The sequence below is a fragment of the Rattus norvegicus genome, chromosome 7 (genome assembly GCF_036323735.1).
Source record: "Rattus norvegicus strain BN/NHsdMcwi chromosome 7, GRCr8, whole genome shotgun sequence".
Lineage (NCBI taxonomy): Eukaryota > Metazoa > Chordata > Mammalia > Rodentia > Muridae > Rattus > Rattus norvegicus.
The window spans coordinates 53,511,869-54,015,938 of NC_086025.1; the positions used below are offsets into that span (position 1 = coordinate 53,511,869).

A 504,070-nucleotide genomic window follows, 5' to 3' on the forward strand; every position below is an offset into this window, starting at 1 on the left:
TATATACACACACTGTCTGTATCTTAGCTTATGGAGGATCTCACAGGAAGTGATTGTTATGCTCTGTTCAAAATATTTTTGGATGTTGAAACATGAGCAACAGGAGATAATATTTATAGCTCTCTATTGGTGGCAGGACTGTATAAGTTGGCTTTAATCAAGCAATGCCTGCCCAATTCTTTTCTTTCTTTTTTTTTTTTGTTAGCTCCAAGACTTTTTTCAATGCATACATAAATGGTTTTAACTGAAATTCAAAATAGATTCTTGGTCGAAAAAAATTGATCAATTATTGTATAATTGCATAATTTGTGTTCGGCTAAAGATAAAATATAAACCACTTTACAAGCAGGAGAAAGAAAACCAGATACAGGTGGAGTTTGGGATAGTTTTACCCCTAAAGCTGCAGTGAAATACTGCCCCTCAGGGGTTCCTAAGCATATTAGGTTACTACTCTATAAAGTATTTTCCCGGGATGGCCAAAGTATATGGGAGCTCTTAGGTCTGTGTTGAAATATGTATGAAATTACAGCACTTTGAAAACACTGTGATTGATCCATAGCTCACTGGGCCATGAGGGAGAGTCACATTCAGAATGATTAATGTAGGATAGGGCAGAACTCAGGAAGTGTCAGGAGAGAAAAGCCTTTCTCCTTCAGGGCAGCCATATTCTCTGGTTTCTGTGAAGTGAACTAGAGTATATCAAATCCCTTTTCCTTCCCTAAGCTTCATATCTAATGACAGACATGACATTCTATTTGCTGTGCAGCTACACAAATCTTCTGTATTTTTTCCTTAGATGTGACAGAGTGCAAATATCCACAGAGGCAGTAGCATTCTTTCCTGGGCTGAGATGAGGAGAATTATTTTCATCTTAAAACGATAAACTCCAAGAGCAGCCATGTCTATATTGGCATAAGGTTTATCAATGAGGGCCATGCAGCATTCAACTCAACAGAGTGTACCGTTCACATGTTATTTCCTAAACAAGCAGCTGAGGGCAGAATGTTAAATCGGAATTTATTGCAGTAACAACCAGATGAGCTGACCCACTGAAGAATTGATTCTGGTTGGCGATGCAGTCCACTGTCCAAAGTATCTGTGTGATGATTGATGATCTAAACAACTAATGCCACCAGCAGTCTTGAGTGGATGCCACAGGGCCTCAGAAGACTTCAACAAGATCGGGCTGAGGCCTGCAGCTCCTCACCTAAGAACCAGAAGGGACAAAAAAGCCCACTAGGCTTGTTTTGGATTTCTCATCTCCAGCCTTAATATTTAGCGTTTGGAAGATGTTTCAAAAGTCAATAGTTCTTTTAGATTCAAATCATGTAAAGAGCACTCGATGATTTTTTTTAAAAAATGATATTTTTTAACTTCACCCCCACTTAGGAACCCCTGAGGGGCAGTATTTCACTGCAGCTTTAGTGGAAGTAAGTGTCCAGATGAGAATGTCCCAACCTGCGAATCATCCAGATTACAAATCAACCAAAGCGATGGGGATCGTCAGAGTGTGGACTAGAGAGTCAAGAAGCTATCAAAAGAGACAGAGCAACAGCATAGTAAATTTTCTAGAGCAAGTTTGAAAAAATTTTGGCAATATATTTTAGGAACCAGACAACCTCATCTCTGAAGGTTTTTCTGCTCAGCAAATAGCTCGGAGAAGAAAAAGATTCCATTTGCAAAAAGGTTTTATGGCAATGAGCTTGGCCCACACTGACACAAACATGGGAGGGTCTGTACTGTTCGCATTGGCGAACAAAGGTAAGATCGCAGTGCTAGACCGATTCCCGCTGGGAAGCCATTCAGAGCATACATGTGGAGACTAGGGAGCAATGTAAAAAATATTAAATGAGAAATGTGAACTATGTCCATGCTCTGTAACGATATGTATGCACGTGGTTATTTATGGTGAGACTGGAGAAAGGAAAAATAAATAAAAACAGGAGGAGATGTCGGCTAACGCTCAGAGCTATAAACGCGTGGCTAGTACACCAAGTGAATACAAATATCTAATTCTAAACCCATGACCACTTTTATCTTCAGACTTGCAGAAGAGCAGGATGCATAAACCTGAAAGTGATCCTTAGAGCCACATTGTTGTCTCTCAGGATAATCTCTCTAACCAGGGTCCTTGACATTTTTTATTAAAATCAACATGTATTGATTGCACATGATGCACACATAAAATAAAAGGGAGGGGTAATTACCTCTTTCCCTACAGTCTCTCACTTGGTATCAACCCTTCTTTTATTCTCTTTCTGGCTTACAAAAGAAAGCTACTACTATGAAAACCATGCCAAAAAAAAAAATCTGAATTTTTAAGCAAATGTCTTTTGTTGCATTCTTTCCTTTCTCTGCGACCCATGGTTCAGCTAGCAGCAGCTACCATATTTTTTAAAAAACGTTAGGAGGGATTTCAGCACTCTTTCTTACAGAGCAAACACTGAGCAGCAGATAAGGACGGTATCTAGTCCAATTTTATATGAGGATGAAAGCTGAGACCCGGGGAAGCGCTTTATTTCATAGCTCTTGGGTAACAAGTCTGAGAAACCACCATGCAGGCAGCATGGTCCTCATCCAACACCAACATGTCTGTTACCGGCAGGACCACACTTTCAGAGGGTGATTCAACTGCGGGGGCCAAGTACAGGCTTGATGCTCACAACTCCGTGGTGACATTCTGTCGAGCACTGTGATCTTTATCAGGCTTCAGCCCTATTCTTGGCCATCATCCCCTCCCACCCCACCCCCCCTTTATCCTTGGCTTTATGATTCATTCTCTAGTGTGTGGGATTAACCCCTTAGGCAGTGCCACAGGAGCATACCAGCCTAGAGAGTGTCCAGCTGTTTTAATCCCCTCCCCTTTCCTTGTATCTGCTACGGCATGGGGTGCTTCAACTGAATGCCCCGAAGTGCAGCTGTGTTCCCCACCATGAGGTTATTCTGGGATGGGATTCTAGCTGAAGGACTCCAGGAGCATCCCCGCTGGCCACAACGCCATTTACTTCAGAGGATCGCAAATGCTGACAGTAACCGTGGATACAAGCTCGAGTTTCTTACAAAGCCATTCTGGCCTTCAGACGGATAATTTCGTGTGACATTGATTTTTGGAGAAATCCGTTATCAAAACAAGTAAAATATGAAGTGGGGACTCCTGAAATACTAGTTGGGATCCCCTTGGCTGTCTTTATGTTACACTCTTTATCCTTCCTGTATTTGTACGGTTTCTCTGACCACACAGCTCTTTCTTTGTAATGAGATGTATTTGCCTTGTATTTATGGCAGCTGAAGAGCCTGTACCAATGTAAGTGTGGTTCTGATGAAGGCCTCAGGGCAGAGGAATTTGTAAAAGCTGAAAGGAAAATAACATGGCGGATGGGAAGCCAGAGGGAGGAAAGGGGCCAGGCTTACTCTTTCATAACAAACATATTTCAGGAATTAAATTATGGTCCCACGAAATCCACCTTAGACACCTCCAAGGGTGATGCCACCCATGACCTAGTCAACTCCCACTCGGGTCCATATTTTCAGGGTCCCATACCGCCAAGCATATCTACCCTGACACCAAGCTCCCGACATGGGGAACTTTGGGGTCTAAAGCAAATTTAGTTTACTGGCCACTAGGCATGCCTTAGCCCAGATTTCCTGCCCTCTCTCCATGCCAGGGACCCTGTATTCTCTGTGTCCTCTACCGTGTGTATTCCTAACACAGAGCGAGTGCCTCCTTCTGCTCTTCGAGCTTCCACTCCAGTCCTGCTAGTTACTGTCTTATGCTGGCAGCACTACATATCCGTGCTCTCTGACCTCAACCTGCTGTGCTCTATCTGCTGCGTCTTATTCTCCCCTACCAGATGGAAGTCCCCACAGTAACCATCTACATTTTCCATATATAAAGCCATGGTTGGCCCATTTCCCTGCTGGCAACAGATGACCTATCCTCCTCTAACGGAGGTCATGACCCCTTTCTCTCTTGAAAATTATTATCTGCCCTCATACATAGAGCAAGATCATGAGTGACTTTGGTTTTTCTCTTACTCCTTTATGAAATGTAACACCAGAATAGGATGCTAAAATTCCTACTCCACGCATGCACATACTCTATGAGACCTCTTCGGTTTCTAGAATGTCATTCACTTTTCTATGTACTCAAATCCTGCCCATCCTTCAGTATCCTGGTTAAAATTCTATAGGCTTCAAAGTGCTTACTATGATTATTTTACCCACTTCTCTTCATTTGCTATAAAAAAAAAAAACAGAGCTCTCTGCTCTATTTGCAGGATTCACTCCATGTTTTATGAGGTCGTTTGTCTGCTTTTTTACTTCCTCGGAGAATACAAGCCTCTTAAAGAGACCACAAGCAGGAGTTACCCATTTATAGATTCTTAGAAACTCATTATTGATATAGTTCACCACCAAGGGCCAGGACAGGTTTAGAAGACCCTGTCTGCTCTCTTCCCTGTCTTTGAAGTTTCTTTGAAGTAAAAGAAACCTTTACTCAGAGAGAGAGCATCCCCAGAGAGACATGTCAGGGAGGGGCAGGCCCTGTGTGCTCCAGTAAGAATTCCTGGAACTCTGAAGACAGCAGAGGGAACAATAGCGCACTTAAAAGGAGATCTATGAAGCTTTGCCTTCCACTGTTGCTAAACGATGTCATGACCCTGTGAGTTCCTCTGGGCGGAGCAATCACTTCAGTACCCATCTCTAGGTTTAGCAAATTTTGACAATGATTGGTAATTCACTAATCACCAATACACATTCATGTTCTATGAGTTACAGAGCTCAAGCTGTAGCACGTGGACGGGTCAAGGGATGGCATTAGAAATCTGGAGAAGATGACCATCAGAGAACTGCATGCATGTGCATCTATATCTGGGCATATCTGGGCATCTATGTATACTTTTATTTTAGTAGTCTTTATTGATTTGGAATTTTTACCTCCCATGCTGCTGGCTACTATTAGGGAATGAACTGTTCAGTCTTTTACAAAACTAACATAATTCATGGAGCTACTAGTATTACCTCCTATCTCAGTACGGGACTAAACCCTAGCATAACAATAGGCTACATAAATTCTATAACAAAAATAATTAGCATTCTGGGTTACTTATTGTGTGTTCCTTAGAGACAACCTTAACCCTCAACACTTCTCAGAAACTTCTTTCTGTGTGAAATGGTCTAGACCTGAATCCTGAATCCCGAAAAGTCCCTTACTCCTCTCTTTATGAAACAGTGACATCTGCTGCTCAGTATAGCTAGTCCTGGGGTTATTGTAAGCCAGCAGCTTCTCCTGCTGTGTCCTGAGCCAGAGTCTTATCCACCTCCCCACACGCACAGGATGCTCACAGAGACACCTCGGAACTTCTCCACAGACGGGAGTCCTCTCCCCTGCACTATCTCTTTCTTCTCTAATCAATACGTTAGAAACCGCTTCCTCTTCACCAGCATGAACTGTTTCCTCTGAACTTGTAACTTGTTCTTGGTTCCATCCATGGAGACATAAGCAAGTAGATCTGTCTCCATGTGACAGTTCCGTGGACAGACAGATGTGGCATCCTTTCCCGGGTTTTCTGTCTCTACTACTGCCTTCACTTCCTCCAGCCACTTGGATGTTATTTCAGACCCTCCCTCATACCCTTCCTCTATTATGTCTATCCTCCTGCTCGTTCACGAATGCAGGCTAGGGAGGGAAGGTATGAATGGCATGACAGATCCAACAGTTACAGAAATCATTTAGATATCTGACAATATTGATGTAATGCAGAAGAATCTAGTCTGGAAGAAGGCAAGCCTGGGTCACTGGATAAATTTCCTGAAATAGAAAATGAACCTTAAAATAGTAACTACCCTTTGATCTGCTCTGAGGCTGAATGAAGATCAGCAAGGTGTTTTATGGGGAAAACTTGGTCGTTTCCCCAGCTCCTCAGCAAGTATTCAATGAATCGAAGACTTCACATTGTAACTGGTGCTCCTAGGCTAGGCAAACAGATACAAGGAACGATGTAGCAAACCGAAAAGCTAGAAGAGTTAGAAACAGAAGAATGCACATGTTTTAAATTAACTACAAAACACAGTTTCTTAACCTCCGGGCCAATTTTATGCATAGCTCTTTGCCCTGTACCCAGATCCAGTGTCTGACATATAAAAGGAGATTAGTGTTTACTGGATGAATGAACTTCACATAGATCAAAATATACATACTGTGATGGAGGAAAACATCAGAAAGTTAGTATTACAGTGACATTTCCTATGTGAAATGTGATATAAAAAGCCCCAGTATAGCAGATGGTAAGCCATGCTTACCTTGCACGGTACATTTAATAGCCTGAAAGAAACTATGCTTTCAGCAATTTTTATTCATTTGGAAGCTGTTGGCTCCCTGTTATATATATATATATATATATATATATATATATATATATATATATATATATATATATATGGAGAGAGAGAGAAAGAGAGAGAAAGAGAGAAAGAGAGAGGATGGGAAGGAATCATCATATATGTAACGTCATCAACAGGCATTCATTTTACTGACCAGTTATATTTAAGTTTAAGAGTCTTCTCTGGGGTTGGGGCCCTGGGTTTGGTCCCCAGCTCCGAAAAAAAGAAAAGAAAAAAAAAGAGTCTTCTCTAAGAGTTTACCCTACAGTCAGAGCACTAACGAACAAAAGCAATTACTAAAAACACAAAAGAATGGTGCAGAGGGTGGTTGGTGAGCCACTGTAGGCAGTGTCTCACCATATAGTTAATGCTCAATGAAAGCCTTTCTAGTATATGTGGTCTAAGCCAGGAGATTTTGAAAACTAGTATTCCCTTTCTGGTTTAATTGAAATGCCCAAAAGAGGGTAAGAAAAGAAGGAAAAGTCTGAATGTATTTGACCGAACTTTGAGACACTTGGCACTGCAGTGCCCAAAGCACGTGGCATTTAGAGAATTAAGTTTTCCTGTTGGGAAAAACAAGCAGCGTTCTGAAGTGTACCAGGACCTTCATCAAATGATTGCATTTTTCCTGTTGATTGGCTTGTTAGAGGAAACTATCTGTGCTTGATTTCCTTATTTGCATAATGAAGGGAAGAGTAAGTGTGCCGACTGAACAATAGAATTGTCACGGAATGATATGAAATCATTGAAGAGCAAGCCCTTTGAACATGTTACTCTGCAAATGCAAGTCACATTGCTATTGTTAGGGACGGTCCATTCTTACGCCTGTCCAAAGAGGCCATATGTGAACCAACTGAATCTCTCTTCAGCACCTTCACTGTGCAGTGTTACTGTGAGTGCTGAATTCGAATGATTTGTACATTTATACACAGAGAGAAGCTTGTCACTGAGCATCCTAGAATCCCATGTCGAAGGCCTCTCCTTTCTAGAAACAGACCTTTATAAAGAGGAATGAGTGGGATTCCAGAGCAGAGCTGTTGCTTCAGCAGTTTCAGATGGGAGTCATTAGCCCTGTCTCTAACCATACATCTCCTCTCTACCCTGGGATAGTCTGGGACAGCAGTTGTTCCCTCTGCTCATTCTATGATTTCTCTCCAGCTAATGAACACTAAGCTTCCCCAGGTGTCTCCCGACACCAAACTGATGGTTTCATCCACACAGCCCATCAAGTATCAACTCACTGTCTCACAAGACGGCAATTTTAACATAAAATCAGAACTCCAATCTTAGTCTGGAGTCAACAAGGCAACCAACCCTTCCAGAGGCGTTGTCTACAAAACAAATGAAATCTTAAGATCTCTCTGAGTATGTTTATGCAGAGTACATTTTCTTTTCTGATTATTTTTAAAACTCAATCTGAATTAGCTATTTGAAAATGTTGTGTTTGATGTGTTTTGGTAAGGGGATGTGGTTGCTAAGGTGACTTCCTGGTTGCTGGTAGCTCTATTACGTCAGTATTTGCACTGTAGATGTTGGTGTGGTCATCATGCAGATAATACTTCTTCTTTGTAGCACTCAGCCTTGGTAGCATTTTAAGCTTTCTGCCTAATATCATACTCCTTTCCTATGCTCCAAAAATATAACCGAGGTTTTCCAGAGCTCACATTCTCCAAATAGAAAACTAGCTGGCTTCATCAGTTTTGTTTGTTTAGGTGTTTTTCCATGACTGACAAAAGTGAGCATTATGTAACTATTTTCTTCCAACAAACGTTATCCTTAAACCATAACCTACGTTTCTATTTTAAAATTTTATATGTTAAAAAGCTATGGAAGTTATAATTTCTATTATAAATTTCTATATATAATTATAAATTTATAGAAATTTATTATTGAAGTTTCTATGGATCAAATCCAGGACCTTGCCCATGACTGGGAAATGTAACACCTGCAACATGACTGCACAAACTAAAGAGATTGTTCAGTGGGTATAGCCTCTACCACACCACCACAGGGACCTGAGTTCAGATCCCAGGACCCATGTAAAGAGCTGGGTGTGGCACCAGCGCAATGAGAAGCAGAAACTGAAGGATAACTTGGGACTGCGGGCTTTCAGCGTAATTCCAAATTCAGTGAAAGACATTCCGAGGCCTCTGTGCATGTACACGAACACGCCCACGCACACACGCACACACGCACACAAACACACGCACAGAAAGATTTGAGTTGGGGGAGTTGGATGTCTTAGGGTTTATTTGCTATGATAAAACACTGACTAAAACAAGTTGGGGACGATAGGGTTTATGACCCATGTTATACTTCAGTTGAGAGAAGTCATGGCAGAGACTCAAGGTACCTGGGAAACAAAAGCCATGGATGAATACTGCTTACTAATTTGCTCATCCTGGCTTTTGCAGCCTGATTTCTCATACTATCCAACACCATCTGCCCAGGGTGGCACTGCCCACCATGGGCTAAGCCCTAGCAGAGGCACATCTATCATTAACCAAGAAAATGCCTTCTGACTTGCCCACAAGCCAATCTGATGGGAACATTTTCTCAATGCAATTCCCCTTCCAAGATGACTATAGCTTATGTTAAGCTGGCAGAAACAAAACAATAGGCCATCCAGTATAGTGGGTGTATACACATACATACCACACTATACACATACAAACACACGCACATGTACATGCACATTACACACATACACATACCACACTTATACACACATATGCACAGTCACACAGACAAAACTTACACAGATACACACAGACCAAACTTATATATACAAATACACACACACACACACACACACACACACACACACACACACACAAACACATATACACACAGATAATGGCTAAAGGTAAAACAAATACTCTTCTCTAATGATTGCTATGCAGTATATTATCTAAGAAGAAATACAATATTTATAACTTATAGCAATATGCTACCCATTTTCTCAGGTGATATTCAACAAAAGTAATTATAATAGCCCAAGGCCTCCTTGCTCTGTGGCGTCTCTAAGTCTCTGTTTGTTCTGAAGCACATGTCACTTTAATTATCTCTCGACTTGATATCACTAGGTCTTCTCTCACTATGTTAAATGGTGACTTAAAACGCTGTGGTCAGACTGACAAGTAGAACCCATAGTAACCAAAGATCCTCAAATAATTTTTAAAAGATTTATTTATTTTATGTATATGAGTACACTGTAACTGTCTTCAGACACACCAGAAGAGGGCATCAGATCTCACTACAGATGGTTATGAGACACCATGTGATTGCTGGGATTTGAACTCAGGACCTCTGGAAGAGCAGTCAGTGCTCTTAACCACTGAGCCACCTCTCCAGCCACTCGAATAATTTTTTAAATGAGTGCAAGTAAATAGATAAAGGCTGTTTGCACAGTTAAGCAAATGGTGAGGCATGCCTTTCTGTTGCTGCGTGACTTCTAAGATCACTTACCACACTCAAGGGCATCTGTTCCATAAAGCAGATGATACTGGAGCACAGGTGGATTCGTTTCTGGTCACAAATGGTATTTATATCACACGTTGCAACAGAAGTCCTCAAATTCAACTAAACATTCCCTGTATTTCCAAAGTCCTCGGCTGCTAAGATCCACGTGCACACATAGTCTGTGTGCTTTCTTTACACCTTACGTCATGGAGGAATCATGTAGTCCTAAATGACTTCTCATTCAGGTAGAGCAGGTTGTTCAGTTCAAATGGGGATTTTGGGGAAAAGCTCATAACCAAATATATACATATATATATCACAAAACAGCACAATCAAGGTTTCTTTCTTCTGATCAGCCTTTTCAGAATCTTCTACATGATGAACTCAATATACAACTACCACACCTAAAATTCCGGGCCTTGGCAAGGTGTTATTAACTTAAGTGTCTCTCCTCCTGAATGAAAGTTATTGAGATGGGTCAAAAATGAAATATTTAGAAGAACAGTCGAACTCCTAAAGATTTTATTTTGATCAAGTGATCTGGATAATTTGTTTCGGGTAATTAGTATCATTAGAATTTTAGTTAATCTGAATTTTGAGTTTGGGGAACCATTCTCATAAGACAGAACCAATCAGCCATTTTTTCTTTAAAACTAGACTTCCGGAGGAGAGACTGACCTTTGCCCAGTCAACAGGACACTAAGTTGAAAGGATCCCCTCCATACTGCGACCGTGACGGCCATGAATGTTTCTCACTCTCGTTAGCCCCCTTACATGTTGATGAATTCCAAGCTAAATAAAATTTACTATTAAATTTATTAAAAAATTTACTTATTAAATTATTAAATTTATTTATTCTGATTAAGGAAAATTTGTCAAATCCCAAGGAGACTGAGAAAAGCATTCCATGTATATGTAGTGGAGATATTTGCATGAAAATGAATACGTCAGCAAAAGGGAAGAAATAACAAATGATGTGAATTCTGGAAGGGAGACTCTACAAGGCTTCAAGAACAAATGTGCATGTGCTAGACCCCCCAGAGGTCAGCCCTGTAACTATAAAAGCACAAAGGGAGTATTGAGCAAATAATGAAAAGGCCCATTCCAGCAATACAGTGTAATAGTGTGCTTTAGACTATCTACCACCAGAGAAAGTAGACAAGTAAGGTCATTGCTGATTTAGGTTTTTTGGTTTTGGGTTTGGGTTTGTTCATTCATTTGTTTTTAGCGGAAGAGGATTGAAGTGTTCTGTGCGGCGGCCGCTTTCTTTGCCCAGTCAACAAGACACTAAGTTAAAAGGATCTCCTCCATACCGCTACCGTGAAGGCCATGAATGTTTCTCATTCTCTTTAGTTCCCTTACATGTTGATGAATTCCAAGCTAAATAAAATTTACTATTAAAGGTCAACTTGGGGACAGAAAAGGAGGATGGTAACAGAGTCCATGTGATGGGGGCGGGAGGACTATCAGAGGGAGGAGCGGACAGGCGTGAGCAGGTGGAGATGGGGAGGAAAGTAGAGGGAGGAAGCTCTACAAAGTATGTATGAGAATGTTATAATGCCTCTTATGACTGCATATGCCCATTTAAAAGGCCAACAACACTTTACTAATATTAGCAAAGTTACTATTTGGTTCTCAAAATGGAGGGACACTCAAATGAAAAGATAACGAGTATCACTAGACGGTTGCCATGGCTTTTAAAAAAATCAAACAGAAATGGGAGAGAAAGAACAGTTTTGGAGATAGAATCCATGTGCCCCAATAGAGAACTTCCACTTAGGGAATGGCTGCTGCACAGAACACTTCAGTCCTCTTCCGCTAAAAACAAACGAACGAACAAACCCAAACCCAAAACCAAAAAACCTAAATCGGCAGTGACCTTACGCTAACTTGTCTAGCTTATAAACTTTGAGTTCATGGCTGATATCCATGAAGAACAACACTGTCAAGATGGCTGACTGACTGATGCATATAAAGATTGGGAATTGAAAACTGGTCCAATCACAGTCCAGAAAACTGAAAAGGAATCTGTTAGGCTATTACGGGTGTGTGTGGTGATGAGGGAGGTCATCAAGGTGCACCGTTATAAGACACCACAACTGCTTTCTTTGTATTTTAATTTTTTTAGTACTTACTGTCTTGAGGTTGTCATATAATCAATCACTTCCCCCTTAAATGACTTCTTTTAACAATAGCTTAAAAGGAGGACTGGGGCTAAAACAAAACACACACACACACACACACACACACACACACACACACACACGTCTTCCATGTACTGCTTTTTGTTTGGTTGGTTTGTTTTTCTGCTTTCTGGGAAGTTAATTTCAGTTCAGAACTGGGCAGCCAAGCTTACTTGCCATCTGCAGAACAAATGGTACAAAGAGCTTCCATGAGCCCCAACTTCTGCATCTGAAAAATGGGCATGGTAAGAGTATTCACTTGACAAACAGGCTATGCAGAGTAACTCGCTCAAAACGAGTCAGCAAAGAGCATTAGAGAAAGAGAGGAACTAGCAAACACTCTGAAGCCCTACCCATTGAAATGAGACTCTTCTATTCACGACACCTGCCAGGACAGGATGGAATCCAGCTGAAGTGTACGAAAGTGAAGACGGAGCAGTCGAGGACAATTGCCACACCAGATCTATTTCTCCACAGCGTCCAACAAATTTTTAAAAGTTATTATTTATTTATTTGTTGATTGATTGATTGATTGATTGGTTGTATAAGAAGGGAACAGGCCTTTATGAATACATGTATCGGCCAATTCCATACAAAAATTAAACATAACTTCAAAGGAAAATATAATCCATTCTCACACAGTGTACCTTCATAGTGAACTTTAGGTACTTTTAATACTAAAAGGGTTTTCTTAGTTTTCTTTACCTAGAGCATTATGTTAAAAAAAATAAAGGCAGGCATTTTGTGTAATCATTCCAATAAAATAATTATCTGGAGTAGGAAATTGTTTCACTGAAGAAAAAGAAATCTAAACTTTGAGTAAGTGGTATCACTGTCTAAATTTTGAGTAAGTGTTACCACTGCAGTCTTTGTTGTTATTGAATATATTGAGAATAAGAGCAAAACATGACAACGTTGCAAAAAGTTGCCATTGTATCCCGCATCTGTACAGAGGATTCGAATTAAACAGCACCGTCAAAGCCTTGCTGGGAGCTCTTCTGACTGCAAGAGCACAGGGGAGTAATAAGTTGCTGACCCACGGTTAAGCATCCCCAGTGTTATCACCACAGCTGCTGCCTTCTTAACTAGCAAGAGGTACTCCCTAAAATGGTGATCCCACAGATCACAGTCCCCCATAACACCTACCCATGCGGAAGATGAAATGAGAGGGACTAATGAGTTCATAAATCCTAGAGGATCTAAATTCACTGAAGAACAAAAGCAGGTGCCAGTCTGCTTTATGAGGTACTCTTCTGAGGTGCAGGCCCCGTTTTCCACCTCGATGGACTGCATCTCCAGAAACACGAGGGGAAACGAGTCTCTAGATAGTAGCTCTAGGTCCCTGGGACAGAGTGCTGTATTAAAGCCGACTTTAGAACCACATTTTTCTGTATCCATTCTTCTGTTGTGGGACATCTGGGTTGTTTCCAGCTTCTGGCTATCACAAACAAGGCTGCTATGAACATAGTGAACATAGAACCTTGTGGCATGGTGGGATAAATGCCAAGGAGTAGTATAGCTGGGTCTACAGGTAGATCTAGTCCCAATTTTCTGTAGAACCCCCAGATTGATTTCCAGAGTGGTTGTACTGGTTTGCAATCCCACCAACAATGGAGGAGTGTTCCTCTTTCTCCGCACTCTCACCAACATGTGCTGTTGCCCGGGGTTGGATCTTAGCCATTCTGATTGGTGTAAGGTGGAATCTCAGGGTCATTTTGATGTGCATTTCTCTGGTCACTAATGACTTTGACCATTTCTTCAAGTGCTTCTCAGCTAATCACAATCCCTCTGTTATGAATTCTCTGTTTAGTTCTACATCCCATTTCTTGATTGGATTGTTTGGTTCTTTGGAGGTTAGCTTCTTGAGTTCTTTATATATTTTGGATATAAACCGTCTATCAGATGTGGGGTTAGTGAAGATTTTTTCCCAATTTGGAGGTTGCTGACTTGTTCTATTGACTATGTCCTTTGCCTTACAGAAACTTTTCAATTTCATTAGGCCCCATTTATCAATTCTTGATCTTAGAGCGTGAGCCATTGGAGTTCTTTTAGGAAACTCCCCCTGTGCCTATGAGTTCAAGGCTCTTTCCCAATTTCTCTTCTATTAGCTTCAGTGTATCTGGTTTTATGTTGAGGTCCTTGATCCACTTGGACTTGAACTTTGTGCAAGGTAACAAATATGGATCTATTTTCATTTTTCTACATACCAACTGCCAATTAGACCAGCACCATTTATTGAAGATGCTTTTCTTTTTTCCATTGTATACTTTTGGCTTCTTTGTCCAAGATCCTATTCAACGAGGGCATCATGAGTTTTGCAGGCAAATGAATGGAATTAGAAAATACAATCCCGAGTGAGGTATCTCAGACCCCAAAGCATATGCATAGTATGTACTCACTAATAAGTGAATACATAATAAGTGAATATTAGCCATAAAAGTACAGAATACCCAGGACATAGTTCACAGAACTCAAGAAGGTTAACAAGCTGAAGGGCCCAAGTGAGGATGCCTCAGTCCCACTTGGGAAGGAGAAGAAAACAGAGAGCAGAGGGAGGGAGGGACATGGGTGGGGGAGGGGAGGGGGGTTGACAGGGAAAAATGGGGAACATGATCAGGTATTGGGGGAGACCAGGAGTAAAGCCCCAAGGGCCAACAGAATGAATGGAAATATATATATATATATATATATATATATATATATATATATATATATATATATATATATATATTGGGAGGTGGGAGGTGGGAGGTGGGGAGACTCTCTAGAATATACCAGAGACCTCGGAAGTGAGAGAATCTCAATACTTTGAGGGAAGGACCTTAGATGAAATTCCTAACAGTGGGGAGGGGGAACTTGTAGATTCCACCTCCAGTAGAAAGACAGAACATTAAGTGAGGGATGGAGTTGCTACTCAACAGTCAAAAACTCTGACCCAGAATTGTTCCTGTCTGAAAGAACTAGAGAGACAAAAATGGAGAAGAGACTGAGGGAAAGGAGGTCCAGTGACAGGCCCAAATTGGGATCCATCTTAATGGGAGGCTTCAAGGCCTGACACTATCACTATTACTGATGCTATGGTGTGCTTACAGACAAGAGCCTAGCATGGCTGCCCTCTGAGAGGCCCAACAAGCAGCTGACTGAGACAGAAGCAGATACTTATACCCAACCAATGGCCTGAAGTCATGACCCCTGTAGTTTGAATTAGGGAAATGCTGGAAGAAGCTGAGGAGGAGGGCAACCCCATAAGAAGACCAGCAGTCTCAACTAACCTGTACCTCCAAGATCTCTCAGACACCAAATCACCAACCAGGCAGCATACATCAGCTGATATGAGGCTCCCAACACATATACAGCAGAGGATGCCTGGTTTGGCCTCAGTGAAAGAAGACACACCCTCTGGAGAGATTTGAGGCCCTAGGGAGTGGGGAGGCCTGATGGGGTGCAGGGGTGTGTAGGTGTGTAAGGGGCGTCCTCTTGGAGACAGGGAAGGAGGAATGGGATAAGGAACTGTCAGAGGGTGGACCAAGAGAGGGATAATGACTGGACTATAAAAAAGATTAAAGAGAATAACAACAACAACAACAATATAAAGATCTTAAATCCTTATACCAGCTGAGCTATGTGTCAGAGGAGGATATACTGATCCAGTCATTCCTATACTGTAATTTTTCTGTTGTTTCTTCCTTGTCTAAGTAATACAGGAAACACGGCATTTACAGGAAAAATAAAATAAAATAATAAAAATAAAAACAATAAAGCCAACTTAGGAGAGGATCAACAATTTCACAATGGAAAACAAAATTCCTTGGACCAAAACAGATCCACACTAGGACAAAAGATCAGAGAATGAAGATCTGATAGGGAAAAACAAAATTTCTACAGACAACTTGAAAAATATTGTTTGGGCAAATATTGCGGTAACACCAGTTCAGGGTGCCTTTGATGAAACTCATGTCGCTGAAGAGAAATACGGTTGGAGTATGATAATTTTTAAAGTCATCTGTCAGTTTTCTATTAAAGATAAGAAAGATCTGAAGTTATGGATCTAGCAGGACTGACCTGGCTTTCAAGGCGAGAGTTGAATGGTCTGCGCTAGAAAGGTTTCCTTCCCATTCTCTTCAGATTGTAACTCTTGGCTCTGCAATGGCTTTGTTATATAGCAATATACAAAAAGATTAGATTTTTTAAAAGGTTTCAAATGATTCTTCATGAGTTTCTCTTTATAAATTCATTTTCACCACACGTATACATGGAGACCTGAACAGGGCACTGGGTTCCCTGGAACCAAAGTTACAGATTGGGGACCACCAGGGGGTGCTAGGAACCAAACCCAGGTTCTTTACAAATCCAGCACCAAGATGGGTACTTTGAGGTAATGATTTGGTTACACTTAGTGTATAATATGTAATAGTAAAAGATTATCCGCATTTGAGAGATCACTGACCATTAGATTAACCATATCATACAGGCACACATGCAAAGAGACAAACGCTCAGTGCTGTGTACTCTTTTGAGAACCTACTGAGTGCCAGGTAAGTGTCCCACCATGGGTTCTCTGACCAGCCACTTGCTGTCAGAAATCATCAATGTGCTGACACTTTCCATCATGGTTTTCCTGCTGTCTACACGGCTCATCTAGATTCAGACCAACTTGCCCATGTGTCCTGCTGCTTTCTGCTCTCCTCTGACTAGCTCTCACATTCCCCTTTGGCTGTCTACCTTGGCTTCTAATGCTTGGCTCAAGAATCTCTCCCTGGTTGTATATTAAAATCCCTGGATCAAATTTCCCTGGTCGTTTCTCTTCGGTGATTATTCTGGAACTGGCTCTCATACCACAAAACATGGATAAATGACATTACTTTATGTGTTGGTGTGTGTTCTATACCTTCCTCTGATTCTGCAGTTTTCCTGTGTGACCTTCAAAGTCAATTCTGGTGTTTTTCTCTTGCAAACATTCAGACCTTGAAGCATATGTTGGCCCCTATCTGTGGCCCCACATTAGTCAACTTACCCTCCAATAACGGCTTTACAACCTTCGTCAGCTTCTCAGTGTCCACAGTACTCCAACAGGTCTGTAAGCAGCATCTTGTTCATCTCTTAGTCTTGTCTTCTAAGGATAGAGTCTGAAATAAAGTATGCGCTTCATTAGGTCCAGCCCAAGTGTGGGAATATATTTATCATGATGGCTATTTGACTGTTAAAGACCACAGTCTTAGAACTGTCCCAGAGTAGGTATCAAGCTCAAAATAATTTCATCTTTACCACTTAGAATATGAAATCTTTTCTGCTACTACTTTTTTGTTTGCTTCTTAGGGTTTTGTTAAATTAAGTATTTTAATTTTTCCTCTATGGTGCTTGGAACATTTTCTTTGTTGTAAATGTTTGCCTGTTTTAGTGGGAAACAAGGATTTGTTTTACACATATTTAAATGTGGTTAGTAATGCACAAAGCCCCCCACACTGCATCCTATTGGCTGAACTTCTAACAGTTTGTAAACGTATATTCTTCCTGCTTCAGCTTTCCTGTTTTTTTTTTCTAGATTTATTTATATTTTCAATTATGTGTATGCCTGGTGTCTGCATATGGCTATATGCATATGAGTGGGTGTATCTGTATGCATATGCCAAAAGAGGGTACTAGATCTCCCAGAACTAGAGTTATTGGCTGCATTGAGTGCAGAGAACCAAAGACAAGTTGTCTGTGTGAGCCCTAGAAGTTCTTAACTGCCGAGCTCTTTCTCCCGCCTTTTGAGCACCTCTTCATATTTTTCTTAGAATTCTTTTTTTTTTCTTTTTCTTTTTTTCAGAGCTGGGGACCAAACCCAGGGCCTTGTGCTTGCTAGGCAAGTGCTCTACCACTGAGCTAAATCCCCAACCCCTCTTAGAATTCTTTAAATTCAGCGGAATCCCTCATAGCTAGTGTTTTCTAGCCTGCTCCTGAAATAAGCCATTTTTATATTTACTTGCAGTTTCTCCAGTTTGTTCCTGTGACAAAGTTGGGAAGTGATGTGTATGGATCTATTGAACATTCCTATTTAAAGGAGGATCAAGGGCAGAAGCGAGGCAGTGAATCCGTGACTCAGAGTGCTTAAGCTTTTGTGTGCCCATACATGTGCACACACACGCACATGCACACACACCACACACACACACACACACACACACACACACACACACTCAGAGAGAATCTTTAAAAACCTTTTGTAAAGAAGCAGTCTCACTGATGAACAGGAAGCCTGCTAATTTAGGGAACAACAAAAACACTGTAATATTGTATGTACTTATCCTTGGGAAAGAACTTGATGAGTTAAACATGATAACCGAATTTACTGTTTATATATCTCTCTATTTGTTGTTGAAAACTGGACCAGAACAATAATTTTTACAATAGTCTGGAGTATCATTCTGCAGAGCCATAATTCCTGTCCCGCCAAAAGGTAGCTTGCGTATTTCAGAGTTTGTGATTACGTTACATGTCGTGAATTGATTTTTCAAATTATCTTTGTAGATTTGATATATTTACGCAACAAACTGAATAGCAGTAATATTTCTCTACTAACAAATAACACTAATAAATATCATTTAATGGATCCGGTGGTTTCTCTATAATGATGTCTCCTCACTGATTTTTGCTCTGATATCTGTTAGTAGATGGTAAATCTAATTGAAAGAGGTGAGTGAATGTTAATCTAAACCCCCCACAAGAACCCCCGTGACATCATCAGTCCTAATGCAACAAACCCTGAGAAATTCTCTACCTCACAGATTTATCCAAATAACACTGGATATCGTTCTACTTTATAGGATTGGAGGCGGGGCTACAGAGGATAAACCTCTTACTTCATTCCTCCTAAAGCATCTGCTTTCCTCATATTAATCTCTTGATTATCAGCCTTCAATTATTCTCCAGGGAGAGTAGTGGAGTAGATAAAATGTGGTGTTTGTATGAAAACTCTTTCTGACATGAATGTGTGGTGGGCATCATCTCAAAACTCCTTAGACTGCAATGCAGACAGCTTGTGTTGTTTCTGTCTTTGGTAAGGTGTTTGGTCTTTGCAGTATAAAAATTAAACTGAAGAGAGGTGGCTTAGTAGTAAAGAACACTGTCTGCTCTTGCATAGGACCAGAGTTCAGTTCCAAGCACCCATGCAGTGCTTCGTTAGTTTGTAACTCTGGTGGCAGAGGGTCCCATGCCCTCTGATGACCTCTGTGGGCATCAGGCACACCCATGATATTCATACTGTGCATCATATGTGAAGAAAAAATTATATCCATCAAATAAAAGTAAAGTTCTTTTCACAAATTATACTAGAACATTTAACTTGTTGTAATGGGATTTGGCAGTGTAAGTAAGGTCTTCCCAGTTACTTTGGCATGGCCACCATATTCCATGTTCTAGATCCATCACTAGTGGCATATTAACATGAACGGTTTTGTTCTAACATGTGAGGTTAGAGAGAAAGGCTGGTTGGTAGGAGCGTATTGATTGGGACTCTATTCATATTGTGTTCCTTAGAGAGAGAAATGGAATTCTCTGAATTCACAGCCACCTGAGAGAGCTTTATCGGTGAGTAGAATTCTATCATCTAGATAAATCAAGTTTTGCTCAAATCCATCACATAATTTGAGCACAACCGGGCCTAGAAATCAATGAATGGATCGTGCATATCGACATAGGTTGTTCTTCATCTATGACAGACAGAATGTGGGAAGTAGATTCACATTAATTTTTAATAAGATTCGCAAATAACATCCCTCTAGGGCACAGGAAAAAAAAACCACCCAGCAGTGCAGAGAGTTTACTCTAAAATACATTAAAAACCGACATCAAATATACATCAAAATGCATATCAAAGTGCTCACAAGTATTGTCCAAATGGCCATGCACAGGGCATCGATCTGCTTAGAATGTGTCTCAGGGAGAGTGCACCGGCCACAGCTCACCATCTATGGTTCTCCATTAGCGCTCAGCCGGCTTGGCCCCTTTTGTAAGCTCACCTCCACACACCTGCTCTCTGCTTTCCCAGCGTGCATGGAAAATCACCATTATGAACAAATGCTCCTACCCGTTCTCTGGGAATTATGATTAATAGCACCCTTTGTTGTTTAAGAACTGGCTTATGGAAGACTTACAGGGCTTACGTGAGACGTGGGTTCTAACTGAAGGCAAGGAAGAGGAACTTTGCTTCTACAAAAGGACATTTGCTAAAGGGTGACATTAATAGGAGTAAAATGGCGTTTGTGTAATGGTACTAGACATTGTCCATCTGTCCTGCCTTTTGTTAAAGTGAGGGCTTGATACTCTCTTATGACAGGTAGTCTCTTTATCATTTGTGTGTGTGTGTGTGTGTGTGTGTGTGTGTGTGTGTGTGTGTGCGCGCGCGCATGTGTGTGTAAAGAACACATCCTGAATTTCCCGTGGGTGCCAGGGATCCAAAATTAGGTCTTCATGATTGCACAACCAGCATTTTACCCACAGAAACATCTCCTCATCCCCTCTCTTATCTGCCCCTCCTTTTAAAATATTTTAGACCTTCAGTATCCTCCATTTCTCTTCATCCTTCACATATTGCTAGTGGGCTGATTTACTCAGATGTAAGACATCTTCCATCTATGCATTTTGGTTTACATTTTGCCTTTTGTTTTGTGATTCATATATAAAGCTATATACCGAATAACTTTACTGAACGGTATCTTAAAATGAGTCTATAAAGGACAGGCTAATGCGCTCACGCTTGTCTCTTAGTTGATGGTCTACACTTCTCCAGAAACAAGGAAATCACCTTTGACTTAGCTCGTTAGTGTGCATTCCTCATCAGCCCCCACCACCAAGTCACGCCAACTTTATCTTCTAGTTCTTCTAGAATATGCTCACTCTTACTCTCCTGCCTCCCTGCTTATACTGCTCACATGCTGTACAACCCCAGTAGTCTTCAAAGTTTTCTTTCTTACTCATATTTAATGGAGTATACGTAATTGTTCTAAGGACAGCACAACATTATCTGATACATAAAACACTTAGGTATTCTCCACTAAATATGAATATGAGAAGGCAGTCAAGTTCCGTGTGGTGGTATATATATATATATATATATATATATATATATATATATATATATATATATATATATATCTTTACGTCTTTAAACGTCCATCTCTAATCTCTCTGTGGCAGGCACCTCTACCCACCAAGTCATCGCAGAAGCTTACATCTTCAGATATCACCTGAAGATGGATGAGGAGCTCCTCTGTGTTCACAAAATGCTAAGTAGTGTGTCAGTATTACCCTTATTATTTACATATCACACCATCTTATCCACCGATGGACGCTCATTTGATGCTTTCATTTTCCTCCTCACTGTCTCACTTAGCCCTTAATAGGTAGTGAATGCTTAGTGAATGTTTCTGCATCTATAGTAGGAGGTGAGGTGAGTATCACAGTGGGTACATAAGACACGGCATGTATTCAAGGCCTCTTATAAGTATATTAATACCTTTTATCAAATTTAAAAGCTGATTAATGAACTCACTTCTGATTCTTATCGAGTCAAGATACAAAGGGAGGGTAAGAATGGTTCCCATCTCCAGGAAGTTATCATTATGATCAGACATGTGAGGTTTTTCTATTAATTACATGTATTATGTGTTTGGTAAGAAACTAATAAGTACATATGCATATAGGTATATATACATATGTATATACATATATGTAAATATACACTGTACATTTCAAACACTGATACTACATGTACTATTTAATTAGAAGATGTTTATCAATACCTATGGTTTATCAGATATTATAACAGTTGTTGAAGATTTTGACAAGCATCAAGACTGTCTCCAAGGAGTTGGTAGACAACTATGGGAGGAACAGAGAAAGAATCAGTAATTTACATGCAGGATCGATGAGTCCTTTGTGTGCTGGATATTGTGCAAGGTGCCACAATGAGCGTGAATGAAGGTTGCGCCTTCCTTTGAAAGACTCATACAATAACAATTATAATGAATGGTGTTTACAGGTCCAGCAAAAATAATGGGAATGGAGAGAATATATGTATGCATCAAGAAGTCGAAAATACATCATCCAGAATGTGGAAAGTCTGTTTGACATTGAGAACTTGGTTAAAAGTGCTATGCTTTGGCTCATCAGATACAATCAATAATTGTTATGATTGAGTGCGATGTAATTATAATTGTACCGCAGTGGACTTTCCATTTAGTCCTCTTTGTCCTGAAGAACAAACTATTTTGCTAAGCTCTAGTTATGATAATAATTGCTTCTTTTTATTAGGAGTCAAGTTTCGTAATTTAATGTACTGGTGCTAGCCTCCAACACACAGGTGTGGCCTTGGTGCTAGCTTCCCATACACAGGCGCTAGCCTCCAATACACAGGCGCTAGCCTCCAATACCCAGGCGCTAGCCTCCAATACCCAGGCGCTAGCCTCCAATACCCAGGCGCTAGCCTCCAATACCCAGGCGCTAGCCTCCAATACCCAGGCGCTAGCCTCCAATACCCAGGTGCTAGCCTCCAATACTCTGATGCTCCTATTTCAATTGTGTCAACATTTTCTACTAATGTTACGCTGTTACTGGGATGTAACTTTCTAGAATTTGGTAAAGCCTGACACCAAAAACAAAACAAAACAACCCTTAAAAAAATCCCTTAGAAACAAAGAGATCAAGTCATTTTAGAAGCGTTCTCTCTAATCAGTAATAGCAGCATTTGAATCTCTATGGAAGCAAACAAAGCAGGGAGGGTTGCCACAGTTAAGAATTTCAAAACCCTACTCCGTTCATGGGCATTTAAATCATTTGTTACTTGCTCCTTTTGTCCTCTGAAAGAAACAATCGCCCAATCCATGTCCCAATGTTTTACTTCAGTGTTTTCTATGATTTGTTTTAATTTGGGGATATCTTAGGATTGCAAGGGTTCATTTCCTCCCTCTAAACTTTGTCCAGACCATCCATTTGTCACAGATAGTTTCTGAGTGTGTGAGTGTGAGTGTGTGAGTGTGTGTGTGTGTGGGGGGGGTTACATGTATGTGTGTGCAAATGCATTTGCCCATGTGGATACATGTTGGGTCTCTCACTGAACCTGGAGCTCACTGTTTTGGCTTGCTGATCAGTGAACCCTAGAATCCTAGAATACTCCTCTCTCTCTCTCCACCCTATTGTAACTCTAGGGCTGCAGGTGCATGATGCCATGCCAGGATTTTAAGTGGGTTCTGGAAATCTAGACTCCAGTCCTTGTGTTTGCACAGCAACCACTGGACACACTGAGTCACATATCCAGCTCGCCCTTTAAAATGTGAATATTTTAGGCATGTCTGCATATGCATGTATGACATACTTTGATTGTAGTCACTTTTTTATTCCTCTTTATTTAACTCAGTGCCTTTTTTCCTCATTTTCCTGATGCATCTCTAGTATTTCCCCCTTTTAATTCTATGTTCTTCTTGTTTACCCAATAAAGAATTAAAAAATTTTTCAAAACCCAGTAGGTTAAATACCCAGATGGAATATTGTCATTGCCATCGTCGAGCCAACTATTTAACGTATTTAAGTTTGCAATAGCAAACTTTCAGGAGAGAGAGGTCCTTTGCACCCAGTGGATGAAAATGCCTGCTTGTGAAACATTCCCAAAGGTCCTGCAGAATGCAACACTGTCTACATCCGACCTCATCAGATTGCCAGCAGCTCCCAGGAGTTAGGTACAAACCTTCTGATCATGGGACTCTGATAACCCTTTGTCTTCAGAGAGGTGACAAGAGTCACACATTTATGAAAGAGCTGACCAAGGTAAGTAGTGTGTGGTGGTCAAAGCAGACAAAGCAGAGGGCATCAGTGGTTAGAGCTCTGATTGACCAAAAGGGGAAACAACGATTCCCACAAACTGTAAAACTTGGAGGTTCATGATCTCTTTGTAAAGTAAAGCAGAAAGGGCACAGTGGCAGAGGAACTATGATTTATTGTCAGCCTCCCCGAATAAATCTTTAGGGGTATCTAATCTGGGCTTTGGAAGACTTTCAGCATTTTTCAGCCATCAGACATAAATATGATCGCACATGAGTAATTTTTAGGAGCTGCACAAGGGCCCAAAAGCAAGTAGAAGCCATAGTTAATTTGTTCATTTCCAAGATCTCTTCGGTGTGTTTAATGTGCTGCTGAGGACAAATCAAGAAAAGCATGCTGCAGTTTCAAGGTCCTGGCTCTGACTAGCGTGTGCCTGATCGTGCACTAGCATTGGGCAACAGTGACCTGTAGCTAAGAAGACCCCGCCACACTGAACTGCAGTGACATCGTTCATTTGCATCCTATTCGTTATGAAAAGTACAGTAGCTAACTGATATTAATGAGGTTGGTCTTTACAACGAGGGCTATTCTGCATGATACAATAACCTGAAATGCACCTGGTAAGGTAACTTCACAATATATAAAGCCAAACTGTTTGACAGGGACAGTAACCATATATCCGCAGGTACAGAATTCTGATCCCATATGGAAGTAACCAGAACAAGCAGATAAAAGGTTCATAAAGATACAGAGGTCATGAACAGCATTGTGTATCCACTCAGCAGTCTAAAACACTCTCCATGACACAGAAGTCACTAAGCACATTACTTAAATATTACTTAAATAGACCATTATGTGGGTGTACAATGGCTTTTACATATTAAAATAATTAAAATCATACAGAGTTTACTCTCCAACCACGATGAAGTTTAGAGTCGTGATTAGGAGTAAAAGGCTACACAATTATAATGGCTACTTTAAGAAGAAGAGATTTTGAGGTGAGAAAATGTTCCTGCATCATTACCCTTTTTAAAATGTGAATAAAAATCGGGAACGAACAAAAATAATTTAAAAATAAAAAAATTCCATCATTCATGGACTGGGGTATATCCTAATAGACTGTTTGTCTAGTGTGCATGATCCTGGTTCAATTTCAGCATCATGTAAGTAGCATTCATCTTAATACTCCCAAGGTAGGAATCACGATCAGACGTCCAGTGTCTTGGTTAACCCTCAGTCTCTTCCCCAAACTGTACTCTGACTTACCTTTCCTATACCTGCTAAAAATGTCCATCCCTGAACGCCCACTCTCTGTATTCATATTATCTATTCTCTGCTATCTCCTTTCCCTTTAAGTTCCCCCAATTCAACTCTGTCATTTTGAAGTCTCCTTACTTCTGTGCGTACTCCAAGGGAAATACCCAAATCTAAAGATTGGAAGCTATGGTCTACAAAGGAGATAGGACATGTGGCACTTACCTTTCTGTGTTGAGGGCTACCTCATTTTATCCATTTAACTGCAAATCTCATAAAATACTTTTCTTTATAGTTTAACTAAATTGAAAAGCATATGCAAAGCCTAAACTTACTACTTTTTAAAGCTGACCAAATATATAACGGGGGGAGGAAGAATTAAAGGGTGAGGGAAGAAGGGGGTAGAGAGGGAGGGGGATGGGAGGAGAGAGAGAGAGAGAGAGAGAGAGAGAGAGAGAGAGAGAGAGAGAGAGAGAGAGAGAGAGAGAATGGAGATCTGGATAATGCTAAAAGCCAGGGGTTATTAAACAAAACTCCAACACCAGATATGAAATATTTCCTTCTGACTTATCAGAGATTCCAAAGGCCCTGCCTTCCTTTTGGTTGTTCACCAGAGTCAATTGATAAGACACCATTGCTCAAGACACTACACACATTTGTAACCAGATATAGAGAAATCAAACTAGAACTGGCCTGAAAACTTCCTTCCTGGTGGTTAGCTTTCATGACGCCAGGAGATACTGCACAGGCTTCTGCAGCAGAAAAGGACATTAATGAAGCCCAGGCCAGCTATGAATCACATGAACTACAATACCAATCTGCCAGGCAAGATAACGCTAACCTGTTTAATAAAGGCTCAGCTCTTATGGGTATAACTCTGATTGTTGAGGTCTACTCCACTGGAGGGAATCCAAACTTGGTGCTGACATCCTGGTCCAAAGCCTATGGCTGAGGAGGTCTTAGGCTGTCGGGGTTAGCTTACTATTGTTTAGCTGGCTTGTCATGTCACCAAGCTGTGTTCTAAATGTGCATATTTACACTTGTAGACAAAGGCTACTCGGAGAAAACACTTAGCAGTGAAAAGTGGTGAATGTGGAGGTGAAAAGGCTGCCCAAGATGTTGAGAGTATGTGGTAGGTAAGACCTCAGCCCTAATCATCAAGTTAATGCCAGAGCTCAAAGGTCCAGAGATCATTACATATGGGGATGGCAGATGGTATGGTGTGCTGTGCTGTGGTGGTTTGGATAGGAATGGCCTCCATAGTCTCTTACATTTGAATGCCTTAGGGAGTGGCTTTACTTGAGAAGGATTAGAAGGTGTGACCTTGTTGGAGAAAGTGTGTTACTAGGTATGATTTGGGGGTTCAGAAGCCCAAGCCAGGCCCAGTTTCCCTCTCCCTCCGCCCGCCCCCTTTCTCTCTCTCCTCTCTCTATCTCTCTCTCCACGCTGTCTATAGATCTGGTGTAGATCTCTCAGCTCCTTCTCCAGCACAAACTTGACCTGCTGCCATGCTTCCCACCATGCTGATAATGGACTGAATCTCTGAAAGTGCAAATCAGCCCCAATAAAACGTTTTCCTAATAAGCATTGGCGTGGTCATGGTGTCTCTTAACAGCAATAGAACAGTGACTAAGACAAGTGAGCTGGTGATAGAAAGAATGTAAATACTGGAAGACAGGAAGAAAGGCAATGTGCTTTCCTCTGTGCATGCCATAGCTGACACATTCATAACCTTATAGTAGCCGTGGCTTCTCCATCTGGCCTGCACAAGACTGGGTCTCTCAACAATCAATCATGGATTGGGAAGTGGTCCATAGGGTCTTGCCAATCCCTGTTGAACTGTTGGCTACTGATGGACTCTGGAAGAGAGATGGCCATTAACTTCAATTATGCATCCATCCCATGAGGATCCCACCTGGTTCCAATGGATGAGTATTAAAAAACAAACAACAAACCCCAAAGTCATGAAAGGAACTTTGTAAGGGAGGGGATATAGTAGCTGTAGGAGGGAGACTAGAAGCATTATAGCAATAAGAATACACTTTATCTGTGTATAAAACTGTCAAAAAAGAGATGCAGTGAGAGTTATATAAAAAAAGAATTTCAAGGACATTGACTATACAGGGAGTTCAGGGTTAGCCTGGGCTACATAAGAACCTGCTCCAAAGCAAACAACAAACAAAAAAATATAGCAATTGCTTGTATCTCATACTTACATAATTCATTTTACAATCCTTTTTACTGGACTGTATTTGAGACATGAATTCAGTGTTATACAACTGAGTTATCCAGGGATAACAGAAACAGATAACAAGGTCTTTATTGATCCACTAAGTTTAGCCATTATTCTTAAAATAGGCAGAATATATACATGTATATGAAGTACATATACATATACATATATTGTATACGTATATTGATTTGGTAGTGGTTGAGGGAAGACCCAGCATCTCTGATGCCCCATACATCTGGTTTGCCACATAAGCATGTCTCCTTTTAATGGCAGGATCGACTTCACTAGTACTAAGACTGAGAAACTGGAAATGCTTTAGTTTTCTCTTCAGTACATGTCTTCAAGTGTTTTAAAGATTTAAGTAGACATTGCTTCCATGCCTTTGCTTGCTCTCATCAAGTGAATCATTTTAATTGAGGAATAACTCTCCAAAATAAGAATCATCTCTAGAAAACCTGGTCGGCTAACACTATGGTGCACACACGGTGCTAGGCAACAACTTGAAATAGATTTGTGAGCAATCTAAAACGACGTGAAAATATGCTCCTACAGAACTATTGGGTGAAAACGTAAGCTTTCAGATCCAAACTACGATGCCAGTTATTTAAAAATAATGCTAATTATATGCACATGAATGAAAAGATAAATATCCAACCAGGGCTTGGACCAAGAGAAACAAAGTGTGTGAAAATGTTAGCTATGGATATCGTCAGTTAATAGACTCCATAGGCATGCTTTATTATGTTTATTTCTATTGTTCAAATAATAAATACCTGAATTTGTTTTTGAACTATAGAGTGGGAAACTTTGGAGTGAGGAGAATTCATCTGGATGAGTAAAATCCAGAAGCAGCATGCTAGGCTTACTTCCTAGAAATAGAGAGGTAAAGTTTGGCTCCCATGCATTTTATTTTTGGTTGATTCAAAAACAGTTAAATTTGATTTTATTTCCATATTGGTAACGAAATTGGTTTAGAAAGAAGTTCACATTCCCATCTCTCTGATCATCACTTTTGTCAAAGACTTAACATAAAATGTGGTTTTAATTTTAAATTCCGAAGTCAAATAGAGACTGGATTGCTTGCTTGCGTTTCTAAAGCAGCATGCTTCTAAGATTAGAGGTTCCACTTGACTCTTTTGCAGGAGAGATGGTTTATATTTTTTTTCTCCATTTGTGCTAACGACAAAGTCATGTTTTGGTTGATATCTACCACATGCAATTGAATGTAAAGAGACTTTTTATTAAAAAATAAAATGAGACTACTGTCTATCATATCCCTAAACACTGAAAAAAATCAAAGTTACATTTTTGAACTATGTTAACACAACAAGAAAAAAAAACAGCCAGGAAAGTTGTGAAATCATTATTCTCCAGTGTCTGAACAATAGCTAATCTAAATACCATGAGGTGGTTTGCCGAGCAGACAGCTGGGAACGCAGTGCTAGGTGACTTGACTTTCATATCCTGCTTAGATTTCTAATTCATAAGATGTTGTGTTGACTTTTTGTACGGAGTTAGCACAGGCATTTGTTTTCTTTCTTTCTCCCCACTCCCCCTATCCAGTACTGGGGACTGACCCTACATCCTTGTGTGTATGACTGTCAAGTGCTCCACCACTGAGCTACATCGCCAATCCCTCTAAGCTTCTCTATTCGTAAGAGAAAGGTGTTTGTGTCTGAGTCTTGAGCACATTTGGGCACATGTGTGGACACTTTAAGTGACATTTCTTGGGAATGCCAATTATCTATGAGATAGGGTCGGTCATTGGCCTCAAGGTAACCTAGATCTGCTCATCTCTCTCTGCCTTTCTATCTGGGATTACGAGTACTCATGTGGCCATGCTTGGATTCTTACATGGGTTCTGGGGACCAAAGGTGGGCCCTTGCACTTTCAGAGCAAGCCCTTAATGACGATGCAGGCCTCTCCAACATTCTTCTCCTCTAGGTTTCTTAAGATCAACAAAGTATCACGATGTGTTCCCACATTTTAAAGTTAAAATATTTTATACCGAAAACATGGAGTGAAGAGCAGAATCCCGAGTTAGCATATTAGTTGGCCTGAGTTAGCTATCATCTCTCGTTAACAGCTTCAGATTTATTCTCACATTTGTGCTACTGTAAATAGAAGTCAGTGAAGTTTGAGTTAATAATATTTTTGATGAAAAAAAGTTCATCTATTTTGATTTGGCATTTGGGCAGCTCGATTTCTCCTTACAGTATGAGTAGATGATAGATAGATGATAGATAGAGAGATGATAGATAGATGATAGGTAGATAGATAGATAGATAGATGATAGATAGATGTAGAGATAGATAGATAGATAGATAGATAGATAGATAGATAGATAGATACATAGATACATAGATACATAGATAGATAGATAGATGTAGAGATAGATGATAGGTAGATAGATAGATAGATAGATAGATAGATAGATAGATAGATAGATAGATAGATAGATAGTATAGACAGACAGACAGACAGACAGACTCTAGGCACTGCTTCTTACTGGATTGGCTAACAAATCTATGGAATGGTGGCACCCTGTGCTGCAGCTGTCCCATCTCTAGAGAAAGTTCTCCAGGCATCGTGTTATTTCCTTTGCTGTCAACTTCTATCTCTGTTTAGCGCACACTTTCCCTATGTCTCCACATTAATCATCTACAATCTACATAGCTACATGCTTTCTTTCACCCAAACTCTGACCCCCAGCTCCTTTCCCTTCAACCTACTTTTCTACAATTTTCTACTATTTCTACTGTAATAGGAACTACAGTAGAATTCCTACCATACAAACTCTAATTCCTAATTTCTATTGCACAGAAATGTCTACTACAATAGAGATTCATATAATTTCTGCATTTGCTATTCAATAGCTCTTCAATTCACTTAGAGTATAGCTTTCATAAAGAACAGAATTGTTGTCTATTCTGTTGATTATTATTCCCATGTCTAAAAGACCTCTGGCTTATCTTAAGTTCTTAATGTGAGTTAGTATAGCTTTGTAAAATCAAATAATGTATAAATGGAACACCACCAGATTATCCTGCTGTTTTACAATATAGGTGATGTGTCACACCATGCTGCAGCTTAAACCATATCTCTTTTTTTATTTGCTGAATACTAACAGTACCCCCAAAACATGGTGTTTCTTTTACTCCCATTGTTTTTCCTTTTGAGAGAGCATCTCACTCCATAGTCTAAGTTAGTCTGAAACTCACACCAATCCTCTTGCCTCTGGCTTTCACGTGCTAGTATGGCAGGCATGAGCCGCCATGCTTAGATAGAACCCATGCTTTCTATTCGATAAATCAAATATTATTCTTACACAGAGAATTCTGATTAATTCTTTGAATTAAAGGTCATAGTACAATCAGTGGACATTTTTAGTAAAAATTTTTTTCTAACCCACCATTCCATGTCATAGAGATACAGATATTCTAAAGGGAATACTTAATCTTGAAAACATCTCTTTACTTGGTCCTATAGACTAACAGACTACATCATTTGCTACTGTAGACATAGGTCTATCTGTAAGAATCACAGGAAGGAAGAAATATGAGAAAGAGAAGAGAGCAGAGCTAGATCTTAGTTGGAGAAGGTACACAGCCAGTCAGACCAGCATAGAAGCATATATCCTAGGACTCTATTAGATCATCTTGCAGTTATGTGGAGAGGCAATTGGAATGGAGACTGATTTAAGGGTTGAGTACTCTCATCTGTATCCCCTGGATACTCTTATAGTCCCAGTAGCTCCAGAGTGGCCTAATTAAAGGAAATTTAAAAGAGTAGCATAGAACATGTGTTCATATACTCCCCAGTAGCTAGTATAAGCAATATTAGAAGGCTCTGTGGGCCAGGATGATGGATGGTCTAAGTGCAGTCTGATGAATGCCTTGGGATGGACAGAGAGCTAATACAAGAGAGTCAGTGGTTTGTAAATAAATCTTTTACCAACATCTTGGATGAATTTGACCTTTGCAGTGACAGAGGCAGAAGACAGGATGATGTGTTGGTATCAAGAACTAGCTCTGAGGGAAGTTTTGAAATAAAATTTTAATGGTGAACTAACAAAATCTCCAAGCACCTATAGATTCTGTAATATTTTGTATTTTACCAAACAGAATGATTCACATATACATATACAATAAACATGCATTTGTTTCTTAGAATGCATACCTTTATGCATATCAAATAACTCAAATATATAAATCTCAACCAAACCAGAGTTATGCTACATTATAAAATAATACTGTGATCGAAGTCTATTTTTTGAAAGAGGAAGAAAATGCTTTCAACTTAAATCTTCTCTGGCTCATATTTTGGATCCCGGGGGTGTGCTTTTCAGTTAACTATCATACTGTTTTACGAACTTAAGATGGCCCCAATGACTTTTAGCCTTATTTTTGATTGGCATTTGTTAACTGTAAGTATTGAGTTGTGTGTGGTGTTTCAGCACGTTCAGATAGTGTGAACTGGTTACATCCAGACCCCTGACTCTCATTTAATCCCTTTCTCCAGGGCATTCATCATCTTATCTCACTCTCCACCATCTTCATCTCCACCTTCATCTCTCTCCACCATCTTCATCTCCTCCTTCATCTCACTCTCCACCATCTTCATCTCCTCCTTCATCTCACTCTTCACCATCTTCATCTCCTCCTTCATCTCACTCTCCACCATCTTCATCTCCTCCTTCATCTCACTCTCCACCATCTTCATCTCCTCCTTCATCTCACTCTCCACCATCTTCATCTCCTCCTTCATCTCACTCTCCACCATCTTCATCTCCTCCTTCATCTCACTCTCCACCATCTTCATCTCCTCCTTCATCTCACTCTCCACCATCTTCATCTCCTCCTTCATCTCACTCTTCACCATCTTCATCTCCTCCTTCATCTCACTCTCCATCCTCTTCATCTCCTCCTTCATCTCACTCTTCATCCTCTTCATCTCCTCCTTCATCTCACTCTTCATCCTCTTCATCTCCTCCTTCATCTCACTCTTCATCAGTATTCATTAGTAGTCAGGTTCAATTGTTTTTAAGCCTCCACACTATGTAAGTGAACATGGGGGATCTGGTCATCTAGTTTCTGTGTCCAGCTTATTTAACATAAGGTCTTCTGGTTCCATGTGTTTGCATGAATGGCAGGTTTTATCTTTTATTGCTGAATCACAGAAGCAAGCGCTATCACTAAACAGAGAGGTGATAGAGCCCAACGCAGCATCAGGTAATAGTACCAACAGGGAACCAGGGTTCACAAAACCTCAGCTCAAAGACAGCTTTGCCAATGGCTGAATAAAGTATGCCAGTGAAACCACTAAGGTATGGGCTTCGGTTGTCACCTTAATTCCCCAAATAAATCAATACTTCCCAAAGCTCTTGTGTAAGTGCAGGGTGGTAACTGTGTTTTGTGAATTGTAATACTTCTCTTCATGTATTCTCTGTGCAGAGGGTAGATGGCTCTGCCTTGAGACAGCTGGAGGGTATTTTTTGTTTAATTAATGGCAAATTCACAAATTTAAACATCCGTGCCTTCTCCTATAATTTTCCAGGTCATTCCTGTCCATTCTGAGCCATCCTGCTCTAAATACACTTCAACTGACATCAGTTCTTTACTTTGAAGACTATTCTTTTTGCCTCTCAATGAAAGATGCCTCTCAAAAGAAGATGGCCTGTGAGACTGCTAATGAAGTTTTGTGAAGGACAGGGTGGGGTAAACCCAGTATAAGTCTCAGTGAGGAATTGGTCACCGGTTCCTATGGATTCCATACATGATAGGAAGCCCCTGCATCTCCTTAGCTATTTCAAGCCCCTTACGCTAGTTACCACAACCCCTTGGTGTTTCTCTTCACTAGCAAGCATCGTGTCAGTAGACGACACGAAATGCAGCAGAGGTAGGGCTAATGTGCTACCTGGACTGACTGCATTTCGTGTCGTCTACTGACACGATGCTTGGTAGAGAAGTCGAATGCCACATGACAGCCAATTGCCACAGATCTGAAGAAACCACTCATGCCTGTTGTCCGTCCAGTTACTTAAGCCATGGATAACAAGGTGCAGTAGTGCTTACTGAAAAAAGCTCTGTTATAGAGCTTCACCGCTTTCTCACCCTCTACAGAGAAATCATTTATTTCATTCTACCTTCAACACCTGTTGACATGTTCTATTAAACATGGCCTGTAGTCATTGTTTTAGGGCATTGTTAGGGTAAGAGTCCACTACCATAAGGAATGACTCATTCTCCTATGAAATGTTTCTAGAAGCAGAGTTTTACTGACGTTTAGGGTCAACATCTCTTGTCCTATCTCTAATTCAACCTAATTCAAGTGAGTTGCCTACCACCGAACACATGAGTGTGAATATGTATGATGTATGTATGTATGTATGTATGTATGTATGTATGTATGTGTACACTGTGAGATAACTTGTCAGATTAATCTGGTATCAAAATTTCTGAACGGGATTAGTTTAAAGGCTTATATTGCCAAAGCAGAGAGTCAGAAACACACCAGTTTTCATGGCAGCCCATAAACAATGCCTAAGTGGGCAAGACATACTTAAATTTCTGCTAGCTGCCGTCGCTTACTTTTGAGTTAACTACAATAAAAGCTAAGATTGGGAGTTCATTTGCTCAGAGATTGACAAGTAGGAAGGCTTTAAGGAATGGTATGCATCACTGTATTCAAATAATGGAAACATATGTAAATAGAAAACCCAGACAATAAATCTGATTTATCCATTTCAAGTGTTCCAAGAAGGATATCCCAAGTGGATAGCTTCAACACAGGCTAGCATGGAAACTCACCAGAAGACAGGGAGAAGGTGGAGAGTTGGATGGGAGAGGAGGTAGGGAGGATATGAGAGAGGGGAGAGTGATCAGAATCTATTGTAAGGAAAAGTATTTTAAATTTAGAAAGATTTATATTATTCATGTGTATGCCATGTGGGTGCAGGGACACTATCAACTGGCAAGCCAGCATTCTTGCCTCCTATATTTTTTTTGAGTGAGAAAGTAATAATGAATGTCCAGTTCCCAAAATAACAGCCCAGTAAAGGTTATTTTTACAACTCTGAACTACTGTAGTCAAAATGGAAATTTTTTTCCTTTAAAGAGATTTTCATGTGGTTTTTTCATTCAACTACCTGTAGCCCTAGGCAAAGTACATAGCTAGCAAGCTGCTTGCTGGCAAAGTCATAACCAATTATATTAATTGAAATTTTACACTCCACCCCCAAAGTAAGGGTTAGATTTTTCTATGGGAAAGCAAAATATTCTTGGCACTGATGCAGCATGATATAGCCATGTTGGACACTTATGTAAGCTTGAAAATTATTTCAGAGAGGAATAAAATTAGGGAGCCGCACCTACCATAAGTACACTGACATTATGATTTTACTCCTTTTACCTCTGAGCACAGGCACATAAAGTATCTGGGAGACAAATTCAGTAGGAATTCAAGTCAGGCTTCCCATCAGTTTTGGAGCTTCTCGTCCAGATAACCTATCTGGGTTTTGAGCATGGTGGGTATGTGAAGCGTTGGTCAGGGCAGTTGGGTTACATAAAGTGAGTAAAGCTGCCAAAAGTCCCTCTTATTCTACAGATTGCATTCCAGGGCCAAAGGAACATGGATGAGAGTATATGAACTATAGTGGTATAATTGCCTATATATCAGAAAATGATATGGCAAATGGAAACAGAAAAGGAGACTCTGATACAAGGGGGAACGCTGCAGAAAAGATGGATTATGACCGTCTGAGTGAAACTCTAGTCCACAGAGGCAGAGCCCACTATAGTCACGGGAACAACGGGAGGAATTGCAGGAGTGATGGTTTTTATGCTTCTATTTTTAGGACAGAAAGAATGGTATTAAAAATACATGTTATCTTGCTCGAGCTCCACCTGTTAGAGTGTAATTCCTGGCCTTGTCTCTCAGAGCTAGCTATAAAATAAATTATAAAAGAAATCCGTGGCACTGCCAGAGCACCCAGAGCCTTTGAGGTTCGTCCTAATTTAGGTTCTGTTGGTTATTTTGTTTCCTATTAGCTGTCTCAGTCCTTAGGGGATGCAGGGAGAAAGCACTGAATGAGCCCTGCAGTTCAATTCAATGAGCACTTATTACTACCTCTGATTTGGCCAGCACGACTTTATTCAATTTAAGTTAATGCAAAATTCAGAGCTTCTCAAGGAGCCTGCAGTTGGTGAAATATGCGTCACAGATAAATGAACCATTTCAGAAAAAAATATATACATATATATGTACATACACACATATAGTATATACATATACACATACATATACATATACACATACACATACACATACACATACACATACACATACACATACACATACATATACATATACATATATATATATGTCAGTGCTCAAAAACCGGGGAGGAGAAAGAACATTATAATCTCAGGTTAGCCCAGAGCTTTCTGGAAACGTGAGAGCAAGTTTAGACCTATGTAAGCTCTTGTGTGGCCGTGTTCTGACTGAGGTCCGTTGCCAAAAGGCAGCAGGGAAACCTGCGGACAGAAGCATAAGGATGAACAGTCTTGAAGGGAGCCTCGCTGAGGGACATTTTGGCTTAGAGTAATTAGTCACTAGATTGGTAAGGATCTCCATCCTACCAACTTAGATAAAGAGAGTAAAAGTACATATATTCTGCACACCGTGGGGTCCTCGTTAAAGATACAGGGCTAGAGCTCAGAAGTAGAGTTAAGATAAAAAGGCCGGAGTGGTTCAGCTGTTAAGAGCACTGCTTCTTTTCCCAGAAGGCCATGGCAGCTTGCAACATGCCTAACTTCAGCTCTAGGCTTTCAATAACCGCTTTAGACCTCCAAGGGCATGAGGCACAGGCTTGATGAACAGACATGCATGCAAGCAAAATAACCAAGTATATTCACTTTTTAATTAAATAATAGAACCTTAGATAACTATTTCCATAAACTACCAAAGACCATTCCTTTCCTTCAAATTACATGGGCGTACTTCCCTACCCTGTAAGTATGGCCTCCTTATTTTCAATCACTACAGTCATAGACTTAGGGCTTGAATCCAATGGAAGTACAAAGATTGGAAGAAGCCTGGGGTAAGCTAATTGGCAAGTAGGGGGCGCCCTCAGAATAGCCAGTTAGCTTTACACAGCAGGCTGTTAGTGAGAACACTTGCCCAAGCAGGCCAGGACTAACTGCTTGCCTATACTTCAGTAGGGTGGAACATACTGGGAAGTTGGTCGGCCCGCAAACATTTAGTTGCAACAGTGAGGTGAGTCCCCACGCGTGAATCAAAATGCGAGGAAGGAACCAGATGAGTGGCTCCCTCCACTTCCCTCCTTGGGTCTCTGTGGTCCTGGCCCCGCCTCTTCCCGCCCCACTCCACTCCTCCCCACGCCCAGATTCAGGAGGAACGCGCGGGTCCCTAACGCTAGCCTCCAGCCCCTCCTCCCTCTCGTGGAGCTCGTTCCCCTCGCAGCCTCAGCTAAGACCCGGAGAGGTGGAATTTCGATTTGAAACTCCCTAGCCAGGGCCGGGGCTGGGCATGCTCAGTGCCTCGGTGTATCGGGCTGCTGCTAGCTGCACAGGCAGCAGAGGCGCTGCCTGGCTTGGAAGCTGGCACAAGAGTCCACCCCACTGTCACCACCGACTGCGGGCTTCAGGAAGGCCAAACACTCACCTCCTCTGAGCGCTTTACACCCACCAACCTCGAGTCCCCATCTCCCGCAGCATCCTACTCTCCCGTCTCCCCATCCCTTAGGGAGACGAAGCCAGTGCTCGGTTCTGTAGGCACGCCACAGACTGCTCTGTGAACCCCAGCGGAGGACCCTGTCATCGGATGCCTCGGGATCAAAGGACTCTTGGCAGTGTTTCTCTCAAATAGCACTTTGCCTGGAGTGGGATTGCGGTGGAGTTTCTCCCCCGCCCCTCAATGCACACACTATGAGGAGAGCGGTCGGTTTCCCTGCACTGTGCCTGCTTCTTAATCTTCACGCTGCAGGTAAGGGCTTGCGGGGGTTCAGAGCTGAAGCTGAGGATGAGATGGGAAACAGCACATGCTTAAGGACTCCAGGGGAAGCTTACCTAGCAGAAGAAGGTTTGGTATAGTCTCTGAGGGGTGAGAGAGTGCACCTGTTGGAAGGCTGGGGCTGAAAACTTAGGCTAAATTCAGCCTTTCCTTTTTCTTTATCTTGCATAACGAAGAGTGAACATTTTAAATGTGTATATAGATTTGCTTTCCCCTCCATCGAGCTTTCCTGCTTGCGCTTCTAGGCTTTGCACTTGGTTGCACATTTTACAGGAAAAGAGATGAGACATCCTGCTGGATGGAGTCCTTTCTACTGCAGCGGCTACATCCATAAGCTCTCCCAGTTTAGTGAGCGCTCACGGGGCTCTGTCTGTAACCTGATGGTCTACATCTCCGCCCCTAAGAGCCAAATGCATGGTTTATTAACAATGCTGCCCCAGGCTGCTTTGGACCCTGCTCTTGTCACTCGGATTTTCTGAACCAATAAGAGTAAGGAAAGGTTTCAAACGGGAGGCTCTTCTCTATTTCAGCACCACGGTCAGTATCCGCAGTCAGAATAGAAAAACCCAACCACACTTACAAGCCTAGGGTTTATCACTGTCTCCCCAGGGGGAAATTCGATGGAAGATAGCTAGGAGTGCAGTCACATAAAAATAGGTTGGACACAAGAATCAGTATCTAGTTCTAGGGATGCAAACCTGATAAAGTGCCTAGGAATTTTATATCCAGCATCACCTGGCTCCTCTAACACAGTGGATAAGCTTGCTGGACTGCATCCTGTATGATTTTCACACATGTGAACCAAAATAAAACATGGCAGAGAGGTTTGAGGAACCCTGCCGTGACCGCAGTTGTCCAAGCAGTAGCCCTGTAGCAAACGCAGACCTTTTCTTTGAGTTTCTTTCACACACATTCATTTCTCTAAGTACACCGAGTGGGAGTGCATTGTGTTACTGCGACCATAAACACACACACACACACACACACACACACACACACACACACACACACACACACTAGCTGGGAAACTGCAATCTTTGCGGTAGTGTTCCAAAAGCCTGAGTGCTTTTTTTCCCTGTATGCAATAATGGGAGTGAAATGTAGTACTTTTCTGTCCTAGCTATTGCGATTTAAATGCATTATGCATTTAGAAACAGACGATGTATAGGAACAATAAAGCTATAATTAAGGATGTATGTTAATTATTATAATTACAATATTACATTGTGGAGTCTTCAGTGGTTCTCTGGTATCTTGAATACCAGTGGGAGAAGAAGCTATGACTTGGTTATTAAATTATTTGCAAACAACTGTAATGAATCACTTCTCAGCCACATACAATTATTTAAATGTTAAAGTATATGACGATTACATAGATGCTGTTTTTGCTTTATGTCCAATACTATTTAGTGGTACAATTGACAAAAGTAACCACTGCCAAAAAAAGTTTTCATTGCTACCAAGTTAAGTAATTAGTTATCTGATAAAACACATCGATGTAATTATTCTTTAAAAAAGTATGCATACACAAATGTTGACAGTTATGATTAATGCATGCCAGGGAGTTATAAGCTTACAATTATACACAGACTTTATTATAGGTCTGGAGAAAAGGTTTCTAATTTATTATGGATGAACCCTGGGGATAAGGGAAAGAGAGGACGTCTGCCCACCAGAGGTGAAACCTAGAAGTCTGCAGCCCTCCATGATTCCTGGAGCTTTGCCAAAACATGTATTACAAAGGTCAAAGCAAATCTATTCTCTACACTTTGGCCTCTTAACTTGCAGAAAAGATTAAAAATAAGATTACCCAGCCAATTTTAGTTTCATAAGGCAACAGGTGATTTGCTATATATTTCAGATTTCAGTGGCATTAATTTGTATTATTTTTTGTATGTAATACGGTGCTCTGGAATGGTATTTTTTCAAAGCAGATTGTGGGTCTGATGTTGTAATTGTCATCTTGCCAGTTTTGTTTTGGGTTCATTTTAATTTTCAACAGCAATTTGTGGGTCAGAAGCTGTCATCAGATTAAAATGCATCGCGGTTATCTAATAGCACTGTTTGGGCTTTTCATCAGAACTCAGATAAATATAGCTTTCTTGATCTATGCTCCCACAGATTTAGGTAATAAGAAAATAAGTGGCTAGGAGAGCACAGATCAAGAAGCCTCGAAGCCTTTTACTTGTTGAATATCTGAGTTTATCTCTCATAAAGAGAGCCACATTCAAGGGACAGAGGCTGACTTTATTTTTAGAAAGGACAGTGACACCTGTGCACCTCAACTGCCCGGATGAAAAGCTAATTGCCTGATATCAGTCATACCCAGGTTGCCAGCAACCACTTTATGGCGGCACAAATGATGGTATCTTAGGATGCTCCACAAATGGGGTAAATTAAATAATGGGATGGGCTGTAAGTGTTCTCAGCTGTGCTGGGAATTGGTGCCTGGGGCATAGCCATGTCTCTAATGATAGGGCTGGAAATTACTTTCAACCCGAGTGCCATCTCCAATTACTTGGTATGGTTGCCTGTGGCATGGTGACCCCGAGTCCTGACCGTCTCACTAGGGGGAGACTGTAATCTGTTTGTAATGTCTGTAAGGAGGGAGTATGGTGCAGCGCACTTGTCGTTCCTGGGTAAGGAAGCCTAAGAAGCTGTTTAGCTCATAGCTTGGTAGAGAAGTCGAACGCCACATGACAGCCAATTGCCACAGTTATAAGAAACCACTCATGCCTGTTGTCCGTCCAGTTGCTTAAGGCGTGGATAACAAGGTGCAGTAGTGCCAACTGACAACGTAGTCTGGAAGAGAAAAGCACAGGCCCCTGGACCGATCACTGTGTGCTACATAAAGTTCAAGTGCCCAGTATACTATCATCCCATTCCATCAGCCAATTTCAAGATGCGGTTGGTAACGTCCTCATAATGCAGTTGCTGGAAACATAGGTGAAACTGGTTCTAATAGACTAAGACACCATTGTGATAGCGGTGACAAATCCTTTTTCCTTAGCTGCCCTTACTCTTCCCATCTTCTGGGCCCCAGTGTAATGCAGAAATTCCAGTTTAAAAGCCCGCTTCAAATACATCCAAGAGTCAACCAAAAGCCACGTCAATGGGAAGAGTGCTTAAAGGACAGTCTTGTGGAAAATCCACAGACCACTTGTTTACTTCAGGCCTCATTCACTCTTTGTGATAGTCAAGAGACTGACTTCGACCATGATCTTCCTCAGCACTGGACAAGATGGCTTCAGATTCAGACTGCTGCCACCCTGCCCTTGCTGCTATCCCTTTTGAATGATGCACATTTCTTCAGGGTATGTCTCAAAGGTATCCCTTTATTCTCCAAGAATGACATAGCACATTTATCCAGTCTTCCAAGAGGACAGCGTTCCTTTCATGGAGCCACCAGGATCTAGGAAGGCATTTGTAGAAATTATATGCTCAAGACTAACAGGAGCAGACGAACAGGGAAATTGATGTGTTTTCGGATTATATAGTACCCTTTGGTTGTCCAAAAATCAAAGATTACTCAAATCAAACATGGTCCTTACAATGCCCAAGATCTGCAGCATTGTCTTTCTCTGCTGTCTTTCTTATGTACCTCCACCACTTTCCTCTTTAAACTTATCTGTGCTCATATTAGTCTGTCTGGTCCAGAAAATAATGTGCATATCTTGCATACGTTTTTCTTTGCCAAGGAAAGCCAGTTTGTGGCTTAAACTATTCATGATTTGAGGTCGTGGTCTTTGCTAAAACTGTTACCTTTCTAGTGAAAATTGCTCTTGACCACTTCCTTCATGCTCCTCTCCCTCAGACTGACAACATCTGCTCCTCGACCTTCTTCTCAGAGGCCATACATTTCACATAAATATACTTTCCTTATTTAAGGCCCTTTAAGGATTTTTATTTATTTTGTTTTTTTCATATCTATCAGAGATCATGTCACGTGGTGTGAAGAGATTTTTCACTCACCTTGTGGAAACCCACAAAAGACCAAAGTATGAAAAAACCTCCAGACTGCAGTTTGGTGAACCAGTGAGTTTTAGGGGGCCTCCCGTACAGGAATATGGGTGAAGGATTATTTACAGAAAAAGAAATGACTCAAAGACAGTTGCATCATCAAAGACCACCTTGGCATGGATGATAGCTCACAACAGCTGTCAACCTGGCACATGCCATTTGCTGAACTACAACACATTGGAAAGTGTCATTTTCAAGTGACATTGTGAGCCAAAACCTCTTCCAGGAAGCCTCCTGGGTATTTGGTCCTTCTGGGAAGCTGATCCCGTCTCACAGTCTTCTCTGTGTGGCTTGGTTGGTCTGAGAGTGACTCTTCCCAACCTTTAATTTTTACTCTTAAGAGGGAGGGGCCTAGTCAATCTGGTCAATTTCTGAAACTTCCTGAATCTATTTTGAGTTGTTTCTTTTGCTTAAGGATCTTCCTTGTAGAATAGAATGTTTCAATTTCTGAGGAAACTGGTACACCAAAAAAGAGGTGCTTGGCACAAATGTTTCTAAATTCTCAGTATTGTTACACAGCTGCTATTTTCAAGAAATTATTTTTGTTACTTTCTACTTAAGTTAATTGGTTAATTCAGGGCTACATGTCAGAGATTCCCAAATCCACATTTCTAGATCACTTAACTCTTCTGAACTCCACTGCTGTTTGGTTATTTTTTTTTATCATTACCTAGACTCATCAGATACTCCGTAAGAATGCAATAATCATCATAATAAGTCAATTTTGCTTTTTAAAAAATCAAGAATCAGATAACAAACATGGGACAATAATTGAATACTAAGAAATATATTTGATATTACTACTTTTTATTATCAATTGACTATTATCTGTCTTGTAAGCAGAAACATGGATAATAAATGCCCACATTCAAAATCAAGATGAAAATTAAAAAAATAATTCAACTCTCTTTTCCTGCCGCAAACAAGAATATATATATATATATATATATATATATACATATATATGCATAAATTGTCTAAGCAGTTGGGTAGTTCCACAGTTTTTCCTTCTCTCATTTTATGTATAAGCAGCCTTATAAAATGTTGTTCAATCACATTTTTATGGGAGACATACATATTCACAGAGTAGTGATTGTTTTGTGAATTATAAAAAAAGTCACTCTAAAAAGATCACACATCAAAATTCCACTCACATCACCATTAATATTCAGAGTAATATGGATGATAATGTTTGGATAAGCTTATTGTTACATCTATTGAAAACTATTTTGTGAAGTCAAATTCAAAAAGAGGGAGAAAGCCCTATTTCCTTTTAAAGTGGAATTTTGAAAGATGCTTACAAACATTGAATCACTGTGAATGTCACCGATGTTTCCCCATAGCTTTCCAATAGAAAAAATTAATTATAAACTTATTTTAGAATCAAATTTTCTAATGCCAATGTATCATATAATGTTATTATAAGTGCCTATTATAGTAATGATTTTTGCCACAGAAAGATAATTAGCTAATTTATATTATGAACATTAGCGCTTTTCATTTAAATAATTTCAACTCATAATGACTATTTAGACTTTCTTGATAATCAAATCTCACTTGTTTTCAATATATTAAGATAGCGATATTCATTAAAAACACAGCTGAATGGACCAGCAACAAAGCAAAACCCATCATTGACACTGAACAGATCAATAAGTCTGGCTGCACTGAAGCCAGTGCTCTCTGTTCAATTGGATATGAGTTATCTTTTTCTTCGTTCAACTCTGAAGCAATGTTCATTTTCTGACTTAAATCAGAGAAAACAGCCGAAGACAATCTTAAAGCTCTGGAAACTCTTTGGGAAGGAGTGATTAACAAACACAGGAAAAGCAACCCAGAATGACTCACTGGTCTAAAGTCAATATTTACAGAAAAAAGAAGATCTGTAGCTATTTTACCACATTAATGATTCAGTTCTTGATGCAGACGGGGCAGAGCGTGGTGCTGTACGTATAAGCAGTCAGCTCCCATCATTCAGTGTCTTTTATTTAGCTGGTAAAGGTGCACAACGTGGGATGTGCCAGATATAATACCACCGTAAATGAGGTTGAGAGACTATTGGTCCATTAATATAAAGGTAGATTTTTTTTAAATGGCAAGAAATTTATACTGTGTTCTTGATTCCAGATAGGTTTTATTTTTATTTTTCCAGTTCTCCCTGGGAGAAAGTGACATTGCATGAATAAAGGGAAAGAAAATTGATGATTTACAACAGGGTGCGATTTAAGAATTAAATGAGATAATGTACACAAACCTGTACTATTTTAGTAAGCTTCATGTAAATTATATGCATTATCTGAGTAAGGCATGAGCGAGGACACATGCCAGTTAACTGATAACAGAAAGCGATCTCTCCCTTGCGTGCTCGCGCCTGTGTCTGTGGAACCTGTGCGTGCCCGTGCACATTTGCACCTCAGCTGGTACCTGAGGTTTTCATCCATTACATGAGTGAACCTGGACACAGATGCAGGTTGGAAGGGAACTGTGTTCAGCACCAATTCTAAAACATCTGATCTATAGCTAATCCGTTAGGCCCCTTCTCTGTGAAAAATGTTGATTTCGGGTAACTGGATAATCTACAGATGTGGTCTATTTCATCTGTACTACAGTGCATCTGAAAACTTGTGCCCATGAAAGAATTTTCTTCTACAGATCTTTCCTTCTCCATAAAAATCCAAAGACATGGTCAGGTGGTTATTTTGACGCCTCTGAACACGATCTGACAACTGAGAAGATCTGTGAGGTAGCATTCACAGTTTCGCGGAACCCTAATCCAACCGGGCATCCTCCTGGCAAACCTGCGTGACTCTGAGCCTCCCCTAAAGACAAAGAGTTTGTCCACTGTCTACCTCTGGACATTTTGTTTCCTTGGACTCTGAATGACTGATATTATCCCAATTACTTGAAAATTTGCTTGCTGTACTCTAACTGACAAATGTTTGAATAGTAGATATTATCATTTTGCTTGCGACTTCTAAATCTGATCACAGGTAGAAAAACGTTGTAGCCAACTATTGCAGGAAAGCGAAAAGGGTTTTCTCTCAAGGTAAACCCTGAATTTACTAGAGAAAATACAAATTTTTCTATAAGAATAGAAAAGGATAAAAGACAGCCTCATGAAGTGTTAAACTGTGTCCTAAATACTTGTGGGAGAGAAGGTATATTTTGGAATGACGCAGTTGTATTTAAAAAACAGCGAGATTATTATATAAGCCACTTGTCATGAAGACAAACAAAACAATAACTTTAGGTACTAAAACCTGCCTGCCCGAATCTGGATCCTGGCCCCTGTCCTTCACAGTGTACATTCTCTGGGCCTCACATTTCCTAATCTGTGGAATGGGTTTGTCATCATGCTACTATGTTTGCAATAACTTGAAGATTTAAGGAAAATGATTCATAAAACCTTGTAACATATCTTAAGATGATGAATGTATCCGACCCCTGGTAGATGGAGGAAGCATGATCCTATTAGAACACAGAAGTTCTCACATGGGAAGACAGTAGAGATCTCTATCTACCATGATAAGAAGATATGTTTATTGTCGGACTATTCTTTCAAAGGTTTTTGAAAGAATTATTTTTTTAATGAGAAGTGCCTGACACAAAAGTCGAATTGGCATGCTTTCATGTAAACAGTTGCAGCGGAAAGTTTGCCTCAGAAATGTAAAGATGATCTTAATTAGCAAATCTCTGTTGAAGGAACTGAATGCCAACTTCAGAGCTCAGTGGCATAAACTGTTCTTGTTCACATGTGGCATCTGAAAAATCTGGTCCCCTCATTAGTATGGGGAAAAATGGTGGCCAACAGTTAAATTGTAAGATTTTTTTTAAGCTCAAATATCTAGAAACAAAAACTAGATAAGTGATTGCCTGCAGCTGTGGAATGGACGGCGGGGTCAAAACAGAAAAGAAATGGAGACTGACCACTAAAGGCTATTGGGTCACCTTCTGAGGGAGGGAAATGGAGCGCTCTATACTTTATTATGGTGGTGGGCATATACCTCAGAGACCAAATTAGAAACTGTTGCTTTGGTTTTTAATTTTAACAAAGAAATACATAAAATAGAATCAAGACTATAAACTTTTAAAAAATACAAAGTTCATAAAAGATGAACATCCTCTCATTACCAGAAGCAGTATAATGGTGGACAACCCTTTCATGACGAAGTATGCATCAGCCTCAAGGCTAAGGCAAGACAAGGCACAGGTAGTATAGTCATTCCCATGGCCTACTCTATCATCTACTTGACTTTAAAAACCCATGGGTCAATGAGATGGCCAGTGGAGAGAGACGCTTTATCTGTCAGGGCTCTAGGGCCTGAGTTCAATTCCTTGATCCCAAAGGTGACAGAAGAGACCTGACTAAACAGACTCCCATCATCAAAGGCCAATCCCCCACCTCTGATGATGGCCTTCAGAGAGGAATATGTATGAGACAAACAATATTTAAAATAAAAGATTAAGTGCATCCGAGGGGAGAGCTGACAAAAAGAGGTTTTTGAGGGAGTGAGGTGATGGCTTCCTCTGCAAACGCTTCATGTGCACAGTGAAGCCTGGATACTAGTTTATATCAGCAGTTAACCATGTTATGTACACTGTGACTCAAGCATTAAAAGGCAGAATAAGAGGGTCCCAGGGTCTTTCTTGTCAGCCAGTTTAGCCAGTGAGTAAACCCCAGGTTCAATGAGAGACCAGTACCAAAAAAGAAGGTGGAGAGTCATAGAATAAGATACCTAAAAATGACCTCTGGCCTCTGTCAGTGCATATACAGGCATAGGTACCCAAAACACATATTTGTGTGCATCTCACGAGATCAGTTGTTCTCCACAGTTTTTTCATTAAGTCAATCTGAAGGAGCTGCATAAATTATATATATGGCACTATATATAGAAGTATTCTAAAGAGACACTTAATAACAAAACAACAAAATCAAGCAACCAGCCAGCCAACCAAACAACCAACCAAGCAGCCAAAAAGCCCTTGGTCACTAGGAACTAAGCAGTGAGGAGAGGTGATCTGATAAACGAGGGAGACTTTCTTTTTATTGGATATATTTCTTTATTTACATTTCAAATGTAATTCCCTTTCCCGGTTTCCTGTCCATAAGCCTCCTATCCCCTGGTGGCTTTCTGTAATGTCTACTTCTGCTGCAAAAACAAAAAAAAAAAAAAAAAACAAAAAAAAAAAAACAAAAAAACCAACTTTTTTGTTGAGGGAAGCGAGATCTATAGCTTTTGTATATAAAAAGACAAATTATTTAGAGTGCAGTTAGAAATTATACTTGTTTGGGAAAGTGGCAGTAATGGGTTGGTTCTCCCCTGAGACCTATGTCACTGTCCCTGGCTAAGGTTATAGTACCAGGCATGATTTCACTCGTGCTGAGGGGCCATGCCAATTAGACTGTTGGGTACTACCACGATGTAATTGCTGCTCTTGCACCTTTGGGCATATCTCTCCACAACTGGCCATTGTGGGTCATAGGTGTCATAGCTAGGCAAGACTATAGGATGCTTTCTTTCCTTGGTAGCTTGCATAGCCTCTTCTGGGTTCTATGAAAGCTAGTCCTTCGTGAGAGCACTTCCTGTCGGCTCTAGCTATGATCCTCTGAGTTCTGCATCAAAACTGCACTGTATGCTCAGTGACAGAGACTTACCTTCAGTTTATGGAAGGAAACTAAGAGCAATGGAAGCAGCCTGTATTGTTCTGAGTTTCTCTTAGATTCCCCAATCACTTGGAAGAAGGTTTCTCAAACCCTGATACTGGGGATTTTGTCAGATAGTGTATGGCTATTGGCAGTAGTTTATGACTGTAAGTGGTGTAATTTCATTTGAATTACACACACACACACACACACACACACACACACACACACACAATTTAGTATACAATAAACAAATGCACCTATATGCATTACATGTCATTTTAGGTAAATATAAAATAGTAATTCCCTATGTATTTTCTAGCATCCTCGGGTCCATTTTTAAATATTATTTTACTGAATGAATACCTATAAAAGCTTAGTATCTTGGAAGTCATTCTCCAGCATGAGTAGGCCTTGATAATTCTGTGTTCTGATGTCGTGTACACACTCAAGGTTGAAGTTCCTTTCTCCAAGTCTTGGGTGTATACTGCAGGGAAAGGGTGGGTCCAAGTTTTCAAGCCTATAACATTGGAGTCAGGCATCATGTTTCTATATGAGCCCAGGTCAGCTCAGTGTGCTATGAATTCATACTGGACATAAAGCTACTGTCTTCTAGTGTCTGTGCCACGCTGGGTCCTCTATCCCTCACCCTCCAACATCAGCTCTCAGGGCCAGCAGAATCCTCCTCTCAAATCTTAGTATCTCTAAGTTTGCCTTCCAGGGCTGTGCTTTTGAGCTTCGTCTCCATCTCTAACATTTTTTATAGCTCACTTAGTCTATCCCGAGCTGGACTGTGTAGTTCCTAACAATTTGACCCTTCCCTGGAAGAATTTCTATTCTAAGAGTCTTCAAAGAGCTACCTTAGCTAACTGGCATTCATTTCAGTCATTGAGTGTGTACGATACGGTGGAACAGAAGTGTAGCCATGTGTGTCTACCAGCTGCCCCTCCAATTACTAGCTGTGGGCAAGGAAGAACAGGCAGGGATCCCTTCCAGAGGCCAACTAAGGACCTCCTCGTTCTTCCTTTCCTCTTCTAATGAGTGTTTATTTCTCTGTAGTTTTATTAAGACAAGACTTTAATTTCTATGTTTTCTGACATTTTGGTTTTTTATTACTTGTTAGTTTAGTGTGTACATGTGTGTGCATGCCTCTGTGTGTGTGTGTGTGTGTGTGTGTGTGTGTGTGTGTGTATGTACAAGTGCCACAGTGTGCATATGGGCACCACAAAACAACTGAGGAAACTGGTTCTCTCCTTCCTCTGTGTGGATCTCATGGATGGAACATGGGTGTCCAGGCTTGGTAACAAGTGCTCTTAACCACTAAGCCATCTCCTCAGCCCTGTTTCAAAATAACTCTTCACCTGCTATAAACACTATTCTTAAAACAGATATTATGTTTTAAAGTTGGAGCCCAGCTTCTCAGGCAATTAAAAGGTTCTGCTATAAACAATGAGTTATTTTTATGCTAATCTAAAGAAAATATTTTTTCACGTCAGTGGGGACAGTTTCTAATCACCATGACTACTTGTAAATAATTGTATTTTAATTACATGTAACCAAAGGTGTATATGAAATTGCATTACTTCATTATTTATCAAATACCCTTGGAACGTAAATCCTGTCATTTCTTCAGGAATTTCAGAAATAGGAGTAGGTTCCTATTTTTCTGGCTAAGAAAAGCATTCTAGCCATATGGGCAGTTTTCTGTACTCCAGCTTCCTCCAAGAGAGCAGATCTTGAGTTTAGAGTAACATTTATTTAGAATTCAACACACATTTCTGTCAACCTCCCCTCCAAGCAATGAACTCGGTTCTTCCAGAACTGGAAGACATCTGACTCCTTCCATCTGAGCTGTTATGCATTGTTCTTCTTCCAGCAAAATCTGACTTATTCCAATTACCATGGTCCCAAACCGTAATGCTTTCATTGTACTGTGTTCCACTCTGTAACAGACAGTTATCCAATGGAAAACAACTCTATTACAGTTGAGTGATAATCAAGAGATAGGAGAGAAGACTCCCACGACAATTATGCTACCAACACAGAGCACTATTGAGTCTCTCCTGTGATGTCAGTTTCTCAGGGTAAGGCTCAACTTTCAATGGATGAGAAGATTAGGGAGAAGGGAAGGGCACCCAGTGTCTTTATGGTTTGATGGAAGTAAGAAACAACTACTTTTCTTTTCTAATGGGATGCTCAGGGAATGTGGTAGTGATTATGTGAAAGGATACCTAGGGAACATTTACAGGTGCTCTAGTGGAAACCGGTCCTTATTATTGGACTCAGGTCCTTCTCTAAAGAGAGGAGAACAGATCCCATTGTGCCCACACGGGCATTAGACTGCTGATCTTGCTTTTCGGCTTCTAATGTAGACAAATCAGATATGTAAGTAGTCAAATGCATGGGATGGTTAACTGCCCAGCACCTCCTAGTGAGACTGCTTTCACCTCTTAGTAGTAAATGCTTAAAGGCTAGATTACTGGGAAACTAGTCAGGATTTCTTTCTATTTTAAGCCTTTTAGGTTCCGTGCATGCTTGCAGTTTTAGTAGATGCATTTCTTGTCATCTTATAAAAATCCTGGTTTTGTTTTTATTTTTGTAACAAGAGAGATGGTCTTTAAGGATGAGCACTGCTGTTAAATTGGTTATCTGATATCCAGAATCAGAACAAGCCTGTATTCACAGAGACTTATATTCATATGCATAGATATGTTATTAGAGCATAAAAGGACATGCAAACAGAAGTCTACAGAACTAGTTGGACACACAAGCACAGTCGTTATGGACCCTTTCAAACTGTGTGTATAATATCCCATAGTGATCAACTGGAGTGAGCAAGATTTATGTCTTGAGAGGTCATCCTCACAGACCTGGACCATCGTATCTCAGGAGGCTGTAATGTGTAAGTTTCAGTGCTGTTATATGCCTATGATTGACTGAAGATAGACATTGTAGTGATGTTTGGGACATTCCTTACCAATATAATTATAGAACAACCAAAGGTTTGTTTTCTAATATTTTCCTTCAAGGCTATCACTTCTTGACCTTGTTGCTTCTATAAATGCCAAGACGTCATTTTTTTATATGCATGGAAAAGCATTTTAGAGAAAAATCAAGAGTAAGAAAAAACTGACTAAATGAATCACAACGTTTCCTTCACTTAAATCCATTTCAGACTGGTGTGTTCTATGTCGACATTGCCAAGAAAAGCTCCTGATATTACAAATTTTTCTCTCCTCTCTAGAGAAGAAAGGGATAGCAATACTTAAAACACAAATGTCAGAGATCCCAAAAGGAGTTGATTGCTCCTTCTGGAGGACGGGCCATTTTTAAAATGTTGCCTCATATTTTTCTTCCTATCATAAGTAAGTAACACAAAACTTGCTGTGCAAAGACTTATTCAAAAGGTCACTGGACCTTCTGGGTCTTGGAGTCAACTACATTAAAATTTGAAATAACAAATCACACTGTACTCCCTCTGACCAATGTAGTTTCATAAATCTCCCTCTTTCCTTTGGGAAAGACCTCTTCATAAATCACTAAGGTCATATCCAGAAGGTAACATCTGTTTATAATTTTGTGACCATCAAAGCTCACTGGTTATTCTCATGCAACTGTTGATTTTTATAATAAAAAAAAGTACTCTTAATCTGAAAGCAGATGTGTGGCTTTAAAGGACCACTTACTAAGCATTCTGGGAGAAAGCCTGCATCCCTCAGTTAGGGAAAATTGTCACTGAACTGCCAGCAACACAGGAAAAACCCTTGCACACATCTTGGTGAACTTTCTCTTTAAAGGACCCTTAAGCCTCCCACGTCTTCCCTTCATTCACTCTTAAAGTGGCTTCTTCCTACTTTGCACAGAAAATAGAAATATCAGCAGATAATTCCTCGACCTCCATCACCAAAGTGGTGGCATCTGTGAACTTGTCTATCTCTAGAAAGCTTTATACTAAGGAGGATGCTTTATTATGAGCAAAAGCTTGGCTGTGCCTGCACATCGGGCCACATCTCTGATCTCCCAGTGGAATTCAGCCTCTCTCTCTCTCTGCACTCACCCCTCATGCTAACAATCATCAGTTCAGATTTCGTTTTTCTGCTTTTTGTTTTTGTCGCTGCAGAGTCTTTTCTTTTGAGAATGCCAATTAAAATAGGAGGCCTGAGGATGTTCTGACGGTGTCCTCTTCCACTCAGTCTAAAACCTCTCAGATGTATTCAAGTCATGTGGATCAAAAGTTCATTCATTTTTATGGATGACCACTACTTCACTGTACAGATTACCAAGGTTTATCTATTCATTAACCTCTGGAAGAATATTCAAATTATTTCCATTGAGACTAATTATAGAGTTACTACAAAATTTTAAAAACATTTTTGTTCGAATATATGATCCGATTTCTCTAAGATTTCTTTGTGGTGAGTGTGCAGAGAAGTGAGTTTGCCGTGGCATATGTAAGTGCATGGTGAATTTTAGAAAAACTGCCAAGCTCTTTCCCCAAGTGCCTCTATTTTTTCTTTTCTTTTCTTTTCTTTTTTTTTTTTTTTTGTATCCGTATCAGTAAAATCTGAGGCCTCCTTTTTCCTAGGTCTTTACCAGGACTAAGTAGTATTAGCAATTTTCATTTAGAATTTCTGAAACGGAATTTACATCACAGTTTTAAATATGCACTCATTAATGACTTTTGAGCTTGTTGACTTCCAGCCTTTCTTTCTGATGCGCTTCAAGCCTTGATCCCATGTTTACACTGGTTTTTCTGCCAGCTGTTGGATTTTGAGAGTTCTTTATATATCCCGATGACTCGTCCATCTGGGTGCCTGAAATTCTTTCCTCCCAAGATGTAGGTGAGGTGGCCTCTCGGCTTCCTAGCAGTGTCTTTCACGTGACAGGGGGCTTATTGTCAAATTCATCCATTTTTAATATGCATTTTGTTTTATGTGTATGTCTGTCTATGTGGGAATGTCTGTAGTGAGTTCAGGTCCCCACAAAACTCACAGGTGACAGATTTCCCTGGAGGTAGAATTACAGGTTTGCTTTATATGGGTGCGCAAAGTAACTCGGTTCCTCTGCAAAAAGAGTTCACACCCTCAAATGTTGAGCCCCCTCTCCAACCTCATCGTCATCATAATTATTACTGGTGGTGGTGGTGGTGGTGGTGGTGGTGGTGGTGGTGGTGGTGGTGGTGGTGGTAATTCAGTCTCCCCTCCTGCCTCCCACCTCTGTAGATAGGGGTGGTGCATCTGTGTAGATCAGAGGATAACTTGTGGGAGTCAGTTCTTCCCTTCTGCCATGTTGGTTCTGGGAACGGAACTCAGATCCAAAAGCTCGGCAGCGGGTACCCACCCAGATATCTCATCAACTCCAATTTTCTTTTATTGTATGTGAATTTAGCGTCATCTACCAAAACTCCTTGCCTACGATTGTATACAATTTTTACTGTTCTCTTCTAAAAGTTGAGTGATCATATATTTTTAGTCTATGAGTGGTCAGGTATTTTTCAGAACTACGAGATTTATATATGAGTCAAGTTCTGTATAAAATGTGAAGTTTAAGGTAAAGTATCCAGTCTATAGATGGGCCCTAACCCTAGCCACTGGCAACCATAATTACCTTCTACTTCTGTGAGCTTAGCCATTTAGATTCCAGAAATGAATTTCTGCTTACTTTGCTATACCGCAATGTCCTCCAGCCTCAAGTGGGTTGCTGCAAATAACCAGATGCCCTTCTATGATGGATAGACAGTATTATATTCTATAAATACTACATGTTTTTAATTTTCCCACATATTTGTGGACACGGGTTGAGTCTCTATCTTAGATGTTGAGCTTAGTCCTACCATGATTATAACAATGCCGATGTCTCTTCAGGAGGACGGGGAGGTTGAGGGGATGTAGAGGGGTTGAGACCCAGAGGAGGACTTCCTCTTCTAAGGAAAATGGGAATGGGAAATAAAAATTAAAAAAAAATGAATCCATTTCTTCTCTGTTGTGATTCACTTTAGCATAGATTTACGTATAATTAAAATCATTATGTTCTTGGCAAATTTCATAAAACCTTAGTTACATTAAAATAGAGGAAGATCACATAACAAAAAAATTAATTTCACTTGTTCGGTTGTACTCTCAGTAGTGAAGGTGCTGGGTCATAGGGATGTTCTTATTTGAATGCTCTGAAGAATGCATGGGCCCTCATAGCTGGACATTTCTACCTGTGGTGTTTGAGGGTGCCATTTTCTCCACATCCTTTTGCTACCGATGAGAGCAACCCTAAGCAGGTATGGAGAGTTACATCATTGAATATTCAATTTGTCTGTCCCTAGTGATGACTGATACTGAAACAGATTTTATGTCCCTGCTGCTCATCTGTCTGTCTGTCTTCTTTAGGGAAATACCTGTTCAGGCTCTTGGCTTATTTATTTAGCAGATTGCTTTCTTGCCTTCCGGTTGTCCCAGTTTCTTATTTATTTTGGATGCTAAGTCTTTCCGTGGTCTCAATGTGTTCCCCAGAGGTCCTGTGTCAGAAACTTAAATCCATTTGCAACAGGAGTGAGAGACATCACGGAACTTACTACATCATGACAAATTTACTGTGATGAATGGACGGATGTTGTTACCTGGGGGATGAATTACATCCAGTGAGCCACCTCTCCCTTTCATCCTTCATCGTGGGATAGCATAGTATGTAATGTATGGCTTGCAGGAGGGTGTGGGGAAGGGAAAAGGATTATGGAAGAGATTGTAGGGCTGTCCTGGATTTGTGAGGTGTTTTTTTTTTTCACAACTAAGATTTAAAGCTAGAGTCTCTCTTCAAGAGCTCTCTGTGGCCTGATTCCCTCTGTGTGTTGGCTAGAAGGGATGTGCACATAGATGATCAGCCTCCTGATGGACTTGGAGTTCTGTTCCTCTTCAGTGCCCTGGCTCCCTTCCTATTGGCTTGCATGTTGCTCAGTTAGACCATGTTGTGCTGTTGTCCCCCAAGTGTTTGTAAATTACTGTTTGGCTTATTTAGCTCAAACAAGATACAATGTATTCGATGTATTATACTCAGAACCTTCCAGGCCTTTTAAACTTCTTCAAGAGTATTTTATCTTTGAACTTTCATATGATCCAGTTATGGCATACACGGACATATGCACAGAAGTGGGTATACAGCAGTGAAACCTGCACACCATGATGAATGGAGATGAGGTATAGAATCTACCCTGGAATCCACTGATAGGCGGGTGAATGAAGAAAATGGGGCACGCATACACAATAGAGTTTTATTCAGCCACAAAATAAAAATAAAATAAAATGAGCAAAAGTGTGTTGTTCGCAGGAGTTCTCATAGAAGGGGTGTGTCATCGTGTTACCTGAAATAAGCCAATTTCATGTTTCATAGCTCTAATATAACCCCAATTAAGACCAGGCCAGCACCCAGCAGTCAACAGCCAACACAAAGTGAACTCATGTCTTTTTTGGAGAGGACTTTTTCTCTCTCTCATAATACTTAGTCATTTTTTGTTGTTTTTGTTTTTGTTTCTTAATTGTCTTTTGCTTATATTATGGTTTCCAGTTTTGTGTTTTATGGAATTTCTATCTGCAAAGGTGTGTGTGTGTGTGTGTATGTGTGTGTGGTGTGGTGTGTGTGTGTGTATGTGTGTGTGTGGTGTGCCTGTGTGTGTGCCTGTGTGTGCATGGTGTGTGTGGTGTGTGTCTGTGTGTGTGTCTGTGCCTTCGTGTGGGGGGACATGTGCGTGTGTGTGTGTGTGTGTGCGTGTGTGTGTGTGTGTGTGTGTGGTGTATGTGTATGTGCGTATGTGAGGTGTGTGTGTTTATGTGAGGCGTGTGTGTTTATGTGAGGTGTGTGTGTGTATGTGTGGTGTGTGTGTGCCTGTGTGTGTGTGTGCCTGTGTGTGTATGTGTGGTGTGTGTGTGTGTGTGGTGTGTGTGGTGTGTGTGTGTATGTGTGGTGTGTGTGTGTGTGTGTGGTGTGTGTGGTGTGTGTGTGTATGTGTGGTGTGTGTGTGTGTGTGTGGTGTGTGTGTATGTGTGGTGTGTGTGTGTGGTGTGTGTGTGTATGTGTGGTGTGTGTGTGTGTCTGTGCCTGTGTGTGTGTGGGGGGGTGTCTGTGTGTGTGTGTGTGTGTGTGTGTATGTGAGGTGTGTGTGTATATGTGAGGTGTGTGGGGTGTCTGTGTGTGTGTGTATGTGAGGTGTGTGTGTGTATGTGTGAGTGTGTATGTGTGTGTATGTGAGGTGTGTGTGTGTGTGTGTGTGTGTGTCTGTGTTTCTTGTGCTTTATCTTTGGCTCTTCTTTTTTTGTTTGCTTGTTTTGTTTTATTCTGGTTTGTTTGTTTTTTGTTTTTCTTATTTTATTAGTTTTTCTAGGTGCCTGTTTGTTTTCTAATGAAAGAGAGCAAGAAAGAATGTGGATTTGAGTGGGTGCAGAGGTGGAGAGGATCTTAAGGGAACTGGGGAAGGAAAACATATAATCAGGATATATTGTATGAAAAAAACTATTTTTAATTTTAAAAACAAACTTATTCAAGAAGCAAGAAGTACTAAAGTAAATAAAGAGAAATTATTTGAGAGGAAGGAGGTCAGAGGGTAGTAAAAGGCAGAATCAGGAAAGGTAATGGGTGGGGTAACGCTGTGTGACACAACCTTTCTTGATGCCCATCTACTCACCCCAGACACGGAGCCCACGACAGACCAAAGTACGGATACCATCGAGGTCCAATTGACGAACCAATGAGTTTATCAGGGTTACTTACAGAAGCAGAAATGACTCAAAGACGACTGCATCGCCAAAGCCCATCCCAGCATTACTGACAGTTCACAAGAGCTGGGGAGCTGGAGCACACCGCTGATCCCGTGGGGAGCTGGAGCACACCGCTGAGCCTGTAGGCAGCTCAGCAGGCTGGAGGGTGTCCTTTCCTGGCATCTCAGTTGTCCTAAGCCTCTTGCAGGCGGCTCAGCCAGTTTCTCCTTCCTTAGAGCTGGGCTCTGCTCTTTTGAGAGGGATTCTCAGCTTTTATTGCTTATTAATGGATGGGATCATTTTCAGTGACTTCCTGAAGCTCTTTTGAGTAATTTATCTTTCTTCTTAAGGAGCTTGTCTGCAGGGTAGAATGTTCTGGTCGAGGAAGAAACTGTTACACAATGAATATAACAATGTGCACTGCATGCTAGCATGAAAATGTCATGATGAAACACATTGTTTCATACAATTAACATACACTAATATAAACACTACTTGCTAAAGAAAGATGACAACCTTAGCGTTTGTCAAGGTGGGCAATCCTACTGTCTGTCCTCATGGGTTCTTCATGTCAAATCTGTGCCTCTGAAATTTAATCCTCTGAATGTCCAGAAAAATCTTCCTCATGAGCTCAACATAAATTCAATAGTTTTCCATGTCTATGTCTGTAAGCACTGTTTTATATTGTAATGTTGATACTAACATGTGATCTTGGGAATGGACAATGAAGGAAAAATTATGGCTTGACAGTGATGTGTCTGTGTACCAAGTTAAGAAGTGGTCAACTGACTAGCTAGTTTTATGTCAACTTGACAAAAGCTAGAGTCATCTGAGAGGAAAAAATACCAATTGAGAAAATGTCTCTGTTAGACCAGGCTATAGGCAAGCCTGTAGGGCATATTCTTACCTAGTGATTGATGTGGGAGGGACCAGCACATTGTAAGTGGAGCCATCCCTAACCTGGTGGTCCCGGATTCTATAAGAAAGCAGGCTGAGCAAGCCATGATGAGGAAGCCAGTAAGCAGCACCCCCTCCACGGCCTCTGCATCAGCTCCTGCCTCCAGGTTCCTGCCCTGTCTGAGTTCCTGTCCTGACTTCTTTCATTGATGGAACGGTGATATGGAAGTGTAAGCTGAATAAACCCTTTCCTCTCCAACTTGCTTTTGCTCATGGTGTTTTATTACAGTAATAGAAACTTAACATTATGACTCACATTTCTCTATCTAAATGTAGGTACTACCATAAATTAATTTTCCCAGTTATCTTTAAATCTCCACGGCTGGTTCTTGCTATAATGTCAACACAGTCATTGAATGGATTTTTTTTTTAGTTCTATATCTTAATACTCTTTTAATTGATCTTTGCTCTATCCTCTGATAATTAGTTATCTGGAATTTTCTCTTGTCACCTACAATGTTTTCCCTGTAACCTCTGTACATTCTGCTAATTCCTTCTAACCCACTTTATCTATAACCAAGGTAACCATGTAGAAGTGTGTGTGTGTGTGTGTGTATGTGTGTGTGTGTATGTGTGTGTGTATGTGTGTGTGTATGTGTGTATGTGTATGTGTGTGTGTATGTGTGTGTATGTGTATGTGTGTGTGTATGTGTGTGTGTATGTGTGTGTGTATGTGTGTGTGTATGTGTGTGTGTATGTGTATGTGTGTATGTGTGTGTATGTGTGTATGTATGTGTGTGTATGGTGTTGTCGTTGTTGTTGTTATTGTTGTTGTTGTGGTGGTGGTCCCTCCTGAAATCTTGTAAACACTCTCCTTTCTGTAATGTTTTTATATTATTAAAGTATTTAAAATGGCGTGGGTTCTCTTCAGTGTCTCTGTACTATTTTCCTATTGTTACATGACAAATTCCTCTGCAGTTTGGATCTCGTATTTATTATGTCTTAGTTTCTATGGACCATAAACCAGAATATTGCTTCACTCTTTGTCCCAAAGTCTTTCACATGGCTGCAGTTAAGGTGTTTTTCAGGGCTTGGATCTCAAATAGAGGCTTGATAAGGGAAAAGATTTTCTTCTTAGCTCAATTATGTGACTGCTACAAAGAGTTAATTCTTCGAGAATTATTGGTCCACAATCTCAGTTCCTTGCTGGCTTCTGGCTAGAGGCCATCAACTTGCATGGACTTGATCCAATACAGTTTGCTTTATCAGAGTAAGTAAGAAAAATCTAGCAACACAGAAATTACATCTTTTAAAATCTAGTCATAGAAGTGATATTCGCTCACCATGACTGTGTCTGTTGATTAGATGCCATGTGTCCTCAGCAGCTGGGAACTGCACACAGACATGAGTGCTAGGAGCGGGGTCATAGGCTGCATTGTAAAAATCCCTCTACCACAATAAATTAAGCTTTATTTTCAATTCAATTCAATTAAAGTATCCATCCACCCATCCACCTACCTACCCATCCATCTATCCATCCATCCATTTATCCACCCATCCACCCACCCACCCATCCATCCATCCATCTACCCACCCTTTCATCCACCCATCCATCCATCCATCCATCCATCCATCCATCCATCCATCTACCCACCCTTTCATCCACCCATCCATCCATCCATCCATCCACCCATCTATCCATCCATCCACCCATCCATCCATGTCTCTATTGTGGGTGGGCATTTTGCTCACATGTGTGTCCAGCCCCTAGAGGCTGGAAGAGGGCACCAGAGCCCTGCAGTTGGAGTTATAGGTAGCAATAGTGCTGAGAAATATATGGGGTTCTCTGCTATGAGTTTTTTTTCAGTTTTTATTGGATATTTTCTTTATCTACATTTCAAATATTATCTCCCTTCTTGATTCCCCCTTCAGAAAGCTCCTACCCCATCCCCCACCCCCTGCCACCATGAGGGTGCTCCCCCACCCATTCACCCACTTACTCTCACCTCCCCACCCTGGCATTCCCCTACACTGGTGCATTGAGCCTTCACAGGACCAAGGGCTTCTCCTCCCATCCTCTGCTACAGGGTTCTTAAGTAATAAGCCGTCTCCAGCTCCTTCCCTTCTTTTGGGTGTTGGCATTTATTTATGAATTTGTCTATGTTCTTTACAAAATAATTACCTAAATTACCCAGTTTGCCATTTTTTTCAATTCAGTAGTGTCTACTTCATTGTTTAACTCCAATGATGAGACTCCAAAACTGCTGGTTTTCTTTTTTACTATAACATTAACCCCTTTAACTAATTTCTTCTCTTGTTTCTTTGAACATCTTTTTAAAAATTTCTTTTCACTTTATTTTATTTATTTATTTATTTATTTATTTATTTATTTATTATGTATACAATGCTCTGTCTCATGTATGCCTACAGGCCAGATCTCATTATAGATCACCATGTGGTTGCTGGGAATTGAACTCAGGACCTCTGGAAGAGCAGTCAGTGCTCTTTACCTCTGAGCCATCTCTTCAGTCCACTTTATTTTATTTTCGAGATAATAATTTCATTAAAACAGTTCTCCTTTCCCTTCCTCCCCTCCCTTCACAACCTCCTCCCTCTATATACGCCTTTCTGCTCTCTTTTAAATTCATGGCTTCATTTTTCACTAATTGTTATTGAATGAATACACACACACACACACACACACACACACACACACACACACATTCTTTTTCTCCCTTTGCTGAAAATAGATTTTTTTCTCACATAATATATCCAGATCCACAGCCTTTCTGTCTCAATAAAAAAAACAGACTGGCAAAGAGATAATTAAAATAAAACAAAAGTTAAAACACTGGAATAAGGAAGAAAAATACCTATCAGAACAACTTTAATCAACATATTTTAAAGCTTTCTTTTTCACTTTTAGTCAACTTTTTAAGTGGAAATCTGGCTTCTTCTGCTCTCTGTCCCTCACAACAGTAGTCTATTCATGTGCCTTACACTTATTTTTAATCTATAAGAACTTCTTTGCTGAAATTTAGTTTTATTGAAACACACTGAAGTTCCATTTCTACACTAATTTCTAGAGAGAACTATATGCATGTGAGTTTTCTGTGGCTTCAATATTAGACTAAAAGACTTACATATTTGAAGACATTTTTATTAATCTTCCACAAAGCATTCTTATTTCTTCCTTCCTATTCTGTGTTCTTCTTACTAAGAAAAGCCTTATATTACTCTGTCTATTTTTCTTCTAACTATTAAAAACTACTTCTTTGGCACTGGATTTCTTTTCTGTTGTATACCCATCGCTCCCCATCTCTTCCCCAATCAGCCTCCCCTTCCCTACCTGTGCAACTTCGCATCCTCTTTTTCTTTTATACCCATCAATTTATGCTCCCCCTATATTCTTGGGCATATGACTTTCCATTGGAACACGGTCAGCCTACCAGTGGAACACTGTCAGAGAAAAACTGACTCCTGTTCTTCCAGCATCTATCAAGTGTCAATTACTTCTCTACCAACGGTGAGACTTCATGGCCATCCCTTCCCTCTTCAAGCCAGGATATGGTCTGGTTTGGACTTACATGGGGAATGTACACTCTGTCACAACCACTGAGTTCGTATATACAGCTGCCCTCCTGTGTCCAGAGGAAACTATTTCCCTGTGTCCACCCACTGCCTCTGGCTCTCACAGCCTCTCTATCCTTCACCCACAAGATTTCTGAACGTTGGGAGAAGTGGTTGGGTTATAGATAAGCTGTTTAGTGCTGAACAGTTTATAGCCTCTTCACCTTGGCCAGTTGTGGCCATCAACTGCAAATAGAAGCTTATTTTATCTGCTGAGAATTGAGAGAAGTCTTTTCAAAAAAGAAATACCTCTTTTTAAAAATAATTTATAATTTTTATCTTCTGTGCATTGGTGTCTTACCTACATGTATATCTGGGTGTCAGATCTTGGAGTTACAGATAGATGTGGGTTGACATGTGAATGCTGAGAATTGACCCTGGTTCCTCTGCAAGAACTGTCACTGATCTTAATCTCTGATCCAGCTCTTCAGCCTCAGGAGACATCTTAACCAATGTGTATAATAAGAAGCCATTAAAAACCTATAATAGTATGTCCAGTTAGCCAAATAATAGTAGTTGATACCCCCATAGGGCCCAATAACCTAGCCATGGGTTTTCAACCCGGCAATGGTGCCCGATGAGGGTTTCATCTTGTGGCACAAGACTTATGTCCAGTTAGAAAGTGGTTGGCTACTCCAGTGGTGTTTGTGCCACTGTTACACGGTGAGCTGTCTTCCTAAGATAGGCATTCACATGGGTAATGGGTAGGGTTCACATGTGGGTAAGACTGATGACTGCTTCTCTCCTCCAGTAGTACATATAGCACCTTCTAACACCCTGAAAGCTATCTCTAGGGATGACGCTTCCAGATTGGAACTAGCTTATTATTCCATGTTCTGTGACTCAAATACAGGATTTATTTTCTTGTTGGATATATTTTATTTATATTTCAAATGTTATCCCCTTTCCTCCATGCAACCACCTACCCCTTCCCACCTCCCCATCCTGGCAGTCCCCTACACTAGAGCATCAAACCTTGGCAGGACCAAGGCCTTCTCGTCCCATTGGTGCCCAACAAGGCCATCCTCTGCTACATATGCAGTTGGAGCCATGGTCTGTCCATGTGTGCTCTTTGGAGCTCTGGCGGGGTCTGTCAGGTTGGCATCGTTGTTCTTATGGAGTTGCAAACGCCTTCAGCTCCTTCCATTCTTTCTCTAACTCCTCCAATGGGGACCCCATTCTCAGTTCAATGGTTGTCTGTGAGCATTCGCCTCTGTATTTGTCATGCTCTAGCACAGCCTCTCAGGAGACAACCATATCAGGCTCCTGTCAGCATGCACTTCTTGGCATTGCAATATTGTCTGGGTTTGGTGGCTATATGTATGTGGGCTGGATCCCCAGTTGGGGCAGGCTCTGAATGGCCATTCCTTCAGTCTCTATTCCAAACTTTGTCTCCGTATCTCCTCCTATGAATATTTTTATTCCCAAATACAGGATTTCTTCAGAAATTCAGTTCTACTTGGAGAATAACCAATAGCATCAGCAATAGTTTATAATGTATACCAGTCTATGACTCCTCACTGCTGACAATACCAAGAGAGGTGGCCAATTCCTGGCAGTGGGATTTTGATTTGTTTGCCTATGACATTTACTACGTGTGCTTGTGCTGTCAATCCATCATCAGGTAGCTACACTTTAATTCTCTCTCTCTCTCTCTCTCTCTCTCTCTCTCTCTCTCTCTCTCTCTCTGTGTGTGTGTGTGTGTGTGTGTGTGTGTGTGTGTGTGTGTACACACGCATTAAGAAGCTTGTGCGGTAAGTAGTATGTTCCCGAATTATTTTTAAAGGCCCTTAGTGTCATTTATCTCTTCTCACATCCCTTTCTCTAACTTGCCATCTAACTCCCCACAGCTATTTAACCCTTGCTGTTCCACTAATTCCTTTAAGTCTTGATCCCATTGCTTTTATTTTCTCCTCCTAAATCTCACCTGCCATACTCTTACTAGTTTCCTCACCTCTGTGGATGTTGCAAATAAAACCTAAATATTTAAAAATTCAAAGCTAGCACCCACATTTGATCACATAACTTATCTATAATATTTACCATTCTAGGTCTGGATTACCTCCCTCAAAAATTTATTGTTTTCAGCTCTATTCATTTAGCGTACATTTCATAATTTAGTATTTTTAAGATATCATAGTTTGGTAAAGATGATGGTTAAATAGTGATGACCTTTGAAAGAGCTATACCTTGCTTTTCTGGATGAAATAAGAATTCTTCACATTTGGAAGTTAAATAATCCTTAAGAACATATTACTATCATGAGATTTAAAACAGGGTTTCAGTGTTATTGTTCTTGCCATTTTATTAACAGAGACCAGTACTGAAGCATACTGGATGTAGATCAACTTTCTAGCTACAAAGTAGTCATTTGGATGGTATTGAGTGTCCAAGACGGGTTTCTACAACTTTTCATCTCCTCTCTGAGAAATGGAGTCTGGTATTATGAAAAATTGTGATGAAATGGTTACCTTGGCGTTGAAAAATAGAATTGAAAATATTTGTCTTGGTTGAGGGTTTCTAAGACTGCCCATTTAAAGATTGTTGTTGTGATGAAGACATATTCTGTATTTAAATCATCCTGGGACTCTAACTTCAGATATAGACTGTCCTACCAAGGAGTACACCTTACAATTTGGGGACACAAAGACTATATTGAACATGGTGATGGTGTTGAATTGGGTTTGTTAATATTTGAGATTTATAAAACAAGACATAACGGATTAAAGATAAAAGAAAACTGGTCTGCAAAAAGACATGCTAAATGCAGAAATAATTGCTCATGTTACTTGGCCACAAGCAAATCTGGGGTACCTATATTGGTAGCATTACTGTGTTTTAACCTGTTCCTCTCTTTTTCTATCAAAAAGTAGATTGCATTTTTGCCTTTGTAATGTATTGATTAGCCAGGCAATAATTTTTAAATTAAATATAATATCTACTTCCCTCTATGGTTATTGATTAATCAGAGCAATGGTTATTAAATTCAAAGAATATTTGTCTCACAGGAGAAATAATAAATGTACTTGTTAGTGTTTAGGTTCAATTGCTAAAACCAAACCATTTTTAATAGCAACAACTATAATAAGGTTGAAAATTGTTTCTCTACTACACAGAAGTTCAGAGATGACCATAGTGTTCTCCTTTTATAAGAGAGCAAAAATTCTTTTATGATGTTGCTCTTTAACACATGGTTTCTATATCATACTCCTACTACATCAACCCTATCTAAGTCATTACCAATGGTGAACGCAAGGTTATATACGTGAGTCACCGACCAGTGGAGCTATAGTTTCACATAGCACTATTTAGTCAAGAGAAAGGCTGAGAAACATATATAATTTTATGGTACGATGAGTAAGGCTGCTATCAGACAATCCGAAAGTGTTGTCATGAGCACACTCCGACCTCTGCTTTTGGTGACCTAAACTAATCTGCTAAAATAGCTATAAGCATGAGGTAAAAATTTTATATTAATAGTTTCTATAAGAATTCTTATAATTGTGTATATGGTCATCAACAAAAACAAAGAAAGCTTAAAATCAATACATTTAGCATTTGAGAAGCAAACAGGTCACCCAGACAGGACACCAAACGAGGCCAACCCCGGTGCTGTAGGTTTAGATAAAAGAAGGAAGGGACACCATGGAGATGAAGGAAGGGACACCGTGGAGACACCTTTGTCAGTAAAATGCCTGCTGCCCAAGAATGGGAAGCTGAATTTAGGTCCCCAATGCACCCCCAAAAAAGTCAGGAGTGGAAAGTATGGCTATGAGCTCAGCTCTGGGGAGACAGAGGACCCCTGCCAGTCTCACTGAACTCGTGAATCCAGGTTTAGTCTGAGGTTCTGGCGCAAAAGACAAGATAGGGAACTATTGAGGATAATACCCAGTGTTAACTCTGTAATCCACAGGCACATGCACCCACATGCACACATACAGACACAAACACACACACATACACACACACATATATATACATATATATTATATATTCTCATGTTTTTCTGGACAGTATCTTTTATTTCTTTTTGGTTCTTTGTCTTGTAGGGTGTTTTTCCAGGAACAATGACCACTTTTTGGCTATTCGTCAAAAGAAGAGTTGGAAACCCATGTTCATTTATGACCATTCCCAAGACATTAAGAAGAGCCTGGATATCGCTCAAGAGGCATATAAACACAACTACCCCGCCCCCTCAGAAGTTCAAATAAGCAAACGTCACCAGATCGTTGATTCAGCATTTCCTAGACCTGCATATGACCCATCTCTTAATCTGTTGGCTGCATCTGGTCAAGACCTCGAAATAGAAAATCTCCCAATTCCAGCAGCAAATGTGATTGTGGTGGTAAGTACCAAGTTACCCGGCACTGATGCTGGTCCTGATGTTGATGATGATACTGAGGCTGCTGTTAGCGCTAGTGCTGATGTTCCTCCCTGTGATTGATACTAGAAAATGAAAAGAGGCTAATTGTGAACACTTAGTATTAGCTCTCAATGATGACTTACCAGAGAATTTCTCATTCTCTGATATAGTTTCTTTGCTACTCATTATGTCCCTTCCCCATGAAGTAAGATTTTTGTATGTCATCTTCTCATAGTCTAAGGCATGGTCTAAAACATGCATATGCAGAGAAATAAAGATCATATTAGGAAGGCTTTACTATTGAATCAGACCATATCATATACAGAGCCTCCTGTCCTCTGTGTAATACATTCTTAAAGGCAAGGCCTATTATCAGCGTGTGTAAATAAGTAGCAATTGCCAAAGATCTTTACTCGGGTTGTAACAAAAGAGGAGAAAATTGAAACAGAGAGTTCTTATGGGGGAGATTAATGAGTAGTGTTCAGTCACTGGAGTAAATAAAATTGGTTGGAAGAAAGTTATGTATAATAATATTCCTGATATCACTGGGCAGGCATTAACATTTGTATGATACCATAATCCCAGAAGAGATAACCCAACTAGGATTTCTCAAGCAGTGGAAGTGTTATATGAAAATCCATTCTGTGGTTAAATCTCTTTTTATACTGTGCTCTCTCATACTGGTTTGAGGAGGATTGTCATCAGTTCAAAGTCAGCCGGAGCCACATAGCCAAATAAACCCTTCAAAATAGTATATGCATGGATTGAAATACCAAAATAATTGAACTAATTTAAATACTCATTTTAAAATTATAACAAAAGCAAAACTCATACAAATCTGTAACTAAATGTTTTTCGATTTCTGTTAAAATTTAAATAATTTGACTTTGGGTAATTCACTTAATTGACTTAATGTAATTCAGTGAAACTATGTTTATTTTGTGATAACTCCTATTCATAACATGACTAAATTGAACTGCACTTGTCATATCTATCTATCTATCTATCTATCTATCTATCTACATATATATGTATATGTATGTATAATCTTTTTCAATGATAATAAACAGGCATCTATTCATTGACATTTAATATGTATTGAGTATCTACGTAACACAGTTGTCATTTAGGGTATCTAGAAAAACAGATAAATGAGACAGTGTTTGTTCATGCTTGAGAAATGGCAGGGGAGAAAAATGCCAGGAATTAAAATAAGGGAATAATAGAAATCACAAAGTGGCAGCGTAAGAACTCTTCCTGTAGGTTGTTTGATCTCCCATAAGGCTGAGAATTTTTCCTTTAAGACAAACAGAAGTTATAAGGGTGAGAGTCAGTACCCAGTCTATGTGCCGAGGATGGGTGATGCCAACCGTGTCTCTGTATCTGGAAATGCCTGTCTTATGCACTGGTTATTGTTGTCCTATAGCCATCAAAGCCTACGTTACTGTGATTTACAGTTCAAGAAGTCTGGTCTACTTTTTTAATGCTACATACTATCTAGTTAATTTACTATTACAGACAAGAAGAGTCATACATTAGAAATTCTGGAAGGTCAGTTTACTTTTAGGCTATGCATAGTTTAGGGATGTATGAAGAAGCATTGCTTTGTCCTTTGAGGGATGATGATACAAAGGCAAAAGGTGCTTTTGCTGCATGAATTCTGTCTAGCCTGCAGCAAAAATAATTTTCAAAGTGAAATCCACCCAGGGGTGGGTTTGGGGATATTGTTTTGGGTTACTTATACTCTTCCTTAACCATCGAACAAGCAAAATAAACACAGCGCGATTCCTAAGCATCCCTTATAACATTTGCTCCTCAGCGGGTACTTAACCAACTTTGCAATGCACCCGTTGTTCATATTACCTCTCACAGTGAATCACAACTGAAATTGCCAAAACGGTTTGTACAAAACCACTTACATTAGTTATGCAACGGTGATTTCCTAGGAAAACTGGGGAGGTGGAGTTATTTTTCATATAAATCAATAATGCTCGGATGCTTCTAAAACAGTGTGACGTATACCTAAGCATAAGTATGATTGTGGGGCACTCTTTCCTGAAAAGCAATTTAAGAATAGATCATACACAATGCAAAACATAATTCATCAACAGTTTAACAGTTCTGGTGGGATAGCTGGTGTGTTGTGTGTACAAGATTTACGTATGTGTTTCTGTGTTCAAAACAAACCTAGCTTGACACAAATACACTGTACACAAACACTTATCTGGCCTTTTTTCTTTAGGGAATATTTCGGTGATATTGATGAATTATTGTTTAGTCTTACAAATACAAAATGAGCAGTATTAATAAGTATCAGTCCCATTAACAGAGTAAATGCCTGAAATGTCTTCTACTGAAATGGTTAAAAGCTATACTAAACCTCTGAAATGTATATGTAGCTTCTAAGAGCTCCCAGTCAGATGGGAACAACTCTCATTTTGTCTTCCAATGTTTAGTCCGTGCTCCTCTTTCTGATATTATTGGCAATGAGGTTTAGACTGAGAAATTTAAGAAGGATGGGCACTTCCTCACCTTCCTGATTCCTAATTAGGGCCACAATAAAGAAATTCCTTAAGAGATTTGTCCACAAATGTTTTTTTCTTTTATTTCCTTTTCTTCTCTAATTGAGAAAATTTATAGTTTATTTGTTCTATGGAAGAACAACACAATGAATACGTTTATCCCAAGGAACAATAATTACATTCTAGAAACTCTGTGAAGACGCTATTGTCTGTGCAAATACAATATAGATGGGGAAATCAAAGGGTTCCAAGTCCGACCTGAGGTAAGACATAGATAGGCATTAGCCAAATGTGCACTAGAAATTCTGTGGCACCCAACACTGGATTCCCAGGATGCTTGTCAGGCCGCCGGGCTGTTTATCGGGAAGAAGAGACTGCAGGAGCATGCGCACTGCAGGAGCATGCGCACAAGTGGTGGGATTGAGTTGGGTCCAGGCTCTTCCAGGTCTGCATATGTTATTGAGTCAACAGCAGTATAACCTGGCCAAAAACCTGGGAAACTCTGGAGCAGGTAAATCTGTGGAATACATGACGGCGGGCTATTATAGGTAAGTGAGAAGAGCTGTGGGTAGAGTGATGACATCTTGCTTCATAGAGTGTGCTTAATGTATAGAAGGGGGAAGAAGTTGGAGAAGCTAAAAAAGGGAGACAGAAAAAGAAAGGTACATTGGGAGTTTTTCTTGAATACATTAAGACAGTGGTAAAATGTTCTTCTGTATGAGGTCCCCATGAGATACCTAGAATGCTGTGGCTTGTTTCTTGGTCATTCTTACCCAGACCAGCACTCAGGGGGAATATCTACTGTTTCTTTGAAAAAGTACATTTTAATTAGTCTTTGGAAATGTAATATATATGTATACATATATATATATGTATATGTGTGTGTGCATGTATGGATATATACACTCAAACATACATACATACATACACACTAACACACATACTGTTTCTTAATTGTGTCCACTCTGTACTCTCCCTCCAATTCTACTCTGAATACCCACCCCCAAATATCATGATGACAACTTCTTGTCTTCTTTCCCACTTTCATTTTCAATTTTTAGCCCACTGAGTCCAATCAGTAATACCCATAGGCATATGGCTCCAAGGGCATTCATGAAGGCATGGGCAATTTACCAGTGGCTACTCACCAAACAAAAGTGGCTTTCCCTCCTCCAGAAGCCACCACCTACCAATAGTTCTAAAACTGCCACACGCCATCACTATGTTTGCACTTTAACCGGCCTAATGTAGTGTAGGTCCTGTGCGAGCAACTTCAGTTGCTGTGGGTTCATGTGTACAACAGGCTGGTCAAATCCAGAAGACAAAGTTTCTCGATACTTCTCTCCATGTTCCCTGAGCCCAGAAGGAGGGTGACAGGTTGATATCTATAACTAAGCGCTATCAGCCACTTAGTCTCTGCACTTTGAAGACTTAAGAGTTTCATTGACTCCCGAGGTGATTTCCCCCATTTAAAATAATGTCTGCTATAGGCATGTGTTTGAAGCTTGGTATACTGGAATATGTTCCTTCTATTCCAAGTTTCTGTAGGTCTTTTAACATGAAAGGATGTTGTATTCTCTAAAAGCCTTCTGTTTCCACTGAGATCATAAAGTGGTTTTTGTCCTTTAGTCCACTTACATAATTTGTAACAATCACTGATCAACATGTATTGAATCGTGCCCACATCTCAGCTGTGATCATGGTGAATGGCCTTTTTTGATGTGTTCCTGAATTGGGTTTGCAAGTATTTCATTGAAATCTTTTGCATTTAAATTCATCAAGGAAATTGTCTGTGATTTTCTTTTTTTTTTTTTCCCTGTCTTTATGTGCTCTATGGCCATTCTTGCAAATACTCTTTTAAGAAATTTAACTTGCCAAGACTATCAGGGATAACAGGCTTCCAGTGATATCTGAAGCCTATGGTTTGAGCCACACTTCAGCTTGTTCTTCTGACCAGCTGTTGAGACTCTCTTTGTAAATAAATAACTAATCCTTAGGTGTTATTTATAGACTTTGAGAACTCTATCATCTTGGCTTTACTAAGGAAAGAAATGTATAACATTTACAATGTTGTATGATGTCTTAGTCAGGGTTTCTATTCCTGCACAAAACATCATGACCAAGAAGCAAATTGGGGAGGAAAGGGTTTATTCAGCTTACACTTCCACATTTCTGATCATCACCACAGGAAGTCAGGACAGGAACTCACACAGGGCAGGAACTTGAAGGCAGGAGCTTATGCAGATGCCATGAAGGGGTGCTGCTTACTGGCTTGCTTCCTCTAGCTTGCTCAGCCTGCTTTCTTACAGAACCCAGGACCACTAGCCCAGGGTTGGCACCACCCACAATGGGCTGGGCCCTCCCTCACTGATCACTAATTGAGAAAATGCCTTACAGCTGGATCTCATGAGGCATTTCCTCAAGGGAGGCTCCTTTCTCCGTGATAACTCCAGCTTGAGTCAAGTTTACACATAAAACCAGCCAGTATGTATGATGTAGAAAACAATTAGATTCTTTTCTATAGAAAGATTAACTTAATCACAATTTTATACTTGTGCAATGAATGTTTCACAAGATAGAATTGAACAATATGTATAGTGCTGAAATTCCACCATGTCAAGGAAGATGTATTAGTTATAAATATTTTGTTTCAACTGACCAAAACTTCAACACAAACTAACAGAGTGTGTTGGCTGAAGTATGAGTACTTCTGTAGGACATGACACCTTAGGTATGCTTGGCTACGGGCCTGAACTGTGAGAGTGACCTCCCGGTTCTACTTTCCAAGGTGGCACACTCTCAGAATGGTTATCTTCTTTCTGTTAAACAGCATAGGCTCTGTTCTTGCAGGATCATACTTAGGCAGAAGGGATGTTTCACAACGTTCAGTAACTCCATGGGCTTCTGTCCTTGAAGACTTTGACACCAAACAATGAGCCTGGACTCATCACATGAACTTAAACCTCAGGTGTTCCTCCCAGGGCTTTCCCTAAACGCCTATAAGCTACACATGGGAGAGGATGCTACCTGTGATCAAATTTGAACACTATTAAACCAGAAAAGGTGGAACACACACCACAAATAGTTCACTGTGTGATAACGCAGATAATATGGGTTTTCATTTTTTATTATTTCTTTTTATTCCTGATGTTATAATGTAGTTACATCACCCTCCCTTCCCTTTTTCCTTCTTAAATTCTTCCATAAATGCCTCCTTGCCCTCTTTCAGATTCATGATCTCATATTTTATCAATCAAATTGTTATGTGTGTGGTATATATTCCTCAGTACATAAATACAACCTACTCAGCCTGTATAATGGCACTTGTGTGTATATGTTTTTAGCAATGACTCTTGCAGTATGCTTTTCCTGGGAAGGCTGTTCCTACCCATCTCATTTCTTTATTTCTCGTAGTTCTTTGCATAGGGTTGATGCCCCATGGACTTTCCTCCATCCACATTAGCATGCTAGCATGTCAATTGTTGTCCATGTTCAGCTCATGTTTAGGCTGTCAGGCTGGTGAGGTTTTGGGGTGTAGTCTCTGACATGTTTAGAAGATACAATCTCACAGCAGCAAATCTGCTGATCCCCTGGCTCTTATAGTCTTTCTGCCCCTTCTTCCTCAATGTTCCCTGAGTCTTAGTGTAGGCTGTTTCTGAAAACATGGTATGCCCATCAAGAAACATTGAAAACAGAGAGACGGAACTTAAAAGCATTTCTACACAGAATGAATGACAAAGGCCACTCTGAAACTCCCCCAGAAACCCTTCAGAAAGAGAATAAATTCGCTCTGATAGGAATAAGGTGCTGAGAATATGTCCTAAAGCTGCATGTCAAGGTAAAGGGCTATGCTTCAGTGAAATCTATCGGGACTATTGCGTTATATCCCACCAAAGCTTCAAATCTGTGAAACTTCCCGCAGCCCATATACTTCTTGATGCTACATGAATTTAGGGTTGGAAGCAGCGGGGCTTGGGTAGGGTGGAGCAACAATCTGAGCTCGTTCCTGAGCGAATGGTAGGCAAAATGCAGGCCTTTGAAAGCCTTTCAATTACCGTGACTCCAAGGAGATAGTGTTTTTCTAAATGCAACAGGGTGGTTATACAAATGAGCTCACTGAAGGGGTGGTCGTACATACAAGGCCTGCACAAACTCAGACCAGATCAAAATCCCAGAATGGAAGGCCAAGCTTGGCAAGAAGTTTCACCCATAGCTGAGAAGTTATTGATATTTGATAGTTGGCGGAAAAGGAAGGAGCAGTGGTTAGCTTTCTTAAAGGGTGTGTGGCCTAAGAGCAAAAACTGGTCTCGGTGTATCTGACGGGGGCAGGCATAAAGTTGGGTGGATAGGGACATAGGGGTAGATCTGGCAAGAGTTGGGAAGAAGGAAAATACGATCAAAACAAATCCCATAACTCATGTTTTTAAAGTCGCCAGACGTCAAAAGCGTGAGTACAAAGTCTACAGTGCTATGATGATAAGGAGACAAGACTACAATATAATAGAAAAAAATTTAGTCTTAAAAATTATGCAAGGAGGCTAGATAAAGAACAACTTGAAATACATAGACTCAAGTACATGAATGGAAAAGGAGACATCATAAAGATAGCCGAGCTTATATAAGAAATGAAAATATGACAAGAAACAAGTCACAGGGTGAAAATGTCTCTCCATTAAAAAAAAATGTCTAAAGATGCCAGTGTCCACCCTCCTGCAAACAGTGTTTATTTACAGTGTTTCTGGTCATCTGGTTACCATTTTCCATGTATTCCTTTATTTATCCCGTGACTAAAATGTATGCTCTAAATCATTGTGATTTTTCTGTCTCCTCCCTCCTGTATCTCTGGCATCTATTAAAATACCCAGCCCATTGGCTTCCGGGTGGGAAAAAAAAAGAATGGATAAGGAAAGGCAGGGATTCCAAAGCTTGTAAATAGTTTCTATCAAGAGAACGAGGTCACTTTAGAACTTATTCACAGCACATCATTTATCTTTCTTCCTTACTCTTATTGCATGAGTCAGGGGCAAGCACGGCACAGCCGGACGCTGGGAGCCAGAGACGATTCTGTGGTGTGGCTCTCTCCTTCCACCTTTCTACAGGTCCCAGGGACCGAGCCCAGGTGACGAGGGCTTTCTGCTCTGAGATATCTCACTGGCTCCCTCGACATGCGCTCTCATTTTGTATTTTTTTTCTGTTCACATTGAATAAAAGCTAAGTCTGTCAAAAATAACAAGAACCTTTTCTTTTGTATCTGTAACCTCTGGTGAGATGAATGCAAAAATTCAGTGTTTTGGTGACTGCTTAGTTCAATCCCAGAATTCACAGCTGCCGGACTTGATCCACAAATAACGAAAGATAGAACAGTGTTAGATTTTAAGTTGTGGAATGGTTTAGAAACAAAAACTCTGCAGTCTCCTCCCGAAATTCCGTTGAACACCTGCTCTTAACCTAACATGAATACTTTCTATTAAATCTTAAGATCTTACGTAATTACCCCCATTTTGATCCCAAATCTTTGTGATTTTGAGAAGCTGTGTGCTTGCTCATACGGCCACAGATATTACTATAACCTTACAGAATAATCTCCGAATAGAAGTTGCACTCTTGAGCGTGGCCTCCTGACTGTTACATTGTCACCATCTGTTGCTTTTCTCCATTTCTAACTATGAGAGCAGCAAGGCCGATCTGGAACAAACTCTGAAAATGCTAAATGCTAAGCTTCAGTGGTGTCGAAGCGATGTTGCCACAGTGGACCACTGAGTGCATCTGCCTATTTTAGATCAGGCACACTCAGTGTTACCATGACTGAAATCTTAGGAGAGCTAGTGTAATAGTTTATCGTACTAAAAAGAAACTTGGCTGCCTAATTATACTGAGTTCCCTTGTGGACAGAGAATAAATTAACATTATGTTGCTCCAGTTACAAAAGGCGTGTCTGTTTGTCATCTGTCTGTCTGTGTCTGTATCTCTGTGTGTCTCTATGTGTGTGTGCATCTATGTGTGTATGTGTATGTGTGCATATGTCTGTGTGGTGTGTCCATAGACTATTTGGAAAACATAAAGAAGGAAAGGAATGAAAACAATTTCTAAGGAGGTAACTATTAGTGTCACACAGATAAAGATGGATACATGTATTTCTTATATATGCACAAATATACAAATTATTTTAACACATTTCTAGCAACTGATGGCAATTCCTTATTGTATCACTTGCCTCATTCCTGTGACAAAACACATGACCAATACAGCTTAAGTAGAGAAAGAGTTCCTTCAACTCATTTGGGCTGGATAGTTGATGATGGCAGGGGAGTCATGGGGACAAGAGCCTATGGCCACTGGTCACCCTGTGCTCATAGGAAGGAAGCAGAGACTGATGGATGCTGGTACTCAGCTCTCTGTCTCCTCCTGAGTCAGTCCAGAGCCCCAGCCCATGGGATGATGTCACCCACATTCAGGGAGGGTCTTCCATCTTCACTTACAGCTTTAAGGAAGTATCGTGGTAGCCAAGAGCATGTTTCCATGGTGCACTGGCTGGGTCTGTGTGTCGACCTGACACACGCTGGAGTTATCGCAGAGAGAGGAGCCTCCCTGGAGGAAATGCCTCCATGAGACCCAGCTGTAAGGCATTTTCTCAACGAGTGATCAAGGGGGAGGGCCCAGCCCATTGTGGGTGGTGCCATCCCTGGCCTGGTAGTCCTGGGTTTTATAAGAGAGCAAGCTGAGCAAGCCAGGGGAAGCAAGCCAGTAAGCAACATCCCTCCATGGCCTCTGCATCAGCTCCTGCTTCCTGACCTGCTTGAGTTCCAGTCCTGACTTCCTTTGGTGATGAACAGCAATGGGGAGTGTAAGCTGAGTAAACCCTTTCCTCCCCAGCTTGCTTCTGGGTCATGATGTTTGTGCAGGAATAGAAACCCTGACTGAGACACATTCTAAATCCAGTCAAGCTGACAGTGAAGATGGACGACGAGAGCTTTAGAGTGAAGTTGAATGTGTTGACATACTCATGGCACATTCTTTCCCTTAAGGCAGGTAACTCCCAAACGGAGAATTAGAAATAAAGCATCTGATTAATAAGGTATTCTTCCCACAGCAACTGCTCAGATCTTATCATTAATATTTGATGAGCTTATCTCAGGGAAGGATATTTTCTCCATGAAGGTTTTGCTCTCTACATATTGAAACTGCACGTTATATAGATTTTTGATTAATTTGTAGTTGGTATATAAAATAACGGTTTTAGCTGTGGCATTTTCATGCGTGCATATCACTGTATTTGGCCCCTATTTGTGTCTTCCACTATTCACCAGCCCACTGGTCTCAAATCTTCAATGAAGGAAGTGTATACGGCTACCAAAGTAGTAAGCAGGGCAAAAATGTCGACATTCTGTCCAGAAAGTATGACACACACTGTGTTGACACTGGGTCTAACTATACTTTCCTGTACTTTCTCTGTGATGTATTGTTTTGTTGGCTTTAAAATGGGGGAGGGGGGAGTACGCACTTCCTAGAGGTCCAGAGCATCTGTGAGGGAACACATCCAAACACTTATCCCGCATGCAGTGTGTTGAAGGTGGTAACTGCACAATAAGCAATAACAACATAGTGATGTGTCTACACTCCCACATGCTAGTCATCAAGATACTAGATAACACAACAGACACTCAGACTAGCAGCAAACTAACCTAAGATCTGGAGTGTTTTGGTAAAAATAAAAAAGTGGCAGAACCGGTTCCCACGAGTTCTCATTCCTCTTCGAGGATCTGCAGATCTGAGGAAGTCCAGTGCACTGAGTGCTCTGGCTGTTTCTCCCCCAGCCAAGCGCTTTCACACACTGTCCCCTTGGCTGGTTGTTACCATGCCTGACACACACATAGCATTCCACGGGTTGTTCTAGCATGGCACCACACCATGCTAGCACCAGGCATTCTATAGCCTAGCACAGCTTCCAGAACTGAGAGAGGCTGTCTCTCTGCCCACTGGGAACTTTGCTCACATCCCTTGTAGCCCAGTAAAATCAAAGCTCTAGAAATTTGTAGTTTAACAATTAGATTTATATGTTAAATTCTCAATCTACAATACATCTATGCAATAAATTCATTGCCAATTAATAAAGATATAAACTGCCCACCAGGACAAGATAAAGTTGACCTAGTCCACCTGGATCTGGGTCATCCTGCTCCGTCGTCTCCATCTTTATTCTCCCACTTCTCCTCCTCTCTCCTTCCTAGACTTTTCCCCCCACCTACCCTTCCTACTCATCCAATGATAGGCTTCACTTTATCCTGGACCTGCCTTGCTGCATAATGACATCATCCTATGCTAGAGCTGGTAGACACTGGGAGGTTAGAAAGCCTCCTTGAGCCAGGGATTCAGGAGACGATTTTAGAAACGTCAGATGGTAGAAACATTTTTCTACCATCTTCTTAGTCACTATGGACGAGTAGGTGTGTTGTCAAGAGGAAAGTTTTCTTATATCAGCAAGCTTGGCTTCTTGACCTTATATGTATCTCTTCCCTCTAAAGTACTTAATATAATCAGGGAAGATCGTCTGTGGCGTCTTGACTCAGTGTTATTGGCACTCTGAGGACTCGGAGGCAGTGAATCATGGGAAATCGGCAGTCACAGCAGGGGTTTAAGATGTGAGTGCTAATCATTGCCTTGTGTATTTATCCTATTTTTATTATTAAAAGCGATGTAGTCCCTGGAGTCTGAGGACCAGCATTGATAGATGAAGGCGCTGATCCTAAGGAAACAGCTGTCAGGGCCAATGTGGAAATCGAATGAGAACGCTTCTAGTCAGGTTCTCTCCACTTTCTCCCAGGAACAAAGAGCTCGAAACATTTAGCTCTTAGAGCTCGAAAAGAAAGATATTGGTATCAGAGATATGTAACAAAGCAGAAGCCACAGAGACAAGTTAAGGAAGATTGGAGGTAGAATTATCTGTATAAACCAAACACCAAACCAAACAACCTCATTCAAAGCTGTCACAATATCACAGCAATGGCCCAGTGTCCCAAAGAGAGCCAGCAGGGCACACACTTTGTTATCCCAGCACTAGGAAGACAGAGTCAAGGAAAGAAAAGGGAAGGAGAAAGAAGAGAGAGAGAAGAAAGAAAACTAATAGAAAGAAATAAATTTAGAAAACATTCTATTTAACCATTTTCTTTGGAGTAAGAAGAAAAACCCTTTTCTTAGGTTTTTTTTTTTATTAGTCACTTTCAAATACTTTTGATTATTTTCACTGCTGAATATACCCACTGGGTCAGAATAACATTAAAATATGTCTTACTTTTGTCATTTATGACCGTATTTTCATACAGAAGGGATTGGTAGGAACCTTAAATTTTAGATGTTTTCCACGTTTTGTGATTTTCGGAAGAAGAAAGTCCAATTCGCTCTATGTTTATATCCCTGTGACTTCTTTCCAGTTCACTCCATGTTTACATCCGTGTTGCTTCTTTCCTTATGCAGCTTCCATAGTTGGATCTTTTAAAATCAGAAAAGGAAGAAGGCAAGCTGACCCCATACCTTTCCACCTAGCCTACATCTCACCAGTTAGTCTTTGAACTGCTACAATGAGACACAAAGAATAACTTCAAAGACAGAAAGAGGGAACAAAGACTCCTCTCTGAGGGAAAGGTCAAATGTTCACGGGGAAAATTCCATGATTATAAAAATCCACTCTGGAAAAATTCCAGAGCCAGTTGATGAGAGCCAAAGCTCTAGTCTTACACATCAGCATAGTAAGAGTGGAGGTTCCTGGACGGTATTATTAGAGATAAACAACTGTCCAGAATAGATTAGGGTTCTGGGTATGTTTGGGTGTGTCTAGTTCAAGAAATCCTCAAAGGAGAATAAGTTCAGAGGGTTACTCTCTCTCTCTCTCTCTCTCTCTCTCTCTCTCTCTCTCTCTGTGTGTGTGTGTGTGTGTGTGTGTGTGTGTGTGTGTGTGTGTGTGCGTGTGCGTGCTTTAAACCATTTTTTTGAAACCATTTATTTGAACTCTTTCTTTTTTTAACATGCTCTCTTTTTAGAAACTGAGTCGTTGAAAGTGATTAGCACAATCTAAACTGAATGAATGAACTGCTAGGCAAAGTTCTGGATTTAAGTTTAAAAAAAAAGCAACATTATTTACAGGCAAATGCATAAAAAATTTTGTTATGTGCAACAAGGGATATTACCATCTATGACTTAAGTTTAACTTTTATAAAACCAAACCAAAATAAAATCTGAAGCTATCTAAATGATGACGAGGCAAGTAAAAGGAGACAATAGATTTCCAGTGATTAGTGTATCAGGTAAATCATGGGGACTGAAGAAGAATTGGTTCTCTCTACAACAGGATTGCAAAGGTTTGAATGGAGACCCAAAGCGTCCTCCTCAAGAGACTCATTCATTCAGAGTAATACTGAATGCCTTGTGCATAGTAGTTTAATCTACTTTAGAGAAACAATAGCAAACACGATAAGATCATTAGATCTGTGTTCCCTAAAGGGTAACAGGAAACAGACAAACAATATAATGCAAATGATTGATTATGAAAATTCTCACCTAGAGCTAAGAAGAAAACAAGACACAGGTATGATGGGAGGGAGCAGTGGGGATTGTATTATGTTGGGTAAAGAGAGTTCTTGTTGAATGGTCAAGAATGTTCAGTGATTGAGTCCATGTGCAACTACTCAGAGGAGGCCATGCTTAGAAGGCTAGCTTTGAAGTCAGCACAACTCTTAGAATCCCAAATCTGCCCTCACTAATTAAATTTACTTCAGTGACCTACTTACTTAACATCTCTTAGTTCCTCTATTTGTAAAAGAGAAAATGTGGGGGAGGGGTTACTAACAATAGTCATCTTGCTGAATCGTTCATCACGGTTCCTAACATTTAGTAAGATCTTTATGAAAATTGGCTGCTCTCATTAATATTTTAGGCCTCTGGAAAATAGATCTTCTGATCTCAATACCAAGAATAGTTGTATCTGTCCTGAGCCACTGGTTGCCTTAAAATTATGTCTTCTAAATGCCGAGAATCACATTTTGTTCATTCTTTGACTGTTGGGAAGCTGAGAGCCAAATCTGTGGTCAAAGTAACAAACATGGAGTGCCTGATTTACTCTGTGAACTAACCTCATTCCTGGCTGCTTATTTTCTTTTCTCCAATCGTTTTACTTCTAATTCAATTTCCTCATTTCCTGACATTCTATTCGATTTCATTTTGTATTACATGTGCCTTCATAAACCGCTATGAATCATCTGTAACATGCTCTGTCTAAACGAAGGTCACTGCAACAAAATAGCCATCAGCGTGAGCAAATAGAATGAGACTGTTACACTGCAGAGAGCTTTCACAAGGAGAACTGGTTTACTCACTGGGGACCTGAGAGAGAGGGAGAGAGGGAGAGAGGGAGAGAGGGAGAGAGGGAGAGAGGGAGAGAGGGAGAGAGGGAGAGAGGGAGAGGAAGAGGGAGAGGGAGAGGGAGAGGGAGAGGGAGTAATAGTTGATCAGAGAAAAATTACATAAATGATGATTTATTCAATTTGTGGCTCAGCAGGTTACAACTTCAACCCAGCTCTTAAGCCAGGATGGACCTTCATGGCCAACGTAAGCTACTCGAGACACTGGAAGCAAACTAAATTTAAAACAGATGCTGAGCTCATATGCATATTTTGTCACAGATTATCTTTGGGAGGGGGGAAACAATCAACGTACCTTCCTGAATCTCTTTCTTCCTTTTTAATGGGAATTACAGATTCTAGCCTGGGTTCCTAATTTGGGTCTTTCTGGGATCAGTGTATCATATAATGCATTACGCACTGTGATGATGTCAGCTGTTACAGTTGTGATGGTGATGGTGGTGCAGGTGGTGATGGTGATGGTGGCGGTGATAAACCAGTGGTCCGAACGCTGTGGCCCTTTAACACAGTTCCTCATGTTACAGCAACCCCCAACAATAAAATGTGTTTCATTTCTGCTTTGTAACTGTAATTTTGCTACTGCTATGAATTGTTTGCCTTGACAAATGAATCTTTGTTGTTCAGATCTGTAAGGTACCCTTTACACTATAGTTTATGTAAACCACATCCTAAGACTTGTGGAGCACAGAGCTCCTAACCAAACTCCAACCCATCTTCGTTTCTGATCGCCTCATCTCCCCTGCTTCCGTACTGGATTTGTTGATCAGATTGGCATTCCATTTTCTCCATGGCTGGACACCTCTACACTAGTTTTGTCCTTGACCTCAGATCTCACAACTCGCTACTGCTGGTGGCTTTCCATGTGGCCACGAGCTATCTTCTCCTGAAATATCTACATTCTACTCTTAGCTCCTGAAAAACCTAAACATCCTTCTCATCAGCCAGGATGTGCTAATACTTGCCACATGTGTACTTTCTGTTACCTGCTTCCTGCCCCAGTCTCTCTCTTCACTGAAAATCCCATGAAGTAGACTAGCACAGTGGCTGCAGTTATAACAGTGAAGATAGCAGTTGATTAAAAGGAAGACACAGGAAGAAGGGTGTTAGTTATCCAAGTCACAGTAGCTCCCCAACTTCTTAGGGAAGATAAGATTTGACACAGGACCTAGGGAACTGCTGCTTAACTTTGTAACTGAGTAGGGATGGAAAGCTTCCACATTTCCACTAAATGTCTCCTAATGATTATGTAGTTTGGGGGTTGTTGTTTTAAACATTGAGCCATGCTCAGTAACTCCCTTTCTTTAATAGTACAGCGCGCGCGCACGAGAGAGAGAGAGAGAGAGAGAGAGAGAGAGAGAGAGAGAGAGAGAGAGAGAGAGAGAGACTGAGACTATAGCTTACTTCTGGATAACTTTGTCATTTCTAGTCTGTAGATACTGGGTTTCCTATCTCTGTGCTTTGTCACATGATGGCTTCCACGTAATTGGAAGTGTACTTCTGTATGCACTTGGTGTAGTGTCAGAAAGCTGCTGAGATACTCAACTTTTTATATATTGCTGAGGAAAGAGAAAAATGCATGCTTATATATATACACATTTGGTATATATATACATATATCTTACACATAAATATATACTTGTATATTTATGTGCATGATGTAGTATATTTTTAAAAGACAGATTATGTAACCCAAGAATATTTCCTTAATACATTACCAAGTTCCTCTTCCTGAAAAGTTCGAGTAATTCTCTCTTCTACCAAAGTATAAAAAGATGCTGGAATTACGGTTTCATATCTCAGTGTCATTGCTTATGCCTGACTCCAATTACCCGTTCCTTTACGCCTATATGCTGCCTAATTAATTACTCAAGATATGTGTTTGAAGTTGGAACTTAAAACCCAATGGACAATATTTGTTCAAAATATTTAAACATTAGTCAAGTTGACTTTTAATGAGAAGCCTAAAGAGTATCATTTATTATGTTAGCTTGATGTTTTATCAGTCATTCAGTTCTCAAGGAAATTTTGCTTTCCAGGGGTATCCCTAACTAATAAGGATCAATTAATAAACTTGGCTTCTAAATACTTTTGCCAAACTACCTAGAACATTAATAGTCTTAGAACTCATGTGTTACATAGAAGGGAAACCTATTAACCTAATTAGGAAAAGGTAGTGATCTCCATTTTAACATACTGTGATCCATGTTGACATTCATTCTCCCTACAGCTTGCTGCCATATCTTGACAATTTATGAACTAGTCTTACTAGTCAAATACTGGTATCTGGGAACATCGACTGTCTGTCCTTCTTCCTTTTACCCACACCACCGGATGTTCACATGATAAAATCTGTAGACTAGACAAATGGTCCCAGAAGATCATAGTGGAAATGGCCCACAGAAAGATAGGCAACACTGTGCCCATGATCCTAAACCCACTCCTTCTAGATCTATGAAACTAGTCCTATCTAAAAATGTAGACTTAGCCATGTTGAGAAAGTCCCTTGGATCCTTAGAAACTTTTTTTCATTGTTGATTTCAATTACTTTTATTTTTCCGTTCAATTCAAAGAAGATGGTTTCTGGCCAGTTCTTGGTCTTGTTGTCAGCTATGCCAAAGATGAAAATACTCCAAAGAAAATGGCTTTAAGAACCCTGATCCATGTTTATGTATCTCTCATTCCAATGACACCACTGGTACATCAATTTCCTAGGTATTTTGACTGGCATAAATTAGTTTCTAATGAGTTTAATGACACATGATATCGGGTTTCAATGTGAAAGGTTGCCCACAGTTTCATGCATTTGAAGAGATGATCCCTAGCTGGTAATGTTGTTTTGGAAGGCTATGGAACCTTTAGGATATATAGGCCCTCGTTGACAAAAGTGGGTCACTTAAGAGAAGATCTTCAGCACTTCCAATTCTGACAAGAGCTCTCTGCATCCCGTCTGCCACTAAGCTATGTGAAGCCCCAACAACACGCTCCTGTCTGCCATGAACCTCTCCATGCCTTCTCTGCTCTGGTGGACCGAAACATCAGAAACCATGAACTAAGATAAACCTCTCCCCTGTTTAGTTTTTCCCTCGAGTATCTTGTCATAATGACAGTTCAAAGTCACCAGCACAGTGCAGAAGGGCAAGGAGAAATGAATCTCAAAGTTCTATTCTAAACCATAGAAATTTGGCAGCTCGGTATTTTCATCTCAGTAAAATCTTCTCACATACTAGATATCCAAACTGGGAACAAATACACAGCACCTATCAATCTCCCTCATTGTGTGCATAGAGGTCAGTACATGTGACACGGCTTGCTTGACTATGTCATGAAGGACAAAAAAAAAAAATCTGGATTGGATATTCTGCGTCTATTTTCCCATGAAAACTACTTCATTAAATCATCCTACTTGCCCACAAAAGGATTTTAGTGAGGATCAAGTGAAATAATGTATTTGAAAATGTTTTAATGCATAAATATAAAATATCATTACATTGTTTTAAATTTCCTAAAACAGTGTTCTTACCCTTTGAATTTTTTAGACATTTATGCCATATATTTTGATTATAGCCGTCCACCATTACCTTTCTCCAAACACCCCCACTCCTCTCACGTCTTTTTGCTCCCAATGTCCCAATTCTTCTTTTATTTTTGTGAATAACCCACTGAATACAATTAGTGTGGCTCACACGACCATGGTTGGGTGCCATCCACTGCGGCACGAGCAACCTAGCCATAGCCGCAAGCTCAAGAGAATAACATTCCCTCCCTCGGCATTTGTCAGTTGCCAGTACCCCTCTGTGAAAGGAGAAGGTTCCTCCAGCCCCGTCGTCCATGCTGGAATTTTGAGTGCCTGCGTCTTTTGCAGACTGTGCACATGTAACCACAGCAGTTGTAGATTGATGTGTGCACCGGCCAGGCCACATCCACAAGTCAGTGTTTGACAGCTCTCTTTCTCATCCGTCAGCCCTTACATTCTTTAAAACCTCTCTTCCCAGAAGTGGCTGTATTAAGGGAGGTTGATACAGATGACCCAACCACAACTGAGCACTCAAAGTTATTTATCCTCAGCACTTTGACTGGTTACGAGTCTCTGCATTAACCGTTTCCTGTTTTATATATATATATATATATATATATATATATATATATATATATATATATATATATATATATATATATACACAGTTGCAGGCAGCAAAACTCCATGGGTGTGTTTTATTTCTTTAGATAGGAAAACTAGACAGTTCTGGGTGGGTTTTAATGGCCATTATTGAGTAACTATATCCTCTACCAAACCTATCTCATTTAAGGAGTGTCATTGTCATACCTTTGTACTTTTCCTAAAAGTAATGGGGTAGTTGTATGGGGAGGAATTGGGGGGTGGGGGGTATAGCTCAGTAGTAGAGCATTTGCTGACCGTGTGTATGGCCCTGGGTTCGATTCCTAGTTCAATTCCTAGTTCAATTCCTATTCAATCACAATAAGTCATGTAGTTGTATGAACAAATGTAAGGGGATTCCTGCTATCCTTTCTTTGGAAGACATTTAGGATGGCCATACTCATGAGTTTGAACTCAGACAAACACGTCCGCTGTCCATGTGCTGAACCTCCTCATATTTATGAAGAATGTTTCATAGGCCGGTACATGATCCTTTATTAAATAAGAACAATTTTATGTATGTGAAATAAAATGCTATATCTGGACAGAATTCACACTTACATCCATATGACTGGTGACCTCAAAAACATAAATGACCTTTAAAATCTCTCACTCTAATTGACATGATTTTATGGAGCATCTGTATGTCTGTTTTACATAAAAAATAATCAGTGCAGACTTAAAGTTACTGAATTTAGTTTCATTATTATATTGTCTAGAAAAATGAGGTCTATCTTTCCAAAATTAGGTTCAAAAACTACTCTGGAGGCCAGTATTGCTACCTCTCCAATCTCTACAAATTTTCCTACAGATCATGAGGTCCTTTATGAAGATGAATATAAGAGGAATATATATATATATATGAGAGAGAGAGAGAGAGAGAGCGCTTGTTTAGCCTGCATGTGTCTCTCTCTATATTTTCCCTAACAGCTTGTCCAGAACAAAATTCCACCATTAGTACATGATTTGTTCTAACAGTGCCACTAAAATATTTCCAAAATATGGATAGTATTAGCCTTTATTTTAACTGTCTAATAATAATTACATGTATATGTGGAGTACATTATGATTTTCTGTATCATTTGCTTTTGTGGCATGCTGTGCTGATACTGGTTTATGGTGTACATTTCTACACTGGAAAAGCCAAAGATTCTGAACCTTGTCCTAAGAGGACAAATTTGACTTCAGGTACTTTTTCCTACAAAACAGAAGAGAACGAGGCCTGAAGAATTATATAAACATCCCAAGTTAGGTCAAGGGTCAGGAAGACTCTAGTACCTGTAATATAAGGAAGAAAAAAGGATAACACGAAAGGACATGAAAAAGTAGACAGGGAAAAGCCCACGAGGTCTCAGCCCTACATGAAGGACTATTGGCAACTGAGGAAAGCTGGGAGCTAGAGAGATGGCCATGGCCAAGAATGAGCCCATCAACTTATTGTCTCTTGTCCAATGGTCATCCCTGACAACATGGGCACAACTAGCACAATATAGCATGAACTAGTTATGCATAGCAATGTATATACTCATAATCATGCAATAACAATGACAAAAGCAGCCATGAATTTGAAGGGCAATGAGCATGTGTATACGGAAGGGTTTTGAGGGAGCAAATTCTTCTGACATTCAGGCCACAGAGGGCTGCATTGTAAACGTAGCACTGCAAGGAGGTTGGCAGCAGCTATGCTCCTCACCTACTGTCTTTAAGGAAATAGAGCGTGGAGTTAAAGCTTGAGGAGTTTTGTTGTTTGTTCCCATTGGGCTGCTAATTTGTAAAGCTTTGTAGGGAACAATCATGTGGTAACTATGTCCTATACAATAAAGGGGAGCAATAAAATAGTAAGAAAAACAATTTTATTTACTGGTCTCCTGGTACTCAGCAGCCACTAAATAACACTTTTAATCCCTCATCTTCAAACCCTACCTGACCCTATTATACTCTTTCCTCCTTTCCTACCGGGGATACATTTCAAGAACCCTAATAGGCACCTCCAAAACTCAGGTGAAAATGGTCTTTACATATATTATGCTATCTTAGACACACCTGCCTATGGAAAACTAGATCAGTAACAGTCAAGGATTAGTATTAATACCTTGTAATATCTCTCTCTCTCCTTCTCTCCCCTCCCTCCCCCCTCTCTCTCCCTCTCTCTCTTTCCCCCTCTCTCTCTCCCTCTCTCTCTTTCTCTCCCTCTCTCTTCCTCTCCCCTTCCCACTCAGTACCTTATTGTATTGTGGTGATACAACACCTACAATATCAGATGAAGTGAGGTGATTGAAGTAAGTGGGCATCATGACACAGAATCCAGTAATAACCTGAATTCCTTAAACACAAGCACTGTGATTCTGTGTAGACAATGTAATGACAAGGTCAGAAGCAGCTAACAGTCCCAGACAGAATGGGAAGGGATGGCACAAAGTTTTATCACATTGCTAAGAACAGTGCGCTGTTTCCACTTAATATTTTCATAATTTTATTCCTTCTTGGAGAATATGGTGCAATGATTTCTGAATATATTTGTGCCCTATCACTCCTTCAACTCTCCACATCCCTTCCTGCTCAATTTTGAGGTGACTTGTTTTATTTGAGGTTACTCTGTTTTAATTTTTGAGATTTTAATATAGTATCAATACTTAGCCCTTCCCTTTCCTCTCCACAAACCCTCACAGATAATTCCCCTGCTCTCTTTCAACTTTATGGCTTCCTTTTTCATTAATTGTCATTATGTAAACATGCATATGCACACATGTATATATATTCCTAAATATAACCAGCTCTGTTTATATAATATTACTCATACTTTGTTTTTTTTCTTTCCCTATAAAATCTACTTTGTATTGCCTTCATAGTCTTGGAATTCGTCCCAGCTGTGTGCCTGGTATATGGTCAGCCTACCAGGGGTCACATCATTAAAAGAGAAAAGCCTGACTCTACCTCTCCCAGTAGCCATCCAAGACTATTAATGCCACAGTTACTGGTGGGATTAAATATGTACCTTCCTGCTCTGCTGTGTGCTGAGATCTTGCCTGGCTGAGGTTTGTGAAGATCACGTGCATTCTGTCACAACTGCCGTGAGTTCATCTGCTCCACTGTATCTGGAAAACACTATGCCCTTGAAGTGATCCACCACCATTTGATCTTTCACTCTTCCCACCCCATCTTCTGCAAACACCCCTGAGACCTGGGGTGAGGTCTGAGGAGGAGAAGTTGGAAAGTAAAGCCACAGATGAAGTATGGACTCTGAGATGGATGGAGATTCCAAACCTCAAGTGACTTGCTCAGTATCCCCATCATACGTGATGCAAGAAATATCTGGTCAAGGATAGAGGGGATTGGGAGCGACTCTCCCGAGCTTCTAATGGGAGATTTTATTTTACTTATGAGGTCAAGGATCTTCTAATGCACAGTAGTTTCTCTTGGTGAAAAGGAGTCCTTAAAGGAGTCTGAGCCTGAGGTAAACTTCCTTCACTGATTCTTCCTGCCACCGCCTCCCTGGACCAAAGGAGGATGCCTACACCTTGCCCTGTTGATTTCCTGCTCATGTTAATTCCAATAAGAAAAATGAAAATCAGAAATATGGTAGCTTAAACCAGACAAAAGACATAATCTTATCCATGCGTGTGTTTGGGCAGGAGCCACAGATGGACAAAAGCCAGAGACAAAAGCTAGGATTTCTAAGAAGCTTAGATGTTCTAGGGAGGAATCGGTTTCCTTTTCCCAACTTGTAAAAGCCATGTTTGTACCTTGACTTACGTTCCTCTTCTAGAAGTGGGATCCTTCCACCTCTCCATCAGCTGCCAAGACTTCTGAGTCTGACTCTGACCCACCATTTCTTGTGATTTCACTGAACCCATACAGGCAATTCAGGATAATTCCTTATTTCAAGATACTTCACTTATTCTCAACCACTAAGCTTATTTTGTCAAATATAGCAAAAATGAACAGTCTAAGATTTAAGACACAGGCATTTTTTGGTAGAGTCTCTTTCTCAACCTACACATCCACTCACACTATTGGTAATGATTCCCTTCTTTGGACAGCTCACCACTGCTCCATGAACCCTCAGAACAAGGGCACTGGAATCCTCAGTGGGTTCTCTCCAAGCGAGGGTGTACAAAAACCACTCTGTCCTTTTAACCGTCAAAAACACTTGGCAACCCAATGGATGTCAACCTGAATAGGTGCATCCCAGGGATATTTTGGGGAAGCTTATTTATTTATAAGTTGACAATTTTTAAAATTTTCATTGCAAGCATAACTTTTGATTGTGAGGGGTGGCCTTACACATGTATGCACAGCAGCTTAGCTCTAAGCACGTGTGTTCTCTCATTCAGTCACATTGGTTGCTGCTACTCTCTACAAACAGAGTGCACCTGGACTCTCACTTACCTCGAGTTAGATAGCTATGGTGACAAGAATGGTTTAAAACCATATCGCTGGGGCTGGAGAGATGGCTCAGTGGTTAAGAGCACTGACTGCTCTTCCAGAGGTCCTGAGTTCAATTCCCAGCACCACATGGTGGCTCACAACCATCTGTAATGGGATCTGATGCCCTCTTCTGGTGTGTCTGAAGACAGTGACAGTGTACTCATATATAATAAATCTTTAAAACCATATCATTAATCTGTAGGACAGGGAATATTTGTTCACACAGTTTTGTCAGAAGGAGCAATCTATGGATGTCAGTAAACTTTGTGTTAATCCTCAGATACCCTTGGCATGTCACTCAACAGCACCTTAACACTAACAGATTGACTAACTCTTCCTTGTGGATATTTTCTTCCCAGCGTGACTCCCATCCTTTTATCCATTACTATGTAGGTCAGACAACCCTGATCATCACTGCTGCATTCTTTCTACTTGGGCAACATTTTCCATCCCGAGAGGAAAGAGAGGACCATTTTGCTCTTCTTGGAAGTGTCTCATACCAGTCCCTTAAAGTTCAGGGTCTCTTTTATTCCAAAGAAAAAAAAGACCCATTTAGTCTCATGACGCTAGCTGTCACAGCTCAGAGATGGATACTCCATGATACTCCATGGATAAATAAATGATGCTAATGACAGTTGAATTTATAACATCATTCAGCCATTCATTTGTGAGAACTTTTCTATAAATGAGCCATGCATCTTCAATCTACATAGTAAAAGTAATCTGGTTAAAAAGTTTCAGCAGGATGCCTGTCTCCCCACAGACACTTGAGGAAATATCATACTGATTATGCTTTCAGGGGCAGCTGATGAGTCCAGAAAAATAATTCCTGAGCCAAAGACCCCTTATTCTTTGCTGACCAGTAACTTACAGTGTGTGTGGCCTGTTGGAAAGAGCATTGCCAAGAAACAAGCTTAATACAGCCTGAGAATCAGAGGAGAGTTTCCAAGTCCCAAGCTCAACTTCCACTAGAGATGCCCGTTATATTGATGCTAATGAAGTCACCTTTCTTTGTATACACACAAACACTTTTCTCCTTTGTCTTCGATTTGGAGAAGCTATTGGGTTCTTTTATAACTAAAATATTTGCCTGGAACATTGCTTTAACTTATCGTCCCATTTTGCCAGTGAAATTTAACAAAGACGATGGGGAATGGTTGTAGGACAATGGTTCCGAGAAAGAGATCATCGAAGGAGCCAAGGGCTGAGTGTTGGTGTGACAATTTCCCAGAAAGTTACCCTGAACAGAATTTGGAGAGTTCTTGACATTGGTCAATTTTCAAGCCCTCAATTTTTGAGCCCTTAGCTTCTAAACAAAGAAAATAGTAATAAAAACACCTAGAAAATACTCTGCCCTGTTATGAAGAGAGGCAAAATGATGTCTCTTGGTTCATTGAAATCCCTGGACTGCAATGGATGCCATTTAAACAAAACAAACTATTAAAGTTCAATTGTATATTTTAAGAGTCCGCTTGCTAAATAGGAAGGAAAGAATGCTTCGTTTCAGAATGTGCTTCCCAGAATAGCTACCTTCGTAGCGGATATAATCTCCGCTAAACAACCTCAGCATTAATTTTTCACAAATTAAAAAGCCTGCTAGAAAATGAAGGTGGGATAAGACTGGTACACTGCATAGAAGTAGGACAGTCATAAATGATTTATGGCCTCCTTGTTCATCAGGACTTTTTGAATCTTAATTGAAAACTGGTATGGTTAGATTGTTGAAAAAAGTAAATTGGTTATTCTGACAGCAGACAACTTTCATTAGGGAGCTAATTAATTTTAGAAGGCCGAGAGCCTCCTGCACTAAAAATACTTAGTCGTGTTTAGTCGTGGGACTTTATTTAATTACAGTCTTCTGGTCAATGCAAACTGCTTTTTTTCCTTCATTTTGATCGGTATTATTTAGACACAGTATAACTTTTATTGGCTATAAAAGCAAAGGCTAAACCTCTACTAGGTAATGGCAGTTGGAATAAGAAGGTCTCTGCCACCCCATTCTCAGCCTCAGCTCAGTTCTCTTACCTGCTTTCAGATGTGTTGTGTGCTTGTTGATGCATCGTTGCTCCAGGAACATTGGCCATTTCTTGCATCATAGGTAAGAGGTTTGTATGAAATATAAATTCATTGGTCTTTATCTTATATTAGTAAATTCAATGACAGATGGGGTAGCAGGCACATTTTTTGTTCTAGACTTATTTCTTAAAATTTTTACCCTTTGAGATTACCAAACACCTTAGCTCTTTCCTACAATAAAAACAGTCAAGCCTATAATCTTGACTTTATGGGACAACCCTATAAGAGGAAATGATGTTACGGTCATTTGACACAGAAGTTATGTGGGCTTAGAAAAGTGCATGGTAGGTTCTCCTTCCAGGTCTATGGTCTCTGGAGCCATGGGCAGTTGGCGAGGTCTATAGCACCAAGCGTGAACTCTCTTTTTGGGTTGACCTTAGGTCCAATTAGACAGCTGTTAAGGTTACCCTCAAGATAAAAGTGCTGCTATTGCCTCATTGGGGGAATTTTGATGATCTGGTCATTGTAGGGGTTCATGGGCTTTACAGCTGGATAGGACTACCAATGGCCCCTTCTCTTTGGCAGCTTTCTGGCACTATCCATCCCATGACAGTGGGCACACACATAAAAATAATAGAGACATATTTGAATTTGAGAGAGAGGGACATAGGAGGAGATTGAAGAGAGTGGAGGGCAGTCATGTAGATACAATGCCCATGTATGAAATTCTGAAAACAGTAATTTCTTTTAGATGAGGTGAGAGATTTAGAGAGATAGCTGTCAGTCAAGGGCTTGCCTCAAAAGCATGAGAACCAAGTTCAGATCCTAAGCACCTATGTAACAAGTCAGGCATAGGAACAAGGGTCTATAACCTTAGCACTGGGGAGGCAGATTCCTGAGGCTTACTAACTGGTAGCCTTGCTGAATTAGTAAGTTCTAAGTTCAGTGGGAGGCCTTACAAAGAGTAGGGTCGAAGGTCATTAAGGAAGACAACTAATGTTAACTTCTAGCCTTAACACACACATGTGTGCATGCACATACACACATGAGCACATGCACATTCATATACACATGAGTACACACATGCATACATACATGATCATATATACATGTATACTCCACAAACACACACATATATACATGAGCACCATGTGTGTGTATACACCACACACATACACACATGAGCACATATACATGCATATACCATATACACATGCACATACACACATACACACACTTGCATGCACACATGAGTACATACACATGCATATATACATGAACATATACACATGCATACAGCACACACATACATACACCATATACACATGCATTATACCTCATACATGCGTATACCCATGAGCACATACACTTGCATATACCACATACACACACACACACACAGACATACACACACACACACACACACACACACGCATACACAGAATACTTGGAGAAAAAACTTGTGCCTGTTTCTGCATGTTGATTCACTTTTCTCTGGACACCATGAACAATGGTTTTACTTTCTCTGTCACTAATCATAGGTTTTTGTCAGGCTGTGTGTGTTTTTATGTGGGAAAGAAAGGTCTGGTTATGAGCACTCTGACATGTTTGCCTTATTCCGCTCCCTTCTGGCCAGATGTCATTCTGTTTAAAATTCCTTCTTAAATGAGCATGACCATCTGAGGTTCACTCCACCCCGGAGTTAAGTCTGTGGTCTGATTGTGAAATACAAATTTTGTTCCCCAAGAACAAGATTAGCAGAGCAGTAGCCAATTCCCACCACCTGTTCGTGTCCACGGTGCTGCTGTTCCATAGAGCAATAAAAGATTGGTGGTCCTTTGACAAGCTCGTGACTCCTATAGGCAGGCGGTGTAATTTGTATAGGGAGAATACATTCATCTACTCACCTAAGCCAGGACCATTCTAAGGTTTCCGTATCATCCTGCAGCCCTCATTGCAAGCAAGATGATGATTGTTCTAAAAGGCTTAGGGAAGTTTGCATGGATGCCACTAGGATACTTGGAACAGAAGCAGCTCGGCCATCGTAGGGCTTTATAGGTTTCACAATATGGCTAGCGGCTTCTGGGGATGGAAGTGTCCACACGTGGAGCTAACTAAACAGATAACTATAACAAAGAAACGGTTCGAGCATAACATTAACACATGCCTTCAGAGCAGTGCAGGGAGCACTCTTTCTCCTTCGCCAGAATTCTGTTGTCCTGTAGGGGGCTCTTATCCTGTTAGACCAAGGGACGTTGCTTCTAGATGTGTTCTTCACTACCACTGGGTTATATTACCCTTGCCTTGATTTAAGTCTGGTACACAAGCACCTTCACGTATGCAATGAGTATTTACTGAGCATTTTGCTTGCCAATCACTGCCTTCGATTCTAAAGATACCCCCAATAAGAAATGCCCCTGGTCTCTCTTTTTCTAGTGGAGGAAATCAGCCTGTAAACAAATATATAAATACTATTTTAAGACTTAGTTCTGGAAAGCAATTAGAATGGCAAGAATAAGATTATAACAAAGTAAAGGAGTAGAGAATTGTGTAACTGTGTGTACCCTGGCATACACAAACCGACAGGGACGAGGCTTGGGTTTATCATGCTCACACAAGGCACACAATAGGCACTCGGCATCCGTTACACTGAAGCAGTAATGACGAGCTAGCTGCTTTGCTCCACGTGATTTAACTCTGTTGAGTGGTCTACATGATATTCCTTATCAAAAAAGTTCTTACGTTTATTTACGAATTTCTCTGGAACCTTCCATAGAACTAGTCTTACAAGATCTGGCCCATACATGCAAACGTCATTATAAATTTTTCCTCTGTAATTGTGAGCGACTCAGACAAGGGCTTACGTGTAGTGGGTAGGCGGTGCAGGCCGTGGAGCATTAAATCAAAGGGCACCTCACACTATCGCTGACCTGAGTAGCTATCACTATCTGTTCATTAAAACTGACCTCCTGCGACTTCTACACCTTTTGAAATTCTCAGAGCCTCTCGGTTTCTCTGAGTTCTTAGTCTGTGCCACATAATTGATTCTGTTGAATTTCGTTTTGAGAAGTATCTCTGAGTCAATCCATTCATGTGTAGTTGTCATTGTCATAAAATCTTTAAAATACGCTCAGGGAACATTTCCATGACTTATGCATTCATTTTCTAAATCTGATTAATGCTTCTCAGTAATAAAAACCTATGCTCGCATTACAATATTAACAGCAAAGTCTCTCCTCTAGGTTTATGTCGGTGATTGTTAACCCTGTGTGCATGCTAAAATCCCCGTGGGGTCTCTAAGGAGGATACAGATAGCCAGGCAAAACTCCGCTCACAAGGGGTGCTAGAAGTTTCTCAAAACTCCTGCTGCTGAGGACCTGCAACTGCAGTTGACCGGAGTCAGCCTGTGCAATCCTGCCTCCCATTCTTCCTATTTGCCATGCAGCCAGTTGCCGCCATTAAATCTCAAAGAATCCATAAAGCCCCAATAAAGAGGCTTATAGATGATAAAGTTTCCCACCCCCAAAAATGAAGGTTAAATACCCTATTGCGAAGACCGCTGTTTCCGGCAGACGAGGGCGTATGCCACTGATAGCGATTACAGACAGAAGGAGTACGACAGCGTGAGACTGCGAGAAGATCAAAAGGAAAGTTTAGGGAGGCTGACTCGAAAAGTCTCTATCTGTTGTGGGTTTGGTTTTATGTCCGTGTTATGTTAATTGGGTTCCCCAAACTGCACGAGAATCCCGTGTGTAATGCTGAGGGTTCTGATTGGTAAATAAAGTTGCCAGCAGCCAATGGCTGGCCAGGAAGACAGAAGAAGGATTTAGGATTCGCTGGCAAAGGGAACCCAGGAGGAGGGAGAACCTACATTGCCTTGCCGTGAAAGGAGGAAGATTGCAGGTGTGAGAGCTACAGAAGACAGAGTACCAATAGTGTAAGAGCCAGGGAGGGCCACCTCAGCGGACACCCCCTCTCCCTAAATTGGGTCTACGGTAGCAAAGATGGAATAGAGATTTTAGTAAATAACTCTGGAGTATCAGAGGGGAAGCATTAGCAACATGGAAATTTGGGAGTGGCCCAGCCATTGAGCTGATTAAGGCATATTAAATATAAGGCTCTGTGTGTGTGTGTGTGTGTGTGTGTGTGTGTGTGTGTGTGTGTGTGTGTGTGTGTGTGCGCGCGCGCGCGCGTGCCTTTTATTCGAGAATCTAGAACATTGGGACAGGTAGGGAGGAACTCATGCTGCCACCACAGCTGCTGCTGGGGAGATTAGAGCCGATTAGTCAACCACCACTGCACTACATATATCTAGAAATACAGGCGGCTACCAGTGCTCAGCTGTGTTTATAGATGATGTCCCTAAGACATGACTGAATGTGTAAGTAAGGATTAGAGGGAACTTCAGCTAAAGAAACAGAGAGAAGGAGCCAGAGTAGACGGGAGTAAACTCTAGGCTTTGGTGCTTATCTGACACCAAAAGGGAAGTGGAAAAGAAGGGAAACTCCTAAGGGAGAACCCACCCTGAGAGCATCCGGGTGTGTGGAGAAGCAAAGGGCAACGGTTGCCCATGTGTGGAGCCCACGCCAGGCAGGAATGCACTCCCACTGTGATATTTATTGGCTGCGTTGCTTAGAGCAGTAACCTAAACCCTGATATCCCTCTGGGCATGATCTCTGGTCATTCTTTCATCTCCCTGGAGTAAACCTTATTAGTAAACTTTAACTAGGCTTAGCACACACTCCCAGAATATTTCACAAGTATCTGATCATATCCATTAAATACAGACTTCGAAGGTGTCACTTGCCTATTTTACGGGGCATTTTATTGTTTTCCAACACAGACTATATTTGGCCAGTGCTTATGACTCCTGGATTATTTACAAAGCTTTATAATTTCTGTTATACCTTCAAAGTCACATATCTTGAACAGGCAGCTTATGTTCACATTATACTTTCTCCTCTCCCATGAACCAACTGCAGACTAGATCCACTTACTGTCTTCCCAATAAGGAAGCCTTATACAGGCTACAGACGCCTAATGAACCATCCAGTGAGTACTCGCTTCTTGTGTGACCATATGTGACTCTACCCCGGTTGCCTCTTTCTTTCTCATTTTCTTTCCTTTGACCTCCCTCCCATCTTCCCTATCTTTTCTTATTTTCTGAGTCAAATCAAATACCACACTAATTCTAATCAGCACCCTCTTAGCCATGCCAACTGCAAGTGCACTGATTAGGGGCATCGATAAGCTCTCTCTGTCTCTGTCTCTGTCTGTCTCTCTGTATCTCTCTCATGTGTGTGTGTGTGCATGGGTGTGTGTGTGTGTGTGTCTGTGTGTGTGTATGTGGTGTGTGTGTGTGTGTGTGTGTGTGTGTGTGTGTGTGTGTGTGTGCCTGATTGGTGAGCACTGATTGGTAACATGCCTGTTCACTCCTCATATTCCAGGCAGGTCAGATGGCCCTGCCCCCTCAGTCTTTGCAGTATTTTTATGTGCCTTTCCCACTCTCCTAAGCCATTATTGTTGTCCTACAGTTGTGGGCATCCTGTCTATTGTCACCCATGACACTAATCAGATAAGGGTGGAGGATGTGTCTTTTAATCAGTTTGTTTCCAGAGCCTGGCACAATAACTGACACTTAAGGGCCTGGTATTTGAATTCAATAATCGTGAATGACTTCCACGTTCTGTATCCTGAAGACTGAAAAACAAAATGTATGTGCTGTCTGATACAGCCATTGTTCCCGACTCGTTCCTGTGGCCGTTTCTAGGACTGCCTGCTTCATAGCAGATGCCCTTGTAACTCCGACTCTTATAACCCTTTCTCCCTTCATGGGCGATGTTCCTTGAGCCACAGAGGCATGAACTGTGATGTAGAAGTGGCCACTGGAACTAGGCTGTTGATCTCTGTACCATGTTTGGTTATGGTTTCCTGCCATGGTCTCCATTTCCTGTAAGAAGAAGTGGGTCTGATGAGCGGCGGCAGCTACACTTACCGGTGGATTTAAGGACATGATTTAGCATATAGTAGAGACAGTCTAGCAAAATTGTAGTGGTAAGTTCTTTCCTAAGGTCCATGACTGTGTGAGCCCCAGAAAGCTGGCTAGGTAATGTGGAAGGGGGACAGTTTCATAGGGTTCCACCCTGGACAAAGCAGTCCAGGCAGCCAGTGACTGATGGGAGGAGGCGAGTGAGCATCTCCCTGGGATGGGCCTTTCTGTTTGTCTAATGCAGAGCGGTGAGCCCTGAATCCACACAGCCACCCACAAACAACAAAAATGACTCAATAGGTTGTATTTACACGTGTTTGTGCATGCATACACACTTACACTCACACACACATAGTAATAATGAAGAAGATGCTACCAGCCTGTGGAGGGGACATGGATGACATTTAGGGGAGAGTCATTGGAAAGGACTAAAGGGAAGAATGGGATGAGGAAGGTGATACAATCCTAATTCAATTCAAACCATATTTAAATATTTCTGTTTAAACATCCATGCGTACTCATAGTGTTGCTTGAAAAGGGAGTAATAGATTAGGCCGTAAGACATGCTGTTGGGTAAGAGCATGTCTTTCCTGTTTACAAAAGAGCACAAATGTCAGACTATTATAAGCAACTGCAGGAGACTGTCTACAACTACCTCTAATGGCTTCAGCTGCACGGAAGAAAAAGGAAACCAGCAAGTCCCGTTATAAGCAATCCTGGAAGAAGCATAAGTAGAATGTGCTGAGACTCGAAACATTGTGTGGGAGTGTTTGTCCCAAATTGCTCCTTGAGTCAGATTTGGTTTGAAAACACTAAAAATAATGCCTTTCTTCATCTAGGACACCAAAGTTTCTAAGTAGCTTTCCCATCATGCTCTTTCCAGGCCCCCGGGCACCGGAATGAGGGAACCCAAACAGAAATGACTCTGTTTGTACAGACAGCATGTTCTCTGAGACACTACCAGGCTTGACAGAGTCTAGCAGTTGCCACGTTGTGGAGGGAGTGCTGGGCTGTAGGAAGGTGACTGCTTATCCAGATTTGCTATGTCCATGTTTTCTGGACATTTCTACAGGCAGCACATGAGAACTATGGGAGGTGTGTCATTCCCAAAGGTCAGTTTGCATGAATACCTCTTGTGATTCTCCAGTGACCGTGGAGCTCTTGGCTGTTGTGGGAGTCCCCCAGTTTCCCCACATACTTTCTCACAATATCCACCCTGAGTACCTCAGCTGAGGTTAGAGTTGGGCTGTTCTAACCACTGGTCCAGATAATCCTTTGACTTAAGTTATGATTACTATTCTGTTTGTGTCTGAGCTTCCACCCTGGCAGCTTGGTGATCTTGCGACCCTAACTTTCATTAGTTAAATAACAAACAAGAACCCTAAACTTATTTTTTTTAATTTCTTGAAAGTAACCAGAGTACTTACTGTAATTGATAGAAGAATCCTCTTAGCCCGTATTCCCCTACCCAAGGGTCAGTCCAACAACACCTGTATGTTGCCTGGATTCCACAGAACTCTTAAATGGCAATGGAATTTGAAACTTTGCAGTCAGAATATGTGTGCACAGGTCGGTTTGTACAGAGCCTCACCTGAAGTCCTGTATTTTCTGTTACCAGCTTAGGAAGATATTCCAGTTTACAGCAATTGGGAACTCAAAGCAAGTACGACCTATGTAGCATGCACTGTGTTTAAAATGTTACAAATATTGTCCTTACCATGGAGCCCATAAATAATTTACATAGGCACTATCTCTTCATCCTCATTTTAGAAATGAGAAAACTGAGGGGCTAAAAGTTAAAGTGATGTGACTGGATAGGCAAGATTAGTAAAGGCCAGACCTGGAGCTCAGATGCACACACACAGTGGATTCAGAGGCAAGCTCCACTCTCTGGGGCCGAAATACAGTGTCAGATTTTATTTGCCCCATACAAGGAGATAGAAAATAAATCGTTGGTCAGTCGGTATTAGAATGGGTGGAAGAATAAATCTCAGTAAAAGCAGAGCTGGGAGCTTTCAAAGGATGCAGAGTCTGCCTATATTGCACTGAACCTGCATCTCTCTGGACACTGGCAACTATGAGGGTCTATTGTAGATGTGTCTGATTCCAGATAGGAAGGTGGGACTACCCTATGCATGGGGTGACTACCATACACATACTAAGTTATTGATATCTCTGTGAAATTTGAACCTTGTCAAACTATGCGACGTTGACAGGACTGTGCTCTGCAACTGTCTGATAGCAGTGCTGCCCCACTGTGTGTCCTCAGTACTGCTCAGTGTCACACAGGAACTGCATGCAGATGCCCTCCAAAGAGCTTTAGGTGTCAGCATGTAGACCTCCATGACCATGGGACTGGAAGAGAAAGAAGAATAATTCTGTTCCTGGTGGCTTTTAAAGGATGGCTATTAACACGTGCAGGTGTAGAAAGGGAAAGGAAAGATCCAGATGTTCAAGTCTAGGCTTAATGGAACGCTGTTCTACCTCTGATGATAACAACTGTGACGTTTTAACTACCGGATTCTTAGAGATTTACTGACATATCTTAATGTGTGCATCATACATGGTCAAAAAGGAGATATATTTTGTATATGTGTGTATATATATAATCATTTTGTATTCAAGATTCCCACATTCATTTTTCAAAAAACCATTGAATAAAAAGATTCACAAAATTGAATTTATGTCTGTACTATACATGAACAGACTTTTTCTTGTCATTATTCCCTAATACAACTTTTCAACTAATTACAAAGTGTTGCTGTTCTGTCGACTATTGTAAAACAGCTATGATTTAAAGTGGACGGCAGGAGCTGTGGTGGTTACATGCAATCACTACCCACTTTTGTGTGAACGACTTGAGCACTTCAGATATTGATGTTCATAGAAGATCCTGGGAACAACCCCTATTGGTGCCAAAGAATGACTACATACTTAGAGTATGTGGTTTTATGACACGTAGAAAAGCAAGGGCAAAATACCCCATCACTTAATTTATGTCTCCTTAATATATGAAAAATATTTTCATAATTGCATTTGAACAAGTTTTCCATTTCTTATTCGTGTGCAGCCACACACCATGGGTCTGTTAGCCAGCCTGGGTCTGAGCTGCCTGGAAAACCTTAGAAACAGTAAGGCCGAACATGAGACCGGAAGTTGTCAGTTACTGAGGTGAGCATAACAGCGTCCACGTTCAGTACAGCATCCTGTGCCTATTGTCCTTGCACATGAGTGGCCGAGGAAAGAGGAGTCTTTCAAGTTTGAGGGCTACACTGTGAGTTCCAGACCAGCCCGGGTTACAGTGTGAGACCTTGCCTCAAAAAGACAAAGCAAAACTGACTTAAATCCAGGGGACTGTTTCGCAGATGAAGGCTGAGTAAAAGCCGTGGGACAGGCAGAGCCATAGGCAATCCAAGGCATGCGGTCAGGCAAGCGGCCAAGGCACTGTTGACTCAGGCCTGAGAGGCAGTGCTTTGGAGTCGTCTATTTATCCGTCCTTCTTTTCCTTCTCTTTAGATGCATAACCAGAATGTCCAGTGGCTGCGAGTTAGAATCCGTGGCTGCACTGCTTGTGTTTGAGCTTTGCTCGTCTAGTCTCACCACGTGACAGATCGCAGGAGCGTGCACGGCATCTAATCGCCGTCTCGGCAGAGAGTCTGGCAATTATAGCAGAACTTTTCTCACAGGGCGAGCGCGAGGGTCGAGGGAGTTAATATATGAAAAACATTAGCATGGTAATTGTTGCTAGTGGCACAGATCCTTATTATTCTCATTATTAATAATCTCTGCTGTGTTCCTGTTCCTTCTCTTCAGAATGAAGGTCGTAACACTCACCCTGGAGAGTTGCAGAAAGGAATAAATGGGGAAAGCCTTTAGCACCCTAATGGCTGTCATGAGCATTATCGGGTACATGCAGGGAAAGCTAAGATAATTTATCATGATGACAGAACTTCTCTGGAATGCCTCAAGATGCCATCCATTTATCATAGAGTGTGTATACAGTGGCCAGCGTCCGGGGCTGTAGCCCTACCCTGTATTTCGTATGTTGCACAAAAATGTCTTAAAGAGCACACAGTGGGAGGAAATGTAAAATTCTAAGTTTCATCTGTGCTTTGTGTGAAAACAGCACAGAGGCTCAGATAGACAAGGTGATTGGCGCGATGTCACATAGCCGGCTTGTTACATGGTACATCCTTAAACCTCCGTCATGTGTCTTCCCAGTCTTCCCTGTATTCTGTGCTACCCTGCTCTGACTGCTGTTTCTGTATTATCATCGTGTGCTCCTGCCTCCTCTGGGGCTGATTTACACTTTAGGAAAGAATCCTAAACCGTAACTTCGGTACAGAATCTCTCTCTCTTGAGAGGTGGCCCTGTTGACACTTGCTGAGTACCCAGTACTGTGCTAACAATAAAGACGTTTGCATATGGTCACAGGTAATGACAGAACTTTTTAATATGCTTTAATAGTGCTGGGGATTGAGCCCGAGGCCCCATGCTAGGCAAGCACTCTGATCAAGCAAGTGGCATTCCAGGCCTTATTAGACTTCCAATGTCCATTTTCTCCCACGTAGTTTAATCTTTCATCACGATCCTGCCCTATTTTTCATGTTCTTCACAGATCTATAGACGTTGAGTTCATATTGCTTCTTACTTAGCTTTTGCTGAATGAATAATATGGGTGATTGATTTGTCCTATGTCTGGCTACTCATCCTGATGCCTGATTAATTTCTCAAGCCCCTTACTAGGTCCTGCCCCTCCCATTTTCCATATAGCTTTGGACTTGGGCTGGAAGAATTCTTAGGGCATCCAGTCAGACTATGTGACTTCCACTTCCCAGCACACCCTGCCTCTCTATTCCCCTCACCAGGCTTCACGCATACACGGCTTGTCCACCTTTGAATATATTCTTCATTTTTCTATCCCAGGACTTGTTACAACATCAAGTTTTGATGCATTCTCAGTACAGGGACACTAAAAGTTGGCAACCAGAAGCAAAATACATTAAAAACTGATACGGACAATGTGAACAGATTGATATTTAGTTATTAGTATACTGAAGTATTTAATTCTCTCCACTAGCTTTCTTGTCCTCTGTCTCAGTTATGCTGTGAGCAGACACCATGACCAACGCAAATCTTATAAAGGACAGCATTTGTTGAGCCTGGCTTACAGGCTCAGAGGTTCAGTCCATTATCATCAAGGTGGGAGCATGGCAGTGTCCAGGCAGGCATGGAGGAGGAGGAACTGAGAACCCTACATCTTCATCTAGAGGCTGCTAGCAAAATACTGACATCCAAATAATTAAGATGAGGGTCTTAAAATCCATGCCCACTGTGACACAAACACTCCAACAGGGCCACACCTTCTAATAGTGCCACACCCTGGGCTGAGCATGTACAAACCATTGCATACCCTCTTCTGCACATAATTATTAAATTGTTTTTATTAGCCACTAGATGTACTTTCTAAAATGTTATTTATTCTTTGAGAAATTCATACAAGTCTACAATATATTATGATCTCCATCTTCTATCTCCATTCCCCCACCACGCCTACCATTTTCTCTTTTCTCCTTTCAACTGTGTTTGTGTGTGTCTGTGTCTGTGTGTGTGTGTCTGTGTGTGTCTGTGTGTGTGTGTCTGTGTGTGTCTGTGTGTGTGTGTGTGTGTGTGTGTGTGTGTGTGTCCAGTTGGCACTACTGTTATCCACATGGGCATAGGGCCATGGTCAACCTACCATCATCTTACTCCAAAATAAGTTTCCTTCCCCCGGTCACCATCAATTTTCAGTAGCTCCTTGGCCAGGATTAGGGTTTTGTGAGCTTCCTGACTCATGCTGAAATTGTGACAAACTTGATTCTGTGCAGGTCATATGCAGGTAGCCACAGCTGTTCTGAGTTCATAGTAGCCATGTTATGTCTATAAGTCAGCATTTCAGGGCGCTCTTCCCATCCTCTGGTTCTTGCGTTCTTTCTTCCCCCTCTTCAGCTTTGTCCACAGTATGGAGTTCATGCCCAGCACTGTTAACATGGTCAAAACCCATACCTTGGGAGACGATAGGTCATTGGGAGTAGTCAACACTAGTTATTTTACTAAACTGCCATGTTGTTAAATTGCCTTCCATATTTTATGTTTATGCCCAGAGATCAGGTCAACTCTCAACTTTGGCCAGAGAATCTCCCTTTTTTTAAAAATGTGCAGTGGTTAATACAGAGCTTCATAACTAGTCAGAATGTTGAAAATATGTGACTATAGTGTACTTCCCTGAATGGGCAGTTTATGTTAATACCGCCCACTAGACTAAGGAAACATGGTAGATGCACATCTTTACACATCCCTGGTATAAAGATGCATTTCAAACATTAAAATTAATGTTCTTTATAATCATAATAGGCATGTTCAGGCATTTCAAGGAAACAGAATACTGGGTCAGTCTTTTAACACATGAAATATTATTAGTTAGTAATAATATTAAAAATATTAGGGAGTGTTGTGGACTAGCTTTTCTCCCCCAAAATAATTTATACATACTAATTTTTCAATCTTTACAAAACCAAAACAGTGGGGTCACATAATGTCTCTCTTCAGATTTAGGACGCAAAGAAAATCACCTCAGTCAAAAAAGTGCCTGCCACACAAGCATGTGGATCCCAGCATCCAGGCAAAAGCCAGGCAAGGTACTATGCACCTGTAATTGCGGTGCTGAAGGGGCAGAGACAGGTAGAGCCCCAGGGACTGACTGACCAGCCACTCTAGCTCCAACAGTAGACTAAAGATCCAGGGAGAGTTGCTGCCTCTATAAACAAGGTGAGGATCAGTTGAGGAAGACACCCAACATTAAGCCCCCCTTGCCTCCACAAACACATACACACGTTGTATATACGAAGCTTACACATATGTCCATATGCACACAAATGCGAAGGAGCAGAGAAAGAAAAGGTAGCAAATGAATTAACATGACAGTTGGACATATCGTCTGATGTTCTACATCCATTAAGTAATGGAATGGAGAAAGACTCAGACTGTTTAAAAGGCTTGCACTGTGCTAATACAGTTTTGGCTTTCTGCACATGATTTTCGACCCTTCTCCGGTATGGCCCCTCCTTGTTTGTGTTTTAAGCTTCCTCATCTTCTGCTACCTCACTGCAACATCTATCTTCATGCTCACTGTTACTCCTGTCTCTGGGTGTTCCATGAGAATCTCTTTGCTATGATCAAGATAAATGCAGTTCTAACGCAATCTCTGGAACTAGGAAATGATCAGGTTCAAATCCTGCCTTAGCCTTTACTCAGCCCTTTTGTCTTGGACAAATTGCCCAAGTTGACTTCTCTTCTTTTACCCCCTAGATTATTTTTCCCTCAAAAGCTCACCTCGTGGGATGCTCATGAGAATCAAACCAAATGACTTAGTCAAAGTACTTAGAGGAATATTTTAATGTAGGGTTTGCAACTGTATTACTTGGGCTCTGGAGAAACAAAGCCAGTAGAATGAGTAATGAAAGTGGTCTTATCAGATTGGCTTACACTATATGGTCCAACAATGGCTGCCTTCCCACCGGACAGTCTGAGAACTGGGAGGTTGCTCAGTCTGTAAGGCTGGATGTCTAGGCCATCCCAAGCTTGTGCTCGAGGCCTGAGGGATCAATCTTTACAAAGAAAACTCTTACAGACCCACTCAGAGGTGGTTTTAGATCCAGTCGAGATGACAACCAGGATGAATCTGCCCACCAACAAATGCCTATAATTCATGAAATTATAAATTTCATCAATATATATTATAAGCATAACCCAAGTAAAGGGGAAGTGAGATAAAGTGAAAATATTTTTGAAGGGGCTCAGTAAACTCAGCTTTTAACGTATCCATGCGTCAATAAAATTTGCATTTAAGGTTGCATTTGTGAAGAGCAGTGTGGAAAGATCATCTGAAAGTCTGGTGGGGTGAAGGAAGGGGCCTTTGTATCACAGGGGCCTGGCACTGGGTCCATCACCTCACATGGGAGAGAGGGATAAATTAACCTTCGTTCCTCCAAAAAGTAGAGAAACACAGACATACCTCCCAGTTGACAAAGGGGGGGGGGATTACCCCCAGCTAAGATGGGTTGAAGGGCTTCGTTTGCTGCATATTTAAATACTTGTAATACCGTGTGAAAGAGACGAGGAACGAAGTGCCGGTGGTGGGGATGTGCACAGCGGCCCCGTGACAGCACCACTTTTGAGCTGGGCCCTTAGTCCAGGTGCATTCGGCTTTATCATCCCGGGCAAACTGGATCTAAGCGGCTGCTAATAAATCTCGAAATAAATACAAAATTAATTCTTTTCCACGTCACTATATTTAAGTACACTATATTTAAGACTGAAATGAAAAAGAAGGAAATGGGGGTTGGGGATTTAGCTCAGTGGTAGAGCGCTTGCCTAGCAAGCACAAGGCCCTGGGTTCGGTCCCCAGCTCCGAGAAAAAAAAAAAAAAAAAAGAAGGAAATGAATGTTCTGGTAAAGACCCAGATAAAACCGTCATTGTTACCCTTCAGATGATGGGTGCCTTCTGTTGGTTGTGCCCCCCACTGCGCAGTTTAACTAAAGAAAACACATATTAACTGGTATCAGAGAAAGACATATGCCTACACTCTACAAGAAAAAAAGAGCTTTACCTTCAGAGATTAGAACATTCATTAATTGTATGTGAAAGGGGTAGATGGAACAATTCTCCTATCAGATCCCATGATTGGGAATAATATTTTCCCCTTTTCAGTCATGAAACTTCGCATGCTGTTAGGTTTTCTTCCCCTAGAAAAACCAATGGGAATGCTAAAAAATATTTAAAATCAGAATCTGAAATCAAGGCGCCTTTCCTTTTTTGTCTTTCGTCCACCAGATGTCCCTCTTCTCAAACTTGGTGACCTGGTAACCACACACACCTGTGCCATGCTGTGTTACTGAAAAACAAAAACAGAACAACACAAAAAATCTGGTAGATGAGTTGCAAACGTTCCAGTCAACCCCAGCTTTGGTACCGGAAAGTGTCAAAGCTCAGCACCTGGGTCTGACTGCCGTGGGGTGGGCTTCCTTGCTCACTGACTGGCTTACCAGGAACTCCCCCTCTCAGTGGGAAAGATTCTCCTCCTGTGCAGGGAGTGTATTTCTGGTCAGCTTGGATATGGAGAGACTGTGACCTTTACAGAAATGCGTCCCTCATACATGTCACACACTGTTAGAACGTCTACCTCTGAAGCTTATGTAATTCAAACTGAATACATTGTTTCAAATAACGGCCATCTGTGTGATTCAACAACTCTACCTCAGTGTTGTAGTGGTTTAATCTAAACGCGCTGTGTCCCCAACGTCCCATAAAATGAATTATTTGGAGTGAGGAGTACATTTTTGTTTAAACACAAGTTTGTAGATGTCACTGTGGGTTATGAGCTAAATCAAACAATTCTTTAAATAACACTTTGATGCTTTGGCGGTTTCCAGCGTTTATACTATGTGTAATGATCATATTCAGTCTGCCCCTGCCTTAACTCCCCCAACTCTGTCTTGTGACCTCCGCCCCTTCTTCCTCCCAACTTTATGTCCCTTTTGTTATTGTTGTTATAATTAATAACTGGGTCTATTAATACTGTCTACACACTCGTGACCACCTACTGGGATGTGAGCAACCTACCAGCAGTCATGTCCCTAGATTTTTATCATAATGTATATCAGGACAAACTTGCCAGAAATATTAAATAAGCATTTGTGAAATAATTAATTAATACTTCTTAATACATTTTAACTTTATTAATTCTATGTGGTTGGGTGGACATGGCACAGAAATTCTTTAGACAGGTATCTGCCAAGATTCAAATCAGAATTTAAGTGTCTATCATATTCTCTGCCTCATTGCTAGGGAGCAGCAGTGAATAATCTGAGCTATAAATAATTATTTTCCTCTATGCAAATCTTTGAAGAGTAACCAAAGAGCATTCCACGTGCATTTCTATTTTAGTGTTATCACATAAGCCTCTGATCTTACCATTAAAGCTTAATATCCCTTAATCTGCATGAACACAGATAAGCACATAAGTACCCAGAGGGAATGATACTAAGTGAATGAAATTTTGTCACAGAACTGGGTAATTATTGCAAATGGTGATTACTTAGCAACAATCCAGCTGTCTATACACAAAGTCATTACACATTATTTTTAGAGTTGGTGGTTGGTTTTGGCCTTAGTGAGTGAACATCTGAGTTTCTGGTCAATTTTAAAGGCATTCCTCCAGTTCCATAGAATATACGTGGACAAGCACTCTCAAGGGTAAGAGGCGATGATTCTGCCCAAGTGTAGCAGCCATCTCTCCAAACCCTTGGGGAGAGGAAGGCAAAGCCCTCAAATTAATTTGGCACAAATTATTTTCATCGAAAATCATTATATTCATAAAAATAGAATAATACAACTTGTATTAGAATGATTTTATCTTTCTATTAAAAATGAATTTTCCCATTTATTTTGGTCAGTTTTCTCTTTCCCCAACTCTTTCTCTCCCTCCTCCTCCTCCTCCTCCTCCTAGGACCTCCTCTTTCTCCTCCCCCTCTCCGTAGTATCTGGCTGTGGGTCTCTGAATTTGTCCCCATCTGCAGGAGAACACTTCCTTTATCTGTGGATAGTAGCCATTTCATAAATGATAACAAGCTACAAGTCATAGACCCAGAGAAGTCAGGTACAGAGGAAGAGACCGAAGGAGAGACACATAGATCTCCCTGGATGGAGGCCAAAGGGACCAAGCTACACTGAAAGCCAGTGTTTGGTGCTCCAAACTTCAAGTATCTTGTGAGACATCAACGCATCCAAAGATGCTTACAAACCATGCTTCTGTGGGTCTTTCTTTTTTAAAAAAATTGCTAGTTTTCCTTACATAGAGTGTTACAATACACATGGAATTGCCCAAAAGTTCTTCTCTGGTCTTTACATGTTGACCTCATCTGAATAAAACAAAGGCTTGAATATGATTAGAGTCTCCCTTTCTCGGCTTGACTGCTGTCTCTTACCTGAAACCAAGAGTTCTCAATGCTCATTCCCTGTGTTTGCTAAACCATAGCAACCTGGCCAACTAGTTCCCTACTCTGTTATTTAGATTCTTAGAATATTTTCAGAGATTATTGTGCTTTTCTGTTTTTTAGCCAAATTAAATATATTATTTTCACCATGCATTTATTTCCCATTATTGATGCCTATTTACAATATTTTTAGATATCAAAATTTATTTTCTTCTTTTATTCCACTATCACACTGGGGCTCATGCTAGCACGCTATGACAAGTCACAAACCTGAACTCAGGATACTTCAAGGTCTAAGAAAATGAGATCTTATGGGAGATTTTCCCCCAATGACCTCTGTGGTAGTTTGAACAGCAATGGCCCCCATAGGCTCATGTGTTGGAATACTTGGTCCCCAGAACTATTTGGGAAGGATGAGGAGGCATGGCCTTGTTGGAAGAGATATGTCAGTGGGGACAGGCTGTGAGATTTCAAGACTCTTTGAAATGTCTGATTCCAATGGCCCACATAGCAAGCTTCCTTTTAACACTTTTTAAAATAATGTTTGAGAACTTCATAGACATGTATTTATATAACTCTCACCTCCCTGTTATTTCTATGTCCCCCAACCCAGATTCATGATTTTTTCTTTAATTATTGCTGTTGGATATATATGCTACATAACACACACACACACACACACACACACACACACACACACACAACCTACTGTGTCCACTTAGTGCTGCTTATCTGTATACGTTGTCAGGACTGACCACTCAAGATTCAGCCTTCCCTCATCCAAAACATTTCTTTTTGATATACAAAGACTATTTCAGAGATCCACTGTTGACCAACATTCAGACTCAGTGACTATGGAACATTTAATGCCAACTGATACACAGGCAATCCAAGCCTACACCTAACACTCAGGGGAAATTACAGAAGGGTAAAAGGACTCTAGAGCTCCAGTTCACCTAGACATAACCCCTGAAATCTCAACAATATGGCTGCTTGGGCAAGACTTGCCCAACACTAACACCACTTAGTATGCTGGAATGGACAGAGGAAATCCCACATGGTTTCTGCCAGAGAGAAAGTGCTACAGGTGATAAATGGCTGCTGAGAAAGGGGAAAGTAATTAAAAAGGACAAGTTCCCTTTTAATATCTTTTAATATAATATTCATTCTTTGAGAATTTCATAGAATATATTTTGATCCTATTCATCCTCCACTCTGCTACTTAACTCCTCCTAGATCCCAATAGGCCAATTATATTCCTTTTACATTTTTTATTCTACTTATAAAATGTAGTCTTTAATGATTTGTATTTCTCTGGTATTTTCCTACCACGTCTGCTTCAGTTGCCAGGCCTTTATTACAAATATATGTTCTATTGACCTTTTGCTTTCTGGGAACATTTGCTTGCTGGTAGCTCTTTCCATTACAATCTGTTAAAATCTATTACATTTTTAAAGTGATGAAACGCAAAATCAAACCACAACTGTCATACAAGTAAAATCCAATTAGCAGTGCAAACTTCTTGTGGACACAGTGAAAACTGATCGTCATGTGGCCAATGCAACTCAACAGAGTAAAGTTGAAAAGGCACTTCTGAATTTTGCATTATTTATTGCCAAAAACACGACTATAACTGTTTTCTCTATATGGATACACCTGGCCAGAGTTCAGAGTTCAGGGTTCTCTTTCATTTACAAACCACACTAAAAATTTACCACCTTACTCTTATGGAAGAATAGGAGGAAGGATTTCAGTCTCTAAGGGGATAGAAACTCCACAGGAAGACCAACAGGGTCAACTAACCTGGACCCTTGGGGGCTCTCAGAGGTGGATCAACAACCAAAGGGCATACACAGCTGGACCTAGGCCTCTCCACACATATGTAGCAGATGTGCATCTTGACCTTGATGTGGGTCCCAAACAACCGGAGCTGTTACAAAAGCTGCTGCCTGTACATGGGATATGGTCTTCTAGATGAACTGCCTTGTCTGGCCTCAGTGGGAGAGGAAGCACCTAGCCTCCCAGAGACTTGAAGTGCTAAGGTAGGAGAGATACCCAGGGGGACCCCCAACCTTGCTCAGTAGGGAAGGGGGAAGCGTTGTAGAAGGGGGTGACTTGGAGGGGGCAGTGAGTAGAATGTAAAGTGAATAAGTAAAAAATAAAATAAATGAATCTTACCACCTTTAAATTCCACTTTTCATTTCTATAAAATGAAGTAAGAAAAACAAAGCCCGATGTGAGTAGAGAATGCTTCTACAGTTTTCTGTTTTCTAGTCTATTACAATAATTTGACAAGATTTGGGAGGCACACTTTAAGTCTCAAACGCTTTAAAGCTTGTAATTTACTTAACATCGAAATAACAGTGATCTAATTTTGAATGTTCCCATTAGTCATCCTACATAAAAGTTCTTAAATTATATCAATTATAGTAATAAAGATACTCAGCATAAACAGGTTTGGGAACATATCGCATTGACTTTTAGTAATGAGACAAGACATTAATACAGAATCACACAAACCAAGCCCTTAATCCACTGAAGGAGCTCTAAGTTTCCTCGCTTATGTGTTACAGAACAACTATAGTGTTCAGTAAAGAGACGGTAACTACGGAGACGTGCTAGCTGGCTCCTGTGCTCCTGCCATGTTCTTATTATCATGTTAGGTCCTCACGTTCAGCTGCAGTGAGTCCTGACACCCAGATGCACTCCGTACATATCAGCCATTTGTATTTCATTTACAAATTAAGTATTTTAAAAGTCTTAAGTTTATGAAGTCTGTCCACTTGCAATCCACATTTCTGAAATGTGAACTGTAAGCAGGAGGTGGAGGGGGAACTCAGAAACCGAGATGCCTAGAGTGCTTGTGAAGGACACTAGAGCCGAAGATGGATGAGGTCAGGGGGCACTGGAAACAGGAAGAGACGAAAAACGATCTACTGTAGCGCTCTGGAGGGGGCGGCAACCCTGCTAGCAACTTGACTTCAGGCTTCTCTCTCCAAGACTGCGAGAAGAGAAGAAATTTCTTCCGCTTAAAGCCACCAGTTTCGTGCTGAGTTGTTATAGCAGTCACAGAAGACCAACGTGTGTGTCACAGATGTCATGAGCATCTGGCCCCACTTCCCTGTCCTGGGAACTAAGAGTAAATCTAGAGCAGGTGTTTAGGTTCTATTCCGCAACGGTTGCCAAAAGAGCAGCATAGGAGCCTTTGCTAGTTTTGTAGCCTTGATTAGACTTGGTAGACAGAGCCTAGCCTGATGCTTGTGGAGGATGATAGAAGAAGGTACCATGAGCCCATCTACAGACAAAATTCACACGTCGTGTTGAGTGTGACGGCTAGCTAATAGCACTTTTCATTTTGCTATTTGCATATTGGGTTGTTTAAAAGGAGTGTCATCTGGAATTGAGAGGAGGAAATGAGGCTACAGGTAACACATATGTTTCTCTTCAGCTGGCCCTGAACTGAAGAGCTCTTTCTGGGCTTCTGGACCCAGGGTATTTAACAGACCTTAAAAGTGGGAATGGAAGAGTGGAGAGGAAGTCAGAATGATACAAAGGAAGAATGAGACCAAAACCATGGAATACAGAAGCTTCCAGAAGCTGGAGTAGCCCAAGAAACAGATACTCCCTCAAAATCTATGTAAGAGAACAGAGTAGATGGTATCATTTCAGATCAAACCCACATCAAAATTCTAATGCACAGAACAATGATTAAGCTGCTAAGTTGTGTAATTTGTAAAGGCAATAATAAAAATATAACAGCTATTTGGGAAAGAATATGGATGGATGGATTCATCATTCAGTGAATTCATTAAAATTAACCTAGCGTTCAAAATGTCAACATTCTAGTCACATGTATGAGAAACAGTCAAGTCAACCAGATTATCTAATATTTCACAAAGCACAGGCTGTAGACGTGGGTAACTAGGCTGGCTATGGTTTACTTGTGTCCTCAAGGGTTCATGTGTTAGAATTTAATCTATGTTGTTAAGTACTACACGACCAGAAATTTCATCAAACAGTGACGTTCAGAAGTATGATTTGGGAGATTAAGATTAGCATTGGCTAAAAGTCATCCATAGTAGGCTGATCATTGGTAATGCACAGCTTTTTAAAAGGAAGCAGGCAGGCTAGAGCAAACGGAGAAACACGAGTGCTCCGTCTTTTGTTGTGGTGTTACCTGTAGTCTTGGGATAGATCATGAGAAAAACATAGCAGATGGGGATGCTTAGGCATAGAACTCTAGAACTGTGAGCTAAGCAACATTAAGTTATCCAGACCTAGGTATTTCATTATATAGTAACACAAAACAGATTGGTTCAACAACCTGCTTCTGCAAAAGGAATTTTCAATACATCACGCCAGCCATTGTTCCAGTTGGGTTAGGAGAAGCTGTACTCTGAGTTTGCCTCTCGTATACAATTAGAACGTGAGCACAGACCTGCAGTGGAGTGTGGGCCTATTGTGTTCATCAGAAGGTAATTACTTCCCTGGGTTCTTACTTGTTTGTTTAGCTTGGTTTTTCATTAAATAACTTGTTTATTCACTTTACATCCTGATCAAAGATGCGCCTCCCTCCTCTCCTCCCAATCCTACCCTTACACCCCTCCCTTCATCCCCCCTTCTCCTCAGAGTTTAGCTTCTTTTTAAAAAAAAAAAACCAAGTCTCACTGAATAACTAAAATTGACCACAAAATCATGATCCTCCTGCTCCTGCCTTAGCTCTCCAAGTGCTGAGATTATGGGTGTACACTACTCTGTGCAACTACTAACATCGCTTTTCCTTGATGCACAGATAAAAAAGGAGAATTTGAAGCCTGAAGCTAATATCTCATGGAATGTTTATTCTATCTCATTTCCCCAAACCAAATCTGACACAATTAGATGTGATACATTTTATTAACCTTGTAAATAAAGCATGTGTTACAACTGTAGAAGAACATGTTGCACATGCCCATGGACTTCTGCCTCACATTTTAAGCAGTTTAACTCTCCTGACCATAAACATATATAGTCATGGCATCCAACCTTTAGACACTGCAGTACAATACTGCCATCTACAAATGAGTGTGGCTGCATTTATAGCTACCCTTGGACACATGCAGTCTATAAGCTAAAGGTTGAATGTGCTTGGTTTAAATTATGGAAGATATGTTGGAAACCTTTTATGACATATATGTAGAAAGACATGTGGAAGAAAGGAAAATTAGTAGCTGACTTAGGATTCAGTTCTGTGGCTTTAATTCCTTTTCCTACAAAAAGATGTCTGATAGGTTGTCCATTAAGAGCCTTATAGTCACTTTCTGATGTCCTGTAATTCTCTTGAACATAATTCTCATGGACATGAATGGATGGCATATTCTAGACCATGGGTGATGCTAAGGATGACCTTGTCAGTTTCATGAAAATTAGAATCATCATGGAAACCTTGTCTCTGAGGGGGCATTAGTTTTAGGGAAAATGATGAGGCTGGATATAGGAAATAATTAGTTTCATAAACGTAAGAAAAACTAGAACAATCCCACTAGCCCGGTCAGATTTATCCCAGGCCTTTGTTTGTGTGTGTATGAATGTATGCCTACATACATACATACACACACACACACACACACACACACACACACACACACACACACACACACGTGTGTTGCTTCTGAAGTTTGCTATAATTGTCATGATTCTGTTCTGTCTAGCTGTTTCTTGCCTTTGTCTTCTCTTGTGTCTGTGGATACCTGTGCTGTGTCCCTGTGAAGCCGCATTTACTCAAGCTGGTTTCTAGTTTCTGCCTCTGGCATATTCTGCACTTAAGTCTGTCATCTTCCTACCCAGCCATGCGATCTGGACTTTTGCATAGCCTCCGAATTTCTCTCTTCTGCTCTCAAGTAGTGTCAACCAATGATCAGTAGCAAAGAATGATGTCATTGGTTTTGTATTTCCGGGTTACTCTCTCTTTGAGTATAGATAAAGCTTGTGATAAATAGCTAGTAGCCATACCTAGCAAATTTGATGACCCCGGGAACAGATCCTTGTCAATCGACACACCCTCCCTGGTAGGAACATCTAGTGTAGAGCTGTGCGTTGGTCCACAGGATGCCCACTTCATAGATTGCTATCTTCAGTGGTATTAAAAGGCACAGCCGGCACTAGGAAGTTTTTGTTTTGTAGGTGAATGCTGAAAGCATGAGATTCAGCCCCCACAATCGAGACAAGGTGCATCACAAAGTCAAAAGCTTTCTCTGAAATGACAAAAAGAATTGGTGTCAGGGAAATCATCATACTCTTCTGCTACCATGAGGGGTATTTTTCCCTGTCAAACTAGCTATCTGGTGCTTTTGGAGGTAGCTAAGTGGCTTTGGCAGCATAAAAATCTAAGAAAGAGAGAAATGATTAGAGTTTATACAGCAGAGCACCTTCACTTTATTGACTGGATGTCGCCTCCAGGAGAGTGAGAGAGTAGTCCACTTGGAAGACAAATCTGCAACTGAACGAGAGTGTCCAATATGGCAGACAGCATCTCCATTTTCTAATGGGCTCCATCTATAGTATCCAATATGGCACATGGTGTCCTAATTTTCTAACAGTCCTCCATCTACAGCCACAGTCGCCCTCACATCTCCCTTGCTATTTAGGTCTCTTCTTTATAGTTGTATTCTGGTATCACCACCCCATCAAAATCAAGTAAGGCAAATTCTATGCCTTACTTGCCTTAGAGGTTTCAAATATTCTTAAAAATGATCTTTATTTCTTTAGAGAACAGTGTATTGATAATATACAATAGATGTCATGTTTATATAATCGGCTAGATCAATGTTAAACATTCATTATGCGCTCACTTCAAAGCTTCTAGATACATGTTATGATTGAGGTCAGAATAACAAATGAGCAGGCTCGATGAAAATGTGTGCACCCATAAGTCCATAAACTGGGCCATGAGACTAAGATAAATCCCCCTGATGAAGTAACTGAAAACTTGGGATCTGAAAACTAAATAAGAGTTAGCCGGGAAGTGGAAACAGGAGAGATTTAAAGCTGAGAAGACAGCATTACAATGACTCATCTTGGCTGTCAACCAGTCTGGCAAACTGGGAAGGGGGAACTTCGCCAGATCAGCATGTGGACCTGTCTGTGGGCATTGTTAGAGAGGAGCCCAGCCTACTGTGGGCAGTATGTCAGCAGGCAGGTGGGCCTGGGCTATGTGTTAAAAGCTGGCTGAGCAGAGAGAGGGAGCAATCCAGTAAGCAGCACTCCATGGCTTCTGCTTCTAGTTCCTGCTTTGCTTTCTCTCTGTAAAACTCTGTAACAGGTGTAAGGCCCTGGTTGGTTTCGATCGTAGCATACATGACAGCAATGAAAGCGATTTAGAATGAGCCTACATTAAGGTCCTGAAGCATCAAGAAGGATGTGCTTTCAATGTAGGAGCTAAAGACATTAAAGGCAAGTGAAGAGAGCCAAGAGAGGAAGCCCAACAATGGGGAGGGCTGGGCTGTATGTGGTATTGCTGATCATGGAACAGTTTTAAACTTTATCCTAAACTGATTTTAGTGTGATCCAGCAGAGGTGGGGACAGGACAACCGATGCAGCGCAGAAAGCATTTAAATACAAGAGAAAGGACACTGACCTGAATTTTGAAAGTAAAAGCAGAAAGAACAGGAGAGGATAGAGGTTGGGGAGGACTTTGTAAACAGAGACAAGATTTCATTAACCAGAATGCCCCTTGCAAAAATGCTGATTTAATTAAATAAGTGTTCCAGAGAGGGGAAGAGAAAAAGGAAAATACCTGTGCTTGCTTGAGCCATTAACATTTATGAAGAAACATCAGTTTAATTAAATTACACATTTGCTGTGCCATTTTGGGGAGGAAATGTAAAGGAAAAGGAAAGCTGAGGGCTTTTTTTCCCCAACTTGGAGGCCAATTGTTAGAAGTTGATGTTTCTGGCTGGATCCCAGAGAACTGCCATCACAGAAGTAACCAGATTTCGAGCATGCTCACAAAGCAACTCACTTTCCAGTCAGCGGTGACAGTGTTTATGGGGAGCTTGGTAAGTGGTAGAGCAGTGAGTTCCCAACTTCCTCCTTTCTCCCTACTTAGTAGGAAGTTGGGCAGTCTCTTGTTCTGCCTAGCCACTTTCAGTTATCAACTAAACAGTAGGACCAGTCATGAGCACTGACAGCATTGCACCACAGATGAATACAGAGTAGTCGGTGTGCATTAATTACACATTAATTATTGTGTCATTAATTACAAATGACTACATATGAATTATGAATAACCAATAGCTTATCATCTTAAGTGGCAATTTATAATTTCCACTTATGCGAATCTCCTCTAATCACAAAAATCGTTCTGAAAGCAAAACTGATCAGAAGCCAAAGACTCCTCCTTAACTTCCTGACTCTTTGCCCTCCCATTGCCCTTCAGTCTGATAAGCTCTAGGAAGTGCTCCTCAGGGGAAGCGGGGAGCAAGGACCATACACTTTTACAGCCAACCAAATCCATTTTGGAGAGCCAAAGTGCCCTCCTTTACATGGAAACGGGGTAACAAGGCAGGGTAAATACAACTATACCCTGAATTGTGAGTTCACACTCCCAGAGAGTCAGGAGACTGAGATGGGAGGATCAAAGGTCAAGGCCAGTCTGAGAAACGGAGTGGGACTCTGCCTCAAAGTACGGATAAGAGAAAGAAGGTGGAAACAGGGCTCTTGCCCAGCCTGCAATCAGACTCAGTCTGCAATCAGATAATCAGTCCCCAGAACTAAAATCAAGAAATGTAGAAGCATAACATTAAACCCACTTCTCACTGAAGCTCGCTAGTCTTCTCATCAGGGGAGCCCTGCAGTGGATCCTAGGCGTGCCGCTGACCGTACTGCTACTCTGAGCATCAACTCCTTCCAATATGAGACGCTAGAAAAATGTTTTCTAGTTAGGAAGGCAATTCAGTCTACAGCACGGGAAATATTGCATCCAAAAGTAATGTGATTTTCCTCCTCAAAGACTTATTAGTGAAATAATGACCCGTAGGATGACATGAGCAAACTGTGAATGGATTTCTCTTCAGAATTGTTTCAGAAATAATTATGATCTATGATCACGGTGTTCTAAAGCCAATCAAGGGAGTCTGGTCCCATAGGGATAGTAAAGGTGTTCCAGATCACAGTGTGAAGAGAGGACATCAGTGACAAGAAGCTGGCTGGCTGTTCTCTACAATGTGTCCTGCTGACTTGGGTGTCAGTAACTTCCTGACTCTCTCAGGAAGCCTGCTGATGGAGTCAAAGCCAAAAACCATTGTGTGTCCTCTTCCAAATAGAAGAAAATGTCTAACTAGTAGCAGCTCTTTGATGAAAACTTGTACAGGAAGAGATGAGCAGGCCCAGGGAAAGCTGATGGTCTTCACTGTGTTGAGTATATGCTACCTAGGGGACCTCTTTATAGATGCACACATAGTTCTTGCAGGGGTCAATTCATTGAGCCATTGATTGCCACATGCAGGAGAGCCTGCCACTTGTCAGCTTAGCTATCCAAATCGGCGCCCGGCATGGGTGGATGCACTGTCTTACCCCATGCTGGGGCTGGTGATGACATTTAAGTCTTTCAGGGTATGCAGTAATAGAATGCAGATTTAGATGCCTTTAGCAGTTCCCTGGGCATCTCTTCTCTCCCCAGGAAATGGTCCATCTCCAGAACCTGTTCTTAGGCTGATTCTCATCCGCCCACCCCTCCCAGGACTACATCATCATACATTACACAGATAGGTCCCAAGAAGCTGTCTCCAGCCTACCTGGATATCTCACATAAGGAACGAGACACAGAACTTACAGGCTTTCCTTTCCTTTCTCTTATCATCAACCCACTCCGTCTGTCCTTCCAGTGTCAGTCAACAACTGGCCGCAATCTGCATGCTCTGCCGGCTTAGAAGCCTGGATTACAACTCTGGCACTCCCTCCTCCTCACTACCACGTGGACTCCACCCCTCCATCCTGTCTACTGTTCTCCTACTCTGCATTTACCTCTCCCTACTCCTCCACCTGTGCTCTCCTAGTGTGTCCTGGACACGGTGGTGGCACACTCCTGGTGCAGTCCATTTTCTCCTTCTTGACCCACCTTCTTACCACTCAAATATCAGTGGGGTCCTATCTCTGCCATATCAGCTTGGATCCTTGAATGACGTTGCACCACACAGAGGTAAAACCCAGGAAAAGTCTCCAATCCCCTGTCTTGCTGTTCCCCTTGTGTACACCCCACTCTGTCAGATGTCAGTGGTTTGTATCTTTCAAAGGAATCTTAGGTCTCTAGGAAATCTCTTTTCTCCAAAACACTTTAAATTGAGAGATAATGTTTTAAAATCTGAATATTGTACATTTTTAAAAAAATATGAATTTTGAACTGTCAATGAGGAACACAGCACTTGCTCCAAAAGGACTAACAGGCCATTTATTCTGAGACTAATATTAGTGACTGGGTTCCTGGAACCCAATTTCAGGTTACCCTGAATTATATGCACCACTGTGGAAATGGCTCCATGAACACAGAATAAAGAGAGGTTATAAACCAATGCATGTGCTGAATGGAGTCGCTGAGACATCAGATAGGACGTTACAATGAAGCAGGGCACTCTCCACTTTGAGTCTAGACAATGGTTCTCAGCCTGTGAGTTTAGACCCCTTTAGTAGTTGAACAACCCCTTTTACAAGAGTTACATATCTGATATCCTGCATACCAGATATTTGCATAAGGATTCATACTAGAAAGATTATACTTATGAAGTAGCAATGGATTAATTTATGGTTGGGAGTCACACAACATGAGGAACTGCATTAAAGGGTCATAGGAAGGCTGAGAACCACTGAACTGGATACTCTCTGATGGCTTTCTGAGCTTCTGGTTAGGTGAAGCTGGTGCTATATTAAACTTATCTATTTAAGAGGTTTTACCTGAAAGTCAAAAGAATGTTAGGTCAGATAAAGAGATGTATGATAAATAGGTATTAGAATAAAGATAGCCCAAGACAATTCAGCTAGGGACTGAGCCCGTGCTCTACTGCTGAGCTACAACCCTAATTTGTTTAACTTTTTAAATCTGGAGAAAAGAACCCACTAAGTTGCCAGACTGGCCTTTAACTCTGTAGCCCAAGCACACCTTAAATTTGCTGTCCTCCTAGCTCAGCCTCCAAGATCGTTTTGGCTCTTGATCTGCAACATTCCTACTCAACACAATTACAAACTTTTAATCAATTGGTCTGCAGAATATTCAAGACAGTCGACATTCTGAGGGGACCTCAGCTCATAGAACTCCCCTTGGAATCCTAGGTCTTACCATTTCACACAGCAGCACTCGGCTGCAGCTTTTGGGCAGCAAACTCCTGTAGACAGGACCTTGACCCTCCACTTTACAATAGTCGGAAGCTGGCCTGCTTTACTTCCCAACATCTCTTGGTTTTTCCTATAGCCATGTGTATTTGTGGTCTCTGACATGCAGTAGGGCAGTATAAGGAAATCCCCTGTCACTGAATCACACAACGTACAGCATGTGTGAGAGCCACAGCAGCCTGAATTAGTGATACTTCAGGGAACAAGAAATCCTGCCATTCTTCTGAGCTATTCCAGGTATTAAGAGGAACAGATTCAGTGGGATAAGGTTGTATTTATTTGAGTCTTCAGGGAGAAATCTGAACTTCAGGAAGGGAATTTGTTCCAGAATACGTATGTTAAAACTGAACAGTGGTAAACACGGAGAGTCAGGCCCGGCTTTAACATAATTAGGGTGCTCCGAGAAGCAGCCCCAGTTTAAGTAGCAAGCTCTCCACTGGCAGACATAGAAGGAGAGTCAGTGGCTATAACAGTGACTAGAAATGAGGAAGGCTCACTTAAGAAATGAGAAAGCTTCATGTGACACATGCAGGGACACCAAAGGGCAGACCTAACGGGACATCTTGCCTTCTGTCCTCCTGGGCTGACTCTTCAGAGCGCTGCCAAGGAGAAAATGGCGACCCATTCACTGTCTGTTCTGTTTTACAGCATTTGTCAAAACAGAACTCTTCACACTGAAGGAAGCCAGGCACTCCACAGCTGCTGAGAGACACCGGGGCCCTGATTGCCTGTGATTAGGCCTTCTCCACCTGTAGGCTCGGCAAATCCCCTCACACTTGCCTTGGCTGCCCTGCTTCTTACTTATTCAAAGTGACAAAATGAGCTTTTCAAGAGTTTAATTGGGCTCCTGGTTTACTGTCGACTAATGACTATCAGTAAATTGAGAGTATAGGGTCTGAAATAGTGAGACAATGTCTTCTGAGGAATTGTCAGTGAAATGCTTTTAGCCTTGCTCCTACCACCAAGTTCATGAATGAAAGTGAGCACTTAATATACACAATAGCCTTTGCTTATAACCCAATGAGGTTAAAAGTGTGGGGTCGGGGCTGGGGATTTAGCTCAGTGGTAGAGCGCTTACCTAGGAAGCGCAAGGCCCTGGGTTCAGTCCCCAGCTCCGAAAAAAAGAACCAAAAAAAAAAAAGTGTGGGGTCCTTGGTACAGGTTTCTACTACTGAAGTCATTCATGAACTCGAGCACGTTATATAACCTCTCTGTTTCAGCTTTTTAATCTGTGAGTAGCAATAATAATGGTACCATCTTCCTGTGGATCACTGGGATTAAAGAGCTAGCAGAGGTCTGTAAAGGTGACTAGCAGGAGACTATCTACTCTCAACATCAGATATGTTGCTGAGATGCACTGCCATCCAATGGTGAGCAGCACAGATCAGGTCTCTACCTTCATGGAGCCTGGACTAGTGTCTGGATGTGGGTTCCTCATGGATACTTCCTTTGAACTGTTCCAAGTACGGCATTTAAATGTGCAATGCAAACTAAGGACCCTTATAGGCGCCCTCCATGTTGTCTCTGGCAAAGACAGAATCCTCTGGCAGTAGCACAGTGCTGAGGGCCACAGCAGCTAAGGCATCAGTGGCAGACTCTGAGGTTCAGAGGTGCTCACTGCTTTACAGATCATCAGATAAAGAAAAGACCTGAGGAGACTGATGCTGGTCACAAATATCGTTTGCCCTACTCTGTAAACTGATGACAAAACTTATGGTCTCTTTAGTCTCTAAACTATGGTTGTGGGATGACATTTTAAAGCAGAAACTATGAGCCAATTGTGCTATTTTTCCTGGCTTAAGGGAAGCATCTCAGAAGGAGGTCTTCCTCAGACTAGGTCTTGGGTACTGCTGTGAGCAGAACCCCTTTGGACATGGTGTTTCTGAGTGAGAGCTATCTATCTTTTAAGCTACAGCAAGTTTAGCAGAATTGGTTAGGCAATAGAACTGTCGACCACACACAGGCACAGTGTAGCTCCCACGTCACCTTTTCTCAGGCCTGACGCTGCCCCACAGTGTGTTGGCTTCTTTCTGTATCTTGTGACTCTGTGGGTAGATACTGACTTGCTGTTCCCCAGGGAGAAAATCTGATTATGAGCAGTGAGCATAGAACCGAACTCTGAGGTTAAGGTCAGCTCACCAACTCCTTAGTTTTGTCGCCTTAAAAAGATCAACTAGCCACCTGAGCCTCAGTTTACTTAAATAGGAGAAATAGTATTCAAGTATGTAAGAAATGAGCCCCAAAGCAGATCATTTGAGTTCTTTAAATCTCATAGATAGACTCAACTACATGGGATTCCATAACATGTTGTGCCTGTACCCCAACTGACTAACAGATACACTTGACAAAGTATGGACTCCTTGGGGTGCTTGACTTCTAAGTAGAGCCCCAGATCTTCATCTGTGACTCTCCATACACTACTCAGTCCAAAGGAGACGTGAAAGCTCTTTTCAAGAGAACTGTTTGCTTCTGCCTGATTATGGAACAAAAGCAATGTCTGAGAGGAAACAAACTTAGATCTGATCATTAAAACACAGAATTCTGATTTTTAAAATATATAAATAGATCCATTTACCCCCAAGTTATACTCATGGATGTTTCAACAACATAAAACACAATGACTTAGAATAGCCTGTAGATTCCTCCAGCCTTGAGGAATTTAGGGCAGAGTTAGGGGTTAGGTGGGTAGGTCATTTGTCCTTCACTAATGACATCATCTCCCAAGTAAAATCACTCACAATTTTTCCATTCAAAAAATCTTACTTTATACTGTGAACTAGTTTAGATTCATTCATTCATCAAATATTTATTGATTGCCATATATATATATATATATATAGTGTGTGTGTGTGTGTGTGTGTGTGTGTGTGTATGTGTGTGTGACTTTCTGGACATGAAATAAGTATGTTACTGTCCGTATGAAGTTTACACATACATGTATGAGGGAAGCTTTGTTTGCACTCCTGTAGCTCCCTATTTGTGTCTGTGTCACAGTCTTGGGGGAGCACAGTCATATGTTTATGCTACAAAGACCTTCAGGATCTGAAGAAAAGACAGTTTCTTAGATTTCATGTCTGTGGCATCCTTCTTGGTAAATAGAACATCCGGATGTTTTGGTAAATTCGATTAACTTCTAGAGAAAAATATTAGGAAGTGGAAAAACTAGCTTGTGAGTTTAATTCTTCTCCCGACATGTGAGAGATCAATAATTTAGTAAAATCCTGTTATCGATTGGTTCATTTTTAAAAATTTAGGACAAGTTGCCTTAGATGTGTCTATGCATTTGCTACAGATTTGCAGATCTCACACTTTGAGTGAATGCAGAAAGCTAATCAGTCTTCCAAGCAAAAATGGCATGAAGTGCTTTGCTCAAAGTGTGTGTGAAGGAGGATAGAGTCCTGATTTGGTCAAAAGTAAACCTCAGAAGGTGGCCCTGTAAACATGCTTTCTGTCATCACTGAGCATGAGAGTTGTGAAAATGGACAGATACAATTTTACACAAAGCCAGTCAATGCATAATTCTTTACATTTGAAAATAGTCTTCAACTACTTATTCTATTCTGCACAAATAATAATAAATAAATAAATAAATAAATAAATAGAAAGATGGCTACTTATAATTAATCTTTGAGTTATATGAGTTCATATAAAACTACCTATGAATAGAGATGTGTTTTTCTGATAAGGTAATATTAATCAGTTTGAGAGTTGAAGGACTAAAAATGTAAATAAAAATGGAAGTGTTCAAAGAAGAAAGGTGCCGATCAAGAAGAGGAAAGAAAATATCAAGATAAAAGAGGGTTTCATAGTGACATTTATGTTGAGCTACAATTGGCTCTTGACTGACTGCATAGGTATTTTGTGTCTTACATAAAATTGTGTGTATGTGATTACCACAGGAGTTAAGGCTCACCTTTATTTAGTTAGTGTCAAACCCACACCCATTCATAAGTTCAAACCTAGCCTTCATTGTGATGGTATGTAGATTGGGGGATTTCCATAGCTGACTAGTCCATCAGGGCAGAGTCATCATGAATAAGGTAAGTGTTCTTGTAAGAAAGGTTCTGCACAGTTCCCTTGAACTTCCTGTTATGTGAGGTTACAGTTGGAATCAGGAATTAGTGTGGTAATTTGCTGTATCAGCCCCAGCAGCAAAGCCGTCTCTGTGTTAGATCCCTATGTGTTTGTTTTACATCAAACTATATTTTGGGAGCTGGAGGTACATGGATCTTGCCTTTCTTTAAGTTCTATCCTGGTGCAAAATATATGCCATCTACAACTAAATACTTAGGTAAGATAATAGATTATTATGTCACGAAGGTGGTATTAGAGAGAACCATATCTGGTACAATGATCGTTTAGGCAGAAGAAGAGGGCAAGGAGAGGCAAGCCTAAAGAGTCAACGTTGAATGGAAGTCAGAGCCGTGAGAAGCTTATCATGGAGATCTTTAAGTAGAAGAACATTTTATAGCGGGGACTGGGAAAGTGGCAAAGACCCTAAGACAGGAATAAGTCTATATGTCCATAGAAGAGAAAGGAGGATGGTATCATTGGACGTCAAGATTAAAGTGTAGTGGAGGTAGGTTTCAGAGCACACAGATCCTGGAGGATGTTGGCAAGGTTTAAAGGTTTCCTTCTGATTCAAATGAGTCAGCAAAGAGCACTAGGCAAGAGATCAATGTGAGATGAAGCAAAGGGCTAATGGACTCAGGATTTTATCGTCACTCCTGTTCCTAAATATTCCTGACATCAATTTGCATTTTCCAACCAAAATCAATGCACATGGCTGATGACACTGAGTGCACTTCACAGGATGAGTGGAACAGACACTGCAAAGCAGAACTCTTTCGAGGGAAACCTGGGGTGAACATTCATTCATTCTGCTCATCATTGCACCCAGCATTTTAAATGGAGAATAAAAAAATTATCTTCTTAGCTGGACACAATTTGCACAAAGCATCTCCTAGGAGTTATTAGGTATGTAAAGGAGCTTCAAGAAGAGGAGTTTGAGACAGGAGACAGACAGAGTAGGGCTCATGCTGCACTGATGTACTGGCCTCCTACAGCAGGGTATGAGGAGATGAGTGTGAACACCCATGCTCCCACCTCCTTCTCACCTTCCCCATTATCGCCACTCCATTTGCACCTCGCTCCTTCTCTCTCACCTTATTAGCACAGTTCCATTTCCAGATTAATGGAAGGAGAGGTGTTACCAACAATCTCTCACTACTACGATTCCCCATCTTTTCTTCCCCTGCCCCTCCTTCCCCTACGTCTACTCCCTCTCTCCTCATTGTATAGCAAAGCTTCATTCAGAATTTCATAAAGTTGCATGCAGATAAGAAATGTTTAAAATTCCTAATACCAAAGTTTCTATAAAAGAATGGTAATATATCTAATCTCTATAAAGTAATATATTTTTCTTCCTTATCTTTTTTTTCTGAGACAAGGCCTCCCTATGTAGATCAAGTTATTCTTCAGTTCAGAGATCTGCGTGCCCCTTCCTCCCTAGTGCTGGGATCGAAGGTGTGTGCTACAGTGTGTGACCAGGAGGTCCTTGCCAGGTCAAGGGACCTATTCTTAGAGGAACTTTAAAATATCGATATAAGAAATAGTCAAATGTTTCTCATTCCAAAAGATGAAAAGAAGCTTGGTGTGGCAGCCAATGTTTTACATGGTTATTTTATATAGAGTTTCCCTTAGCACATTTGGGGAGATCCATCCCTGATATGTACTGTGAAGTTTCCTGGTAGTGACTTGAATTGGAGCAATTCACATTTGCAACAAGGTAATCACAGGAACTAATCAGTGCTCTCAAGCTGTCTGGACTGGAATCCCACTTCCATCCCTATCTAGGAGAATTTGGATGATCATTTCACCCTTTTACCAAGTTTACTTCACCATAAACTAGAATAAAAATACTGTACACCTGCTGAGATTAAGAGGGAAGAGCTTTGAATAGTACACCAGAATAGCCCAGTACTATGATTGATGTCAGTGACCACTAACCCTACAAACTCATGGTCAGTGTGGCAAGTGACAGTTAGCCTTGGTCCTAATAGAATGATGTTCCTCATCCTTGGTCTAACACATATGGCCTCTGGTAAGGTCACTGCCAAATATTTTCAAACAAGCCCTTGCTCTCTGGCAGTGGGTTAAAAGAATAGAAAGGCCCAGCAGCTAACATCACCAGCCACATTGTGCTTCTCCAAGGACCAGCTGACTGCTGCGGCCAAGGATGCTCAAGATAACCTTAATCCATTTGCAAACCAAGTATTGTCTTGATCTTGCTCAAATGTAAATGGAAGAATTTTTTTTTAATGTGAATGAATGTTCTGCTAAGACACTCAGATACTATGTTTCAGAACCTTTAGGCATCCCTTCCCCACCCCCATTTTTAATGGAGATGCTAAAATTTAATGTTCGGTGACCTTTTATCTTTTTCAAAGCGCTTAACAAGCATTACGCTAGAAATTATGTGTTCCTCTAGTTAAACAAAATACTTGTTGAATGTCTACTATATGTTGGGACACACGAGTTAATAATAAAACAGAGTTGCTGCACAGATCATTAACAACACAGAATGTTGAGGGCTATGAGGGAACAAAAGAAGGGACATGGTGAGACCACAGACAAGAATCCAGAGGCTGCTTCCCTGTGTGATCTTCTGGCCTGGAGCAGAGCAGCAACCCAGGCATTCTGTGGATACAAGTTGAGGAATATCTCAGTACCACCCACCACCCTCTCCTTACTATGTTGCTTCCTCTATTGCTTTCTCTCCACAGACCTTGGCAGCCTCCAACGTGGCCCCTTCATAGCTGCACTCACATGCTGAGGGGTTCAGCTGGTTCATAACCAGGCAGTCAGATAGCTGCTTTACAGTGGCCTCAGTACACACAGACATTTGAGTTAAGTTTATATAATCCCAGAGAGGGCAAATTTCATGCTTACACCCTACACTTTAGCCAGTCTAGTAAAGAAGCGGAAGTTCTAAGCAGAGAGAGTAGAAAGCAGCTAATTGGTGAATGCTGCCAAAAGAACAATAATAATAGAAAGTGTGAGGTTTGATAGACACATAGAAGGCCGACAACCTAACCTCTGACTTTGAGTCACTACTACACTATTCTGTCATGCCTTGGGCAAAATGAACGTCCAGTCGCCTACATAATTTCCTTTATTGCTATAATTACACATGTAAATATACAATTGTGCAAAATAATAATAATATTCAATTGTATCAATGCCTCTCTATTCTCTTCTGTCTCCAGCTTAACTAAAAGATGGTCTAAAACTTCTGAAGAGTAAGGCACAATGGTTCCCACCTGTGTTCTCAGCACTGGGGAGGTGGGCCAGGATCATCAGGAGTCTAAGGCCATTGTTGTTCTGCAGTGAGTTTGAAGCAATGTGAGCTACATGATATGGTATTCTTAGACAACTCAAGAGGAGAGGAGACCTCTAAGGAATTATTACATAGTACTTTCTATGGATTTCACAAGGTAAAACAAACAAACAAACAACAACAACAACAAAAACCAGCGTGTGTGCCTAAGAGAGAGTACTTTGTGTTGCTAGAGAGGATTGCAAAGGGAAAGTCTGTGAGAAAGGAATGTTCAAGTCTGAGCTTTAGAGGAATATCCAAAGATTAAACACACCTATACACAAACACACACACACACACACACACACACACACACACACACACGCGCGCGCGCGCCAGGTATTACGTGTGTTAACACTAAACTCCACAGGACCGATGGACCACAAGATGAGAGGATGCTTCAATCATCCTCATCAAAGGGCATATTAAGTCTGCACCTTTTGAAAATGGCCAAAAGAACATTTTAAAATGCTTTCTTTGGGGGAGCACTTATTGAAGATCTGTCTTCCTAGTCACAGATGGATTCAACTAGCTTCCTTCCTTTACATTCATTCAGGTCCTGTCTGAAAGGTGGGAGGAGTTATTTATATATAGATGTGTGAACAGGGAGGAGGGAGGTCCCCACAGCCTGCCGTCTGATTGCATGCACAATTCTGGCACCTTTTGCTTGGCCCTTGGCTGCTTGCCTACACAGTGTCTGGTACTAGAGACATTAAATTATGAATAAACCAATAATTGGCCCAGTTTCTACAGTGCAGGGCACATGTTTTTATGAACATTAACATTTGGGGTGTTTTTTTTTTAATCTGAGAATTAAGCCTGGGTTCTGACATTAATTTCCACTTGTCTTCCTCTTGGCAGAGTGGGTTGTTTATTTCTGTCACAGAGAAGCATTAACTCTTTTTTCTTCTTCTTTTTTTTTTTTTTTGCATGTTCTGCAAACCTAACTCCTATTTTAAAAAAAGAGAGAGAATCCCATGCTGTCTTTACCATGCATTCATTTGTATGGATTCCAACTAACAATTCTAGTTGGCTTATATTTTCAGTCATTTTCTGTGTTTCCTATTTTGAGGTTATGCTAAGAAGTCAGCCGTCAAATACAGCCTTTCCTTGTCTTTCTTTCAGATCCTAGATGCCAGGGGCTTCTTGTATACATTGGTGCTCAATAATACTTATTTTTATAGTAACTTCCCTAGAATTCTAGGATTGGTTCCCTCTATTTGAATTTGAAGTCCTACGCATTACTCACAGGAATCAGACATGTCGGTATCTACATCCTGCACTCCTCTCTACTCTCCCTCTTGGAAGAGGCTCAAGGCAATGCTACCTCGCTGCCAGCTCTCAGTATGTCACACTGATTACTGTATCACATCAAGTTATTAAAAGCAATGGCCACTTTAACACACTTTGCCTTTGTTTGAATATTGACAAATATCTTTTAAATATATTTCTTAAAAGTATTCCTCGCATAATAAATATATTCTGACACAATCCTGGGTTGACAACAGCCTGGTAATTTTCCTATCGATTGACACTTACTTTGGAAGTTTGAGTAAGGAAACATGTAACTCTTGGAGTAACTGTGGGACTTTATTTAGGACAGCTGCATGGATGTCAGAGCTAATGATAGATCAAGCTCAACCCTACAGACAACAAAACCTAAAGGCAATAGCAGAGCGATGGGATAGAAAGTGGAAAGACAAGTCATCAAGAGCGGTTGTCTGTTGGAGTATTGCTACACTGACTTGCAAGTACTCTGGTTGAAAGAAGACTATAGTAGTTTGAAAATGGCACCCATAGGCTCATAGGGAGTAACACTGTTGGAGATGTAGCCGTGTTGGATTAGATGCGAACTAGCTGGAGGAAATATGCCACTGTGGGTGGGCTTTGAGGTCTTAGAAACTAAAGCTAGGCCCAGTGGTTCACTCTCTCTCTCACTGCGTGCCTATCCAGATGTAGAACTCTCAGCTCCCTCTCCAGCACCATGTCTGCCTGCACACTGCCATGCTTCCTGCCATGACTATAATGGACTAAACCACTGAAACTATAAGCTTTCCCCAGTTAAGTCTTTTCCTTTATAAGAGTTGCTATGACGGTAGTATCTCTTCACACAATAGGAACCCTAATTAAGACACAGACTAACTGTGTTGACATCAAGGGGTGCAAGATGAAGAACTTGGTTGGGTACAGGTGATTAGAAAGTCAAGAAGAAGGGTCTTCTCTAAATTAACATCATAGAATTCTTGTTAAACTTAGACTTAGAAGGTTGAAGACAATACTTAGGAGGAAACCTAATTGAAAGAGAGCTCAGAGGTGTCTAACATGTTTTTGTCAAGAAGAAATCAAGCTTTACTGACTAGGAAGCATCCTCTCTGATGGCTAGCCTCCATGGTACCAAAAGGAACAATGCAGGCTGACTGTAGGGAAAAGTCAGTAACAGTAATACTTAGCTGTAAATCTGTGAGCTACAATAGTAACCAGCATGGCAAGATGTTCACAAGTTGAATAATGCCACAAATGTTATAGGGGTAACCAACTACTTTCTGATTGGATTGAAAACCTGTTCCACAAGAACACCTAATACACCAAGATCCACAACTAGAGAATTCATACACCCTGTGTATAAACATAGTACTACTATTTGCTAAAGGGAAGTAGTATCAAATGCCCTCTAAATCAGCATTTCTATACTGATAGATTAGCATAGCTCTCAAACCTCACTGAAGTTTCTCACAACTGGTCAAAGCACAAAGAATAAGTTCTGTGACATCCTCACCACAAATCACATCTATTGGCCATCTATCACAGCCTTTGTACAAAAGGCTCAAGGACCCTAACAGAAGGGGGTCAGGTCAGAAAGATTATAAGGACAAGACATTGGCTTCTTATCTCCATTTGTGCTCAGAGGTGGGGCTGTCCCACAGTCCTCCATACCCAAATCCTGTCTGAAGAGAGCTGTTCTCCCAAGAGTGCTCTCAGTCCTAAGATTACAGGCTCATGGGCCCACAAGAAGAATAATCTCTGATCAGAAACAGCAAGACCAACTAATACCAGAGATAACCAAGCTCGAGAGGCAAGCACAGGAAACTAAGCAACATGGAAAACACAACCAAACAGGTGAAAGAATTGAAAAAAAACATTCAGGATCTAAAAATGGAAATAGAAACAATAAAGAAATCACAAAAAGAGACAACCCTGGAGATAGAAAACCTAGGAAAGAGATCAAGAGTCATAGATGCATTACCAACAGAATATAAGAGACAGAAGAGAGAATCTCAGGAGTGGAAGATACCATAGAAAACATTGACACAATAGTCAAAGAAAATGAAAATGCAAAAAGCTCCTAACCGAAAACATTCAAGAAATCCAGAACACAATGGGAAGACCAAACCTAAGAATAACAGGTATAGAAGAGAGCTAAGATTCACAATTTAAAGGGCCAGTAAATATCTTCAACAAAATTATAGAAGAAAACTTCCCTAACCTAAGGAAAGAGATGCCCATGAACATACAAGAAACCTACAGAACTCCAAATAGACTGGACCAGAAAAGAAACTCCTTCCATCACATAATAATCAAAACACCAAACGCACAAAACAAAGAAAGAATATTAAAAGCAGTAAGGGAAAAAGATCAAGTAACATATAAAGGCAGAACTATCAGAAATACACCAGACTTCTCACCAGAAAGCCATATGAAAGCCATAAGATCCTGGACAGATGTCAGAGAGACCTTAAGAGAACACAAATCCCAGCCCAGGCTATTATATCCAGCAAAACTCTCAATTAACATAGATGGATAAACCAAGATATTCCGTGACAAAACAAAATTTACACAGTATCTTTCTACAAATCCAGCCCTACAAAGGATAATAGATGGAAAACCCCTCACAAGGAGGGAAACTACACCCTAGAAAAAGCAAGAAAGTATTCGTCTTCTTTCAACAAACCCAAAAGAAAATAGCCACACAAACATAATTACACCTCTAAGGACAAAAATGACAAGAAGCAACAATCAGTTTTCCATAATATCTCTTACCATCAATGGACTCAATTTCCCAATAAAAATACATAGACTAACTGTCTGCCTAAGTAAACAGGACCCAGCATTTTGAGCATACAGGAAGGGCACCTCAGTGACAAAGACAGAAACTACCTCAGAGTAAAAGGCTGGGAAAATGTTTTCCAAGAAAATGGTCTTAAGAAACAAGCTGGAATAGCCATTCTAATATTGAATAAAATTGACTTTCAACCAAAAGTTATCAAAAAAGATAAGGAAGGACACTTCATACTCATCAAAAGAAAAATATACTAAGATGAACTCCCAATTCTGAACATTTATGTTTCAAATCCAAGGGCACCAAGATTCATAAAAGAAACTTTACTAAAGCTCAAAGCATATATTGTACCGCAAACAAAAGAGTGGGAAACTTCAACACCCCACGCTCATCAATGGACAGACCATGGAAACAGAAACTAAATGGGGACACAGTGAAACTAACAGAAGTTATGAAACAAATGGATTTAACAGACATCTTAGCACATTTCATCCTAAAACAAAAGAATATGCCTTCTTCTCAGCACATCATGGTACCTTCTCCAAAACTGACCATATAATCGGTCACAAAACAGGCCTCAACAGGTACAAGATAGAAATAATCCCATGCATCTTGTCAGATCACTGTGGACTAAGGCTGATTTTTAATAACAACAAAAATGAGAGAAAGCCCACATACACAAGGAAGCTGAACAATGTTCTACTCAATAATAACTTGGTCAAGGAAGACATAAAGAAATTAAAAACTTTTTAGAATTTAATGAAAATGAAAGCACAATATACCCAAACTTATGGGTCACAATGAAAGCAGAAATGAAAGAGGAAAACACATAGCTCTGAGTGCCTGCAGAAAGAAACTGAGAAAGCATACACTAGCAGCTCGACAGCACACCTGAAAGCTCTAGAACAAAAAGAAGCAAATCCACACAAGAGGAATAGATGGAAGGAAATAATCAAACTCAGAGATGAAATCAACCAACTAGAAATAAAAAGAACTAAACAAAGAATCAACAAAACCAAGAGCTAGTTCTTTGAGAAAATCAACATGATAGATGAACTCTTAGCCAGACTAACCAAAGGACACAGAGAGAGTATCCAAATTAACAAAATCAGGAATGAAAAGGACATAACAACAGAAACTGAGGAAATTAAAAAAATCATCAGATCCTACTACACAAGCCTAGATTCAACAAAACTGGAAAATCTGGACATAATGAACAATTTTCTAGACAGATACTAAGCACATCAGGATCAGATAAACCATCTAAATAGTGCCATAACCCCTAAAGAAATAGTAGTCATTAAAAGTCTCCCAACTAAAAAAAAAAAAAACAGCCCAGGACCAGATGGGTGTAGTGCAGAATTCTATCAGACCTTCATAGAAGGCCTAATACCAATACTGTCCAAACTATTCTATGAAATAGAAACAGAAGGAACACTACCCAATTCCTTCTTTCAAGACACAATTATGCTTATACCTAAACCATACAAAGTGACTTTCAGACCAATTTCCCTTATAAATATCAATATAAAAATACTCAATAAAATTCTCACAAACCGAATCCAAGAACACATCAAAATGATCATTCACCATGATCAAGTAGGCTTCATCCCAGGGATGCAGGGATGGTTCAATATATGGAAATTCATCAAAGTAATCCACTATATAAACGAACTCAAAGAAAAAATTCATAATCATCTCATTAGATGCTGAGAAAGCATTTGACAAAATTCAACACCTCTTCATGGTAAAAGTCTTAGAAGATCAGGAATTCAAGGCCTTTACCTAAACATAGTAAAAGCAATATACAGCAAATCAGTAGCCAGCATCAAACTAAACAGAAAGAAACTTGAAGCAATCCCACTAAAATCAGGGACTAAACAAGGCGCCCACTCTCTCCCTACCTATTCAATATAGTACTTGAAGTCCTAGCCAAAGCAATTAGACAACAAAAAGAGGGCAAAGAGATACAAATTGGAAAGGAAGAAGTCAAAATATCACTATTTGCAGATGACATGAAAGTATATTTAAGTGACCCCCAAAATTCCACCAGGGAACTACTAAGTCTGATAAACAACTTCAGCAACATGGCTGGATATAAAATTAACTCAAACAAATAAGTAGCTTTCCTCTACTCAAGGGAATAAACAAGCTGAGAAAAAATTAGGGAAATGATGCCCTTCACAATAGTCACAAATAATATAAAATACCTAGGTGTAACTCTAACCAAGCAAGTGAAAGATCTGTACGACAAGAACTTCAAGTCTCTGAAGAAGGAAATCGATGAAGATTTCAGAAGATGCTAAGATCCCTTGGTTCAGCTCTGAAAAAGAAAAAGAAAAAGGAAAAGGAAAAGAAAAAGAAAAAGAAGATGCTAAGATCTCCCATGCTCATGGATTGGCAGGGTTAATATTGTAAAAAATGGCCATCTTGCAGAAACCAATCTACGGATTCAATGCAATCCTCATCAAAATTCCAAGTCAATTTTTCAGACAGTTAGAAAGAACAATTTGCAAATTCATTTGGGATAACAAAAAACCCAGGATAGTGAAAACTATTCTCAACAATAAAAGAACTTCTAGGGAAATAATTATCCCTGACCTCAAACTATATTACAGATCAATCATGATAAAAACTATATAGTATTGGTACAGAAACAGGCAGGAAGATCAATGGAATAGAATTGAAGACCCAGAAATGAACCCACACACTATAGTCACTTGATCTTTGACAAAGGAGCTAAAACCATCCAGTGGGAAAAAAGACAGCATTTTCAACAAATGGTGCTGGTTCACCTGGCAGTCAGCATGTAGAATAATTCAAATTGACCCACTCTTATCTCCTTGTACAAAGCTCAAGTCCAAGTGGATCAATGACCTCCACATAAAACCAGATACACTGAAACCAATAGAAGAGAAAGTGGGAAAGAGCCTCAAACACATAGGCACAGGGGAAAATTTCCTGACCAGAACACCAATGGCTTATGCTCTAAGTTCAAGAATCAACAAATGGGACCTCATAAAATTGCAAAGCTTCTGTAAGGCAAAGGACACTGTCAATAGGACAAAATGGCAACCAATCGATTAGGAAAAGATCTTTACCAATCCTATATCAGATAGAGGGCTAATATATACAAAGAACACAAGAAGTTAGACTCCAGTGAACCAAATAACCCTATTAAACAGAGCTAAACAGAGAATTCTCAACTGAGGAATATAGAATTGCTGAGAAACACCTAAAGAAATGTTCAACATCCTTAGTCATCAGGGAAATGCAAATGGAAACAACCCTGAGATTTCACCTCACACCTGTCAGAATGGCAAGATCAAAAATTCAGGTGACAACAGATGCTGCCAAGGATGTAGAGAAAAAGAAACACTCCTTCATTGTGGGTGGGATTGCAAGCTGGTACAACCACTCTGGAAATCAGAGTCTGGTGGTTCCTCATAAAATTGGACATAGTACTTACTACCTGAGGACCCAGCTATACCTCTCCTGGGCATATGCCCAAAAGATTTTCCAACATACAACAAAGACACATGCTCCACTATGTTCATAGCAGCCTTATTTATAATAGCCAGAAGCTGAAAAGATCCCAGATGCCCTTCAACAGAGGAATGGATACAGAAAATGTGGTACATCTACACAATGGAGTATTACTCAGATATCAAAAACGACTTCATGAAATTCTTCGGCAAATGAGTGGAACTAGAAAATATCATCCTGAGTGAGGAAACCCAGTCACAGAAGAACACACATGGTATGCACTCATTGGTAAGTGGATATAAGCCTAAAAGCTTGGAATACCAAAGATTCAATTCACAGATTCAATTCATATGAAGCTCAAGAAGAAGGAAGACCAAAATGTGGATGCTTCAGTCCTTCTTAGAAGGAGAAACAAAATACTCACAGGAGGAAATACAGAGACAAAGAGTGGAGCAGTGACTGGAGGAAAAACCATCCAGAGACCTCCCCACCTGGGGATCCATCCCATATACAGACACCAAACCCAGTCACTATTGTGGATGCCAAGCAGTGCTTGCTGACAGGAGCCTGATATGGATATCTCCTGAGAGGCTCTGCCAGAGCCCTACTGATACAGATAAGGATGGCTGCACTAACCACTGGACTGAACACGGGGACCGCAATGGAGGAGTTGGAGAAAGAACTGAAGTAGCTGAAGGGGTTTGCAAACCCAAAGGAAGAACAACAATATCAACCAACAAGACACCCTCCCCCAGAGCTCCCAGGGACTAAATCACCAACCAAAGAGTACACATGTAGGGAACTGTGGCTCCAGCCGCATATATGGCAGAAGATGGCATTTTCTGGCATCAATAGGAGGAGAAGCCCTTGGTCCTGTGAAGGCTCGTTTCCCCAGTGTAGGGGAATGCCAGGGTGTTGAACTGGAAGTTGATGGGTGGGAGTGGGAGCATCCTCATAGAAGCAGGGGGAGGGAGGATGGGAAGACAGGGAAATCAGGAAAGGGAATAACATTGGAAATTTAAATACATAAAATATCCAATAAAAAATGCAAGAAAAAGAAAAAAAGGACCAGACATTGATGAATGGGTGGGGGACTAAAGTGAAACAAAGTCTCCTGGGCATGACAGGACCACTGCCCTCATAAACTCAGATGTAGCTGATTTGCACAAGATTAAGTCAGTCAAAATTTCAGCTTGGTACTGGGGGAGCTTATAAGCCCCTAACACTAGCTGAGGAGTTATTGACAATTGATGCATTCTGAAGAAAGGAAATTCTGAGTCCCACAGTGACAAAACAGAATAGTTTCTAATGGTGACCTTAAGCAGGTCATCAGTATGATTTAAATCCCATGGAATCAACTAAGCAGAGTTCACAGGGGCTCACAGAGACTGAAGTTACAATCGTGGAGACTGCATGTGTCCACTGTAAGCCCTCTTTGGACATGTTGTGATTGTTTAGCTGGGAGTGTTTATGGCACTCCTAACAGTGGGAATGTTGGTTTATCTGACTCTTTTGTCTGCTCTTATGACGTCTTACTCCTACAGGGTTGCCTCATTCAGACTTGACATGTTGTTTTATGCCTAGTCTTGTTTCATGTAGTTATGCTGTTTGGTTGATAAGCCTGGGAGGCCTGCTCTATTCTGAAGGGATACAGGGAACAGAGAATAGGGAAAAGTGGGGGTTGGGGGGACTAAATGTATAGGAGTGAAGGAGGTTGTGGTTGGAATGTATTATATGAGAAAAAGAATGAAGGAAAAATAAAAGAAGAAAAAGTTAAAATCATAGCTGTCAATCACTGTTGTTGATATATATACAAATATTCCTCTATAAAGTCAGAAATGCAGCTAGTTTGACTCCCTTACAGCTGTTGCACTTATTGTATATCATTTAAATCTTTTAATATTATTAATCCTTGGCATAAATTAGTCTTCCTATTTAAAATCATAAATTCATCAATGTCAGCCTGAATTCTAAGCCCTCCTGGGTTATAAAAGAAAAGGAAAGAAAAGGAAACCATTTTTTTTACTCCACAAACTTAGATTGCTCTGTTTGGAAGATTTTCTCTTCATAAATGCACTGTATGGTTAACTCAGAAAATATCTTTACCTTGCCCCACATGCAGGCAATGCACACATTACTACTATTGAACTACTAATGTCACTGCGCTAACATGAGTTACAAGGAGTAAACTGCTAAGAGCTCATGAGTGTTCTTGAGCATCTCTCATTTCACAGCCTCTACATTTTATTTCAGGGCTCCACAGCTTCTCCACGTCTTAAGTGTATCTCTCCTTCTCCAATTGCCTTTTCTTTAAAAATCTTCTTCTAAATAAAATAGATAGTACTAAATACACACGCACACACATACACACACACACACACACACACACACACAAATGGCAGTGTTTGCATCTTACGAGATGCTTGGATTCTTTAACTGTAGTCTCAGGCAAGGTAAAACAAATTTAAGATTAAAGTGACACTTTTAACAATTGATGCTTCCCAGCAACCCCTCAAATCATAGTCCATTGGCATACTTGTGCATTGGCATGCTTGTGCTAGTTAGATTCTACTGGTGATGCTAAACATCGTCTTAAGAATAAGTAAAAGGAGAGGGAGAGCTCAGTTGTTCAAAGTGCATTCTGCTCTTGAAGAGGAGCCGAGTTCTGTTCCTACATCCATGTCAGGCAGTTCAACCTCCAGTTCCTGGTGAATCTAATGACTTTGGCTTCCTCCAGTAGTTGTACTGTGTGCATATATCCACACTGACACATGGTGTGTGTGTGTGTGTGTGTGTGTGTGTGTGTGTGTGTGTGGTTTGACTGGTATGGTCAATGTTCTTACCTGCAACCTCCTTGAAACTGATTCGTGCTTCTTCATTGTAAGTGGCCCAGTACAGATATACCTCACTAAATACCTATATGTAGAATCAAATCAAGTTATAATCTTAAATAAGTACCTTTTCTCACTAAAAAGTAGAGAAAACACACCCTAAAACTGTTTGTTCAGGCACAAACCCAGCCCTTGATGCCTAAACTTGTGAGTTTGAGGTCGCACTGGACTAGAGAGATAATTGTCTTTTTAAAAAATGAAAAAAAATTGTCTGACTTACCATGATTTATAGTAACATTGAGTAATGAAGCATTATAATTTCCTTCACTTTTTCTTAAAGAAAATTTGTGTGAGCTGAACGTATGTGCTGTATGCACACACATGTACTTTGGTGTGTGACTATGTGCATGTCTGGAAGCAAGAGAAGGATGCCTGGTTTCCTGCTCTATTGGTCTCAATCGTGTCCTTGAAGCAAAATCTCTCACTGAACCTGCTCCAATAGATTTTCAGTAAACAAGCCCCAAAATTCTGCCACCACAGTGCTAGGGTAACAGATCCACACCTAGGCTTTTACATGGTTCCTTGAATTCAAGTCTTCATGCCTGTTTAAGACGTGCTTTTGAATCCACTTGCCATCTCCCAAGCCACTAGTAATTATTTTAATATGAAATCCTTCAATTTTATTCAACATCTGTTACTTCTAAGTTGATTTTGTATAGAGTTTTGATAAAATATTCCATAGTATGAAATAAAAGCTAAGAACCAACAATAACTTTAAAATCACTTTAAAAATATAAATTCCTAAACCTTAAATCTTATTAATCCCCATTCTTCACAATGCTCTTCCAGATTATCAATTTTAATCTGGTCTATAGTAGCTGGTTTTCAAATAGCTTCAAATTTTCTTAAAAGCATGAAAGTATCTAATTTGCCTTTTATCGGTATTCAGCACTGGCCCTTTTACTCCCTTCCTCCTCTCACCTTTCTCTCCCTCTCCTGCTTCTCCTTCATCTATTTTTTGACAAATTAGTGTGTGTGTGTGTGTGTGTGTGTGTGTGTGTGTGTGTCTGTGTGTCTGTGTGTCTGTGTGTCTGTGTCTGTGTTCTTGTTCCTCACATATGTCTCAACACAAATTTACATTCAGATGGGAGAGAAAAGTATATGTATCATTATGTTTAGAAAACTATAAATAGTTCCAAGTAACTAGAGTGATACAGTAAGATACACACTTGTGGGTATCAAATGCTACTGACAAATGCATTTCCTGAAATATACTTTTTTAGGGGATAGAGCACTATATGAAACACTGCCTGCTGTTTCTTGAAATAAGCATTTTCAACTGACATTTCCTTTGCATTTTTCTCAGTCTACTAAACATTACTATGTACTAAAGCAATACAACAGAGTAGTCTATAGTGATTCTTTTATTCCCATTCAAAAGAATTTTTTTTTTTTGCTTAAAGAACATAGATTGTAAATAAACTTTAAAACCACACTTCCCAGCAGGCCAGGGTGTAACATCTATGCTGCAACTGCTAATTAATGAACAAAAATCAGTTACATGCAATCAAAGAACAGAGAAAACAATCCCTGGTCAGGAAAGGAACCCTTTACCTTGACAGACTCTACTATTGATTGTTTTGGGGCAGATATATGTAAACCAGTGTATCCTGTAAGCTGCTATGTAACCCAGGCTGGCCTTGAATTTATGAATCATTCTGCCTAAACTCAAGTGCTGAGATTACAGATTTGGGCCACCACGCTAGAAAGTTGGCTTTTATTCTATGCTGTATCAAACACATGAACAGTTTAAACATATGCAAACTAGCAGTAGGTCCGTATAAGCTAGACTGTCTCCCTTTCTCAAGCACAACTACCTAATATGATAAAATCATAAGAGAAGCAATCCATAGAGTTCTCAAATTAACCAAGAGAATCCAAGCCTCATGTTCCATTGGGACCCTTTAAGTTATCACATTTTTTTTACTGCCTTTTCTACACGACTTTGTTCTTGAAACACTACAATCAGTGAAATGGTCAAAGAAACAAAAACAATTAATTCAAGACAAGGTAACTGGAGGGAAACACAGATTCACCAAGTCTTCAGTCTAGATGATGGATTCAAAGTCTTACTTCTTCAAAAAATACTTCAGTTGTTGCTGTAGAAAAAGGATCTGCTCAGCCTTCTGCTTCTCCTGTAACTTGAGCTGCTCCAGCACAGACTGAAAATGACTCTTGAGGGTTAGGTTTTCCAATTTTCTGAGGAGATCCTTCTGTCTTTGTGCTTTGCCCTGAATCTCTTGGAGTTTTCTCTCCTTGGAATGAATCAGCTTCTGAATTCCCAGAATTATTGAACTGCTACTTTCTTTAGCTTCGCACAAGCTAAACTCAATAAACTTGGCTTGTAGCTCTCTTTCCAGGTCTTCTTCAGAATCATCTTCCTCCTCCTCCTCCTCTTCCTCCTCTTCTTCCTCCTCCTCTTCAGCCTCCCCTTCCTCTTCATCCTCCTCTTTTTCCTCCTCCTCCTCCTCCTCTTTATTCTCTTGATCATCTTTGCAACTGCTAGAATCACTGAATGTGCTCTGAGGCATATCACATGCTGATGAGGTATGGCCACCTACTTCAGAGGGTAATGGAAGATGAGGAGTACAAGTTTGACTTTGTACTGCCTTGGTTTCATCATCAACAATGATTTCCCATCGGCAGCTGATGGCTTCGGCATCTGAGCGCAGCAGCCTCTTCACTTCCTTCTCCACGTCTTTAGAATCAATGTAACCACTAGAGCTTTCTCCGTTTTGCTTCATATCAGGGGGCTTTTTTGTTGGTTTCCGAAACCGTTTCTTTCTGACATTCTTAAGTGGTGGAGTAATGCCGTGCTTCCAGATATACTTTTCCTCTGCTTCCCTTTCGTTTTCCATTACAGTAGCACCAGCAGAAGTGGCTGGTTCTTCTGGCGAAGAGTGGAGATCGCCCTCGGCACTGCACAAAAGCATCTGGGAAACATCGGCCGTTTTATAAAAGGTCTTCCTATCGTGCGTTTTCAGGCTTCCAATAACACAAGGCAAATCAACAACTTTGGCAGACAGTGAAACGTCATCTACCTGAACAATAGCATGCCGTGAATCAGGAGACAAGTCAATTTTTAGTTTATCTCTCATGGCAGCATTTCCAGAACGTATGATCTTCCTGACAGTTGAAGCATGTTCTGGGGGAAGGCGCAATATGAACTGGTTCTCAAGTTCGTGAGGAAGTTCATCTTGGCTTTTACTCATCTTGGCTCTTTGACCTATCTATGCCAGTATTGATGTGAGGCTGTGTGGCCTGGTATCGACCTTCCTTTCCTGTGTCCTGGGAGGGATAAGAAAAGGGCTTTGGCTCGGGCCTGCAGGATCTGAGGGCTGCAGCGAGGGCGAGGCCCCAAGGAGTTGTCCCGAATACGTTGGAATAAAGTCAGTCAGCAAGCTGGCCCCTGGCACCCTACTCGTTTGCCCCTGGCCAGTAGGCAGGCAGCTGGCCTCTAATGGCTTCCGCACACCTCGGCAGGCCTCGGTGGCCTCCTGGTGCCTCCACTAGTCACAGTAGGTCCTCTGCATGCCACCTCAGGCCTTGCGGCCTCCTCGTGCCTCTCGGTGCCTCTATGTATTCCTCCACGTTCCTCCCTGGTCCTCCACAGTCCTCGGAGGGCCTCGCGGCCTCCCTGGGCCTCTAGATGCCACCTCAGGCCTCGCAGCCTCCCTGGACTTCAGGACGCCACCTCAGACCTCGCAGCCTCCACGTACCTCTATGTGCCTCTATGCACTCCTCCACAGTTCTCCGCACGCGTCCCTGGTCCTCCTCCCTCTTCAGTCCTCCCAGGCCTCCGCAGCCCTCTGGCCAGTGCTTAACGGACAGCAGCACAGCAGCAAGCCGCCTCTTGGCAGCAGGCGCACTTCCGCACATGGACCGGAACTTACTTTGAAAAGGACCTTAGGCGCGAGCAGGCACTTCCGGTCACAGCCCCCCACTCCCAACCTCAATCCCAATCTCCAACCCCCGCAGCCCCCAACCCCCGTGGGCAAAACTGAAGAATTTAAAGCCTATTTTAAACCTACTGTTTTCACCTAGCGGGTAATGTTCAACTGCCAGGTTGCTTCTATGTTCTTTCCTGTGTCTTTTTTTGTTTGTTTGTTTGTTTGTTTGTTTGTTTTTGTTTTTATTTGTCATGTTATACAACAAACGCTGTGACGGATTTAGTTGCTCCTTGGGTAGTTAGCTTGCTGGTTGGCTGGGACTGCCTGCGGACTAGCTGAATCTTCACCAAGCCCCCTCCTCAGCCGTTTGTTTGTTTGTTTCAAGACTTTTAGACAAGGGCAGGAGGCTATTGGGCTCAGTGCTAGCTAGAGATGTCCCAGTCTAAACAGCAGCCGATTATTCCAAAAGCCACAAATATGGGGAGGGGGAGGGGGGACCTTTCTTAAACAACTACTTCATCATGGCGTGAGGTGTAAATGCCAACCTAAAAAGTCTTTATTTAAAATTGAGAGTTGTTAGCTGGTAACTATAGGAATGGCACAATGACCCTTTATCCCCAAACAGCCTAGTGCTGGGTCAAAGAAACAAGAATAGAGAGTTCTGTATTCATCATCAAAGAACAGCTACTAACCTCACAAAAATACAAATACTTTGCCTCTGGTAAAATACTATCACCCAACCTATAATCTATAGTTGTTTCTATACAGGCCTTTATAGAGGAAAAGAAATGGGGGAGAGGGAGATCGAGCGAGGGCATAAATCTATAATCCAACAGGGCTTTTTATTGTTGTTGCTATTTCCCTTGGAAAACGAAGACAATCTACAAATACATGACTTTTTATTTCACTGTTCATGTATCTCAACTTTTAAATTTTTTAACTTTTTAAGGACAAGTACGAATTGCAAATGCTGCAAGCTTCACGAATACATTAAATATGTGCTGCTGCTAAATGGATTTTTTTTCTTCACTCACCCACATAGCAGAGGATAATGTTTTTTAATTATTTGGAAGGCTGAAGTAGCACTGTTCTTAGTGAGATACTCTATGAATAAACTGTGATCATTGATCACTGCTTATCTATGAGTACTATAAAGCACAAAAATAATTCAAGAAGCTGAGGTTAATACAGTAGAATATCTGTAATCTGTAATTTTAAAAAAGACAATTTGATTATTTAGTTTGTACAACTCAAACATCACAACTGAGAAGATGAAAATAAATTATTTTGAAGGGAAATGGAGAGAAGAGAGGATTTCATAGCCCAGACTAGCCTCAAAAGAAACAAATAGCTGAGAATTATCTCTCAAGTGCTGAGATTCCAAGCGTGCACTACCACATATGACCCCATCGTTTGCTAAGCATTATTAAAAATGGAAATTACTCTGATAATTTCAAAGTGTTTGAATATATAGTCATATTTTTAAAAGTATTTTATCTAATATTGTAATGATATATATTGCACACAGACATATGTAATTTCAGCAGAAAGCTGAGGCAAATGTAATTAAAGGAAGGGAGCAAGGTCCCACCAAGCAGCAGAACCCGCTAACTTCGGTTACTTGGTTCTATCTTCAGAAACAAGGATATACAGAAGGGGTTGTCAAGTCTCCCTCTGTGACTAAGGAAAGCAACTGAGGCCAGGCCTGTGTCGGGGTTGGGGAGGTCCCACATGCAGGTCCAGAGAGGTTATTGTATGAAGCTGTGAGGGTGAGAACTGAATTGTATTGGAGACCTCGAGATTTTAGAGATCCCAGAACTGTGGGACCCCCGCCAAGGAAAGCCTTGGACAGGCAGCAGAAGCAGTCCAAGAGAGAGAAGTGTGTTGCAGTCAACAAAGCTGGGAGGAGTTGGAGATCTAAAGAGTTCATTGACATCAGACATGGTAATGCAGAATTCGGAATCTGCCCTGCTGGTTTCCAATCTGGCTATGGCCCAGTAGTTCCTTACGGCCCCCTTCTTGTCATTTTAGAAATAGTAATATATATTCTATACTGTTATGTGTTGGAAATATGTGATCTGCATTTTGATTTTGCTCCAGCAACTACCTATTTGCCACCATGCACCCTGCCAGGGTGACAATGAACTAAATCCTCTAAAACTGCAAGCCAGCCCCCCAGTCAAATGCTTTCTTTCATGTAAGAGTTGTCTTGGCCATGGGGAACTGAACAGTGACTAAGATTGCATAGCTTTGGGTAACAAATAACATATTAATATTTTATGCAGATGTAAAATGTACCCAGGAAGAAAATTCTAAAACAAATAAGACCAAACATACATAATATTTCCACTGATCTTTCTTTAATGAACCATGTATGTTCACTGTACCGTTCTGTCTTCAGTCCAATATGTGCCTTCGAGATTGAACTGTCCAATGCTTTATTATCTGTTTCAGCTATTGTCTTCTGGTGCTGACTACTATTTAAAGTTCATTTTTCCCCCCAGGAATACCCATTTTCTTATTTGCATACACATCTCAGTAGAGGTCATTTTCTTGGGCCTCACATACTCACTTCCTGTTTGTTTGTAAATATTTGTCTGCCACTGCATGATAGTTTTATCGTTTGTAATGAAATTCTAGATAAGAAGCTTCAGGAAACGTTTGTGCTTGAGAAAAAGTGTGTTGAGTTAAAAAGTGACTAAGTGGAAAACTATTTTTACCACAGGCAATACCACCCACCCGGTCCTCCTTGAGAGGAGGATTTCACACGCTAAAAAGATAGAGGATAATTCAGGAAAGAGCACCCTTCTAAATTAGTTGTAATTTCATGTTCAATGCAATGTGATAAAGAAACAGGGGAGAACCAGCTAAAATCTATGTATGCATCTGTCAAGCAGTTACAAAACTGCCTTGGTGATAACACATAGAAAATAGCCACATTATTCACTGCGTGAAGGTAGTGCTTGTGCACTTCTGCTGATATTTCAAACAAATGTTGGTAGTTTAATGAATAGGTGACATATTTTTCTTTTTGAGAGAGAGAAAGACAGAGAGATAGAGAGAGACAGAGAGACAGAGACAGAGAGAGATAGAAAGATACAGAGAGAGAGAGATGTTTGAATGCTCGTGTGTACATGCTGATGCCCGAGAAAGAAATAGGTGTCTTTCTTTATCACTTTCTGCCTTATTTTTCCTATATTTTACATTTGTTTATTTAATGTGTGCACATGTGCATGTGTGTGCGCATGTATGTGCGTGTGTGTGTGTGCCTGTGTGTACCACAAATGCATACAAAAGTCAGAGGACACCTTGTGGAAATTGGTTTTCTCTTTCCACCCTGTAGGTCCCAGGGATTATATACTCAGATCAACAGGCTCGATGATAAGTGCTTCTCCCAACTGAGCCTTGTCACCCACCTGCCACCATTTTTTTAGAAAAAAACTTTTTTATTTTGTGGTTATAATTGCATTATTTGCATTTCCCTGTTCCTTTTCTCCCTCAAAGCCCTACCATGTACTACCCTGCTTGTTCTCTTTCAAATTCATGCTATCTCTCTTTTTAAATTGTTGTTGCTGCTGCTGTTGTGTGTTCCTAAATGTATAAATGCAGCCTGATGCTTGTGTATATGTGCTATCAGAGCTGACCATTTGCTATTGGACCACCAGTTGGTGTGCTCCTCCCTGGACAAGACTATTTATCCCATGCTCCGCATGCCTTAGTTGCCTGTAGTTATTCAGAGAGGGTTGAGACCTCATGAGCTTCTCCTCTCACATTAGCGTGCCTATTGGTATCACACTTGTTCATCATGTTGGTGGGACTTGATGAGCACAGTTTCTGACCTTTCTAGGAGACACGATCTCACACAATAATCCGAAGGGTACAGACATGGCACTCATAACTTGGTCATAACCAAGAGCTCTCTGGTTGGACTCAGCCTGCTCAACAAGAGGGAAAGCATGCCTGATGCCAAAACCTTAGTCAGCCCACCTAGGAGTGGTACAGTCATAGATCTTGGAAGATCTACTGCCACTTTACTCAACAGGTGTAATCCTTAGACCAACCAGTAGGTGTAGTTCTCAACACTCATCGAAGAAACTTCTCTTTACAACAAAAAGCAACCATTACAGAAAACCACAACCAATCACAATGCAGAATTGTGAAGTCCAGTCCCAACTGATACATCTACAACAAAATTCCTGCACCTACAACTCAGGGATCATTGTAGAAGGAGGAGAAGAAAGGATACAAGAACCAGAGGGAAAAAGAGTTTGCCCTGAGATTGTGTCGCCTTGTTTTTTAGGATAGACTCTTTCATGACTGGAAGCTCTAGGCTTTTGGTGAGGCTGGCTAACCAATGGGTTCCTTAGATCTGCCTGTTTTTGCCCCTGACTGCCAAAGCTAGGGTTCCATGAATATGCAGCTAGGCCTAGCTTTTTGTATAGATGCTGGGGATGTGAACTCAGGAGCTCATGCTTACACAGCAAATGCTCTCATCCACCGTGCCATATCCCCAGTGGATGAGTTTTTAAGTATATTTAATATTTTATTCTTTGATAATTTCATACATGTAAAACAATGTATTTTGATCATTTTTACCCTACAACTCCCAACATCGTCTGCACTCCCCTGTGATCCCTTTCAGACTTCAATATACATATACATAATACGTACACATACACACCCTAGCAGCCATCAACCATCAAAAACTCCTCCTTGATGGGTAAAGGCTTCTGTGCCTCTCTTCATCTGTGATTGAATGGTGACTGGCTGGATCTTGTATGGACAACTCAGCCGCAGTGAATTCTAAAGAGCTAAATAACTTATTTCCTGCTTCCATGAAAATAATTTCAATCAGAATTAAATGTGAACATTTAACACACTTAGTTATTCACATTTAGTAGAGCATTTATTCTACTAAAAATTCTAAATTCTCTTTAGAGTCTCACTTTTCATGATGCCCAACCCCAAGGAGTTCCATATTCGTACTTACCTCATATTCCTCATGGAGAACGAAACTGGATTCTAAGTCTGACAGTTTTTGATTTATTCATTTATTATATATAAGTACACTGTTACTGTCTTCAGACACACCAGAAGAGGGCATCGGATCCCATTACAGATGGTTGTAAGCCACCATGAGGTTGCTGGAAATTGAACTCAGAACCTCTGGAAGAGCAGTCGGTGCTCTTAACCCCTGAGCCATCTCTCGAGTCCCAAGTCTGACAGTTTTAAGCCCATTTTTATATGACATTCTCCAGAGTAGTATTCATCATATTCTATACGTTTCTTGCATTGGAGTTCTTTGAGTATTTGAGTATAAGGCTTTCATTTCATACATTTCAGCATGTTCCTTTTTGAAACTGTGCCTTGTGTGTCCCAGGCTGGACTTCAACCCACCATGTAGCAGAGCCCAACCTTGAACTCCTGATTTTCATGGCTCTACCTCCCCAGCACTAGAATTTCAGACATCCACCAAGCCCACTTTATGTGGTAGTGGGATGGAACTTAGGGATTTGTACACATATTCTCCAGCCAAAAATTTGGCAGTTTTGACCCGTTATTTCTTAAAATATTTTTGAACCTTCTACTTCAAACATTGCAAGTTATTAAGCTGCCTGCAGTATTCCTACAGCTAGCTAAGACCCTGCTCATTGGTTCTAAAACTGCCTGTTTCATTTTGCATCATTCTGTCACCTCTTAAATCTTATTCATCCCCTCTTCTGAAACATTTAATCTACTGTTACCCCCATCGACTATTTTTTAACCCAAGCACTGTAATTTTTACCTGAAGAAGCAATGCCTGAGTTGTCTTAAGTATCTTCTATTTCTCTTTACAATGTTCTTCCTTTCATTTCCCTTATACTGGACATAACAAATGCAAGTGTGATGACTGTTTCAACACTCTACTACTAATTTAATCATCTCTATCATTTCTGGGTCTTTTTGCCAACTCTTCCCCCTTATAGAATTTATAATGATTTCCTGATTCTTGAAGACCTTACAAATATTATTAGATGTCTAACATTGAGAATTTTACCATATTTGGTTTGGGTTATGTTTTAGTTTGGGTTCCATTATTGTGAAGAGACACCATGACCAAGGCAACTCTTATTATAAAGGACAACATTTAAATGGGGTTGGCTTATAGTTTCAGAAGTTCAATCCATTATCATCATAGCAGGAAGAATGGCAGTATCCAAGTAGGCAGACATGGCACTGGAGATACTGAGAGTTCTACATCTTGTTCTGAAGGCAAACAGGAGAAGATTGACTCCCACCTGGTAAGGAGGAAGGTTTAAAAGCTCACCCCCCCCCATAGTGACACACTTCCTCCAACAGGGCCACACCTCCTAATAGTGTCACTCCCTAGGTGAAGCATATGCAAACCACCACAGGTTATTTTTTTACATATTTTGAACTGTCTCAAATGTCATTAATTCTCCACATGACTGTTATTTAAAACCAATTTAGCTCTTTAAAGACTCTCATTCTTCTTTGTTGGAAGAACCAAGCCAGAGTTCAATTTTTAAGTCAGGGAATTAGACAGAAATCAGTCAGGGGAAGCCTTTGTTAGGTATAGATAAGCAGGGCACAGGCAAACTGAAGATAGAGAGGGAAATACTGATGACACAAAGGGTTAAACAATGAGTGGGTCTGGAGATGAAAGAGTGGGAAAGGGAAGTTTTTATTTTTTTTCCTTCTTTGATGTCCACACTTTTTTTTTAATTAACTTGAGTATTTCTTATTTACATTTCGAGTGTTATTCCCTTTCCCAGTTTCCGGGCAAACATCCCCCTAATCCCTCCCCCTCCCCTTCTCTATGGGTGTTCCCCTCCCCATCCTCCCCCCCATTGCCGCCCTCCCCCCAACAATCTAGTTCACTGGGGGTTCAGTCTTAGCAGGACCCAGGGCTTCCCCTTCCACTGGTGCTCTTACTAAGCTATTCATTGCTACCTATGAGGTCAGAGTCCAGGGTCAGTCCATGTATAGTCTTTAGGTAGTGGCTTAGTCCCTGGAAGCTCTGGTTGGTTGGCATTGTTGTTCATATGGGGTCTCGAGCCCCTTCAAGCTCTTCCAGTTCTTTCTCTGATTCCTTCAACAGGGGTCCTATTCTCAGTTCAGTGGTTTGCTGCTGGCATTCGCCTCTGTATTTGCTGTATTCTGGCTGTGTCTCTCAGGAGTGATCTACATCCGGCACCTGTCGGCCTGCACTTTTTTGCTTCATCCATCTTGTCTAATTGGGTGGCTGAATATGTATGGGCCACATGTGGGGCAGGCTCTGAATGGGTGTTCCTTCTGTGTCTGTTTTAATCTTTGCCTCTCTATTCCCTGCCAAGGGTATTCTTGTTCCCCTTTTAAAGAAGGAGTGAAGCATTCACATTTTGATCATCTGTCTTGAGTTTCATGTGTTCTAGGCATCTAGGGTAATTCAAGCATTTGGGCTAATATCCACTTATCAATGAGTGCATACCATGTGTGTTTTTCTGTGATTGGGTTACCTCACTCAGGATGATATTTTCCAGTTCCAACCATTTGCCTATGAATTTCATAAAGTCATTGTTTTTGATAGTTGAGTAATATTCCATTGTGTAGATGTACCACGTTTTCTGTATCCATTCCTCTGTTGGAGGGCATCTGGGTTCTTTCCAGCTTCTGGCTATTATAAATAAGGCTGCGATGAACATAGTGGAGCATGTGTCTTTTTTATATGTTGGGGCATCTTTTGGGTATATGCCCAAAAGAGGTATAGCTGGATCCTCAGGCAGTTCAATGTCCAATTTTCTGAGGAACCTCCAGACTGATTTCCAGAATGGTTGTACCACTCTGCAATCCCACCAACAATGGAGGAGTGTTCCTCTTTCTACGCATCCTCACCAGCATCTGCTATCACCTGAGTTTTTGATCTTAGCCATTCTCACTGGTGTGAGGTGAAATCTCAGGGTTGTTTTGATTTGCATTTCGAAAGGGAAGTTTAAACAAAGAAGTGGAGACTATAAAGCCCATACAAACCTACCATGCTATAACAATTAAAAGAAATATATCAGAGTTTGAAGGGAGATCCCCTGCATGGCTAAGATAATGCTGTTCTTGCTAGCAATGAGATACAACCCAGAACAGAACAAAACAAAACATCCCAGTGTTGTGTATGAGATACCTCCATAGAAGTTGCTTATCATGAAGGTACCAACCCCCTCACAATAATATATATGTTTTCCTTTCCATGTGGTTGTCTACCAGAACAAAATGATAAGATGCTTTTGCTAAAGATTGCCCATACTTTGATTGCAAGATACTGAGAAATCCCTCTGGAACTGAGCGGTAAACCTCCTCCCTCCTTGTTCAGTATCTTTAGCATGTCAGAAGATGCTGTGTACACTGATATAAAAGGAGACATATCGGTGCTTTGACCCAGCTGTGAACTTTATAAACCACAATACCAAGTTACCAAGAAGGATGTACCCACCTGTGCAACAGTGGCATGCCTATTACGGGGGATAACTAAACTGAGCTCAGGTTAGATGTGAGGCCCACTCTACATGAGGTTCCACATGCCTGGTACTGTAAACCCAGTCAAAAACCCATGCTTAGGTTATTCACGAGTGTAATGGGAAAAGATAATACAGATGTTTAGCTAGATAAACACACTGTCAGATTGACTTCTAAATACCTATGCTTGAAATTGGCGGTCCAGACACCGCCCAGATCTGAAGGGACCCAGTCATCAGTTCTCTGCACCCAAATCCCATGGGAGGGAGAGCTAAACCTTCAGAGGGGCAGACACGCCTGGGAAGCCAGAAGAGTCTACACTCTGCCCACATTTCTGACTCCAGAGGAAAACACCTAACATTTTCTGCACGGGGGCCCCCGGGAAAAAGCGACACAGGCCCTCCTGTTTGCTGCCCTCACAGAGAGCTCAAAAGCAGCCCCCCATGAGCAACTTCAGCCGCAGGACCACAGGTAAGACCAACTTTTCTGCTCCAAGCCACCTGCCTGGTAGATTCAGGACACAGGCCCACAGGAACAGCTGAAGACCAGTAGACAGGAAAGACTACACCCCTGAAAGAAGAACACACTGTTCCCATAACTGGCTGAAAGAAAACAGGAAAACAGGTCTACAGCACACAGGCCTATAGGACGGTCTAGCCACTGTCAGAAATAGCAGAACAAGGTAACACCAGAAACAACCTGATGGCAAGAGGCAAGCACAGGAACCCAAGCAACAGAAACCAAGACTACATGGCATCATCAGAGCCCAATTCTCCCACCAACGCAAACACTGGATATCCAAACACACCAAAAAAGCAAGATCTAGATTTAAAATCACATTTGATCATGATGATGAAGGACTTCAAGAAAGAAATAAAGAACTCCCTTAGAGAAATGCAGGAAACATAAATAAACAAGTAGAAGACTATAAGAGGAATCACAAAAATCCCTGAAAGAATTCCAGGAAAACACAATCAAACAGGTGAAGGAATTAAAAATGGAAATAGAAGCAATAAAGAAAGCACAAAGGGAGACAACCCTGGATATAGAAAACCAAAGGAAGAGACAAGGAGCCATAGATACAAGCATCACCAACAGAATACAAGAGAAGAGAGAATCTCAGGAGCAGAAGATTCCATAGAAATCATCAACACAATGGTCGAAGATAATGTAAAACAGAAAAAGCTACTGGTTCAAAACATACAGGAAATCCAGGACTCAATGAGAAGATCAAACCTAAGGATAATAGGTATAGAAGAGAGTGAAGACTCCTAGCTGAAAGGACCAGTAAATATCTTCAACAAAATCATAGAAGAAAAATTCCCTAACCTAAAGAAAGAGATGCCCATAAACATACAAGAAGCCTACAGACCTCCAAATAGATTGGACCAGAAAAGAAAATCCTCTGTCACATAATAATAAAAACACCAAATGCACAAAGTAAAGAATATTAAAAGCAGTAAGGGAAAAGGGTCAAGTAACATATAAAGGCAGACCTATCAGAATCACACCAGACTTCTCACCAGAGACTATGAAAGCCAGAAGATGCTGGACAGATGTCATACAGACCTTAAGAGAACACAAATGCCAGCCCAGGTTACTGTATCCTGCAAAACTCTCAATTAACATAGATGGAGAAACCAAGATATTCCATGACAAAACCAAATTTACACAATATCTTTCTACAAATCCAGCACTACAAAGGATAATAAATGGTAAACCCCAACATAAGGAGGCAAGCTACAACCTAGAAAAAGCAAGAAACTAATCATCTTGGCAACAAAACAAAGAGAAGAAAAGCACACAAATATAACCTCACATCCAAATATAACGGGAAGGAATAATCACTATTCCTTAATATCTCTCAACATCAATGGCCTCAACTCCCCAATAAAAAGACATAGATTAACAAACTGGATACACAATGAGGAACCTACATTCTGCTGCCTACAGGAAACACACCTCAGAGACAAAGACAGACATTACCTCAGAGTGAAAGGCTGGAAAACAACTTTCCAAGCAAATGGTCTGAAGCAGCAAGCTGGAGTAGTCATTCTAATATCAAATAAAATCAATTTTCAACTAAAAGTCATCAAAAAAGATAAGGAAGGACACTTCATATTCATCAAAGGAAAAATCCACCAAGATGAACTCTCAATCCTAAATATCTATGCCCCAAATACAAGGGCACCTACATACGTAAAAGAAACCTTACTAAAGCTCAAAGCACACACTGCACCTCACACAATAATAGTAGGAGATTTCAACACCCCACTCTCATCAATGGACAGATCATGGAAACAGAAATTAAACAGAGATATAGACAGACTAAGAGAAGTCATGAACCAAATGAACTTAACAGATATTTATAGAACATTCTATCTTCAAACAAAAAGATATACCTTCTTCTCACCACCTCATGATACTTTCTCCAAAATTGACCATATAATTGGTCATAAAACAGGCCTCAACAGATACAGAAAGATAGAAATAATCCCATGCATCCTATCAGACCACCACGGGCTAAAGCTGGTCTTCAATAACAATAAGGGAAGAATGCCCACATATATATGGAAGTTGAAAAATACTCTACTCAATGATAACCTGGTCAAGGAAGAAATAAAGAAAGAAATTAAAGACTTCTTAGAATTTAATGAAAATGAAGGTACAACATACCCAAACTTATGGGACACAATAAAAGCTGTGCTAAGAGGAAAGCTCATAGCTCTGAGTGCCTGCAGAAAGAAACAGGAGAGAGCATATCTCAGCAGGTTGACAGCACACCTAAAAGCTCTAGAACAAAAGAAGCAATTGCACCCAGGAGGAGTAGAAGGCAGGAAATAATCAAACTCAGAGCTGAAATCAAACACGTAGAAACAAAAAGGACCATAGAAAGAATCAACAGAATCAAAAGTTGGTTCTTTGAGAAAATCAACAAGATAGATTAAACCCTTAGCCACACTAACCAGAGGACACAGAGAGTGTGTCCAAATTAACAAAATCAGAAATGAAAAGGGAGACATAACTACAGAATCAGAGGAAATTCAAAAAATCATCAGATCCTACTACAAAAGCCTATATTCAACAAAACTTGAAAATCTGCAGGAAAAGGACAATTTCCTAGACAGATACCAGGTACCAAAGTTAAATCAGGAACAGATAAACCATTTAAACAACCCCATAACTCCTAAAGAAATAGAAGCAGTCATTAAAGGTCTCCCAACCAAAAAGAGCCCAGATTCAGATGGGTTCAGTGCAGAATTCTATCAGGCCTTCATAGAAGACCTCATACTAATACTATCCAAACTATTCCCCAAAATTGAAACAGATGGAGCACTACCGAATTCCTTCTATGAAGCCACAATTACTCTTATACCTAAACCACACAAAGACCCAACAAAGAAAGAGAACTTCAGACCAATTTCCCTTATGAATATTGACGCAAAAATACTCAATAAAATTCTGGCAAACCGAATCCAAGAGCACATCAAAACAATCATCCACCATAATCAAGTAGGCTTCATCCCAGGCATGCAGGGATGGTTTAATATACGGAAAACCATCAATGTGATCCATTATATAAACAAACTGAAAAATCAAAACCACATGATCATTTCATTAGATGCTGAGAAAGCATTTGACAAAATTCAACACCCCTTCATGATAAAAGTCCTGGAAAGAATAGGAATTCAAGGCCCATACCTAAACATAGTAAAAGCCATATACAGCAAACCAGTTGCTAACATTAAACTAAATGGAGAGAAACTTGAAGCAATCCCACTAAAATCAGGGACTAGACAAGGCTGCCCACTCTCTCCCTACTTATTCAATATAGTTCTTGAAGTTCTAGCCAGAGCAATCAGACAACAAAAGGAGATCAAGGGGATACAGATTGGAAAAGAAGAAGTCAAAATATCACTTTTTGCAGATGATATGATAGTATATTTAAGTGATCCCAAAAGTTCCACCAGAGAACTACCAAAGCTGATAAACAACTTCAGCAAAGTGGATGGGAATAAAATTAACTCAAATAAATCAGTAGCCTTCCTCTATACAAAAGAGAAACTAGCCGAGAAATAAATTAGGGAAACGACACCCTTCATAATAGACCCAAACAATATAAAGTACCTCGGTGTGACTTTAACCAAGCAAGTAAAAGATCTGTACAATAAGAACTTCAAGCCTCTGAAGAAAGAAATTGAAGAAAACCTCAGAAGATGGAAAGATCTCCCATGCTCATGGTTTGGCAGGATTAATATAGTAAAAATGGCCATTTTACCAAAAGCGATCTACAGATTCAATGCAATCCCCATCAAAATACCAATCCAATTCTTCAAAGAGCTAGACAGAACAATTTGCAAATTCATCTGGAATAACAAAAAACCCAGGATAGCTAAAACTATCCTCAACAATAAAAGGACTTCAGGGGGAATCATTATCCCTGAACTCAAGCAGTATTACAGAGCAATAGTGATAAAAAAAAAAACTGCATGGTATTGGTACAGAGACAGACAGATAGACCAGTAGAATAGAACTGAAGACGCAGAAATGAACCCACACACCTATGGTCACTTGATTTTTGACAAAGGAGTCAAAACCATCCAATGGAAAAACGATAGCATTTTCAGCAAATGGTGCTGGTTCAACTGGAGGTCAACATGTAGAAGAATGCAGATCGATCCATGCTTATCACCCTGTACAAAGCTTAAGTCCAAGTGGATCAAGGACCTCCACATCAAACCAGATACACTCAAACTAATAGAAGAAAAAGTGGGGAAGCCTGGGCACTGGAGAAAATTTCCTGAACAAAACACCAATGGCTTATGCTCTAAGATCAAGAATCGACAAATGGGATCTCATAAAACTGCAAAGCTTCTGTAAGGCAAAGGACACTATGGTTAGGACAAAACAGTAACCAAAAGATTGGCAAAAGATCTTTACTAATCCTACAACTGATAGAGGGCTTATATCCAAAATATACACAGAACTCAAGAAGTTAGACCACAGGGAGACAAATAACCCTATTAAAAAATGGGGTTCAGAGCTAAACAAAGAATTCACAGCTGAGGAATGCCGAATGGCTGAGAAACACCTAAAGAAATGTTCAACATCTTTAATCATAAGGGAAATGCAAATCAAAACAACCCTGAGATTTCACCTCACACCAGTGAGAATGGCTAAGATCAAAAACTCAGGTGACAGCAGATGCTGGCGAGGATGCGTAGAAAGAGGAACACTCCTCCATTGTTGGTGAGATTGCAGAGTGGTACAACCATTCTGGAAATCAGTCTGGAGGTTCCTCAGAAAACTGGACATTGAACTGCCTGAGGTTCCAGCTATACCTCTTTTGGGCATATACCCAAAAGATGCCCCAACATATAAAAAAGACATGTGCTCCACTATGTTCATTGAAGCCTTATTTATAATAGCCAGAAAATGGAAAGAACCCAGATGCCCTTCAACAGAGGAATGGATACAGAAAATGTGGTACATCTACACAATGGAATATTACTCAACTATCAAAAACAATGACTTTATGAAATTCGTAGGCAAATGGTTGGAACTGGAAAATATCATCCTGAGTAAGGTAACCCAATCACAGAAAAACACACATGGTATGCACTCATTGATAAGTGGCTATTAGCCCAAATGCTTGAATTACTCTAGATGCCTAGAACAAATGAAACTCAAGACGGATGATCAAAATGTGAATGCTTCACTCCTTCTTTAAAAGGGGAACAAGAATACCCTTGGCAGGGAATAGAGAGGCAAAGATTAAAACAGACACAGAAGGAACACCCATTCAGAGCCTGCCCCACATGTGGCCCATACATATACAGCCACCCAATTAGACAAGATGGATGAAGGAAAGAAGTGCAGGCCGACAGGAGCCGGATGTAGATCTCTCCTGAGAGACACAGCCAGAATACAGCAAATACAGAGGCGAATGCCAGCAGCAAACCACTGAACTGAGAACGGAACCCCCTTGAAGGAATCAGAGAAAGAACTGGAAGAGCTTGAAGGGGCTCGAGACCCCATATGAACAACAATGCCAACCAACCAGTGCTTCTAGGGACTAAGCCACTACCCAAAGACTATTCATAGACTGACCCTGGGCTCCAACCTCATAGGTAGCAATGAATAGCCTAGTAAGAGCACCAGTGGAAGGGGAAGCCCTTGGTCCTGCCAAGACTGAACCCCCAGTGAAGGTGATCGTTGAGGGAAGGATGGGGAGGGGAACACCTATAGAGAAGGGGAGCAAGAGGGGTTAGGGGGATGTTGGCCGGGAAACCGGTAAGGGGAATAACAATCGAAATGTAAATAAGAAATACACAATTTAATAAAGATGGAAAAAATTACCTATGCTTATATATCTAGACAAATACTACTTGCAACTCTATTTAGGGAAGCCCCATCTTGCAATGAACAGTTAGTAATACACAGAGTTAGCAGCCTAAGATACTGAGAATAAGTAACAATTGAGGGTCTAGCCATAGGCAAGACAGTTATATTCCTACCTGTAAGGATAAAAGAACATTTCAAAGAAGGAGAAAAGGGAATAAAAGTCCTGGAAGATAAGGAAAATGTGAGATGCCCTCTAGATATAATATAATAATTGTAATCATGAAATCTCAGCAGCTTCGGCCTCTTACACTGGGGCCTTGTCACCCTTTAGTCATGGATGATGAAAAGATTCGGCGTGCTCTACCCTTACTGCTGAACTATTGGGTAGTGATAGTCTCTGGAAGACAAACAGCTGTAGTCTTCAGTTATGTACCCATTGGTGATCTCACACAGCTCCAGTGGAGAGCTCCAATCCTGGCCAGACAGTGGGTCACAAACAAACCAAAACTCAGAATACAGCATTTGGGAATCAGATTAAAAGAAAAGAAAGATGGATGAAGAAGAGAATGTATTAGGAGAGGGGATGAGAACAGCCAGAATGCATTATATACATGTATGCAATTGTCAAAAATAAAACAAATTTAATTAACAGGTAGAAGAGCAGAAGGAATAAAAATTCCAAAACTCCTTCGTCGTCGTCTTCTTCTTCTTCTTCTTCTTCTTCTTCTTCTTCTTCTTCTTCTTCTTCTTCTTCTTCTTCTTCTTCTTCTTCTTCTTCTCCTCCTCTCTCTCTCTCTCTCTCCCTCTCTCTCTCTCTCTCTCTCTCTCTCTCTCTCTCACACACACACACACACACATACACACACAAGAGGAAATGTATTTTGTCTTTTAGAGGTGTTTACCAATTTAGTAGTCCAGTTAAGTCTAACATTTTTACAAATTTAATATCAATATTTTGAATAAAATTAGTTTAATGCCATTATTCATGAACAAGATGGTGAATCTATGGGTTGGGGGAAAAACAAAATACATAGTTGACATTGCATGTATTTTAAAAGTCAAGATATACTATGTGGCAAAAGAGATCTTGGAGCCTACCATAGTTTCCAACCTTGAGTTTTACACATTAACTTGTAGCACATTGTACCAAAGAATGTTCTAAAATTCTTTTCCTAAGATTATAAAACCTACAATTAATTTTAAACCCACATATTGATTTGAGGAAGGAAAAAAAGTAGCTAAATTAGGAGGCTGGAAAGATGGCTTAGTTGGTAAGGTGCCCACTGACACAATCATAAGATTTTAAAGCTACCCAACACCCTTGTGAAAGCCAGGCGCTACAGTGTACATCTTTAATCACAGTACTGGGAGACAGATACAGGCAGATCTAGCCAGCCTAGCTAAACCAATGAGCCTTGAACTTGGGGACAGACTCTGTCTGAAAAACTAAGGTGGAAACCCAAGGACAACCTCTGTCAGTCACATGCATGAATATCTACATAGACAAATAAACAAGTGCACACACCTTTAGGAACACATGAAACCAACACACACACACACACACACACACACACACACACACACACACACACAGGCTCACACACAAAAGCTAAATTACCACACAAACTCTGGGTTGATTACACATCTCCGAAAAGCAGAAGGTACAATTTCCCCATTGTTAACTCTATTTCATGATGATTTTACTGAGTCTGTGATTTGTAAAAAAAAAAAACAAGGAAAATATTTCTGCAATAATAATGTAAACGTCATAAACTAATTTTATTCCATGCGCAGAAGCCTGAAATGATATCCTCTTGATAGATCAACTTATCGATCTCCTTCTCAAGCTGCCAGCTGAGTTCAGGGTGAGAAAAGCAGGCTTATTTGCTTCTTGTCATTAATAGTTAATTGTTATTGCAGCCACTCAGAGGGGAGATGCAGGGTAGGGAAATTATAACCATCTTTTGTAAAAGTGCTGCAATATTATTAGAGGTGATCACATGGCAGGAAATAAATGCCTTCCTTGGGAGAGTAAAGGGAGTAGGCACATAGAATTTTTCTTTCTCCCCTCTCTCAGGCACTTTTATAAGTAGTCCACATGGGACAGTAAAGCAGTGTTAATGCTTCACGGAGGCTCCTGCATGCTGGAACATTGCTGGAGTGTGTGTCCTAGAAGCAGGCCCTTTGGAGTGTAGCATAGATGCTCATTACCATGTCATACACTACTGGACTGTGACTTTCAACCACTCTGTTGTCGATGGTTCGTGCGCCACTATACAGGGTTTTAGATCATTATTTTACATTACCGTGTACCGGCTCCTAATCTAACCACCTCTGAGATTTTACGGCTTCCCTAAGTAGGGGGAAAGAACAGAAGAAATTGGACCAATAAAAGTTAAATCATGGGGAGAAAATCAAAAATGTAACTGCCTTAGAATACAGTAGAAAGACAGATGATGTTGGCAACACCCATTGGCTAATACAACTGCTAAGGGGTTTCTAAATGGAGTGTAGAAAGCCGGAAACTGATACTGCATCTTAAATAGATAAGCTGCTATAAATTCCGGTCAATGTTAAATAAAACCGTTGAGGTTTTGGATTATTTGGAATCATGAGATCTGTGTATGACATCAGAGGATGTTGTAGTAGTAAGGTCACTCTGTGTCCACTAATTATATTTGTGACCTTGAGCATACCACTGAAGAGAGAACATAGTAAGAGAATTATTCAGTGACCTAGTACATGCAAAGAACTTAGAAAATTCTAATATTGTTATTAGTAACCATAAATATATGGTTATATAGTTATCCACAACACACACACACACACACACAATTACACACACAGTTACATTTTTGATTTTCTTTGAGTGTCTGGGAAAATATATGAACATATTTAAAATAGATGTGCCCAAGACACCTGCTATGTTGGAACACATGAGCGTCTATATAGACAAAGGTAAGCACAAATGCTCTTCGAAGTCGATCTGTACTAAAAGGTGGCATCCATTAGAAACATTTTTTAATTGCTATAGCATTGACTTTTGAGAATCCTAACAAATAAAAATATATTAGACATGCATATTTCGACTTATTTGGTCAGCGGACTACGAATATTACTCCTCTTAGTTTTGATTTTAAAGCTGCGTGGGAGTTTCAGATTTGGTAGCATGTTTATTGTGATTCTCACATGAAATTGACACAAACTAGAATTGAAAAGTATCCTGTTTTGTAGGCATCTGTCAGTCCCTCATAATCTCTCATGAAATTATTATTTCAGAACAGCGTCTTCCCTTGTCAGTTGGTGGAGAAACTCTAGTTGTCTGTCAGACGCAAGTTTCTAACGCTGAGGCTGAAGACACTCTTTTGTCTTATATTGTTATTGATGGGAGGTTTTACTATAGTGAGTCTGCAACCCCCAGCCTTCATTGTTCCCAGGAAACCTTAGCGACACAAGGGTGCACACTGACTTTCTTAGCTGCCTCCCTGTATATAATACGTGTTAACCTTCGGAGTTGTAATCAGTTAAATTAAATCCTAGTTAATGCTGACAAGGTATGCAGTTGTGAGATTGCCACAATGCATTCAGTTAAGTTTGGTTGCTCTTACCTGTGATATCTTAGAAATAATTGTCTGAGGTCCTTTGTCTCTCCATGAAAGACAGACACATAATTATGCTATTTTCTTAAGAGAAAGGAAATATTCATGGCACTGAAAGTCCCATTATCCTTTAGAGGTTGAGTACACGTCTCATCCTGCCTTGTTCGTTCTTCCCACAGAGCTATCCATGTTCCCAGTACGTTTGTCAGAGAAATATTTTACCAGTGGATGTTTCTAAGCAACCTAAGTTTATGGTATAAATTTTCTATTCATTATACATAAAAGGAGGATTGCTCGTTAATTCGACATTTGAAAAAGATGCCATTTCAGAGTTGATTGTAAAGGAATTGTTTAAAAGTCAGATGGCCATTCTATAAAACGTCAATGCACGAGAATCTTTCACCATTCATTCTACCATATACGTAGACATTAAAGGAAAAGATTGATCTGGGAGTAAGGGTGTTTAAATTTTTTAATTTTTAAAGATTTATTTTATTGGTAGGAATGCTTTGCCTGCGTGTGTGTGTGTATGGGCACCATGTTCATGTCTAGTGTCAACTGAAATCAGAAGGAGGCATCAGATCCCTGTAGGTCTAGAGTTACTGATAGTTATGAGCCGTCATGTGGAACCCAGCCCAGGTCTCTGTAAGAACAAGTGCTCTTAACTTCTGAGCCATCTCTCCAGTCCCTGATGTTTACATTCTGAATAACAAAATGTCGTTGATATTACTACTTGGTGTTAGAAATAAATCAGGTAGTTCCACCAGTAGGCATTTAACAAATGTCTCCTGCAGACCAAGTTCTGAGGACTGAATGTAGTCTGAGTCATCCCACCCAACCACCAGAATTGCATTCTTCTTTACAAGGAAGTTTTTATTGGCACACAGCTACTAAAACTCACTTCAGGGTGGACCTTCATGGTAGACAAACATTACCTGAATGAATGTATAGGGGAAAGTCCAAATTTACAAAGATAAATAGTGAAACTCCATGACATCGTTGGAAAAGTACAGCTGTATCTCTCTGACCTACATGCTTATCTTCTGTGTACTATCTTACAAAAACAGACTGCAAAAGTATTGTCTGCTCCCAAAGCCCATCTATATAAGGTGAAAAATTATCTCAGTAACATTTAGAGTTCAGCGTTGTCCAAGATTAGGCAAAATATCAACAGCAAAGAAATGTTAAGATCCTTTAGAAGATTTTGTAGAGTGTCTTTAAAGAAAATGAAATGTTAAATAGTTCACTTAGTTCCGTGGGGTTCAGTTTTTCCCTATCACTGTTAGCTGAACTGGTTATAATAATAGATGGAATTATGTTCCATCCATTCATCGTTTACAGTTGATTCAGACTGAAGGCTTCAGTACACAGATGATGCTGTCCGAAATTCACCATAAAGGACTTTAAAACCTATTGAATAGAAACGTAGTATCTAGTGCTTAAGATGTGCAAGTATATTATATAAGGGAGGAGAACTGTTAATCAAAGGATATCATTCTACCTAGATAGAAGAAATAGTTTGACAGATCTGTTGTACAACACAGCAACTGTACTTTGAAAACAATGTGTAAAGTGGGCAGGGAGGTCATATCCGTTAGAAGAGTACCCCATAAGAAGAGGCAGAAAGTTAAAGTAGCAGAGGTTATGCAATAATGTTTGATTTACTTATAAGAAATCGGCAAATGCACCATGTGATCACGCCCAGCTGTGCAGGCAGGGTATAAAAGCACATTTTCAGTTTTCAATACAACTTTACATTCTATTAATTTTCATTTTCTTAACTCTTAAATATTAAAACAAACTAAGAGAACTTTCGTCTTTTCTTCAAAGACAGATGCATAAGCAAGTTCTTTTGTTAAAGGAAAATGTTTTCACATAGACAAATAGAGTAGTAATGGAAACGGATAAAGAAAAATGAAATTTCCAACTTGGGGTTAGAATTTACCCCCAAATAATGAAAGTAGCACTTCAGTCAGAGCTTTTGGGGTGAATGAGACTTAGTGAAGAAGTTGTAAGCTCCCAATTGAGCCGGATCAGCGAAGGATATGTAAGAGACACATCATATCTAGAGAATGGACAGATGAGAATGGTATGTCTGAATCGAAGGGAATGTATCAATAACAAAATTATATGCTAAGAATTTACAAAGATATGTTGGGACTCACTTATGAAGGATTTTTATCGCTATGACAAATAATTTAACTTTTATTGTTTTCCAGAACTTACAGAAAAAAATCAAAGCAAGCTTCATGGCCTACCATTAGTGAGATTTGATGGTTTAGACCCACTTCCTATTCATTCATCCTTCCATATGACTGCATCCCATGGCCATGCCAGCATCTTTAATCAAATCGTTTTACCACCATCACCATGCCCCAAACAGCATTCCACACAGTGCCTCTAGTTATGGATTCTTCTGAGAGGCCCCTTCTCTGCCGAAATGGAAGGGCTACCCTTATTCATGCCCCACCGAGAAACTATAAAAACAAAAGCCATATCTAACCTGGCTATGTCTAGTCACTGGTACAGCTAATAGAGCTTAATGAACTTTATATAGTTTTCTTTGTTAGAACAGATGAGGTAGGACAGATCTAAACTCCTACTCTGCATCCATATATCAGAAATGTTCACTCAGCCCCAGTTCAAGGATACTTTCGTGTCGGATGGTCCCAATAGACAGATGATCTGGACTGCATTGAGATTGACTGACTGGGTGTGACTCCCCACCTTCTTCCTGTGCTCATCCAAATAATTCTGTGGTTGGTCACTTACCTCAAGCCTAGAGAGTATGGCACCTACAGGTCTGAGAAGGACGTAACTATAGCTTCAGTGCCGATTTTACTTCTCAACCGTGGAAAGGACCAGATTACACTTCAGAATTTCTCCATATTAATTAATTAACATTAAAACTACTTGTGTTTCTTTTTGAAAACTGGTAGCCTGGTGGTTTAAGAGCATAGTCCTAGAATCAAGCTGTCAAAGTTCAAATCACAACTTACAAGATACATAATTTTAAACAATGCACCCCAACTCCTCGTCTGCATGATAAAAAAAACCTAACAGTTGTGGTACTGAATTGTGAGGGTTAAATGAGATAGCCCATATAAATGCTTTAAGCCAGAGATAGTCCAAATAAATGCTTTAAGCCAGTGTCTCAAATTAATTGATCTTGCTTGTCAAATTTGGACAACTGTCTTAGGGAAAAAAGCCCTCACTCATATTTGTAATTTCCAGTATTGCCTGTTTGAAAGTGTATGCACGTCTAAATTAATTTATTTCACTAGTCCATGGCTTCAGAAAGGAAAGAAACCACTGGCAAAGGATGGTAGTACAGCCAGGTTTGCCTCGAGCACAGAAAGTCATTGGCCCCATTGAGATGCAGCCAGGTCCAGGAGTAGCTCAGTGACGGGCTGGAACTTAGCATTAAAAATGTGGTACATCTACACAATGGAATATTACTCAGCTATCAAAAACAATGACTTTATGAAATTCATAGGCAAATGGATGGAACTGGAAAATATCATCCTGAGTGAGGTAACGCAATCACAGAAGAACACACATGGTATTCACTCATTGATAAGTAGATATTAGCTCAAATGCTTGAATTACCCTAGATGCACAGAACACATGAAACTCAAGAAGGATGACCAAAATGTGAACGCTTCACTCCTTCTTTAAAAGGGGAACAAGAATACCCTTGGAAAGGAATAGGTAGGCAAAGTTTAGAACAGAGGCAGAAGGAACACCCATTCAGAGCCTGCTCCACATGTGGCCCATACATATACAGCCACCCAATTAGACAAGATGGATGAAGCAAAGAAGTGCAGACTGACAGGAGCCGGATGTAGATCGCTCCTGAGAGACACAGCCAGAATACAGCAAATACAGAGGCGAATGCCAGCAGCAAACCACTGAACTGAGAATGGGACCCCCGTTGAAGGAATCAGAGAAAGGACTGAAAGAGCTTGAAGGGGCTTGAGACCCCATATGAACAACAATGCCAAGCAACTAGAGCTTCCAGGGACTAAGCCACTACCTAAAGACTATACATGGACTGACCCTGGACTCTGACCTCATAGGTAGCAATGAATATCCTAGTAAGAGCACCAGTGGAAGGGGCCCATGGTCCTGCCAAGACTGAACCCCCAGTGAAGGTGATCGTTGGGGGAAGGATGGGGAGGGGGACACCCATAGAGAAGGGGAGCTGGAGGGGTTAGGGGGATGTTGGCGGTGAAACCGAGAGGGGGAATAACAATCGAAATGTAAATAAGAAATACTCAAGTTAATAAAGATGGAAAAAAAATAAAAAATTTTAAAAAAAGACTGGCTCTTTAGCATCAAAAAGAAGAGAGAAAAAGGAAAGAGGAAAAGGGGAAGGAAGTGCCATGCCAATAAGCTGCTAGAGTGAATGCAAAATCAGCACAAAAAAAAAAAGTATCCTTCAGAAAGCATAGAGTTTCACTCAGTCACTGGGATTCTGTAATAACTTCTAAGACAGTAAAGACACGCACAAAGAATATCACAGGATAAAATGGAAATAATGTTAAGTGTATATCAATACGGATTAATCAAATAAATTTTGAAATATTTTTACGATAGGGTAAAGCCACAGTTTTAAATTTATAAAATGTCAGCATCTGTGGAGTGAGAGCCAAGAGGTGACATTGTAGAGCCTCCATGTGTAAAAGTGCACACTCTTATTCATGTGTGACGAAACACGCCCGCGGGGAGATAGATAAAGTAGTAATTCCCATCTCACAGTGAGAATTAATGAATATCTTTGTTAAATTTTTACATTGTGCCATGCTTTTCAAATTTTGGCAGTGGGCAGTCTGAAAAACAATAGTTTTTTTGTGACATTGATCATGAAATTCGGGTTTTTACAAATACCACTAGGACTCATGGCCTGCAGTCTGCTCATACACGCACCCTGGCTGTCAGCAGACTCTTTAGATGTAAAGATGCCCAGTGGTGTGGTGGATGCCAGAAGCCAGAAAGCAGGCTGGTTCTAACCTCATTTCCATCATTAACTTCTGTCTGGCCTTGAACTAACTTTCCTAAACTTCACCAGCCATATGGCTGCTTGTGCAGGGATGCTCTAAAGGGACATTTAGAGCTCTAATGGCTCTAAAGTGGGGTTACTGCTCAATTAGCTGGCATGGGGGACCTTCAGATACTGATACTACTTAGCCAACTTCAGTAAAGAGGCTATAAACGTAAAGACCTAGATTCATATTCTCTCTCTCTCTCTCTCTCTCTCTCTCTCTCTCTCTCTCTCTGTGTGTGTGTGTGTGTTTCCCTTTGCTCTTTCCCCCTTTTCCTGTTTTTTTCTCTTCTTTCCTTCTTCCTTCCTTTTGTTTTTAATATCCATACTGCTAACTAGGGAACTCAGGACCTTGCACACAGCTACCACTGAGTTGAAACCCTAGCTGTACTATCTCCCAAAATGCCAAATGCTTGCACTATCTTGAAAGCAAGTTCTTTTTCAACATTTTTCACTCTACTCTCCGCATGCATACAAATACATTCATGCACACACACACACACACACACACACACACACACACACACACACACACACACCTTAGTTACTCTCAGGAAATTAGATAGCATGTGGTTCTTCAGAATGAGAACCGATTCTGTTTTTCCTCATCAAATATGCAGAAATGACCTAATCGTGGTCCGAATGAAGGAACTGGCCTGACTTCTAATGGGTAATAAAGTGCACAGCATGGCGTTTCTTCCCGAGGTGTACTTGTCTGATTTCTGTATGACCTCATTCCGTCCCCATGAGTGTTATTGTCTGTTGCTTCATACTATCCCGTAAGAGAGCCAGACGTGCTGTGAGAAACCCTACACGGGCACCAGGGACAACGCTTCCACGCATCTTACGATGAGCCTCAAGGCTCCGTGATCCAAATGCTTCCTTTATGTTCATTGTCTTTTGTTTATTTAATTATTTTCTAACATAATTTTTATTTATGGGACGGGACAATATCTTAGTAAGTCAAGATGCTGGCCATCAGACCTGATGATGTACATTTAATCCTCAGAACCCACACAGCAAAAGAAGAAAATCAACCTCTACAAATGTCCTCTGACCTCCACATGTTCATGTCTGCTCCCACATAAACAAATAATATACATAAAAAAGTTTTAACATAATTTTAAAAATACAACTGCATTTAGAATTGCATAAGAAATTCATTACCTAGTTATTACCAGTAATATTCAAAACCACTTGAATTGTCATACATTATATAGCTAATCTTCATTTTTTTTTGCAAAATTTGATTTCTACACTCCTCTCCTCAGTATACTCACCGGTGTAATCGGGTAAATTGATAAATAGGTAAATTTGGTGAATCATGAAAGGGTATCTGAAAATATAGCTCCTAAATAAAGCTGTTTAACTTAAAAAGTTAATGTTTGCACAGACAGCATCTTTAAGCTGGAACTGCTATACTCTGTGTGATCAGAAAATTCTTCCAGTACTAGCGTTGGTTTCACTTTAGTGTGAACTCTGTGCGATCTCATATTCTAGCGTTGGTTTCACTTTAGTGTGAACTCTGTGCGATCTCATATTCTAGCGTTGGTTTCACTTTAGTGTGAACTCTGTGCGATCTCATATTCTAGCGTTGGTTTCACTTTAGTGTGAACTCTGTGCGATCTCATATTCTAGCGTTGGTTTCACTTTAGTGTGAACTCTGTGCGATCTCATATTCTAGTGTTGGTTTCACTTTAGTGTGAACTCTATGTGATCTCATATTCTAGTGTTGGTTTCACTTTAGTGTGAACGCTGTGTGATCTTATATTCTAGCGTTGGTTTCACTTTAGTGTGAACTCTGTGCGATCTCATATTCTAGCGTTGGTTTCACTTTAGTGTGAACTCTGTGCGATCTCATATTCTAGCGTTGGTTTCACTTTAGTGTGAACTCTATGTGATCTCATATTCTAGCGTTGGTTTCACTTTAGTGTGAACTCTATGTGATCTCATATTCTAGCGTTGGTTTCACTTTAGTGTGAACTCTATGTGATCTCATATTCTAGCGTTGGTTTCACTTTAGTGTGAACGCTGTGTGATCTTATATTCTAGCGTTGGTTTCACTTTAGTGTGAACTCTGTGCGATCTCATATTCTAGCGTTGGTTTCACTTTAGTGTGAACTCTGTGCGATCTCATATTCTAGCGTTGGTTTCACTTTAGTGTGAACGCTGTGTGATCTTATATTCTAGCGTTGGTTTCACTTTAGTGTGAACGCTGTGCGATCTCATATTCTAGCGTTGGTTTCACTTTAGTGTGAACTCTATGTGATCTCATATTCTAGCGTTGGTTTCACTTTAGTGTGAACTCTGTGCGATCTCATATTCTAGCGTTGGTTTCACTTTAGTGTGAACGCTGTGTGATCTTATATTCTTTCTCGGCTGTCAGGAGCCAAAGTCATGGGTGATGACACTTTGGGTTGCACAAGCTGGTTCTTCAGCAGTGTGGACTGAAGACAAAGTTACAGAGTTTCCCAAGAAGTATTCTCCTTGCTAGCCGTAACATACTCCACTACACCTCCACACCATCTGCTTTCTCCTCAGAGCTTAAAGATGGAAGCCAAATTTTTCTACAAGTATGAAGAAGATATAAGAGAAAAAGTCCAATCATGGTTCTGGTTCTTGGTATTATCAGATGGATGGACCTGCCTGAGTTCTTTGGAGGAACAGGACCAACAAAATGGAGATGGCCATTAAATACTGAGATTTATTATAAGGATTTTTGCTAACATGGTACAGGATGAGAATAAGATCTTTGATCTTCAAGGTGGAGATGCAAGAGACTTAATAGAATGCTTCCAATATGAGTTCAAAGGTCTGAGAAACAAAAGCGATTATAGTGTAAATTCTGAATCCATCTCTGAAGAATTGACTCATAAACAATCACACGGGGAGAGTGAATTCTCTTAATTTTCATAGTTTGGAAGAAGCCACCTACTCTGAGAACAATACTTCTGCTTCAGCTGTCAACTATATCCAGAAATGCCCCCATACACATGCTCACAGCAATGTTTAACTAAATATCTGGGTACCCTGTGGTCCAGCCAGGTTGACACACAACAGCAAGTTTCAATATTGTAGAATGATCTTCAAATCCTCTGACCTAAGACAGTTGATTCCCAAAATATAAAGTCTCTACCCAGTTTTTGCCCTTTGTAGGAGATTTAGGGGAAAAAAAACCTATTAATCTTATTTTGTAGTAGTTATTGTATTTTCATCTCTCATTCTAATATTTCAGTCTTTTAAAATTATTATTAATATGGCTTTAAGTACATCTTTGATGCTCTACTAACTCTCATTTATGTGTGCCAAGGGAGAGAAAATGTACTTGGGTTAGTAGACACACAGCCTTAGGGAAGTTGTTCATACTCTGGAGACTGTTTGCTCATCAGTAAATGATAACTGTGCTGACTTCACAGGGCTGTTTTGTTGTTCATTTATTTTGCTGTGAGGCAGGATCTCTTTATAGAACTCAGGAAAGCCTCAAATGGGATCCTCCTGCTTCTGCCCAAGTGTGCACCACTGCACCCAACATGAAATAGTCAATGCGTTAAGCACAAACAGGACACAACACATGCAATCAGAGTGTTAGCTCCTCATTATCCATCATGTAAAGCCTATGTGTCCACATTTCTGCCTAGCCCCTTCTCTTTTCCTGCTCCAACCCCTGGGCCAGTGTGGCACATAGCTCTGATCTCTCTGATACTGTTTCTTACTCTGTAAACACTCAGGAGATTCCATATGAAACTCTTCAACCGCAGCACAGAAAAGAGAGCCGTGTGTCTCTACTCCAGACGGGAGTGGGTCAGATAATTCTGAGGGGATAAGTTTGATTGGCACATGGCCTCCTGTGCTTTCTTGTTGCTCTTCTTTACATTGGGTATCTTTGGTGATTTGCTTGAGCAAGACATCAAAATTAATTCATATGTCAGCATTTACTGTTGTCCAAAAGCACACTCAGCAATGGACACCATGTTTTTAGACATTTGCTGCACCCCCAGGTAGACTGGTGATAAGGAGCAAGGTGATGGGAGCCAATATAGTTCTCAGCATGGTGGAGATAATGGGGGCGGGGGTGTGCTGCTAAGGCCACAGGTTTTGGCAGAATTGCCGAAATACCAACTAAACAGACTGGGTGGGTTATTCAGCCTCTTGGCTACCATAGTCTCTCAACCATCAAAATTAGGGGTGATAGGTTCAGGAACTATTCTCTGTAGAATACAAAAGTAGCCTCACAGGGATGACTGGCAAGTGTCAGTCGCCATGACTACCCATGCTGCCTGCCAAACTTAAACATTTATGCAAAGTCTTTGTACTGGCTGGTTTTGTGTGTCAACTTGACACAAGCTGGAGTTATCGAAGAGAAAGGACCCTCCCTTGAGGAAATGCCTCCATGAGACCCAGCTGTAAGGCATTTCTCAATGATCAAGGGGGAGGGCCCAGCCCATTGTGGGTGGAGCCATCCCTGGGCTGGTAGTCTTGGGTTCTATAAGAGAGCAAGCTGAGCAAGCCAGGGGAAGCAAGCCAGTAAGTAACATCCCTCCATGGCCTCTGCATTAGCTCCTGCTTCCTGACCTGCTTGAGTTCCAGTCCTGACTTACTTTGGTGATGACCAGCAATGTGGAAGTGTAAGCTGAATAAACCCTTTCCTCCCCAACTTGCTTCTTGGTCATGATGTTTGTGCAGGAATAGAAACCCTGACTAAGACAACAGGATTAGTTCCTTTCCACTCTTGGGGCACTGTCAGATGAGCAAGAATGAAATGCAGATAATTGTAAGGTACAGGTTATGGCTGATTTGCTTGAGAATATTTTGTGTGAATAGTTCTCAGGAACAAAAATGCCTTTTTTCAGGGGTTGGAGATTTAGCTCAGCAGTAGAGCGCTTGCCTAGCAAGCGCAAGGCCCTGGGTTCGATCCCCAGCTCCGAAAAAAAAAAAAAAAAAAGAGAGAAAAATGCCTTTTTTCCTCAACAAAGGAAAGGATTAACAGCTAAGTATGGCTTCATTTTCAAGAAAGCTTACAAATGTTTATAGACTGCCAGGAACAATCCATCAGTGATAGAGAAAACAATGATACAGAAAACAAGCAAAAGAGAACGGAACATAGGATGAGTACCTAAGTAAGGGGATTTGCCCTTAATGAGAATAAGAAAAATGTCTCCTGTGGGCCTGGCAGGCCTTTGTAACCAAGGACTCAGAGAACCCAGTGCTTGGCACACATTGGAAGCTCACGAAATTTTTGCTGAGTGAATCTAATAGACATCTCTTCCAAATCAACAAAACAATTTGAACCAGACACAGAACGGATGGAGAAGCACAGAATGGTATAATTTATTCATGACCCATGCTTGGTTGCTGCTTGGTTTGTAGTGTGTTCTTTATAGTCCAAATCAGATACCCTATTTTTTACATAAACTATGGTTTTAATCTGACAGCAAAACCAACGTGAAATCTAGTTAACTTGGTTTTGGGCTTATTTGATATCTACTATGATCCCTTAATAATGTAAGGCTCAAATGGAAAATAATCTGTTTTCTAGCTTACTAATTCATTTTCAGATGTATGAAAGGCATCCAATTCATTTATCTATGCCTACACTTTCTCTCCATTTCCAGAACTATTTTTAGCACTGACAAAATTACTAATTATATTAAATCAAAACACAGATAATATTTACAGACCAAATATCTATTTTACCTTAAAGGCAAAATTGCTAATTGGCACTTGGTAAGATCTAATTCATGATTATATAGACAATGTTTACTTACAAGGCTTTGAAATTATAAAAAAAAGCCTAATATATATATATATATATATATATATATATATATATATATATACTACTCTGATGAAGTTCATGAAGTTCATTTATTCTTACTTCTGTTATACTTGACAGGGCTGAGGTTGGGGGCATCAAGAGGACTAGAAGACAGATTGTCTGTTATTAAAAATCTACAAAATACATTTTGAAATATAGAAATCATAAGAATGCTTTTGCAAATTTGTTATTTATTACTTAACCTCCTCCAAGTCCCAGACACCCAGAAGTATTAAAAAAAATCAAATTCTATACAGAATGTACATCAGATCAGATGCTTTTGAAAACATGTTTAAAACTGGGTTGATGATTCTCCTGATGGCGATGAGTCCCGTGATTTTGCCTCTGCCCTCGGAATAAACAAAATGACAAATGTTAAAGCATTCCTGCCCATCTCTAGTGCAGTGCAATGCAGACAGAAATGGTGTTTATAAACATTCTAATGGAGCGTATGAATAATGGATGATGAGGCTACACTTGATCGCATGGTAATAAGAGTTGGAAAATAATGTACTCAGAGGAATTTTGATGAGTTAATAACAGACATGTAAATTTACCCTCACGCGTTCACGGATGAGAAATGATCTCATTATAGTCTAGTGTTATGTGAAGTTTTCATCTACGTCTTGTTAGAAAGTCATCTTAGTTTGGTCTCATTTCCTCTTGCTGTGTTTTGAAGCTATTCTGATAGCCCGATGACTCACTTAAACTTACTTTAGGCTGCAAAAAAAATGTGATCATGGTTATCATTTAAAATATTTTTCTGGACCGAGGAGATGGTTCAGTGAATAAGTGTTTGTCAAGTGGGCATCAGAATCAGAATTCAGATCCTCAAGAGGCAGACACAGAAGACCACTGGGGCAAGCTGCCCAGCATCACTGGCAGGGATTGCCCAGCAGGGCTCCAGGTTCAGTGAGGAGCTCTGCCTGAATGGGGAGGAGAGAGCTTTAAAAGGACAGGATGTCCAGGTCAACCGTGGGGCCTCTGCTTCCATAGTCACAAACATGAATGGGCACCAGCACATACTCTACTTGAAGAAAGAAAGAGAAAGAAAAAGCTGTGTCCTGTGGACACCCGTAGCAGGGGATTCTTCTCCAGCCTCCCCTCTGACATTAGCATGTATTCCTTCGTATATTACAAAAATGCAAAGTAGCACAGCATTTTGGAACGTGTAGGGGGTGTGTGTGTGTGTGTGCACTTTTCTTTCATGGAGTTCTGTCACAATTTTTGACCTGCTTTCTCACTTTTTTTTTCCCATTTCCTTCAATCTCCCTTTTAGAGACCTAACCCTTACTTGCCCTAGGACAGCTTCTTTCATGAGAACTCCTTAGCCATGCGCAGACACAGGACTACTTTTTCTAGCTCACACGTCTTTGGTTCTAGCAGATCATTCCAAATCTGTGCATGGACAGAGCATTATTTCAAGGGATGAACATGGTTCGTATCAATCCTATTTGATGGAAAATAGAGATCCAGGCAAATAGTTCAGTGGTTAAGAGCACCTGCTGCTCTTGCAGAGGGCCTGAGTTCAATTCCCAGCAACCACACCGGGTGCAGGCTCACAACCTTTGAATAGGTGCAGTAGAATACCCATCCTGGTTAAGAAGTACTAAGAAGAAGGCAGACAATGGCAGACAAGATAATATTTTAAAATACTCCCATTGGAAGACCTTTGCAGAAGTAGTGTTTTAGTAGAAATCTGAATAGAGACACTAAGACCCATAGTATTTTAGAGAAAGTTTTTATTAGTAAGGCTGCCAGCACAAAGACAGAGGAAGTTAGGTGTGTTGAAAGGGATAAGACCAGAAAGCATAAGGGGCTGGGAGATCATTCCTCAGTTAAAGCCCTTGCTGTGCAGTCATGAGTACAAGAGTTTGGATCCCTATAAACCATAAATGCTGGTGGGTATGGCAGACCACTTATAATTCAAGTTTTGGAAGGCACATTCCTAGAGCAAGCTCTCTAGCTAGACTAGCCTCATCAGCTTGCTCTGAGTTTGCCTGATGTCCATGAATATAGTGGAAGACACAAAGGGGAAGATTCCTAACATCTACCCCCAAGCTCCACATACACCAGCACATACATGGACTCAACCCATGTGCATCCATACATGTTCAAACACACACAGTCATACCATATACATATACACAGGAAAAAGTACTGGGATTGAAGGGACATGTCAAAGATAGATGGAGGCGGGGAGCTGCTAAGACGGCACTCAAATAGGGCCGTGTCAGACTCTAATTTTACTCTGAACAAGTCAAGATGCCCCCAGAGAGTTTTAAGATAGCACTGACATGATCTAATTTGTGATTTAAAAAAAACACAGTCACTCTGGCTCTGTGCAGTGGTAAAAGGAAGCTGGAAGCTGGGAGAACAATTAGAAGCCTGCCACTAGGATCCATAATGACCGGCGGAAGTGTGGCAGGAGTGGTGAAGGTTGTTGGAAGCAATGTTGCCATGACTGTTGTCCATAGATAGAATGGACTTCAGTTACCAATAGTAGGACATAAGGAAAAGGAAGAATAAAGGAATGATATTGTGGTTTTGTTTAATTCCGGCATTTTGTTTTGTTTTGCTTAAGCACTTGACGGTTCCAGCTATAAAAAGAAGAGACAGGAGGAAAGGGCCAACCTTGTGTGAGAGTGGGGAGGGCAGGGGTCAGCGGTCTTCCTATGGAGTTCCCTATTCCCTCCAGGTCCCTCCATCCTTCCCACAATTCTTCCACAAGACTCCCTGTGCTCTACCTAGTGTCTGACTGTGGGTCTCTGCATCCATTACAGTCAGCTGCTGCGTGGAATCTCTCAGAGGACAATTATGCTAGGCTCCTGTCTGCAAGCATAACAGAGAATCATTCATAGTATCATATATTAGTTCTTGCCCATGAGAAGAGTCTCAAGTTGAGCCCTTCATTGGTTAGCCCTTCCCTTGGTCTCTACTCAATCTATATCCCTACACTTCCTGTAGGCAGGACAAATTTTGGGGTAAAGGTTTTGTGTGGGGGGTCATTGTCCTTATTTCTCCAATGGGAATCCTGTCTGGCTACAAGATGTGGCTACTTAAGGATCCTTATCCCCAGCTACTAGGAGTCTCAGCTAGAGTCACCCCCATAGGCTCTCAGGAGCCTCCCCAATCTCAGGTCTCTGGGAACACCCCCCACGCCACTGCTGAATTCTATTCCCTCTCCTGGCCTTCCTTCTCTGGCTTTTCCCACACCTGATCTCCCCTTCCCCTCTTCATCCTCTCTCTCACCCAGTTCTTTCCCTCCATCTGCCCGTGATGATCATTTTATCTCTCCTTCTGAGTGAGATTCATGCATCCTCCCTTGGGCCCTCCCTCTTATTTAACTTCTTTGGGTTTGTGGATTGTAGTGTGAGTATCCTGTACTTTATGGCTAGTATACACTTATAAGTGAGTATATACCATGCATGTCCTCTTGGCTGAGTTACCTCACTCAGGGTGATAGTTTCAAGTTCCATCTGTTTGCCTGTGCAATTCACGATGGCCTTGTTTTTAATGGCTGCATAATATTCCATAGTGTAAATAAACCACACTGTCTGTGTTTATTCTTTGGTCGAGGGATAGCTGAGTTGTTTCCAGTTTCTGGTTATCATGAATAAAGCTCCTACGAGCATAATGGAGCCCGTGTCCTGGTGGTATGGTGGAGCATCTTTTGGGTATATGCCCAGGAGTTGTATAGCATCCCTGCATCCCTTCAGTCAGTTTGTATCTGTCACCTTTCCTGTGGGGGGATAGCCTGCTCAGTTCTGTACATGACATCCATAGAGAGCCCAAATACTGGTGACACCAGTCTTATGTCACTCAAGCCTAAATGCACAAAGATTCAAGTGATGGAGGTATCTTAATATGAGCTCTTACAGTGTCCTGTCCCAGGCCTGGTTCCGAACGTCTCTGATCATTTGTCCTTAACCTGCTGCCATTTTGGACTCCATTTTGCTGCCATTTTGGAACAGCAGAGCCTGAAGGACAGGTCACCCCATAATGAGATTGTCCCCTGAGCAGTTGCAATCATATCACTTGAACTGCACTGGCCCCTCAGACAAACAAAGATTTCTCAGAGGCCAGCTTGCCGAGCCGGCACTAAGACAATGAACAACCAGGCCACAGTCAGACCAAGGCTGCTTACTGGGTGAACCTTTCCCCCACTGCCCCAGTTCTCCCCAAATTTTTCATTTTGAAATATTAACTGTTTTATAAAGTGACTACTTATTATTAATAAATAACATTAATAAAATAATTTAGGAATTAAGTGTTTAAACCTAAGTTCTTTTGTCAGGGCCTCACAGAAAGACTGGGATGCTCAATGTATGTCTCTACAAAGTGGTCATTTTGATCCTTTCCTGACATTTTTATCATTTTTTTTTTTTTTTTTGGTTTTCCTCAGGGAAAATGGCTGGGCCTGACATTTTGGAGCCCCCAGAATAAGGAAGGCTTCTACTTTAGAACTCCAGTTACAGTGAAAGCAGGAAGAAAAAAGAGTCAGAAGCAATAAATGATGCAAGGTCTTCTCTTATAAAGGACTAATAACAAGGATGGTAGCTGGATGAGGAAACCTTTTGGTTTGTGTGGCTTTCGATAAGCTTTTGTTTCTTTGCTGAGCCAGGCTCCACAATGCAGCTCCTCATGTTTTCTGGCTCCCTCTGTTTCACTTACAGACCCCCCCTGTCTGTGCCTCCCAAGTTGCTAAGGTTAGAAATGTAAACCACTGAGCCCCAAAGGCTTTGCGTTGGTACAAAGACTATCCCAGGACGTTCGAGGTAGACCAGAAAGCTCTAGTAGAAAGGGCCAAATTAGTGATATAAGAGAGAGAGAATTTAACCAACAATTATCTCCCACCCTGACATACCAAAAGTTGTTTATTCTTTGGCTATTGATCTTCCTTAAAATTCCCTCTCAGTTTTAAAGTAAAATTTAACCAAGAAAATCTTAGCACTTAATGTCTACTCACTGAAGTCACTTCATTAAGATACATTTTCAGGTAGGGAATTGTTGGATCGAAGATTGTGAACATTTTTAAGACTATTGAGAATGGGTTGGTACTCTTTAAAAAATTAATTTAGCATGCTACCAGTAATGTATAAATAATTAAGCTTTATTGAAGTCTTACTCGAATTATGTCGTGTATCTTGATGTCAGAGTTTCTGGGATCCTCAAAGTGTTTCAGTGAATCTTACTGTTAGAAAATGAGGTTAGCACTTACAGACAAAGAAAAATGTTTTCCTTTCCTTTGCTCTGTCTTATTTGTTTTCAAACTAAATGTCTCTAATAGTAATAATTGTAACAATCATTTATTTTAAATCGTGTATTAAACTCAAATAGTATGGTAGGGAAAAATTAGTTTTTGAATCACACCTGCATATTTGTGAACCTCCAACTCATTAGTTGGGTTTATTATCAGTCACCTGAATTTCCTCTTCAAAATATATATGAATATTAATTAAATTAAATCAAGTAATATTAATCTGTTTTCTAAGTCACAAAGTGAGTTAAAATTAGATATCTGTAAAATCCCTGTGACCCAGTAGGAAAATTATTTACAAAGATGGTAGAACTTTAAAAAAATTATTATTTTCTTAAAATATCTAATAAACATATATTTTCTTGTAAAACCAAGAAAAGAAAAAATTCTCATGCAACATACCTGTTCCACAGTTCATAAAATTCTCACTTTACAGTATTGCTAATCACTGTGAAACAAACCACATGAATGCTAGCAAACTATTGAAACAGCAAGCACCTGGGGCGTCTCCTGGGACAGCACAGGCTGCGGCTGTCGACCTGGGCTCAGCAGAGCCTCTAGAAACAGTAGCAGTCGGCTAGCTCCAAGTGACTAAACAAAGCTTCAGCTCGCAGGCTTTCTGATTAGTCCAACTAGCCATGGTGAGGGAGTAACAAGAAGAACACAAATGGAAGCCGGATGCATCGCAACACTCGGTCAGTTTCCAAACCGGTAGGAGAACCCATCCGGATGGGAAGAGGGCTGTCTGGGGGACCTGTGAGGTTGGGAGCATCAGTGCAGGCATTTCTGTCAGTGGCTGGTGGAGTGAGTCAGCAGAAAAGCTTTTGGATTCTCAGAGAAAAATATTTAGCCTCTAGGTCTGAAGTGTAAACACACTCAGTGTGTCTTTACAGTAAAGGTTCGCCACCCTCAGGAGTCTCTACAAAACTAACCAACCATCCCAAAGACTGGATCCCAAACGCATGTATTTGCACGAAACCTAAAAGTCTCGTAAGAGATAGTAAGGGAAGCACATGTTTTCTCTGTTTTGTCCAGTGTAGTTCCCACGCCGACACTGGGAGGGAGGGAGGGGGTGGGAATGACTTTATTTATGATAACTAGAGAATGAAAGAATCTAGACATGTTTACAACGAGGGCATCTGGGGTCCCCACCTTCACATGCAGGCATCACTAAAATGCCAGTATCTTCTGTTGTGATCCAGTGATGAGATTGATGAATGAAAAGTGTTGATATGAGATGCCCCTGGCCTAATCCCCATCTAGGAAGGGCGGCTTTGCTGTTTCCCCGTCTGTGAACCAAGAATCTTGGCTTTTGATCTTAGTAGCTCTCACAAGCATCTTGGGTCCTGATTAAAAATTATTTATGACTTCATTAATTAATCTGCATAGAAAGTAATGCTCTCCGATATGAAGAATATCACATTTCTAAAATATGTTTATTGAATTCTCACTGTGTTCTTGGCCCTACTATGTATAGGGCTGGGGCATGCAGAGATGGGAAGTGGAAATTTAGTTTGAATGTTTAAAATAGTGTTTCTGAATTTGGCACAAAGTTATGGACAACTTTCACTTTATAACATAGCTGGTATTTCCATCCCTCCTTATAATGAAATTGGATTAACTTCCTGTATGATTCAACATCACAGAGAGCAATCATCAGGATAGCCCAGATAAATCATTTGACTCAAAAAATCAAGCCCTGTTGCTCATAAAATGCGGGACTGCCGGGATATTTTTTTTTTCGTTTGGAGTGTATCTCTAGTATGAAACGTGAGCAGCTACTAATGTCTAATGAGGGTCAAAATTTCGAAGTAGTAGTTAAGGCTTAGCAGCCAAATTTTACACTAAAGAGAAAGATGGGGGTTTCCAAGGGGGGGGAGAAGGAGCTTTTGGGGAGGAGGGGGTGTTGCCTGTTTAAAACTTTAACTTACTAGATATTAAAGCTCCGAAGCAGATGTAGGTGTTTTAGTTCCTTATACCAAAATATTTTCCCCTAAAACTTTCAAAATCTTCCATTTATTTTTAAGTGATCATCACGAATCACTCAGTTAATCACTTCCCTGAATTGTACTGTATAACCTCAACCATCCCTACATTTAGCTGCAATAAGGGAGAATAAGCTATATCCCGCCTCTGTCCTCCCGATCCACGCGTTTACTTCTGGGCGACAACTTAACAATGAAATCACAGGTAGAGCCATCCTAATAAACACCACAGCCTCAATCCTACTGAGAGGGGGGAAGTCTTGCTGTAAGGGTTGAGGAGACAGAGTCCTGCTGCATGGAAAGCTTTCTTTGCAGACAACAGGTACTCAGAATCCTGTTTGTTTAGAAATGAGATGTCTCTGAAAGTGCTGATCACTGAGGTAACACATTGTGGGGGAAATTACATGGTTATTATTATGTTGCCGCCTCCTTCTGCAGATGAAAGAACCATGGGCACACAAAAACTTCCACACTCTATCTCTATTCACTTTAAGTTATGCAGAAAATTGTTAATGCCCACTGTGACAGAAAAACAACCAAGATTACCAAGGATATTCAACCGCACCATTTTTCACTGCATCTCAAAAACACAGGCCAGTAAACCACACTTTGCTTTTATCATGCCTCTTGGAGAATTGTGTAGCACACCAGAAGACAGGAAGCAGGATCTAATCACGGTCACTGAAGTGAAACATAAACTCCTCTGTGGTGGGAATCAAAAGAAATGTGTGCCATCCGTCCGTTCAGGCTGAGGCTGCAGCCACACAGATGGTCTTTCAGAGCTCGTGTAGTCTCCTGCCCTTTCGTGGCTCGAGCTTTTATAGGTGATTGCTTGTGTAACTAATACACCCCTGGTGTCTGAATCCTGCGACTTAAAAGGAGAGATAGGCATCCGGCTCTTTATAACAAATAAGGCACCAGTGACCAGTATAAATTAATAATTTCTTGATTTTAATATGGTATGTATATATTTGGTGACTTAAAACAACCTCCATTTATGACTAGAATGCAAGTTCTCTGCGGGGATTTAAGGCCTATGAGTTTGCCCTTGTTTGTCTATTTCTAAGCAGTTCTAGAAACCATTTACAAGCGAGTCTCGTCGAGTACTGCACACCAGTGTCAGGACATCTTCTCTGTCCTTTCAACTGTGCTCTATGAGTGAGACAATCAGAGCAGCCATAGATAGATAGAGGTTTGCTATCTTGTGTTTGTTGACTTGTCTCTTGTTTTGTCCTGTGGTTGTTGTTGTTGCTGCTGCTGCTGCTGCTGCTGCTGCTGCTGTTGTTATTGTTGTTGTTGTTGATGATGATGATGATGACGATGACAACAACAACAACAATGGTGTGTTTTTTGTTGTGGTTAACTCATTGAAACAATCTCACTATGTGGCCATGGCTGGCCTGGAACTTGATATGTAGACCAGGCTGGTCTTGAACTCACAGAGATCCCTTTGGCCAGGATTAAAGATAAGTTCCAGTCACTACACCCTTAGTTTTGTTAGCTTGATGGGGCTCATTGTAGAAAAGTGAAGTTGTCTGACCTTGTTTTGCCAACAGTGTTTACCAGAGCATTGTTTTTCTGCCTGGACCTAGTTTGAGCTACGTTTAGCTCAATCCTCAGCCGCCATCTTCTGCTCCCAGAGTGAGAAGGAATGCTGAAGGAAGGAGGGTAGGGAGTAGGAACAACCCAAGGAAGATTAAAAAAGAACTCAAAAGAATAACAGTAGGCAAAAAGAACAATACAGAAGAGGACAGATAAGCAGGGAGATGGAGGTAGAAACTTCTGTTGATTAGAACACATCACAATGAGACTTAAGACCTCTGTTGAAACAGGTAGGTTGCTGTGACATTTACCCAGGATAAGATTTAATCACGGCTAAGTCATAGCTTTTTTTTCTATCTTGAAAGTGTTTTGTATTAGGTTTCTATATTCTTCCATTTTATAGAAAGATAGATAGATAGATAGATAGATAGATAGATAGATAGATAATAGATAAATGGATGATAGAAATGTGGATAGATAAATTCACAGATGAAAAATAGATGATTGATAGATGATATATAGATAGAAATGTGGATAAATAGCTAGATAAAAATAGATGATTGATAGATATAGATAGGTGATGGATACATAGATGCATAGATGATAGATAACTTAAATATTGTGTAAGTTTAAGTAAATATAAACCAACAAGGCACGAGGATGCAAGTATCATAAGAATACACAGTGTAAGTTCTGCACTTTACATAAGCTTTTTCCTCCTCCAGGGAATACACTCTCAAAGATCAAGATTGTCATCATTTTGTACTTTTTTTAAAAAAAAGTAATTTATTGTGATAACAGAGCCTGCCACAAATTACTTGAAATTTAAAGATTTCATGAAAATGTATACAGAAGTTCTAATGGACAAGTTTAAGGCACCTTTGGAGGCAACAGAGAAAGACTTAGCCCAAGAAGAGAGGAAGTAAAATAGGGCACTAATTAAGAGGTAAGATTGAAATAGAGGAGGGAGATTAATGACACAAAGAGGAAACTAGGTTATTAAAGGCTTTCCAAATGAATCAGCCGAAAGGTGCTAACCTAAGCTGCTAAATTCAGCTGCTTTTTATTGGCATTTAATTTGTAGTAGTAGAAAAAGAAGCAAGGTGGATATAAATGTCATTCAATATCCATAAAGAATCTTCTGTGCGCTGTGGATTTGAGGCTGAATTGGATGGAGAAAAAAGGGACGCAGAAATTCAGAAGGCCTGTCACTCTGACTGCAAATAGAAAATAAGCTATATCACTTTATGGCAAATGAAATGATTTAAATATTGTGTTTTTCTCTTTTCTGATAGCCTGATTGACCTTTGGCTAAAACTCCCCAGTAGTTATAAAAATCAATTAACATAGATATCACCAATGCAATCAGGCCACTTCCTGCTCTGATATTATTAATCCTTCTAGTAGATAAGCTTTGGGTCTCCATTTGATCAACAAAGTTGCTATCCTGGTTCTCTTTGCTCTGACTATGCAGACAAATAGCTCTGTGAATATATTGCTTTCCATGTCAATATGCAATAAATTCATATCATTAAGCTAAGTTTACTGAGGACCTTTCATGTGCCAGCTCTAGCTGTTTTCTATCTAAAATTTTATGTGTTTCTCATAATTTCCTACGTTAGTCTCATAACAAATGCTCTTATCATCCCATTTGATAGATGAAGAAACTGAGGGGTTTTTTTGAACAGTTAAGGATTTAACAGAGATTACCCATCCTTGGGTAAGAACCCAAGTCTTTCTCATCATCCTGAGCTTGTAACTATAATTCGTTGAGACAGAGAAATCATTTGGCATTCGCTCACCCACCTTCAGCTTCTAAACATGCAAACACAATTATTTAGTTAAATTATCTTACTATAGCAAATGTCTCCCAGTGGCTCAGAAACTACATTTGAGAACCACTGCCTGAAGCTCACAATTACATCCTATTCCTTTCTTCAATCTACATTTTTTGTCACTTATGCATGTGGCTGTGATGACAAGCCACTTTTAGAAACTCTGCCCCTGACTTCCATATCCCCCAAACACTCTTATTTCCTTCAGACCTTTGTATCTTGGGATGTTCCTATGCTGAAACCAAGGCCAACTAATAAGAACACTTATAGAGTCTTTGAGGAGGTTGGATTGGGTTGGCCTTTTATTTTGCAGCAATGAGAAGTGACACAGCATTTGTGTTTGCATAGACCGAGAGATGGCATCGCTCTCCTCCCACACTCCAAAGGACAGAGGAGGCAGGCTTATGAGATCAAAACACACATATTCTTGCTGATCTTATGCTGGAGACATGACTGAGAGGTATAGTGAGAATATTCTTCTGTGACTCTAACTTCTTAGATGTTCTCACAAGTCACAGGTGGCACTGGTCAGCATAGTTTTCTGAGGAAACAGCCTTTAAAATGTACTGTATTGTTTGCAGTGACTGCCAGTAAGAGAAACTAAAGTCTTTGCTGGGGTTTGGGGGACAGGGATAGTATTTTAAAACAAATGCAAGAGACAAAGAAGCTTTCTCACCCTAACCCTGAGAAGTATTATTTCATCTTTGTAGACAATTGAGAGAATCAACAGTCGGTGCTGTACAGATGGGCCAATGATAGGAAGGCTACTCTCCGGTGGATGGCCCCACACCATGCACACAGAGGCAAATAGCAACTCACTGGACTTAGTGAGTTATTATATTGGGAGAAAAGTATGTTGGAGGCGTGTGGTAGGAGTTGAGGGGGAGATACTGGGGACAGTTATGTCCATTTTTTATCATATGTGCATATGAAATTCTCAAGAATGAATAAAAAGATAAAAGTTTAAAAATTAATAAAAATACATTAGAGAAACTGAAACTGTATTAGAAGTGGGGAAAAATGGAAAGGACAGAGAGCAGGATGGAAAAACAAAATCAACTGAATAGAAGTAAGTCTACAGAGGGAAATGTAAAATAGTATGGCTAGAAAGAAATACAATACACAATGGCTCAATTGGTATCTGAATGTGAGACTGAAATATTTAGAAGCAAATCATTCCCATGTTTCATAGCAAATAATATTTTGAAATAAAGCTTAGAATCTATAGATTTCAAAGGCATTCTATGTAATAGTAACTACTAAACCAAGGACATACCATGAGGATTTTTTTTTCATTCTAGAGATAAAGAATCCTATGAGATTACAGGCAGAAAAAAGCAAGTTATCTACAGAAAGGCCAGTGTCAGGTCAGGGTATTTTTTTTACAGTAACTTTCATTGCCAGAAGGTATTGGGATAATAGCAGCAGGTTTCAAAAGCAAAAAATAAAAAATAAAAATAAAAGAGACTGAGTCAAGAATCTAATACCTAGCCAAGACGTCATTTGTTATTTAAAGCACCATAAACATAATTTTAAAGATATACTATCTCCAAGAGTATAGCACTCCTGAACCTCACTTGAAAGTAAGAGATACTAAAGTCCAGATAAACAGAGATACATCGAAATGTAGCAGCCCAGGAATGGTGGCACCCTTTCTAGGAAACTGAGTCTCCAAGGAGAGAGAACTACACCTTACCAGCTAGGCACATGTGAATTGATGCCATGCAGAAGGAGAGACACATGTTTACAAACCTCAGGGATGACTACAGTGTCTACTGTGTAATGGATGCAGTAGATATGTGTTGAAGTCGAGACAAAGCACGCACGTTTGGTTAACTGAAGAGTGGTGACTATTCATTTAAAAATTGAGAGCTCTTTTAGGTATTTTGGCTATAATTCCAATCGATTAGACTAGCATTTTAGATACACCATTACAGTGTTCAAATGAAAAATTAATTAGATGGGTCCAATAAGAAGACTCAATGGATAAAGCCACTTGCTACCAAGCCTGATGACTGGGGTTGAATTCCCTGAAGTACACGAATGATAAGAAGGAACCAGCTCCTGCTAAGTTTTCTTCTGACCTCTACACTCTTCTAGGGCATGATGGGATGCATTATGATATGATGATGATGATGATGACGATGACGACGACGATGATGATAAATGTTAAAAATGAAAAAAAATTATATCATGAAAGAGGGGCAACCCACTGGTTCTCTACCCAAATAGTCCAGAGAGCCTTGATGGGAATCTAAACAGAGGTGATTAAAACATAGACAAAGACAAAATGGGAAAGTGAGATGAGATACTGTCTAACAACAGACAATAGAGTGGACAGTACCAGTTTGCTGTCATAATGGTGAAGAATAAGAGAGAAAACAAAATGAATACCAGATGTGATACTTCAACCCAGAACACAGGAGGAGGACAATTCAGTCTGGGTAGGGAGAGGAAGTGGTGACTGAGCTTGGTAATGTTGGGTTAGAGGCACAGGTGGGAAGTCTGTGCAGGACGAAGCGCAGCTGAGAAGAACAGCAACGTGGAGTATAGAAGCAAGTGTGGAAACAGAAGCCAATGAAGAAAGAGGAGACAGAATTGGGTGTTGATACAAAATGCCTCAAATGAACTGAAGTTTTCTGCTTGGTTCAAATACATGTGCTGGGAATAACTTGCCAATACAAATCCTAACCAAAGATAGGGGGTTCAGTGACCAAGAATGGAGTTATTCCAAAACACATTAGGCCTAAGGAGAGGGTGCTTAACAAAGTGGCTATTGAGAGACAGCATTTCTCTCGGGACTTTAGAGATTTCTTCTAGGGGGAAAGATGGTCATCCAACCTTCTTCTGCCTAACTGGACTGCTATATATGGCCATGACTCCTGGTGGGTATAATCAAATGATAGATGATGTTGCCTGGTAACAGTGAGAGGACTAACTGCCTTCCTCCCAGGCAAACCAAATTCAACCATCATTAACACATAAATGGCCAGGAGCCATTCACATTCTATTGACTTTAAGTCCAGCATCTTAATCAATTCCAGAAGTCCAATTATAGCTAATGCCCATGGGCTTTACCTAGTTTAGTGGGTAGTCTGGTGAGGAAAGAAGGAAAGGTAGGAAACCTTCTTTGAGAGCAAGAAGAAAGTCAGGGTCTCCCTGTTTCAGGCTGACCTAAAATTCATTATGAACCAAGATTGACCTCAAACTCACAGAACTTTTTATCTTAGCCTCCCATGTGCTGGGGTAATAGGAATATGCTACCACACTCGGTTCCAAACAAAACCTTATAAAGTGCTATCTTGAGGGATGAAGTGTTTGCTGTGCAGATATGAGGATCTGAGTTCAAATACCCAGCAACCATATGGAAAAACTAGGGGTGCCAGCACATGTCTCTAACTCCAGAGCTGAGGCAGAAACTGATCCAGCCGGGCTGTCATTCTGCGTTTCTGCCTCGCCTCTGGGGTGTTGGAACCCCACAGATGTGCCACTCCTGGCCGCTGGGATGCTGGAGCTCTGACCTGCTCCGCTAAGGGAAAACAAAACACAGTCTAAGATAGGGGTCCCTGCCTGTGTTCCTCCAGGTGAAAACAGCAGGGGCTGGGTCAGAGGCTGTGGTTCTCAAACACCGGAGCAAGTAGACGCTCCTGGGAACTTCGAGGAACTGAGACCGGTAGTTCCCATCCTCCTGTGTACCAGTACCCAGATGCCACGCTGGGGACGGTGAGGAGTTAGGAACAGGAGCTCACTGGCTGTAATGAGCCTGGGACAGGGGGCATGGGGATCCAGCTTAGCTCCAAGTGAGTGCCAGGATTAGGGGCTTCTATGGGAGACATAGGTGCATAGGTGCGGCTCTGTTTGATGCCCCCCCCCCCCCCCCCCCCCGCTCCCAAGGAGATCCTTGATGAAGGAGACGTCCGGTCCTCAATTTTCCAAACTGCTTTATTCATGGTGGATGAGAATGCATATGTCTTACTCAGGGTGAACCAGAGATTAAATACCTTTTGCAGAAAGGGATGACCAGGAAGGGAAGCTCATTGGCTAAACACTCGGGGCCTATCTTTAGCATGGAGAACTCTAGGTTCTATGTTATGTGAATGGTTGTCATGGTCCTCTTAGTGGGATGTTGTGGTCACTTACTCCAGGAAAGGAACCTGGTTGGAAGCTAGTTTGAGCTCCTGCTATTCTCAATTATGAGATTTGCTGGGGTTCTGAACTTATGACTACCTACCAGTTCCTCTGTCTGGTGGCATGGGCTACTATCCCACACCAGGCTGGTCAAAGCAGGTTAAGTGAGATACCTTCTCTCGGAAAATACGATGGATAAGCAACTGATTAAGACAAGCAGAAAACAACCTCTGGATGAACCCACGTGGATAAGCACACCTGCAAACATCTGTACGTAAACGTCACACACACCAGAGCTGTTTCTTTTATGGGGGAAATACAATACAGTAATGGGAAATTGACTCAATAAACTCTGAATAAGAGGTTCCCAATAAAGTTGGGTATTAGAATCTTTCTAATTACGTTCTTATTATGTTTAAAGCTTTATGTTCACATGTTTGTAATTTTCGATACATGTACCTAATTTTCCTTATGTGGTGTTAGCTTCTGTTACTAAAACATATACTAAAGATAATTGAGTTTTGAAAGTTTCAGTCTATTGTTCATTGGCCTGTTGATTAGGGGCCTGTGGCAAGGTGGTGTATATAATGGAAGGGGTATACAACAGAGTAAATTACTCAATAGATGGAGAGAGTGAGCAAAGAAAGAGAAAGGAGATAGAGCTCGATTGCTTCCTCCAAGGGAACCCCAGTGGTGATCTACCTCCCTCCCACTAGACTCCACATCTTAAGGCACAGACACCATAAGCTAAGGACCGCATCATTAGGTCACTAGTATGTGGCCTTTGAGGGCACATTTCAGATCCAAATTCATTTACCTAGAAACTGTTTGGATAACTGACTGCTAGAAAATCTCTTTGTAGTCCCACTTAGAATTTCCATTCCTCCTTGAAATAGAAATCTTTAATCACAGAAATAATAAAGAGGGCTTGGAATTCAGGCTAAAATGTACCTTTTTGCTATGTTATGGTAACTTTAAAACTAAGCTATAACCTTAGTTTTGTCTCGGAAACTTGTTTCATCTCAATTGAGCCTGCATGTAACCGCATGGAAGGACCTACTGTTTCCAGGATCTATTGATAAAGATATATATGTGGTATACATTCACTAACCACAAGAAGTTTCGTTCCTGTTCTATTTGAAATAAAATTGTCATTTGATTAAGAATCATATACTTTTCTCCAAATTTGCCCTCCCATTCTGTCTGGCATGTGTTAGGACCTCAAGTGTGTGTGTGAGAGTGTGTGTGTGTGTGTGTGTGTGTGTGTGTGTGTGTGTTTGTGTCTATGTGTTTATGTGTGTACATGTATTTATATATGTATATATAATCTTATGTATATGTATTTATATATACATACATATACACTTTAGCATCACTTATTTTGTGGGGTCAGAGGTATGTGCACGCTCTGTGGAATCAATTCAGGTCTTCACAGGCAAGCCGAGATCCAGACAAATTACTCAAATGTTTGCTGCCGTGAGCCAGAGGATTCCAATTTCAGCTGATTACCTCTGTGCATTATTTCTTCGTTTTAGTCGGGTCATTCAAATTTCTGCTTCAAAAGCTCCGCTTTTACCACCTTACGAAGCTGTCTTGTTGAGTGATTTTAATCTTGAGTCCCTATTTCACTTCCCATTTGAGACCTTAATACTGTTTCCACAGTTACAAGCCTCCGCTAATCATGGCCCTGGGAATTGAGCTCTCAAGAGTTTGCACAACCCCTTGTCTCTCAGTTCCCAGAGTTGCCTGCAGCTCCAAATCCTGCCCTTGGGGACAAGAGACAATGCCTGCCTGCTCAGTCTGCCTCACAGCAAGAACTCAGTGGCTCCTCACCAGAGTTTAGGGGTGCCAGCCGAGGCTTTAGTCAGGCAGAGAGCAGAAGCAGACTGCTGAGGCATGGCAGATAGAGATCTAGCACCGGCTTCCATATGCTGGCCGTGTAGACAGCAGGCTCGAGGAGTAAAGGAAGTCTCTGTTATACAGGGCTACAGGTGGACTTGATTATAAATGTATCTCTTATTCGCCTGATGTAATTGTCATCCCCAGGGCTTAGTGCTAAATAAGCTCACCCTTTCTAGTTCTTTCTGAACTCTGGCTGGCTGGTTCAACTCAGCTGTCCCGGGTCAAACACCTCTCCAAGTTGAATGATTCAGTCTGGCTTCTCTCAGCTTCTCACCGAGTTGCTCTTCTTGGCCTCAAACTAACTCTGACAATTTATTCTAATCTCACTTCAGCTACCTCTGCTAACCTGCCCTGAACTGCATGAACTCACTAAGGAACTCAACTTCCCTGCCCTGCACTCACTACACTGACTCACGACTGACTCAACTCCCAACTCATGGGCACTTACTAAACTGACTGACTCTTTGCCTGCACTGCTCTGAAATAGCTTTTCTCCTGGGAGCTGGCCATATCTTCTCTGACTCATTCTATTAAATCTTTCCCTGATTCATCACTTTGCCCCTCAATTAGATGTCATTGTTTGTGATCAAAGGTGAGCACCCAGGGCGTGTCTGCATTCCAGCTGATCACACAGTCCTAGAAGGTCTTTGAATATGATGAGAGCAGTCATATTGCTGAATTACAACTCCTCTACACTGGATTTTAGATAATGGAATTATGCTTAAGACTATAAACTAAATGTAAACTGAAAAACATCCCTGGTATCTAAATCCTACTGGTCCATGAAGGCTTAGATCAAGCTTAACTTTCTATTTTAAATTGTTATTTACATATGGGAATCAGCTTTAAGCTATAGGAAGGCACAGCAAATGATACACAAACTCCTACATCCTTAGATGGTTTCTAAATATTTTATTTTTTTAAATAATGTGTATATGTGTCAGGGTGTGTGTGCATGAGTGAAGTGCACACCAAGGCCTGAAGAGGGCGTCCAGTCCCCTGAAGGTAAAGTTGTAGATGACAATAAGGTGCATGACTTGAATGCTGCTGACCAAGTGTGGGTCCCCTGCCAAGTAGTACATGCTTAACTGTAGGGCTATCTCTCCAGCCCCTATTAGGTGGTTTTTATTCCATAAAGGACTACTTTCTGAAAGAAGAGGATCACATTCTATTAAGACAGAAGAGGCAAATCCCAAGTCCAGGAGAAAGTGTTATGACAAGTGGGGAGTGAGTCCTCAATCTCCTGTCTGTATTCTTCAACCTCTCCTTTCAGTTTACCCAGGCACTGATATTACCTTTACCTAAAAAGCACTCAAGATTGCATAACACCCTTAAATAAGAATATTCTACTAGTGGCCCTGTATGACCACCCAAACATCTCTCTAAGAACAGCTCTTCTGGGGGATGAACACCCAGGACCCAGCTGAGCCTACAGTTTGTACTGACATACAGTCAGAAAAACATGAAAAAACATTGAGGTTCTTAGTGCCCTGACTAAAACATAACAATTTTTTTTCTAAGAATTCTGTCTTTATCCTTATTTAGAGTTTAATTTAGTCCCCTGAAGATTCTTATGTTGGGCTTTTCAACTCCCTCAGAATGTGAGTTTATTTAGAAGTAGGGGCATTATGAGTATAATTCATTAAAGTCACTCTAGAGTAGGGAGAATTCCTGAGTCAATATGCTCAGCCATTATAACAAGAGGAACTTGCGACATAGCTACTCATAGAGGGAGGAGACACAAAAGACAGCCCTGTGAAGCCACAGGCAATGACTAGAGCTGCTGGATAAGCAATACCAAGAAGTGCCCCAAACAAAAGAACCTAGAAGACAAAGGACATATTGTCCCCTGGAGATACATGAGGGAACATGGTTCTACTGACACTTTAATTCAAACTTTTATATCTACAACCCTAAGACAGCATGTCTATCATTTTATAATAGATAGACATAATGAACAAATATTTTTTAAAATATTGTTGATGGTGTTGATACAGCTTTTCAACCCATTTCTGATGAAATTCTCCATTTTGTCAGGGTGTCAGGCAGAATCTTTTGATGCTTCTACCCTGCTTTGGACCTCACATAGCTCACCTCCATAACAAGATAGAGGGCCCCCACCTTGTGCAGGCATTAGAATACCCTCAGTAGAAATGTGGAATAAAAAAGGAGGTGAGCCTACCATGTTGATTGGAAACTGCTCCACCTGTTTTATATTCCCAAACTGTTAATGCCTGGGTCCTGTCACCTTGAACACTGGTCACTTCTGGTCATTTATCTTCCACAAAGTTTGAATATAAGTAATCTTTCCTAACAGGTCTACATGTTTTCAAAGCAATATCATTCTACCATTACCCTTTCAGTGTAAGCTTTCAGGGTAAGCGTAGATTACAGATGCAAAGAAATCTCTTTACCAAGTCAATGAGAACCACCTAGTTAGACACAGCCTACTCTGGCCAAAGAAGTGAACTCAGCCATACAAGAATACGCAAAATTCATGAGTCAGTTTCCCTTTCTTACAAGTATCTACCTTTAACCACCATGGGAAATAGTGACATATGTTCTCTCTCTCTCTCTCTCTCTCTCTCTCTCTCTCTCTCTCTCTCTCTCTCTGTGTGTGTGTGTGTGTGTGTGTCTTTCTCCCTGTCTCTCCCTGTCTGTCTCTGTCTCTGTCTCTGTGTGTGTGTGTGCTCTGTGTGAGTGTGTGGTATGTATGTGGTATGTATGTATGTGGTGTATGTGAGTGTGTGTGTGTGTGTGTGTGTGTGTGTGTGTGTGCACCGCTTTCATGTATGTGCCTGTGAAGCCAGAAAGGGTGTGGAGTCCTCTGAAGCTGGAGTTACAGGTGGTTGTGAGCTGCTGTATCAGGTGCTGGGAACTAAACTCAGGTCCTCTGGGGGGGTGGGGGGGAAGGAAGTGTTTTTAGCTGCAGAGTCAACTGTCTAACCCCATGATCCAGTTTTGAAAACACAGTAAACTACTCCCTGGTTTACGTACAGGAAATTGCCCTACTGCCTTAGGCTATGTTACTGCCATTGGACGTGTAGTTCTGGAACACTGTCCTGCTTAGACATGTTAGGAATGCTTTCCTAAACGTAGAATGAGCGCTGTTGACCTTAGATCAAGTCATTAGCACCACTGGCTTGGCTACCAGCATAGACACACACTGTGCCTCATTAATTTGCCCGGCACTGGCAGCAAGTCACTGTGTAGAGAAACTTCTAGCATATAAGACTTATATACCATCCTTCTCCATGGCTGTGTGTGAACATGAATTAAATATGCCCCGCAGCTTACATAGCTGAAATGGGCTTGGCCACGAACACCAAAAGGGGAGTAAAATAGATTAAACCACATTGCAATGGAATTCCTTTTTAAAAAAAAATAATCATTTTCTTGTACTTTGTAAGTAACTAGACAAATTGCTTCATTACATAATTTGCCACCTTTTAACTAATACCACTTGAAATTTCACATAAAGAATATCTATAAGTTTATTTATATCAAAACTAGTGCGGGGCTATGAACTTAGAGCCCCACAAACTGTGGTGGCCAGTTATTAGTGAGGATGAACTGGCTGTCCAAAGCTTGGTATTCACTTGGTTTGGGGTTTTTATTTCCTGTCCCTGTTTTCCAGACACTGCAAATGGATATAGACAAGCTGAACATAACCTTGCTTCGGATCTTCCGCCAAGGAGTAGCTGCAGCCCTGGGACTCTTACCTCAGCAAGTACACATCAACCGCCTCATTGTAAGACTATACCTTTCATATTCTCAGAATTAAAGCCGCCTTTCCGTCCTCAAAGGCCCCATGCTACGGCTCTATGGCTGATAATCCAACTCTACCATAGCAACTATTTTTGTAAATAAAGTTTTATTGAAACAAGCCACATCCGCTCGCTCACATTTGTGTGTGGCTGTTTTTATTCTTACAGTGGCACAACTTAAGTTGTTATAGCAAATGGATTGGCCCATAAAGCCTAAGAAATTTACTGCCTGGCCCCTTACAGAAAATACTTTATTAACCTTGTCATAATTAATATTAGCTCCCCCCAATAAATATAAATAAAGAGCCAGATCATTTGCTCTAGCACATGATCCCAAAATACTGACACAACTCCCAAAATACTGTCCAGGGCAGTGGAACCTTCTCTCTCAGGTTTCTCGGTACTGTTTACTGAAGTTCCCTTAAACTTATTGATTGATCAATGGGATGGGTGCTCAATGCACAAAGTAAGATTGTATATGAGTTAAAGATTTAGTCCTTAACCCACGCAGCTCATGGATTGCCAAGAAAGAAAACTTATTATTGGTATCTGAGGCAGGGACGGAGGGGTCTGCTGTGTAGGGACTCCTGACCTATCACCCACTCACCCGAATTCCTTCTCCGTGTCTGGGAACCTGGAGGTCATGAGCTGCATGTTCCCGTTTGCACTGAAGATTGCTATAACCCATATGGATAAAATAGGCAATTTAAATCAGATTACTCTTCTTTTTGATCTGTCAAGACAGGGTTTCTCTGGGTAGCCTGAGAACTCACTCTGTAGACTATGGTGGCCTCGAATTCAAACGCAGGGTTGAGGCATGGACCACCTCATTTATTTACTTGTTTATTTAATATATGTGAGTACACTGTCGCTGTCTTCAGACACACCAGAAGAGGGCATCAGATCCCATTACAGATGGTTGTGAGCCACCATGTGGTTGCTGGGAATTGAACTCAGCACCTCAGGAAGAGCAGTCAGTGCTCTTAACCACTGAGCCATCTCTCCAGCCCATTTTTAAAAAAAAAAAATTTTTAAACTACTTTTGTCTGAGTCTCACATGAAGAAACTGAAGGGCAGCTCTAGAGATGGCTCCGCAGTTTAATTGCTGCGTTTGGCTCCCAGGACCCACATCATAGTCCCAACTGCTTGGAACTCCAGTTCTAGAGGATTCAGTGTCACCTTCTGACCTCCACAGGCTCCAACACACACACGGTTCATATAAGTGCATATACAGCACACACATATGCATGCATATGAACACACATGCACACATATATATTTAATATATAAACTACTTAAATACAAACATATAAAATACTTAAATAATTAATATGTATTAAATAGTAACTCACTTGACTTTAAAATATGTCTGTAAGCATAATTATTCAGGAAGCATCTGAGAAATACATTTTAGGTTGCTACACAGCTGTAATTCTAGCATTTAGGAGGAAGCCGAGGCAGGCGGATGCAGAGATCCCAGCCAGCCTGTGTTACATCTGGATATCGTCTCTGAAATTAAACAACAGCAATATATATGTAGGAGAAAACAATACACACCACTCCCTAAAATGACTCCAAAGATTCTGAGAACCTGACCTTAATGTTTGTGAAGGACAAATGAAAATTTCGCGCAGCATTTTTAAAGCTGTCTCCGTCTTACCCAAATGGTGTGTTCTCGCTAGGAAAAGAAGAGCCAGATTGAGTTGTTTGTGTCTCCCGGAAACCGGAAACCAGGAGAGCCGCAGGCCCTGCAGGCTGAGGAAGTACTGCGTTCCCTTAATGTGGATGTTTTGCGTCAGAGTTTACCACAGTTTGGAATTATAGACGTCTCCCCTGAGGTATGTCGTTGCATGGAATAGTTCATTAAAAAAAAAAAACCCACAGTGAGCACTGTATGCTAATCCAAACCGTGAGGCTTTGAGACAGACACCCTAGTTGTGTGTGGATTTTAAGACCGCAATCTCCCTAAAGGTCAGAATCCAGTTCACTTCGGTTTGTGTTTTCCTGAAGAAAATTCACTTTCATGTCAAAGTTCCACCACTTGACACTTGATTCTTGAAACCGCTCGACCTTGTAATTTTTCTTTTTTCTGTAAACTATCTACAAGACCGAACAGTTAGATAGGTCTGTCACTTGAAACTGAATTGCCAACAAAACAAAAACTCCACTCTGGCTTTTGTCTTCCACATCACCTTCATTGTCAAAATAGTCACAAAATACTCATTCTCCCACGATTTGGAATTTTGTGAAGTAGGTTTTTCCGTAGGTGTAAGAAGTCTGACTGACCTACATAGAGAGTTCCAGGCAAACCTGGGCTACTACTTCCAAACAAAATAAAAACAAATCCTTGTATTTTCTTCACAGTACTTTCTAGATTTGATGCTTAAGAAGAGTGTCTACTATCTTTTCCACCATTGCTGCACAGGGAATAACCCTCCCTATCTCTCCTATCACCCTCAAGTCCATCAGAATCACCATCGTCCTAAATAGAGGTCACACTGTTCACAATTTTATGGAGTTTGGCTTTGAGGGAAAACATGTATAAACAGAAAGTAGGGTACACAGAAATTAAGCAAAGTGACTCAAGGGTGAAGTATACATGAACAATCACATGTGTGTGTATGTTAGGCTCCGTGTTCAATCCCCAGTACAGGAAGAAAAAGAAAAAAAAGAGGAAGGAGGGAAGAGAGGGAGATGGAGGGTCGGAGGAACAGGGGGATGGAGGGATGGAGGGAGGGAAGGAAGAAGAAAGGAAAGGGAAGGAAGGAAGAAGGGAGAAGGAGGGAGAGAGGGAAGGAAGGAAGGAGAGAGGGGGAAGGAAAGAGACAGAAACAAAAACACACAGAGAGAAAGAGAGACAGAGACAGAGACAGAGAGAGTAGAACTGTGTGGATGGGGCATAGTGCCACACCCCTGGAATATCAGACACTAGCACTCAGGAGGCAGGTGCTGGAGAATCATGATTTCAAAGACTGACTGACCTACATAGGGAGGTCCAGGCAAGCTTGGGCTACAACTTCCAAACAAAACAAAACAAAACAAACCCTTATTCAGTGCCTGTTTTATTCCTCTTTCCTGTAAATTACTTTGCCCTTCATTTCAGCAAATCCATAGGTCTTATAATAAAAACTTTAGAGCTCAACCATTTGAATCTTGTTCAGACCATTTTGCTCTGTGAGGGTTTTTCTCTTTCCATAGTATTAACCACCCTGAACCTTAGTTCCTTCATATTTGAAACGGATCTAGCCCTTCTCTAAGTGACTTGACATATCGATTAATTTTTTTTAAATGTATGTGAAATTCAACAGATTTTTTTTGTACCAAACAAATGTGATTTCAACCCAGATGAATTGAGAATATGCAGCTCTTTGATGTCCCCAGAAGATTGGATCTAGGACACCAACACACACCAAAATTGTCAGATGCTCAAATTTCCTATATAAAGCTATATCTGCATATACTCTAGGAACACACTCCCATAAGTTTGTTACTTATAACGCATGACATTAATGTAATTAAAATGTGAAGAGTTGCTAAAAATATTGTTCAGAAAGTGTACAGGTGAATCGAGGATGAATTTTCTCCACGAATATTTTCTATCCACGGTTGGCTGAATTCCCAGGTGCAGAAGCCATAGCTAGAAGGGCAAACTTATCTGTCACTCCTGAAACAAGAGAGTCGCCCTTCTACTCACAGCTTTGGGTTTTCCTCCCTGCCCTGCCCTTCTCCTTCCTGCACAAAACTTGTTTCTTTCTTTTGCCATCACAGTAACGTTCTTCAATGTTAGCCTAATCTTACAATTCTTTGGCTTCAACATACAATAGCATGCAGTCCAGATTTCTTAATATGGTGCGTGGTCCTCCGGGCACTGGGCTTTGTAACCGCTGAGTGGCTGCTTCCCAGTTTATGTTAGAGCTATTCTAAATGTGTTAGTTGTCACGATCCCTAATTGCACACCCCACCCCATGCTTGCCATCTGGTCTACCTACACTCCTTCCGGCTTCCATTAGCCTGTTCGATGGCAAAGCCCTCCACTGTTCCTTCAAGAACTAGGGAGCTCCAGGCATCATGTCCTCATTGAGCTTCGAGCAAAATTCCCTTGTGCTGTGCTGTCTTCGAGGCTGTCCCCTGCACTGTAGGTCCCTGATGGCACATGCCACATCCTTTTCTCTTTGTTTCGTTATTCAGCAGTCCAATAGGCACAGTGTGGAAAGCTGAGTCAACAAGTAGTGAAACTCTATGCTGAGTCCTACGTTAGTGGAAGTATATTCAGAGACAGCAAATGGGTCCAAGCCGATGTGAGGACCTCAGCAAGAATGTTATGGCCACTATCCAAACAGAATTCATTAAAATGCATATTTTAATTAAAATATAGAAATCGACAAGCAGTGGTGGTGCACACTTTTAATCCCAGTTCCAGGGCAGTCAGGGCTACAAAAGGAATATGTTTTAACAGATCAAGTGCCTAGGGCGTCTCCCAACACATAACTGTAGTGACGGAGTAGCCTATATGGGCCACCCAAAAAAACGCCATTGGTCCACAGTAGATGACAAAGCCTGCCCTAAACTTAAGTAACAGGTATATTTAATGAGCAAAATAGGATGTTTGTCCATAAATTTGTTGGGATATAAAATCTAGGAACTGTCTAATCTGCACAATACAGTGGTAGAGCTCATTGAGCGAGTGAGTTAGCTGTAAGGAGCCTTTCATCAAGGCGAGACGAGCTGAACCTTTGGCTTCAGTGGCTCTAGAAGGCCCTGTCCTGGAACTCTGAATGTAACGAGGGGAAAGCCAAGGCAGAAAGTGCCCGCAGTGTGGGACCCTGGGCTCGCTTTGCATTCAACCTACAGGGTACTGTAGAAAGAGTGAGGGACAGCTGTGTAAAGCTACTAGGGCTCTTCTGTAAGTTTTCCTACATCTTCATCCTTCTCCCGTGGTTAAGGTTTCTATAACAGCTTATGCCTTAACCCTGCCTCACCTTGTCATCCTCAAAGTACATCTTAATGTGGCAGGGTAGCCATTAGGGGTGTGTGGGGACACAACAGGCTCTGGTCCATTGTTTACATCCAGTGTTGGGTCTCATGATGTTTCAAAGCATCTATTCCTTAATTTGTGTTCATTATTTTCATACAGTAATGTAATTTTGCTACTCTTTATGTTCCTGATTAGTTTTTTTTAATTGAAAAATGACTCAGAAAACAAAGAAAAATACCAAATAGAGAGTGACCTTTGTTCAACACCTGTTTCCAATCCAAGTTTCTCGAGGGAAAGAGATCCTTTGTTTCTTTTCTGCAGTGAAGACGGGATCTTACTCTGGAACCAACATGCTAAGATTTATGAAACTGAAACTTTAAGTTCCCATTAACACAGAACACATTATTTAGGGTTTTATTGTTGTTCGTACACAAATTACTCATTTCATAACTACTACATTTCAAAGGAAGAAGTTACCTTCTTTAAAGAGCAGACACGCCGAACTGATTGATTCCTGATGGAAAAATTGATACAAAGAGAAAAAAATCATACAATGTAAATTATGACCCATGATTTCTGACTTGGGTGATTATTCCTTCAAAACTTGCAACATTAACCAGCCAGTGTGAAGAGTTCTGGACCAAGCCTGCATTGCTGAGGGCATCTACCCTTAGTGTTAACCTACCTTAATGCAGATCAAGTATTTGCACTGTGCCTACTGTGGTAGAAAGCAGCACTCACCTGGCGAAGCCATCCTGTCGTGAGATGAATCGCGTTAATTTGCAGCCATCAAATGAACGGACCTTTTATAACATTTCTGTGTCATTTCCCATGCTTCATCTCTCCCTATGAGTTATGCTTCCCAAGCTCCCCTATCAGCCTCATCTTCCCTAATATAAGGAGCTGGAAAGAAAAGGGAATAAAAAGAATGACAGAGTGAATGGGGGCTGGGAGAAATGATAGAGGGAAGAGCAGAACCAACATCATGGCATTGAGCTAGAAAACAGCTGGAGAGACCATCGTCATTCTGAAAGGAAACATCTCGACTTATAAATACTAAAACACACCAGCTGCTTTCACTCCACTCACACAACAGGACAGAACAGCACAGCTATGAAATAAGTCATAAAGATGGTATAGTGGCATTAACTTGACCTGGCCTGGGAGTCTGGGACTTATTAAACCCACAGCCCCTGACAAAATCTAAAAGCCACTGGGTTAACCCTATGCAAAGGTTAGCTTGGCCATTACTGTGTATTGCGATCTTTTGATGTGTGGGCCCTTGAAGACTGCAAACTTTTCCTTTATTACCCTGCTCTTATCGCACTGTTTAGATCTCTGAACCGATATAGCAGCGCTCAGTGGGAGCAGCGTGACTCAGAAGCAAATCTATTTACCAGGAACGTGCAGTGACTAAGTTCTAGTTCAAAACAAGAGCTTTCTCAGCTGGGGGGGGGGGGGCGCTACGGGAGGGTGCGGCCCGATTCTGCTGACATCATTGCTTCACTTAAGAAGAAAAATCAAAACAGGGTCTGCCTTCCACAGGAGGCATCGTGTTTGTGCTCTTGAGAACCATAGAACTATAGGAGGAAAATGGATCCGGCCACAACATCTCTTTCCACCCTCTTAGCCACCCCTTCTTTAAATTTTACATGAGTTTAAGCTCAGATCCCTGTACTTAAACTTGACAAATGCGTGCTTGCCTGCATGAAGGCTTAACTAGTTTTGCTTTTATAGCAAAGCCATTTGCTTGCCTGGAAAAAAAAAAACCTTCAATTCCATTCTCGGTTCCTACAATAGTCTTCTTTTCTATTAGCTTCTAGCTGTGTTTACAGAGAAACTGGAGCAAAAAAATAAAAAAGAATTGGCCTAGCTGTTTGCAAAGAGGTGAAAAAAATTGTTATAGGAACCTAGTATCTCCAGTAAAGTACTTTTCTTTTCCCATCTTTATTAACTTGAGTATTTCTTATTTACATTTCGATTGTTATTCCCCTTCCCAGTTTCCGGGCCAACATCCCCCTAACCCCTCCCCCTCCCCTTCTCTATGGGTGTTCCCCTCCCCATCCTCCCCCCATTATCACCCTCCCCCCCCAACAATCACGTTCACTGGGGGTTCAGTCTGGCAGGACCAAGGGCTTCCCCTTTCACTGGTGATCTTACTAGGCTATTCACTGCTACCTATGAGGTCAGAGTCCAGGGTCAGTCCATGTATAGTCTTTGGGTAGTGGCTTAGTCCCTGGAAGCTCTGGTTGGTTGGACCAAAATGCGAATGCTTCACTCCTTCTTTAAAAGGGGAACAAGAATACCCTTGGGAGGGAATAGGGAGGCAAAGTTTAGAACAGAGGCAGAAGGAACACCCATTCAGAGCCTGCCCCACATGTGGCCCATACATATACAGCCACTCAATTAGACAAGATGGATGAAGCAAAGAAGTGCAGGCCGACAGGAAACGGATGTAGATCTCTCCTGAGAGACACAGCCAGAATACAGCAAATACATAGGCGAATGCCAGCAGCAAACCACTGAACTGAGAAAGTACTCTTATTAAGTACTCTTATACTCTTATTAGCCAGTTGAGTACTAACAGATTCTCTATTGCTCAAAGTATACATAAAAATTATTTCCTGTGTCTATGTGTCTGTCTAGAAAAGGCAAAAGGCAGCAGCACACAAATCTGTCCCCCAAGTGATTTGTATCATCATAATCGAACTCCAGGCTTCCTTACTCACCTCCGATTGGAGAGATTAAGATTTCCACAAAATAATTTTCAAGGTTAATATTTTTATCTAATTTGAATATTCTAGGTACAATTTTTAATCTTAGAAACAACTAGAAATGGTCTCAAAATGTATGCACCTAGAATATAGGTTTAAATTGAGGCTTTGGGACTGATTAATCATCAAGGATAGACGCATCCCTAAATATTATAAAGTTGCCTTATGAGTGAGGGAAACAATTCGCTTGACACAAACTTTGTTTTTCCTACTCAGATACCACCGAGTTTTTTTTCAAGTTGACATTTCTTTACCTATAAACCTAAAATAGCATCAACTTATAAAACATTCCCATATCTAGGCATCGTGGCCCAGGCCTCTGATCCCAGCACCTAAGAGGCTGAGGCAAGAGAATCAATTACCTTGAGTTCCAGGCCAGCCTGGGCTACAGAAAATAATAAAGTTCCGAAGCAGGCATCCTGTTCTGTTCTGAAGGACGAGTAACAATGAACCAAGAAACAGTCACATCTTAGTTATACGTCTTATCTAGCTCCACTCCCAAAGCAAAGAGCAAAAGCAGTAAAAATGAAAACAATCCTACTTAGTTTTTACCATTTATTACTAAATAATTCTGACCCTGTGGGTGTTCCTGTCACTTCAAATAAAATATAATATCCTGGCAATTTCCACGTGGGACGCCGCGTTGGGTTTTGACAAAGGAAGTTCCATTTAGGGAGGAAAAATGGTCTGATAACAGGAAGAAGAAAACTGAACAGGAGTGGTCCCAGCCTCGAGGCTTGTTTATTAAAGCATCATGAGCTTTTCAGTCGCACCTGTTTTGCTTCTGTTCAAAAAGTAAGGAGCAGAGAGCTGCGAGGCAGTGTGGACGTGGGAGGGGACTCGGAGTACAGAGAGCTTTGGAAACAGTCCCTCAGCACAGAAAAGCACAGTGCTCCCTCACCTGTGAACCAGGTAGTTTTGAGGAGAGACTGTGCAGGACGTGGAGGAAGGCAGGAACCCAGGAGCCTGTCCCACATGCCCACCCCCTCCCTCACAGGATCTCCTGCCGTGGAGGATAGCTGTCCATCAGAGCCTAAGCAGTTAGGGAAGCAGCTGTGGCAGCGCGGGGTGGAGGTGTGTTTTACTACATCGAGTGGAATCAAGCTAGAAAAACTATGTTGACAGTCTGATAAGAGCTCCAGTCTCCTCCAGCTCTCCTTTAACAGCGGGCTTTCTGTTTTGCTTTTGAAAGAAAAATGTTTTACAAGGGCAGCATGAAGCGGACAAGATCTGGAGCAAAGAAGGCTTTTACGCCGTCGTCATCTTCCTCAGCATCTTTATCATTATAGTAACCTGTTTGATGGTAAGTTTGCTTCTTTGTGTATCTTTTCCTTTGTGGAGCCCACTGCTTAGCAATGTTAGGTATTTTGCCACTTGACTGAAGGTTGAAAAGACTACGGAGCAGAAGCCAGGCTCTAATCGTGTTAGGCTGGGAGCGTTTTTTGTGGCAGCAGACGATTGATTGCTAAATGATGTGTGTGTGGAGGTGCGGAAGTGTAGAAGCTGCGCAGCACAGTGAGGCTGCAGATGCGCCTGGAGGGTTTAGGATCTCGACCAACCCGTGTGAAGATTTAGAAAGTGATTTACCGAGGTCACTGTAACCCTTAATGTCACTGAAGTCTCAAGCGCGCACTTTGGGGCTGACTTTATTTCTTCTCTTATGTCATCTTTATGGGACACAGGGAAAAAACATTTTTTTTTTAAGAAGTATGTCTTGGAGGCAAGCTTTCTCCCAAAGGAATGGTTTACTTCCTTATTTTAAACAGCCTTAAAGGTATTCTAAGAAATATCAGGCATTAAAGGAAGTGATTACAGCCATTCACCGCTACCTCATTTCCAGTCGAATGAATAATATATAAGAATAAAAGCAAATGCTGCAATTGTTCTGCAGGTTGTGACATGTAACCAACAAAGCAGAGCTCTGATTCTAAAAAGTAGAATCCAAAATAAGCCCAACCCATTAAATTGGGCTTTGTATGGAACAAGTTAATAGTTAACTTTCAAGTAGAATGAGGGTTTTATTATTTTAATTTTTTAAAAAATAAGTCTGTGGTGTAGTTTGGATATTACAAATGGGTTTAATATCTTTTCCTGTGTATTGTGTTCTTTTTACTTTGCATATTTTAAGAAATGCTTCCTGTTTTGTTTTACAAGTGTCCCCCAAAAGACATAATACCAATGATTCTGTCTTGTGCGTTTTGTGCCAAATGCTTTCTGCGTTGTTTACGTGTGTGTTTTTCCTCCTGGAAACAGTGCCACAAAGACTGAGACTAGGTCTAGGAGGTCAGAGAGGCTCCAATGATCTGAACTTGGGGGACACAAATAAGGTCACAAATGGAGTGAAAACAGTCACATTTCCGAGATCTCAAGATATAAGAAACAGCAAGGCATCCTATAGTTCCCCTCATAATGGATTCAAAGGTATCTCCTTTGGATCAGAAACTGAACTTCTAAAAACTGTGACCCAATAATCAAGGCTGTAATTTAAGAACTAAGTTTAAAAGAGCTTTTTATATCTTAAGTGGTGGATATTAAAGAAAATTTTAATGAAAAAGACTGAAAAGTTTATGGGAACTGTAGAGGAGACCTCTGACTACTTTTTTTTTTGTTCTTTTTTTTTTTTTTCCGGGGCTGGGGACCGAACCCAGGGCCTTGCGCTTCCTAGGCAAGCGCTCTACCACTGAGCTAAATCCCCAACCCCCTCTGACTACTTTTTTAAAGGGTGTAGTTCCTTCTCCTGGTTAACTGCACTTTAAGATGTATGATCTTTCTTTTCTTCAGCATAGGAGAATCTCAAGCTCTGTTTTCTGTCTTTAGTCCTAATTAGGATTTATTCTGTTACATGGATTAAAGGAATTGAAAGAGCTGAGAGTGCAGCCCAACAGAACACTTGCTAAGAGCTTGTCAGTTCCCATGTTCAATCCCCGTCACTACAAGGAGAAAAAGAGGAATTACAGAACAGTAAAGAAAAAAAGAACAGGAAGTGATAAAAAAAAAACAGATTGTTTGCATGGTTAATGAGTAAGATTCAGAAGTCAAAGGCAGGAATGAAAGAAAAGGGTGAGAAGCCAGTTCGTAGGCAGGCTTGGGGTACTAGGGGACAGAAAAAGAATGGGGTTTGCTATTGACAGGTAAGATACATCTACGACTCGGTGATTTGTAACTGAAATATAATGTCCAAAGATCCCACAGATTGAGTACAGCCGTGCACTGGTCTCAGACTAAAGGACCTATAGTGGTCACACACTCAAACTCTTGGCACCAAAGCCAACTCCTCTTCTAACATTAGGGAAACATCAATGTACACGTCACAAGCCTGAGTAAGTCTATTCCAAAGTTACTAGAACAAATCAAGAAAGGAATGCTTCCAAAGTACAGATGGCTCTCTCAGGTCTGTTGTGGACTCATTCACTCGTTCAAGCAACACATTCACAGGCAACATATTCATTACAGAGGATCCAGTGTGGGAAAGGAGAGGACAAGGCACATAAAGTCCCTTTTCTCAGGGGCTTTAATGATAAAGAAAAATATAGACAAAGATTAACATGTTTTAAATATCGAACAGTGAGCATACTGTATGAGCTCATCTATATGACATCCTGAGAAACATATAAGGATGTTGGAAAGATCCAGGGCTGTCAAGTCATGGACAGAAGGTTATTGTGTGGAGAATATAGATTTCAGGACAATGAGCGTCTTCTGCATTCTGATGACTGCATAGCATTATGATCTCATCAAGTGTGTAAAATGTTCATCACTAACGGTGATCTCATCTACACTGTCAGAGTCAATAACATCAATACTTCTGCCTTTATTACAAATGTACCTTACTAAAGCAAGATATTTATGAGACAGATATAGACACGAACTCCGTACTTTCTGCACAGTTTTTCCATAAACATAAACAGTCATATCATACTTTTGTTAGTATGAAATTGTAATAAGGATCACAAAGATGATAGCATAGAAGTGACTGATAAGAACAGTAAGGCATTTGCTAGACACAAACACACACGGGATGTGCATGTCAGACAGAGGACAGTAGTAGAATGGTGTTGGGGCGAAGAAGGTTCAAGGGGGAAATGGAAACAGTGTCCGTGCGATTATGGGAGTGTGTTTAGAAGGTCAGTGTCTGATTAAGCATGTGGTTGGGTTAGAAGGGAGTGGGAAGCATGAGGACAAGTAGCCCCTGTCAGGGTCCTCATGACAAGGATGATGATGGTGAACTGGAATGGGAGAGAAGTAGAGATGAGTAGGCATAGAAGACAGAGTGCTGTGTGACATACAAGGAACAGGATTCATAGGATTGTGATGACCAGATGAAGGGACAATACTAAATGCCCCCTATATCATGTGGATTGCTTACTAAGCCACAGCATTCCCTCTCTAGGGAAGAAATGTGCTAAGGGGTGGGGAATAAAGATGGAAACAAGAGTGCTTGAATTGTGTGCAAGTGATTATTATGAGTAAATGACAGAAATAGGTTAATTGATTTCAAACACTACCTTAAATTTTACTGTGAAGGGGTCACTTAAAAAGGAGCAAAGAGGACACCCCCAATAGGAGGTGTGGGTACCCTCTAGAAAGTACCAGAGACCTGGGAAATGAGAGACTCTCAAGACTCAAAGGGAGGGGCCTTAAATGAATGCCCAACAGTGGGGAGAGGGAACTTGTAGAGTCCAACTCCAAAAGAAAGACATGGCATCAAGTGAGGGATGGGGTTATCATCCCACGGTCAAAAACTCTGACCTAGAATTGTTCCTGTCTGAAAGAAGAGCAGGGACAAAAACGGAGAAGAGACTGAGAGAAAGGAGGTCCAGTGACAGGCCCAACTTGGGATCCATCTCAAGGGGAGGCTCCAAGGCCTGACACTATTTGTTACTGATGCTATGGTGAGCTTACAGACAGGAGCATAGCATGGCTGCCCTCCGAGAGGCCCAACAAGCAGCTGAAAGTGGCTTATGCAGATACCAATGGGCAGAAGCCAGGGACCCTGTGGTTGAAGTAGGAAAAGGCTGGAAGAAACTGAGGAGGAGGGTGACCCCATAGAAAAGGCCAGCAGTCTCAGCTAACCTGGACCCCCGAGATTTCCCAGATACTGAGCCACCAATCAGGCAGCCTTCACCAGCTATGATAAGGCCCCCTACACATATACAGCAGAGGACTGCCCGGTCTGGCCTCAGTGGGAGAAGACTCACCTAACCCTTGAGAAACTTGAGGCCCCAGGGACTGGGGAGGTCTGTGGGGTTGTGGACAGTGGGGACATCCTCTTGGAGACGGGAAAGGCAGAATGGGATAAGGAAGTGTCGGAGGGAAGACTGGGAGGGGGATAATGACTGAACTGTGAAAAAAAGATGAGATGATGATGATGATGATGATGATGATGATGATGATGATGATAAAGTAAAAGGAGCAGAGTAACTGACAGTGAGTAGGAAGGGATTGATATTCGTGGAGAAATAATATGCTAACAGGATTAAGGCGAAGCTAAATTTATCTGATATGATTTGCCATGGCTCACATTTAGAGACACATCAAATATGATTCTCTAAGATCAACTCATCTTCCTCAATCCAAACGCTTCTGATAATTATCTTAAATTAATTTGTTTGCCGGATCTCTTAGTATTAGTTACACAGGATGTATTTTGTGCTGAATCAGACTGAGACACACTTTCTAATTCTCAAATGCACAGCTCAGTTCTTCCCTGCACTTCGGTTGACTCCATGGCAAAGAAAAAGCTATAATTCAGAATCATCCTTATGGCATTAATTATATTTATGGAGCATCAAGTGTCATTATTTTTGTCCAGCCTTCTTACATTGCATTGAAACGAAAAAAATCAGATGATCTTATTATGGCATTATGTAGGTAAATTGTTGTCATGAAAGGCTACCTCTGCTCCACAACATTAGCATAAAGCTTAGCAAGTTTTTTTTAATATGGCATATTGTTTAGTTCCCTTAAAAATACAAAAAAGGGGGGATATTTATTGCCAGACATAAAATTAGACAAGCATGGCATTTTCAAACATGTGACTTATTTAGCACTTCTCAAATGTGAACGCAGAGTGGGTGGACTGCTGGCACATAGACAAATAGAATTTTCCAAGAAAAAGTGTGTGGGCAACTTCGACTCCATTCAGTCTGCTTTTTGACAAAGGAAATATCTTACTGAGGAGAATTAGCTCTTGAATTTGAGTACATAACAGAAAGAACACCGTTTATCACCTAGGTTAGACCTCCCAATGTACTTACAGGTTTATCAAAATGTGTACAAGTCTTCATGAAACGTACGTAGATGTACCTAGTGGCCGGATTGCTTCTGGAAAGCAACCAAAGACGTCACAAACAGCTGCCGGCGTGTGAACGTGCTGGCACAGTGAACCCACAGAAGAGTCATCCAGGTATGAAGTAAAAGGATTCTCTAGTCACACTCTGGTACCTGAAGCAGGAAGTGCTGTGCTGGACCGTCAGACTCTGAACGTCGTGCAAGAAGCTCACACCAAAAGTAAACACAGAGATCTATGTTTGTTCTAACCCGACATGAATAAGGGAGATGGACCCAGATACTTAGCTGATATGATTGACTATGATGCCATCGCCCAAGCACGCCTGTAGCTCAAATTATTCCTTTTATGAATTAAGTGTTCTACAACCCCTTTATTCGGAGTGGTAAAATAATTATCCACTTCTTCTGTATATTGCATACTCGCTGGTCCTAAATTTACTGTAGGACACAAAATAATGGTTTCAGTTTCTATCTTTACGGATGAGCCAACCCGAGATCAGAAAAGACGAGTGACTTGTCCCATAGCAAACAGTGGGTGGTGGGTTCCTGTGGAGGAATGGAAGGATAGGAGGACTTGGATTTCAAAGTCACCGTGGGCCGGAGGTCTAAGCTTGCTACCATGACTCTGCTTGGCTCCATCTCATAAGGGAGTCAAGTGTGGTTTCCTTTGTTCCCCTCAGCCATTCTGTGAACTTCTGTCCTAGCCACCAATAGGTCTAGAAACACACAAATATGCCTGTGTTTATCAGACGGACTCCACCCAGGCAAGCTGATAAGCATTTGCTACGCCATACTGTGTGCAAAGGACACACCCATTTGCACCTTAGTACCTTGTGCTGGACATGATTTTACACATCAAACATTCCTGGAAATCTCCATGCTCCTTGGAACATAGTCATTGTTCTACACCCACACCTCCAGACTCATTTCCAGGATAGATTAAGAATGTTCAGGACAGAGACACCGCCGGAACCTGAAAGAAACAGACCGGATAAACAGTTCTCTGCACCCAAATCCCGTGGGAGGGAGAGCTAAACCTTCAGAGAGGCAGACAAGCCTGGGAAACCAGAAGAGACTGCTCCCTGCACACACATCTCGGACGCCAGAGGAAAAAGCCAAAGACCATCTGGAACCCTGGTGCACTGAAGCTCCCGGAAGGGGCGCCACAGGTCTCCCTGGTTGCTGCCGCTGCAGAGAGCCCCTGGGCAGCACCCCACGAGCGAACCTGAGCCTCGGGACCACAGGTAAGACCTAATTTTCTGCTGCAAGAAAGCTGCCTGGTGAGCTTGGGACACGGAAGCAGAATTTCTCTAGGAGGCACGGTCTGTGTTTACCGGAAGTCCCACACCCGCGGATCCCGGCCCGCAGCAGCTCTCTGCTCCCAGACCCGGTGAGAGAGAGACCCAACCGCCTGGTCAGGTGGGCACTCCTGAGGCTGCAGAGCGGAAGAGACCACCAACACTGCTCACCCCTGCCCACATCCCTGGCCCAAGAGGAAACTGTATAAGGCCTCTGGGCTCCCGTGGGGGAGGGCCCAGGAGCGGCAGGACTTCTGCGCCTGAGACACCGCCGGAACCTGAAAGAAACAGACCGGATAAACAGTTCTCTGCACCCAAATCCCGTGGCAGGGAGAGCTAAACCTTCAGAGAGGCAGACAAGCCTGGGAAACCAGAAGAGACTGCTCCCTGCACACACATCTCGGACGCCAGAGGAAAAAGCCAAAGACCATCTGGAACCCTGGTGCACTGAAGCTCCCGGAAGGGGCGGCACAGGTCTTCCTGGTTGCTGCCGCTGCAGAGAGCCCCTGGGCAGCACCCCACGAGCGAACCTGAGCCTCGGGACCACAGGTAAGACCAAATTTTCTGCTGCAAGAAAGCTGCCTGGTGAACTCAAGACACAGGCCCACAGGAACAGCTGAAGACCTGTAGAGAGGAAAAACTACACGCCGGAAAGCAGAACACACTGTCCCCATAACTGACTGAAAGAGAGGAAAACAGGTCTACAGCACTCCTGACACACAGGCTTATAGGACAGTCTAGCCACTGTCAGAAACAGCAGAACAAAGTAACACTAGAGATAATCTGATGGCGAGAGGCAAGCGCAGGAACCCAAGCAACAGAAACCAAGACTGCATGCCATCATCGGAGCCCAATTCTCCCGCCAAAACAAACATGGAATATCCAAACACACCAGAAAAGCAAGATCTAGTTTCAAAATCATATTTGATCATGATGCTGGAGGACTTCAAGAAAGACATGAACACACTTAGGGAAACACAGGAAATCATTAATAAACAAGTAGAGGCCTACAGAGAGGAATGGCAAAAATCCCTGAAAGAATTCCAGGAAAACACAATCAAACAGATGAAGGAATTAAAAATGGAAATAGAAGCAATCAAGAAAGAACACATGGAAACAACCCTGGATATAGAAAACCAAAAGAAGAGGCAAGGAGCTGTAGATACAAGCTTCACCAACAGAATACAAGAGATGGAAGAGAGAATCTCAGGAGCAGAAGATTCCATAGAAATCATTGACTCAACTGTCAAAGATAATGTAAAGCGGAAAAAGCTACTGGTCCAAAACATACAGGAAATCCAGGACTCAATGAGAAGATCAAACCTAAGGATAATAGGTATAGAAGAGAGTGAAGACTCCCAGCTCAAAGGACCAGTAAATATCTTCAACAAAATCATAGAAGAAAACTTCCCTAACCTAAAAAAAGAGATACCCATAGGCATACAAGAAGCCTACAGAACTCCAAATAGATTGGACCAGAAAAGAAACACCTCCCGTCACATAATTGTCAAAACACCAAACGCACAAAATAAAGAAAGAATATTAAAAGCAGTAAGGGAAAAAGGTCAAGTAACATATAAAGGGAGACCTATCAGAATCACACCAGACTTCTCGCCAGAAACTATGAAGGCCAGAAGATCCTGGACTGATGTCATACAGACCCTAAGAGAACACAAATGCCAGCCCAGGTTACTGTATCCAGCAAAACTCTCAATTAACATTGATGGAGAAACCAAGATATTCCATGACAAAACCAAATTTACACAATATCTTTCTACAAATCCAGCACTACAAAGGATAATAAATGGTAAAGCCCAACATAAGGAGGCAAGCTATACCCTAGAAGAAGCAAGAAACTAATCGTCTTGGCAACAAAACAAAGAGAATGAAAGCACACAAACATAACCTCACATCCAAATATGAATATAAAGGGAAACAATAATCACTATTCCTTAATATCTCTCAATATCAATGGCCTCAACTCCCCAATAAAAAGACATAGATTAACAAACTGGATACGCAACGAGGACCCTGCATTCTGCTGCCTACAGGAAACACACCTCAGAGACAAAGACAGACACTACCTCAGAGTGAAAGGCTGGAAAACAACTTTCCAAGCAAATGGTCAGAAGAAGCAAGCTGGAGTAGCCATTCTAATATCAAATAAAATCAATTTCCAACTAAAAGTCATCAAAAAAGATAAGGAAGGACACTTCATATTCATCAAAGGAAAAATCCACCAAGATGAACTCTCAATCCTAAATATCTATGCCCCAAATACAAGGGCACCTACATACGTAAAAGAAACCTTACTAAAGCTCAAAACACACATTGCACCTCACACAATAATAGTGGGAGATTTCAACACCCCACTCTCATCAATGGACAGATCATGGAAACAGAAATTAAACAGTGATGTCGACAGACTAAGAGAAGTCATGAGCCAAATGGACTTAACGGATATTTATAGAACATTCTATCCTAAAGCAAAAGGATATACCTTCTTCTCAGCTCCTCATGGTACTTTCTCCAAAATTGACCATATAATTGGTCAAAAAACGGGCCTCAACAGGTACAGAAAGATAGAAATAATCCCATGCGTGCTATCGGACCACCACGGCCTAAAACTGGTCTTCAATAACAATAAGGGAAGAACGCCCACATATACGTGGAAATTGAACAATGCTCTACTCAATGATAACCTGGTCAAGGAAGAAATAAAGAAAGAAATTAAAAACTTTTTAGAATTTAATGAAAATGAAGATACAACATACTCAAACTTATGGGACACAATGAAAGCTGTGCTAAGAGGAAAACTCATAGCGCTGAGTGCCTGCAGAAAGAAACAGGAAAGAGCATATGTCAGCAGCTTGACAGCACACCTAAAAGCTCTAGAACAAAAAGAAGCAAATACACCCAGGAGGAATAGAAGGCAGGAAATAATCAAACTCAGAGCTGAAATCAACCAAGTAGAAACAAAAAGGACCATAGAAAGAATCAACAGGACCAAAAGTTGGTTCTTTGAGAAAATCAACAAGATAGATAAACCCTTAGCCAGACTAACGAGAGGACACAGAGAGTGCGTCCAAATTAACAAAATCAGAAATGAAAAGGGAGACATAACTACAGATTCAGAGGAAATTCAAAAAATCATCAGATCTTACTATAAAAACCTATATTCAACAAAATTTGAAAATCTTCAGGAAATGGACAATTTCCTAGACAGATACCAGGTATCAAAGTTAAATCAGGAACAGATAAACCAGTTAAACAACCCCATAACTCCTAAGGAAATAGAAGCAGTCATTAAAGGTCTCCCAACCAAAAAGAGCCCAGGTCCAGATGGGTTTAGTGCAGAATTCTATCAAACCTTCATAGAAGACCTCATACCAATATTATCCAAACTATTCCACAAAATTGAAACAGATGGAGCCCTACCGAATTCCTTCTACGAATCTACAATTACTCTTATACCTAAACCACACAAAGACACAACAAAGAAAGAGAACTTCAGACCAATTTCCCTTATGAATATCGACGCAAAAATACTCAATAAAATTCTGGCAAACCGAATTCAAGAGCACATCAAAACAATCATCCACCATGATCAAGTAGGCTTCATCCCAGGCATGCAGGGATGGTTTAATATACGGAAAACCATCAACGTGATCCATTATATAAACAAACTGAAAGAACAGAACCACATGATCATTTCATTAGATGCTGAGAAAGCATTTGACAAAATTCAACACCCCTTCATGATAAAAGTCCTGGAAAGAATAGGAATTCAAGGCCCATACCTAAACATAGTAAAAGCCATATACAGCAAACCAGTTGCTAACATTAAACTAAATGGAGAGAAACTTGAAGCAATCCCACTAAAATCAGGGACTAGACAAGGCTGCCCACTCTCTCCCTACTTATTCAATATAGTTCTTGAAGTTCTAGCCAGAGCAATCAGACAACAAAAGGAGATCAAAGGGATACAGATCGGAAAGGAAGAGGTCAAAATATCACTATTTGCAGATGATATGATAGTATATTTAAGTGATCCCAAAAGTTCCACCAGAGAACTACTAAAGCTGATAAACAACTTCAGCAAAGTGGCTGGGTATAAAATTAACTCAAATAAATCAGTTGCCTTCCTCTATACAAAAGAGAAACAAGCCGAGAAAGAAATTAGGGAAACGACACCCTTCATAATAGACCCAAATAATATAAAGTACCTCGGTGTGACTTTAACCAAGCAAGTAAAAGATCTGTACAATAAGAACTTCAAGACACTGAAGAAAGAAATGGAAGAAGACCTCAGAAGATGGAAAGATCTCCCATGCTCATGGATTGGCAGGATTAATATAGTAAAAATGGCCATTTTACCAAAAGCAATCTACAGATTCAATGCAATCCCCATCAAAATACCAATCCAATTCTTCAAAGAGTTAGACAGAACAATTTGCAAATTCATCTGGAATAACAAAAAACCCAGGATAGCTAAAGCTATCCTCAACAATAAAAGGACTTCAGGGGGAATCACTATCCCTGAACTCAAGCAGTATTACAGAGCAATAGTGATAAAAACTGCATGGTATTGGTACAGAGACAGACAGATAGACCAATGGAATAGAATTGAAGACCCAGAAATGAACCCACACACCTATGGTCACTTGATTTTTGACAAAGGAGCCAAAACCATCCAATGGAAAAAAGATAGCATTTTCAGCAAATGGTGCTGGTTCAACTGGAGGGCAACATGTAGAAGAATGCAGATCGATCCATGCTTATCACCCTGTACAAAGCTTAAGTCCAAGTGGATCAAGGACCTCCACATCAAACCAGACACACTCAAACTAATAGAAGAAAAACTAGGGAAGCATCTGGAACACATGGGCACTGGAAAAAATTTCCTGAACAAAACACCAATGGCTTATGCTCTAAGATCAAGAATTGACAAATGGGATCTCATAAAACTGCAAAGCTTCTGTAAGGCAAAGGACACTGTGGTTAGGACAAAACGGCAACCAACAGATTGGGAAAAGATCTTTACCAACCCTACAACAGATAGAGGCCTTATATCCAAAATATACAAAGAACTCAAGAAGTTAGACCGCAGGGAAACAAATAACCCTATTAAAAAATGGGGTTCAGAGCTAAACAAAGAATTCACAGCTGAGGAATGCCGAATGGCTGAGAAACACCTAAAGAAATGTTCAACATCTTTAGTCATAAGGGAAATGCAAATCAAAACAACCCTGAGATTTCACCTCACACCAGTGAGAATGGCTAAGATCAAAAACTCAGGTGACAGCAGATGCTGGCGAGGTTGTGGAGAAAGAGGAACACTCCTCCATTGTTGGTGGGATTGCAGACTGGTAAAACCATTCTGGAAATCAGTCTGGAGGTTCCTCAGAAAATTGGACATTGAACTGCCTGAGGATCCAGCTATACCTCTCTTGGGCATATACCCAAAAGATGCCTCAACATATAAAAGAGACACGTGCTCCACTATGTTCATCGCAGCCTTATTTATAATAGCCAGAAAATGGAAAGAACCCAGATGCCCTTCAACAGAGGAATGGATACAGAAAATGTGGTACATCTACACAATGGAATACTACTCAGCTATCAAAAACAACGAGTTTATGAAATTCGTAGGCAAATGGTTGGAACTGGAAAATATCATCCTGAGTGAACTAACCCAATCACAGAAAGACATACATGGTATGCACTCATTGATAAGTGGCTATTAGCCCAAATGCTTGAATTACCCTAGATCCCTAGAACAAACGAAACTCAAGACGGATGATCAAAATGTGAATGCTTCACTCCTTCTTTAAATGAGGAAAAAGAATACCCTTGGCAGGGAAGGGAGAGGCAAAGATTAAAACAGAGACTGAAGGAACACCCATTCAGAGCCTGTCCCACATTTGGCCCATACATATACAGCCACCCAATTGGACTAGATGGATGAAGCAAAGAAGTGCAGACCGACAGGAGCCGGATGTAGATCGCTCCTGAGAGACACAGCCAGAATACAGCAAATACAGAGGCGAATGCCAGCAGCAAACCACTGAACTGAGAATAGGTCCCCTATTGAAGGAATCAGAGAAAGAACTGGAAGAGCTTGAAGGGGCTCGAGACCCCAAAAGTACAACAATGCCAAGCAACCAGAGCTTCCAGGGACTAAGCCACTACCTAAAGACTATACATGGACTGACCCTGGACTCTGACCCCATAGGTAGCAATGAATATCCTAGTAAGAGCACCAATGGAAGGGGAAGCCCTGGGTCCTGCTAAGACTGAACCCCCAGTGAACTAGTCTATGGGGGGAGGGCGGCAATGGTGGGAGGGTTGGGAGGGGAACACCCATAAGGAAGGGGAGGGGGGAGGGGGATGTTTGCCCGGAAACCGGGAAAGGGAATAACACTTGAAATGTATATAAGAAATACTCAAGTTAATAAAAAAAAATAAAAAAAAAAAAAAAAAAGAATGTTCAGGACATTAAAAGAATAAACTCGGGCTGGAGAGATGGCTCAGCCGTTAAAGGCTAGGCTCACAACCAAATATATAAGAATAAACTCCTTCATAACTTACTATAAAACACCATGCAGAACACAGCCTATTGGGGCTATCATTTTTAAATTAGAATGCCCCTTGTTCCAAACACACTGTTTTCTGTTACCTGAGAGACTTTTAAAAATGGAAAAATATAACAGCAAAATGTTTGAAGGGGCTTTGTTTACCTTCCTCTCATTTCTGCCTTCCTTGGGTCTCACTGCTGCCATTTTCTATCCCCCATACTGTAATTCAGCTTTTAGCTCCTCTTACTCCACATTGCCTTCTCTTTTCCTCCCTCAAATGATCAGATTATTCTAATGCATCCCAAAGCTCCAACACAAGCTCAGAGAGAAAAAGAGGAGAGAGAGAGAGAGAGAGAGAGAGAGAGAGAGAGAGAGAGAGAGAGAGAGAGAGAGTCTTAGTTTTTCGCTCTTCTGCTAGGGTTTAAGAATGAGTCTTCTTTTTAAACAAAGTGAATTTCATAGCAAACAGACATATACAGATGTTGTATGTGTGCGGATTCAAACTGTGCAGAGAAGTCTCTGGCACACATTTCCAGAAGCTCTGGGTCAGGAAGGAGAATGTGTGCATGTGAATGATCCCATGTCTGGGATTTAGGAGACCTGGATTCCAAACTTTATAGCCAGTGTTCCAAACGTGACTTAACTGCCTCAGCGTCACTGGGAGACAGAGACATTATACCAGGTGAGTCTCAGAGTCCTTACTCTCGGGCTACCCACAGCATCGTCAGGACTGACCGTTCTGATGGGGTGGCCTTTCCTGCTGAGCATTTGGCAGCAACCTAGCCTGGCCCTGGCCCATTATCTTCCCCCAAAGTTTCTCTAGACATCATCAAATACCCTCTGTAGGACAAAATTCCTACCAGGGATGAAAACCACTGCTTTGTAACTAAAATCTATAAAAACGGCCTGAGTGCCACAGAGCAACTTCACCTTCCTCTACACCTCTTACCAATTGGCCCAGGGTTTTGAGTACCTTTAAGGGCCACATTTACATTAAGCATTCTCCAGATTCTGATTTTTTTCCCCTAATTAGTGCTGTAGAACTCAGCTCACTTGCAAACTACCCTGAGACGGGTTAAAAGCCAGAGATGAATAGATTGCGATATCAAACATGTGGCAATGTTTCTCCCATCGGGCTGTCTGCAGCAGAGAAGGACTTTAGACCAGATCTTGATTACACTAATGTAATCATAAAGTGACACGTCAGGAACAGTTGAGAGCTACTGTACCTGGCTCTTGTTTCAACAGGAGAACATGTTCCCAAAGTGAAAGCATAAACAAGTAAGCAAACGCCCGAACATACACGTTACAGTCCTATGTGGAGAACTTAAATTGTAAAACAAACACGTGGCTCCTTGTCTGAAGTGGATCCTAGGAGTAGAGATGCATTTATTTCTTCATTCTTGCCTTATTTGCAAGTTAAAATGATATAACACTTCAAATAATATCGGGTCATCTTTTACTAGTTCTGTGTTTAGCATAAGTATATGTGCCGTCAGTTGGTGTTGCCCTACCGTGGCTTTTGTTTCTGCAGAACGGTGGCAAGGTATATGGAAACTGCAAATAAGCAGAAAAGTAAAGATAAAGGCATTGCACGCACAATAAAGGCACTCCCCTGCAGCATCCTTCTCTAGTCTGTAGCTCCAAGAAAGCACAGTACACATATCTGAACGTAATCATTGTCCAGAGAAGAAGCCCAACTCTAATCATCGACAGCTGTGTTGTGGAAATGTCCTAAACCCACTGAACTAGGTGGCCTGTTTGTCTGTCTGTTTGCCTGTTTGGATTTTGAGGCAGTATAACCCAGGTTGGCCTTGAATCCTACAACATCTGCCTCACATGTGCTAAGGCTGGGAGCACAAAATCATTGTTCTGGGGGAAAATAAAAATCTACTAGTTATTCCTGACATGCCCACGGTTTCCTCTTTCTGTAAGGAGACTGCCTTTCAATATACACAAGCATATCCTTAAAACTGAGGGTTTTGAAACCTCTCCCTTATTCTCATCTAACTCTGGATTTAAAGACTGATCTACTACTAGTCTTAAGTATATCCGTGCCTGCATTGAGTTTATGTGACCTCCGTGCATGCAGGATCCTGCTGAGGCCAGAAGAGGGCGACAGAGTCTATGGAGCTGGACTTGTAGGCAGTTGTTAGTCACCATATCGGTGCTGGGAATCAAACCTAGGTCCTCTGCAAGAGCAGCGAGTGCTCTAACCACCAAGCTATCTCCCCCGCCAGTTTTGTCTATTTCCTCTGTTCAGCATCACAGGCAGACTCTGATTTTGTCCTGTGCACCACTAAGGAGACTGTCTGCACTGTGGATTCTATTCCTAATCACTTGCAAAGATGTGGAGCTTGCCGAGAAGTATTCTGCTCACTCAGTTAGAGGGGCATTTTATTTCTCTTTTTAATGTCTTAAGAATGTTATACATGTATACAACAAAATATAATCATATTCAAGGAGATCTCTCTCTCTCTCTCTCTCTCTGATAGTTCATTTTAGATTTCATTTCATCCTGACTTTTTTTATAAACATATTTCATTAAACAGACTCTCCTTCAGTCTTATTCTGTGAGTGTGTGAATGCTTGGGAAGTATTTTTAATACCCTAAAACAAAATTTCAAAAGTATTTATTTCCTACCTTCAGATGAGTTAATTCATATAGGCACATACATGCGGAGAGAAGGAGAGAGAGAGAGAGAGAGAGAGAGAGAGAGAGAGAGAGAGAGAGAGAGAGAGATTAAATTTTCCAGAGGATTTTAAGTAGAGCAGAAATACGTAGAATTTAGAAGAACTTTGAAGAACGCGTAGAAGATATAATGTAGTTCCTGACTAGCTAGAGGGAAGTTGGCTAGAGAGAACCAGGAAATCGTCCTCCTAAACTCATGTCTGCTCAGCTGATAGATCCTAGAAACTAAACTGGGAAGTCAGTGTCTCCAGGAGTCCTGGCTGCTGCTGCTGCTCCCCTTTATAATTGCAGACAGTGACTTGTCACCTCTCTGTCCACATGCATTAGCTCATCAAGTTGCACCCTGACAACACACTTGTAAAAGCACTAGGACGTCTGGCTTTTGTAGGAATTAGAACTGTGGAGCCAGCATCAAGTAAATGTGAGTAGCAAATAAACAAGAAAAATGCTTATGATTCTAGAGGGGAAGGCGGGGAGGCTGTAGAAATGGAAATGGGAAATGCAATAGAACAAAAGTAGAGGGAGAATATTGGGGGTCACGAGGTCACAGCAGAAAAAAATGGGAGGGATCAACCAATATGAAGATACTGTATAGACACGTGATGCTCTGTGAGCCTATTGATGTCCCACCAGTCTCATTCTTATAAAAGCTTAAAAGCAATTGTGTTGGAGAGATGGCTCAGTGGAGAAAAGTACTAAGTGCTCTTCCAGAAGACCTGGGTTCGATTCTTGGCATGCACGTAGCAGTCACGACCATCTGTACCTCTAGCTCCAAGGACTCCAGCACACTTGTCTGGCCTCCTCCGGCACCGGCCATATACGTGGCACACAGACACACATCCGGGCAGAACACCCACACCCATAAAACATGAAAGATGCTTTTAGCTTTGTCTTTGATGAGTGCCCTGCATTGCTGCTTTGCCTAGTATTTCACAGATTCACAGGTTGATGTATGACTAATGACTTATTTACCAAGATAAGAGAGGATTGCTAATAGAGTAACTATTCTTGCATTAATATTTTATAAGTCTTTCTTTCTTGCTATAAATGGATGCAGTTCTCTCTTTGTAAAGATCATAGGCCCATGTTTTATAGCTCTTCCCATTTCAAGACGCTCCTATGATCAAACTGTCATCCGGCATCTTTGTAGAATGATGGCTGAATTTCCCTTTGGATCTATCCTCAAGGAACGTATTCGTGTACACAGACTTTCAAGACAAGTGTCCAACCTAACTGGAAATGCCAGTCAAAGGCAGTTGGTCTCTGCACCATCCCCACCTCCAGCCTATGCCCACCCTTAGTGCAGTTGGTGCTCTTCTGGGATGATGACTGATTGTGCTGTGATTGGCTGTGTTTGTTAGCTTGCCCTTACCTATGTACCCAGCATATCCTCTGCAGGACAATGACCTCAATACCACAAAACCCAAGGACTTACATTAGAGGCCGGGACTGCCTTACCGCTAATGTTCGTTTTGATGTGTCTTCTCAGGTGGGGGAGAGATCAGATTCTGTGTGTTGTCCAGGACACAAAAAAATCTCACAGAAGCCCTTTTGTCTCCTTTCTTAGATCATTTATAGGTTAAAAGAAAGGCTTCAGCTTTCCTTACGACAAGATAAAGAGAAAAACCAGGAGATCCACCTATCGCCCATTGCACTCCAGCAAGCACAATCGGAGGCCAAGGCAGCCCACAGCATGGTCCAGCCCGACCAGGCGCCAAAGGTGCTGAATGTTGTTGTGGACCCTCAAGGCCAATGCACTCCTGAGATTCGAAACACCGCCTCCACTTCTGTCTGCCCTTCTCCCTTCAGGATGAAGCCCATAGGACTCCAGGAGCGGTAAGAGCCTTCACGGAGATCCCATTGAAATACTGTTTTTCTTTTGCTCTGTTTCTGAAAAGTTTCCTCCAGCTACAAAGGGTGAAGCAGGAAGCTACTGACCATGGGGTAGAATCATTCGCCACGAGGCAGGCAGGCCTCGGGGAGCAGGTTTATCGTCACCCTACTGAGTCTCAGTGTGCTTGGGACAAGCTTAGGGCCGTCCTTTTCTGTGCGGCTGTGTAGACTCAAAATCCATCTGATCTCTGGGTTGGTTTCTACCACCTTCTGTTATCAAGGCCCAGGAGCCAAGCATAGAGTCATCATCTCATTTAATTACCTTCAAACGCGGTACAAGAGCTGCTAATAAAGGCAAGTGCTTCCTACAGATTCCCAGCCTCAGGCTGCTTGACACCATGTCGGAGGGATCCGTGCCACAAATTAACTCATCTAACGTGTCCTTTCTGCTTTCCTTTAACCACAGCGAGAATTACATATCCAGATCTATATTTTTGTTCCCCTTATCTATCTTTCAGACAAATTTATCCCCATGATGTGTTTCCATTTAAAGCAAGTCCTGTAGGGGGTGGGGAAGCTAGATTATATAAAATACATAATGAAGGGTTGTTTTCTTTTCCTCCCCCAAATATTAATTAAACTTTTTCCCACACTTAAATAATTCTGTTATTTCCTGGTGGTGCGGGGAATTGAACACAGTACCCCATGCATGTTATAGTGATCTGTCAATGAGATGTATTTCCGGACACCCCCAACAAATTTGATTTTTATTTTAAATACAGTAATGTTGTATCCAGCATGGCACACCAGGAGGTGTGAGAACGAAGAAAGCCTAAAAGGAACTGTACCTTCCTAGGTCTCCATTTTGTTGTCTTGGGGTTTCGGTTTGCACATGTTCATTTTACCTTCCTCTCCAGTAACTTAGCACCATGTTTATGGAAACAGTTACCTCTCTCTCTCTCTCTCTCTCTCTCTCTCTCTCTCTCTCTCTCTCTCTCTCTCTTTCTGTGTGTGTGTGTGTGTGTGTGTGTCTTCAGAAAAGTACAGCTTAGAGCTTTCAATATGTCAAAATACAAACTGTGTCATTTAGTTCTTTGCACTTCTGCCAGATGCAATGGCTTACACCCATAATCCCAGTTCTCAAGGGGCAGAGACAAGAGGATTACTGTAAATTTGGGGACTATATAGTAAGTTCCGGGTCAGCCTGAGCTACTGGATAAGAGTCTACCTCAAAAAGATCTAAATTTTTTTAATGTATTGCCAGTGAACAATACAACAGGAGAGGAATGTGTTGTGATTCATGATAAAGACCCTTACCTTAGTAAACAAACCATTTTTGAGTGGAGTAGACACCACTCCAGAAGGAAACCACAGACAAATCACTCCTCCTATCTCTTTCACCCAAAATGCTGTCAACTTCCGGACAGTTCTACCGCAGTCCCCAAGTGACAGTCTCACACGTGGATATAGCTCAATGGCTTTCTCAGATTTAGTCTGGAAACAAAGGTGAGGCCGACCTCTCCTCTCCACGGTAACATGGGTTCTGGAGGCCTGGAATGTGGACCACAGACTCATCATTCATCTGACCTTCACGTCTAAACTAGGAAAGGGGGGAGCCGGATTCTCAGCTTCTTTGCAGTCTCCAGTCTCCACACTTCAAAGAGAAGCCTTGAGGCAGAGATCTGAGCCTCAGGGATGATCTGAGAGCAGAGAAGGAGGAAAGGTCAGCCTGGGTATAGACAGGGAGGAGAAGGTGCGCTGAAGGAGATTTAAACACAATAACGAATGGCTTTTGTTTAAACAGACTGATTTTAATTAGTACCATGCACTACTGATTCTACTCAAGGTCCATGTACCGTTGTCCAGGAGAAGAGCCGTCCATCTTGTCCTTGTGGACCACCTCCGTAGCATGTTGAGATTTCAGGGAACATAAGGTTAAAGATTCATTTAATAGGAGTACACATGTGAGAAGATGGGATAATCATGTAGTATCTTACACATATTTGTGATCTACATGGAAATGCTATGAGAAAAAGAAAGGGCTAGAGCCTTGTCCATATTAAATAGCTTCTACATCCCCTCATCTATAATTACAACCATCCCTGCGTCCCCTACTTTCCATGCAGGAGAAATCTGTTCTCTCCACAAGTCTCCCAGTCCTTCCTAACCTAGGAGCATACTTCGTTTGCTCTCTGTTCCCCCTAAAAGTTAGCTTTCTTTTATATCAAAGAACTTTTGTTCCCTTAGGTCATTGCCCCTCTGACTCTGGTCTCTGCTTCCTTCTCCTAAAGAAACAGTTTCTGCCCTGTCAGATTTCCACCGTGTTCTGTCCTCTTTGTCTCTCACGTTCCTCTGATTAGTTGATGCTGGATGGTCTAACTACCCAGTGCAAAACACATGCTTCATTTGTCTTCCGGTCTAGCATGAAGGGCTGCCCATTCCTTAGCATCTCTCCTCTGGTCTCCTAGACTCTGTACTGACTCTTGAGTGACCACTTTATCCAAGCCCTCCCCAGAGTTTCATTCTCTACCCCTCTGCTTCCTGTCTTATCCAACCACACCCATCCCTCACGCCGACATTTATTCTTAAAGAGATCCTGACCCATGCACTTCTCCTGGGGTATTCACGTAAACACAAAAGGAGATGCTCAGACACAGAACTCAAACCCTCCATCAAGGCATTTCTCTCTGTGTATTCTGAATCCTAGGAACCTGAAAATATCCTCCGCTTACTTTCTTCTTCCCGTCTCATGATTCATGCAAACATCATAAGGATCCGTCCATCACCTTTCTCCTAGGAGCCCCTTCTTTCCAACCAACCGCATCACCACTGAGGACTCCCACTTTCACATTCCTCTTAACCAGAGTCACAATGACCCTCCCACCTCATGCTCTGTCCTCCTCCAGTCCATCCCCAGACATCTCAAGCAGCAGTATTCTAACATACATTGGAATACCATTCTTTTTTTTTTTTTCCCTTGTCAACAGCCTTTATTGCAGGACACTTTCTTTTTTTTTTTTTTTTTTTTTTTTATTAACTTGAGTATTTCTTATATACATTTCAAGTGTTATTCCCTTTCCCGGTTTCCGGACAAACATCACCCTCCCCCCTCCCCTTCCTTATGGGTGTTCCCCTCCCAAACCTCCCCCCATTGCCACCCTCCCCGCATAGTCTAGTTCACTGGGGGTTCAGTCTTAGCAGGACCCAGGGCTTCCCCTTCCACTGGTGCTCTTACTAGGATATTCATTGCTACCTATGAGGTCAGAGTCCAGGGTCAGTCCATGTATAGTCTTTAGGTAGTGGCTTAGTCCCTGGAAGCTCTGGTTGCTTGACATTGTTGTACTTTTGGGGTCTCGAGCACCTTCAAGCTCTTCCAGTTCTTTCTCTGATTCCTTCAACGGGGGACCTATTCTCAGTTCAGTGGTTTGCTGCTGGCATTCGCCTCTGTATTTGCTGTATTCTGGCTGTGTCTCTCAGGAGCGATCTACATCCGGCTCCTGTCGGTCTGCACTTCTTTGCTTCATCCATCTTGTCTAATTGGGTGGCTGTATATGTATGGGCCACCTGTGGGGCAGGCTCTGAATGGGTGTTCCTTCAGTCTCTGTTTTAATCTTTGCCTCTCCCTTCCCTGCCAAGGGTATTCTTTTTCCTCATTTAAAGAAGGAGTGAAGCATTCACATTTTGATCATCCGTCTTGAGTTTCCTTTGTTCTAGGGATCTAGGGTAATTCAAGCATTTGGGCTAATAGCCACTTATCAATGAGTGCATACCATGTATGTCTTTCTGTGAGTGGGTTAGCTCACTCAGGATGATATTTTCCAGTTCCAACCATTTGCCTACGAATTTCATAAACTCGTTGTTTTTGATAGCTGAGTAATATTCCATTGTGTAGATGTACCACATTTTCTGTATCCATTCCTCTGTTGAAGGGCATCTGGGTTCTTTCCAGTTTCTGGCTATTATAAATAAGGCTGCGATGAACATAGTGGAGCACGTGTCTCTTTTATATGTTGAGGCATCTTTTGGGTATATGCCCAAGAGAGGTATGGCTGGATCCTCAGGCAGTTCAATGTCCAATTTTCTGAGGAACCTCCAGACTGATTTCCAGAATGGTTTTACCAGTCTGCAATCCCACCAACAATGGAGGAGTGTTCCTCTTTCTCCACATCCTCGCCAGCATCTGCTGTCACCTGAGTTTTTGATCTTAGCCATTCTCACTGGTGTGAGGTGAAATCTCAGGGTTGTTTTGATTTGCATTTCCCTTATGACTAAAGATATTGAACATTTCTTTAGGTGTTTCTCAGCCATTCGGCATTCCTCAGCTGTGAATTCTTTGTTTAGCTCTGAACCCCATTTTTTAATAGGGTTATTTGTTTCCCTGCGGTCTAACTTCTTGAGTTCTTTGTATATTTTGGATATAAGGCCTCTATCTGTTATAGGATTGGTAAAGATCTTTTCCCAATCTGTTGGTTGCCGTTTTGTCCTAACCACAGTGTCCTTTGCCTTACAGAAGCTTTGCAGTTTTATGAGATCCCATTTGTCGATTCTTGATCTTAGAGCGTAAGCCATTGGTGTTTTGTTCAGGAATTTTTTTCCAGTGCCCATGTGTTCCAGATGCTTCCCTAGTTTTTCTTCTATTAGTTTGAGTGTGTCTGGTTTGATGTGGAGGTCCTTGATCCACTTGGACTTAAGCTTTGTACAGGGTGATAAGCATGGATCGATCTGCATTCTTCTACATGTTGCCCTCCAGTTGAACCAGCACCATTTGCTGAAAATGCTATCTTTTTTCCATTGGATGGTTTTGGCTACTTTGTCAAAAATCAAGTGACCATAGGTGTGTGGGTTCATTTCTGGGTCTTCAATTCTATTCCATTGGTCTATCTGTCTGTCTCTGTACCAATACCATGCAGTTTTTATCACTATTGCTCTGTAATACTGCTTGAGTTCAGGGATAGTGATTCCCCCTGAAGTCCTCTTATTGTTGAGGATAGCTTTAGCTATCCTGGGTTTTTTGTTATTCCAGATGAATTTGCAAATTGTTCTGTCTAACTCTTTGAAGAATTGGATTGGTATTTTGATGGGGATTGCATTGAATCTGTAGATTGCTTTTGGTAAAATGGCCATTTTTACTATATTAATCCTGCCAATCCATGAGCATGGGAGATCTTTCCATCTTCTGAGGTCTTCTTCAATTTCTTTCCTCAGTGTCTTGAAGTTCTTATTGTACAGATCTTTTACTTGCTTGGTTAAAGTCACACCGAGGTACTTTATATTATTTGGGTCTATTATGAAGGGTGTCGTTTCCCTAATTTCTTTCTCGGCTTGTTTCTCTTTTGTATAGAGGAAGGCAACTGATTTATTTGAGTTAATTTTATACCCAGCCACTTTGCTGAAGTTGTTTATCAGCTTTAGTAGTTCTCTGGTGGAACTTTTGGGATCACTTAAATATACTATCATGTCGTCTGCAAATAGTGATATTTTGACCTCTTCTTTTCCAATCTGTATCCCCTTGATCTCCTTTTGTTGTCTGATTGCTCTGGCTAGAACTTCAAGAACTATATTGAATAAGCAGGGAGAGAGTGGGCAGCCTTGTCTAGTCCCTGATTTTAGTGGGATTGCTTCAAGTTTCTCTCCATTTAGTTTAATGTTAGCAACTGGTTTGCTGTATATGGCTTTTACTATGTTTAGGTATGGGCCTTGAATACCTATTCTTTCCAGGACTTTTATCATGAAGGGGTGTTGAATTTTGTCAAATGCTTTCTCAGCATCTAATGAAATGATCATGTGGTTCTGTTCTTTCAGTTTGTTTATATGATGGATCACGTTGATGGTTTTCCTTATATTAAACCATCCCTGCATGCCTGGGATGAAGCCTACTTGATCATGGTGGATGATTGTTTTGATGTGCTCTTGAATTCGGTTTGCCAGAATTTTATTGAGTATTTTTGCGTCGATATTCATAAGGGAAATTGGTCTGAAGTTCTCTTTCTTTGTTGGGTCTTTGTGTGGTTTAGGTATAAGAGTAATTGTGGCTTCATAGAAGGAATTCGGTAGGGCTCCATCTGTTTCAATTTTGTGGAATAGTTTGGATAATATTGGTATAAGGTCTTCTATGAAGGTTTGATAGAATTCTGCACTAAACCCGTCTGGACCTGGGCTCTTTTTGGTTGGGAGACCTTTAATGACTGCTTCTATTTCCTTAGGAGTTATGGGGTTGTTTAACTGGTTTATCTGTTCCTGATTTAACTTCGATACCTGGTATCTGTCTAGGAAATTGTCCATTTCCTGAAGATTTTCAAGTTTTGTTGAATATAGGTTTTTATAGTAAGATCTGATGATTTTTTGAATTTCCTCTGAATCTGTAGTTATGTCTCCCTTTTCATTTCTGATTTGTTAATTTGGACGCACTCTCTGTGTCCTCTCGTTAGTCTGGCTAAGGGTTTATCTATCTTGTTGATTTTCTCAAAGAACCAACTTTTGGTTCTGTTGATTCTTTCTATGGTCCTTTTTGTTTCTACTTGGTTGATTTCAGCTCTGAGTTTGATTATTTCCTGCCTTCTACTCCTCCTGGGTGTATTTGCTTCCTTTTGTTCTAGAGCTTTTAGGTGTGCTGTCAAGCTGCTGACATATGCTCTTTCCTGTTTCTTTCTGCAGGCACTCAGCGCTATGAGTTTTCCTCTTAGCACAGCTTTCATTGTGTCCCATAAGTTTGGGTATGTTGTACCTTCATTTTCATTAAATTCTAAAAAGTCTTTAATTTCTTTCTTTATTTCTTCCTTGACCAGGTTATCATTGAGTAGAGCATTGTTCAATTTCCACGTATATGTGGGCATTCTTCCCTTATTGTTATTGAAGACCAGTTTTAGGCCGTGGTGGTCCGATAGCACGCATGGGATTATTTCTATCTTTCTGTACCTGTTGAGGCCCGTTTTTTGACCAATTATATGGTCAATTTTGGAGAAAGTACCATGAGGAGCTGAGAAGAAGGTATATCCTTTTGCTTTAGGATAGAATGTTCTATAAATATCCGTTAAGTCCATTTGGCTCATGACTTCTCTTAGTCTGTCTACATCTCTGTTTAATTTCTGTTTCCATGATCTGTCCATTGATGAGAGTGGGGTGTTGAAATCTCCCACTATTATTGTGTGAGGTGCAATGTGTGTTTTGAGCTTTAGTAAGGTTTCTTTTACATATGTAGGTGCCCTTGTATTTGGGGCATAGATATTTAGGATTGAGACTTCATCTTGGTGGATTTTTCCTTTGATGAATATGAAGTGTCCTTCCTTATCTTTTTTGATGACTTTTAGTTGAAAATTGATTTTATTTGATATTAGAATGGCTACTCCAGCTTTCTTCTTCTGACCATTTGCTTGGAAAATTGTTTTCCAGCCTTTCACTCTGAGGTAATGTCTGTCTTTGTCTCTGAGGTGTGTTTCCTGTAGGCAGCAGAATGCAGGGTCCTCGTTGCGTATCCAGTTTGTTAATCTATGTCTTTTTATTGGGGAGTTGAGGCCATTGATATTGAGAGATATTAAGGAATAGTGATTATTGCTTCCCGTTATATTCATATTTGGAAGTGAGGTTATGATTGTGTGCTTTCATTCTCTTTGTTTTGTTGCCAAGATGATTAGTTTCTTGCTTCTAGGGTATAGCTTGCCTCCTTATGTTGGGCTTTACCCTTTATTATCCTTTGTAGTGCTGGATTTGTAGAAAGATATTGTGTAAATTTGGTTTTGTCATGGAATATCTTGGTTTCTCCATCTATGTTAATTGAGAGTTTTGCAGGATACAGTAACCTGGGCTGGCATTTGTGTTCTCTTAGGGTCTGTATGACATCTGTCCAGGATCTTCTGGCCTTCATAGTTTCTGGCGAAAAGTCTGGTGTGATTCTGATAGGTCTCCCTTTATATGTTACTTGACCTTTTTCCCTTACTGCTTTTAATATTCTTTCTTTATTTTGTGCGTTTGGTGTTTTGACAATTATGTGACGGGAGGTGTTTCTTTTCTGGTCCAATCTATTTGGAGTTCTGTAGGCTTCTTGTATGCCTATGGGTATCTCTTTTTTTAGGTTAGGGAAGTTTTCTTCTATGATTTTGTTGAAGATATTTACTGGTCCTTTGAGCTGGGAGTCTTCACTCTCTTCTATACCTATTATCCTTAGGTTTGATCTTCTCATTGAGTCCTGGATTTCCTGTATGTTTTGGACCAGTAGCTTTTTCCGCTTTACATTATCTTTGACAGTTGAGTCAATGATTTCTATGGAATCTTCTGCTCCCGAGATTCTCTCTTCCATCTCTTGAATTCTGTTGGTGAAGCTTGTATCTACAGCTCCTTGTCTTTTCTTTTGATTTTCTATGTCCAGGGTTGTTTCCATGTGTTCTTTCTTGATTGCTTCTATTTCCATTTTTAATTCCTTCAACTGTTTGATTGTGTTTTCCTGGAATTCTTTCAGGGATTTTTGCGATTCCTCTCTGTAGGCTTCTACTTGTTCTCTAAGGGAGTTCTTTATGTCTTTCTTGAAGTCCTCCAGCATCATGATCAAATATGATTTTGAAACTAGGTCTTGCTTTTCTGGTGTGTTTGGATATTCCGTGTTTGCTTTGGTGGGAGAATTGGGCTCCGATGATGCCATGTAGTCTTGGTTTCTGTTGCTTGGGTTCCTGTGCTTGCCTCTCGCCATCAGATTATCTCTAGTGTTACTTTGTTCTGCTATTTCTGACTGTGGCTAGACTGTCCTATAACCTGTGTGTCAGGAGTGCTGTAGACCTGTTTTCCTGTTTTCTTTCAGCCAGTTATGGGGACAGAGTGTTCTGCTTTCGGGCGTGTAGTTTTTCCTCTCTACAGGTCTTCAGCTGTTCCTGTGGGCCTGTGTCTTGAGTTCACCAGGCAGGTTTCTTGCAGGAATACCATTCTTTTTAAACTCCTCAGTATTTCCACATTTCTTTTTTGGAAGAAACTGATAATTCCTCTAAATGGAATGTGACACCGTCTCTGGCCTAACTTTTGCCAGCCTCCGTCCAACCCTATTTCCTGCTAAGGACCCACACACATCCATCCAGCTACTGTGGTGTTTTTCCAGGCACTATTCCAAAGTCCATGAAACAGTACTTGCCTAGGCTCCATCCTTCTTTTCCCTATCCCCGTTTGCTATTAGAAAGTACCACCACTGTGGTAACAATGAATCTGTGTCTACAAGTCAAGGAAATAGGAAGTAGAGTTATGTTTCTCTAACCCATACTACGCTTCTGTTCTAAGGCCCACCCCACCCAAATGGCAGAAACTTGATCTCTGCCCCTTTCTGATTGGCTCTGCCTTGGTCCCTGTTGCTTGGGGATTTCATCTAGATTTTGAAAGGACCTTCTCAATGTAAAATGGAAGAGACCCATCTGTCATGATACTATCCATCCGACCTGTCATTTGATAAAATGTCCACTACATCCTGAACCCTCAGGTCGTCACTCATGGCTGTCCCTACTTGTTCCTCCTTTCTATTCATGCAGTCTCCTCTGTCTTTAGTGATGACTTCCTCTCGTTCCCTCTCTTCCCCTCCCTAGACTGTATCTGACACATTCCGAGGTGCCATAATAATCTCACTGCTGACTACTATACCTCAAGTGGAAATCTAGGAAACTTTATGCCAAGACTCCATTCCTACCGTGCCTTCTTCCAGCCACTTTTTCTTATGGTTTTACCAAGGGGCAAGGTCCCTCTGCTGAAGATCTCCCCCTCCTCCAGGGCTCAAGCATGAAAGACAATGTCTTGCCCACGAGTGTGCTCTCAGGTCATCCCAATTAATGCCTCTCCCTCCCCTGAGTCCATGGATTCTTTCTCTGGCTTTGTGAATGGGAATTTCTACTCACATTGATCTCATATTTCACTTCATCTGGCACCCACACATTCAGATGTGTTTTTCCACTGAGGACTTGACCTTTGAAACTCAAAACATACAACCCATATTTCTTTCCCTTCTGCTTTCACAGTTCTTCCTTAAGCAATAAAACATCAAACAGCTTGACAGCTTGAAAACAAGAATGGTCCAAAGGTGAGGAATGGGGCTTGGAGAAGTGGGGAGAAAGTTCACCAACTACATCCTCTGGAGTGACTCATGGTCATTCCTCATGAGGACTCTGAGCCTCACCCATGGAGGCCTGCACCAACCCAGGAGCTTCTCTCCTGCTCACTCCGCACTGGTCCAAAACTTGATGTCCATAGGTTACCTAGAGAACTCTTGTATGTTTTGTCACTCTCAGTTAGCTGACCTGCCAGAGCCAATAGATTGCACTTCTGGAGGACATACATATTGTTTAATGGTCCCTTTATCTCTTATAGAGAGACCATAATCTCTGGAGAGCAGGAACTCCTGGAAATGAGCAGATTTCATGAGTAATTCTCAGGTGAACTCCTGGCAGGAAAGCACTTTGCTCACTGCATCAGCCCTTCCTTCCTCTTCTGCTTCCCCTCCCACCTTTCTGCCAGCATGGCAGAGTGAATCACTTCAAGAGTGATAAAATATGGTGCCCGTACAGCATGCTATAGAGTCCAAAAGAGTTTCCTTCCTCTTTAAGCCTTAAATTTTTGTGCTTATGTGTTCTAAAGTTGCCTTTTAGAAAGCTTCGTACTTTCACTTCCAGAGCCTCTTAATTACATAAAAGCCTGCTCTAAAGCCATGAGATCATAAAGGCTGCCTTATGAATCAAAGGCTCTTGGGTCATGCTAAATAAATCTCGCAACCTTGACATCAATAATATAATTTTGTTAAAATGTAACAGGTAACAAACAAATGTAAAATAAGATACAGAGACTAAGTGTACCATGCTTACTTAGATAAACATGAAAGTATACATTGAAAATTATGAAGATTGAAAATCCATATAGTTTTATATGCAGTTGTTTTATCTCTATTCCCAGTTATTCCCCAAAATCATATTGATTTTTTTTCCTTCTCCACCTTCTCATCCTTGATAGACTCCTCAACCTGGGCCTGGCTTGCATTACTTCATCTTTGAACCAAATTTTCTAATAATAAAAATGCCATAAGAATTAATTCACATTATATATCATATACACTATTTTATTTTATCTCCTCTGTTTAAATCTAACTCTTTCCCCCTTTTAAACAGGAAAAGCATTCTCTTCAAGCTTATCTTCCTAATCCTACTAACTATGAAAAAATCCCCCAGTCACCTACAAGACAAGACATCCTTGCCTAAGAGATCCTAGACTACCGATTTCTGATTTTTCTCTCCAAATCTATTTAGGGTTAGGGTTAAGGTTAGGGTTAGGGTTAGGGTTAAGGTTAGGGTTAGGGTTAGGGGTTAGAGTTAGGAGTTATGGTTAGGGTTAGAGGTTAGGGTTAGGGTTAGGGTTAGGGTTAGGGGTAGGGGTTAGGGTTAGGGTTAGGGGTTAGGGTTAGGGTTAGGGTTAGGGTTAGGGTTAGCTTCTGTCCCCAAAACAATCTATCTCCCCTAGTCTCTTCCCATTCCCACCTTCTTCCATGTCCCATGTTTGTCCAAAATTTGAGTCTTTGCTTATTTGTTGCCCCTTTTCTCTGTCATCTTCAGTCTCCATGCCACAACATAAAATTTAGCTCCTACCGTTGGCCATGTAGCCTATCCGTACCCACAGGGATGTGTCACAAGGGTCAGCTCACAAAGGCACCACTGCCCAGGAGTGTTTTCCCTTGAAGAGTCATTCAGGTGAAAAAGACTGATCATTGTTCTGAAGTGATGGACCCTGTCCCTTACCCAGATTGTGAGATTGTTAGCTACTCACTGTAGCTCTAGGCACTCTGTGATGGTGGGTCCTATGGTCCCATACGTAGCAGATACTCAGAAAGAATTACAGAGTTAATTAATTTCCCTTTGTATCAGACATCTCATGTTTTCTAAAGAAATTTCCCTAAGAACAAGTAGACCAATGATAAACTACAGAGCCAAATCTCTGACATTAATTACAGAAGTAACTCAACAGATTAAATCCCCTGTGGTATAGGTTTCCCCATCTATAAAACAACTTCACCTTACTTCAAAGGTATTTACTGTAAAATTAACAATCCTTATGAAATGGTCTGATGACTTTGAGGAGGGAAAGGAAATCGAAAATCACTTTTGTCTTTACCCTCTGGTTCAACTCCACACGTCTGTATGAACTGCTTCCTTAGATTTTTCTTAATTCATCGAGTTGAAATGCTTTTCACGGGGGTTGGGGATTTAGCTCAGTGGTAGAGCGCTTGCCTAGGAAGCACAAGGCCCTGGGTTCGGTCCCCAGCTCCGGAAAAAAAAAAAAAAAAAAAGAAATGCTTTTCACAACACTGATAGGTTTTTACCCCTGAAGGATGAAATCATACATATTTGTTGCCTGTCAGTTGAATTTTAGGGTTTTTTTTCTTATCCTAATCACTGTATATCTATATCTACATAATTTATAAATGTACATTTAAAAGTTGGCTGTCAAATATCAAATTATCAAACTATGAGTTCATAGTTGTTTAGTAGATGTAGTCACTTGTCGTGGTGAGTCAGGAGCTTAGACAAATCTCAGTGCTTCTCCCAAACTCAAGTCCAACTCCTTTGCCCTATTGTAATGCTTTCCTGGGACAGTCAAAGACCCTGGCTTCCATCCCATCCTCCCTCTAGTGGATACATTTTGATACGCAAAGATTTTTGAGAGCGTTTAATCTTTCTCCTGTTGATCTTCGTCCAGGAGATATGAATAAAAATCATGACTGAATGAATGCCAGGGTATAAATTTTATTAAAAGCTCTAGAAATTAAAGCCTTCGTTCTTTAAATACCCCCCCCCCATGAGAGCACAATCAGCTCTCGCACTTCCTATCAAATGGCAGAGAAATCTCAAATCTGCTCTGAGGTCATAGGTAGGGCTTTGTGAAGGCTAAGCTTGAGACGCAGATTCTTGTCCATGTGGTTTGTGGACGGGATGCTCTGAGGAGAAACCTAGCAGGAAAGCAAAGAAGCAGGGCTGGGATGAGGGCAAGCAGGGACCGTATGGGAGCCCTGGATCACCCATGGAAGCTCATGGACAGCTCTCACCTTCAGGGAAATGAGCTTGACACCTGACTTCATACCAGGCAACCATCCACGGCAGGATGCCTGGGGACATAACTTCCTAGTCAACTCCTATCACCTGAGGATGATTCCCCCAGAAAGTGGCGACCAGATGCATTGAACAGCCAGTGTTCCTGGATGGAGGGAGAAGATGAGAACATTTGTGAAGCAGAGGTGGTCTGAAGGAGACAGCATCAGTATCACTGTGGTTTTTTTCAAGGGTTCTCCTGCCAGTTCTAGCACAGTAAAGTTCACACGCCAGGTTTCTTTGATCTTTCCAGGCCATTGCCCATGTTCTGCATGGCCTCCTTAGGATAAACACCGTTTGTTCTACCAGAGCGCACGCACCATTGAACACAATCTATCAGCCTGGCTCATTTGCTCCACCTGACATTAGAAAGGATCCTAGTACAACATAGAATTAGCAAATCCATGTAGAAGGAAAAGACCCCAGGAAGACTGGGGCTCTTCATACGCCTTAACTCAGTCTTATCCTCACAGAAGAAACTCGTTCTGTGTGAGTCGAAGAAGCGTACTTTGTGAGTTTAGTTTATTGGCAAAGTAATTTGTAGTAAGTCTCTGGGCTGTTAGGGAGGCAGACACAACTGAAGAGCAAGCAGCCTGTCCCCAGGCAAATGCTAGACTACCCAACCTTTTAAGGAAAGATGACAAACTAATCCTATATTCCATGGAAAATAAATAAATAACACTACAATGGGAAAACAGGTATGCTACACATTGCCACACTGTCATTTCCCTTATCAGATTTCCAACTACATTTTCAGAGTACTGCTCAGATTTTAAATCAGGAAAACGGAACTTGGCGAGGCAGACTAAACCACTCAAGGCGGATAGCCATTAGCCATTGCCTGCCGGGAAGCCAGTTGTCTGTCCCAGCTTTCTTGTCCTACGTGGTCTTTCTCATTGTAGAATCCAAATGCTCATCTGACATAAAAGGCAAAATGGTGAGGAAAACGTGCACAGTGAAGAAATTCAGTGGGAGGCAGTGTTAGCAACGATAAAGAAAACTCAAGTCAAAACTGAGCGCAAAGCATGCTGGGTGCATGGGGAGGGGCGTGACTCCGCTTTGTCCAGACTGTGTGGATGTGTGTGCTATGAACAGAGGGGTGAGACACCTCAGGGAAGGTGTGTTTGTGACCCTCCAGCCAGCACTCTCATTGCTGTTGGAATAGGCAAACGCCGGCAGCTAACATATGTGCAGGACTTCGGCTCGCCCTAGGTCAGCCATTCTTTATGTATTATCTCATAGGATCTTCCCAGCATCCTTTGAGGCAAAGTAATAAGGGCACCCCTTGTCCTTGCAAGTTTCTTGCGAGTGATCTGAGACCTAGAGAGACTGGATCGCACGCCCGCACCACAAAGAAATAAAAATAGACTGGAGAGTCCCATCTAGAGATTAGAGCTACAAAGTTACCACTTAACCATCTGTCCCACCTCCTCCTAGATGACATGGGTGAGAATATTTGAGCTTTCTGATATCTTTTTATGTCATATTTTTATTTTAAAAAAATTAAGGAGATACCCAGAAACATGGGGAACACCGGGAACACATACAGGCACTCATTAACAATGAAAAACAAGCTAATTTCCTCTTTATTTGTACAATATAGACATAATGCATTTTTATGAGGTAAGTCGGGGTTGTGAAAGTTTAGCAAACAATTCTTAAGAGAGTTCTGTATTCCCTAATAATATTTTTTTTTTTTACAAACTATGGCGGCTAAGAAAGTAGAGCTAAAAATGTTGAGCTTTGGTCTCCGGGCAAACCATGAAGAAAATGTAATATTATTCAGCATAAGAAAGGACAATTGCAACAGATACAAACCCAGAAGACTAGAATAGGAGCCAAGGTTACAGTGCGTGTGAGGTAGATTGAGGTAGATTTAGGGGAAGGGGATGGAAGCAAGCCAGGGCCTCATACATGTTTGTCAAGTGTTCTACCGCTTAGCTATATAACCAGCCCAAACACATAATTTCTTAAAAGTTAAAAAACAAGACGTTTTGCTAAACTCTTGGCCATCATTTATCAGGAAGCATGGGCGCAGCCTCAGTGCCTGAGCCTCTGTGGCTTGGTGACCCACCAGTTTGGGACTGGATGCTACCAGACATCACTACAACGGCTCCGTCTCCCATTCCTCCCTTGTGACACCTTGAAGCCATTCCAGAGTCAGTCCCCATGAGTGCTCTTCCTGCCTGTGTTTGCGATCAGTCCACCCAGCGTGCAGGCTGCCTTGTGAGACTGATTAGAACAGATTCTTAGCCCTCCCCAACACCTGACCTCTCTCGTCCACGAACCCGAAGCCTGATCCTGAATCCTGGACCCTGGGATGAGTCACACGGATGCCATTTCACACCTGTCCGGGACAGAGCAAACCCAGTCACCCTGGGAACTCTCTAGCCATTCAGAGTATGACCTATATATTTAGAGAAAATGAAGTGTGCTTCCTACCTGCCACATAAGCTGGAACTTCTTTAAGATAATGGTTTCATTTTAGCTGTGGACATATGGGAAGTGGCCCATTTTACTGTGTGTGTGTCCACGTCGGAGGAGGCCAAAGGTGCTGGGTCCCCTGGAGCTGGAGTTACAGGCAACATAAGCCACTCAAGTTTGGGAGCTGGACTGTGGTCCTCCGAAAGAACAGTGCATGCATTTAAGCCATCTCTCCCTCCCAGGGTATTCTACTGCGTTCTCGTCATCCTGACCCAGAGGTGGTGGGAATGGTTTGACATCGATTTTGAGACTCCTATTCACTGATTACTTTATTCATGGTCGAGTGCTTTCTTTATAAAAGGAGCTGTCTTGTCCGGCTTTCCTAAGGGATCCTACCTCCATGTGCAAACTGACAGAACTAAGTGAAGCAGCCTTTTTGCAAGATTCACTTTAATCAGGGCAGGCACAGGCAGTTCCCAGGGGAAGCCTAGCTTCCTATTTGTCGAGAGCAGCTCTGAATCTTAGATACTGTGTCAGGGCCTGCCTCGCGGGCAGGCTGTTGCCCAAAGTGCTGTTTGAAATGTGTCATATGGCTCAGGACACGATTGTGTGTACCTCACAGGCTGCCTAAACATTGCTTGTCTTTGGAGGAAGGCACCTTCCTGCTCTCAGTAGATTCCCTTAGGTTTGGGTACATGACCTCTGTTTAACAGGACCAGCACAAAGGATGTATCATCAAAAGCAGGTAACTTGAGCAAAATTATGTGAGTTTTAAACCAATTGTCTTCTTTTGTGTGTGTGAATATATTACAAATTAAGGCGCTGCCCTATTTAGCAAGCCTCATGCATGGAGAGGTGTAGTGGGGGGGGGGATGCTGGCGGGGGGGGGTGCATTCTCAGATCAGTTTCTGTAGCTAGTGTCAGCCTCATCTGGCTGCAATCTAGAGAAATACTGCCCTCTAGTGGAGATGGCATATTGATTCACTTGCCACCTAATCTTACATGGGGGGGGGGGGGACTGAATTTTCCTTCCCCCATTATTAAAAAATATTTTTCCATACAACATACCTGTATAACGATTTCCCTTCCCTCTACTCCTCCCAGTTTCCCCACACCTCCTCTCCCATTCAGGTCCACCCCCTTTCTGTGTCTTGCAAAGGACCTGCAGGAAAACACATTTAAAAAGAAAGAGGGAGGGAAGGGGAGGAGGGGATGGGGGGGGGAGCTCTGAGACATCATGAGAGTGGAGATTTCCAAAATGCTATTGAGTTCATTCTGCATTTCCGACTTCTGCTGGGCACACACCTAACCTGAGTGGCAGCTTGTCTCTCTGGAGAGACTCCCTTGGAGAAAACTAATCTTTCCTTTGAAGCAGTTGTCAACTGGAGATACCGTCTGTGTTAGGGGTAAGAGCAGGTGTCTGCTGCTCCTTTCAGCTCTAGGACCCCATGCACAGACCTGTGCAGGCCTCTGTCTCTCTGAGTTCAGATGTGTTTACTAGGCTCTGTCTCCTTGGTGTCCTCCATCCCTTCTAGATCTTAGACTCTTTCTGCCTTCTCTTGCATGGGGTGTCTTGAGTCCTGAGGGGAGGGACTGAATGGAGAGATCCCACTTAGGCCTGAGCATCCCAAGGTCACTCACTCTCTGCCTAGTGTCTGGCCATGTTCTTCCAGTTCTCGAGCAAGAGAGCTTTATCATCTTGGTCCTCCGCCGGTGGCTTTTTCTACTGCCAGGGTTCTATGGGAGAGTCTAAATCAATCATTTAAACCAGCGTGTAGAGTACATTGCTCCAACTCTGCAGATGTGCTGTGACTCTCTTTGTTCTCAGCAAACTATTGGAGGCAGAGCGATAGAGACAGTCCAGCCAAAAAGTGGAGAAAGGAAGAGTTCTGTGCTAAGCCAGGTGTGGGAAAGGGAATTTGCTCTCAGGTAAGTCACTAAACAGTAGAAAGCATATATGTGTGCTCTAAGGCACCAAGCACACGCAAGGAGAGGGAAATGGATCAGAAGGCTTGAGTTTGGGTTTTCTTAGCAGAGCTGTTTTGGCTTTTGTTGTTATTCTTGTTGGCTTGGTTTGGGCAAAGTCAGTTTAGGAGTTCCGCTAACAGATAATTTGGGAGCGTGTGCACAGAGATAAGTTCCTCATTGTTACTTCCCCTGTCCCGGATATAAAAATCTTTGAGAGCTGCAAAGGAGCAAGAGATCTCTTTGCTAAATACCTCTTCATTTATTTATTTCGTCATTCATTCATTCATACATTCATTCATTCACTTTACCACCCAATCACTGCCCCTTCCCTTTCCCCCTCCTACAACACCTGCCCCCATCTCCTCCAGCCCTCTCCTCTGAGAGGATGGCGCCCCACGCACACCAATATGTTCTTCTACATAAATATTTTTTGAGAATGGGGAGCCTTGAGTTTTCTAATTTAAATGTGTAGTTCTCTATATGACCTGTAGGTGGCACACTCAAACAACTGTACTCCTAGAAGTGAAAATGAAGGCCCTCGTTGCTACAGTCCCAGGCTTGGTTTTACTTAGCTTCTGGAGTGATACCAGTAAAGAGTGAGGAGGGCTGCCTTGGGAAACCCTTTTTACACTGCATCAACACAAGTCTCTCTGGAATTACTATCTTTCATTTGCAGTGCCACCCAGGTCTTTTATAACCCCAAGGTGGCCGTGTGTACTTAAAATCAAATAGTATTGCCATGTGGAGAACTTCAGAATACTAATAATGAACACAGTCACGAAGATGTGGCTTAACTGTAATCATATTTTTCATATATTTTTAAAGTCATTTACTCCTCATAAAGAACTGAATTGTATAGTTTATTAAACTAAACGGTAAGCTTCCTAGAGACCCATCTGCCCAGTGTTTAGTGATGCCCATATACTTTCCTGGTCTTTCATTGCCTTGTATACACTGGACTTCCCTAAATACAATCTCCCTGCCCCATTCTCACTTGCCACTGCCTCTCAGTGGGACAGGTGGAGCAGTGGGTTATGTTTTAGAGCTCAGAGCACTCCTATAACATCACGTCACGTAGAAGGAGGAAGCAGGTTCAAGGCCAATCCTGGCTGCAGGGGTAAGTTACAGGCCAGCTGGGTTATAACAGACCTTGTCTTAAACAAAACAAACCGGGAACAAGAGCCTCATGACTTCTTTTCAGTGCAGCCCTAGTTGAGACGGCCTGTAGAGTAGCCATTCCCAAACCTGTTCTAACAGAGCAGCTGAGGGAAACTAAACTTGTACGTATTCTAGGCAGAATGGAAGGCCTAATAGAGTTCATAGAAAAAAATGTATGGAGTCTGACCCAGGAAGTTAGTCATGTAGGGCTGGAGGAGCATCTGGGAAATAGAGGAGGCCATGTAAACATCTGTGCAGTTTGCCCTCCATGCTCGGGAGTCCCATGTGTGCGGATTCCACCAAATGCAGACAGACACGTGTGGGGGCAGGAGTGATGGCAGCCATGCCAAGTACACACAGATGCTCTTCCCGTCCCCACCACTAAACACTGCAACAGCATCTGTGGTCTTCACACTGTAGCGGGGCTGTATATAAACAAGCAACGACTTGAACCTTGCAGAAGGATGCCGTGGGTCATGTGCAAGGGCAGCACCAGTTCCTTAATGGCACTTGGTCCTCTGACAGTTTGGGCATCTGCTGGGATCCTGGATCCAATCCCTTGCAGAGCCTTGAGGACGATTATACATAGGAACGCATAGACACTCGGTAAATACACACATCAAAACCAGTATGTCTGCATGTATACATTTGTATTACTATACATTGATATTAGTCTGTTTTTCTGTATTGAAGTTACTCTCTTTATGGGCTGGAGAGATGGCTCAGAGGTTAAGAACTCTGACTGTTCTTCCAGAGGTCCTGAGTTCAACGCCCAGCAATTACATGGTGGCCCGCAACCCTCTGCGGCAGGATCCCATGCCCTGTTCTGGTGTGTGTGAAGACAGCTACAGTGTATAGTCATATACGTAAAATAAATAAATAAATAAATATTTTTTAAAAAGGTGTTCTCTTTGGGAACTATGGTCTAAGTGATCTTAGTCCAAGTCACAGAAAGGCTCCTACGACCACCTAATGGTGAGAGAGCCCTTGTGTGAAGACAGTAGTCATGACCCTACCAATAGAAGCACAGCTCTGGAAATCAGATGAGTCAAACATTACCAATCAAAAGACTTTTGATTTTTATAAATCCGATTGACCGAGACCCCACAATACCTCAATAACCCTTATCTGATCCATTACACTGGGTTCTCATAGCTGGCTTCATTTCTAAAGTTATTAGGAGTCAGGATGCTGACTGTTTACAGACGAGGAGCTAACACAAAGATGTTAGCTGGCTTGTTTACAAAGACCCTCAGGATCCTGTGGGAACCGGCTTCCACTGCCTTGCAACTCTGCTCCCAGGGGCCACAGAGGAAATGAGCTTGAGGCTGGTACCCTTCACCATTGCTGTGAACACAGCACCAAGAACACATGTTCTCCTTATTAGCACATGAGATTTCCTTTTCTGTCTTAACTGAGAGGTCCCTGCTAGACAGAGGCCTTTAGAACCAACGTGCCCTCAGCTGGGATGCACCATGAACCCTAGCAAGAATTAGCAGCATTCATTGTACAGTAAGGACAGTTGACATAGATACAAACTCTCCCAAGTGATGGGGAATTGGTTCTCACCAGAGTTCAGGTCCAGCCACGAACTCAGCAATCTGTTTCCAGCCTAAAGTATTTGGTGACCAAAGTCTAAGAGTACAGTGCATTGGGAAAAGCTTAGATTTCCTGACTGAAATATCACTGCTGTCCCTAGATCGAGAGGAGAATTGTATTCCATTGTGCTTTATTTAGTGTTAGTAGGTCTTGTGTGGATTATTTTCAGGATAATGCCAGGGTAATTGTTCAGAACTCAGCTGTGGGCCAACCCAAGAACATTCTCGGGGAATGGTTTGGCTCAGATATACAAAAATAGTTCTCTTCTTATCAAGATTATTTCCTTTTAAACATAAAGATAAATCATGGGGAAAGGTTTCATGTGAGATTAAAATAATAACAATAAATAAATAGTGGCTTTAAGTGTGTACTTAGATATAGATCATGTCCTTTAACCCTGTCTCTCTCTGTTTTATATTTTGATGGGATGTTACAGAGTATATGGTGTCCTACTTATACTGGGAGGGAGGCATTCTACATCCCTTCTCACCTTTGCCACCAGACAGTGTAAAATACTGTTAAGCCAAGATATCAATGTTTTCACCAGTCTTTATTTACAAAAAAAATTAATCAACTATCTAGCTAATATATTTGTGTTGGTTTGAATACACATGGCCCAGGAAGTGGCAGTATTAATAGGTTTTGCCTTGTTGGAGTGGGTATGGCCTTGTTTGGTGGGTGTGGCCTTGTTTGGTGGGTGTGGCCTTGTTGGGTGGGTGTGGCCTTATTGGGTGGGTGTGGCCTTGTTGGGTGGGTGTGGCCTTGTTGGAGTAGTTGTCTCTGCAGGTGTGGGCTTTAAGACCTTCTTCCTAGCTTCCTGGAAGTCAGTCTTGTCCTAGCAGCCTTCAGATGAAGAGGTAGACCTCTCAGTTCCTCCTGTATCATGCCTGCCTGAACACTGGCATGTTTCTGCTTTGATGATAATGGGCTAAACCTCTGAACCTGTAAGCCAGCCCTAATTAATGTTGTCCTTATAAGAGTTGTCTTGGTCATGGTGTCTGTTCACAGCAGTAAAACCCCAAATAAGACAATATTGCTGCTAAAGAAATTTTAAAAGTATATTTAAGCAAAACTCAAATACAGCTCATCATAAACCCTCATGTGTGTACTCTCAGCTACTCTGAAGTCCGAGGCAGGAGGAGGAGCTCATGACCCCAGAATGTCATAGCCAGCCTGGAGAGCATAGGGAGACCCAGTCTCAAATTTCAGAAAGGAAATTTTTCCATGGCCAGTCTCACTGTGGGACTCAGCCCCCCATCCCCACCCCCACCCTCATTAGCAGGTGTACACTCGGGATTCAGGCAGCAGCAGGAGCAGAGTAAGTAGCAGGCACATCAACAGTACTGGTGAGAAGAGAGATACCAAGCACAGCACCCAGAGCACAGAGACCCACACAGTCCCGGCATCACACGGAAAGTGTCTTGGTAAGGATATAAATAAGACGCCAGCCCACAGTTGCAGAGCATCTGTTGGGTACCACATGCTCGTCTCAATGCTCAATATTATTTATGTCCATCAACTCTAGAGCGGTCTAAAGAACCGCAGCTGTATCTTCACACCAGGGTTTCCATTTGCCACTCCTGGCTCCAGTAACTGCAGAGCCAAACTGAACTGCATCTTTCTGGAGCCCCTACGGGATGTTTACAATGTTGCTCTTTAAGCAATACAGTGTAACAACCACGTACAGAACATTGACATCCCATTGGGTGTGATAAGCAATCTAGAGGCAATTTAAAGATGAAGACAGTTAAGTGTCAGTCACACACGTGGGTACGGACTCCAGCAGACTCAGGTTTTGCATCTGTGGAAGATACTGGGACCAATTCTCCATAAATGGTGAGTGGCAACAACAGCAATACAGAGATGTATCTTTGCTCCACGGAGGAGAAAAAATAGTGGATATCACACTCTAGAATCCACACTTCCCACAGTTGCGACCAAGTTTCATGCATTCTGAAATGCAATGTGAAGAGCGCTTTGTGATTTATGCTTACTTATGAGTGAAGTCTGAGAGTGATTCTGAAATGGGAAGAACAAAAAAAATATATATTATGTAACCTTCAAAAGATATTTCACAAAAAAAGGTCATTTTTGTTACTGGCTCAAACTTTCAAAGGAAGTATATTTTGCCAACATTCTTGCTTTCCCATTTCATGATTCCACAAAAACTTGAATGTGTCTCTTTGTAGAGTTATCTAATTTTAGGACATCCCTCTGTTTAAATCTTTTACAAAGTAAAGTACAGGGCTGGAGAGGTGGCTCAGTGGTTAAGAGCACTCACTGACTTCTCTTCCAGAGATCCTGAGTTCAATTCCCAGCAACCACATGGTGGCTTGCAACCATTTGTAATGGGATCTGATGCCCTCTTCTGGTGTGTCTGAAGACAGCAAAGATATACTCATATACATTAAATAAATAAATAATTTTTTTAAAAAAAGTAAGGTACAAATCAATCAAGCTACCTCATGCATTATAATTCTGTTTATGGACGTAACTTTATATATTTATATGTGCAATAAATACCTTTTTAAGTGAATGAATAAAGCAGCAGGGAATAACGTCTCAGAATCCAATCCAGCCTAAAAGCAAGTAGAAATAGATAAGGTCAGCACGTACCACGTTAGTAATACCAAGTTTCTAATCCCATGTCTTCTCTCATATACACAGTGTAGCTTTGCTCTTACAACAAGCAGGATGGGGAGGGAGGAAGTATTGAGGGTCATGAAGGAGGAGCACAAATACAACATTGTGATACGTGTATAGAAAGTGTCATGGTAAAATCCATTGCTTTGTTCATGAGCAAAAAAATAATTTAAAAATTATTTTAATGCAGATGATTATAGCAGCTCTGAAGAGATAAGAAAATTATAAAACAAACAAAAAAGCAAATATTGACGTTTTTGTTATCTTATCTCATATGATCATATATTTCCAAAGTTTATAGTATCGATACATGCATGGAATTTGTAGAGAAAGTTTATTTTTCAGGGCACAGAACAAAAGCAAAAACTAAGAAATCACCCTGGTATAGCAGTAAAGTTTGATTCTGTGTTTTTTTTTTTTAAAGACAAGGAAATCATGAATCTTGAAATGACCCTGACATAACTTTAAGTTTATGACCTTTCTATAGATTTTAAAGTGCCCAAACTATGAAAAACTAGAAGAAATGGATCTACTTAACACGTAAAATAAGCTTTGAAAAATTGCTCTCCGACGCCATCTCACGAGGTCTGCTCAGGCTGAATTCTAGTGATATGACTTGGTTTCATTTCCACGTCTCTTATCTGTAGTTTATTCTTGTTACTACAGTTGCTACTGGTTTTTAACTTGTACACAGGAAGCCAGAGCCAATCAATTCTGTTCCCAAGGTGACAGGAAGCCTTGGTTGGTCAGATGTTGATTGTGTTTGCTCTGCGAGCTCCACTTTCTTCCCTTTTGGCTGAACTTAAGACAAATTAATCAGTGGTGGACATCTGGCAGACAGCTTCAGGGTCTTCTCAGTGCTTTGTTGACCTGTAAGGGCTAAAGATTGAGAAATCGGTACATAATGTTTGCAGACACTGGCCTAAATGTTGCTAAGGACCCTTCGTCCCCGGGCCCTGCACTGGACGTTCTCTTCTGGCTTTTTGACTGAAAGCGCACATCTTTTCTGAGCAGTGACGTGTGTGTGGAATAAACACCCACCTTCTTTATGATGGTGAGTTGCTTACCTCACCCTCCTGTGAATTCCAGATGTGGAATGAGAAACAGAGGCCGGGAAAGGAGCCCCGAGAATGCTAAGCTTTTAAACAGGTCTGGGATGTTTATGAACTTAGCCACCTACAGAGTATCTTCCTGTGAGAGTCTGTTCACAGGAGCACACCTCTTACCTCCAAATACTTGACAGAAAATGTTGGTATCCAGAACTCGAGCAATAAATCAACTCAACCATATTAAGGGTGAATAATAAAATCAAGTGGGCTGACCTTGCCAACCCTAAAAGTAAACGTCTCTGGCGTCTCCGTTTTCAAACTTGGAGTTTATGGCTCCATAAAATATAAAACTACAAACTCACAGCAGCCTTCCAAAGTGTTTTCAGAAATTATGTGCTTTAAAGATGATGATATTAACAGACACGTCTAATCTCATGGTGAGGATTACGAGAGATGTGTGTCTAAGATGGACGAAGGTAACACCGAGATAAACCTAAAAAGGGCAGGTATGTTGGACCGGATGCGCCTTTCCTGTTCCTAAAACGTCTTGTGCTTTTACACAGGAAACGTATTATTCACCCGAGGCCAGTGTCAGGCCTAGGCACAAGATCCCAAAGTACCCAGGGTAGTAGCAGCAAGAAGACAGGGAAGTGGGTAGGAAGGTGTGTTGCGGGAAACGGTCGATACACGGAGCTAGCCACAGAAGCGGCGAGACCACTGGTGCCAGAAGTCGGGGGCGTTCACGTGGGATGGCGTGTCTTTTAGTATTTCTCGGTGCAAAGGTGTCCTTGGTGGATCCTACATGGGGCAAATTTTCCAAAGGTTCTTGCTGGTTCCCCCATCTGGGGGTGGATTATCTGGGGAACAAGCAACAGCAGTGCCCCAAGTGAAGTGCGATGTCCCGTGGGTATCATATATTCTTGGCCAGCATTTCATACTGTATAATGTTGAACAAGTGGCAGACCAAAGCCGCTCCATTGGTCTCCCCCTGTATCCTCCTAACCCCTAAAGTTGAGAGCCTTAGGACTTTTGACAGATGTTACCAAACATAAGTAAAAGATTTTATAGAATAGCCAAGATACAGAGACCATACATGTGTGAAATAGATTTCTTTCAGGAAATGTGTTATCACCAGTGGTTTTTTTTTTTTCATTATAATAGTTTATACAACATATACTCTTTTTTAAAAAAAATTAAATTCTCTTGGCGTGCTTAGGATAAAAGGAATTGCTGTGAGATAGCATCTGTACAGATGCTAATGCTGACCGGTGACTTCTCAAATTTGACCTTTGACCTTCAGAAGGTCACATTGTTTGGGATCTATAAGAGAGCTGGGAAACACAACCATTTGTTGAGCATATTCAAATGTAGAAGAACACCTCTAGGCCTAGCTTTAGCACTACAGAAAATGACCCAGAATCACAAACAACCGTAACTAGGCTCCATGTGCAGAGGAAACACTAGAAGTGTGCACTAGAGAAGCCTTGTGTGCCCACGCCGATGTACATTGTACAGACAAACTGTCGTTCCCTCCGTGTAACCACCCATCTTATGAACGTAGATTTTATCATCTGTGCTGCCTTCCTGCCTTCCACCTATAGGTGGCGCGAGTGAGCCACACAGACAGCGGGAGACCCTGAGCCACATTTTTTTTCCCTTTTGTTTTAAAGAACATTAAAGCTGCTGTATTTCTGTCAACAAAAATTCTACCTGAGGCATTTGTAGCCCTTTTAAGATTTAAAGCCAAATGAAATAAACAAGGATCAAGAGCCCCCGTAAGGATCCCAAGGCTGGAAAGGAGCCACCAAAAGGCGCTCCTCCCATTTGTCCCTAATTGACATCCAGAGGGGGCTCTGCATTGGTTCAGAACCAAATGCACCAAGCAGGGCTTCCCACTTAAGTTTGCAGCCCCTAAGACTTGGCATCCCTGAGAAGAGCTCCTACTGCTCCTTCACTGTGTTCTATGCCGTGCTTGGATGCCTCCAAGTTGTTCAGTCTAAAATAAGACTTAGGCCTTCTTCTCTCTACAGAACAATGTCCAATTTAGTAAGGGCTGGGGCCGTAGGTCTCTTTGGGATTCAAAGTGAAAAGAACTTCCTCCATGAAGCACAATTGCATCGGAGAAAGAAACTCCAGGCAATGTGCAGCCCTGCACCCCAGGACTTCACTTGGTGAACCCTGGATTCCAGTAATGCTGTGGCCTTATCGAGGACAGCCTAGGGGCAAATTGGCAGTACATTAGAAAGCCTGATTAGGAGGGGGAAGGCGACGTGGGCCTCACGTCAGCTGTTTTCCTCCACAGGATACTGGGTGATCCCTGTCCTGGCCAGATACTGATTACTTAAAGCTCAGACCAAGAGTTCTTGTCAAAAATTATTTCCGTCATGTATTTTGACTCACTTAGGGCTGAAGAACTCTTGGAATTTGTTAGGTGTGGAGCTGAACTCCAGGAACTGGCCTGTGGCATTCACTTAATGAGCTCTGTCCCTCTGAGCAGACTGTCCTAAGCTCTTCGGGGTGTGTGTGTGTGTGTGTGTGTGTGTGTGTGTGTGTGTGTGTGTGTGTATGTGTGTGTGTGTCTGTCTGTGTGTGTGTCTGTCTGTCTGTGTGTGTGAGTGTGTGTGTCTGTGTGTGTGAGTGTCTGTGTGTGAGTGTGTCTGTGTGTGAGTGTGTGTGTCTGTGTGTCTCTGTGTGTGTGTGAGTGTGTGTGTGAGTGTGTGTATGTGTGTGAGTGTGTGTGAGTGTGTGTATGTGTGTGAGTGTGTGTGTATGTGTGTGAGTGTGTGTGTGAGTGTGTGTCTGTGTGTGTGTCTGTGTGTGTCTATGTGTGTGAGTGTGTGTGTGTATGTGTGTGTGTCTGTCTGTGTGAGTGTGTGTGAGTGTATATGTGTGTGTGTCTGTCTGTGTGAGTGTGTGTGAGTGTGTATGTGTGTGTATGTGTGTGAGTGTGTGTGAGTGTGTGAGTGTGTATGTGTGTGAGTGTGTGTGAGTGTGTGTGAGTGTGTGTATGTGTGTGTGTCTCTGTGTGTCTCTGTGTGTCTGTGTGTGTCTTGTGTGTGTCTGTATGTGTCTGTGTGTGTGAGTGTGTGTAAGTGTGTGTGTGTGTGTGAGTATGACTGTGTGTGTGTGAATGCATATGCATGTGTGTGCAAGTATGTGTGTGTGTGCGAGTATGTGTGTGTGAGTGTGTATGTGTGTGTGAGTGTGTGTGAGTGTGTGTGTGAGTGTGTGTGTGAGTGTGTGTATGTGTGTGTGTCTCTGTGTGTCTGTGTGTGTCTTGTGTGTGTCTGTATGTATCTGTGTGTGTGAGTGTGTGTAAGTGTGTGTGTGTGTGAGTGTGTGTGTGTGAGTATGACTGTGTGTGTGTGAATGCATATGCATGTGTGTGCGAGTATGTGTGTGTGTGTGAGTATGACTGTGTGTGTGTGAATGCATATGCATGTGTGTGCGAGTATGTGTGTGTGTGTGTGAGTATGACTGTGTGTGTGTGAATGCATATGCATGTGTGTGCGAGTATGTGTGTGTGTGTGCGAGTATGTGTGTGTGTGTGTTTTTTAATTGAGTTCACACTTCTGCATGTGCTCATCTGACATAGGGAGTTTGGTAAAAATGTGTGTGTTGATACGTGAAAGCAAAGAAAAAGGTTCAGAAGCCACACTTTATCATATTTAATACATACAAACTGATAGGAGTATGTTCCATGGACAGATACAAATCCCTCATAATTCCAAAACTTTAGGGATTTCTCAGCATTTTACCCAGTTTACAATATAGAAAAGCCCTAAGTATTTAGATTGTCCAAGACAGTTGGCAGCACAGTGTGTGTTTTTAACTACTGAGCCCTCTCTCCAGTCCCAAGGAGGTTTTTACATCTTTCTTAGATGTATTACTACCTTCATCACTGAGATTTTTAAAGTAGTTTGTTTTCGGATGTTCGGTAATTAAGAATTCCACTCTTATGCACTCCTGATGGGAGTGTAACCTAGTATAGCCCCTGTGGAATTAACTATGGAGGATTTTCAACTGTCTAAAAACAGAAATTACCACATGGATGAAGTTATACTACTCCTGGTACGGTTCTAAAGACCTCCATATCCTGACTACACATCCAACCACAGAGACATCGCACATCTGTGTCTGCTGCTGCTCTAATCAGGATGACAAGGGAAGGGGGCAGCTTCCATGCTGGACGATGAACATTCCACACAGGCACACAGCAGAGTCTTACTCAGATATGAAACTTTCGGGGGAGTAGAAGGATCTGGAAAGCAAATACGTTAACCACAGAGACCAAGGAACTCAGAAGGAAGCCCTGGCATTTGTGACACACACTTTTTAATCCCAGAACTCAGGGAGCACAAGAAGGTGGCCATCTATGAGTTCGAGGTCAGCCTGGTTTACATGGTGAGGACCAGGGCAGCCCTGTCTCAAACAAAAAACAAACGAACGAACGAAGTAGGAAAAAGAAAAGAAGAAAATAAAACTCAGACAAAAAAGAAAAAGAAAGAAAGAAAACCACCACGTTGTTTTCATATGCAGTTTCTGCCTTGTGATGCTTATATGTAAACGTGAGTCAGACCTGAAAGGAGGTGGAGAGAAGGGGGAAAGAGAGGCTGAGGGAGCGAGCGGAGGGAGAAAGGAATGGGAGACATGAAGTGGAAGGGAAATGTGGAGGCAGGGGCTAAACTGGGACAGGAGGATGGGGAGGTAAGAGGGGATGATCAACTAAATCGTACTTCACATACGTAATAAGAATATTCAAATAAAGAATATTGCCACAAAACGCAATTCCAAAATGTGAATGTGATTGTTAACTTTCGGAGACCTTTGAAATACAACAGTTACATAGGACTTTTAAGGATTTTTTCCTTCATCTTAGAATGGGTTTCTATTCATACCAGAGATCAGGAACATGGGTGCATCAGAATCACTGGCTGAGGTTTGCGCTGCGGTTGTTGAGTACATGGTGAAGGCAAAAATACTTTTTATTCCTTAGGAATCAATAAAAAACATTATAACAAGCAACACACAATTCAGACCAAGCCAGCCTTGAACAGCTCTGCTCATTTTTCTTCCTGTACTTATAAATCTTGCATAAAAAGCAATGCACTGGCATGTAGAAGCATTTGAAGCCGTCTTCCTCCACCTTGGGAGGTTGTCAAGCATCCCAGGGGCATGGAGGGGACGTGCCCTATAGTGATTTTGTCCTGCATCCTGTGGTGACTTTTGTCAGGATGCCCTGAATGTCCTGTGCTCACTCCTCTCTTCCTCTCCTCCTCCTCCTCTTCTTCCTTCTCTTCTTTCTTCCTCTTCCTTCTTGGAACTTCCTTGGAGGTTCCTTGAAACTTCCTCCTCCTTTTTCTTCCTCCCCTTCCTCGTCTTCCTCCTCCTTCTTTTTCTTCTTCCTCCTCCTCTTCTTCCTCCTCTTCCTTTTCTTCTTCCTCTTCTCTTCCTTTGCTTCTCCCCTCCTCATTCCCCTCCCCTCCTCCTTCCCCTCCCCTCCTCCTTCCCCTCCCCTCCTCTTCCCCTCCCCTCCTCCTTCCCCTCCCCTTCTCCTCTCCCTCCCTTCCCCTCCCTCCTCTTCCCCTCCCCTCCTCCTCTTCTCCCTTCTCCTCCCTCCTCCTCCTCCCTTCCCCTCCCTCCTCCTTCCCCTCCCCTCCTCCTCTTCCTCCCTTCACCTCCCTCCTCCTCATCCTCCCTTCACCTCCCTCCTCCTTCCCCTCCCCTCCTCCCTTCCTCTCCCTCCTCCTCATCCTCATCCTCCTTCCTCCTCCTCATCTTCCTCCTTCTTCAGTTACATTAGTAGCAGTTAGAGCTACTTTTCAAAAATCAGACAGAAACGCTGTGTTCTTAGTTTCCGAATCTAGTGGCTCTGCCCTTGTCACCTTTGATGAGACTCGTCGCTATATCCCTTGAGTCTGTGTTTGCCACCAGAAAGGACCATTGTTCAGAACAAAGTGTCACTGGTGTATCTGAAGATGGCTAACATGCTCCCCTGACAGTCGGTTAGTGTCCCATGCCATCTCCGTCTCATCTCTCCCTTTATTTGGAAGGCAGTGAGTATTTCTAGACCCTCCTTGTTCATTATCACATTATTCAGAGTCGTGTCCTAGGGATGTAAAGAAGTGTCACTATGAATATTTCAAAGATGAAGAGTTGTCTAGGTAAATATCAGGTGTATTCCACTTGGAAAGACTCTAATGAGAAATAATGAATTAACTCATAAAACAATACGGGGGTGGGGATAGTTGGGTGGAGACAAGTAATACTCTCGTAGCTGTGGTTAAAGACTGATTCTCCTTATTCTCCACATCCATTTACCTTAGAAAATCGTCAATGAATATATTAAGTTTAGGACATTTTGATTTTGTCCGTACAGTTGCAGAAGTCATTTGGATAGCAAATTCTTGCAGAGAAAACTTAATGACTGCAAGTTGTATATCCAGAGGGCATGATGCAATGTCTCTCATGTTAGACGTAAATGTTACTTTTAAAGATCTCTCAGGACTAGGGAGAAAGGACCACCTGATGTGGTCCAACTCTGTTTCATACCCAGGTGCTTACTGCCATGAATATCAAGGCCATTGTAAGAAGTTTCTATTTTCCTACATCTCCAGAAAATTGATGAAATCTTAAGGTGGGGAATTTGGTCCCCAGAGGACAGAACAAATAGTTGACAAAGGAAGAGAAAATATTTTATTATTTTTCTGTGTCTTTTTTATTTCAAACTTTGTAGAACTGTCTTGGTTTTCATAATATTTAAGTATACAACTCCATGTTATAATTTATAGGTAAATGAATTTCCATGGAGACGCATTTAATTTTTTTCTCAAATTTGCTTATAAGGTAGATAATAGAAAAGATGGAAATTATTAATAATTATACTTGAAACATGAAGATAAATTTAGAATATGGATATAATGGGGTTGTACATGGTCCTTTCTGTCATGTCTATAATGGCAGTATTTTAAAAGCTGTTTTCTGTTATAATGATACGCACTGATAAAGAGGAAATAAAATGTCCTATGTCTTAAATGATAAAGAAAGTTAATTTCGCTGTACTGGATGAATAGGATAAACTTATATTCCTGGAGATATATCTGCGTGACTGGGCAAATGTATACAGCACCAGAAAACCAACTGTAACATTGTAATGGTGAAAGGAACTAGAAATAAATAACTATAAGTAGATATTTATCAGTAGATAAATAACTATTTATAAAATTAGTTTGCTACTTTAGTAAGTTTTTCAATATATAGTATAAGGTGGAAAAAGATGCAAAATGAAGTGGACTGTTCTGACCTAAGACTTGTTATCTTTGTGTATATGTGCTGAAGGGAAAGTGCATAAGGCCCCGGAGTCATATGTGCAAGAACAGGAGTTAGGAGAGAGAAGGATCGTGGAGAGAAGCCTTTCTTCTTCATGTCACCATACTAGCTGAAAACTTTACAAATGAGCTGAAAATGCAGCCCAGTAGCGGGGCACCTGTTAGCATATATGGAGCCCTGGGTTTGACCCCCAGCACTGCAAAACAGATATTTTCAGAAGGCTTTATAACTATGTGTTAATTTTGCATTTAAGTTAAATGAGTGTTTTCTAGATGAACACTGACACAGCGGTGTTTCTTTTGAAGGAAAGATTGTATATCACAGATGACTGCTCAGCAGTCAGTGTAAAGGTGCAGGGACATCATCGTGTTCTGTGGATGATGATCTACAGAAGACACAGTGATGCAGGCCAAGAAGGCATCTCTGGGTCCCTACTTTACACTGACTAAACTGCAATAGTCCCTCTTACCTGAGCTTCCGCCTTCCAGGATCTCAAGTATTTGTCATCAACTATGGTGCAAAAATATTACACTAAAAATGTAGAAGTCACCCAAGCATGTGACACACACCTGTCACCTAGCTCATGGTGACCCATGCCTGTCACCTAGCTTAGCTCATGGTGACCCATGCCTGTCACCTAGCACTTGGGAAGTTGTAACAAGAGGACTAGCATGCAGACTGGGCTACAAAGTGAGACCATGTCTCAAAGAAAAACACAAAAACAACAGCAACAAAAGCAAAAACAAAAACAAAAAAAACAAAAAACAAAAATCTTGACCAGTTGGCTCATCAGTAACAGTGCTAACCTCTGTTCAATTCCTAGAACCCACATGGAAAGAAAGAACCAATTCCATACAGTTGTCTTCTGAAGCCCACACATGCCCTGACACACAAATACATGCATGTGCACACTCACAAAAAATTTTGAAAAAAACTAAATAAATGTTTTTAAATTATAGAGATCAACAGCTCATAAGTTTTAAATTTCATCCATTATGAATGGTATGTTGAAATTTTATTATCCCACACTGTCCTATGTAGGCTTAAATTTTTCAAAGCCTACTTTAATAAGAGTTCTCAAATGCTTTGACACCCCTCCATTCCTAGTCCATCATCAAAAAGTAGGGGACAAAAGATGGCAAATAGGACAAGGGAATGTGAACCTGTTTAGAATTAGTTCTTTGGAGTGATTCCAATCTTTGTTGTCAGGATACCAGCAGTTCAGTTCAGTAGGGTCAAGATACCAACAGTCCAGTTCACAAAACATGAATCAGCAGTGATGGCAGGATCCAGCAGAAACAGCCAGGCCTCCACTGAATTGGCACAAGTCGACAACCTGAACCAGCCAGAAAGCCAGGAGAAGTTCTCTGCCATGCCTCTCTCAATGAAGTAAAGATCAGAGAAGACATGAGACCAGTGAAGGGTTGTTGCACAGTTAGCTATGCAAGCATGCCATTACTGTCAGTTGAATCCTACTTATACTCGCTCCAAACTTCACGTATCCTCTCATGGGTCTGCCTCGGTAAAGCATCCCATGAGTCTGCTTCAGCAAAACATCACATTAGTCTGCATCACATGACACATCTAGAAATTTCCACTTCAGTCTTGCACAGAACATATATCATCCTTTGGTCCAGTGTATGCATGCTGTGTATTTACCTATCTTATCAGTCACGTGAGAACTGCCTCAGTTCCTGATAGTCCTACCCCGTGCTGGTGTTGAGACAACATCCCATCCCAATGCCTACATTAGCCAGCTCACCTTGTCTCGACAATAAACAGTGCAATCAGCTCATGTCACCAGATATGAAGGGCAAACACAGTACAATAAGAGGTCTTAAAGAGAGATGCTACAGTCATATAACTATGGGTATAGTGCACTGATATTTGTTAGTTATTAATCTCTTAGTAAGCCTAGTTTATTAGTTAAACTATCACAGATACATATACTTAAGAAGGAGAGTATATATAGTACTTAATGTAAACCATATGGGGCATCCACAGCAGATCTTGGAACCAGCCCCCTGTGATGTCCACTTTAATCTATGATAGAGACTGAGGTTTTATCTTGACATCCCCCATGTTATTCTTGGTAGTGTGCTGGTGACTTTTCATTATGTCTCCATTCACACATATGGAGAATTTTATACTGAAAAGTCAGAACTTCTACAGTTGAGCATCATTAAAGCTACAGGACAAAGTATGTTTCCTGTCTGCCTAAGCTTTTGACATTGTACTCTGAGGTTGTCCTCTACAAAGTTAGTACATGAGAATCACTCATTCAAGTTACAAAAACAAACCACAAAAGGACGCCTTGTATTGTCATTTGAATTGTGATTTCGTGTTGGGTTGCATTCACAGCTAGCCTTGGTCACATAAGTCAGGAGACCATAGCTTGTCTGTTCCTAGGACCTTTGGGACTACATTATACAGTAATTTCTCAGGTAAGACACCAAATACACAAACCCAAAGACAGACCTTACATTAGAGGTCTTCATAGAAACAAACCAGTATTGGGGAAATGGGCATAAAGGCATGTTAATGGGAATTACTGATGTCACAGAGGAAGCTGGAAGACCCTGTGTCTTCAGGGTGACTCAGTAGCCTATCTACCAAAGAACGTCAATGGGGTGGTTATAGTCTGAGAGGCAGCAGGCTAGGAATACAGGAAAGGCTGAGTTTGAATCTCATTTCAAAGACCAGTGCAAGCCAGATTCATTCACTTTCACTTAAGGGGAAGGTGGGGTAAGCCCTCTTCTTTTGTTCAGGATGACTAGTGAGGCCTAATGGATTATAAATTATAAAGGTCAATTAGATTTGCTAATATACTGGTTTGAATGTTGATTTCATTCAAAACACTCTCATATAAATACTCCAATATCTAATGACTGAACATCTATATCTCAGTCCAGACGGCACATAAAACCACATCACAGAGAACCAACTGACAGCTGAGATAGAAGGAAGTCACTATAAATCTTATGTTTGGTAAAGATCTACTACCATCTCTCATATGTAAAGAGCTTTAGAACTAAAAAAGAAGGCAAGGCCAGTTAAAATTAAACAAAAATCAGAACAGGTGATTCTTTAAGAAGATAAGCAACCAATGCAAAAATAAAAGTCATCAATACAATTAATTTTAAGAAAATGCAATTGAAGCCCCAATTCCACTTCTCCTTCACTTGGATTGCAGTAATAATAATAATAATAATAATAATAATAATAATAATAATAATAATAATAATAATATAACAACAACAATTCACTGTATTGTAAAGTGACAAAAATGTAGAGAAATTAGAAACTTAGTATGTTGTGCCTGGGAATGGTAAGTCGTCTCTCCACTTGGGAAGAACATTTGATAGAGCTTCATAAAGTGAAATGTTGGAGCTTCTGGTATAGCTCAGAAGTAGAGGACTCACCTAGCATGCGCAAAGCCTGAGTTCTGTCTCCAGACAGGAGGAGGAGGAGGAGGAGGAGGAGGAGGAGGAGGAGGAGGAGGAGGAGGAGGAGGAGGAAGAGGAGGAGGAGGAGGAGGAGGAGGAAGAGGAGGAGGAGGAGGAAAGGGAAAAGAACAACCACCACCACCACCAGCATAGTGATCGGATGCCATAACAATCCAATGTATTGTTGACATACACTCAGAAGAAATAAAATGTACGCCATGAAAATTTATATCTAAATATAGTAGAACAGTTTATAATTTTTTTTAAAAAAATGGAACAACCCAATGTCCATCAGTTAGCAGTCAGATGAGCCAAATGTTACGTGGAAAGTAACGGAGGACGTCCAAGTGTCACAATATGGAGGGCCTTAATGACAGTATGCCGAGCACCAGGAGTCTGGCGCACAGCTACCCCAAGATTCCAGGTGCACAAGTGTAGGGCGTGTAGCTTAGGCTTCCAGCTCCTGCTTAGCATGTACAAGGCCTTAGGGTCAATCCTCATTACTAGAAATGAGTGAACCGATAACTGCAGAAAGTAAACGACATCTCTAAGGCCGGGGTAGAGAGAGCCGTAGGGTGGAGAGGCAGTTTCCTCTGAGGGTGAGGAAGATGTTTTAAATTTTACTGTGCTGACTTCTGACTTCTTTGTCTCTCTGTCTCTGTCTCTGTCTCTCTGTCTCCCTCCCTCCCTCCTTTTCTCTCTCTCTCTCTCTCTCTCTCTCTCTCTCTCTCTCTCTCTCTCTCTCTCTCTCTCTCTCTCTCTCTCTCTCCTGGAACTGTGTAGCGCTAGCTGGCCTCAAACTCACAATGCTGGGATTAAAGACATGTGCAACCACACCTGTCCTGAGATCCATCTGACCCAACTCAGTGACTATTCCGAACGTACTCAGTTCTGCACTTTAGAATTGTAAAATCTGTGGAATACCAACCACACCTCAACAAGAAAGAGGAGTCCATACATGATTTTCATTTTAGACCAAAATTGTTAACCGCTTCTAAAATATTAGTCAGAAGTTGTTTGCAGGTAATTTTTTTCTTTCTGTTTATTTGGCTAAAGTATATATTTTTATTTCCAGAAGAGAAAGGGCTGTGTCTCTTATTGGAAGCATCAAAGTGTAGTTTTCATAACAAATACTAGTTCAGTCCTTAAAATGTATGTGATATTTTTAAAATTCCAGAAGTATTATTTTTTTCCAGTCCCTCTGCTCCTTGGATACAATGTAATCAATGAAACATAGTAAAGGCTTGGCTCCTGTATCCTACCCCGTGTGTGATGCCTGCACTGTGGCAGAGGACCCTTGAACTCCAAGGCTATCTTGCAATTATCTTACTTGTGGATGGATGAGAAAAGACCCAGGAATAACAATGAATTATTACAAATGGCATCCAGGAGACAAGTCTCTGCCACTTGAGGGGGAAAAGCCTATTTTAACTATTGGCAACTCCCGTCAATAATTTATATTTAAACCTCTACCCTTATCAGAGACAGCAGCGATAACATGATTGTGTGTTTATACTGGCGGGAAGGCAATCATGGTGGTCTGGAGCATATATTTTATCAGGAGCACAACCCTTCCAGGTAATTGGCCCCTTCCTTCCTTCCACCTGAGGAGTGATGGAGCTTTAAATACTGTCACTGACTCTTTACTGGCCAAAGGGAAGCAACTCCCTACTCTGCAATTCCCGGATGAAAGGCCAGTGTCCCCTAGAGGGCGAAGGTCACCCTTCGCAAAGTGCCTGGCTGAGCAAAGCCCACAGTTGCATTTGTGGGTGGTGCCTTTTGCAATGAACATAGAACAAACACAGGAATGGGTATTCAAGTAAGTTGTTGTTCTTGGCTGAACATTTGGGGAAACTTTGGAAACGGTAGATTTTCATATTTTTTGCTGAGAGTTCATTTTAGGTAAAGGTAGATCTTGGGGTGTCTTGGTAATGACATAAGCTATATGTTTCTTTTTTATTTAATTTTACTTTATGTGTATTGGTATTTTGGCTGCATGTATGTCTGAGTACCATATGTGCCTGGTGACACAGGAGGTGGGGAGAGGGTGTCCCCTGAAATGGGAGTTACAGGTGCTTGTTAGCTGTAATGTGGGTACTGGGAATCAGACCTAAGTCCTCAGGCAGAACATCCAGTGCTCCTAACTAATGAGCTGTCCCTGCAGCCCAGATATCTGCTTCTTATAGCAGATAACTGAGATCTTGTAAATACTTGTGATGGACGTTAGACAAGATCAAGACCTTTCAAGGTGCATAGACCCTGACCTTAGAAGTAATTACTTTTTTTTTTAAAGTCAGACTCTATTGAAACCCTGGCTGGTCTCAAACTCTCAAAGTAGGCAAGGCTGACTTTCAATAAACGATCCCCCTGGCTTTACCTTCTGAATGCTGGGATTGCAGGCCTGCTTAGATGGGAGACAGAGGCTGAGGGTGAGAATGTGGCTCAGTTGTAGGTTGCTTACCTTGCACTCATGGTACCCTAGGTTCAATCCCCAGCACTGCGTAAGTCAAATGTGGTGGCACATTCCTATGTCCTCAGCACTTAGGAAGTAAACGGGGCACATCAGAAGTTCAAGGTTTCTTCAGCGACGTTTTAAGGTCAGCCTGGATTAGAGAAATTCTATCAGTCAATCAGTCGGTCCATAGATAAGGTCTAGCTATGTGTTCCTTGCTGGCCTAGAATTCCAAGTACTCCTGCCTGCTTCTGCCTCCCAGGTCCTGGGATGGCAGACATAAACCTACACGTGGTTTAGATAGATGAGTCTTTAACACAAATCATTCTGTACTAGGGAAATGTTCTGGTTTTGTTTTTAATTTGTGAAGAGTAACTTTATAAATGTTTCTCTCCTACAACTAGAAACAAGTTTAGGGTTTTGGTATAAAGACTGGAAAGAATCTGAGCTGCAGCCTCCCTGGCCTGTAATCTCAGAGTTGTGGAAACTGCGGCAGAAGGACCACAAATCCAAGGTCTGTGTAGGACAGAGTGAAAGAGGGAGAGAGGGAGGGGCAAGGGGAGGAGGAGGGGGAGGAGGGAGAGGAAGAGGGAGATTGAACACGTTCAAGCCAGTGTATTTACAACTTAGGGAGAACTTGCCTCAAGTTAAAACATATCGTGAGACTTGGGGATACAGCTCAGTAGCAGAGTGCTTGCCTAACGCCCAAATGGATATGCAGAGGACCTAACACAGAGCCACACAGGCTTAACATTCTGAAGTTCTGCTTTTCCACCATGGCTAGACCATTTCCCACTCCCAAGTAACAGTAGGCAAGAGCTCCAGTTTCCATGAAATCTCTCCAGCAGTTCCTTCCACTGTCATTACGGCCTCCCAGGATACTTGCAACAGCTTCTCCTTGTAATTCTATTTTGGGTATCTCTTCTTGTTGAGGTATGGATTCCGAATTCCCTTCCATCGATCTTCATATCCATCTTTATGGTAACCTGTTTTTCTTGTTTGTCGCTGCTGCTGCTGCTGCTAATGAGTGTAACTTTGTAGAGATTTTGAACTTGGAATAAAATGTGAGTCTCCTACCTTCCCTTTTCAAGATTATTCTGCTTAAAAAGGTCTGAATCTTTCATTGTTAAGCAAATGTGACCTGTGGAGCTTTTGTGTGTGACTTCCATTGGACTGAGAAATCTCCCTACCATATTCCCAGTTTGTTGAGAGCCATTTAAAAAAAAAAAAAAAAGATGTACACTTTCTGATGATTCCTGAGTTAGCTGAAGTCAGCTGATGGTTTTAACAGCAGATAGTCAGTACTGAATGGATTTCTTGGTAGTTGTGTAAGCAAATGGGGAATTAATTACAAAATATGGGGCATATATGCGTCTATATCCGTGTTCACCCTTATATATAAACCAACTGAAATTCAGATTTCTTGTTTTAGAAAGATCGCTTTCTTCATTGAGGTCTAATTTCTTCATCGTCATTGTATGAATGAGAAAAACCTAAAGTTAGGAACTAAAGTTGGAGCTACCAACATTCTGTTTTATCTTTCTGTTTGTTTGTTTGTTTTTGTTTTTGTTTTTTTGATGGAGTCCTCCTCGTGAGTGACTGCGGAAACAATACCCCATGGCAGAAGAAGATACAGAGTAATCATTCTCGGTTTGGGAAGAATGTGGTGCTTTGCTTTGCTTTTGTGTACATGGAATCTTCTCGGGTCTTCAGAATGTTACAACTCAGACTTCATGGATATTTACACAAGTTTCACACCAAATCTTAAAAATAGCATTACCTGTACCTGCACAGTCCAAAATTCATTATTTTTTTTTACTTATATCTTATGCATTCAATTTTTCCATACGGGGTCTTGATATGCAGTTCTAGGTGACCTGGTGTTTACAGCATAGCCTAAATTAGCCTCCCGCCTCAGCTTATGAAGTGCTGAGAGTATGAGTATGCATTGCCACAGCTGGTTTTTACTCAAAATTTCAAAATCTCATCTAAAGTCACCCTCTGGTTTACACACTTCTGGGAGAACCGGGAAAGCCATCAGATTGCATTACCCTCTCCCACTTACTTGCGGCCATCTGTCTCCATAGACAATGAGAATGTCCCTTTCCACATGCTAGGGGGTACAGAGGGAGAACTGAAGCTCATATCTCTGCTTCAAGCTGTTCACACTGCAGAGAAAGATCATTTCTGGTGAATATGATATGTGTATATTAGAAAAACTGTTCTGGGAAAGAGCTCCTACACTTGGGGCTCTGAATCTAAAAGACGCAGATCCGAATTAAGATACAGCTTACTGCCTACCCAGGTGCAGACAGGGAGAGACTGGAGAAAGGCCCAGGGATAGGAAGTGTTACATTGAAGGACATTGACAAAGACTAAAATAGAAAATACCTTTAAAGTGAAGAAACCAGCCCCAGTAATAAATGGAGTAACCTCTGACACTTTGGTGACTGTCCTTCGAGTCTTTGGAATTGACAGTTACTTGTATGTATGATTTCAGAGCTGACCACATGGTATAACCAACGGGGTCCAGTTCTCCCAACTCTGCATTTCTTTAGTGCTCTTCAGTGCACGACCCCATTCGTAACAGTGACTTATATTCACCTCATGTAACTGTCATCTCAGAGGCTTGCTGCTGAATAAGTCACCCTTTCTAGTTCATTCTGAACTCTGGCTGGCTGGTTCAAGTCAGCTGTTACGGGCCAAACTCCTCTCCAGGCTGACTGATTCAGTCTCTACTTATGACTGAATTGCTCTGCTTGGCCTCAAACTAACTTACAATCTTTTGGCTCCTTCTCATTCTCTGGCTTGCTCTGTCTTCACGTGCAACCTGTCTTGGTAAAGCTTTGCTTGCTCTCTCTCTCTCTCTCTCTCTCTCTCTCTCTCTCTCTCTCTCTCTCTCTCTCCCTCTCTCCCTCCCCCACCCCCACTCCCCAATCATTGACTCAATCAGACTGACTGACTAGAACTCAGAGATCTGCATGTGTCTGTTCCCTGAATGCTGGGATTAAACACGGGTCTCACCACACCTGGACCTAACTTTTCTTTACCTGAAACTTGTTCTAGACCAGACTGGCCTTAAACCCAGAGATCTGCTTGCCTCTGACTCCTGAGATTAAAGGTGTTTCTATATTCCATCCAGAGCAGCCATGTTGTAGGATTAAAATTCCTCTACACCCATAGATCTCACATCACCATATTAATACAGTGTGGGGTAAGAATTACCATGTGGCCATTGTGACAGTTACTCACACAAGTATTTTGTGTACAGGAAACCAAGCTGGGAAAAACATAATACATTTATCTTTCTTTACCTTTTATAGTGTGGTCCTGTGGTTGTCATTACTTTTGGTCACGATCTAGAAAGTCTGAGACCAAGAAAGTATAAGTCATGGGGCAAAGCATTGGTTTAATCAGTTTCCAAGGTCAGAGCCTAGAGTACAATGTAACAAGTTTACACTTGTCTCCCATATGTATATTTCCCACATGCACCTGCAGGATTTTGTTGGGGGGAGGAAGATTGGGAATTTTTGTTTGTTTGTTTTTAATCTTTTACTATAGAGCCTTGCCATCCAGCCATCCAGCCCTGGCTGGATTCATCTTGCCATATAGGCCAGGCTGATGTTGAACACAAGGAGATCCGCCTGCCTCTGCTTCGTGGGTGCTCTACTGATTACTCTAATTTTTAAATAATAACTTTGCCTTGACTTATATAAAATGTCGGATACTCACTGAGCATGGTAGGCATACCTTTAGTCTCAGCACCCAGGAGGCCGAGGCAGGAGGGTTAGGTATCCAGGTAGGAGCTTGAACTTCTTTGTGTAGTCACTCCACAGAGAAGCCAAGATTCTTCCCAGTGCAGTGGGGGGAGGGGAGGGGGAATGCATCAACTCCTACACCAAAGATGCTCTTTACATCGTAAGAGTCTCTTGGTGGTGTAGAGCGAAATGCATTTCCCATCTTCCTAGGTTCGTGCCTAGAAGGCGTCTTTTATACCCCCTTTTTTTAAAAGATTTATTTTTATGTATACGATGAGTACACTCTAGCTGTCTTCAGACACACCAGAAGAGGGCATCAGATCCCATTACAGATGGTTGTGAGCCACCATGTGGTTACTGGGATTTGAACTCAGGACCTCTGGAAGAGCAGAGAGTGCTCTTAACCACTGAGCCACCTCCTTTCATTCATGCAGGATTTCCTTTGGGAAATTTTTATATGAGCCACCATACTATCAGCTATTTCAACTTCTATACACTTCAGTTGTTACAATTTAACTTAGTTTTTTTGTTTTTTGGGGGGTTTTTTTGTCTCTTTTTCTTGTGTAAAAATGTTGCCCTTCCATCTGCCAAGGGATTCGGATAGAGGCCACCATCCAGAATTTACTTGAAAGTAAAGGCATAGGGGAAGGGAAGCATATTGTTAATTAAGAGTCCTTAAAACATAGGACAAAATAGTGCCAGAATGTGGAGTTATAAACAGTCAGTCCCACAGGGAGAAGGGCCCATCTCACTGCTTTACTTTTGCTATTCAAATCAACAAGAATTTACTTTTCTAATCTTCTTTCTTAGTAATTTTGTCTCCTAGAAAACTGAGTACGTGAACAATTTAAATCAGAAGAATTAAAATACCTAGTTAGATATAGAGGGCCTTAAGCTCACCATTAATGACTAAATCCAGATTTGATGTGGCCAGAGACATAGGGGGCAACAATTAGACTGAAGGCCTGTGAAGTCCTCCTTTCAGATGTGGGTACCGAGGAGACATTACTATACAAATCACTGTCTTAACCACTTTCAGGCTGTGTGTTTTTCCATTCTTATTCCAAGGCTTGGATATAACCCACTGCCAGCATTTCTCACTGGCCTGGCATTTCCTCAAGTAATAATTGAGGCACACGTTTGTCTAGAGCACAGGCAGAATGGTCCGGTTTGTTTCCTTTCCTTCTGTTCTCATTTAAATTCTTGGAGGACACTGAGTGAGAAGGTGCTAGAAGTCTCCATTCTTCCTGACCAAGTGGCCAGTGCAAGGAGAGCAGCCTTGTGTGGAAACTCCCTTCTCTGCTAAAATCCAGCTTCCAAGGGCAAGCATTAAATCCCTCGCCTTCTGTGGCCTCTGACTTAGCCCAGCCCTCAGTTAAAGTGCTCGTGGATTTGTAACAATGTGTTCTTCCCACCTCCTGGCTGCTCAGAACGGCGGTGCAGACGTGGACATTTTCAGCAGAGTTGCTTATGTTCCCTTGCAGTGTGGCCCTGGCTCATAACATTTGTGTGCGCTTTCCTTTTGGCTTAATTGTAATTAGCCTGCTGTTTGCTGCATTGCTCTTACCTTGCCTAAAGAATTTGCTTTTTCCTTCCATTGTTTGCACTGGTATCTTTTGAATTTCCTCCCTCCTATTTACTTTTTGGCATAAATAATAACTGGTGCTCCCGGCAAGCTTGATAAAGTCTTTTTATTGTGTTCCCTTTTGTCCCCCAGCGATCAAGAGGCAGAGAAATGTCGAAATTTTTTTTTTTTTTTTTTTTGCACATGCACAGCAAAACAGAGGCAAAGTTCTCAGGAAGAACTCTTCCACACTCTGTTATTAAAAGTCTAGATTGCCTATTATTTTCACAGATTTTTCCCTCTAAACCTATCTTAGTTTTAATTTTTCCAAGCATGAAGTTTGCTGTTTTTGAATTGTCAGATTCTGCCTTTACTTCTACTCACACTGGTTTGTGACATTTACTAGAAGAAGCTCATATTTCCTTGGCTTAATAAAGTCACTTTTCCCCCCCTTCAGATTACAGTGGATGGTAGCTATCTAAAAAATGTATCTACTAAAACATATTCTTTTCTAAATTCTGTAAGTTGTGTTAAAAAACATACTTATTAGCTATCTGGGAGGAAAGGAAGAGAAAGAACTTGGGAATTCACCTTTGACCCTAGACCCAAATAAATTACTAGTAGACTAAATGGTTGTCCTAGTTAGGGTCTCTGTTGCTGTGAAGAGACACCATGACCACAGCCACTCTTATAAAGGATAACATTTAATTGGAGGTTGACTGAAAGTTCAGAGGTTTAGTCCGTTATCGTCATGGTGGGAACCATGGCAGCATGTAGGTGGACATGATGCTGGAGAGGCAGTTGAGAGATCTATATCCAGAGCCACAGGCAGCAGGAAGAGTGAGCCTCTGGGCCTGGTGTGAGCTTCGGAGACCTCAAAGCCCATTCCCCAGTGACACATGTCCTCCAACAAAGCCACACCCACTCCAGCAAGGCCACACCTCCTAAAAGTGCCACTCCCTATGGGCCTTTGGAACTATTTCTATGTGGGACCACCACAGTGATTAACTTTTTAAAGAATACATTTTTTGGCTGATAAGATGGCTCGTGGAGTAGAACTTTCCCTCCACCGGGCAGAGCCCGTGAGCTCCTTCCCTAGAACTCCAAAGGCAGGGAGAGAACCAACTCCAAAGTTGTTCCCTGACCTTAGCATATGTGCTGCTACACACGGAGACACACACAGTAAATAAAGCCAGTTACTGTGTATTCAGAAAGATCAGTATGCCTAACTGAACATAGATATACATTTTAAACAATTTTAATGTTTTAAGCAAGAACAGACTGGTGTTTGCCACAAATGGGTCTGAGAAACAATGTCACACCACAAACATAGTGGTGATATATAAATGACACCGAATAAAAATTAGGAAAGATAGGGCTAAATAAAAAATTCTTAAAGATAAAGACCTAACAATAAACAGTGGACATAGTAAAGATTAATTCACCCATCTCTCTAAACAAAGAAATCACAACTTGCAACTCCATGTAGCCTAACATAATCTGCCAACCGGCTCTCACTCGGGGAGGCAAAGGAAAAAGAGCTTGTGTTTTATATTCTAACTTGAGTCTCTGATCAACAGCTGTGTTTCAAAGATGGTTCCCCCAACAGTAAAATAGGGGAATCCGTATTTCCAAAGGATTCTATGAATGTTGGCATTCCATACGCAAAAGAGCTGCATAACAGTTCTTGACAAATAATAGAAACATAATGTATTGGTTCCCTTTCTTCCTTTCCTTGCCAAGACAAAGCCAGGCTCCCTAACCAAGTAGATCCTACAGCCTTCAGCTGACCATGGACCCCTCAGAAAACTCACTCATCAAAGCAAATGAACTTAGACATAGCATCTGAGGGGCTCTGAATCTCCAGGTGTGCGCAGGATGTGTGAGAGGGGCCAAAACAAACACAGGTAGAATGGTATGGTCTTCTCTGCTGGCTTTAGGTGGCTTCTGAGAGCCATGCAGTTTCTGCAACTCTTGTCCCTCTCTCGTCTCCTCTGCAAAACCCAGCTCCAGATTCCAAACTACATTCCAAAGTCCACCCCAGACTGCTCTGCTTGCTCTCAAGTTCTCTTGAGTGTTCTTTTCCCATACCATTTCTCCTCCGAGGCTCTCTCAAATGACCAGGGCCCCATTCAAATGATCCCTCCTCCACACATCTGCCCTGCCTGCATAGGTGGAAGATACCCATCATGCTCTAAATCTCTGCAGCCCAGGATATGCCCTACTGACAGGCTGTGAACACTTTGTTATCCAGGAAAGCTGAATGGAATTGTGCTTTAAAGTGGTCTCTGGCCAACAAACCTGAACTGCCTCTCCTGACTCCTTTCTGAATAAAGGAAGGAAGAGAGGGAGGGAGGGGAGGGGAGGGGAGGGGAGGGGGAAAGAGGGGAGGGGAGAGAGGGAGGAAGGAAGGACAGCAAAAGCAAACTCTCACAAGTACACTGAAATTAAAACAAACCATAATCAGAACCAAGATTTCCTACAAAATTAAAGGCGAGTACCACTGGGTTGAAACACTTTAAAAACCATTTCCTCACTAAAAATAGATTAAAATTCTTGGTCTGAAAGCAGAAACATCCTCTGATGCTTCTAGACTTTCTACCTATGGCACTTCACCGTGTGCACTGCAACTGTTTGCCCGCAGCTCGGGAACTTCAGGTCGTCATCATCAGCGCTTGGTACAAAAGCTTCATCTAGAAGTTATGGTATATAAATTTATGTACACACACACATTTTTAAACTTACATGCTATCTTGGTGCAGTGATTTAAACTACAGTAGAGGTTGGTATTTTAATGTTCTGTTTTAATTAACAATAAAGGTGTATTTATTTATGATATGGTATATGCTATTTTGAAGCATGTCTACATTGTCAAATGGCTAAAGCATTTAATGACGATGACCTCTATTTTGAACTCCCAGACATACATATAAATAAATATTCTTTTGTATTACATGTGACTTCTCCATTCAAATGTCTTCACTTTTTCTGAAATTCACTTAAAATTAGTAACCATCCTATCATTTCTGCAACAAATAGGTTTACTAATAACTTATAGTATATGTTCTCAATTCAGAATTGTTTACAACAATAAAATTGCCAGTTTCCTATAAAGGGGCTATGGAGACTTGTCATAGTCAGTCACGATACAAAATATTTACTACATTTGTGACCCTTATTTCTGGAAAAATCTCATCGAACTGTGTTTTTGTACAAAGAAGACAAATTTTGTGATCAAACTGATATTTCAAATTCATGTAGAATAAAACAAATTCATGATATTTAAATGTAATAACACTCTTTTCCCTGTAGACGAGGTTCCAATGTATCTCTTACACTGGACATGAGTAGCCTGGGCAACGTGGAACCCTTTGTGGCCGTCTCCACCCCCCGGGAGAAGGTAGCCATGGAGTACCTGCAGTCAGCCAGCCGAGTTCTCACAAGGCCACAGCTGAGGGACGTCGTGGCAAGTTCCCACCTGCTTCAAAGTGAATTCATGGTGAGCAGCTCCTTCCTACTCTGTCCTGTATTCCAGGTACTAGGTCCGCATCTGCAAACGGTGCTATCTCGAGCTGTGGGCAAACAGTTGCAGTGCACACGGTGAAGTGCCATGGGTTTAGTCAACTGTTTTACCTGTTGATTGACAGTTGAGGCTGCAAGGCCAGTCTTAACTGACTCGGAGCCAGCAGTGTGCAGTCCACAGGGGACGAGAGAGAGAGAGAGAGAGAGAGAGAGAGAGAGAGAGAGAGAGAGAGAGATTTCTAGATTAGGAATCAGCCTTTCTGTGATCGTGAGGAATTGAATTGTTCAGTTTATTGAAAATGGCCAAAGTCGAGCCTCAGAAACACAAAAAAAGAAAAACAGATAAAACCATAGGTTTTAATACATGTTTAGGAACGGGGTTCAAGCTTACTTTAGAAAAGCCACTGAGTCTGCAGTGCAGAAGGCACTGAGGGGAGCCAATTGGCTGTAAGGTGTCAAAGATAAAATATTCTCAGAGAAATTGAGACAATCTGTAACACTAAACAAAACATTGCTTTTAATGAATGAGGCAGCCAAACTAATGGAGAAGTTACTGCCAGTACTCAGGGTGGTTTTTCCTTTTTCTTTTTTTTTTTTTTTTTTTTGGTTTGGTTTTCATTTTTAATTTGGGCAATACAATTCAAGAAAGACCAAGTATGGGCTAAAAATAATAATGAATGCTATACAAAGTTATTTTAGAAAAATCAATAATGCATCGTTTTGCATGCGATCAATATTGCATGGAAAGATACGACACACAGAGAATAAAGTTGGAGGAGAAGTTCTAGGTATTGCCTGAAGGAAATACTCGTGTTTTTAGATGACTTGACACCAGAGTTACACAGCTTAAGCTATACTGATCAAATATATTAAATAGATGGTCCTGTGGTCAGTTCAAATATGTGGCACCAGACTAGTAGAGATCTAACAGTAGTGTGTTAGACTCCCTGTTAGAGACACCAAATATCATCAACCTTCCGAAGTAAGATACTGACATGGAGTTTGTAAGATGAGACGCCTTCGTGTGTCACATTTTTATATGGTGAGCAAATTAAACCTAGAAATGAAAGAACTGGTTAATGTCACACTGCTTAGCATCTAGACCCTGTTCTAGGGCTGTCAATGTGTCTCTGAAATACACCCTTGGCAGAGCCCAGATTCCTGAAAGGAAAGATGAAGCCATTATGGAGAGCAACCATGTAGGGTTCCAACAGATTGTCAGTGTGTGCCTGAGAACAGTGGAAAATGAAAGAGAATGGGGTTTTTAAAGTTTTTGAACAAAGTTGAAAAGTGATGTCACAGCCAGAGGCTTACTGAGTGTTCTCTCTCTGTGTAGTAACTACATAGAAAAGAATGTTTCCAAATACACGGGGCTGTTTCTTAGACGTTAGCTTACAGGCTGTATCTTATCTACTAAGATTCTGACCAGCCGGTGTACTAGTCTGCTGTTTTCTAAATGACTTTGAAGTCCAGTAGATCATGGGGCCAATGTCCCCTGTGAACATGTTCTTTGTGTCAGAATTAAATACACAATTTGAATCATTTATTTTCCAGGAAATACCAATGAACTTTGTGGATCCCAAAGAAATTGATATTCCACGTCATGGAACTAAAAATCGTTATAAGACCATTTTGCCAAGTAAGTTTCTTGAGTGGAAAATTTGCACCATAAATCAGTATCACCCATTCACCTCTGCCTCATAGTCTTTCCAACCCTCATAACACCCTCATAGACACCAAGCTTAGAGATGAAATATATGTCAAGACTGGGCATCGCTAGTCACCCGAAGTTGAGTAACTTCATTTCATGCTACTTTCACCACACCGACAAAGATCCATGGTTCTAAAACACCATTGCATTACACATCGCAGTTAACCAATTTTCGTTATAGGGTTAGATGATTTTGTACACGAAGAAAAAGAAATTGAATCTTGCCTTGGACCATATATAAAAATTAACTCAAAATGGATAGTATACTTGCATGTAGATAGGAGTTAAGACAAGGGGGATGGAGGGAGGGAGGGAGGGAGGGAGGGAGGGAGGGAGGGAGGGAGGGAGGGAGGGAGGGAGGGAAGGCACAAATTCTCCATAAGCTTGAAGTAGCCAGTGGCTTCTTAGATGACACCAAAAGTTCAAACCACAAGAAGACAGAGGGAGTGAATGTCACTGAAATACCCAAGTTTCACATTTCAAATGTCATCATTAAAAAGAGAGAAAGAGATAACCCACAGAATGGGACAATAGCTACAGAACAAACATTTGATAAGAGACTTGTATATAGAATCTAAAAAGTATTCTGACAGCCCAATATTAAAGTTGACAATGCAATATTTTAGGACAATATTTTTAATTTTTGAAATTAAGATATAGTTGTATCATTTTCTCCTTTCTCTTTCCTCCCCACAACTATTCCCAAGTATCTACCTTGCTCTATCTCAGGCTCATGCTGATTTTTTCTTTAGGGGTGGTGTGTGTGTGTGTGTGTGTGTGTGTGTGTGTGTGTGTGTGTGTGTGTGTGTGTGTTTGTGTGTATTCCTAAAGTATGACCTGTTCAGTCTTTATAATATTAGTACAACACCAATATACTTGCTAACATAGAAGGAGGCAAATCTCACCAAGTCCTAACCATAGGCAACTAAGGATCGCTGAGAACAGGAAAAGTAGCCTTGCCCAGGAAGGAGCTCTCCAATTGGTTATCCATTGGATGGTCAGCCCTGAAATCAGACACAACAAAGTCATTTAAAAATAGAGAAAGTTCCTTGACTAGAAACTCTTTATAGCAGACATCTAGCTGACCAATAAGCGTAAAAGACTACCAGTATGACTGTCCATTAGAGAGCTCAGAAGCAGAGAGAAACATCACTTCATATCCACCACGGTTATCATTATTATGTAAATAGACGCAATAAAATGTTGACAAGAATGGAGAGAAATCAGAACCTTTAAATGTCATTAGCCAGACTGGAGAGTAGCTGCTTAATTTGCAGTTCCTCAACAGCTAAGTCTTGATGGGACCTTGGGACACAACTCATAGTAGAGAGTTTGCCTAATATCACAGGACTTTAGCCTTGGTTCCTCTTACCACAGAAAAATGTTATAATATAAATTATATGTCATTATTAATATATATGACCCAAATAACTACTCCTAAGCATATACTCAGTGAAATGAGACAGGTTCACCCAAAATTGTTCATAAAATATTAATAGTAGCATAGTTTATAATAACTAAAAACTAGAAATGACTCAAATGCCTATTGAGAGAGGCTGATGGGATATCAATACAGTCAAGGTGTGTTACGTAAACACATAAAAATTCAATGTGATGAAACACGTTTTTATAATTAAAACATGTTCATTTTAAAAACGAAAAGGTACTGAGTTTTTAAATATTAATTTTATTAGTTTACTCATAAGGTACAAAACACATTTTCACATTTGTATTAATAGAAACATTTCAATCAAATAATGAAAGAATTACTATCGATGCTGTATATGGGTCTCCTCCTCTGGCAAAAATCACTCCACTGTAATGTACTTTTAATCGGTCAAGATAGTTAAGTCTATTTCTTAAGCCATAGTTCATTATCAAAAGATATTTTATTTATGAGTGTACTCATCAGGAGAGAATAGAAAGGATCTCTCTCTTTCTCTTTCTTTGTCTCTCTCTCTGTCTCTCTCTCTCTCTGTCTCTCTCTCTGTCTCTCTCTGTCTCTCTCTGTCTCTCTCTCTCTGTCTCTGTCTCTGTCTCTGTCTCTCTCTGTCTCTCTGTCTCTCTGTCTCTCTCTCTCTCTCTCTCTCTCTCTCTCTCTCTCTCTCTCTCTCTCCCCCCTAAAATTCTTTCTAAACTATACCAAGAATTAAGTAATCAGGACAGGTGTCCCATTGCAATGATAGTATGTCCTCTGGTTTCAAAGAGTTTTCAGTCTGTTCTGGTTGCTTCAAAGCCCAGCCTTCTCTGTTTCCTGCCACAGATGATATCAGACAACAGCTGTGGAGTCTGAATCAGCTTTTCCCTTTCTAGAACTGGGTGGGCTACTTGGTGCAGGGTAACAGTGCTGACAACTGAAATGATGGATTTTCAGTGGAAAGGATCTGTAGCTCAAAAACCCCCACCCTCGTTTCCCAAGCAGTAACTCAGGATAGATAGTTTAGACAAGTCACACCATTGGCTCAAAGTATCGGAGAAGACTTTAGTAACAGACATAGCTGTTCTTTGTGGCTTGTTTTAGTCTTTAAGTCATCATACAATGGAATAATTAGCTAGTGATCAGGACTTTAAATATCGTGATTGCCTTTACTGTGCCATAATAAGCTCTTTGGCTGGAAGCTTGTCCGTGTATGTATGCACTGGAAAGGCTATCTGGTTTTGTGAGTCTGTGGATAACCAACAGCCAATTGAATTGTTGCAATTTCTTTGAGGACCATGTCAAGTTCAGAGCTGGCTAAGTATTAGGTTAAGGGGCAGAGGTCAAGTTTGGGTCAAATTGTCTTGCAGTGTAAACAAATATTAGAGGTAAATGCTCTCTCTCAAATCACAGAAGTAACAAGGGAAGACCCAACACCTGTCAGCGCGGAGAGATGATACATAACAGACATGTATAATACCGCATCATATATATTTACTTATTTATATAAATGTAAAGCAATGTGTACACAAAACCCATTCACTATGGCCACTACTCCTTACTTAAAATGGTAATCTATAGCGAGAAGTCTCAATAGTGTTTTCCATAGACACTAGATTTATATGGTGTGCTTATTACAAGGCAGATACACCAGCAAGTGAACCGCTCACTAAAGCATCAACTTCTGTAGCTAAAGCAAGATCCTAGAGTTAGGTTTCATTCCCATGAAGGGCCACTTCATCTTTTTCCTTTCTTTATCCCCCACCCCCAGGGGGGAAAAACAAGGACACTACTACGCTCTGAATTTACTGAAGATATTCAATGTGTAACCTCTACTAACTAGTAGAGTCCTAACTAATAGATTAAGAACCAATATTAGATTCTATTTTCCTTCCCAACCTAAATGGTGGTGGGTATGTTATTCATTTATCTAGAATAAATTCCAGAAAATAAGTAAGCACCATATGTATAGAAGAATCCCCTTTCAAACATAGACTATTAAGAACCCCATTCTCTCTTCTTTTCTCGTCGTCCTTACACATGAGTTTCCAAGTCACCACCATCCTCCCCTGCTGAGATCAGCTCTCCACGGCAATAGGAATGTTCACTATAGACAACATGATATACATTACATTACACAGATTGACCGAGTTCGGTGAAGATGAGGTACTAAAGCCACACTATTTTAGAGACGCTTCCTTTAAAAATGAATACAGCATTTTCAATGTAAAATTGGGTAGAAATGGCCAATGCCAATAAAAGCCAATATGCCCCTAACCAACTGTTGTAGAAAACATAAAGACGTGGCATGATTTCAGAAGGCCTGGAGGCAATGACATGGTTTGAAATGATTTGTGTCATTTGGCTTATGAGGACTATAGCTGATGAGATGGCCATTGGGCCAGGGCCTACTGGGCTTTCATTTGCCCATTGTGATCCATCAGAGAAACTCCCATAAGTGCTGGAGGCCCGTCTTCCAGAAGAGGTCTATGTTCCTGAACCTCAATTCTTTATCCTTTGTGAGGTTACCCCTGACCCCTAACTGATCCTCTCCACAGTCATCCTGCTTCTTTCTGGTCATCCAAAAAGGCAGGGAGGAGTTTTGTAGTGTTTTGGGTAAACCGAGCAAAAGTCTGCCTTTTATGAACAAGACTGTGTTTCAGTTTAGAATATGCTGATAGAGTGCCAGCCACTGCCTAAGGGAACTTCTCTTAGACTTACAGGTTACTGATGCAGGAACTCTGAAGTGTTGAGAGCAGTGGCATCTTGTGGTGATCGGTAACGTTTGTTATTTGAGGAACAGACTGAGAACTCGTTGAACTGAGCTCTCTGCTCTTCAACTTCCTTTCCCCCTCGCTCGCCCCCCACGCACCCTTGCTGATAGCATACCTTTCAATCCCAGCAAATCAAGGAGCACTGCTGAGATAGGTGCAGGTGAGGCCAGGCAGGCCGAGGTCCTGAAGGGCTGGGTCAGGTGATACAGTGGAATACAAAGAAATGGGAGAGGGCAGAGATGCTTTTCTGAAGGAACAGGAGCAAAGCAGGATTGTAAACTACAACTCTAAAAGAAAAAGAGAAGGGTCCAGATGAGAGAGGAGTCAAGAATCAGAACTCCATTAAAAGATGTCAAGACCTACATCAGAATCACCGGTCAGTGAGGGCACCAAATGTCAGAGATAAATCAAGAGACAGACATACACAGACACTGGGTGAATAGCCCTGAACTGACACACTTCTCTTTGCTGCTAATGGTTGACCTGGAGATTTTTGTTTTGTTTTGTTTTTTGTCTTTGAAAAGTAAATCTACTCACTGTGTTCTCTCTGGCTTCTTCCTCAGATCCCCTCAGCAGGGTGTGCTTAAGACCAAAAAATATAACTGACCCATTGAGTACTTACATCAATGCTAATTACATTCGGGTAAGTAACTAGACAATTCTCTCTGGTGAGCATGCTGACTACAATTTGGAATTGTTGCCTTTATCTTTTGTCTCCCCTAAGAAATGTTCCCAGCTTTCTTTCCTCTTTCCTCAGAATAAAGTTTGTTTTCATTTGGTCGCCAGCGTTTCATGTATACATTATAGTCTTACCAACACTGGTGACAGGTGTTTCACACAGAGTCCTCCCTACTTTCTGTGAGTCCTCCTTGGCTGTGAGTCCTCCTTGGCTGGGATTCCCTGAGTACAAGCTATGTGTGGATGCCCTTGTGGTACTGAACTTTACAACCATTATTACCTGGCAAGCCGGATTTTCTGGGAAATGCCATGAACCTCCACACCTCCGTTCTTCCGAAGATCATCCCCCCCAAATGTCCACTACAATCTATGAACATAAGCCAATATGTTTGTCTCTTTACTCCACATAGGGCTACAGTGGCAAGGAGAAAGCCTTCATTGCCACACAGGGCCCCATGATCAACACTGTGAATGACTTCTGGCAGATGGTTTGGCAAGAAGACAGTCCTGTGATTGTTATGATCACGAAACTCAAAGAGAAAAATGAGGTATGTATCCTGAATGTTAGACACGTTACTTCTACCATTTGAACTGAATGAGACGACCATGAACTTACAAAATGTTTATATGAGATAGACAAAGACAGTAACTGACCAGGTCATGCTATACCTCCAGCAAATAACAGTTGGTATTGTTCTAGGAGTAACAGTCTTCCTTCAGGCAAGTTAACGTATACGGTTCACATGTATATCACTGGCATACATATATCTCAGTAAAAAAACACAAAGGGCAAGGAAATAAAATTATTACAAATAAGTGATTTTTTTATTTACTAACAGGTACCATTTGGGTTGTTGGCACTTGTATGTACTCAGTAAATAAAATAAAGCAAGATCCCTTCCGTGGGTAATTTTAACTTCCTAGTGGGAGAAACACTACAAATCTGTTAATAACTGTGTAGGGGAAGAGGTAGATGCTGTTGGATGCTAACCAGACCAGAATAAGGGAGTGGCGTGTGCTGGGCAGTGGGATAAGGGAGGAGTGAGCGACAGTGTGAAATCGGGGGACAAGTAGGGGCTCATTAGGAAAATGAGGCTGAAAGAAACACTGGAAAGAAGTAATAAAAATCAAATAAATTTTCTAATATCATTATAGCAAGAAATCCAATGTGGAATCTCTGGCCCTGTTCTTTCTCCCAGCCCCATGCTTTCAGAATAAGACTCAGACTCAAAATATATTTACAAATAGCTTGGCTATATAGCTAGGCTCTGCTCTGATAGAATCATAGTTAAAATAGCCCATTATTTTAACCTACGTTCTGCTGCACAGCTGGTTACCTCTGCTCAGGTGCCGTCCATCTCCTCACATCTTCCCAGGTGACTCTTCCCATGCCTAGCTCTATCCCAGAATCCTTTCTGCCTCCCGATGTCCCACCTCTATTTCCTGCCTAAACCATAGGCCATGGGCTTTCTAATTGACAAGTGATGTATCCATACAATACACAAGATACTCTCTCTACAATCCAAAATCCAGAAAAAGGTAGATTTATTTCCACACTGGCCATTTTTTCTGAGGATTTAGCTTGCAGAATGACTTAGTCTGTACTTTGCACCATAAGAACAAAAATGGGCAGTTCCTGAAGGCTACTCCCCATATGCTGGCCATCTTGCTGAAATAGTTGAGACCTTGACTTCCATTAATATTTGTTTTCTTGTCAAAATTATTACACCATTTAGGGAAACTCAGATTTCTCTTTCTTTTTTTCTTTTGGTGAGTTATAAGTTCACATGTATAATTCTGCAACTACGTGAGAGAATCCAAGCCCACAAAACTTAAAAACTCTTAAAAGCTTGCTGCTTTCTTTCAATTTTGCTGTAACAAATGCACTGTGTCCTAGAAGACTAGTATGTTTTTATGAATAGACGAAGTTACACATGCAGCTCTCTCTGATTCTGCGCGTCTGATATGAAGCCTAGGATGGTACAGTAGAAAGAAGCCCAACCAATCCTTTGCACACACAGTTCAGTCTGTCGCCACGTTGACTCATTGACCACCCATGACCATGACCGGTTGGTTAAGGTGCGTTTTCAGCTTTGCGGTAGAAAGGATTCTCCAAGTTTCAAAGGCATATCCTCTAAATGTGCACATCTGTGCGCACGTGTAGAGAATTTATGTAATATGGTAACTGGTTCCACTATAACCCAAGTACACTGGGCAAACTATGGGCACACACAGAACTTTAAAAACCTAAAGGAATTTCCAAAGCACAGTTCAATTTTTCAAAAATTTAATGAGCGCTATAGAACCAGAGAAGTACGGACTGCTTATATTTTAGTGACTTACAAGAGTTAGAGACAGCCTGGGCCTGCAGGAGCCAGAAGTTACAATGTGAGCTCCTGTAAGGGATGCAAAATAGGAAAAGCAACGATAAGCCACACAGTTACATCTGTCTGCCAAACTAAGACTCTAAGAGCAAGTTAATCTGTCCAAATCTGGCTTTCCTGTTTTGATTAAAAACTATCAATTGATTATTCAAAACTGGGAAAGCTCAGACATTAAAAATCAGAAAATTCCAGGTGGAACCATCAACATGGCCTAGTTAGCAGCACTCTGTGCACTTTATAAAAACAAAAGCAACTTGGTTGGTAGATACAGATAGATAGATAGATAGATAGATAGATAGATAGATAGATAGATAGATAGATAGATAGATAGGTAATAAACAGGTTATCTATAGATAGATGTATATGTGTGTGTATATATATTCACTATATGTGTGTGTCCATTTTAGATCTATACATATACCTCATGGAACTTCCCGGTATTAGGAAAGGATCAGCCAAACTTGCATTCACAAGTTAAAGTTATGAGAAACACAAGTAAATAAAACAAACAAGTAAATAAGAAAAATCAGAAGAAACAACCAGAAATACATCCAGAAGAAGTTAAAAATTATAAATGCACGGTTTAGTAAAATAAGGTGGCATGTAAAACATAAAGCAAACTTTTTGAGAAAGTAATTGTTAGTACACACACACACATACACACACAGACACACACATACATATACACTCACATACACACACATTCATACACACATACACACACACATACACACACAGACACACACATACATATACAGTCACATACACACACATTCATACACACATACACACACACATACACACACAGACACACACATACATATACACTCACATACACACACATTCATACACACATACACACACATATACACACACACACACACATACATATACACTCACATACACACACATTCATACACACATACACACACATATACACACACACATACACACACAGACACACACATACATATACACTCACATACACACACATTCATACACACATACACACACATATACACACACACATACACACACAGACACACACATACATATACACTCACATACACACACATTCATACACATATACACACACACAGAGAGAGAGAGAGAGAGAGAGAGAGAGAGAGAGAGAGAGAGAGAGACTAGGAAGATTTGCAGTCAGACCAAAAGGCACCAGAAATAAATGCACAGAAAACACTAAAGATCATCATGTGGATAGACACACCCAAACACATGAATAAAAACAAATATTTAAAAACCAAACATAAGAAATTAACACATGTTATCATTGATTAATGTCAGCATTTTTTGAAATATATTTGTAAGAGAAAATAATGCCTACTGTAAACTGTACACAATCATTATGAAATAATGTTGGGGAAGTGTATGCACAGGAGACGTGTGCCCGTGAAAGTTACCCGATTTCGTAGTAGCTCTAGGCTATATTACGATTTTTATTCACTCGGGCATTTTAATCCTCAACTCCTGTGATTCATCATTTGCTCACTTGTGACAAGGATCAGAAATGTGGCTGGGCGCGGCGGTGGCACATGCGTGTAATCCCAGCATTCTGGAGGTAGATGCAAGTGGCTCTCTGAGTTTGAGGCCAGTCTGGTTTGGACAACTAGGGATACACAGAGAAACCCTGTCTGGAAAAAACAAACAAAACAAAAAGAAAGAAAGAAAGAAAGAAAGAAAGGAAGGAAGGAAGGAAGGAAGGAAGGAAGGAAGGAAGGAAGGAAGGAAGGAAGACAGACAGACAGACATCATAAATATGCTGTAATCTGTTCCTTGTACTCTTTGAATGTTCCATACATTTGTACAATATATATTGATCATATCTATCCAGCCATTAATCCTCCTAGCTCCCTAATGCCTGCCCAATCCAGCATTTTTTAGGTCAAGAACTAAGGTTGATAGTCAGAGAACATTTTTCTAATTATTTTATTTATTTACATTTCAAATGTTGTCCCCCTTCTCGGTCCCCTCTCCATGAGTCCCATCCCCATCCCATGTCCCTCCCCTTCGCCTCTAAGGGTTTAAGCATTGTAATGACCTAACATAACGCATTTCAGAAAAACCTACTAGGAGCACTTGGGACTATGTCAATGCCCCGGTGAACGCTGACCCTTCTTTAATGCTATCATTGTCCCAGAACTGCCGAGGGTCAGATCTGTATGTTAAAGTGCTACAGGTCCCTCCCCAGGGAGTGCATAGGCTGTGCTCTCTCCCCATCCTGCCCCTGCAAGGGAGAACTTCTTTTCCAATTTAATTTCTTGGTACCACTCTCAGATTTCACTATGCCCACAAGAGAACTGTGTGGATCTGTGAAACGCTAGGATGCTTTTTAAAAATTAATTCCCACACTGAACTGTTATCCAGGACTTTGTTTATCTCTTTGGCTGTGAAACTCAACATGGAGATGTACTTTATTGGGGTTGTTGTTGTTGGTGGTGGTGGTGGTGGTGGTGGTGGTGATGTCGTTGTCGTCGTCGTCATCATCATCATCATCATTTGGTCTCTTATCCTCTTTTAATATCTGAGATTCACACCCAGGGACATGAAAGTCGAGCGTGTTATATACTTGCTGTGTAATCTGCTGCTCATTCATTTCCTGTAGGCAGTCATAAGCCTTACAGTGCAAGGCACGGTTTGTAGCTATTCCTTCACTGCTGAGTTAAAATAAAAAAGCTTCAGGCCCAGGCTCCTCAAGAATACACATGCAATGGCGTACAGGGAACTCTGATGTTCTAGAGATCAAAGTGATGCTGAGAAGTCTGCTTTAGAGGAGTATGCTGTGGGTTCACACCACCAGGAAAGTGCTGGTCACTGAACACCGGCCAGCTCTCAATTGTGTTCGGCGTGACTGTTTAAAATAGACAAAACTCATTTCCTCCTCTGAAGAATGCAGAGGCGGACATGTCCTTAGAGGTTCCCAGGCTGTATCTGTTTATAACTGTTTACTTTCTAGTAAATACAGGAGTGCGTGGTCACCATCTTCTTTTGGGTAACCCCAGGAATCTGTTAATTTTACAAAGTGCAAATTAAACAAAAATAAATAAATAAAAATAAAAACTAGAATTGAAAAATAAGTTCTTAGAATGAGAGAGACCGGGCTGCAGGCAATATTGAGCTCTTTTATTTTATTTTTTTTTAATGAATCTTGACATGAAGAGAATTCCCTTATGTAATGAAATAATATTGAAAACAGTGTTCACATGAAGCATTGTATTTCTAGAGTCTTATTGTAATCTAGGGATCAAACAGACAGATAATGTAGAGTGTAGATGTAACTCAGTGTTGGAGTCCTTGCTTAGACTATGTACGCCCTGGGAATGTAGGACCTAGGAAGAAAGAGTGGGGGAAGGGGAAAGAGAAATAAAGGAAGAAAGGAGAGAAGGATGGACAAAGGTCATAGAAGGAAAGAAAGAAAGAAAGAAAGAAAGAAAGAAAGAAAGAAAGAAAGAAAGAAAGAAAGAGAGAAAGAGAGAGAGAGAGAGAAAGAAATGAAGGAAGGAGAAAGGGATGGAAGAAAAGTCAAAGAAAGAAAAAGGAAGGAAAGAAAAGAAAGAAAAAGGGAGAGAGGGAGGAAGAAAAAGTCAAAGAAAGAAAGGAGAGAAGGAGGGAGGGAGGGAAACGAGAACGGGGGGGAGGGGAAGACAAAATGGCAGACAAACAGTTCTATTTAAACTTACTGTGATGACCCCTGCCTATAGTCTCAGCCTTTGGAAAGGATCACAAGGTCAGGGTCCCCTTGAGCTCTGTAGTTCAACTTTGTCTCAGAAAAAAAAAATGTTTACAATCTTCCTGTAAGTCAATCAAAGTTCTCACACACCTCTGAACAACACTTGCTGTAGCTCCCTCTTGAACTGGGAAAGAAAGGAAGGAAATGTCGATGTCCCTGTTATACACACCGAGTGCCTGTGCCGAGGGCTGTCTGATGTCCATGGCTCTGTCCTGTATTCAATGTGTGAGTGCAGGAAAACCAGCACCCCCACTGTAGAGACGGAGTGAGGAAGGACTGACCTCCCCTGGGACAGCTTATGCTAGATGACAGAACTTCTCAGAGGGAAGAAGTCATTGGTAGAGCCTGCAAGTTAGCACAGGATAGAAGTCCTGTTCTAGTTCAGACTTGGTTAGTGTGGGAGCCCATACTCTCAAGCATACACAAAAGGAAGGAGACAAACAGCCTCCCACTGGTCTCAGGAAAGAATGCTATGCAGAATTTATCTTTCTTGAGGTGGGGGAGTTCCCTGATGACTTAGCCTAGTATAATGCTTCTGTCGAGGCATGTCCATGTCTATATACACTTTCCATACACTATTTCTCTTCCCATACACTTTTGTCGGAGTTACCAGAGTGACTTGAGTTGTACACCCTATTGTTGGTGAGAGGTTCACTTACTCAGCCATTGCAAACAGTTTAATGTCAGTGCCCCATTCAGGGACCACGTGTTAACTTTCCCTGTCTTTCAATTCCTTCCCCTCTCTGTCTGACAAAATTATACAAAGCATTCATTGCCATTAAATATTTTGGCCCAAAGTTAACACAGTGCCTGAAGTGTAATATCTTCCGGGGGGGGAACTGGGGGGGGGGACGCTGAGGGGGATGGTCCAGCCAAACAACTGCAATCTAGTGTGCCTGCCGGGAGCACAGGTGCAATACTGGGGAGTTGGGAAAGGGAGACCGGAAAGGGCATTTGCCATGAGGATCCGAAGTTACATTAAAATCTTTGGTTTTCCTCATACAGACTGTGACGAATCGTGGAGGATCTTTTTAATGCAGAGTGCCGATGTGGTTTGCACATTAGGAACACCATTGGCAGAGGATCTAGGGCTTGGGTTTGGAAAACTCAGAGAGAAGCAAGGTAGAAAGTTGTAGCAATAGTCCAGACAAGAAATGCTGAGGTACTGAACTAAGGCAGGGTCAGGGCCCTGAGAAAGGGAGGTAGAAGGTGTTCCAGAGCTGAGGGCCACAAGGCTTTGTCTTGACTGAAGGTAAGAAAGATAAAGGCTCCGGTTTGGAGTACTAGAGGGCAATGGTGGTGAGAGCCCAGGACTCTGGTGTAGAGCGCTAGTGGGTGGTGGTGGCGAGAGCTCGGATTAGGGAAATGAAAGGAAATTATGAGGGAAGAAAATGAGATTAGCATTTCAAGTATGAAGTTTGGGGAGTTCCAGAAACTTTTGGGAGGTGCTCAGAATGTAAGGTCTAGAGCTCTGTATGGGCAAGAGGTGGAGATGGGACGCATTAGGAAGACAGGGCAAGGCTTAGCATTGACATAAAGAAGAATGGGGTATCTGCAACTCACTGTGGACTGTGCTTTCAACATCACGAGCACCCTCTTTGTCCTAATTCATCAAAGCAGTATTTTTAATAACTACTAAAATCCCATTGTATGGATATCAAAACCCACAGTTATACAGTTATTGAAAGATGTTTAAATTGCTCTGACTTTTTGTCCACATCTCTAACTAGCTAATGCACATCAAGATATTATTCATAGATATGAAATTGCCTGACTAAATGATATAATGTTTTGAGAGAAAAAAAACATATTACAGTTAAGGATACTATAGAAAACAACACGAGCACAAAGGAACTGCTCAGTGGTGTTTCAGAAACTGAGATTCATAAAGGAGGAGCATAAACATCGTTCGTAACAAGGACGTATATCATAAAAACGAGGAGTGTACATTCAGTAAACCAAGAAGATTCAGAAAGTTACATATGGTTTTTCTGTGGTTGAACGATGTGGGGATATAGGCCGTGTTAGAGAAATTTATTGCAGTGAAAGGTTCTTGTTTTGGTTACATCTTCTGTTTTGCTTTGTTTTATTTTTTGTTTTTTGTTTGTTTGTGTGTTTTAGATTTTTGAGTCGGGATATCCCTAGGTAGCCCAGGCTAGCCTCAGGTTCATGCAGTCCTTCCTTTGGCCTTCTGAATATGGGAGTTGTAGGGCTAATCTTTTGTGTACTGTGTGGAAGCATCACCTGTCAATAAAAATCAGATGGCCAATGAGCTGAGGCAGGATCAGAAAGTGGGACGTCCAGCAGAAAGAGAGGAACTCTGGGAAAGAGTCAGGCATGGGAATTTCACCACCTGGACTTGGAGGTAGACAGAGGTATGAAACCGAGAGAGGTAGCTAGCCATGTGACAGACAGAGAATAGTATAAATGGGTGTATATAATTTGTGAGCTACTCAATCCTGAGACATTGTTTTTAGGGGAGATGAGTAGGACAGAACAGATAACAGTCTTGAATGAAGTTCATCGGGGCTCTGGGTGTGGTATCAACTCTTGTTTTCTTTCCACTGGCGAATCTTCCTTTTGAGATGCTAGGGAGGGTCTGGAAGAACTTCCCTCATTCTGATAAGAACACTTCAGAGGGAACCCCATGATTCAACACTTGGATCATTTTGTGGATCCCAGAAGAGCCACACAAAATCACTGACTTCTCAGAGTAACAAGACTCCTGGTTGCCCTCTGGTTTCCACTCACACATGTACACACATCCATGCAAACACACATATAAAATGTGTTCACTTTTTAGTAATGGGGCTGCTGTGTGTGTGTGTGTGTGTGTGTGTGTGTGTGTGTGTGTGTGTGTGTGTGTGTGTTAGCTGGTTGGTTTTGAAAGCCACCCTGAAACTAGTGCTCCAGGTTATAAAATTATGGATATATTATCAAAATTCCCCATTTCATTTTTAAGTGGGCAAGCATATGGAAAAGCCCATAATACAGTATTGAGCGAGCTGTTTGAGGTAGGCATGCTATTTGGTAACCAGATTCCTAGGTATGGCTCCTCTTTTGTACCAATTTTCTATAAACTACTTATTTCAAAGAATCAATTAATGTCTGCAATGCTTTTGGTCTGATAATTACTTGTTTATATAAGACATAGAGGGCCCTCTTAAAACCCCTTTTCTCCTCCAAATTATAGATTCTTGGGATTAATAGATAATTTTACTAAAAGGGTGAGCCCAGTTAGTAGGACAGTAATGGCGATTTGGGACTGTATTTGGGACAGCAAGCTACTTCGAATCGCCCACAGTTAGGGAGGTTTCCTAAAACTTTCTTCAAGACAGTTTTCTCTGCTTCTTTCATGTTGGGTTTTTGTTTTTCTTTTTCCCCAACAACAATAAATAGGCCAAGAAATTCAGTCCAGGACAATAATTTCAACATGAACATGGGCTCCTTAAACAACTACACTGACAGCCCCACCCCGGCCATCAGCTGATACTCAAAAGCACCCACTCTTATCTGATCTCTGTTTCTGTTTTCCTCCAGTGCAAGAGGGTGAGGGGCTCAGTGTGTAAAAATAAGCTATTGTAGCTTAGAAAGGAGGTGGGATGCTAATTAAGGGTCGTTTGATGGACAAGTCACACCACATTGGCTGCTGGGAGCCGCCTGTCAACTGCTTTTCTGGTATAGAATCAAGGAAAGCACCAAGAAGGCCAAGGGAGCTTGAAAATGAAGAGAACTATGTTTAAGATGTATGTGGCTCAATTCAGGGTGCACGTGCCAAGCTCTGACCAGGCCGATTCCCCCATTGATTTTGAGAGCCACCTCCCTTTATAAAGGACAGTCCTGCTCAGGGCTAATGATGGACATTGGGGCAGGTGTGTCAGACCACTGAGGTACAACAGAACTCTTCCACTAGTCAACTCTTGCCAAGATCCTGTCAGTCTTCCTGGATTTACCAGGAAGATGTGAGTCCTAGGATTCACAGTAGTTTAGAAAACCACTGAGGCTCCACTGAGAGAGGCCAGGCAAATGGATTAGCATGATTACCAATGGTGGTGGGACCGTACAGTAGATCTTGCTGGTCAAACATGGTCAAAATGTGAGTTTGAATCCCAAGCATCTACTTTAAAAGCCTGGTGCTGTGCTGTGCTCCTGTAACCCCAGAGCTGTTAACTGGAGGATTGCCTGCTGATTCAAGTGACTCAATGAGAATAAGGTAGGCATTAATAGTATTGGGACATTGGATATCCTCCTCTGGCCTCTGCATGTGGCTTGTATAGACACACACACACACACACACACACACACACACACACACACACAGAATCAGATATTTGCCAACACATAGATAATAAAACAACTCACTCTACGTTTAAAAATAGGGGTCTTTTAATTTTTTTAATTTTCTTTATTTGCCTTGGTAGGGAGGTGGGGTGGATGTGGGGACATGGCCAAGTCAGATGACTCCACCTTGTGGAATGGGTCCTCTGCTGCCACCTATGGGAGCAAAGCATCAAGCTCAGGCCACCAGTTAAGCAAGAAGAGCCCTCCTTCCGGAATCCCCCACCCCCGCTTTTAACGTGAGCGTGAGGTCAGTCTGGGTAGCATGTGAGTAAAGCTGAGGTGATCTCCATTCACTGAAGAGGATGAAAGTGTGAGGACTCGTGAGTGGGTTATAATAGGTGAGAGCCCGGCTGCAACAAAGGCAGGTTTTCTTCCTGGCACTCGAGTGTTACTGGTACAATAAGGCCCTGGCCGTGTGTTTCTCATGCAGCATATGTCTTCCCTTTAATTCTAAGAACCTGTGGACGTTTTGCTGGAATTTTGAATGCATATGTATCTAGGCTTTTCTCCGAATGTTCATACACTTTACCACACATGAAGAACCAAGTACCCGAGGTCTATAAGACCCTGAATGACGGCAACATGGGAAAGAACTTCTACATAAATGTGTATAAGCTCTCAGAATCATCACACAGGGGCATTAAGACTCAGGAACAAGGGGGACTGGAGAGATGGCTCAATGGTTAGAGGCACTGGCCGTTCTTCCAGAGGACGGAGCTCAGTCCCCAACACCCACATTCGATGATATGCCTATAACTCAAGCTCCAGAGAATTGGACGCCTTGGTCTGGGCTCCACTGGCGTTCATGTTTCTGTGAGTGCACATGTGTGCAGTCACATGCACACAAATGCACACACAAAGAAGCAATTGATTTTATAAAGCATACCAACAACGGCTGGTAGGAAGGGTGAGCTGATAGAATGCTTGCCTCCCACCCGGATACCCCAGGTTAAATTCCGGAGCCCCACACACTGAAGGAGAGAACTGTCTCCAACAAGTGGGCATCTAACGTCGTCCACACATGAGCCATGGCATGTGCATGCCTACACACACACACACACACACACACACTACACAAAATGCAATAATGAGTCAAAACATAGAAACAGTGACGACGTGTTTTAAGTGTTCACTGTATGTGGGGCTTTGTCCGAAGGACTTGTCATGTATGAAGTTATGAGGAAACTGTCCAGAGAGTTCAAGTATCCTGCTTCTAGTAGAACTAAAACTTGGATCAAGGTCCTCACAAAGTCCGCATTTAGCCACCATGTTATATCCTTCTGCTTCCAATATCACTATTATTGGTCCTATTAAGTCCTTCACAGAGGATCCATCATAAAAACATGTCAATCATAACTGTGTTCCCCATTAATGGCAGTGAGTATCGTCAGTTAGAAATGTCATCAGACCTGGAAAAACGTGATGCTTTGCATATAGTAACTGTCACTACACCTGCCTTGCATGCCAGGGACCTCCGTCAGTTGGGCATCTAATACATTACATGCAACAGGTCCTGTGAGACACGTTGGTTTGATGTGGCAGGATTTGGTGCTTGGCTCAGCCACCATGGGATAAAACATTTCTTTCACCTGTTAGTTAAGGTGGGAAATCCTTAAATTCTCACTAGAGTCTGGGGAAATTTTACCTTTCATTATGACCGGTATGGGGTTTCCAGTAAAGCATTACAAACACTTGTAAAACATAAACTTTATTACGGTCTAGTCTACACATTACATATTCTCCTCATCTTAGGATCTTTATAGAATAATAAAACTGACTCTTGAATTACTTCAATTAAATGGAAAACACTGAAACCTTTGGAAGAAGAGAGATTCAAAGCTTTGCTGTTTTTTGCTTCCAGAAATGTGTGCTCTACTGGCCAGAAAAGAGAGGGATTTACGGCAAGGTTGAGGTTCTGGTCATCGGTGTCAATGAATGTGATAACTACACCATCCGCAACCTCGTCTTGAAGGTAAGATCGTGAGCTGTTGGCCATCCACACAGTTAGTGAGGTCAGGGGTTGCATTTCTTCTTTCTTAAGTGCTAACAGATTCAACTTACACAAGCTAGACAATGCCGAGAGCAAAGGCAAGCTATCCACGTTTCTTATCGTGTAATGCTATTTGCCTATGAAGCAATTGAATTAAAGAAGTTCATTTTGCTGTACGTTGGGGTTCAGTTACTTTTCACTTAGAGAACATTTCTGGCTTAGCCTTTGGAAGGGCCTTAACTGAAGGCTTATGCAGGAGACCTTCCTGGGACCTTTATGTTAGTGTCTTTCTGGTCTAAGCAGCTTTAAGTGAGGCCTGAGAACTATTGAAGAGAAAGTCTGCACTGATACATGACTGTGCATAGCAAGATGACCCTAAGGTGCTCACGTGATCTTAAAAAGCTTGGCCTTACGGTCATTCACAGGGACGTCCCTAGATGCTTCAGTCATAGGAATGTAGTCTTACTCTAACTCACGGGGCAGCAGGTTGTAACCAGCGTTGCCATGGGGCAGCAGATGCTAGCCAGTTGCTGTGGTATCGTTTTCACTTTTAAAGAATGTCCTATCTAAAGACCTCGATCCTATCAGCAGCCTACTCCTGGGATAGAAGCATCAAGAAGAGGAACACAGCAAAGGCTGGCACAAGGATGGTTTTTAATTAAAAACTGTAACAGAGGAAGGCTTTTCAGAAACCTACTTCTAAGCACATGCCTGATCAGAAAGAGATCTCCCACCTGGGTACTGAGCCAATGTGTGTGAGCCTCGGCTCCAAGTGTATCCTTCTCAGGGATTGCACGAAGTCCTTTACCGCTGTGGAATCCTCGGTGTTAATTTGAGATCTGTATAGAACTATTCTGATTGGGGATCAAGCAGACCTTCATGTGTTCATCAATATGTTTATACATAATCTCTCAAGACTTAGAGACCAGGAAAAACAATCTATCCCTTCCTTTCTGTTTATATTTTTACCTCCTAAGCAGGATGGTGGCCCATGCCTTTAATCCCACCACTCAGAAGGCAGAGGCAGAGGGATCTCTGTGAGTTCAAGGTCATCCTGGTCTTACATAGTGAGTTCCAGACCAGTCAGAGCTATATAGTGAGACCCTGTCCCAAGCAACAACAACATTTTCAGCTACTAGAATGTATTTTTATATATATATATATATATATATATATATATATATATATATATATATATATATATATATATATATATATACTGGGTCTGGAGTATGTGTGTGGCCTGTAAGCTCTAGGATAGATACAAACCTGGATTCTTAGAGGGAAGACATTCAGCTTCCCTGTCAGGACAGGGTCCTCACACTAAAACCTGGTCAGGGTGAAAGGATACTTTTGAAAAGCATCTAGATTTACTTTTTCCTACCTAGAAGTTAGCTGCCAGCAAGAAGAGAGCCAGAGAAGGCACTTGGCGCTGCTGAAGGTGACTTTTAGTTCACAAGTAAATAAGTAATTGAGTGGTTGTTGCTATTCTCAGCGAGGAAGTCACACCCAACATGTGAAGCATTACTGGTACACTTCATGGCCCGATCACAAGACTCCAGACAGTGCCCAGCCCCTTCTGCAGCTCATGCTGGACGTAGAGGAAGACAGACTGGCCTCTGAAGGCCGAGGGCCTGTGGTTGTCCACTGCAGGTAAGTCATGAACCCACCCTCCAGCCGAGCAGCTGTCTGCTCTTTACTGACAGAACAGGGCTTAGCTTCCGGAATGGAACTTAGTAGTAAATGTGTATTTATTAAAAATGTATTAATATCCTAAGTCTTAATCAAAATGATAGTTACAAGATGAATTAGAGCTTTTGGGGCATCTTTAGCAGACAGCAAACAGATTCAAGATGTTAATAAATGTCTGAGTAAGCCAGAGATCTTACGCCATCTTCTGACTTGAAACCCGTTGGTCACATACATGCTAAGGACTGCAGATAGCTTTAATTACTGAGAGATTGTTGTTGTTGTTTTAAGAGACTACAAGGACTGCGTCTCGGAAGCACTTCTTATTGTGGCAGACTTGGTGTAACAGCCATTTTCAGAGATATCTCATGAAAACAAGAAGCCAGTGTGTGAGGTGGGAAATGGACGAGTGGTCATTTATTTTAAGGAAGACAAAGCACACCCAGAGTGTGTAGGCCAGGCAGATGAGGTGACAGCAATGCTGGTCCACAGGGTTCTCTTCCTCGTGCCTACCTTGAAGTTTACCTCCCGTAACTGGCCCCTCCCCTTGCTTTCCTTTTCATGTGACCAACGCAGGTAAGGTGCATGCATTTCCAGGACGGGCCGAGTATCCTACATTTTTCCAAAATAATTGATGTTGATGCTTAACTCTCTACCTAAGAAAGGGCTTGATAAAATGTGTCGTTTTTAGATTTATCTTGCTCTCTTTCTATATTGAAGCTTTGTGGATTAATCAAAATTTTAATTTAAAAAATTTTATAAGCCTACTTTCTAGCATTAGACTTTATCCTAAAACCTTGGCGCTAAAGAGGAAACAACTGGTTGGGCATAGCTTAGGGCTGGAGCTAATGCCCACCCAAAGTCATTAAGCAGTGAGGATATCTAGGCTGAAAGAGGCACTTGCCCTATAAAATCAAGGCCCCTCTGATTACCGAACCTAAGAATGAGGTTCCTTTGTTCCCTCCGTTCTGCATCCAATGTTGACAGTTATCTTTGGCCCTTCTTTCAACTCCACTCACAGTATCTAATCAGTTAGCAGAATGGCTTTCCCTTCAAAGCTTCTCCCGTAATCACGCTTCCTGTCCATCCACCCTAGTCCAGGCCCTTATGACCTCATCCATGTAGTTCAGAAGTACTTGACTAATTGCACACACGTACCCTTCTCCCTCGGGCCACTCTGGCTTAGCTATGTGCTTCTCTGAGGTGATTTTCCTGAAAATGTTTGTATGACGTACAGTCCTTCAAAACTGGTGGATGGAGTCACATCACCTGGAGCAGTAGGGCTTAGCCTTGACTCTGTGGGTACACTACAGGGATGACTGAATTCCTTGACACGAATGAGCAAGTTAGAATGCATACCTGAGATTCTTTCTGGGAAGTTCCCATGAATTCTTTTAAATGTTCTTAAAAGTATACAGGGTGTGGTTCATACTCCTTAGCCCCACAGGTATGATCTTAGTTCCCCTCCCTGGTCCTGTTTCCTGCTTTTCTATTTAAAGAATCTTCTTTGCCACTGCAGCTAATCTATTGTGTGTCACAAGTCACACATTCTGTTTGCATCAATTCTTTCCCCAGATTATTGTTTCACCTGGGATCTATGTTCTCATTCATGGTAGACAAAGGACCTGCCCTTCCTAGGACATGGTCCAAATCCTATTTCTTCAGAGAAACGAAGACTCTTTATGGACAAAATGTCTTTATGGACACATTGATTAAATGGACCCATTCCTTATAAAATTTTTGTTACGTTCATCTGAAGAAAAACATACTAAATATGTGAAGTAACTATGATTCACTAAATAAGGACAGTAGCACATGTGGTAGGAAGAAAAAAACAACAAAAGATGCAAAGTTTAATGGTTGTTAGGTTAAGATTTTGTAGGTCACAAGTAACAAGATGAATAGGAAAGAGTTGTGCTTGACCAACGGGAGCCAGCAACCATGTCTGAGTAAAGAATAAGTAAATGGTATCTTTAGTTTGGAACAGTGAACCTAGAAGCTGTACCATGAACCAATCCAAGAAAAGTCCTGAGAGCTGCAGAGTGTCTTGATGCCCCCAATGGTCATGAAATGGAAACACACTGAGGATGCGAATATTCTACACAAAGGGAAGCGTCAGCCCCAAGGCTCGATCGAGCTAGAAAATAGGGAAAAAATGACAGGCGGGATGTTGGGGTAAAAGAAGTACAGGTGTTAAAGATGGTGTCAAGATTCCTAGGCTAGAAAGCCTTGTAGCTGATGGGTAAGGCCATTGAGGGAAGGATACATAGATACGTATATTTAAATATACTGAACATGTGAAATATAGTACCATCGAAAGTTCCACCTAGGTAAAATTTGGGGACTTTAGGTACAGAGTTGAGAGAAATTTACATAAAGACAGTGATCAGAAATGGGGGGCGAGGGGTAAGTTGATTCTGTACACTTACCATATATTTACTCTCTAAGGCAGGTAAACGCGTTAAGTTCTCCAAGACATACAACACTTCTGTTCAGTTACCATTTCGATGTCAATGACCTGAAAATATGTTCCTATAGTTGCATCTTCTCTCCTAAATAGAAATGAATCTTCAGTTACTCAGTAGACTTCAGCGTCTAACTGCACCTCCCAGCCAGCTCTCTTCCCAGAATTCCCTCTCACTCCTATGCCAATACCTTTTATTTTTGCCTTTAGGCCTAGGTCTCTCTGACACCCCCCCCCCAACTGTTCATCACAATTGCAATGTGTCTAAATATTTTCTTTCCTTTCAATAGCCCATTCCTTGCCTTATTCTTTCCAGAACTTTCTAGAAAAATTATAATAGCTGCTCTCCATTCTCCCAACCCCTCACCTCCTTCCACCACATTCATCCTACTACTTATAATTAAATGAAAGATATCTACTTTTTGCCCAGTGAGGCTAGCTTACTACTCAGTAGGCTACTTCGATTCATATCGGTCTTATCATTGTTATTAGTCTTCATTTTTTCAAAGCTAAAAGTATGCATTTTAAAGAGTGAAGTTTATTTCACTGTTTTTCCTTATCCTCTCGTTCCTTTTCTTTCCCATTCAGTGCAGGGATTGGGAGAACCGGATGTTTCATCGCTACATCCATTGGCTGTCAACAGTTGAAAGAAGAAGGAGTCGTAGATGCACTAAGTATCGTCTGCCAGCTTCGTGTAGACAGGTACGTGGACAGGGAATGGTGTCATAGAGACTGTGTGTCTGAGCGGAGCTGTCCACCCCAACGTCATCTAATCAAGATCACCCCACAAACATGACAGCTCTATGGTCCTAGGTCTCTGAACTAAAGAACATGCATTGTGTATTGGTTCCAGATTTTGTCTATTATGAGCAACGATGCTACACACATGAGTATATACATATTTATTTTAGACTCCGTTTTCAATTCTTTGGAGTATTACTGGATCCCACACACTCTTGCTTGTAATTCCCAAGTTGGCAATATACAGTTTTCTTCAAGAATTCCAGTTTTTTCCCACATCCCACCACTTTGTTTTCAATGTGTCTCAGTGGGATGATTACCCTTGGGATGATCAATGCTAAGCTTGAAAACAAAACGGGGAAGAAACATCTTGTCCCAAGCCTGACTGGTGAATGGAGAGTCAGGGCAGTGATAGAGAAGAGAAATAGACTCCTCTTAAGAATGGCATGAACAGAGGGTGAGCATGGAGGATGAGCATGGAGGGTGAGCATGGAGGGTGAGCAGCGAGCCTCCATTGGACACAGCAGTGCTCCACCTCAAAGAAATACAGGACTCTCTCCTTTCATCCAAACAGCTAATGCTTAGTAATAAGATATCTAGGGTTGTTCCAGATGTTCAACGTGCAAATGCAGCCTTACAATGATGAACGAAGCTTCTTGCCCTCCCTCTGAGAGGTGAGAGAGAGAGAAAAAGAAGCAAAGGCATAAGCAAGATGTCATGAGTCAGAAGTAAGCGCTAGGAAATGATAGAACAAAGAAGGGGTGGGAGCTGAGTCCCTTGGACTTCAGCCCATGACCGAGTGCTCCCTGAAGGTAAACCTGTGTAATCTTCATTAGAGATATTTTCGATACTCAGGCATTAGGAGTCACAATTATAATCCCAGTACTTTGGAGGCTGAGGCAAGAAGATTGCTGAGAATGGGCTAGCCTGGACTAAATTAGGGAGTACAAGAGCAGCCAGAACAGCATACCAAGACCCTATCTAAAAATTAACACACAGAGAAAGAAAGGAAGAGAAAAGAAAAGGAAAGAAAAGAAATAAGGAAGGGGGGAGGGAGGGAGAGAGGGAGGGAGGGAGGGAGGAAGAAGAGGAGGGAAGGATGGAGAGAGAAGGAAGAAGGAAGGAAGGAAAGAAGGAAAGAGAGTTGTCCAGGAAATATTTTGAGCACCTACTAAGTTATGTTCTGGAATGTTAATAAATGAAACAAAGGAGTTATTCTGGAAATACAATAGCTTGTGTGTGCCTGTGTGTGTGTGTTTGTGTGTTTGTGTGTATGTGTGTGTGTGTGTTTTCATGTCTGTGTGTATGTTTGCATGTGTGTGTGTATGTTTGCGTGTCTGTGTGTATGTATGTTTATATGTGTGTGCGCATGTATGTGTCTGTGCCCCATACATGGCCCTTGGGATACTGTGTGGCCCACAGAAGTTCCAGTGAATGTCACTTGGTTATCTGCTTTACTTTACTATCTCTCCTTCCTTTCTGCCTTGGTTTAGTAGAGCCTGCCCACTGAGGCAGTCCAAACCGTGGGCTCTGACACTGAGTCTGCGTCTTCTCTTTCATGGCTTCCAGTTGTGTGGTCTTAAGTGGCTTACTTGGCTTCTTCATTTTCTACCTTTCTGATCCAGAGAATGGAATCAATAATAGTATGTAGTTCACATTGTGTGAAGCCCCAGCACAGGATAATCATTTCATTGAGTTTAAGAGCAGCGGTTATCACTATAGGTAGTGAGTCTACTTGCTGTGCTCTGGTAGATGACAGGATCCTAGTCGCACTCACCGGCTTGCAAGCTGCATTAAGTGGGTTGGAGCCACACCCTCTGACCTCACCCTCTCTGTTTCCTCATTTGCATATTCCAGATGCCACTACTTATAAAATTATTTTCTTTTTGTACACGCTAAAAGCAATCGCAGTATCCCTACTCTTTAATTCTGATTGCCATCTTAGACTTGAAAGACCTTTTGCTGACACCCAGTACAATCCATAGACATTGAAAGAGATTTAGGGCCTGTGAACTCTCTCAGTGGGTTAAGGTACTCAGGAGCAAACCCAAGAACCTGAGTTCAACCCCCGGGACCCACATAGTGGAATAAGAGAACCTGCTCCTTCATACATGTTGTCCTCTGATCTCTACACGTGTGCCTTAGTGTGCTCCCCACAGATACGCATACACAGAATAATAAATGTAATTTAAAAACAAGATTTTTTAAGAGGATCTGATCGGTTCTCTTCAGATTTGGAGGCCTATTTTTACCTCTTGTGTCCTAACTCAGAGGTTAAGGAAGTACCTGGTAAGCCCAGAACTCTCACCATGTTGACTTTAATCTCTACTAGTTCATACATCTATAAGTGAGTCCCAGTATAGGACACTGTCTTAGTTAGGGTTTACTGCTGTAAACAGACACCATGACCAAAGCAACTCTTATAATGACAACATTTAATTGGGGCTGGCTTATAGGTTCAGAGGTTCAACCCATTATCATCAAGGAGGGAACATGGCAGCATCCAGGCAGTCATGGTGCAGAAGGAGCTGAGAGCTCTACATCTTCATCTGAAGGCTGCTAGCAGAATACTGACTTCCAGACATCAAGGATGAGGGTCTTAAAGTCTGCACCCACAGTGACACACCTACTCCAACAAGGCCACACCTACTCCAACAGGGCCACTTCCTGGCCCAATCATATACAAACCATCACAGACCCCAAGTCCCTGATGCTCTCTGACCCCATTGACCATAGTCACAGAAAGCCAAGTGCTACTTTCCTGCTCTGGTTCCAGAATTCCATGAACACTGACTGAAGTGCACAGAGAGAAACTCTCAGCTAACGTGATGCCCAACAACTCCTGCCGGGCACCATTTCAAACAGCTACTGAGAAAGACACCAGGCCTGCTAGGCCTTCTCCTTGTTTTGGCTCCTGTTACTGTTGAGCCTACCCTCCCCCCAGCCCCACCCCACTCATTTCCCAGACACATCCCCCCCTGAATTGTTCTCCAGTTCTAAAAGGAATCACAATACATTTTTTAATCCTATCAAATGCCTCCTCTATCTGCTCCTTCCTTCCTAAAGCAAAGGCCAGAAAGTTTGGCCTTGGCCTCCAGTCAGCACCAAGGTCTTCCCACGGGGCTAGAACTTTTGATTCTCGCTAGACTCTTCAAAACATATCCAAATCCCCTGCTGACTTTGTCCTTGGATTTGAATCACTGCCGATATGCATGTCAAATATATTTAACTGATTTCATAAGATCCCTGAGTGGAAGTTCAGTCTTGGAGCTGCTCACTTGCATATACACTCTCAGACTGTCTCCCTTTGTGTGTGTCTCCCTTCTGTCCTCGTCCCCCTGGAGGCTGTAAAAGGCACAACAGAAATCCTTCTCCCCCTTTCAGCTCATCTTGCCTCTTCGTCTTCCCCCTCTCTCATCTCTGCTTTAATGGGTCCAGTGTTTTCCTGATAGGCCTTACCTTTCAGATTCCACTTGCTAGCTGATTGCTGCTAATGGCTTTACCTTGGACTTGGACTCAGGCCTCTAAGAAACGAAAGCTAAGCCAGGCCTGTTGGCACACACCCAACAGCTCAGAAGCTGAGGCAGGAGGATTCCCAGTTTGAGGTTAGCCTGGATTTTTTTCAGTGAGATCATTTCTCCAAAAAAGGAGAGGGGAGAAAGACAAAGAAAGGGAGGGAGGGAGGGAGGGAGGGAGGGAGGGAGGGAGGGAGGGAGGGAGGGAAGGACTGAAGAGAAAAGAGAAGGGGAAGGGAGGGACAGAGGAAGGGAAGGCTAAAGAAAGAAAGGTAGGACAAAAGAGTCTTTAAAGAGTACAAACATCATCTCTGTTCTCTTGCACTGTTTCTTTCTTTAGTATGTCTTCAGCCTCTGTCCTTCCTTCGTGATCTCCCTGGCATCTTAGCCTTCTACTCAGGATCTCTCAGACATTCCAGAATGTATTGTTGAACAGACAGAAATTTATCTCATTAAGATATCGCCACCCTGGTCTTCAAAGCACATGACTCATCTTACTCACAAAATAAACTTAGACGCTCCGTGGGTGGCAGAAGCACATTCCTTAAGTTCTTCTCTTCTCTTCCTCTCTCCTTTCATTTCTTTCTTTTTCCCTTTCTTTCTCTCTCTTTCTCTCTTTCTTTCTTTCTTTCTTTCATTTTTTCCAAGACAAAAAAAAAATCCATTAGGCCAGGCATAGTGGCATCTGCCTGTGATCCCAGCACACGGAAGGGAGAGTCAGGGGTGGCTGGAGTTCAAAGTCATCCTCACCTGCCCTCTGAATCTGAGGAGCCCGTACTCTAAAAGAAAAACCTCATCTCAAAAAGACAAAGGAAGGGAGGAAGAAAGAGAGAGAGAGAGAGAGAGAGAGAGAGAGAGAGAGAGAGCACAAAAGGAGAGAGAAAGAAAGAGATAAAGAAAGAAGAAGAGGGAGGAAGAAAGGATTCTAAAACAATTCTGGAAAAGAAGCTATTCTATGAAGAGTTCCTCAGCAGACACCCATTTCAAACTGTTGACACATTCACCCACACTGATTTAACCACACGAAACTCCCTTGAAGAACACCAGAGTAAGAAAAAAAATAAGTATAAGATATTCAAGCTATTCTTCAAAAGTTTGGTGGTGGGGAAAGAACTTGATAATTTTATCATTTGAACAGGGACCATGACCTGGGGAAAAGGGAAGGTAGTCCTTGGATTACTAAATATTGATCATATAAGAGAGAATACACAAGCCTTTCTTGAACTTTTACAATGCACGCTTGCAAGTGTGCCTGCATGCATACATGCATATGTACATATATGTGTGCCTGCATGCATGCCTGCTTACATACATTTTACTGGAGATTAGAACCCAAGGACTCAGGTTTTCTAGGAAAGCATTCTACCACTGAGCTATATCCCCTTGATTTTTTTTATTGCCGAGACCACAGTTTACTTTCATTGCCCAAACTGACCATGAACTCATGGTGGGTAGCCCAGTCAGGCCTTGAAATACCTGGGGTTCCAGGCTTCCACCAGGAGACCCAGCTTCTTAGCAGTGGCCTCTGCCCACCGGTGCTGCAAACCTGTGCACAGTGCATCTTCCAGTCCCTTCACACTGAGCAGTGGGGCTCACACCAGCTCTTGGGATACCGCAGCAAGAGGACGACAGTGAGTTTAAGGCCAGGCTGAACTACAAGGGGAGTTTGAGGCTGTCACAGGCGATAGAGTGAAACTCCACCTTTGTCTTAAAAGAGCAAATAGTCTACTCATGTCTCACAGCTGCCTCCTTAGAGAAGCTGAGGTAAAAAACAAGACAGTGGCTCGGACATGGGACTTACCTCACAGCTGGTGAGCCGTGAGTCTGAACACTGGGCAGAATCAGAAATCCTAGGGACGGGCGGGGGGGGGGGGGGGGGTATTACAGCACGTGGTGGTTCTTACAAAGTCAGGCAAGCGTAGGTCACCTGTACTCAAACCTCAAATCTACCTGTTAGCAATAGACTCGTGTGTTCTGATTTAGGACCGAGTGTGTTAGGCTGAATGGGTGTTTCCAGTTGTTCAAAACATCGGCACGGCTTGCCAGTGGACTTTGGCAAGGCTCTGTTATTACTGGCTTTCGGGCAACTTCTATAAATAGACACCACAGCTTTGGTGGCAGACTCGTAAGTCTGTGGTTCCACTTTTAATAATACTTTCAAGCATATCTGCAACTGAAATAGGGTATCTTTACTTTTCTAAGTAGTTCAGATCCAGTGCACGGCACCCGCGAGTGTTTTATGTAGAAGAACATTGATGGATCGGCTGCTCTCCCCACGGTTTTAGACTTTTATCAAGAGATAAGCAGGATACTGTGGTAACTGGGGCTGAGGATGGTCTGGTGGAAGAGTATGCAGCTAACCATGCAGCAGAAACAGTCAGGCATCTCAAGACCACATGCAAGGTGCTTGAAGCAGACCCTACCTCTGCCGCAGACTCTCTGAGCACTCCTCTCCAGGCCTCTCAGCCTATTCACATGAACTTGGAGTGGAGCATGTTGTCCAACCCCTTCTGGTATGAAAACCCCATCATAGCAGTGCCCTATTTCATAGGCCTCCATCTAGCAGTCCTGTAAATTAGATTTCATCCTATGACTTGAAGTGACACGCGCATGCCTTTGAAAGACCGTGACACGTGTACCATGTTCAGCTGCTGTCCTGATACTGTTGGGAAGTCACATGAACTCGAGATGCCCTTGCACTGAGGTGCAGTGACTGGGGAGTGGTCACATGTATTCTAAGATCCGTCTTATCTGTTGCTTTACTGGGGTCTTGGTTCCATGGAGAGCAATGACGAGGTAATAATACCCATAACATTTGCCTGCTACCACTAGGGAAATACTTGGCCTCAGAAATAGTAATCAAAGGATTAATTCTTAAAGCAGAATCCAAGATCAAAAGGATAAACCTCATTTCCCAGGTCATATCATGTATTAAATCTCTCTCCTCTCTCCTCTCTCTCTCTCTCTCTCTCTCTCTCTCTCTCTCTCTCTCTCCCCCCTCCCCCCCCTCTCCCCCCTCTGTGCATGTGTGTGTGTGTGTGTGTGTGTGTGTGCGCGCGTGCGTGCCCACGCACGCAGGTGTGTTAGCACTGGCGACTGAATATAGAGTCTCATAAATCATATCCCCAGATCGCTTCTTGCTTTTTATTTTGAAGCCCAGTCCTATGGAGTTGCACAGGATAGCTTTGAACTCACTCTGTGGCCAAGACAAACCCTCAATTTGAGATCCTCCTGCGTCAGCCACTCAAGTAGCTGGCAACATAGGCCTATACTAGCAGACATACTTGATGTCTTTTTAACACTCTCTAAACTAAATTTCTAATTTTACTCAAACTTTAGGTTTGGAGTTAGATCTTGGAGACTTCAGTAAGTTAAGCACAAAGGTGTAAGTTCTCATACTCAGTTCTTCACATTGATCCTGAGATTCCATAGAAGCCAGGAAAAAAAATGCCCATTTCTGATGAGTTCAGTTTAGATCAGTACCTATGCTGCAGTCCTTTAATGCAGTTCCTTATGCTATGGTGAATCCCGACCATAAAATTATTTTTGTTGCTGCTTCCCCAACTGTCCTTTTGCTACTGTTACAAATTTCGATGGAAATGTGTTTGGAGATGGAGGTTGGCCAATGGGGCTGAGACCCACGGGTTGAGAACCACTGCTTTGAATGACATGTTACTAACATCACAGCTAATAAGTATGGGGAGCTCTCTGTCAGCCCGGTCGGTATGGAAAGAGATGTTGGGTCGGCCAGGTTTGCCTATTGAGATTGCCCTACATGCATAGGCTGGCAATTTAAAATTTTAATTATCTGGAAGAAAGGACCCATAACATCAGTATTAAAGTGAAAGGAGTATAATCAGTTTGTGTTAATGGAAGAGCTCGTTTATGCTTTGCTTAGTCTTCTCAGCGCAGATACTGTTAATTGAGAACTCAGTTGCTATGGAGCTGTATTGATCAGGAGCCCTTCACCATGCATCTCCCTCTGCAATGGACGCCATAGGTACCCCAACTGTGCCATGGGAGGTCGTGGCAGAAAATCATTTAAACACTGAATGTAATATATGCACATGTCCCTTTAAAAAACATGAGAGTGGGTACTGGGAAGACAGCTCCACGAGCAAAGCATTCGTCATAGAACTGGGACCTGAGTTTGAATCCCCCGCTGAAATTACAGTAGAAGGCATCTGTAATCTAAGTTCTCCTACCATGATTGTTTCCAGCCTGTGGGTCATGATCCCTCTGGGGATCAAATGATCCTTTCACAGGGGTCACCTGAGACCATCTTCATACCAGGCATTTACATTATGAGTCACAGCAGTATCAGAATGACAGTTGTGAAGTAGCAATGGAAATAATTTCATGGTTGGAAGTCACCACAACGTGAGGAACTGTATTAAGAGGCTGCAGCATTAGGAAGGCTGGGAGCCACTGTCCTATAGTGAGGTGGGGATTGCAGACAGGAGAGTGCTAGGAAGCTAATGGTGCATCAAGGCTTGCATATGCAGAGGTAAACAATCTGATGAGATAAAGGCAAAGATTGACACATATATACACACATACATCATGCACACACATCATGCACATGCACACACATCATACACATACACACACACACACACACACACACACACACATCATGCACACACAGTGATTACCATAAGTAACGATGGTCTATAGTAAAACACTCCCAAGAACACAGAGATCATGCCTCATAAAGATTACAGGAGAATGGCTAAGAAGCAACCTGTGAGTGTCCAAAGAAAGGCAGCAGGACAGAAGGACTATGTACCACTGCAGATTGATTGCAGACATTTTCCCTGTCATATATGCCCCTCCCCAACTCCCCACCCCTAACCTCTGAAAACTGGCAGAATTTGAAAACAGAATCTGGGAAATGGAACTTACAACAGAACTTCTGGATCCAAGGCTTCCTAACACATTCCTTGATTCCCTCAGCCGGAACAGGAAGCAATCTGTCTGATCCTGGGTTTTGGAGAGTTGCGGAAGTCTGTAGCTGGCTCAGTGTGCCCTTGCCTTAGGGGCCTTTGAGTGGAATGACATCCAATGGCTCCACTCGTAGCTTCCCAGGCAAAACAGAAAGTGCTTCCCGTGTACAGCACGGCATTGTTGAAACGTCTTTATCGCCCCTCTTAGAGAAGGAATGTGTACTCCATCGATGTCCTGTTCCAGTGTACGTCCTCAAGTAGGCCCTGTCTCCAAAATCTAACTAAAGTAATTTCAGGTCTAAAGTTTCTACTCCTTATTGTAATGTTATCAAGCATAGCCTGACACTTATTGCATTTCTATATTCCCAGCAAACCACAATGCTACACCCAGTAAGTGACTTTCAAAGACCTCACTGGGGGGCGGGGGGGGGGGGATCAAGAATTCCGAACTTGGGGTTACTAAATCCCAGGACATCTAGAGATGAAGTCCTGAAAGTTGGTGTGTGTTTTCCTGACATTCTGGGTTCTGAGCGCCTAATAAGAGGCCCTCTTTGTAAGACAGGTTTCACAATGGTGTCTTCCAAAGACTGCCAGGCAACCTGTTTTTTCATTCCAGCTAAGAGATAACTGGACTTAGTTTCTCAGTGGTGGGAGTAACTTTCAGGGAGAAAAGTGAATCTTGAAAGCAGTGCTTGAGCTAGTTCTGGGGATACAGATTAACTGGGAGAGAGCTTGCCCAACATGTCTCAAGTCCCCAGTTCAATTCTCAGGGCTGTATAAACCAGGAACAGTCATTCATGTTTATGATCCCAACACTTAGGTGGTAGACTCAAGGAGATCAGAAGTTCAGGGTCATTTTCAGCTACATAGAGAGTTCAAATCCAATCTGATACATGTGAGACCCATATAAAAAATATTAGTGCTGTGGTTGAATTAGTACTTATCTGCCCTGGCTTTTATTCCCAACAAATTCTTCAGGCCTGTAGCATACTATTTCAGAGAAAGTATCTGTATTTAAAAAACCTGGTCTGAGGGGCGAGGCTCAGTTGGCAAAGCATCTTTTTTTTTATTTGATTTGATATGATATGATTTTGTCGTTCTATAAACATGAGGACCGGAGTTCAGTGATCAGAACCTATGTTTAGAAAAAGCTGCGTGTGATGGCGTGACTTTGCAATCCCAGTACTAGAAAGTCAGAGACCTGTAGATTTCTGAGGCTCACCGATCCTCCAACCCAGCCTACTTTGAGAGTGCAGGCCAGTGAGAGGCCCTGTTTTAAAAAGAAGAAGAGGAGTGTGATAGTGTCTGAAGAATGGCATTTGAGGTTGTTCTCTGGCTTCCGTGTGTATGCATGTGTGTGTGCACATCAAAACCCACCACAACACCGTAAGAGATCTGCTTGAAGTCAGGGATGCTTATGTGTTAGGTCTCCCTTGCTTTTGTTTTACTTTTGTTCTGTTTTGCTTTCAGGACAGGGCCTCTCTACCACGTAGCCCTGTCTTTCCTGGAACCTCCTGTGTAGACCAAGCTGGCCTTGACCCTACAGAAAGATCCACCTGCCTCTTCGTCCCCAGTGTGGGGATTAAAGGCTCGAGCCACCACACCAGACTTTGTTTTGTTTTGTTTTGAAACAGGGTCTCATGAGGCCCAGTCTGGCCTCGAGTTCCCGATCATCCTGCCCTGCCCCCTCCTCCCTTGTACTGGGATTACAGACTTGCACCGCCACCACACCCATCCGAATTCTCCTTTCTTGACCTGACATCTGCTAAGGATCTGGAAAGATTTTTGGTGCAGTGACTGGCACACCCCACAGCTGGTGTCTCACCGGCTCAGCCTCTCTTGACTCACGCCAAAGCCCTCGGGGCTTTACCCAGGAGGCTCGTTTTCTTCTACGCCTTTTGTTCTAAATTTACTGTACCAAACTTTACCAAAAGAATTCCAGATTTGAAAATAATAAAAAGCAAAGGATTGAGAGTTCCATTGTTAGCCCAGAAGTGAGTCACCCCTGCAGAATTCCCTCTGTCTACTGATTAGACCGGATACTGACTGGGCGGTGTAGCAGGAAAGGCTGTAGCTGTGTGTGTGTGTGTATGTGTGTGCGCGTGTGCGTGTGTAGTGACAAAAGGTCACAAAGCTCTCCCCTGGATATTTCTGAGGCTTGGAGAGTTTTTGTCTTGGTTTTTTGTTTGTTTGTTTGTTTTGTTTTTGTGTTTGTTTGGGGGCGGGGGTCCAAAATACCATCTCACTTGCAAAGCATAGGCAAGGGAGTCCTATGTTTTCCCCTCTTCTACCTCGAGTCCACCCCTAGATGACACAGTTATGTGCTTTCCCACACAGGAAGGAGCTGACACTGATTTCTGGGTTGGGCAGACCCAGTGAGATGCGTGAGGGCATGTCTAGAAGGATAGCATATCAGAATCCTTTCTGGTCTGGTTAGCAGTCCTCCTACTCTATGAGCACAAGGAAAGCAGGCCGGGTAGCACCTTTACCATAAATGTGGCTACTTTGTTTCTACAGCATAGGTTACCACATAAACAGGATAAACAAATAATCTAGTACCAAACCCTGGCTTTCCAAGAGGAAATAGTCAGAACCTCACCAGGGCTTGGGAGTGAACCGTGGCATCCCAAGCAACCACGATGAACAATGGACCTGGTGTAGTGCTGAGTGAGTACCGACTCAAAGAACAAAGATGGGCAGCAGTTTGTACCGAAGCAACCACTGTGATAAGCGTTTGTGAATTCTCCATTAATCCTTGAAAAGCCTGAAACCTTCTCAGGTAACACGTTCACTTGCCAGATCAGGGCTTTGCTTTTCCAGATCCTCTGTGGGTGTGAGCAATGGAAAATTTCTGGCAGACAAAATCTTCCACAGGTCACCAAGTTGAAAAGCCACCAAAAGCAAAGTCATACTAGTGACAGGTGGAACTGGCAGGTTCTCTTGACCCCTGTCTCCTCTTCCTCCTCCTCCCTAATAACTGAGAACCAGGGACTCAGGGGCTTTGTGACTGTCCTGCGGCTAGACGGCCATATACTCCAACCATTTAATGCTCATAACGCGATGACATGTGTCATTCACATGACTTTATAAGTGAGAAAAGGCTGTGGAGGGAGGAGATGAGCGGCCCACCAAACTCAGAGCTCAAGTGTATGGCGATGCCCTCCTGTAATCTCAAGAGCTCAAGTGTATGATGATGCTCTCCTGTGATTTCAGCACTTGGGAGGATGACACAGGAAGATTACAGGAGTTCGAATCAAGCCTGGGCTCTGGCTCTGGCTCAAAATGACAACAATAAAAATTCATTGATTGGGTTGGGGATTTAGCTTAGTGGTAGAGCACTTGCCTAGCGAGTGCAAGGCCCTGGGTTCGGTCCCGAGCTCCGAAAAAAAGAAAAAAGAAAAAAAAATTCATTGATTGAGTCACGCAGCTAGTAGGTCTAAAACTTATCCCTGATATCTGCCAGGCTCTCAGCCTACTGCCTTCTTTTGTAGCAGCTGCCTCTCCTATAGCTCTGTCTCGTTGTGTAGAAGTGCATCTGGATCATTCCCATCCAGACTTGACCAGACTGGACCAACTTGTCCTTGGGCAAGCCTGTTCTTAGTCCTTGAGGCTGTCAGAGAATTAATTCACCCTGTTTGACCAAAGGATTCTATTCATGAAGTGGTATTCGCTGCACTTGGCCTTACCTGAAGCCTTTTAAATGCCACTTGCTCCTCCCAGCAGGGATAAGTACGTCCAGCTGGTGTGTGTTCAGTATTCTTGCATAGGAAAAGACTGATGTAATAAGATAAAAAGATGACGTAATAAGATAAGTCACCCAATAATTAATGGAGACAGGATTTCTCTTGACAACAGTGTGTGCCCAGTTTGCTCTTGCTTTCCCTTGGCCTCCTAACATACTTTGGTCCCCATGGGTAGTGAACTTGACCCGTGATGGTCCAGACCTTTTCAAACACACAACCACGGGCAGAGGGAAGAAGCTCTCACCGCTTTTCATTTACTTGTCTTTTCTTTTTGTCTTTTGAGATTGTCCTCTGTGTTGTGGCTGGCCTTGATCCTCCCCCTCTACCTACCTTGATTCTTTTTTTATTAATACCTACTTAATAGTAGACACAAATTATAGCTTACCTTATGGTACTTCGTAAACCCTGAGTTTGTAGCTAAAGAGAATTCTTCAGTTCTCTAATAGACTCAGTAAGCAACAGCTCCGTGTTCCTTCCTCCATTGGGAGCCAATGCAGCCTCATTTTCTAAGACTTGGAACCACTGTAGACACTGAAAATCTAACCTCTGGTTGACTCTAAGCTATGACCTCCTGGAGGTAAGAGATTCTCTAGTGCCTGCTCTTCAAAGGGCAGTCGGATGATGCCTTTGGGGTTTTGCTTGGTTTTGTTTGAGGATGGCTGTTTTCAAAGTAATACGAGGGGCCCTGCCCCTTGCCCTCTGGATCCAGTTTGCATTAGGAACTGGCTGTTTCAGTAAATCCACAGGGCCCTGTCTGACTGAATAGGTGCCTGGCACCGATTGTTGTTAAACTGGGCTTGTGTGCGGGGTATAATCATGAAACTCTCCTGAAGCTGTACACTGTACAGCTGCATTCCCTTCTTCCGCAAGCACAGTTTGTATACTGTACTGGCTTCCTGGGTTCGTTCTGTATTTTGTTTCACATTACCAGCTTACAGATGAAAAATGTATTTTCCCTAGACTAGAGTAAAACCTGAAGGGTAACCCTGGGTCTTAAGTTCTGACGAGGGTCAATGGAATCTCCTATATACCAATGTTTTCTGTGAAGAATCTATTCAATATTTCCCAAGATGATTGGGATGAGTTCTTAAACCTAAACCCACTTCTAAGGAATGCATCCTGGGAAACATTTCCTTTAGTCCATGGTTTATTTATTTTCACACAGTATAGAAATGCCATGGCCTGAATTATTTACTTGATAGATTGTGTATTTGACCTAGGACTAGTTAAATGCCTATTTGATATAGAAGTTGAGTGGTTTTCACTGTATCAAGTTTGAAATGTAACAACATGCCAGACCTTAAAAACCTACAACTTAGCCAGAAACAATTTTAAGATGAGATAAAACAATGCATGTCTTGTCAAATTACTCATTGTAAGGACGCCATCTTATTTTGGTCCTTTCTTTTTCTATATATATTTTTTTTAAATAAATGACATAGGTAAGATGTAAGACACGCTTGTGGAATGTCTAGAAGGTTAAGTCCTAAGAGTGAGATATGGAAGAATAATCTATTGAACGTTAGAAATAGTGATTCAGAAGTTATAAAAAAATAGTGATTTAGTACACAAGAACATTGTGTTCAGACGAAGAATTGGCGAATTGAAATTAACAGGAACAAATGTAAGTTCCTGTGTGTAATTTCAAATTTTCAATAGCTGGAATACAGGATGGAGGGGGGGGAAACTGCAATTTTCACATTCAAATGCAACCCTGCTGACTTTTAATTAACCGAACTGTTCCTAAGCTGCTCGCTGGGTATCAAGCCCCTGCAGGAAGGCGCTGTGACCTCACCTCCTGACGTACCTGCCGAGGTAACCTCGACGCTCTACATACCTAAGGGAGCAAATATGCTTTCTGGCAATCTTGTCCCCTTAGGGGACAGATACCGCACTATAGGAGGGTCCTATTTCATAAAATAGCACACAGAAGTAGGAGAGTCTTGGTGAGTGACGGGGAAACCAGGCTTCACGGAGATGCTGAGTAACCACAGGATGTTTAGTCTAGAGAAGAAAGATTATGAGGACTTTGATGGTTGTTTTCATCATTTCAAGAACTATTGTGTGACTACAAGGGGAATCTTGAGACGCACTGGGGCTATTCCAGTTGGCCAATAGGGTGAGAATGTTAGAGGGATTCGTTTTGATGTCTTCAGAAGCCTGCTCTAAAGGTGTCTCTGCCCAGGAGCATTCCAGAAGCTGCTGACAGCCCGGCCTATAGAGAAACAAGCTTTTGCCAGTAATTCCAGCGAATGATCCTTGAGGGCCCCTCAGATGCTTCTCCTTTTGTTCTTATTCTCCAAAAGAAATGGGAAATAGCGACACTTTCCCTGGGTCTTCCTGAAGCTTTCAGATCCACAAGAATGTTGCTGGAGGGCACCGTGTGGTCCCACCTTCCCCCACCTTCGATGGCCACTGCAGCAACCTTGACTTAGTTAACTGAATCTGTTAGAGTCAACAGAACTTGGCCACAGTGACTCTGTTCCCGCCATGGTCACACACTGGTGAGCCACTTCCAGTGAAATGGTTACTAAGACCTTAACTGTGATTCCTTTGGCCCATCCACTGGACATCCTAATGCCAAGCGCTGAACAGAACAGTCAAGGGGAGGTAAATGGTAAGAAGACGTTCACAGAGCAGTCAGTGCCCACAAGAGGCAGTGAACACAGAGGTTCCACTTACAGCACACAGCTTGACGTAGGAGTCTCCATTCTCTGAGGGAATGTCAAAGGAAGGGAGGTGCCTCTCCATGCCCTGCAGCTGCCCTAATATTTACCGTGGCTGCATCTCCCAAGCCTCGAAGTCTAGACTAGCATCTCCTGAACACCTGCTTTGTGTTTTTTTAGAAAGATACTTTCCCAGACGTCATCGCATAACTAGGAAAAGAGCGTGGTTCCTTAGTTGCCATTTCTGTTGTCGAGTTCTGACCAGTCAGTACTTGGAAAACAGAATGTATAGTTCTCCTTGGAAAGACTGTGGTAATATTTTTTTCGCAGAAGTTGCTACCTCAGGAAACCAAAGTTGCCTCTTTATTCCTTGCAGAATACAAGGATTTGGCACCATGTCAAACCTGCCTGAGGAATCACTGCCTAGCTCACAGGATGTTAGCCTTGCAGCTTTGGTAGTATGGCAGGCTGAGGAAGCCTATAGACAAGGCTGGTTTCGGTTATCTTTAACCAGAAGTCATGTGACAGTGGCAGCGACACGTCATGCTTTAAGTCGGAAGTGCTTCCAGGGTCTGAAAATTACTTTGAATAGTACCAACCACCATTAGGAAAAGAAAAAAAAACAGATAAAACAAAGGATGAAGCTAAAATAGGACTCTCTGTGAACAGTCACAGAGAGATTAGAAGAATTCAGATCCTTACTCTTATGATACTCTTACTCAGTGAGATGAAAGGCTGGTTAATGTTTACAGTAGTGTCTGACAGTTTTGTCAAGCAGAAGAACCACCACCCTGGGAGAAAATGTGATTAAAGTGTTGTATATATGAAGGTAGGATGGAGTGGTCAGTTTCCACACAAAGCAGCTGCCTTCCACTGATCTGTGTCACGGGGATGCTGGACAGCTGGTGATGGCAGTGTCTCCAACAAAGAAGAAAAGCAAGAGGCAATTCCCAGGTCCAGCCAGCTGAAGGACCTGCCCACTATTGTGCTTAGATGCCTAGCATGCCAAAGGCTGGTTGGTGCCCAAATAACCTTAAACCGCTTTACAGTAGACCTTCGACTTGTAGGAAGAGTGCTGGAACACAGCTCGGCTGTGCTTTGTTAGCCAGCCTACTTCCACCACGCTTATTCCCAAGTGGAGAATGCATTTTAGCAGGACAGATGAGGCTCCAGTGAAATGCTACTACTCCTCCAGCTGCTCCGGGTAGACCAAATGCTCTTAACTAGAGCATAGCCATCACCTCGCTTTAGCAGAAGAGGGAACAAAACCAAGTGCTTTTAAGGAACCTGTGTGAATCCCACAGTTTAAAATGAGCACAAGGAGTATTTGAGCTGGATGGTCTGACCCACTCCAGAGTCCACGTATTCATCCGTAAGGTTCGACCCCTGCTCTGCTAACAGTACATAGGTAAAGGCGCTTCCAGGAGGCAGGAGGATCAAGGTTGGAGGTCACTCTCTGCCACAGAGTGAGTTCAATACTGGCCTGAACTACATGGGACCCTTTCTCAAAACACTAAAATAAATAATCAGGTGCCTAGAGTACCTGGTATTATATTAAGCCATATGCATGTATACATATGTGTGTGTGTGTGTGTGTGTGTGTATGACTGTGTATACATGCATATACACGCATGTGTGCGCGCGTGTGTGTCTGTGTGTGTGTATGGAGAGAGTGAGAGAGTCATGTGTTGCTAATTACAGAGAGATGTTCTGGAAAATGTATCATTAGACAACTTTGTTGTTGTATGAACATTATATAATATACATGTAAAAACCTGGATAGCATGACCTACCACACAACTAGATGATGTGCTACGTACATGGTACTGCATTTCCTGCTTCCTCCAAAGCCACCAGGAACCAACAGAAGCACAAGAGAAGATGGCACCGTCAAGCGGTGCAATGGTCGTGAGATGCATGCAGTGGCTGCTGGCCTAACAGGGCGTTCAGTTTCCCAGTCACCTTTCCCTTAACACTGAAGTAAAGTGCGTGTTAAGTATCTAAGAAGCATAGTGAATACCATGGCCATCGACAAAGTTAGCATGGCCCGTCCTTAGGAAATGTACAGTGAGTAGAGTGTCAGCAGGTAGGCCTGTCCACACCAGCCTCGTCACTGTCACTAACCTATGCTAGTGTGACACAGCACTGGTGCATACATGTGGCCGCCTTGATGTGTTAACCTTGACGTGTTAACCAGCCAGGATGGTAAAAAGAGTTTCAGAATAACAATCGTTAGATCAGCTCTTCTGCCTGTTCGGCGTGAGACTCCCGTTCCGGCCTCATGTTTAGGTTACAGTATTATAAGGTCTCAGCAAAACTGAGTGACTTTGTCATCTCTTCTGTGTAGGGGTGGAATGGTCCAAACCAGTGAGCAGTATGAATTTGTGCACCACGCTCTGTGCCTGTTCGAGAGCAGACTTTCGCCAGAAACGGTCCAGTGACTCTGAAGATCTACCAGAGCGTCAATCTATCACGGGTGATTCGTCAAGTTACCTACTGAGGGCTCCGAGAAGGAGCTCCCCACGATGGATGAGGAGGCTCTAAAGCCAGCCTGAGGCGTGGATTGTGGAAGCTATGGTAACTTGAAAGATTGCCACCTTTGTGTATAGGACTGTGTTCTAGGCATCCCCCTAGTTACTCCGAAGGACCTGTGCTGATGGAGGTGTGACAGTCCTCATGCAGCCTGAGGAGGATTCTGTTTTGTCTGTGTCGACTCTCACACAGAACCTGTATGTGTAATATTCAGAGTCTGTGCTTATGGTGACTGGAGGAGCTGCGGAAGATATCGTTATCCTGTGTTAGATGCTTTAATGTTCACAAAGCCTGTCTTGTGACTGGACTGTCAGCTGTTCAACTGTTCCTGTATTAAGTGCTATTACCTATCTCAGTTACCAGAGTCTTGCTGCTAAAGTTGCAAGTGACCGACAATGGATTTTTAACCATGACGTTTTTTGTTTTTGAAAAAAAAAAATCAAAGGCAGTAACTATTTTATATGGAGATGTGTCTTGATTATCTCTAATAAGTGTGTATTTATAGTATCTCCTATGGATCAATTACAGAGCACAATGATTGTCACTGGATATATATGTATATGTACATTACAGGTATATGTACGCATATATATTCTATTATTAAGCATAGAGGTAGCTCCTGTTTTACAACTCTAACTACTATATTTCTACATTGTGACTTGTTTTACTTTAAAAGGGGATAAACAAATTTATAGTAACTATAAAGTATCAATAATTTTAAATACTCATCTCTCTTTTACTAAGAAGGGATTTTTGAATATAGTGTCTACTTGGTTTCTCTCTCCCAGTAAGAAGCAGGTGCCTTTGGGGATGCTCCAACCTGTTTCATCCCCAAAAGTTTTTCTGAGGACACCGTCATGCACGCATGACCTTAAATTTCTAAAAGGTTTTCTTCCTCAAGAGACCAATGAAGGCAAGATAACCGCACTCAGCAAACATGAGATGTTCTGCTCAGATGTGAATTTTCAATGCAGCAAAGTTGACTTTCGTACTCCCAATAAATGACTCTTAACAGCAAATATTGAGTGAAGCCTATTCTTTTCTTACCCCCCGTTTGAGAAAAGGCCACAGTGCATGTGGATAAGCTGAAGTAGGTAATACGATGGCTTTAATTTTAGTCTTCTCCTGGGGGGGAGATGACTCTCTCCAATTGCAATCTTGTAATCACTTGAGAGATAATCATCTTGAGTGCCGTCATTACGTGGTTTTCCTTATAGACGCCAGCATCTCATTATACAAACAGTACGTGTTTATGTCTTTATATCCCTTGTCACGGAGCCCATAAATTGCATGGCTTACGTAGATTGGGCAGAATCCTATCACCTGAAAAGAAGCCATGATGCAGGAAGACGCAATTATCTAACATTACGATTCCCTCTCTCCATCTTGAGGTTAAGACATAATCATGTGCCAAAGCGGGTGGCAGGGGAAGACTTTGTGGGCTTTATTCTGGCTCCTGGAGGCTGGCTCTCCATTTTAAAGAGATGATCATTATCCCTCCTTTCTAAGGAAACAGACAAAAGGACACTGGTGTAAAACTTCCCCCAAACAATTCAATTGGAGGAAGTGTGTCACTGACTTTTCCCCTCTCCGTGAAGCACATTTCCTTCCTACTCTTTGCCTCTCTTATCTGGGAGAATTTTTTTCCCCAAAGCGAAGCATGAACCGTCGTTAAGTGGAAAATGGAGGCTGAATTTTACATGACGATACTGACCTGCTTGATCCTCGGGAGCTTGGGTGAGTGGGTCTGCCTCAGTTTCCTGAGTCATCTCTCTCAAAGTTAGCCCAGGAGGCTGCTAGCCTTTGGGGAGGTGTCTGAAGTAAGTCAGAACAGGACCCAGGTCTCCATGGCAAGAGAGCCAAAGCTGGTGAGATGGGGGTTGGGGGGATTAAAGGAGACAGCTCTGGCCACACTTCTGAGATTTCTCTCTAGAAGAAAATAAGCCTTTGCCGAGTGCCTGGGACACTCCTGAAAGGTTGGGTGTCGCAGTGAGGAGCTCTGAGCAGACATCTTTTATTATTTACACGTAACAGTCTGTATAAGCACTCTGTTTCTTCTAATCAAGTTAGAGTTTTACTTTCTTTCACTTTAAGGAAAATACATACATAAGGAGTGCAACTAAAGGAACAAGGAAATGTGTTCTAGTTGTCATTTGGAAGGATTGAATATTTCCAAGGGACCTAGGTTGCTTAGGTTAAAAACTAATTGGAAATGATCTCTGAGCCTGGATATTTTACTCTTTTACTGTGAATGTTTAAAAAACTGGGCATTTAGTCTTTAAGGAGTTCTGATACTTTTTTTTAATGTGTTGCTATTCAGTGGAAAACTAAAGACATTGTTATAAAACCAGTGCTGCTCTGCGGGGCGGTGGGAGCTTAGCCTCTGGTAATCGGTACTTTCGTTGTTTGCTACCAGCCACAAGTTAGGCTAGGAAAGATGGGACACCCCCTTGTGTTTTATCTTTTAATAAATGTGCCCAATCTTTAAAAGTGTTTATTCAAACTATGCAGCTCGTAAACAAATATTTACTTCCTCTGTGAGCTGTGGATGAGGGGAGGTCTATCTCTCTTCTACATAGTGGAACAGGGCTATGACAGGAAGAGACCTAAAGGACTCAAGGGGACCAAGCTGTGCATTGAATTGACCTTGATAAGGCATACGCCACTCTATATTTGTCTTTCCTCATCCAATGGAAAGCCATAATCTTTGGATGATTTCGTTTCTTTTCCAAGATTCCTTTCATTTTTCCAATAGGGGATATGTTCCTACTAGATTGTTCAAAAGTTTCACAGAGGAGTGCTATGTGTGATAATCTTGACATTTTCCATTGTCAGCCTGAAAATATTCTATTGTTTCTGGCTTTGCTTGTTTGGTTGGTGGGTTGATTGGTTTGGTGGGTTTGGGAAGGGGTTTTTGGTTGTCTGGTTGCTTGCTTGATGGGTTGAGCTTGGGGGATGCTTTGGGTTGATTTGGTTGGGGGTGGGGGGATTTGCTTATCTGTCTTTGCCTTAGGATTTTAAGTCATGTGAGCTAAATCTGAGACTATTCACTTGCAGTGCTAGAAAGGTCAAAATACAAGTAAGCCTGGTGTTATTAATTTGGCTCAGATGTGGGCAGGTGGTTTTGCTATTTCATGGCCCTACAAGGTACTTCATAAGTCTTTCATCTTCCAGAGGGCTTCCAGATAGTCCACGTGCGCAAACAGCAGTGCCTCTCCATAAATCAGAAGGTGATTATGAGCTCATGCAATGGCACCAGCCACAACCAACAGTGGCTGTCAACTGAGAATGGGAAGTTCCTTCACGTTAAATCTGGATTGTGCCTGAGCATCTCCAACTCCTCAGGGGGCCCTTTCCGACCAGCGGTTGCCACTCCCTGTGCCCAGGCACCCCGATGGACCTGCCATGCTCAGGGAGGGTTCCTTGAGGTGGATAACACCTCGCTCTTCCTCAAGAAACAAAACCGTAAGGTAGTGGTCAGGAAGATCAGTAAATACCTCGATAGCTGGATGAAATTAGAACTCAACAAGGAGGGGAGACTGGTCAATGAAAGCCTCTGTCTGAAGCAAGGTGAGTGGGTCCTTTCAAAATCAGTTCTGGAAGTCAGACTGCTAACTGTCCTGTCTTCTCAAAGCCCAGGGAGAGCCATGAGCTCCAGTCTATTTCCTTTGGGAGATACACGCGTTTACTAACAGAAACACGTTAAGTGGTACCTGACCATGGAAAATGGCATCATCCTCATTAAAGTCAGCAATTTCTCTGCCTTTGTCATTTACCTTCCTTTCTTTGCCTATACTTGCTCAAATTTCAAAATGTGTGTATGTGTATGTGTGTGTATGTATGTGTGTATGTATATATGTGTGTATATTTGTGTGTTTGTGTATATATATTCTGTATGTGTATGTGTGGATGTGAGGGAGTTTACATATATACATACAGTCTCGTGTGAGTGTCACTTCTTACCTGTATAAAGGTCAGAAGGTCAGAGGACAACCTGTGTCTGAGTCCTTGACTTCTACCTTATTTAAGAAAATATCTCGTTTTCACCCCTGCACACACCGCACCAGGCAGCCTCTACGCCTTTATGAATCCTCCTGTCTCTGTCTTTCATCTTGCAGTAGGAGAGCTAGGATTACAGACTTGTGCTATTGAAGGTGTTCCTCTCCAAGATCCCTGGAGATCTGAAGTCGGTTTTCATATCTACAGAGTCATCTCCTCAGTTCCAAAATACTGTTTCTTGAGTCTATCTTTTGTCCTAGACACTGTGATCAGACACTTCTAAGTACTGGAATATACATCCAAGACCCAGCACGAACATGCAATGACTAAAGTTAGTGGTCAAGAAGTTAGATTCTGTGGGTCTAGAAACTTCTATCCTCCGGTGAGGAGGAGTCTGAGAGCACAGAAGGAGCTTCACAGTGAAAACTGGTGCTGTGGCATCCTTTTGAAACTCAGATCAATGTTCACATCACTTGGAAAGAACTTTTTTTTTTTGAAATAGTAAAAAGTCAATGTGTAGTCAGACTTTCTAATTATTAATATTGATGTCTCTAGATGATATATACACATAAATATGTATATGCACATGCACAAATTCCTAGTTGAGTGCATAATTGGTCCTAAGCAGGAATGTCTATGGAGTGCACGCACAGCTCCACCTTCTCTTGAAGTTAACTACTTTTATAGTGTATCTGCTCCTCCGTTAGAGGCTGGCTCAGGATGGAAGATAAAAGTCAGAGGCCCATGAAAGGAAAAGTCCCAAGGCCTTACAAACCACTGGGAGAATCACTTAGAGATGACTCTCCACAGTGCAGAGACTGAAGTCCATCATGATGCAATGTCATTCCAAACCCAAGTTAACTCCTGGTCTAATGTGCAACTCTTAATAGAGTGCTTGCCAGTACCGCCCAGTGCTGACCCAGAGATTCCCAGTCCTTCCCAGTGCTCCCCAATCCTTCCCAGTGCTGAGCCATTGGCTTTCTTCTAGCTGGTTGCATACCAGTGCCATGGGGAAACGTCAGAACTCACTGAAAACACAGATTCCCAAGATTCCCTCACACCTCTCCCCCTTCACAGCAACCTCTGAGTCAGGACCTGTGCTCCTGCACTAACCATAATGTGCTCCATGGCCCTTTTGGGGGGTTAGCATCCACTGTACCTTAATTTTTTTAACTTACCTACCTCTGAGACTGATCTGAAGTTTTCTGCCTTGCTAGTCTGTAAATAGGGTTCTGTCCCTCACCCATCTGCTCAGTAAGGCCTTGATTAGATACTGGCTGAAGGTGTTTGAAGGTTTCTGTGCAATAGGCATCAAGGTTGATGGTCTCAATTTTTGTATCAATGCTATATATGCCAAGAGGATAAAATGTTGTTGTCTATTAGAAAATTCAACTTTATCAGAAGATACGCAGCACATAGAGCCAATCTGTACAGTTCCTTCCGTGTGGCTGGTTTGTTCCAGTCTGTCCTGAATGACACAAAACCATGGCGAACAATAGTTGTGCTGTCACCCATGGGAAATAAGGTCCATCTCTAACTTCAAGTCACACAAGGCATGCATTCACCTCAACCCTGTGTGCAAGGCCTTGGTGTTTTGAGATTAAGTCGTACTGTGCAGCCCAGACTGGTCTGAAGCTCACTAACTGCAGATCTTCCTACAGAGGATTCTTTCTCCCCAAGCACATGATTACAGGTGTGTGCTACCACACCCAGCCTGAACCAGTTTACAGATAGTTATTTTTTTTCAAATCACTATTTTAAAGCCATTCTTTTAAAAACAGGGCTATGACACTATCTTTCTGAGTCATCAAGAAGGCAACACGAGCACAGTCTCCAAACTCCTCACCTGTCTGCTTAAAATTCTAAAAAGCAGGGCTCACAGTGCGGCCCACAGTACTGTGCAGAACTGGTTGCTATCAGGCTGCCGGGAACTCTTTGAGTCCATTAATATTTCTTTCCCATTCCACATTAATTGCTCCTATCTTTTTTTCTTTTTTAGCACTTTACTATGTTGTGTGTTTGGTATGAATTTTCATTTGTTGCTTTTACTTTCTTTCCAATTGTGTGTCTTTTATTTCACTGACTCATTTTCTGAAATGTTAAACATCTTTATTCTTTCTTACTAAACTACTGTGTAATCCCTATCCTTTTCTCCTTCACCTTTTTGAAGCCCAATCCTGTCTGGAGTATGAATGTGTGTACAGCACCTCCCCCCATCTTTATTGTTAGCTCTTTTGCACAATTTACTCACTCTTAATAGACACATTCATTATATTTCATTATCTTTGACAATTCTCTCCAAAGTAGAAGGACTAATACAACTAAAAGTTCTTAGGACAAAATGCCTCTAATACAAGTTACTCTTTTCAACATGTCATTCAACATTCAACATGAATATTATTTGTATCAGATCAAGACAAGGAGCTAATTTGTTTACTGTCCTTATTGTTGTTCAAAAAATATTACCTCAGTTAGTGATTATTTCTGAATCTAGTTACTTTGTTGCCCTTTGGGAAGGTTTTCAAAGAATGGTCTTGACCTGGAGCAGTCAACACACAAAATATCATCTTACAGGTGAACTTGCCCTAACAAAGAACTATTAACAGTCTCAGGGCAAAAATGTTTTAGCTGGAACACAGGGTGCCCCACTACTCTTAATTGTGTTCTAAGAAGAATTTGACTGTAACGTGAGAACAATGCAGTAGCAATGGCACAATAAAATGTTAAAAATAGCTTTAACATATTGTTCCATTGTATAAGAACTTTTCCTTGCCACAGGCATAACATCTCCCTCCTACACCAATTGGGAAATGGCTACAGACTTCTATAGAATATTAGAAGATATTATAGACACCCAAACACCTAAAGGTCAACTATTTTTAGCACACTTCAAATGTCTATTCCAAAAAAGAGGTTAGTAATAGAAAAACGATCTTACTTTGAGAGCCTTGTATATTTATAACAAGGATTTTCTTTCTTCCTATCTATTTAATAAACCTCCAGTACCCGCATAAGAAATTATCACACTTGATGGTTTTCATCCCAGAACTTGGAAAGTAAAAGAAAGGGAGGGAGGAGGGACAGAGACAGAGACAGTGAGAGACAGAGACAGTGAGAGACAGAGACAGACACAAAGAGAGAGACAGAGACACAGAGAGCAAGAGACACAGAGAGAGACAGAGACAGTGAGAAAGAGACACAGAGAGAGACAGAGACATAGAAAGACAGAGACAGTGAGAAAGAGAGACAGAGACACACAAAGAGAGACAGAGACACAGAGAGACAGTGAGAAAGAGAGAGACAGAGACACAGAGAGACAGAGACAGAGAGACAGAGACAGTGAGAGAGACAGAGACAGAGACACACAGAAAGAGACAGAGACACTGAGACACAGAGAGACAGAGACAGAGAAACAGTGACAGAGAGGGAAAGCATGCGAAAACTAGAGACAGGACTCCATTTTGACTCACAGTATGTATGTGGCTAAAGTCATAGATGAGATTTACCCAGGGAATATGTTACAAGTGCAGAGCCTAGGACCCACACTAAATCCAGTGAGTCACAGTTTCTAGAGGAAGGCTAAGACAAGCCAGCTTTAAAGGTGGCTCAAACACCAATTCTCTTTAACCACTGATTTAAAATCCACAAAACATGGGAACTGATCACTCAGGCTAAAACTTCTCTAGCTTTTAAATCATACCAGTTAGACATACAGACACGAAATTAGGAGATATTAGATTTAAATATTTCTTTGACAAAGCAAAAGAGGTGACCTAAATGGATAATACATAAGTTTGGCCTAAGGTATTTTTTAAAAATACCTGAGGATGATTAAAGACAATTGCAGAAGACTGAGTTCTTTCTCCACATAAAAGTCAAAAGCTGTACCTAATGATAACATCTTCAATGCTATTTGCAGAACATGTCTCCAGAGCGTTTTGATCACTTATCCAACTTTGGGAGAGTCTAGCTTCATACACTGAGGTGACTAATTTTTTTTCAAGTTCTTACGATAAAAACTCACCAACTATTTTCTCAGTAAAGGAAGCACAGCCTGGCAGAGAAAGAACGGAACTGCATACTAGGTATTTGGAAGCTTGATTGGGGTTGTAACTCCTTACTTTAACCCGTCCTTACTGTGTAACAAGGTCTGGGAACTAAAACTGTTTCACGTGGTCCTTAACTTAGAGAGTCAGCACTGGCTGAAACAGAAAGTGAAGAGACGTTGACTGCCACTGACTCTGCATCCCTACCCTGGCAGATGCCTGCTGAAGGAAACATAGGCTCTAAACTCAGAACTCAAACCTGAGAAAGTAACTGTTCCCAAGATAGCTGTGAGGAAGCCTCAGGTAGAATCCTGGAATCCATTCAGAGGGAGCTCCTTGAGGCTACCCTCTCGCTGTGTGCAGAGTGTGTAACCCTGGCCGGAGGCAGTCAAAGCATTAAAGGATATGAAAAGAAACAAATTAACAGCTGATGTTGCATCCAAAGAGCTAGCAAAGTGGAGATTTAGTAGACATCAAAGGACATCAAAATTGCAGACAATACCCATGGATGACCACTTACATTTGAATTTCAGATAAAATTTAAGTATACTTTTAAGAGGCATTCTTATACAAGACATATAATATATTACATATAATATTTATATATAAATTTATTTGTATAATATACATTTAATTATATATTATTTTCTATGACATATAATATATAATAATAATATATAATTTTTATAATATATAATAAACCTATGTACAAAGCCCTCTGCACAGCCCTTTGCATCTCAAGGAAAGAATTCTTAATTGCCATGGTTACTTTAATAACAGTTGTGAGAGTATCTGTTTATATCCCTTTAAGTCATACACGGATCTTTTCAGCCGCAAACATTTTTTGTTCCTTGGCCGCTCTCACTCACACGCATTGGTGTGTGACATGTACTCGTCAGGTAAAACTAGAATGGAAGAAATGGAGCTCAAAAGAGGGACAAATAAGGCTGACTAGAAAGTCACTCTTAAAGTTGGCACATAGTAGCTGCCTAATAAATATTTGTTCGATTTAAATGAGCAAGTAGAGAAGTCTTAAGGCCCACAGTCCTCAGAGTTACAGATACCTGATTCGACAGGATTTTCTGGGCTTGCATTCCTGGCAACTCAGCATCTCCAAAGCCAGTGAAATATCCAAGCATACCATGTTGGCCAGTCCTTTGCAGGATTTTCCAATCCCTTGTCTTGTGTAGAGGTGCCCTAACATATTGCTACACAATGACTTAAAGCCCAGCAAAAAAAGGAAGAAAGGAAGGATAGAAACAAGTAAGAGAAAAAGAACAAAACAAAAAAGAAAGAAAAAGAGAAAGAAGGAGGAGAGAGAGGCAGAGGAGAAAATTCAACATAATTGAAGACTCACAGAATTAAAAACACTCCCCACCAATAGACACTATGTTATGGTTAGACAAGAGCGAGACATTCTGATGTGGTATTTGACAGTCAGCGGTAATAAGGAATGTACAGGATATATCAAAACTAGAAAAATGATTCTAAATATTTGTCCCATAAAATCTGAAAAAGATGTTGGAGGAAGTAAATGTTAATCTGACTGGGTTCGGTCCCCAGCTCCGAAAAAAAGAACCAAAAAAAAAATGTTAATCTGATTTAATCATCATACAAGGTATGTGGGAATGTAAACATCAATAATTAATATATACATTAATAATTAATATTACAATTAATAATTATTAATAAACGTTAATAATTAATAAATAATTTTATGTTTTTATATATTAGTTAAATTAAAAACACAAGTGTCCCCATCATAAATGTTTACATTATGGTTAAAGAAATAAATGCTATTAACCACACAGGAACTAACACGCTAGTTTGAGAAGCTAGTGAAAGCTGTGACTATCCACCCACAGCACAGCTTAGTAAGTGCCGTAAGCTCAGGAGTCTGGGAAGATCTCTGGAGACCCATAGACCACTCCTGAGACCAATTCAGTGATCTAGGAATTCATAGAATCAACTTGAACTCTGTCTTCTATGCAGTCCTGGCCTCTTCATATAGACGTGTTCATAACTCTGCCTCCACATATAAAACTGACAGATGAAGACTGGGTAAGTTGGACAGGGCAAATAGGTATTGTCATTCACTGAGGGGTTCTTGACTTTCTTATAAACTAAATCTATCTCCTGGCCCTTATTGCAGGGTCTTTACTTCCTTCATAAAAACTGTTTTTATGTAGTACTGGGAATGTGGCTGCCAGGCCTAGCCTGCGTCATGCCCTGGGTCTGAGACCTAACACTGTATACACCAGGCATGGTGGTCCACACATATAGCCTGAATACTTAGGAAGTAGAAGCAGGTTGGTCAGGAGTTCAATGTCCTCTGTCTACATAGCAGGTTCTAGATCAGTCTGAGCCTTATGATACCTATTTCAAAATAAGATCATTTTGTGTGAAGGATTCACATAAAATTCATAAAACATGAGAATGATTTTTTTTCTCACTGTCCTCTCTTCTCAGCTGGCCTGGGTACAGAAGTCTCGGTGCGGATTACTAGAAATTCAGCTGCCCCCCAGATCCCCACTACTTCTAACACCATCTCGTATAACCCAGACCACATTAGCAATATCACAGAGACGTTCCTCGGGAGCACTGCCAAGACCCTCGGGAGCACTACAGAGACCCTCAGGAGCACTGCCGAGACCCTTGGGAGCACTGCAGAGCCCTACAGTCAGAGCAGCAGCAAGAGAGATCTCCCCAGCCTGCACATGGCTGGAACTACAGACACATCCTGGAGTCCGTCGACTACTCCACCTTTCTCTAGCACCACTGCAGAGGTAAAAGGAGAGGGGGTGATAGGGTTGTGAGTGGTCACAGAAAGCCCTTCCCTTGAAAAGACTTGCTTTGTTCAAAGTTCTACTGCGCCTTTAGAAATTGGTCACTTTGTGCCTCACTTGCAAATTGTGCATAAACGTATTGGGCATAATGAGAAAATCTATGAACTCTCTGGCTCCTGGTCAGATGGAGAAAATTGAGCTTGCCGGGCCATACCTGTACCCTTCTAGATTGGCATTTTTGTGAACTAAGGTCAGGGTTCATGGTCTTAAACGTAGTCTGAAAAGAAATAAATAGAAGTTGAGGCCAGAATTCTGCATTTCCAAACTGGTTACGCTCTAATCACGAAGCGATGGCAGCTCCAGAGTCACTGTGATGGAAAGATAAAGCCAAGCATCTGTCCATCAACACCCTGAGTATCGCCTACCTAGGATGTTGGGTAGATCTGACCGTATGACAGAGCTCACAGGATCAGCCATCAGTGTTTGCAGCCTTGGATCATGACAGACAGGATGGGTTGTTGTTGTTGTTGCTGTTGCTGTTGTTGCTGTTGTTGTTGTTGTTTTGGTTTGGTTTGGTTTGTTTGGTTTGGGTTTTGGTTTTTGGAATCTCATTTCCCACTCCAGTGTTTGTATGAGCTCCTAGACAAGGCGCCCAACATGACCAGTAGCTTACCTTCTGGCTGTCTTGAAGTTCATGCAAAATACTGGCTGTGCCCTGGGAAGTCAGAGTAGAAAAACCATGTGTTCTCCAAAGACAGCTTCTCAAGTGCAGCTTTCAGAATCCTGCACTCCAATGTGGCCAGCCTTCTGACCAAACTTGACTTAAAAGAGAAACGCTCTACATGCATTCATCTTAAAGAACTGGAGTTGGATACTTTGAAAAGTAACACAAGGGGTTGGGGATTTAGCTCAGTGGTAGAGCGCTTGCCTAGCAAGCACAAAATTCGGTCCCCAGCTCCGAAAAAAAGAAAAAAGAAAAAAAAAAGAAAAGAAAAGTAACACAAGTCACAATTCAAAGCCCATGCCCTTTGAGAGTAACTTTGACAAAGAGCACGGGAAGAATATGAGAGTCAAACAGTTGAGCTCAATGATTTGAAATTCTATTTAAATCTCTCTTGGATTTTTTTTTCTGTATTGCATAGCATCTGGCTTGTGAAGATTGAGATGTTTTTAATTGAGCTGTGGGGGGTGGTATCTTTGAGTGAAGATGGGTTTTGTGACTGTCTGTATTTGGCAAAAACACCTGAACAAAATGCTTAAACTTGTGGGAAAAAAGAAGTTGAGGTTTGGGGGATGGGCTGGAGCAGAACAAAACCGAATGCAGGTTAGAGTAACGATGTGGAATGAAGTGGGATAGAGTGGAGTGGACTGGTCTGGAGTTGAATGGTCTAGAGTGAACTGGTCCAGATTAGACTGGTCTGGAGTGGGCCAGATTAAAGCGGACTGGTCTGGAATGAACTGGTCTGACATGAACTTGTCTAGACTGGACTGGTCTGAAGTAGATTGATCTGGAGTGGACTGGTCTGGAGTGGACTGAGCTGGGGTGGACTGAGCTGGGGTGGACTGGGCTGGGGTGGACTGGGCTGGGGTGGACTGGGCTGGAGTGGACTGAGCTGGAGTGGACTGAGCTGGAGTGGACTGAGCTGGAGTGGACTGAGCTGGAGTGGACTGGGCTGGGGTGGACTGGGCTGGGGTGGACTGGGCTGGAGTAGACTGCAGTAGATTTGATCATACCCGTGGTTCCTCTACAAATTCGTGCCTGTCTCAATGCTGCATTGAGCTTGGGGAGTCAGCAGAGCTGGAAGATCTACTCTCAGCTCATTTGCATGACTAGCATTCGACATTGGCTCTAAGCCGGCCATCTAGGCTCACCTCATGACCTCGCATCCTCCAGTAAACAATACCAGCTTCCTTTTCATGATGGGAAGTTAGTCCAGCTTCATAAAAGGCCAAAGGTAAAGGCTGGGGGATTCTAGAGGTATGGACTCCGGAGTCACACAATGTTACTTTTGCCACATTTGAGGGTTAAAACAAGCTAGGAACCAACCCAGAGTCAAGGCATAGGGCAATAGACTCTGCTTCTTGGTGAAAACATCTGCAAAATCACATTGCAAAGGAATATACATGTTGTTGGGATGTATCCATCCATGGCCATTAAACAAGATACTGAGTCAAATCACATCAGCACCACGGATGTCATTACCAGCTCTGTTTTGCACACATCTAGCTAAGATATACAGAGGCTAAAATCCAAGGACTTGCTCAAATGATTAAGGAGGAAAATAACAAGAGTGTACACACACACACACACACACACACACACACACACCATACAGACACACCACATCACACACACACCACACACACACACACCACACCACACACACACACACACACACACACACACACACACCATACAGACACACCACACCCCACACCACACCACACACACACACACACACACTCAGTCACCACACTCTCTAGCATACTGCAACTTCAAGGCAAAAGCCAAGGAAGACATATTTGAACTACAGCTCTCAGTCTTCAATAATCATACAAAATAATGTTCCACTCGCTTCGAGGACACGGGGTTTCTTCTCTTAACCTTTCCCGCTTTTCCCATCCCCTCCCTTGCTGCTGTGATGGGTTTGACTGTGGAAGGCTTGGACCAGGACTTGCTCTCATAGCTAATCCTCACCCTCTTCTCTTCCTCAACCTCCATCTCTGAACGTTAAGAAAATTAACAGGCCACGATGCAAACATAAAGAACTAGGTCTTTGGTGTCGAAGAAACTTAGTTTAAGTTGCCATTGTTTCTATTCGTCACGCTTCCTTCTTCGAAACGGAGATCATTATGGGTATTCACCTGCCTCACAAGGCTATGACAATAAAAATCTGATTAAAGAAATCACCTTGGGGGTTGGGGATTTAGCTCAGTGGTAGAGCGCTTGCCTAGCAAGCGCAAGGCCCTGGGTTCGGTCCCCAGCTCCGGAAAAAAAGAAAAGGAAAAAAAAAAAAAAGAAATCACCTTGGTACCCCAGCCATGTGTACAGATGAACATTCGATAATCTTGGCTTCTTTGTAGCCTTCGTTTGTCATTCCTACCCTGGCTGACAAGGGTTGAGGAGCCAGCACATTCTGTGGAAATGCTCTGCAAGGGATAAAGTGCTGACTGTGCATAAAAGCACAGCCTTGCTGGCTGGTTCTGATGCCACTATCTATAAATCTTGCCTAGAGGTCCACAGCCTGCTTCCTCTCCCACCCCACCCTTGTGCTGGCCCGGGGAGGAGCTGCATTTCCTTAGTTCGTGAATAGCCATTGTGGTGCTGGGCTAAGCTTTCACAGTTCTGCATTTCCTCCCATTTGGCCTTCAAAGAGATCACAGCCCAGTGTGAGTCTCCAAATAAGTGAGGAGGAAAGTGGAGAAAATGCCCTATCAGCCCATGTGGTGAAGGCTGCAAACCTCCTTTACTGGGTTGCTTAGGATGCAGGGGGATACCTGTGGTGTAGGCTGACTGGACTTAGATGGCATTGCCACTGCCTGGAGCAGCGGTTCTCAACCTTCCCAATGCTGATGTGACCCATTAACACAGTTCTTCACGTTGTGTTGACCACACATTAAATTTATTTCACTGATATTTCTTGACTGTAATATTGTGCTATTGTTATGAATTGCAATGTAAATATCTATGTTTTCTGATGCTCTTGGGGGACTCCTGAAAAAGGTCAATTTTGTTGTTTGTTTTGTTTGTTTTTTACCCCAGAGGGGGGTCTCAACCCACAGGTTGAGAACCACTGTCCCAGAGGCTCTGGGACAAACCATCTTCAGAGGTTCCGTATGACACTTAGACTTCGTATTAGGAATGCAATCAGATACCATAAACCATGGGACTGATAAGATTATTTTAAAGTTTATTTTTATTTTTTTAAGTATGCATGTAGGGGGAGGCGAGGTGTATTCACATTCGGGCAGGTGCTCTCAGAGACCACAGGTATCTGATCCTCCCGGATTTGGAATTATGAGCAGTTGTGAGCCACCCAACCCGGGAACCAAACTCCAGCCCTCTGGAAAACCAGAGCATGGTTTGAACAGCAGAGCCATCATCCCAGCTCTGGTGTTGAGGTGTTTAAAAAGCAGGAAGTAATATTGTTGTGTTATTAACATGTGTTTCTAAGTCCCTACCTTATAGTCAGCGTCATCCAATCCAAATTCCAACATGCAGCTTCTTGGTTATTTAGTTAAAGTGGATGGCCATCTGTTAATAGCACAGCTGAGTTTAAAATTTGCCTGACCCCTCCACCCATAATAGTTCAAGGATTCTTTCACACACACTCAGAGATACACAGACACACATACACACTACATATACAAAGACACAGACACTCCTTCTCTCTCTCTGTCTCTTTCTATTTCTCTCTGTCTTTCTGTCTGTCTGTCTCTCTCTGTGTGTCTCTCTGTCTCTCTCTGCCTCTCTCTGTCTCTCTCTGTGTCTCTGTCTCTCTCTGTGTGTCTCTGTGTCTCTGTGTCTGTCTGTCTGTCTGTCTGTCTGTCTCTCTCTCTCTCTCTCTCTCTCTCTCTCTCTCTCTCTCTCTCTCTCGGCAGATGAGATACACTGAAAGCGAAGGCCAATGCAGGAGAAGAATCTTAAAAGAAAAGGAAACTAAGATCAACAGAGAAGCCAAACTGTGTCAAATATTCAGAAAGTCTATGACCCTCAGTCCTGGTTGCTCTGTGCCAGAAATCACCTGTAGGGCTTTTAAAGCTACGGCTGTAAGATTCCACTTCAGATCTCCTAAGTCAGCAATTTTGATATGAAGCTGGGTTAGTGATCAGGAGATAATTGAATAATCAGCTTGTTCCAGAACCTGCTGGGGCCAGAGAACCTGAATCCATTAGCAAGGAAGTTGACTATGGGGGGAAGGCAGATGTTACAGAAAAACTGCTGGAATTGTTCAAAGAACATGAGTCAGTAAAGTCCATCTCACAAAACCCAAGGGTGTTCCAAATTTAAGACAATAAGGACAGTTGACAATTCAATGCAATGCAGGGACCTCTAACTACAAAGAAAACAGAGCACACTAAAAGTAAGGTGCAGGGGCCGTTGACAAAACTGAAATGCGGACTGTGGCTTTAAGTTTTGTACTAATTTTTCAAGTTCCTTAACTTAGTGACTTTATTAAGATTGCAAACTTAATTCGGACTGCCCATAGCCAAGTCTGAGACAGTTCCTGCACATTTATTGTATCCGCAGAGAGGGGGAGAAGACAGAGACAGTGAGAAGGTTGTAGAAACCCTGTGTGTAAGTCTCACAGCTCACCAGTTAATGTGCAATTCTTTCAAAATAATCATTTTTAAAATACAAAGAAATCAGCCAAGAAGTTTGCCGGGCAGACTTTCAGAGAGCGGCCTTCCCAGGAAGCTACTGGATTACAGCTAGGCCAGTGGCTCAGACATCCCAAGATGCATCTCCTTCAGGAACTGTGGTGACAGTCAGTTGGGGTTTGGAGAGGCTGGGTGGAAGAAGGGGAGGAGAGATTGGCAGCCACAATAGGAAAGAAATGAGATGAATTTGCAAAAGAAAAAAAAAGTCAGAGAAGCCAAAAGTCAGAACTGGCTGCTGTAAGTGTGAAGATGAGATAAAAGACACCGTGAGAAGAGCTAAGATCTTTAAGTCTCTACCGCATACCCCAGCTACAGTTTACAGCGCCCTCTGATTCCAGGCGCAGAACAACAGCTGTGAAATGCCTTCCCTGAGAATCTGGTGAAAAGTCCTGGAAGGAGAGAGACCATGGATTCTAGGAGCTGTGACTAAAGTAACCATCTGTTTCCATTTCTCCTGCACTTGAAGGGAACACAGAACTGAGCAGGTGCGGATGAGCACCTCCTACTGCGGGACCTTCTGCCTGGGAGCCAGGGCTCTCTTGTTTCAGATCCCTCCTAGATCTGGGCCAATGGGCAAGCTGTTTATGTATCCTTGCTAGATGCCTGCTGTCTGGGCCGTGTGCCTGTGGACGTTCCTGTTCGCTCTCCTCTCAGCGAGATTGGAGGGGTGGGGTGGTGTGACGAAGGAAGAGAGCAGAGCTTTGGGCAGAATTCAGCAAATGAGTTCTTGGCTGAGGGTCCTGATCTCCTTGGTACAGGCAGCAATTTCAGGCGTGTCTCCTGATGGTTGAGAAGCACCAGCTCTTACAGTGGTCCACCCCTATAGACAATAGCTTCGTGCATGTCAATTTCTTCTAAGGCTGGGAGCTAGGTACTAGAGTCTTGAATGCTGAGAGTTCTAATTTGGTACCGGGATGAGTGAGGATGTTATTTGGAAGATTTGCATAGAATTCTTTGCCAAGCCCTTGTTTAGTGGAAGAATATAAAAGTTTATTCTGTCAATATATGAGAGCTCCGATCACCATGACCTGGGGATGCGGAGGAGGTAATGAAGAACAGCCCTCCTTCAAGGGCTCCATAATCTGGCTGATAGTTTTGACGTTACATTTGTGGAAGTCATGATAATAAGGGCCTTTGATCTTCTGCTTTGATCACTGTCAGCCCAGCGCTCAGAGGTCTGGGAGATGCCTGTGTCTGCCTCACCCAACAGGGAAGGGTGGGGTAAGGAAGCTATGTTGAATTAGAGATAAGCAAGCAGAATGAAGGAAGATCTTGGTTCTATCTTTTGATTTTTTTTTTCTTTTTGGAGTCAAAAATCAAGATTTTTTTTTTGAAGACTTTTGTAAACAAGGAACAGATTTGCTTTTTCTCAGTATTGCCTTCTTATTTTGACTTTTAAAACAATGCTAATATCCTGTTGTAAAGGCCAAACGTCACCTACATTGCTCACGTTTATAAGCCTCTTCTTTGTAATGTCTGAAGAATTCAGAGATCCAGTGCACAATGTGGCCCATAGAATATTTGAAGTGTCTTTTGTTTCCAATCGTTAAGTCTCTAAGGAAGGTAAATGCTTTGTTTCTTTGCTCATTTGTTTAGTTTTTCCTTTTTACAAATTGTTTTGCATCTATTTCTTTAATGTGTAGGACAGTTTTGCTCACATGTGTATATGTGTACCACATGGGTGCCTGGTGCCCACAGAGACCAGAAGAAGATATCAGATCTCCTGGAATTAGAGTGACCAATGGTCATGAATCATAGAACCCGTATGAATCATCATGTGAACACACATGCACATACACATGTACACACATACACATATACAAACACATACACATGAACACACATGCATACACACAAGCACACACATGCACATGTACAAGCACATGCACACACATGCATGTACATAAACATACACATGAATACACTTGCACACATACAAACACACACATGTGCACTTCTAGCAAACCTGGTGAGCTCATTTACTCTAGTCAGAAGCCAGAGCAAACAGATGTAAATTCAAAGCCTTCTTCTTGAGCTATGGCGCAAGTTCAAGGCTATCAAGGCAACTTGGCAAGCCTCTGATGAAAAAACAAAGGAAGGAAGGAGGGAGGGAGGGAGAAAAGAAAGAAAGAAAGAACAGAAGAAAGAAAGAAAGGATGAAAGAAAGAACAAAGAAAGAAAGAAAGAACAAAAGAAAGAAAGAAAAGTAAATATAGGGTTAGAGTATAAATGGGAAACAGAACACTTGTCATGCACGTGCAGCGTCCTGGGTTGGACACCTAATACTAGGAAAAAACTTCTTCCTAGAAGGAACAATGTCAGACTTGTCTTGGTCCTGTGCCTAACATTTGATGTTACAGTAGGCTGTGTTTCCAAGACTTTTTCTGTAGCACCCACATTTTATTCTGCATGAGATGTTATAAAATTCAAGGCATGCCTGATATTTGTTATAAAAGTAACCAATTTATGAATTCTAAAATTGTTCAAGAACCTCTAAGTAGTCTCTGTCACCTCTCAGAAACGGAGAGGTCGGTGACATTTAAGAGAAATTAAGAAGGACGAGTTAACATTAACTCGCCTAATCATGAAATTTTGGCTGAAGGTTTCTTAGGGGACAATCCAAACTGCTGCTGGAGTTTGATTGGCTCTTCCTCACAGAATAACACAGAGGATCTCTTAAACAAACGGGTTCCTCCACCCACTACATTACAGATCCCTTAGGGCTGTGTAGGGCCCTATAACATGGATTCCTAACAAGTTCTCAGATAAGCACTGGTACTACCCTGTCTGACAGGAGCATATCTCCTCCTCTTCCTCCTCTCCATCCTTCTCATCTCTCCTAACCACTTCCTCTTCCTCCTCCTCCTCCCCCTCCCCCTCCCCTTCTCCCCCCTCCTCCCACTCCTCCTCCCCCCTCTCCCCCTTCTCCCCCCTCTCCCCCTTCTCCCCCCTCCTCCCCCTTCTCCCCCCTTCTCCCCCCTCCTCCCCCTTCTCCCCCCTCCTCCTCCCCCTCCTCCTCCCCCTCCTCCTCCCCCTCCTCCTCCCCCTCCTCCTCCCCCTTCTCCCCCCTCCTCCCACTCCTCTTTCCTTCAGCTTTTGCTCTCACTTTAAACTCATGCCACTTTTTCCTTCTCTCCTTCAAAATCAATCTCTTCTTGTTTTATTCTCTCTCCCACTCTCTTGTTCTGTGTGTGTGTGTGTGTGTGTGTGTGTGTGTGTGTGTGTGTGTGTGTGTGTATCTCTTTGTCTCTCTGTCTCTCTCTTTCTCATGGTCCCTTTCTGTTTCTATGTGTGTCTCTTGGACTCTCTCTCTCTCTCTCTCTCTCTCTCTCTCTCTCTCTCTCTCTCTCTCATTCCTCCTTTTCCCATTCAGGATAGCATTTGGAAGCCTGCACCAGGACCATACTTACAAGAGTTTGTCAGAGGATTTATTCACAGGACAGCATTTACTAAACAGCTACAAAGATCCAGTCATTCACTCAGAAAACATTTACTGAAATTCTACTGCTTTCTGAACCCTGTGCAGAATGAGGAAACAATGTTCTACCCTAAGAAAATGTCTTTCAAAAGACCAAAGACGCAAACAGTACTCAAATGGGTAAATAATCAGAACATTGCCACATGTTGTTGCCCTGAATTAAGCAAGTAAGTTATGAGGTAAAAACATAAAGGACAGTTTTTCCTTCTGTCTGACATTGGAGGAGGCGTCCTCAAACATAGTCCAGAGCCTGACACCGGCAGGTGCTTAGTCGTGTTTGCTGTATGAAAGCACACACCTGAAGAGAAAAGCAAGCAGGAGACAGACAACAAAGCAGATCCAGGTAACGTAGCCAGGTCCTGTGCAAGGACTGTGACCGTTTAGTCACTCGTGGGTTAGTTTTCCCAGTCCACTTGGCTTCTCCTGTACCAGGGAGCTCTCTGACTCGCACCTTGGTCAACCTGGCCTACAGTAGCTCACCTCCTTCCTACTGAGACAACAATTGCTGTTACATGCACCATCCAGCAGGCATGTTCTTACATCAGTGTAAGCCCTGGTGGTGAAATGCTTAGAAAAAGACACTGGTTCTTGGGACAAAATATAATGGTAGTGTTCTGAGCGTGCCTACCACCAGGTGCTGGGCACGAATTCATAGCGCCTTTGTTTTGTGAGTGGAGTCTTGGTGTGTTCCCAATGGGTGGAGCATCACTGTCAACATGGCTGCTGGGTCTGAGTTCCCCTGGGAATGGCCTCACTCACCCTAGGATAAGGAGAGAAGGGAGAACGTCGTGCCTTACTCGAACCAAATTATGTGCAGGTGCAGCCACCACACAACTAACTCCGCTGTGAGGTAACCGACATTTTAGAGGTGCAGGAGGTACAACCCAACTCTACCCCGGGCATTATCACCCAACGACAAACGCTTGTGTCAGGGAGGGAGCACTGGACCACAGATGGACCCCTTAGGCTTAAAGTCCAGAGGACCATCTGACCGCAGATTTTTTTATCTGCAGATCCTGCTTCACAGCTCCTGTAGTCCTTGTAATTTCTTCCAGCACTAGGATAATTAAAATATATTTTGTTAAGACATTTGACTTAGGTCCTTCAAATAATTTCGGAGGAATAAAGGAAGTGAACACTGTTTCCAACCAGATCAAACTTTTATGAACAAAGTGATTTTTAGAGGCACGACTGATAAATATTTCATGGGGTAAGGAGGCTGGGGAAATCAAGGAATGGCTTGGAAGGGTCTCGTGGAGGCAGAAGGGGCTGAAGGTTGAGTTCATCACCATAGGTCAATGATTCAACCCTCCCTCCTTCATGAAATCTTTATAAAAAGGCAAGTATCTGAGGTTGAGGGCTTCCAGGAAGGCGAGGGCTGGGAGGATGACGTGCCCCTGACCCCATGGGGCTGGAGGATCCTGTGTTCAAGAACTTGTACACCCTGTCCTGTACACCTCTTACAGAGTTGTTTGCTTGTGTCTTTAAATTACTCTTTGCAATAAGCCAATAAGTATGAAGAATATATGAGGACAGAGAGTGGCCATTCCCAAACAGCCGTTCTTAACTCCTGGTGAGTGGTGTAAGACTTGGTGTTCATGTTCCTCATATAGCAGTCTCTATGCCTTAGCTGCGAGTTTGTAAGTAACGACTGTGTTAACTCAAACACGATTGTTACCGGGAATCTTTATCACAGCTTTTAAAAGACAACCGTTCGGTGACTGCTGTCTAGTCAGAAGCAGCCACACCCTTCCTGCGGAGTCTGGGAAAGGTTTCCTGATGACCAGGAGAAAATGTTATCCACTGTAGCGGTGCAGAATAACGGTCTGCACTCCTGGAATGCAGTGACTTCTACAGTAAACGCAAGGCCATTAGATGGACTCCACAGCAGTTGAGGAATTCCAAACTAAGAAGCAAGCCGATGTGTTCATACTTTATACAGTTTCATAAACTCTACATCAAAAAAAAAAAAAAAAAAAGACCTAGGAGATGAGTCCTGTGCTTCCTGGAACCTGTAGCCGTATTTATGAATTAACACTGTAGCTATGGTTCCATTGTTTTAGAGCGTTACTTTATGTGTGTGATTGCTTTGTTTGCAGTTATGCGATGTGCATCACATGCATGTCTGGTGCCCGTAAGGTCAGAAGAACACCCAGGTCCCTGGAACCGGAGTTCAGGGTGGTTGTGAATCACCATGTGAGTGCTGGGAACCAAACCCAGGTCTTCTACAAAAGCAGTTAGTGTTCTTAACTGCTCAGCTCCCTCTGCAGCCCCCGTAAGTCCTAGCAGTTTAAGTTGGCTCTGCTGTCTCATTCGCTATAATTTTTTGTGGGGTAATTAGAACCCGCAAAGCACTGGAAGCTCTGTTTTCAGCCTTCAGATGTTAAAGACAGATACCAATAAAGTATGCAATTACATTCCTTTGGACAAGAAATGCTTATAACTATGGGCTTTTCCCATCATGTGCTGATATGATTCTTCAGCTATATGGGGGACATTAAAAATGATTTAAACTCCATTATTCTAAATATATATGTTCATCTTTATAGCTCAAAAATAAAATAGGTTTAAAGACACAAGTTCTTACTTCCCAACTGCTCTTCCTAGACTCACCGCTATCAGGTTCCTGTTCATTTGGAAGCTGAGCTGTGATTCAGGGGGATGTTTCAATCACAGTCCCGTCTGCTCCTCCTCAAAGGTCTTCTGGTACACCTGTCTAAGTCATAAGGAAGGATTATTCGATCCACTAGAAAACTGGTCAAGAAGGATGCAACATGCCAGGGAATGTGTGCGTGCATGTATGTGTGCACACACACATACCCGTGCAAGAGAGTGACTATTTAGTGTATTTAAGTGGGAAGACTGCAAATCAGAAAAATGTAAAGACCCAGAGAAAGGGACAAAGAAAAACACAAACATCAGGAATTAGTAAATGGGTCTTCAGTAGTGAGTGAATTTTAAAAAGAACCAAAATAAAATAACAGAATGAAATGATTGGATGCACCTGCTGCTGGACGAGCTAACCAACCCTTGTTCAAATAAGGTTTGCAAAGTTGCTTTACCACTTGCAATGTTACAGGAACTCTCTCTGTGGAGCTTTTAGAATATTGTTCTTCAACTGAGGTCGCCTTGTGCTCCGAATACAGAAAGGTAAGGAGGGGGTAATGTTGAAGAAGAGTGAGATGAGCAGTAACTTCTGTGGAGACTCAAGGCAGTTGGTGCTTGTAAGGAAGCACAATGCTAGAAGTGCACCGAGAATGGAGGGGAGAGGGGGACTTCGAGTAACTAGGCAGAAAGGTATGCCAGGCTGAAAGTGCAGAGAATGGAAATGCAGTTAGTGAGGCAAGCAACCTGGGTGGAGAAACAGGAAATTCTGCATTTTCCCCAAAGCATGCAGGCGCGTGATGTTCAGTGGGTACTTGCTGACTTACCAGGGCGAGTCACACTTGTGTGCAGCTGCTGCTAAAAGCCCTGGGTGTCTGAATGGGATAAAACTCCATTTTTCATTAAGAAATAGTGACAAGCATGTTTTCCAAAAGAACAGAAGAAATTCTCACTTTTTCAAGTCGTCTACATTCTCCCAAAGTAAGTCTTAGTCATAAGTGTCCAAGAACATGTTTATCTACTCTGTAATGTGTGTGTGTGTGTGTGTGTGTGTGTGTGTGTGTGTGTTGGGGGGATATATCGTATTCCTTCCAGTGATTTGAAATGTAGTATAATGATCCACACAAGATAGTTATTGACAACCTCCCTGATTGTGCCAATCAGGACTTTTGAGTCCTTATTAATGGCCTGACCAAGAGCAGTTTCATGGTGCCCAAGCTCAGGGAGATGGCCTTTTTAAAAGGCAAAGCCCAAAAGTTTTGAGGATCAGAGACCCTCAAAAATCTTCATTCCTGACAGAGCATAGAAGCCATTTTAGACACAACTTGCCAACTATTTTGCTTAATACACCTGGACCATAGCCTAAGCACGAAATCTCAACTGTGTTGCCAATTCAGACATGACAATTGTGGGGAGGGGGATAGGTAGCTAAGAACTATCTGAAGCAAACAGAAAAGGGGATTTGAACAGGACTGCCTTGTTTTTGTTACTTTGTTACTTGGCTATGGTTTTGGTTAAGTACCTCAAAACCTTACAACTGTGGCTGCGAAGTTTCGCTATTATTACCTTTGTACCATTAAGTACTTTTGCTTTTCGGGTGGGGTTATTTCTAGGACCTACTTTTAGACACATTTCTTCAGGGTCTAGTAGAGTTTCTAATGTCCTTGCAGTTAGTGTGGAAAGGGCCGCAGCTACTTTAAAAGGTGTAGGAAGAAGCTGAGGCCCTGGAGTGTCTCCCAGTGAACAGGGTTGACAACCACTTTCTTCTCTCGACTGGGGAGGGCATGGCATGCCCTTCCACTGGGGTAGTCAGCGGTGAAGTTGCTTGCTGGGGCTAGAGTACATGGGTAATGATTATTTTGCTGTGGGTTCACCATATTTGCCTAAGATTTAAGGAATGCACAGACCTGTGCTAGAGGAATGGGACCGTGGATGGAGAGATGGAACTCCTGTTGATGGGCGGGCTCTTCGCGGGTCTTTTCTCTCTGGCTGATGTCAGAGGATATACACTGTGACAAATGAGTGTTTTGAGGTGAGAAGGACTAAAGCCCTCTAATAAAAGGCTTCAGGAAAAGAGTGTGGGCGACCCAGGGAAATGTGCTCAGGTCAAGTTTAAGCCTGGGAAAAAGAGGCTCTGGAGAAAGATAGGAAGGAAGATAGAGAGGGGGGCGCTGGGTGTGCAGAGGGGAGGGGGGCTGAAAAGTGAGAGGGCTCAAGCACTATTTAGTGGTTTGACGACAGGATTGAGGACTACTGAGAAGGAAAAAAAGTGAAAGTTGAGGAGGAGGAGAAAGCAGGACCCCGCGGCTCTGGAAGGGACCCTTGGCCCGGGTGAAAGCAACGGAGTCAGGAGGGGGTGGCAGCTTGGCTGGCCTCAGGCCCCTTTGGCAGCCTCAGGCGTTGGCTCCTCAGGGCTCCCTCCCTCTCCCGAGCATTGTTCCTTTGCCGGGAGACAAGGAAATTGCATTTTGATTGCGGAAGTCCCGGACGGGGTTGGGGGCGAGGCAGCTCGGGTCAGAATGGCAGCGTGGGAAGGGCTGTGCGTCGCGGGTCCCCGCCGCCTGTCGTGTCCGCAGCCCGCCCGGGGCGGCAGCAGAAGCAGCGGCGGCCTCAGCGCTTGAGCATCGCCAGCCCCGAGGGTAGCGCGCTGCGCCCGCGGGGCGCGCTGAGCGCGCAACAAGTGGTACCCGAGGTGTCCCTGGCTGGCTTCCCAGCGAAATGCTGAGCCATGGAGCCCTACTAGCCTTGTGGATCGCACTGAGCGTCCTGCAGGTAAGCAGCAGAGGGAGCAGGGGCTGCGGATGATGCTCCACCCCCGCCAAGAACCGAATCCATCCTGTCGCGGACCTCAGGGGCTGAGCTGCTAGAAGGAAATCTCTTGCTCCTGTCCTTCTGTATAGGAGAACCATTCTCTCCTGAACCCCTACGGTTTACCAAACTGACAGCTCGTTCTGCTGTCAAGAAAGCAACCTTCTGTCTGCAGCTGCTCCGGGGGGAGGTGGGACCACAAGGGTGAAAGTCGCCTGTCAGCCACTTCCCCCGTGGGCCCTTTTCTGGGCTGGAGGATGAGAGGCCAGCTGAGGCTAGACTCCGGGGGTGAGGACAGGTGACTTGGGGAGGTTGCTGCGGACATCTCTGAGCCGTGCCGGATGTGGACTTAATCTGTGCTGTCTGATTCTTTTACAGACTGGAGTGGCAGAGCAAGTGAAATGTAACTTCACGGTGCTGGAGTCCAAGGTCTCTAGCTTGTCAGCGTCTATCCAGTGGAGGACGTTCGGGTCACCCTGTAACTTTAGCCTCATCTACAGCAGTGATACCTCAGGGCCCTTGTGGTGCCATCCCATTCTGATAGACAACTTTACCTACGGATGTGACCCCAAGGATTTACAAGCAGGGACCATCTATAACTTCAGGATTGTTTCTCTGGATGGCGAAGAGAGAAGTCTGGTCTTACAGACAGGTAAAGCATTAACAGGTGTAATGGACGGCCAAACCACTCTAAGCTGAGCCTTGCTTTTCCTACTGGAGCTTTCCTTTGATCTGCAGGCATATAAAAAGGAAATATATATTTATTTATATATTTTATATGTTACATATCATACATCTCTTCGATCTGTAGGCATTTAAAAAGGAAATATATGTTTGCTTATATATTTTATATACATATTATATATTATATATATTTAGAGCGAGAAATACTTGCGATGATATTGGACCACGACTTCTAGTTGGCTGAGATCTGGTCAGTGTAGCTTGCTTGACTCTTAAAGATGCCCTAAGCGATCTGAACAGCAGCTGACTAAATAGCGCCTAGAAAGGGGGGTAAGAGGGGTACAGAGGAGAGAGGGGTGGCAGGAGGAATTTTTTAAACTGATAGGGTTTGAACTTCATCGCATTAAACTGTCAAACATCAGGTCATTTTAAGTAACTGTTTTGAGAGTAAAGTTGTGAGGATTGAGGATGTGCTTGGTTGTACGTATAAGATGTGAACCAGGACGTAAACGCGTCAGGAATAAGATTATTCATAGGGAAAGTTGGAAAAGTCCCTTGAAATGAGGGTGCAGAGATGATTTTGTGTTTCTTGAACTATAAAGCAGCAGAGAACATTTTTTGATCGCTCTGAACTTCAGGTCAGTGGCTTCCCAGCTACTCACTCCCTCCTCGTGTGGCTACTCCCTCCACGTGTGGATGCTAAGAGTCTGTGCCCCTCCAACACACACATCCCATTTTCTTACCTGTGAAACAAGAGACTGGCCAGTGCTGCAGGCCCCTAGCTCTTCCACCCACGGAGACTATCACAAGCATTTCTGGCGGGAGCCTCAGCCCACGAGGCACTGCAAATTCTCCAATCACATAGTCTACCAACTCTCTTCCTTCGACCAGAAGTTCACATCGAAGAGGAAAGTTGTGAAAGCCTCATCGAGAAACGGGTCGCCTTTATGATCCCTTCCCATTCCGACCAGAGCAAAGGTGATTGCTTTGGCCATAGCTCTGTGAAGACCACCTGTCTGTCAGAGGGGCGATGCAAGCAGTGTCATGAGATTCAGGGAGCCCCTGCCATGAATCATTAATCTGTCTCTTTAAAGCCACAGTGCACACTTACAGCATTTGACTTTCTGCAGATGAAACCTGACCACTAAAGGATCCTTAGTTTGAAAAGATAAACTGCTTGTTAAGAATGGGCTTGTGTGGAATCAGAGAGAGAAAACGCAGATGGTTTTTCCGGGAGTTGAAGCAGCTGGATTTTCAGTCATTGCTTTGCATTGCGTTTTTGGAAATTAAAGATGGCTCCGTGAATGCTCATGTTACTGTGATGATGACTGTGGGATGTTGAACCTCCTCGGACTTCCAGATATGGGGTCTCACTGGAAAGGGTTTCAACAGTGTGGATTTAGTGGAGCAGAGAGATTGTTTTTGAAGTAGTTGTATTTTCAGAAGGTTCTGGGAAAATCCTAAGCCTTAAGGAGCTTGGAGACAGTTGTTTAAACCAAGAATTTGGTTTCTGGACCAAAGATCATGAGCAAAGGTTCACTATAGATAGATATTAGTAGCATAAAACGAGCCTCGAGTCCTTAACACAGGGAGATGTTTCAAGCCCAGAGGCCTTTGGTGAAGCATAAGAAACATTCCTGTTGTATTGACTGCGTCATTTTAGCATGCAGGAGACAGAACCCAGGGCCTGCTTCATACTAGGTAAGCACTGTACAGCTGATCTGCATCTCCGGGTTCACTATTTTCCTAAGGAGGTAGTTTTTACCTTTCCTGGGCTTCAGGATAAATGTGGATTATGAAAATTACAGATGATGTTTTCTTAACAGTCATTTTCCCATGCTCATGTGTATGACAGTGGGATCTCTCTCAGAATTCTCCATATCTTTAAGATAAAGATTTCATTGAAATACAAAATTTTGAATTATATTGTTTAGGGGTGATTTCTAGTTGTTATTCATATGCAGTAATTTCTAGGTCTTCAAGACATGTGAGAAAAAGAACTATTACTCCTCTATATTGATTGCTATAGGAACGAGGTCCATAAGCCATATTTTACTATCACTAAAGCAATGCCAACTAGCACAATATCAACTCCGACAAAGCTTCCAACAAACAAAAGACATCGTTCAAAATGCAAGTTCTCTCCTTGCTGCCTTTTACCAGTCTTATTGATCTAGTATGAACCATAACAAAAGCAAGACTTACTCAGGAACTGACATCAGGCCATTGCTTACATGACCGGGTATGAGTTTTGGTGATAGATTTTTACTGACAGTCCAAACTAGTTAATTGTTTTGTCTTACGTAGATCTAGACTTACGGACTAAAAAAATAATTAAATAAGTAGTGCCTTAGCAATAGTAAACAACACTGCAGACTTGGAAAACGTGAATTCAAATTCAGGTCAGCAAGTATTCGCTGTGCACGATAGCTAAGGGAACATGGCTGGAGAGAGGCCGGTGGGTTTATAAAGTCACAGTACCAAAAATGGCCCCTGTACTTGTAGTCTTGAACAGGCCTCTGAGGTTATACTGACAGTGTCACACGGGCTTACACAGCTTTCCTGAATGAGGACTTTGTCCTGCCCCCTGAGTACCAGACTGTCATAACCCCAGAGAAGATAGTGGGCTATTCTCAAGGGTATCTGCTCATTAACTGGCAATGCAACAAGAATGTTGTGAATGTCAAGTTTACCAGGAAAAAAAAAAAACAAACAAAAAACACAAGAGCCATACCAAACGAATCAGTGGGCATGCTTGGAAGACTGTAACCTGGGGTTCTAAAGCAGAGCTGGGCAAGAGGTAGCCTCTGGTGACCTGTTGGCATTTGAATTATAGCTAGATGCTGTTTGGCTTCCGTAGCATTCATGAAAATCCTGGTTCGTTTCACGGATGTTAAGATGCATAATTCACTGAGCACGTCTTTAATCCCAGCACTTGGGAATCAGAGGCAGGTGAATCTCTTGTGCGTTTGAGCCTTAGCCTGGTCTATATATCAAGTTCCAGGCCAGTCAGAGCTGCATACGGAGACACTGTCAAATAAAAAGGAGAGGGAGCTACATTTTTAGTTCAGTTTTAAGTGTCAGGTTTACAGAAACGTTGTGACAATAGATAGAGCACACAGATATCTCAGATTTCCCTGTTATGACTGTGTTTGTTGCAGTGAACGAGCCAGTGTTATCGTGATTAGCTGTCCATAATGGAGTTTCACTCTCGTTTTTACCCACCTCCCTTCTCTGGCCCTGGATCCTAATTAGGGTCCTACATGACATTCCTTATTGCTGATTGATAATCCAGACAACTTTCAGTATTTAATACCTTTCTCCGACTCCCTCCCCCTCCCCCTTCCCTCCCTCTTCCTCTCTCTCCCTCTCCCCCCCCCCTCCCTTTTCTTCCCTCCTAGGTTTTGCTCTATAGCCCAAGGCTGATGCTTTTCTTAGATTTAGCCTGGGGCTCCAGGTTTTGGGTTTTCAGGAGAAAGACCTTGTACAGAGGTCAAGTTCTCAGTTGGTCACACTGAAGCTCTTTCCCTGAACATGACTTATCACTTTTGGTGTTGAAATGTTGGCTGAGGTAGTTAGTATTCAGTTTCTAATACATTATCTCATCTCCTTGAGTCCAGTGAACTAAAGGTGGGAAATTTACCTGGGGAGTGAATATTCACAGGCATTGTTCATCTTGTTAATCTCAGCTACTTAATAATCTTTCTAGAAAAAATGTCCAAAAATCCCCACCCTCAAATGATTTTAATTATCTTAGCATGGTGAATTTCTTGCTCTGTATAAAAAAACATTTAGTCACTTTAACTTTCAAGTTACTGCAGAAAATATTACCTGCATTCCAAAATGTTATTTATTGTACTGGATTGGCTAAGGCTGCCACACCAAAACTTGAGTGATCTAAAAACAAAATTGATTTTTTTTCCCTCACTCTTTGGGGCTAGGATTCGAAGGTCAAAATGTCTACAGTTTTTCTGACCTTCTAGGCTTTTTTTCTTAGTGTGACAGATCTGTCCATTCATGTCCCTCTTCTCTTCTCCCCTCGCCTCTCCTCTCCCCTCCCTTCCAGTCCCCTCCCCTCTCCTCTGCTCTCTTCTCTCCTCTCATTTCCCTTTCCCTGCCCTTCCCTTCTCTTTTTTTCTCTTCTCCAAAGAACACTAGTCCTATTAGATCCAACCTAATGACCCCATTTTATCTTGCTCACCTCTTTAAAGACCACACCTCTATCAAATACAGCCTCATTCCAAGGTTTCTAGGCTTGCAGTTTCAACCTACAAGTTAAATGTAACTTTAAATACAGTAAATTACTTCTGCAAACCATCTGTAACTTTCTGCCATCAAAACGTTTGGCACAGATCGCCACTTTAAAAGTTCCTGGTTCCTATGCTATTCGAAACGAACATGAACTTAGAAATAATAGAGCCAGGTCACCAAAGTGCATCAGAGAACACCGCAAGTGGTGATCCATTGACATCACTCATTAGCAGTGAGATTTGGTGACCACGCCTTCATATATGTGGTTCAGTCTCTAAGGCTTGGCATTACGTATTGTGATTCACGGGAAGAAAGGTGGTTTCTTGTTTGGTTGGTTGATCCTTTTCTTTCTTTCTTCCTTTCTTTCCTTCTTTCTTTCTTTCATTTGTTTAGTGGTTTTGTAGTATAAAACCTTCCTTGATTAGTACATGAAAGGAGAAAATGTCTGTTATGTTGACTGTGTATGTTTTGCTGTTGTTGTTGTTATTGTTTTTCGGTTTTGCTTGCTTATTTGGTTTTGCCTTGGTTTTTGCTTTTCAGACAGGGTCTCCCTATGTGCTCCCAGGCTGGTCTCAAACTCATGACAACTCCCTCTCAGTCTCTCATGAATATACCATTTGATGTTATCTCTCTCATGGAGGCTGGAATGGGCGGGCATTCAGAGGGGAGAGTTTGTTTAATAGTTCAGAGATGGATTCTGAAGGCAGAGGGCCTCCACTCTTCACTGGCCAGGATGTGTGAAGAAAGTTGCCTTCTGCCCTGGGACTATTTGTTTATGGAGTGGGGTAAAAAATAAATAATGCTTACTTCATGGGGATATTAAGAGACTTTGCTGTCTTTATTCTGGTTATCAAGTCCTACTCGGCCTTCCAAAATTGCTGGCGTTTGTCTCCTTCCCGAAGCTCACATCTTAAGCCCACAGTCCGTGGATATCATTCTCCGCCTTTCCATTTTAGCATCAAGATTTCCTTTATTACTGGATAGGCCAAGCATCCCAACCCAAAAGAATCGGAAATCCTCCAAAATCGGAAACTTTTCGAGTACTGGGATGATGTCACAAGTGGAAGATTCCACACCATGAAACTCCCTTTTCTGCGGATTTTATTTTTTCAAAGTCTATAAAATTACCTTTATGCTAAGTGCATAAGATATGCGAATGTTGTGTCTAGTCTTGTGCTCAGCCCTCAAGATATCTCATTATATGGAAATACTTAAAAAAAAAAAAAAACCTCCAAACTTGAGACATGTTTGTTCCAAGCACTTTAAGTAAGGGGAAATCACCCTGTTACCCTGTCACCCTGTCACCCTGTGTGGAGCACAGTATTAGCCACAAGACTCACAACAACCACACTCTACAAGGTGCCCTTCGTGTGCCCAGGCTACTTAACGCTTCACCCATGTTGCCTCTTAGCATAACTCTGAAAAAATAGCCACTGCTGGTTCAATGTAAGGTAAGGAACTGAAGCAAGGGAGAAAATGCCTCGCCTGTGGCCATCCTTGTGATTAACGCCAGCGTTAGGATGTCCCGAGTCAGCGTTAGCCACCTCGTAATTCATCTTACTCTGTCTGTTCCTCTCGTGTCTTGGATTCGCAGATGGCTGGTTTGACTGGTACTCAGCGGGTACATAGTGCTCTGTCTGATGACCTGGGAAACGATATGGTAGTTTGCATTGTTGTTAACAACGTGAGTAGCATGTCGATTTCACCGTGGTAGAGGACGAGGCAAATGGTTGGTGAAACTGCTCTTACTTCCTTTTAAGTTGTGAGAGGTTTACACGTACCTTGTGCCGGCCTGATGTATTGGCACAATGGCATTATATATTCTATATTAGCATAATTTATTTTGGCATCGTTAAAGTCAGCAAAAAAAAACTGACTGAGCCAAATATCAGTAACAGAAAAGGAAATTCTTCCTACTAGAAATCTATTAACTGTGCTGAGGGCTGTGGGGAATTCCTTTTCTAGGCTTTTTTTTTTTCCTTCTCATTTTCAAGTACAGGTAGCGGGAATTATCTGGGGTCATGCTCTACCCTCACCTGATTTCCATGAATTAAAAAAAAAAAACACTTCCAATTGTTTTTGTTGAATCATTAATATCCATTCCAGTCTATATAAAATGCCAAGTAAATAGACCTTGCTATCAACCAAGCTTGCTACCCACCCACTTTTAAGTAAGATGGATAGATATCCCAGTTTCTGTAAATCTATCAGAACTTGGCATAAAGGTCTCCTGGGACGGAGTGGGACGGTAAAGAAAGATAAAATTAAAAAGAAGGGAGGCAGCCAGAGACAGGAAAGCCTTGAGCGCCTGTCAGAAAACTTGGCCTTCGGTGAGTGCTAACGAAGTTCTTGTAGCTGCAAGGTGGGAGAGGCTGGTGGATGGAGAGGCCAACCTGAAATAAACTGACAAAAGTAAAGACATGGAATAGGGACAAGACTTAAACATCTCGAGTAATCTGGCACAAAGCGACAGGACTTCAGGGACACACAGTAAGACTCCCTTGAGAAGTCAGCATCCACTTCAGGGCATGACTCTGGCTGTCATCTTTTTTTTTTACCCTCCCCCCATTGCCGCCTTCCCCACAACAATCACGTTCACTGGGGGTTCAGTCTTAGCAGGACCCAGGGCTTCCCTTCCACTGGTGCTCTTACTAGGATATTCATTGCTACCTATGAGGTCAGAGTCCAGGGTCAGTCCATGTATAGTCTTTAGGTAGTGGCTTAGTCCCTGGAAGCTCTGGTTGCTTGGCATTGTTGTACATATGGGGTCTCGAGCCCCTTCAAGCTCTTCCAGTTCTTTCTCTGATTCCTTCAACAGGGGTCCCGTTCTCAGTTCAGTGGTTTGCTGCTGGCATTCGCCTCTGTATTTGCTGTATTCTGGCTGTGTCTCTCAGGATCTGGCTGTCATCTTATACGTGTCTCTTTCCCAGACTCTTAAAATTCTTGTTTAACTCTGTTACAACCTCCTCCTCCTCCTCTTCTTCATTTATTTATTTTATGTATATGAGTACACTGTAGTTGTCTTCAGACACACCAGAAGAGGGCATCAGATCCCATTACAGATGGTTGTGAGCCACCATGTGGTTGCTGGGAATTGAACTCAGGACCTCTGGAAGAGCAGTCAGTGCTCTTAACCACTGAGCCATCTCTCCAGCCCCCACCATCACTTCTTAATCAACTCCAACTTAGTTTCCTAAGATTAGAGATAAACCAGTATGTGCCTGCTAGAATTGTAGACATGAGCATTGTCTGGTTTGAGTATGCTCTCAACAGAGGACTTCTGTAAATATGGCTGTCTGTCACTCCATGGCCATCTAGCTCTGCTGTGGTTATACTGAATACGCAGTGCAGAGCAGCCCTGGGTCAGATACTTGGCTGCACCTCCTGGTGCCTGTGTATGGTGTTTCTTTTCCAACGGAGGAGGCTCACTGTGAGTCAAGGCGTCCTACACATAACTTAGGTTCTGTGGTCCTGGTGACGCCACTGCACAGGTTGACTGCGTTCTTCTTGGTTTACGTTTATTTCTAAAGTGAACTCAGTCATTTCATACTTGAAGCCTAGGAATTCACATGTCAATAAACACGAATGTTTTCAGTAACCTCACTGATAAAAATTAAAAGAATAGAATATTACTTGCATTAGAGATATAACTTTCTCCTTTCCAAGTGACTTTTTTTTTTTTTTAAAGAAAGCCTAATTCATTTTGACTTAGGAATTTTGCCAAGCTTTGTCTTTCCTTTTGAGAACAGAAAAACTGGCCTGGCAGTTACATAACTGAATTGTCAAACAATATTAAAATCTGCCTGCCCACACACACAACATACATATATACATACATACATACATACATACATACATACATACATACATACATACGGAATTCGGGGCTGGGAGATGGCTCAGTGGATTAAGTACTTTTCATGCACACATGAAGGCTTGATTGGGGGCTGGAGAGATGGCTCAGTGGTTAAGAGCACTGACTGCTCTTACAGAGGTCCTGAGTTCAAATCCCAGCAACCACATGGTGGCTCACAACCGTCTGTAATGAGATCCGATGTCCTCTTCTGGTGTGTCTGAAGAGAAGCCTTTTTAAAAAAGGCTTGATCTGGAATCCATCCATATCTACATAATCATGGAAACACACCCAGTTCTCCCCATGTAATGGAGAAAGGACTATGCCAGGTAGCTCATGGGCCAGTCAGCCTGGTGAACCCAGGGACAAGGAAATCCTGTTTCCAACAAGGTGGAATGCAACACCACCCAAGGTTGCAGTGTAGCCCCCACCTACGTGCCAGGGCATACCTGTGCAGTAGCACTCACACACACCAACATGCACACGCAGGCACAAACCATGCACACTGACACAGGTCCGGGAAGCTTGTACCCTAAGTAGAAGCATCTGACTTGGAATCCAAATGTTTTTAATACCCTGGCGGTCTACAAACTCTTTAGCTCCTACAGCGGGCAGAGCAGTGTGGAGCAGCGCCAGCACCAAAGCTTTATCACAGTTTAAATGGGGTTTTAAGTGTTTGTTTCCAGGGCAGGTTCTCGCAGCCCAGGCACTTCCCTGTTTCTTTGTTCTGCCGGATGTCCAAAGGATTGATTGTTTTGTTTTCTGGCTCCAAGAGATTAGTTAAAGTCTGCATTTCTGAAGTTCAACCTCTAGGCACGCAACCTTAAAATTCATTTTTACCACTCATAGTTTGCAGACTGTGTATATTTAGATTATACTGGTCATAACATTGTCTTTAACCTTTCTCTGGCTTGGGGGTAGACATAGATGGCAAGGCTTGACTCTCTCTGCAGCTGGTACTGCGTGAAATTACCCCTTTCACCCTCGTCCTTAAAGTGCTGCTTCAGCAAAAATGTTCCTACTTGGTCCCACCATGTTGTTTTTGAGGCTCGCTGGCCATCAGACGCTCACATGGTGGATACTGTATTCTTTCCAGGTAACTAAAAACCTTTGTGTGAGGAGAAATTATCTCCTTTCCTTTTAATACAGCATCTGTTGTGTAGGGTAAGTAACATTTACTCTCATCACTACCCCCCAAAACTCTAGTTTTCACTTAAAAAAAATCCATAAATAAAACTCATCTTGGGAAGTTTTTATTTAAACTTAAGAGTCAGAATTTTAAAAAAAAAAAAAAGTCAAAAAAGTATATCCAAAATTTTGTCAAGACCTTTTCTCGTAACAAAAACCATTGAAGATATTATCAGTTTAGTTTGCAAAAAAAAATTTTATTTTATTTTTGCCTCCTTGTTATCCACGATTCAGGAGAAAACATCTATTTCTTTGATAAACAAAACAGAAATAAAGTTTTGTACCCATCACATGCTGGGTGAAGTATCCTCTATATCTGGTTTGCTCATAAAATTCCTTGGAACTTTATTATTTATTATTATAATTATTTATAAATTTCTTGCTTTATTTACTTATCTATTTATTATTTCACTCCAGACAAGTAGGGAGATAGAAGCTTCGATGGAATGTCATATAAGTGGTGTGCCGTGGAGCCAAGATTTGAACACAGCTCTTTCTAGTTCCAAAATCCGAGCTCTGCATCACTGGTTCTGTGGCTGATAAATCAGTGTGTAATAAGAACATAATCACAGTGAACTTCGGGTATTACAAACTGCTTAGGTATAGGACCACCAAGCCATAGAGACAGATTCATTCTCTCTCTCTCTCTCTCTCTCTCTCTCTCTCTCTCTCTCTCTCTCTCACACACACACACACACACACACACACACACACACACACACACACACATTTCCTTGGTTTACTTGTTGGCTATTCTCTGTATTTTTAATAATTACTGACATATTAGTGGCATGTTTAACTTTTACAGAATGATGAGCTCACATAAATAATAGCACAAAACATAAAGGCATCGGACCTCACGCTGTGTCCCACATATGATGTCTTTCTTGTTCACCCACAGGCCGTCTTAAAGGCTGCCTGTCCACAGATGCCATTTGAATATAGAATAGGGTTAGCTTACTTGTTGGCGTTGTATTCGTCGCAAACGGACATCTTCTTCAAATTGTGCTTTTATTATAAGGTCTATAATTCTTGGTATCATGAGCAAAAGGCCGCCCATCGGGAGGTGGCCAAAGCTGTGGGATCTGTTTAGCTGTGCCACTCAAACAAATGGCCTGATTTATACATTGCTCCCCGATATCTTTTTCTGACTTGTGGAACCCCACCTATCCAGGATTGCCAAGTTTTTCTCAGGTACACATTTCTTGCATGCTCCCTGCATGTGACATAGGACAGCCTAACTCCCCACTGTACTTAAAGAACAGCTGTTCATGAAGTACTGTGGACCTTTGACCCAGTCCCCAATACCAGGATACCCTCTCCATCCTGATTCACGTTCAATGGTGAAGAGTCAGCAGGCACTCAGCAGCTCCCCTAACTGCCCCTGACTGAGAGAACTGAAATGAAGTTAATTGTTAGGTATAAAACCCTGTCCATCCCACCATCTCTGGCAACTCCAGCATGCTCCAGAACTGAGATTTTAAATATTGGTAACCCCAGCTGTTGGGAGCGTCGATATCGGTAAGCAAATCTATTTTAGGATCAGTATCTAATCTGTGTGTTTTGTGACTACCTAACAACTAAAAGCTACCCAAACTTATATCTATAAATGGCACCTAGGATAAACAACCCGGGGAAAAGCTGAGTACAAACTCCTATCATCTATATTCTGGTTGGATCTTCAGTATTGAACCAAGCACACCCTGGATGCTTGTCCCAACACATGCTAGTCAAATGAAAAAGGGCCTTGGTTGAATCTTCAAGATCAGACCAACCTTAACAAAAAGGCCTTCTCAGAAGTAGGAGTTCTTGTCCCTAAGGGGTCAGGGAGCTGTGTCTTTGTGAAATGAGACAGAGGTTTTTGAGGACAGCAATACACCAATGATCCCCACCTCACCCTTTACATTTTTAAGGCATATGAAGGGGCGGGGGGGGGGGTAGCATCAACAGCTATTTTCAAAGCCCTCATGCTGCCTTCTCCTTGATGCCCTTTGCAGATCCCTTGCCCCCGGCCAGGCTTGAAGTCAACCCCGAGAGGACAACATCAACCACCCTGCAGGTCCGGTGGACTCCCTCTTCTGGAAAAGTCACCTGGTATGAGGTGCAATTATTTGATCAAAACAATCAGAAGATACAGGAAGTCCAAGTTCAAGAAAGTGCCACATGGAGCCAGTACACTTTTCTGAACCTCACAGCGGGTAGCAGTTACAAAATTGGCATCACAGCTGTTTCTGGAGGAAAGCGCTCCTTTCCGGTGTATACCAATGGATCTACCGGTAAGACGGGTGGTGGATAATGGTCATAATGGTTGGCAGTATCTTTTCATCGCTTTCTTCTTTTTGATGGTACTGGGGAATGAAACCTCAGAGACTTCCTGCATGCAGGGCAAACACTCCCCAGCCCTCTCTGGCTCCTTCAAAATTATTCAAGAAACGGGGAAAATGCCACCCATCACAAACGCATGAAGTGAATGTGTCGCTTACATTTACTAGGTGATCACGAGATCGCTCTGGAAGCAGAATTTTCTCTAATTTAAAATAGATACTCCCTACAGGTATGCCTAATTCAAATCCAGGAAAACGAGATTTTCATTTCCCAAATATTCTCGTAATGTTAAATTATGATGTCTTCTAAATACTCCTGGGTTTAAAATAAGTTTTTTGCTTCTTGGCTATGCTGGAAGATAAATTCCTTTGGTGTCCCCGTGAGTCATGTCCCTCCCAGGATGTGCATGACTTCCCTGCCACCGGCCTCTCTCTCTTTTTACCTGGCTATTTCTGTCTCTTCCCATCGTCATCTCCCAGGGTTTGTTCCTTGGTCTCTTCTATTTATTATTTCTCGTCATGCTGTCCTGCACTGCATAGGCAACCCCTGCCTTAATCGCCATACAACAGGGGAGATAAAATAGCCTTTTAGCCCATAAAATCTTTATCAAGGTGCTTAACTGGGCTGGAGAGATGGCTCAGTGGTTAGGAGCACTGACTGCTCTTCCAGAGGTCCTGAGTTCAATTCCCAGCAACCACATGGTGGCTCACAACCGTCTGTAATGGGATCCGATGCCCTCTTCTGGTGTGTCTGAAGACAGCTACCGTGTATTTATATATAATAAATAAATCTTTTTTTAAAAAGATGGTTAACTAATGAAAGTCCCAGTGAACTGTCAAGGCACCATCACTGAGTATTGCTATGAGTTTAAAGTATAGAAAAGAGTATAAACGAATATGCAAACTAAAGAACTCTCTTGTCTTCTACAAGACAAGAATGACCTTGCGGCTGTGTGTCTCTATCCCGCAGGGCCATCTCCAGTGGAAGATATTGGCATTTCCCCCAATCCTAATTCTCTCCTGATTTCCTGGTCTCGTGGTCCTGGGAATGTGGAACAATTCAGGCTGATGCTAATGGATAAAGGGGCCATCGTTCAGGACACAAACGTGGACAAGCGGGACACTTCTTATGCTTTCCGTGGGCTGACCCCTGGCCACCTCTACAACGTCACTATTGTCACCATGGCCTCGGGACTACAAAACTCCAGGTGGAAACTGGGGAGGACCGGTAAGTTCCTCCTCGTTGCCGAACAAGAACAAAGTTCAAACTGAGTTTAAATCTGGCTTGCTATTTGGATAATGGTACTGTAGGACAAATTGAAATTCATGTGAGTTTCAGAAAGACCTTAGCATATATCCACCTTCATGAAGAAAAATGGAAGTGCTGATATGGTTCAAACTTTTCTGTCTAATGCCCACTAAGGCTCCCTGCCTCTGGCTCTTAAGTAGGTATCTATCTTTGTGAGCACCCACAGTGAGCTTAGAGTGCTTTCCTTTTCCATGTATGGAGACATGTTCTTGTATGACAGTCACTTCTAGAACCCTCCACCCAAGAAAACACGACAGGGGACCCAGTGGCTCAGCCTAATCTAAACTGAATACAAAATAATTGGTGTTAATTATTAATGAACTGTTCACTCACTGACTCATTCAGCCCATCCTTCCAGAGCATTAGGTATGTGTCAAGGTTAGTGCCAGTTGAGATAGGCAATGTCAGAGCCCTCCCGGGACTTACATTCAGATGCTCCTAGTTTATATAATGTGTCGATAAACTTCTCTTTGTGAGTTATCTAATTTCATAGTAAGCTGTAAAGTAGACAATGCCTTTGAAGTTGTTCTAGAGGGAAGAGTATAGGAGGCTAAGGAGAGAGATTGGAGACTGCTACACATGCATATACTTCAAAAATATGTAGATGTTCCTACGAAAAATGCACAAGATAGCTTAACTATCTGTGAATATCACGAGAAAATAAAGCCAAGTGCACACCTGTAATCCCAGCACTTGAGAAGCTGAGGCAGGAGGATCACAAGTTTGAGGACAGACTTGATTATATAGAAAGTTCTAGGCCATCTTGAATGAGAGACAGAGACAGACAGAGACAGAGACAGAGAGACAGAGATAGAGAAACAGAAAGATTCAGAGAGAACAAATTACCCTTCGAGCATCCTGTGCAAAATCACTGTGCTGTACTCAGTCCTCTAGTGAAACTGTATTAATTTGCACTACACCATCAGGCATAGTTACAGCATGTGTGAGAAGTAGGAATAATATTCGTCAAACTTTGTCTCTTCCTGTGAGTTTTCCTTTGATGAATGAGTAGCACAGCTCTTTAACCTTAGCATGATTTAATATAAAAAGTATTTCAGTGGGTGGGAGAGATGGCTCAGCCCATAGGAGTGCTTACTGCTCTTCCAGAGTTTAGTTTCTAGCACCCACTTTGGGCAGCCCCCACTTATCTGTAAGTCCCGCTCCTTGTAACCAGTGTCCTCTTCTAGCATCTGTGTGTGCACACTTGCACACATGTCACACACACAACCTTTTAAAAAGTATTTGAGCATACACATCTGTACAACCACCAACTAATCAACCTATTTAGTGTATATTTGTATAAATAAATAAACCCACAAATTTGCTCACAAAGGAATTTAGTAGATGGCAGACCTTATTGCAAATTCTGTCTGAAGAATCCCAGAGCTGTAAATGAATACGAACAATCTTCTAACCAAACTTTATTTTCTAGTAAGCAACCAGGCACAGCGAGACTGACAGAGAACTGCCCAGTGTTCTGTGGGCAGCTCGCAAGTCCCTCCAGAATCCAGGCTTCAGACTGCATGTAGACATTAAAGTTTAGGTCAAAATGAGGCCAAAGGAAGGGAAGAGATGAGGAGTAAATTCTCTTTTCCATTCTTTTACTAATTAGCTCCTATGGAAGTCTCAAATCTGAAGGTGACAAGTGGTGGCAGTTTGACCTCTCTAAACGTGAAGTGGCAAAAACCTCTTGGGGTTATAGATTCCTACAGCATCACCCTGTCTCACCAAGGGACCGTCAAGGAATCCAAAACACTACCACCTCGTGCTACTGAAATTCAATTTAAAGACTTAGTCCCTGGACGGTTTTACCAAGTTACCATCCGCTGTGTCTCTGGTGAGCTCTCTGCTGAGAAGTCGGCAATGGGCAGAACAGGTGAGTCAGCCTCTGGAATAGTTTTTGGTGGCCGCAATCATTCTCAGATACAGCTCAGAATCAGGCAGAATAACTGAGAAAGCGACTTCTTTTCCTACCTGAGGGCTTATATGTCCAGGAATGACCATGGAATAGAACTCACGCACAGAATAAAACAGAGGCTTTAATTGCATACATCGGGTCATTTAAGCAAATGTGCTTTGGGCTGCACTCGGATCTTTGGGTTCTCCCTCCCTGTTGCCTGCTTTCTCATGCCCCATCACCTAAGAATCACAAATCCACTGTCACCGATGCCTATAATAAGGCCAACACAGCATCTCGTGATGTTTCCCATAAATAATCTTCTTCATTTATGTTAATGAACATTTATCTTTCTTTATTTGAATAATTACTGTATTATGAACCTTGCACATTGTTAAAGTCATTATGGTGTATTATTGTTTTTAAGTCAAGGTTCTGCAAAGTTCTGCAAGTTCTTGTCCTGTGGGCAAGCCTACTCAGTAGCTTGTTTTTGTATTTCTAAAACTAAAAGTACAATCTTTCACGGGGTCATTTATGTAGTTCAATAAAGGATTATCTGCTGGCTTTTGCTTAATAGATGCTACATTTTAACCAAAGGTGAAACACACACACACACACACACACTCACATACACACACATACACACATACACACATACACATACACACACACTCATGCACACACACATATACACACACAGACACACATACACACACACAACAGACACACACCCATACACACACATACATGCACACACATACACACACATACATACACACACGTACACACATATATACACACACGTACACACATACACACATACACACACATGCACACACACATACATATACACACACATACACACACACATACACACACACACACACACACACATACACACACACACACACACACCAAAAATAGTACCCTTTAAAAATGCCAATGACATTAATAATTTCATATGTCGGGCCCTGTGCAAATACTCTGAACCTATTTCATTTATTTATTGCAAGAAAACTGTAAACGAAGAGCTGTGTTGTTAGCATAGACATTGTGTAGATAAACTCTAGTGATCAAATAACTTATTCATGGCCATCTGGCCAGGAAAGTACTGGAACTTGAGTTTAAAGGAGATGGTTCGATTTGAGTCCAGTCTCAGTGCCGCTAGAGATCGCAAGTAAGAGTGATACAGTCAAAAGGAACCAAAAACAATACTCTCTTCCAGAAGATCAGTAGAAGTTCAGTGGCAATGTCATTGCAGGGGAACCTAGAAAGAGCGAACTTCCTGGAACATAGAATGGGGAAGAAGAAATGTCTATGAGAAATGTCTGTGGTTGGGGAGCAGAGGCTCGGAAGTGGGAGAGTTCAGAGAGGACAGCACTGGAGCACACACTCCCAAACACACAGAAAGGGAAAAGGAATGAGGGGCAGTGGCTACAGAAAAGACACAGACGTAAGCAAAGAACCTGGGTTTTGTTTGGTCATTTTTTTTTGAAGAGACCCCGAGAGTGTTTGCACTCAAAACATGCCCAAAGCCATGTGTGTGGCATTCATTTTTCCTGCTGGAATTAAAAAAAAAAAAAGAGGATGTTTCACAACCACGACATACAGTATCCTTTTTCAAAAGATATCACATTTGTCAGTGTCACCATCAGGAGATACAACGTCAGTATGATCTCTAGGGCTGGCAGACAAGCAGTGGAAAACGGCAGTGGCGACACTACACTGTGAACAGTGTGGCAAGAGACTGCATAACTGTCACGTTATTGAAATGATTTTCACCTGCATTTCTTGAATGTTAAATGTGTTCAAAATTAGAGAGAGAGAGAGAGAGAGAAACTCACCTGATGTACACAGTTATCCGAAAGCAGTAGAAATGTGTTCAATAGCAATCATGTGTGTCCTCTATATATTGTTTCCCATGAAAAGCAAATGAATATTCTTAATTCTTTTCTTTGTTTTCAATACCGTCCACACGTCCTTGTTTAGTTCCAGAAAAAGTGAGCAATCTGGTTTCCTACAACGAGATTTGGATGAAGTCCTTTGCAGTGAACTGGACGCCCCCTGCTGGAGATTGGGATCACTACCGTATCCTGCTCTTCAATGACTCCTTGGTCCTGCTCAACACCACTGTGGGAAAGGAAGAAACACACTTTGCCTTGGAAGGCTTGGAGCTCATACCAGGAAGACAGTATGAGGTAGAAGTCATCGTTGAGAGTGGAAATCTGAGGAATTCCGAGCGCTGCCAAGGCAGGACAGGTAAAACACACGTGATGGGCAGAACTTAATTCATCCCTCGTTTCATAGAGCCACGGATGTTTTATTTCTGTACTCCCTAAAGGTGAGCTATTATAAGGCTAACAGCAACCTAGAAATGTAAGGTGAATGAACAGTCGGGTCCACCCTGTGGTGGTTTGAGAATGCCTAGCCCAGGGAGTGGCACTATTTGGAGGTGTGGTCTTGTTGGAGTAGGTGTGTCATTGTGGGCTTGGGCTTTAAGACCTCATCCCAGCTGCCTGGAAGTCAGTCTTCTAGCAGTCTTCAGATGAAGATGTAGAACTCAGCTCCTCCTGCACCATGCCTGCCTGGATGCTGCCATGCTCCCATCTTGATGATCATGGACTGAACCTCTGAACCTGTAAACCAGCCCCAGTTAAATGTTGTCCTTATAAGAGTTGCCTTGGTCATAGTATCTATTCACAGCAGTAAAACCCTAACTATTACACACCCTATTGGCACAATTCTCTGGAGAACCACCCCCCGCCAGCCTCCAACTTTAATTTTTAGTTATTTCATGCTGAATTCTCTTTCAGATTAGAATACTTTTTTCTTCTGTGCAACTTCGTCTTCTAGCTTACAAACAATTGTTTCTTCCTGATAAGGGTCACGTCCACAATGCTGGAGGGTTCAGAAAGCCGACTCTCAGCCCTGCATAGGTAGCACAGCATTGTTAGTGCTTTGCTCACCTGAGGGCCTGTGGGAAAACCCTTAGCTGTCCCTCAGCCTTCATTTTAAAACTTGAGCAAAGCAATTCAACACTCTTTGGGGACTGACCCAGTGCCCAGCCCCCACATACTGGTACAAGCCACAAGGGCTCACACTGCTTCTTTAAAACTGACATCTTTTGGCTGGAGAAATGGCTCGGTGGTTAAGAGCACTGACTGCTCTTCCTGAGGTCCTGAGTTCAAATCCAGCAACCACATGGTGGCTCACAACTATCTGTAATGGTATCTAATGCCTTCTTCTGGTGTGTCTGGAGACAGCTACAGTGTGTGTGTGTGTGTGTGTGTGTGTGTGTGTGTGTGTGTGTGTGTAATCTTTTAAAAATTTATTTTAAAAAAAGGGACATCTTTCAGTTTCTTGGTGACTTTTTCAGGGACACATACCCTTGATGGCCTGGGAGGTTCTGCAGATGTCTTTTGACATGCAGAAAATGCAAAAAATTAGAATCCCTTGATTTGTGTATTTTTTTTCTAGATTTTTCTGGTTCATTAGAGGAGCAAGCCATTTTCACAGGCTACCTAGGGGCCATTTTAGAGCCACACTGGCAGTGAAGGAGCTTGAGGTAGACTCAGTACAAATCATTGTCGTTTCTGTTGTCGTTCTTGCTGTTTTTACATTGATGAAAGATTCAGTGATCTATTACCATGAAACTACAGAAAATCTCAAATCAAATTGTAGTTCTGTACAACTGACTCTTTTATAACATGGCTTCCTGTTGTTTTGTGGGGTCAATATGTTGCTGTTAACATTGTCTTTGAGAAATTATAATGATAACGTCTTTTAAAGAAGAGGAAGACATCAAGATCCCTTTAAGACACAAGCTGCCCCTGCTAAGACTGCAATTATTATCCAGTTGACATAGCAGGGTCCCCCTCAGAAATAAGCAGAGGAGCCCTTGGCCTTTCTCAGGTTCGAGAGCAATAAATACTTCTCACTCCACTCAAATACTCAAGCATAGTCTAGTCTTAGTTTTGTGGGTTGCGGGATTTTTAAAAATTATTTTCAAAACAATGGTCCACAAGACGAGAGGAACTCTCGGGGCTAGATTTGGGCACACCCACCTCCTGCAGAGTCCAGAATGGATAGAAAAGAGTAGCTCTCTGAAGACTACCAATGGTTGTGACTGAATCAGTGACCCCAAGTCTCGACTGATCTATTTCCTCAGTCCCCCTGGCTGTCCTCCAGCTTCGGATCAAACAGGCTAACGAAACCTCACTGGGCATCACGTGGCGGGCCCCTCTCGGCGAATGGGAGAAGTATACCATTTCACTGATGGACAGAGAGCTCTTTGTCATCCACAAGTCGCTCTCCAAAGATGCCAAAGAATACACTTTTACCAACCTGATGCCTGGACGAAATTACAAGGCCACCGTCACTAGCATGAGTGGAGATTTGAAGCAGTCAGCTTCAATCCAAGGAAGAACAGGTAATGGCGTTCACAGATTTTACATTCCCCAATGGTCTAGCCACAGGAATTTGCAGACACCCGTCAGGTGCCTGCCAAGCCTATTGTGTACTCGGCAGGACATTATGAACCCTTCTATTTACTTCCTGTTTTACCAAGTTTCTCCTTCTGCTTAGGTGTATTTTACTCATCAACATACTTTAGAGAGTAACCTTGATGTGCAGTTCTGTCTGCAAAAGAGAATGAAGAGGTGGGACACTATTGAGAACAGGGGTGTGGTAGAAAGTATTATTAATTATTAAAAAAAGCAGGATATTTTATGTTGGCTGTAATTTCTAAAGGGAAGGAGGATACCAACATCAGAAGAGGGGAAATGTTGTCATTCAGTGAGGGATGTGGGATCTATAGCACACTGAGAAAATTGGCTTTAGAAAGGAGAATTGATAATCTAACATCAGAGTCAGTGGGGGGCGGGGCAGCTCATGAGTGCCCATGCCAGCAAGACAGACACTATCTATGCTGAACCCTGCTCTTAGCGTTTCCCAGTGACGTAAGGAGCCACACCTCATCAAAACGGGCATTAGCCACGTATAAGCTCTGGATAGCCCGTATTGTCTTTCCTCCCTTCTTCAACTTTTTAAAATATGTATAAGTGATTGTCTGTGTGTACATGTGTGTACATGCGTGTACTATTATGAGTGTCCCTGGTGCCCATGGTGCCAGAGGAGAATGTGCTGCCCCCGGGACTGGAGTTAGGGACTGGAGTTAGGAAGAGTTTCGAGCCACCATGTGAATCCTAGGAAATAAACCCAGGTCCTCTGCAAAAGCAGCAAGGTTTGAACCGCTGATCTGTCTCTCCGGGCCTTTTATTTCTCCTGTGAATTCTACCTCCCCAAAATACAGTTTTGTGAAGCCATCTTTCAACTCACCGCCTGTTTGTCCTTTTTCCCTGAGTTTCAGAAGCTTCGAGTCAGCGAGTTTCCTTCATCCGGAAGGACGTTCTTTAAATTCTTTATTGAAAAAGTCCTGGGGACAAACTCTCTCCACTTTTGCTTGTCCCCCCACCCCCCCCCCGGCGTGTCTTTTTGCAGCTCTCAGTTTTGCAAAGCGGTTTCCTATGTTTTTGTCATGTGCTGAGAGATATTTTCTATCAGGACACTGGGAATATTTTTTCTAGCTTCTCTGGCACTTAGTGTCTCTGTTACAGCGCAGGCTTCCAGTGTAATTCTTGCTTTCCTGTGAGAAGCCTGCTCTATGCACCCCTCCCCCTAGTTCTGCTGTCTCACGGGGACAATCTAGGTACAGACAGTCTTTTACCCATTTTTTACCTGCGATTTCTCGGGATGTCTGTTCTTTCAGATTAGTGCCTTTTCTCCATCCTGCAAATTTTCAGCCATTAACTCTCCAATTTTGCCTCTTGACTCTTTCCCATTCCCCACTTGTAACTCAGACACAACTGTGAATATTTGCTTCTGGGTCTGCAAACTGCTCGATTTCTTCAGTTGTTTGTTTCGGTCTCGTCTGTTAAAATCTCTTCTATGTTTCACTTTCAAACAGTCTCTGGTTTGTCTCCCAAGTCTATGTATGTTCTTTTGTTCTTGGTTCAGTGTACACACACACACACACACACACACACACATTCATAAGCACATACACCCATACACCTACTCATACACACACACACACACACACACACACACACACACACACACACTCACACAAGCTGAGCGAGTTCTATGACTGAGCTATATCCCAAGACCTTCGGACATGTTTTAACTGTACTCTTTTATGACTGAAATCTGAACTCTTCTGAGGTTAAAGGCTATTATCACCTGTTGATTTTTTTATGGTGCCATTCGCTCCTGTTGCTCTATTTCTTTAAATGTTCCTCTTTTTTGCTATAGGCTTATATTCTATGAGAACTCCTTAAGGCTTTGTTTCAAGATGCACATCAGAAAGAATTTTCTTTTGATTCTTCCATGTACCCTGGACGCTGTCAGCTCAGACCTGGCTTAACATAGTCAGTCAGTCTGAGGGTTTTTGAACACCCACATTTGTGGACCCCAGATGTAAGCACACAAAAAGTATCTCAAGGTTAAAAATTCCCAAGAAGGCTTGGGTCTTAGATCAGGGGCAGAGACTTTCCCAGCACAAATAAAGTCTATAGGCACACACACACACACGCACACACACGCACACACACGCGCGCGCACACACACACACACACACTTACACTTTACCTCCTGTCTCCAGGATCCTGCCGCACTGTAAAGTCAAGGCGTGTGCTCATGTCTGTAGCAGCAGTTTGCTTCAGTAATCCAATGGCCTATCACTCATTTACTGGCCTCCGAGAAGTCCTTATGTTCTTGACAATGTATCGCTCCGTTTGCTTTTTATTTTCATCCAATACGTGGGATATGTTTATCGGGGTGATTTTCTCATGGTAATAATCTAGCATGCTGCTGGAAATGAAGGCCCGGGGCATTGGTTCAGAGCTAACGTTCTCAGAGCTCCTTCTGTTCACACTGTTGGGGAATGTACTAAGTATGGTACAGCATTGTTTAACTTTGTAAGGAAATTTCGGTGTCTTTCCTACAGCAATTAAAACACTTCCTTTCTTACACTTTGAGATGGGGCTCTCACTACAGGTGCCCAGGCTAGCCTCAAACCTCTGGGTTCAAGGGATCTTCTGTCTAAGCCACCCCGTTAGGTGACTGGGACTATAGGCATTTGTCACCCTGCCCAGCTAGATAATATTTTTTTTACACTTCTGTAAACAACGTATGAGAGCTCCAGGCAGCACTTGGCACTTACTGCCTGTCTATGTGCCTGTTTATTTTAAAGTTCAGCCATTCCAAGGAGGTGTGTTGTCTCCTGGCTTGAGAACCTTTTCCTATGCCTGCTCACTGTTGCCTCCTTTCGGAAAGTTTGTGGTTGGATATTTTGCTCATTGTTAGTTTTCTTAACAAACAGTATTGTATGCAAATCTGTGTGCTGTGGAAGCGGGTACACTCACCCACGTGAGTGGCAGGGTAGAGTCCAGAGGTTAATGCTAGGATGTCATCCTTCGTCTGTTTCCTGCTCTTTTTAAATTTTAAGATTGTCTGTTGGTTTTCTTTGTGAGTTTGTGGGCACACACACCATGTGAGGGGATCACATGACAACTCCTGGGAGGCAGTGCACTCTCCTTGTACCACTCGAGTCTCTGGGATGAAACACAGTGCGTCTGACCTAGCAGCAGATACATTAACCCTCTGAGCTGCCTCGCCAGCCCACACCTGATTTTTAGGAGACAGGGCATCTCCGTGAATCTGAAACTATGGCTTCAGCAGGACTGGCTGGCCAGAGAACGCCCAGGATCCTCTCCCTCAGCCCCCAGCACTGAGGTTACAGGAGCTCGAGTGCTTGAGTTCCAGGATGACCTCTTGGGTTCTTAGGCTTTGTCTAGCAAGCACATACCCCACTGAGCCATCTCTCCAGCCCAACAAACAAAGGTTTTGAGACTTCTTGACTCTTACACACAATTTAGAAATGCATATTGAAAAGCATGTCTTACGTGTGGCTCCCTGTTTTAAATGATTGAATCACATGTTTTGGTTAGTAGTGGTACCTCAGTTTGACATCTAAGAAGATCTCTCGAGGACCACGCTCTTGGCATCACACTTGAAACCTCTTTGCTTAACAAAGGGCCGTAGAGACTCTTCCCTGGAAGACTTCTAACTTTAGGATTCATATGTGTATATGTGTATACATATAGTCTCATATATATAAGCTTATATATAAAGACGGCTTTGTTTATATATAATATATAATAGACATATTTCTATATATATTTATATTATATATAATATATATTATAAACATAATATATTTCTATTCTAATAAAATACTTCTATGATCTATTATATATACATATATATGAATAGATATATAGATTAGATTAGATGTGTATGTATTCACTAATCTTTTTCTGGACTTCCAATTCTGATCTGTCCACTTACACATCTGCCTGTCTTTTGCCAGTTTTATTCATACTGTCCTGCTTGCTGTAACTTTCTAGTAAACTTGACTGTCTTCCTTGTTTATGTAATTGCTGTGAGGGATGATGTTTTTGTTTCATTTTGCTTTACCTGTTTGACAGTTGTAGTTCCTTTATTTCCCATATAAAAGTTTAATCAGGTGGTTCTACTGATGGTTCTACATATGGTATCACTATTCACATCTTAACCTGAAAGTTAATGAGCTCTATGGAGGGGTCCACTGAAGCTCTGATTATTGTAAGTTTAAGGAAGGATCACACAGAGAATCCAGCGTCAACCTCAGTATCTGTGGTCACTAACAGATGGGTTAGATATGCCAATGGCTGATAGTTAGAAGGTCACAGGCTTGGGGCTGAGAAAGCCCTGGCTCGGATATCTGGCTGGTTATTTGTCAAGCTGTGGTATAAGCTAAAAAGCATATATTCTCTGATCTTTGGATTTCTCATTAGTAAAGGAAATCAACTTCATAGACACTTTTTAAAAATTTTCTTATGTATATGAGCACACTGTCGCTGTCTTCAGACACAGCAGAAGAGGGCATCGGATCCCATTACAGATGGTTGTGAGCCACCATGTGGTTGCTGGGAATTGAACTCAGGACCTCTGGAAGAGCAGTCAGTGCTCTTAACTGTTGAGCCATCTCTCTAGCTTGACACTTTTGAGTAGTAGATAATCTGACCTCTAAAATGTCTCCTGCTCTAACCGAAAGGTAGCAGGCACTCCCTACTTGTTATGATTACCAATACTAGAGTTTATATATTACATAGCACATATTATTATGGGACACTCAGAATCGATAACAATAGCCCTTTGGAGGACTCACTCATAAAGAAATGACCAGCTTGCTGGTCCATAACCTAACCACCAGCTTGAAGGAGTATCCTGTCCCCATCCTGAAACAGCCATTGGTTTGAGAGGGTGGTGCGGTCTTTGTGTTCTTGTGGAATTAGTATGGATGGAATCATATTAAATAAAATGTTCTTTAAAGCATCCGCCTTTACTATGCGAAACTCAAAGCCAAAGCTTGTTTATAAGCTTCACATCTCATTGCAGACCTGAACTGACTTTGACTAACTGAAAGCTGCCGTGTAAGCAGCTGTTTAGAGTGGTTGAACCCTGGAGAGAAGGAGCAAGTGCCTCAAGAAACAGGGTGAAAAGCTCAAGGCAAAACCACACAAAACACGCTGTTGTTGTTGTCGTCGTCGTCGTTACCATTTGCAGCTCTTTAATCTGTCTCCATTTTGACCCCTTATCCTTGCACTGCCTTGACCAAACGTAATGTGTTTTGTCTTCTCTCTACTGCACTTCAGTTCCTGCCCAAGTGACTGACTTGGAGGTCAGCAACCAAGGGATGACCAGTAGTCTGTTCACTAACTGGACAAAGGCGTTAGGAGATGTAGAATTCTACCAAGTTTTACTGATCCATGAAAATGTGGTCGTCAAAAACGAGAGTGTCTCCAGTGACTCCAGCTGGTACAGCTTCCGGGCTCTGAGATCCGGCAGCCTCTACTCCGTGGTGGTGACCACGGTGAGCGGAGGGATTCCTTCCCGGCAGGTGGTGGCGGAAGGAAGAACGGGTAAGAAATGCAGATAGTTGTTTGTGACTTGCAGCATTGATCTCTAACGGATATAAACAAATGATAATTCTAACATCCAAGAGAGGGTTTGCCCAGTCAGTCACAGCTTTCTCAGCCCAGTCTCCCGGGATAGGTTTCCAGCATGCACGTTTAGCCTGTGGCCACTAGAGGGCAGAAAACGCTTTACAAAGAGACAGCAGGGCCTCCCTCTGTGCTTTCTATTAAACTCGCCAGAAATCAAAAACTTGATCACAAGAAAGTCAAAAGTATCACAGAATCTAAGTGCTTCAGAAAAGTCCACGGAATTTCTTTCCTTTACCCTCACATAAAATACCTCTGAAAACACCCCTCACCCAGAATCCCCATAAAGTCTCAATGGTGACGTGTGTAGGTTATGAGGCACCTAAAAGGCCTCCTTGTGTTTTCCTTCATTAGCCTTCTGATGAAAGAGAGTTTATCTTCCCAAAGTCAGTTGGGATCTTGGTACCCCCCTTAACTTCCAATCTAATCAACTCAGCTCTCCCAGAGCCGGGTATTTATTGGGTACAACAGTTAACTCCAACTTTTACTTGTGTTTTCTTCGACGACTTTCTTCCCCCTGATTTGAACCCACAGTCCCGTCCAGCGTGAGTGGGGTGACAGTCAACAATTCTGGCCGGAATGATTACCTCAGCGTCTCCTGGCTGCCAGCACCTGGAGAAGTGCATCACTACGTGGTGACCCTGTCCCACGACAGCAAGGTGGTTCAGTCCCTCATCACTGCCAAATTTGTCAGCGAGTGTTCTTTCAGCTCCCTCACCCCAGGCCGCCTCTACAATGTGACCATAACCACCAAGAGCGGCAATTATGAAAGTCACTCCTTCAGTGAAGAACGGACGGGTAAGGATTATGAGGGTACAGGGTTCCTCAGAGCCCAGGGTGGCCCTGGACGTCAAAGGCTTGCAATGATCCTGGATAAAAGACCGTTAAAGTGACAGAACAGGCCTGGGGACTTTCTATTTTGACTGAAGAGACTCTATACCTGAGTAGATGTTACATTTACAGGAAGATTTCCATAACTTTCATAGTTGGGAATATATATATATACATATATATATATACATATATACATATATATACATATATACATATACATATAATATTTCTGTTTAGAGAGTGCTTTCTGGCTACTGGAATATGGGCTCACACATATTAGCTAATTAATCCTTGCACATTCCTTATGATAGGCGTGATTGTTCCCATTTTACAGATTAGGAAACCAAGTCTGAAGATGGTTGAGTCACGTGCCCAATTTTTGTCCCTGTCGAGCAGCCAGGAAGTTTTAGATCTTGGTCTTAAACTTAGCTCTGTTCCATTCCATACTTCCCAAAATATGTGATGGTCAAGACGACGGTGTGTTCTTTGAACACAAGGTAAAAATGTGACCCTTTATAGTTCCTAGACTAGGGAGCAAAGCTCTTAGCCGATGACTGCCGGGTCTTTGGTGGACTAGAAAGAACTAGATATAGAGAACCACCATTTGCCCATACGTTCGTGCCTTCTTTCTGGGGTTCACATCTGAACTTTCTGCTTAACGCTGATGTCAGTTCTCTGTCAAATCTTTCCCACTAGGCTCTAGGGTCATTCTTGCATATAAAACTGTCCTTTTTCATATAGGACAATGATGTCACCCCGGTAGTGAGCTTAGATGCCGGGGCTGAGCAGGTACTTGGTAGCTCCTGGTAGAAGAAATCATCCAGACTCTAGAAACACAGTAAACCCCTGAAGCTGTGAGGAGTAAAAAAGGGTTGGCAGTTTCTTCTTATGTTTATCTTTAGTATTTTTCAATTATATGTGTCTTCCTGTGGATGTTTGCATGTGAGCGCAGGGGCTTGTGGAGTCTAGAAGAGGGTATCCCATGCCCTGGAGCTGGAGTTATGGATGGTGGTGAGCCAGCCGCTGTGGGTGCTAGGAACGGAACTCAGGTCGTCGGTAAGAGCAGGAAGCATTCTAAACCGCTTAGCCTGCACTGCAGCCCCTGAATCTTTGAGGAGAAACTACACGGCTTTCTGTCGGGTCTCACACCCGGACCTGTGCCCTCTCTTCCCAATTAAGAAACCTGCTTATGATGCTCCAGAATAGTGGCATTGAAATGGGCTTTCCATCTTCTGATTTGGAGGCTGATGAAAATCCCAGAAACAAAGTGTGGCTTTCCCAAGGTCGCACGTCCGAACTGTGCCAGAGTCCAGGCATTGTGTCACACCACACTTACATGCACTGATCGGGAACAGAGATATCTATCTGTCAATTAACCTAAGGTTTAATTACACTGACAATTACAGTCATGACTTAGATCAGAAATGCCGATTCTCACTTCCAGAGTGATCGCATGTCAGAGCACCATGCTGATCAACTCTGGGTTTAAAACTGACTAGAACTTAAGGCTATGTCTCCTAACTGCTAAGCTACAACTTCCCACCCACCACCTCATTAGCATTTCCTGTCCACATGACTCTAATATGGCAGGGCCTTTTGCTAAGATTTCCCCAAATGCGAGAAAAGCTATTTTCTGCTCAAAGCAGCATCATGACTCTTTCCCCAGCGTGAACTCGGATTTGGTACTTGACTGACAGAGGCCAAAGGCTCTAACCGAGGACCCCTGACTGAGCTGTTGTCCTGCTGATTTGGGCCGAGTGTCTCAAGGTTCCTTAACTTTGCTAACGCTCTCCTCCATTTGGGTGAGCAGACCAACGTTTCTAATCCTGTGTCACGTCCGCCTGCCGTGCATTAAAGCGGTTCTCACAAATGACTTCCAGCTCCACCTGGAGAGCCCCTTATTGATTTAGCCTCACGCCTGGCTACTTCTTCCTGCAGTAATTGCTCTGCCTTCAGTAAATTGCTTAGATCACTGACCATTCGTGGTCTGCACGCACGGTGCCATTTTAGGATTTCCCATCTCTGCGGTGGCTAAATGCTAACAGAGCTGTAATTGGTTTCAGGTAAAGACCTGGTTCCAGACCTGTGATGTACCACATTCTAATGTAAACCTGGTCCGTGAATGTAATCCAACAAGAGATATTAATATTACAGCCTGTGTAAAAGCCTCCTGGGAAAATAAAGTCTAGGTGCCAAAATGGCTGTTTTGATTTGGGAGAAAGTAGAAGAAAAGGACACGGGCTTGGCATATGCCAGAGCAGACATCCTGTGACGTAAACCAAACTCCTACAGGCCTAGAGGTGTTCAAAGGAGCTAAAAAAGACAGCTAATTGGAGCCGGAGCTTAGTGCTCTGGATCAAGTATGGAGCTCCCTGCAATGCGTCTTCCTGTGGGTATCCATGGCTGGTCCTCGTCAGCTAGAAACAGACTCTGTAACCAGGGAGAGAGCTCAGTCAATACAATGGCCGACACACAAGCATGGGGGCCTAAGTGTGGATCCCCAGCACCCAGATAGAAGCCTGGCATGATGACTCACATCTGTACCAGTAGCACATTGGGTCTGGGCTGGGAAAGACAGAGACAAGCAGCTAAGAGATCATTGGCCAGACAGCCCATCAGCACCAACGAGATCTAGGTTTGGTTAGAAAACTGAACCTCTCCCAGAAACTAAGGGGAAGACCAATCAAGGAAGATGTCAGTCTCAGACTGTTTACATGTGTGTGTGTGCACACACATGCACATACACATACACACACACTCACACTCATACACATGCCACATACACACACTCACATATATATACACTTACACACCACACATACACACTCCATATGCCGTTAATATGTATATACACTCCACACACACAAGAGAGAGAAAACTTGTAATTTATTATTGAATCAAAATTCAGCCTTAAATTGAAAACTAGACCATCCTTAATATCAGAACTGCTTCATTTTGCAGTGTTCCTGGTCAAATCCATTTTCTTGCTCCTGGGGAAGGAAAAAACGTCAGCCCAGGGAGTCATTCGTTTATATATCTACTAGAAGGAGCCTCAGGTTTACAAAATAGCGTTAGTCATAATTTTTGCTTCAAAAAAGCATGCATCAATTGACACTTTGATTTTTCTAGGCATCTAGCTAGTAATTTTTACAAATTTAAAATGGCATGAGAAACTGCCTAAAATAAAAGCTAACTAGGACTTTGACAATGATCCGTATCCAGTCACATGGTGCCTGGCTGACTAATCCATCCCACGATAGCCAACTTCTCTACTCATCAGACTCTTCTCTTCCTTGCATTGCCTGACTTATGTGCAGTCCGGCCATAATAGGGTTTTAATTTTTCAGTTGTTTTAACACAAGAAGTCATTTTATGCTTGTAAGAAGTAGGTAATCTTTCAGGGGCTTGAATTTTCACAGTTATCACTATGTTGCTTAGATCCACTCGCAGTTCATATTTTGATACTAAAAGCAAGATCCCCAAATGTTTGTGTTTTGAGTTAATAAGAAATTAATAGTGAGAAGTGTGTCTGTAATATCTCATTGTGTATGCACAACAGTTCATTACCTGACCTCTGTAGAAGGACATGATAGACACTTTCTCATAGCTGCCTGTGTCTGTTTTATGTTTTGCCAAAGAAATGCAAAATATCATTGCATTGGGGTCTGAATTTAAGATTCTTTCATGACTAGTAACTCATACATGTTTATATGCACTCATACATGTTTATATATGCACTCATACATGTTTACATATGTACGCATACATTTTTATGTACATACTCATACATGTTTATATATTTACACATACATATTTATATATTTACTCATACATGTTTATATATGCACTCATACATGTTTACATATGTACGCATACATTTTTATGTACATATTCATACATGTTTATATATTCACACATACATATTTATATGTTTACTCATGCATGTTTATATATGCACTCATTCATGTTTACATATGTGCTCATACATGTTTATATCTGTACTCATACATTTGTATACATGTTTACCTTTTTCCTTTTATTGTACTTTTCTTGATAACTTGAGTAAGCAAAGTGTGCTGTGGTCATTAATATCAGCACCGTCTTTCCTATTAGGTGCTAGTCATTATGGTTAATGTTCCGTCATATAAGATACATCTGTTTGTCGTTTGTTAGATTAGAATACGGGTTTGTTGGGGTTTTTTCTCGAAAGATCATTTTAAGTAACATAACCATCTTTCTCCTCCTGGTGTGGAGGTCTGAGGTTTATCTTTTAAAGGCATATGATAAAAAGTAGTGTCTTCATTTTATCGTCTCAGGCATCTGTGAACAACTGCTCTCCCCGAGTCACGGAAGCTTTACTTGCTCTCTTTTCAGTGCCTGACAAAGTCCAGGGAATCAGTGTTAGCAACTCTGCCAGAAGTGACTACTTAAAGGTGTCCTGGGTCCATGCCACTGGAGACTTTGACCACTATGAGGTCACCATCAAAAACAGAGACAGCTTCATTCAAACCAAAAGCATCCCCAAGTCAGAAAATGAGTGTGTGTTTGCTCGGCTCGTCCCCGGACGCCTGTACAGCATCACCGTCACTACAAAGAGTGGACAATACGAAGCCAGTGAACAAGGGACGGGGAGAACAAGTAAGTGGGGGTGGGTGGAGCATCTTCACGTAAACCCTGGGTTTTCTCTGTTTCCTGATTAGCCACTTATAGTCCCAGTAACTCTCACCTGCGGCTTGCCTCGTTCATGACAGACAATTACAGGACGTTTATTGGTAGCTAAAAGCAAGTACAGTGAGGGAGGGAGGAAAACAAGCACTTCATTTTTCTTCTCTGTCTTCTTGCATCGATGCAACAAAGTTCTAGACATCTTGTTTTATCTTCTGACTGAGATCGTAACTCATTTTATAATTATATTCTCCGAAACATGTAACATGTAAGATTTATGCCAGGGAAAAACAATCACAATTTAAGTAGTTGCTTTCGATTTTTCTTGCTTAATTATGCATGAAGTAACTTGAGGTTTTGCAGGGGGAGGGATGTGTTTGGCAGTTCCTTGAGTGTGATTTATAGATTGTGTAGGTAAACTCGATCAGGCCCGGTCCTGAAATACCTTCTCCTTCCTCTCTCCAGTCCCGGAGCCTGTGAAGAACCTCACACTTCTCAACAGGAGTACGGAGGATCTCCACGTGACTTGGTCAAGAGCCAATGGGGATGTGGACCAGTACGAGGTCCAGCTGCTCTTCAATGACATGAAAGTCTTCCCTCCTATTTACCTGGTGAACACAGCAACTGAGTATCAGTTCAGTGCACTCACACCGGGGCGCCATTACAAAATCCTCGTCCTGACCATCAGCGGCGACGTCCAGCAGCCAGCCTTCATTGAAGGCCTCACGGGTAAATGGAAGTACTTTCTTGAGCCCGGGTGGACAGACGCAGTGTTGCGCTTAAGATGTTTGATAGTGCAAGTGTTTAGATTAAGACTTGGACAAATGAGAGACGGCAAGAAGCAGAAAGTTTATCCTGGTCGTGATAATGGCATTGCCAAGAACTATCAGTAAAAGTACGTTAATAAAAGTACACCGAGGTGGCAAGGGACCTTTCAAGGAATAACAGTGAGTGGACACGCCTAGCTGGGGCTTCTGGGGCACAGGGACTATGTTAAATATTTGATACATACCTCTCCTCATGGGTAGTCCGTCCTTTGGGATTCTTTAAGGAGTTGTGCAATTATTTAATTATGCAGGTTGACAGCTTCTTGGGGACATCCCTACAGCAGAGCATCTCTGCCCAGTCTACCCAATCCTACGACTTATTTTTATTATCACCACCGGCATCCTTTTTTTCTTATGGAGAAATATATGGAGGTTAAATAGTTTCCCTGTTATCACATAGCAAGAAGTAAGAAAACCAGGGCCTGGATAGAAGCGGTCTAACCAGCTCTCAGTAAATAGCTACTGGTTTCATTTCTCTTTGTTCGCCCTGAACTTTCTCCCCTTAACGTCTGCTTGGGTGGAAGAGTTAGGGGAAAACAGGCAATCTTTTCTCACGTGCAATCTTTCAGTAAGTGATACCACGTTAAAAAGCATGGCCTAGGAGTCACTACGGATGGAACCCAAGGTCTTTCTTACATGATTGGCAAGTACTCCAGCACCAAGCCACACCCACCGCCGACCTCGGGAACCTTGAGTATCCCCACGGTTCATTTCTTAAGTGATGGTTTTAAGTTTCTTTTCTCTTTCAGTTCCCAGCACGGTCAAAAATATTCACATTTCGGCCAACGGAGCCACAGATAGGCTGACGGTAACCTGGAGCCCTGGTGGTGGAGATGTTGACTCGTACGTGGTGTCTGCGTTCAGGCAGGATGAGAAGGTTGAGTCTCACACTCTCCCCAAGCACGGCTCGGAACACACTTTCCACAGGCTAGAGGCCGGCGCCACCTACAGGATTGCCATCGTTTCTGTCAGTGGATCCCTGAGAAACCAGATAGATGTGCTTGGGCAGACAGGTGAGCACACTGATGAACACCCAGAGTGTTCCACAGTTCTCTGCAGTGGGACCGCGAGTGGGGCTTAGCTAACTGGTGAGAACCTAATTTTAAACTACCTAGGTATGTGCGTTTCATGAGTTTCAAGAGCGTTTCTCATCTTTGCTTTGTGTGTTTGTCTTAGTAGAGATTTTTTTTTTAAATAATTGCAATTGGGAAAAATGTATACTTGCTAAGAGGGCATTTCAAATTGTATTTATAGACAGAAGTCTTCCTAACTATGCACATTTCAAAATTTCATTTCCTTCAAAATTATCTTTAGGGGAGGAAAGTGTAGTTGTGCACTATGATTTTTAGAGATTTTTTTTTCCTCAGTTGGGTGCTTTGTCCTAAGTGGCCGAGCCTGAGTTTTCTTACTTCTCCTTTTCTTTGAAGTTCCAGCGTCTGTCCATGGGGTCGTTGCAGACAATGCGTACAGCAGTAACTCCTTAACAGTGAGCTGGCAGAAAGCCCTTGGTATGGCAGAGAGATATGATATCCTGCTTCTAAGTGAGAATGGAGTTCTTCTGAGCAACACATCAGAGCCAGCGACCGTAAAACAGCACAAGTTTGAAGATCTAACGCCAGGCAAGAAATACAAGATGCAGATCCTAACAGTCAGCGGAGGCCTCTTTAGTAAGGAAGTGGAGACTGAAGGCCGAACAGGTAAGTAAAACAACTTCCTCAGACCAGCTGTGTCCTTCGCCCTCCATGCTGTAGACGCAATAGAGTGAGAGAGAGGCCATGCTAGGAGAAGATGCATAGCTCTTGACACAGTAGTCACATTCACCCTGACTTCACACTGCCACGTGGGTCAGGCAGCCCACAGAGGCTTTAGCCCACAGTACTCCATTCTGATTTGTCATCAAAATCGGCACAAATAGTTGACTACGGCTGAAGCTGACTTTGCTACAGACTTGACCATTTGAAACGGTGCAAATGTGTTAGCATATAATCCTCAAAGTTAGAAACTGGAGCTAAAATAAGATGCCAAGTTGCCACCTGACAACACATTTAATGTGTTTTATAACATAGGTAAACATATTTTCTAGGTTCCTCAGGGAGAAATCCATCCCTTGTCTTTCTCACATCCCTTGACTCATAGAAGTGGTCCAGTAATGATGCCATCTCAACCTCTATATTTGTTTCTCTGATCTTCTGCTCTCTCCAACTTTTGAGGACTCTTGTGCCAGGACTTCAAGTGAGCCCCAACACAGCAGTTACCACTTGCCTTGCCCCTCGGCCATACAAGGGCTACCTCAACCTAATGGGGAGCCAGTGCTGAAGTTTTCTGCCTTTATAGTTTTCTGTTGTTTCCTCATCAATGACCAGTCATCTGTGACCCCCCCCCCTAAAACCATCCAGGAAGAACTAAAATCAGTTCTTCTCAAACTATTCCAAAAGTCTGAAGCAGAGAGAATTCACCCAAGATCATTTTACAAGGGCAGCACTACTCTGATATCACAGCCAGATAAGGATATAATAAGAAGAGTGGATTATGGGGGTTGGAGATTTAGCTCAGTGGTAGAGAGCTTGCCTGGCAAGCGCAAGGCCCTGGGTTCGGTCCCCAGCTCCAGAAAAAAAAAAAAAAAAGAAGAAGAGTGGATTATGGACTAAAATCCCTAATGAGTAAATATGTGGAACTTCTTACCAGAACACTAGCAATTCTAACTGAACAGTATGCACACAAGAAGATTTACCCCTTGGATACTAGGATAGTTCAATATATGTAAATCTGTGTGTAGTGTCTCCAGAACATAAAACAAGCATCCAGGACCATTCAAACATCTTCATGAGTTTTTAAAAAAGTGAGTAAATTGGATCTAGAAGAAGCATAATGCAAGCCACATATAAGGAACATGTGACCAACATCATACTGAATGAGAGGAAAGCAGAGAGCTTTCCACTGAGATCTAGAGCAGTGGTTCTCCATCTTCCTAAAGCTCTTGCTAACCAGGAGCCCATAATGTAGACCAGAATAGCTTCAAACCATGGGTAGTAATCCTCTTACCACAGTCTCCTGAGAGCCGAGATTTCAAGCATGCACCACCATGCACAGCAAAGAGTTCTCGTTGAATTCATATGGCCAATAACCTTATGGTAGAAAAAGATGCTTGGCTTTAATAGCCATCGGGAAAAAATGCTGGTCTAAACAGCAACGCAAAACCACACTCCGTGCCGTCTTTAGAATGATTTGGGTTTTCCCTGTTGTTTTTCTTTCTCACACCCTTCAATCCAGTTTCTACTGCCATTAGCTTTTCCCTGTCTGTCCATCTGCTCTTCCTCCCTCTGCAGTTTAATAATCATACGTGAGGTGGCAGTTAGCACTCAGAGGTGGCCTTTTGATCTCTAATTTAATTGGCATCAGAAAAAAAAATACTTGTTTGCACACATCAAGCCATGTCTTAGATCTTGACTACCTAGAATTATGTAAAAAAAAAAAAATGTCCCATCTGGGAGTAAAAACAAGCACACAGTAACCCTCACACGAAAGCCAACCACTCCAACCTCCCCTGAAGAACTATCTAATCATACATCTGTCTTGGATCTATTATCTAAAAAGTATTTATGATGATAATTTCCCATAGTCCTTTCTTGTTCTTTTGTGGGCCATTTTTAAACTACACATTTCAGCATCAGTAATTTACAAACATCTTTACTTTACTTTACTTTTCTTTACTTTAGAGGATCTGCGTTTCTGTGGGTTGTTGCAGGCAGGGAGTAAGATTTATTGATGGGTGTTCAATGACAAAAGGACCTCACAGCAGAAACCCTCACAAGTAATGGGCATAACACTCATCCTGAACACAATGTATGGGCTTGTACTTGACCCCACAGCTACCAGGGATGAAGGACTTCTTAGCCACTATACATATCTTCAGAGTCACAGACCTTAAATTTAATGAAACTCCACTTCATTGGAACATAGTTCTGCTGCTAGCCGTGAAATTTGTGAGCGTGGCTCTCTGTTCTCAATCACGTGCTCCTTGTTCTGCAGATAGAACACAGAGACCAGAATTTGGCCATTCTAAGGCAGGAGTTCCCAACCTTCCTAATACTTTGGCCCTTTAATACAATTCCTCATGTTGTGATGTCCCTGACCATAAAATTGTTTTTGTTGCTATTTCATAACTGTAATTTTGCTACTGTGGTGACTGGTAATGTAAACATTTCATATTTAGGATATCTGATCTGTGACCCCTGCGGGGGTCACAACCCACAAGCTGAGAGCCACTGCTCTTAGTCTCCACAAAAGCACATAAATAAATATCTGTCTGGGCCACAGGCAGACCTGAAAATATAGGAGCCAAAAACATCAGCTGGCAAGGGCTGTCACCGAGGTCTTACAGGGAAATCCATACCAGGAGGCTACTGTTTGCATCTATTGGAAGCCAACGTATCTTTAAAGGCGGGGATGATGTGTTTGGGGTTGAATGTGTTCACCGAGGTGTTGATCCTGGGATGTGTCAGGGACACGGCAAAATGCTGACCCATTCTCTTACTCCTTGACTCTTTCAAGTCCCAGCAGCTGTCACCAATCTGAGGATCACAGAGAACTCCAGTAGACACCTGTCCTTCAGCTGGACTGCCTCGGAGGGTGAACTCAGCTGGTACAACATCTTCTTATACAACCCAGACAAAACTCTTCAGGAACGAGCTCAAGTGGACCCGCTAGTTCAGAGCTTCTCTTTCCAGAACTTGCTACAAGGCCGAATGTACAAGATGGTGATTGTTACTCACAGTGGAGAGCTGTCCAACGAGTCCTTTATATTCGGCAGAACAGGTAAGGCCCAGGCCCAAACAGTAATGGATTGCAAGGGAGGTGTCACAGCATCCACCAACTCAGCCTTGACTGCTCGTCCTTCCCAATTCTGTCCAGAGTGTGACCTTGAAACTTTGACCTTAACCTAGACTAGGTATGAGTTGCATCTACTTTTTTCTAGTAGCTTCTGTTCCTTTGGCTCTATTTAGTTATCTGGTGGGGTTCATGAAAACTTAACCCAATCCCTCTACTTGCCAGCAAATTATTCAAAATAGGGTAGTGGACCATCATGGCTCTAGTAAAAGTGTGCCCAGCAACTTCTACAGGGAATAGACTGAGGTCAGGGCAGGTCCACAGAAGGTCAACTACAAATCTACAAATCACACACACGCACACACACACACACACACACACACACACACACACAAGTGCATGTTTGCATGCTCACACTGACGCTGTGTGTTGGAAACAGCTCTAGCTAAAATGAATAAGAGTTCCAGGAAAATGGGATATAAAAATCTCTCCAGGCTGCAAATAAGTTGAATTTTTCCAACTTCGTCATTTGACAATTGCTTTTCAGTGCATCAAGGTGCCAGGCACATGACTCCTGGAAAATGGAAATGACCAAGAAAGCTCCTGACTTTAGAAAGACCCATGACAGAGGAGGGGAGAGGGTGGATGTCATAGGGTTTCCATTGCTGAGGAAAGACACCATGACCAATGCAAGTCTTATAAATCCGTTGGTGAGAACAGACACCATGACTAAGACAACATTAATAAGTTTCTGACATTTAATTGGGGCTGGCATACAGGTTCAGAGGTTCAGTCCATTATAATCATGGCAGGAAGTATGGCAGCCTCCAGGCAGCCATGATGCTGGAGAAGGAGCTGGGAGTTCTGGCATCTTGATCAGAAGTCAGCTGGGGGAAGGTTGATTCTTCTGCACTGGGAGGGGCTTCAAAGCCCACCCCCACAGTGACACACACTTCCTCCAACAAGGCCACACCTCTTAACAGTACCACTGCCTGTGGACTAAGCATATTCAAACCACCAGAGTTGGGCGAGAAGATGTTAAAGGGAGATGACACTGACACAACTTAAATTCCACAAAGTGAGCATGTCCAGATCATGACTTAGCAGAAGAGGATAGTCCTTTAGACAGAGGACATTTCAGCTGAAGCCAGAAGGGGAGAGGAGTGTTAAGAAATTACACTAAGGGGTTGGGGATTTAGCTCAGTGGTAGAGTGTTTGCCTAGCAAGTGCAAGGCCCTGGGTTCGGTCCCCAGCTCCGAAAAAAAGAAAAGAAAAAAAAAAAAAAAAGAAATTACACTAAGGACATTCGATGGAAAGTGTCTACTTGCCCACCAAAAGAACAGAAAAAGCCATGACAAGCTCTGACCATAAATAGCATTGCCAAGATCTTACGACTGTTATCACCACACTTGGTTAGGAAAACATTAAACATTAATAAACAGAAAATGAAAGATATGTGTATGCATACTGGTGCATGCCTTCAACCCCAACACTCAGAAGGCTGCAGAGAGAGCAGGATGAGTTTAGGGATTTGAGCTACATAGAAAGATTCCACATTAGGGGGCAGGAGGATGGGGAGTTCCCAACAAATCCTCATTATCCAAAGAATACCAGCTTAAATAAATAGCTATGGAACAGGTAGTGTTGTGATTGATTTATATCATAGTAGAAAGGACTCTGAATGCATCTTTTCCTAAATTGAAGTTGTGTCCATACAGACTTTGATAAGAAAGAAAATGGTATAACTGAGGCCCTAAAGGTAAAGAGGGCAGGAGAAGACTTAGGGTGGCTACGGGGCTGTGGCTGTCAGAGAGGTCAGTCAGGCTAGGAGAAGCTGAAACCCTTTTCTGAGTGTTGTAGTAGCTACCTGGCACACTGCTGGCCGGCATTAACAGTTGCTGAGTATTCCATCATGGAGAACTGCCACCTGCTGCCTCATTCTAGTACCCATTACTGCCCCCATGAGCCCAACACCAGCAGTCCAAACCATCAACAAGAACTGAGACCACATGCATGCAACCAAACTGTGCGCCCAGAACAGCTCAGATTCTCACCACAGTGGGTCACACGGGTGTGTTCCTGTCTTGTTCTCAGTGTGAGTGTCTCTCCCCTCCAGTCCCAGCCGCCGTGAACCATCTCAAAGGATCCAATCGAAACATGACAGACAGCCTTTGGTTCAGCTGGAGCCCGGCCTCCGGGGACTTTGACTTCTATGAGCTGATTCTCTACAATCCTAACGGCACAAAGAAGGAGAACTGGAGAGAGAAGGATGTGACAGAGTGGCGTTTCCAAGGTCTCATTCCTGGAAGGAAATACACCCTGTATGTGGTGACTCACAGTGGGGACCTCAGCAATAAAGTCACAGGGGAGGGCAGAACAGGTAAGAAGGCCAGTTGATAATGATAATATGGTTTGGGGGTAAAGCACTTGATGCTCAAGCATAAGGAGAGAAGTTTAAGTCCCCAGGACCCAAATAAAGTAGATCATGGAAGCATGTAATGCTAGTAGGCTCCTAAGGCATGATGGGAGTTGGGGACTTGGGAAGCTTGGGAGCCAGCCAGACTGGCACACACAGGGGCGAACAACAAAGAGGCTTTGACTCAATCAAGGAAGAATGCAAAGACCAACACCCAAGGTTGTCCTCTGACCTTCACACATGCACTCTCTCTCTCCCTTCTTCCCTCCCTCCCTCCCTTCTTCTCCCTTTCTTTCTGCCTCTTTATCTCTCTACATTCACACACACACACACACACACACACACACACACACACACACGGTGCATATGCCCGCATATAATGCACACATACAATGATAAGATAAACCAAGATCTGCTTTGTGTTAGAAACACTAGGTTTTTAATTTGTGTGCTGTCACTCGCCTACATGAAGCAAGGCGCACCATGGTGAATCTCAGCCTCCGTTCTCGTATCGGAAAAAGTGAGGATAACGACACACTCCTTCCCTGAGTCCTTCTCTGACTAGTCTCTCCCGAACGCTGTTACACCTTGGGTGCACACAGATATATCTGTATCACACCTTGGCACCAGTCTACAAGATTATCTAGAACTGGACAGAATTGTCTCTGAACCACAGCCCTACTGCTTCCAAATATGGTGGAATATTTCGCTATACACATAACCCATTCAGGGCATATTCATGCCCAGTAGCACCCTGGTTTAAAAAAACAAAAAACAAAAAACTATGAGATGTTAGAGTGCCTTATTCATGGTAGTTACTATGAAACAAAGTATCCACATCTACTTTATCATGTTACCTCTCCATACATTAAAGTGGCTCTGATGTCACTCTGTGTTCTGACTCTATGTTATGTCACAAATCTGATTGTGTGATTTTTTTTTTCCATTTTACGTATAGCCCCAAGTCCTCCCAGTCTTTTGTCATTCGCCGACGTTGCCAACACCTCCTTGGCCATCACCTGGAAGGGACCCCCGGACTGGACAGACTACAATGACTTTGAGCTGCAGTGGCTCCCTGGAGATGCGCTTACTGTCTTCAACCCCTACAGCAGCAAAAAATCAGAAGGACGAATTGTGAATGGGCTTCGCCCAGGGAGGTCCTATCAGTTCAGTGTCAAGACCGTGAGCGGGGATTCCTGGAAAACCTACAGCAAACCAATTTCTGGGTCTGTGAGGACAAGTACGGCTTGTTTCTCTTATCTTGGGTTTCAGACAGGATAAGAGGACCATAGTATACCAACGGGGGTTGGGTTGAATCTGTGATTTAACTTAAGGTGGCTGGACTTGGATTCAGGTACACATTTCCCTTGGTTCTTTTCATTCATTCAGCTAACAATACTCAGCAAAAAAAAAAAAAAGTGATCTCTGTCCTCCTAGGGCTTGGGTGGAAGGTAGTATTGTTGACAGTTGTATTTTGGGTGTGAAGGGAAGTGAATGTCACTGAATTCATGTTAGAGGCATATGACCCAAAACAAGGAGGCTTCTTGAAAGAAGTAGCATGTAAATTGAAACCTAGAGAGAGGCTGAATTCACCAGGTAGAGGTGGAACAAGAAATAGAGAATATGGGGGTTGGGGATTTAGCTCAGTGGTAGAGCACTTGCCTAGCAAGCACAAGGCCCTGGGTTCGGTCCCCAGCTCCGAAAAAAAGAAAAGAAAAAAAAAAGAAATAGAGAATATGTAGAGAAAATAAAACATGGAAAGACCACAGAACTGTGGCAATGGAAGAGCAGAAGGAACTTTAACTGGGCAGAGCTTGGTGTCAAGAGAGCATAGTCCAAACGGCCTATTTGCTGGGCTATCACTGTGGGACCTCACTCAAAGTCAGGCTGCCCCATAGCCACAGAGGCATCACAGGCAGAGTGGAAAATTACTCCAAGTAGACAGCAGAGAATACAAGGATAGTTTCTGTCTAGGTTTCTTGGAGAAAGGCGATGGGAGTTAGCACGCAGAGGAGGATCACAAGTCACTACAGTCATTTCATCTTGAGCAGAGTTCACATGTGTTGAGTAATGACTCTGCCAACCAGTGTTCCACCATTCCATCATTACAATAACTCTTCAATAGCTAGAGAGATTCTTGATTCCCTCATGCGCAGGTGGGTTGTAGAGGTGGAAAGTCATTTATACAAAAGTGTTGGTGAAGTCAGGCTGGAGGCTTACCTTGCCTTCTGTCCGGCTGGTTCTGGTGTCCTCACATGCGCTTGCTTTTCAAAGCATGCTGTCGATTTTCTGAAGGCATAGTACTTTCACTTTCAGTAAGGCTTTTTTATTGTTGCGTTGTTTTGGGTTGACAGTGTTGAAGAGCGAACACATGGTCACACATATGCTAAGCTAGCCTAGCTACATTCCCGGCTGCATTTTTAACTCTTTCTTTTACATTTACTTATCTACCTACTTACCTCTGTGTGTGTTCTCATGAGTATTCATGTGTGTGCACAAGTATGGGGATGTCAGAGGACAACTTGCAGAAGTCCTTTGTCTTTTTATAATCATGTAGATTCCAGGGATTGAACTCTGGCCATTAGGCTCGGTGGCAAATACCTTTACCTGTTGAGACATCTCAGTGGTCCCATTTAACATTAGATGGACTGTTTTATTTGTTGGTAAGCTGGTTGGTTTTGGTTGGTTGGTTGATTGGTTGGGTTTTTTTGTTTTGTTTTGTTTGTTTGTTTGTTTGCTTGTTTGTTTTTTTTTGTTTGGTTGACTTGTTTGATTGGTTGGTTGGTTGGTTGGTTGGTTGGTTGGTTGGTTGGTTGGTGGTTGGTTTTTCAAGACAGTAACCCTGGCTTTCCTGGAACTTGCCCTATGGACCACTCTGGCCTCAAACTCACAAATCCACCTGCCTCTGCCCCCTGAGCACTGGGATTAAAGATGTGCACCACCACAGCCTGGCTGACACTTTCTTTTTTCAACATGTAGTCTGGCAACCAGAAATTTTCCATGATGATCCTTAGAAATACTTTCCTCAGAAAGTAATTCAAGAAGTTGTGAGAAGGGTCTGTTTACAGCTAGACAGTTAACCCCAAAGGTGCTGGAGGAAATGTCTTGCATAAGGCTGACCTGTGTCTCTTACCCCTTGCTCCCACAGAACCAGACAAGATCCAAAACCTGCATTGCCGCCCTCAGAACTCGACGGCCATTGCCTGCTCTTGGATACCACCTGACTCCGACTTCGATGGCTACAGCATTGAATGTCGAAAAATGGACACCCAAGAAATTGAGTTTTCCAGAAAGCTGGAGAAAGAAAAATCACTGCTCAACATCATGATGTTAGTGCCTCATAGGAGGTACCTGGTGTCCATCAAGGTGCAGTCGGCCGGTGTGACCAGCGAGGTGGTTGAAGACAGCACCATCACCATGATAGACCGTAAGTGTTTCCCAAGGTCTGCGTGGGACCCCTTGTCACACAGGGGTAGAGGGCTTCGAATCTCTCTCAGTTATTTCCACCAATCCCATTCGCTTGCACACAGTTCACATGCACACAATCCTGTCTTGTTATTACTTGGAGAAGAGGATCAAATACTCCAGGAAAATGAGGACATTTCTCTGGATAAAGTTTTGCATTAACAAACACCATCAAGGTTAAAGTGCCTGAAGGAGTTGGGGTTTAAGTGTGCCATTTGCCTGATCTAGTTAATCTATAACCAGTGGGGCTTTCAAACCATGTGATGCTACAACCTGAGGGAATCCTGCAGAGGAGACGCCCCTTCCATTGCACCTAATGCACCACTGGCAAAGCATTTCCTCTGCCTACTTCTGCCCAGGCGAGGAGGAGGATTTCCTCATGGAGGCTGTAATCACACATTACCTCGGTAGAGCACAGAGGCCGAGGTGACTATAGACCTCCACCTCTCTGACCTGTTCAGAGGAGAAAGGGCCCCATGACCCTTCTTGCCGACTTCCCCTCTTTTCCAGGCCCTCCGCCGCCGCCTCCACATATCCGAGTGAATGAGAAGGATGTGCTGATCAGCAAATCTTCCATCAACTTCACTGTCAACTGCAGCTGGTTCAGCGACACCAACGGGGCTGTTAAATACTTCGCCGTGGTGGTGAGAGAGGCTGACAGTGAGTAATGACGAGTTAATGAACTCGAAGACACAGAACTGACTTCTTAAAGGTCGTGAGAGGGCTCCTTCCATGAGAAAGTTTGAAGTGTAGAAAATGAAATGTTAGATACTCAGTTCTGTCTCAGAGGATCCTCTGACAATGAACCCTGTTAACTCTGGGCGTAATGAGTGATCAACAGGAGAATGATAAAAATAACAAATACGGTAACGATTGAGCTGAACAGTGTTGCCCACACTTACAAACCCTGTGCTTATGAAGCTGAGACAGGAGGACTTCTATGAGTTTAAGACCATCCTATACATCCTATAGACAAAGATCATTTATTTTTAGAGTCCTTACTATTTCCCAAGCACAATTTTCCAATACATGAATATCCTCTTGGCTACCCATCAATTTTGTTTTCTCTCTTTCTCTTCCCCCACCCCTCTCTCAAATTCTGCCAGTAAGTAGCAATATATCATAACACCTTTTATCTATCTCACTTTCTATGACATAGACAGGCACCTACTCCCAAACCATACATCAATTCACAAAAATTCCCAAAAGCTTACAAGAGAGAAAAGATGTTCATTTGAAGCACCACTGCTTTATGGAGGGTGTTTTTCTGAGTTCTGTTCATTTGGTCTTGCTGTTGCTTGTTTTGTTTTTGTGTTGTTGTTGTTATCATTGTGTTTGTCCATTTGTTTTTTACGTAACTTGGTCTGGTCTTCCCCTCACTTTGTAGCCTATGCTAACCTCAAAACCTCACGAGTCTCTGGCCTTAGTTTCTTCCCGGCCTTGGGATTGTAGACATGTAATCACCACACTCAACTCTTAATCTTTAGCAGTGTATTTCATTGTGCAGTTTTGTAGAAAGCACGGGGACACCCAGCTTCCACAGATTGGGCACGTGTTCTGCACTGTTACACGTAGTTGTACGTAACTGATTGTGACTGAAGAACTGACACGTCCTGTCAAAGCACCTGAAGGAGGTGTGGATTGGAGTTATGTGTATCCACGTATGTCTTTGCTGCTAAGGCCTTAGGTACTGAGTCTCCAAAAGGGATGCCAGTGTGCACAGGGATATGTCTATTTCATCTTCCTTATATTTCTCAGAATTATTCAAGGGGCTAAATATACATGAATTTCCCTAAGCATCTCTGACAAATTTTCAGCCGTTTTCGGGTAAAGGGGAATTTTTAAACATGGCAAACACTGGAACAATGTCTAGACTAAACGATATTTTAGTTTCAGTGGGTATTTAACAGTCTGTATGGTTTTACATCCTATTTAGTTGTACCAAATTGGTTATGCATAATTAATTAAATAATTTCAAGGGTCAATGATGCATCCCCGGTTTCCTCACACCCCGGCACTGGAGATAAATTTGTGAGCCGTGAATAGACTTTAATTAGGCAGCAATGGAGATAGTGTGTTTCCACGTGCATCAAGGGCAGGAACCAAAAGTCTCACACCCGCAGAGCGGCTGGCACTGTGCTCCGAAGCCAGGTAGGTTTCTGCTATTGCCGTCCACAGAGTTGGGCGATGGTCCCTGGGTACCAAATGATAGCAGTCCATCTGTGTACACTCATCCTAAATGCAATCTTCATTTTCAACTATTGCCAACAAAACAATAGCTCCGTTTCAGGGAAGGTCAATTAGCAACAAAACCCAGCCAACTGCAGAAGGTTGTCTGTCATCTGGGACTGATCTGCACTGGTCCAAATGGGGCTCTACTAGCTAAAGAGTATGACAGAAGAGAGGTATAAAAGGAGGAACTCAGAGAATCTTTTGAAAGGTGCTTTAGGGTTTCAGTAGTCTCCTTGGAAAGACGAGAGAGAAGTAAAACCAGAAGTCTCTGTCTAGAGCCTTTCTAAAATGAGGGCTCAGAATATAGCATTGGGAGGACCTCGGTTATGGGAATTAATCTCTCCCGGTCAATTCCCTCTCTGTTCACAAATCTGCTCCCCCAGATACAGATAAATAAAATGCCAACAAATCAGAAAGAATGTTTTCTAAGATATACTCACTGAATAAAGTCTAAGATGCAGACATAAACCCGCTTTTTGAAGGACACTGGAGACAGAATCCCATCTCTATTTAGTGTCCTTATTATACTATTGTTCCCCCCATAAGCAACATCAAAACTAATTCACAGTGCCTAAATACACAGCAGGCTGGGGTGGACAAGGAGGGTGTTCTGGGAAGTGCTCAGAGTGAGCAGACACATTTGAGCCAGGATCAAATTGTACTCAAGATAACAGAGCAGGGAGAAGACTCTGAATACGCATGTCCTTAGGGGACAACCACTCTGCCTTGGGATACGATTTTTCTTATCTCTTCCCTGTCCCCCGGGTCATTCAAGTTTCTGCAGCTACAGTGAGTTTGACGAGGCAAAGGGATTATTTTTTTTAAGATTTATTTATCTATTTTATGTACATGAGTACACTGTAGCTGTCTTCAGACACACCAGAAGAAGGCATCAGATCTCATTACAGTTGTGAGCTACCATGTGGTTCCTGGGACTTGAACTCAGGACCTCTAGAAGAACATTCAGTGCTCTTAACCACTGAGCCATCTCTCCAGCCCGAGGCAAAGGGATTACTCAGTAGCCTCACTCTCTTGGTGAAGACTTAGCACCCTCTGGAGCTGTGGCACATGTTATTCTTTGACGTAATTGGCTGATCTGATATTCTAGGAAACTGGTTGGGCACATGAGTAATTATGAAATTAAATGCATTTTAGAAAAACATAGCTTCATGGCGTCTTTTGAGATCCCAGAATCTGTGTTATGAGGTAACTAAAGAGAATGGCCGAGCATGTAGCCTTAGGAACATAGCACTCAATCGACACACTCACTCTCGTGCGCGCGCGCGCGCGCGCGCGCGCACACACACACACACACACACACACACACACACACACACACACACACACACACCTTTAACTGTGAGTTTCTTCCTGCAGGCATGGATGAGTTGAGGCCAGAACAGCAGCATCCTCTCCCTTCCTACCTGGAGTACAGACACAATGCCTCCATCCGCGTCTACCAGACCAATTATTTCGCCAGCAAATGTGCAGAAAGTCCCGACCCTGACCGCAGTTCTAAAAGTTTTAACATTAAGCTTGGAGGAGAGATGGACAGTCTTGGTGGCAAATGTGATCCCAGTCAGCAAAAATTCTGCGATGGACCACTGAAGCCACACACCGCCTACAGGTGAGATGCATTGCTGTCGGGTGCTAGGGAGATGTGCAGCATTATGAGGTATCCGGCCTCCCGTGCTGCTGCTGCTGCTACATACGAGCTCCTGCAGATTAATGGCCTGCGCTTCGAGAGCTCTCTATATTATAGAGGGTAATTTATAAAAGTCTGGCTCCTGCCTCCATTCACAGGTAATGTGCAAAGAGGGCTTTCAACGTTGTACAAAAGCTCCAATTCATTGGGGCTTTTAATAGATTGTTGTTTTTTAATCCCGCAACCGCTTAAGCATTTGCCAAGTAATTTACGATGCTCGCTGCCGTGAAATCTTCAAATAGACAGAGTTTAGGGAGACCCAAACAATATGAAGCGCTATCATACACTTATAGTGAGACTGAAATTATACCTACTCCCTAAGGTATGCAAACACAAAAGTGCTCTGTGGTCCAGGCAGAACTCTTGAAGGGAGCCCTGAATGAAGGCAAAGGCATGTTCCTCCCTCTGGGGTGGCAGATGAATGGAGCAGCTGTTTGCTGTTGGTCCCCAGAGAGCACAGCTGCAGCCAGCAGCAGGGATGTGTGGAGTTCTTTTTCTCCATTGTATTTCCAAAAGCAAGTAGAGGCACCCCAAATAGCATCTTGAGGAAAAAGGAAGACGAAGCTCATGTCTTGGGTGATAAGACCACAGACATCCCATTTCTCCCCCTCAGGGAATGGGCATTCCATGTTGGTCGTCATGGCAAATCCGATAATCTAGCCAGGTTCCCTGTGAGCCAGTGTGCATCCTGGTTGATGAGGGACAAGAGCTTACTGACTCTTACGTATTTTGAGTGCATGAGTGCCACTAACACACACACACACATACACACACACACACACACACACACACACACACACACACACACACACACACACACCAGCAAAGGCAAGCAGAATGGTTTCCCTAAAACAAAAGGCTTGCTTTGGGCAGGAACTCCATGGAAACACCAGGACTCTTCCCAAGCTTGCTATGACCTCCAGGAATCTAAAGGTCAGAAAAGCCCATGGATTCACACAAAGGAAAACAGTTATTAGAGAAGGCCAGAAGTTAACAAGATCAGAAACGAGGACTCTTTGAGTCTCTGTAAGGGTCAAGAGAGTCCTCAGTTTCTTGGTTATTTGGGTTCAAAGAAACTGAGCAGAATCCTCCTGGAAACCCTTCTCCTATAGAAAGAAGTAAATGACTGGGAGTGGGTCTCTTCTAAGCCCTTTAGTGCACTTCCTCATGTTGTGCTGACCCCCAACCATAGAATTATTACACTGCTGCCTTATAACTGTAACTTAGCCGCCGTTATGAACTGTAGTGTAAGCATCTGTGTTTTTGTGATGGTCATTTTGGGGTCATGACCTATAGCTAGAGAAGGAGAGAACAGTCCCCCTCTTTGGCCAAAACACCGCAGTGTGTGCTTGGGATACAGACAGTACTGAGCCCTACAGTATCAGCCTCTCTCCATTTTAGCTGGGCCGAGCGGTGCGTGTGACCCCAGAGCTGGAACTATGGAAATAAGGAGAAATCTTTTTTAAGGTTCACTGGCAGTCAGCCTAGCTGAAATCTGCAAACCCCAGACCAAAGAGAGACCCCATCTCAACAATGACAAAATCCACAAGGGAAATACTCCTGAGACTGGCCTCTGGCCTCCACACATGCCTCACAGGAGTGTGCACGCCTGCCTACACATGTAGGCTGCCTTCTACACGCCAGCTTGTGGAAATACTGAACAAAAGAATATCCCGTACTCTGGATAAAACAGAGTGAGCTATCGCCATGCCACTCAGGATGGCATAAAACAGATTACGATTTTAAAATTGTCTATTTCTGGAATTTTCATGTAATCTTTTGGGGCCACGATTGACTAGGTAACTGAAGCGGCAGAGAGAGAATCTGCAAGAGGGGGCATAGGTACCGAATCTCACAAGAAGAACAAATAAGAAACCGTGGATGATTATGTCTGGACCAGGGCCAACAATCTCCCAAGTCACACTTTTCCTACCCACAGCGGTGCCGCGGCCCGGTGAAGGCCCCTTCATTCGGGCTCCAGCCCTGCTACTTTCTAGCTCTGTCACGGTATAACCAGTATCCTAGCTCTCTTCCTTGCCTTCCCCATCTGCACATCATCACAGAGTTGTCCAGAAGACTCACCTGTGTGACAGATCAAACCTCCTAGCTCCTGTCCTTCCATTTGCCCGCTAAACCCTCACTCCATCAAGGTCCCTGCGGCACAGCTCTCCTGCACCTCTGAACCTTTGAGATCCATTTTTATGACCTACCCCCTCCCTGCTTGCAAAGCCAGCTCTACACCATACTTGCCAGCCAGAGTTGGGTGGTGATAATCTCCTCTGGCTTTACTGACAGCCCCTAGCCCTACAGTCCTTCGAATCCTGAATTGTCCCCATGGCTTCTATGCCTCTACAGAATTACTTGCTCTCTTCCCTGGACTTCAAGGGTTCAGTGTAACCGGGGAGACGTCATCTCATCGGTTACAGAACACGGCGCCAAGTACTTGGCACAAAACTGTTCATCCGATGTTCATGAAGAAAGTGAGCCAAGCTGAACCCTCTCTAACCTTGTTACGGCTCCACCATCTCATGGCATCTGTGTGTGCTTTCCAGAACCCACAGCACATACCTTTGTTTCCTAGAACTCAACATTCTTGTATTTTTTTTTTTCCATATGCTCAGTTCAGGTCTATGGAGGACACACTAGGCTAGGCACAGTTGGTAAGAGGAGGAATAACTTCCTGAAACACAAGGAAGAGCCACATGTTAAATAGCCCCACGTAGTCAGAACGCTGCCTGCCTTAACGGCAATCACCACCGTGACCCTTGCTCCGTTCGTTGCACCTCAGCAGTACTCACTATCACTCACTGAACACACTGCATCCATGCGTTTACGGGCTCACTTCCTCCCTGGGATTGGGGTTTCTGGGATGATGCAGATCTAGATTCTTATTATCCTTATTCTTATTATCTCTGGCTCCTAAAAAAAGGGGGTGGAGGACCTGCATACTGTAGGTCTTCAGCCCATCCTACTATCCTTGCCTACCGATTTGCATTTAAATAACTTTTTTCTTTTTACCCCCAGAATCAGCATCCGGGCTTTTACACAGCTATTTGATGAGGGCTTGAAAGAATTCACAAAACCTCTCTATTCGGACACGTTCTTCTCTATGCCCATCACCACGGAGTCAGGTAAACCTAATGCTTCCGCCCACCCATGCCTTCTCCAGTCACCACATCACCGACAGGGGTCTTTAGTGGGGAGAGGTGGTGACTTGCCTGATTGGGGGAGGATATTTATTTTCCCTTGGCCTTTAATCTCCATGTGACCATGGATTGATGTGGATCAGGAGATTATACTGGTTCTATAAAACAGGCTAGAAGGAGAGTTAATCTTAAAGGAGGGTGGAGGCCCATGATGTTTTTCCACTAAAAACAAAATTTTAAGGGGATAAAAAAACATCAGGAGCTTACATGGGTCAAAATATAAGTTGGTGCAAAGGGCTCTTCTCTGTTGGAGGCAGGACAGAAAATATACATACAGAGCTGGCTCTCTGAAGCCACAGGTTCAATACCAGGTATCAGAAATACGGAAGAACAAACTGGCTTCCTGATAATTAGAAACACACTTTCTCTTCCTGCCATTCCCCTCTAAACAATATAGTCTATTAACTACTGACAAAGCATTCACATCATATAAGCATTCTAAATTAATCCAGAGGTGTCTTATAGTAAGCAGGGGGTGTGGAGGTTGTATACAAATGATATGCAAAAGACACACCACCATTTAGGCAAGAAGTCCTGGAAGCTATCCCTCTCAAACACTAGGGAAAAGTGTCTAAGTAAAAGAAGGGGTGGAGAAAACCACCAAAGTATTAACTATGATATCCCAAAACACCGAGGTTAAAGGTGATTTTTGCCTCTCTTCTGCTTGTTATGTTTTCTTTTACATTATTAAAAATCTTGGGCTAGTGAAATGGCTCACTGGCTAAAGGAACTTGCCTACAAGCCTAACAACTTGAGTTTGATCTCCCAAAATCCACATAGGAAAGGAGAAAAGTTACTCCTGCAAGCTGCCCTCTGACTACCACACTTGGACCATGGCGTGCACATTAATAAATTAATTAATAATTAACTAGTTAGTTAATTAAATTATAGGGCAGTGTGTCTTCACACACTTGTAGATCAATGGTAGCCCAGTGGCAGAGCTCAGGGCAGGACCCAAATCTGCTCCCCAGCACTGCAAATAACCATAATAATAATTTTTAAAATTAAGATGTAAGTTTGAAGGCTGTCTTAGTCAGGGTTTCTATTCCTGCACAAACATCATGACCAAGAAGCAAGTTGTGGAGGAAAGGGTTTATTCAGTTTAAACTTTCACATTGCTGTTCATCACCAAAGTAAGTTAGGACTGGAACTCAAGCAGGTCGGGAAGCAGGAGCTGATGCAGAGGCCATGGAGGGATGTTACTTACTGGCTTGCTTCCCCTGGCTTGCTCAGCTTGCTCTCTTATAAAACCCAGGACCACCAGTCCAGGGATGGTACCACCCACCATGGACCTTCCCACCCTTGATCACTAATTGAGAAAATGCCTTACAGCTGGATCTCATGGAGGCATTTCCTCAAGGGAGGCTCCTTTCTCTGTGATAACTCCAGCTTGTGTCAAATTGACACACAAAACCAGCCAGTACAAAGGCTTTGCGTAAATGTTTAAGTTTGATGGGCAGCATGGGTAGTCATGTCGACTGACACTTGCCAGTCATCCCTGTGAGGCTGCTTTTGTATTCTACAGAGAATAGTTCCTGAACCTATCACCCCTCATTTTGATGGTTGAGAGACAGTGGTAGCCAAGAGGCTGAGTGACCCGCCCAGTCTGTTTAGCTGGTATTTGGGCAATTCTGCCAAAACCTGTGAAATCAGCAGCACCCTCCCCCCATTATTTCCACCATGCTGAGAACTATATTGGCTCCCATCACCTTGCTCCTTATCACCAGCCTGTGGCTCCTTTTCTTGTGTTGTGTGCTCTGCCTCTTAGCCTTTTAGTCTGAGGAAGCTGTGCAGGTCTCTCCTGCTGTGCAACAAAGGATGGCCTAGCCTCACAGCCCTTCTTCCTATGTGCTTACAGAGATAATCTCCATCTCAGGCCAAAGAGGGAGCAGAAGCCAGCTAAGAGGATTTAGAAGTCTTTGTCTGTAATTTATTGCTAAGCAGAGGCTTCATAAACACAACTCTTCCCTGTTCGAACTACCATTACTCAACAAAAAGTTCATGTTGTTCAGTAAAGGAAATGGCTAAGCAAATATTCCAAGTAGAGTCATACACACATTAAAAGGAGAACAGTTGTGTTGATCTGATGAGGAATGAAAGTTGATATGGAATAAACAGATCTGATGTCTCGGCATGGAGCTCACAAAACGAGCTACTCAAAATGGATTCTCAAAGGAAACAGGAGGAAATCTGTGTGACCCTGAGCTATGAAATGATTTCTTGGGTAAAATATCAAACACATAAAAGAAGAAAAGATAAATGACTGGGGTTCACCAAAATGAAAATCTTTTTATATTTGGAAAGACAGCATCCAACACGTGAGAAGATGACCCATGGGACACGAGGGAAATAGTTGCAAATCATTAGTAGTCAATGAACTCTTTCTTACCTTTCAACTCAACAATAATGACAAATAACTCTGCCAGTTAGAACACTGGCTGCTCTTCCAGAGGACCCAGTTTCGAGTCCCAGCACCTATGTGCTGGTTTACAACAGTTCATAACTCCAGTTGCAAGGGCTCTGACACCATCTTCTGGGCTCCTCAGTCACCAGACATAGATGGTGCCCGTGCATACATGCAGGCAAAATGTACACATTAAATACACATAAATACACATAAAATAAAGATAAATTAATCCTTAAAAATATCTTAAAATAAGATAAAAATGAACAGAGGATTGAAATGGGCATTGTTCCAAAGACACTCAAGATGCTAAGAAACAAATGAGATCATTAGTCACTAGGGAGGTGAGCGTCAGAACCATAGTGAGATGCCATACCTTGACCACTAAAGGACTGTGTAAGGAGCCTCACACATTGCTTGTGAGACCATAAAATAGGATAGCTGTTACACAGAAAATGCTTTTGTAGCTCCTAAAAATAGTAAGCAAATACTGTCATGTGACTCAACAATTCAACTACTAAGTGTATACTGAAGAGAAATGAATATACGCACCCACAGAATCTTCATAGCAGCATCTTTCAAAGTTCTAACATGGTAGAAATAACTTGAATATACATCAATGAACAAGTAAACAAAATATGATGTGTTTATGCCACAAAATGTTATTTAGCCATTAAAACCAAATAACTCTTCATATATGTGATTTGGATAAGCCTTGAATACATTGTGCTAAGTGAACAAAGCCAGTCACAAGACTTAATTTATGACTTAATTTCTATGAACTGTCCAGAGTAGCCATAGAGAAATGAGTAATGACTAATAGATATGAATTCTCTTTGTTGGATATTACAATGTTACCAAGTTATTTGTGCTACTATGTATAAAATAATGTATATACTAAAACCCATTAAATCCTGACAATTAGATGGTGAGTTATATGGTATATTAATTATAATTCAATAAAATGGCTGTGTATCGAATATGATGGTATACATTTGTAATCCAAGGAATAAGGATGCTAGACTGAGCCTAGGAATTCAAGATGTGGGTCTAGGCACAATGGCATGTACTAGAAAGTGTACATGATCAGAAGCAGAAAGAAAAAAGGAGAGATGGGGAGGGGGTGGAGGGTGAGAGAGGGAGGAGGGAGGTAGGAGGGGGGGAAGGAAAGAAAGAGGCTGGAAAAATAAAGATAATAAAAGTGAGCTTTTGTTAAAATAACTTAGTGATTGGCTAGATTTTCTAAGTCCCCAAGGACCATATAATTCTTCACAAGGAGGGCTAGTAATAGTGTTACACACCTTTATGAGATATACATCATCAACTCCCAAAGTTGATAAACTTTTACTCTAGAACCAACCTGCCTGTAACCAGTCATATGCAACCCTTATCTCAGCTGCCTCCTCCTGGCCTTCAGGCGAGAATTCCTCACTGTGTGCCTCTTGAATGGCATTATTAACAATGTTACTAAGGAAGACATGTTTCCTAGTTGTCAAACTGGCTGCTCGCCACTGATCTTCTCTCCTTTTGTTTGTTGCTTCCGGCTGGGTTATCACAGAGCCCTTGTTTGGAGTTATTGAAGGTGTGAGTGCTGGCCTGTTTCTAATTGGCATGCTGGTGGCCCTTGTCGCCTTCTTCATCTGCAGACAGAAAGCTAGGTAAGTACAAAGATGTCTTTAGTGATCAGGCTCACGAGCTTGGAAATGCTACTTTAAAAACACCCCTTAGGCTGAAAGGGAAAAACAGTTTTGTTTTTCCAGGTTAAATCATCGCAGTTTCCTCAGTAAAAAAGAAAAAAAAAAAACAAAAACAAAAACAAAAAAAAAACAAGAGTCAAATTCTGAATTCACGCCTCACAGCTCTCCAGCTTCCCTACACACCAATGATGAACTGATTGATGACTGGGGGGTGGGGAGGGTGGGGAATGGGAGGGGGAAGGGGGCTCACCAATGAATGAGAGGCCATCAGCAGAGCTCTTCAAATATGAAACAAAATCCTTTTGCACAAGCAAAACAGTTGGGGTACACAGCCTCTGCTACCTCAGAGATTGCTCCAAACTGTGTGCCTGCACGCTTTGCTGAGACACCCTGAAAAGGATGGCTGGTGTGAGCATCTTGGGATTGACTCGCCGTGCTATTTTCAGAAAGAACTAAAAAGAGTTCGATAGTGAGCACACATTTCAAGCCACGCCCTCTTTAGCCATTGAGATTTTTTTCCATTTTGGATTCACCTTTGCATCCGAACCTGGCATCTGCGGTTTTCTGGGTTAGGGACTTCTTTAAAGGAAAGTTTTATTGAGTGTGGCAAGTGATGATGGCCTGGAGACATGTTCCTAAGTGGGGACAGATGCCTTTCATGTTGTTCCCATCTCCTTGCCTTGCTTCAGAGAGGTGTTGGCTGAGTGCAGACTTCCGGGGAATCTGAAGGTCTCACGTTTGCATGAACACTCCCAGCCTCACCATACGTGGGGGGGGGGGGGGGAGCCAAGTAATATAATTAGAATAAAGAGATCTGTGTCCCGTGTTTCAGCCATAGCAGAGAAAGGTCATCTGCCCGTCTGAGCATCCGTAGGGATCGGCCTTTATCTGTCCACTTGAATCTGGGCCAGAAGGGGTAAGTGCCAGAGTTTCTTTCCCTGGCGTTTACTTGAAGATGGTATTCTGTGAGATATGCTAACAAGGTTCTTCTTTCTTTTTTGCCTGCCTCACAGCAACCGGAAAACTTCCTGGTAAGAGAAAAACGTATTAATTAATTAATCTGCTTTCAAAGTACAATGTGGACTCGTTATAGCACTTTTCCCGTTTCTCCAGTAACTTCCTTTTCCTTTCGCTTTATTTTTAATTACAGTCCCATAAAGATAAACCAGTTTGAAGGGCATTTCATGAAGCTGCAAGCAGACTCCAACTACCTTCTCTCCAAGGAATATGAGGTACTACTCGGGCCCAGTTGAAGCGTTGGCTCCCCATCCGTAGAATCCCCTCTTGAATGTCACTATGAAATCAGTTGGGATGCCTACGGTCTCCGCAGAGCACATATTGTGTCTGAACTGGCTCCCGGGACAGCAGTCCATCTATTCTCGGAGGCCAGTTTGAGCTCAAACCACACAGCAAACATTTTCTGGATTAGATGGTGGGACGGAACGAACAAGTTTCAACGATATGTTCTCAGTTCCTCAGCCGAGACATTTGCTTGTCTGGGAAACTGTAGCTTGGACATGAGTACCCAGGCTTTGAGCATGACTCTCAACTGTGTCACATGCGTGTCCTGCACCACCTGTAGGGTGGTTAGGGGCACCTCCCATGTGGTGGTGAGAAATGATCAGAGCCCGTGCATATGGAAGAGTAGGTGTTCCGTAAAACTGAACTCCTGTACATATCTTTATGTTAGTGTGTATTTCAAATGTTGTGTGAGTCCACTTACTTTTACATTATGTATGTATGAGTGTATGGTATATATATATATTCTTGCAAACTTTTTTTTTAACCTAACAGGACTTAAAAGATGTGGGTAGAAGCCAATCATGTGACATTGCCCTCTTGCCTGAGAATCGAGGGAAAAATCGATACAACAACATATTGCCCTGTAAGTTTCCTGTTGGAATTTGTGACACTACTGCATAAAAACTATGTGAATGGTGTGTGTGTGTGTGTGTGTGTGTGTTTGTGAGTGTGTGGGTGTTGTGTGTGGATGTGTGTGTGTGTGTTTGTGAGTGTGTGGGTGTTGTGTATGGATGTGTGTGTGTGTGTTTGTGAGTGTGTGGGTGTTGTGCATGGATGTGTGTGTGTTGTGTGTGCGTGCGTGTGTGTGTGTGTGTGTGTGTGTGTGTAGCATAGCTGGATATATACACTCTCAGGCTCTAAATGAATTTAATAAAGAATATTTAAAATGCCACTGCATTGGGGCTGGGGATTTAGCTCAGTGGTAGAGCGCTTACCTAGGAAGCGCAAGGCCCTGGGTTTGGTCCCCAGCTCCGGAAAAAAAAAAAAAAAAAAAAAAAAAGAACCAAAAAAAACAAAAACAAAAAAACAAAAAAACATAAAATGCCACTGCACTTCTCTCACAGGGGTGATGGCTACCAGGTTGCATTCCCCTCATCCTTCATATCTTTGTCCTTGGAGCCTTAGGGAATTATCAGACGTGAAAGCAGGGCTCCAGCAGCCTCCCTTAGGTCTGCTTTATAGTCTCCAGTCAGTGATTTTTTTTTTTTAAAGAAAAGCAGCCTACCCTATCAGGTAAAAGCAATCCAAGGTAGTTGAAAAATACTCATTCCGGGGGAGAGAGAGAGAGAGAGAGAGAGAGAGAGAGAGAGAGAGAGAGAGAGAGAGCTGGCCACCATGTTAAGCAAGTGTCATGTGCAAATCACAGCTGGGGCTTCATGTTGTCTCCTGTGCCCATCCTTCTTGTGCTTCCCGTGTCTCATGCCCCAAGTTAGTTACCCTGTTGGAGCCCCACCTATTAAACAGAGAGAGGAACACTTCTCTCGAGGCTGCCGTGGGGATCAGAGATAAAGCAATCTACTATTACACTGCACAAATGGGAAATTCACCCCAAGACACAGCCGCAAATCTGTCCATAAATCTCTTCCAGATGATGCCTCGAGAGTGAAGCTTTGCAACGTAGATGATGACCCATGCTCTGACTATATCAACGCCAGTTACATCCCCGTGAGTGAACTCCCAGGCCACAGTGCCCAGGATAACCCTTTGATGACACACACCAGAGATGCCACTCCTTCTGAGCTGCCCCGCTGTTCTGCCTATGAACACTTGCAAAATTTAAAAGCCCATGGCTGAGCCTGGTTTTTCACAATGGCGATGGGCAGACGCAGTTCTCACAAACCCAGGAGGCATGCTCGAAGGTTGCTTTCTTTCTGTGGCCCTGACGTAAGGAAATTTAGAGCTGCTCAGGGGAGATGGCCCCCACGGGTAAGGCTGCCAAGCCAGAAGGGCCAACCTCTTGTTACTGGAGCCTTTGGCAAACACACACACACTTCAAAGTTGTATTCACTTTTGGGATCTGATATTGGCTTCCGTCTTGCCAGCCTCCCACACGCACCGCAGAGAAAGAGGCATTAAAGTCAGAAAAACCCAGACTTGAATTCCACTTTGTCCCTGGTTGGCTCTGTGACACAGCAAATTCAGTCACCTCATTGAGCCTCTTATTCCTTTTCCAAAAATGTAGGAAAATGCCTCAAATTATCATCTATACATTCAATAAATGCTAGTTAATTAAATGATAACTATAATCCAAACACTGAGGTATATAGAGGGCTTATATCTCTAAGAATTGTTCAACAGTCAAGATACTGAAATTACAGGGCAGTGTCATGCTGGTATTACCAGGACAGCATCTCCTATACAAACAAACATTAACATCATTCAGACTACAGCACCATCCAGAGCAGAGGTAGGGATTCTGCATTTCTAACAAGCCCCTTTGTGATATTATCCCTGCCAGCCAGAGGACCACACTGGGTAGAAGAGATTAGAGTTTACCACAAAATGCGTAGGAAAATGTGACCCAGTAGACAGACAGACAGACAAAAGATGACTTCAGTCAAACAGGCAAGGTGCTAAGGATAAAGATTAGCCAGCTGAGAAGCAGCATGTGGGTGGTTGGGCTGTGGATGGCAGAGCTGAGGTAATATACACATAGACACATACACAGGTACACATAGACACACACACATACACACACACTAAATACACACACAGGTACACACACACAGGTACACATGCACATACACAGGTACACATAGACACACACATAGGTACACATAGATACACACACATACACACTAAACACACACATGTACACACATACGTACACATAGACACACAGGTACACATACACATACAAGGTACACATATACACACAGGTAGACACACAGGTAAACACACACACATAAGTACGCACAGACACACACACACACACACATACACACACTAAACACACACACACAGGTACACACACAGGCACATATAGACACCTACACTAAACACACATAAGTACACATAGACACACAGGTACACACACAGGTACACATTCACACACAGATAGGTACACATAGACATGCACACACACATGCACATACACACAAACACACACACACACACACACGCACACACATACAAGAGTAAAACCATTTTCTATACTGTGGCGGGAATCTTTCTCCATTGCCCTTAACAGCAGACCCAGCTGATTAAGGGGCTTGTGGTTTTAAAAATGGCCCAGTGCTTTGCCTCTCTCCTTCCTATCTCCAAGCCTTGACAACTGTGTTTCTGTTGTACTCTCAACTTTGGCCTGGCAGAGGCCTTCGTATCATCTAATCTCCCAGCTAGCTCTTTGTTTATAGCTCTGAAGAGGCCCATTGTTTCTGACTCTCCATATTGTAAATTCATCACAGGGTAACAACTTCAGAAGAGAATACATCGCCACTCAGGGACCGCTTCCGGGCACCAAGGATGACTTCTGGAAAATGGCGTGGGAACAAAATGTTCACAACATCGTCATGGTGACCCAGTGTGTGGAAAAGGGCAGAGTGAGTAAAGAGCCTTCCTAGCTCCCTGGCTCTGATTTCTGGTCCTTAGTTCTGATGGGGTTCATCCTCCCTGTCCATCCAAAGTTACACCCACAGAAACAAGGAGACACCGTGGGAGAAAGCTATGAGAGACTTAGGTCGCTTGGTTATAATAGAACCTGGATCCTTTTTTAAAATCTTGGTTACACATTTCATTCAAAGCTGTTTGCACATAAAGCCCGGGATACTCAGTAGTAAATGTGTGCAAACAGAAAACCTGGCCCTGTGGAAGCTCTCTCCTTCAGAGTCTGGGTAGGGGAGAGATCCTCCCAGAGTTGGGGGGCCTCTCAGGAAAGAAGTACGTTAGGCTATACTTGCAAACACAGAGTAAAATATGTTGATGAACTATTATTCAAATCTCTTACATTTATAACCCTTACTTACAATCTTCTATATTACATGGCTGCCTTTAGGATTAAAAAGAGACTAAATGTTGATCTTAATGTACGTATGGTGGCTTTCCAGACTGTCTTTCCTGACTAGAGTAGGACCTATGCCTTTCTCTGCAAGACTAGCCTTCTTTGATAATATTTATATGAGATATATGTAACTACAAGTATTGATGAGATGGCTAGAATATGTAGTCGTGTAAACGGAAACTCAATATGTAGGTATATCCACCTGCCTCACCATACACAGTAAAATAAAAGCCACACTCATAGTATCTGATACCCAAGTCTGCACACAGAAATGCAAGCGCCTCTTTATAGCTAGCTAATTTGCATTTATAAAATATATCAATTTAATATGTGCTGCAAAACATAACGTAAGAACAAATACTCAGGTCTCTTCCCGCATCTCTTTGAGCATATAAACACACGTTTAGCTGAAAGTTAACTAAGTTCTAACTTCTCAAAGATCTCTTTGGCTCATGGCCCAGGTAAGGAAAGTGATTTCAAAAATTAAGACTAAAAAGTGGGCAAATTAGTCTAGGAAGACCATGCCTTCCTCTGCAGGGTTAGGGCTTCAGAAAGAAGACATTTACCCCTTCCCTCTGAAGTTCATGAGGATGGAATTCCAGGCCTTGTATATATGATACAAGGCCTCTTAGCCCAAAAACAGGAGATTTTTTTAAATCATTGTCAACTGGTGAGGCCAGGACACTGAGGAAATCTTTAAAGAAAGAAAAAAAATTCTCAAGCTGTCCCAAGAGTGAAGGACCTGCTTTGGGGGAAGTTTCTCACTACCTCTTGGAGCAGTAGCCTGACTTTGTCTCTGACCGTCAGAGGGTTAATAGAAAGTAACCAGTCATTGTTTTAGCACTGGGCTGGCTCCCTAACTCCAGGGATTTTTAAGGAGGGAGAATCCAGGCCCACCCCACATTGTGTTCCCAGACTTACCTTTTCCTCTTTGTTCTCTTCTAGGTAAAGTGTGACCATTACTGGCCCGCAGACCAGGACCCCCTCTATTATGGTGATCTTATCCTGCAGATGGTCTCGGAATCTGTGCTCCCCGAGTGGACCATCCGGGAGTTTAAGATATGCAGTGTATGTTGGTTTGCTTGACTTCATTTTAAAACCCAACTTAGGAGCCAGGCACTGTGGGATGTATCTGGAATCCCAGCGTGTGGGAGGTGGAGGCAGGAAGACATTCAAGGTCCGTCCTCGAACACCTAGAGAGTGTGGGGCAAGCCTGGGCTACATAGTGTGGGGCAAGCCTGGGCTACCTGACACCCTATCTCAGAGAAGGAAAGGAAAGGAACAGCCCAACTTAAAAAGAAGGGGGCTCTGTAAATCCGGCTTCTGCCGGTCCGTGGCCTGTAGTTTCCGACCATGGAAACTCCCGTGAGGCCAGCTGTCTGTCAGAGGCTTTCCTTTGAGCTTGGTTCGGTTGTCTCTCTCATCACCGCCTCTCCACACCTCCAGGAAGAACAGTTGGATGCACACAGACTCCTCCGTCACTTCCACTACACGGTGTGGCCAGACCATGGGGTCCCAGAGACCACCCAGTCCCTGATCCAGTTTGTGAGAACGGTCAGGGACTATATCAACCGAAGCCCAGGGGCCGGGCCCACCGTGGTGCACTGCAGGTATGGCAACATGAGGGACGGTCCTGGTGAAGGCAGGCGGTGTGTGTGGGAGCCCGAAACAAGGCAAAGGCCTGTGGCTGTGAAGGTTTCTCCACACCGGCCATCCCGCCTCGCCCCGAGTTCATTACGGTCTTCTCCCTCTTCTACCTTCCTTCTTCCTCTCAGCTCCTCTCTCTCTTCACCTCACACTCCGCTCTCCCCCGAGATCTCTTCTTGTTCACTTTACTACAACACGAAATAGAGCATCCCCAAGTGACTCCCACATCTTCTAAAATGGTCCCATTGCACCTATGGTCCAATTTCTTATCTCTTCCTGTCCTATTTTAGTCGAGAAGTTGACACTGCATGTTTATTCTTTTGCTTTACTTTTTTAAAACTTTTTTAAAACTAATCTTTCTTTAGGTTTTCGTACAAGCCAATAGGTTTCATTGTCACATCTCTGTGCAGATGTGTCCTTATGCTTTACTTTGGTGTGTTTCCCTCCCCCACAGATCTCTCCCACATCCCTGCCTTCCTCTGGTGGGCGCCCTTCTTACCCCTTGGGCTTGCATATCATGCCGACGTCATTATCATCTTCTTCCTTAAGATTACTGTCTCCCCTCAAATGGCCCACTTTCTAGTATAATGACACACACTCGCACACATACATGCACACATGCACACATGTGCATATATAATGTTTGAGTTACTTTTCCACTGCTATGACAAAACACCACGAACGACTTATGGGGGAAGAGTTAATTTGGTTAAGACGCCATGGAGGCAGGGACCTTGTGGTGGCTCACAGCAGCATGGCGATTGGAACAGCGTGCTGAGAGCTTTCGTGTTGAACTATACGCAAGAAACAGAGAGCAAACAGGAAGTGAGGTACGACTATGACTAACCATAAGGAAAGACCTCCTCCAGTAAGGCCACACATTCCAAACCTGCCCAAGAAGCACCACCAGCTAAGCAAGCATCAAGTGTCTCGTGACTGAAACTGTGCGAGATGTTTCCCACTGGAACCCCCTCATGCGATGTTTCATGGAGGTCCCGCGAATAAGAGAAAACGTCATTTTTCTTTCTGAGTCTGGCACAACAGACTTATTTCTGCTTCCTGTTGTTTTTAACTCCCTGAGATAGCTTTCTCTCTCTACCACCTGAATAAACATTATCCATCTCTCAAGCTACCCTAGACCTCCATCCAGGTCTAGTAGTATGTTTGTGTCCGCTGGTGATGCTATCACAAAATATTGCCAACCGGGTAACTTCCAAACAACGGAAATTTACACTTCACAATTCCGGAAGCTTCAAGATCAAGCCCCAGATAGATAGGTGCCTTATAAGAACATGGTCTCAGAAGCCATGCATGTCCTCCAGAGAAGAGAGAGTTGTGTCCTCGTATGGAGGAAGGCAGGCAAGAGACAGGCAAGGGGACCGAGCTAACTCACTCCAGCTGACTGTAGCCAATTCCTGCTCTTAAATTTCCCTCTTGACTTTCCTTTGCTTCGGTTCGTCTGTCCATAAAACCACCTTAACAAGCCATCTTTCTCTCTCTGGGGAGCCTGGTATTTAGCTAATTAATGTGTACAGCACACTTTGATAGCCCTCTCTGGATGGCACTAATAAATAAAGAGCAGAGAATTGCTACAGTAAAAGAAATGTCAAGTGTGTTAATTTCTCCCCAGCAGCCTCGCACCCTAGGAGCTCTGCTTTTATAAGTCTTTGGACCTCAGTGCCTTAATAGGAGTATGAAACACTCAGGCGTCTCCTGCTTTCCGAAGAATGGCGGCCATTTTCTTCCAGGAGCACTGGAGAATTGTCCCGTATCTTATAAATGTGTTCACTGCCAGCCAAAATAACTGGACGGAGTGTCTACCAAGCACAATGACTTTTATTAAGGAATAGTGAGGCACTTCAGTGGGTATGGTGCCCCAGTAAATGACAGATGTAGTCAAAGCTGAGCTTTATGGCAAAAGTGAGGAGATTTGCGTATGCTACTTTGTCACAAGGCTCAGTGACTTGAGGCAGGAGTTGGTGTTTGCTCACCAGTAGAGGCACCATCACCAGCCTTAGCTCAGCAAGTGTTCACAGAAAGTGTTTGTAGAAAGATTGCTACAGTGTTAACGCTAACGATTGTTGTGGTAAATATTTTTAAAAAAAATGGTAACCTTTCCCCCCCCCCCCCCCCCGGAGCTGGGGATCGAACCCAGGGCCTTGCACTTCCTAGGCAAGCGCTCTACCACTGAGCTAAATCCCCAACCCCTAAATGGTAACCTTTTATGCCGTGTTAGTGCAGCCACCTGTAGGACCACATGGCACTGCAGGGTACTTTTATCTTGGTGGCTCCATGCTGCCCCCAAGTACTCTCAGACCCAGGTGGTCCAAGAGCAGTTCCAGCATGGCATCTTGCCTTGCTGGTCCCTAGAGTTAGTTCTGGCAACCGTGGGGCCATGTGGAACTAACCATAATTTATTTCTGGTTAGTATCTCCCAGAGGCTCTCTACTAGCTTTGAACTCCCTGGTTCCAGCCACCCAGTAAAATCAGGGATCTAGAAGTCCAGCATGGGGCTGGCCTATCATGGCTCCCTGCCACGGACTCTGCCCACACACCCAACAGCCTCTCCCTGGTAGTTAAAGTATGAACTCCCAACTCCCTGGTGAATTCATGAATCGATAAGCTGTAACCCAACAATCACATTTATATGCTAAATTCTCAATCCAATACATTCACACAATAAACTCATAACCAATTCATAAAGATATAAACCACCCACCTAGATAAGATACATTGACCTATAGAAATTCATCCCTTAAGAAATATGTATAATTACCCAGGGTCATTTAAGACCCAGATCTGGGTCCTCCTTCTCTGTCTCCATCTTGATTCTCCTTTCCTTCCCCTTCTCTCCTGCCTTACAAAAGCTTTGTCCCCACCTTATTTTTTTACTGTCCAATCATGGGCCTTGACCTAATTTGTCCCAGCCCTCACACCTGCATATAAGACATCAACCTATAAGAGATCACTTCTGTACAGAACCCATGCATGTGAGTAGCCTATGAAAAGCAGAGTGTAGATGGAGGATAAGGAATTTCTTGTGGAGCTTTAGAAAGCCCTTATGAAAGTATTTATCACAAGAGGGCAGACAGGCATGAGCACTCCATTTTCTGTACTCCCAGCTTGAATTTTGTGTGGGTCAAATAAAAACAAACTCGTCTTGGTATCATCAACTTATACAGCATCAAGAAGTCTGCCTTAAGGAGCAATTTATCATTCGCTAACAAAACTGTCCATACCCTATAACCAACCCAGCGGCTCCCCTTCCAATTATCAACCACTGAGAAATTGCCACACAGATGCACAATGGTGTTCACGCTACACTGTTTTCAATAGAAAAAAATAACAGTGATCTTATACTCTAGTGTGGGAGATGGGGTGGCAGTGGTTTGTGGCTTTTTCTAAGAAGTTGGAAGTAAGCCAAGCACAGATGCATGTGCCTATGAACCCGACACTCAGAAGACCAAGACAGAAAAGTCAAGAGTATGTCACAAGAACTTTCTCAAGTTTTTAAAAAGCAAGCAAACAATGAAAAAGAAAAAGAAAGAAATTAAGAAAGAAATTAGGAAATTAAAGAAATTAAAGGAAGGAAGGAAGGAAGGAAGAAAGAAAGAAAGAAAGAAAGAAAGAAAGAAAGAAAGAAAGGAAGGAAGGAAGGAAGGAAGGAAGAAAGGAAGGAAAGGAGCAAAGGAGAGAAAAGGAGAGATGAAATTAGTTTGTATCACAAATGGATAAATCTGAAAACAAAACTCACAATATTGACAGAGAACTTGGCAAGAGGCTATTTAAAGTGTCCTAGCATCTCAGTAAATGTTCAAAATGTTCTGGATTTGCAGGTATGTAGGAAAATTATAAAAATAGGCATGGACCTGAAATATACCAAGGTCAGAGTAGTACTTATGTCAACGGGGTGAAGGTTAGCAGGGAGAGGAAGAGCTGACCATATGGGCTCTAGATTATCTTTCTATGAGAGCATATATCTGTAGAAAGGAAAGATTTCCTGTATTCTCCCACAATTTGGGAGACAGAAGAAAGATGACCAGAATCTCCTAATATAGTCTTGAAAGAGCAATTAAATCCTCCATCTTCCCTTCACATTTCTCCAGCGCTGGTGTGGGCAGAACAGGGACATTTGTTGCCCTGGACCGGATCCTCCAGCAGTTGGACTCAAAGGACTCCGTGGACATTTATGGGGCAGTGCATGACCTAAGACTCCACAGGGTTCACATGGTCCAGACCGAGGTAAGACTTCTAACATGGATGCCAGTGCCCTCCCACGCACCTCTCCCCATTAAACTGTCCAGAATAGCTGAGCAAGATACAGAAGTGAAAATACATATTTTCTAGGACTTCATATTCTGAGGTAAATGCCATTGCCTTCAGCATTAAGTATATTCTTTCCTGAGCTTCTGGGGGAAGAATTTATCTGGGTAGACAGGAAGAAAAATGGAGTGTTTTGGGAAGCCATTATAGTAGGGGACTGGCTAGACTAGACCACTTAAGAGCCCATTTCAAGGTAGCCTGGTAGATAAGCACAGAAACTTCTATGAAGTCTCCTGAACCTCTTCTGTCTCCTAGCCCCACCCACTTCCACTCGCATCCCCATCTCGGGATACACCAAAGACTGTCTATCAGGAAGGTTAAATGTTTCCCTTCAAGATGACTCTGACATTTGTAGATCCTTCTGCAGATACTACCCCATGGTGTTTATTTTCATTTCCAAGAAAGGAAACTGAGGCCCAGAGACTAAAAAAGTTTTGTACAAAATCCATAGGGATGCTGAGTCCTGGTGGTGGATGCCTTTCATCCCAACACTCTGGAGGCAGAGGCGGGTAAAGTTCAGGGCCAGCCTGGTCTAAACATTGAGTTCCAGGACAGTAAACCCCGGGGTTCACATGGTCCAGACTGAGGTAACACAGAGAAACCCTGGCAATACAAATTGGACTTGGTGGGTTTTTTTCGTTGGTTGGTTGTTGGTTTGGGGTTGGGAAGCTCAAGGGTGAGAGGGTATACCTGGGAGGAATGGGAAGCAAGTGTGAACAAGGTACACTGTAGGAAATTCCCAAATAATGAATTGGGAGTGGGGAGTCATGAGGTAGCCAAGCTTGGACCTTGTTCTGGTTACCAAGCCATTGGCCCATAGCCCTCCAGTCAGGTCTAGACACAAACCTCATATATACCAAGCACATTTCATTCCTACATTAACACCTTCCAAAGCTCAGGTTCTCTACTCATTGGCTTTCCAACATTGTTGTTCAAGTAACTCAGAGGGAAAAGGCAAAATCTAAAACTCTAAAAAAGCTTTCCTTGGAAGAAAAGTTCTACCTGCATGCTACCACACAGTCACCATAGCCATGGAAACCACATAAGCAGCCATGCTCACAACCGGCACCCCACAGCCAGGTTCCCTTTCAGCTCTGTTGAACCCACTCTTCTGAAATCACTCTGTCCCCTAAATGCCTTCTGGTACAGCATACGTTAATATCCTGCGGAGCTCACCTTCTGTACTACATATGGCAGAAGCCTGGTGTCCTTGCCTCTCCTGTAATTAGTACCTATTCTCCAGATCTGCTATCACAATTGTGCTACCCCTGAGTGTGTGTGTGTGTGTGTGTGTGTGAGAGAGAGAGAGAGAGAGAGAGAGAGAGAGAGAGAGAGAGAGAGAGAGGAGATGCAAGTATATAACGGTGGCTGAAGAGTGTTGAAGTTAGACTCAGTTTTTGCCCTCCCAGCCCCATGCTCCCAGAAAATGACTCAGACTCACATTGTATTTACAAATACCTTGGCCATATAGCTAGGCTCTACTCTGACTAGATCATAACTAAAGATAACCCATTTATTTTAACCTACGTTTTGTCATGTGGTTGGTTACCTGTGCTCAGGTACCACGTGTCCCTCTCCTCGCCTTTTTTCAGTCTCCTCTTTCTTTCTCCTTCTCTCCCAGTATTCTTCCTCCTGATGTCCCAACTCTATTTCCTGCCTAAGCCATAGGCTATGTGCTTCTTAACTGACAGGTGAGGAGGCATCCAGGCAATACAAAAGATGATCTCTTTGCAGAAGAGGCCAGAAGATGGCTGGGTCCCCTGTAGCTGAGGCTGGTTACAGGTGGTTGTGTGCTACTCATTGTGGGTGCTGGAAACCAAACCCTGGTCCTCTTCAGGAGCAAGTGTTCTCAGCCATGGAGCCATCTCCCAGCGCCAGTTCTGTTTTGTTGATGCAAGACCTCGCTATATGGGCCAGGTTAGCCTTGAACTTGCAATCCTTAGTCTCCAGAGCAATAAGGCTACAAGCATGTGCCACCATGACTGGCTAGTACTTTCACTATAGCAGTTCATCTACCATATTCTCAGTGGGTCATTATGAAAGTGTTTAAGCACTTACAAAACTTGGGCTGTGTATAGTTTAGAGGTAGAGTGCTCGCCCAATTTGCACAAGGCCCTAGGTTTGTTCACCAGGCCCATAGGTTGGAGGCGGGGATTGGGGGTGGGGGAATAACTAGGAAAATCAGATAATGAATCTCCATTAACCTAAACCTCAGATTCTACAAATAGCAACTTGTTATTTCCTCATCTCTATCTCACACAATTCTCCAACCTCATGAAGCTAATCCGTACATATGTATGTGTATGTGTGTGTATGTGCGTGCATATATGTATATATGTGTGTGTATGTGTGTATATATGTGTGTGCATTTATGTATATATGTATGTATATATGTGTGTATATAAATATATGAGTGTGTGTATATATGTATGTATATATAAGTATGTATATTTGTATATATATGTATGTGTGTATGTGTGTATATATGTGTGTATATGTACATGTGTGTGCATATATGTATATATGTATGTATATAAATATATATATGAGTGTATATATAATATATATGTGTATATATGTATGTATATATGTGTGGATATTTGTATGTGTGTGTATGTATATATATATATGAGTGTGTGTGTATATATGTATATATATGTAGGTAGACAGATACTCTTCAACATCATGACCCCTTTGCCATTTATTAGACTTAAAAATTTTAATTGTAACTCCCTAGTCAGAATTTAAATATCCATCCTTTTTTAATTAATTAGTTAATTAATTTATTATTTATTTATTTTTGGTTTTTCAAGACATAGTTTCTCTATGTAGTCCTGTCTGTCCTTCAAGTCTTTAGGTAAACCAGGCTGACCTTGAACTAAATATCTACCTGCCTCTGCCTCCTGAGTATGCACCACCACACCTGAGTCCTACCTATGCCTTTAAAAAAGTTAAATTTTTTTTTGTAAAAATTATCTAGCTTTCCTTAAAGCCCCAATTCCACGCATTTCATTCATTTGAAGTATCTTTATTCCTCTCCTGTCTGTAATAATCCTTCTTCCCGTTTGTTTTCTGTGCCATTTGTCAGAGAGCCCGGCTCACCTGTTCCCTTTCCACAGTGGTAGGGTGGCCTGCCACTTCTTGTGCTGGTGGGGAATTGGCTGTTGGCACCAGAGGCTTGTGGAGCTGTATAGTTTTACAGTCCCGATGTTCCTAGGCTGTTGCTGGGCACCTCCTTTCGTGTCCTGACATAGGACAGGAGGGCCATCACATCCATGTTGCTTGGTAAATTCAGATTAAATTGCTGGCGGCCCCACTGGCAGGATCCCAGCCTCTGATCCTCAGACTTCCCAGTAACTATGCCTTCACTATGGCTGCTGTCTGTCTGTCACTTCACTTAGGGAATAGGACTACATCACTCTGTAACTTTTGTTTCCTTTCTTTGTTTCCTTTTTCGTTTGTTTGTTTTGTTTTGTTTTTTTGAGACAGGCTTTCACTGTGTAATAGCCCTGGCTATTCTGGACTCACTTTGTAAACCAGGCTGGCCTCAAACTCACAGAGCTCCGCCTGTCTCTGCCTCCCAAGTGCTGGGACAAAAGGCGTACGCCACCATCCCCAGCTCATCGCCCATATTTTAACTGTCATCCTTCCCCACCCCAGAAGACTAGAAACTTCTCTGTCCTTGTATGACTTTTTAAAATCTATTCTACAAACCGGCAGATAGCCTACAATTACATAGCTAGAAGGTTGGCACCATTGTTTTATTTCCACCTCACTTCCACAAACTCAGACTATAATTAATTTGTAAATTGGGGAAGAGATAGCTGACAATTGGGAGTACTCTTCAGCGCTCTCTCTCTCTCTCTCTCTCTCTCTCTCTCTCTCTCTGTGTGTGTGTGTGTGTGTGTGTGTGTGTGTGTGTACTCAGGCTCCTGGTTACTTTCAGATACAACTTGGGCTATGCATCACTTCCATGAACCTGTCCAAACTCTTGGATCTACACACTGGCCCCAAGCAAAAGCCTCCGTTCTAACCGTTACTGTCTGCCTTTCTGAGCAGAGGCAGCTATGATGAGCCAAAACTCCTCCTCCCAGAGAAGCAGCAATTAGTGGTGCACGCTGACTGCTCTCGTGAGAAGGAGGCACTGGGATGCAATGGGATGTAGCGTCTCATCTCCCATTTAAGAGACAGTCCTAGCATCAGCCATGACATAGGCAGTCCAGTGTTTTAGCCACATTGGACTCCCAACTCGCTTTCACCATCTCTTCCCAGGTTGATATTTTCTTCCTCCAAATGATCTCGAGACTTTCCTGTCCTGCATAAAACTCTGTAAACAAGTCTAGTTTATCATCTTCTAGGCATTCATCACATGTCTGCCCTTCCACTAAACTATGCTCTCGGGAACCATGAACCCAATGGCTAGACATGTGATATCATAAATCCTAGGCAACACTACAAAGATTGGTAGAATTCAACGGAATGGAATATGTTATCACTCAGCCAGCACTTCCCCCACGAGAGAAAGAAATCTTTTGTGAGTTTACACTATTTTTTTTCATTAAGAATTAAATGGGGGTTACAGTAACAACTTGATGATTTTAGAAGTAATCAGTTTTTGAAGGGGCATCCTATTGGGAAAAGAAAAGTTGATATTTAAGACAAGGCAAATTAATAGAGAGTAATTAGTTTCAAAGCCCATGGTGGATCGCTGTTGAACAATTTATTACTAAGCCATGGCCCGGGTATAGCAGTTCATTCACAGCTTACCTCTTCTGTCCACAAGTAATTTAATTAAAACATAGGAAGTCTGTGGAGCTGGAGAGGTGGCTTAGCAGTTCCGTGTGCTTACTGCTTGTTCAGAAGATTCAGATTGGCTTCTCAGCCCCACGAGGGTTATACCCTGCAACTCCAGCTCCAGGGAGTCAACCCCATCTTCTGACCTCCAAGGTCACATTCATGGTGCACATAAACTCAAGCAGACATACACACACACATAAAAATAATCAGTCACTGTTCAAGGTGGAATAGAACCAAGTACAAGCTATGATATATTAAAAAAAACAACAAATAATAGTTCTAATAGTTCTTAATACTAGAGCAAGCCTTGTTTGTTTCTGTTTGGTTGGTTTTCGTTGTTGTTGTTGTTTTATGTCCTAACTTAGCTGATACTACAGCTCATTGGTAGAGCTCTTACCTGGTATGTGTAAGGCCCTAGGTTCAATTCCTAGCACCACAAAAGATCAAAAGCAGAGGAGGGCTGAGGATGTAGTTCAGTTGGTAGACTACTGCTTTCCCAGCATACAAAAGTCCTGAGCTCATTCCCCAATTTGGAATAAAACTGAGCATGACGACCCTTTCATTCCCAGCACTTGGGAGTTAAGGCTGGAAGACTGGAAGTTCAAGGTCAGCCCTGTCTATATAGCAAATTCAAGGTTGGTCTGAACTACCTGAGACTCTTCAGAAAACTAAAAAAATAAAAGTTTGACTATTCTAGACCCACCTTCTAAAGTCCCATTGGTAGAACACCAGGCCAGTTTCCAATCAGGAATGTTGTCTAGTGCCACGGGTAAAAACCAGAACTGTTTACTTTGAAAAAGTATTAGTAAGGGGAGATTTTTATTTCCATATTGTATCTCAAACCCTGAAAACCCTATAAGCCCCATGGCATTGATCACCTTAAACACACAGTCCAGAAAGAGTGCTTCATATCTGTCTACCTAATACTGATACAGAGTCTAATACCTTGAACGGACAGAGGATATTATCTGAAGAGAAGAACCTGGATTCTTGTGTTGAGGGGAAACAGAATTGAAGATTCTTCACCATTCTCTCTCCCTTGAATGGCATACATTCCTCCCAGCCCTCTTACTCCCTGGGTTCCAGCAATGGCTGTATCATGACAAGAAGCACAAGGCCGGGCACTATAGACAACAGGACTCCACCCCTTGGTAGAAAGAGAGGGAAGCCAGTTCATAAGTTTGGTTGCCTATGGTCAAGATTCTATCATCAGTGGAATCTTTGCTGTGTCTTTATGGTCACTGGGGCACTTTACCTTCTTGTATTTGTTTTCTAAAACAGGTAATCCCCAAGTGGGTAGCCTGCGGGGGTCTGTCCTCTTCAGGTAGCCCTCTGTAGGTCTAGGACACCCACCAGCGTCTCTGAGGTTCTTCCACATTTCAGACTCAGATGCTAAAAGGACAGAGACCTAAACGCTGAGCTTGTGTCCGAAGCTGTGGCAATCAGTGGGTTAAATTGTGCACACCTCCTTTTCCCACCGTATCTGAAATAGAAGGGGCACAGAAGAGGAAAGTGTGTGCAGTGAAATGAATTCCTCCTAAGAAAATAAATTAATATACTGAAAACATGAACTGGGTTGGGGGTGGGGGTCATACCTCTAGCATCAAATCCAAGGGTCCCATTTCTTGGCCATGCAAACTTGGCAGAGTCGGCAAACTCTGGATGTCAGTTTGTTTTATGGTAGCGTCTGCTTCACAAGGTGTTGTGCTCATAAGGCTTATGTAAAGGACATAGCAAAGTATTCACATTCATTCTTGTGAAGGATCCATGCAAGACATAGTTCTAGGCACTTGCAGCACATACAGTAGACACATATATCATTTAAAGAGAGTGGATGAGAGCCACAGAGATGGTTCGGACAGTCAAGAGCTTGCTGTACAAGGGTAAGGCCCTGAATTTGGATAAAAAGCCAGGCTCCTGAGTGAAGTCCCAGCCAGCTCTGGTACAAAAGAAGACCCTATTTCAACGAAAGAGAAAAAAACAAAAAGATTATAATTATACAAAATTCCAGCAACTGTGGGTGTTTTGTGACAGCCTTGTTTGTACTGACTGGTTTTGTGTGTCAACTTGACACAAGCTAGATTCATTAGAGAAAGGAGCCTCAGTTGAGGAAATGCCTCCATGAGATGCAGTAGTAAAGCATTTTCTTAATTTGTGATCTATTGGGGAGGCCCCAGCCCATGGTGGGTGGTGCCATTCCTGGGCTAGTAGTCCTGGGTTCTATTAGAAAGCAGGCTGAGCAGGTCAGTAAGCAGCACCCTCCATAGCCTCTGCATTAGCTCCTGCTTCCTACCCTGTGTGAGTTCCTGTCCTGACTTCCTTTGGTGATGAACAGCAATGTGGAAGTGTGAGCTGAATAAACCCTTTCCTCCCCAGCTTGCTTCCTGGTCATGGTGTTTCATCACAGAAATAGAAACCCTGGCTAAGACAGTCCCTAGTCTTTCTTCTGCTTAAGGATACCTTTCTCTGATATGTTTTCTGACTCTCCCACAGTGTCAGTACGTCTATCTGCATCAGTGTGTGAGAGACGTCCTCAGAGCAAGGAAACTGCGGAACGAACAAGAAAACCCCCTGTTTCCGATCTATGAAAATGTGAATCCAGAGTATCACAGAGGTAAGACCTTACCAGCTTCCACTTCATTTGCCTTTAAGTTCATTTTCCAAAATGCATTCAGTCTGGAAGCTAGCACTAGTTCAATGCTCCTCCAACACAAACCTCCAATTTCTTCTTCTACCCTAAAGATGCCCCCCCCCCATAGCAGCAGAGAAGAGAGGCAGAATGGAGAGGGTTCCATAGTTAAAGAGAATCTCATCAGTATTTTCTGCAGTGCTGACACGATGGCCAAGGCTCACGCATGGATGGCAGATGCTCTGATGATTGGCTACACCCCAGTAGCTCATCTCAACCGTCTGCCTGCCTAGCCCAGCAGGGTCTCTACGAAAGGCTTTCATTAACATTTCTTTTCTAAGACATAAGACCGACCACTGGGGGAGACAACACTGAAACCATTAACTGAGAGTTCAAATTGCAAAACCGATGCAGAGAAGAATTTGACAGTCATGGTTTCAGTGGCTTCAGTGCATTTGTGTCTGTGACTGACCTTTTTTCCTATTATCTAAGTATAAAGAATATACTTTGTGCATAAAGCCTTTTCAGTTACAAGTTAGAGTAAAGATCAGGACAGCCACAGAGGACCATACTAGTCAGTTTGACACTATCACAGTGAAATCCTTGAGGTGACTGGCATCATAAAGCAGAGAATTCATCTAGGTTACCCTTTTGAGTTTTAAGAGAATGGCTCTTGTATCGGCTAAGTCCTGGTGACGACTTCACAGAGAATGGTGGTTAGGAATCCCAGGAGTGCCTGTCAGGGCAAGTGGTCACATCTCCAACCAAGAGAAGAGATAAAAGGGAGAGGCACGACTGAGTCAACCTATGAGAGCTTCCTCTGAGGACTCATCATCTTCCAAAGGTTTCACCGTGGCACTGTGTAACACTGTCACCTGGCAGACCAGGCACTCGGCTATAATGGCCCCTTGAAACGGAAGTCATATCCAAGTCATAGCGGGGACTAGCTATGCCAGAGTACATTCACTAACACTGATACCGTGGGGCCGTTAAGAAGGGGCCCTTGCTTTGTCATTTGAGATAAAGGCTATGCTGCCTGGATTGGCCTTGACTTGAGCATTCCTTCCACCTCAGCCTTGCCATTAGCAAGACTAGAGACACACGCCATCATACCTGGCTTCAGAATAACATTTTTGAGGATATCATTTTCACATGGGTCCCTTTATAAAGAAGTTTGTCTTGGTTGCTATTGCAAAACACTTGAGACTAGATACTTTATAAAGACAAGAGATTTGGGGTAGCAATGTAGCTCAGTGGTAGAGCTCATACCACAAAAGAAAAAGAAAAGGGAAAAGGGGTCCACAGGTAGGCTGACCTCATGCATTTGGCCACTGTTGGGGCCCAGCAGCTAGTTACATCCGATGAGATCATATGGAGAGAGAAAAAGCAATAGCTAAGAGCGAACCATGCTTGTTCTCTCATGACAACCCAGTCTGTGGAAGCCAGTTCATGGCTGTGAAACCTAACCCCCTCTGAGAGACCAACTCTAACCTCTCAGTGATCCTGTCACCTCCTGCTTGGCCCGCCACTTATGGCAGAGGCAAATATCCACTGAGTGACAGACGGTAGCTTAACCACGGCATGGCAAATTAAGAAACGCAGAATGTAAGACAGACAGAAGCAATTTGTATTGGGGGAGAAATAAATGGGAGGAGATCTGCCAGTCAAGTTGATCTCTCTGACCACGTGATGTTTTTCTACCATTTTATAAATCCTCTAGAACAAGTATGTAACATTTTTCAGATTAAAACAAATTTACAAACGTCTTGAGACGTGCTTTTGTCAAGCAATAATTAAATAGGAAGAAGAGGATTCCTGCCTGTGGCCCACCACTGAGGCCAAAGATACTGCCTGGGAAGGGGTATTATAGGCCTCAGATCCTTGCTCTGGACCTATGTGTCCTGCTCCCACATTTGACAGACACATCTCAGACCTGCCTTCCCTTGTTTTTCAGTGCTGTTTAGCTGACAAGAGTTTCTCCTGAGGTTTTCTTAGTTCTCTGCATTCTCAATTCCTGCCCGCCCAGCCAGCATGTTATTATTCAGTGAGCTGTGAAGAACCCTGAGAGAGAGAGCAGGCGGTTTAGAGGAGTGCTTTGCAAATCAGATAATCTTTTGTGTTGTAAATAATTACCCCCTAATTTATCTGTGGAGTAAATTAAGGTTTTTGCATGTCAGTTTCTTTTAATAAACTCCAGGAAGGTGGAGGTTGATGGGGTAGATCTTAAAGGTTTCTTTGTCTTGTGTTAACTTGTTTAAGAATCTTTTTAAAAAACTAAGCTTGGGTGTACCTAGAAGAAGCTAACTGTGGCCTTGAAACCTAACCCTAGCCTAAAGGCTAGGAATCAGGTCTGACACTGCCTGGAGTTAATAATCTATGTCTCCCCAGGCATAATACTCTGCATCCTGGCCTTGGCCTGCTTCTTTAACTCAGAGACAAGATATGGGCAACCAGAGTCCCTACCAAGTCCAGGAACCTGCCTTTCTAAAGAGGGAGGGCTGGCTCCATAGTGATGCTCTATCCTACATAGCTTGGCGATGTCCCAAATCACTTTAGTGGTGTCCACCAGTGTCTCCCATGTCTAAATTTCAGAAGGAGGATAGTGGAGACAGTCCTCTACAGCAGCGGTTCTCAGCCTTCCTGATGCTGAGACCCTTTAACACAGGTCCTCATGTGGTGGTGACCCCCAACGGTAAAGTTTTCCTGGCTACTTCGTAACTGTACTTTTGCTACTGTTTTGAATCATAATGTAACTATCCAATATGTAGGATATCTGAGACGGGAATGTGACCCACGGGTTGAGAACTGCTGCTGTACTGTTTCTAACCATACCTCTTGCTTCCAGATGCAATGTACTCGAGACATTGAGAATTCACCTGGAGATCCCCTGGATAAAAGTTTTTCACTGTGTGACTTTAAAAGAAAAAACAAAAACAACAAAAACAAAAACAAACCTTGCTTCATGCCCTGTGGGGGTGCCAGCTGTTTCTGTTGATACTATGTATAATTTATTAATCTGAAGAATGTTACAGAATGTATGTAATTTAAAGGTAACAGATATTATTGTATATACTTGTATTTTGTGGTTTCTCCTGTAAATATGTATTTTTTCATCATGTTTAAGATGAAGGTTTATATACACTGTTTTTCCACACTGAGAGTGTTCCTGGCTTGTTCTACATAAACCCATTCAGCCTGTGTGACAGGACCACTGGTAAAATGTGTGTAGAGGAAGTTGCAAGGACAGTCCCTGGGGCTGTTTCTTACCTGTCCTGATAGTCACTGGGAAAGCAAAAGTCAGAGCTGGACAGGGCACACCAAGGCTAGCTTTCTTATGTTGTGAATGAACCCTGGGATATAAGGCTTTCTTAGGAATGAACCCTGGGATCTTAAGAGTATAACCGTCGGAGAAAGGGTAGGGCTGTAGTAGACCATATGCCAAGAAATTAAAAATCAATTAATGGTTAAAAGGAGGATTCAACAGCACCAAAGCTGAGCTAGGTGTTATCTAAACTAGAAGCTTCTTGTCAGACTCCTCCCAGGGTCCCAAGCCATGGGCACCTTGAAGCGAATGATGCTAACGGGTAAGGAGTGCTCTTGACAGAAATGCCAGCAACACCTCTGACTGGAACCTCCTGCATAAAGCAGGGTGCCACCCGCAAGGGTCCCAGTTTGTTTTCCTCTGGAAAGAGTTACAGTGGTAGATTATGCTCCTGACCAGAGAAAGCATGGTATGCCAACATGTCCATAGAGAGATCTACAACATCATATATAATGAGTTAAAAAGTAAGTGATGGTTAAAAAAAATCAACCCCAGCTCTCCTTTGTCTAAAAATCCTTCAAAAGTTCTTTCTAACTAACTTGATGCAGTTAAAATGTTGTCAAGATTCACCTGAAGCTCCATTTAATATAAGCGACACCACACGCCCTACCAATTTCATCATTAAGATCTGTGTTTTATTTGACTATAAATAATTCCACGAGACATTGACCAGATCAAGGCCCAATGGGTGGGTCTTTCCTGAGGAAGGTCTAGAAAGAGCCCCGTGGTTGCCTGAGGGAGATGTAGAGCTTCCATTGCAGAAACAGCACACTTCTCCCGGACATACGCACTTTTGCTACATGTCGTACATTCCCACAATAAAACGGACATAATTGGCATAACAATTGGAAACAATTAACGATACCCATTGTATAGGCATGAATCATTGTAACTTTAGCTTGTAAATATAATGTGATAGTCATAATTTCCCAACTACATGCCCAGGCTGGAAATGTTTTTATGGAGTGTTCAAAGTTTATAGAAACAGAGGAACTGTCCCTAAGGATTCCTGTGTGCAGCGTTCAGAATTCTCAGTGTCCCTGAGCTCTGTACCCTTGTGAAAATGATACAGGGTGGCCCTGTGTCCAGAAACGTGTCTGAGGAAGAGAGGGGCAAGCATATCTGTAACTAGGGGGGAAGTAGAGGTCAGGCATGGTTTCGGCGTGGTGTCTGTTAGTAATCATTGTTTTCTTAGAGGAAAAAGAAAAGGCTAGGCTGAGGGAACAGCTATGAGGTAGCCTGCCCGTGTGTCTACCTCTCCCTCCTCCTGAGAAGAGAAAAGAAAGAGGGGGGCGGGGTGGGGGAACTGCAAACCAGTGTTGCTTGGCGCAAAACATGTTGATAACCTGGGAAGAGAAGCTCATTTTCATTTTGAGGAAAGCTCCAGCAAGGGCCTGGGACCTGCAGGGCACGGATCCAAAATCCATTTCTTTGTCCTCAAGGAGAGAAGCACGGTGGAGTGAAGTTAGCATTGTTACTGTTTTCATTGGGAAGTGGAAGAGGTCTGGGTGAGGGGAGGAGACCAGGGTATGGCCGTTCTTAGGGCGCCTACTAGCAAAGGCTGGAGCTGTTTCTATGGCAAGTCACTAGATGTAGAGGAGAGAGTAGTGATTTGCACACACAGCAGCTACAACCACAAGGCCCCTGCATGTCTGTAACCGTGACTGACACACACCTCAAAGCATCGCAGGTGAAGTCGGAATTCCAGAACTGAGCACAGCCACACAGCCAGGGGATGTCATGCATTCTTGTTCTCTGTCCCACGGAATACTAATCCCTCCCCTATACTAGTTTTAAAGCCCCCTTAGCAACAAACGCTTCTCTATGCAATCTCTCTCGGGAAGATGTAATACAGATCTTGCTGATCTACCCGTCCAGTTTAGTAGAGAGCCAGACTGGAAATGTAGCTGCTGATAGTAAGCTTGCCAGGCATGTGGGAGGCCTGGGCTCAGTCTCAGTTACCACAAAATAAGCAAGGAGAGAAAAAGAAAGTCTCCTTCGCGGTTCGTTCTGTTGGGCGCATCCCCCCTTAATTGCTTCATGTGGCTGCGCCTCGGTAAACACTCCACGTCCTGCCATGCCGGGCATCCTGTCTGCACCTGAGCGTGTCTCTGTACTCATTAAAGCTTTCAAGTACTTCAAGGCTCTCAGACCTTGAGAGAGTCTGTTTTGCATCTTAATAATTATTTACCCAGGTTCCTTATAATTAACTCCTCTAATCCTTCACATTAAATCAATTTCACATTATCATTCTGCTTTGCTCTGGAAAGGTGCCAAGTTTCCCACTCCTGAATCAGATTTTTTCAGAGACGCATTGCCCTGTCTGGGCTTGCAAACATTCATCCTGAGGAACTTCCCGCCCTTTAGCACCTGGCATTCCACTGTCCTGTTTGTTGCTTGCTGTTTCTTCTCACTGTGCCAGTCAGATGTGACTTTATTCTCTGTCCATCTCATTCATCTCCTCCCACCCATCGCTAGCACCTCATAACCTCAACACCATGCAAGAGCGATTAAGACTTAGTTTTTCAACACTGAAACGGCAGCAACATAGCAATTTGGGGTCAGTTATATTTAGGAGGGCTCTGTAATTAATTTTGTTATTACCTCTTGGAAGAAAGCCCAAAATGATATGAGAAAATTATGTGAAATGCTTTAACAGATGTCCGGCGACACCAGAAATAGGACACTCATGTTACACTTCGCAGTGCTTCTCTTGGCTCCGTGTTAAGGCTCTAACTCCTTATATTAAACACTTTCTGATCCCATTGCAAAAAAATAGAAAAAGAGAGAGAGAAAAGGAAGGAAGGAAGGGAGGAAGGAAGGAAGGAAGGAAGGAAGGAAGGAAGGAAGGAAGGAAGGGAGGGAGGGAGGAAGGAAGGAAGGGAGGAAGGGCTGCCATGAACTAATTCTTGTTTAGTTAGTTTATGGGCATTTTGGAAGGTTGAGTCCTGAAGTTACTAGATCTCTATTTTTGCCTGGGAGCCCCAGCCATGGAACACAGTAGAATTTTTTGTTCACACAAGCTGCCCGGACCAAACCTGACCATGCCATGCTGAACACAGGTGATAAGCCATAGCTGCTTGTTTGTAGAAACAGTTCGGAGGTTTTCTGAGTTCTGTTTCAGTTGGGGGGAAAAATGAATGTGATTGACCAGACAAGAGTGGAAAGAAGGCCTGGGCAGTCCCAGAGAGCAAGCTCTCATTCCTGAGGAGTCGACAGAAACGAGGCACAGCCGCCTGAGTGCCCCGCTTCCATTCCGAGGATCGTGAATCCAAGCTTGAGGAGTTCGGCGTTCAAAGAATGTTTCACAGCAAAGGAAGCTCGGCCACGACTGCAGAGAGGAAGTGAAATGATGAGAGGGGAACTGTTGGAGAAGAGAGCACCAAGGCGGACATCAGGAAGGCAGAATGGCCTGTCTTCCTTCTTGGGACAGCCTTCAAACATCTCATCATGTATTTCTGTTAGGATGTCCCTAATCCCAAAATCTGAAGCTCAAGGTGCTCCCCAGTTCAAGGGTTTTTGAGCACTAACTTGACTCCGTGGTAAGTTCTACAGCTGGCCTTGTGTGATCCATCAGTCAGAACACAGCTCCATTAAAACTACCATGTAGACTTACCATCAGCCACGTGTACAGGGTACCTGAGGGACTGAAATGAACTGCATGTTTAGACTTGAGATTCATCCTCAAGACTCATATTTATTCAGATATTCCAAATTTATTTTAAAAGCAGATTCCGATCCAGAGCCTTTCAGGTAAAGGGTCTCTCTGACTTGCGTGACTGTTGGTAGGGTTCACTGTGACCATGTAGGTCAAGCTATCTGGCTGGTTCAACAGTTGGATTGGTTCCCTTGGTTTTTGAATTAGCTAAGTCCATAGTGCTTGTCACTGCAGATGAAGCAACTTAGAGTCTTATCCTCCAGGATAACCAGGTAAGAAATAGTGTTTGGCCATTTCGGTTGAAACCCAGGGTGACATTCAATGCAGCTGTGATAACAGCAAAAATCTGATCTCTTCTAAAACTGTGAGTAGCACTGGAAACACTTCCACCTCTGGTTGAATGTACTTGACCGAAGGTGGCTTCCTTGGAATAAATACATGCATTTTATTTTTTAAGGATTGTCTATATAGATAGCATTCATTAAGTATGGGCATTGTTGGTGAATGCTTCCCAGGATAGATGTTTATATAGTGGAAATACAAAAGATTTATTAAAAGATACGCCAAAGATTATTTTTTAGCCTACATGCCAATGCACATAATCTTATGTAAGACACCAAAGGAAGTTGTTCAAATCTGTAAATAGTGTCAGACAAATGTAACATGTCCCTTCTCAGAATAGTCGCAAGAAGGGTTGGTCTCTGCCTCAAGTAATTTTCTTTAAGAAATGCCTTCCTTGCCCCAACAGCAAGATTTCCCATTATGTCTGTGATGTGTTTTGATACCCGTGTGTGTAAATATGCATTGCATTGAGAAGGGGTCCATGTGACTGTGGCTTTAGAAATCCAATAGCCTCCATCTGCCAGCTAGTGGGGAAGGTCTACACCGGAGTTCAGAGTCCTCTGGCCTCAGCCACACTGACAAGAGAGGCCACAAGGTCCCCACTTAAAGAGCGCTTCATCTTGGCCATTGTTGTGTTCAATTCTCCAAGAACAAAGAGCAAGTCTCTTCCGCTTAACTCCCTCCACACAGGGAACAGTTCCGGGCTCACACGCCCTGTATGCACGGGTTAGAGCGGAAGTTGGTTCTGGCTGTGTGCTTTGGAGTCTAAAGTCCACAGAGGTGCATTTAGCTGCTCCATCATCTGTGTGAATCATAATATATATAATGTAAATAAACTGAGCAACTGAACCTCTTATGTTCTATAATAGAGCACTTTCCTGGTTTTGAAATCATTTACGTTCTCCGCAAATCTAGCAAAATGGCAGTAAATGTATTTTTTCACACTACAGCATTCTACCCACGCTATTGCACTGCAACCAGTATTGTTTGAACAAAGAACCTCATCTATCTCTCTATTTAAATAATGTATGTGCTTAATATATTTTCAGATATGTAATTGTGGTTAAAGGAAACCTATATGGAATCTTGCACAAACCCTCACTGATGTAAGAATAAAACTGCTGCTCATTGAAAGAGAGTGTCCTGTCTGCTACTTGAATGCTTTCTTGCCTATCATTTTGTATCATCCCCAGTCCAAGAAAAAGGTCAGAAGTGACTGTTTTTAAGTAAAATTTTAAAAAATAAAATAAACAAAGCAAAACAAAAAACAACAACAAAAGAAAACCTTCTAGGCTGTTATGATGACGGTGCTATTTTAAATACAAGTTCCTGTTCAGGGAACATGGTTCCCTAGGACACTGTGAACACATGGTGGATTGACTCTGCAATTGGCTGCTTCTGCCTGAATGCTAGTCTTCACTTCTGTAGTTCATTAGTAACCAAAACCCGCCATCCGTGACCAACAGTGGTGGTGCATTCTCAGAGGTGTTGGGCTGGCGGGGATGGCTGTGGGAGCCCTTCAGAGATTCCACACATCAGTGGACAGTGTGACGTTTGGGAAAGGGCTGCTGTGCTTACCTCTAGAAAAGTGAGTTTTCTTTGCCATTTCAGTTGAAAGGTCAGTGTCCTTCACAACTCCTGGATTTAGTTGTTTTTTTTGTTTGTTTGTTTTTTGTTTTTTGTTTTTGTTTTCTCTCTATTGCTTTGGTTTGCTTTGTCATCTTTCTTACTCCAAAACTCTTTATTTTTAAAAAAGTATCACAACAGAGTCACACTTTAGACCTAAAGCAATCCTTATAAGAAGTTTCTAGGTTCAAATGATTACAGTAGATAAGCACTTTGTTAAGTGAGGTAGGACTATTTTCCTCTAAAGGGTCTGTTTGTTGGAATTTATTCTTTAAAAGGAGAACAGGACAAAAGAGTTGGATGGCTTAGAAAGCAACGGTATTCGCTGATGACCTGTGTTTGATTCCCAGAATCCGTATAGAAGAGAGCCAATTCCTAAAAGGTGCTCTCTGATCTCCAACTGCACACCATGACACTCCTGCATCCCCCAAAACAGATATAGAGGTATAGATACACACACACACACACACACACACACACACACACACACACACACACACACTAGCATGTAGCCTAAGACAGGAGAATTGCTTTGTTGTGAATCTTGAGTTACAAGCAATTTCATCACTCAACATGGCTGCCAAGAACCAAACTCGGTTCCTTTGGAGAATCAACAAGCTCTTTCCACCCCGTGCCATCTCTGGCCCCTGTATTTTAAAGTCATACCTTAACAAAACCCATCATAAACTTAAAGATAAAACAACATTGAATAAGAAAGACTAGCCCAGAGAGATGGCTCAGCAATTAGGAGCACTGACTGCTCTTTCAGAGGTCCTGAGTTCAATTCCCAGCAACCACATGGTGGTTCACAACCATCTGTAATGGGATCTGATACCCTCTTCCAGTGTGTCTGAAGACAGCTATAGTGTACTCATATAAATAAAAATTAATAAAAATGATTCAAAGATAGATAGATAGATAGATAGATAGATAGATAGATAGATAGACAGACTAACCCAGCTAGTCTCAAGCCTATGGCATCCACTTCAACCTCCCCCAGTACTGTGAGATATGCCCTGCTAAAAAATGTTTTCCTAATATCATCCTGAGTGAGGTAACCCAATCACAGAAAAACACACATGGTATACACTCATTGATAAGTGGCCATTAGCCCAAATGCTCCAATTACCCTAGATGCACAGAACACATGAAACTCAAGAAGGATGACCAAAGTGTGAATGCTTCACTCCTTCTTTAAAAGGGGAACAAGAATACCCTTGGCAGGAAATAGGGAGGCAAAGTTTAGAACAGAGGCTGAAGAAACGCCCATTCAGAGCCTGCCCCACATGTGGCCCATACATATACAGCCACCCAATTAGATAAGATGGATGAAGCAAAGAAGCTCAGGCCAACAGGAACCGGATGTAGATCTCTCCTGAGAGACACAGCCAGAATACAGCAAATACAGAGGCGAATGCTATCATTAAACCACTGAACTGAGAACGGGACCCCCGTTGAAGGAATCAAAGAAAGAACTGGAAGAGCTTGAAGGGGCTTGAGACCCCATATGAACAACAATGCCAAGCAACCAGAGCTTCCAGGGACTAAGCCACTACCCAAAGACTATACATGGACTGACCCTGGGCTCCAACCTCAAAGGTAGCAATGAATAGCCTAGTAAGAGCACCAGTGGAAGGGGAAACCCTTGGTCCTGCCAAGACTGAACCCCCAGTGAATGGGATTCTTGGGGGGAGGGCGGTAATAGGGGGAGGATGGGGAGGGGAACACCCACATAGGAGGGGAGGGGAGGGGTTAGGGGTATGTTGGCCTGGAAACCGGGAAAGGGAATAACAATTGAAATGTAAATAAGAAATACCCAATTTAATAAAGATGGACAAAAAAATGTTTTCCTAACATAATATGGAGTAAAGTTTATCAAAGCTAAGTATAATAAAACATCCAGAATCCAGAAGAGGGTTTTGATGTTGCCTATAAAAGGAGCATTTATAACAGATGGGTGATGGGTGATAATTCATGGTCAGGATTTTAGCCTGAGGAAGAGAACCTTGCAATAGTTCCGAGCTAGAGACATGAACAAGTACTCCCACAGCATAGAAGATAGCAAGCCCAAGTCAGGCTCCATATCCTATAACTTCAATACGGTCCTTCCCAAGGGAAATATTACTTTGATGACAGAGAATTGTTGATGTATTGTGCTCAGCCTTTCCTGGGACTTGCTGTAACAAAAGCTCTCTCCTTTGATCAAAACCTCAGTCAGGTTTCTGAATCATCTGTTTGATGGAGCCTGACCTTGGAACTCCCTCTTCATCAACTCACAGACAAAAGTCTCCCAGCTGTGATATATAATCATTCTCAGAATCTTCTCACCTTCATCCAGCAAGGATTCCCTTCCCCTCCTTTTTAAAAGGACTTTTCCCTTAGATTTGTGTATGTTGTATTCAATGTCCATGAGTGTTTTGGCTCCAGTATACGTTTGCTCTCCATGGGCATACCTAGTGCCTGTGGAGACCAGAAGAGGGTACCTGACTCCCTGCACTGGAGTTATGGATGTTTGTGAGCTGTTATGCGGATGCTGGTCTTCCATCAAGACAGTACGGTGCTCTGAAGGGCAGAGCCGACTATCCAGCCCCTCCCATGACCTTTGATGCCTCACCACACATTTTCATCCACTGACCTTGTGGCTGGGATACTCATCCCACATCTCTTTGTCAGAACTGAGGTGAGTGTGACCTTTCTCTTACTGCAAGACCATACCACAATCGTCTTTATGCATACTGCCACAGTCTACCCGTGACCTACTTTACTGTTGCACATGTCGTGCCTGGTTTTTAATGAGTATAATAATGCAAGAGTGTTTATGCCAATTATCTTAATATACATTTACTTTCCCAAGCACTCCTAGAGCTCTTGACCCCAGAAAAGCACTTGGCAGTCTTTACCAAAGAGCTAGCGCTAAAATAGGTTTCCCGTCTCTACTACCCTGATGCAAGATAGTGGTGCATACCTCCAATCCCAGCGATAGGGAGGCAAAGGCAGAGGCAGGCTGATGCCTCTGAGTTTGAGGCCAGCCTGTCTCTGAGTTTATGGCCAGCCTGGTCTACAGAGTGCATTCCAGAAAGCCAGGGCTACCCAGAGAGACCCTGTCTCAGAGAGAGAGAGAGAGAGAGAGAACTTTGCAACAGGCTGTGCTGTGTGCAGTGAGACAGCACACAGAGAGACAGAGACAGAGACAGAGAGAGACAGAGACAGACAGAGAGACAGAGAGACAGAGAGACAGAGAGAAAAACAGAAAAGAAGGGGGAGTTGTTTGAAATTCAGCAGAATGGTGATGGATGTTCTTTAAGAGCAGAACTTTTTTTGGCCCTTGCTCAGCTTAACTTGGGGAGCTACGTGCCCAATGACCAATGGTCACCGAAGATACCTCGACCCCACAGTTTCCAAGTTCACTGTCTCACACCCAAGAAGAATAGGGAATGCAGGCAAGGGGGAACAGAACAAATGCTACTCACATTGTTCTTCCCTCTTACTCCTCCAGTAACTGTCACCATGCAGAATACTCCAAGCCTGTCTCATCCCAACCTCTGCTCTCCTCTGTGGCTGTGGCTTCAGCCGTCCGGGTCTTCCCTGGGGTTTTACACTTTGCATTCGACTCCATGTCTGTGCAGAGTAATAAAGGAGCAGTGCATGTTCCCGGGTTGGTTTGTTGGTTGTCAATCCCTCCAATCCTGTCTTCCCAGGGCAAAAAGTGTCCTCTTCCCGTGTCCGACCCCTTCCAGGAGACTAGAAGCGATCGCATAGTTGCTTACTCTAAATCCCATCTGTTTCCTCCAAGGTCCAAGAACATGGATGGACCATACTTGGAGATAATGAATGCATATGGCGAAGGGAAAGAGATTGACACGTGCAGACCTGACCTAAGAGATATGAAGGATATCTTAGGATAGGAGGCATGAAGAGAAAGAAACACCTGTTAAGACAGACCCCTAAATGGGTGAAACAAAGCCAACTCCCAACTCCAAAGATCTTAGAAACTGGAAGGTAAAGGTGTCTCAAGGAGCAAGACAAGGAAAGCAGGCTCCCTCCCAACCAGTGGTTTTCAACCTTCCTTCCCTTTAACCTCATGCTGGCTCCCAATCGTAAAATTATTTTGTTGCTGCTTCATAACTATAATTTTGCTACTTTTGTGAATTGTAATGCAAGTACCTGTGTATCTGGGGTTCTTAGGTGACCTCTGGGAAAAGGTAGGTCAACCCCAAAGGGGTTGTGAGCCATGGATTGAGAATCACCGTCCTTGAGAGAAAGTTTGGAAAGCCCCACTTTGGGTGCATGTGTTATGGGGGGAGCCCAGGGTCCCCTTTCATGGTCCTTAGCCTCATTAACAAAATATTTTAAGAACAGGCTCAAGGGAAGCTTGAGGACAATTTATCAGAGTTTAAAAGAAAAACCATCAGGCAGGCTTTGCTGTCAATCTTGGCAGCTGCCCAGAAGAATGAGATGGAGAAAAGAAAGAACATTATGCCTTTTGAGTTGGGCTTGGAGATTTGGCTAGGAGCCACACATCAAATGGGAGGTAACTTCAGAGAAACAGTGAGAATGTTCAGAGTACCAGAGGGAAAGTTCTGTTTTCCTGAGCGAAGACGGTGGACTTCAGAACAAAAGCACAGAGAGCAGGGATTCTGAGAAGGAATGTATATTATCTCATTTAAGGGGTAATTATTCCTCCCATGAATATATAGGAGCAAATTATTAGTCGGTGGTGTATCTGATGATAGAATGGAACCTGGAAAGGGTACCAGACACAAGTCAGATAATGTGACAGATAATAATGTCCAAGTCCGGAAAGAACTTTAGTGCTCTGTTACCATGGCATTAGGTAAATCCACCTTCCAGACAGGGTATATCATAGCCAACTGATTGACCCACCCAATTAGATTAGTGCTTATACTTTGGATAGCGTAGAACGTTAGGTCTCTACCCAGGCCTTCGGCAGGCTCCGTTCTCTTGGCCAGGAACAAACAGCTTTCCCTTAATAGGCCTCTAATGCCCCTCTGAAGAGATAACCCTAAAATCACTTAGGAGATGGGATAAAATTGAAAAACACACACACACACAACCCATTTCCACTATAAAAAGCCAGCGATCCAGTTCCAAGGCCGATCACCGAAGAGATTAGTGTCTAGACTGGAATTTTAGCCTCTCCAAAGTGTGGCCTCCAGGCAAGGGTGCTCATTCAGAAGGAGATTAGAAACCAGAGCACCCTTTTGCTGTTCCTGGCCAGAGTATCAAGGACAGTGTGCTGCCTTCTGGGTCCAGTCTCTAAACTGTCTGCCAACTTTTTATCTCTTGCTCTCATAACCACCAAGGATAAGAAGGCAAGGAACCAGGACCTCGTTCTCATTTCCACTGCCTCGCTCAGGCCCCAGCGCAGTGGGCAAGCAAGCATGTGAATCCCCACTTCCTGGATCGCTATAGCCCTGAGACTTGTGACGCCCTCCCTGCTCCTGAAGGATTTCCCTGGGCATCTTCTTTCCCTGAAGTTACCTGGGCCTCAGCTATGCATGTATGACCCAAAAAAGAAGCACGGGTCTAGGAGAAGAGAAGAAATTCTAGGCTGCTCCAACACTCTGTGATCTCCAGGACTGTTGCTTTTTCTGCCCGCCTTGGCCTGATGTCATCCTCAGTCACTCTGAGTGGGACAGTGTCTGAGTCTTACAGACATCTAACCCTTCTCCATGTCAAGACTTTTTCTGGATTCTGGCTTCACCAACTCCCTAAATCCTAAGTCTTCTATTTCTGCTACTTCTTCCCAGGTCCTGTTCTGTCACCAGACACATCACTTCACCGACTAATGATTTGTTCCTCTATATTGGATTTCTCCTCTGCAATAGTCCTAACCTTGAAGCTGGGTTGATGGTTCAGCATGTAACAGCATTTGTTGCCCAAGCATAAGAACCTGAATTTGGATCTCAGCACCGTACAGAAAGCTGGGCAAGGCTGTTTGAGTACCTGAAACCCCAACAGGGACAGGAAGATCCCATGTGCTTGCTACCTGCCAGCCAAGGTCCAAGTTCAGTGAAAGACTCTGTCTCAGAGAAATTAAGGCAGAGAGTGATAGAATAAAATACTTAATGTACCCTCTGTCCTCCACATACACATGCAAGACATGACACATATCCTCATGCATACACATACTACAGATCACACACACATACATACACACACATACACACATGTATGCACATATACACACGCGTACACACACAACACATACACACATATACACACGTAAAAACGTATACACATGTACACACATACACACATATACATACACAACACACATGTACACACTACATATACACACATACATACACATGCACATGTACACACTACATATACACACATACATATGCACATGTACACACATATACACATACACATACACATATATACACACATACATAATACACACAGATACACACACACACACACACACACACACACACACACACACACACACCTTTATCTCTTCCTCTTAACCAGAACCACAACAGGTGGTAGTTACCTCGAGGCAGAAACATCATTGACTCCGACTTTGCCCTCACAAAGGATGTAACCCTTTGACTTATCTGCAAATAAGGTTGGACACAGAATCACAGAGAGGCAGCAGGAGTGAGAACTGAGAACACGCTCCATGTAGCTTTACATTCAAATCCATAACTGAGTTAGTCTACAGTCAGATGTCACTCAAGCACAAAGATCATTCCAGGAACGTCTCCACAGCCAGTCTCGCTACTAGGAAATCCTCTGGGCACACTTGCACAAGCCCACGTGTCTGTCTCATGAGGCATGATCCCTTTTACATGATCACCGTTGCATGAGAAGCCAATGTGCATCAATTGCCCGGCATTTCTGTATTCCGCAGGTTTTCATAAAATAAAGTTTTATTTTGTGAATTATCCTCAGTACCGGGGACTGAACTCGGGGCCTGAACATACATGGCAACCGTTCTACAACTAAATACACTCTCATCCCAGTACAATTTTTAAACCTTTATTGCACATTTATTTATTTATTTTGCATGAGCGTACTTGCACACCCATGGCACACATGTGGAAGTCAGAGGACAGCTTGTCGGAGCCAGCAGGTTCTCTCTCTCTCGAGTGAGTTCCGGATGGGGTAAAGTTCAGATTGTCTGGCTTGGCAGGACTCCTATTCCTCAAGCTATCTTGCTGCCTATCTCCAGCACAGCATTTTGTAACTGTTTGGTGCTCATTTACTTGTTACTTTTCAGGTTTGATTTTTGTTTGTTTGTTTCTCGCACTATGTTGGAGCCTTGAAAATGCCAGTGGGCCTTCTCTGGCTTGTGAGACCTGAGGCTGACCTCCCTGACTTGTTTCCACACACCCAGCTCCCAGAACACCTGTGTCTAAGCAGATACTTCCCCAGCCATCGAGCTGCTTCAGAGTAGTTCCCCTAAGGCATGAAGCAGACACTCGGAAGACTCCAGCTCTACCAGCATTGTAATTACAACACTAACAGACGCATTTCAGCAACAGAGCTGGCACCATTCACTGCATTTTTAACCCATTTTGATTAACCTAATCTTTCTTACAACCTCACAAAGGAGAAACAGAGATTCGAAGAGATGATAATCACCATATAGCAAAGTTGGGACTGAAGCTCAGACAATCTGGCCTCACAGCGACTGTGCTCTGTACTGATTCTTCTAAACCTATGGTCCTCACCCTTCCTAATTCTGTGACCTTTTAATACAGTTCCTCATGTTCTGGTGACCCTCCAACCACAAAATTATTTTTGTTGCTAATTCATAATTGTAAATTATTTTTCTACTTTATGAATCATAATGTAAATATTTGATATGCAGGACTTCTGATAGGTGATACGCCTGTGGAAGTGTTGTTTGATCCCAAAGGGGTCACCACCCACAGGTTGAGAACCTGTTAAACCTTACTGGGCAGCAGAATCACTTGGAGATTTAACTACTAATCCCAAAATGGCTGGGCTGGTCCAGAGTCACTAAATCAATAGATTCAATATATATTGTATTCTTGTGCTAAATACAATAAATCCAAACATTGAGTTGTTCAATTGAATTCCTCAGCTGTGATTTAATTGAGTTAAACAACCATGTTTCAAAAAAAAACCAAAAAAACAAAAAAACTGACACGTTCCAAAAGGAATGAACGTTTGAAAAGGATGTTACAATGACCTTGTCCTTGTTTGCATTTTGTCTGTTTGTTGTTTTTCTCTGAACACCACAGCTCCCAGACTATGAGTTCAAGATTCTCTCTGACAAGTGTAGCAATTTAAGGGGATTTTCCCCCTCCGAATCTATATTCTCATTACCAAGTATATGCAAATGGGCCTGTTTGCAGGTTTCTAGGTTGAGAGATAGTCTGTGAAAGATGCCTATCACCGTGGTCACCGCAAAGTCCCCTTTGCACCCTGCTTCCTTCCCAGCTCTAAGAATTTGTACTGTGCTCAGGAGCAGTGGTGCCTGGCCAACAAGACATGAAACAGAGGAACATGAAACAAAGAATAATTTATATAACACTTGGAGGGTGGAGGATAATTTTTAAGTTCCTCAGAGAAACATCCAGACATTAACAATAGTGGCCTGAAGTCAAAGGCCAGAAAAGACATCACAGTTTAATCCAATAACTGCCAATAGAGGCATGGTACCAAGAAGGGACCAGAAGGAATAGCCTGCCTGGCCTCTCCTAGCTCTCCCCCAACAAAGCTGCCAAATCCAACTTGGTAGTCTTGGCGACTCAATCCAGAGGGGGATAACTAGGCAGCAAGAGCAAAAGAGGGGTCAAAGAATGGGAGGCCAAGGACAATTAACCAGAAAGCAATAGGGGGCGGGGTGGGGGTGTTAACTCGGCCAGCAGCCTTTCGCCTCTGGGAGTTCTTGCGGCTTTACTACCCTTTCAGATAGTTCATGGGAAGCTTCCGTTAGTTTAATTTTATTCCATAAAATAGTGTAAACTTCATGTGTGTGTTCAAACTATTGGCCAGGAAGACTCATGTAGCTGGTATATCTGTAGTATACCTAGCATGGTACTAGGTTCCAGACTTTATCTGCTGAATAGTGTGCACACCGAGAAAAGTGCAGACAAAAATAAAATAAAATAATAAAATAAAAAACAAAAGAAAACAAAAAAAACAAAACAAAACAAAAAACGGGGATGCCTTTTACCTCTGAGAAACGGTGCAGCTCCCCAGCATCAACTGTATTTTAAAAACTTGTCTTTTGTGTCGCAAAATATCAATTTTTAATCGAAACACATCATACGTCTTTATAGAGCACACTATAATTTGACATGTGTATGGAATAAATGGTTGTCATAGTAACAGGCACTTCTGCTTCTTCCACTATTAGTCCTTCTGATGTGCTGGAGACTCCCGGCTGTTGTGAAATGCATCGTTTGCCGTATTCAGTAAATCTCCTAGGGTACTATAGAGTACCAGAGCTAGTTTTCTCTGTCTGTGGTGTTGTGGTTCCCTCATCCAGCTTCTTCCCTCCTCCTCTGCCCATCTCTAATGACCACTGTTCCACCACACTGTCCTACAAGATCAGTTTTATGGCTCCTACAAGTGAATGAGGGCCTGCGGCATCGTCTTTGACTCCGAGTTCCTTCAGCTGCATGTGTGCTGTTGCAAATGGCAGGACTTGGTTCAATTCTCTTTCGGTTGAAAGTATCCTATACACACACTGATGGGCGTCTAGTCTGAGTCAAAATCTTAGCTACTGCAAATAGCGCTTCAAACAGATACGGGAGTGTGAGTGTCTCTTTGGCATAATGATTTCACCTCCTTTGGATTTATGTCCCATAGTGGGACTTCTGGGTCACATGATAGCTCTGTTTTTAGGGTTGTTTGGTGGTGGTAGTAGTTCTTTGTTTTTTTTGGTTTTTGGTTTTTGGTTTGTTTGTTTTTTGTTTTTTGTTTTGTTTTGTTTTGTTTTGTTTTTGAGAATTTTAAGGCAGCATTTTATAGATTATGTTACCCAGTTTATTATATTGGTTGGTTGGTTGGTTGGTTGGTTGGTTGGTTGGTCTGGTTTGGGTTTTTTGTGGCAAATACTTGAGGTGAAAACAGTTTAAAGGACTAAAGATTTATTCTGGACTACGGTTGAGGACTGCAGTCTATTGTTGGGTGGTGCCACTGCCTTTCCTCCCATGGTAAGGCAGAAACAGTTCAAAGAGAAAGAGGGCAGGACAAAGCTGCTTACCTCACAGCATGACTGACGGGGGTAGAGGGTGTGGGGGGTGGAATCACAGAGGGACCAGAGCAAGATGCCCTTCAAAGATACAATACCAGGGACCTGCTTCCTTTAGCTCAGCATGACTTCCTAAGGCTCTCACCTCCTCGTACTTCCCCTGGGGTCCAAGCTTCAATGTATGTGTCAATGGCTGACACTTCATGTTCTACCCTGGCCTCAGGTAAGTTTGCCTTGAGCCTTGGAGGCTTTCAACACAGCTTCTGAACAATGCTGGCAATGTTGAGAGCTTGTTGAACAACTCAGGATGCAGAATCCATGTCAGAGTCTACAAGCTCTCAACATTGCCAGCATTGTTCAGAAGCCGGCGTTGAAAGCCTCCAAGGCTCAAGGCAAACTTACCTGTGAGTCCTTGAAAATTCAAAGCAGATGGTAAATTTACAACGTATAATGGGACATATTAAATCTTCTTATCCCAAAAGGGAGCACAGGGAGCTTAGAAGGGACTGGTGAGGCCAAAGCAAACCCAGAGCTCAGCAGGCTAAGAAGTCCTATAGCTCCGTGTCTGAGATCCAGACACATGGCACACTGTGAGTGCCCGGGGTCTGGGGCAGCTCTGCACCGGTGGCTTTACCCTTTTCAGTCACATGGTCCCATCTCGTGGACTGCCTCTGCTAGTTGCCATGGCTTTTCTTTGCAAACACCTCACATTCTCGGAACCTCTAACTTTTTGAAGAACTCGTTATTTCTTCAACTTGACTCCCATGGCTTCCCATTGCCCTCACAGAGGTCCTCACAGAAGCTGACCCTGCTGTCCACTGATGGCTTCCTACACTTTCCTCCAAAGTCTAAGAGGAAGCTTTCATGTCCCTATGACTCTTACCGTTTGAAAAAAATCACCATTGCATGTCTAAACCAAGGTGTACTGGCACTTGAGCATTGTTGGGGTCCCCTTTGGTCATGGTAACAGTGGCCCCTGAGTACATGGAAAGAGAGGAAAATACTCTCCAACACAGTACAACCATGAAATCCTGATGTTGCTTTCTGCAGGGTTGCATCTGTCAAACTTATTCCTTCACACCTTTGAGCCGGCGATAGAGGGTGTCCAATCTCTGCAGTGGCCTCTATATATCTTTCCTATTGTTTCAATGCTCCACAAGTAGATTATTCTTTTCTTAATTAAGATTGTTTTATTCAGTGTTATGTGTGGGGGTCATGTTGCTTCTGTGCATGCCTGTGCCCCACAATTTTCCCTGATTTATAAAGACCACACTTGTGCCTGGTGCCCAAGGAGGAGGAGGGTATCAGATTACCTGGAACCCGGGTTATAGCCAGTTGTGAGTCTCCATGTGGATGCTGGGAATTGATCCTGCAAGAGCAGTCCATGCTCTTAACTAAGCCATCTCTCCAATCCATGGCTGATGCTTAACGGTGATAATCCCCTCAGAAACCAGGCTTTCTACTTGATTTTCTCATCAAGCCTCAAGTTTTTCAGGTCTTTAGAAGCTCTGTGGTTTGCTCTCAGTTCTCACCACAAACTTGATTTAAAGAAAAAAAACAGCTAAAAAGAATCACATCGTGGGGACCTGTCTTGATATGTCTTTCACCTGACTAATTGCTTATATCATCTTTAAATTCCACCTCTGTCAAAGTTTTAGGACAGGGACAAAATGTAGATGAGGTCTTGCAGGGTGTAACATGAATGGCTTCCAGCCTAAATCCAAATGGAGTCTGCGTTTCCATGAGGTACGCAGGGGCACACTCTTTACTACCCAGATTCCTGTTACAATTCCTTTCTTCTGAGGCCCCACCTCAATCTCCCATTATCTCTGCTTGCATCAGGCTAGGGCTCCTGTACTGCCCCCCTGTTTCCAAACTTTTCCAAGGTCCTCTGTCAAATCAGCCCTGCAGGCATCTGAGCCTTGCATTCAAGAAACTATGACAACAGTGATCTTCTTGAAACCAATAGTCCACTTTACCCTGTGGTTTTTGCCACTGTAACAAGTATCAGAGAAAACATGCTTAAGAGGGGAACAATGTCAAAAGCCTACCTGCTGTGAGCTTCATTGGCTATGCAGACACATCATAGAGGAAAGGGATTTTGGAATAGGATTGTGGATCCCACACTAGCCAGCAAATAAGAGCAGACAAGGGCCCAGGTATCATTCAAAGACATAGTGACCTGCCTCCTCGAGGTAAGCACCACTCATTCAATGTACCGCCTTCCAAAATTAAAATTAGTGCCCCTAAGTAGAGACTTCAGTATGTAACTGAACTTACAGGAAACACTTCAGACTCAGGACACAGTATTTGTCTCGTCAGAAAGTTTTAGGATACTTGAGTCTTCCATTCACTCCTCCTTGTTGACTAGCAATTGGGAAACTCAATACCCATTCCATGATCAGACGTCTTACAGATAAATATGCTTTTGTTCTGGAAAATATTCTCTCTGCTCACACATCCATCCATTGGCTAAGCCTCATCTTTTGAAGTCTGTCAGGGTTAGGATGATATCTCCCCAGAGTCACACATTAAAACCCAGTCCCTTAGCGCCTTACTACGCGGCCTCGTTTGTTTGGCAACAGAACTATTGAAGAAAGAAGCCTCAGTGGAGGAAATGCGTCCATGAGATCCAGTTCTATTAGTGATCCACAGGGGAGAGGGTCAGGGACTCGAAGAAATGTCTAGAACAGATCCTTCCCTCAGAACCCTCAGAAGAAACTGTTCTTGTCATACCTTGATCTTCAAGTTCTCACACTTAAGACCTCTGAGACAATATACTCCCTCTGCACAGGCCTTATGGTACTTTGTTTAGGAATCCCTAGAGAACCCACAAAAGTTATTAAAGATGGTAATAGTGGCAAATGCTCATACTTCCTATTCTTGGGCCGTACTAAGGAGAGCACAGCACGATGTCTGTAAGATGTGTCTATAAGATGCTTGAAAAGAGGGCTGGAGAGATGGCTCAGTGGTCAAGAGCACTGGCTGCTCTTCCAGAGGTCCTGAGTTCAATTCCCAGCACCCACATAGTGATTCACAACCATCTGTAATGGGGATTGATGCCCTCTTCTGGTGTGTCTGAAGTCAGCGACAGTGTACTCACATACATGAAATAAATAAATAAATAAATAAATCTTTCAGAAAAAAATAATCTCATTGCTCTGCCCCTACATAGACCATGTCTAAAAGGTCTCAGGGCTTGGCTTAAGCTCTGACACCTTGGGCTTCCCCATCTATTCCCTGCCTCTGCTCCCTCTCAGACTTGAAGGAAGCATTAAATAATGCTCAGTTGAAGACATACTTGGCTACCCTTGCTCCTGCAGAGACAGAATCAGTCTCAAATTTTTACAGGGATGGATACCTTGAATGGAAGGGAAGATCATGTAAGAAAAACTGGCGGGAGCCCTATTTTCTGGAATGAAACTATCCCCAAATAATTATGGCATGGTGCAATTTTTATCCTCATATTCTCTCTATGCAGTAGAGAGACTAACGTACCTTCATGGATGTCCAGATCCTGATCTTTGCAACCTTTAGATGTGTGATCTTAGAAGAAACGAGGAATCAAGTTTGTCATTGGAATTCGGTTGCCAGTCAGCTTGAAATATACAGCAGTCCAGCATATTCTCAATTTCGTAAGAGTCTGAAATACTGGCCATAGGCATATAAGACACAGAGTCAGGGGGTTGGGGATTTAGCTCAGTGGTAAAGCACTTGCCTAGCAAACGCAAGGCCCTGGGTTCGGTCCCCAGCTCTGAAAAAAGAAAAAAAAAAAAAAAAACGACACAGAGCCAGAAAGAAAGCAACATAAAGAGAATTTGGCCCAGTTTTGATGGCTTTGAAGATGGAGGAATGGAGTGAAGGGTCAAAGAGTGCAATTCACCTAAAGAAAAGATAAGGAAATAGATTCTTTCCTAGAGCCCCCAGGAAGAGCACAGTCCTGCTAACATCTTGATTGATCCCAGGGAGACCTGTTTCAGAGTTTAGCCTTTGGAACTGCAAGATGACTCATCTATGCTGCTTTTAGTCACATTTATGGTGATTTGATGCATTAATAATAGTAAAGGAGTGCACCATGCCTTGCAGATAGGAGATCTGAGATTTAGAGAGTTTATGTGACTTGTCCAATTAGTAGATAACAAAATCAAAATTGGAAGTCAGATCCCTAAAACACAGGCCCTCTGTTTCTATCTACCATGATAATCTGCAAAATCAAATTTTAATCCCTTTCCACACGACGGCAGTTCAATCACACATCTTGTCTGCCTTTAGGGTTCTTGAAAAAAAAGTAATTTTTTAAACTAGTCCTCAGATGACAGCTTCCAGTCTCCTGGCTTCCTGAGAAATATGGCACCCAAGCTAAACACAGTGCCGGTATGGCTCTGATATCATTTCTGGGGGATTTCCATCAGTCTTTTGCCAAAGTAAGAATTAAAACTCAAAATTTAAGCATCACTTTCAAGTTAAAAATGAAGTGATAGCTTTCTTATGTTGACAAATTGGCTGTGAACTTAATGTTCGCACAAAATGAATCATTCGAGTTGGAACACTAAATTTTTTGAGCAGCCCAGTCGATGTGACTCTCAGAAAGTTGTCATTGCTCTGCCCCTACACAGATCCTCTCTAAAAGGTCTCAGTGCTTGGCTGTAGCTCTGACAGCTAAGGCTCTGGCCATGCCCCTCCATCCTGCCTCCCAGACCTGAGCAGCGCTCAGTTGAAGACATACTTGGCTACCCTTGCCCAACCAGAGACAGAAGCTGTTATTGGAGACAATTTTTCCAGGGATGGATACCTCAAATGGAAAGTAAGATCGTGTAAGAAAAACTGGGTGGGTGCCTTATTTTCAGGAGTAAAATAAGCCTGAAAATGGACAGGATCGAATAACCATTACTCAATATAGAAAAGGTAAATGCTACGTTTAGTGAAACATCATTAAGTGCAACCGCTATTTAAAACTAAATCTTAGGCTGGAGAGATGGCTCAGCGGTTAGGAGCACTGACTGCTCTTCCAGAGGTCCTGAGTTCAATTCCCAGCAACCACATGGTGGCTCACAACCATCTGTAATGGGATCTGATGCCCTCTTCTGGTGCGTCTGAAGACAGCTACAGTGTACTTATATATAATAAATAAATCTTTTTTTAAAAAGGGGGGGACAACCTTAAAAACTAAATCTTCTGCACTTACAGCTTAAATTCCATTGAAGATGGAGGTACAATCAAAACCCAAACTCATCCCTTCCTAACAACATCCTTACGAGGCCTTCTCTTGAGGTTTTGTTCATTGAGTACGGCTGACATATTGTGGGACTCCATTCCTGTGCATGTCTTTCCAACTTCAAGAACAGGGTCACCATACTGATAGATTCCAGTCAGCAACGGTGGGAATATTTATACCCAGAGATCAGCAAATGCTGTAAATGGGGGTGTCTGTCCTATCCCTTGGCTGGCTGTCAAACAATTCTCACCACAGCACTTCTCAGCAGAAAACCTTCCCACCCTCACCCTTGAACGCACACAAAACACTGCACTTACCCTGGTGAGAGATGATGTCACCAAGTGTCTTTCTTCATTTCATCCACTTACCCTCAAGCTCAAAGTAAACATTTCTGCAGATCTTCTTTTAAACGTTTTTTCCCTGGTAGGGCTTGGAAGACTTTATTCACACATTTATAGCTCATCTGTTACCTCTTCATCTCAGAGTCTGTTTGAATTCTATAAAAACACAGGCTTAGCTTTGGGGATCTGCTATCTCAGAAAGTAGAATTTTAGGAACTAATGGGAATATCACATTGCTTTCTGGTGTCTCTTGGCCTCTTATGTGTGGGATATGACAAACCCGGGATAGCCCTCTTCTTAAATTATCTTTTTGTGTTTGTGATACTGGAATCTGTTAATTAAAGATATATTGAGATTTCTCTTTGTATTTCATTAACTTCATAACTTAATCAAGATTCCTAGTTTAATGGTGACCCATTCAAAATGTTTTAGAGAAGTTGTAGATTTGTCCCTTTGTTTAGTAAAATGGTAGAGAGGGAAATCTGTTTAATTATTGATACTTACGTAGTTCTCATTTTCTACTGTTAGACTAAATTGCCAAGGACACTAATATGCTAATAGCAGACCCAGAGTTCAATCCCCAACACTAAGAAAAAACTCAGATGCTACTGATCAACAGTCTCTAGTGCTCATCAGCCTCAAGAGTGTAAGGTTGGGAAAGAAGGCTGACATCAAGAGCTAAATTCTTCAGCTCAAGGGTGGGAATGGAGGGGAAGAGCTAGCAGAGAATCTGAGTGGATGGTTCAGTTGGCAAAGTGCCTGCTGTGTAAGCCTGAGAACCTGAGGTCAAATCCCATGTGGAAAACTCGGGCACCACGACACACTTCTATAAACCTGGTATTGGGGTGGAGAGTAGGTGGTTACAGGCCCTATACTCTGGAACCCATTGGCCAGCTACCCTAAGCAAACTGACTATCTCCAGCCTTGATGAGAGACCCTACCTCAAAAAACTTGGTGAAAAGAAACTGAGGAAGATCCATCATGGCAACTTCTGGTCTCTTCATGCACAACCACACAGGTATACATGTACACACTCATGGGTGTGCAAACACACACACACACACACACACACACAGAGAGAGAGAGAGAGAGAGAGAGAGAGAGAGAGAGAGAGAGAGAACTAGGAAAATGGGAGAAAGAACAGAGGGTTCCTGTGAAATGTAGAGCCAAGATGCCTATGAATCTGAACTTGAAGTTTAGGTTTGTAGGCAGACCAAAGGATTTAATGCCGCTAACATTCATTGCATGTCTGAATTGTGCCAGGAACTATGTTGAGCACTAAGTGTTTTGCATATATTATCTTTCCATACATTATCTCACCAATTATCCTAGCTAAATGGGCCAGATGAGTGATTCGTCGTCTCAAAGTATTCTACATACTTCCAAGAAAGAGATTTAGACAACCCGGTAAATAATCACATCTTAAAAATCCAGTTTTCCTTTGTGGCTTCCACAAATTTTGTTTTAGAGACTCTCTCACTCTGCCACACAGGCTAGTCTCCAGTTCTCAGTCTTCCTGTCTGGCCTCCAAGTATTAGGATGAGAGGCTGTGGCCACCATACCCAACCTTAACTCACTCGTCTCACTAAATCAGACAATCAAAGTGGAATTTAGTAGATTTGTGGCATTAAAAAAAGACATCCTTGACCAAGTCTTCTTGGGACTTCAAGCAGAGGTTAGGGAAGGGTATTCATGGGAACTGAAATAGTGTTGGTCATGTGTTTTAAGGCAAAACACTTGTAGTCATTGAGTAAACTTCATGACATAATGGTATAAGAATTGATGAAGCTGTGAGGCTCCCCTCATAAGGTTGGGTTTTTTCGGGGAGCGGTTTTATTTGTTTTTTTGAGAAAACAAAATCTAAAGAAAGTGCAGCATAAATTTATGAAGAGAAAATGCAACCCCATGGTGAACTAGTATTAGGGCTCACTATCAGAAAGTTAAAGGATGGCCCATTACTTTCTCTGTCCATTTGGTTTCTTGATTAGGAAGTAGGAGTCTTGGGAGGACAGATATAAGTGAGTATGAGGCTTCTTTGGATTTGAAGTTGGGATTTCAACTACTGATTTGTGTCCTTTACCATTTAGAAGTCACCCATGAAGGTTGGTGACAACATGAATCTTGACGGATTAGATCCTGACACTTCTACTCATGGGGATCAGCATATTTCACCCTAAAAGATGCCAGTTGGACTTAAGAATTACTTTGAGCTCAATACAACTGAAGAACAACAGACAAACTAGCTCCCTACCTCCTCTCTCAAACCAAAGAAGTCCATAACTTACCACTCCTAAGGACTTACTTAACCTTTTGTCCTTCCCCTTCCCGTTTCCTGGCAACGCTGTTGGTTAAAATCTCTGCTGGTTGCTGGCTTCTTTGCACCTTTCATTTTTCTTACGTAGCTCAATTTCTTCCCATGTGAAGGCCTCTATATCTCTGTATAGATAGATATAGAGTATATAGTATAGGTATAGACATAGGTATAGACATATATGTTTCTCTTATTGATAATCTCTTGTCAGTTTGGTATGCAGGGCTCAGCTGCTGGACTGGGGAAGATACAGAATCATTCCTCCTCCACTCAGTCTGTACAATCTGCCCACACAAAGTCTAGTATATCATGTATATCTTCAATTAGAGTTTAATTTTGACAAAAGCACACCAGTAAGTTAGTAGTTTCCAAACCAACCACAGAGTAGGTATAAATGAATGAGTCCTCACAGACTTTTCCAGAAATTGCATTCACAGTACTCGTGAATCTAATGCACTTGCCTGCCCAGTTGATCTCTCCCAATCCAGTTGGCAGATGGTTTCAGAAAGGATGGAGGAATGTTTCTTGGTTACAAGAAAAAGGTGAGAGATCTGTGTTGGGGTAAGAATGAAACAGCCAGAGTTGGGGTCAATCTAAGGCCAGTGGAAAAATTCCACCACAAACATCCAAGGAAAAGACCCCTCCTTTCAAGAAGGAGTAGAGCCAGCTTAGTTCCTGGAACAACTGCAAGTCAACTATCAGACAAAGCCACCTGTGACTCCCCAACTGACCCCCTTGGAAAATCCCTGACGATCCATGACCACGAGTCAGTTTGAAGGTCACTTCACCCCACCAATAGTACACTACCTATTGTTTGATTCTGCCCTTATCAAAGGTATATAACTCCCTGTTAGAGTCTGCTCAGGGTTGTCTCCCTCTCGAAGCAGGGGCGACCCCAGCACGCTGGAATAATAAAACTCCTCTTGCTTTTGCACCGATCACCACCTCTGTGAGTCTCATTCAAGGGGTCCTGGTAGAGATCCAACTCTAACCTCATGGGAAGAGTGCCTCAGGGTTATCAGGAATGCCCATCACCCTGAGTAGTTATTACTCTGGAGAGAGAGGTGACAAGACAGTGCTGCCATGACATATCAAAGACATTCACAAGGATGACCTACAGTTTAAAAAGAAAAAAAAAAAAAACTCACCCTGTGAACTTAAGGGTGTCAGGTCTCAAACCTGGGACAAAAAGCTTAGGTGCCTATTTAAGATATCAAAGCAGGGGGCTGGGGATTTAGCTCAGTGGTAGAGCGCTTAGGAAGCACAAGGCCCTGGGTTCGGTCCCCAGCTCCGAAAAAAAGAACCAAAAAAAAAAAAAAAAGATATCAAAGCAGATCTGGCCACCAGGTTCTCCCATTTATCCGTCAGTCCCTGGCTGTTAGAGTATGGCTGGCATACCTCACCCACTATCCTAAACTTCTCCAGCCCAGAGGCTAGGCTGCCTTTCTCCCAGCTTCCCTTTCCTATACAATCCATCCTTTTTGCTGCACTGGTCCTTTTTTCTCCTTTAGGTCTACACTTCACCCTCTTGGCCAGTCTCTTGGTCCAGGCCTCTTCTGGTTGGTGACTCCTCTTAGGCTCTCCCTCCTCTTCTCTGTTCACAAGGCCCAGTTCAGACTGATCATGTTCACTCCGGCCTCTCCCAGATGTCTCTGCCTCTGATCATGCTCTCCCTGCCTCTGACTATGCTCTCCCTGCTTCTGACTATGCTCTCCCTGCTTCTGACTATGCTCTCCCTTTTATCTACATTAACCTTCTCCTCCACCATACCTAGGCGCAGTTGTGTCCTTTGCTGTTTTATTTTTTTATTTTTCATTCAAAAGGTGAAGTGCACAACCAGGTCCATGATTCCCCTCACAAACACCTCTGTTGTTCCCTTGCTGTTCATGTTTTTCCTGTTTAGTGGGTGACTAGCAGGAGTCTTTTTTCGGTATCTCTCCTGGCTCCGTTATTCATTGGCTTCTTAGAGCCTTCTTCCCTTGGATGCTTCTGGCAGTTCAGTTTGTAAAAGCATCGGTTTATTCTGAGGCCTCTTTCAGAAACCCCAGTGAGGTGTTAAAGATCCAGCAACAGGGCTATTTCTGACCCTAATTTCAATCTCCGTTTATATGTTAGATTTCTTATTTCTGGCTGCAGGCTGTTCACAGAGAGGGAGGTGTGAGCAGAGGTCACACATGCTCTAGTTCTGCTCCCAGAAGCCTCCCCGAGGGTACAGAAAACCCCATCTCCAAGTCTCTGGCGATGTCTCTTACAAATCTCTCTGTGCCAGTCAAGAGAAAAACAACTGGGATTTTTGCTGTAAGATGCCAGTCTCATGAGTGACTGTATCCTTATCAAAGATCCCCACTGGAACTCTTCTGTGCTACCTGCTTATGCTCATTCCACTGTAAGCCAGTGCAGCAGTACACTGATTGGACAATTTAGGGTAATTTAGAATTACAGCTAAGCTCCTTTCTGATTCCTGACTCAAAAGTTACAAAGATAATAAACGCCCTGTGTTGTTTTAAATTGCCAAATTCTGAGGTAATTATGTGGAGAATACAGTGCCCTTTTTTGCTTTCCTTGTTTAAAGAATGCTATATATTAAAAAGAAAATACCTCCTTATTTTTTATTGTACCTTTTGGGTTTTTTATTTGTTTGTTTGTTTTTGTTTTTGTTTTTTTGTTTTTTTGTTTTTTTTTTTTGGTTTTTTTTTTGAGGCCGAGTTTCTCTGTGTAGCCTTGGTTGTCCTGTCCTGGAACTTATTCTGTAGACCAGGCTGGCCTTGAACTCAAAGCAATACACCTGCCTCTGCCTCCCAAGTGCTGGACTTAAAGGTATGCACCACCACTATCTGGCTGCAACTTTTCACTTAAAGGCTCATCTCAGTGTCTATTTATGATGTGCTAATTTCTAGGGATAGCTTTGTCCCAGGCTCTGTGCCAAGAGAATAATGCTCTAAGTTCTGAAGGATGTGAAGTGGTGTTGAACAAAGAACTCTCAGGTAAACAAGCAAACAAACAAAGAATTGACTGGTAACTGGGACTTACTTCTTGCTGTTTTTGTGATTAGAGGTCAGATCATCAGTGAGATATATTTCTTGAGATGAAGAGGTAAGGAAGAACCTACTAGTCAGCGGTCATATAGCATACGATACATTCTTAAAATAATAAGAGATGTGTACGAATTTATATGGTACCTGGAAGGAGCAAGTGGTTGATTCTTGAAGCAAGAATAATGGACAAGGCATGGGCAAGTTTCTCAAGATGGAGGAGAACATAGGAAGTGACATGTATAAAGGAGGTAATTAGACTAGAGAGTCATCCATCCATCCATTCATAAGTGCAGAATGAATGAAAAGAAAATCTGCCAACTCTGTCCTACTTTCATGAATCCTACAATCTCCCGGGTAAGGTAAAACTAGACAGACAAGTAAGTAACAGAAATACCAATAGAAACTAGAGAGGAAAAATGCAGAATAAAGGAAAACAAGGTAAGTCCACTTGCATGAATGGTTACAAAATGCTTCTGGGGAGACTCATTATTTTAGCTAGAACCGACAGATGAGAAGAGTCAGATGTGCAAATACAATAAGTCAGCACCAAACGATGCAACAGGACCACAGGCCCTGGCAAAAACTGAGTGTACTTGTACTCAAGGCTATATGGGACGAATGTTGGGATATCAGGAAACAGCTGTAATGTGCTCTGATATGTTCCAGAACAAGTTGCCCAAGGCAGATTGTTATTCTTCAAGTCGTCTGATATTTATCAGACTTTTTTTTTCTGTCGATGTCTGTTTTAAAGTTAGAAACAGAGACGTAAGCATGTATCAGAGATATTGCCATATAGAAAGGGCTTCGGGAAAGTAAAGGCCAGAAAAATTAGAGCAGCAATAGGTGAACACAAGGATGAGTAGGCTGGAAATCCCAACTGAGATCATAATTAAAGCCAGAGAAAGGATGAGACCAGAGAAAGACTGTGGAGACAATATGCCTCTGATATTAATTGGCTAATAGTCTATGCACCCCACAGCAGGTCAGTGAGTGTTTCATTGGTTATACTCTATAGCCAACTGTGACAAGGACAGATGGGTTAGTAGGTCCAGAAAGACTTCTTCAAGAACAAATCAACGTCATCTGAATCATGGATTTGATTCTTACTCCCTCACAGTCTGTCTGGCCTAGACATCCTCCTACTGTGTTCTCATGGCCAGTCAAGTATTATGTCAGCTATACATCTTAGAAATGGAGTGTGTGTGTGTGTGTGTGTGTGTGTGTGTGTGTGTGTGTGTGTGTGTGTGTTTTCTCATTTCTGTGACAAAACAATACTTGACAAAAAACAACCAGAGGAATTGTGGGTTTCCCTTGGCTCACAGGTCTAGAGGATAACATGATAGAGAAAGCATAACAGATGGCAGGTGCTTGGGGCAGCAGTCAGGAAGTAAGGAGAGAAGAATGCTGATGCTCTGCCCCTTAATCCTTTTAAGTTGGTCTGAGACCCTGGCCCACAAGATGGAGCTGCCAACGTTTAAGATCAACCTTCCTACCCCAGTTAACCTAATCTAGAAACTCTCACAGAAGTGCTCTGAGATTTCTCTCCAAGATCCTGGGATGTTGACAGTCGACATTAACCATCGATGGGCTATGGCTATGGGGGGAGGGGGTCAGCTTCATTGCATCAGGCTGTAAGATGCTACATAACCTCAGCTCCCCATCCCAGTCCCAGAAATCCTTGCCTGGATTCTACCAGGAGTCTTGCTCTCAATGATGTATGTAGAGTACAAAGGATCCGGTACAGGGGCTGCTTCCACGAGGCCATACTAAGCTTAGAGCAGATTCAAGTCCAGTAACGTCCACTCACTAAAAGGACCAAGTGTCCATAGGTGTGACTCATGTCCTGTTATGTGACTCACAGGCAATGTAGAACTGGGCAAAGTGGAAAGAAGGTTCCTCTTCAGATGAGGAGAATTGTGTGCAGTGTCCTCGGCACTGACTTTGAGGCACAAGACACCTTTACTTACCGTGAGCAAGGACTGGCATTTAATCAGGCACATCCTGTGACGTCAGCTCCGACCCTACATGCTTTGACTTTATCTCATTAACTCTTGCTGCCCATGAACATGAATGCTAGACCTCTTGGAGGTTGCTGTATTTTTGACCTTTAATTATCCCTGACTTTTACAAGAAGAAAAGCATTCCTCTCACACTTCAAACACCTCCAAATCCTCCGCAGACTCGGGGTGGTCTTGTTTGAATTTATCATCACTTCTAAATGCTGTGTGCCAGCTTAGATCCTAATTGGATGCTTTCTAAACTGTCTTGTGGTGCTTGGAGGATGGCGCTCATCAATACTTGGAAGTGTTTTGGGAGAGTAAGTTACCCTGGGTCAGAGACTTGCTAATGAGACATGGATACACTTTATATAGTTCAAACATCTTTTGGACTAATGTAGGAACGTTGCCTCTTTTAGGGGATGCATTAACCATGCAAAAAGTACCTCAGTCATTTGCAATGTTCTAGGAGGAGTGGACAAAGAGGACAGTGCTCTTTGGATTCCATGTCTAAGAAAAGGAAGAATGCCAGTAATTGCTCTTCGTCAAAGAGATGACTTATCTTTTAATAATTCTGGAAATTGCTAAGTACAGAGAGGCCAAACATTTCAATAACGTCAGTGTGTGTATTAGGTCTGAACAAAGTATGGAATTTGGGAATATCTGTTCTTATAAAAATAGATATCAGAGGGTTTTTTTTTTAAAGTTTGAGTTCTAGAAATAAAATGAGCTAATGATAGAACTTCAGAAAAGGGCAAAACTCTACTGGTCTTTTACCTTGGTAGGGACTAAGCAAGAAGAACCAGAGAGCCAAAGGCACAGAATTTTATCCCCCATAATCTGTTTTGAGGCCATTACTTTCCATTTCTATTGAAATCGATCTGTGCCATCACTGCGGTCACCACAGTCATCATCACCATTATAGTTCCTGTTCACCGACAAAGCCGTGCACCAATGTCTTACACACTCACTTGGTCCTAAGGATCGGGTAACAGTACCTCAGCATCAGCACCACTTCATAATTGAGATGTCTGTAGAAACAGGCTGACTTGCCCCAGAGCACACACCAGCAACCAAGGAGAGGCCAGGTACCAAGTTCAGAATCCCATCTTCTACCCCAGTTCTTAAAGAATTACTCCCAAGAGGTGTGGCGGTGGATGCCTGTGATCCCGAGCTTTGGGCAGTGGAGGGAGGAACATCACACTTGAAGCCAGCCTCAGCTACCTATCAATTATAAGGACAGTCTGAGCAACACAAGATACTCATTGTCAAAACAAAATTTAAAGAACACCCTAAACAAACATACAAACCCAAGCCAACACGTATCCCCACGTTCTAGAAGACATTCTTCCATTACAGGTGGAATGTATTTTAACATCTCTGCCTTATTTCCTCAGTAGCTTTAGTCAGCACCACACAGTGGGTGCCATTATAGCATTTCAATCCAGCTGTGCTATAGCAGACTCTTCCTTCTCTCTTCCCAGCACAACCATTCCCTCCTGTGATGGTTTGTATACGCTTGGCCCAGGGAGTGGCACTATTAGAAGGTGTGGTCTTGTTGGAGGAGGTGTGTCACTGTGGGGGTGGGCTTGGAGACCATCCTCCTAGCTGCCTGGGGATGTTCAGTCTGTTCCTGGCTTCCTTCAGATGAAGATGTAGGGCTCTCAGCTCCTCCTGCACCATGCCTGCCTGGATGCTGCCATGCTCCTGCCTTGATGATAATGGACTGAACTGCTGTAAGCCATCCCCAATTAAATGTTGTCCTTTATAAGACTTACATTGGACATTGTGTCTGTTCACAGCAATAAGACCCTAAGGCACCACCCCTTACCTCTTTCCTCTTCTTCTGTATTTTTTTTTTTTTTTGGTTCTTTTTTTCGGAGCTGGGGACCGAACTTCTTCTGTATTTTTATTTTGTACCACTACCCCCATCGTTCCTTAGCCTCTATTTTTATCCTCTTTGCCTCCCTTCTAGTTTCTTAGGCTTTACCCATACCTGTGCCATTTGCATGTGGCATAGACCTTACAGGTTAGAATCTGCATATGAGAGAGCACCTACGTTTTTGTCTTTCTGAGTCCGGGTCAGGCCACTGGATATTATCCTTCCCAGATTCATCCATTTTCCTGAATACTTCATGATGTCCACTTTTCTTTCCAGATGAACAAGATCCCCCTGTGTAAATGCACTACATTCTAATTATGTGTGCATCTGTTGATGGACATCTAGGTTAGTTCTGTTTTTTTGCTCATGACTACAGCGGCAACTGGCAGGTGAAGAACTCTGGACACAGACATAAAAACAAACCGACAGATCACATTGCACACATCCTTTACGTAGCCCAACTCTGCTGGCTGTCCCTGACATCCTGCCTGAGGAAGCCCTATTCCTTGCCCTCCTGAAGTATCTTACTCCAGCAGAAGAATAGAGTTCCCCCTCCCCTCATCCATCCTCTCTGCTTTTTTTTTTTTTTTTTTTTTTTTGGTTCTTTTTTTCGGAGCTGGGGACCGAACCCAGGGCCTTGCGCTTCCTAGGCAAGCGCTCTACCACTGAGCTAAATCCCCAACCCCCATCCTCTCTGCTTGTATGAAAATAACTGATTAAGTCGATTTTAATCATTAAATTAACTCAGGTGAGGTAGTTTAATTAACTTTAATTTTTTTGGAGAATGAAATAATGGGAGGAACCTCTGATTGGCCAGTCATATCCAGCAGGCTGTGTGAAGAACAGAACGAGAGAAAATAAAATGAGCATAGAGCAGCTGTAGGTGACACAGCTTTGGCCATCTCTGCCTGTGCCTGAAGCTCGCCTGCTTCTGGAATCCAATAGCCCAAGATCCGATTACTAGCCAGTCTTTCTCAAACTCCTCATTAAGTTTATTTTTCTTCTTTTCGTTTCATTTTCCTCAAGACATGGTTTCTCTGTGTAGCCCTGGCTGCCCTGGAACTTGCTATGTATCCCAGGCTGGCCTCGAACTCAGAGCTGGCTGCCGTCGCCTCTTGAGTGCTGGGATTAAAGGTATGTGCCAGAGTCAAGCCTCATTATTATTGACTCTACACCGGGACTCAGCTCAGAACGGACTAGAGGAAGGGTGTTCTATTTCAACTTAAATTCATTTTTCGAGGTGGCTGCCGTAAAACTGAAGTGCAGAGACACAGGCCACACCCGAGGGCTGCTGGCTGAAGAATTAGGACCCAAGCTCTCTCTCTCTTAGTTATTTTCAAGTGAAGTGATTGAAAGAATAGGCACTTGTAATCTAATGATTTTTTTAAAAAAATATTTATTAAATGTATCTGTTCAGTGGGGGCACAGGCATGTGCCACGGTGTGTGTGAGGAGCAGGGGGCCGAGTGGGCAACTTGAAGTAGATTCTCTTGTTTCATCATGAGGATCTAAGAATCAAACTCAGGTCCTCAGGATACTGAGCCACATCTCCAACCTGCTGCTACTGTTTTAATGAAATTATATCTCTAATGCTATGATCATCCTTTTTTAAAAAAATAATTTATTTTATGTGCCTTGGTGTTTTATCCGCATGCATGTCTATGTGAGGGCATCAGGTCCCCCAGAACTGGAGTTACAGATAGTTGTGAGCTGCCATGTGGGTGCTAGGAATAGAATCCTGGTCCTCTGGAAGAGCAGTCAATGCTCTTAACCTACAAAGCCATCTCTCCAGCCCTCTATATGTTTTTAGTGAAACTATATTGTTAATGCTGTGGTCAACTTTAAATGCTGCCACCACTACCCGAAATGCAGCAGGGTGCTGAGAACTTAAGTTCAGGTGTTGGTAATAAAACAAACACACACACCAAGAGCGTATGGAAAATTTTATTTTATATATACCTTCCAGGGAGATACAGCAGGCTCCTAAGCGGGTCCATAAATGGCTTCGCTGACTTAACTCTTATTGTTCATGAGGTTAGGCTTGAGTGAGCATTGTTACAGACAGCCCAGGGTGTATGGGATTTCAGCTTCCTACTGTGGCCAAAGAAGACCCACTGGCCGTCCAACAGCTTGTAAAACCAGTGTGGACTGTGGGGGTGAAGTGAGGCTCCAAGGTATGTGCTGACATCGAGTGTTACATTTCTCTGTTATTACAGTGAGGCGAACTATATGCCCAGCCTAGAACAGCTTCCATCATTCCTGAGGCAACCTATTCTACAGAGTTGTGCCCGAAGACAGGCAGCAGATAGCCTGGAATATCCCTCAGATTTTCAGAGTTGCATGGAGTAGTCTGGCATTGATTTCCTAGAGCTCAAAATAGGGGCCACAGAAACAGACTACAGCATCCCTTCCCAGAGAGGAGATTGGTGAGGTAGCCAAGAAGGCCTTGCTTCCGGCCATGCCTGCTCCATCATTATGGGCTGTTATTTCTCTCTGTCTCTTTGCATGTTTCCTTTACTGCTAATTCCCTTCTTTCTTTGCTTTAGCAATAGAGACTCCCTCCCCCTGCCCCTGGAGCCTTTGTAGGGTTTGTGTCTATCTGCAGAGCAGGTTCAAGCATTCCTGAAAACTGCAGTAAGTATGGCTAGCCAGCACTGCACTATGGGGACGAACGGTGGTAAAATGTCCTCAAGGGCAATAGCTTTGATCTCAACATCCTTCTTTTCCAGGCTAGGGGCTACAGATGCTCCTTTGGGACAGCATCAACCGTGAGAGAAAGACAGGTCCACAAATCTCAGACTGCTTTGCCTACCCACCCTCAACTTATCAACTACCTCCGGATGGCTACAGAAAAAATAAACTTACTTCTTACATAAACCATCCTATCTGGGGGGTTTGTGTTAAAGCAGTTTGGTCCCTTTTCTGACTTAAGGCAGGAGAGGGGAGATAGGTAGATAGATAGATAGATAGATAGATAGATAGATAGATAGATGATAAATAGGTAGATGATAGATAGATAAGATGATTGATAGATGAAAGATATAGGTAGATGATAGATAGATAGATAGATAGATAGATGATAAATAGGTAGATGATAGATAGATAAGATGATTGATAGATGAAAGATATAGGTAGATGATAGATAGATAGATAGATATGATAGATAGGAAATCGATAAATGATACAGATGATAAACAGATGATAGATACATAGATGATAGATATAGATAGACAATAGACAGATAGATACATAGATATATGATAGATAGATGATAAATAGGTAGATGATAGATAAGATGATTGATAGATGAAAGATATAGGTAGATGATAGATAGAAAACATTAAAGTCAAGCTTATCTTTATCAACCCCCTCCCCTTACTTTAAATAAGAAGATGGAACTAGCTATAAACAACACATGAAAACTACTACATGTGACTTCATGGATTCAGTGTGTTTATCCTGTTCCCAAAACCCACCTGCAGCATACAGCTGCATGCGTGCTCTTTGGGCTTGAATGGACACATGCAGTTAATATAAATCATGAGTATCAAACTGACAAATGAAAACTCAAGTTGACTACAACGTCCGCCTTTTATTCCAGCACAGACGTAAGTCCACGGGTGCTTAAGGTTTCTGTATTCTTTGTCATCAGTAAATCAGAGATGATTGGACAGCATACAAACAGACTTCACCACCCCCTGTGTGATGCCAACAGGATGATTTTCTCTGGTTCCTGGTCTCACGGTACCCGGCGCTTCAGAATAGTTCTATGTTGCTAAGACAACAAGGATACTGCAAAAGAAAGCGGATCTGAAGTCAAGGCCCTGAAGCAGCCTCAAAGGATGTCATAAATAGTGCCCGCACGCCAGGCCTTATTCGAGGTGAAACCTGCAACCTCTGAGTTAAGGAGAAAAGAAAACACTGTGTTCTTCCAGTGTCTCTTCAGAGGACGGAGGCTCTTCTCAGCCTCCACTCTAAGCTGAGAGAACAGTGATGTGCGGATGTGAGGGAAGGCAGTCACCCTCCACTTTTGTTTCCAGAACCCCGGGAGCCTCTCCTTAAATCCCAACTTCACTCAAAGGGTAGCACATCTGCAGGGCTAGAAGAACGCCAAGGCCAATGTTAAGTTGTTCTCTTCCCTGAAAATACTCATCTCATCTGTGTGAGGCTTGGTTTGGGTGGTAAAGAGGGGCGGGCAGGGGCAGGGGGATTGAAACTCCTGGTTGGTATTTGAAACTCAGTCTATGAACAGATGCAAAGATGATGCACTCTCTCTCTCTCTCTTTTTTTTTTTTTTTTTTAAGTCAGGGTGTCACCACATAGCTCTGGCTGTCTGTCCTAGAACTCCCAGTGTAGACCAGGACGGCCTTGAACACAGAGAGATCCATATGTGCTACCACTCCTGCCTTTGCCGCACCTCTGAAGGTACAGGAAGCCCAGCAGTGGAGTGAGTCAGGCTGCATCCTAGCTCTGTGTGAGCAAACTGAACGCCCGCTACAGTCATCCTGCTATAACACCAGAACACCGGGGCGAGGACCAAGGCAAGGGAAATCAGATGCCTGAGCTGACTTTGTTAAAGGAAAACAACATTTAACTATAAACTGAAGCCTGTCCTTCATGTCCTGTACATTCTACTGCACAGAGATAAACATCTGCTGAAAAGAGGAGGAGGAGGAGGAGGAGGAGGAGGAGGAGGAAGAGGAGGGGAGAAAGAGGAGGAGGAGGAGGAGGAAGAGGAGGGGAGAAAGAGGAGGAGGAGAGGGGAATGAGGAGGGGGGAGGAGGAGGAAGAGAAGGAGGAGGAAGAGAAAGAGGAGGATGAGGATGAGGAGGAGGATGAGGAGGAGGAGGGGGAAGAGAAGGAGGAGGAGGAGGATGAGAAGGAGGGGGAGGAGGAGGAAGAGAAGGAGGAGGAGGAAGAGGAGGAGGAGGAGGAAGAGGAGGAGGAGAGGGGAATGAGGAGGGGGAGGAGGAGGAAGAGAAGGAGGAGGAAGAGAAAGAGGAGGAGGAGGAGGAAGAGAAGGAGGAAGAGAAAGAGGAGGAGGATGAGGAGGAGGAGGAGGAAGAGAAAGAGGAGGAGGAGGGGGGGGAGTAGGAGGGGGAGGAGGAGGACAAGGAGGAGAAAGAGAAAGAGGAGGAGGAGGAGGAAGAAGAGGAGGAGGAGGAGGAAGAAGAGGGGAAGGAGGAGGGGGAGGAGGAGGAGGAGGAGGAAGAGAAAGAGGAGGAGGAGGAGGAGGAGGACAAGGAGGAGGAAGAGAAGGAGGAGGAAGAGAAAGAAGAGGAGGAGGAGGAGGAAGTGGAGGAGGAGGGGGAGGAGGAGGGGGAGGAGGAAGTGGAGGAGGAGGGGGAGGAGGAGGGGGAGGAGGAAGGGAAGGAGGAGGGGGAGGAGGAGGAAGGGAAGGAGGAGGGGGAGGAGGAGGGGGAGGAGGAGGAGACAGCAGCAGCGGCGGCTGGGAATGCAGCTCACTGGTCCAGAACTTGTCTAGCATGTGCAACACCCTTGTTCTGCTCCCTAGCACTTCAGATGAGTGAATAAACAGCAGGAACAGATACATAAGAACTCTGTGTCCCCAGAGTGAGGACAAGCCTTCTTCAGAATCATGTCCCTCTCACAAAGTCATCAGGCCAGAAACACAAAGGGAGGTGGAGGGTGGTATTTTCTCAGTCTTTGAAGGAAAGAGACAGACGTGGCTGCAGGATGAGCTACCCCTGTAGAATTCCTTTTCAAGTAGGAGTCAAGATACTGTACGTGCTCATGGAAACCAAGGGTTATGTCTTAAGGTCAATGGTTCTGTAGATTCTAATGCTCACCCTCGAGTAAGGGTTTAATCTAGCAGAATCAAGTGAAAACCCTCCACCACCCCCCCCTTTCAATGCCCCAATGATCTAAGCATGGAAAGAAAATAGAGAAGAACACAGAACACTGTCTTTTAATATTTGTGAGGAGCATAAGTCATAATGGTTTGTATACTACACTATACAAATAATAGACTGTAACTTTCCAAGGGAAACCGACTTCTTAGAGGGTTTCCCAAACAGTCACTCCATAGAGCTAAGAGCTTGACCCTTTAGCCATTGCTACAGCACACGGGATACAAGCAACAAGTTCCCCAGTCTTCCAGCTGTGCCTGCTTCTGCTGCCGTTGAGGGAGGGGCCTCTTGGAGGCCTTTTGTGGCCCCTTCCATCTCCTGCGCCACCAAATGTGGGCTCTGCAGGGTAGGCGAGTGCCCATGAGGCAGCCTCTGGTCTTGGCTTCCCACAATCCTCCTCCCCGTTAAGAGAACTTGCGTTTCTTCATGGCTTCTGCCTTGACTGCCAGGCTCTTGGCACAGATGGTGAGGACCACGATGAGGACACCCACCACAAACGCCACCACCGGCCAGAGGAAGCAGTGCAGGAGGACAATCTCGTCATGTGTGCGCTGCAGGAGAACGTCCTCTGGTCTGCAAGAGAGTGGAGGACAGGAAAGGAAGACCAGTCAGTCTCTCAGCCCAGCACACTATACACCCTGCGGACAAGTGCTCTCTGATCCCGGGGGAGTAATCACCCGTGAGAGTGACGACTCTGATTGCAGACACCACACCAGTCTGCTCCAAACCCATTTCCGAAAGCTGTGAGCTCTCGAATCAAGTCATTGATGCAAATTTGCACATCACTTATGATATCATTTGCATGCTGCAAAATGTCAGAAGTGTAGTGTCCTTTTGCTGTTGTTTTCCTGGATCCCGAATGGCTTCCCCTTTCCTTCCTTATCCTTTAATCCCACTGGCCAATGGGCTTGGGTGAGGCTAATGTTACTGATGGGTGGGCATTCTCCAACAAACCTAAACTCCACCTGTTATCTTCAAGACCTGGGCTACCACTCATTTAAGTTTGGATCTTTTTCCCTCTCCTGTAAGAAACCACAGAAATGTGGCGTTACCGTGGTGGTCTGTCATTCTGCACCCATCTGTTGTTAACTTCTTGCTGCTGCTGAAGAGCCTGCCTGTGTGGTGGCCTTATTGTCCATGTGAAGTTTAAAGAGACCGTATGCCCGGGTCTGAAGGAGTAGCGGCCAAGGCCCCAGAATAACCCAGGCACAAGACAGTCAGAGTCACGTCCAGAGACCTTGCAATCTGCTAGGCCAGCAGCGAGTGCCACAGCGCTCTCTCCCCAGTTACAGCTGCCCACGGCTGCCAGACGACCCAAAGCGTGCAAGAGAAGGTCCAACCCGTCTCTCAGGACGCTCTTTCTGGAAAACCCTACTCTACACTCTTAAAGCTCTTGATACTTCGAAGAGGAGTTCTATTTTCTTCATCATCGAGGTCAGATGTGCAGCAACATGAAAGCACTTGGCACCAAGCAACCATGCACTGGAAACTGATGGTATGGAAAACAAAAGAAAGGGGACCGGGGTTCTTATTGCTATAGTAACTGCATGTGTGATTTGCATAAGCAATGTGGTTCTTATAACCAATTCCCCGGTGAAATGCTTCTTTTGTATTCTTTCTCCAGTCGTTACTTAGGATGGTACTGAATGCCATTATCACAACATGAAACAAGCCAGTGAAACAGCTCCTACGAGGGAGGCTGGGACCACCGCACACAGAGCACAGGCTGGAGAAAAGGAGGAAACGGGCAGGAGAGAAGAAAGCAACTGGAAACTGTTGGATCCATAAGCTTGTTTTCCTCAGAAACTTTCTAGAATTCCATCTCCTGGTTCCTGGGCAACCCTTATGTTTTAGAGCTTTAAGTGACAAAATAAAGTGACTCATTTGAGCTGAATTTGAACCACTTCAGCAAATCCTTCTTTAGAGGTAGGGAAAAAAAATGTTATCATACACATTTCCTTAAAAACCATGCATGTCTCATTCTACTTAAGACAGTTCTAACGTGCTCCACAATCTCCTTGGATAGGAAAAACAAATTTCGCGGGTCACTGGTCACTTGGTCACATGATTTACTGAGATCACTTAAATTTACTGAGATCACTTTAAATTGCTTCTTCTGGCCTAAGTTTCACTCATTACAGCTGGGCTTACAGTACCTTAACTGAAGGCACTCTCCTGCCTCAGTTTATCTCTTTCCTCCAGGTTGACTGGCCCCAAACTCTTTGGCTTAGAATTCATTTTCCTCCTGGTAGTTATGTGGTGGAACTGAAGAGGAACTCTGTAGAGGGATTTCCATTCAGAACATGGCTGCCCTGGCATGAGATCACCTCCAAAGACCTTCTATGTCTGTGTGATCCGACTGGAGTAACAGACACACCTTTAATCCCAAGAGACAGAGGCAAACAGATTTCTGAGTCTAAGGCCATCTGTGTATAAAGCAAGTTTCTGGTAAAGAAAAGCTTAGGTCGAGGTGTGCGGTACATGTCTTTAATCCCAAACAAGGAAGGTAAAGTCAGTTTGTAGAAGGAAGCACCCATGTTTGAAAGTGATGTCTAATTGAGTGGCAGACAAAGTGATGAATCAGAGAGAGATTTGACAGAATGGGTAATGCCCAACTCTCACAAGAAGAGAGCAGAAAGGAAGCTACTTAAGGGGGAGACAGACAGTACAGGAGGAGAGAGTACAGTACAGGAATAGAGCAGAGTTTGTGGAGAGCAGCACAGTAGAGTTGAGAGGGAGAGTGGAGCAGCACAGTGAGGGAGAAGGAGGCAGTTTTACTGGGAGGAGTTTTACAGAGACAGACCGAAGAGAGAACAAGCTAGACACAGGTAAAGACAAAACGAACCAGAGAATGAGAAGGCACCAGAATATTAGAAAAGATTGCTGGAGTTAGTTTGAAGCCAAGTTGAGCAATTCAGAGGCCTAGAGAAAAGCCAGATTGAACCAGTCAGCTTGGAGAGGCATTTGAGTCAGAACAGCTGAGTTGAAGCAGCCAGCCAGAGCTCAGAAAGAGCTAGACAGGGTGAGCTTATTCAGCAGTGAGCCTCAGAGGCTGAAAACATTCTAGACCTAAATTAGATTGTACAGAGGCTGGAAACTTCCAGGACTAGGCCTCGGTGAGCAGACAGAGGCAGTAAGCCCCCGAGACAACAATTACAACAGGAGAATAAATTACTTTTACAGAACTCTTAAAATGAGAGACAAAAAAATAAAAATAAAAAAAAAAAAGGCACGATTACTCTGTGCCTGAGGACCTTTGAAGAAGCAAGCAAGAAGGTCCTTTCGGAGGAGTCAGGAATTGTCATGGCAAGCATGACCATAAGTATCATAAAAGAGGAACCTTGGGAAACACCCGAGTGCGGCTGCGAAAGAACGCTGTGGTGGTGATGACATCACCTTTGTTGTCTCACTGTTTTCCTCCTGAGCACATGCTACCTGCCAGGTACTATGGCGGGGCCACATCATCCTCTTTCATCCTGTTTGAAAGGGAGCAGTGGAAGGTGTTAGTTTGCCTAAACTCACACAATCTAAAGTGATGGCATCATGATTGGAAACCACATCTGTGTGACTTTTTTTTAAGCTGTGTTATTTACCTTTAAGCCAGCTTTTCTCAGACTAGATCCATGCGGGACTTATCTCAAGTCTTTGTTCAGCTTTCTCAGGGACCCCAGAAGTCTTCTAGGGACTCTGGAGGGTAAATCCATTTATATGTGCGCAAGAAGCATGCAGAAGTTTAGTAATGAGAGAATGTAGATTGTACCACATTTAGCCATTTTCTAGACTATTGGAAGCTAATTGATACTTAGGTCCTGGTGATTTTCCAACCCTCTGTGAGTCTATGTAGCACACTTGTGAATGTTTACTATGTATCTTAGAGATCTAAGATAGAACACACACACACACACACACACACACACACACACAGAGAGAGAGAGAGAGAGAGAGAGAGAGAGAGAGAGAGAGAGAGAGACAGACAGACAGACAGACAGACAGACAGACAGACAGCAAGGCCAGAGGCTAAGACTTGGAAATTCAGACCACAGTGTGGAATTTGCCATTGGAGGACCTTGGTTTGAATTGACAGCAGGATGCCCTCTAGGCTAGCCTTAATGCTAATCAAATGAGATAAAAAACAAAATAAAACAAAAAACACAGTTTAGGAGTAAATATAGAATTTTCATCTTAAATATAGAAAATATTTAGTTGACTTTGTCTCATCAACTAGAGAAGGTTATGGTACCTGTCCTGTTGGCCAGGGAGAATTACCAAATTCTCAACAGGAAGTGGGGCATCTCAGTTGGTAAAGTGCCCCAGAACCTGTGTAAAAGCTGGACTTGTGCTGAATTAGCAGGCTGAAGGTGGAGGCAAGTGGATTCCCGATCTCACTGGCCCGTCAGTGGGTTCTGGCTTCAGTAAGAGACTCGGTCCCCAAAGACAAGACACACGTCTTTAATCCCAGCACCCTGGGAGCAGAGCCAGGGCCATCTCTGTGAGTATGAGGCCAGCCTCACATTATGACTTTCAGAGGAAGCAACAAGGTAACCAGCAATAGTGGAAGACACCTAACATCAACATGAACGCACACGCATACATACATACACACACACACACACACTACACACACACACACACACACACACACACACACACACACACACACACGCTCATGCACCCACATGCACAGACACATACACCTGACCCATGCACACATACCATACCTTAAATGGCATTGTAATTTATGAATGTGATATTATGGACACTTTACCAACCAAGAGACAAGATGACCCACTTAAAAAAGCTCTCTGTGAGATCCTCCAGGGAACAGAAACCTTTCAAGATTGTCAGGAGTCCTCCTCATTCCCCTGAGCACAGGATTGTTCTTATCATGGAAACTGCTACAATGTTAAAATTTTGACCCACTTTAGCAAGACAATAAGACTTCCTTCTGCCAGACTAAGCTCCTCTCACCTTGCCTTGTCCATCTTGTACATTGGGAGTTGATCTTAATACATTCTCCCACCCATTGTCCTCACCTTGGATACTGGGTGTTGAACCTATGGCCTTGCAAGGTCATGTGCACACTCTATTCTTACACAGAATGCATCACCAAACCCCAGTCCTCTCAAGTCATGGAAGGGGTACGACATTTCATAGTTTGCATTTATTTATTATAAACTACCAAGCCTTACTCATGGCACACTGTACCATTAGAGACATCTTCGCTTACACTTTTGGGGAAGGTTTCACTACTTTGGCCAAGGTAATCCCACAAGCATGACTGCAGCCCCCAATGCTGGGCCAAAGGACACCAAGAACGTTGACTTAAGTGCCTGAGCGTTTCTGAGCGTTTCTGAGCAGGGGCGGCCTAGGGTTGCTTTAAATCCTATTTATTATTTATGACGTGGCCTGGTTTCACAAAGAGCCTGAAATGGATAATACAAACAGGACATTTGAATAAAATCAAATCCTTAGCCTGACAGTAAACAATAAAAGCAGTATAATTAGGAAAGGGGAAAAGGGGAAACTCACTAAGATAAGCCCCATGTTTAGTTTAAATAAAACTCAGCCTCTCGGTACCCAGGAGTGGTGGGAAAGGAAATGCTGGTTACTCAACTACCACAAGGAAAACAAGAGAGTTTAGTGTCTTGTTAGGGCTAACCTAGAAGGAAAAAGATACTTTGTGTATACATTTACCTAAATGTAAGGTATGTGCCACATTGTTGAGAGACTGGGATAGCAGTGTCTCAAAGCTAAGGATGAAAATCACTTGACGGTCTCTTACCATACTGAACCCAGGGTCACCGGCCTGCAGGACCGAGTCGCATTGCAGTAATGACTAGGGTTTATCCCGTCCGAGGGCAACCCAAAGAATGCTTTCACAATACCAGGTCAAGGAGAGGGAAACCCACCAGGAAAGCCACCCTCACAAGCTTTCACAGCTCAACTTAACCTGTGCGGGGGTGGTTTTTATGAAATAGTCTTATAAAATTGTTTATGTAAGCCTCAAACAGATACACAAGACGTTTAAATAAAATAACGCCAGTGAGCAGGACTGGAGAAATAGCACCACTGCCTTGCAAGCACTGGGACCTGAGTTTGATTTCTAGAATCCATGTAAGACATGCTGGTCGTGGCTGCCTGTGTTTGTAATCCCAGCACTGGGGAGGGCCAATGCAGGCAGAGAACTCCAGGCCAGTGCAAGATCTGTGTCAAGAGGCAAAAAGAAAAAGGCGGGTGGTGTGATGGTTTATGTATGCTTGGCCCAGGGAGTGGCACTATTAGGAGGTTTGGCCTTGTTGAAGTAGGTGTGGCCTTGTTGAAGGAGGTGTGGCCTTGTTGGAGTAGGTGTGTCACTGTGGGCCTGGGCTTAAGACCCTCACCCTAGCTGCCTGGAAGTCAGTCTTCCACTAGCAGCCTTCAGATGAAGATGTAGAACTCTTAGTTCCTCCTGCTCCATGCCTGCCTGGATGCTGCCATGTTCCTGCCTTGAAATGGACTGAACCTCTGAACCTGTGAGCCAGCTCCAATTAAAAGTTGTCTTGATAACAGTTGCTTTGGTCATGGTGTCTGCTCACAGCAGTAAAACCCTAAGACAGGTGGTTTCTGAAGAACGACACCTGAGGTTACCCTTTGGCCTCCACACATAGCACTCATGAGCACATGCAGGCCACGGAAAGCTTTACTGTGGTTAGACCATGGCTCTCCACACCTACCCACAAAGTGCCTGGGGCAATTCTTTTAGAGAGTTTGTTTAAAGATTTGTTTGGGTCTGCGCTGAGGAACAGCATCATGCTGGCAACACAGGGCAAAGAAACTGCTCTCCAGAGGATACAAAGGGAAAGGAAGACAAGGGTCCTTCCTATAGCCTGCTTCTAACTCACGATCTCAGTGACCTAAAGCCCTTTAGATAGGTTCCATTCTTCAGGAGCAAGCATGCTGGCCAGTACAAGAGCCACCCGGGTTTTTTAGAACCCAAACAGTAGTGGAGTGTTATTGAATATTTTGGCTTTTAGCAATATCATATGCTGTGGCCCTTCTGGAAGGAGACTGAATTAAAAGCTACTCGGTGAAAATTCCGCATTTAACTTGTTGATTATTGATTCAAAAAAATAATATTTGAAGTCTTTTTCCCCCCTTTTACCAAAAGATACTAAAGATCGGCCAATAGAAACGCTGGGATCCAAGGGTACACAGTTGTAGAGCACATCTATTAAGATCTACCGGCATGGGTTCGATCTCTAACAAATATAAAAGACGTTGGATTTGAGTGTAGTGTAACCAAGCTGTCCTCGTTGAGAGGAGTCAGCGAGTTTGTCTAGTTGCTGGGGCAACAACCACGCCGCCTTGTCCAGAAGGTGGAAGAGCACACTCATCTTCCGTGTGGCCGCAGGGGAGCGAGGAGACAGGGACCGCCCACGCGGGTCCTTTACAGAGAGCACTCCTTAGTCAGAGCTTCTCCTCTGAGAGGCCGCACTTGGAACGATGGAGCTGATTACCGTAAGCTGAAGACATCTGAGATTAAACAGGCAGGACAAACTCCTTCCAGAAATTTCTCTCATCCACAGAACCACACAACTTCTGGAAACTGAGGCTACCATAAACTTCTTCTCCAAGGGTTCCAATCTTCACAGAAGACCTCTCGAGCTTGCAGAGGCAAACATCATCACAAGCTTCCCCTCTGAAGAGACGGTCTGTCCGTCGCTGGAGCCTTTGCCTTGACCCCACTAAGTGTGTACGCTCCAAGTCTAACCACTTTTTTGAGATCCTCTGCTTAAAAACGTATTTAATAACTCGTGCCAAATTAGTTTGCACTTTCTCCCACTGATGTATTATTTGTCAATTTCATTTACGTGAAGTTGACAGAGACTTTAAATCTGACACAGGGTTTTTCCTCCTCTACACCATTACCAGCTCATTTTGACTCGCATGGGCTTAGCAGTGATGCTGTGATACAGGTTTTAAAAGCCTCGGTGGTGGTTATCTCAAAAGCACAGTCTTGCTCCCCGGGGTTCCTGTCTGTGGATAAAATGCTCATCACGCATCTATAAATGTGAGTCACACACTCTAGTCCTCCTCCGCTGTCCGTCCCAAGTCGACTGAGAGTGACAATGTGGAGTGGCACAAGGCTACCTACTGTTTGTGGACAAACACTGTGTGACGAGAAAAATCAGCGTTGGACTGTGTTGTTTTGTTGCAGCCCAGGGCTGAGTGAATTATAAAGTAGAGAGAGTGTATTAGGCACACGCCGAAGGGAAGGCCTAAATGATCTTCGAGCACAGGACATTATTTTAAGAACATGAACTGGATATGAGTGACCATGATCTTGAGGTAAAATGTTCCACCTGTTCTTCACGTCTTAGCTTTCTCATCTCTAAAACGGATGTGACCATTACTTTTCTTATTATCGTGAGAAAGTACCTGACAAAAATTAATTCGAGGAAAGCCAAAAGATTTATTTTGCCTTGCAGTTTAAGAGAGGGAGTTCATCATGGTGGGGAAGACATTGGTGGCGGCTGATCACTTTGTGTCCTAGTCAGAAAGCAGGAGGCAATCAAACCCACTCCCTCTATTGAGACTCCACCCCTAAAGGTTCTACAACCTGCTAAAGCAGTGGCCCATCAGCTAGAAATGGAGTGTTCAAACTCATGAGCTTGGGGTGGGGGGTGGGGTCATTTCCTAATCAACCCACAATTGTGGGGTGATGGGACCTACTTTATACCTGAGAACTAAATGAGATATAGAAGTGTCTCACTTCTGTTGTTTCCGATGCTAAGCACATAAGGGGAGGCGGCTGTGAGAACGGTTACCGCCATCTGGGGGAAAAAAGTCACCACCAACAACAATAAATGCAAAAAATTTCCAGAATGGTGGCCATGTATTTTTTCCACCTGAATACTATAAGGACACAGTCACAGACAGACCCTTTGCACAATTTCCTTTTGGTAGAGATGCCTTTGTTGCTCCTTATTCTCCTGTGTCAAGAAGAGTTGAGCATCCCATCCTGCATGGTGGGCTAACAGGGAGCTGATCTGACAAACAGGACAGGTTTAGTAAGCAAAACGTATGTTTTAATTCTACCACACACATGTCCGGCAGAAGCAAGAAAAACGCCCCTAATGATGTTAGAATCTTCTAAGTAAGAACATCAATAGACATTATGCACTCAACTTATCCTACAAGCATTGCTCTAGAGAACTAGATTATGCCGGGGACAGTCAGTCCCCAGCCTAGACATGGTCCATGTCAGAGTGTCTTGGCAGATTCTCTGAGAAGCCCAAGGGAGCTGCTGCAGCCCTGGGATCACACAGTGAGGTGCGTTTTTAGATTCTCTTCATGCTGAGTGCTCAGTATTTTCCAAACATCCTGCCTGTCATCTCACACTGATTCTTAAAGCCTTGACATCAGACACCTGTTATGTGTCTGTCTGGGAAGGCTCCTGTCTCCTCCGGGGTTGGGGTGGAGATGGGTGGGAGGGAAACAAGAATCACAATCAAGTAGAAAGATGGGTACGAATTTCTGACTTAAGGAAGGGAGGGAGGGAAGGAGGGAGGGAGGGAGGGAAGGAAGGAAGGAAGGAAGGAAGGAAGGAAGGAAGGAAGGAAGGAAGGAAATTAGCACCAGCCTTCATCTTTCCCCTTTCTAACTGCAGATGTGATGTGGCCAGCTGCCTCTGCTCCTGCCATAGCCACTCTCACTCCCCGCCCCCAGCTTCTCCACCAAACCCTCAAACTGTGAGCCGAAATAAATCCTTCCACCTTGAAGTTGCTTTTCTCACAGCATCAAGAAAGTAACAATGTGTCTTCTAGGTCCCTCCAACACCCGGAACCTAGGAACTTAGAGCTCAAATCTTCCTGTTTCCAGTGCAGGGTCTGCTCAGGGTGACTGCACACACAAAGAAGCAGCCACATTTTCTTTCCCTAAGCTGAATCATGTTCTGAGCCCTCGCTTCAGGCAAAGAGGACACGGAATCGTCGCAGATCGCACACTTGCGACGTGGGTGTGAGAAACCGTTTCCAGGGAGAAGATGACAAACATGCTGACGAACCCAAAAATAAGCACACGAGCAGGGATTCCATTGGGCGCTCGGAGGGCTGGCAAGAGCTCCAGCATTTTGGTTCTCAAGGAAGTGAGCAGGGTAAGGAATCCCCTCAAATGTCACTGTATCTACCTCCTTCCTGTCTGAACACAACTGGGCATACTGTGTGCAGTTGAAAGACGACATTTTTAAAGGAGGTCAAAGAAACTTTCTTCCCCATGATTCCTTAGCGGGGAAAACATGACGGAAAGGGCATCTTTTGTAGTAAGAGCTGAAGGTGGGGGAGGGGTAGAACAATGCAGGCTCAGCCACACCCGTGGGTTCTTCACAAAGTGTTGGACTCTGCAGCGTCTGCTCAGCTCCACTTGGCTGGTCTCCCTGGGGTTCCCGGACCTCGAAGAGCACTACATCTTGCTAAGCTCAAAACGAGAGCTCAACAAATGTTAGTGGGGCGGCAACAGACTTCAAAGCGTGACTGAAACCACTGAGTTGCAGCTGAGCAAATCTGGTGGAGGGGAAGCAGGATCCTAGACTTCCAGGGGATTCGTTCAAAGGCCACATATATTTGTTGGAAACTGTAAATGCCATAGATGGATTTGCCTAATCAGTCATGTGTGTTTACTTGTGTTTTCACAGACTGTGCCAACTATTTTCAGATAATTTCCAAAACAAGTGATCATTTTTACTTTTCTGTTTGCCTTTCTGCTTTTTTTCCTTTCAGGAGTGGGTATGCATATGCTCAAGTGCGTGGAGGGGCACAGACACACAGACATATACACACACACATACACACACACACACACACACACACACACACACACACGTGGGGGGTGTGGGCCAGAAGTCATCTCAGGGGCCATTTCTTGGGTACTAGCCCCATTTTCCAAGACAGGGCATACAGGCTACTTTTATGTCAATTTGACACAAGCTAAAGCCATCTGAGAGGAGAGAACTCAATTAAGAAACGCCTCCCTAAGATTGGGTTGTTGGCAAGCCTCTAGGGCATTTTCTTAATTGGTGATTCATGGGGCAGGGCACAAGTTATTGTGGGTGATTCCACCCCTGGGCTGATAGTTCTGGGTTCTATGAGAAAGCAGGCTGAGCAAGCCACGAGGAGCAAGCAAGAGGGCAGCACTCCTCCATGGTCTCTGCATCAGCTCCTGCTTCCACATTCCAGCCAGCCCTGCTCGAGTTCCTGCCCTGACTTCCTTCAGTGATGAACAGTGCTGTGGGAAGTGTAAGCTGACTAGGCCCTGTCTTCCTCAAGCTGCTTTGTTCATGGTGTTTCATCATAGCAATAGCAACCCTACCCAAGACACAGGGTCTCTCACTGGCATGGAACTTGTAGAGAGGATGGCTGGCTAGGGATGCCCGGGGATCTGCCTGTCTGCTCTTGCTTCCCCAGTGTTCGGACTAAAAACATCTGTCACACAACAACAGAGGGTGGGGTGGTGGATTCTCCCCCACCCCCCATAGGCATCCTTCTGAGAATCAAATTCAGGTACTGACTGAGCCTAGCCCCATCTCTGCTGGTTCACAGAATCCCTACCTAGTCCAACCTCTCCCAGTGTGTGTGACAGTTTCTGTTTTTCCAGGTGATCCTGCTGAAGTGCTTGCTTTCCCTCATCTGGTGGACCCCCCCAAACCTCTTCTCCTGGGTACCCACCTCCAAGTCTGGCTGTGAAAGGCTGCCACCCTGGAGCTGGACACCTGTGAAAGAAACCCAGGCAGGAGCACCACACAACTACCCAGGCTCATCCCACAGCAGTTCCCGCCATAATTTACTCAATTCATCACCATTGGTGCTAAGTCCAGTTCCCTATAATTAGATCCTCCCAAAGAAAACCCACTTGCCTGTTCCCTTGCTTTTACACACCTTGCCCGTCGGTGCTGCATGATTACTTTGGCAACTATGGAAATAAGGTAAGTGTGTGCTTTTGGTTACAGAAGGCCAAGTGAGTGTCTTTGATTGCGGAAGCTTGAAGGAAGGGCTACCTCCTAGTTAATGCTATCACTTTACAAGATTCTCAACTGTGAGAAACCCTGGTTCATTGCAGTGTATGGGGCACGGAGCAGCTACTTTAAATGAAGTCACTTTCCACTGCATGTAGGGAAAGATAAAGAGGCTAGCATTTCTATCCAGGCTACCGATGATTCATGTGTTTGGATCCCTAGATTACGTTTACGTACTATGGGGCACACCCACTACAGGGCACACACACTATGGGGTGCACACACTACAGGGAACACAACACTATGGGGTGCACACACTATGGGGCACACACACTACAGGGCACATACACTATGGGGTGCACACACTATGGGGCGCACACACTATGGGGTGCACACACTATGGGGCGCACACACTATGGGGCACACACACTACAGGGCACATACATTATGGGGTGCACACACTATGGGGCACACACTATGGGGCGCACACACTATGGGGCACACACTATGGGGCGCACACACTATAGGGAACACACACTATGGGGCACACACTACAGGGCACACACACTATGGGGCACACACTACAGGGCACACACACTATGGGGCACATACACTACAGGGGACACATGCTACAGGGAACATACACTGCGGGGCACACAAATAGTTTTACCCTTAATATTGTTGTCCTTTGTTGTGAAATTGTCTCATAGTTAAAATGCATTAAAGCTGATAATAAAATACTTCTGGCTTATAAAATAAACTGGAGTTTTAAGGCTCTATCCCTACACAGTAAGTCGCTCTTTAATATGTTGCTATAAAGAAAGCACTAATGAGAAGAATGCATAGCAATTAAAGTGGTGAGTTATGAGTAAGCCATAGCACCCCTGTGTGCTAGCTGCTTAACTCCATCCCTGTAGCATACGATGCCCAATATTTAATAAAAATAATGTGTAAATAATTAACAGCAGACTGGTAATCAGAACATGGTAAAAAAGGATGAAATCCACAGAAGGCTTCTATGCAGTGAATGGTACATATTCCTAGTGAGATCCATCTTCTCTTCTCTTGCCATTGATCAGTATTAATATTGCAGATAGGGTCTCCTTCTTTACCCACAGCAATGATGCAACACGGAGCCTTAAAGCTATACATAACCCCAGACAGACCTGAAAACTTGTCATAGATTTCTAAATCTAAAGACATATCCTTGGGGCATTTAACAAGGTTTTCTTGGGACTTGGTTCTCTTCCATTCAGCCACTTGACATTTGCTTAACACCTACGGCTGGCTGGCAGGCATCAGGACACCCCTGCTTGTTGGCTTGCCCATCAGCAGTCAATGTGAGGGCAGGAACACTGTCTACACACCCACTGCCAGGCACGACACTGGCACGTTGGTCTGAGGTGTTCAGTGGATGCTTGCTGTTGCTTCCGGCTAAAACCCATTTTCAGACAGGATGGACATTTGCACACAGTGCGTAGGTAATAAAAGAGGAGTGTTTGACTATGCCTGGGGTGGGAGAGGAGATATCCTGTGAGCAGAGGCGAAAAGGCAGGAAGACAGGCTTTGGGGAATGGACGCACCAAGAATTTATCAGGAGAGGAGGGTAGGCACACAGGAAGACTCAACAGTTCCAGGCTGGCATTTCTGATTTGTTCGCCGTCGGTAGTAACCACAGAAAGTGTTTGCAGTAATGTTTCATTGGTTAGACTTCGAAGAGACCCTTGTGGTTTCCTCAGAACAGGCTAGGATCCTGGTCACCACAAGTGACTTCCTCAGGGAGGTTTGTACCTCCCTGATTCCTGGCCGAGATAGGTTGAATCCCCAGAAAACCCTTAGGGATGGCAGGAGCATTCCCAGTCTCCTAGGAGATCAGGGACCTCTCATGTAGCTACAGTCCTCCCCAAACCCCCATGTAGAGAGGTTTGAGACAGATCAGTCACGTAGGGCAATGCCCCAAGCCCCTCCTCCACAGGGGTGACCACAGATCAGGTAGGCTCAAGACAGATCAATCATAGAAGCAGGACCACGCCCCCAAATATGTAGATGAGGTCTTCCCGAGCTCTCAGGCCAAACCAATAGGAAGTCCTGCTGTCAGACACTGGCCCATCCGAAAACTGTGTTTAAGAATCGTGTTCAGAAGGATTAAAGGTGTGCAGGAGTTATTCCATCGTCTGACAGCCTCTGTCATAAGAGCTGTGACACCGCTACTTGGGGAAGGGATCTGCTGTCCTGAAATTGTCAGCAGAAACTCCCCTGCACCCGGGCAACCGAAGGGGCAGCGGCAGAGAGAAGCACCAGCAGTGGAGGCAGAGAAAGCTGTTCCCCCTCCCTGCCCGAGTTCTCATCCCTTCGTCCGAATCCACGCACCAAGCCAGGCCTGAGATCACCGTGGAATGCCCCAGGCGCCAGGTGCCAGAGCCCCACAGAGGTTGGCAGGAGAGACTCTGGAAACAGAGGGCAGAGGTTTGAAGCTGATCGCAAACATCAGGAGACCTAAACAGTGAGGTCTCAAGGCTGATAGGGAAGTGTAAATGGAGGCCGGTGAGAGGCACGCAAGAGTTAGGTCGAGGGAATGGCGTGCGGTATTCTATGGCTCAGAGGGATAACCGGCCTACGGTATGTTTTATGAAGAACTTGACGGCAGAAAGAAGCTCATAGGCTTTTAAGTGTGAGAGGAGGAGGGATCTGCACTGCTTGATTTGATTGGTGTCCACTGTAGGAAGGAGCTGCCCTCTAGATCTGTGCCCTTATTCACCAACTGAAAAGGTTCGAACCCTGGCTGCCATCTTCCAGGGACCTAGTTCTGTCACGGAGAGGAGGGCAATAGCCACACGCCTGTGACACAACTGCAGAGTTGGGAGTTAACAGACGTGAAGTATGTCAGCACTCTCTGACATGGAGGAAACAGGTTGGACAGGTGCCACGACGTATGAAACTGGTCCCAGTGGGTTTTAACATCTTTATCAAGTGGTGGGCTAAGGGAACTGAAGCGATTCTGACTTACAATCACACTTGTATTTAAGGGCTAGAGAGTATCGGAGGGCTCAGCCTATAAAGTGCTTTGTCAAAGCATGAGAACTTGAGTTTGATTCCCCGGAACCCTCACTTAAAGAGTCAGGCCTGAGTCAGGCATACGTGGTGGTATTCATTTACATTCACAGTGCTGGGGAGTGGAGACAGAGAGATGCCCAGGGTTTCCTGGCCATAGAGAGATCACATCGGGGCTGGAAAGATGGCTCAGTGGTTAAGAGCACTGACTGCTCTTCCAGAGGTCCTGAGTTCAATTCCCAGCAACCACATGGTGGCTCACAACCATTTGCAATGGGATCCGATGCCCTCTTCTAGTGTGTCTGAAGATGGCTACAGTGTACACACATATAATAAATAAATAAATAAATAAATGAATAAATAAATAAATAAATAAATAAATCTTTTAAAAAGATAGAGAGTGATATCACATCCCCCAAGAAAAGTTGGATGGTACTTGAGGAACAATACCTAACACTGTCCTCTGGCCTCCACATAAATGCACACATACATACTTGCACATATACCCTTACGAGATGGAATACACACACACACACACACACACACACACACACACACACACACACCCCTACCTACCTGTTGGAATGTGAGAAATAACCAGTATAATAGGTACTAGAACCAAGTTTCAAAATGATCGTGAGAGTTAAATAATTCGTTAAAATCAATAATATATATTTATAGAAAAAAATAATTACGGCTCTTGTATTTAAGGCCGGAATGTGAAGCTCACAAGTTTAGGAGTGGGAGATGTTCCTTTCCGAGAAGCATGGAAAGCCAGGATGCAGCTCAAGCATGGACGAAGCGTGTGCCTAGCACCCCAAGTCCCTGCTTTCATGTCTAGCACTGGGGGAGGGGCAGCATAGATTCAGCAGACATGGAAGGAAGAAGTCTTATCAGATGTGTGTGAGTTAGCAGTGGTCACAGCTGCTCAGAGCATGGCCTACGGGATGCCCTGTCCTGGACGCCATTTTGAGTCCAGTCAACAGTGATGATAGGAAGTTTCCGCTCGATGATGAGCAGGCCAGCTCAGGACAGTACGAAGGGCATCCCAGGCGTGCTGCATCCAGACGGGCCGGAGAACTGCCACAGTGCAAAACACGAACCAGGTCCACATAGCAAGGATGTGTTTCAGAACACAAACCAAACTGGAAAGAACAGAAAAGAGGGGGAAGGGAAGAGGGAGGGGGACGGAGGAGGAAGGAGGCGGGGCAGAAGAAGCAGGGAGAGGAAGGCCAGGAGGAGGTGCAAGAGAAGCAGCAGCAGGAGGAGGAGCAAGGGGAGGGGCAAAGGGAGGTGGCAGAGTTGTAGTAGCAGCAGGGCAGTGGGAAGTTGCGTGCGCTCTAGCCTGCTGCTCCCCGAGTCTCCTGGGAACCTCCGAGTGGATCTTTCTGCCATGATACTCTCAGACAACAGTCTGCCTCTAGAGTGAGAGAGAATGCTGCACTAACCAAGCCGAATGTGTCTGACCTGTGGTAAAGCCACTGCTGTCAGCTGACACCACTGCAGAGAGTTAGTGACTCCCCAGGGCCCTCTCCTCAGGTTCCCCGTGACCTCATTTATTTGCTTAGTGGAGATGTGAAAACTCTCAAGGAACTATTAAAATCAAAAACAGAAGAGAAGTCCTTGACAACTAAAAATGTTTGAAAGATGGGAGAGCCGTGCTGAGGAGAAAGAATACAGAAAAATGATGTGATGCACATTTCTTTTTTTTTTTCTTTTTTTTTTTTTTGATACGCATTTCTTTATCAGAATTTGTCTTGCCTTCAATAGGAAATGCCCCCCATGGACTCATGTGTTTGAAAACTGGTACCTACCTGGCTGCCTCCCTCCCCTCCTAGCCCCCTCTCTCTGTAGTCATGGTTGGCTTGAAAGTTGTTATGTGGACCAGGATGGCCTCAAGCTCAGATCTGCCTGCCTTTGCCTCTGCCTCCCAAGTTCTGGGATTAAAGGCAGGAACCACCGTGCCTAGCCTTTCTTGTGCTATTTGGAGGATTATAGAGATTTTAGGGCTGGGGAGCATCATTGGAGGAAGAGGGGCATTAAGGGCACACCCTGAGGTCTTAGAGCAACCCTTTTAGCAAACCTCTGTCTCCAAAAATATTTGCATCACCGTTCGTCACAGTAGCAAAAATCGCAGTCGTGAATTGGCAATGAAAATAATTTTGTTGTTGGGGGTCACTGCAACATGTGGAACTGTGTTAAGGGTCACAGAGGTAGTACGGTTGAGAATCACTGTCTTACAGCCTGGCCCCATTCCTCGATGCTCTCAACTTGGCTTCCTGACTTCCCACACAAGTTACCAGCCCTCTAGCATCTGCCTCACTCCTGTTGACATGCCTTCCCCAGCGTGATGAGGGGACTGTACCCCCTCAAACTAGAAACCAGAATAAACCCTTCCAACTCCTTAAGATACTTGCCCCTGACAGGCAATTGGTTTCAGCACACCCCCCTCCCATTCTGTGAATCCACACACACCCTGCATAGGCCACAAACACCGCCTGGCCCCATTGTATCTAATAGGAAACTGAGGTGAGAGCTCTTGGGTAAGTAGTCCAAGGTCACCCACTGAGGCGAGAGCACATCTATGCATAGAACTGAAGTCTCCTGACGCACAGCCCTGCCCTGCATTCCTGCATCTGATGGTGCTGCACTCTGTGACCTACTTGTCCTATGGTTCTTGTATTTTTCCTCCCCAATTCCCCTTAGGGCTCTCTTTGAAGGCTGCATAAAGCGTCTTAAACGAAAAGTGATTTGATAACATCACATTTGTGATTTTTGTTGCCACAATGATAAAAGCCGTTAGGAGATGACCTGGACTCGCCAGCAGAGAGACATTTCTGATTAAACGACAGAAAATAGACTCTCAATTTCAGGTTTTTAAATAATGCACGGCGTTTAGATGTCAGACTAAGAAGGAATGCTGGCACGGATCCCACCCATATCCCACAGCCGGAGACAGCAAACACTACTTTTTTAACAGTACAGATTTGGAGACCAAACACAGCCCTCAATTCTGATGTAATCTCTCAATATGGAACTAGACACAAATGTACATGCGAAAGATTCGACTTGGGTAAGGTTCCAGATTCACTGTTCTGTTCATGATATGTCACTGAACCCGGCGTATAAAGAGAAAGCTAATATGATCATTTGAGAAGAAAAAGAACTATGGAATCAAGCCCTTCTCCAACCGAAGATTAAAAAATATCTCTCACAGAAAATAGAAAACAACATTAGTAATGAGATTTTTAAACATAAGACAGTCACTATCTAATTTAACAGTTTATTCAGTAAAGGTGTCAGTTATGCAAGTCTTATGACCAGTGTTCAAGCCCCAGAACCTACAGAAGAAAGCCAGATATCGTGTTGCACATAGGTAATCCCAAGGATTCCTTGGTTGAGAAGGGGCAGGCCAGCTAGTCTGGGGTACACAGTGCAAAACCAGAAGTAAGGCAGGTCCGTCTCAGCAAGGAGGAAAAGGGGAACACTGATCCCTGAACATTGTCATCTGACCTCCACACATGGGCCATGGCAGGAACGTACCTTCCCACACCACCCTGTTAATAAAATTAAATTAAAAAGCTCAGGTTCCACGTTTGTATGCAATTTAATCCTGAGAAGACATTTTCTTTAGTAATTTGTCCTTGAAAAAAAAAAAAACCTGAAAGAAAACAGGTAAAAATTTCACAGCCAATGATATGCTTAAGACCACTCTATAAACATTAAAATAAAGGTGTTTGTTATTAGAGCAAATCTGTTCTTGGAATGCAAAGACACAGTGGGAACAGTGTACAGCTGACCCAGGGTTTCTCACTATGTTGGTTATAAACGTATTCAGAAGCACACATCTAAATATAGTCAGTGTCTTCCTCACGAAACTCACTCACCATGAGGTGGTGGCACTGCGTGCTCCCCCATTGAGTGGTAGCTCCGGACCATTGACCACTTGGTTATTTCCTAACTTTGTCTCTCTTGCACAGTTAGGATTTTATAAAGCATCTCAAGTTATTCTGAATGTACAAGGCTCAGAAATGAGTTGTATAATCACCCAGCTTGAGAGTGTGAAGGACGCGTGGAGAGCCGCTCCTCCTCAGTCTATCAAACTTTATAGGTGAGAAAACCAAGGCTCGTGTAAGCAAGCAGTACTTTTCTGATCAATTGCTTTTAATTCCCTATTTTAATGGCTTTCAAAGTGTGTTTCACAGAGCTCTCTACTCATTTGAACTCGGGCTGTTCTTCTGTCTTTAAAATGCTAAGGGTAAAAATACACACCCCAGAATTAGAATATATCCATTCAGTGTCATAAGTATAGCATATTTACTTTTTCTGAGCAACAGTCTCTCTCTCTCTCTCTCTCTCTCTCTCTCTCTCTCTCTCTCTCTCTCTAGTGTGTGGATGTATGTACGTATGTGTGTGTATGTGTGTACGTATATATATGTGTGTGTTTGTGCGTCTGTGTGTGTGAGAGTATATGTGAGTGTGTGTGTGTCTGTGTGTGTATGAGTGTGTGTGTATGTGTGTGTGAGAGTATATGTGAGTGTGTGTGTGTCTGTGTGTGTATGAGAGTGTGTGTGTGTGTGTGTACGTATGTGTGTGTATGTGTGTATGTATGTATATGTGTGTTTGTGCGTCTGTGTGTGTGAGAGTGTATGTGAGTGTGTGTGTATGTGTGTGTATGTGTGTGTGTATGTGTGTGTGTGTGTTATTGCTTTACCCATTAACAAAACCCCTAATTATTTAATCAGACAATGTCCCAGCCTCCAAGCAGAGAACATCGTGGCCACTCATTACTGTTTCTTACTTGCTACAAATGGATAAAACGGAGACAAACATGTACCAAGACTTAGGACAAACTGCTGTGCAGATGCGATCTGTATCCAAACCCAATTAAAAGCAAGACCCCTCAGGGTAGGTAGGCAAAGTCACTCTCTCTTTGCAGGCTGGCAAAACTGAGACAGAGAAGCTGAGCCACTTCCCCAAGACACACAGTAGATCAAGGGCAGAGAAGTGTAAATCCACACACCGAGTGTCACACAGTCGCTGCCTTTAAGCAACTCTTAATCTGCAAGAGGTGGACTTCAAGTACCTCATCTATCATCCGACTCTGGGAGTATGAGGAAAGCAACCTCAGTGGTGTGGGACACAGAAAGGAAGCAGGTAAGGACAGCAGCCAAGGTGTAAGGCGATACAGGGACAACTGAGGCATGGAAACCCTCGGAATCATAGGATGAGGAAATGGCTGGGTCCAGCTTCCTCCTAGAGCCACTGTGCAGTGCCAGTGTCCAATAGTGAAAATGACCAGATTGTCCCCAGATGAGGGGACAGGGTGAGAGGATCAAAGGCATCATGGGAAACAGAGCCATTGGTGTGGAGCAGAGCAGGCAGTGAGAAAGCTGAAACATTTCCTGCTTCTCCTATGTCAACAAAGCACACACTCGCTCTCTCACACTCAGCTCTCCAACCTCACTGGCCTTAGAGTTATCAAACACATGAAGTCTCCTAGCCTCAGAAACCATGTATCCCACAGTGCCTCACTCTGACACTGTCTTCCTCTTCCTTGCTTGGACCTAGCTAACCACTGAGCCACACCTCTGTTTGTACCACTGTGGTTCACTCGGTCTACAATTCCCCATCCTGGCATAAGATCTCAAAGCAGGACCTGCGTGTCTTCCTTCACTGCTTCACCTGACTTGTAACTTGTAAGTTATACACTCCTGTCGCTGTAAACTACTGGCTCCAGGAAGGCGGAGACCTTGTCTGTTTTGTGATTGTTTCCTATCTATCTATCTATCTATCTATCTATCTATCTATCTATCTATCTATCTATCTATCTATCTATCTATCTATTTACCAACCAACCCACCCATCTATCTCTTGGCTTACGACTGGAATGTTACTCAGAACTTGAAGCTGGATAAGAAGTAGAAAAAAAATTAACCAGGAGGATGATGATAGGATTAAATATCTTCTTAAAAGTGAGACACAACCCAATCAAGGAAAAACAGTTAAGACAAGGAACAAGGCTAACCAGACCAACAAGGTCAGAGAAGGGGAAGCCCTGCCCTCGGAAGGGAGTCGTCCATTGTTCGCCTCCGACCTTAATTAGCAGGGAAACGGAGAAAGTAGAATACAGATAATAAGCCATCCTACCTGAACACAAACTATAGATAAAGAAATCTACACGTTAGAAAGTGGCGGGCACCACGGGTTAGGGAGGCAAACTAATGTCAGGTAATAAGAGACCATGACGGATGTAGCCGTGGGATGAAGTTGCCCAGAGAATGGACTAACCTTCCATTGCTGTCTAGCTCTGCAGATTCCCCTCCCGAACCGCAGTTCACCTCGCTAAGGCTTAAACACTGGAAACGCCAGATTCCAATAGTCTCTATCTCACATTTTAAAAATAACACCCGTTTCTCGAAAATGGAAATTCCTGGTAACTATGCCTCTTAATTTCCTGCAATTGTGTGAAACCTAAAGGCCGCTTTAAATATAAAGTTCACCTTATCGAGAGCATCTGGGAGTAGATACCGTGAGTCTATTTTAACTTCTCATGCGGCAGTAGTAAGAAACGCAACTGGGGTGGATGGCACCGGGGAACTGCTATCTCACGCGCCCAACAACACCCCTGTTTTCTCCCGCTTATGCCAGGATCCCAGAGTCACTTGAGAAGGGTGTCTTGCCGCCAAGCAGGAATAACTAGCCTTACTTCTACCTTTACTCGACAGTTTGCAGACAGGTCGGTGGCACGAGGGATACGGAGAGGTGACAGGTTTGAACTACTGTGCTAAGATCACCACAAGAGGTATCAGTAATATAATCAGAAATGCTTATTTGGTCTTGGCCCTGAATTCTGGGCAGAGTTCCTAAAAGCTTTCTAACAGGGTCCTAGGGGTGATCGAGGCCCCTGTCGTGGTTCACAGGAAACCCTTCCTCCCTTCCTATCCGACTAGATTTTATGCTAATGAGGTGGCTCTGGGAGGGTGGGTCTGTTGCTTACAGAGGAACCAACTTGTGGTCAAAGAGCTACAAAACTCAGCACTTCCCTCCGACCCCAAGGAAGGGACAGGAGCCACAGGTTGATTCAGTCACCAATTATGTCTACAAAATGGGAGAGCCCTGAATGGGGTTCAGAGATCCACTGAGCACAGCCATGTGCCTGAACGCTGTCGTGCGGGACAGAGTGTCCAACTGCTCTGTCTACATTCCCAGGGCAGCTTCTGGGCTGTGTCTTTGGTAATAACGTGGCATTGTGAGTGAGTGTTCTCTGAGCCCCGAGAGCCCAAGAAGGAGAGCCCGGAGGACACCCACCCTGACCCCCGGCCCTACGCACGGTGGCCAGATGTGCAGGAGGAACCTTGGTATAACAGTTTGGCATCAGCATCAAGTAAGTGTGGGGAGGCTGAGTGAGCGCTTGAGCTCGTGGGATTTGATGCCAAGTCCGGGTTATGTCAACACCAAACTGGACTGAACGGCAGGGCATTGTGGAGCTGGGAAGGAACTGAGACTGCTCAAGCTGAGGACCCTGTAGAGTTAGCATCGGGGATACAGTGAGCGTAGCGAATATAACAAGGAATGAGAGCACTGTCTTCTTTTCTTTTCTTTTTTTTTCTTTTTTTTTTCCTTTTTTTCTTTATTAACTTGAGTATTTCTTATATACATTTCGAGTGTTATTCCCTTTCCCGGTTTCCGGGTCAACATCCCCCAACCCCTCCCCCTCCCCTTCCTTATGGGTATTCCCCTCCCAACCCTCCCCCCATTGCCACCCTCCCCCCATAGTCTAGTTCACTGGGGGTTCAGTCTTAGCAGGACCCAGGGCTTCCCCTTCCACTGGTGCTCTTACTAGGCTATTCATTGCTACCTATGAGGTCAGAGTCCAGGGTCAGTCCATGTATAGTCTTTAGGTAGTGGCTTAGTCCCTGGGAGCTCTGGTTGCTTGGCATTGTTGTACATATGGGGTCTCGAGCCCCTTCGAGCTCTTCCAGTTCTTTCTCTGATTCCTTCAGCGGGGGCCCTGTTCTCAGTTCCGTGGTTTGAGAGCTCTGTTTCCTTTTGAGTATGTGCTATGAGGTCCAGGACTAGTTCCTATCAGATGGTTGCCACTACCGGGGAAGGACGGTCCTTCTGGACTGCTGCTGGTGCTGGTGGTATACAGGATCCAAGCTTGCAGGAGAGGCAGTCCTTTACAGAACAGAGCAGAGTGGGGAGTGGGGGAAAGTTAACAGGCTCTTCATCAGCTGGGAGGGGCTGTGGGGAGGGGGCAGGGTGGTTTGTCTGACCTGCCTTCTGAAATCAGTGCCTGGCCCAGAGCGGGAGCTTTGGGAGGCACTGGGTTGTGTGTGTGGCTCAGTACTGTGTGCGCTGACCACTGGAAATTGTTCCCTGTCCCGGCTCTCACCTCCCAAGAAAAGGGTGAGACTTACTAAACTCTCCACTCCTCCGTCTCATTTTCCTAGGCAGTGTTCCAATTTTACCGCGTGCACGTCACATGCTCAATTCCCTTTCTCCCCCTGATCGGTTTGACCCTGTGACAGGTTCGTTTCTCTATCTGCGATCTCGCCGCCCTTCCCAACATACCTGGTTCATCCCCAGACTTTGAGTTTACTGTGGTAAGGGTTTTAACAGGAGCTCTAACTGCTCAACAGATATTTTTATTGGCTTGAATTATTCTTATACAATATATTTAGATCATAGTCTTTCCCCTCACCCAACTCCTACATCCTGCCAACTTTCCTACCCACCTAAGCCAATGTTCTGCCTCTCTCAAATAAAAACCAAAACAGGGCTGGAGAGATGGCTCAGCGGTTAAGAGCACTGACTGCTCTTCCAGCAGTCCTGAGTTCAAATCCCAGCAACCACATGGTGACCATCTGTAATGGGATTTGATGCCCACTTCTGGTGTGTCTGAAGACAGCTATAATGTGTGTGTGTGTGTGTGTGTGTGTGTGTGTGTGTGTGTGTAATAAAAAATATTAAAAAATCAAAACAAACACAACCACTCCCCCAACACACACACACACACACACACACACACACACACGCACGCACACATGCACGCACAGATGCAGTCTAAAGTCTGTTTCGCATTGACTAACTTCTCCTGAGCATGTTACCTGCCTTGGTGTATAGTTTATATATCCAGGGTCACTCCACTGAAGAGAACTGATTTTTTCCTTCCCCGCAGGTATCAATGGCAAATGGCTTCTTGGTTAAGGGTGGAACTTTGTGCCTCCTTTCCCCATCTCTGTGCTGGGATTTTGAGGTATTTGAACTTGTGTACCTGCTGCCACAGCCTGTATGTTCATACGTGCGCCAGCCCTACTGTAGCCTGACAAACTTTTAAGCATACACTACCCTGCAGTGTGACAGTGGGTACGTTGCTGTACCCAGATCTGTAGCTGTTATTCATCACCAGAGGAAAACTTCACGTCTGTAGATCAAGGGCTACTCGGTCACCTATGAACTGGAGTATCTCAAACACCTAACACAACAGAGTATTTGCTCTCCTGTGACCGACTTATTTCAAGGAACACAATACCCCCAAAGTTCCCCCGTGCTGCCACATTCTTTTAAACTTTATTTGTGTATTGTTTGTGCACACACATGTATGTGTGGGGGTGCGTTCTCCATGGCATGCATGTGGAGGTCAAAGGACAGTTTGCAGGGGTCAATTCTCCCCCCTCTGCCATGAAATTTCCGGACACTGAACTCAAGCCTGAGTTGTTCTGAATGCAGAGAACTTTCAAGTTTGGTGCACTGGCTAATTGGCCCTCACGGTTGCAACTTGGCCAAATATAAAATGATTCCCAACCCCGTACGCTGAGGCAGGACCTATTGTGGCCAAAGCCAGAGCTCCTGAGAACAGTTGCTAGCAGCCTCCTCCTCTTCCAGGATTCCCTTCAGGACAGCATTTTCGTTCAAAGTGCTGCCCTCTCTTGAATTTCCCCTCGCCCTCTGGCCATGCTTCCTCCATCTCCTTCCCTATGACTGAAGTGTAGCCAATCCACATTTCTCTTCTCCTTGTGTTCCCAGCATGCGTTCTCTTTGCCCCAACACCAGCTTGTGTGCCCAGGTGTTGCAGATCTGTGTGTGACCCTGCTTCTCATCTCCTGTTCCTGAACTTTCAGTTCAAGCGTCTAGCTTTTCTGAAACACCCCCGGGGTAGCTTAGGAGTGAGTGCCTCCAATTCCGCACCATCACAGTCAGACTATACTTTTCTCTCAGGAGAAGTTTAACACCTTCCTTTTCCCTCACCATATACATTGCCTGGAAGGTCTGCTGGTCCTCACTCTGAAATGCTTTTTGTATACAGTATCCCTGTTTGGTATTGCTCCCCCCCCATTATCACCTCCTCCTCCTCCCCCACCGTCACTTAGGCCCCCAAAGACCTTTATCTAAACCAGCAGATGGCTAAGAGAAGGATTCCTGGAAATCAGACCAACTGATTTTTTTTAATGACTGGCTATACGCCCTGGGTCAACTACATAACTCTTTTTTTTTCTTTTTTTGGAGCTGGGGGCCGAACCCAGGGCCTTGTGCTTGCTAGGCAAGCGCTCTACCACTGAGCTAAATCCCCAACCCCAGCTACATAACTCTTTAAGCCTCAGTTTCCTCCCTGTGAGCTGAATGCAATTACTGCTTACAGCCACTATAGACTGTGTCTTCGGGCCAGTATTCTCCTTCCTGCCCGCCTTTCACTCACCCTCTATTCAACACTCAACACGGCAAAGGACACTGGAAAACTCGGTTACTTCCCCACTACGAAACTCTACTTATATCAGTCTTCGGTTAAGAATAAAATTTAAAAAGGCTTCGCCTGACCACTTATTGCTTGTGTTACAAAAAACGATGTCTTTAGCGTGATGTTAACAACCCTGTAGAACTCTAACCCCAAGGCTACCAATCAACTGTCTTACAAACGAACACACCTAAGACGCCCTGTTCTCGAGCCTTGGCTGTTGGAGTGCAGCCTCCCCATTTCAAGGTCTTGCCCTTTTGTATCTCCAGCCGATGACATCATACTTGACTGCATAGCACCTGTTTCCATCAATGAATGCTCATCCTGTGGCAGCAGAGAAATTGCAGGGACTGGGCTAGGCACCAAGGTATGCTCTTGAACAAGCATACAGTTGGGCTAGGGAGGTGGGCACACAGCGTGTAGCAAGAGAAAGATGTATGTGGCTGATGTTTGTTGAAATGCTGCTGCCTGGGCTGACCATTGGGGAGTCTCACATAATTAGCCAATGACGCTTATTGTTATTATTATTTTCAAGCTTTTTAAAAACGATTTATTTATTCTATGTAAGTACACGGTAACTGTCTTCAGACACACCAGAGAGGGCATTGGATCCCATTACAGATGGTTGTGAATCACCACATGGTTGCTGGGAATTGAACTCAGGACCTTGGTAAGAGCAGTCAGTGCTCTTAACTAGTGAACCATCTCTCCAGCCTTATTGTCAAGCTTCTTTTTTTACGTATATGAGTGTTTTGCTTGTGTGTGTATCTGCACCACCTGTGTGCCTGCTGCCCCAGAGGCCAGAAGAGAGTGTCAGATCCCTTGGAAGTTGAATTACAGGTGATTGTGAGATGAACTGCCACGTGGGTGCTGGGAATCGAGCCTCTGTCCTCTGAAAGAGCAGCCAGTGCTCTTATCCGCTGAGCCACCTCTCCAGCCCCACTGATGCCGTGTAAAAAGCTCCTTTTGTCTCTTCTGTGTCATCGACCATCTTGGATCTGCCCTTCCCCTCACGTCACTTAAGTGACACTGCCTACTGTGCCTCATGGGTATCTTCCAGGTAGTCCTTCCTGTGATTTGTTTAGGGCTAGAGAAGGAACTGATCGTGTGAAATTTGCTAGTATCCAGAACGGCACATTTTGCAGGCGGATACTCCTGTGTCGGCAACACGCAGAACTGTGGGAAGCTCTGTCAACACACTATGAACGCTGCCGGCTTTGTCGCTTGCCTAGACCGGTAGAACATGTCAGAGGTGATGCCTCTCCTAAGTCTAGAGCTGAGGTCTTCTTTCCGTGAGCAAAGCTGCCTTGCTGTAAGGAAGATACTCTAGCTTTCCGAACGCCGAGGTCCCTGTTCTGGAGAACACTGAAGAACTTTATCAATACTTAAAGGAGAGGTGAGAACCTTTATCAAACACCGTATCCGTCTCGGACCACACACCTCTCTGCATTTGCAGCTAGCTGCACGCGAGTCCTGCCAACTCACAGAAGCATGAGAGACCCCGTCACTTCAGTAAACTGTGAGATTTCAGGTGCTTTACTGTGGGACAGCATGCACCTGACATAGAGACCATGCCTCGACAGGCCTGACTTTATTCAGAGAACTCTAAGTGACCGATTAGACTCCTGTGCTAGAGAGCTGGCCTGAGTAACTGCATGGAGGGTGGCTTCAAGTGGCACAGTGACAGGCATTATTAGACTATGACAGCTGAGAGAAAAAAATCCAGATCTGATCCAAGAGTCACACAGAGGGATGGCCACAGGATGCTGAAGGCAGAGAATAAAGAAGGAAACTAAGAGCCACTTAGACCGTTCTGGGCAAGAAGGACAAATGAATGACGGTACCATTCACTGAGAGAGATCGGGAGAGGTCAAAGTCACTGTGGAGCACCCAACAATAAATGCTGAAAATTAACTTGGTGAACCTACTCTAGGTGGGCAGGCAAGTGTTCTGTTCCATGGCCACCTTGCTATGGTAAGGACGGTGTAGCTTCTAAGGCACTCGAGGCTTTGATGGCGTGCACACTTACTGATGTTTTCCCAGTAATTTGTTGTTTATTCACTTTACATCCCCAATGTGGCCCCTTCCCTCCTCTCCTCCCAGTCCCACCCTTGCAAACCCTTCCCCCATTACCACCTCCCCTTCTCTGAGAAGGGGAAGCCCTCCCCCCACCCATACCATCCCACCCTGGTACATATTTGGATGTTTCGTCAGAATAGAAAAGACAAAAACACTGGTGAAGTCTGAATACTGGCAAATCTGCACACTGCTTAGTGTGTAAGTCTTACAGCACACTGACAGTGCACAATGTTCTTCAGCAAAGGTGCCGCCATTTGTAATATATCCACAGGTAAGTGTAGGGTACAGGTACTCCCTCTCCCCACCCTCCCACTCCCTCCCTCTTCCTTCCTTCTCTCCCTCCCTCTTTCCATCCCTCTGTCCTTCCCTCCTTCCCTCCTTCCTCCCATCCTCCCCACTCATTTTAGTCCCCTCATGTTCTGTCTATGGCTCCCATCTCATAGAGCAGGAAGTGGCCTTTTAATGCTGGAGATTATAGGCCACAAAGAACTTGAAGTTATCTCCCAGTGGCACGTTCCTCCAAGTGGGCACGAACTATGGTTTACTCATGCAATAAATCGCACAAACAACCAACATTAACATGCTCATACGGATACCGGTTTACCTTTGATGTTGATTAAAATAGCAAGTGAATGGCTGGGAACCGATCTCATCTTTCCAATACTGTTGCCAGTTCATGACACTTTCCGAGTTCTTCTGGTTTTCTCTCTTACAGGGCGGGATATAGGAGCACTGGCCAAACAGAACACAGAGAGGAAAGCTATGACTACACAGGATAGTCAAAGGGAGACTTTCTATTCCTCAAATGCTTTGCTTTATTATAGTTTGTGGTCTGGGACGGACGAGGAGGCGGCCATAGTCAGGGTTAATATGGGATACCCATCCCAGTGGTCACCAATGTGCTAGTGTCCCTACTATGCGTCGTGGTTTCCCCTGTCATATTCTGCCTACCATTCTGATATCAAGACAGGAAAAGGTTCTCGACAGCGTCCAAGACAGCCTTCTCATGAGCAGATCATCACAAAACCATCTGAAAGTGTCCGACCCATCTTGGGAATTGCCGACTTGCTGACTGTTCATGGGCCCCCATAGCCATTCCTTCTTCTACAGAGATGGGCATTTTACAGATGACAAATCTAGTTTTGACATAATCTCTAGCTACAACCAAATTGACACTGCCTAACTATATTTTAAAATTTCCAATTCGGAACAATGGCAACCAACAAACAACCCAATCCAGTCGCAAAACCATCTTCAGTCACTAAAAAATAAGGACATTTTATAGACAGCAAGTCACAAGGTTATAGCAAATTGGAAATGTAATACGCTTTGTCTTTGTGGGGACCTGTAGGTTAACATCCGGAGGGAAAGCGGGGCAGGGTCATTTGCATTCCCAACGCCTGTCTGTGAGTCTTTGCTTTTCCTTAGCAACCAACAGCTCCTGCTGCTCTTGGGATAGCTCTTTACCCTCAGAAGGTCAACAGTGACTCAGTGGGGATTCCTCACCAGTACATAATCAATGGGTATATAATCGATGGATATATAATCAATGGACTTTGCTAACGGGTGGCTTTCCTAGCCAGTAGCTGACAAAGTTGTTCCCTCGAGTGGACTTGACCAGGCGGTACCGATTCAGCAAGGCTGAAAAACTGCTCTTAGCTCCAGATGTTAAAGGCAATGCTTTCTCTGTGTCAGCTCCTCTTGAGGATGAACATCCCAGCTCCTACCAATTGTTAGTAAGTCAGACATCCTAGCACAGACCTAAGGGGCCCGAACCTGTGTACTTCACTTCTTACCCCGTGCCCCCCCCATGATCTCCACTTTATGGATAACACACTGCCACCCCTCTTAGGTATGCAACTAGACCCCGAGACTCCATCAAAGGCTCCTCTGAGGTGTTTGCCAAGGTGTTTGCCATCGAGGAAGAACACCACTTTTACAGTATGATTTGACGCCCACTGATTCCTTCATTCTCATATCCGTTTATTTACTCTTGTCTCTGTGTGTGCCTGGGTGTGTTGGTGCGTGCGTGCATCCGTGCACACATGTGTGGACGTCAGAGGACAGCCTCCGTGTCCTTCATCAGGCACCTTCCACATTTTGTTTAAGAGAGTTTCTCATTGGTTTGGAACTTTGCCAAAGAGCCAAGGCCAGCTGACCAGGGATCTCGAGGGACCCATCTGTCTTCACATCCTTTCTCACTATTGTGGGCTTTACAAAAGCGTGCCACTTGGTCCAGATTTTCACGTAGGCTCTGGAGATCCGAACTCATGACCTCACGATGGCAAGACAGGTGCTTTGCTGACTACAGCGTCTCCCCAGCACTGCCCCCTTTGTCTGTTTGAGACAGGACCTTGCCATGTAGCTCTGGCTGCCATGGAACTTGCCCCAAAGCTTAGGCTGGCATTGAACTCAGGGCACTTCTCCGAGTGCTAGGGTTCCAGGTATGTGCCACACCACACCTGGCCCGACTGGTTTACTTGCAGCATGTAATTTCACGATGCTTTCTTCCCATCGCTTTCTGTTAAAATTCAAAATTTGGATCATGCTGCGCACGGCGCTTCAGCCTAACCCCTGCCTGCCTGTCCTCACGGGGTTCTGGGAGACAGCCAAACATGGCACTTGCTCCTTAGAGCTGCCACATGCTGCCACACTTAACCACCCAGCACAGGCTGCTTGCCTCTGGTCAGTGCTCTCTGTCCTCCGTCACCTTCTTTAGTGTTCCTATCTGTAGTAGCCTTCTCAGTCCACATCAAATGCCACTCCCTGTGTTGACCCAGGAGTCAATCCCATGAACTCACAGCTAGACTCATATTTGTCTGCTTATGTCAGGCTCCCTCTCCGACTGGTGAATCGAGAGCAAGGGTTCTTATTATTTTTTTTTCTGTATGTTCACCCTAGGGATTATACATGGTTCCTGCATGTTGACTGGATGGGTCTATAACACACAAAGACAGGTTTTCCTCAAGTTAACAAAGCTACTTTCCCAAGTTAAGCATTTTAAATTATATGAATGCAAATACACTTCAAACTGTAGTAGATTTCATCATCCCCCACCATATATAACATATTCATGTTACATAAAATCGGATTTTCACCACTGAACAGTGAATGCTAATGCATACACACCCCGCTCCCCTTCTATGTCTAAGGGAACAGTACACTTTTGTGGAAGTGTCTGGATTCTGAGGTTTTCTTAAAGCTGCAGTCAGGCTTAAAAGCCACAGATATCAGTATTTGGGGCTTCAGTCTTATGATCTGTTTGCTGTCTAGTCTCGGGTAAATTAGCTTTTTCTGGGTATCCTTTTTTCCTCCCTTTAGTCTGTATAACCTCCAAAATAATTTTTAGCTCCTGCTTCTGACTTTCCTCTTGGAGGTACATCAAGAAACAACCCGGCAGAAGCTGACTGCAAACAGTGTTACAGCGTTTTCCACCAGAAGCGATCCTGCCACTTCAGAGACCGTGGGAAAACTTGATTGAGCCACCATCGCTGCTGGCAAAAAGGATCAGAGTGGCCGGTCCTGCCCTTCGGCTGGTACTTTAACTACGTGAGCAAATATTTGCAAGAAGACCATGATTGTCCCACTTCCCTCATAAACCATGTTAGATATTCCCTTCCCTTGGTCAGAGTGAGATTAGGTGCCAGTTCCAGTCTTGGAGGCAGAAGCAGTGAGGTGAGACCATCTAAGAGCTCATCAGGATCCTTTCACAACGGGCACCATTGACACAACAGGCACACTAGACATTTCAGGAGATAATCAAGTGTCGCTGAAACACACTGAAGGCATCCAGCACTTAACTCGGTTTGAATTATTTACTACCCAGTTTTGGGGAACGAAACGGGTTTAAAAAACCTATCTCTCTACCAGACTGCAACTCCAGGATTTGACCGAGGGAACCACACCCATGTTTCTGGAAACATCAGGGGAAAGACGTCCATCAAGTTTCCTAGTGGGCAAGCTGTGACTTCATATGGAATGAAAGAAGGGCCTGGCTGTGTGGAGCACACAGGGAGTTGTTAGCACACAGATGGACTCTCAATGCAGATTACATTCTTTTCACACCAAGAAAAGGAAGCCTGAGGTAATTTCCCCGTGGCCTATGTTCTTCCCATGGGTTAGATGATGAGTCTTTAACTCTCTAGCAAGTTGGTAAAGTCAATGTTGCCGTGAAAGGAAGGATAACGTTTAAAAGGGGCATCCTCAGGTTCTTAAAAAAAATCATTATTTTTCCCCCTCCTCTCACACCTTGACTGCCCAGGTTATTTATTTCTGAACGTTTTCTGAAGCCTGTCTCAGGTCCCTCCTAGAGTCCTCAGCTCTATGTGGAAGATCATTATAGATGAATAGAAATTTAAATTCCATTAAAAAACAGCGTACTTGAAGAGGATTCAAGAAAAGCTGTTACCCAAAGTCTCTCAGTCACTCAGGCTGGATGACGGACAGTGCCACCGGCCGAAGTCAGGGCCTAATTAATCCAAGCGAGCGAGCTTCTTCATCTCCTCTCCAGTATACAGCAGGAGACTGAGGGACAATAAAGTGATTCTGCAGATCAAAGGGCTGGCGGTGAAGCCTGGTGACCCCAGTTTGATCCCCAGAACCCACGTAAAGGGGGACCAAGAGAACCAACTCCAAAACGTTGTCCTCTGACCTAGCAGAACATAGTATACGCCTGTCTATGCCAACCCCCGACATAAATAATGTTTTAAAAAGTAAAAAGCACAGGGAAGTGGGATGGGAAGGTTGAAACTGTTCAAGGTCACAGAGGTCCAAGTGGCGTCCTCCGTACAAACGGCAGAGGAACGCTTGTTGTTGCTCTTTGTTCTTGGTTTGGTTTGGTTTGGTTTGAGGCCAGGTCTCACTCTGGAGTGGAACCCCCTAGCTATGACTGGTGTCAAACTTACTATAAAGTTAAAGACATCCATGACCTTCTCAGGCCTCCATTTCTGCTTCCCTGCCACATGCTGGCTGACAGGAGTGTCTCCACATGAGTTCTACACAGTATTAGCCCCGCCCCTCACTTCCTTCTTGTCCAGATGCCAAGCTCTCCCTATTCCGAGCTTCCTGCTTTGGAACCAAGGACATGCCCTGCTTCTTGCGCCCTCTCTTGGAAAACCAACATTGCATCTCTGGAATCAGTGTGCTTCTCCCAAGGACTGGTGAGGAGGTGATATGCTGCAAGGGCTTGTGACCCTGCTCAGGGAAATGCACTTCTAAGTCTTCCTCCTGCTCTGTCGGATGCAGGATCAGTTTTTGGCAGCATGGCTATAATGTCACTTAGGGGACCAGTCAGATACGATGCCTTTGACAAGGCAATGAGCATCCCCTTAGAGAAACTTCTCCCTGGTGTCCTGACATGTTTGTTTCTCACTTTCAAAGGCGGTATTTCCCAACTTCTTATTCTCACACACAGACCCTCATTCCTGCTGCCTGAAATGGGACGAGACTGCTTTCTTTAAAAAAGGAAGAAAACTCTGCTTTTCCAAAGAGGGGACGAGAGGGAGCATCCAAAGTTCCCAAAGGCAGTGTCAGTGTATCCAGAAAGTGTAGGAAAAAAATGGCATTGGCAGGAAAAGCGGCCAAGATGAACTGATGGCAAATCTCAGCTCAGGGATGCCCCCCCATATGTGGCAATGGGGTGGGCTTGTAGACGATATGGGGACTCTTATCTTCAGGATAAGCCTACAGCCCTCACAAGCCTCAGGGCAAGTTTGGTTTTTGGTGAGACTTGGTTCCTCCAGCAGATGGGTCAGCAATAAAGAGGAATCCTATTCTGTCACTCTGTGTGACTTGGAGGGCAGTGAGTGACCTACCAAAATGATGAAAGGGAGCCTATTTGCTTGAAAATTAACTGGAGGGCTTTGAGAATGGTAACCAACCATAAGAAGGGAGCCTGAGTCGACTTTGCTATAGCCCCATGGTGAGAAGACGGCCCTGGAAGGCAGCTGTAGCCAGTCGTGTGGAGGCAGGGATCAAGTTGGAAAGCGCGTGTGGCATGAGGCTTGGCTCCTATAGTAAACTGTTGAGGGAAAGGAAAGCCTAGCTCTAGATCCTGTAGTTTGACAGCTCAAGGGTAGACCAACTTCTGCAGCCAAAGATCTACTCTCCACCACTAAAGAGCCTGGAACCTCTGAAGCGCCCTTCAGTCTTCTACTCAACATTCATGGCTTCCACCCTCCCGTGGGGCAATTAACCCCTAAGGAATCTTCAAAGCGCAAAGATGGGTTGTCAGTCTCTGCGGCTCTAGGTGCTGGGCTTGCTTCCCGTACTGAACACATTGGGAGGAACACTCACTCACTGATGGTTGGCCACTCTGGGGAGGCTCCCAGGCGCCCGGCCCAAGAAGAGGCTGCCAAGGTAAGCGTGGCCAGCAGAGGCCCCCCAGTATGCGCATACGGAAAACTACGACAGTGAAGTCAGATATGACAGGCAGAGGATGACACAGGCCTGGCACCAACTCACCACAGGAACGCGTCCACAGGAGCACCTGACTACTGAGCATGTCACTGGCGGCCTCCAGAGTGAGAATCCAGAACAAGGCTCCTCCAACACTTCATCGTGGCCGTTTCATCTTCTCACTCTTTTACCCCTCCCCCATTTTCAATATAGTTTCACCAGCACTTTTATTCACATTAAAATGTGCTTTTTAGATTCTTCTTCAAACATTCGTTTAATTTTTGATGGCATATTTTTATTATGAAGTATTATTTTGTTTGCTCTACACTTATCCCTTGATACTTCAGGTAATTTTTGTCGTTGCTTTGTAAAAGAAATTAATAACAATGCGCCATGTTTTAATAATTTTTAGAATTAAAAAAATGTATTCTCTGAGACTTCATACTTGTACGCAGTGTATCTTGGATCACAAGTCTCCTTTCCAATCCTGCAACTTCCCCCAACTCTCCCTCCCAGCTTCAAGTCTTCTTCTATTTCTTTTTTTTTTTTTTTCTCTAATTTTTATTTTTAATTGTGTACATGTATGGCCAAGTGTGGGCACGTGCACGAGTGCAAGTACCCATGGAGGCCAGAAGAGGGAGCTCTCTGGGAGCCGGAACTACAGGAGGTTGTCAGATGCCCAGTGTGGATTCTGGAAACCAAATTCTAGTCCTCTGCAGGAGCAGCAAGTGCTGTTAATTGCTAAGCCAGCAGTCTAGCGGCTCCTCCCTCCTCCCCCTCCTCCTCATCTTAGGGCCGCTATTGTTGTGAAGAAACACCAATGACCATGGTGACTCGTAAAGAAAAACATTTAATAAGTCCCGGCTTACAGTTACAGAGGTTTGGTCCATTATCATCTTGGCAGCACGCGGGCAGACACAGTGCTGGAGAAGGAGCCGAGAGCTCTACATCTTGATCCATAGGCAGTAGCAGGAGGCTGTGTTCCATACTGGGCATAGCTTGAGTATAGGAGACCTCAAAAACTCACTCCCACAGCGATATACCTCCTCCAACAAGGCCATACCTCCTAATAGTGCCACTCCCTATTGGACCATGCATTCAAACACACTAGTCTGTGGGGACCATACCTATTCAAACCATCACGTCTTCCTTTTCTTTTCCCTCTCCTTCTCCTTCATAAATACTGAATCCAAGTAGTGCAGCCTGAACGCCCACAGATATGGGGCCATCCACAACCTAACAGTAGTCACACTCCCAAAGAAAAATTATCACGTTCCCCAGAGGCCATCGATTATCAATAGCTCTTCAGCTAGGGGTGTCCCCCAATGAGCCTGCCCTCATCCAGGCTAGAATGCTGACTGGCTTGATTTTGTGCTTCTCTTATGTAGATAACCACAGCTGCTGTGAGTTCCTGAGTGTGATGACCTTGTCAAGTCCAGAGGACGCATTTCACAGTGTTTCTCCCCATCTTCTGACGTGTATATTACTTCTGTGACCTCTTGCACTATCTTCTCCCAGCCTCGAGGGGGTTCAGCTGAGACAGATGTCTCACTTAAGGCTGCGCACTGAACATCCGTTATCCTCAGCACTTTTACCAGTTGTGTGTCTCTGCAACCATTTCTGCCCATGGCAAAGAGAAGCTCCTCTGACCAAGGCTAGGTCTATGGGTACAAATACCAACACCCAGGGGACATTTTGATGACAGGTTCATTCATCAAAACATCAGTAGCAGATTCCCAGCTAGGGTATGTGACCTTCCCAGATATGGGCTTCCACCAGGCTTACAGCATCACTCCCATCTGCGGATGGAGCTCCAAGTCTAAATTTTAAAAAAGCAGTGTGTTGCAGATCCATACTGTAGCACGCAGTGTCCACTGCTGGGGAAGCCCACTGGCTCAGGAGAACGGACAACGGCTGGGAAGGGTGTAGGGGAAGCGGAGAGGGCTCCAGCAGCATTTCCCTCCTGCTGGTAGGAACGCAAAGACTGCAGCCACCATGTAATGTACACTGTGTACGGCAGTGTGGTGGATGGGTTCTCAAGACAGCGCCAGTAGGGTTGGGGCGACAGCTCAGGGGGTGAAGGTACTCCCTGCGCAAGTCTGACCAGACTCTGACCCCCAGAACCCACTAAAGGTGGACAGAAAGAAGGGACTCCCCAAACTTGTTCTCTGACCTCCACGCAGTCACTGTGACATTGGCCTCCACACATAATAAAATTAAATACGTGAAACAATCTATACCCACTCCAAACAGAAGCACCGTATGATACAGCTATACAACGAGCAAGCATGAATCTAAGTTAACACACCTCAGAGACACTTGTGCACTGTTACACTATTCATAGTCTCTGTGACTGAAAGCAAGCCGACAGACAGGCAGACAGGCAGGCAGGCATACTGCTGGATCAGCAGCTGGGAGCTCACATCCATCTCATCAACAAGCAAGAGGCAGAGAAACCTAGAAGCCTACCCCCAGGGACACACCTCCTTCAACAAGGCCACACCTCCAAATCCTTCCAAAACAATTCCACTGCCCAGAGACCAAGCATTCAAATACATGAGCCTATAGGGGCCATTCTTATTCAAACCACAAAACATGTCTACTCTGATTGACAACTTCTAAAAATTATTTTTAAAAATATTTCTTTATGTGTTTGTGTGCCTGTGCATGTGTGTAAAAGCGTGAAATTGCCAAGGCGCATGCATGAGGTCAAAGGACAACCTGGTAGAGTTGGTTCTCTCCTCCCACCATGTGGGTCCTGAGGATCAATCTCATGATGATTACATTGAAAGTCCGACTCACAGAGCCACCTTGCCTGCCCTGGACCTCTGATTTGTAAGTTTACTGGTCATTTTGATGACATAATTGGAAAACCTCTGTGGACTATAAAGTAAAACGGAGTCACTCGTAGACTCTACGACGTTTCTAATGTTTGTGCACGCACAGGTGAACGTAGGTTCCTTTAAGAAACACAACTGAAATTATACATCAGCTAAGAAATTAAATTTTAGGGGAAGAGGCTCCAGAATGGGTATCTGTGTCTCATGGAAAACTCTCTGAAGGTCAAATAAGTGACTCTGAAAGTGTGCAGAACGAGACAGGCTAAGAACAGAAGCTAACATGAACTCTTTGGGGACTGTAGGCCGGGCAGATGCAGGGGTGACACAGCCTAGAACATAGCTTGCTCAAGCCTGCACAACAGAAAACTGGACTTGCCTGTCAAAAAGACCCGCCCACCTCTCCTGCTGTGTTGGTCTCATCAAGGCCGGGGATTTGCTGCCGTAACAGTCAGTTACAGTGACTTTAAAAATGAAATAAGGCTTTCCTGATCATTGAGTACAGGATAGGACACCGAGACCAGATTTGCTCAAGCCCTTCCTCTCCCAGAAGCAGGCAGGGTATTGACTGGAGCGTATTCCCTAAAGCACTTATGATTTCAGAAGAGGGTGGGGTCGTTTGCGCCACAGTGGGGTGTGAGAGAGGGCTTCGTGGGAATGGCGACTTTGGATTTGTGTCACCAAGGTTGACTGGAAATGTGCTCGTCAGAAAATGGGTTGGGAAGGTGACATTCCAAGAAGAAATGGAATGTGCCAAGATTGCAAATGGATCATCCAGAATGAGTCACCTAATGCGCTTGAGGGAGAGGGGCACGGGGGATGGCACCAGGAAATGCCCACACTTTTCCTGGTACTCACTAAGGATCTGTGGCAAAGAGTTCTCACTCCTGCCCGGGGAATCTGTCCACTGACCCTCCAAGGATGCCATGACCATAGCTGCTTTCTGGGGCTTTGGAATAATGATGCCCACTGAACGTTTAGATTTGTGCAAACTGTTAACAGTGGTGGCTATTCAAAAATCAACAAAGTTCAGAATGACATTCCACCTTTAAGAGAAAATAGCTCAGCTAGCCTAAGAGTTAGAAAATAAAAAAAAATCCTGTCTCTGGTTAAACAAACAAACAAACAAAGACAAGAAAAGAAAAAAAAAACCCACATTGAATCAAAATAGTAGCCAGACCAAAACAAGAGATTTTAATCTGGATGATGTTCAATAGGTTTTGCTTTTAACAATCATGCTAGGACAATCAGAAGCTTATGATCCTAGGTTCAAATCCCTGAGGAAGGCCTGGGGTGTGGCTCAGTGGCAGAGCGTGTGTTCAGCATGTATGAGGCCCTGGGTTCAAGCCTTAGAATAAATCCCTCTCAGAGATGGCCAATATTCTCATGACCATATTGAACAGGGAAAAGGAATACAAAATTCGTAATGCTCAAGTACGCATTCAGACAGCCTTACTGAGGGCACAGGAAATTGTATCGGATACTGCAGGGTACACCATTTGATGTGTTCATGTGTGGGTGCATACTCCCTCAAACACTGTGACTACCACGTCTTCATGAAGGCGACCAGCAAGCCCCGGTCTCCTCCATCAGTTCCCTGATATGAGGATAACGTGAAAATGTTGCGCTCCTATCTGTGGCGGAACGCGTGACTCTCTCTATTCCATCTCATCCACACATTTGCAGTGTGCAGCTGGCATCGCTCTACGCAAAGGCGAAGGGGGTGGGGTGTCTGTCTCCTCCTTCCTAGACCGTGCACGAGACAGTGATTACAACGGAGATGGCAAGGTGTGACTTCTACAGCTGCAGCAGAAAAGGCTACAGAGCTTCCTCCTGTATCTCGTCAGAACACTTGTTCTTGATCTCACACTTCAGCTCCGTACGAAAACCCAAATTAACACAGCGCAGCAACTGCACGGCAAGACCCGTGTGTGGTGGAACCGAGGTCTCCAGTCAACACTGAGGCAGCACCTGCCCGACAGGTTAGGGAATGAGACTTGAGAGAGTGACAACATTCAAGCCTTGGATTTTTCCACTGAGACCCCAGATATCATTTTGGATGGTGGATCAGAGGTCACCATTTTCCTGTTGCTCTGCCTGATTTCCTAACCCTCAGACCTTGTGAACATGGGGAAACCAATTTGACCTTCAGGGATCTCTGACAATAGCTCGTGTATTAGAGGTCTCCCTAAGGGCAAATTAGGTGGCTGGACTACTAAGATTTTCATGAATGTATGTATGTATGCATGTATGCATGTATGCATGTATGTAGGTATGTATGCATGCATGCACATATTGTATTATGTATGTGTGTAATTATATGTGTAATATAAATTTATGGAATGTATACATATGCATATATGTATAAAATTTACATATATGAAATTTATATCTATATATAAAATTTGTGAACCTTGTGAACCAGCACGATGCATGGCACGCCTCCTCACATCCCCCCAGACAGTAATCTCCCTGAATGAACTGGGGGGATGCTTACCTCTGAGGAAAGACCCTGTGGCAGAACTTCAAGTGTCTCAATGAACATATCCTGCCTTCCCCCCCACTGAAGCATGCAGATGTTGACTGGCACAGCAGCGCAATGGGAAATGGCAGCTGCTTGGAGCACTCCTGGATGCAGGTGCTGTGTTACCCCTACCCCTGGGGGCTTCAAAGATGGCTACGCTCAGAGGAAGAGTTCACAGAGTGAATCGGGCTGGTGCTCTGGTAAGCCCAAGAGCCAATACATTTTCCTATGCTTGCTTCTTTACATCTTGAAAATATGCTTGCTACCCACATGCACAGGGCAAGGAGCCACAGCCCACGGCTTCCCTAATTCAACCATCCCTGGAAGGACATGGTGATGGACGGCTAAGGAGACCTCTCTTCCCCAGTGGGTTGCTCAAGAGCGAGTGGGTAGCCCTGCAGGCCCTGTTCTCCACGCGTCTATTCGGCTCTTTTGGAGACCACTGCACTGCTCACTCTATCTGTGAGGTCTCTACTTTGAGACCCCACAGAGAAGGAGGGGGCTTTCCTGCCCTGCTCAGGATCCTATCAGCTCTGTTCTGCTCTAGACTACAGGAAGCTGGACCAACTCAACCCATTCAACCTTGAGCTGTCTGTGCTGTCATGCTGCTGTGCTGTCTGGGTCTGGAGAGCGGGGAGTACCAAGTGTCCTAGATTCCCAGTAGAGAACTCATCTCAAGCTTGCTGGGCTCCTTTATGTGAATGAGGAAACATGTACCACCATTTTGGATTGCTATTGAGTACCCCATAACCCTGCCAGCTCTACTGGCAGCAGAGCAGGCACAGGCCATGAGGGACTTCAACTCTCCTGTATGAAACTGAACTCCAATCGTGTCGCAGAGGCTGGTGCCAGAAACATATGTGGGCCCCCATAGAGCCCTGATGGTATAACTGGGACTGAGTTCTTTGGCAAATGACCATTCTCCCTTTGAGAAACTGCTGGTTTGTTACTGGGTCTCAGAAACGTTTACAAGCTTTAATATGGGCCATTGGGATAACACGGTACCAATGTGTAGCAGGCTATCTTACAAAGACATAAAAGTTGATCCTTAAAGATTAAAGCAGCCGTTTCTCAAGCAGGCAAGTTTCAAAACCAAGTGATTCTCCCAATTTACATTCTCTTTGGACTCCTACCTGCCTCAACTCATCCTGACGTGCAATTGTTTTGTTTAAACTTGTTTTTTCTCTTACTGGGAGATACACCCTACGAAGGATACATGAAGTATATAGGCGGTTTTGATGGATGAAGAAATTTTTTTTCTGAGCAAAAATTTATGTTTACATGAACACTCTAAGCCAAATCTCATATCCCTTCGCCTTTTTTTCTGCAGAAGTTACTTACGACCCTGTTATTTATTGACAAATAATGCGCCTTGGTAGCTAAGTAAAAAGGTAACGTGAAAACCACATTTAATGGAAGGGGTTTTAAAAAGATGGAAATTAGTAGTGTGTATGCGAATATACAAGATCAGAGGCATATATTTTATGTTTTACAAATATGAAGCATACTGGTTTTTAACCTACTTTTGAGAATAATATATTATAAACTTCAATTTAGGGAGGAATATTTCTTCAATAAATTTAATGCATAATATTTAACCATACAATTTCTAACCCATATATAATGTATATATACACATATATGTATATATGAATTATATATATCCACATATTTACCCTTTATATATACTCATTATATATATCCATATATATACCCATTATATATATGTACACACACATACACATCTGTATATATACCTTTTATATATACCCATCTATGTATATATCCATTATATATATACATATACCACACATATATATATATACATAACACACACATAATATATATGTATATACTCATACACATAATACATATGTTTATGTGGTGTTTTGCCTGCAAGCATGTCTGTGTACTACATGTGTATGCCTGGTACCCAAACAGGCCAAAAGAAAGCATCAGATCCCCTTGAATTGGAGCTCCAAATGGTTCCCACATAGGTGCTGGGAATTGAACCCAAGTCCTCTGGAAGGGCAGCTAGTGCTCTTAACTACTTAGTCATCTCTCATGGTGACAGCTCATCTTGCTTTCAACGTTACCACATCTGGGATCCATTAAAACTGAGGCTGCTGTGCAGAGTTGCAAGGGATTTCCTTCATCAGACTGAGGTGGGAAAGCCCACTCTAAAGGTGGGCTACATAAAAGGACATGGGAGAAGGAAGGCTTTGCTTTTTGCCTGCTTGCCCTTGCCCTCACCTTCACCCTCACCTTCACTGGCAAGTTTGTCTCCCTGTTACTGCAGCTGGATTCCAATGTAACCTGAAAACCAGCAGCTCTTCCGAAATCCTCCCAGATCCCAGCACCAGACTGAGATTTCTGAGACATCCAATTCCATGGACTGAACAAGTCTACGGCTGGATCCTTGGCCTCTCTGTCAGGAGACAGCCATTGTTGGACTATCTGGACCACAGCCTGTACACCGCTCTAATAGACTACCTTTTTAACACATCCCTTCTGTCAGTTCTGAGAAGTCAGAGGCTTTGAGGGACTGTCAAACTTCCCTCAGAGACTTTACAAGCCAGGCCTCCATTGTCTCCACAGCTCTTAGAATTCTTATCTTCTGTGCTCCAACCGAACAGTCCATTGAGCTTTGAGCACTAAGGGCTTTTCCAGGCCAAAGCTCCAAATACTTCTGCAATTCTCACATATTGATCAGCATCTCTCAACAACTCTGAGGTTAAGCAGAATTTTCATGTCTGGTTACAAGTAATCTTCATCAGATTGTCTATGCAGGTGTTCACAATGTTTTTCTATTGAAAAGATGGCCATTTATTTCCACAGCCAGCTCTTATTGACCTTTGAATCAGTTCCCTGCCACAGTGCAAATATTCTGTAAAATTTATCATTTTTAGTTAAACTTGAACATATTTTTAAAGTGTAGGGTTTTTCCCCTATTATGTAATTAAACATACAACAATGTTTCCCTTTGTGACTTCTATCTTTGATGTTATGTTTAGAAAGACTTTGCTCATCCTAAAAAGTTATCTAAATATTCATACTTTATGTATGACTTCATTATTTAATTCTGTAATGGTATTTAATTCTGTAATTCTGTAATTATATTACACTAAAACTGTGATTTCAATGAAATGTATAGTTTTGGCTTACTTACACAAATAAAATTTCCAAGTATATTATGCATCTTAATTTAGATTATTATTATTATTATTATTACTATTACTATTACTACTACTACTACTACTACTACTACTACTATGTGTATATATGATGTGTGTGGGCATGTGACCATGCTACAGGTGTGCATGTCAAAGTCAGAGGATAACCTCTGGAAGTCAGTTCTCTCCTTTACTAAGGGCCGCAGGGATTGAACTCAGATCATCAGGCTTCTGCAGATCTTACCTGCCAAGCATCTCACCAGACCCCAAGTAATTTTTACTTAGCTGCTACTTTTAAATATTTTTTTCCAAATTAATAGGTCAGTTTTAGAGTCATCTACTGAATTTGTAAGATATCCTTACAAAATATGCAAAACGGTGAAATTTGCAAAACAAAATAGTAATTCCTTTGTGTGTAATGGCTTCATTAAAGTGCAATCCACCTACCATTCAATTCACCCATTTAATTCACCCATTTAATGTGCTCAACTTAATGATTTTTAGTAGATTCAGAGAGGCAACTATCATTGGAATCAGTTTAAGGATGTTTATTATTATAACAAAGACACCTATACCCATTAATTCTCACAATCAGCTCTCCTATGTCTCCACTAACTCACTTCCAGTCTTTAGAGTTTAGAGTTCAATATTAAGAACATTAATACGTGGCCTTTAGTGGTTTAGTAGCTGGTTGTATCTTGTTTGTCTGCTGGGGGTTTCTATTTCAGGAACCAATATTTCTTTATTTGAAAAAAAAAAGAAATGATACAAATTAAAGAATCTCAGTGGATGTTTCAGAACAACTTACAGAAAGGGTAAAGACAATTCCAATATGCATGTGTTGCCATGGCGACCAGAGAGGACACACTACACCCTGAAGCTGAGCTCCCCTCATTACTGCCTCCCACAGCGAACATGTCCAGGTGATACTCCATGCCTCAGGGGCTCACACTGTGCACAAGTCGGTTTTGTGGTCACTGAGCTCTTTGGAGGATTTCACCTGCTCACCCGGGTAATGAGTCTTACTGAAGTCACACAAGTGAGGAGCATTTCTGTCTAGGGTTGCCTTGTGCAGTTCCCATAGCGACTGACTCAGACTTCCTCCTCCAAGGGTAACAAACACTTCCTTGTGAGCCCACTCTCTTGGATGCCACAGTCCGGTTCCTTGATACCCTGCAGGAAGACTTGGCTACCTCACTAGTCTGAACCTCCAACAATTCTACCTCCTCATAACATGCTGAAAGGAAGGGTTTGGCAAAGTCCTTCAGAGCCACATGATCAAGCTCCAAGTAGTAAAACACAGATAAATACAGGGGAGCTCTAAGCTGATCTGGCAGGGGGTGGCAGCTCCCAATCCTGTGGGAGCTCAATTACCAGGGCAGAGGCTAGGAGAAATGCCTTGGGGTGGCCTCAGGCCACTGCTTGCAGGTGGCAAAGGACTGCTGGTTTTGAGTGGCAATCTAGGGTAGCGGGTCAAGTGACAGGTTCTGTTCAAGCACTGTTGAAGCAAGAGATTATGGCAAATCATGGCAAAGAACTTTGGATGGCTTCTTAAACTTGGTTCACTCAATTCTTATTCACAACTGTATAATTTATATATATAACTCATATAATTATGTAAATGTTTATGTTAGTATAATTTTTGTAAATATTATATGAATATAGTGTCCATATCGTTACTTGTAAAATTTCCCATTGTATAAACACAGCACATCCATCCATTCATCTATCAATGAATGTTTGGTAGTTCCTACTTTGTTGCTGTTACTAGTGTGGTATATGTCTTTCTTCATGTTTACTCTCAACATCTCTGTGGCTTTATTTTTAGTCTATTACTCCTAAAACCATAATATATTTGATTTTGATGTTCCTGAACTACAATCTCTGTCTTTTAACTAGGGTATTTGGTTCATTTACATTTAATTCATATACTTAAACAGACACACACACACACACACACACACGTGCGCGCGCGTTTAATTCCTATTTATTTAGAAACTTTCTTCTACAGATTTATATTCCTGTCTTGTCCTTGAATCCCGGGGTTTGTCCATGCTAAGCAAGTAATGAACTACACAGCAGCCTATAAATCTTTTTCACTATGCATTCACTATGAATTTGATCATGGCACTTGGGTGGAATCTAGGCTGAGACCAGAGAATGAGCATTTCTATCCAGTTCACAGATGGTGCTGATGCTGCTAGAATGCTGACCATACTTTGAAAAATAGCAGTTTGGAAGATGAAACAGACTGTACACGAAGAGATTGGTGAAGAGGTCCTAAAAAAAAAATTAAAGCAAAAGAGAACTGTATTTGGGCCTGGAGAGACAGCTCAGGAGGAAAGAGCCTTCTGTTTCCCCAGAGGACACTGGGCAAAGGTTTCATCATCCGCACGCCCACCGCACTAGTGAGATGAATCTAGACACTCTTTACATGTGATCATATATAGATCACATGGTAACAGACACCTCTCTGGAGACCTAATGTGCCAGATTCTGCAAACACATAAACTAATTTGAATTTGTTCACGGACAAAAATAGTAACAAAATTACAAACACTGTGATTTGCAATTATAACACAGGTTACTTTTAGAGAATGGAAGAGGGTACTACTCCAAAATCAAATTTACAAATTGTTGCACACTGGTTTATGTCCTAGAGAACATCTAAAGCACAGAATGAGAAACGGTTAGAAACATGTGTAGTACGAAACACCATTCTGCTCACTGTTTTCCTGTGAGTAATTATGTTAATGTAATATAAATGTGCTGTTGATCTAGGAACTCAGCTGGTTATGCAACTCTGCTAAAAGCTGAAGAAATTTCAACCCAGGGGAAATAAAATTTGACATCTTCATTCATGAATGAGAGCAAAAAAAAGCATTTAAAATAAATAAAATGTGTCAAAATCACGCCAAAAAGCTTTACAGTTGTTTAGTTTGTGATTTTTTTTAAAATCATTCTTCTCAAATTGCTAATACAAAGTAGCATCACAAATTTCCTGAATTTTAGTTTCTGATGATTTTTTAACATATGACTTTGGGTGGGGGGAGGGAATCTTTCAAATTGAGATTTCCATAAATGGTGTCTACAAGTGGAGATTAGAGATATAGCATAAAAAACCTTGGGTACACAAATTAGATGGTCTCTAAAGTGTGTGGTTGTGCACACTTTTAATTTCCAGCACTTGGGGCTGGAGAGATGGCTCAGAGGTTAAGAGCACTGGCTGCTCTTCCAGAGGTCCTGAGTTCAATTCCCAGCAACCACATGGTGGCTCACAACCATCTGTAATGGGATCCAATGCTGTCTTCTGGTATGTCTGAAGATGGCTACAGTGTACTCACGTACACCAAGTAAATAGATAAATCTTTTTTTAAAAACGTCTTCCCTATGTCTAATTCCAGCACTTGAAAGGTGGAGGCTGAAGGAACTCCGATTTGAAACCAGTTTGGACTACATAGCAGTAGGTTCTAGAGGCCAGTCAGAGTTACATGGTGAAACCACGTCTCAAAATAAAAAGAGAGCAGCAATCGATCTATTACTTTGTTTGAGGCGGTATCTTACTATGTTGCTCGGGCTGGCCTCAAACCTGTCATCCTTCTGCCTCAGCCTCAGTAACGTCAGCGCTAGAATCACAAGTTCTCACTACCATTTCTAGTGTGCCCTGAAATACCTGACCATGTTAGTTGCCTGTTCGAAAAGCGTTCCTTGGCTTCTGTATGCGTTCTGCTGCTGAGACACAAACTTAGTGACAAAACCACACCAACCCAAACCAAGCAGCCAGACAACGAACAGCAAAGCACATGTTTTACTCTCAGTAAGAGGGTGTCAGCGGTTGAGAACTCTCTGTCCCAGAACACACATTGTGCCTCACAACTGTATCTCCAGTTCCTGGGGCTCTGATGCCCTCCCCTGAACTCAGTGCCACACAGACACACATACAGGAAAAACACCCAGACACACAAAATACTAATAAGTAAGTTTTTTGAGAAAGAATCTGGATGTCAGAAAGGTCTACAAGCCAAGCGTCCTTCCTTTCTGGAGTTGGGGGGAGAATCCGTTCCCTCATCGTTGGCCATTCCTTGGAAATCATCCTCTCCATAGGCCCGAGGCACAGCTGGATTCGAAGCTATTCGCCAATGCTGCTTATGCCTCTCAAACTACAGTATTCTGACCTCCCTCTCTAAATTCAACTTGGAAAGACCTTAGCAATTATACTAGGACTAAACATAGGCTTCAAGATAATCCCCCATTAAAAAATAAATTAGTATTGTGTTTATGTGTATGGGTGTCATGCCCGTATGGAGGCTGTTGAATCCCCTTGGAATGTGGTGAGCTGCCATTTGGGTGCTAGGAATCAAATCTGGATCCTCTGGAAGAGCAGTCAATGCCCTTAACTACTGAGCCATCTATCTCTCCAGCCCCAAATCTCCCAGTTTTAACACCAGATGATCCCCTCTCTTAACTGGCCCCTGCCGGCTAATGTGAACGTGCACAGGTTTATGATGTGACCCTCCCTGAGGTGTCCCTCCTCCCATTGCTCCCCAGTGGCTGCCAAGCCCTTCCAGTCTGTCAAGGCCACTAGAGCATTGGCCCCAATTTCCTTCCAGTCTTTCCCCATAGCAGTCAGCCCCCAGATCCCCCGGCACACTCCGCACTCCAGCTGAAAGCTTTGCTTGCACTGTTTTCTCTCTCCCCTGATAATCTTTCCGTCCCTCCTGTCCTCACCAAGACAAAAGCTCTCTTCTCAGAGACCCACGGCAGATGTCTCCTCCTCCATGAAGCTGTCTCCTTAGCCTTTTCCTTTGAACATGTGTTTGTGTGTCCCTAAGGAACTTGGTTTTAATTTTTTTTTTTTTTAATGGTCATCTATGCTCTATGTGTCCTCTGCTGGGCCACAATCGTTGGGTCAGAAACTCATGGATTCTTCTTCATTTGTGTACCTGTTAGGCACATGTGAAACCGAACCCTTGGTTTTCATCCACATCCACCCTTCTACCTCCTCTCTCTCCTGTAAAGGCGCCCTGCTTGCCCTGTTGTGCTCGCCAAACACTTTGATGCCACCTTAAATTCCTCTTGCCTTCGTTCTTCCTATCCAGTTCAACAATAAATCTTACTGCAGGTACCCACCGACATAGACCGCCACGCTCTTTTGCCCGTTCTTGTTCTTCTAGCTCCCTGTGTCCAAGCTGGCCTCTGTACTTCTCACTGTGTACAAGTCAGCATGTGTGTGCACGTGCACACGCGTGCGCGCGCGCACACACTCACACACACACACACACACACACAATTTTCAGCAGCCAGAGCAATGTCAATGGCTCAGACCTTTAAAACTAATTTGATTATATTTGAGCTCAATGTGGAGTATTTACTTTACCATCACGTTTACAATAAAACCAGAAGCCCTAGTTCTCCATTGCTCCCATGCTACCTCCCTCTGCTCAAGGCCGGGCTCTCCCTGGCCCAATTCCTCTGTTGAACCCACTGTTCCTCAAACAGACCCAGTGGCCACTCATCCCATGGTCTCTGCACCTGCTATCCACTCAGCATGTGGACATGTCTTTCTCCAGAGAGCCAAGGGCCTCGTTTCTCTGTCCTTTCCGCCTCTGGGTACCCCGTACAGCTCCCCGTTCTGCGATGGCCATTTTATCAGACCCACTTGCTGCTGGCATCTTGTGAGTAACAAGGGCAGCTCTGGATCTCTCCTGTCACCAGCTGTGCTCTCCCCCGCCACGACTTTTAAATATCTACCTCTACATGAAATTCTATTACACATCGACTCACGCCTGTTTCCTGCACCAAGATGCCAGCGCTGTGAGCGCAGGAACTTGGAAGTTCTGGTCTGGAACCCGGCAGCACCCACAGCACAGACGAACTGTTACATGCACAAGCTCATCTGCACATGTTCTACGGCCACAATAAACTCTGAGAAACCAGAAGCTCAAACGAGTGAATCTCTGTCTGTCTGTCTGTCTATCTATCTATCTATCTATCTATCTACCTATCTATCTATCATCTACCTGTCATCTATCATCTACCTATCACCTACCTATCATCTACCTACCTATCTATCTATCATCTACCTGTCATCTATCATCTACCTATCACCTACCTATCATCTACATACCTATCTATCTATCTATCTATCTATCTATCTATCTATCTATCTATCTACTTATCTATCCTCTGTCAATCTAACATCTCTATATAATTATATATAATTAATATTATATATTATTTAATTACATTATCAAAGAAGATCCAAAGGAAGTCACTTCCTGCAGACAGATAAATATTAGAGATGCTGGCACAGCCCCACTATCTTTCTCATGATGCAGCCCTGGTCTGATGGATTTCCCCCAGAGCACAAAACGCATCAGAGTGAACACACATTCAAAGCTCTTGCTGCCCTTACACGTACAGGGACATGAGTGTGGGTCTAAAGGCCCTTTGCTAAGGTGACGGCAGCCCCAAAGCCTTCATCTGTGCTCTTAAGCCTTCCTGGATGTTCTTTAAGCCCAAAGCTTTTTCTGTCCCAGTTAATGTTTTCCTCAGTCTTCAGTGTCAAAGAATTGCTTTCTTAGAAACAGACTTGTTCTTTATTATTTATTTTGCTTTTGGTGTTTGTTGTTGTTTAATCAAAGAGGGGGAAAAAACCCCTTCCAAACAGAAACTCAAACATGGATCCTGTCTCTACTCACCCCCCTCTCACAGCCCACAGCAGAAGGCAGTTCCTAAATTCATCTTTTCTTTGCCGTCCAAAGTAGGTAACTGCAAAAGCAAGGTGTTCACAATGGTGCACCTTCGTTCCATTCAAACCGATCGATTTCAAATGAGCTTCCCACACTAATTCTAAATGATTCTCTTCCTTCTCTCCAGAGTTTCTCTGAGTCCCTACTGTAGCTTCTGTATTCAGTGGCATCTACATCTCTTATGTTGAAAACAAGAACATTAATCACAGTGAATTCATTTTGAAGCTCGGTGTTTTTCTTGCAGAACAGATGAGCATGTCTTTCAAGACACCCATTCTCATCTCTTGGATACCCATTAGAATCACTGGCACGACTTTGAAAACTACAATCCTCGGGCCCCATCCATGACCAAGTCAATGTGCCTGAAAACCACACCTAAACAAAGAGCCCCACAGAGCGGCTGTAAGTTGAGGAACAGAGTACTGAGCACACACACAACTGTGAGTCACAAGCAGGCACGCGGTTAATGCTGGGCACAGCAAGGGTAGCTAACTTCTATGCCATGGTTAATCCACAGAGCGAGTCAGCTCCCTTACCAAGTCCCTACCTGACCGGAATACTGCGCCATCAAACACAGTGGTCCCCTGACAGAATCTGATGGAAAACATAAACTGAGCAGGACTTAAAGACGCTCTAAAGGCATGTTAGCGGGAGATCAGCACTTCCTCACCCAGTTACATATCTGTACCATCCGTCCCCTCCCCACCTTGGGCTGGAATACTTCGAGCAAAGCCCAGGAAAAGGTACTTGTGCTATGTAGGTGAGTGGTGGTTCCCTAACAGTTTCTTGGGATGACTGGGTTTGGAGAGAATGTGAGAAGCAGGTGGGAGATGAAAGGAACAGATTGGAAAATTAAAAGTAAGTAAGGGAGGGCATAGCTCTGCGCACCCCATATGCAACAGGACTGGGCGCTGGGATCGTCAAGGTGCAAGGATGCGCCTGACCCTACCACAGCATTTTGGGCACACTGAGATCTTCCATTACTAAAGTGCTTACAAAAATTTCCAAATTGAACACTTCGTTGACCAAAGAAAAAAGTGATGTTTGTTCTATAAATACTATAATACATCACAATTTGGACAAAGAGATGCATATTTGGCAGAGGAACTCTTGGACGAATTGAAGGAGAGGTCATTCATCACCCTTCTGGACCATTAAATATGTCATTTTTCCAGTTCTGACCATTTTGATTTTTGTTTGATATTTCTTCAAAGCAACTATTGCCAAGTTCTTAACTGGCACTGAGGGGAGCGGGGGTTGGGGGTGGGGGGAATGAGATTATTTGCAAGTGAGGAGAGCGAGAGAGAGAATTTTAATATTACATAAAACATTATGATTGCTTCCAAGCGATTTAAGAATCAGTGTCCTAATGATTCCAATTTATTTCCACCGCCAGATCCTGCAAAACTGCCTGGAAACTTAAGTTGTCTTCTGCAGTAAGTTCTAATTTGTCTATGCCAAAATTAGATATTAGCCATAGAAATATAGAATTCACCTTGCATGAATGTATATGCATACATATAATTTATTATTGATTAAGCCACTATCTCAAAATTAACAATGTTTTACCAACTGTGCCCGCTTCTAAATGGCAAACTACCTGCAGAGCGCCTTCCAAATCACTAAGTTACTACCACACCTTTCTTAGACATTTTTAATTTAATTCTGATTTTTAAAATGCTTTCTTAAAACCATGTGACGTCTTCGTAAATTCCCAAGTACTAAGCAGATCAACCCCCGTCCGTCTTTGAGACCCATCATGTCTGCAATAGCTTGGTGTGTTAGAGACTGTGTTTCAAATGTTTATTTCTACATTTACTGTCCTTGCATTATCCCCATTTTTAAAGCAAATGAATCATCGTGCATTAGCGGGAGACTTATCCTATGAGGAGCCAATCCTATTTTCAAAGAATCGTTCCTTCTAGCTTTCCAAATAAATGAGTTAGTGGCGCTCGAGTTTCTCTGCACAGAAGTGTTGATCTTGTTTAAAATATAAATTCAGGTTTCTGATTAATATACCTTGTCCCATTTAAAGGGACATGTTCCTGTGTGCACGGGAATTCATTTTCTTTGGAATGGTTTCCTGACATCTTCCAGCACAGACCTCAGGAAGTAAAAAGAGTCAGTAACTCGAATAAAATAAAATATACCCACCTTCAACTAGCAGCAGAAAGGACCCAGGGCATCAAAGAACTCTCCTGCAGAAGCAGGCGCACTGCAAAGCTCAATTAGTTCACAGACTGGGGACACTGCTTTTGAAAAGCGCTTCCTACCCGGGGAAGTTTTCTGAGTCTCCCTCTCTACTCTCCAGAGGCACGAAAGCCCTAACCAGGTTTTATCTATTTTTTTCCCCTCTTTTTTCCCCCCGCTGTAACAACAAAAGAAGTTGTCAGGAAATCGCCGCTCCGTGTCTGTCCTCAAGGGCTTTCTATTTTCAGTAAGTTGTTCTCCTACTGCTCTTCACTGTCCCCAAACACTCAGTGCGGTTAGGACCCTCCAGCCCTACCACTCCCACCACCAAGCAAATCAACACGACCTAATTAGAATTTCTTCTTGGATTCCTCCTAGTTGCTGTTGACTCTCCCCAACCCCACCCCACACCCAAGCCCACCTTTAGCCCTCAAGTTAAAAACCTCAGTTTAGAACTGAAAGGCAAAAGTCTTTAAAGGAACTTTCCAGGAGTAAAGAGACCCCTTTAACCTTTCAAAGAAGGGCATGTCATTGGAAGTTCTTGGGACCCACTACAGTTCAGGCAGCTAGCTGGTGGCCATAATGCTATCCCATGGCTATGTTGGAAGGAAAAGTTAACTTTCTTTGCTCTTTGAGTTTAAGCAAACCAGTCCTACAGGCACTGGACCTGGGTTTATCGGGAGCTCAAAAATCTAAGAACAGAAAAGATCAGTGTTTGCAGAGACTCGGGTACCACTGTCCAGCGGGCAAACGCACCCTGAGGACTAGAGCCCTGGTCTCCAGGAATGAGTGCATGCACCTCAAGCGTCGCAACAACTAGCGAGGGCAGTACAATCGATTCTTTCCCCTGGGGTCTAACCGGGACGTTGGCCCCGAACCTGCACTGTTAGGTGGGAGCTCCCGCGTGCTTACCTTGGGGTTAGTCAGGAGCTGGTGCTGGTCGCTGTGTAGCAGCGCCCTGGAGTTGGACTCGGAGTTGTTCACGTACACCTGGACGCAGGGATACTGCGAGGTGCCCCTGCAGTCGGTGCCACAGGTGAAGGTGCACTCGAACACCTCGCCGATCTGCTGCACCGACAGCACCGTGCAGTTGGCCGCCGTGGCTTGCAGATCCTGCAAGGCGGGACTGAGCCAGCAGAAGCCGAAGATGAAGAGCGACAGGATGCCAGAGACGATGAGGAACAAGCCGAGCCGGATGCTCTTGTCTTCGGCTTCCGTGTACTCGTAAGACACCCTGAGCTTCGCCATCGCCCCCCACTCTCCTCGGCTGGCGCGCTCCCCGCCCCCTCCCGCCCCCGGCGCCGGAGCTCAACCGCCTCGGGCGGGAGGAGCCGCCGCCGCCGCCGCCACCGCCGCGCGACAGCAGGGGAGTGGGCGGCGAGGGGGCGCGCGCGAGAACAAAGGGGCCGAGGCCGGCGACGCCCCCGGCGGCGGAGACGGCGCTGCCCGCGGCCCGGCTCCCGGGTGCCACCGCCGCCTCACAGGGTCCGGCACCCCGGGGCTCCCCGAGCCCGTCCCCGCCCCCGCGCGCTCCGCGCCCCGCGCCCGCCTCCCCGCGCCCGCCGCCCGCCTGCCATCGCCGCGGTCGAGCGCCCGGCGCCCCGACGCTGGGAGCGACTGGGCTGCCGAGCCCCGGCTCCGCCGTGAGGGAGGCTGCTCCTCCCCACCCTGGGCGCCGCCGCCCCGCCCCGCCCCGCGCCGCGCCCCGCGCTTCCCGTGGGCGAGCACCCGGGCCGCCGCGAGCAGCTCTCGGAATCCTCGCCAGATGCAACCTGGAGAGATGGCGGAGACGGCCGCGGCGAACGCCTAGCACCGAGGGAGCGTGGCTGGGGAGAAAGTTAAAAGAGGAAAACAGAAATTTTTTAAGTGGGGGAGGATGGCGTGAGCATGCAAGGCGGGAATCTTAAAACTCCGATCCCGAGAGCTGCGGGGCAGCAGGCACACTGGCAAAGCGAGTTCAGGTGGCGGCGAGCGACAGAGGACACCTGCGCGGACGCAGCAGGATGCCCAGGGCGAGCGACGGGAGCCGGAGGTCCCCGCGGATCGCACGCCGCCGCCCGGCTGGTGCAAGCTAACGGGATGGGAGCCTTGGACGTCGGTGGACTTCTCTGGAAAAATAGGCCCTAGGCAACGGGAATGACCCCTAGGGGTTGGAAGCAAACAGGTGGCAGAGGCTTGCAGCCTGAAAGGTGATGCCACTTTCCTGGCTTCCGGCTGTGAAGAGCAGACGCTTTTGGCCTCTTTAGGAATTTTGCCACCTTTAGCCCGCCCCGAGATTTGCAGGTGAGCAAGGCAACCGCGGCTTGCAGACACTTTGGAACTGCTACAGTTGCTTGAGATTTGCTGTTAGTCCTTCGCCTTTCTACTTCGTCCTTGCTACTTTCATATCTACCCTGTGGATGTACACCTTCAGCCTCTATTCGCCTGACTTTTCTTTTGTAAGTTTAAAACAGCTTTTTACATTTTAAAAAAAAAATCATAAAATCAAACTTGAAAACTGTTTCAAGCTACGTTTGGAAGAATGAAGGTTTTTTTTCGTTTTTTGTTTTTTTTTGTTTTTTGTACCCTCCTTTTCTTGCCTTGCAAGTCCCAGATGAATGAACTCATGTTCCTGATGAATAACAATTGCAGAATCATGGAAACGTTAAGCCCACTCTACCAGAAGTTAAATACTTAGCTGGTACTGACTGAATACATTTGGACAGAGTTCTGACCGGTTATGGTGACATGTATTTGCAAGCAATGGGAAAGGAGACCTTTAGTGTCTTTTCTTCTTGATGAATAAAAAGGCTTCAGGATTTAGAAAACTTTAAAATCACAAAGATGTTATGTCTCCGTGTCTTCTAAGTTTTAGAGCAGACTGAATTTTATTTCATTTTTTTATTTCTGCTTGAGAGTATTTTCCTGTTAGCCTAAAGGCATTTATTAGGGACACGTTGGCTATAAAGAAAGGTGAGTTCAATAGTTGGAGCATCTTAACCTGAAATCGCATATCTTCACTGCGTGTTTTCCTTCGACAGATTCGGGGATGAGGGGTGGGTGAATGAACACGGAACAAGACCGCTAAGACTGAGGGACTTAAAGTAATTCATGCAACATCCAGAAAGCCCAGGACAGGCCCTAAGGTTAACAACATTACCTTACACACTTCACATTTCAGTGCCTCTAGAGCTCCTTAAGAGTGAATGAAACAACTGAAAAGACAAAACAAACAAACCAGGAAGCCAGGTCAGGGAGTTCTGTCTTAGTGCAAATGTTAGTTCAGTTGCTTTCTCACAGGGGTGGAAGAAGCTGTTGTTCTCTCTCCAGCTTTGTGTTATTCAAACATTTTAGGTTTCGGGTTTTGTTTTGTTTTGTTTTCCTGTTTCCTTTCTAAGTTGGTTTGTCTTAAGTGAAACATATCTGAAGGCTTCACGGATTGAATCAACTATTTTTATTCTGAAGGATTCACTAGAAATACATGTTAGTTTCTTCTACTTGTGGTAGGGCTGCCTTGTAACATTCCGACTGAAGGCTGGACATATGTGTATCAGAAAACAGCTCATCCTTGACTTTAAGGCAGAAGGGTAGTGAGGACCTTGAGGACACAGGGCAGTTTGGCACCTTCTGTTCTCAGGAGGGCAGAGACAGCACAGGAAAGGAAGAAAGTCCTTCCTATGAATAGCATGCCATCCACAGAAATTAAAAGGCACACTGTTCAGCACTGTCTCCCTCAGAATACTGTTGTCTCCACAGCGCTCAGTGAGACTTCCTTTAGAAGAAAAGCAAAACCTTCCCAAAGAAGAACATTAAGGTTTTGTTCCCATCGGTTCACTTTTGTGATCAACACTCTACAGAGACTTCTGCGGCTTATGTTAGAAGGGAAACACCCAGTCTCGTGTATGAAGGACCTTAAAACCACAGGAACAGAACATGTTGTTCCCGTTTATTTCCAGAGTCAGCACATTGTGGAGTCTTTCTATAACAAACTTAGCAAACACTTGCCCAGCTAATTACAAAGACTGGAAAAGCCTTACTTTATCATCCTTTCCATTAAAACTCACATCTTGGAGAAGTTTTACACATTTGCAACTTACTATAAGGAGATAGGAAGTAGTGATCCAACAAAGAAAATTATATAGACATCTTATTTTCCCAATAATTTCAGGCATAATTAGAAAGCTGAGTTTCTTTTTATTTAATCTTAACTTTTGTGATGGTTTATATATGCTTGGCACTGTCAGGGACTGGCACTATTAGCAGGTGTGGCCTTGTTGGAGTAGGTGTGTCACTGTAGGTGTGGGCTTTAAGACCCTCACTCACCCTTGCTGTCTGGAGGCCAGTATTCTGCTAGCAGCCTTCAGATGAAGATGTAGATCTCTCAGCTCCTCCTGCACCATGCCTGCCTGGATGCTGTCATGCTTCCTCCTTGATGACAATGGACTGAACCTCTGAACCTGTAAGCCAGCCCCAATTGAATGTCGCCCTCATAAGAGTTGCCTTGGTCATGATGTCTGTTCACAGCAGTAAAACCCTAACTAAGACAAGAGATGACTCAGCAGTTAAGGGCAGGTACTGTTCTTGCAAGGGCCTGAGTTCTATGCCCAGCACCCATGTAGGCAGTGCTCGACCACCTGCAACCCCAGCTCCAGGGGACCTGATATTTCTGTCCTCCAGCGGCACCAGCTCCCACATACTTACAAACAGACCCACACATACTAAAAATAATAAAAATTCAAAGTAAAGGTTGGCAGGGGACCAGAGAGATGGCTCAGTGGTTAAGCACACAGTCTGTTCTTCCAGACCAGGTTTTGATTCCCAGCCCTCCCTCATGGCAGCCCACAATATTCTGTAACCCTAGTTCCTGGGGATCCAATGCCCTCTTCTGGACTCTGCAAGAACTGTGAGTTTGTGATCCACATACATACATGCAGCAAAACATCCATACACTTAAAATATAGAGATTAACTTTTGAGATGTTTTCAGTTTTACTAAATGACTTCTAGCCTGCTATGAGAAAAACAAAACAAAACAAAAAAAACACCTTTTTTTTGTTGTGCTCCATTGTTAAATGTTTATCTCCTTAGGCTTTAAACTTGAAATAAATTTCTAGCCATAAACATTACCTATCGCACCGAGCGCACTATTACTGAGAACACTACTTCTAGCTTAGAAAATATTAGTACAAAATTAACCAAGCAGCCCACTAAGATTGACACAGCAAATACTTCAAAGGTGATTTATTTTTAGAAGTTTGAAGTCTGTTCGTACACAGGCAAAGCACAGATAAAATCCCAAAAGCAGAAAATGCAGTCAGTTTTGCCTTCATTTTTAAATAAAAAATTGAGAATTTCATATATGCATATGTTTTGATATAAACCGCCCCTCCCTCCAACCTTGCCATACGCCCCCCAACCCCTTCCTTTTCAACTTCCTGTACTTTTTAAGTAAACCAAGTCCACTTAATGCTGCTGTGTGTACACAGGTTGTCCATTGGAGCATGCACAGGGGGCCAAAGTCTGAAGCCCTGAACCAAACTGACAATCTCCCTTATCCACCAGCCATCAATTGGCAATAGTGTTTCAGCTAGGGTGTGACGTCACATGTCCCTTTCTCCCATTGCCTAGATATTAACGTTTTAATTCTTTTAAAAGAACACTGCTAGTGGTAGAGTCCTTAAATTCTTATCTTTCATATTCACTGAATTTTATAGGACATAGGTGTTTATGTAGAAAGGGAAGTATCAGCTTTGGCCCCAGCTTTAGCAGTAATTCATCTGGTATAATCAACAATAATTTCTCTTTAAATGAAAGGATTGGAGCTAGAATTGTTTTTTAACATTCTAGGATTAAAGGATAAACTTTGCTGTTCCAAAATTAAAAACAAAACAAAACAAAAATTTGTATTGCTATGTAATAAACACCTAGTCAAGGGTATTCTAAAATAATCCTCAAATACAGAGATCATCTTCCCACAGTGGCTAACAGGTGTGTGGGAGTATCCTTGGGGGCATGGGCATACATTTACTGAACAACTCTATAAATAGGTTCAGAAATGTTCTAAATTAATCTCATGAGGGACAAATTCGGAGATTAGCATTTCCAAGATGATATATTAAAAATGAATTTCAAATACATTATATCCAGGGGGTTGATCAGCATCTGCACTGTGAAACCTAGAAGGGGACAAGCAGTAGAGGAATGTTGGGACTGATGGCTTCATCTAGCTCCCATTTATTCCAGTCACATTCCTGCTTAACAATGTTGAGACATGTTTCACATCAAAATAGTGTTTTGAGTCAGAGATATTTAGTATTTAGGCTAGATTCAAGCTACAAAGTAAACACACACAAAGGAAGAACAGATGTTGACGAAAGTCACTAAATTATTCTAGAGTACAAGGAAATCCTATCCCATTTATGTGGGAAAGAACTTAATATTTCTAGTAAGATTTGTCTTGCCATTGTCTAGACACATCTAATGATAGAAAACAAATTGACTCCTACCATCTACCCACTGCTGTCTTGGACCATTTAAACAAGTAGAACTTTATCATAACTTAGTCTTTGTCCCTTGCTGTAACATTATGGCCCTTGTTATACCATCTGCTTTTATTTAGGGTAAAGACTGTTGTAACAATAAAGCCTTAGAAATAATTGATTCCTATTTAGATTTGCAGCCATTTTTGTTCCCCTAGGCCTTCTGGTCCATTTTCCTGTTAGTTTGGCTCCTTTTGATGGAATTTGGAACACTAAAGTTTTATACCCTTACCTTAAATGCAAAGAAAAAAGGTAATACAAAGTTGGAAAGGAAGCCCCACTTTAATGCTCTATGAAACAAGAGTCTGCATCTTCCTTTCCCACACCATGTACTTTACAAACACTTCAGGGATAATGGACCTCCATTATGTCCACAGACAGCTCAGGGCTGTCTGTGTAAATGCAGGGAAGCCGGGGTAATGATCGGCCCATCTTCAGTAGACAATTCATATTCGGAATAGTATTTTGCAAGCCAACTAGTTTAATATTCAAATTTTAGATCTACATTTAGAATGAACCAAGAATAACCCAAAGCTTTAGATAATGTAAATGTAGAAATATTTCTTAGGCACAGGAACGCAAGTGGCATTTAAATAAAGGTATGTTTTATGTAATAGCATACAAGAGGAATATTAATTATTCAGATATTAAAACATTCCAGTGATGTTTCTCTCAGGAGGAGGAAATATTTAACAATTCCAAACCAGACAAAATGAATGCATTGCTGCATATGGTAATTAAAACTACATCTTAAAATAAATGTTCAGTATGTAACAGATTTAAAGGTAGCTTTGAAATGCTGTGGCTGCCCCAAATCTTTATTTTTATACTCAAGAAGATGAAACTATTTATGTCATTCCTTCCTATGTCTTCTCGAAGTGTGTAATTTGAAGGTTTTACCTAAGTTTTTCTATTATGAGTATCTAGAGGCCAGAGACTTGAAATATTAAATCAACTCAGTCACTTGTGGAAATTCTATCACCTTTGAATTAAAGGCATTTCTTCCAAAATTTAAAGAACTCAAGTATTATCAAAATTATTTCCAGTATGCAGTAGAAACAATTTTTTATTGGAAAAAGCACTTTCTTAGAAATTAAGACAAATACTATGTGGTCAAGATGTCCCTTGAGTCAACTATAAATGCAAACTACCAAAACATTTTATGACATGTTTCTGCAAATTAGGCCACATCCTAGGACTGGAGAGTTGGCTTAGTGGTAAGGGGACTTGGGCAAAACCTAGACTTGGTTCCCAACACACACTGTGGCTCAGAACCACCCATAATCCAAAGCTCTCTGTACACTAAGGTCGCTGTACATGTGGACACAACACTCAGACACATAAGCCTAAAAATTAAGAACTGTTTTTCTCAACTGGTACCCTAACTGCTGCTTAAAGGAGTTAACACTGACCCTTACCTAGCAAGATATCAGAAGGTAGCTAAAGTCAGACAGGTGCCTAACACCCCGGGAATGAAACAATGAATGCGAAATCGAGCTGTCAGCCAATGCTTGTGTACTATGTAAGCAAGAATTTGGAAGGGCAGCATAGTAAGTTATGTAAATTTTATAATTCCAATTTAAATGACTGGCAGAAAATTTTGATACATACATACACAGAAATTATTAGCAATTTTGTGGTCCACAAATACTGAATTCTTACAAGCTTGCAGCATTAAGAAAATGCCAAAGCTGAATTACTGAGTTTTCGACTTTCACTTAATGAATATATTGATAATTTATGCAATTACTTTTAGCAGTTTGTGTGCTTACAAACAAGTAAATCTGGCAAAACTATTCTTCAAACACAGTAGAAGTAAACATTTTGGATTTTATGCTTGGAAATGAGTTCACGTTCTTCCTGAGCCAATGATGACTAGTATTGTAAAGACCTGGTCTCTCAGTGAGGACCCTGGATATTACGGAAAATACAAGTGAACACCTCTGGCATATAACCTTACTCTAATGTTAACTTGATGGGAGTTCACCAGGACCTTAACGTAGTTAGTATTTATACCTTAAGCCAAGAATAGAGTGGACTGGTGGCAGTAATTTCGTATGTGATCTGAAGTAGCTTCCTGGCTTCTCCCATGGACAATTAAGTCCTTTGGTACATCACTTCAGAATTCCATTGTTTGTGGCAAATCCCTATAGTTCCCCTCAATTCAAACAGACACTTATAAATCAAACTGAATGACCAATCTTCTTTTTAAATAATATAATATTGTTCAATCTAATTCATGTGGTCGCTATTGTAGAAAATGGGAGTTTGAACATGTCATATATTACCAGTTTGAGTCTAAATATTTACTTCAAAACAGCATAAACTGGATCCCCCTTTCTTCAAATATGTAACTAAAAAAAAAAAAACCCACATAACCTAATGAATAGGTTTCAAATGTCTGCTCCTGTCAACTGAAGGTAGAAAAGGAAATAACATGTAATTAAATTTGTAATCTGACTTAACCTGAAATTGTTTAAGTAAAATATCCCCATTCAGAGAACAGCATTTTTCTTTTAAAGATGTACTGTTTTTCAATTAGGATCTGACTACAGTCCCCAACTTTTGATTAAGGTTCCTTACATCTCTAATTGCTGAAATGAGACCTTGATACTAAAACCATCCTTTTATTACAAAAATGTCAGTCCGGTCAATGTTGACTTTGATAATCATCCAGTTCCTATCTGACCACTTCCACCAGGGCAAAGCTTCACCAACCAGCCAGACCTGTGAGCCAGTGTACTGATACAAGATGACATCCTCTCTCACCCGCCTTCCACTTCTTGAGTAGACTTAGCCTTCTTTTGAAGTTCCTATATTTGAAGATAGCTCTGACAATTCCCCTCATTCTCTGGCTTGTATTAAGGTCCCATTTTTTTTTTTAAAGAAACACATATAATATGTATGAATAAGTACACTGTTGCTGTCTTCAAACACACCAGAAAAGGTCATTGAACTCCATTACAGATGGTTGTGAGCCACCGTGTTTGCTGAACTCAGGACCTCTGGAAGAAAAGCCAGTACTCTTAACCACTGAGCCATCTCTCCAGCCCCAAGGTCCCATGTTTCACCAACACATGCTTTGTGTTTGTAACTGTTTACAGATGCAATGCACTTTGTAATGGGCTGTTATGTCTGAGACTTTCTGATGTGACTTTAAGAGTTTCTGGCTGATGTGCAGAAATACACTAGCAATCCCAATTCCTTGTTACACTTTATCAGTTAGCCACAGGAAATTAACGCTCCCCCAGCCCCACACGCCCAGTCCAAGTGTCTTACCTTATGTGCACCTGTCCCTCTTCCACTGTGTTCTACAAAGTCAAAAGGAATGCCTTAAAAGGCAAGTAAACTGAGGCCCTGAATCACTGCTGGGGATGCGGATCACGGTATAGCTTGCTTGCTTATCTAATCTAACTTCAATTAGGCCCCACACTTGACCAACCACCACAAAACAAAATGCAGTTACCGTGGTTCCTCCTATCACACTGATAACCTTTTCTTATTGGTCCTCCTTAGCCCTTTTTGCCACACATGAACACTCACAGACTTGAAACTTGATACTTGAAGGGAAATACTGTTCCTAAAACCTTTTCTCTACAGTGTTACCTGTCCTTACTTCCTTTTGCAGTGAGGACATCTGAAGACTTCTATAAAACGTGAGACCCTAAAACGCACCCCACGATGCTCTTCTTTAGATACAAAACAATAACGTATGAAAAATTATATGTCACTTGGCAGCCAGAAGGCAGGAAGGAACATGTAGCAAACATCCAGAGCACTTAAACTGGGCACATTTCAGATCTGTAACATTCAAAGCAGTGATTCTTTTTTTTTTTTTTTAAGATTTATTTATCTTATGTATGTGAGATACACTATTGCTCTCTTCAGACACACCAGAAGAGGGCATCAGATCTCATTACAGATGGTTGTGAGCCAGCATGTGGTTGCTGGGATTTGAACTCAAGACCTCTGAAAGAGCAGCCAGTACTCTTAACCACTGAGCCATCTCTCCAGCCCCAAAGAAGTGATTCTTACCGTGCGTGTTCTGGGCATAACAAACTTTCTACTTTGGCAGTAGTAGAAGTAGGAGTCGTCATGGTTTAGACCTACGCCTAAACAACTCTTAAAACACTTTTCACCATCCAAGCTGAACACTAATGACCTTGAGATACTGAATCCTACTTGAATCAATCTGATACTTAAAACTACTGGGTTGTTTTTTCCTTTCAATAGATTTAATGTACTTCACTGCCCAAATCTGTTCACAGTATGATGCAAGTCACTGTTAAATGCCATTGGCAAGGGGAGCATGGTGACATGCCACTAGAATTTAAGTTCTTGAAAGTAAATGAATCACAGTATCTGTCTTATGTCAATATATTTATTCCTTAGTTTTAATTTTAGTGTGTGCAGCACTTGGGCTTTTAACTTATGCCTCACATAGAGCAGGGTCATATAGCCCCAGATCTAGTTAGTACATACTTCTAAGTCTTTATAAACTTCATAGACAAATCACAGTTGAAAACATTTATATTCCTGTTTCCACCTGCGCCCGTGTGCATGTATTTGCAGAAATTCTGTGCAGAAATTCTGCTATGAATGTGACTCTAAATATAGTGAGTTCTGCAGGGTCCTGCGCAGCTGCCTCGTGTTTATGGCTTTGAAGATAGTGTAAGACTTAAGTGAACTTTCAGTTCTTAAAAAAGGTTACCCTGAAGGAAAATTTCAGCAAAAAAAAAAAAATCTCCAAAGAACACTTTTATCATGTTCGTTCCTGTGAATAGTCAAGTTGATACACTCGAATCCTTGAGATACTGTAACCCCAAACAGATCTTCTGATATCTTATGGCTTGCCCATGAAGTTGCAGAGTTTCTACAAACACGCGTGTGTGCGCACACACACATCTTTGCATTCAAACAGGCTAAAGGATTGCTTTTTGCAGTGTATTATCAACAAAGCCAGTCGCAGTTCAGTGACAGTTGTGCCAGAGTGTACCCATTTGCTTTACTGGGGAAATGAACTACATAGCCACAAAAATGAACAGAAATAAATCTAAGGGGAAAATGTGGAATATATATATATATATAGTTTTGGCCAATTTCTTTGTATGTAGGATGGAACTTCAAATGTAAAAATGTTCAAATTTGTATTTGAAGTCTAGTTGACCTCTGACACTGGAGATCCCTTCCACTGTCTTCCCCCTGCCCAGCAACTGCTGATGGTTACAGAGGTAATGTCTTATTCTATAAAGTAACTTCACAGTAAGTGTCAGAAACCACAGCAGACATTGCGCTATTTAAGATATACCTCATCATTATTTGAAGGAAACTGGCGCCAACGATTTGGAAGAGGTATATCTTAAATAGTGCAGTATCTGCTGTGTTATCTTTACTACTGAGGTGGTACTCTAAATTCTGCAACATTTTTAACAGTCATGATATTTTTTAAAAACTTGTTTTGGCTATCTCTAAATACTCAGAGGTGAACTTAAGTTCCTGTACATTCCTGATACACAGGCACAGCACTTCATAAATGTTACTTTCCAAATGTTACTTAGGCAACATCAGTAAGCGTCCACTCAACTC

The 504,070-nt window shown here is 42.6% G+C and overlaps 3 protein-coding genes, 2 long non-coding RNA genes and 1 pseudogene across 10 annotated transcripts; 2 read left to right on the plus strand and 4 right to left on the minus strand.

Annotated features, from left to right (window-relative positions):
• Positions 1 to 36,742: 36,742 nt before the first annotated feature.
• On the plus strand, positions 36,743 to 303,764 carry Ptprr (protein tyrosine phosphatase, receptor type, R). Of its 3 annotated transcripts, XM_063264355.1 has the most exons (15): positions 36,743 to 37,314; positions 49,824 to 49,907; positions 64,320 to 64,615; positions 188,833 to 188,946; positions 190,645 to 190,800; positions 197,904 to 198,014; positions 215,138 to 215,406; positions 261,197 to 261,383; positions 262,961 to 263,045; positions 267,872 to 267,951; positions 268,397 to 268,534; positions 280,321 to 280,431; positions 281,945 to 282,102; positions 285,191 to 285,304; positions 302,561 to 303,764. In XM_063264355.1, exons 1-15 carry the CDS (start codon positions 37,257 to 37,259, stop codon positions 302,652 to 302,654), a joined length of 2,055 nt encoding a protein of 684 aa, XP_063120425.1. In that variant the 5' UTR covers positions 36,743 to 37,256; the 3' UTR covers positions 302,655 to 303,764. The 3 variants fall into 3 exon arrangements, with proteins under 3 accessions (XP_063120425.1, NP_446046.2, NP_001106861.1); NM_053594.2 differs by lacking the exon at positions 49,824 to 49,907 and having other exon boundaries at positions 36,774 to 37,314; NM_001113390.1 differs by lacking the exons at positions 36,743 to 37,314; positions 49,824 to 49,907; positions 64,320 to 64,615 and adding an exon at positions 174,371 to 174,498.
• Taf7l-ps1 (TAF7-like RNA polymerase II, TATA box binding protein (TBP)-associated factor, pseudogene 1) lies at positions 137,433 to 138,575 on the minus strand (annotated as a pseudogene).
• LOC120093594 (uncharacterized) lies at positions 231,859 to 255,569 on the minus strand. The gene is made up of 4 exons (XR_005486948.2): positions 254,628 to 255,569; positions 252,572 to 252,713; positions 238,167 to 238,222; positions 231,859 to 237,662 (listed from the first exon to the last, which is right to left on the minus strand). It is a non-coding gene; the product is annotated as an uncharacterized LOC120093594 (long non-coding RNA).
• On the minus strand, positions 278,141 to 293,935 carry LOC120093595 (uncharacterized). 2 transcript variants are annotated; one of them, XR_005486950.2, is made up of 3 exons: positions 293,764 to 293,935; positions 284,568 to 284,690; positions 278,141 to 278,612 (listed from the first exon to the last, which is right to left on the minus strand). It is a non-coding gene; the product is annotated as an uncharacterized LOC120093595 (long non-coding RNA). The 2 variants fall into 2 exon arrangements; XR_005486949.2 differs by lacking the exon at positions 293,764 to 293,935 and adding an exon at positions 288,803 to 289,826.
• A 564-nt stretch (positions 303,765 to 304,328) lies between the features above and the next one.
• Positions 304,329 to 408,892, plus strand: Ptprb (protein tyrosine phosphatase, receptor type, B). Of its 3 annotated transcripts, XM_063263482.1 has the most exons (34): positions 304,329 to 304,482; positions 305,920 to 306,315; positions 313,260 to 313,576; positions 328,227 to 328,500; positions 339,822 to 340,100; positions 341,119 to 341,376; positions 343,070 to 343,333; positions 345,344 to 345,613; positions 347,523 to 347,783; positions 353,113 to 353,379; positions 353,995 to 354,258; positions 358,669 to 358,932; positions 359,425 to 359,688; positions 360,536 to 360,799; positions 361,214 to 361,483; positions 364,338 to 364,601; positions 366,730 to 366,993; positions 367,988 to 368,269; positions 370,178 to 370,456; positions 371,005 to 371,154; positions 374,104 to 374,353; positions 377,456 to 377,562; positions 381,600 to 381,699; positions 382,571 to 382,654; positions 382,752 to 382,769; positions 382,889 to 382,970; positions 383,533 to 383,623; positions 384,629 to 384,705; positions 386,448 to 386,582; positions 387,986 to 388,108; positions 388,487 to 388,650; positions 392,794 to 392,929; positions 400,301 to 400,421; positions 403,282 to 408,892. In XM_063263482.1, the coding sequence occupies exons 1-34, from the start codon at positions 304,428 to 304,430 to the stop codon at positions 403,302 to 403,304; spliced, it is 6,717 nt and encodes a 2,238-aa protein (XP_063119552.1). In that variant the 5' UTR covers positions 304,329 to 304,427; the 3' UTR covers positions 403,305 to 408,892. The 3 variants fall into 3 exon arrangements, with proteins under 3 accessions (XP_063119552.1, NP_001359063.1, XP_063119553.1); NM_001372134.2 differs by lacking the exons at positions 304,329 to 304,482; positions 305,920 to 306,315; positions 313,260 to 313,576 and adding an exon at positions 327,534 to 327,812; XM_063263483.1 differs by lacking the exons at positions 304,329 to 304,482; positions 305,920 to 306,315; positions 313,260 to 313,576 and adding an exon at positions 327,943 to 328,136.
• Positions 408,893 to 440,281: 31,389 nt separating this feature from the next.
• Positions 440,282 to 493,233, minus strand: Kcnmb4 (potassium calcium-activated channel subfamily M regulatory beta subunit 4). Its single transcript, NM_023960.2, has 3 exons — positions 492,880 to 493,233; positions 468,700 to 468,827; positions 440,282 to 440,811 (listed from the first exon to the last, which is right to left on the minus strand). The coding sequence occupies exons 1-3, from the start codon at positions 493,213 to 493,215 to the stop codon at positions 440,643 to 440,645; spliced, it is 633 nt and encodes a 210-aa protein (NP_076450.1). The 5' UTR covers positions 493,216 to 493,233; the 3' UTR covers positions 440,282 to 440,642.
• Between the last annotated feature and the right edge of the window lie 10,837 nt (positions 493,234 to 504,070).

Excerpts from the sequence above, each read along its gene's own strand:
- Ptprr (XM_063264355.1), top strand. The coding sequence starts at position 37,257 with ATGAGGAGAGCGGTCGGTTTCCCTGCACTGTGCCTGCTTCTTAATCTT. Across the intron at positions 215,407-261,196 it reads CCCATAGGACTCCAGGAGCG|ACGAGGTTCCAATGTATCTC; the intron begins GTAAGAGCCTTC and ends TTTTCCCTGTAG. Across the intron at positions 285,305-302,560 it reads TGCCAGCTTCGTGTAGACAG|GGGTGGAATGGTCCAAACCA; the intron begins GTACGTGGACAG and ends TCTTCTGTGTAG.
- Ptprb (XM_063263482.1), top strand. The coding sequence starts at position 304,428 with ATGGAGGCTGAATTTTACATGACGATACTGACCTGCTTGATCCTCGGG. Across the intron at positions 345,614-347,522 it reads GCGCTGCCAAGGCAGGACAG|TCCCCCTGGCTGTCCTCCAG; the intron begins GTAAAACACACG and ends CTATTTCCTCAG. Across the intron at positions 377,563-381,599 it reads GCCCATCACCACGGAGTCAG|AGCCCTTGTTTGGAGTTATT; the intron begins GTAAACCTAATG and ends GGGTTATCACAG.
- Kcnmb4 (NM_023960.2), bottom strand. The coding sequence starts at position 493,215 with ATGGCGAAGCTCAGGGTGTCTTACGAGTACACGGAAGCCGAAGACAAG. Across the intron at positions 468,828-492,879 it reads AGCTCCTGACTAACCCCAAG|TGCTCCTATATCCCGCCCTG; the intron begins GTAAGCACGCGG and ends CTGTTTGGCCAG. Across the intron at positions 440,812-468,699 it reads TATTTTAATCAACATCAAAG|ACCAGAGGACGTTCTCCTGC; the intron begins GTAAACCGGTAT and ends ACTCTCTTGCAG.